The 420,989-nt window shown below is 40.1% G+C and overlaps 3 protein-coding genes and 1 pseudogene across 9 annotated transcripts; 1 reads left to right on the forward strand and 3 right to left on the reverse strand.

The window, feature by feature from the left end:
• Positions 1-13,915: 13,915 nt before the first annotated feature.
• Positions 13,916-17,905, reverse strand: LOC126187830 (histone-binding protein N1/N2). Of its 3 annotated transcripts, none has more exons than XR_007537796.1 (2): positions 16,178-17,878; positions 13,916-14,317 (listed from the first exon to the last, which is right to left on the reverse strand). XR_007537796.1 is itself a non-coding variant. In XM_049929132.1 (2 exons), exons 1-2 carry the CDS (start codon positions 17,714-17,716, stop codon positions 14,313-14,315), a joined length of 1,119 nt encoding a protein of 372 aa, XP_049785089.1. In that variant the 5' UTR covers positions 17,717-17,878; the 3' UTR covers positions 13,916-14,312. The 3 variants fall into 3 exon arrangements, 2 of the variants coding, with proteins under 2 accessions (XP_049785089.1, XP_049785088.1); XM_049929132.1 differs by having other exon boundaries at positions 16,603-17,878; XM_049929131.1 differs by lacking the exon at positions 13,916-14,317 and having other exon boundaries at positions 15,623-17,733; positions 17,809-17,905.
• Positions 17,906-131,962: 114,057 nt separating this feature from the next.
• On the reverse strand, positions 131,963-259,737 carry LOC126188138 (protein FAM50 homolog). Its single transcript, XM_049929628.1, has 7 exons — positions 259,604-259,737; positions 234,951-235,158; positions 225,618-225,782; positions 180,779-180,979; positions 172,873-172,975; positions 160,619-160,773; positions 131,963-132,445 (listed from the first exon to the last, which is right to left on the reverse strand). Exons 1-7 carry the CDS (start codon positions 259,669-259,671, stop codon positions 132,221-132,223), a joined length of 1,125 nt encoding a protein of 374 aa, XP_049785585.1. The 5' UTR covers positions 259,672-259,737; the 3' UTR covers positions 131,963-132,220.
• On the reverse strand, positions 241,384-241,501 carry LOC126189913 (5S ribosomal RNA; annotated as a pseudogene).
• Positions 259,738-259,866: 129 nt separating the features above from the next.
• LOC126188926 (uncharacterized) lies at positions 259,867-396,642 on the forward strand. Of its 5 annotated transcripts, none has more exons than XM_049930642.1 (8): positions 259,881-259,994; positions 265,005-265,189; positions 280,618-280,710; positions 304,647-304,763; positions 325,951-326,100; positions 339,200-339,608; positions 341,202-341,303; positions 396,255-396,642. In XM_049930642.1, the coding sequence occupies exons 2-8, from the start codon at positions 265,143-265,145 to the stop codon at positions 396,387-396,389; spliced, it is 1,053 nt and encodes a 350-aa protein (XP_049786599.1). In that variant the 5' UTR covers positions 259,881-259,994; positions 265,005-265,142; the 3' UTR covers positions 396,390-396,642. The 5 variants fall into 5 exon arrangements, with proteins under 5 accessions (XP_049786600.1, XP_049786599.1, XP_049786604.1 ...); XM_049930647.1 differs by lacking the exon at positions 396,255-396,642 and adding an exon at positions 389,815-390,155; XM_049930643.1 differs by lacking the exon at positions 265,005-265,189 and having other exon boundaries at positions 259,867-259,994.
• The last annotated feature ends 24,347 nt before the right edge of the window (positions 396,643-420,989 follow it).

Here is a 420,989-nt window from a genome sequence, read left to right on the forward strand (position 1 = left end):
CCCAAGTTAAAGGAACACTTCGGTGGCAAATGCTTCAAGAGCGACAATGAAGTCCGAGCAGAGGTCACGTGCTTCCTCAATGAGTTGGCGGGAGACTTCTTTGACTTAGGAATACAAAAGCTGGAGCACCGTCTTCAAAAGTGTGTCAAAACAAATAGAGACGTGTAGAAAAATAGACAAAAGTGTAAGCTTCTCAACAATGTATAAATTAATTACAATAAACAATGATTTCTATTTGTAAAAAATATGGGAACCTTGCTTTTGGTACAACCCTAGTATAAGCCAACTTCCAGGTACTTAAATAATGTGTGATAGTTTGTGACTGAAATTGTTATAAGTTAACATAGAGCATCCATTATGAAAACCAAATTGAGAGTCATTTAACAAGTTCACTTTGAAAATGAATCAGTATTCTGTCACAGGCCACAGACTAAAAAACTGGCTGAAATGAGTTAGAAAAGTGAAGTGGGCCAGTAGTTACAGGTATTTTTCTTATGTCCATGTTTATAGGTGCATATCACCCCCCCCCCCCCCCCCACCCTTAATCGTGGACCTTGCCGTTGATGGGGAGGCTTGCGAGCCTCAGCGATACAGATAGCCATACCATAGGTGCAACCACAACGGAGGGGTACCTGTTGAGAGGCCAAATATGTGGTTCCTGAAGAGGGGTAGCAGCCTTTTCAGTAGTTGCAGGGGCAACAGTCTGGATGATTGACTGATCTGGTCGTGTAACATCAAACAAAACAGCCTTGCTGTGCTGATACTGCGAATGGCTGAAAGCAAGGGGAAACTACAACCGTAATTTTTCCCGAGGACATTCAGCTTTACTGTATGGTTAAATGATGATGGTGTCCTCTTGGGTAAAACATTCCAGAGGTAAAATAGTCCCCCAATCGGATCTCTGGGCAGGGACTACTCAGGAAGACGTCATTATCAGCAGAAACAAAACTGGCGTCCTATGGATCGGATCATGGAATGTCAGATCCCTTAATCGGGCAGGTAGGTTGGAAAATTTTAAAAAGGGAAATGCATAGTTTAAAATTAGATATAGTGGGAATTAGTGCAGTTCGGTGGTAGGAGGAACAAGATTTCTGGTCAGGTGAGTACAGGGTTATAAATGCAAAATCAAATTACAGTAATGCAGCAGTAGGTTTAATTATGAATAAAAAAGTAGGAACACGGATAAGCTTCTACAAACAACATAGTGAACGCATTATTTAGCCAAGATAGATACGAAGCCCACGACTATCACAGTAGTACAAGTTTATATGCCAACTAGCTCTGCAGATGGTGAAGAGATTGAAGAAATGTATGATGCAATGAAAGAAATTATTCAGATAGTTAAGGGAGACAAAAATTTACTAGTCATGGGAGACTGGAATTCAACTGTCAGAAAAGGAAGAGAAGGAAAAATTGTAGGTGAATATGAAATGGGGGTAAAGAATGAAAGAGGAAGCTGCCTGGTAGAATTTTGCACAAAGTATAACTTAATCATAGCTAACACTTGTCCGCAGCTCGGGGTCTCGCGGTAGCGTTCTCGCTTCCCGAGCACGGGGTCCCGGGTTCGATTCCCGGTGTGGTCAGGAATTTTTCCTGCCTCGAGATGACTGGGTGTTGTTGTGTCGTCTTCATCATCATCATCATTCATCCCCATTATGGTCGGAGGAAGGCAATTGCAAACCAACTCCACTAGGACCTTGCCTAGTAAGGCGGCGCGGGTCTCCTGCGTCGCTCCTCTACGCTCTATAAAGGAGTATGGGACTCATCATCATCATCATCATTAGCTAATACCTGTTTTAAGAATCGTGAAACAAGGTTGTATATGTGGAAGAGGTCTGGAGACACTGGAAGGTTTCAAATAAATTACATAATGGTAAGACAGGTTTTAAATTGTAAGACATTTCCAGGGGCAGATGTGGACTCTGACCACAATGTATTGGTCATGAACTGTAGATTCAAACTGAAGAAACTGCAAAAAGGTGGGAATTTAAGGAGATAGGATCTGGACAAACTGAAAGAACCAGACGTTGTAGATAGTTTCGGAGAGACCATTAGGGAATGATTGACAAGAACAGGGGAAATAAATACAGTAGAAGAAGAGTGGGTAGCTTTGAGAGATAAAATAGTGAAGGCAGCAGAGGACCAAGTAGGTAAAAAGACGAGGGCTAGTAGAAATCCATGGGTAACAGAAGAGATATTCAATTTAATTGATGAGAGAAGAAAATATAAAAATGCAGTGAGTGAAGCAGGAAAAAATGAATACAAATGTCTCAAAACTGAGATTGACAGGAAGTACAAAATGGCTAAGCAGGGATGACTAGAGGACAAATGCTAGGATGTAGAAGCATGTATCACTGGGGGTAAGACAGATACTACCTACAGGAAAATTAAAGAGACCTTTGGAGAAAAGAGAACCAACTGTATGAATATCAAGAGCTCAGATGGTAAACCAGTCCTAAGCAAACAAGGGAAAGGAGAAATGTGGATCGCGTGTATAGAGGGTCTATACAAGGGCTTGAGGGCAATATCATGGAAATCGTAAAGGATGTAGATGAAGATAAAAAGGGGAGAAATGATACTGCATGAAGAATTTGACAGAGCACTGAAGGACAAGTTGAAACACGCCCCGGGGGTAGACAACATTCCATTATAACTATTGATAGCCTTAGGAGAACAAGCCATGACAAAACTCTTCCATCTGGTGAGCAAGATGTATGAGACAGGTGAAATACCCCAGACTTCTAGAAGAATATAATAATTCCAATCCCAAAGAAAGCAGGTGTCAACAGGTGTGAAAATTTCCGAACTATCAGTTTAATAAGTCATGACTGCAAAATACTAATATGAATTCTTTACAGAAGAATGAAAAAACTGGTAGAAGCAAACCTCGGGGAACATCAGTTTGGATTCCGTATAAATGTTGGAACATGCAAGGCAATACTGACCCCATCCATAATCTTAGAAAATGGGTTAAGGAAAGGCAAAACCACATTTCTAGCATTTGTAGACTTAGAGAAAGCTTTTGACAATGTTGCCTGGAACACTACCTTTAAAATTCTGAAGGTGGCAGGGGTAAAATACAGGGAGCGAAAGGCTGTTTATGATTTGTACAGAAACCAGATGGAGTTATAAGAATCAAGGGCATGAAAGTGAAGCAGTGGCTGAGAAAGGTGTAAGACAGGGTTGTAGCCTATCACTGATGTTATTTAATCTGTATATTGAGCAAGCAGTACAGCAAACAAAAGAAAAATTTGGAAAGGAATTAAAATCTATGGAGAAAAAATTATAACTTTTTGAGTTTTGCCAACAATATTGTAATTCTGTCAGAGACAGCAAAGGAGCTGGAAGAGCAGCTGAACAGAATGGACGGTGTCTTGAAAGAAGGATATAAGATGAACATCAACAAAAGCAAAATGAGGATAATGGAGTGTAGTTAAATTAAATCAGGTGATGCTGAGGGAACTAGATTGGGAAACGAGACAAAGTAGTAAATGAGTTTTGCTATTTGGGAAGCAAAGTAACTGATGACTATTGAAGTAGGATATAAAATGTAGACTGCCTATGTTGAGAAAAGCGTTTCTGAAGAAGAGAAATTTGTTAACATTGAGTATAGATTTAAGTGTCAATAAGTCTTTTCTTAAAGTATTTGTATTGAGTGTAGCCATGTATGGAAGTGAAACATGGACGATAAATAGTTTGGACAAGAAGAGAATAGAAGCTTTTGAAATATGGTGCTACAGAGGAATTCCGAAAATTAGATGGGTAGATCATGTAACTAATGAGGTGGTACTGAATAGAATGGGGGAGAAGAGGAATTTGTGGCACAACTTGATCAGAAGAAGGGATTAGTTGGTAGGACATGTTCTGAGGCATCAAGGGATCACCAATTTAGTATTGGAGGGAAGCGTGGAGGGTAAAAATCATAGAGGGAGACCAAGAGGTGAATACACTAAGCAGGTTCAGAAGGATGTAGGTTGCAGCAGTTACTCAAAGATGAAGAGGCTTGCACAGGATACAGTAGCATGGAGAGCTGCATCAAACCAGTCTCTGGACTGAAGACCACAACAACACAACTGAGTATTTAAACATGTCTTGAGCCACTGAATAATTAAAAAAGTATCTTAAGGATGGTTCTAACAAATCGAAACGAGATTTTGATACTTTGCTACAAATGTCATAAAAGCCAAATCTAAAGATTTTCGTAATTTCCTTAGAGGATTTGTTTTGTGAATTAACACTTAATACATTGTTGGACAATTACCTCAAACAACATATTCAATAATACATACATGAAACAAAAATTTTGGACTACTTGGTTACAGAAAGACCCCAATCTTTTTGAGTGTGTCACCAATGAGAAATGGATTACCGAAAATGATGCTATTACTTGAACGATTGTCACCAAAGAGAAAAAGATCATCAAGAAAGCTAAAATAGTATTTGTATTTGGGCAAACTGTGACAGACACTCACATCCTTCTTAAAAGACGAACTCAAAACAGTTAGTTCAAATCTGAAAAAGCAGAAAAGTTGTGGCAGTAGACCAAAGACATTATAAGCCACCATCTACATACTAAATAAAGTAATACGAGGTGGAAAAGTTCCACCTAGGTTTAATGGTACCACACAGAGAAATGCAGAACTAGCCAATCGGTATAGACTGTTGCACAGCCTGCCCTTATAAATTATTTACATCCACATATAGGAAGTAATTCAAATCGTCAAATGCCTTGTACTACTACTCACTCATTTGTGGGTAATTTGCCTTCGGGTACCTAAGCACACACTGGCAGTCCTTTGCATTTGAAAAAGAGCAATATGTTGGATACTGACACATGTTTGTTTTAATATTGAATCCCACAGAAGCCATGGTGTGGTGTTACAGATGGCAGGATCCAGAGTGTACGTGCATCCGTCCAGAATTTCCTGTTACAAAAGAGACCATGTGCTTGAAAAATGGCACAGGTAATTTAATAGCAACTCATACACCTGGAAGAGTCTACAACAATTACCATAGTCAAATACTGCCAAAATATCTATCAGAATATCTGAGGGACTTACGATCAGATGTAAACTCAATGAACAGATCCAAAACTTCCAGTCAGTCTCTCATGAACATATTTTGGTGAAGCTGAAGATAAGAGAGAGAAAAATTAAACTCCATATTTAAGAATGTATTCATGCATGAGGATACTGCCATGCCAGTGTTTGCATTGCAGACTCATAAATGAGAATTATTAATATAAACACACCTGGTACTCAAAACAACAGCAAGCAAGGCACCAGTCACTGGGATTGCAATTAAAATTTACATTGAATATGCCACAGAATTAGTCACTTTTGTAGTGCTTATTCATTGAGAAACTTCTTTAAGCTGTAATTGGGAACCTCGTGGAGTCAACTGTCAGGCATTATTGAAAAATAGTGGAGATTACTCTTGTTTACAAAAATGGTAAGAGAATGGATGCACTGACCATTATCATTGAAGGTGACCAATATCATTGAAGCACATCTGTTGTAGGATCTTACCATTTATTCTAGGCACATGTTATGACATTCATTGAGAAGCTTCTCTCAGCAACCTGGATTCAGGAAAAATCTCTTCACGTGAAACACAGCTAGCTTATTCACACAAGCTTCCTTGCAAACAGCAGATGCATATGAATAGTTGAATCCGTTTTTCCTGATTTCCATACGGTGTTCAACATTGCACTGCACTGGCAACTAATACTCAACATACAGTCATATAGTCAAACAATTGCCACAAATAAGCTTTCCCAAAACTAGAGCCCCCCCACACACACACAAACACACACACACACACTCTCTCTCTCTCTCTCTCTCTCTCTCTCTCTCTCTCTCTCTCTCTCTCTGTCTCTCTTGTGGCCTATTGCTTATTTGCAACAGTCTTTTTGTTGTGCCTATCTGCAACTCAGAATCTCTGCTCTATGGTGGGTAGCAACTTTCCTTTTAATAATATTGGTACAATCAGGTAGAGTATCTTTATGGTTAGGCAACTGACTCAATAAATATTTGGCTTGGCAATATATTGGACTGAGAATATTCGGCAGAAACAATGGCAGCATAGCATATGCAGCAAGGAAGCAGAATACAACATCTAATATTTTCAATATCATCCATGACTCATTACTCAGATAGTGCTAGTTCCCTCTCAGATCATTTGCTGATGATCCTGTTGTCTACAGGAGGGTATCATTGTCCGACAATCATAAGGAAATGTAGAAAGACTTGGACAAAATTTCCATTTGGAGTAATGAATAGCAGCTCTCTATAAATGTGGGTAGGTGCAAGATAATTCCTCTAACATAGAGAGAGAACAATTGCAAGATTTACTTATATGGATATGGTGTCTGTTCTTTCAGACACGTCCGAAAGAACAGACACCACTGATGACCTGCAGCCATCTAGAACGAAATTAGAATTATGTCAATACCTTCAGCTGCTGACAGGCTCTGATGTATATCAACGGGGACAGGTGAAAATGTGTGCCCCAATCGGGACTCGAACCCGGGATCTCCTGCTTACATGGCAGATGCTCTATCCATCTGAGCCACCACGGGCACAGAGGATAGTGCGACTGCAGGGACTATCTCACGCACACCTCCCGTGAGACCCACATTCACACCTTGTATATCCACACACTACATTCATAGTGTCCCATCCCAACACACTCATTATTCGTGGAAGACATTCTTACCAAGTCCCGTAAGAGTTTGGGGAATGTGTGTGCACCTGCACAGGAGGAGGAGGTCATGGCCGGTATTGCCAGAACAATATACTTAAATAAATATGCTGTCTGTTCTTTCGGACATGTTTGGGCACACATTTTCACCTGTCCCCATTGATATATATCAACACCGGTCAGCAGTTCAAGGTATTAATATAATTCAAATAATTCCAAGATTACTGACAAACATTTGTAACATGTCACTGAGATGTTCCAAGAAGCAATAATAAATGCTGTGAAAACATAAGATCAGTATCAGAAATGCAAATGGATAACTTAGTTTTATCCAAAAGGTTCTAGTAAAGGGTACTACATCTGTAAATAAATCACATACAAAACACTCATACATTCAATTCTAGAATACTGACCCAGGTCTCTACATGTGTACTATGATTGTGACAGGGCAGTACAGCTCATTCAAAATTATAACAGATGCCTGCAAAACTTAAACGGGACTCTTTCAGAGAACCATTATGTGAGGAAGGCTTTTCTGTCACCACAGTATACCTTGTGTAAGGTTCTTAAAAATAAGGCAAGAGGGGGTTGGTAACTTCTTAGCAGAAGCATTTAGGTGGCAGACCACACAGCATATGCTACAATTGAGTGTGATAATTTCTCACTGACATGTGTGAGGAACAGCCCTCTCTCATAAAAGACTTGGATCTCACAGTTACACATTCTGCAGAACGTTTCATCCACACCTTGTTGTACCATTCAAAAGATTGATATGAATTTCTCATCAGTGTGAGGAGCATTCTAAACAATATGCATGTCGATACCCTAAATTGGAAACAAATTCTTGTGACTTATGTCCACCTGATTTTCACATTCATTCTGTTAGTTCACTACTGTTCCTTATTATTTTGTGTTTCTATGTTATCATCATCCCATTTTGTTCCTTTTTTTCCCCTTCCTACAGGTGTCTTCAAGGCAGGAAGGATTCGCCAGTCACATCCAGTAATGGTTAATGAAGTTTGTGTAATCGAGTTCAAGTAGTTTTACCATATTTAGTGAAAGAATATTTTTCTTTCCAAGAGGTAATGTTTAACAGTAATGGAAATTCCTGGATGGAACAATATGTTATGTTTTGCAAAATGTTAGCTGTTTGAAAGGAACAGTTGGCAGAAAAAATCATATCTGTAACACTTGCCCAATTTGAATTGTGTTGTTTTATGCCGAGTCGACTGTAGTCATTCCCTTTCCTATTCCATTCACTAATGGAACGAGGAAAAAATCTACTGTCAATATGCTGCCATATGGGCCCTAATTTCCTCTATCTTGTCTTTGCGGTCCTTGCACAAAATGTACACTGGCAGCAATAAAATCACTCTCCAGTCAGCTTCAAATGATTGTCTCTTAAATTACCACTATCTGGTGCCCTGAATCAGGCAATGAATAGTTTTTGTTGCCTCATCCAAGTGCAAACTGTTCCTCAGCATTTAAGCTATTTGTGTCTCGACTTCACAAAACTGAGTATCGCTCCTAATGACTACAGGGTATGCAATTAAGAAGGCAGCTATGTGATGCATTCTGCGAACAGAAGGATGGGGAATTCTTTGCAGCAACACTACTGTCCTCTCTGTCTCTTCTCACACACCAGCTGTTTCCTACCAGGTAACTGGAAGTGCTGGTGTAAGTGCTAAACCTGGGCACTGTTTTTGCTTTTGACTCTCCTTTGAACAATTTATAAGCTCATAAAAAAACCATTGCCATTTCTTCTTAACATAATAAACACTTTTTCCTTTATGTCACTCATAAAGTACTCTTCATTGGGTAAATAACCTCCTCATACCTAAACTAAAATGAAAATCAACCCAGTCCAATCACATGCACCCAAGTGTAATTATGTTCACACTTCAGGTATACAAGGCAGAACAATGCTTTTGACTGGAGCGTCAAGTCATTTACTGCTCCTTGTCACTGCACATTGCCCCACGCCACCTTATGCGCACACCACTGTATCAGGCAGTCACCAACTCTTTTGAAAATTCCGTAATGCTTTACAGTTTGTAATATGATTTACTGGAAGTTTCTTAACTTCAAACCTGTGTTCTACGAGGCATATTAAAGCTGTATTATCAAACTCATTAAGCACTAACATTGAGGTTCAACAGTTTACTTCTTACTGACCCATAAAATAATTCAAACTTTAAGTTGCATAGACTTTTAAAAATATCATGACTAACATAGAACTCAGCTGGCTTACCCTTTCCTTTGCATGCGACATAATGTTGATTTTTCTTCATATAAAAGTTATGTATAAGAGTCTTTACACCGCAGTTTCCTGTATTACAATACCACTCAATATGTTACATTTAACTTTCAAGACTTTTCTAGAATCAAGATCAGACCTGTTACCATAGTAATATGAATGTGCGGTGTCCTGAAGAACACCTTGATGGGCAATGAGTCCAAACCTTCAGTCCACATGCACATTTCATTCAACCTTCACCAGGAACCTACAATTAGTGAGCACGGACAGGGATGCAGATACGTTGCACTAGGTGGGAATGCAAGTCAGCCAGGGAGTGTGCCAAGCCAGTTCATGCAATTGCAATAAACACTGTCCAAGTGGTGCAGTGGTTAATACAACCGCCTAGTAAGCAGGAGATCCAGGTTCAAATCCCAGTCTGGCATACATTTTCATTCATCGCCAATGATTCCGCACAAAGTCCTGATGCAGCTGATATTAGTTCCTTCCTTTCCCTTTTGTTTCTCCCCTCTCCACATTCAATTGCATAATATATTATGACAGTTAACTGGTGACAAAGTCCTGATGCAGCTGATATTAGTTCCTTTCTTTCCCTTTTGTTTCTCCCCCTCTCCACCTTCATTTACATAATATATTATCACAGTTAACTGGTGAATCATACTTGGATCCATCTCCTTTGCTTTCCAGTTATGTGTCAGTCCAGCCACACCTACCCAAGTGTAATTAAAATATATTTTTAAGTTAAATTTCTTTCCACTTGACCTGAATTTAGAATCAGACATTATTAGCTACATCAAGATGAAGTAGTCTATCACACAATAGTTACAAATGAAAACACAAAGGTCTGCATAAGATGGCTATCAGTTTGGTGTTATACACATATAAATCCTAAGTAATTTCACTATAAATATTTATCAGAGTTGAGAGGACTGGAACACTGATGAATTAGTAGTTTTCAAATACCTGGTATTAACAGTGTAAACTACTATAGTGTCATTCGAACACAAGAAGTTGATATAAATATCCCTGAAATTTATATAGCTATGACAGAGAGACTATATGTCATACAATTAAAGAGTTCCCTACTCATCAAATGGGTGAAAACAGAATTACAAAATCATGGACAGTTCTGGAAAAATTTGAAGTGAACAACTTGCATGTAACACAGCGTATGGATTTATGGATGTGTGTGTGTCGGTGTGTCAAAAGCAGCTAGTTTGAGAGAAACTACTGCTCTTCTTCTTACACTACTCTGGTATTGCTTTTGTCTTCAACTTCATACTAAGTATTTCTGTGATGCGAAGTTAACAAGAAACAATAATTAAAATTAGGCCCTACTTGCCTAACATACTATTACATGGGAACAGTATGCCTTGGCTCCACATTGTGTCCATAGTTCTGCTGGGGAAAAAAAAAAAGTAACTCCCTGAAAGCTAATGTGAATATTGCACATCTACAATCTCCGACATTTGCTGATTGAGTACTAGGGTATTGTAGTGTATTGTAAAAATGAAACTTTGGTGTATACTTTTTAGTTTACAAAATTAAATAATAGCTGTAACTTTTACCCACTTCATAGCCCATTCTGTTGTCTGTAACCACAATTTTTATCAAAATTTCCACCAAAATTTGGACACCAACTTCTCCAGTTTTATTACTGCAGTTTGGCTGCTATGCAAAACTTCATTTACACATCCATATTGCAATACAATTTCAGATATCATCAGCTTGCACTTCACCATCATGTCTTCGAAATTTTGACAAATGCTCCTTTGCATAAAGTGTTGCTTAAACTACACAACAAAATTGACTAAAGGAGTAAAAACAGAACAATAGAATATTCAGACACACAACAAAAGTACAAAATAATGCTGCGCAAATTTGTTAGGAAACAAATTAGTGAATTTGGTACATTACCAACACATCATCTTGCACAAAAAGCAACAACAACATTTGTATTAATGAAGTTTTTTGGAGCTTGTAAAAAGTGCTGCTTGTCATGTCACTCAGGATGAACATTGGGAGTATTTAAAAATTTCCAGGGACATGGATGCCTGAATATTTTGCATCAAGACCTCAGATTTCTATATGATTTGTGTGTGAATATTATGGAATCAGGTATTTAAAAACTGGGAGAGGGGGGGGGGGGGGAGATTTATATATATTAAAATGTATTGACTTTATGTGCCAGATCTATTTCATTCAGTCTGTGGATCACACAATGCAAAATAATTTCTTTACTCTTCCACTTTTCCATCAGTATTGTTAAGTAAGTGCTGTCCCCTCAGTCACAGTCTGATTACATTAAAGATTTAAAATATTGCATAAAAATAAGTTCCTGTAACTGCTTGAATAGTTTCTTGTCCCTTTCCAACATACAGCAACCAAGTAATTCAGTCATTGGGGGCACATTAGCGAAAGTCTGTAAGATTGCCCACCTTGTATACCCTGCTGTCTGCATTTATTTAGTATATAATCATTCAGCATATTTTCCACAATGCTGATGAGTCATTACTGTCAGTGCAGCTTTTTATAACAGCCATGAATATGGTTGGAAAAGTAATGTTGAAAGCAGCAAACAAAAGAATTTAGAAACATTTTTATAGGTCTTTTTCACCACTGAAGTGTCAACTTCTGAACTTTACAGTCCTCTTTTACGCTACTTATTTCATTGATTCTTTCTCAGTACTACTACATTTTTCTTGCAAGACTCCAGTTGCACTCTTTCAGCAATCTTTCTTCAAGATTGGAACAAACTATTCAGATAAGCTGAAACTGAAATGCAATGAATATTTAGTGACAGCTGAAAAATTTGTGCTCAACTGGGATTCATAAATGACCTATTATTTCCAAACACTACTACCAGCTGCTCTTCAGACATACCCCTTAGCAGATATTCTAAACGATGAACAAAAAATGCACCAGTTTAGAATAATCAAAATAATGTCACCATTTTGGATGCCTGAAGAAAAGTGCAAGACCAATTTCTCTTGAAGGGCTGCAGAAACGAGCAGCAGTTCGCTTCGTCCACACCACCACCTGGCAGTGAAGGGCTGCAGAAACGAGCAGCAGTTCGCTTCGTCCACACCACCACCTGGCAGTGGTGCAATGCTAAAGAAATTGGATATACATATGGGAGGAGCAAGCAGAAATCTCTATACAACTACTCAGATTTACATCGTCTGTAATGCTCTTATGTCAATTCAGGCAAATGCCAAATACTTCCATTCCCCATTCTTTTATTACCAAGATTCTGCCACCTGTAATAAAGAGTCACCCTTTGTGGAAGCCTGTGTGTGGTGCAAAGCAGTCTTCCTCCACTCTCCTCTCTAGCAGACCTAAAGCAGGTGAATGTGTTTCTAGCAACTGGCTCTTTTTAGTACAATGCCACTGGGAAGTCAAATGCAGCATTATCAAGCTCAAGAAAGGTGGATATGTTTTGGGTAATAGATGTTATCTGGGTAAGTTTTTGCAGAGTTTTCAGTTCCTGTGAGCAGACTTAACTAGAAGTTAAATACATATTTTTCCTCAAAAGCACATTCCATACTTGTATGTACAAGGATATAATTGTGAAAACAGTTTAAATTACATTCACTGAGTGCACGCATTACGCAGCTCTGTTTTTGTATGGATTCTCAGGTTCAAACTTGTGCTACATTGACATTGAGTGGACTGCTGATAAAATAATAGTGTATCAATTTGAGGACTTGTGTATAAACATCTTAATCTTGTGGTTTCATCATTATTCAAATGTATATTTCCATCGGAGCACTATGTATTAACCACATACTAACATGCCATCTCCCAACAGGCTGCCAACGGCCAGGGCAGAGCCTTGTCCGACGATGTGGTCCGACATGGCCAGGTGGTGAAACATCCATCACTATCCATTCAGCAGTCAAATTGTTAAACATATTAACAGGAAGTTAATGTCTACATGGTTGGTTCTAGAAAGTATCAGTTGCCAATGATATAAAATATTTTGAAATTTAAAATATGGCCAAAATGTTTCTCATAATCTAAATCATCTTGAAACAAAACAAACAGCGTTCATTAATGGATGTTATTGCACAGCAACACTGAATGCCAAGGCTGTCAGTATTTAAGAGACAATTGTAGCCTTTAGTTTTCAACCAGCATTGCCCTAAACAGCCTACAGGTCAAGTAAATGTGAACAAAATGACACCATTTAGACTTTGCATGTTAAATAATATGCACAACTAAAATAAGTGATATGCCATATGATTCTAGCTTTCAAACTGTTTGCGAAAAACTCTGAAGACATATCGTCCACCTGACTCTGCGAGCATATGTTACACACACACACACACACACACACACACACACACACACACACACACACACAATTTGGTAAAGAAAAGATGGGGAAGGGAACTGGCAACACTTTCTGCAATTACCGCATCAGCATTCGTCTATCATACAATGGAAAAAAAAATTAATTGCCCAATGGAAATTTGAGCCCCATTCCATCCCAAATACAACTGTTGCCCGTAACATCACTTAGTTTCATGTGGGCAAGTAAGTAACAGTTAATTTAATTTACATTTAGTTAAATCTAACTGGGATCATTCTCACAATGCATAATTGCTTCTTTGTTATTTCTCCCTCATTAATCATCACTCTAACATTCAGCTTTCACTATGCCCACTTCTATTTTGTTCCAACTACACTCTCCCTTTTAGTCCAACAGCACTCATTTCTATACATATTTCAATGATTAGTTCAAGACCACGAGTTCTTTCATTTGACTCAGCATTGCTGTTTAAGAAAACTTTACCATTCTTCTTCTTCTACAAAGACACAAATGACTCAACCTTTTTTAAGTAGCAAACTTCCCCCCCCCCCCCTTCCCCACCCGCACTTCCTAATCAAGTGGACATATAAGTAATGTTTGATAATTTCCACAATGTGCTCACTATAATTGATCACACACTGTAAATACAAATTTGCCTTTTATTAGTTCTCTAAATCAGAAATGAGGAAACACATTCAGAACAGAATACACAGCTATGAAACTTTTCTGCACAATTATATCCCACACAAAACTGATACAAAAATAAAACATTTGCACCTGAAGTAGAGCCCTAAGGACAGAAACTGTACACCTGCCTTAAGTGTATCAAAAATTGTAATTAGAAAAATACTATAAAAATAATGAATATCATCATTCACATTAATTGAGACAGCAGCTTCCAATATTAGTGCAATTTACAATCTACTGTACTTCACATACTGCAACATTCTGCTTAAAGCTTTCTCTTGCCGGTGATATATAAGATGTGGATAAACTGACAAATTAATGCCTCTCCCGTCATTCACTTTCAGGATCAGATCACCCTGTAACAAATATACAATTATATTGCTTAGAAAGTACAGGCACACACGTCTCGTTAGCAGAGAAAAATATGTTACAGAATATTTATATCAGTCAAAGAGCTTGGAATCCCATATCAGCAGTCCAGAATAAGCAACACAAACAAAAACAATTCTCCACATTTGATTTAGGTAGTACAAATATACAAGCCACATACGATCCCAAAATTCAAATAACTAAACAAAACTTTCACACTACTGTGGCTGCGTGATAGCATATTATGATAATGGGTGGTATCAGATCCCCGTTCCCTGAAATTTTGTTTGTTTTAACAGATTGACCATTAGCATAGCTCATGGTCTAGGTTAGGTTGGAAGGTGATAACATAATTAACAATTGACAAGGCCAATGAACATGAATGCTACATAATCATCGTTCTAACAGACTGACCTGCCCATAGCATACTTTAATGTTTACATTTATGCCATAAGTAATGCACTTTTCATAACAAAAATGAAAACTACTGGTAAATTCAGCAACCCTGTATCAGATTATACACATCTCCATTAAGTACCTCAATGCATATTATTTACCTAGAGGCTTAATGACCTACAATAAATGGAAGAGGGGGGGGGGGGGGGGGGGGGGGGGGAGAAACAGGTCCAATGTGGAACTTGTGCCATGAATTTTAGTGTCAATAAAAGTTGGAAATTAATGTCTCACTTCAAGATAGTCCATAGAGGCTAATCCTAACAGTGTATGATATGCCATCTTCTCTCTCCATGTTATATTGTAACAAATGTGTCACAGTACCTTTAATTTTTCTCAACAGTGCACTGGTGTGTTCTAACATATACAACACTACACTAACAAATTTAAGGATAACAGTCCACAGGATGTGTGCCTTAATCTCAACCAGGTCTACATTTTTTACACTACCTCAATTCTAACTGAACTTTATGTCCAGTTGCAATCTAATTCAGAACGCATTTTAAACTCTAGCACTGACATTAGGCCTACTGGCTCTAGGGGTTAATTCTCAGAACACAGAAAGAAAGATACTATCCCCAATGAACATTTACACTGATAATCTAATGTTGAAATCAACGCTACGTGGCAGCTACTTCGTTTATAGTACACCATGGATATTCACATTCAAAGCCCCCTTTCCATGTTAACTCAAAAGTTGGCATATTTTTAAGAGAAAAATAAAATATAAAAACATACGAAATGTTTGCTGTTCCTATTTTTTCTCCCCGCATGCATAAGTAAATATAATATACAAGAAATTTACCACTCTTCACAGCTCCAAAGTGATCTTGCACAAATTTAAAAAGGTTTACAAATTAGCTTTATTTGCCCATTAAAAAAGTACACTTCATATGTTTTCATCAAATTTGGGTTTCTCATGAAGTTAACATGCATAGACCTGACAAGTTTCTTCAGTCAGTCCCATACCATTGAAATGTCTAAACACACACACACACACACACACACACACACACACACACACACACACACACACACACACACACACACACCCCTTATGAAAATAAATACACACTCAACTTCTCAGAAAATAATATCAAAACTGCATCTGTAATCACCCTAGTTAGTAAAGAGAGGCACTTAGAAAGTGCTGATATTGTGAAGTAAAAGTACTAGACCTATGAATTCAATGCCCATATGATGTAGACTATTCCTAGGGATGAGATTTTTGCCAGTCTGCTCATATCAGTTTCACTATGTAAGCTTACAGAATGCAGTTAGTCAACATGTGGTCATAGATATGATTAAATTATGATCTACACTGGCATTAAAATAAACTTCACCTCTTGGCAAGATACAATTAATAAGAGTGCTAGATCTGTTTACTAACTCACCAAACATTCTGAATGTAATGTTAAGTTCTATAAACATTTAAGTAATCCAATCTACTACATATAACTCAACTGCCAAGACAATCACCTGCCTTTAAATTACAATTTTAACAAACGTGTGCCACATTTAACCCACGTCTTGACAGAGTGTAACCAATGTTCTTTGTTTTGAACACAAATACAGTACCATACGTATTTCGCACCAAAAAAAAAGTTAAACCAGCATTTGAATTTCAGTTCTATGAATGTTTCAATAATCGTAAGGTCAAATGCTGATTTCGTTTTGTGCATTACGTGATGTACAGTCCTCTACTCGGTATGGCAATAACAGGGATTGATGTCTCTTCAAATTAACGTAGATTACACTAGATCTTGCTCAGGTTCTGTTTTACTCCTTTTACTATCTGACATATCCAAGTCCAACTTACGCTTCTTCCTCACTAAATGGGTGATATTTGACACCGGCTTTGATTCACTGGATGAAGCTGCTGTTGATAACGATGCAGACGAAGTACCAGCCTGACCAGAACTTCCCTGCTGATCTTCACAGCGCTTCTCAAACATCGCCTTCAATGTTTCATTTTTGAAGTCTTTCATATCCTGAATTTTGTCTTTAATCTCAGGCAGTAAAGCCTTTATTTCTGTAATTTCACCGTCTATAGTATAAAATGCATCAGATTTGGATTCTTCCGCCACTTCACTGCCACTGTCCTTTCTCTGCTCCAGGATTTTAATTCTTTCTTCCAGCACCTCAACAGCTTCGGAAAAGTACTTTATGGATTCGTCGAAATTGCTTGCAAGTGAATGAGCTAAGCCTAGCTGGTACAATGTTTCCGCTACACACCTATCATCGGTTTTGAGAAGTTTCTTTCTAATTTCTAAACATCTATTTATATCTTCTATAGCTGAAGCGTAGTTTTCGGATTCTAAGCCAATCTCGCCCAAATACATGTGTACTTCTGCAAGTTTAAGTTTAATGTTTTGGTCGTTGTCAGCTTGTCTCTGAAAAATAATTTTTACGAGTTCCAACATTTCCCACGCCAATTTCAGATTACTCACTGTCTCAGCATCATCCTCATCTTTCTCACCATCAGCCTCTACATTATCCTCGCTACCAACAGGTTCGCTATCTACAGTGGGAGCACTATCCATTGCAGTATCTTCTACTTTCTCATTTTCATGTATCGCAGATTCCTCCTTCTCACAATTATCTTCCACACCAGCTTCTTGTTCCTCCTGCTCGTTCTCTTCCTCTTCATCGTCACGTTCTTCAACAGCATCGCCTAGCACACCGTTCTCTTCTCTTGCGAGGCCGAGTAACGCTTTTCCGTAACTGAAATAGGCATCCCCACACTCATTTGCAGCTTCACCATACACTTCAGCCAATAGTTCACACGCAGTTGCCAGACATCCCACTGCTTCGAAGTAATCTTTAACAAGGTAATGCCTTTTGCCCTGAGCAAGAAGCATAAACGCCTTTTCCTTGGGGCTCATATCTTCTTCCTTCTTTTCGACAGCTGTATTATCTGTATTCGTCTCCATTTTCAACAGGGCAGGGCCTATAACAAATCGTACGCGTTACAATACGAAACTTTCACTACACTGAATCAAGAATTTATATCATTTCTACTGACCGCCTTTTACGCACTAGACACTTTGAATTAATGTATTTCACTTGCACCCCGCGGATCTTTTGGCGGCAAATCAAAGATTATTACGCACACCAACACGGTTGCCAACAGCAATCAGTAGGATTCCCATTCCCACTTGAAACTTGCCAACATAACCTACAACCTCAATGCATATGCTACCGCGTCGCACCGCAGAGGATAATTAACTTCTGATTGAACTGTCAATATTGTGTCAAATGAAATTTGAAATTCATACAAGAAATTAAGCTTCGAATGTTACCTACAGTATTCAGCTTACGTATTTGCTCATACTTAAAAAAGCACCTGTTTAACATTTCACTTAAACAGTGCTACGGCGAAGTTCCACATACTTTCTTTTGCAGCTGCGAGAATAGTATTTCTAATAGCGACCGATAACCTACATATACATAATATGAAACACCAGTAATCGTCCAAACATTAACTGAAATGTGCCGGGCAGTTAATTAGCTACTGTGATGGCACGATTCGTACTACATTCCTGCCACTTTCTACTACTCGCAGTTATAATTATACTGATAACTAAACTGATGGATTCCACCTGCTTTATTATTTAACTGTAACCCTATCTGGAGTATTCGGTAGTGAAAAATAACTGACAGTTATTTATAAACGTTAAAAATAACGGTAATAAAAATAGCTGTAACCGTGATAACAGTTAGTTCAAAAAAATCGTTTGTCCAACCTCTGCCCTCACGCAATTAAAGTCAATTCATTACGTGGTACAGTTACGAGATGCCATCACACCTCGTGAAAATTTGGTTTAAGGTTAACTTTAGTTGCTAGTCCAGTACAAATTTTTGTAAATTAGTCATATCTCCCTCAATACCTTTCCATTAAAGATATAGAGCTGTTCTTTACATGTTGTATTTGGCTTTTGGTAGTGCAAGCGCCTTATACCGAGATTAGCTAGTGAAACCACGTAGATTTTGACCACTGATGCTTGCAAAACAGTTTCACGCACAATTCAGAGAGCTGCTTAGCACTAAATAGGTCTGCCACAGATATATATTTAAAGAAACAACTTGCAATATCTGAATTTTTCAGTGCATTTCCGTATATAACACTAAAAATGCCTCACAACATAGAAAGAAATTACACCTACTAAATCTGTCTGAATCAGACTGCTGTCTCACTGCTTCCATTAATTTGTCGTCATTTACTATAAATTTTAACAAAAGAAACATGAAACGAAACAATTTATAACAATTAAATAACAATAAACAACTAATATCAATCACAGAAACTACGATGAAACGAGATACAGAGATCTGCCCATGTCAGTGTATTGGAAGGAAATGAGGTTGTGGGTCACGTGATCAGCAACGGACTGATGACATTACCCATTAAAACTTTCCTCCAGAGAAACCTTGATGGAGCAGTGGCTTGAGAGGATGGCCAGTGTCGATGCCGACATTTGAAATGTGTTGTGGAAAGTTTTGACGGGACATGAGGTGACAGCCAGTCAGTCTTGTAATTGACTTCCTCGAGAAGACTCTTGTAGTTTAGTTCCTTCAGTATCTCTGTGAGTCTCCCACAGATTAAACAAACATTTAGCCATTCGTGTTGCACCTCTCTGTATACATTCAATATCCCCTGTTAGTTTTAACTGGCACAGGTCCTGAACACTTAAGTAATATTTTAGAACTGGTCACACAAATGATTTGTAAGCAATCTCCAATGTACTGTAGACTGATTGCACTTCCCCAGCATTCTACCGACAAAGCGAAGTCTACCACATGCTTTACCCAAGACTGGACCTATCTGATCATTCCATTCATACCCTTACAGAGTGTTACACCCAGATATTTGTAAGAGTTGGCTGATTACAACAATGACTCAATGATATTACAATCATAAGGTACTTATACTTCGTTTTTTCGTTTTTTGAAGTGCAAAATATTACATTTCTGAACATTTGAAGCAAGTTGCCAATCTCTGCAGCTCTTTGAAATCTTACCAAGATCTGACTGAATATTTATGCAGCTTCTTTCAGAAAATACTTCACTGTAGATAACTGCATCATCTGCACTAAGCTTGATCTTGCTGTTAATATTGTCTGTAAGGTCATTTTTATACAACAAACATAAACAGCAACGGTCCCAGCACACTTCCCTGGGGCACACCTGAAGTACCTTAAAACGGGTAGGATCACTTTTCAAGTTCAAAGACATGTATCTCCTCAACCAATTGATGTAAAGCGATGAAACACAAGCCATTTTGTGTGTCTTTATCTGTATTTTTGGATCCAATATTTGTCTTTCTCTTTATTGTTTATGGCGAATTTTAATAATTTTTTAAATGCTTTGATTCTATTGTTCTGAAAGTTGGGGTGAATAGGATCCATCATAGTATTTTCCTAAATTATTTCATTACGGCGCTTGTTTTGTGATTAGGATCACTGGCTTATTTTTTAAAAAACTAAAAGATGATTGCAAAATAGAGAAAAGTATACATACGATTATAATTATTAACTTTAATCTAAAAACATGGAATCCACAAAAAAGGTGTGTTGACACGTTTGAATGTTAGTGACTTTTATCTTTCTCTCCACTTGTGTTGGGATCACCCTTTTTCGAAGGCCCTTAACAGTCATTGCTGACTCAGTTACAGTGATAATTGTGCCTATGAACCTCATGTGTCCCTTTTTTGTGTCAAATCTAACAATGACAAAGTCGCCAGGCTGAACTTCATAAAACAAGAAGACTTCAGACCCACTGATTGCACTTGTGCTCTCACCTGGGTTCTCACGTTCATTGGTGGACAGAGTTGGTGAGCCATTATCTCCAGAAACATCGTCACTTTTGTCTGAGGCGTCACTCGTTTCGTCATCAGGGAAATCATGTACTGACACACTTTTCCCAGCCTGCACTGGAACCCTGGTTCGCCATTGTCTCACAGGCCTTTCATCGCTCCCTCTAAATTCTTGGAGCAGTCTATGAGGGCTCCATCAACATCCTATGGATATGTGGGTCCTTCACCATCATCTTCAACACCAGGAACTCTGCTAATTACTCTCTTGGGATTGAACGCCGGAATCCCACATTTCTCGATGCCAGCCTAGATGTTTCTTACAGCATTTACTTCGAGAGCCCTCACAAGCTGGTTTAGTAATCGGGGGAACATACCCTTTGGAATGGTGCTCTCCTTACAACCAGAAACCAACTTCCATTTTTTGGGGAATACTTCGCCAGCTGGTCTTCATTGGACGAAAAAAATGTCACGTCAAGAGGCTGAGAGCGATGCGTAGAGTTTTTGGGAAGAAAAATCATTCTTACACCATTCTCTTCACAAGCCTTGACTGAAACCAGTGAAAGATGAGTGGAACTTTGGGGACTTTGGGGTCTTCTAACTATAATAAGGCAACTATAATATAACTATAATAACTATATAACTATAATAACTATATAACTATAATAACTATAATAAGGCAAAACGATTGTGGTAATCCAGTCATCAAAACACTGAGCATCAAACCATCCACTTTCACTTCTATTAAATCTGGTGTCTTTGGGAGCACCATCCACCCATGAAGCATACAAGTGCTTTGAGCGATAAACAGCATACAAAGGCAGCAGTTTTTCATTTGCTGCAGCAGCAAACATAATTGACTATGCTGCTTTGGAGGTATTCACAACTCTCTCAGGATATTTTGATCCTCTTTTCGTAATCACTTTCGCATGTCCCGGATCATCTGCTAAGTTCGTTTCGTCGAAATTCACAATATTACTTGGAGGATCATCTTTAATTTCCTTCTCAAAATTATAAAAATATTCCCTCAGGACAGCTCTCGACACAGAAGCACGTGCTCTTTTTATGTTCTGGCACAGTCTTAGACTCAATGTTTCTTTGTGCCTCTTCAAAAAGCTAACAGTGAATTCGTGACCAGTTAAATTATTTTTGACTTTTCTAACAACTTTACCTCTCTGGTCCAAGAATACTTTGACAAAAAACCGCAGAGTCAACTGGTCAAAGGGGAAGCCCCACTCAGCACAAATAGCAGGCCTGTCCACAATCAATGCCACTTCATTTGTGGAGAGTGCAGTTGGTTCCCTTGGGGGTGCACATTCTTATTCCTCAAATTTTGGTGGAGAACTGTGATTGGAATGCTGAAATTTCTGGCAGCATGCTTCATGCTGCTCCCTCCTTCAACAACAGTAATGGCTTGGGCTAATTTATTGTTACTTTTTGTTGTGTAGGATTTCCCATGAGGCTCAGGCATGTAATTTCTTGGCATTTTATTCAGTCTGGAAATTAAATAGAACGAAACATTCAAAACACAAGCAGGTAGCATCCCATAACCAAATGTAAGGCCGATAGTAGTGTCATTTTATACTTATCCTATTCACCCCATTTTTTTTAACTGCGTTTGTTCGAGCGAAATAAAATTAAATCAAGAAATATATTTAATACTCACCAAAAACAAAGGAGAACCTAAATTCGGAACACAATTCTCGGTGGAAGCACTGATTTTGATGATACACAATTCCCAACCACACACCCCTGTATACTAAGTTTTCAGAACATACATAAACTTGGGAATCCCCGCCCACATGTTTACAGTGCTCTAGAAGGCAGGGTAGCCAGTACTGAAACACAAAATGTTCGTGAATGTGTTCCTCAAGGGCAATACTGCCGATTGATGCACTGGTTTCCGTATTTTATTGCGATCCTGTGTAATTTCTATTGTTTTAAAGTTTTTCCATCAGAATTGATCCTATTCACCCCTATGACCCTATTCACCCCATTGTATGGTAAGTTCTATATCTGAGTATGACTCTCCATCCAAGATAACATGCTGTGTCCTCCCTAACAAAAAGTCCTCAATCCAGTCACAAATTTCACTGGACACCATATATAATTGTACTTTTGATAATAAGCGTAGTTGTGGTACTGAGTCAGCTGCGTTCCAGAGACCAAAATATGTTGCATTTGCCTCGTTCCCTTGATCCAAAAATTTCAGTATATTGTGTGAGAAAAGTGCGAGATGGGTTTTACATGATGGATGTTTTCGAAATCCATGCAAGTTGGCATGGAGGAGGCCATTCTGTTGAATACACCTCATTGTGTTTGACCTCAGATTATGTTCTAAGATTCTACAACAAATCGATGTCAAGGATATTGGATGGTAGTTTTGTGAAGCACTTCTACTTCCCTTCTTGTGCCACTAACAGCCTTTGCATACGACAATGAGAAAGAGGTGAGTGAAGAGCTCATTCAAGTCCAAAAATTATATTTTTTGCAGAAATACATATTAAAATTAGACTATTCAGAGTGTAGACAAACATGTTTTCAGGACAAACCGATAAATTGATGCTGCCGTTGTTCAGTACCTAAGTAAAGTCCTCCATGAGTTAAATACCATATTTTATAAAGTTATTTATTTTTGTCTATTTAGCAGATTTGGATGTACATACTGTATATACTTCAGGTCCAAGTACATATTTGCATTACCAGTTTTACAAATTTATATTCACATATACTATTTAATTATCATAGGTGTGCGATTTTAACACAAAAACAGTACTTATTACACAATTTGTATCTACTGTATAATCTACCTTCACACATTTCAGTTCCATTACGCCAGTACACGTCTTGAATCTATACTCATTTACGTAAATACATATAGATTTTATCGCACTGTGAGTCCATTAGCAATTTTTTGAAATTACTGGATCTTCACTGACTAAATAGAAACGATTTCCCACAAGGAACAGTTTTATAGTTTGTTTAAATTTCTTGTTTAAGCTAATATTTAAAATATGAAGTGATAAACAATTGTAGAGTTTTATTGCCATAAAAACAGTGCTACATTCAAGTTTAGCTGCGTTATTTTGAGGAACTTTTACTGTTATACAGTTTCTGGTAGCATGACTATACTTGTATATCTCTTCATTTTTATTGAATTTATTTTTATGTTCATATGCAAAGAGTAGCATTGTATATATACTGGTATACATATCATAGAAAAATAGAATCTGAAGTTTATTGAACAGTGGATTGCAGAAAGTTAGAATATTAAGTTTACAGAAGAGCAGCTTAAAGCTGCCATTTTTACTTGTATTAGCTATTATTCTGATTTTAATTGTACCACTTTAACGAACACACATTTCTATTCCACTGAGCAGAATAACATTAAAATAAAATAAATACACCATCTGCCACTAATTATTTGGAGAGAACAAATATGTCAGAACTTAGTTTTGCAGTTGTGGTAGCAATGTCATCTATCCATAGTTATCTACATTGAGGGCTAAGAAAGTTCGATTTGAACTACATTTATACCCAGTGCTTGTAACTGTGAGGAGTCCTTTATTCTTCTTCTGTTGTTCCCACACTGCACTATTTCAATTTTATCATTATTGAGACTCAGCCTTATGGTTTCTAGGCATTGAATGGTAAACTCCAGTATCATTTTTCTTTTGTTAAGGTACCCTGTAAATTTTTCTTAATGGCTGTGCTGGGGATCATTTCCAAAAAGAATCATTTCATTTTCAGTGTTAAGAGATAACTCATACAAACAGACACAGACTCAGACACACACACACACACACACACACACACACACACACACACACACACACACACACACACACACACACACACAGGGGATGTATCTCCCAAGAGACGTCAGGGGCATTTTCTCTGGTGTTTTGGAAGATATCTGCAATTCGGATTTGAAATTAGCCTAAACTAATACTGTTCATCATATGTTTTCTGCAACCCCTGTATCAACAGAAAGTGTCAGTTTGTTTCTTGTTACATACAAAATTATTTTTAGAGCAGAATTCATTTGCCCATTCAATAGAACAGTCTCAAACTGTTTACTGCGCTATTTGTTTTATTGATGTGTATTAACAGTAGCAGAATAACATGAAAATTAACCAGTACTGCAGCAGTAATAGCACTGCCCTGGCCCATGCTGACTGCTACCACCATGCAAAAGCACTACTCTCTTGCTACTAGATTATCAGTTGATCTTCGTATTTTACTGCCCCTGTTAAAACATATCGATAAAACGAATAATGTGCTAGACTAATTTGGATACGCTCTGTCTAATACGGACATAAAATTCAGCTTTAAAAATCATTTTGTTTGTGATGGGAAAAAACTGACAGTTTCCATCGACACTGGGCCTTACATGAATGTATGATAAGCAGTAATTTTTTTGGGCTATCCCCAGCTAACATTACAAACAAAATTGTAAATATCTGTTGAATCATATATATACATATAGTAATTCATGGTGTAGCACAAGGTCGCATATATATATTTGCTACACCATGAGTTACTTCTCAACAATTTGCAGGTATGATTTAATGATACTGAGAGTTTTCCTCTAATCCCATAGTGATCATGTATCCTTATTAAAATATTCTGGTCAACTAGGCTGAAACTATTTGGTAAACCACAAAATATACCAAGAGGATTTTGGCTTTGATACAATACCACTGATATTATATTTATACATTCAAAAGCAGGTGAATTTGTTTGTTTTCCTTCCTGGAATCCAAACTGTATACCACCCTAAGGAAAGCATTTCTTTCAAAAAATGATATAAATCTATATATATTACTTTTTCAATGACTTTTGAGAGAATGGGTAGCAGGTTATGTTGTCTGTAGTTATCCAAGCACATTGGATCTCCTTTTTTGTATACTGGAAACACTCTAGATATAGATAGTCCATCTGCAATACTACCTTCTGTCAAACAGGAATTAACTATGTGGCAAAGGACATTGGCCATTTTACTTGTAGATAATTTTAAGATTTTGTTTGAAATCCCATTTATGTCAGTGGAAGTTTTATTATCAAACTTCTTTTAACTTTTATTATCTCTTGCCCTGTTGTAAGAAGTAAATAACATGAGCTAATGGCAGAGTCTTGATTGTATTTAAGTAGCTGTAGGGCTTGTAGATTATCACTTTTGCTATTTTATGTCTCTGATATGTGTAGTAAAATATTTGCTGAAAGTACTACTGACAATCACAGGGTCTTCTATTACTTATCATTTAGCTCAGTTTGAGGCTTTCGCTATTATTCTCTTTTGATTTTCCTGTTTCTTTGTTAATTATTTTTCATATAGTCCTTACTTTGTTCAATGATTGAGCAGTGACGATTCCTACAACTCTTTGTAGCTTTTAGTATCTTACTGTAAGTCTTTTTGTGAGTTTTATAATATTCATCAAAATGATCAATCCTGTGTGCAACTTTGCTTATACTATAAATATGTTTCAGTTTCTTACAAGATACAAGTAATCTACCATCAATCACAGCACACACTTTCACCTTTCTTCACTGTCCAAATTTTACTTGCTAAGCTTCTGTAACATTTAACTAAATGTCCAGTAAAACATTATATTTATAATATCAGAAAGGTAGAATTTTTGCCGATTTTCATTTTCGAATTTTTTCTTTAGAAACAATTTGTTAGAGATACTAATGTCTCTGTACAAGAAACAGTAGAGTCTCTACTTTCCGTTCTAAGTTCTAGGGGACTGATGACCTCAGATGTTAAGTCACATAGAGCTCAGAGCCATTCTCTACTTCCCCAGAATTTCTTATAATTTTAGGTGGTGAATTATGGTCTGTTTGACTCATTTCATTTATCAAGTACTGGATTCAACATTTGTAATTACGAAATCAATGACAGGCTAAGTGTACTTGCTTATTCTTGTAAAACTCTGATTAGTAGTATTAAAATTACATGTTGTTAGTAGAGTGACAAACTCCACTTTAAACATTTGTCTGAAAGGGTTGATATTTAAGTCCCAACACAACATTAGTTTATTATTCCAGAGTAGCATGTGCATGATTTGTACGAATCTTTTGAAAATACCACCAGTGTCCTATACACAGATATTACAATACAAGATCTTTTTTTTATTCAATTTTTGCACCACTACATTCAATGTAGTTTTCTAGAGTATATATTCCCATGAGAACGTTGTTATTGGGCAGTTATCCAATAGATGGATCATATCAGTAGCAAACACCTTGTGCTATTCAACATTTTTTCTATTATTGACTACAACGTATTAATTTACAAATTCTGATATAGGCACCTGAGACTACTAATAATATGGCTAATACACTGTAAGGGCAATTCACAACGAAAATCAAGACATTCCACAATGCATTTCACTGGCATTTATACTGGCCATCAGTGGAACAGGATATCAACATAAAGGTTTCTTGTGAAGAAAATAGTTGCTGGCATTAGTGGTAGAGAGGGTTGACGCATCTGCTAACATCAGAAGTTAACCTATTCTCACCACCCTTGCTTAAATAATAGTAATGGATTTCGTGAGTTTGCGTGTTCTTAGTCCTCTTTTTATTGTTTGCCTTGTTTCCTTAACACAGTGTAAATGTCTGATGACGAATCGGTTATTTTTTCACTGCATATCCTTTCACAAAATAACCCATAGGTGTAATTGAAAAAGATTTATATTTTACAATGCTTTGTTAATGAAAAGGCCTCAGTATGCATCAATAAAAACATGAATTGACAACACAATTTTCATTAAATAATACAGTCTATGATAATAGAGGTCTCACTGATGTAGGAACTTTATGCATTATTCAGTTTGACTCCATATCCGGTTGATGTTTACTGCTGGCATGCTTTTTGGCCATTTCCCACTTACATAAACATACTGCTGACACGCTAACACACCGTGAGCAGTCCAGTATCAACAACAGCTTCATTCAATTTATGTTAAGCAAAGCAGTAACATGCCATTTAGAGGGATACCACACTTTGATAGAGTTAGGATAGTGATTTTACTTTCAACAGGTCATACACAGGAAGATGTTACTGATTTATTACATGTCACTCAAAGTGGTGCGCCTAAAGTGTGGAGAAAGTACAGAGAGATGTGAAATCTGAACGAGAGAACCCTCAGTGGTCATCTTCGTATGACAATGCCAATTCAGGATTGTTTCCTCCAATTGTCAGCTGCAGTCGCCCAACATCAAATCTCAGAAATAATGGAAATTATTTCTCCCAGGCAACAGGGTTCATATCTCAGACCAATCAGTGCATAGAAGGTTGCATCTGGGTGCTCTTCATTCCAGAAGACTAATGAGAAGTTTTGTACTGCACCGACGGAACCGACACAATCGAAGGACCTGGGCTCTTGCACATCAACATTGGGCAGTTGCAGAATAGAGTAATGTCATGTATACTGATGAGACCAGGATTGCTTTGTGACTGGACACTAAACATGTTAGGGTTTGGAGAAGCGCTGGACAACAGCAGAAAGGCCGATACGTTCAGAAAGTCCATCCATTTGCTGGTGGAAGTGGAATGTTCTGTGCAGCAATAATGGTGGGATGGCGGACACTTCTAATACCCACCTACACTTTGACTCGTCCCCAGTACCTTCAAGAGGTCCTACAAACGATTGTAATGCCCTACAGATGTGTAGTTGATGACAACTTCATCCTAGTCGATGACAATACAAGGCTGCGTTGTACTCTAGCAGTTTTTCAGTACCTGCAAAGATGCAACATCAACTGAATGTATTCGCCAGCACAGTCCCCATACATGAATGCAATTCAGCATACATGAGACCTGGTGATGGTGGCAATTGCACAGTGTCCGAATCCGCCTGATACTCTTCAGGACCTCACTGAAGCTGACAGAAAGACGAAAACCGTATTTCAGAAACCGTTTTTCACTGTCGTGTTTACATGTTAAGATCTGAAGTGAATTTGCTAGCCCAGTTAAATATGGCGCCTGGAAAACAGCTGATATAGTTTATGATTTAGTCAGCACAATCGTTATTTCTTTTCAGTTAGACGAGATCTAATATTTCTTCTTATCCTTCACTGTACAAAAAGCCATTCCGTTCATATTAGCTAAGATTTTTATAAACAAGACGAAACCTAACAGCCCATGCATGTTCCAAAACCGGTTACATGGGAGCCAAAATCGATTGCGGAATTGGAAAACCGGCAACCAGAAGCAGATTTCCAGAATCAATTTTGAAGTGTTTACATGAACACTCAGAATCGGTATTCGGAAATAGGTTTACGAAATCCGGTTTTGAGCGACACATGTATACGGGATGAAGGAATGGACTCAAACCCAAAGTCCGCAGCTGGTTGTCTCTCGGACGCGTTCTCGCTTCCGAGCACGGGATCCCAGGTTCGATTCCCGGCGGGTTCAGGGATTTTCACCTGCCTCGAGATGACTGGGTGCTTGTGTTGTCCTTATAATTTTATCATCATTCCTGAAAGTGGCGAGACTGAACTGAGCAAAGGTTGTGAATTTGTACGGGCGCTGATAACTGCGCAGTTGGGCGCCCAACAAACCAAACATAATCATCATCGTCATCATCAAACCCAAGGCAAACTTGATAGTCCCATCTAGAGCATGCCTCACAGGCTGGAAGAACTCGTCCATGTGCAGGGAGGATATACTCATTACTAAAGACTGATAATCATCATCTGAGATAAATTTTCATTGGTTTTGTTTTCAAGATGTATGCTTAGGAGAGAGCCTGCTTTGTTTGTAATGATTTTTTTGCAACTAACCAAAATCGTTCTTGTTTTCAGAAGGCATTATGTTTATTTTGTTAATAAGGTACCGTACAAACCTCAATGGGTGTACTATAAGAAGTCATAGCTGGCACCTCACAACAGAGCCACAAGCTGAGGACAGTCACTGCCAGATGTAGCCACGAATGAGAGACGTTGACAAAGATGTGCCCTGAGGAATTCCATACGCTGCTGTTGCCACAAGTCCACTTGTGCCAGAGTGCAGTGCCACTCGCTCCTGTCTTTGATAGCCCACTCTGATAGCGACATAACTGTAGTTCAGGTACAAGAGCAAGCTGGTGTCTTTAGTCAGAACTGTGTAGTAAAGTTCGTAGTTAAATGCAGTGTGATAAGTGCTTGTCACTCAGTATTATCCAAAAGTGATAAACAGTTATCATTGTATTCTGTGACAGTACTAAATGTATATTGTCCCTCATGTGGACATTGATGCCTTCCAAGTTAAGTATTCTGTATTAAGTCGTTTTACTGAACGGAACTAACGTTCAACACATATCGTAGTATCCATTCGATCTCCTCCAGAATTCCAACCAATTGAACTTGCTATGACATGTATAAAAGTTCGCTTCCCAGCTGTCTACCATACAGACTTTGACAAGTACATACATTATGTAGTTTTAATTTGGACATTAATAAACTGTGTTCCTGACTGTACCTTAAAGCTGATACTATACTAAAACTATATGTATCGCACATGGTATCTCATAACCTCACTTTCAATTTTCTATACTGGGATAAGGGAAGTAACTTTGTGTTGACATTCCAGCTAGTGCGAATATACATAGCCTCAGTTGCTTGTGATGTTCATTGTTGTTTCTTTCCATTCTGTTGACATGTAGGGTGAATTGGCCTTAACTGAGTAGACAGAAATAGCTGACTGAAATTCAGTGTTATGAACATACAATTTTAAATAAACTTAATGCAGACTATCAGATAATCGACAGTGATGGAACGATCACTTTGTACTTTGATACATTTTATTCAGCTATAGAAAAATACCTTGATGTCAAATAAGTATTGTTAAAATATTATTCACTTAGCAATGACGTGAGTCTTAAACAGCAGTAATTTTGTAACAGTCAAAATGTCTATAACAGTGTCTGGAAACGTCGGACCGCAGCCACTTTCGCCAACGCTCCGCGAGCCGCAGAGGAGGAGGAGGAAACTGGACTCACTAGGGCGAGCCCCCGGGTGCAGTCATTCTGCATGCACACAGCGGGAAACCGAGCCGACGACCCCGCCTCACTCAAGAAAGGACACGACGCGAAGGGCCCGTCTGACAATGAGAAGCGTGCCGAGAGCTGATGGACACCTGCAGCCATTAGGACGGAACGCCAAGAATGCATACTCGAAAGCATCTGAGTTCGTCTGGCCTTGCGGCAGTCATTTTATCTGCCTTAGAAAACAGGGATGTGCCGACAATTCCAACACCCCACGGGCACAGGGAGAAGCAGGCAAAAAGCGCGGAGAAACGGCGCAGGGAGTCGTGTGAAAGAAGCCAGCATTCTTAAGATATTTTCATCGACAGTGAGGATATTCCTTGTAAATGACGGACGGTGGCAGATTTTGAGACGGAGCCCAAACATGAGTATGCCCAGGGCTCACGCAGAGAGAGTGAAGTGTCGTGTAGCTGCTCTCCCAACAGCCTCGGAATGCAGGAAAACATCTTAAGAATTTGAAACCGTGAGAAAGATACCGATTCACAAGGCACACCCCAGCCCACATCAGATAGAGAATTTCCATCCTGCATGGAGAGACGTGTCGATAAAACGGCGACCTGTCATTGGGCTACATTAAAAATTTCGTCCGCCAATGACAATGCCGAAAGAAAAAAATATTTTGATGAGGAGTTGAGCTGGGATATGGATGAGAAGAAAGAAAGGGGGAATCGTGGAGACACGCAACCGACGACGGTCAGACAATGCGGAGACCGTACCTGGGACCTGCCACAAAACCGCGATTGCTAATGAGGGCAGCCAACCCGTGCAGCACAGCTCTGACGCGACGAGCCGCACCGACGCACCGCCTGCCTCCGACAGCAGTATACGACGAACGATAACAAGAATGGTGAGACGATTCGTTCCCTCCTCCTTCCACATAATAACTGAGTCGCGTCCATGCCCAGTCAAATCGGCCCTGAGATTTATAATTTTGTTTTGTTTTGTGTAATCAACACGAAAATAAATACATTCCTTTCATGTTTTGATCATATAAGCAATCGTTTACATTCATTCATGAATTCCTTGATTACGAACCATTTCTGTTTGATTTCATTTAATTTCTCGAGTTCACTACATTTTTGGCGCCCAACATGGGGCGACCTCATTGATAATTTTCATGGTATCAGATGTCACAAAATAATTTCTCGAGTTCACTACAACTTTTGGCGCCCAGCCTGGGGCTCGATTTGTTGTTTGTGTGAGAACTTCTAAGTTCTGAGACACGACTCAGAAAGAATCCCCATTCCATTATTAGCAAATTTTAACCTCATTGTGTGAGATGTCAGGCGCACGGATGGTGTGATTGTGTGTGCTAAGTGCGTTGCAAATGAGCATATAAAGTAGATATAGCGGTAGCTAGTGTAGTCAGTTTTGGTTCCCATAGCCTCCTCGTAATTTTTTATGTAGTTTTAGAACGTGTAGTATGTTGTGAATATTCTGTCCCACGATTTCTATTGTTCTGTTTGCTGTTACCAGCGTTGTCATCAGCGTTGTACTGTCTCTGTTCGTTATTAGGAGTGCTATTAGTTTTTAGTTTAGTTTCTCTATGCAACTGAGGTCTGGGAAAAATATGGAAACAGTCAAGACAGGGGCTGCGAGGAAACACAAGGCACGTTTATGGGGGATACGTAAAGTCAGAGTCGACATGATAGGATTCTCGCGATACTAGAAAACCACGCATCACAGTTAACAGCCATAAGGGAGGAGAATAAAACGCGATTTGAAAGACTCGAAACGGGGCTAAAACTTTGCAATCAAATGCTTGATCGGTAGATTGCTAAGTTAGGCACGAGCCTTTATTGTATGATTATATGATAGCGGAACAAACACTGGTAGCAGTTACTTCTGTAAAATATCTGGGAGTATGCGTGCGGAACGATTGGAAGTGGAGTGATCATATAAAATTAATTATTGGTAAGGCGCGTACCAGGTTGAGATTCATTGGGAGAGTCCTTAGAAAATGTAGTCCATCAACAAAGGAGGTGGCTTACAACAGTCGTTCGACCTATACTTGAGTATTGCTCATCAGTGTGGGATCCGTACCAGATCGGGTTGACGGAGGAGATAGAGAAGATCCAAAGAAGAGCGGCTCGTTTCGTCACAGGGTTATTTGGTAAGCGTGATAGCGTTACGGAGATGTCTAGTGGCAGACTCTGCAAGAGAGGCGCTCTGCATCGCGGAGTAGCTTGCTGTCCAGGTTTCGAGAGGGTGCGTTTCTGGATGAGATATCGAATATATTGCTTCCCCATGCTTATGCCTCCCGAGGAGATCACGAATGTAAAATTAGAGAGATTCGAGCACGCACGGAGGCTTTCCAGCAGTCGTTCTTCCCGCGAACCATACTCGACTGGAACAGGAAAGGGAGGTTATGACAGTGGCATGTAAAGTGTCCTCCGCCAAACACCGTTGGGTGACTTAAGGAGTACAAATGTAGATGTAGATGTAGAATTGGAGACCGCAACCGAAAATACACGGGCGGAGGTCATCAACAACATAAAAGAAGTGAGGAAAGAGTGTGAAACGAAGGTTGACAACTTGGAAACGCGAGTAAACGCAAGTATGACTGATATCTCTGTGCGCCTAGATAAGGAAAGGAAACACAAACACGAGTGTCAGAAGTGTCTGCAATGTGACAAGGTAATGGCCTCGTACCGCAGGTCACGGCAACGAATTTGCAAGTCGCACTACCGATGCCTGGGGTGGACATACCACTGCACAAGTTCGGCCGAACGCGCAGCACTCACCCGAAGGCATGCCTAGAATTTAGACGCGTATCTGCGTGCGAAAGCAGTGGCGGAATGTAACGCTTTACTCGTTGCATGGCAGACGCTCGATCAGGAGGAGGTTGCCTGGTTTGACGTTACAATTTGCGAGAACAGTAGTTACAAGGATTTCTGCACTAAGGTCATGGCAACGTACTGGAACCTGGCCGCACGGGCGAGTGCAAAGATGAGTATATATCGGGGACAGTATGCGCCACGGTCATGCCAATCCATGGCAACCTACGCTGCTCACTTTGCCGTTCTGGCGGGATACTTGGATGACATCATGTCAGATGAGGAATGGTGCAGCGTGATGCGCTCACATTTTCCTGCTCACTTACAACGTACACTCGTCGGGGCACTGTCGAGAGAACAGTTCCTCGATGTTTTAACATCCTTGGACGAAATCGAAGAGCAGGAGAAACAAAGGACAGCAAATGGAAGCGCAATTAGGACAGAAAATCGGGCGCCGCAAGGGTTTGTGCACTGCAATGACAGACAAAACTGGCGCAATAACGGACGAAAGAGAGAAGAGGGGAATAGGCGAGAGCGAGATAGACGTCATGGTCTACACCATGGAGGACAAGGCAGAAACGAAGTGCCAAACCAAAGACGCCACGTGAACTGCGTGCAAGCGTTGCATTATGGGAGAGACCGTGAGAATAATACAGGTTCACCACCTCTGACGCCACCTCAGGCAGAGGAGCATGAGTTCACGAAAATGAACGATCAGAAAAAATGAGATATCGCAGTGGACGCCACGGTAGAGAAGGGCCATCAAATATGCAATATGTGGTACTGGCAATCACAAGCGCAAGACGACATTGACCAGTACTGTGATGACCCAGAGTTGCCGGGAAAAGTGGACAATCAGTGTCTCCTTATTGAATTAACTGTGGACGGAATTAAGGCAAAAGCACGGTTGGATTCTGGGTCGGAAGTAACAGCACTTTCAACGTCTTTTTACTCAAAGCTGGCAGAAAGTGGTAGTAACTTAGCTGAGATACCGCTAAAAGGAATCTAAGTAATTCCCGCTTTTGGGGTGAAAAGAAAGAAGGTCGAGAAACAGGTCTTGGAGTCGTTAATCGACGGAAGAAGTACCTTCCAGGTGAATGCAGTTGTCATCTCTGGGTTGTCGCTCGATTTTATAATCGGGAACGACGTACTCTCCAGCAGAGCAGTGATCATGGGTTGGAGCACCAAAACCGTTGTCAGTTTGAAAATCCGATCGCATGGGGTGCAGAGGACACAAAGGGCTCAGTTAATTTAGGAAAATGTAGGGGCCCCTGGAGCTGAAAGGTAATTTACTAGAGGTAACAGGTGTTCCGGATGAAGTTAGTTTGTCGTCAGCAAGTCGTGATGAGAATTCCACGAACAAAGCCGACGAAAGGGAATCTGACGGAAATGATGCGACTGGTCGTGGGTTAGAGACCCTCGCCGGTTCTAGGTGCTTCAGTCTTGAACCGCACGACCGCTACGGTTGCAGGTTCGAATCCTGCCTCGGGCATGGATGTGTGTGATGTCCTTAGGTTAGATAGCTTTAAGTAGTTCTAAGTCTAGGGGGCTGATGAGATGACCTCAGATATTAAGTCCCATAGTGCTTGGAGGAGAGATCCTCACACTTGTGCTATTAGCATTTACAGGGCCAGAGGCCGTAATTGAGTACGCTTCCGTGACACCCCATGCCACCCATGCAAATATAGATAACGCGTTCAAAACGGAACATAACGATATACAGAGAGAGACCAGAGTCAAATGCCGTGACAAGAGCGCTGAGACAATGAGAAACGTTGAAGGTGAAGCTCCTATAGCCACAGAGAAGCTCATGTGGAGTGTAAAATGTGAAAGCGATTGCAGAGTGGCAGAGAAGCACAGTAAAGTGCACCACAAAAGTACTAATGCCCTCTCGCCATCAGTAGAAGACGATGTTGTTCCTTCACGGTCGCAATGTTTGCAAAAGTCAAACGGTTTTCGGAGGATCGCTGGTGTTTCCATGCTTCGAAGTGGCGAGAAAAACTGACGTCTCACTCGGAAGCAGGGGAGACTGCAGACAACCATTACTTATGCTATTTATAATGACGAGAACGCCCGCAGCCTGAGAGTGTACCTGTCTTGGCGTATTCCACGGCAGTAGTGGTTCAGAAAATTGTAGATGTCAGTTAACAGCACACTGTATCGTGTAAGTAGATTTTCTGTTGTGATAATTAATACGTAGTTTCTGTGCTTAGATAGTCATTGTTGAGTGTGCCTGGACTGTGAGCCACTGGGTGTGAATATGGAGAGATGATATGACGGTTCAAATGGCTCTGAGCACTATGCGACTTAACTTCTGAGGTCATCAGTCGCCTAGAACTTAAAACTAATTAAACCTAACTAACCTAAGGACATCACACACATCCATACCCGAGGCAGGATTCGAACCTGCGACCGTAGCGGTCGCTCGGTTCCAGTGATATGACGGTTGCATGTGTGTGTGCCTGGGTCGCAAGGCTGAGAGGAGCCGCTCGCATTTGACAGAAGATGCTTCCCGTAGCCCGGGATTATCATGCAGCTCACGCAAACGCATTGCCGATTCAATGTAATTCAATTTTCATTTGTTTATTTGTTGTATGTATTTAATTGCAGTGCAGTGCAATGGACCCATGTTATCGTATTACCAGTGTAATGACTATAGAGTGAAAGGTGAAAACCAGTCACGCACCGTTACTTGATGAGATTTCTGTTGCAGCATACAGAGGCATACCAAAGGCACCTACCAGTTGGCGAATAAGACATTTTACCCTTGCAGAGTAGTGCTTGAAGGGTTGATTGAAGCATGTTAGTATTATTTCGCATGTTAGAATTCAAGGGTTGGGTAAAATACAGCGAATGTACAAAGTAAGGTACACAAAAGATTTGTTTTTAGATTATAGGCAATCTAGGCGTCGGCACGGCTCGAACAGCTCACACTATTGAATTTAGTTAAAAAATTGCATGCTTAAGTTAAGGGTATAGAAAGTTAAGTACAGGAACAATTTTTTTTCTGACATTTGAGTCCGTCCACGCGTCTCGCACAACTGACACTACACAACCTAGTAAATGAGAAGAGGTCCTCCCAAAGGTCAGTAATGAATACTTTATACATATTGTTTGTGTGTTCTGTGGAAGAAGAAAAGGTACTAATCTTATTTTTATACATCTTATAAGATAACAAAACATGAGCACAGGTGATGTAAACGTGAAGGTGCTACCCATCCCATCCTATCTATCATATCCTTATCAGATCAATAGAGTGTGTCACTGGAAAATTTATTGTTTTGTGTCACCAAATGTTTCAACTGACATCTATTCTGTATCGATCTTATAGAGCTCTTCGGTGAACAATGTCACTTAAGGTCAACTCTTATGTCACTTGCCTTCGTTCTGTCTTGCATAATTTCCATGTTGGCATTAATGACAAATAAGTCTGTTACAAACATTATTACTGTGTAAAATGCACTTTTGTTTCACATGTCGTAAGTCTATGTGTCATCCAGTATAGTATTCACTTCTGATATGATGAACAGTATTGTTGTGGGCAGTTGCGTTTTCTATCAGTAGCCTGAAGCAGTTTCTGTCATGTATTATTTCTTCTGTAACATTTATTTTGTTGGCCTATTTCTTTACAGCCTCTGTCCACCCTACAGTTTTCTTCAGTGTATTAACATAATTAATTTTTTTGTAATTCGTGTTTCTTTCATTCTTTTTAAATGTCCATACAATTTTAGCCACCTCTTCCTCATAGTATCTGTGAGTTTTTTTCTGTACTTTTATATAAATCTTAATTTCTCCTTTTAATCCATATATTTTCATTGTTTTTCTCAGAACCTAGAATTTTTCTTGGTACTTTCCTCTCTCTTTTCGGCTTCCTAGTTCAATGTTAGGCACTCTGATCCATATATTGCTTGTATCCTAATAACTGAATTATTATGTCTAATCTTCACTTGGATGGATAATGATTTCTTATTGTCATAGTTTTGTGTGTCTTTCTACTTTTCCATTCTTTTTCATAAATTTCTCACTATTGTGTTTTTGTCCCGTGTACTCGGTTTTGTCATAGGATATTTTTAGCCCAGTGTTTTCAGCTACCTCGAGTAATAGATCAAGCATAACAATTGCGTCTGTTCGGTTTTCAGTTTTCAATGCTATATAATCCACAAATGTTAAAGATTTTACTTCAAATTTGTTCTTTCCTTGTCCCATTTTTATACCTTTTATGCTGCTGTTTACTAATGTGTTTTCCCATGTTTTTACCGTTTTACCTCAAACAAGGATAAAGAGAATCAGGAACAGCCCGTCTCCTTGTTGAACACCTGTTTGATTTTGAACAGTTCAGAAATTTCACCTTGATGTTGTATACATGACCGTTTTTCAAACACGTCTTCTGGTATTTCCATCTCTCCCTGATTCGTAAAGTATCTGAAATAATGTTTGTCTGTCAACTGAATCGTAAGCCTTCTTTAAGTCTACGAAATTAACTACTGTGATTTTATTTTGTATACCTCTCACTCTCAAAATTAAGAACCTGTTCTGCACATGACCTACCTTTCATAAATCCTATATTAGATACTACTTGTTCCTCTATTCCATTTAGAAGTGCTTTAGACAATATTTTGTATGTTACTGGTAACAAGCAGATACCTCTGCAGTTGTTGGTGTCTGTTTTATCTCCTTTTTTTCTGGAAAGGATGGATCAGTGCTTGTCTCCAGTCGCTGGGTATGATTCTTTTTGTCCAAATGTCTTTAATTACCTTGCGAATTTTCTGCCATGCAGATAAGCCTCTAGTTTCCACATTCCTGCTACTACCCCATCCTCTCCCGGAGCTTTGTAATTCTTCAGTGACTTGATAATCTTTTCTATTCTTCTATTGTGGGCGGCTCTGATGGTGAACTTTCATGTTGTGGTTTTTGAAATTGTAATCTGTCAATAGGCTCTTCACAATATGTTTTAAAAGTATTCAGCTAAGAGTAGAAAGTTCGCTTTATTGCTCAAAACCATGTTTCCATTTTTATCTTTAAAATGTAAACTTGCTGACTGGAATCCTGTTAAAACATTTTTGAAAGTTTTGTAGAAGTCCTTAGTGTTGTTCCTTTTAAAGTCTGAATTCATTTCTTCTAGTCTGTCTTTGCAATATTTTCTTTTCACTGATCTGATGTATTTTGCCATTTTTTTCTTTCTTCTTTAAACTCTTCCAATTATTCACGTTTGTTATTACTGTTCCATTTTTTCCATGCCTTTAGTCGTGGAAAAAAACATCTGTGTCTTGGTATTCTTCATGGTTGTCCCATTTCTTCCTTCTATCATTGCTTATTTAATTTCTTTCCAAGCTCCCATTTTTCGTGTGTTTAATATATCACAGAATTTATCCTGATTTTACGTGAGAAATTTAATGTTTACTCTTGGAAATCGTTTCGATTTTGGTTTAGGTTTGCTCGGTTGAAACTTGGTCTTTATTTCTGTTAGATAATGGTCTGAGTGTATGTTTAAGCCCTTCCTCACGTTGATATCCGAGATTTCTCTGTGCTTATATGTTGTTATTTGGATTAAGTGATACCGCTGTTTTTTTCCTTCTTGCAATTTTCCTGATAAATTTTCTCATTAATTTTAGGTTAAATTGTTTACAGTAGTATATGAGTCTTTCCCCACTTCTGTTTGTTCTTTCATGAGTTAGATAGTCTCCAGCTACCGATTTAAATGTTCTTTCTTTATCAACTTCTGCATTAAAGACTCCCACTAAAATTTTGATACGCTCTTTTGGTAGTTTGGATGTTTTGTATTCTAGAATTGCCCAGAAATCTTCCACTTTTTAAGCGTTTGTTCTATTTTGGTGGTTGATAGCTACATGTGCATTTATAATGGGTGTACATTTATTGCCTGATCTAAAAGTCAGAAATGAAATGCGGTCTAACGGGGAGCTAAAATTAGTTACTGATTCTGTACATTGCTGTTTGACCATAAATGCTGTCCCTAACATTGTCATATTATTGGAATTTCTAATGGATAATTTGCTTTGTAAATTCTGTATACGTCTAACTCAATTGCATTTTCACCCAGATACCTTGTTTCTTGAAGTACTAATACAAGTATGTTGGATTCATTGAGGATGTCAGTTAGTTTTTTAGTTTTCTAACTTTCATAAGTGTGTTGATGTTCAGTATGCCCAGTAGCTGTTTTTTTCTTGGTTCTTATCTTTGAAGATGTTCTATGATTCCGACTCTTCCTCACACAATGTTCTAGGCTCTTCACAATCCAAAGGCCCAGTTGCACCGCCATGTCTAGCTATGGAAGATTGGTTACTTCCTGGAGTAGTTTTCCTTTTGAAATTTAACATCAAGACTGAGGTTAAGGTTTAGTTTCGGGAAAGACAGTTGAATCTCTCCATGGTTAAAATTCAAGCATTTAGCTTAGAATTTTAAACAAGGCTGCGACTAACATGTGGAACAAACACCTTTTGTAGCAGCCCACTGTGGGAACAGACGCTATATCTTGTGCATTTATATGAAAGCCTGCCTCTTCCACCAGTCCTGCTGTTCTGATGATATTCATCTCTACCTTCACAGCTGCTGAGGTCTTTGCCGTCATCCTTGCAAGGAACGCTTACATGTTACTATCAACTGGATCAAATGAACCTACGTTTTTTTAACGAGGTATTACTCCTTCCCCTCCTCATTTTACAGCTGGGCTTGGGATCAGGTTTAACAGAGTTTCTATCTTTCATTGGATATAGACACTTTGCTTATAGTGTTTTATTCATTGTTTAGGTAATTATCAGGTAACTATCATGTGAATTTGTATGTAATGTAACTAGTAGTGTAGTGTATGGTTAGGTTTCCGTAGTTAGTCATTTTTTTCTTCCTCTGTAATTTTTTTTATTTTAAACTTCCTTACTGTGTTAGTTTTATCCTTGTAGTGTAGATTACTTTATTTTAATAGTAATTAACTTACATTAAAAGATCCAGATAATAGCTTATTTGTCAGCTAGATATCAAATTTGTACTGCATCCAGCCTGTTAAGGGGGGTGCTGGACTGAACTGTTTCTGCGCATGCACCGACATTTCTGACCTATGTGTTAGCTCCTACAACCTCTGCGTGTCCTCTCCCTCCTTAACGTCACTTCTCGTGTTTACATCTCAAGTGCATCATCACATTGTATTTGGGAAATGTACATACTGCAAAATGAATTGACACTACTGCGATGATGTTTGAATTTCAGGCTTCATAAAGCCTTCTGACATTAAACAGCATCATACTACTACCATATGTTGCCTTGCTTCCATTTAAAAAAATAAAAATAAATAAAATGAAAACTTTCTCTTAAAACTAAGTTAACAGATGTTATATACATATTATATTGAAATATTTCATTTGTTCGTGTATGTTACTTCAAGTGCGGTTTGACCTATGACCAATTTGGCCAGGGGGGTGGCCGAGCGGTTCTAGGCGCTACAGTCTGGAGCCGCGCAACCGCTGCGGTCGCAGGTTCGAATCCTGCCTCGGGTATGGATGTGTGTGATGTCCTTAGGTTAGTTAGGTTTAGGTAGTTCTAAGTTATAGGGGACTGATGACCTCAGCAGTTAAGTCCCATAGTGCTCAGAACTATTTTTTATGACCAATCCTTTTAGTGAACAAACTCTCTTGCGTACTTGTATGGATAAGGTCGCTTGTCCTTTCCTATGGGTAGGCTAATTTACATGCACCTGGATGCGAGATTTTAATAAACACAAATGGCCAATTTCGATTCAGCTCCCATATTTTGTAGATTTAGGGTGCGTTTGTAGTAATACTACTTATCCTACTTGAAATTGTATGGTGCGCCCTAATCTTTTGTCATACGGCTTTTTCCTCTGTTCAGTCTTTTCCTCCAGATTAATCAAAGCAAGGCGTACTTTTTTTTACAGTAGGTATACTGAGCAATGGTTTTTCCCGCTCGTCGACCTTTCTCCTTTTAAACATCAATTCAATAGGTGTAAAATCGGTTGACCTGTGCGGTAAGTTGTTAATGATTTGCTGAAATGGTGAGCCAAACTCTGCACTTGTCGTGTGCTTCTGGGCCTCATAGGCACGTATAAACATGTTAAATTCTGTGAATATACTTTCTATTGCGCTTACCTTGGGATGAAATCTGGATACTAATATGTGTTTATCTTGTTTGTGTCAGTAAATTCCTGCCATCTATTGCCTATGAAGTACGTTGCATTGTCCTTCAACAATACTTGCGTCTTCTTCACTTTCAAGAGATAATCTTCTGTAATCCTCCTAACAGTACAACATCATAGACCGCACTGCATACAACTTAACATATTTTGTGTAACATCACACAAGGCAATAACATACTTGATACCTCCCTTCCCTACAGATAGTGTCCGGCAGCATTCAAGGTCACTAATTGTAAAAGTTTTGTGGGCACTATAGGATGTAGTTCAATCACTTGGACTTGGTTGAGGGCTTCATCATTTGGCAAGTAATGCACTTCCAAATTACTTGGAGAACTTATAATGAATTCTACTGTAATTGATGAAAGTATGTGAATGCAGCTTGCCGCTAACTTGGTGTAATGTTTTTTTCTGTACAGAGGTGTATCTGTCGCCTTTATTACCCCTTCACTCTCATACATAAATCGGTACAATACAGTTAGGGCCTCCTGTTTTATCTTTTGGGCTTATCCGTGATAAGACAGGCAAACAATTATGCTAATTGAGGATTCTGAGTATTTTCTCGAGTTTCATTCGCTCTCTCTCTCTCTCTCTCTCTCTCTCTCTGTCCTTTATCTGTGTACAGTTTTAAATATATTACTTTATTTACGTGGAATCAGCCCAATAGAATCTCTGTTGGAGCCCTTCGTCTTAATATTCAGCGGCTGGTTTGCTGGAAAAGATCTTTACATTTGTTATTATTGTAAACGCTGCATTCAGTTGGGAAAAATCGATCGTTTGAACAATTCGTTCATTTTACGACAGATTTTGAATTTCAGATGTGGATGAAGCCTTTTTGGACGATTTTATCAAAACTCGGAGACTGCAGGCTCTCTTCGTCACAGCTGAAACTTCCCCACTAATTACAGGGCCAAGACAATCATCAATGATTCAGACAGAGAACTCATTCGTCATTCACTCTAGAATAAAAGGGTCACAAACCTTATTTCTGAGGAAAATAGTATATTCAATCCATCTCCATTACATGTTCCGTTTTCTGTTGATTCCAAGTCTTACGTAATTTTCGTTTACCGTTTTTCTCTATCCACCAATAACACGCTAGTGGCACAAACTTTACTAGCTCGTTTTTAGCGAGAAGAAGAGCAAATATCTCTTTTAGCAACCCGACAATCTTCCGACAGATACTTCCGAAGCTGTACTCCCTCTCTCTCTGTCTATAATAACCATGGAGAATACATCTATGTATCTCTGTTATTCCAAAGAATAATCTTACTAGAAAAATACCTTGGCGTCGACGGGCTGTCGGCGCATATATTACTAGAAATCCGATCAGATACTTTCTAAAAGTGAATAAATGTGGATGATTTGATTGACCATTATTAATTATTGCGTGGTAGAGGGTAAATTTCCGTGGGGAGATTACAATGCCCCTCGCAGCGAGCGAAGTTTGTGAGCTCAATTTTGATTTACCGAACACACTTCGCGAGCTATCTATTAGTGTGGATAACCCGGAAGTGATGAGTGTCAGTCCTCCGACTGAAAAAGAGAATATTATATTTAAGACAGACGAAGAAAAGAAATGTTGAAAACAGAAAAAATGAAGAAACAGGTACCGTGGCTGCATTGCTTTTATGTGCATCTAGGTGTTATGTTTGCTGTGCACAACCAAGGAAGATGATCTTTCATGCAACTGTTATCAGGGTCTACCCATTCGGGAACTTTCTTAAGTAGGGAAACCTTGGAAAACCTCTTAAGCCTAGACCCCCAACCTACGGTACATAGAAGATAGGAAAGCCTATAGAAGAAAAAAAAATAATTTTGAAATAGATCTCTAAAGGAAAGACAGGGGTCAATTTATGTCACGATTTGGAGAAGAGTGGTTTGTGCCTCTAGCAAAAAATACATTTTACAATAAATAGCGTGAATTTTCGTTTTACAATCTTCTTCCTAGGACAATATCTTGCGGTGCTAAAACTCCCCCGGGTCTTGCATGTCCCCGACGTCCACATTTGTAGTCGGTCTTCTATGCGGCCCCCTTTGTAGTTGGTCTTCTACGCGGCCCCCTTTGTAGTTGGTCTTCTACGCGACCCACAATGGGATGAGTAGAAGGGACAGGGATACTCGAATTCACATGCAACATTCATCCCAAAAGAATTAGCAATGACCAAAAGGGAAACTATTCCTGTAAGAGAACTGGTTAGGTTGCACTGTCCAAGATTCTCCTTTTTGAAAGCAAAATCCTTATGGCTTCATGCACCCTTTTTGTTACGACATACTTCAAAGAATTTAGCCATTAACTAATGATGTTGCCCAAAAGCATCATCATATTTACTCTTGTTTGAATACTCTTTTTGACTTTGCATCCCTACTTGTGCTTATAAGTCCAAAAGTTCTGACATATTTTCTATCACTGATTTGTTCTTCGTAATTTAAAGGATTCATGCAACTTACAATAGATTTTGGATTCAAATCATCGAATAATGGATATATACAAAGACATAATCCTTCATTTTCTTGAAAAGTCATATAATTTATCTATACTCAAAATTTTTTATTCTAAATACATCTATTTCTCCGCTTGATTGCTGTGATGTAAAAGTTATTAGCATTGAGGAATGCGGATTCACTTCTTTCATTTATTCACTGATTCATACGGCGTTCATACATGCACATATATGGAAATGGATCTTTCAAACAAAATTCCCAAACGAACACGAACCATTAAATAACTACTACTTCTATGAATATTACTTTCTTTAATCGTTCATTAATAAATTAAAAACTCTTAACTTCTAATTATAACACCTTTTCTTTTTAAAGTTCAACATGAATCAGTTTGTTGCGAGTCTCTTACAAAGCATATCTGTGTCGTCTATATCGATTTTAACTCTCGCGCCGACGTCAACTGTTTTGCGCGGGAAATTATCTTTGCGGCGTTAACCGTCACTCATTATTCACTACCTCAACACATCCCTTCACACGTTTACACATCTCAGCGTGCACTTGAGATTATATATGGACATTCACTCGGAATCTCTTTTGATTATTCAGCGTCATTTGCGGGAAACATTTCATTCTTCTTGAAGGTCCGTTAGATCCTTTATAAATCTTGATGACATTAGCAATGCTAAAGTTCCATGTTCACCCCAACCACAGGTGAAGCCTATCTCCACTATCTTCTTTACAACACTTGATAGTAATAGTTAGTCACTATTTCTATAATCTATGTCACTGATTAACTATTTCAATTTAAAGTTTTCTAACACTAAACACACACATTTTTTTTTTTTTTTTTTTTTTTTTACGAGCGTTCATCTCTGTCACGCACAACACCATTCCTCCGCAAATCAATGCTCGTTAAATATTGGACATCCTGGAACCGTTGTATAAGTTCGTCTATGTTTTCCGGATGTGTTCTCACTGGAATTATGATTTTATTTATTTCTCTGGCGTCGAGTACCAGTCTCACAGTCCCATTTACTTTTGGCACGACCAACAATGAGGAGCAGTATGGGCTTGTAGAGGGTTCGATCAAACCCCATTTCAACATGCGATCTATTTCCTTTTGAACTTGAGCCTTTAACCTTCAGGGAACCGGATAGAAAGTTCTACAATACGTTTCGTGCGGCTTAACGTAGAGATGGCATATGTATCCCTTAATAACTCCTGGCCTTTCATCAAACACGTTTTCATACGCTAATAATAATTCTTTGAGCTGCTTCTTCTGATCTTCAATAATGCAGTCGGATTCATTTAACTTCTCATACACTAATTGACCGAAATCTCCTTTGACTTGGAACTCATTATTTACGTGCTGTTTAGAATTTTGTGCCGTCCTGATTACTTGCACACTGATCCCACTATTATATTTTCTGGTAAGGCTTTCTTTTTTCAACAAGTCCAACTCAATTTCTTGTTTATTTACATTTAACCAAATTTTTCCTGTTTTAAAATCTATTCTGCATCTGTATTGACGTAGGCTGTCGACTCCGATAATGCAGTCTACCACCAAATTTTTCACAACAAGGAATGTGCTTAATATTGCTACATTTCCGACTTCTACACTAAGTAGTGACTGCACTTTTACATTAGCCGATCTAGCCCCAACGGCGCCTATTATTCTGCAATTTTGAACTGGAAAAATTGGTACTCGTCTTATATTTCTGATCTTGTTGAATAGAGCCTCCGAAATAACATTTGTGGTTGCAGCTGTGTCTAAAACCGCCACTATAGGTACAGTCTCCAAAATGACTTGCACTTCGGCTACTGCCACCTGTTCCTTATCCTCATCTTGGGGTTCTAAGTCCTCGGTCAATTCATCTGCCAGTAATCGTCCATCATTATACGTTAGCATGGGTACATATGTCCTGTTGCCCCTCAACCAATTGTTGACCGCTACTCCGGGGCACGAGTGGGTCCTTACAAGTTTGTTGGATTTTGATTCGCCTGGTGGTTGACATCTTCCGTCACTTCAGTAATTACCGGTTGATTCGCAGATGTCTGTCCCCACTGATGTTGGTTATTTGAGTTTATTCTCCCCGGTTGATTCCACTTTCTATTACTGTTATTGTTCCAGGCTTGAGGTCTGAAATTCCTTTCGTTCCCCCACACGGGATTGTATCTTTTCCCATTCCTGTTGTTCCTTGGATAGCCCCTCGCAAGACTATTGCCGGTATTACTATTGAGATTTTGAGGGGTTTCTCCACTATTTAGCGATCTCTGTGCATTCCCTTGCCTACCATTTGGAGGAGGTTCTATCTCCTTATATTGGAATCTGTTATTACGGGCTTTCTGGTTGTTCTCTTCGATAATATCTATATGGTCTAACGTCGTGAGGAACGACTCCAAGTCTTTATCGTTGCCGTAGATTAATTGATTCCGGATGCTAGTTGGTAGTCTTGCCTTAAGTATGTTTATTATGTCTGGCAAGGGCATAGGTCTGTCCCAGTATCTAGTTTTATATATATATTTTTCAAAATACTTCCTAAGGCTTCCTTTTGAAAAGGAGAAAGGCTCCGGATAGAGCACCTCCTGCCTTAGGCGTTCCTGTACCCCTTCTGACCAGAACTTTGCTAAAAACGCTTTCTCAAAATCGTCATATGTCGAGCAAACAGAAGTCATGTCCGAGGCCCAGATCGCCCCCGAACCTTGTATATATCCTGTCACGAAACTGATCTACTGCCACTCCGACCAATTTCTGGGTAGCACTCCTCTGAAACTTCGAATAAAAACAATCGAATGGACCCCCCTTTTGTCAGTGTTAAAAATCTGGAATTGCCGATGCTTTATCATTTTTTCTTCGGCATGGCAAAGGCTTTCGTAATCTCCCTCAGATAAAACTTCACGCGAACAACTAGCTCGTGGCAATTTAATATTTGAGTTACTTACACATGTCGGTATCGTGTACGAATGTGCAGTAACTGGCTCTATAGTCGCTGCCAACTTCTGCTGCTGGCCTGTATTCATTTGTTCTGAGCCTTGTTGTGAAACGCGTAGCGACTCTTCTATCGTTTGTTTCCAATGCTCGAAATCAGCACCTAACTGCTGTCGCACTTCCTCAAGTCCTTTCGCAAACAAATTCTCTTCCTGTTTGCCACATAGACTCTGGAATGCTGCTTTAACATTTTGCTCAACGTTTTCACACATTAGCCTTTTGTTTTCTAATGTGATTTCGGATAATTTACCCGTTAATACATTAATTTGGTGGTCTATAACATCTTGACGCTCTGTCAGATGGTCAACACTTTCCTTTAGGTTAGCCTGCGTACATGCCAATTCAGGAAGTTGCGCAATTGCACATGACATGGCATCTTGCTTTTGTACTAATTGCGGAACCATTTCCACCTGTTCCCGTACGGTATCTATCTTAATAGCCACATACTCCTTCATTTCTACACGTACGCGGTGAGTAGATTCCTCACATTGAGCTTTCACTAATTCTATTTGTGCAGTTAATTTTCGTTCCGTCTCTTCGGCCCGATCTTTAAGTTCCTTTGTCTTCGTCTCTATCCGCTGCTCTAATTCGGAAAAACTATCTTGTAACTGCTGCTTAATCTCAGCTTTCAAATTTTCCTGCCCTTCCGTAACTGAGGCTAATTTCGTATTCAAATCATTTTGCCCTTCAGTAACTGAGGCTAACTTCGTGTTAATGTCGATTTTCAAATTTTCCTGCCCTTCAGTAACAGAGGCTAATTTCGTATTCAAATCATTTTGCCCTTCAGTAACTGAGGCTAACTTCGTGTTAATGTCGATTTTCAAATTTTCCTGCCCTTCAGTAACTGAGGCTAATTTCGTATTCAAATCATTTTGCCCTTCAGTGACTGAGGCTAATTTCGTATTCAAATTATTCATGCTCTCGGTTATCATCTGCATCTGTCTCATGATAATTACCAATGGATCTAATCCATGTTGCGTACTTGCTGTTACATCTCCAGCCGTGTCTACCGGGCGTTCTATTGCACTATCTGTAGTGATCGGTTCTACAACACTTCTTACTACATCATTATTATCAGTGCTAACAGCTGAAGGCTGTTGCGTACTGCTCTGCTCTGCTTGACTCATCTTAAACATTGCCCTAGTTAAAACCACATAAATATTCTACTGTCACTATATAAATGTATCTCCCTTCACACAAGAGTACTTCTGTGGCTACTTTCTTACTGTACTTATACAGATAAAAGCAACTGGGGCAGGTCTAACTACATCTAGCATGAACACAATTAGTCAAAGTTCAAATATTCAATAGTACTAAACAGAAAAGCGTATACTTCATCTATATTATCAAGCTTTTATAATAAAATTATAGATCTGGCCTTTATTCTGCGCCCAGCGTGTTGTAGATCTCCTGAATGTGACTGCGAGTATTTCTTCTCTTTTCCAAGCGTCAGTTAAGTTGCTCGTCGTAGTTCACATGAAACAGAGAACAAAATTATTTTAACAACGTCCAAAAACGTGTCCTGTCACGGATTGGCCATTATAATGAATTCTACTGTAATTGATGAAAGTATGTGAATCCAGCTTGCCGCTAACTTGGTGTAATGTTTTTTTCTGTACAGAGGTGTATCTGTCGCCTTTATTACCCCTTCACTCTCACACATAAATCGGTACAATACAGTTAGGGCCTCCTGTTTTATCTTTTGGGCTTATCCGTGATAAGACAGGCAAACAATTATGCTAATTGAGGATTCTGAGTATTTTCTCGAGTTTCATTCGCTCTCTCTCTCTCTCTCTCTCTCTGTCCTTTATCTGTGTACAGTTTTAAATATATTACTTTATTTACGTGGAATCAGCCCAATAGAATCTCTGTTGGAGCCCTTCGTCTTAATATTCAGCGGCTGGTTTGCTGGAAAAGATCTTTACATTTGTTATTATTGTTAAGCGCTGCATTCAGTTGGGAAAAATCGATCGTTTGAACAATTCGTTCATTTTACGACAGATTTTGAATTTCAGATGTGGATGAAGCCTTTTTGGACGATTTTATCAAAACTCGGAGACTGCAGGCTCTCTTCGTCACAGCTGAAACTTCCCCACTAATTACAGGGCCAAGACAATCATCAATGATTCAGACAGAGAACTCATTCGTCATTCACTCTAGAATAAAAGGGTCACAAACCTTATTTCTGAGGAAAATAGTATATTCAATCCATCTCCATTACATGTTCCGTTTTCTGTTGATTCCAAGTCTTACGTAATTTTCGTTTACCGTTTTTCTCTATCCACCAATAACACGCTAGTGGCACAAACTTTACTAGCTCGTTTTTAGCGAGAAGAAGAGCAAATATCTCTTTTAGCAACCCGACAATCTTCCGACAGATACTTCCGAAGCTGTACTCCCTCTCTGTCTATAATAACCATGGAGAATACATCTATGTATCTCTGTTATTCCAAAGAATAATCTTACTAGAAAAATACCTTGGCGTCGACGGGCTGTCGGCGCATATATTACTAGAAATCCGATCAGATACTTTCTAAAAGTGAATAAATGTGGATGATTTGATTGACCATTATTAATTATTGCGTGGTAGAGGGTAAATTTCCGTGGGGAGATTACAAACTCTTCTCCGCAAGTTGAGAAAATAGCAGTACGTATTTATCTTGTTGGTGTCTTTGGAAACCCCATTGTGAGGCCACTCATTTTGAGTGTCCAAAATGAAATCATCTACGTAACTTTCTGGTAAATATACAGACCACTGTCTTTCATTCCATGTATGCCGATGAAACAGGACTCCGTTGTATATAGTATAGAATTTCATCAAATTCTCGTCGTCGTTTTTAGACAGTTCCGAGCATTCCTTTCTACATCGAAGGGTTCGCTTTTGCAGTTGCTCCAATCTCTTACACGTTTTTACGTAATATTGTTGTTGTGTCTTGTTGTGCGTAAGCGGAACATTAATTTCAGAATTCTGTTCTGTGAATTCTAAGAATTAATAACCTTGGCAAGGCATCTGCAATTATGTCTTGTTTACGCTGGATGCATACGATTTCGAAACTGAACTCCTGCAAGTACATGCACCACCTGTCTAAGCTTCGAGGCAATAATTTGCATCTCAACAGAAAAGAAAGTACTGGATGGGCACAGTAGACTTTGGTGTGCTTGCCCCATAAGTAATACTAAAATTTCTTAAGAGCCCATATAACCACGAGAGTTTCGACCCCTGTCACGGAATATGGCAGCTCCAATGCAGAAAGTGTTCGACTAGCGAAACTGATTATCTTAGATGTCGGTTCTCCATTATCATCAGTGATCTGGAATAAGCATGCTCCCTGCGAAGACGCATGTGTACTCAAGCAAAAATCCTATGACATTTTAGGGTGGTGTAGTATATTTGCACGTAATAAGGCTTCCTTTATTTTGTTGAAGTCTGCTTGCTGTTGATCGGTCCGTATCTGTGGATTGTTTTTTCGCAAAAGATTAAGCAATGTGTCATTATTCAATAACTAATCTGGAATGAATTTCCTAAAACATGAAATCAAAACCAAATACACCTTTAGTTGCTTTTTATTTTGTGGAGGTCTTCTTCTTCTTCGGTTATCAACCCACAGGTTGGTTGGCAGCAGCACGCCATTCCGTTCTTTTGTCAACTTTCTTCTTCATATCTGCATAGGTCTGGCACCCGATGTCATTTATTACTTGTTGAATGTAGGTTAATCTAGGTCGTCCTCGGCGAGTTCTTCCTTCAATGATTCCTTCTAATATTCTCTTAATGAAATTGTTATGCCGTAAAATGTGACCTATGAAGGTTATTCTTCTTTTCTGTATATTTCGCCAAAGAGATCTGTTTTCTTTCACTCTTCTGAGGACATCTTCGTTTGTAGCCTTGTCTCGCCAGCTGATTTTTTCCATTCTCCGGTAGCACCACATTTCGAATGCCTCTAATCTTCTCTTTTCTTCTTTTCCACAAGTCCAAGTTTCACATCCGTAAAGGGCTGTACTCCACACATAGGTTTTCATGACTCTCTTTCTTACGTCTAAACTAACATTTCTACTCGTCAGTAAGTTTCTTTTTCCATTGAATGCTATTTTGGCAAGTTGTATTCTGTTTTTAATGTCACTTTTGCTCCTTCCATCTGCTGTTATTTTGCTACCTAAGTAGTTAAATTCTGTAACCTGCCCTAGTTTCTCTCCCTTTATTGTTATTCGTATGGGTTCATTGTAGTTCAGGGCGCCACTCACCATCACTTTAGTCTTTTTCTTATTTATTTTCATTCCATACTGTTCTTTTAAGGTGTTTTCCATTTCATTGAGTGCGGCTTCTAAATCTTCTTTCCTTTCTGTAATTATGGCGATATCATCTGCATATCGCAACATATCTATTTTCATTCCGTTAAGTTTTATTCCTACTTCAATATTCTCTCTTATTTTGTCTATTGCTTCTTGGATATATGCGTTGAAAATTACTGGAGATAGTGGGCATCCCTGTCTCACTCCTTTCCTTATTCTTGCTGTTTCTTCTTTGTTTTCCTTCTTAACTAAGGCTGTTTCATTTTGGTATATTTTAAAGATTATCCTTCTATCATTATATTTCAGACCAGCCTTCTTCAGAATTCTAAACATTTCTGGCCATACAACATTGTCAAATGCCTTTTCGAGGTCTACGAAGGCTATAAATACTTGTTTGTTTTTGGAAATTTGTTTCTCAATTATTAGTCTTAAAGATAAGATTGCTTCCCTCGTCCCTACACCGCTTCTAAAACCGAATTGGTCTTCACTTAGAGTGCTATTCAATTGGTTTTCAACTCTTTTCAAAATTATTCTTATTAGAATTTTTGATGCGTGTGAAAGAAGACTGAGTGTTCGATGGTTTTCACAGTCCATAGTAGATGCTTTCTTAGGTATGGGGAATATGATGCATTTCTGATAGTCTTCAGGAACTTCACCTGTTTTGTATATTTTCTGTATGAGTTGCAAATGGGTATAATACCTGTACCAAAAGCCTCACATGTTCTTCCCATGTGGGAGTAGGTATTAATAGGTCATCAACATAGAGAATAACTCTACTGGGAGTTCTGGTACCAGAACTCTGTCCAATGCAGAAATGCAAACATTCGTGCTCACGTTAAAGTCAAGTGGCAAAACACAAAATTCATAGCTACTGCCCACATACACAAAGGCTGTGTACTCCTTGCCTACTTCATGTAATGCTATTTGCCAACCCAAAACTTTCAAAACAATTATAGTGAGGTAATTGACGTGTGAAATTTCAGTAACTGTTCTTAAAAGTTCTCAGAGCTTGTACTGACAGGAACAATGTTCTTATTTAAACTTCGTGCTTCAAGCACACGTCTGACGCTACTGTTGGGCTTGGCGACAGCTAAAATAGGTCTCCCATATGGGGAATAGGGGCGTTGTGTGATCTTCCAGTTTATCATCCTTTCAGTTTATTTCCTCACAGCTCCTCTTTTTTCCCAAGGATTGTATATGAAGAAAAGCAGAATGCCTGTGTGGGTAAACGTCCATTTTATGCTCGTAACCATTTATTACCTCAGGGTGTCTTCTAAATATTTGGGCATACCAAAGTAGATCCTCTGATAAACAAGAAGATTCACTTAGCTTGGTCCGGACAGTCTCCGGGTTCATGTCTTCTTCAGACAGCTGCTCACCCTTTTGTATATCAAGAAACTGTACATTGGGATATGACGTCTGTACACTGATATCAGTACTCAGTTTGTGTTTCCAGTTGTGCCAGTTTTAATTAAAATTTACTGATAATCTCTGTTCATTGATTGTTAAAGAAACATATTCCTTGCCTTACGTCAATCTGTACTTTGTACTGCCTAAAGGCATCCATTTCAATAAGACAGTTTACTACAAGGTTGTCCACTACCAGAAAATTACACAAATACCTTAGAGAAAAACTGCTGATGGTAATGGGTATTAACGCCTGAAGTTTAACTCGTTTTGACTTGCTCCCCACTGTGGTCAGAATACAACAATACTGTCTAAGTTGTTTACGTATTCCCGACACAGTTCTTCTTTCATGTCTACCCCTTGATCACATCTGAGAAAATAATTTGGAATAAATTGCATGCCCCCATACCTTTCATTGGTCTGCGAATGGGGGCTTATCGTGACCTGTTCGAGTTTTCCTGATGGATCGAGAAGTTAACCTCTTCACTGTGAATAATTTCAAGTACTTGTACTCTACGCTGCGGGTTTGACCTCGTCAGTTCATGTCCTGTATTTTCATATTTGTATTTCTTGGAATTAAATTCTCCTTGACCCTGTCCCCACTGGATACATAACAGCCATTCCATTGACTGTAACTGCCGGGTGGAGGACTGCCGGATGGTCTATTTGCCGTCGGTTCCTGCTAGTTACTGTGTTGGTTATTGCCGCCTGCAGGGGGTGTGTTGTGAACATGTTGGCCATAGCCCCTCTGATTGGTATAAGCCGTTCTGTTTGTGATTTCTTTGAAACTTCATTTGTAGTTTTGCTTTCCTCTGTTACAATAATAATTTCTTGTACTATTGTTGTTGCATGGGGCATACAGATGCCAACCATGTTCATTATTGCCATCGTCGCCATTCTGCTGTTTACTATTTAGCAGAGGCGCACATTGCGTATTAATGTTGTCTGGTTACGACGGCCCCTCTTCACGTATTAGGTCAATCGTGTCGAGTATAGATAAGAAATACACTACGTCATTTTCAGATGTAGTGACTAGATTTTCCATGATGGGGGTGGGTAGTTGACTTTTCGGTGTTTTCAATACCTCCACATGGGAAACTTGGTTTGTCCAGTGCCTAAGTATTTTTCGAAAGACTTCCTCTGCCCTCCATGTTTACTACTGAATTTTTTTGAAAACCCCTCGATGTAGCGTCTCTTAGACTACTGTGGACCAATATTTACCCAAGAAAGCCTGTTCAAATTGCTCATAGGTACTGCATCTTTCAGCTATATCTGTTGGCCACAATAAAACATCGCCATCTGTATACCCCACAACAAACAGGTTCTTCTAGTAAGGTGTCAGGCAAATCCAACACCTTCCATGAAAACCCTGACATGACAGCAAATCCGGCAGTATGTCATATAGCTCCGAATAAATCCTGACATTAAATTAACCAAAGTAATACGATCAACAAGTGAGCAAATGGAATACCACAGACTAACACAAAAGAGCCTAAATGCATGTCATACATTCCCACCGTGAAACAGATGCAGTTCCGAGGGAAGAAACGAGAACAGAAACAGAGAGCAGAGTCGTGTAGGATAGGAAGCCCTACGATAAGGGACGGACACCCACGCCGCCAACCGACCGCCAGGACCACCCCCCAGTCCATGTTAAAAGATAGAGCCCTCCAGAAGAACAGTATAGATCTTATGATAACACTAAAAGGACCACACAAGGCTGAAAGTTTTAGCGTGAGACTATACAAGTCTCTGTTACATTGCAAACGTTAAAAACATTGCCCCACCACGAAAAGCATAATGTTTCTCATTAGATAGACAGAATTTTTGTAGGCGGAGCTTAAGGTTAACATTGAGACCGTGATTGGTCAGTTGAAAACACAGCCAGATACCTTTTTTTAAAACCAACTTTGGTAAATTGTAGTAAGGAGAAGTTAGGTGAGAGTTGCTTCCGAGACAGCGAGGTGCATGGAGCTGCGCCGCCCGCCGCCCCGACGCTGCCTGAACACCGAAAAGGTAATGAACGCACGCGGTTCTGCCATAAGGCTTCACTCAGAACTGCAGAAGACTCATCTGTTGCATCCACTTTTTACGTAATACTAGTGTCGATCATCAATTAAACTTTGTGGTATTCATATTTGCTACTAGAAGTTAAAATCTGAAACGCGATGATTTTTCTGTTATATAATTATTGAGAAGCCACATCAGCCACTGTAATTTATGACAAGTTAAATGAGTAATTAAAGATAATTGAGGGTCACTGTAGACCATTTTGATAGTTTTCTCTAATTAGAAGAAATACCAGTTATAAACAAAGAATTCAGAATGATGCGAGATAAAGAGGATGAAGAATTAGAGTGGTATGCACAAAAGGGGGAATCGCCTCAACTCATGTTAGAAGTCCATAAAGAAATCGACGAAAATTTGCAAGAAGTTCAAAGTATTTCGGAACACAGTAAAAGAGAATTAGAGGGTATTTTACGAGATTAAGCAGAGGTATTTTTATCTAAGACTGGCAGTATTAAACACTTTCAGTACAAGTTTGAAGTAAAACAGCACAAAACATTTAGAGTGCCACCCTATACAATCCCATTAAGCTACAGGAATAAAGTATTCCAGGAAATATCTAAAATGTTAGATGATGATATTATTGAACCAGCTACCTCCACATATAATAGCTCGCTCCATATTGTACAAAAACGAGATGGAAGCATCATGTTAGTGCTTGATTCCAGACAGATCAACACAATCGTAATCACTGAGACAGATCGCCCAGAAAATTAGAGGAATTGATACAAAACTTCCACGGTGCTAAGATATTTTCATGAATTGATTTACGGAGTAGTTTCTGGCAAATAGAATTGGCCTCAGATTGTAGAAAATTTACAGCATTTATCGTATTTGGTAGATGTTACCAATTTAAACGATTGCCATTTGGCTTACACATATCATCAGCAGCGTTTATTAGGGGACTTAATACTATACTCAGTCCTGAAATTTTACAAAAATTTACTTGTTATGTTGATGATGTGATTATAGCAGAGCCCTCTAGGGAACATCACAACGACACATTCAGTCAGTTTTTACAGATCATGAAAGAGTATGGGGTCACAGTAAATAAAGCAAAATCCAAATTTGGAAGGCGAGAGGTCAAATTTCTAGGACACATAATTTCAGAGAAAGGGGTAATGCCCGACCCAGACAAACTAATGGCAATCAAAGAATTCTGTACTCCATATAATAAAAAAACTCTCAGAGTATTTCTAGGTCTCACCGGATTCTATAAAAAATTTATTTGGATTGACTCTCTCGCAACACCACGCCTATGTGCATTGGCTGGAAAAAACACGCCATGGCTATGGGATCAACAAGCCAATGAAGAATTTTTAAAAGTGAAAAACCCACTAACAACAGCACCGATTGTAGCACATCCTGATCTAACACAAAATTTTTGTATGGCAACTGATAGCACAAAAACAGGTTTAGGAGTTGTTTTATTCCAAGAATACGAACAGGCAGGGCTAAGATCATATAGAACAATTGCATTTGCCAGTCGTGTACTCACAAAAAGCGAGAAAAACTATTCAGTCACGGAGCTGGAAGCATTGGCCATTGTATGGGGCTTCCAATGTATTCGATACTTCCTATTCGGAAGAAAAACGAAAGTATACACTGACCACAAAGCATTAGAATTTCTGTTATCCGCCAGACTAACTCATGGGAGGTTAGCCAGATGGATGTTAATACTACAAGAATTTGACTTCACTATTACACACATACCAGGACCAGCGAATGTATTAGCCGATGCTTTATCATGATGTCCACAGGGTGCATCCAATAACATAGGTTTGGAAGCAGCAGAAGACCAGTTTACAATGTAGTATTTGATAGGAAACTACATTACGACAGCATTTTAAAACATAGGCAAAGAACAGGACAAGGATCCCGAAATACTAGGAATCAAACACAAGTAGAAGTAAGGATCTTCCAGACATACGACAGCACTATCTCGTAAAAAACAATGTTTTATTTTTTAGACAAAATGTTGCAACGAATGAATGGTTAATTTATATCCCAGATGAACTAATTAATAAGTACATATGGTATACACATTTAAGTAATGGCCACTTTGGACCAAAGAAATGCTTTTTAAAAATAAAACAAACAAGCCATTTTCCTAATATGGAAAGATGAATTAGTCAAATGCAAAAATGTATGAGGGCTAAACACGTCACTTTCCAAACCAAACCATCTAATTTTCCAATAATCCATAAAAAATTAAAACAAATAGCTACAACAGATTTGATGGGGCCCCTCCCACGCACAAAAATAAATATATTTTCATATTTGTAGTTTTGGAACTTACTTCTAAATATGTTACCTTGACACCATTAAAATGGGCAACAGGTCTTACTATAAGTAAAGCATTTAGACAAGATTTTCTCAGACAAGTAGGTCGCATGGAACGAATAATTTCGGATAATGGCACACAATACAAATCAGTGCAATGGCAGAACACGTTAAAACAACACAATATAAAACCCATCTACATATCTAAGTACAAACCTAGCGTAAATCCAGCAGAACGATCTATGAAGGACATAGGCACTTTATGCCGGTTATATGCAGGCAAAAGACACAACACTTGGGATATAAACCTTAAAGATTTTCAAGAAGTAATAAATGAAATGCCACATAGCACTACACTACTACCTCCAGTTACTGTATTTAAAAATACTGAGCCCCCAAACATAACCAGAGAAAATGTTGGATTTCCTATTGTACCACGTAGACAGCACAAACAAGTCATAGCAACAGCACTCTCCAACATCAGAAAGACAGCCATTAAAAGAAAAGAAAGAGGAGATAGAACAGCAATTAAAAGAACACCCTCAGTAGGCCAGAAAGTATTTGTAAGAACACACCATCTCTCCAGCAAACAGAAACACAAAATACATAAGTTTTACGCTGTATACAAAGGAGCAGTCATAATTAGTCGAATTGCTCATGATAATGCTGTAGAACTAATGAACCCCAAAACAAGCAAAACCTTAGGACTTCACCATGTGAGCCATATCAAAAAGTTTGAAGATTAATTTTATTACTGGTAAATAATTAGCACAATATTTCAAGTTTATGTTGCAGATAAGATCGTCAGGAGAAAGAAGAATAAAGGGAGAGGAAGGTGGGGAAAAGAAAGTAGTTTCAATAAAAACAAAACAAAAAAAATAACACCAATAGTAGCACAGATTAAGGTGAAGGGATAAAGCGTAGATAGTCTAACAGCATGAAATACTAAAATGCTATACACCACGACACTGCACAAAAATAAAAAACTAATTTGAGGATTCTTGTAGAAGTTAAGACTCAAAATATCTTAGAATTGTAACATGGAAAGGGCGCCGAAATTTGTAAAGCTTTTTAAAAAGCCATAAAACAATGTAGGTACTAGACATATGTTAGATGATTATAAGTAAAAATTTTTGTAAGAACCATTGTAAAATCTCCAGCAAGGACCAGATGCAACAACCCACTAGTTGCAACAAGAGAAGTATCAAGAAAGAAAAGGACGTAATTAGCAAGACACGATTCCTACAAGGTAGAAGCATCGAGATAAGGGAAAGGACAGCGAGACCAACAAAGGGCACTTGTATTCGAACTTGGTAGTAAATCTATTGCTAAGCGGAACCACAGAATGGCGGAACCCTGCAGAGACACGACACCGGAAGGCCAGACGGGTCCCAGGACGCCCCGACTCAGTGGAGTGAGCAAAAAACGGCCCGAAGAGAAGATGGCTTTGGCAAGCCACCACTGGCAAAAAATGTGTGCAAAAGTCACACTACTGCTATTGAACTGCACGCTGATGCACGAAACAGAAGAAAACTTCCAGAAACTAAAAATAACACATCCAAAAAATTTATCAAACTGTTACTAAGAGGAGAACTTCAAAGCGACTAGTTATCAATAAATATTCCCATATCCTGCCCAGAGAAGAACCAAGAATCAAGTAAGAAACAGAGAAAAAGCAGGAAGAACAGAAGTTGAAGATTCGCAACATTGAGACCAAGAAAGAAGGTCGGTGAAGAATAGACGACATACCTTCCCAAATCCCTATCCTATTGTAAACTAATCGTCTGCGAAGTATTACAACGAAAAATGACCGCTTTCAGCGACACATAACGATGACTTTCACGCATACAAAGAAAGTAAACCACGAAATTCTGCACTCACAGCTCCATTCCATTATGGGAACTCCACAACAGCAACACACAGTTGCAAAACCAACAAGGAATGACGAAAGAGGCTGTACATCAAATACTTGCCCACATCCATCTCACTCAAGTACATCAACTTTGTGCAAAAACATTCATCAACCTCATGCATAAACATTCATATAATAGTGAAAATGTGTGAAAGCATGTGATGTAGGAGTTGTGCAGAAGACGTGTGTGAAAAACTAAACAAGTAAAGCACACCAGACAGCTAATAAACTACAAAATAACAGTAATTGACTATAGACTTGAGTAAAAAATAGACTATCGATAAAAATAAGTCATTAGTTCTGAAATGGACAGTATATAAAGAACAAAAGTAGGCATAATAAACACTAAAACTATATTCCATTTATTTTCTCCACATAAAAATAAAAGAATAACTATATTTTACTTATTTTCTCCTTATAAAAACAAAGAATAAAAAATTATCTTGTTGGATGTTTTCCCTTTTTTAACATTTGTACCATTTGTTAGGATAATATCTCAATACTTGTGTATGTATATTTCTTTGTCAAAGCTATTCTTGGAAATAATTCTTATTTGTTAGTGTAACAATGTTGAAATGAGTGTCTAGAAACAAAAACATTTTACTTGTACATGATATTTAGAAAATGTGTTAGGAATAGATTTTACTTAATTACTACATTTATAAAAAAAATATTTCTAAAAAAATCGATGTGAAAGACTCCTCACTTTCGATAACAAACTTCTTAAAAAACAAACTTCACACTTAAATAAAGAAAGAAAATAATTAAAAATTAATTATGATAATAGCATAAAAATAGTCTTCTCTTGTCAATATAAACATATTTTTGAGAATAATGTGGAAGAACATAAAAATATAACTTAGTAATACAAACTAGCATAGAACTAGAATAACATGGCTAAACAGTAGGCACAAAATTTAGATAAAGGAATAATTTTTGACTCACTTAGACAATGATTCAATCATTGCCTAACTTCAGTGCAAAAATTAAGTTCAAAGGGGGGTGATACGTAAGGTGTCAGGCAAATCCACCTTCCATGAAAACCCTGACATGATAGCAAATCTGGCAGTATGTCACATAGTAATACGATCAACGAGTGAGCAAATGGAACACCACAGACTAACACAAGAACGCCTAAATGCATGTCATACCTTCCACCCTTAAACAGACGCAGTTCCGAGGGAAGAAATGAGAACAGAAACCGAGAGCAGAGTCATGTAGGCTAGGAGGCCCTGCGATAAGGGGCGGACACCCACGCCGCCAACCGACCGCCAGGACCACCCCCCAGCCCATGTTAAAAGATAGAGCCCTCCAGAAGAACAGTATAGATCTTACGATAACACTAAAAGGACCACACCAGCTGAAAGTTTTAGCATGAGACTATACACGTCTCTGTTACGTTGCAAATGTTAAAAACATTGCCCCACCACGAAAAGTATAACGTTTCTCATTGGATAGACAGAATTTTTGTAGGCGAAGCTTAAGGTTAACATTGAGACCGTGATTGGTCAGTTGAAAACACAGCCAGATACCTTTTTTTAAAACCAACTTTGGTAAACTGTAGTAAGGAGAAGTTAGGTGAGAGTTACTTCTGAGACAGCGAGGTGTGTGGAGCTGCACCGCCTGCCACCCCCTGACACTGCCTAAACACCGACAAGGTAATGAACGCACGCGGTGCTGCCATAAGGCTTCACTCAGAACTACAGAAGTCTCATCTGTTACATCCACTTTTTACGTAATACTAGTGACGATCGTCAATTAAACTTTGTGGTATTCATATTTGCTACTAGAAGTTAAAATCTGAAACGCGATGATTTTTCTGTTATATAATTGTTGAGAAGCCACATCAGCCACTGTAATTTACAACAAGTTAAATAAGTAATTAAAGATAATTGAGGGTCACTGTAGACCATTTTGATAGTTTTCTCTTTTATGAAACTTAACTTAAATCTAGATTATAGATGTGATATGGCATAGGTCATCCTTCGATCCATTGTAGAACTTGGAAACCCATTCAGGGAATATTCGTTCACATTTTTGTTGAACTCAGTTGGTTTTTATCATCCTGTATTAAAATATTTCCTTTTAGCAGTAGTGCAATTTATAAACAATGTTTTGTGAGTAAAATAAAAATTCCAGTCGTAAACTTAACTATTTTTTCGACGTTATTTTACCAGCTAACTAAAAATAGGAAAGCCTTGAACCTCTTCCACTAAATTTAGTTAGTATTAAGATTCTTTTACAGGGAGTGCAGTGGAGCTGACGCTGAAATCATTACATATTTGATTATTTTGATTATATCATCGCTAGTCTCACTGAACTCTTCTGAACTCTACATGTCATGTGTGGTCTGGCGTCTCCTTACCAGCAACAGGTCCCAGGTTCAAACTGGTCAATTTCCTAAAAAACACGCTCAGAGCGTCGTTGCGCGAAAGTGGTAGGGAGACACGACTTAGAACAAACAGACACCACGCAGAATGTTAGATTCTGTGCTTCTGTCCAGTTGCGGGGTACATGTTGCGAAAAACTCTGATAAACATTAAGGTGTTCGTTCTCTTACCTTTTATTGCGAAAATCGGAAACTGCTTATCGTGGAGTAGACCCTCGGCCGCTGATAAAGTAGACATACACGTAGTATTGTCTGTTGTGTCCAGGGCATTGTTCGGATGCATGTGATTATACTCTGGATAAGTTTCAGGAGCTGGTATTGACACTGGCAGTACCTGTTGCATTTCGTAATTCCTTTCTTCTCCGTCTGAAGAGCTGGTAGTAAATGGTTGATAAGTATTACCACCATCTCTCCCGCCTGACTGAAACTGATTGCTTCCTATTGGCGTCTGTCTTGTGACATCCGGAAAATGAATTAGACTGCCCTGCAGCTTATCTTCTGCTGACTTTAGGCCTAGCTCAATCCTAACAGTCAATTCGTTTTCTCTTTCCTTTACTATCTACTCAACTGTTTCAAAATTGGTCTTATGTTCTTGTATGACCTCCTGTGCGAGGGTCGTACCCTTACCTAAAATTTCCGCGTAGGCTCTTTCCTTTAAAATCTTTACCTCATTTTCGGTTTTCTTTAGCTTTCTTTATGAAATTAGTGCATCAATCTAAATTACTCAATTTTACCGACAGCTCCTGTACTTCTTCTGGCAAATTTTTACGTAAAGATTGCACCTCATTAACAGTACCTGTCTTAGTATCTAAATGTTTGAAAATTTCCAACTGAGCCTCATACATCAGAGTCTGCATGTTACTTTCGATCCTTAGCTTACCTAGTATTTCCTATTGTGCTCGTTTGTGTATGACACTTTTTCAACTACGTTGTTTATCTCCTGAGACAAATCAGTGAATAATCCGTCTGTAATTTCTTCCCTATATCGGCAAGTTTGCATGTTAAATAATCAGAAAGGTCAGCTCGTAGATTTTGACTTAAATTATCGAACCTCTGTGACAGGGAATTCTTAAAACCATCAAATGTTTGCTTTTGTTCGTTTTTAAAATCACGAAATCTATCATCAAGCTGTTCAGTTTGTTGGGGAGAAAAATTATTAAATAAATTCTTCATTGGTTCAGTGGAGCCTTTATACATATCCTACATTGAATGCCTTGCTGATGCCTTACCGTCTTGTGTACCCACTGTGTCTTTTTCCGTCACATTTGAAACAAGTTCTCGTGACATGGAGAAATTGAAATTTGCTGATATCGCACTAGAGCGTCTTTCACTGTCTTCATGAGGGGACATGATTCTAGGTGAGACTTGGGAACTAGTCTCGTTTACGATGACACGTAGCGCTATGAAAGAAGACATTACTGTCATCAGCATCAATGGAATTTGTGTAACATTCCCGGCTGTCGTAGAACAGATCGACGTTTTCGGTGTCACTGTCATTTCTCAACGCACCCATTTGTATCTCTACACTATTTTCATTAGTTGGTACAACCTTTTTAACTGTTTCCATTTTGTAAATCGTTTTTAGAGTTATAAATAGGAAATAAAATTGAATTTTAATCTTAAAACAGATTATGAGAAGTTTCGCGATCAGAACATGATGCATTCTATACCAATGTTGCTGCTTATTGTTAGCGTTTACGATTTTTGTATCCACTTTTCAAAAAATCAGAACAATGTTAATCCAGATCTCTATTGTTTTAAGAAAAATGCTTCAAATTTATGACTGGGTAGGGTAAGGCACTGATACTCTTGATAACGGCATTACCAAGTGCAGTCCTGTTAACTATAAGATGGAGTTCTTTCCTACTTTATATACGACATTCTTAAATTTTGTTGGTACAATTCCTCCTGTTAACCATTTGAAATTACACATATCTCGTGGTGTTTAACCTTGGTTTTCTCTCAGCAATGAAACAAAGTAAATAAAAAACAATTAGTACAATAGAATGTTACACAGGTTTTATACCATTTAACATGTTCGCTGCCATCGGCGCACCAATGCGCCCGGCCGATACTGGTGCACATGCCGTGGACACGCCTGCACGGCGAGAGACTCAGCTGTTGCGAGCCACCACCGTGTAGTCAGTCATAGCCATTGGGTGTGGTTTACGAGGTGCGGCTAGAAAAAAAACCGGACTGATGCTGGAAAAAACATTTATTTACAATTATTTACAATTTCATGTTATCTCCTTCAATGTACTCTCCTCCTCGGTCTCTACACCGCTCCATACGAATTTTCCAGTGTTCATAGCAATGCTGCAGATCATTTTCGGTAAGTCCATACATTACTTCCGTCGCTTTTTCTTTTACTGCTTCAACAGTCTCAAATCTAGTTCCTTTCAAAGCTGACTTGACTTTAGGGAAAAGAAAAAAGTCACAGGGGGCCAAATCAGGTGAGTAGGGTGGATGATCTAAGATGGGAATGTTGCGTTTTGCCAAAAACGTCTTCACTGACAACGCACTGTGAGCTGGGGCATTGTCTTGGTGAAGGATCCATGACTTTTTTCTCCACAAATCGTTCTGTTTTCTCCGTACTCGCTCACGTAGGGTAGCCAGGACGCTAATGTAGTAATGCTGATTCACTGTTTGTCTCTCTGGTACCCAATCAATGTGCACAATCCCTTTGATGTCAAAAAAATAATCATCATTGCCTTGAATTTCGATTTTGACATTCGTGCTTTTTTTTGTCGTGGAGAACCAGGAGTTTTCCAATGCATCGATTGGCGTTTAGTTTCGGGATCGTAAGTAAAAAACCACGATTCATCGCAAGTAATAACATTTTGTAAGAAAGTGGGATCACTTTCAATGTTTTCCAGGATTTCAGAACAAATCATTCTTCGGCGTTCCTTCTGTTCAATTGTGAGACACTTTGGAACCATTTTTGAACACACTTTGTTCATGTTGAAACTTTCATGAAGAACCTGCCTAACACTTTCCTTGTCAACTCCTGTTAACTCAGACACTGCTCTGATTGTTAAACGGCGATCTTGTCGAACAAGTTTACCGATTTTTTCAATGTTTGCATCAGTTTTTGCTGACAATGGCCTGCCAGTGCGAGTGTCATCACTGGTGTCTTCGCAGCCATCTTTAAATCGTTTAAACCACTCAAAGACTTGTGTTCACGATAAACAATCATCGCCGTACACTTGTTGTAACATTACAAACGTTTCACTTGCAGATTTTCCTAGTTTGAAACAAAATTTGATGTTAACACGCTGTTCTTTCTGTACACTCAACATTTTCCGACGCACAGACAAAACGTCAACTACTTGAAACAGACGCCATGGGCAGACTGAGTGCAGGAGGCAGATGAAACTCGAGCAGTAGGCGGAGCGAGAGTCACGTGACAGGCCACGCGACTTTCAGCCTTATTGCATTCGTTTTATTGTTTCAACAGTATTAGTCCGGTTTTTTTCTAGCCACACCTCGTATTGCGCAGGCACTCTAAGAACGTATTGTTTTCAATTTTTACGGGTGCGGTTCGCGTTTTTTCCCTACAGTTTTTGTCTGTTGTGGGACCGAAAATGGAAAACAATCGTGACACGGCGGGCCTTTCGGGACCCAAGAAACGAAGAAAACGTGTGAAATCTTATGGGACTTAACTGATAAGGTCACCAGTTCCTAAGCTGACACACTGCTTAACCTAAATTATCCTAAGGACAAACACACACACCCATGCCCGAGGGAGGACTCGAACCTCCGCCGGGACCAGCCGCACAGTCCATGACTGCATCGCCCCAGACCACTTGGCTAATCCCGCACAGCAAACCAAGAAACGTAAAATACGGGACGCCATAAACGTAAAAAAACTAACGGATGCGGAATTATTACGAATATTCGAAGAAAGCGATTCGGAAACGGAATTGGCCAGTGGGGAGGACGGTTGGGAATCCAGTGAAGAGTCTGACGGAGCCGAGTTTGCTTTAGATGAGACTATAGAAACGGCTGTGAATCCAAGCGACAGGGAAAGGGCAGAAGTAGTGGTAACAAGTGGTAACGTAGCTGATACAAGTGTTGCATGGGAAAGCGAGCCAGTTGGAATGGTAAATTGCCCGTTTATAAAAAATGAGGGACTGCTGATTATTTTCGTCTTTTGCTGACGGACGAATTTCTATTGAAAGTTGTAGAAGGAACAAATCGAAACGCAACTGAATTATACCGTTCTGTGGGAACCAAAGAACAATCACGAATAAATTGTTGGAAAGATGTGACGGCTGGCGAATTGTTATTGTTCTTGGGAGTTTTCCTGCACATGGGAAATGTAAAGATGAGGAAGTTGCAGGGCTATTGGAAAAAGGACCATTTATTTCACTTGAAAGGAATTGCCGATAGTGTTTCACGAAATCGTTTTCTTATAATATTACGTGCATTGCATTTTTCTGAAAATCCAAAACAGGGCGAACCAAAACCATCCAACAGGTTGTATAAAATACGTCCACTTATCAATTTTTTCAATGAAAGGATGTGCCAAGTGGACGGGAACTGTCACTGGACGAATAAATGATCCTTTGGCGTGGAAGATTACTTTTCCGCCAATACATCAAAAATAAAAAGCACAAATGTAGCATAAAGCTATATATTTTGACAACTTCCACTGGAATTGTCCTAAAATTCGCGGCATACACTGGCATGCTGGACGATTTAGGAGGAAGAGGCGATGTGCAAAAGACTGTTCTTCATTTACTGGATGAAAAGTTGAATGCTGATCACCACGTGTACATGGACAATTACTATAATAGCTTCTCATTGGCTAAGTTGCACCTGGATAAGAAGACTCATTGCACGGAAACTCTTGAGGGTAAATAGGAAGGATACACCCAAGAAAATACAGAAGGCAAAATTACGAAAAGGTGAAGCCGTTGCCAGATTTGCGGAAGGAGTTATGATAGGTAAGTGGCGTGATGAGAGGGAGGTTTGCTACATTTCTGATGCATTCACAAATGAAATGGTTGAGGTTGAAAACAAAAGAAAGGAGAAGAAATCAAAGTCCTTGGCCATTGTAAACTACAATATAATGTCGGGAGTTGATCGGCACGATCAGATGTTATCATATTACCTCTCGGAACGAAAAACCATTCGCTGGTACAAGAGACTTTTTATCCACGTTATGGAAATGCTCATGCCCTACACAATAAATATTCTGGCACAAAAATGTCCCTCCAAGAATTCAGGCTCAGTATTTTAAAATCAAAAACGCCGAGACCGTGTCCGTTGACAGTGGTGGCTACGTACCTTGCATGTGCTTGTGTTTTTTATTTTGATCCGTTAGTCTTCGTGGTACTGAAAGGGATGTCTGGTTGTCAACAGCTATATGCAGGATGCGGGATTGATGGTTTTGTGTAGTGCAGGACACAAATTGTGTTTGCAACAGTGACGTAGTGATATGGTGAATTGCTACAATCATTTTTTGTGATACAGCGTGGTTGAAGGTCGGATTCATGACGATAATTCAAGCGCTCCGCGACAATATCTGAGCAGAATAAATGACTAATTGTCTTTGGCGATAGTTTCCGTATTTCATGATCTGTAGACTACTTAGACGGGGTTTAACTGTTACTGCAATATGAGTGCTGTATGTTTTTCGATCTGTAAAAAACAGTCTTCTGCTGAAATTCTCGCAATATAACCTTCTGTGGAAAGCGGAGGACAGTGCTCCCATACCAGCAGCAGCATTTTGGTGGGTAAATTTAGTAAGAACCAATCGAGGTGCTCCATTCACAGAAAGGTTCAACAAGGGCAGAACAAGACATGTACGGAAAGTTCCGTAACGTCAGGGAGTCAAGTGATGTCTTCTTTGTTCGAGTGTTCAGAGACAAGTCCAAGCAGACCAGCCTCCTCTGGTTCGGACACGTGGGCTGCTGTCCTCAACCTGCCATTGTGGCTTTAGTCTCCAGACCAGCAATTGCAGGACATCGAAAACTCACCGAAAATTCCAGCCATTTTTCTCATATGTACGTCGAAGTCTAGAATAATCTTTTAGATATCCGACCTGGTATGCTCATGTGTGATATTTGCTTTTTTTCGCGATCTGTTGTGGGTTTCGAAATATGTCAAAAACTGTTAGATATGAAATTGTTCTGATTTCCTCGTCTATGCTTGGATACCAATATGTGTTTCCCGTTTTAGAATTTATAATTACCTGTTTTAGATGTGATACTCAGATATATTCAGTGGTGAAGCGGTTGTTTTTATACGATTTTCACGCGATGTATTTAGAGACATTTTTTTAGTTTAGGAGTGCATTTGCGAGTGTCTTTATATGTATTTCGACTTGTAAGTGAAGCAGGCGCCATACAGAGATATTTATTTCGATTCGTAGGTGAAGTGAGCGTCCTATTTAAGTTACAGAGATATTTATTTATTTCGACTTGTAGGTGAGGTGAGCGTTCTACATAGAGTTACTATTTGTTTTGAGTCTGCCTGCTACTAGTTTCGAATGGTACTGTGATTTTTTCCAGAAGGATAAAACCAGTCGTCAATTTCGATCTGTATTGTGACTTTAGGCAGTTGTGTAGCACTGAGCATATAGACGTATAATTAGAAACGATCTTTATGATTAATTACGTTATTAGCACATGCAGTAATTCTTACACCAACAGCTGAGCTAGTTTTCCAATTTCGAATGATATTGAAGTCTAAGTCTCAGTCGTGATTGGCAAAACTGGGGACCAGGAGGTGCCTGAAAGTGAAGTCATGGGGTGGGTGCTGGAGTGTGGGATGACTGTAGAACACTTTCGAGCTTCATCTGGTGGTTATATTGTGAACTAGGGCTGTCAGTCCTCAAACTTCAAGGTGAACATATACACACACAGTTAGAAAAAGTGGGGGTAGGAGTGACGGAAATTGGAGGTTGGGGAGTTGTGGGGTGTGGGAGGTGGCTGTAGAACAGTTTGAACTCCCTCTAGCAGCTTTATTGTGAACAGGGCAGTCAGTCTTCAAATTCCGAGGCAGACATATACACACATGATTGGTGAAAGTGGGGGCGTAGCAAGCGAAAAGTGGGGGGCGGGGTGGTGGAAAGGGTGAGCAGGGTGCAGTGGAGTGTGGAGGACACCCTAGCAATCACATTCCCACCAAAATAAATATAGTACACGAACTTAAAAGTTCCTCCCCTGCAGCTGTGCAGGCACTGACTGTTGCCCGCCATTTCCAGGGGCTGGGTATTGGTGGGGGTGTGGGTACACCATAAGAGTGGTGGGAGGTAGCCTAACTGCTCTATTTCCGGCCAAAAATTTCCCGCCATTTCCGGGGGACGACGGGGTATGAGATAGGGGATGGGGCAAACCAAGCCACCATTTTGAATAAATTATTTGACCCAGGACCCCCATTGACTTTCGCTGTAACCACGCCTTGGTGTGGCGGAAATTTGATACTGGTGTAGACAAAACGCTTCCTATAAACAGAATGTGATCTGGCACTGCATTCTAATTGATTTCTCACATAAGTTTAATGAACATGGGATGTCTAAGATTTCCCGCAGATTTCTATCCACTACTCCCTGCGGGGTCCATGTTTATTACACATCATGAACGAAGTCCCTGCTGTGAGTGTTAGCATGTTATTCACATATGACATTCCAGCACAATATACCACTGAGCAGGATTACACTGGTTTGATGATGTTACCCTGCAGGTACTAACCTGTATTGTTCTAAGAGTAGAATCCAAGATGGTGATCTATGACATATTTGATGATGTCAGAATCCAAGCTGGCTGACCTAAGGATATGAATGAAGTCCAAAATATTGGGCGATACATATAAACCTACTACCTATAAAACTACTTCATGGGTAATAATTTCCCTCCATAAGCTCGTCGAAACGGGTAAATTGTTTTAATTATCTCAGTAGGTCTAGGAGAATCAGAAGCATCGCCCATTGCTGACAAGCTGATTGTTCTTTCTGAGCATGAGGTCCTTTATCCAACAAAACGCTGCGCTTGCTCGGCTCCCGTTAGTTTGTTCGTAACCTCATCAGTCGCTTTTTGTGAAGTCTGTGAGTGTGTTCTTCGGACCACATAACAATAACGAACAAATTAGTGACTCCTTCATGATCTTTAGATGGCAGAAACATGCAGTACACACTTCGAGAGTGTATTTTTATTGTGAAAATATATTGGAAGACACACTCATTGGTTACAAAACATCAGGATTCTGGAGAGAGCTCAATGTGCACAATGTCCCAACAGACGCATCGATTTTTTCGATTGTAAGGAAGCTGGAGTCAAGTGCTGCACAGAACAGTGACAGAGGTAAATATAGGACATCATTGAGTGCAGAGGTTACTGATAATATCTAAGGGAGTTTGGAGAATTCTCCAAACAAATCATTGTGTCGACTGAGACAGGAGATAGGCACTTCATGTGACACATGTCAGAGAGCTGCGAAGAAATCGGCACTGCGATAGTACAGTGTGTACATGATGCAAGTGTTGAAAGAAACAAATCATGAGAAAAAAATGTGTTACTGTCGACAGTTTCAGGGGTTTCTTATTCAACGTCCTGACATTCTCCCCATAACTTGGTTTAAAAATGAGGTATGGTTCCATCTATTGGGTTACATCAATACACAAAACAGCAGGTACAAGGCTTGTATCAACCCCCATATTGTCCACGAAGCACCACTGGTTGATGAAAATGTGTCGCAGAGTGTCAGCTTCCAAGATTGTTGGTCCCATTTTCTTTGATACAACCATAGACACTACATTTTGTACAAGCACTCTCATTACATTTGTGTATCAACTGGATGTCTCGATCTTACTTAAGGTTATTTCCAACAAGATGGAGCAACATATCACACAGCTAATGCTTCCATGTAATTTGTAACCACGTTCTTTAACGAACGAATAATCTCAAGAAACATTTTGCCCCCCACCCCGCCCCACCCCCACAAATCATCTGACCTAACCTCCACGATTTTTTTATTGTGGTGGTATCTTGAAAGCAGAACAAGAATAGACTACAGAAAACTGCAGAACCCCGTGAGGCCATAATGCAAGAAATAATTAATATTAGCGAGGATACACATCACAGAAGATCGCGGATTATGGTGAGAAGAGTATAGGTGTGCATCGATGCTGGTGGAGAGTACTTCCAACATTTGCTGTGAGGATAGTTTACGTATGTATGTTATCTCCCAGTTATGTATTATCATCTCCCAAAATTGCAAATGTGTCCCATTATCGTTCAAATGTTATGACTCATTAAATTAATAGAGGTTTGTACGTGCAGACTGTAGTTGTTTCACTTCCCATGGCACTGTGATCGTCTACCCCACCGCTCATCATCAGTGTACGCTGACAAGCCATCTACCGAACCCACCACTTGTGCTCTGTACCCCTCAGGGTAAGGCTCATCATCATCATCATCATCATGGAATCATCTTGAAGCATCATCAGAGATCTACAACACCCAGACATAAGAAACTGACTCTCACATGGGATTGTAAGTATTAAACCATTTCTCTTTCTCCATTTTCATTTCTTATTATTTTTGTAAAGCCTCTTCGCCAGTTTTGTAAAGCCTCATCGCCAATGCTGTGGAAGCCGACTCGTAGTTCGTGAGTTCGTGAACTGGGTTCTGTTGCAGTACACCACTAAGACAGCTTTTCCCTGCCACTATTTTACAGCTATGTCTCAGGGTCAGGTAACAGGATAGGACGACGAAGGTTCTACAACACTCCAACAAATTAGTAACAGAATTACACAAATGAGTTAAAAGGTTTACTTAGGTTTGTGACTAGTTGCGATATGAAGTCTGTAACACTGCTTGTAATGTAACACGAAAAAGGCTCTCAATGGCTAAATACAAATAATCGTAGGTAAACTTCACAGTACAGAGCAAATGCAATTTTCAGCAACCGTCTGTTCAGTTCTAAGAGTTCACTAAACGACATCCCCTGTCTAAGTCAGCCCTCAACGACGACCTATAACAAAGTGGCCGAGAGCTGCTCTTCTATCTTCCGAGTAGGCTTCTGTTCGTTGTCATCCGGTCATCGGCGGATTGTACTCGGTAGGCAATTGGCCGAGGCGAAGTCGATATCTTCATCCTCTGCGTCGCCCATGGCGCTAGTGGAACTCAATGAAGTGGCGAGTCTCTATGGCCCTGCCACCAGCTCGCTCGCACCTTTGCGCCTGTGGTGCTTTTGCCCTGGCTGTGTCTTGTTCGGACGACATAGCAGTTGTGTGTGTGTGTGTGTGTGTGTGTGTGTGTGTGTGTGTGTGTGTGTATATCTGTGCGTGTGTGTGTGTTTTTTTTTCGCAGTTTTCTTTTATTTTCCCCTCAGTTCAACAGCTCCATGATGTAGATAGTGCAGTGGCTGATACATTTGAGGAGCAGTAGCAGCAGCGGGAAATATCAATCCAGCATGCATACATGCTCCTTGATGCAGCTGCTAACATGCTGGAGTTGCTCAGCATGAAGACCAACTCTCTGATGCACCACCTGCATTGTTTCCGGTCTCTGGCATTCCACTATATCCAACTCCTGCGCCATTCACCAAGTCTCAGCTAAGTCGTTATAGAATGCTGTTGTTCAACATTACTTGTCAACTGACCGCCAATGGATCGAAGTATGTTAATGTAGGTTTAGCAACTGGCGCAGACTTAGAAGTTATAGTGAAAATAGAGAATGTCCAGTGGGGTACAAAAGTACTGTTCAGAGATATGAAGTGGGGTCAATACGCAGCTAGCTGAGTTACATCGAGGATTGCATGACAGCTGAGTACAAATCATTGACTCAACACATTAGTATCTTCAGCAACTACAACACATCCATCAGCGTGTTTGGGGGTGATATGATGAAGTTAATATCTCAAGACCCACCACAATTTGTATATTTAAAGCGTCCAAGTGCAACAAGACTGTGTGACCTATATGGATCTGCATGACCTATTATGGATCACCAGGGACAGACATAGTTTATGGTGAAGGTATGTTAAACTGCTCTTTGATGATATTGTCAAGTATCTATCGGAACATGAGATGTGTGGTGAGGATTTAGGTGTGTGTATACATTTGTGCATGTGTGCTACACCTACGTCTTCTAGTATTAGTCCTATAAACAGAAATTCCATGCAAGTGGAGTTTACAGATGATATTCCTAAATCTATTAGTATTCCAATTTGTCTGCATGAAATAAATGTTGCATTTAAAGTATATAAAAAACAGATCGCTATGGAGGGACTTTATACACATTGGGGAGAATATCTTACATCGCTCGTAGTCGACCACTTTTGCTATTCCACCTACATAAGGAAAAATGGGAGAACAAATATGTGCCTCTGTCAAGTAGCTTTAACCATTCAAGTGTGGGGAACCAGTGCGACTTGTCCTCTACAATATGAATCCCTATAGAGAGACTGAATCTGTGGCGAATGTACCTTAAATTACTCTTCCATTATGTTGTTAAGTAAGTGTTGGAATATAAAGGTAGTGCTGTTTCTGGTGTGTGTTGTCTGCAAGTTAAATACTTTGATGCTGCCTTGCTTCAATATACAGAGGGGTCCAAAAAAATGTATCCACTGTTTAAAAGTCCATAACTGGCAAACAAATTGATGGAGTTGTCTCATCTTTGGTAGTGTAATAGTTTGTAGTTCCGGCAATCGCCACACAAGCGTTGTATTGCGTTGTTTGGTTTTGTCAGATGACAGTCGCCAAAAAATGGTTCAAATGACTCTGAGCACTATGGGACTTAACATCTGAGGTCATCAGTTCCCTAGAACTTAGAACTACTTAAACCTAATTAACCGAAGGACATCACACACATCCATGTCCGAGGCAGGATTCGAACCTGCGACCGTAGCAGCAGCGCGGTTGCGGACTGTAGCGCGTAGAACCGCTCGGTGACCCAGGCCGGCTCCATCGTACATTCATGTGCAAACATCCACCTGAACACGTTGCAGTCAATAGTTCGTGCTGCAGTTCAGCGGCATCGTTTGTGTGTGGATGTTAATGGTGACCATTTCAACACATAAAGTGATATCATTAAGCTGGGCTTTAAGCTACACTTTCACCAAAAATGAGACAACTCCGTCAATTAGTTTGCAAGTTATGGACTTTTAAACAGTGGATACATTTTTTTGGTAGGTAGTAAGCCTGCCTACCACACATTGTTGAGAATATCTTATATCACTACTAGCTTGTTCCTTTTGCAGTTCCACATGCATATGGAGCAGCAGGAGAACAAATACATGTATCTGACAAGTAACTACAGCTGTTCAAGTGTAATGAACCTATGTGACTTTTATTCTTCAATATGTATCGCTATGGGGAGACTCAATCTATGGTGGACATATCTTAACTGCTCTTCGATTATGTGTTAACTGTTTGTTGGAATACAGTGTTAGTGTTCCTGACTTCTGATAGGTGTTAAATACAGGCAGCGCTGTATTCTAGCATCTGGCACTGGTGACTGTTTTTCCTCGTGAACAGTCATATATTAGAAGGGAATGGTCTACCATCAGGAGGATGAATGTGCATCTCTTGATTGTCTTCACACACGCACTGAGAGAGACAGAGAGAGGGAAGTAGTTTCGTCCCTTTTGCTATTCCACCTGCATATCGGGCTATGGGAGAACGAGTATGTGCCTCTACCAAGCAACTTTAAATATTTGAGTGTGGTGACTTTGTGCGACTTGTATTCTACAATATGGATTGGTATGGAGAGACTTAGTCTGTGGTGGACATATCTTAAACTAATCTTCGAGTATGGTGTCAAGTATGTGTTAGAACATAAAGTTGACGTTCCTGATTTTTGGTCGTTGTTAAAGATATGGAGTGCTGTGATCTGGTCTCTGACACTGTTGGCTGTTTTTCATGTTGAAATGCGCTGTAGTCTGGTATCTGGCACTGGTAACTGGGGTGAAATGTCATGAATAAGAAGGGAACAGACTATTACTCTCGTAAGACACCGGTGATTCGTCACATATGTTTACCATCCCTGACGATCATTTTATAGGGGATGATGTGAGCATACCATAATTTTAGAACCGCAATGGGATGTGAATTCCGTAAACAGTTGCTCATATACGCCTCTGAAAACCAATAAATAGTTTGTGTCAGACAGATTCGATGTTGTATTTGGTATAAAGTTCAGTGACTTTACTCTCTCAAGTCTGCAACCGTTATGTTTGTAGCCCTGTAATCATATCGTCATCCCCACCATTGAGTAACGATATTATAGTGGGGTGCTTATATGTTCTGTAAAGTTTAGCAGTACTGTTTCACGAGATAAAGGTCCACAGGCCTCTGAATTGAGTCACCATAAACATAGTTCGGAGCATTTCTCGTCCAAGACACGAAACATGATTCCCAACAGAGCATCAAACACATCTATACCACAATTATTTGTCCTCCCCCACAGATAATCTGAACACGATAACTGTATGCATATTTACTTATTTTCAACGTAAATTCAGTATTTTCAGTAGAATACTCGTTTTAAAAGCGTAAGACTACACCAACTTTAGGTGAATATTTCAATGATTTCACCATAAAATTTCAGTGACTTGCTGTATGTATGCCAACCGTCACCTACGGCATAGAGCTGCGCAGTATGTCCTGGTCAGCGATCTAGAGCGCGTCGATTGTGGCGGGACACATGGTCTGTATACACAGGCGCCAACACCATGGGGCCCAACACCCTCAAAAATTCGTTTGGGCGGAGCCCCTCCAACAATTTAAGAAAATGATTAGTTATATTATAGCACTCCGTCTTCAGGCCACGAGTGGCCTACCGGGACCATCCGACCGCCGTGTCATCGTCAGAGGAGGATGCGGATAGGAGGGGCGTGGGGTCAGCACACCGCTCTCCCGGTCGTTATGATGGTATTCTTGACCGAAGCCGCTACTATTCGGTCGAGTGGCATCACGTGGCTGAGTGCACCCCAAAAAATGGCAACAGCACATGGCGGCTGGATGGTCACCCATCCAAGTGCCGGCCACGCCCAACAGCGCTTAACTTCGGTGATCTCACGGGAACCGTGTATGCACTGATTGGTTATATTATGCTTTGTAAAATCACAAAATTATGTTGGATTTTTTTATTTTCCTTGTTTGACGATAGTTACCTTTTAAAATACATTCAGTAATGAGTTAAAACAAATAATTATTGCGGTAGTAAGCAGCTTACGGTGCACACTTAGAATTTGTCCCGGTGCGAGAACCTTCAGGTATAGGCTGGCGCCGCCGGGGCAACGCTGAGGCCGCGGCGACATCAGAAGGAAAGGAGCAGAAGCGCCTGGTACCCTCCGCCTCACATCGCCTTGACACTTTGAGACATTACGACGACGCAGCTATATAAAGTCCACCCTGCTGTCGCAGTCATTCAGTGTGGATATTTCGTTCAGTGAATGCTGCGGACGTGTTTAATTTTCCGACTTTAGTGTCTAGTGGACTATATTATATGACTATATTTTATTCGTTTACTTTAGTCTCTTAGTGTATTGTGAATTAAGTTTGCAATAGATAAATTTGTTACCAAAAAGGCGCGCTTGCAAGTTGATTATACTGCTAGTCAACCTCAAACAATTATTGTGTCGTCAATTACTTCGTCGTCTTCAGGCGAGAACTGTCCAAACCTGGACAATCCGGTAGGGGGAGGTCATTTCAGAAGTCTTGGTTGATCAAATATACATGGCTAGAATATGAAGCATCTACCGAAAAAGTTTTTTGCAAAACCTGCGAAGAGGCAGATGCTAAAAATCTATTACAATTTTCTTCAAAAAAAGAATATGCATTTACTTTTCTAACTGGAAAAAGGCTTTGGAAAAATTCCGTCTTTATGAAAATATGTTTACGCATAAAGAAGGTGTTGTGAAACTAAATTCTATCGCTACCCGGAGTGTGGCCTCCCAATTGAATGAACAGTTAGATAGTGATGTGAAGAAAGGCCGTTTAGCTCTTGAGACAATTTTTACTACCATGCAATTTCTGTGTCGACAAAGACTAGCAATTAGAGGGCACGAAAATGTAAACTCAATTTTTTTTCAATTGTTGGAACTCTGGAAGAATGACATACTTGAGTTTAAAGATTGCTTAGGGCATTCGGGGTATAAGTGGACGTCCCACGATATTCAAAACGAGATCATTGATCTACTGGGAAAGTCTGCGTTGAGAAATGTATTGGCTTCACTCAAGAAGACTGAACATTTTTCTATTATCGTTGACGAAACAAGTGATTCTTCGATTCACGAACAAGTGTTATTCTGTATTCATACTGTTGATGATTCCTTAATCATCAACGAAGACTTTATTGACTTATATGAGACCCCCAACTCTGAATCACAAAATCTGTTTAGTATTTAAAAGACGTTTTTACTCGTCTTGATTTATCAATGGATATCTTAAGAAGACAGTTCTATGGTGGTGCCTCGAATATGAGAGGTAAGTTCAAAGGACTAAAAAAGTTAGTTTTGGATATACAGCCAAAAGCACATTATGTGCATTGCACTGCTCACAGTTTAGACTTGGCAGTTGTAGACAGCCTGCGCCATCTTACGTCTATGAGGGATATTATAATTTTAGCCAAGAACTTAATAAACACCGTAAGGGAATCCAACAAAAGGATGGGACTTTTCAGAAGCACACACTGTGAGAGCGCCAACGACCAAGCTGGTCTACGACCCCTTTGCCCATCTCGATGGACTGCGACCTTCTAGTATCTTGAGAATATTGAAAAACTTTGAAGAACTTCTAGAGTTTTTTGAAACATCTTCTGCAAAGGACAAAACAGAGGCAGGTTACAAATGTGCAGGCACTTTTGGGCATTGTGTTTAAAAGAAAAACCTTCACAAGCTGATGATCCTTCGATTCCTCGAAATCGAAGTATACCAAAGAAGTATGAAAACAATGAAGCCAGTTCACCGCACGCTTTCAAAACCCCAAAGGAATACTACAGTTATTTACATTGAAGTTTGTGCAATCTTGCATTACTGAGCGGTTTGCTCCAACTGGACTCACACAGGTCATTGCAGTTGAACAAGAGTGCTTGCTTTTAGTAAACAGAGGTGAAACAAATTTGGAAAAAATCAACTGAGTTTTTCAAAAATGACCTAGACATTGAGAGACTGCACTTACACTAGCCGGCCGGTGTGGCCGTGCGGTTAAAGGCGCTTCAGTCTGGAACCGCGTGACCGCAACGGTCGCATTTTCGAATCCTGCCTCGGGCATGGATGTGTGTGATGTCCTTAGGTTAGTTAGGTTTAGGTAGTTCTAAGTTCTAGGGGACTGATGACCACAGATGTTAAGTCCCATAGTGCTCAGAGCCATTTGAACCATTTTTTTGCACTTACACTTCTTACTCTTGAATGTGTTAGCCGATTTCGCTAATAAAAACAACTGGTCTTAAAAAACATGTGTGATGTAAGAAAGAACATTACACAAGAGCTTGCAGTTGCAGAAATGTTATGTGAAGTAGTGAAGTCCATTAAGCTTCTCCAAGTATTTCCAATCGCGACAGCAACAGCAGAACGGTCATTTAGCGCCCTTAGACGTCTGAAGTCATATCTCCGATCAACAATGGGCAGAAGCGATTGAACAATTTGGCTGTTCTTCATGCCCAATGAGATGTTTTGGATGAATTAGATATCCGACCAGTCATTAACGACTTCAATAATCAGTAATCCAGTCAGACGGTCGACATTTGCGCCTTTCTAAAGACACTCTAGCCCTAATAATGGCATTTAGAGCAATATTAAAAATCTTTATAAAATAGAGAATTAAATACATACACAATGTTAAATTTTCAGTTTGGAAATATTAATACTAGTTTAGTACTGTATTACTATACAGTATTACTATAGTACTGTATTAGTTATTTTCAAATACTTAAAATGTTTTTAGAGTGTAAGGCCCAATTAAAACCCACTATTTATATACTTTTTGACTGAAAGTATTAGGCATACTGTATTAACTTTATTAACTGTATTAAAGCATTAACTTTGAGAAATTGTTTTTATTTAATGAACCCTGGGCCTTATTCAGAGTAAGCTTAAATTAGCTATTTCACTTATTAATCAAAGTTCTATTACTGTGCAACAGCATTAATTTATGTTCTATTCTTTTAAAGATAGTTTAGGAGTTATTTAAATATAATTTCAGTCTTTTCAGAGCTATACATTCACTGCTCTGTAATAGTCTATAGCATGATTACTACTGTAAATTAAATTAGCTTTTTACGAAAATACCATGCGTGTTTATGTTTTGTTTCTTTTTTCAAAACCAAAAAATGTGTCCGGCTTGTCGAGTTTCCTGGAGTGTCGAGTTATCGAGAGTCCAGTTTTCGGGGTTCTAATGTTGATCATATGACTCTAAAATGCTTAAAAAAACTTTAAAACTCACAATTTTTCATCTAAAATTTAGAAAATTTCCCGGGGCAAGACCCCCCCATCATTTTTTATAAGTCGCCCCCCAACATTTTTTATAAGTCGGCGCCCCTGTCTGTATAGCGCAGAAGGCGATCTATGTCAGTTACACTTCTCACTGTATGACGTGGCGCCTGCTGCTCTGAACTCGTACTGGGGAGGTGAAAGCGGCAGATACGCAGGACCTTGCACTCCACTGGAGTATATGACGGTCAGTTATGAATGTGACATGTGGAGTGTAATTGTCTGAGGTTTGTGGCAGCAGACTCCATCCCTCGACAGCAAGAAGCGCGATGCGGCATTGGCGAGGCAGTGTGCCTCTCCTGGTCTGCTCTCCATGGCAGAGCATGACCGTGGCAGTCCCAGTGAGGGTTTTCAGACAGTCAGCAGGTGGTGAACTTACTGGAAGAGCCCTTCCTACGCCAGCCCCCCTCCCCCACCACAGTATGGTGTTTGTTTAAATGAAGAGACAATTGTCCAAATCCTATTTCTACTAAATGTGATAGTGACAATCATACAGGTTGCATCAATGGACTATTCAGTTTTAAAGTTATGACATGTGTCCTATAGTTCTGACAGCCAGCAGACTTCCTGTCATCTTAAACTTCATGTAAGTGGATTTTCTCAATCATTTTGAACTTATGGTGGCTAGTGTAGATGGGGAATTGTTTAAACTCGCATGTCAGAAGGTTGATGGAGACTGTTTAAGCATAGCAAACTTGTGCCTGATGTTTCACGTTATTTTAACTTAGGTCGTATGTGCTGTGCCTGCAGTGCTGTCACGACAGATTACTAGCATGGGGAATCGAAATTTCTATGCTCCACTCCATGTCCAGTAATCAGATCAGTAGTATGTGTGCAGTATTCCTACACACTTTGTTGCCATGCGCCAATGCTGACGTGACTCAATGGAAAAAGCAGGAGACAATGTGGTCAGCTAGCCTGCGGAGTCACAGCACAGTGTGATTTGATGTTTATGTGGAACAGTGCGACGTCTGTGTCTGCAAAGACCATGTACGTTACGCCAGCTATGGAATTTTGGAACCAATACATTCCCTTCCTCTAACACAGCAGGATGCATTCTTGTTCTAAAATTTGTCTACGTTTAAGAGTAAAATGGTGTAGTCTTAGGAATACATGAGAAAGCTTGTGGACGGTCATGTGTTCAATTGGCATGGTGCCATTGTAATGTAGGTAGAATGTGAATCACTTGGCTCTGGCATCTTGGTGAGAGGGTACTAGATAGTCAGGCCCAGACTGTTGACTCAACATGTGAGGCACTCAGTGCCACATGTTGCAGGTGAGATGCTGGCTGATGGCTGCTGCCTGGCCTATGGCGGCGTCATCTACACGGCCTGGAGAGGCCGAGGGGTGGTGGGAGGGGGGGGGGGGCGAGGGGGAGAGGAATCCCATAACTGCATAGATGACATCATCAGTGACACACTTTTTTCCAGACCCCGCCCAGCATACTTACTGACATTACAGTTTGTCGTCTGTAATAATAGACTCTCATGGGATTCAGGATTTCATAGAAAACAATTTTTACTAAAATTTTTCTAGTAGTTTCCTCCCTTTTCCCCTTAAACTTTACGAGGTTAAGCGGCCTAGCTCTGAACGATGACTGATGTGTGCCTTGTAAACGCGAAAAAAAGTAATCCTACCTGTTGAACGACAAGTGACGTCCATGCTGGCTGGGCAGTGACCGCCAATTTTGTTGGTACCCAGCAGCTTCTGATGACGCTTCTTTGCTCCTCTGAGTCTGCAAACACCATTTCGGGGATAGGGGCAGAGTAATTTTGAACTGTTATTTCTCATTCTAACATGTTGCCCCGTCTTGACCACGAACTGACGCACCGAATCAAATTCGTTTCCGTTGGAAAAATCGAGAGTTTCGTGAGTATGTGAATTTCGTGATGAATGGAGTAATGCTGACGCACGTGACACCATTCTGCACGATTATATTTACACAGAGGACACAAAATGAAACCACATCTCTTATACTGAACGTGTGCTCCTAGCTCTTAAGGTACGCATTTTAGAACCCATGTTTACCACATAATTCTTTTCTTTTGGTGCTCCATCTGCCTCTTCTCAAAATATGGAAAGCAAAGAGTTTGCAGCAGAAGAAATCTGTTTCACAATATCGAAGATAAAGAAGTGTACATAGCTCTTAAGATACCATAAACTGTGCTGACTTTGATTACCAGGTGACTTTGTCCCATCAGTCAGTAAAAGATGAAAATGATGCTATCTGTTGTCCAACAGGAGTAGTTGATGTTATTTCCTTCGTATTCTATAGGTAGGGCTAGTGGTTCGAATGGGAAATGTTGAGGCAACCCGCCATGTTTGTATTGTTGAACCTACTGCGGTTTACTGTTTACGATTTATAGTGCTTTATGTTGGCCTCTGACTTTCCGCTGTAACAGTTGGTTAGGCATCTTTGTTGAAAGCGCTAAGTAGCAGTTTTTATTCCATAATATATATGCGCTTGAGAAAACATCATAAGTATGCATTGTAAGTCGAAATTAAATGATATACACTCCTGGAAATGGAAAAAAGAACACATTGACACCGGTGTGTCAGACCCACCATACTTGCTCCGGACACTGCGAGAGGGCTGTACAAGCAATGATCACACGCACGGCACAGCGGACACACCAGGAACCGCGGTGTTGGCCGTCGAATGGCGCTAGCTGCGCAGCATTTGTGCACCGCCGCCGTCAGTGTCAGCCAGTTTGCCGTGGCATACGGAGCTCCATCGCAGTCTTTAACACTGGTAGCATGCCGCGACAGCGTGGACGTGAACCGTATGTGCAGTTGACGGACTTTGAGCGAGGGCGTATAGTGGGCATGCGGGAGGCCGGGTGGACGTACCGCCGAATTGCTCAACACGTGGGGCGTGAGGTCTCCACAGTACATCGATGTTGTCGCCAGTGGTCGGCGGAAGGTGCACGTGCCCGTCGACCTGGGACCGGACCGCAGCGACGCACGGATGCACGCCAAGACCGTAGGATGCTACGCAGTGCCGTAGGGGACCGCACCGCCACTTCCCAGCAAATTAGGGACACTGTTGCTCCTGGGGTATCGGCGAGGACCATTCGCAACCGTCTCCATGAAGCTGGGCTACGGTCCCGCACACCGTTAGGCCGTCTTCCGCTCACGCCCCAACATCGTGCAGCCCGCCTCCAGTGGTGTCGCGACAAGCGTGAATGGAGGGACGAATGGAGACGTGTCGTCTTCAGCGATGAGAGTCGCTTCTGCCTTGGTGCCAATGATGGTCGTATGCGTGTTTGGCGCCGTGCAGGTGAGCGCCACAGTCAGGACTGCATACGACCGAGGCACACAGGGCCAACACCCGGCATCATGGTGTGGGGAGCGATCTCCTACACTGGCAGTACACCACTGGTGATCGTCGAGGGGACACTGAATAGTGCACGGTACATCCAAACCGTCATCGAACCCATCGTTCTACCATTCCTAGACCGGCAAGGGAACTTGCTGTTCCAACAGGACAATGCACATCCGCATGTATGCCGTGACACCCAACGTGCTCTAGAAGGTGTAAGTCAACTACCGTGGCCAGCAAGATCTCCGGATCTGTCCCCCATTGAGCATGTTTGGGACTGGATGAAGCGTCGTCTCACGCGGTCTGCACGTCCAGCACGAACGCTGGTCCAACTGAGGCGCCAGGTGGAAATGGCATGGCAAGCCGTTCCACAGGACTACATCCAGCATCTCTACGATCGTCTCCATAGGAGAATAGCAGCCTGCATTGCTGCGAAAGGTGGATATACACTGTACTAGTGCCGACATTGTGCATGCTCTGTTGCCTGTGTCTATGTGCCTGTGGTTCTGTCAGTGTGATCATGTGATGTATCTGACCCCAGGAATGTGTCAATAAAGTTTCCCCTTCCTGGGACAATGAATTCACGGTGTTCTTATTTCAATTTCCAGGAGTGTATATCGAAAAATGTAGATGGCAGCGTTTTGGCAGCACTTTGGGGTGCCTTGATCTCAGCCAAATTTCCTAATTAAGCTTAAGGTTATATTAACTTGATCTTTGGCGTATTAACTGAGATGATTTCGTTTTGCGCCTACAGTGACTTTCGTGATGTCACACAATTATATTCGATCTGAGGGTAATCGGCCCTACAAAAATTACGACAAAGTAACATTGAACAAAGCTGTAGAAGATTTTTGACAGAAAACAACTGAGCCAAAAAAAGCATCAGTTACGTACAAAGTTGCCATCACTACCATGAAAAACTAATTAAAAGACATTCACAACAAGAAACTAGGCTGTCAACAAATTTTTAATGATAAAGGGGCTCATCGTTTGTTATCTACCTCATCAAGTTACCAGATGTTTCTTGCAGATGAAAGTGATTTTAGATCAATTGTGAGACGCTACTTACAACGTAGAGGGGTAACTGTTAATAAATGTAAGAACAATGCACCAAGCTTTGATTTGATTAAATCATACTGAATTGTCTATGAGGTTTACACAAAATATAAAGAGAGTGATGCCTGGTGCGTCAGAACAAACCATTAGCGCATACTTAGTGCATCTATGTAAAGAGGTTTTGGGGGACCTTCCCAGCAAAATTTTTATCTATGACGAGACAGATGTGTCACATATCCCTGGAATTAAGTGTTAAGTGGGCAATTGTAAAACAGGGAGCTAAATATCTCAAACGCATATTTTACCACTAGTCCAGTCAAATTGCAGAAATACCTTGCAAAAGGTGGGGTAGAAGATTTTATTTTTTCAACTCGTTCATATGGTTGGAAATATTAGAAAACCGAGTTTTGCCAACAAAATTTCGGTTGAGAAAACTTTCTGCAGTCAAAAAACTTGTAAAATTTGGGCCTTTTTTCCGTTTTTTCAAAATATCTCAGTTTCATTTGCTCCTATCGCTTTAACGTCTATTTTCTTTTTTAAAGAGAACAAAATTCTCTACAGATTTGATAATTGTCATTTTTTTCTACTCCCAATATCTAAGGCGCTACAGCGCCTCAAAAAATACCAGTTTTTCAAAATTTGAGCATAGTGGCAAGATACCTTATTTTTGAACACTATTTTTTCAGTTTCTTTTTGTGTAGTATAAATACATTATACATCATGTTATATGTTGGAATTTACCACCACACTTTCAAGTATTCAATTTCTCTGTATGCAACATGAGGATTGCTGGGCACGCAACTATTGTGATTCTTTCATCACTACCTGAAGTTCACTATGGGCCACCTCAGCCCTAGTATTTGTAAAATTATAAACATAAAAATGCATCATTAAGAGACATAGACACACACACACACACACACACACACACACACACACACACACACACACACACACACAATAAATTGTCTCAGGAAACTGAACTATTATTAGCTGCAATAGGCAACCTAATTAGGTAGGTAATTATTCTTGTGTATAAAAGCCACACAGTTGACATTAAAAATAAGTAGCTTTATTACAATTAAAATGCATTGTCAGTTACTAAAAATGTTGACAGTTCTGGGTTTGTAATACTTGTAATATCGCACATTAGCGCACTTGAGACAGATATGAGCATCGCTTTCAACGTTTTGATGGGCCAGGTTCCTCAGTGTCACCAGAAATACCTTGAGTTACGGATTCAGGGTCTGTACCTAGAGTTGATCCAAGATTGACCTCTTCTTTAAACAGCGAGTCAGCCTCAGCAAGTTCGTTGATTTCGTCAGCGGTTTCCTCAACATCCTCCATAACATCTTCTTCACTGTCTTCATATAAAAATTTTTGCACGTTTTCAAAGTTGACCCCAATACATTTCTTGCAAATTGAAGAAAATTTCAAACCCGCTTTTCTGCAGGAGCACGCTCTGCCACAGTTCAGCTTGCATGAGCATGAAACAATGTGAAGATGTGCTTCAGGTGCTGGCTCATTATAACGGGTATTGGACCGTGGTCACTGTGATTCCAGCCCCATTTCTCAGGAGGTTTCCAGTTTCCCATCCAACTTTGGACTTGTTGGTAAGTCCGCAATGAATGATGATGTGCAGCATCTAGTGTAGGTGGCAACCGTGCAAGATTCAGTTTGCTTTTTGTGGCAGACTTGGCAAATAGCTGGTACCGCAAATGGTCTAGTGTAAGGGAACTGCTGACACCTCCACTATACAATGCGGTAGTAACCCGTTTTGTTGCTGTTATTATTTCTTCACGGGTAGCATGTAGTTTATTGAACGTGCAAAGCACTGAGGTTAGGTGTTCATTTTTCGCAACAATATTGCAGCACTTAATCTTTCCTTGACCAAAAAAAGCGGATGTTGTATCACATCCGCTGAAGGTGTAAGTGAACAGAATATATTCACTGTCAAACTTGTAAGATGCTGTGGAAAACCACTTGTCTTCTGCATTTCCTCTTCCTAGCTTTAAGAAAAATAAGTTTTCAATGCCTTGCCCCAAACCGGTCATGAGCACAAGCAGGTCAACATCTTGTCCTACAATGAGAACACTTCCAAAATCTTTGGTTCTTGAAATGACAGATGTTACAATCATAACACCAGCATCTTCTTGTGGCTGGTGCACTTCAACGCAACACTCCAGAAAGTCCCTTTTAAGAAGTATGATCAAACGCATCTTGTTTCGTTCGTTGTACAAGAACTTGTCCTGAGGAACTTGGTTCACCAACTCTGACTCAACCACAACGTCAACCGAAGAATGTTTTTTGGACCTACGAATCCTCTCAGCACTCTTTGTGCTACATTTGTCTCCCTCACATGGATACCCATCAAATACAATAGCAAACTGAGATCCAAATTGACGTTGCAGGTAAGAAACATAGCTTTTGGCTACTGACTTGAAGCAAATTCTGAGCTCATTGGAGGAGCTTTCATGGATTCATTGATTACTCATAGAAATGAAATAGTTGAGAGTGATCGGTCTAAGCAGAGAATGAAATAGATCAACGTCCATGCCAGAAAGACCGTCACCATTACAGATGTTGTCCAGCTGCCACAAATTAAACAACTCAAACTAAAGACCGACATACCCAATCCACGACTGAAGTGTTCTACACCTCATGAAAAATCCTTATCAGATGGTGGCAAAGATGTAGATATGGTCCTCTAAGAGTCAGGCATGGAGCTACAAACATGTTCTGAATCAAATGACCCTAAATCACTAAAGTATTTATGTGGGATTGATGATTTATCATCATTAAATATGGTGAATCACCATATCCAGGTAAGATTGTTTGAATAACAGCAGACGGTCCAACAGTTGGAGTTAAGGAAGTATAACTGGCATTGGTCTGAGAACTGAAACACCTTGCAGTCTGAATAGAAAACGTTAAGAACTCTGAAACTCTGCAGCCGGTTTTGTCCAAGAGAAAAACTCTCTCTGTGGTTCCAGAGTTCAGTGAGTACATTCATCAAGGCACTTTATGTATGTTTTCTGTTTGAAGTAATTTTGTTCTGAGAGAAAGTTTTCTAATTTCAATGCGTGTGTAAAAATAAAAAAAAATCTATTAAAATGTTGATTTTCATAAAAATAACTATTTTTATCAAACGTATTCATCACTGCATAGTAACAGTAGGATGACATTAACTAACTTGTCTTTCTACCTATTATGTAATGTATTTCATATCTTGAACCAATGTCACGTCATGTGGAGGTGAAATTGTCTCACATTTATGAAAATTAAACACTTACAGTTGTGAAATAGCTGTAGTTCTGAAAATGGGCGTTATGTGTTCTGTTACATCTTTCTTAACTATGGAAAATGTTTGCAACACAATAAAATTTATGGTACTCGAACATATTTTATGAAATAAATGACATAAAAACTGAGTCAAAGCCACCACAGTTTACGGTACACATTTTATAAACCATGTTTACTAGACTTTTTTTCTTGCTTCGAATGATTGTTCTTGTCATATCCCTGGGACACCCTGTATATCGATCCATGTTTCAAGAACCTGAGAATGGCATTAAATGCTTCGATAAAGTGCATCACTGCAACGATTCAGAGGATTTTTGTACCTGATTAGGCCTAAGCACAAACATAGTGTAACATCGCGAGTTAATGCACAATAACATTCGTTGCTATACAGCCCGCAGTATTGGAGACGGAGGCTGTGAAGGCAACTGCAAGTTGTGTCCTGTCAATGAGTCACGTACACCTGCTGCTACTGCAGCATGTGAACACTCCAGCGTGTCTCTTCAAGCAGCAGTATATTCATGCTACCCATGAACGTAAATAAACTATATTACACATTATTCAATCATTTTCAAAATTGGTTCACTACCTTTTGTCATTCAGAACATTTATCAAAATTCCAACATACAAACTATCATAGTTACAGATATAGAAAAAAATTGCTAAAAAGTCAAACAGACACTTAGGGAACTAAATTCAGTTTGGAAATATAGTTTATATTTTTGTATAACTGGAAAATATAAACAGAACTCTCAGTGTGCAGAATTAATTGATTGAGAATTTCATATTAAAACTTTAATAATTGTTGGTTTTTGTAGTATAAAAATCAGACAAAATTATTGTGTCTAACATTGTTGTGAGTGAATGAATGTGTATGTGGGACATTCGTCAGACTAATATTACGTTATATATCGTCTTAAGTAACCTGCAAGAGTTACACAAGTCTGTCGTGTGAAAATGTTCATAGGGAATTTACACACTTTGCTGATGACGTATGTCTAGGTGTGATTGCTATTGTAACAGAGCAGCCAGAAAGCCAGCTGGAGTATTATCTGTATCTAAAGAATATTTTCATAATTATTGCCTTTTCATTTATTAAACATTACTTAAATATTTGTATGTAGATTCATGTAAATGCATCTGCGTATAAGGATTGGTGCAGGCCAGTTTTGGCGTGAGTATGTTCATGAGCGAGTATGCTGATTAGCACCGAGTATGGTTAGCCAATCAGAATTGAGACGGTTCCCGCTCGTTACCTGATAGTTATACTGGGAGTGAGGCCACAAGAAGGGAAGTCGCTCGCTAGCTTTGAACGCGAACTGTCATGTTACTAGTGTCAGTCAAAATAATGTGTAAAATGAAGAAATAATAGGCTTTCTCGCGTCCAGATTGTGTGGCCGTAATAACAGTTGCGTTTACGGACAGTTTTGTGAAGTTTCGAAGTTTTATAACTGTTTTGTTGGAACGATATTCACGTGTGAAAATTTGGCCTTCGTAGTATCCGTGTGGCATGTTTCAGTATTCAACGACTGAGCATTTTTGGCGAGCAGTTCCTGTTTTGAAATCCATAAGAAGGACCGAACGTAATAACTCATATTAGTGGTGAAATTAATGACTGTGCGAATGTTGTTTAGTTCGGGTCGGATTTGGACAGATTTCTGGCTGCTGTGCATGTGAAATGAGTGTATGAATTGTGAACTTGACGAAAATAACCAATAGTTTAAATGTGGACTGAATAGTACCGTTTCTTTGGTTATACGAAAAAATAAACATTTTTGTGTGGAAATTTCGGATTTTATTTTCCAGAAACCAATCCATTAGCTTATCGCCTGATAATTTTTTATGACAGCTTATTTTTATTTTATTTTTTTGTAGAACTTTATTTCATTATTAGAGTTGTGCGGCCTCAGTAATTGTAGATATTAGATGGTGTTTTTTATGAACAGTGCTTTTACATCATCTTGTAAGTATCTATGTTGCCGAGTGAAGGGACATCGAGCAAACGCCATTCTGAGGTAGGTGAATTTCTAGTTTACGGCTTGCACACGGAAAACTGAAAAACACCGCCACACCGCAATAGGTACCAGCAACCAGGTACAACAATGAGCAAGAAAAAAATATATGGAGCACTTCAACAGCACAAAATCACGAACTGTTGAGCACTAGAGTTCACTTACCGTAGTACCATAAGAAAAGACAGTATCTTCCACACTGTTTTCCGCCTTCTGGTCTAGCAACGAGACGGCAAATGTTGTATTAGCCCTCTCTAGCGTGGAGGGACGTCACTGGGCAGCTGAGACAGTATTGCAGTAAAATGCATTACAGGAACTCTTTCCAATCCCAGCGATCGACAAGGTAGTTTTCTGACTCTCTTGTGACCTGTTCGCATAATTTACCTTCTACTTTGAAAAGATCTCTGAACACCAGAAAAGGGACATCTGACAGTAAACCAGAAGACGCTCACGACAGCTGATTAGCTGAACATTCCACGGTCACCGTTGTTTCCGGCAGCAGTCAGTGGCGGATTTAAAAATTTTTCGCCCCTAGGTGCACAAATCATATGCCGCCGCCCCCCCCCTCCTCCTCCAAAAAAAACATGTTTCAAATAATAACTATTATGGGATCGCTTTACAATTGCCATTTTGGGTGGGAGTGCTGTGAGCTGTTTCCGTGCTCTGCTATTCGTTGTTCTCAAGAACGCGTCAGCGGTCTAGTCGCGCTCCATCAAAATGTATTACGGTTCCTGAACTGTACTTGGTGTACGGCAGCGCATAGAACTGCATTGTGTTAACATATTCTTCTGTGTAAAGACAACAGAAACGAACACAAGGAAAATAACTTTTCCTTTATAGCCCAAAAATTCATCAGGGCGTGAAGGAGGCAACAGATATTTGTTATACATTCACTTTTAACCCTTAACTGTCCGAATTTTTCAGAATTGGATATTTAAATTTATTTTCAATTTTTTGACTTCTTGTGCATCTAAGTAGTGCATATAAGCTATTATTTGACTCTTCTCTGTCTTAGTTTGTCTGTAACATAACGTGTCCATATGGAGATGCTGGGCACTCAGATGCATATCTGAAATATTTTCTGTGATATTGAAATACATTTGAAGATATGTTTTATTAATCAGATTTTTAATACAAGTAAGGCATAATTTGAACAAAATAATTCTTACAAACCAATTTATAACACCATACACAAAACAATTCACTCATTTGTTTAACTGACTTTCATGGTACTCTTCAAAGCATTCTATACACACTCCTATATCACATTTCCCACATTTTGAGCGAACAGCTGATGATTTCTGTTCGCAGTACAAACCTACACATCTTCTCTTCTTCTCAGTTTTCTTGATATAGTGCTTTATACCATCATATCTGATATCACTTGGAACACGCAATTTGCATCCACACATAGGACTGATAGATGGCCTGCCTGCTCCTTTTACAGGATTCATATATCTTTTTAGGTAAACTTTTACAGTTTCTCTTCTGAATCCAGGTTGAGTAGTCCTAGCTCCCGTTCCTTTCCCCAGCTGTCACGCATAATGTACAGATACGTCAATCAGCGAAGAAAGTAAAGCCCAGTGCCACTTCTTATTTCGAATGTTTATTCTGCACATGGCAATGTTTTTATCCATCCTATCCACTCCTGTCTAAAACATCCTGCACAGTTAAACCAGGCTCTAAAGATTCTGCCAGACCTCTGTTATGATATGAAAAGAGAAAAAGAAACGAAATCATTTTTGACCCTGCAACTGCCCAGCGTGTCCATATGGACATGGCTGAAAGAATCACTTCATAAACAGGAAGTGAATCGATGGATAACAACTTTTCTCAAACGAAAATCTCTATAAACATATTTAGATATACTGCAAGCAGTTTCACATGCCAGAATGAAGAAGTTCTTTACGAAACATTACTTACTTTACATCAACATGCTCCATTGTGGACGTCAAAGCACTCCCTGAAATACAGGCTGTCACAATCACAGTGTAAGTGGTAACACAATGTACGTAAAATTCAAACCCTCCCTGAAAACAATATGTGACCGCAACGCTAAAAATAATTGTAAGCCAACAATGAAGTAAAAACAAAACTAGTCAACAATATGGACGCGCTGGGAAGTTATGGGTTAATATGTTCTTTTACCCGAAACCGTTGAAAAATAAAATAAAAAAATGTTGTGTGACTATCTAAAAACTGAAGCGAACGTGTCATACATTAGAAATTAATACGTATTTTTAGAGAGATGAGTTCAAAATTAGGATTAAACTGTCGTTTAACGATCTAGTAACTTGAATGTGTAGCAGATAAAAGAAACACGTTCGGTATGAACAAATAAATCTATAGGAAAGCATAAGAAATGAAAATGAAATAGAGATTTTGGCGCACGAATTAATAAATAAATACAGACGAACAAACACGGAACTGGGTTTGCTATTACATAATTTTTATAGACTATAGTTCAATTATTTTATCTTGGCGGTTCGCGCATGCCCGCCTAGACGCAGGAGATTGCTGCGTTGCCAGTTGTACGCGCCAAGAGAAGCAGCGCCATAGTATAGTTCGGCATGAACTCAAGATGGCGGCGCGCGCTGATGTAGTAATAAATCGCTCGGTAAACTATGAGTATTTAGCGTCTACAAAGTGCATATCGTGTGATAAAATAGTAAAACGCGGTATTAGAACTTGCCCAGTGATGCATATGTGGTATCATCCACACTGCTTTGCGAAAGTAAATCTCGAAAACATATTGTGTGCTTGTGCAACAAAGTGCAACGGTTATCTAGATGTGACTGGAATGTATCGTGAAAATCGCGAAACCAATGTATTAGAAACACTGCAGAAAGAACTTCAAGCCACAAGACAACATGCTCTGCTACTGGAAAGCATGATCAAAAACCTTTCTGAACCGCCACATAAGGAAAAAGTTCGAAATTTGTACAATGATGTTGTTTTAAATATTTGTACTAACAAAAGAAATGACGCTCCATTGAAGAAGAGTGAACATGAAAAATGTGAAACAGTAAACAAAGGTAAGAGTGAACATGAAAAATGTGAAACAGTAAATACAGGTAACCTACAAAGTGCTTCTGAACACTTCTCGTGTAATTTAAAAATGGTTAAGAAAAATGACTGCAGTAAGTTGAAAACCAACACGAACATGAGTCAGCTTACAAATAACAAAAAACAGGTACTGTTACTTTCAGATAGTCACGGTAGGAACTGTGCAAAAGTACTCAACGAAATTTCAACAACCAGCTATAAATTTACGTCTTTGATAAAGCCAAATGCTATATTCAAAGAAACAACATGCAATATACAAAACAAAACGTCTAGTCTAGGACAAAATGATTATGTTGTCGTCTCAGCTGGTGCAAACGATATTAATGGATCAAAACGTGGTTTTATGACATCACTAGATGAAACGATCGCAAAAACTAGTCACACACAACTAATTCTATGTACAATACCGTATAGATATGACATGCCAAATGAAAACTGCAAGATCTACCAAATGAACAGTTACTTGATGCAGAAGGCATCTTACAGTAAACACATCAGAGTTTTAGATGTAAATAGCTTCCTCCAATGGAAAGACTTCACCAGGCATAGGTTTCACTTACATAAAAATGGGAAAAAGAAACTGTGTGTTAATCTGCTGAATGCCATCAAAAGCCCACTGGTAACAAGAAGTGCCATAAAACGTGTTACACCAGGACATTAAACATATTTGTGGTCAAATGAAGCTAATTTGGTGGACAATCTCAGAAGAATGAGCAATACTGCAGCTGAACCAACAGCAACACCAGGAGCTGAAGAGCCATCAGTAACAACAACAAAAGTGAATTGTCAGTCAGGGTCATCAAGGAAAACAGTTTTACAAAAGAAGAAGGTATCCACAGTCAGCACTAAGTCACCACCAACATCCTATGCAAATATCTCGTCAAGTGCCACAAATCAGTCAGCCCACGACATCCAAGTGGAAACAGCAAAAAATGTACAGCCACACTCCAAATCAGTACCACTGGAAACTGTGACAAGATCTTCAACACGAAAACGCAGACCTCCAGCCTACAGCCAGGATTTTTATGGGCAAGAACACCAGTAGATCCCTGCTAGCAGCAAACCAAAGGAAAACAGGTGCAGAGCAAAATCTTCATGAACCAAAACTACAAGAAAACCTGGTGAGTGGTGTCAAAAATCATTCCATTGGGAAACAGTCACTATTATCCTTTAAAATATTACACCATAATGTGCAGTCAATGTTTAATAAGTTACTAGAAATAGATCTCTTCCTAAAAACAAAGCCACACTTAGATGTTCTCTGTATTACTGAACACTGGTTAAAAGAAGACAAAATTAAAAAACGCCACTTGGCGAATTTACTCTAGCTGGTTATTCTTGTCAGAACAAAAGTAAGGGAGGTGGTACAGCAATCTATGTCAAAAAATATTTAAGATACAAAAGCCTCACAAAGTACAATAATATGCAAATAGAAACAGAGTTTGAATTCTCCTTAATTATATTAACCGACTATAACCTATGGATACTGAATGTATATAGAGCCCCTGATGGGAACATCCAAACCTTCAAACACTCCCTCGAAGCACTACTCACAAATATTCACTCACTAAACAAAAATCTATTAATAAGTGGAGACTTTAATATTGACTTCCTCAAACCTGGAAAAATCAAAGATGAATTGTTGAATATTACAAATTCATTCAACCTATCCCCAACTGTACACACACCAACCAGGATCACAAAAAATTCAAAAACAGCTCTAGATCAGATTTTCATAAACGCAGACAAACTACACCACTCAATCGAAGTCATCAGCACAGGTTACAGTGACCATGAATCCCAAATACTAACAGCGAATTAAAATTACATAGGACAATATCCCTGCCGCCGTTGGATAAGCAGCTGCAGCAGCAAGTCGTATACTCCTAGCTCACTCATTTGTTACATAGTTTAATTCTTAATTTCTTTGCGTGTTTTTGGTACTTGCATTGTTTAATTCATAAATTTCGGGCGTATTATAGTATTTGAGAGTTGTAGCATCGCGTTTTAGTACCTGAATAGTGTAAATTCGCGTAGTCGTCTGTCTTCTGTTTTTGTTTTGAACGGCCAGTGTCGGTTGGTCACAGTCAGTGTGCTCCCTGCCGCCGTTGGATAAGCAGCTGCAGCAGCAAGTCGTATACTCCTAGCTCATTCATTTGTTACATAGTTTAATTCTTAATTTCTTTGCGTGTTTTTGGTACTTGCAGTGTTTAATTCATAAATTTCGGGCGTATTATAGTATTTGAGAGTTGTAGCATCGCGTTTTAGTATCCAAATAGTGTAAAATCGCGTAGTCTCCTTCCGCCGCCGAGCAGTGTGTCAGCAGTGCGCAAGTAGCAGCATTACTGCATTTACTAGGCAATCTTGTATTTTAATAACCATTTAAATTTTGTGTCGATTTGTTTGCGCTCTCTGTAGATTAGTTCAGACGTTCATTGCACAACAGTTTTTAGCATGGATAGGGACTGCAACTGCTGTGTTCGGATGCAGGCTGAGTTGGCATCCCTTCGCTCCCAGCTTCAGGCAGTGTTGGCTTCGATCACACAGCTTGAGGCTGTTGCCAATGGCCATCACTGTGGGGGTCCGGATGGGGGTTTGTCGGAGACGGCCAGCTCGTCCAACGCATCCCCGGATCGGACTACGACTGTGGTTGCACGGGATACTGCCCGCATTGAGGCTGATCCCTCACCTGTGGTAGAGTGGGAGGTCGTCTCAAGGTGTGGCAGGGGGCGAAAGACATTCCGGAGGGCTGAACGGAAGGCCTCTCTAGTTTGTCTGACGAACCAATTTCAGGCTCTGTCTCAGGCTGATACTGATCTTCGGCCTGACATGGCTGCTTGTCCTGTTCCAGAGGTTGCCCCTCAGTCTGCAAGATCCGGGCGGTCGCAGAGGGTGGGCTTACTGGTAGTTGGGAGCTCCAACGTCAGGCGCGTAATGGGGCCCCTTAGGGATATGGCAGCAAGAGAGGGGAAGAAAACCAATGTGCACTCCGTGTGCATACCGGGGGGAGTCATTCCAGATGTGGAAAGGGTCCTTCCGGATGCCATGAAGGGTACAGGGTGCACCCATCTGCAGGTGGTCGCTCATGTCGGCACCAATGATGTGTGTCGCTATGGATCGGAGGAAATCCTCTCTGGCTTCCGGCGGCTATCTGATTTGGTCAAGACTGCCAGTCTCGCTAGCGGGATGAAAGCAGAGCTCACCATCTGCAGCATCGTCAACAGGACTGACTGTGGACCTTTGGTACAGAGCCGAGTGGAGGGTCTGAATCAGAGGCTGAGACGGTTCTGCGACCGTGTGGGCTGCAGATTCCTCGACTTGCGCCATAGGGTGGTGGTGTTTCGGGTTCCGCTGGGTAGGTCAGGAGTCCACTACACGCAACAAGCGGCTACACGGGTAGCAGGGGTTGTGTGGTGTGGGCTGGGCGGTTTTTTAGGTTAGATGGCCTTGGGCAAGTACAGAAAGGGCAACAGCCTCAACGGGTGCGGGGCAAAGTCAGAACATGCGGGGACCAAGCAGCAATCGGTATTGTAATTGTAAACTGTCGAAGCTGCATTGGTAAAGTACCGGAACTTCAAGCGCTGATAGAAAGCACCGAAGCTGAAATCATTATAGGTACAGAAAGCTGACTGAAGCCAGAGATAAATTCTGCCGAAATTTTTACAAAGGTACAGACGGTGTTTAGAAAGGATAGATTGCATGCAACCGGTGGTGGAGTGTTCATCGCTGATAGTAGTAGTTTATCCTGTAGTGAAGTAGAAGTGAATAGTTCCTGCGAATTATTATGGGTGGAGGTTACACTCAACAACCGAGCTAGGTTAATAATTGGCTCCTTTTACCGACCTCCTGACTCAGCAGCATTAGTGGCAGAACAACTGAGAGAAAATTTGGAATACATTTCACATAAATTTTCTCAGCATGTTATAGTCTTAGGTGGAGATTTCAATTTACCAGATATAGACTGGGACAGTCAGATGTTTAGGAAGGGTGGTAGGGACAGAGCATCGAGTGACATTATACTGAGTGCAATATCCGAAAATTACCTCGAGCAATTAAGCAGAGAACCGACTCGTGGAGATAACATCTTGGACCTACTGATAACAAACAGACCCGAACTTTTCGACTCTGTAAGCGCAGAACAGGGAATCAGTGATCATAAGGCCGTTGCAGCATCCCTGAATATGGAAGTAAATAGGAATATAAAAAAAGGGAGGAAGGTTTATCTGTTTAGCAAGAGTAATAGAAGGCAGATTTCAGACTAGCTAATAGATCAAAATGAAAATTTCTGTTCCGACACTGACAATGTTGAGTGTTTATGGAAAAAGTTCAGGGCAATCGTAAAATGCGTTTTAGACAGGTACGTGCCGAGTAAAACTGTGAGGGACGGGAAAAACCCACCGTGGTACAACAACAAAGTTAGCAAACTACTGCGAAAGCAAAGAGAGCTTCACTCCAAGTTTAAACGCAGCCAAAACCTCTCAGACAAACAGAAGCTAAACGATGTCAAAGTTAGCGTAAGGAGGGCTATGCGTGAAGCGTTCAGGGAATTCGAAAGTAAAATTCTATGTACCGACTTGACAGAAAATCCTAGGAAGTTCTGGTCTTACGTTAAATCAGTAAGTGGATCGAAACAGCATATCCAGACACTCCGGGATGATGAAGGCATTGAAACAGAGGATGACACACGTAAAGCTGAAATACTAAACACCTTTTTCCAAAGCTGTTTCACAGAGGAAGACCGCACTGCAGTTCCTTCTCTAAATACTCGCACAAACGAAAAAATGGCTGACATCGAAATAAGTATCCAAGGAATAGAAAAGCAACTGGAATCACTCAACAGAGGAAAGGCCACTGGACCTGACGGGATACCAATTCGATTCTACACAGAGTACGCGAAAGAACTTGCCCCCCTTCTAACAGCCGTGTACCGCAAGTCTCTAGAGGAACGGAAGGTTCCAAATGATTGGAAAAGAGCACAAGTAGTCCCAGTCTTCAAGAAGGGTCGTCGAGCAGATGCGCAAAACTATAGGCCTATATCTCTGACGTCGATCTGTTGTAGAATTTTAGAACATGTTTTTTGCTCACGTATCATGTCGTTTTTGGAAACCCAGAATCTACTATGTAGGAATCAACATGGATTCCGGAAACAGCGATCGTGTGAGACCCAACTCGCTTTTTGTTCATGAGACCCAGAAAATATTAGATACAGGCTCCCAGGTAGATGCTATTTTCCTTGACTTCCGGAAGGCGTTCGATACAGTTCGCCTGATAAACAAAGTAAGACCCTACGGAATATCAGACCAGCTGTGTGGCTGGATTGAAGAGTTTTTAGCAAACAGAACACAGCATGTTGTTATCAATGGAGAGACGTCTACAGACGTTAAAGTAACCTCTGGCGTGCCACAGGGGAGTGTTATGAGACCACTGCTTTACACAATATATATAAATGACCTAGTAGATAGTGTCGGAAGTTCCATGCGGCTTTTCGCGGATGATGCTGTAATGTACAGAGAAGTTGCAGCATTAGAAAATTGTAGCGAAATGCAGGAAGATCTGCAGCGGATAGGCACTTGGTGCAGGGAGTGGCAACTGACCCTTAACATAGACAAATGTAATGTATTGCGAATACATAGAAAGAAGGATCCTTTACTGTATGATTATATGATAGCAGAACAAACACTGGTAGCAGTTGCTTCTGTAAAATATCTGGGAGTATGCGTGCGGAACGATTTGAAGTGGAATGATCATATAAAATTAATTGTTGGTAAGGCGGGTACCAGGTTGATATTCATTGAGAGAGTCCTTAGAAAATGTAGTCCATCAACAAAGGAGGTGGCTTACAAAACACTCGTTCGACCTATACTTGAGTATTGCGCGTCAGTGTGGGATCCGTACCAGATCGGGTTGACGGAGCAGATAGAGAAGATCCAAAGAAGAGCGGCGCGTTTCGTCACAGGGTTATTTGGTAACCGTGATAGCGTTACGGAGATGTTTAACAAACTCAAGTGGCAGACTCTGCAAGAGAGGCGCTCTGCATCGCGGTGTAGCTTGCTCGCCAAGTTTCGAGAGGGTGCGTTTCTGGATGAGGTATCGAATATATTGCTTCCCCCTACTTATACCTCCCAAGGAGATCACGAATGTAAAATTAGAGAGATTAGAGCGCGCACGGAGGCTTTCAGACAGTCGTTCTTCCCGCGAACCATACGCGACTGGAACAGGAAAGGGAGGTAATGACAGTGGCACGTAAAGTGCCCTCCACCACACACCGTTGGGTGGCTTGCGGAGTATAAATGTAGATGTAGATGTAGAATAACCAAAATGCAAAGGCAATTTAATGATGATAATATAAGGCTGTTAACGGCTGAAAACTGGGCAGAGGTCTATAAAGAAAATGATGTAAACTACATATTTAATTCCTTCCATGAAACATTTCTCCACCACTTCAATATTGCGTTTCCACTGAAATCCAGGAAAATCGGAAACAAACACACAAACTCATGGGTAACAAAAGGGATAAGGATTTCCAGCCAAAAAAAGCGTGACTTAAAAAATCACATGAAACACCATGACATCGATGATCAGTTTAGGTCATATTGTAAGACCTATTTTGCAATCTACAGAAAAGTTATCCAACAAGCAAAAAAATTATACAATGATAAATTTATAAAGGAATCTAACAATAAAATGAAAGGCTTGTGGACAGTTGTAAAAAATGAAACAAACAGTAAGCAGCAGGCTATAAACAAAACATTAAAACTAAACCTAAATGATGAAGTCACATCAGATCCCCAAAAAATAGTAAATGGTTTTAATGACTATTTTAGCAAAATAGCAGAAAACCTGATAAAGAACAACTGCTGCAGACCAAATACTCAACACCAAACACTAATAGAAACCATACCAGTACAGGCATCAATGTTTCTTCACAAAGTCTCCAATACTGAAGTACTTACAGCTATAAAAGGACTAAAGAATAAGTACTCCAGTGGTAGTGACAACATGCCTGATTTAATTGTAAAGAAATGTGGAGAATACATTGTAGAACCCCTAACCCACATAATAAATGCATCCTTTACAAATGGAGTTTTCCCTGACCTACTAAAGACTTCTAATATTACCCCACTTCACAAAAAGGGCTCTAAAAATGATGTAGCCAATTACAAGCCCATAGCACAACTCAGCTCATTCTCAAAAATATTTGAAAAATTATTTTACACCAGATTGGAAGACTTTACTAATAAACTATCCCATTTGACAAGACACCAGCATGGTTTTAGAAAGCAAAAGACAACTACCACAGCTATTTATGAGTATCTCAACAAAACCTTAAAAGCACTGGATAATAAGGAAATCGCTACTGGTATCTTTTTAGATTTATCCAAAGCCTTTGATGTAATTGAACATACCATACTCCTTAAGAAGTTAGCAAATAAAGGTATAAGAGGAATTGCAAACAAATGGTTAGAATCTTACCTGTCAAACAGATTTCAAAAAGTTGAAATTAATTTTGAAAAAAAGAATACAACCACCCATCGATCTACTGTCCACTCCTCTGACACAATGCGCATTAGATATGGTGTGCCACAAGGCTCAATCCTGGAACCCATACTGTTTCTGCTATACATTGATGATATAAGCACGAAGCTTGCTACAGGACATACCACACTATTTGGCGATGACACAAGTATACCAATAACAGGTACTGATACAGAGGACCTCAACCTAAAAATTAAACCGCTTATGTCGTCACTCAGCAAATGGTTCAACGAGAACAAACTGATTATAAACATACAGAAAACAACGTACATCAACTTCAGACTCTCATCCCAAAAACAAGAAATGCCTGATGTGATTCTAAACAACCAAGAGCTTATGTGTGTGGACTCTGTCAAGTTTCTTGGCATATGGCTTGAAGGAAATCTTAAGTGGGAGACTCACACAAATTATATCTCAAAAAGCTCTCAACTGTGTGTTACATTTTAAGAATACTCAAAAAATCAGTCACAAAATCTGTTCTCATACATGTATATTATGCTTACTTCCATTCTACATTACAGTACGGAATCATATTTTGGGGGAACTCACCTGGAGGTAGATATATTTTCAAAATGCAAAAACAGGCAATACGCATAATATGTAATCTAAGACATAACGAATCATGCAGACAACATTTCAAAACAAATGGCATTATGACACTGCCCTCTGCTTACATTTATAATATCGTCTCATTTGTCAAGTCATACCTGTTAAACAATGACTGCACACTAAAATTCAATGGAGATATTCATAACTATGCAACAAGGCAGCAATCTGACCTACACATGATTCAGTCCAGAACTACCTGCTACCAAAAAAGTGTTTTAAATGTTGGGATACAAATGTGTAGCGACGCTGCAGCGCGCTAATTCAAGCTCGCCGTGTGTGTGTGTGCTGTGCGCGTGTGTCAGTGCAGTGGTGCTGTAGCAATTACTCTACGCGACGTTGGTGTAGTTCCGCGCCCAGCCTCTAGAGGCGCTGTGTTTTCTATCTTTTATATACGTTCGGTTTATTGTTATTATTCCTTGTTTTATTGAGTTATTAGTAGTTCCTTGCCTCCTGACTTGTGTGGACGAGTACTGTTTCCTCTCCTAATTACGGAAGTTTTCCGAGGATTAAGGATACTCTGCTTAGGCCGGAAGCAAATTTTATAGCTCCGATCTGTCCATACATGCCGGGCGTCGCAAGATACGCGTTCGCAATAAAGTTATTGTTACCCAACTGAAGGTCTTCATTCTTCCGAATCACGTTAAGCAAAGGTCGGACAGCCACCAGTTTAGCTGTACCCGACAAGTGGTGACCCCGACGTGATTCAAGCAGAGACCGACGTGATTAAGGAGAAGCAGCCGTGAGCTACGTAAGTAACGAGCACATAATGACCGAACAGCAGGCCGTCTCCCGGATTGCAGTCCGTTTGCCGCCGTTCTGGCCCGACAATCCGGTACTCTGGTTCGCGCAGGCAGAGGCAAGTTTTAGCTGCGCTGGAATAACGGTCGAAGCAACTAAATTTGCGCTGATTGTGAGCCAACTCGACCAACGTTATGCAGCCGAGGTGCAGGACATAATCACAGCACCGCCCGAGGCTGGAGCTTATGCCAGGCTAAAATCAGAGATGATTCGACGGGTGGCCGCGTCACAAGAGGACCGGATACGTCAGGTTCTGACACAGGAAGAAATTGGCGACAGGAAGCCTTCTCAATACCTGCGACATCTACGCAGCAAAGTTGACACCGTTACTGTGCCAGACAGTCTGCTCAGAACACTGTGGAGCAGTAGGTTGCCGCCGCAAATAAAAGCCATAATCGCCTCACAAACGGACATGCCGCTGGATGACGTGGCGCAGCTAGCAGACCGGATACAGGATGCGATCACACCGGCTCCGGTCAGCGCAGTCGCGGCGTTGGACAACAGTGCAAACAGTACCGCGTCTGTAGCACGAGCCGACCATGATTCTCTCGCTGCCAAGGTTGAGCTTTTGTGCACCCAGGTCAGTGCGCTGCTGGCACGTGACGACGACAATAATAGAAGAAGCCGATACAGACGGCGGCGTTCGAGAAGCAGATCTTCCGGCGGTACTACCACTCCGCAAGGCGAGGTACCGTTGTGCTGGTACCACCGACGATTCGGCGATCAGGCAAGGAAGTGCACATCGCCATGCTCGCACCCAAACGCCACCGGCGGTCGACAATAGGCGCAACCGGCTGCCAGTTATCCTCCAAGCGCCTGTTCGTTACCGATAGGAGTTCCGGCGTTAAGTTTTTAATAGACACGGGGTCGGACCTGAGTATCATACCACGAACAGCCATACATCGTTGCCGGCCGCCAACTGCCTTCCGTCTGACGGCTGCCAACAATTCTTCCATCGCAACATATGGCACACAGAGGATGGAGCTTAATCTCGGCCTACGTCGCGCGTACAGGTGGAATTTTACAGTGGCTGACGTCACGGAGGCGATCGTCGGGGCTGATCTTCTCGCACACTACCACCTGCTGCCGGACGTCGCGAACGCACGCTTGGTGGACAGCGTCACTGGCTTAGCAGTCACGGGTTTCCGTCGCGACACCGCAACGCACAGTGCCAAGTTGGTCCATGCTACGGAGGGTGAGTACACTGAATTACTGCTTAACTATCCGAACTTGACCAGGCCGCCCGGCGCTCCCAGGTTCATACCACATGACACGGTGCATCACATTCAAACGACGGACGGTCCCCCAGTAGCATGCCGACCTAGGCGTCTCGCTCCGGACCGATTGAAGATAGCGAAGGCAGAATTTGACGCCATGATTCGCGAGGGCATAATGCGGCCATCTAAGAGCCCGTGGTCCTCCGCATTACATCTTGTTCCGAAGAAGGGTGGAGCTTGGCGCCCATGCGGTGACTACCGTGCGCTTAACGCGCGAACAGTGCCGGACAGATATCCCGTTCCGTTACTGAGGGATTATAATCACGCTCTACATGGTGCCACGGTGTTCACAGTTCTGGACTGCGCTAAAGCGTATACACAGATTCCGGTGGCCAATGACGACATTCCAAAGACTGCAATAATAACGCCTTTCGGTTTGTTTGAAAGCAAATTTATGACTTTCGGTTTACGCAATGCCGCTCAGACCTGGCAAAGGTTTATAGACTCGGTTCTCCAGGGGCTGCCGTTCTGTTTCGCCTACCTGGACGATGTGTTAGTGTTCTCTGCTGACCACGATCGACACCGACAACATCTGCGAGAGATTTTCGAGCGGTTGGAGCGTTACGGTGTCGTCTTGAACGTGGACAAGTGTGTTTTTGGGCAGTCAGAGGTGACATTTCTTGGCCATAAGATTTCTGCTGAAGGCTCTCTTCCTCTGTCCGAGAAGGTGGACGCTATCTTGCAGCTACCCCGACCAACTACGATCAAAGAATTACGTCGTTTTTTGGGGATGCTCAATTTTTATCGACGACACCTTCCTCACGCTGCGGAGCTGCAGGAACCTTTGACGGCGGCATTATCGGGCCCTAAAGTAAATAGCAAGTCTCTGATACAGTGGACAGAGGACATGTGTTCTGCGTTTGAGGCAACAAAGAGGAGCATGGCCGACGCGGCGCTTCTCGCACACCCACGACTCGACGCGCCATTAGCAATTGTTGTAGATGCGAGCCAGACGGCGATCGGTGCCGCGTTACAACAATGGTCCGACAACGCATGGCAGCCACTGGCGTATTATTCCCACAAGCTTTCGCCTGCACAGACAAAATGGAGCACATATGACCGTGAGCTCCTGGCAGTATACTAGGCAGTGAAATATTTTCGCCCCCAGGTGGAAGCGCGAACTTTCACGATATATACAGACCACAAGCCACTCACGTTCGCCTTCCGTCGGAATAGTGTCAACTGCTCTCCCCGTCAATTTCGTCACCTTGAGTTCGTGGCCCAGTTTACTACCGACATTAGACATATTTCTGGGATCGACAACATTGCTGCGGATTGCCTTTCACGGATCAGCAGTGTTTCCAGTACCATAGACTTTCCTGCACTGGCACAGGCACAGAGAGACGACGAAGAACTCCTTGCCTATGTCAAAGACACGGCTTCCGCAGTGCAACTGAAACTCGTTGATGTTCCGGGGGAAGATACACAGCTATACTGCGACGTTTCTCGCGGCCGACCTCGTCCCTTTCTGACGCCGGCTTTTAGAAGACAAGCCTTTGATATAGTACATGGATTGTGCCATCCCGGGGTACGCCCGACATTCCGCCTAGTATCGCAACGTTTTGTGTGGCCAGGCATGCAAAAAGACTGCCGCGAGTGGGTCCAGTCTTGTCTTCAGTGCCAACGCTGCAAGATTAACCGCCATGTACACGCACCGATCGGCGATTTTCCGGATACCACCGCCCGCTTTGCCCACGTTCATTTAGATGTAGTCGGACCACTTCCACCTTCGAACGGGCAAAGATATCTGTTTACAATGATCGACCGTTTTACACGTTGGCCGGAAGCAGTGCCGGTGGATAATATCACAGCAGACACATTAGCTTCCGCTTTTGCAATGACTTGGTTGGCAAGATTTGGATGCCCACTACATATTACCACTGACCGCGGACGGCAATTTGAATCAGACCTGTTCTCACAGCTGGCCAAGTTTTGTGGTTACACCCACCATAAGACCACAAGTTATCACCCAGCAAGCAACGGAATGATCGAACGCTGGCACCGTTGTTTGAAGGCCGCGCTGATGTGCCACGAAGAAACCTGGACAACCGCACTACCGGTGGTCTTGTTAGGCTTAAGGACGACTTTCAAACCAGACCTGGGGTCGTCAGCGGCAGAACTGGTTTATGGAGAAACACTGCGCCTTCCTGGTGACTTTGTAGACGCTGATGCCACAGAGACAGTGTCTACTGGCCAGCCGGATTTCTTGCGACGATTGAGGGACCATGTATCAAAGATTCGCCCTCCGAAAGCCACACGTCATGGCAAGCCGCCCACTTTCGTGCACCAGGACCTGGAACAATGTCGTCACGTCATGCTCCGCACTGAGGGCGTCAAACCGCCTCTACAAGCTCCTTATTCTGGTCCATATGAAGTGCTACGGCGCGGTGCCCACACCATGGATATCCTAGTGAACGGCAAAGCTACGAATGTCGCGTTGAATCGGGTTAAACCTGCGTATGTTTTTCCTGACACCCCACTAGCGGCACCTCGTCGCAGGCATTCACCTACCGCTGTTCCAGACACTGACGCCACATCTCCGGCGCCGGCTCTTCAACATCCGCCGCCCAACGCAGCACAACATCCACCTCCTGACGTTGTTCCTCCTCCTCCTCCGACGAGGACGACCCGTTCTGGACGTCGGGTGCACTTTCCGGCGCGGTATCTCGACGCCGACGCTCCGCTTCCGCCCGGGGGGCTGATGTAGCGACGCTGCAGCGCGCTAATTCAAGCTCGCCGTGTGTGTGTGTGCTGTGCGCGTGTGTCTGTGCAGTGGTGCTGTAGCAATTACTCTACGCGACGTTGGTGTAGTTCCGCGCCCAGCCTCTAGAGGCGCTGTGTTTTCTATCTTTTATATACGTTCGGTTTATTGTTATTATTCCTTGTTTTATTGAGTTATTAGTAGTTCCTTGCCTCCTGACTTGTGTGGACGAGTACTGTTTCCTCTCCTAATTACGGAAGTTTTCCGAGGATTAAGGATACTCTGCTTAGGCCGGAAGCAAATTTTATAGCTCCGATCTGTCCATACATGCCGGGCGTCGCAAGATACGCGTTCGCAATAAAGTTATTGTTACCCAACTGAAGGTCTTCATTCTTCCGAATCACGTTAAGCAAAGGTCGGACAGCCACCAGTTTAGCTGTACCCGACAAATGTATAATAATTTACCCAATGAAATCAAAGCAACAAAGAACCCAAGAGCCTCACATAAGTTAAAAAAATATCTCTCGGACCATTGTTTTTATGCAGTTGATCATTTTTTTGAAAGGGGTTAAAAATGTAAACAATATGAGAAATGTTCAATTAGGTCTGAAAATTATATACTGTGCATGTCTATGAAATATACTGGATTATTATATACTGTGCATGTCTATGAAATACACTGGACTACTTTACTATTACATTTGTATTGGCTGTTTGTGTTTTACCATACAACATTTGTATTTACTGTTTTGTTAAAGATAGCTAACTTCCTCATTGCAAAATAATGTAAAATCAATTTATTAAATATTACTTGTAAATATGTTCCCTTGACCTGTCCAATATCGTATGTACAACCTTACAGTTCTATGATTTGTATTAACTGCTTTGTTTAAGATAGATAATTTCCTTGCTACAAAATAATGTAAAAATCAATTTGTAAAAATTACTTGTAAAAAGCTCTCTTGACCTATCCAATATCATATGTACAGCTGTACAATACTATGATTGCCTGGATCAATAAAAATACAATACAATACAATACAAAACTTACGTTTAGGGGGGAGCGCGCAGTTTATGAAATAAAGCCACCACGGCCGCATTAACCCTTTCGCTGCTACAGAGACGTGCTCCCCACATTCCGCGGTGTGCGCGATTTTGTCATCATTGTATTGCTCGCCTGTGCAGATACACTTTATCATTCGATTTCATAAAAACTATTTGGCCCAAAAATTTGATCTTTACACTTCTTCTTGACTGATACCTTCCCCCAATAAATGACTTAAGTTTGTTTCGATGTTCAACGTAGTTATTGTGCAGCATTAGATGTAGTAAACCCCTGAACGAAATTTTGAAGAGTTTGCGGAGGTAAAAGTCCATAGCATATACTTTCCATATGATCGATTTTTGTTGCCACTGGAAATTTCAAAAAATTACATTCAAACGAATAAAATTCATGAAGTAAGACACTTCGATATTGTTTTAAAATAAAGAAAATATTAAGCACTGAACAAGGTTTGAACTCAGAATCTTTCACTTAGTAGCCACACACACTTTAACCATTACGCTAACGCAGCTCGTCATTCCATGCTTCTCCCGGAGGACTTTAAAATGTAACGCAAAATACCGACAAACACTGTTGGTATGACTATGAATTACTCACGTTTCGTCGAAGTGCAATAGGAAATAACAATAACCGCTGTTCTTTATTGCGAAAAAGCGGTTAGTGAGAATGATACAAACACCTTTCCTTGCTATCGCCTGAATTAGGAGGCTTATTGCTTGTTTGGTTTAATTAATTAATAGAATATGAAGCAATTGGGATAAAGAATGCTTTTTTCAAAACTTTCTATAAAAGAAAGTCTGCTATCAAGACATTGCTTTTGTTCAATTACTTTATTTATGACTGAACGTTTCTAAAACTAAAGACACTCGTCCGTGCTCTGCATTGCAGTCGAGCTCTGGCAACGTCGTTCTCTGTTCATTGGCTGACTGTTTTGTGACGTCAGATGCGCAGAACGAATCTAAACTCGGCCGCCGTCATAAATAACACGCACTTTAGTGTGGAAAAATCAAATTTGTTTTATAATCTAATAGTTAACGTGTAAAGCATTAGGGTCTGTGTAGCTAGATGCTGCATAATACGTGTACACAATATCTTTAATCCATGTAAGGGCTGAACAGTTTTGTACTGCAGCTACTGCTCTTACCACAGCTCTTTCCAACGGTGTTAGCAAAGCTAAAAGTATTTATCGACAGAACTAAACTAAGTTATTTATTAACACTTTTTCATCTGAGCATTCTCTCCAATAACGTATATTTCCGCGATAACTATACATTTCAGTAGACGCCAAGAATCCGCATCAGTTGTAATATACTACAGTATCAGTATGACTTGACTGTACTGCGCTGAGTGTCCTGGTCATTCGGGTATTGTCTAGTACTGCCGGGCACCTTCGGTGACGTCTGAATGTAAACGAGGTTTGGTACCGCGTGTTGCCATCGGCAATTGTAAAATAAACAGATAATACGTAGTTTGGAATCCAGTTACTGTGCTCTAAGTGGCAATAAAAATCACATTATAATCTTAAATTTTTAAAACTAATATGAATAAATAAACAAACTCACCAGTCGGCAAAGTTTGCGTCTGGCGTTGACGCCAGAAAACTCGTTGATCATATTTTCATAGTTCAGTCGGTTATCAGTTAGGAGGTCAGTTTCGATCTGAAGAATTGACAAGGCGTTCAGTCTCTCCTCAGACAACGTAGAACGTAAATACGATTTCAGTCTTTTAAGAGCTGAAAACGAGCGTTCTGCTGAACAATTTGTAAGTACCATACATAGAAGTATTCTAAGAGCAATGTCAACATTTGGAAACACGGACTGTAACCTCTGTGTTCGTAAAAAATTACTCATTTCGATTGGTATATCGCTGATCTCAGAATATTTCAAAAGTTCCGCGAAATGTACACATTCGCTAAGGAAGGAAGTCTCTAAATCTATCATATGACGCTTGGAGTTTTGCTGCTTCCTCCTCCCTAATTCGGCGTACAAGTTGTCGAGTTCTGGAAGATATGTTTCGACTCTAAATTTTTCCCTCCCTGTCAGAAAAACTTCTTCACAGTCCGCTTCTTCGTCATCATGAAGTTTGCGTAACGTGATCTTTTATAGGTGCATTCATAGTCAATGGATTTATTTTCATAACAGTCGAACATGCCACGAATAGATGCAATAAATCATACAAGTGATTCATATAATTCATTCACTATTTTAGTATCAATATATACACTTTGCAATTTCAGATTTACCCTTTAAATCTCTGGAGTATTTGCTTCCAAACTGTCATGAATACTGTTTCTAGTCTGTTGGGTTGATTCATTAAAGCCGGAGCCTCATTTCGCACAAGTGGGTTTTCAAATGTATTATTGGCAATACGTTTTTTGTTTACAGGGCTTTAAATAATGATAAATCATAATAAAGTCTTCTTCAGAAGACAGCTCATGATTGCAATTCGAAGCAGAAAAGTGATTCATGCTGTCTTGTTTGTTGATCACAGCAGTGAGAAAACGAGTGTTATTGAAGCTTGTCATATTGCATATTGTGTTGTCTCAATGTGAACCACATTTAAGAGGCGCTTTGTCGATCCAAAGAATCCTTTCATAAATCTTGGAATCGGTTTCTTGTCTGATTTTGTACAACTCACACTGTTCTATACACTAGAGATGGGGGATCCGCTCCTGAACTCTGATTCATAGAGTTGAATCTTTCAAAGGAGTGAACAATCAGTGATTCAGAAAAAAAGAACGGTAGCTCCAAACGTTTCCCACGGCGCAGAGAGAGAGAGAGAGAGAGAGAGAGAGAGAGAGAGAGCATATCAGCGGCGCCTCTGCTGGTCAGAGCACAGTGCACGCCACACAACACAGCCGGCGCCGGCCTCTTCCCTGCTTCTTACCTTGGCTGCCTGCATTGTGCAGTGCCCCATTGGATTTTGTGTTTCACATATGCTGTGCCGTCTCTGTGCATCCTCTGCTGCGTGCAGTGTCTGGCGCAGCTTAACTTAGCATCGCACTCTGTCGGCGATCGTTTCAGTCGTACGTCCTGCCCTCTGGACACTTGATGCGAGCAACAGGACAGAGAGCCTCCTAGCGGAGAACATAAGAACTACTTGCAACAACCTGCTCGCAAAGGAACGGACGATTTGTCTCGGAGCGGGTGACTGGTGGCCATTCACCGCACCCCCCCCCTCGGAACTCGCCCGCTCAACGCTCACCCCACCGTTCTCGACTCTAGCCAGAGCGTTGAGCAAAGCAACTCAGGTGTCACTCTGGTCTCTACGGTCTTAGCTCACGCAGTAAAACAGCTCGCGGCTCGACCTGCTTGACTCAGCGCTTCTGCATCGGAGTTCGTCTCTACTGGATATTGTTCTTCGTAGTAATACCGCTATGTATATTACGTTAATATGTTATGTATACATCATTTGTTTTTATTTTATTTTTATTTGTTTAAACTGATCAGATTAGGTTCCTGACGACTCCTCTTACTATAGGATTTTTATTATGGGCACTCGAATTTACGCTTTAATTACGAGCAAACATAAACGTATCGCAAAATGTGATACACCAATATTTTCCTTGTTTTATTCTGCCTAAGGCTATATGCAGCACTTTAGTCTTACAGTCAAATTTATATATTTTTTTCTTATTCTGGTATGGATTTTGCGATTTTAGGCATCTTCGGAAGGAAACGTTCACTTTAAAAATATATGGCTTGCGATGTATTTGTACGAGGTTAATGAAATTTTAATACATTATAGCCAAATATATTGTTAATGTAAATCTCAAGTTACAACATTTTCCGATCACCCAAAAAACCACGATAGTGCAAAATAAATCAATAATCAAAAACTTTGTCATATCGTGGAAATTTCAATAAACAATACAAAATTTTTACTCATTATCTGTGTTACTTCAAAATAGGATCAAATAAGATCAAAATACAGGTATAGTACTGGAATAAACCAAGTTTAAAGGGCAATGTGCCTTCCATTTATTTTCTATTGTGAATGAGTGGTGAGTCATGAAAAAGAGCTAGTTCATTTCAGGGAGTGAACAGTTCTGATCCGATCTCTGGAAAGAACAGTTTTGCCCATCTCTACTACACACCCGACTGTATCCTCTCCATTTAGGTCTTGAAATAAAGTAGGTCTCTGAATCCTCTCTACGTCTCTTCTTGCTATTCCACACCCCTTGGATGCTTTTCTTTGTGATTTAGTTGATGGTTACGCAAAACATTGGATGACAGCATCAAAGTTCTCTTCTATAGTAACAACAGGGTTGCCACAGGTTCTGGAAATCAGGGAATATCAAACATGCCAGGAAAATCAGGGATATAGGCCTATCAGGGAAATTTGAAGAAAGAAAAAAAAAAAATTGGAAAAATCTCGTTTTTGTCTCAGTAGGTGAAATGGTTTGTTTGCTGTGATGTTATGCATCGTCGCTGGCTGGGTGCAGTAGAACACACGCGTCGCTTCCCTACTCCCTCATTACTACTGCTTCTCTCCTTCCTACCACTCCATCAGCTTGCAGTCAATGCTGCCACCACTTCTAACCACTAGCCTAGCTGCTGCTGATGAGAGGCAGGGAGGCTTGAGTTGTTTGTTTGGATCTGATTCACACAGACTGTACACGCAGCAGCTGGAGACAGTGGTCAAGTGTGCACGAGTTTTGTCTGAACGATTGTGTGAATGTGTGCTCTCATTTTCTGAAAAAATGCTATGGCTGAAAATTTGGTTGAGAGAGTGCGATTGTCTTTTCTACATGCCTGTCTGCGGCTCAACAATCATCTTTACAGTGAGTTGCTACCTATCCTCATTATTACTGATTCTCAGAGTATTTGAACAAGTTATCTGTTGCATGATTGATAACCGTGGTCTCATTCAGGATGTATATGCCCTGGGGCAACCAGGAAAAAGCTGGGAATATTTTCACCTGAAAGAGAATCAGGAAAAATCTGGGAATTTTTAAGAATTCCAGAAATTGCTTTTATTTTCAGTTCAATTTTTCTAATTTTGACTGATAAGAACTGACTCTCTAACAAAGAATACGAGATGTGATTGGAAAGTTTTAAGAATAGGTTGTAATTGTACAACGGTGGTACTTACATGCTACTGTGATGCACCTCCTTCAAAATAGTCCCCTTCTGACTGAACACACCAACTCCAACGGTGTTTCCACTTTTGGAAACATTTGTGGAAATTTTTTTCCTTAAGTGTGTTAAGGATGCTTTCCATATTTGCCTGGAAGTCTTCTGTCGAGTCAAATCGCTACCCTTTTGGTGAAAATTTCAGTTTAGGAAACAGGTAGAAGTCCGCAGGGGCCAAAGCAGGGGAATATGGCAGTTGTGGAAGCACAGGAATTTAGAAGTTGGTCAAAAATTCAACGATGGAGAAGGCACGATGAGCCGGAGCATTGTCATGGTGCAGCACCCAACTCATGTCTTTCCACAATGCAGGCCTTTTCTTCTGCACCTTTTCGCGCAAACGCTCAAGGACACGTTTGTAGTATTCCTGGTTAATTGTCTGTCCTCTAGGGGCAATTTCATGATGCACAATACCAGCAGAATCGAAAAAAATCACCAACATTGTCTTCACCTTCGGCCTACATTGCCGTGGTTTTTTTTGGACGTGGTGAACCTGGAGTCTTCCACTGCAAAGACGGCACTTTGTTTTCAGGATCATATCTATATACCCATGATATGTCGCCTGTAATTACACTATTTAACAAATCTGGGTCATTTTTAGTCCAATTAATCAGTTCTTGTCACACTTCAAGTCGGTATTGTCTCTGGTTACTTGACAACACTTTTGGAAGGAATTTTGCGGACACTCGACACATGTTCAGATCTTCAGTTAAAATTGACTGAATTGCATAGAAACTTAAAATAAGTTCATTAGCCATCTCCCTAACTATAAGTCTACAATCAGAGCACACTAAGTTGCGAACTTTCACAACATTTTCATTCGTTTTTGAGGTGGAAGGATGGCCGGACCATGGTTCATCTTCAAATGATTCGCACTCATTTTTAAATCTGTTGAACCACACAAAAATATTTGACTGGCTCATACAATTATCTCGGAAATCTGTTTTTAATGGTTCATAAGTCTCAGAAGCTGATTTCCCGGTTTTAAAACAAAATTTCACACAAGTTCATTGCTTCATTTTTTTGTCTGGCAAGAAGCCCTAACAGACCCGCACTCAACCAGCTGCCACAATGAACTGCATAAAGGAAATGTAGTTTCTTCTCAGATGGCATTGAAGCACAAGACAATGACTCACTCCCCATCCTCCGTGTACCTGCCCGCCAAACCAGTAAGCAGCAGCGGATTCATTCTTAAAACTTTCCAAGCACAGCTCGTATTACTATATCCCGCTACTGCAGAATAATACTGCAGCAATAAAACAAAGAAGAAAGAGAGAAAAAAAAAAAGAAATAAAACTCGAGTTGCACAGGAAATGCGCCACTTGCAACAACAAAACACAGTGCACACACAAGCATCTGCCAACAGCAAAATGTGTCAAAGGCTTAGGACGAAGACTGTGCTAAACTTCACAACAACAAATTATAAGCAAGATGTCACTATTGCTTACATTGGATTCATTTGAGCAGTTGCCATCAGGCTCATGTGCAATTGAGTCGTGTATGAGCAGTACCTTCTCCCACTTCTGGCCAAAGTGTGCCTGTTAGCTATATCGGCTGTAACAACAAGAACAATTTTTCTCATGCGCCCAAGCTCTGCCAGATTCACGCATGCACAGATCAGTCTGAATTGCAGAGGGGAATTCCCACTTGACCACTGTTTATATGTAGTGATTTTGCTGTTTCCTCTTCCTTTACAGCTCTCATGTCAGATGAACATGAAACAGATTTCTGTGACTGGAAGCCATCAAGTGAATTAAAACACATTCAAATGATTACAGAAGGCTAAATTATGTTGTTAGTTAAAGTTTTCTTATTTTCATGTCTTTGGCAGTCATGTATTAATTGCCTTGCAGAACAATGAAGTTATTTTTGTTGGTTTGCTAAAGAAATTTGGGTGGTATTAATCTTTTCCATTGAGACAGTCATCTTATTTGAAATGAAGTTCCAAGAAAATTTATATCCTGAAAACCACAATGAAATCATTGAGAATCTGGACATACAAATATGCAGTTTAAGCCGAATTATGCATTTTAGTATGGTTTACGAAATTCTGATGTCTTGTTTCTTTTATGACATAATGTAAGATCTATCAATGCTTTATATGTATGAATATACAGACTTCCTACATCATTGTAGCTGCGCTCGCGTAGTAACGCCTGTTTTCTAGCGCTCTCTGGCAACTGCTGAAACGAACCTATTTCTAACAGGTATTGCGAATCGTAGTTTGAAAAGCATTACTTTTAAAGTAAATTTCCTTTTATGCCAGATGAATTATGTTACATGTGTAAATGTGTGGTGAATTTCTTAAACCACAGAGCGTTTGACTAGCGTTTCTTGTAGCTACACCATGTATATCAATTTAAACCATTAACTTTTCCTATTTGTGTGTTTGTGCTACTTAACAGTGATCCTGCTATTGGCTGACTTCATCACATGCCCTATGCTCTGAATATGTGCTGTCATCGGCTGGCAAGTTCACTTGACATGAGCTATGATTGGCTTACAAGAGGGCATCGAAATCTCGTTTTCAATGCTTTAGAAACTGACATACTGTTTTTGGTTGAATTCGAATTTATACTTTCGTAATACGAAAATATGCAGCATATCGTAATATGAAAGTATGCAGCGTACATGTTGTTGCACATCAAAGATCTTTCAAAAACATGTTTTTTTTATAAAGTGCAGGAAAGCTCTACATCGGTATATAAAATCTTAACCATTCAAAGGATTGATAAGTTTTACAGTTCTGAGGGAAGGAATACTGTCACTTAACAAGGAAAACATGTATTTCCACCTGGTAAAAAACTATTTTTAACTGGGAAATCCGGGATTTTTTTTTTCCTAGTTCATGTATACTCCCTGTCATTTCATCAACATGCTCTCTGTGGCTTGTGAATAGCTGGCCACAAGAGTGGATTTCTGTGATGGGCCAAAAGCGCAGGCTGTTTCTGCGGGCCTGCTGATTTGAAGCCATTCTGTTCCTACTAATGTGCAGGTCCTGCCTGTTGGATCTAGTCTCACCAACCGGCCCACAGGCGGTCTGTCTGTGTGTGGTGTAATGCAGTGGATTTTCATGGTTTATCCTTGAACCTAGGACTGTGGTGCTCCTCAGCATGCCAGAGGCCATGGGCGATGGATTTCAGGAATTGCGACTGCCTCACCGCAAGTATGTTGTACAGTGTGGTGTTTTACAGACATTTTATTTGTTCTAGTACATTTTGGCACTTCAAAAGCAGTTTATATGTTAAAAAGTATGGATGACAAGAAAAAGAAAATTGTGTCAGTCGCTGGTGGTTTGTGTGCTATGTACCCACGTATTTCTCGAAAGAAAAATCACAAAATATGAGTAAAATAATAGATATACCACATTTTACTGGTGGTCACCTACAATGATGGTTTACACAATTCTTCCCCGCCATATACACTTCTTTCAAGAGGCCTACATTTTTAAGAGGTTATTTCCAAAATCAGTGAAGGTATTTTAAATCTGTCTTGCGATTCCAAGATAATGCATATTTTTGACACCAAATGTGTTTTGTTTTATTGAAATAAAATAACATCAGTGGTGTTAATGAAATGAATTGTTTCACTAATGAATCACAAACATAACTGTAATTACAGCCATGTTTCTACAATATTTGCAAAACAAATAGCCACTGTTTTGGTGTTCATTTTCTATTCATTGTTTCTAACATAACAACAATCAACATCATCTCAAACTGCTAGTGTCAACCAACATATGGGTACTATACACAAGTGAAGGTTACAACTGATTACCATTATGTTAGACACAACACAGTTTAAGGATAGCTAGTGACAACTGACTTAAGGGCACCCTGTGGATCTGCTCCAAAGTTCAAAGAAAAATTCAATATGTTAGCTGCACATGCATCAACGTATCATCCAACATGCGACAAATCTAAACTCACAGCAATTCCTATTTTTCACTGTAAATTATTTGAACTTCATGGGCTGGATTACTTAATTTTGAAGTATCACAATAGCTATGAGCGTTAATGAAAAGATAAGCAGTTCATCATGACCAATGGCAGTATAAGTTGTGAAAGAATATCCCCCTCCAGCCAAATACTTTCTTTAAAATCGTGTGAGAAAGATTGCAGATTAATGGTCACACTGCCCTATCCTGTTAGTACAATCATTTACAGACTCGCTAGATGTAGTGTCCACATTATGCTTTTTTGTTGACCTCAGGTGTTGTACTACACCACCCTTACCACATGGTGGCCACTTGCAGTGGAACTTGCAGCATTACCATTTTACCCTCCCCTACCACACCATATGTACGAGTATGGACCAAGTTATTTTGTACAAACACTATTTGTACACTCCTGGAAATTGAAATAAGAACACCGTGAATTCATTGTCCCAGGAAGGGGAAACTTTATTGACACATTCCTGGGGTCAGATACATCACAAGATCACACTGACAGAACCACAGGCACATAGACACAGGCAACAGAGCATGCACAATGTCGGCACTAGTACAGTGTATATCCACCTTTCGCAGCAATGCAGGCTGCTATTCTCCCATGGAGACGATCGTAGAGATGCTGGATGTAGTCCTGTGGAATGGCTTGCCATGCCATTTCCACCTGGCGCCTCAGTTGGACCAGCGTTCGTGCTGGATGTGCAGACCGCGTGAGACGACGCTTCATCCAGTCCCAAACATGCTCAATGGGGGACAGATCCGGAGATCTTGCTGGCCAGGGTAGTTGACTTACACCTTCTAGAGCACGTTGGGTAGCACGAGATACATGCGGACGTGCATTGTCCTGTTGGAACAGCAAGTTCCCTTGCCGGTCTAGGAATGGTAGAACGATGGGTTCGATGACGGTTTGGATGTACCGTGCACTATTCAGTGTCCCCTCGACGATCACCAGTGGTGTACGGCCAGTGTAGGAGATCGCTCCCCACACCATGATGCAGGGTGTTGGCCCTGTGTGCCTCGGTCGTATGCAGTCCTGATTGTGGCGCTCACCTGCACGGTGCCAAACACGCATACGACCATCATTGGCACCAAGGCAGAAGCGACTCTCATCGCTGAAGACGACACGTCTCCATTCGTCCCTCCATTCACGCCTGTCGCGACACCACTGGAGGCGGGCTGCACGATGTTGGGGCGTGAGCGGAAGACGGCCTAACGGTGTGCGGGACCGTAGCCCAGCTTCATGGAGACGGTTGCGAATGGTCCTCGCCGATACCCCAGGAGCAACAGTGTCCCTAATTTGCTGGGAAGTGGCGGTGCGGTCCCCTACGGCACTGCGTAGGATCTTACGGTTTTGGCGTGCATCCGTGCGTCGCTGCGGTCCGGTCCCAGGTCGACGGGCACGTGCACCTTCCGCCGACCACTGGTGACAACATCGATGTACTGTGGAGACCTCACGCCCCACGTGTTGAGCAATTCGGCGGTATGTCCACCCGGCCTCCCGCATGCCCACTATACGCCCTCGCTCAAAGTCCGTCAACTGCACATACGGTTCACGTCCACGCTGTCGCGGCATGCTACCAGTGTTAAAGACTGCGATGGAGCTCCGTATGCCACGGCAAACTGGCTGACACTGACGGCGGCGGTGCACAAACGCTGCACAGCTAGCGCCATTCGACAGCCAACACCGCGGTTCTTGGTGTGTCCGCTGTGCCGTGCGTGTGATCATTGCTTGTACAGCCCTCTCGCAGTGTCCGGAGCAAGTATGGTTGGTCTGACACACCGGTGTCAATGTGTTCTTTTTTCCATTTCCAGGAGTGTAGATTTTGTCCACAAAATGTAATGTTCTGAGGGCACTTATAGGAAATTAATATGCAAATGGCAGAGATGGAAAAACTTTGTAAAAGCTGATCCCGGAGATAGTCAGTTTGGGCTCCAGAAATATAGGAGCATGCGAGACAATACTTACCTTATGATTTATCTAAGAAGATAGGGTAAACAAAATCAGTCTTACATTTGTAGATTTAGAGAAAGCTTTTGTCAGTGTTGAATGGATCACACTCTGAAATTCTGAAGAAAGCATGGAAAAATACAGAGAGCAAGAGATTTTTTACAACTTGTATGGAAAGCAGACTGAATTTATGTAAGTCAAAGGGCATGAAAAGGAAGAACTAGTTAATATGGAAGTGAGACAGGGTTGTAGATTGCAGAGAGTTAATTTAGGAAAGGAGAAGATGAGGTTTACTATATGGGCAGCAAAATAACTGATGATAGCAAAAGCAGAGAGGATATAAAATGCTAACTTGTAGTTGTAAGAAAAGCATTTCTGAAAAACAAAAGAATTTGTTAGCATCAAATATAAACTAGTGTTAGGAAGTCTTTGCTGAAGGTATCTGTCTATAGTGTATCCTTGTATGTAAGTGAAATGGCGGCGGTGCGCAATTCAAACAAGAAGAGAAAAATGCTGAAGAACAGATGAGTAAGTCAAGTAAGGAAGAGGGTATTTCAATTGACTGTGCAGCATAGAGCAAACCAAATGAGGGCAGAAATGCAAACTTCACAAATTGTTACAGAAGTGCTGCCAGTTGTAGATCATCATACATTAACCTATTTTTATATTTTTAAGCTCTTTATTGGTCATAGATTCATGTAATAAGGAATGGTATTTTGTATCTTTTGTAATCTTTTTGATTTTTCCAACATTTACCAAAGCAGATGATTGCCTGATAATTATTCCAGTATCTTTTTCATTAAAAAAGCTCAGAGATTGATGCTAAGTACAACAGATAATGACGAAGTCAGGGAAGCTGTTCCTCTGCCATGATCAGGGATTGCTAATACCAACACCTTGAACTTGTACTTGGTATACACTTCTTGGACTTTTCCCTATATTATTTCGCCAAGAGGGCATACATATTTTATTGGTGAGGTAGTATCCAAGACTGCTCAAGGGAGAGAAATCCCTACTGAATGTGACATGCAACTTTATTTGGACATTTACTTCTGGGAACATCCAAAGTGCTGTTTCTCAAAAGAACATGACATGGCATTACCTCCAAAGGGCCTGAGCTACCCCTCAAACATATTTACCAAAATAATCAGAGAACAACATGTAACAATACTTAAAGAATGGAGAATTAGGACTTCCCTTCACTGTCCCAGCCACAACTTTTTAAGATACAATAACTATTGCAATTGCGAATGCATATGTAAAATAAGGGAAAGGCAACCTCTTACCTATAGAGAACTGGTGCGTTGCACACACAAACACATAACAGCACACAGTTAACACATGCTTTGAGCTCTTGCTTTTTTTCTAGCAGGAGTGTACACACACATACACACACACACACACACACACACACACACACACACACACACACACACACAAGCTTCCAAGTTTCTGGTAGCAGTGAGACTGATTACTGAATGCTGATTATCGAAAGTAGTTGCCTGATAGGTGGATGTGAGGAGGGGATAGGGAAGGACACATGAGACAGAGAGAGGGTAGGAGGATAGTGCGAGGCAGGTATTTTGCCAAATGACTCAGCAGCTGCACAACAAGACGAAAGGAGTTCAGAGGGTAGTGTATACATGGGATAGAGAGAGGGAGGGGGGAGGGAGAGGAGGAGAGGAGAGGAAGGTGGTGGTGAAGATGGAGAGGTAAAAAGGGGGAGAGGGGTGGTAAAAAGGGGGAGAGGGGTGGTAAAAATGAGGAGAGGGGTGGAAAAAAGGGGGAGAGGGAAGGGGACAAAGGGGTAGAGGGGGTGGAAAAGGGAGGAGGGGGAAGGGAGGAAAGGCAGGAGAGGTGGTGTTAAAAAGGAGGAGAGAGGGAAGGGGGCAGGGGGAGAGATGGGGTGAAAAAAGTGGAGGGGCAGGGGGAAGGGGAGGGAGAGAGTGCCCACATGTGTGTGTGTGGGGGGGTGGGGGGTGGAATGGTGAGAGAAGGCACTACACAATCTGGATGGTAAAGAAGTGGCGTGGACAGAAGATAGAAGGGAAAAGGTGAGGTATTAGGAGTAAGGTGTAAGATGTGGCAGTGGGAAACAAGTTAGCGAAGATTTAGGAAGGGGGATAGCAAGAGTGCAGGATATGCTGGAGAGGCAGTTCCCACCTGTGTAGTTCAGAGAAACTTCTACTGGAAGGGAGTATCCAAATGGCCCATGTAGTGAAGTGGTTTTTGAAGTCATTAGTGTTGTGTTGTGATGTGCATCATGTTTGGCAACTGAATGGTCAAAGTTTGCAGTTTGCCACAGTTTGGTGGTGGCCATTCATGCAGGTGGACAGGGTTGGTTACTTGTCATGCCCACATATGATGCTGTATAGTAATTGTAGTGTAGCTGTTATACAACATGTCTGCTTTCACACATGGCCCTGCTTTTTATTGGGTAGGAGGTGCCTGTGACTGGACTGTGGTAAGTGGTGGTGGGCAGATGTATGGGACAGGTCTTGCACCTGAGCCTGGACCTGCCTTTTATTGGGTAGGAGGTGCTTGTTACTGGACTGTGGTAAGAGCTGGTGGGCAGATGTATGGGAAGGTCTTGCACCAGAGTCTGTTGCAAGGGAATGACTCATGGGGTGTGGGAATGGGAGTAGAGATAGACAAGGGTATTCTGTAGGCTGGTTCAGTGGTAGATCACTTCTCTGGGTGATGATCTTTCTATTTTCTTACAAAAACTGCCATGGACTGTTTTAAAAATGTAATCTAAATGTGTAAACGAAAACACTCATGTAACACAATGGATGTTTTAAAGACTACTTTGTTTATGGTGCCATAGTGAGTGTGCACATTGCAACAAACATGAATGGTACCTCCTAGTATCCTTTGCGAACAAGCAGGCACCAGTTGCAGTTACTAGCTTAGCTGTACACTGAATTATGCATCTTTGAACTGTTCAAAAATTGAATCACTTGCCTTGTGACAGATACGGTCTGTGATACATTTTTTAGTGCAAGAAACATGTGAGTTGCGCACATTCATCATTAGTTTTCTGAGGTGTATGACGATAATGCATTGAACAAACGTAAAGTGAGAAAATGGGTAAGAGAGTTCAAATGCGGTTGTGGAAATGTTCACGATGAAGAATGCTCATGTCGACCATATATGATTCCAGAGATTTGGTGACTGCAATTAACATGAAAATTCAAGTGGACAGAAGATTCACAATAACTACTCTCTCAGTGGATTTTCCTCAAGTGCCTAGGTTTTTACTGTATAAAATTGTGTGAAAACCTAAACTTCAGCAAATTGTGATGATGGGTACTCAAACTCTTTACAGGAGACCACAAACGAAAGAGACTGGCCAGTTCACTCACTTTTTGACTCATTATGTCAAACAAGGGGATAACATACTGAGTCCCATTGACAAAGAATATGAAACATGGGTATCCTATTTCACCTCTGAATCCAAGCAACAGTCAATGGAATGGTAACACTCAACCTTTATGTCAAGGTCAAACTCAAACAAACAATGTCACAGTGCAAGATCATGATAACTGTCTTCTGGAAAAGGTGTGGCATTTTGCTAGTGGACTTTATCTGATGAGGAACAATGGTAAACGCAGAAGCCTAATGCACAACCTTGATCCAACTCCAACATCTGGTTTAGAACCAATAATGCAGCATGCTGACAATGGGAACTCTGCTCCTTCCACTGCTGTCCAGATTTAGGAAATGATTGACTTTTTCAAGTGGCAAGTTTTGTCTACATATCTGCTTCAAATCTACAATGAATAATCAATATAAATGACAATACGTAAATTCAACAGTGAAAAGATACACTGCATCGAATTTCCTAATGACTTGCCAACAGTTCCAGATTTAGAAAAAAATTAATAAAATATTGCAGGTTTTAAAACAATGAAAAAAAAAAAAGGGGGGTGGCAGTCAGAGTGAAAGAATAACACAAACGTAATGATAATGAGGAAAAATAACAAAAAGATCAAAAAATAAAGAAATAAAAACAGGTGTCCCTAAAAGCAATCAAGCACAGCCGTTCAGCTTTTTCAGGAGTAGATAGAGTTACAGAGAAAAACAGATGTTTGAAACAGCTGTACTTTGCAGATATCGGCAGTACAACATGATGCCAATATTTTGAAAAGATGGAAAGATCAAAAGAATAGAGATGATAGAGAAGAATAGTTGCTCTGACAAGGCGAATAGTTTAAGAAAGTAATGCGTAAATCTTTGGAAAAACAAGTACTCCTAACTGCTCTACATTTTCGAGTGTTCATACCTGCAGAAAACATATCTCACCCTGTGGGTGCATCATTTCAGCACTCTTGATACTTGAATAGAGTATGTTAATATAGGCCTCATGTTGAGATTTTCATTTATTCTCCACAGATGACCTACTCCACAAAATGAGATACAGCTTCATATTCTAATAGAGAACTCTACATCTACATTGATACTCCGGAGTCCACCTTATGGCAAGTGGCAGAAGGTACCCAGAACCACTACTAGTCATTTCCTTTCCTGTTCCACTCACAAGTAGAACGAAGGAAACACTGCCTACATGCCTCCATTCCTTGAATTCTCCGAATAAACCGAAGTCGACCATTCACCTTTCCTACCACATCCCTTACGTGCTTGTTCCATTTCATACTGCTCTGCAACATTACGCACAGATATTTAAACGACACGACAGTGCCAAGCCGGACACTACTAATACTGTATCTGAACATTATGGGTTTGTTTTTCCTACTCACTTGCATTAACGTACATTTTTATACATTTAGAGCTAGCTGTCATTCATCACACTAACTAGAAATTTTGTTTAAGACATCTAGCGTATTCCTACAGTGACTCAACTACAACACCTTACCATACACCACAGCATCCTCAGTAAACAACCACAGACTGCGGCCCACCCTGTCCACCAATTCATTTATGTATATAGAGAATAATAGAGATCCTATCGCATTTCCCTGAGGCACTCCAGATGATACCATTGTCTCTGATGAACACTTGCTATTGAGCTCAACATACTCAGTTCTATAACTTAAGAAGTCTTCGAGGCACTTGGATGTCTGTGAACCTATTCCATATGCTTATACTGTTTTTAACACCCTACAATGGGGCACCTTGTCAAATGCTTTCCCAAAATCTAGAAATATGGAATCTGGCTGTTGCCCTTCAGTATATCATGCCCTTGCAGTATATCATGTGAAAAAAGGACAAGCAGAGTTTCATATGAGCAATGCTTTCTAAAATTGTTCTAAGTTGCGGACTTAGGTTTCTCAGTGTCAAGGAAATCTGTTTTATTTAAGACTGAGAATATGTTCAAGAATTCTGCAGCAAACCAAAGTTAGGTAATTTTGCCCTTCTTGTACACAGGAGTCACCTGTGCTTTTTTCCAGTAGCTTGGGACTTCGTGCTAGGTGAGAGATTTGTGATGAATGTAGGCTAAGTAATGGGGCAATGCTGTAGGGTACGTTACTAAGTCTTCGATACAGGACTCTGTTCAATGGTCAAATTACAGTACGTTTGTATGATTCTCCTGTGTGAATGATTTCTTGAACGTCAAATTTAAAACTTCAGCTTTTGTTTTGCTATCTTCCACTGCCATTTGCTATCTTCCATTGCCACACCAGACTGGTCAACCAGTGACTTGATGGAAGCCTTAGACCCAGTTAGCATTTTACATAGGACCAGAATTTTCTCAGGTTCTCTGCCAGATCTTTTGCTAAAGTTTGACAGTGATAGTAATTATGTGCTTCATGCATAGATCTTTTCACAGATGCACGAATCTCAATACCCATTGCTTGTCATCATTTTTTGAATCAAGAGAGCAACAGCCTCTGCTTCCTCAACATTTTCCAAATTTAGTTATTAAATCATGGTGGGTATTTTCCATCCTTATTGCACTTACTTGGCACATATTTCTCCAGACCATGATTTACAAAACTTCTTACACTTTGCCCAGAATTCCTCTGTGTCCATCTTACTGGAGCTAAGTGATGTCAGTTCACTGTCAAACTGAGATGCTAGCAACTGGTTATCTGACCTTTATAGAAGAACCACTCTTCTAGCCTTCTTAACTGATTTATTAAGTTTCATAACTATAGTTGCTATAATAACATCATGATTGCTAATCCCTGTTTCTATACTGACATTGTCAATAAGGTCCAGCCTATTTGTAGCTGCAAGGTCTAACACAGTTCCATTGCATGTGCACTGCAGAACTAGCTGCTCAGGGTGGTTTTCAGAACGCATGTTCATAAGTACTTCGCGCAACTGTTTTTCTGTACCACTTACAGTGAACACAAGTAAATCCTATACTCAGCAGGTTAAAGTTGTCCCCAACTAGTAATGCATGATCTGGGTACTTACACACTACTCACTATAGACATTCATTGAATTACTCTAGAACTGTCACAGCCGAACGGGGTAGCCGGTAATCTGATCTAACAACTAACTTCGTTTCACCTAGACCTGTTATATGCAACCAGATAATTTCACTTTCACACTCAACTTCGACCTCAATAGAGATAATATTTTTGTCAACTGCAACAAACAATCTCCTTCCTATGGTCTCTAACCTGTCTTTCTGATGTACGTTCCATGATACTTTTGCCTTCTGTGGAGACTATTTGGATGGAAGAGTTCTCACTGTGGGCAATACACCTAACAAAAACCAAACCATTTGCTTGTCAAAACAATTACTCATACATTCAGTGGTTCTATTTATTTAACAGATAATGGATCAAACTAATGAAAACATGATATATAAAACCATTTATACCAATTATTTTGAACTTTCAATCAGGCTCCAGCTCTGGGCTGATATAAGTCTACAGAGTGCCAAGTTAGGTGTTTATTCTTTTCTGTATTCTTCACGTAGGGCTGTCATCTGCTTCTGTAGGCTGGCCAATCACATTCCTCCTGAAGGGGGTAACATGTCAGTGGTGGTGCGGGGGGGGGGGGGGGCCACAGTGCGGCCCAGCATCGAGACCCGGTGGCTATCCAATCTGTCTGCGGATGCTGCTGCCTTCAGATCGGAGCGTTCCTGATGCATTTTGTCAATTATGGGATTCCACACTGCACTGAGCTGGAAACCACTATCCCCGTTTACTAAATTGTTGTGCAGATGTATCTCCAATGCCTCTTTGAATATTGAGTCCCAGAAACCGTCGGCACTCCACAGTTTCTTTGTTCTCTTCGAATTCGAAGGTGTCCCCCTCGATAATGCTATGTTCTGCTACTGCGGACTTGTTTGTCTGTCCTAGTCATATATTCCTGATGTGTTCAGTACAGCACTGGGAGATACATCGTTGTGTCTGCCCGATATATTCCATCCCACATTTGCACTCAATAGTGTAAATGCCCAGCATCTGCAATGCCAGCTGGTCCTTGGTTGAGCCAAGTATATCTTTGACTTTTTTCAGTGCGCGAAAGATGGTTGTTACTTCATGCTTCTTTAATATTCTTATGATCTTGGCTGTTGGTGGTCCAGTGAACGACAGAAACGCCACACGTTTTGCTTTGTCTTCTTCTGGTTTCTCCTCCCGCCTCTTGTCTGCACACAAGGCATGTCTTATTTGTGTCTTGGTATAGTCGTTCTTTTGGAAGGTTTCCCGCAGATGGCAAGGAAAAACTACAGGAGTTCCTACACCATCTCAGTGGTATACATGACAGCATCATATTCACCACGGAGGTAGAAGAGAATGGCTGTCTTCCCTTCTTGGATATTTTGACCAAGAAAAATCTGGATGGTACGTTGGGCCACACGGTCTACAGGAAGAAGATGCACATGGACTTATATCTCAATGTTCGGTGCTGCCAACATCCAGCACAACATAACTCAGTACTGAACACTGTAGTACAAAGAGCCAGGTCGATCTGTGACAGCAAGAGCTTGCCGCGTGAGATAGCACATCTGCAGGAAATCTTCTGAAAGAACGGCTACACCGAGACACAAATACGACATGCCTTGCTTGCAGACAAGATGCGGGAGGAGAAACCAGAAGAAGACAAAGCAAAACGTGTGGCATTTCTGCCGTTTGCTGGACCACCGACAGCCAAGATCGCACGAATATTAAAGAAGCACGAAATAATGACCATCTTTCACACACTGAAAAAAGTCAAAGATATACTTGGCTCAACCAAAGACCAGATGGGGTTGCAGACACCGGGCATTTACAGTACTGAGTGCGAATGTGGGATGGAATATATCGGGCAGACACAACGATGTATCTCCCAACGCTGTACTGAACACATCAGGAATGTACGACTAGGCCAGACAAACATGTCCGCAGTAGCAGAACATAACATTATCGAGGGGGACACCTTCGAATTCGAAAAAACGAAGAAGTTGTGCAGCGCCAACAGTTTCTAGGACTCGATCTTCAAAGAGGCAGTGGAGATACATCATCAAAACAATCTAGTAAACAGTGATAGCGGTTTTCAGCTCAGTGCAGCGTGGGATCCCACAATTGACAAAATACGTCAGGAACGCTCCGATCTGAAGGCAGCGGCATCTGCAGATAGATTCGATAGCCACCAGGTCTCGATGCCAGGCTGCGCTGTGGGCCCAACCACCACCACCGACGAGGTACCCCCTTCCAGAGGAACACGATTGGCTGGCCTACAGAAGTGGATCACAGCAAAGCAGCTATATAGATATGCAGAACACAGCATTCTGACACTTTGCCAGAAGATGATAGGTACGAAACTCATCGAAATGTTGTGACAAGACGATGCCACCACTCAGCTGATAACCTGAGAAGAATTCATCATTGCCAATTATAGACTTGGATGTCTATGGATACATTGCAGGGGTGCAGTCATGTGAAATACTTTTGAACACATTTTCTGAAAATGGTCTTGAGCAGCTAGCTCGGCAGCCTACACACAATGGAAATATCTTATAAGACCTTGAAGTTACAAATAGGCCGGATCTTACTGCAATGTCCATATAGAGACAGGATTAATGATCATGATGTCATTATAGCAACTGATTATGAAAGTTAATAAATTAATCAAGATGGCTAGGAGAGTGTTTCTGCGAGACAGAGAACATAAGCAATTATTAGAATCTCACTTGGACACTGAATTGGCATCACTTAGTTCCAGTAAGACAGATGTAGAGGAATTATGGGCAAAGATTAAGCGGATTGTAAATTGTGTTATGGAGAGTTACATGTGGATTAGTGGATAAGGGATGGAAATGACCCACTATGATTTAAACACAAAATTTGAAGGATGCTGAGGAAGCAGAGGTTGTGGCTCTCTTGGGTCAAAACGAAATGCCCAAATGATGACAAGCGTAGGTTAGAAAAGCTTTGTTCACCAGTCTGGTGTGGCAGTTGAAGATAGCAAAAGGAAAGCTGAAATTTTTAATTTCATGTTCAAGAAATCACTCACACAGAAGAATTGTACAAACATACCATCATTTTGACCATCGGACTGACTCCCGTATGGATGACATAGTGATAAGCAACCTTGCGTAGAGAAGCAAATGCAAAACTTGAAAGCAAATAAATCACCAGGTCCAGATGGAATCCCAATTCAATTTTACAAAGTGTACTCTACGGCGTTGGCCCCTTACCTAGCTTGCATTTAACATAGATTTCTCGCCCAACACAAAGTCCCAAGTGACTGGGAAAACACATGTAACTCCAGTATATAAGAAAGGTAAAAGAACAGACTCGCAAAATTACAGACCAATATCCCTAACGTCTGTTTGCTGCAGAATCCTTGAAAATATTCACCATTCAAATATAACAAACTTTTTTGGGACTCACAAGCTTATGTCACGAATCAGCATGGTTTTAGGTCTGTGCGAAACTCAGCTTGCTGTTTTCTCACTTGATATACTGAGAGCTATGAATGAAGCGCAACAGGCATATTCCACATTTTTAGATTTCTGGAAAGAATTGACATGGTACCCCACTGCAGGCTCTTAACAAAGGCACAAGCATATGGAAGAAGTTCACAGATATATGGGTGGCTGAAGACTTGTTAAATAATAGAACCGAGTATGCTGTCCTTGAAGGCAAGTGTTCACCAGAACCACGAGTATTGTCAAGAGTGCCCCAGGAAAGTGTAACAGGATCACTGTTGTTCTCTATACACACAAATGATTTAGTGCACAGACTGGGCAACAGTCTGTGGATGATACCGTGGTGTACGGTAAGGTGTCGAAATTGAGTGACTGTAGCAAGATACAAAACAACTTAGACAAAAAATCCAGTTGGTGTTATGAAGGGCAGCTAGTCCTAAATGGGAAAAATGTAAGTTAATGCAGATGAGTAAGGAGATGAAACCTGTAATGTTTGGATAGAGTATTACTTGAGTCCTGCTTGACACAGTCAAGCTTTTTAAATATCTAGGCATAATGTTGCAGAGCGATATAAGGTGGAATAAGCATGTGAAGGTAGGGAAGGCAAGTGGTTGGCTTCGGTTTATTGGGAGAATTTTAGGAAAGAGTGGTTCACATGAAAAGGAGAGTTCACGTAGGACACTGGTGCGACCTATTCTTGAGTACTGCTTGAGTGTTTGGGATTGTACCAGGTCGGATTGAAAGAAGACATTGCTGCAATTCAGAGGCAGATTCATTACTGGTAGGTTCAAACAACACGTCAGTGTTGTGGAGATGCTTTGGGAACAAATGGGAGTCCCTGGAGGGAAGGCGACATTCTTTTTGAGAAACACTACTGAGAAAATTTAGAAAATCGGCATTTGAAGCTGACTGTTGAATGATTCCACTGCCAAAAAACTTACATTGTACGTAAGGATCACGAAGATAAGATAAGATAAATTGGAGCTCATATGGAGGCGTACAGACAGTCGTTTTTCCCTCATTCTATTTGTGAGTGGAACAGGAGGAGAAATAACAAGTAGTGGTACAGGGTACCCTCTGCCACACACTGTACAGTGGCTGTGGCGTATTGATGTAGACGTAGATGAATGTAAAGCCATTTCCAGGAAAAAAATTGCTACTGAAATAACTTTACACAATAACTTTTATATCACACCTGAAAAGGGGCATTGTTAAATGAAGAAGATACTTCTCCAGCCAAAAAGATGACCCTGCTGTAGTCAAAGTCGATATACACCACAGCAAAAGCCATGCAGTCAGTCTTCTGATAGTCAATCAGAGGTTTATTCATAGCTGCTCTCCAGTGATATTGAGTGATGTCTTTCAGTTGTCTTGTAACAGTCTGCTGCTGCCAGAAAACTAACGAAGCACTCTCAGCACATGGCAATTGAGGAATGGATTAGCATGTATGTGCTTCAAGAAATATTGATCATCTGCTTCAATAAGCACACAGGGCCAGCCATTTCTTCCTTTCCGCACAATATAGCAACTTTGCTGATATTCTTTCCACCAGTGCCTAGCCATTCTTTTCAATACTCCACACTTTTGTCCAGCATCTGATGTGAAGCAGTTTCCATTTTTGATCAGTTCAATCACTCACACTCTAGTCTCTCAGTCTCATTATGGCTGCATTGTAACTGATGCCTTTGTGATGTACCATGCCATTTATAAAGGGGACTGCCTACAATGCAATGAAAAATGAAGAATAATACAAGAAGACAAATATTTTCTCAGTTAGTTAAGAAAAAAAGTTAGTGAAAATGCTTCGTGGAGAATTACTACTAAAAAAGAAGAGACATACATTATAAAACAGATAAGACAATGCTGTGAGTTATGACCATGACCTGAGTCACAGAAATGGGAATAGTATTCAATGTGATAACTCATTCAGTTTCTCACACTTTTTAGACAGCTGGCCACACCGCATATCTGAAATTTGGGGAGCACAGTGTCTTGCATTAGACTGTATGTCCAGATCTAATCAAGCAGCAACAAAAATGCATTTTCTTGCCACTAGCATAGTCATGACTGCAACGTTGTGAGCATTGTTTGCAACTCTGTTGTCATAATAGTGATTTGAAGATGTGGGACTTATTCACCATGCTACATTCATCTCAATGAAATATTCTGAATAATTCTCACTTAAGAGATCACACAGAGATAGTAAAGCAAACTTTCCTGAACTTGAGAAAGTAGCTTCATGGATAAGCTCCCCCTACTCTCATATTTCATGTTGTGAGCTACTTACCTCTGCTATGAGTATGGTAATAAGAGAATGTTTACTGCAGCAAGGTGGTGTGTGCATAGCTGTGCAGCGTTCACTTTCACAAACAGCAGCTGCTTTCAAAATGAGTTCAGATTTTGCTGCAAAAGCTGTACCTTATCATCTCCTTTGACTACAATTTTAATTGAGCCACTAACTGTACAGTGAAAGTAAGTGATGAATCTTAACCCTCTATGCCACATGCCCCCTGGCGACCTTGTAGCAGCTTCCAAAGTCATCCACTTCATGAATAGCAAAGTACATCACCAACAAAACAAGACAAAGTGCTTGAAGAGATTTGAAGCAATTGTCAATTACAAGAATTTGTATTTTCTAATCTCATTATCAAAAAATATGGTAAAATTATGGAAGCAATGAACAATTTGTTAGTGTGCATCATCTATGGCATATCTGGAGGCAAAAAAATATGAAATTGCACATATGCCTACTACTTCTGCTTTGCTTCTTCTTCAGAGGTCATATACTCATTTTTTTAAATTGTTTCTTGACATTTTGGACAAGGTAGTTTTGCATTAATTTTTAGTTTTGTTAAAACAAAGCTTCTCCACAAGCCGATCAGTATACATGTGCAATTCATTTTTCAATAATGAAAATATTCAGTCATGATCCAAATGATGTTTTATTTCATTACTGGTGACTAGTTTCAGTATTTTTAGTCCATTTTCAGACCGTGGGTGGCACCACTGGTGATATGCGTACATGAGATCAACTACATAGAATAATGGAGGGGTTAGGAGTAAGGGGGGTAAGTTATTGATAACATGATACCTATTTGATGTAACACCTCAAGATACTGATCCAAAGGGGATAGTTATGAAGTCATGACCCCCCCCCCCACCCCAAAAAAGTGTTTGTATTTTGCCAGGTATCACCTTCCTAATGTTTCAGCTAACTTTTGGAGAATGAAGTAATATGGAAAGTAAATCTGAAAAATGGCAAGGAAGTATAAAAAAATTATCAGTTTCTTGCTCATATAGATGGGCTTGTGTCCTGACTACTTATGGAAAACATTCCGGCCAGGTAAAGGTGTTCGTTCACAGGCTGACTGTACCTGCTGCTGATAAATCTGACATGGTTCAAAAGTCCACAGGTAGACAGGCAAAACAGGAATGGGAGTGGCCTCCATTCACGAAAACATTACAGAAAGCTTCACTTTCCCTAGTAGGGGCAGAAATGACTGACAGAAACAGCATTCCCCTCATTTACATGCTTACCTATGTAGTGTACCTAAACTGGGATACCTGAAGTACTGTAATTTTTTAATTGTTCCTCTCTATTTCTCATGATTTATAGGAAGATAAACCTGACAAGATTACACTGCTTTGTGGTATAGAATCAATGTTATCTCAGTAATTTCAGTTTAATTTAATGTGCATCTGTCAACAGTTTTCCTTTATGAAATACTTCTCTTGTTTCGGATGCCACCGTGGCAGGATGTTTAATGAAGATGCTCCGTCTTTTGTGTGAAGTAAGAATTGTAAACTTGAATCTCAATAGAGTGTTCATTACACATTTGGGGTGGGGTTTCATTTAGGAGGAGGAAAAACCTATGTCCGTTAAGATTCCTACTAAAGTCTGGAGTCACACACACACACACACACACACACACACACACACACACACACACACACACACAGTTACACTACTGGCCATTAAAATTGCTACACCACGAAGATGATGTGCTTCAGACGCGAAATTTAACCGACAGGAAGCAGATGCTCTGATATACAAATGATTAGCTTTTCAGAGCATTCACACAAGGTTGGCACCGGTGGCGACACCTACAATGTGCTGACATGAGGAAAGTTTCCAACCAATTTCTCATACACAAACAGCAGTTGACCGGCGTTGCCTGGTGAAACGTCGTTGTGATGCCTCGTGTGAGGAGGAGAAATGCGTACCATCACGTTTCCGACTTTGATAAAGGTCGGATTGTAGCCTATCGCGATTGCGGTTTATCGTATTGCAACATTCCTGCTTGCGTTGGTCAAAATCCAATGACTGTAAGCAGAATATTGAATCTGTGGGTTCAGGAGGGTAATACGGAATGCCGTGCTGGATCCCAATGGCCTCATATCACTAGCAGTCGAGATGACAGGCATCTTATCCGCATGGCTGTAACGGATCGTGCAGCCACATCTCAATTACTGAGTCAACAGATGGGTACGTTTGCAACACAACAACCATCTGCACGAACAGTTCGATGACGTTTGCAGCAGCATGGACTATCAGCTCGGAGACCATGGCTGCGGTTACCCTTGATGCTGCATCACAGACAGGAGTGCCTGCAATGGTGTACTCAACGACGAACCTGGGTGCACGAATGGCAAAACGTCATTTTTTCGGATGAATCCAGGTTCTGTTTACAGCATCATGATGGTCACATCCGTGTTTGGCGACATCGCGGTGAACGCACATTGGAAGCGTGTATCCGTCATTGCCATACTGGCATATCACCCGGCGTGATGGTATGGGGTGCCATTGGCTACTCGTCTCTGTCACCTCTTGTTCTCATTGACGGCACTTTGAACAGTGGACGTTACATTTCAGTTGTGTTACTACCCGTGCCTCTACCCATCATTCGATACCTGCTAAACCCTACATTTCAGCACGATAATACATGACTGCATGTTTCAGGTCCTGTATGGGCCTTTCTGGATACAGAAAATGTTCGACTGCTGCCCTGGCCAGCACATTCTCCAGATCTCTCACCAATTGAAAACGTCTGGTCAATGGTAGCCGAGCAACTGGCTCATCACCATATGCCAGTCACTTCTCTTGATGAACTGTGGTATCGTGTTGAAGCTGCATGGAAAGCTGTACCTGTACACGCCATCCAAGGTCTGTTTGACCCAATGCCCAGGAGTATCAAAGTCGTTATTACGGCCAGAGGTGGTTGTTCTGGGTACTGATTTCTCAGGATCAATGTACCCAAATTGCCTGAAAATGTAATCACATGTCAGTTCTAGTATAATATATTTGTCCAATGAATACCTGTTTATCATCTGCATTTCTTCTTGGTGTAGCAGTTTTAATGGCCAGTAGTGTAGTATTATTATAATTGTATACATATGTGACACATCTAAAGTGTGGATGACAAGAAGTTAAAATTTTAGGAAAGAGGAGGATGGAGAGAGACTGTAACAAACTGTGACTCCTCCAGAACTATCCCGTATCCTTGTGTGGGACACCTGATGGTAAGTGCAGAATATGCTATCATCGCTGGCAGTTAAAGATGAGAGTTTAGCACTATTCAGCATTATTTTAATTAACACATCATGTAATCTTTGACAGTGAGCCAATAAGAGAGAGAACAGTACATGATATACTGCAATTGTTAGTTACACTAAATGTATTGTACACAGTTTTTATCTTACACATATTTTACATAAATAAAGCAATGATCTCTTGAAAAATTTACCATACAGAAAGTCTGACCAATCACTTCTTAAATGTACAATACATTTAACTTTTGATTGTCTTGTCTATGTTTTAAAAACAGTGCTTTTCATTTCTTTGTATTTCTATCCGAGACTGTGTATTTGTCGTAACTTTTTGTTGGATCATATGGTTCCCAGCGGCTAGCTGGAAAAATGTGTTTGTTTCTTTCATACCAGCTCCTTAACAAAACCTTGCCTGCATGTGATTCTTCCTTCTCGACACTTGCATCATTCACTAGTCTGACATCATCGTGCACGTCAAATGTAAACAAAGGGCCACTTTTACCACGTGCCTGGAAAACAAAAGAAACTCATAAAATACGTAAAATTGATTAAAACAATATATTTTTCTTACTTCAAAGTATTCCAAAATTACAACTGTGCCTTTAAAGGTTTTGGCATAACAATCGCAATTAATGCACAGTAAAAACTTTACAATTTCAAAAGTAATATTAGGTCAAACACAGACTTCGATTTCATTTCCTGAAACTGCATGTATTTGCTTGTTGCTTCACAAACTATGACAACAAGTCTTAAGCTCACTGTACATTTTTTGTGAAGTACAGTTTGTGAGGAAATCACAAAACCTGATTATGAAAGAAAAATGTGCCATCCATCTGAATCTGAGATTAATCAAGAATCAGCGACATCCTTTGGACCGAGTGCTAAATTTAGTTTGTACAACAGATTTAGTAACATATTAACTGATCGATCCTAGCAAAGAATCTAGCGACAAATATTATCATTTAAAGGAAATGGTTAAGATAATGAACTCAATATTTAAATAACACTATGGTTTATTATCAAAAACATTACAGAGATGTTCCCCGCTATACATCCTGCTAACTAATGCTATGAGTAGGCAAAAGTACTGAAAGCGCCAGAGTTGCATAAAATCTGAGACCTAATTCTGTGAGACAGGCACAGTAGCATGACTATGACAATCTTGGTGACTTGTCTGCAACTAACACACAAAGATCCAACAGAACTGAGGAAGTGCCGAGACAACAGCCACTGGCAGCTGTCTCGCAAGTGAACCACAACACACTCAGTTGCCCTGATATGCCGGAGCTGTAAGCGATGTTTACCATAATCTTCTCTGAACTTTAAACAAAGTAGAGAAAAGTAACCTTGGACTGTAGCTGCAATTTAGCATCCATGGCTCTCAATCGACTCCTCTCTTCTGCGGCCCAGTGACGAGTCTCCTCATCCACATCTTTCCAATTGACTAACTTTTTCATGTCTCTAAAAATGAAGCTTGATGCTGTCTTCCCACCAACACTATGCATCCATCAAACTTGTAAATAGTGGACAGCGCTGCCCAATGGTGTAATTGTCTCACAGGCAAGATTTTACGCCCAAAAATGCCAAAACACCCATAGGTCAAAGAATCAAATTCATTCCTCCTATTTTCTAAAAAGTTTGCTGCCATGTGTTATGGCCACATGATGTCACACTAACATCAGCTGGCCTCACACTGCAGGTCCTGTGAAAATACAAAAAGCTTGCTACTTGGTTGGTAGCCGACTCTGCTACAGTGTCCGTCTGTAAAGCAGGTCTGAGTTGTTTTTGAGTTTTTTTTTTAAAGGAATGCTAGGAGATGTTTATCTCCTCAAGTACGTCACGTCACAAACTCCCAGCATCTATTGCCCATTGGCAGAAATCTGATTTTTGGAACGAAGGCATTTTTATCTCAGCCACCCAATGACCATCAAAATGAACAACGGCTTGTCCATTAGTGCTCTATCTGCCCAAGCGACCTTCATCCCCCTGGGCAGTCCACCTGCCATTCTTTTCGTTTCTGCCAAAGGCCAGAGGCCCCCCCCCCCACCCCCTCCCGGGGGTGGCAGCTTGTTTCACCAGGCCTAGCAACATGGCACCAGTCTCATGTTCACACCCCTCCCTGCTTCTACTGTAAGTCCAGAAAGCAACTGAAAGTACACAGCACCACATAAGAAAATTAAGAACAGGAAGTGAACACATCATACCTTGTCATTGTGATAATACATATCACGTCGAGCTAATTCAACTCCCCTCAATTTGCATAATTAAAGATGCCCAAAAAATGAAGAGATGCTCACTGAATGGCTTGCTGAATTTCAAAATGAAGTTATGTTTGCAGATGGATTTGTTTAGATCCACTTTAGAATGACCGGACTCTCATTTAAGTGAAGAACTCGGTCAAAAATGTTACAAAATAAATTCCTGAGCAAACTAACAAAATGCCTCTGAATACGTGCTTTAATAAAATTACCCTTTGATGGCATATGGCATGAGCTAGTATTCTGTCCTAGTACAACAATGCCTACATGGGATCCTGTTCACAATTATTTTCCAAATGTATCACCAAAGTCGTACAGCAGCAAAAATCAAAAATGTATTGGATGTGTAATGCAAGCAATGTCATCTTCCTTGAGTGTGCTGCAAGATTCTTTTAACAAACTATAGGAATAATAATAAAATAAAAATATATACCAGGTAGTGACACGTTATTTTGCACTAACTACAGATAGTGAAATTTAGCAAATGTAACTAGAGAACAACAACTGATTGCAAGCATAATGGATGATGATGATGATGATAATAATAATAATAATAATAATAATAATGATGATGATAATAAAAATAATAATAATAATAATAATAATCCATCTTCATCATCATTTATTACATTATACCTACAGTAGAAAAACAAAAGAAATAAGCTCACTATGAAAGGAAAAAAACTGTGTTCAACAAAAAATATGAATTAACACATTACAAAAGCACACTAATAATAATAATAATAATAATAATAATAATAATTATTATTATTATAACCTATGTCAAACACTAAACCATTAACTGTGGTATGAGAGATTTTAAAAATTAAAATTACGCACTTCATTCCCCATTTCCATAGAAAGAATCTGGATATAATAAATGCCATAGCAGAATCAACAAAACAACACACTACATGTGTAATTCAGACCTACACTTTGTAAACTGAGCTACAAGAAATTAAAACTAACTTCTTGTCATAGCCCTTATGGGGTACCGACCACTCATCATGTCATCCTCTGCCAAAGGCATTATTTTTCCCACCTTGGAGCAGATAATGCTCACACAAGTACTCCTGAATTGAAATCACAAGGCTGATTGCAGGCCTCTCTGGTCCACTCACCAAGGAACACTTAGCTACAGAGGAGGACCAGTACTCCTAATTGTGAATCATCTACTTGGGTAATGTAGATTCAGTGGAATAATATTAACATTTTCCTCTTGGTACATGGAAATGTATTCCAGTATGGCTGCTTAAGGATTCCCCAATACAGTCAGACAGTGTGTCATGCGGTGTCCCTGAAACTACAATATTTTGACAGACAAACTATCTGACAATGCTGACGGAAGAAGGCAGCAGCAAAGTGTCAATTGTTGTGGCACAATTCCAAGTATGTAGACACCAAAAGATAATCATTAGCAGTAGTGATATTTGAGTAACACATCAGATGCAACTTTAGCAAGATGCAACCTTGGAAAACACTGAAACAGTTGTCATTTAGCAAGACAGTGACAAGCACGTGAATGACCCCTTCTATTGGCTAAAAATATGAAGGAAAGTAAAACTGAATTATCACATAAAAATGATGAGCAACAGGAGAAATCTGTTCACAGCAGATGTTATATTTTACCAGTTTTGCAAGGAATCATTAAATTTTATCACTTAAATTATGCATATCTTTGTGCAATATTCACAACTGATAATGACACATCTATTTAAAATCAGATTATAGGTAATATAATTCACAAGAGGGAACATAAATTCAGATTATTAAGGTACTAGAAATAATTTTCAGAAATGAATGTTTGATGTCTGTCTGTTCAAAATTTCATTCAATGATCATAATATGTTTATGCAAAATGAAAACTTCAATACTCTGCCATCTAGCAGGAAAAAAGATTGAGAATTTGTCCAATACAGATCCCTATAAAGCCAATGAACTTTGGGGGTGACTATGGATTTGCAAGGAGAGGCTATTACAAGCTGAAAAACCAATGGAGGAACTCATGACCTGCATGAATTCTTTTTTTATTAGCGCAATTGATCTGGCTGCCAGGTAGCTAAATATATATAGATAAATTTTAAACCGTGTAACTCTAAAATTTTTGTAGTTTATATTGATGATAAATACTTTAAGAAGGGACAGGAACAACTCACAGAATAGTTGAGGCACTGTCAACAGCTACATAAACATGACTCTTGATTACTATTTCTGTGTTTCCAAAGTTGGCAATCATTTTTATGGCAAAAACAGCTGAATCTAACAAGACTCTTGTTTATGTTCCTGTCATCAATTCATCACAACTATGTGGTAAGTTGTTAACCTTAGTCCTTAAATTATATTCCACCTAGGACTTTTCACTAACATATTCACATTCTTGATAAATGTTATACTGTGGAATGTGTCAGTTAGGCAATTGATTGCAGAGGCAACTAAGACAGTTTGTATGTATAAGGCTACATGTTGACTATTTACAGTTGGCAACTGTCTACTTATTTCCATCTAGGAATTCCTCTTACACATGGAGTTATAAAGAGAAATAACTTTCACCTGCATTCAAAGACATTTAAACAATGTAAACTTCAGGTAGGAAAAGGCAGATTGCTACTTACTGTAAAGAAGAAACGTCAAATTGCAGACAGGCACAATTAAGAGACACTCACATAAAGCTTTTGGCTACAGCCTTCATCAGTAAAACACACACACACAGACACACACAGCAAGTACACCTCATGCACACACAACCACCAACTCCGGCATCTCGGTCTGGAATGCAACATCACGTGGGATGCAAGCAGCAATGTGGAGGGGGCAGGGAAGGGGAAAGGATGGTAGTGTATGGGTGGGAAAGGGAAAGGGGAATGGGAATGGTAAGGGGAATAGTAAGGGAAAGGTGAAGGATAGTCTGTACAGGTGGGGGGAGAGACGGATGCTGTCTGGTGAAGTGTGCAGAGACTAGACTGCCAACAGGTGCTGCATCATGAGGTTGTGGGGCAAGGAGGTGAGGGAAAAAAATGGAGCAAAAGAGGAGAGGAGTGGAGAAAGACAGGTGGGTGCATCGGCAGGGGGCAGCGAATAAATACGGTGGGAGATGAGTATGGGGAGGAGATGATAGAACAGAGGGGGTGGAAACTGTTGGGTGGAGGATGTGGAGACGGTATGTTGAGGCAGGGATAATTATGGGAGCGGAGAATGTGTTGTACGGATAACTCCCATCTGCACAATTCACAAAAAAATGGTGGTGGAGGGAAAGGTCCAGATGGCTCAGGCAGTGAAGCAGCCACTGAAATCAAGTGTGTTATGTTCAGCTGCATGTTGTGCCAGAGTCTGGCAGTGGCTGTTCGTCTTAGTGGACAGCTGGTTGGTAATCATACCGACATAAAAAGCTGTAGCTGGTAAATGACATGGCTGCTTTCACAGGTGGCCCAGCCCCTGATGGGGTAGGATAAACCTGTGATGGGACTGGAATATGAAGAGCTTCCTCTTCCTCAGCCACACACTACTATCCCTTCCCCTTTCCTGCCCCCTACAGATTGCTGCTTGCATCACATCTGATGCTGCATTCCAGCCTGATATGCTAGAGTTAGCAGTTGTGTGTGTGACGTGTTCTTGCTTGTGTGTGTGTCTTTTACTGACAAAGGCTGTGGCTGAAAGCTTTATGTGAGTGTCTTTTAGTTGTGCCTGCCTGAAAGTTGATGTGTCTTCTTTATGATAAGCAGCAGTCTCTCTTTTCCTACATTGTTCAAAGACATTTCTTTTCCTATCCTACTCTGTGTAGGTAGAACACAATATAAGATCACTAATTCTGGCAGTAATGCAGAGACTTGTGGAACAACAATTGGCTGCCAAGGTCAATGACGGCAAAGTTCATGAAATGATTGGCTATCTCAAAACAAGTCCGGAAAATGTTGAAGTCGTGTTAAGCATATACAACAGTCTAAGGAGCAACGAAAACCAAAAATGTAGTACAGGCGAGGTCAAAACTCTACTGTTCAATTCCATAAAGCTAAAGGCTTCAAAGACCAGTGAAAGACAGACTGACGTGTGTCAGATTGTAGTATTTTCAGGCAGTCTCGCATCAGTATGTGACTCCATGTGACATGCTTAATGTGGTGGCACCTCAAGCAGGAGTAAGCTGCAGCTGGAGTATATAGCCTGAGTATCTCTTACCTGTTCTCCATATCAATACTAAAGCTGGGTGGGGAAGCCAAATCACTGCTGGGTACTTTACCTCTCATCATTAATTGGTACACAGAGTCAGAAATGGCCTGGCCCATATTGACTATGTTGAGGAAATGGAGAGAGAGAGAGAGAGAGAGAGAGAGAGAGAGAGAGAGAGAGAGAGAGAGAGATGCTGGAAGCCCCATAAAAGACTTCTGTAGAAGGTTATTGACAAGATTACCATGTTGGATGCTGGTTCAGGCAGTGGGATCACCAACTGATCAATGGGTTCTGGGGCTCAGCTTGGCCCTGCCAGCAAGGGAGTGGGTGGAGGTCATGTAGGAGATGGAAATGTTCGGCCTCCTTGGGCATCTTAGTCTGAAAGATCACCACCTCTATCAATTGTGTGGTGACAAGAGCATTGGTGTTGGTGGGAGCCAAAAGTGGCCTAGAGGGTGGAAGTGGTTCCACCTCCACTGGCTCCCATCAATGGTCACTGTCGAATCACTATCAATGCCGAAGATGACAGATGAGCTTGCAGTAGTAGCAGGCAGGCTGTTGGGCAGATGTGTCTGGGGCATCATTATGTAGATCTTGCTCAGTCGGTAGCTGGGAAGTGGGTGGGCAAACTGACTTGTAGCGGCCAGAGCTGATTTCATTGCATCTACTAGATGTTCCTGGGTGACTGAAACCTCAAACATTTACCATCCCTTGCTGCCAATGACACTTTGGGTCTACAAAGAGGAACAGACAAAAGTATGAGCCCAGATGTAGGAGTCCACCTGGGAATATGGCTGTGTGCGCGGGAAGATGGACTCGGAGCCAGATGCAGCAGGACAAAGACGGTTGCAGGATCTGCTCCTGGGCAAAATTTTGGCTGGGCTATGTCCATATATGGGGATGGACTGGTGGGTGGCAAGGAAGCTGATCCCAGAGTTGGCTGTCATCATTATTTTGCGCATCTGCATTTTGAAGGTCCTGACTGTCCACTCAGCTCCCGAATTAGATGCAGGATGGAAAGGTGCATTGGTCAGATGCACACTACTACTGTGTCGACAAAAATCCGGAAATGCAGATGCTGTGAACTGAGAGACTTTGTTGGAAATCAGGGTGGAAATCTGATGAATAGGACTGGGTGGTAGCTCCTGTGATGATGGTAGCCACTCATGCCACATAGGGACAGTTAGAGAGGGCCTGACAACTAGCAGTCACATTGTTGCCCAAAATGGTCCACACAAGGCAACATGCACTATTTGTAAAGTGTGGTCACCCTGGGGTGGGGGCTGATGGAGTGTGGGCACAGGTCAAGCAATTCTGGATGGTGTGTTCTATAGCTCAGGGCAATACCAGGCCAGTACAGATGACACTGCATTACTGCCTGAACTCTGCACAATCCTCAATGTGCAGTGCGGTGGAGCGTTTGGGAGCGGGGCATTGGAGCTACCATCCGGCATCCAGAATCATCTGTAGCGAACAATACAACACTGATGACATTAAGCCCGTACCGTAATGAAAAACACCCTGCCAGATCGGAGTGCCCTTAGGCAGTTGCCCTGGCCAATCGCAACATACAGCAGACAACACCCTGCAGAGTAGTGATTACAGCCTGTTTCTGCTGCTCCTTTGAGTGCCATGATGGGGAATTCATCAAGGATGTTTAGCTGGCTGGAGTCTAAGGCAACGCACAGTGTTTCATGTCTGACAAACTCTGCATCTGATCCACACTGCAGAAAAGGCTTCTGTGTTTGAGCGCTGCATGGTAGGGCAATAATGGATCTTGTAGTTACACGGGAACAATGCCCACTGTTGCAGCCACTGCACTGTACTATCAGGAAGTTTTAAATGGGGGCCAAAAGTGAAACAAGGGTTTTGTGGTCAGTGATCAGGTGGTACTCAATACCAGAGAGATATACAAGAAACTTCCTGCTGTATGTGATAGCTAGCTTTCTCAATTTGTGAATAAGTCCTCTGTGCAGAAACACAATGAGCTGTTCTGTGCCATTGGTGGATTTGTCGGACAGCCTGGCACCAATGCCACAATCTGACACATCAGTGACAAGCTTTAAACATTTGCTGGGATGGACCACTGCTAAACAAGGGGCCGATCTAAGGCACTTTTTAAGATGCACGAAAGCTTTCTGGCATATTTCTGACTATAAAATTTAATAGCTTTTTTTAGCAAATGATCAGGCTAATGAGAAATCTGGGCTGCATCAGAGACAAATTTTGCCTAATAACTGACTGTGCCCAGGAATGACTGGAGTTCTCCGAGGTTCTTAGGAGCTGATAAGTTAGTGATTGCATCCACAAGATCCTGTGTGGGTGTGGTTACTTGTTTACTTAAGACATATGCCAAATACATTACACTTGGCTCAGAGAAATTGCATTTGTCAAGGCGACAATTCAGACAATAGGCTTGGAGCTGCTGAAACAGCATCTGCAGGTTCCACAAGTGTTTCTCCTGCACGGCCCTGGTAATGAGCAAATCATCTAAATAATTAACACAGTTGAGCATAGTGATGAGTTGCTCAAGGATCTGAAATAACATGGCAGTGCTTGTGACCCCAAATGCCAACATGTTATAGGGATACATGCCAAATGGCATATTAATCACAAAAAACTGCTTCACCTATTCATCTACAGGCAACTGAAAGTAGGCGTCAGTGAGATCTTTGAAAAATTATGGCCCCCAGCCAATATGGTCAAAAATACCTTTGGCCTATGAATGGGACATAGATCAACATTTATTTGAATGTTACTGGTGGTCTTCAAATTACAACAAATACGATGTGATCCATTTGGTTTCTTAACTATGACCATGGTCATAGCCAACTGGCTAGACAGTACTGGGAATATAACTCCCATACTCAGCAACCTATCTAGTTCAGGTTTTACTTGCTTGCACATGGTGAAAGACACTGGATGAACTCTATGAAACTCAGGCACTGTAGATCACTTTAAAGATCTGTGGGCCTGGAACCCTGTTTCACAACTTAAAGCATGTTCAAAAAATTGTTTATATTGCGCACATAATGTATCAAGTTCTCTGAAAGGTAACATGGCAGAAACTAGATTCTCCTGGACCTGAATTTGAAAATCAAAAAGCGCAAAAGTGTCTAAGTCAAAAATGTCAGTTGTCATCCAAGAGTTGACTACTAGCAGGGCTAATTGCCAAGCTACTTTTTTATACTTAGTTTGGACTGCAATCTGACCCCCCAATGGGATCGACTGGCCACCGTACATCAGAAATTTGCGCTGAGGGGACGTCAGCTATGGGGAACCATTGAGCCAAAAAGTTTCCTCATTGACCAACCTGTGCTCAACTGAAAAGCTGCCGTTGCTCTATTAATGTTCAGTTGCAACATGAACTCTGCATCCCACTTGCTGCTACTATGGTCACCACATGTTGACACCTGAGGTGGTTGTTGCACACTCGCCAGGGCAGACACTTGCTAGATGCCTCAGTTTCCAGCATACAAAACAGGTGCTGCAGAAATGGCAGTAAATTCGTGGGCTGCAATTTAGATGCTACTTGATGCCATGAACTTTTGAGGGACCCTTTGACAATGATGGAGAGGAAACTGCTGTATGAGCTGACACTCACTTTGCCTTTGGGACATGCTGATGGCAGACAAAGTGCTGATGTTTTTGTGCATCTAGTGAAGATGAGGGTGATGGATCGCCAATTACTGCACTAACCACTGAATCTTGTGTCACTTGCCTACTGGACGAACGAGTGCTTGGTAACTCGATGATCAAGTTGATTGGAAGTCATCAGTTGATCATAGAGCACAACAGTGACTAATACTTCTAACAATGTCGACACTTGAAGAATCGTGAAACATAGCTTGCACTGATGCAGTTACTTCCTGAGGTTTGGCAAGTTTTAGCACATCACTCAGGATGGGATCAGATAACTCACAAAGTCTTCACACTAACTTCTCTAACAGAATCAAGGTGTATAACAACATCATGGATGAATGAGCTGACATACAATGTGATGTAGAGCTCCCAACTCTTGTTTCTCTTGTTGAGGACATTGCTGCTGGAGTCTGTTGGTGGTTTCGCAGCAGTTGTAAAAGCAATTTCTGCTGTTGCTGGTGGTAGTCCCACTGCTGTTCGTGCTGCTGCTCTGAAGCTCCCAATTGTTGTTGCAGTTGTAGCTGCAACTACTATTGCCACAACTTAAGAAACTCAGGATCCATGACTCAGAGGGATAGTTGCAAAGTGAGAAAGTATTTGTTGCCACTTTTGTATCCTACTCTGCATAGATGGAACATGTTATGTTCAGTTGCACTAGAGGTAATGCAAGGATCGGTGGAACAACAGGTGGTTCCAGAGGTTGAAGACTGTGGAGTTCCTGATGCAAATGGCTAACCAAAAACAAATCCAGACCATATGGAACTGTCCAGAGAGCAATCCAGATCACAAACATAGTGTTATAACGTCAAGTTTAACACATACATTTCAGAACGACACAACACATATAAGTCACAGAGTAAGTTGACAAGCAAGACATGTGTACACATTAGCATTCGAATAAGCACTGAGTCCCAGTCTAGCGGTCGCTGCTCGGCTGGCCGCTTAGGTGGCGCAGCTGCTGCATGGCTGGCAGACAGCGCCGCACGTAGAGGACGCGCGTAATTGCGTGGCGGCGCTTTGAATGATCGGCGAGTCACAACACTTTCCCCCCCTTTGAAATTGTTGCACTGGTCTTGATGGAGGTGTCCTGGAGGTGGCTAACGTCCATAGGCGTTGTTTGACTCGCCGTAAAGTCTAGAGGAGGAGGCTTCCCGTACAGACGGAAGTGTCCCCGATGATAACGGGTCGAGATGACAGGAGACGTAGGGGTTGAATCTGCTGGGGCCCCATGCACCAATCTGCCCGTTGCGGCAAGTCCAGTTGATATGACAGGAGACATGGGCGATGTGTCGGCGTTTGTTGGAGGAGGAGGCGAGTAGATTTGCTCTGACAGAGGATGGTCATCCAGTTCCTGCATGGGCACGTCTCCTGGTGCTGTCCGTTCCTGTGCTGGCATCGCGATGACGGTGAGAGGGCTGCATTGTGAGTATTGAGAGATGCCAAGATCCCGAGCGTCAGGTAGAGCCAAAGGTGGTGTAGCGGCATTCGGAACAGGCGTTGCTGGCACACGAGGCCGAAGCTGGTCTGAATGACGCACTGCAACACCCGTGTCTGTCTGGATTTCATACAGGTGTCTGCCACGGTGTCTTAAGATGCGGCCCGGGCTCCATTTTGGCCGCCTGCCATATCCCCGTACCCAGACGAGGTCGTCGGCGGTGAACCAGCCAAGTGAAGGCACCCGCGGTGGTGAGGTGGAAGGCCACAGAAGATGAAGTAGCGTGCCGGGCTGTCGGCCATGTAAGAGCTCAGCCGGGCTGTGGTCGCCCATGGGGGTGAAACGGTAAGACGCCAGAAACTGCAGAAGCGCATCATCAGCAGCAGAAGAAGTCAGACGTTTCCGCATCTGAGCCTTAAATGTGCGGACCAGTCGTTCAGCCTCACCGTTGGATTGTGGATGGAACGTCGGGGCCGTGACATGCGTAACGCCGTGACGAGCACAAAAATCTGCAAATTCGGAAGAGGCAAATTGTGACCATTATCAGTAACAAGAGTAGAGGGGAGGCCTTCCAAAGAAAAAATGCGGGCGAGAGCACTGGTGGTTTCCGCGGTGGTAGGCGACGTGCAACAGACAATGAAAGGAAAGTTAGAGTAGGCGTCAATTACAAGGAGCCAATAAGTACCTAAAAAGGGTCCCGCAAAGTCAGCATGAATGCGCTCCCAGGACTTCTCAGGTAAAGGCCACGGTGACAAAGACGACTTCGGGGCAGCAGCCTGTGACGCACAAGGGCCGCAGGCAGCGACCATGTGTGCTATTTCAGAGTTGATGCCAGGCCAGTATACATGACGGCACGCCAGAGATTTTGTGCGAGACACACCCCAGTGCCCTTGGTGAAGGAGGCGCAAGACCGATGCACGCAAAGACGCAGGTACAACAACACGCGGCGAAGCATTGTCAGTGGAGAGGAGGATAACACCATCCCTAGCCATGAGGCGGTAGCGCAAAGCGTAGTCGTTCCGCAATGGATCAGAAGTCTTAGCGGACGGGCGATCTGGCCAACCCTTCTGAATACAGCATAAAACCCGGGAGAGGGTAGGGTCAGAACCCGTAGCAGCCGCCAGCCTGTCCCCAGTGATGGGGAACCCGTCCACAACCCGCTGCTCGGCAACATCCAGGTGGAAACACAAAAGTTCGTCCCTATCGAATGCCTGATCAGGAAGGCGAGACAGAGCATCAGCATTTGCATGTTGAGCCATTGGCCGGAAATGAATCTCATAATTGAAACGAGACAAGTAAAGAGCCCAACGCTGGAGGCGGTGTGCAGCCTTGTCGGGAAGTGACGTAGATGGATGAAACAAGGAAACAAGTGGTTTGTGATCCGTAACAAGATGAAATTTTGAGCCATAGAGAAAAACACCAAACTTATGAAGAGCATAAATAATGGCCAAAGCTTCTTTCTCAATTTGAGAATACTTTTGTTGGGCATCCATGAGCGTTTTGGAGGCATAAGCAATGGGTTGTTCCGAACCATCAGAGACAATATTGACAGAGTCATCTATGGAGAACCCAAAAACGTGAAAGGCATCGAAACCAAAAAGATTTTCTGTGTTGCTCTGGTCGACCACAAATATGGGAACAGTGCAAACGACGGATTTGTAAGATACCTCAGCATTAAACTGTCCCAAGAGAGAAATCTTCTGTTTATTGTACATCCGTAATTGCCGAGTGATAGGTGACAGGAGTGGAGAACCCAACTGAAGATACTTCTGAGAATTAATTATAGTGGCAGCAGAACCGGTATCCACTTGCATGCGAACATCTCGACCAAGGATTTGGACAGTGAGGAATAACTTCCCTGAAAGGGAAGAAGTGCAATTGACAGACAACTCAGAATCAGAATCAGTGTCATGTTCATGAACATCATGTATGCGGTCGGATTTGCAAACGGAAGACACATGACCTTTCTTTTTGCAATTGTGACACACAGCCCAACGTCGGGGACAATCCTCGCGTGAATGTTTCGTAAAACACCACGGACATGAAGGAAGTTGCCGGGGGTTTTGCTGCAGTTTCTTAGCGGGTTGTTTACGACTAGGCCAAGGCTGCGCGTGGGAGCGCACTACGGCTACGTCGGCCGGCGGGGACACTCCGCACGCGTCGTCAACAGCGCACAGAGGTTGTATTTCCCCGACATCACCCCACGCCTCTATTTGTGCCCCAGCGGCGCGAGATATTTCAAAAGACTGTGCAATGGAGAGAACTTCATCTAGAGTCGGATTCGCCAACTGAAGGGCATGTTGCCGAACTTCTTTGTCGGGCGCCGACCGGATAATAGCATCCCATACCATGCAATCGGCATAGGATTCTTTGTGAACGTCAGTTACAAATTGACACTTTCGACTGAGGCCGTGAAGTTCAGCAGCCCAAGCGCGATAGGATTGATGTGGCCGTTTTTGACAACGATAAAAGGCAACACGAGAGGCTACCACATGCGTTTGATTTTGAAAATAGACAGACAGAAGAGCACATTTCAGCAAAGGACAAAGACGCAGGATCCTTCAAAGGAGCCAATTGCGACAACAATCAATACATTTGAGGTGAAATCCAGGAAAGGAACAGAGACTTACATGGTTGTTCGTCCGTGACATGAAATGCCAAGAAGTGCTGTCGAAGACGTTTTTCATAATCAGACTAGTCTTCCGCCATCTCGTCGTAAGGAGGAAAAGGAGGTATAGCCAACGACGAGAAACGCCCCGCATTTGATGCTGTGACGAAATTGCAAATCGCCGCTGTTAGAAGCGTTTGCTGTTCAAGGAGATTTTGCAATAGTTGCTCGACAGTAGCCATGGAACCCTGTGGGTCAACGGTGAAAAGGAAAAATCCCATCCTCGTCGCCAATTGTTATAACGTCAAGTTTAACACATATATTTCAGAACGACCCAACACATATAAGTCACAGAGTAAGTTGACAACCAAGACATGTGTAGACGTTAGCATTCGAATAAGCACTGAGTCCCAGTCTAGCGGCCGCTGCTCGGCTGGCCGCTTAGGTGGCGCAGCTGCTGCATGGCTGGCAGACAGCGCCGCATGTAGAGGACGCGCATAATTGTGCGGCGGCGCTTTGAATGATCGGCGAGTCACAACACATAGTACAGGCAAAGTCCAAACTATACTGTTCAATAGAGCATAACTAAAGGCTTCAATCACTAGTGAGAGACTGACTGACATGTGACATACTTGCTTGGCAGTACCTTGCATAGGAGCACGCTGTGGCTGGAGTATATAGCCTGAGAATCTCTTAACTGTTGCCCACAATGATTCTCGTGCTGGGCGGGGAATCTGAATCACTGTTGGACACTAAAATTCTGCTGTCAATCAAACATTTTATTTCCCAAGGCAGATTGTCAGAGTTTTACAATTACGGACTTCAGTCCTTTCTGTGACACAGTTACATTCCCTAGCAGGAACTGCAGACGATTTTTACTTCTTGTACTACACTCCTGGAAATGGAAAAAAAAACACATTGACACCGGTGTGTCAGACCCACCATACTTGCTCCGGACACTGCGAGAGGGCTGTACAAGCAATGATCACACGCACGGCACAGCGGACACACCAGGAACCGCGGTGTTGGCCGTCGAATGGCGCTAGCTGCGCAGCATTTGTGCACCGCCACCGTCAGTGTCAGCCAGTTTGCCGTGGCATACGGAGCTCCATCGCAGTCTTTAACACTGGTAGCATGCCGCGACAGCGTGGACGTGAACCGTATGTGCAGTTGACGGACTTTGAGCGAGGGCGTATAGTGGGCATGCGGGAGGCCGGGTGGACGTACCGCCGAATTGCTCAACACGTGGGGTGTGAGGTCTCCACAGTACATCGATATTGTCGCCAGTGGTCGGCGAAAGGTGCATGTGCCCGTCGACCTGGGACCGGACCGCAGCGACGCACGGATGCACGCCAAGATCGTAGGATCCTACGCAGTGCCGTAGGGGACCGCACCGCCACTTCCCAGCAAATTAGGGACACTGTTGCTCCTGGGGTATCGGCGAGGACCATTCGCAACCATCTCCATGAAGCTGGGCTACGGTCCCGCACACCGTTAGGCCGTCTTCCGCTCACGCCCCAACATCGTGCAGCCCGCCTCCAGTGGTGTCGCGACAGCCGTGAATGGAGGGACGAATGGAGACGTGTCGTCTTCAGCGATGAGAGTCGCTTCTGCCTTGGTGCCAATGATGGTCGTATGCGTGTTTGGCGCCGTGCAGGTGAGCGCCACAATAAGGACTGCATACGACCGAGGCACACAGGGCCAACATCCGGCATCATGGTGTGGGGAGCGATCTCCTACACTGGCCATACACCACTGGTGATCGTCGAGGGGACACTGAATAGTGCACGGTACATCCAAACCGTCATCGAACCCATCGTTCTACCATTCCTAGACCGGCAAGGGAACTTGCTATTCCAACAGGACAATGCACGTCCGCATGTATCCTGTGCCACCCAACGTGCTCTAGAAGGTGTAAGTCAACTACCCTGGCCAGCAAGATCTCCGGATCTGTCCCCCATTGAGCATGTTTGGGACTGGATGAAGCGTCGTCTCACGCGGTCTGCACGTCCAGCACGAACGCTGGTCCAACTGAGGCGCCAGGTGGAAATGGCATGGCAAGCCGTTCCACAGGACTACATCCAGCATCTCTACGATCGTCTCCATGGGAGAATAGCAGCCTGCATTGCTGCGAAAGGTGGATATACACTGTACTAGTGCCGACATTGTGCATGCTCTGTTGCCTGTGTCTATGTGCCTGTGGTTCTGTCAGTGTGATCATGTGATGTATCTGACCCCAGGAATGTGTCAATAAAGTTTCCCCTTCCTGGGACAATGAATTCACGGTGTTCTTATTTCAATTTCCAGGAGTGTATATCTGTGGGTACCTTTATTGTTCTCAAACTACCTTGAATTGTTGACAACAAATTTCACCAGTGAATAAATGTTGTGTGAGGCTGTGGTTAATATTTCCATTTTCTTACACACTTATCTGCAATACTGTAGTATACCCTTTAACCAAGGGGTGTGACCGACAGTACTGAGACACACACTTTGCAATAACAACATAATTAAATTGCAAACAGCATCTGACAACCAAAGTCCACACAACATGAAAACAAAAATGTCAGTCCTTGGCAGTGTTTAACAGGTGCACACTAGGATGAAGTCCATAAATGTCAATGTGGTGAGGAGCAGCGATGATAAATGACAGCAAGATGCCATAATGACATGGTCCCACAAGGCGATGAGCTTGTGGCCAGTCACATGCAGATACTGCGAAGCAGTGCACTCAGGAGTGTCTGAAGGAAGTGCAGTCTCATATTGGGCTCATAGTGAGAGCAAGACAACACTATCATGGGCAGTGGCAGCAGCAGGCACTGAGTCCGTATCAGAGACTTGTAGTGGCTGTTGGTTAGTGGAGTCTGGAGTGTAATTGACTCTTGAAGGGTGGAATGCCAATCTAAAATGGCGTCCGTGGAAGAGTACATGCCTGTTTCATACGTGCAGGTGACTGTGCAGAGACAATTAGGTGCCTGCGACTGCAGTACTGTGTATTGTGACCTCTGTGCCACATATAGGCGCAGGTGGCACTCCCAGCGGCTGCAAGAGGATTGGCAGTAAACATATCAGTGATTCTTCTATTGATAAACATCCTCCAACATGAGGGTGGGGCCGCACCTGAGCCACAAAATATCCCTGTAAGTATGGTGCCTGATGGCTGAATAAGGTGGGGTGGCTGAATATGCTAGGGCACAGCCCTGCATACACCACAAATACATGTGTGTGAACACCACACATGATTTCAATTACTTACTTCTGGGAAACGAATATTTCTTGCCTAAGTGAAGAGTGAGTTAGTTCCATGTTTAGTATATCATATTCACAATAATCATTATGATGTAGAACATGTCAACTGAACGAAAAATCAAAGAGTGAATTACAATACTTATACATAAACCACACACACACACACACACACACACACACACACACACACACACACACACGTACTTGTGTGCGCACATTTTTTCAAGAATACCTCTACAGTATAGAAGGTGTGCTTAAGGGCAAACAACTTTAACCTTCGTTTGAAAATAGTTTGCCGCCTGCCAAACATTTTATTTCAAATAGCACATCATCGAAGTTTTATAGCTGAATACTGTACTCCTTTCTGCATCAAAGTATTAGTATTGTATGTTAACCAGGGGCCTAGAAACGACAGAGGCTCTGTCCCCGCCACAGCCGCAGTGGTCCACAACCCCACAACAACTACCACAGTCCACTTCATCCCTTCGCCGTCCCACACTGAACCACTCTTTCAGGGTTATTGTGCAGTTCGGCCCCCGTTGGATCCCCCCATGGAATGTCTCACCCCAGACGAGTGTAACCCCAATGTTTGCGAGGTAGAGTAATGGTGGTGTAAACGTACGTGGAGAACTTGTTTGCACAGCAGTTGCGGACATAGTGTAACTGAGGCGGAATAAGGGGAACCAGCCCGCATTCCCAGAGGCAGATGGAAAACCACCTAAAAACCATCCACAGAATGGCTGGGTCACCGGACCTCGACACAAGTCCACCGGGTGGAATTGTAGACATACACTCATGCTTTGTGTAACATATACATTTGAAAAATATGGCAGGTTTTTGTCTATGAAATCCCACAATATGTATATTAAACAAACAAAATCACTCCTTATTGTCAGAATTACTGTTATTTGTATTTTATGGAAAAATTTTGTGGTAAAATGCCTGAACATTCAACACAGATAGTAAGGATTTTTACCCCAGTAGTCTTCAAATATTTGCACTCCTTTTTTTCTTGTTCTCTATTACAGTATACACACGTTTGCATGACAGCCCGAACATATTTTTAATAAGATCTGCTGCAAATCTGCACTTGGCTACTGTCGGCGGGTAAGCAATATGTGACACAAACCTGCCTCCTACTTAATGCTGGATCATAGTACTTTTCCATCAGGCCCTCTCTGAATATTAATGAGACCCGTGAGAGATGATCCTTGTGTATCAGATGTCTGTTTCCAAAATTCTTTATGAATTTTCTTATACCCTCTTAAGTGAATTCACATCACTTATAATGGCACTTAGATGTTACCTAGGAAAGAATTATGTGCATAAGCGAGTTTGGTTAAATACACATGAAACAGTAAAGTATTAGTAGAGTCACTAATATCAACTTACCATTGTAAACAGATGAGGTTTTGGCAGCATACTGATTTATAAACACAAACCTGTATCACAACAAACACTATTGCTCATTACCAACAGGTCTACACACACACTGTTGTCAAGGCACTGTAAAAGGAAATACTACCTTGCTCATGCCAATAGCTCTGCACTTACAACTTACACTATCTAGCGAATATGTTTTCAGTTAAGTTTGATTATATCTAGACATAATACCGTACCTTCTCTGTGGCATTGGCATCATCAAATACTACCTTCAACTTCAAAATTAGAATTTTTGGCAGTTACAACCTTTCCCATGGCAATGTCTCAGTTATGCATTTAGTTGCAGTGACAGATATTTTTGTCAACATGCATCTTGGCAGAAACATGTTACATTTGCTATAATTTTCTAGGATGCTACAGAAGTAATAAACAACAGGGAGTTTTGAAGGAGGATACATTTCACAAAACAAAATCATCAAAGTTTCCATCCTTATCCACAGATCATCGTTCAAGAAGGGGCATGTTTTGATTACTGTTCACAGTATATAGATTTCTCTCTATTTAATCTCACTTCAGAGGAAACAAATCAGACATATACCCTGCTGTATGGTAAGTCTTTTAAACAACTCCAGAAGAGGTAATGAGTATTTTACTGAAACTACTTGCAATATCTATAATAAGGATGTATTGGCAAAAACAATGGGAAGTATGTGTTACAGCTGAGGCTAGGGATAAATATTTTTAGTTAAGAAAATCTCTAAACGTTGTACTTGACAACTAAATACCCCAAAACGAGAGACAAAATGACTAACTGTGGGAAGTGTGTCCACTCCTGAAAAAAGTCAAGGACACTGTTTTCTACAACCTAGGTCTCTCCACATTTCTGTTGATGAAATGATGGTATCATTTCAAGGCCACAGTGATTTCAAACTGTATGTCAGAGGGAAACAAAATCCAGTTGGAATTAAAGTGTTCGTCTTGGTCAGTCCTAACGGAACAGGGTGTGGTTTTGTTTGATACAAAGGCAAAACATAATTTCTTCAGGAGTTGCTTATGTGTGGCATCAGCAATGCTTCTGCCTTGCTGCTCACAAGATCATTACAGCCTGGCTACATAATTTACAACAGATTTTTTTACAACTGTAAAACTAGCTGATTTGTTATTTGAGAAAGACTTTGGATCTTCAGGGACCATTATGCAAGGCCGGTTCAAGTCAGATAGAGGTCTACAGAAAGGACAAGGGTCCAGTGAGATGCTGGTAAGAAAAGATCAAAAGTTGTCAATTAAAAAATGGATGGACAAGGTATTGAATCCAGTGACACATGCTGAAGATGGGTCAAGAAAGAAAGAAAATATTTGCATATTCAGAATCCCACTGTAATTAAAAATTATAATCTCAACAAGGGTGGTGTGGATAAGACAGATAGAGTTAATTTCCACTGCCCAGTGTGTGCAATGATCATGAAATGGACAATAGGAGCTATATGCCATATTGCAGATGTTGCAAAGAGAATCAGAAAAATGAAGATTCTGCAACTGAGAGCCTTTAAGATGATACCTGGACGACAGAAATAACAAACTAGGTGATGAAGGGCAACCCGAGATTCAAAGTAAAAATGCAAGATTAGATTCAGTTTTCGTTCCACAGACCCAAGAATGAAATAGCTCTTGTGGGTGTGGAACATGTCACAAAGTATAACATAAAAAACATAGAACATCTGCGTATAATACTCACTTCCCTTATCATTTGTCAGGAGGTTGTCAATATGTCAACATAGTACAATAAATCGGAACTGCTAATTTTTACAGAATTAATACACTGTCAGAACGAAACGTAGTTATGTGCCTTTAATAAATTTATCATACAGAAGATACCCAATCTCGACTGTTGTGGCCAGTACTGTCAAAACTAAATCTAACAGACAGTTTTACTTAAGCTGGTCTAACAGTCCCTGTTAAGATGTTCATCTATAGAGTAGAAGGAGTTTCCAATCACAAAGTCTTTCAAACTCTGTTTAAACTGCACTTTATCTGAAACCAAGTTTTTAATGGTTTATCTTCTGGTAAATCTTCCGAGATGTAAGGTCGTGGTCCATGAAACTCTTAGGAGCTGAAGAGTTTCATGGACCACGACCTTACATCCCGGAAGATTTACCAGAAGATATGTCATCCGGTCGTGAAAGCCTTCATTTTTAATGGTTGCTGGCAATTTATTGAAACTGTGTGTTCCTGAATACCGGATACCTTTTTGGACCAAGATAAGTGATTTTAGGCAAGCCAAGAAGAACGTGAGCCTGGTCATCTAAAAGAAGTAAACCAGGATTGGTGCCATCTTCAGAAACCCAAAAGCAAACATAGCACATACCTAAGACAACTGCAACAAAAACTTTTCAAAAATGTCGTAGAGAGAATTTTAAAAAGATTTATAGGGCTAGATGTTCAACTTGTGAAGCATTTTTATGCTTAAATGCAGAGCAGAACTGCTTTGCTGCCTTTCATAATAATTAGTATGTGCATGTATGCGTACTTGTGGAGGTTTTGCTTTGAACTTTGCAATTTTTCAACTGCTATAAAGTAATAAAAAACTACTATATTCCTTCTAGATGATGGCAGAATTATTTCCTACTGTTATAAATTGAGCAATGGAAAAACCAGGATGGAATGTAACAATAAATGAAAAGAATAGTTGCTACTCGCCATATAGAGGAAATGCTGAGTTGCAGGAAGGCACAACAAAAAGACTGTTGGAAAGTTAGCTATAGGCCAACAAGGCCTCTATCAAAGGCAGACAACAACATGCACATGCAATTAACACAAACATGATGACAGTCTCTGACAGTTAGAGCCAGACTGCGAGCAGCAGGGCATTTGGGAGAGGTCACTGGGTGGGAGTAAGGAGGAGGCAACGATGGGGAGGGGGAGGGATAGCAGGGTAAGGGTCAGGGACTGTAAAGTGCTGCTGAGAGCGTGCAGGGACGAGGTGGAGAATGAGGGATCTAGGTGCAGTCGGGAGGTTAGATGGAGGGCAGGGAGAGGGGTGGGGTTGCAGAAAAGGACAGAAATAAAAAGACTATGGGTGCATTGGTGGAACAGAGGGCTGTGTAATGCTGGAATGGCAACAGGGTCCGGGTGGGTAAGGACACTGACTAATGAAGGTTGAGGCCAGGAGGGTTACAGGAACATAGGATATATTGCAGGGAGAGTTCCCACCTGTGTAATTCTGAAAAGCTGGTGTTGGAGGGGAGGATCCAAATGGCACAGGCTGTGAGGCAGTCACTGAAATGAAGGACAACATGTTGGGCAGTGTACTCAGTAACAGGGTGGTCCAGCTGTTTCTTGGCCACAGTTTGTCAGTCGCCATTCATGGGAACAGACAGCTTTATGATTGCCATGTCCATGTGGAATGTAGCACAGTGGTTGCAGCTTAGCTTGTAGACCATATGACTGGTTTCACAAGTAGCTCTATCTTTGATGGGATAGGTGATGTCTGTGACAGGACTGGAGTAGGTGGTGGTGGTGGTGGTGGGGTGGGAGGATGTATGGGACAGGTCTTGCATCTAGGTCTATTACAGGGATATGAGCCATGAGAAAAGGGGCTGGGAGGCAAGGATTGTGTATGGATGGACAAGGATATTGTGTAAGTTCGGTGGGTGGTGGAATACCACTGTGGGAGGGGTGGGAAGGATAGTGGGCAGCACATTTCTCATTTCAGGGTACGGTGAGAGGTAGTCGAAATCCTGTTGGAGAATGTAATTCAGTTGCTCCAGTCCTGGGTCATACTGAGTCACGAGGGGAACGCTCCTCTGCGCCCAAACGATGGGTCTTTGAATGCAAAGATAAGGCATGGGAGATCTGTTTTTGGTTGGAAGGGTAACTACTACCTGTAAAGGCCTCAAGTGAGACCCACGGTATACTTGAAGAGGGATCTCTCTTCACTACAGATTCAATGGCCATGGGTGGCTAGGCTATATGGAAGGCACTTTTTGGTATAGAATGGATGGTAACTGTCAAAAGTGGAGGTACTGCTGGTGGCTGGTAGGTTTGATATACACAGAGGTACTGATATAGCCATCTTTGAGGTGGAGGTCAACATCAAGGAAGGTGGCTTGATGGGTTGAGTAGGAACAGGTGAAGGTGTTGAGGTTCTGGAGGAATGTGCATAGAGTGTCCTCACGCTCAATCCAGATCACCAAGATGTCATCAATAAATCTTAACCAGGTGAGAGATTTGGGATTCTTGGTATTTAGGAAGGATTTCTCTGGATGGCCAATGAATAGGTTGGCATAGGATGGTGCCATGTGGGTGCCCATAGCCATACCCCAGATTTGTTTATAGATAATGCCTTCAAAGGAGAAGTAATTGTGGGTGAGGATATAATTGGTATGGCAACTAGGAAGGAGGTGGTTGGTTCGGAATCTATTGGGCATTGAGAAAGGCAGTGTTCAATATCGGTAAGGCCATGGGCGTTGGGGATGTTAGTGTTATGGGAGGTGCACCCGACTGCACCTAGCTGCTCCACTCTCCACCTTGTCCCTGCACACTCCCAGCAGCACTTTACCATCCCTGACCCCTACCCTGCTATCCCTCCCCCTCCCCACCACAGTCTCCTCCTTACCCTCGCCCAGTTGCCTCTCCCATAATGCTCTGCTGCTTGTAGTCTGGCTCTAGCTGCCAGAGACTGTTGTCATGTGTGTGGTAATTGTGTTTGCGTGAGTTTGTGCGTGTGTGTATGTTGTCTACATTTGACAAAGGCCTCGTTGACCAAGAGCTAACTTTCTGACAGCCTTTTTGTTGTGCCTTCCTGTGATTCAGCATCTCTGCTATATGGTGAGTAGCAACTATCCTTTTCATATATTGTTATAAATGGGAAACATCCTTAACAACATCCATTAATTTACTCATTAAAATTAATGAATAGCTTAGAATTTACTGGAATCTGAAGTATAGTATACTATACTTGCATTGAATTTGTTCCTATATGGTTCATGTATTTTCTTTTTAAAATATTCAAAATATATGTCAGGACTCAGGAGGATATGGCAATACAAGAAACAAAGAAAACTTTAATCTTCCAAACTGCCACATCAGTGGATGAATTCATACATGATGATCTGGTAATTTGAGTTGGGAATTGCAAATGTGGGTCATGAGATGCGTAAGTCACAATTAGTTTATCTATGTGTTGGTTATTTTAAATTGTTAACCAACTGCATCCCATGGACTTTAATACAGTGGGTTCCATTTAGTTCAGGATGTTTACTTCTGGTGCTAAAGGGTCATTATTGCCGATTTGAAATAGCATGAGTCTATGTTAACCACTTGTAGCTTTGCTCAGCTATAATATGAGCTGTGTCTGCTTATGTTGAATTGAGACACGTTTGCATCATTTGTAAATTTTACAGTTTCTGAACCAATCTTTTAAGTTATTGGAGGGTAATTATGTAGGTTAAGAATAAGGATGGGCTCCGTACCAATCCCTGAGGGACCTCACATTTTATGTTCCCCCTTGTGAGGACAGTTTCATGCCTGTGACACAGTCTGTCAACGAGGTGTCTCTGCTTTTTGGTATGATGATTCTATCTAAGAAAGAGAGATGCCATTAATGACGTATCACACAAAGTAGAATTTTGTGATATACCTGTTTAAAGGCTTTAGCAACATCACAAAATACAGGATTATTGGCCTTTTTTTTTGTTCTATCAGGACTTCATTTGCGGGCCGTTCTTTGTGGAGAATCTTCCATGAAAGCAAACAGACAGGCAGTTAACAAGATATTCACAGGAAAATGAGTTAGTATAGACAACAAAATTCAAAATACCTGGTAAAGTGAAGTAGGTCTGTGGTCAGAGGAGTTTTATAGATGGGTGTATTACTACAGCATGTTTAAGCCTGTCAGGAAATACGCCTTGAGACCCTTATTACAAAGGTAGCTAAAAGATAGTCAACATAGTACAAAATTTCCATTTTCTTGATCAAAACACTATGACAGCTAGCACAACCACTTTTTTACTGCACAGATGAATTTTTTAATCTTATTACGTGTTGCATTTTTCAAACTAATGTCTGTTAGTGACACATGCATTGCCTGCACAACTACATATAACCCACCTTTATTTGGTTGTTTGTTGCTACGCACAACATTCTTTGCCAGAGTGAGAATGTAATAATTGAATTTGGCCATCCTTGTCAATTAGATTTGGCCACGAAGACAAAAATATAAATTGCAAATGGTGACTCAGTCTGTCTCTATTCAGAGAGAATTTACAGGATGAACAAGGGGTGGAAATTTACGAAGGATACACAGCAGATGTGGAGTTTAATGATTTCATAAAAATCTTCAAACAATACTACAAATCTAGTTTTCCACTATAAAGGATCAGGGATGACAACAGTGGAAGGCAAGAGAAATGATAGGCAAAATATGGAATTGAGCTGTCTAGTGGCAACAAAAAGTTTTATTTAATACAGAGGATAGCTCTAACTAATACTTGAATTTGCACTATGAGTAGGGTTGCAAAATTGTCCATCATATCATTAAAAAAGTAAAACCACACATTATGTACAAAAAAATCAAAATCCCAAGAAAAAAGCAATTGCTCACTTAATTGAGTTAATTCTTCCTAACAATAAGTCAAAACATGGACAAAAAATGAGCTATCAAAAGGAGACTTATTTACATAGCTATTGCATTCTCCATCAGGCAGTTTTGCCAAATCAGCTATTAGAGACATCAAAAAAAGCTTTAGATTTATCAAAAGCAGTAACTCTTCCACCCATGATCTTATTTCACCCAAACTACTGAAATCCTGTGCTGACTTGATAGAACCACTCTACAGCATGGAACAGTATGGATACTTCACAGGGCAAACATGTGGACATGTTACATAATTTCATATTATAACGAAAATAATCCATTTTTGACAATATAATGTAATTGGATAGATATTCACCAAGCAGCCATTGGGGAATACTTATATAAAGAAAGGTTTTATGAATGCAAGTTTTCGGAGACAGTGGCTCCTTCCAGCAGCACGATTGAAGAAGATTGAAGAGGGATGAAAGAAAAGGACTAGACAGGTTTAAGGAAAGGGGCAGAGTTCGGAAAAGTCACCATTCCTTCTCGTACCATCTGGTAAGTCTCCCCTGATCCAGAGTTCTGGCTAACTTTTCAGAACTCTACCCACTTTCCTAAACCTCTCCAGTCCTTTTACTTCACCCCTCTTCCTCCCCCTTCCATGCTTCTGCCAGAAAAACGAGCCACTGGCTCCAAAAGCTATCAACATACAAAGGAATTAATGACATTAGCTGCCAGTGGGCATTGACTTAAATCAATGAAGAAAGCTGGAAGTTTGTGCAGGACAGGGATTCAAATTCGGGTATTCCACTTACTAGGCAGGCGCGCTGACTACTGTGCCTTCCGGACACAGTGGTCATCACAAACTGCATGGACTACCCCAGCATGCCTCCCATCAGATTCAAATTCTCTACCTGTCCACACATTGCTAATGTAGGATCCCTTGCCCATTATCCTCATTACTTGCTCTATTTCACCGATTCCCATAAGAGTTTGAGTGCAGTGTGCGTCTGACTGATTGTATTAGCCAGATCTTTGTTACAAGTTGTTCCATTTCACTGTATTGTAATCACTTAATTTAAATTTGACCTTTACTCTTTGATGAACAATGAGAGATGAGCTGTTTTGGGAAATATGATTTTGTAACTACTGTGTGTGGAAACATTATGTTAGCCTTCGAACACAGATTGTAAGCAAATGTACTGTTTCACAGACAAATTACCTTGATGGGTGGTAGAACACACACATCTATATGTTTTAAAACATTTTTTAATCAGTTTTAGCCTTAAATGGTGGAGTATCTACTTTATCATGTTTTGACCTGCCGATGAGAATGCTTTGCATCTTTCCATTCAATACCATCCTATGGCATAATATTCTGGAGTAACACAATATCAAAAAAGTATTTATTCTACAGAAATATGTAGCAAGAACATTGTGTAATTTAATAACTGAACATCTTGCAAAAGCCTATACATGCACCCAGGGATTCTTATACTTACCAGCTTCTCTCCCTAACACTATTTGTGTTTAATAACAGAAGTTAATTAACAATGAACTGTCCCATTACAATCACAATACTTGAAATAAAAATAATTTCCATATAAAACAGCCCTCCCCCCCACCTCACCCCACCCCCACCCTCCCCCCATCTCCCTTTGACGGGTTCAGGTTGGAATGTTATTTTATAAAGCAAAAAAATTAAAAGTGTCTTATTAGCCACTTTTATAATTTATCGGAATATCAGAGCTCAGGACTGTTTTGTTTGTGGTATTAACCCTTTCCTTTCCAATGGCGTGTGGCACTTGACATTGCAAATTTTGTTTTCCACTATGATGTCAAGTCTCATTCAACACAATTTTTTGTAGCTCTCGTATGCTCCATTCTTTAAACTGACCATACTAGGTACCATTGCTGCATAGTACTGCCATCTGGGGAAGCCCGCATTAACTCAGTGTTGGACTGTAGCAGTTGTGTTGAGAGAGAGGATGTAATTATTATGTCAATTTGGTAGGTGGGAAATTGCTAGTTCTTCACGCACAGTCATTTCTGAGGAAGAGATTGTGGAGCTTTTAGAGGAATGTGTAAATGGAAATGACATTGACAATGATTCTGCTGATGACTGACTTATTTCTAAACTATTAGATCGAAATGATGATGGAAACAGTCCACCCTGAAGAGTTTCAAAAACTATCACACAATGAAAAAATTTGTATTGCAATACTTATGTAAATATATTTGCCTAAAAGTGCAATTTTTGTTTTAATGTACACCCTAATTGTTGATCAGGGGCCTCATTGTTTCCACAAAGAGACTAGCACAATCTTCTGTGGCCCAGGCAGCGGAAATTTATTTAGAGTGCACAGGGACAATTTGTGCCTGCATTACGCAGTGGAAAGGGTTAAGAGTAAAACAGCAGCTGATTACTGCATGAGGCAGAACAGTATTTTTTTCTTTTTATTTCATATCTATTTTTTTTTTCAAAGTAACTGATTTCCTCTTAATATACATGTATGTATAAAGTGATACAATGTTCTTCTGATTATTCAGGTATGGATTATTTGTGTTAAAAAAAAAGATGCATCACATACACGGGGACTGGCAGTGTGGGTTGCCAAACACTTGAGCTAGCGGATGCAAAGTCAGACTGGCAGTGGAAGACGACTGCGCCGCAACTGAGCATGCTCAGACATGGATCACCAACTCTGCTGCTGCTACTCATCCAACAGACATTGTTCTGAATACATGTTTGAAAATATCTTGATTATTTATGTTTTTTGATTCAGGCATCCCACCCCCCCTTCCCCCTCCCATGTTACCCCAATTAATCAGGAGTAAACTGTATAAAGAAATCTAAGAATAATTCAAACAATCAACAGTGCGAGTTCATTAGCACTATCCACGTGCATGCGTGCATGTACTCTCTCTCTCTACTGAAGTTGTCTGCGAAGGCTGCAGGAATGGATGGATGGATGAATAAATAAATAAATAGCCCCTAACTTACATCTATAGGACTATGAGCTCCAAATAACTTTAGGCAATTACAACACCTACATTTGGTGGCTTTGAATTTCAAAACATCTATTTCCTTTTCCTTCCTTTGGTTTCATTTCTTCATCCACTGAAGACGGATCTCTGATTCAGATCACTCAAATTTCTCTCAAACTACACCTTTTGTCTTTTCTAGTTCAATTTCTTTGGCAAGCAGAATTAAAATAGAAAATTGCTCAGAAGATACACTGATAGCGTCTTATGAAAGGGCTTCACATCTACACTGAAAAAACCTTCTGTAACGTGGAAAACAACTTATGTTTATTTATATTCATATTTACTAATCATTGAAAGAACAATTTATATATTTAATGTACATACCTTTGTAACAATGAAATCATAAAATGTGTAGTGATGAGGTAAAATCAGATCCTCTTTCACATACATCAGTTGATCAGCAGTAACCGTCTTTAACTCACTGAATTCCTTGCGAAGCAACTCCAAGCATCTCTGTAGAAACTGGTATATAGAATTCCCTGCAATAAAGTAGCTACTTTGACATGTCACACCAGCAATATCGCAAAAATGTTAGAGTAATTCAGAACTTAGTGAATAAACTGGAATGGCAAATAAAAGATAGGACATGATACTAGGATTTGAAAATATATCAAATATCTCTCTTCATCAATATTGTTCACTTTGTACCTACTACGAGGGTTGGTCAGAAAGTAATGACTCCTTTTTTTCTTTCTTTTTACTTTACAAGAAAAGTAAATGCTGTAGGATAACAGCTATAACATTAACAATTAATTTGTCACTTTTCAATATAATCACCATCTTCATCCAAAGTTTTTTTTCCACCTTGAAACAAGAGTATGTATACCTGCGCAGTAAAAGTCATGGTCCTTATATCCAACATACACAAATCTTGGAGTAGCCTAGTTTTCAATAATGGCCATCACACTGCTTCTACCAATGGATAACAAGTGATATATTTCATCTGTTGTTAGCCAGCACTCACTGTGTATGATTCAGTTGACATGTTGGATGTTGTGCAACGTCACTGTAGTTGCTGGCTAGTTGCTCCGTGTTGCATCAGTCAACGGCATTTGCCGTTCTACTTCTCTACAGCAATGAACACTGTCTACATGATGACATCCACTGTAGCATCTCCATACATCATCTTCAGCCTTTCATGAATATAACATGGCATTTCACCTTCTGCAGTAAGGAACTCAATCACAGAACACGTCAATGCCATCTGTTTTCTGAACTTGTATAGTGCTCCCACCAGTTGACGTAGGATGCTGGCTTTGGCACAGGCTACAGAAAATGGTTTGCAAAAGCGTGCCGAATTCATGGTTTAAAAATGGTGAATGTTTGGTGCTCTGCAGCTTGTAAATATTTTCTGAAGGAGAGTTCAGGCTTCTAGAAGATGCCTTTTGCCATTTATACAATTATTTAAAATGTTTCTGGCACCTTTTTAACTGAAGTATTTTCAAGAGTAAAACATATTTTTTAAGGGCTGAGCTTCAAGGTTAATTTTAAATATTACTTTAGTTCTTTGATAGATAACAAATTTTTAAATAATGACAGAAAGTATAATCATCCTTTCAAGAAATTGATGCAAGGTGAATTATTGAGCAATTTCTTTGTCCTGAATTTCAGAATTTCTTGGTCACTCAATAAACATGACATGCCTGTAGTAGAACTTCAGCAAACTGCGAAACCTAATGAGTACATGAACAAAATTATATCAATGTGATCATACTGGCTCATCCATTCACAACAGCAGCTGTAACATTTACTAACATTTCTTTCAAACTAATTCTAGAAATTGACAACAGAATGCAGCACCAGGCAAGAGGCAGGTCGTGAGACGTTCATACATTGTTCTCACATGAAATGAGTCAAGTTTTTGCTTTGGCTTGGTCTCCGAAGTGTTACAAAATTAATGATAACTACATCACCAACTTAATGAAGGAGAAAAAATAGGAGGCATTAATTTCAAATTGGTCCTCATATATGCTTACCCTCTCTAACAGCTTACCTATCATTCTCATTCACACAACAGCTGAAGTCAGTCTTATGCCCTCATCTTGTGTGAAAATAGCACCATTATCTACATTAATCCAATGTTTCTTACCTTTTCATTAATGTTTCAGTCACATTTCGTATTACATCTGAGCTTTGAGTTTGAAACTTGTGCTAATGGAATGTGTCAGCTATTTACACATGCACGAACATATGTTTGAAATAAAAGCATTAATATTTTGTCTATTGCTTGTTTCACAACACTGTTATTAGACATCCACCTAAAATACAAGCTACCTGTGGCAGTTATTCAAAATGAGTGTTACAGCACTGGACAAATTATTCAAAAGAAAATTTTCATCCATAGTTCATTTTAATGTCTTTCAATACTTCTTTAATGAAATGCCTTTGTTACATAACACAAAGAAATTAGATAACTACTCAAAACGAACCAATAATTAAAAAAATAAAGTTTTTATCACAGAAGCAATTGCTAATTATGTATCTGATTTGTATCAATATTTTTGCTGAATGCTGATAAGAAATAGCATACATATTTAGAATTTTTATATGAAATTCAATCAGCACATGAAATCAGTGTTAGGAAGGTGAATGGAAACTTATTTGTTGAAAGGATTTTGGGAATATGTAGTGTAACTTTTAAGGACAGCATGTGCAATATGCTAGTGCAGCCTACACTATAGTGCTGCACCATTATTACCATATGGGCCTACCAGATGACAAAATAATTGACACATGCTGCTATAATTGTTAATAGGTTGGTAACCTCAAATGAAAGTGAAAGGGGGGTGCCTAGAGAATTTAAATACAAATCATTTGGTCATAAGTGATGTTGTAAAATTATGTTCTGAAAATTTACGCAACTGGCATTTGAGCTAGACTGTACAATAATTCTATTATATTTGTCACATATATCATGTAAGGATCATGAGAATAACAATGGAATACATTAAACATATTCACAACTGCTAATAAGGGCAACTACCAGCTGTAGAATGGAATGATAACAATGAAAATTTGTGCCGGTCCGGTACTCAAACCTGGATTTCCTGCTTATCATGAGCAGTCGCCTTACCATTTGGCTATCTGTGCATGACTCACAGCAAGACCAAACTTCCTTATGTCATCAAACATGCATCTACAACCTGTACTCGTCCATCATGTATATTCCCATACAGGCCAGACGTTGTACTTTAAAGTCACTTGCCTGGTATCGGCAGAAAAATATGGTATTGCAGTGCCTGTGTTATTCTGATTATGATGCAAAGTTCCTTTGGACATGCATGCATGTTTAAAGGAACAGGCACTGCATTATAAAATACATTAAATGTATTCGCAATTGCAAATAAGGGCAACCACCAGCTGTAGGATGGAATGACGACAATGAAAATTTCTGCCGGACTGGGACTCGAACCTGCATTTCCCGCTTATCGCAAGCAGTCGCCTTACCATTTGGCTATCTGTGCATGACTCACAGTCAGACCAAACTTCCATATGCCATCAAACATACTTCTACAACCTGTACTTGTATATCCATTATATATAATGCAGTACATGTAGTCGCTTCAGTGCGTGTTCCTCTGAACTTGCATACATGTCCAAAGGAACTTTGCATTGTAATCAAATAACACAGGCATTGCAATAACTACTATACCATATCGTATCGTATCATAACAAGATAATGGTCCTATCTGATACGTCATTACCTAACTTAAATTTTTCATACAAGAAGAATATACTGAAAGAAATGCACTGTCAAAATTTTAGCTGCTAAGGGCACTTCAAGTATCGTTTTTTAAAAAACATTAAAGTTACTCATTTTTGCAACATGAAGAACCATTTATAACAGTGGTTCGTGCAGCCCTTCCTGCCTGGTACACTATTCGGAGCCTTGAGGAGAATCGAATGTCATGCAACTCAAATTTCAAAGTGCACACATGTGAATTTTAAGCACTTAAACCTCACCAAAAATGTCTCAAATCATTAATTTTTTAAATAACTTGCACTTCATATTGTCATCTAAACTATTGCAGATGTAATTGTTACAAAAGTGACTAGCAGAGGAAAGAAAATCAAGGCAGTGTACTTCCATCAATCAGGACTTTAATATGTTATCAAGAAATATTTCATAACAATATCTGTAGCCATCTCTTATGATAAGTTTTGAATACAGTATATTTTACTAACAATGAGATAGTTCCTTGATTATTTCCAGAAGTCTTCAAAAAATGGGAAGTGTGTACTGGATGATGAAAACAAACACTTTCTTTACAGCAGGTACACCTCACAAAAGAAACATTAATACATTTAGGCACATCACAGTAATTATTAGTTTTATTTAGACAGAAGTGGGATGGAGTAAGAAATGGTCACAGCCATTGTTCTGCATATTGCACTGCATGCTAGGCATAACTTAGCAAATTCATAAAACCTGTTGATGCAAATTCACAATTCACAAATGACTGAAGTTTAACCACACTATTCTGCTGATAAACCTAAAATAACAAAGAATTATCAGAAATTATACTGTCCAATAATTTTCTAAAAAAACGCTTTAAAGTGTCAAAAAATTTCATTATCAAGTAGGTGAATCTTTTTGTACCTTCTTAAGACAGATGTCATGTTACGTCCAGGCCAAGAGTCCAACAAATTATTTGTTGTAACTGGCAAGAAGTAGTTCTGGATGTAATGCAGAAAATTATCCTCTTCCATTTTTATGCATTTTTGCAACCAAACAGTCATTTTTTAAAATTTTTGTCTTAATTTACCTCGACATTCCTGAAGAGACTCATAAAGCTGCAGAAAAAGTAACCCACTGATACTTATCACTGACATCGTTGTATATGAGTGCGCAAACCACTTCGTCTTTCTTCCACTTCAGACAAAGTGCAGTTTGCATGCAGTTCTTGCACAGTTCTTGGCTTTATACAACAGTATTTTAGGGGGTAACAAGAAGCTTTGTCTTTATGTAAACTACAAATTTACAGAATTACCTATTAAAGACATCTCTACACATTTACTTGAAGTAAACTTCGTAATTTTGCAACTTCATTTTCCATATAATTTCCTGAATCTGTTTAACTAGGTCAAAGAAACCTTCAAATCAGTAATGTTATTCTCACTTGCATTTCACACGGCCCACTCATGTAGATCGCTCTGGGTAACAGTGCGTAGATTCTCAGAAGCAGTTCTAAATTTTTCAAGTAATTTTTCTTCAACAATTCTGAGAGTTCCATTTTGGTGTATATTTTGTATGCCATGTAATGCTTTGTGCCTTTTATACAATTCACTTTCAAGTTTTACAAAACGGAACTGGCTTTTGGCACTGCTTGACTTTAAGCGTTTTCTCCCTCCTTCATTAACCAAAAAACTTATAGAATTTTCTGTGTCACTGAAAGCTATTAACACCTATATTTTCTGCAGACTAGAGAGACACTGAGATTTTGTTTTGGACATTAATTACCACAACATTCATCGTTCAAACCACAATTCACTATATCATTTGTTATTTACTGTTTCTTCTAATGTTTCCATAATTTCTAACAAAATGTTAGACATAATTTGAAAGACTGTCCAAGAAATCAACTAATAAGTAACTAGGTCTTCTGTAGAAGTAGATGATTTCAACTGCATACCACACGCTTCATATTTAATCTCTGCAAGATTGAAAACATTACTTGGATTCCACATTACTCTGAAAGTCTGCAATCTACGCAAAGCAAATGCTATTAGCTAGCATATATGAAGAAATCAGAAGGAAAATTAATTCAATTTTATCTCCATTGTTAACACTTATCGACCTGCAAAGGCAACTGCTGATTATTATGGATATCAAGTGAATTGCAAATTCCAGCAAACAGTAGCTGTGAACAACAGTGCCAGAGAAACTGTCAGGGAAACTGAAATAAAATTATGATCACATTGTGCCAAGTTACCTGTTTACATTGTGCCACAACCAGAGCTATGCACCCACTGTGTTGCGTATACACTGTTGCAGCTATGGAAAGGGTGTACATCCTTCCAACCACCTAGCAAGCTACAAATTTGGCAGTTTTCAACATCGTTTTTAAATGCTTGCAGTGAGTCTTAGCATCTAAAGTTTTGACAGTGTGTGTGTGTGTGTGTGTGTGTGTGTGTGTGTGTGCTCTTCCTGTACAAATAATTTCTGGACAGGTTTCAGCATGTCAGATTGGACAGACCTCCTGTAAGATAAGAGAATTTATGGGGCATACAGTATGTCATTTTTCATCCACTTCAAATGCAAATGGTATAGTACAGGGCTAATACTGATATAATTTGCTCTCTACCATGCACTGCACAACAGCTTGCAGCATTTATATATGCTAGTTACAGAGGACTGAAGTCAGCTGCTGTGCCTATACTTGATCACAGAGCACACAATGTAATGTAATACTGGTTGCTATTGATGGCAACTATACTGACAAGACACTGTAGTAAATCCAGGAAAGAGCAGGAGGCATAGCAATCCTGGTATACAAGCAAAAGAAAAGAGGTCAGAAATAGCATAAAACTCAGGGCACAGACATAAAAGGTATGATAAGTGACAGCAAATCTTAGACTAGTTGAGGTTTAATTTGCATATTTCCATTTACACATTGGGTTACACAAGAAACACCATTAAATTACTAAATACCAAGCAGTCACACTTAGGCATGTGAGACTGATAGCAAGAGACAGTGCACGAGGTTCTGTAACCATAAGATACCTTACTGAAGAAAATATGAAAGAGAAATGCTCAGCTGTGAATTTATCTGGCATGAATTCAGGTCTCTAGCCTAAGACTGTTGACACTCTCAACTGGTGAGAAAATCAAACAACCTGGGGAAAAAATTTGGTCGTAAAATGATAACATTTTTGAAAGAAATACATTTCCTACATTTGCTGTTTTTTATTTCTATTTTATTTGGCGCCCTTTGATGTTTTGGTTGTGTAGCCAATCTCAGGCAAAATGTTTAACCTTGTTAAGTATATCTGTTTTGGGTTACAATCAAAGTTTCATGGGTAGCCATGGGTGGCTGGGCTTGAGGGCTGTAGCCATCATATTTGGTTCAGTACAGACAGTAACAAACAGCCAAATCACTGCGCTGCACACAGTTCAGGACTCCTTCACAATTGTAAATGGCTTATCTGTGTGCTACTGGAAGAATAAAATATGATGGCTGCAGCTCTCAAGCCTGGCCAACTACAAGCTGACCACGAAATTATATAACTGTAACCCAAAATATACATAGTTAACAGGTCAAACATTTCACTTCAGAATGGCTAAACAGCCAAAATGTCGCAGTACACCAATTAAACATCAAGGAAAACATTCAGTATGAACACGGACCGTAACTTCTTCACAAGAACTTTACCAGCAACCCTTCAGTAATAAAAGTTTTGAAGTTTGTTGTGAGCAGAGAGCTAATGTAGTCTTTATAAAATTAGAGCTCTCAACCAGTGATACAATGTCATAATAGATTCATAACTTATTAAAAGATAACAAAGTAGTACAATAAAGGATAGAACTATGAAATCCTCTTCATATCGGGCAAGGAAAGAGGCAGTTGTTAGCCACAGCTTATCAGGAAACACCATCCTGATATTTGCCTGGAATATTTTGGTAAAATCATGGGAAACCAAAATTATGATGGCTGTATTATGTAAGCAATCCTTTTTGGATTAGATTAAGTGCACTGTTCCCCCAATCATGGCATGAAAAACATCTTTGACATGGAGTATGGCTGAAAAGAAATGAACAGTGCTGCCTACTTTTCAATTCATTTTAGTGAGTTAACAAAAATCAATTACACAGGCCTGAATCAAACAATGGAAAATCCAGGATGGAATGTAACAACATGGTGAAAAGGAAAGTTGCTACCCACCATATAGCAGAGGTGCTGAGTCACAGATAGGCACAACATAAAGGCTTCACAAATGTAGCTTTCGGCCAGTACGACCTTCATCAAAATTAGACGACAAACACATACATACATACTCATGCAAACCCAACTCATACACACATGACTGCAGTCTCGGGCAACTGTGGTCTCAGTTGCCTGAAACTGCAGTCGTGTGTGAGTTGTGTTTGTGTGAGTGTGTATGTGTGTGTTTGTTGTCTAATTTTGACAAAGGCCTTACTGGCCGAAAGCTATATTTGTGACAGTCTTTTTGTTGTGGCTGTCTGCGACTCAGAATCTCCATTATACAGTCAGTAGCAACTTTTCTTTTCACACTATTGTTACATAGGCCTGAAGTATTCCTGCAGGAAAAAAGAAAGTATTTGTCTGGAGAAAAGCTATCAGCCTTGGTTTAAAACCTTTGGTTTGTTACTAATAGCCTTCAACTCCTTGTGGAAGCCTAGTGATATTGTGTGCTGCAAATTTCATTAAACATTAGTTAAGGATTTGCCTACTATGCAAATACTGTTCCTTGGTTTTAAGATCACCAGAAGAATGCTTTTAGTTTTCTTTTTAAGTAGTCCACATTGTATGTCTAACATAACCCCTGCAAGGGGGTACATATAATTTGATGTCAGTTTTTGTTGTTGTCGTCTTCAGCCCAAAGACTGGTTTGATGCAGTTCTCCATGCTAGTCCATTGTGTGAAAGCCCCTTCATCCCTGCATAAGTACCACAACCTATATCTGCATGAACTTGCTTACAATTACTGCATTCAGGCCTTGGTCTCCTACAATTTTTACCCCTTACACTTCCTTCTATGACCAAATTTACAATTCCTTGATGCCTCAGAATGTGTCCCATCAACCAATCCCTTCTTTTGGTCAAGATATGCCATAAATTTCTTTTTTCCCCAATTCAGTATACTACCTCTTCATTTTTTATTTGATTTATCCCATCTAATCTTCAGCTTTCTTCTACAGCACTGCATTTCAAGAGTTCCTATTATCCCCTTACCAGAACTGATTATTGTTCATATTTCACTTCCATACAAGGCTACAGTCCACACAAATATCTCCAGAAAAAAATTTCTAACACTTACACTGATATTAGATGCTAACAAATTCCTCTTTTAAAGAAATGTTTTTCTTGATATTGTCAGTCTGCATTTGATACCCTCTTTACTTCAGTTATCATCAATTATTTTGCTGTCCAAATAACAAAACTCGTCTACTACTTGTAGTACCTTGTTTTCTAAACTAAATCCCTAAGTTTTTGTCTGATTTAATTCAACTACATTCCATTATCCTTGTATTACTTTTATTGATGTCTATCTAATAATTCCTTTTCAATATGCTATCCATCCTGTTAAGCTGCTATTCCAAGTCCTTTGCTGTCACTGACATAATCACTCTGTCATCTGCAGTGTACATATTGAACAACACTAGGGACAGTCTACAACCCTGTCTCATTCCCTTCAGCATGTACAGCGCCCTCTGAAACTCTCAACAACCTCTGACTCCTTCAACTTATGAAGGTTTTATCTGCATATACTGTGGTGTATCGAGAGGTTGTAACAATGGAAAATTGTACTGAAATGCAGGAGGATCTGCAGCGAATTGATGCATGGTGCAGGGAATGGCAATTGAATCTCAATGTAGACAAGTGTAATGTGCTGTGAATACACAGAAAGATAGATCCTTTATCATTCAGCTACAAAATAGCAGGTCAGCAACTGGAAGCAGTTAATACCATAAATTATCTGGGAGTACGCATTAGGAGTGATTTAAAATGGAATGATCATATAATGTTGATCGTCGGTAAAGCAGATGCCAGACTGAGATTCATTGGAAGAATCCTAAGGAAATGCAATCCGAAAACAAAGGAAGCAGGTTACAGTATGCTTGTTCGCCCACTGCTTGAATACTGCTCAGCAGTGTGGGATCCGTACCAGATAGGGTTGATAGAAGATATAGAGAAGATCCAACGGAGAGCAGCGCGCTTTGTTACAGGATCATTTAGTAATCGCGAAAGCGTTACGGAGATGATAGATAAACTCCAGTGGAAGACTCTGCAGGAGAGACGCTCAGTAGCTCGGTACGGGCTTTCGTCAAAGTTTCGAGAACATACCTTCACCGAAGAGTCAAGAAGTATATTGCTCCCTCCTACGTATATCTCGCGAAGAGACCATGAGGATAAAATCAGAGAGATTAGAGCCCACACAGAGGCATACCGACAATCCTTCTTTCCACGAACAATACGAGACTGGAATAGAAGGGAGAACTGATAGATGTACTCAAGGTACCCTCCGCCACACACCGTCGGGTGGCTTGTGGAGTATGGATGTAGATGTAGATGTAGATGCAAAAAACACTATTTTCTTGATTTTTAATGATTTCTGTATTCAGTATTCCAATTGGAAAGATAGTATTACATATTTACGCAGCTAACTCAAGTCCCTTCTGCTACATTATTTACTTCTCATATTCTGCTTCATTAAATCTTTATTCAAGTCTCTTTCTTTCCAGTCTCATTTTGATTGTTTAACTGTATTGACTCTTTTACATTACTTATATTTTATGCTCTCCACATTATTATTATTGTTGTTGTTGTTGTTGTTGTTGCTTGCTAAGTACTGTTAGTGACTGAAATACAATTTTTCTCTTTGCATACACTGTCAAATTTGCAATCAGAATCTCTGACAGATCTGTTCATATAAATATTTCTTACGGAATTGATGGCATTTCCAGCAAGGTACTTAAAGCTTGTTCCCCACAGATAAGTAGCATTCTCAGCCACGTATGTAATAGCTCTTTGGAGCAGGGGGTTTTCCCCAATAGACTGAAATATGCCATTGTAAAACCATTGCATAAAAAGAGGGATACGTCGGATGTCAACAACTACCGCCCAATCTCTCTTCTGACAGCTCTATCAAAAATTTTTGAGAAAGTAATGTGTTCAAGAGTAGCCTCCCATATTTGTAAAAATAAAGTACTAACAAAATGTCAGTTTGGTTTTCAGAAAAGCTTTTCAACAGAAAATGCTATATACGATTTCACTGATCAAATATTAAATGCTCTGAATAACCGGACATCACCCATTGGTATTTTTTGTGATCTCTCAAAGGCCTTTGATTGTGTAAATCGTGGAATTCTTTTAGATAAGCTACATCATTATGGTTTGAGGGGGGCAGTGCACAAATGGTTTAATTCATACTTAACTGGAAGAATGCAGAAAGTTGAAATACGTGGTTCATGTAATGTTAAAACAAAAGCTGATTCCTCAAACTGGGGGGAGGGGGGGGGGGGGGGGGGGGGCTAATCAAGTACGGGGTCCCACAGGGTTCGGTCTTGGTCCTTTACTGTTCTTGATATACATTAATGACTTACCATTCCACATTGATGAAGATGCAAAGTTAGTTCTTTTTGCTGATGATACAAGTATAGTAATAACATCCAAAAACCAAGAACTCAGTGATGTAATTGTAAATTATGTTTTTCACAAAATTATTAAGTGGTTCTCAGCAAACGGACTCTCTTTAAATTTTGATAAAACACAGCATCTACAGTTCCGTACAGTAAATGGCACAACTCCAGTAATAAATATAGACTTTGAACAGAAGTCTGTAGCTAAGATAGAATTTTCAAAATTTTTAGGTGTGTCCATTGATGAGAGGTTAAACTGGAAGCAACACATTGATGGTCTGCTGAAACGTCTGAGTTCAGCTACGTATGCTATTAGGGTTATTGCAAATTTTGGTGATAAGAATCTCAGTAAATTAGCTTACTATGCCTACTTTCATTCACTGCTTTCGTATGGCATTATATTCTGGGGTAATTCATCATTGAGTAGAAAAGTATTCATTGCTCAAAAACGTGTAATCAGAATAATTGCTGGAGCCCACCCACGGTCATCCTGCAGACATCTATTTAAGGATCTAGGGATCCTGACAGTAACCTCACAGAATATATATTCACTTATGAAATTTGTTGTTAATAATCCAACCCAGTTCAAAAGTAATAGCAGTGTGCATAGCTATAACACCAGGAGAAAGAATGATCTTCACTATGCAGGGTTAAATCTGACTTTGGCACAGAAAGAGGTAAATTATGCTGCCACAAAAGTCTTTGGTCACCTACCAAACAGCATCAAAAGCCTGACAGATAGCCAACCAACATTTAAAAATAAATTAAAAGAATTTCTAGATGACAACTCCTTCTACTCACTGGCTGAATTTTTAGATATAAATTAAGGGAAAAAAAAACAACTTAAACATTAGTGTCATGCAATATTTTGTGTAATGTAATATCTTGTACAGACATCTTTTATTAACCTGGCACGTTCCACATCATTATGAAGTGTCGTATTCATGATCTATGGAACAAGTATTAATCTAATCTAATCTAATCTAAGGGAATGTCATTATGTGTGAGATTAAATTAGCTTCAATAATGTGTTTCAACATTTTTGTCAGTAATTTGAGTGTATCAGTTGAACAGTTGCAGGTACTGTTATGAACTTGGGCAATAACAAATCTTTTAATCAGACTTAAGATAAGAACTATAGCAAACTGTAATAATATAATTCACCACAATTAATAGTTTTATCTCACATTGTTCACTAAATCAATGTTCTTGATACATTTCTTATACACTGTAGCAACTGTAACAAAATGTCAAACCTTTTTTCATCCGTACTGTTCTCCTATGACCTGAGCCATCCCAGTAACTGAATGTTATTTCTATTTCTTCCTCCTTCAGGGATGATTGTTTGGCTGCCCATTCCTGGGAGTTAAAGAAAACATATTAGTGCTTATCACAATTATACAGAATTGTTTGGTTTCAACAACACGAGGTTAAAGATACTTTCTCATTAAAAATTAATTACATAATTATAAAGCAGCTGCCGAGAACATTTTTAGAATATATTTCTTTCCAAATTAAACCCAAAATCACAAGGTCCTAGGTTTGAGATACCTTTCTGCTATGTAACAAGTGATGAAGACTGAAAGTATGAAATACAATTTTCTTATGAAAACAGTTGCACAATATGAATAGAAAACGAGGTAAAGAAAGTCAGTCATAAGCTGAAGTACAAATGTAGCCAAGGATATAACTGGCAAAAAACAACTGCATTATCTAATTGTAAGGGAGACAGTCTGGAACCAAAAATTTCACTGGAAAGGAATTCCACATACAAATATCAATTCATTTCATAAATCATAATTCAGACAAACAGAATGAAATTCAACGGAATCCAGTAAAAATATAATGATACGAGGCAGCAAAAGATAAAAAGAGAATGCATTGAATATAAAAGCTAAGGAAGGGCTTAACACACCATCATAATCGTAGTAGCCTCTAATTATCCAACAGTGAATTGCTATGATTACAGTTTTGTAGGTGGTGGGCACAACAAGACATACAGACAAACAATACTCAATGTTTTCTCTGAAAACTATTTGAAATGGATAGTTTGAAATTCCACTCATCACAGAGAAATATTAGATCTAATGGCAACAAATAGATTTGACCTCTTTGAGGATGCTCATACTGAAACAATTATCACTGATCACGATGTAGCCACAGCCAAATGACTGGCAAAGTACAAATGACAAATAAAACTAGTAGAAAGATGTACATGTTAATTAAATCAAACAATGGAAAATCCATGACGGAATAATGAAAAAATTATGAAAAGAATAGATTGCTAACCACTACTTAGAGGAGATGTTAAAAAAAAAAACTGTTAAACATATGAGTTTTTGGCCAAATGACCTTCTTCTAAAGCAAACAAAACACACACACACACACACACACACACACACACACACACACACGTGCGTGTGCATCCACGTTCGACTACTCTCTCTAGCCACCGAGACCTCAGTGGCCAGATACAGTGGTCATGTGTGAGTTGTGCTTGTGTCAATGTGTGTGTTGTCTACTTTAGAATGAGGCCTTTTGGCCAAAACCTCAAATGTTTAGCAGTTTTTTTTTGTCGTGCCTGCCTGCGACTCAACATCTGCTCTATATATATTTAGTAACTACATAAAGAGACACCAGTATTACATCTCAAAGAGGAACTATACAAATTTTGCTCTGGACAGGCACATGAACAGGAACTACAGCTCCAGTTTAGACAAACAGTTGATCACGCATTTGACAAATACATGCCTACTATAATAGATTCCCCTCCAAAACCATGGATCTTGCTCAGGTGGGGTGGCGTGTTTTTTCAATGATGCAGATAACAGCACCATATGTTCAACCACAAATGAGATATATCTATGGAGAGGCTAGACTAACCAATGGTTCTTCATGAGGGGCAGCTGCCTTTTCAGTAGTCGCAGGGACAACAGTCCGGATGACTGACTGATCTGGTCTTGTAAGAAGAGCCTATGTGGCCTTACTGCACTGGAACCTGCTAAAAGCAAGGGCAAGCTACAGCTGTTACACATCTCCATAGGGGCCTGCAGCTTGAATATATGGCTTAATGATGTTGGCTTCCTCTTCAATAAAATATTCCAGAGGTAAAATAATCCCCCATTCAGATCTACAGATGGGGCTAACCAGGAATATGTCATCATTAGGAAAAACAAAACTGGCATTCTAAAGATTGGGAGGGGAGGGAGGTGTAATGTTTGATCCCTTAATCAAATAGGTAGGTCAGAGAATTTAAGAGAAGTAGAAGATAAGCTGAAACTAGATACTGTGAGAATTAGTGAAGTGTGGTAACAGGAAGAACAGGACTTCTGATCATGTCAGTACAGGATTCCACCATTAAATCAAATAGGGATAATGCAGGAGTAGGTTGAATAATGAATTACAAAATAGGAATGTGCGTAAACTACTGTGAACAGCATAGTGAACACATTATAGTAGCCAAGACAGATATGAAGTCAACAACCACCACATCAATACAAGTTCATATACCAACTAGTTCCACAGATGATGAAAAAACTGAAAGAATGTGTGATTAGATAAATGAAATTATTGAAATAATTACGGGGGAGGAAAATTTAATTACGGTGAGGAGGTGGAATTTGATCGTAGAACCTGCCTGGTAGTATTTTGCACAGAGGATAATATAATCATTGCTAACATATGGTTTAAGTAGTATGAAAGAAGGCTGTATATGTGGGTGACAATTGGGGACACTAGAAGATATCACATAGATTGCATAATGGTAAGGCTGTGGATTGGAGACCAAATTTTAAACTGTTAGACATTTCCAGTAACAGATATGGCCTCTGACTGTAATCCATTGGTTGCCAAATTTAAAAGTTGAAGAAATAACAAAAACATAGGAAATTAAGGAAGACAGAATCTGGATAAATTAAAGAAACCAGAGGTTGCTGAGAATTTCAGAGAGAGCATTTCACCATTTTGGGCTACAGCAAGGGAAAGTAATACAGCAGAAGATGAATGGGTAGCTTTGAGAAATGAAATGTGGAATGTAACAGATGACTAAGTTAAAAAGACAAGTCCTATTCAAAATTTCTGATGATATTGAATTTAATTTGTGAAATAAGAAAATATAAAAATTCAGAAAATTAAGCATGTGAAAGGAAATACAGACAACTACAACATGAGATTAACAGAAAGTGCAAAACAGCTCTGCAGGAATAGAGGGCAAATGTGTGGCTGTAGAGGCATGTATAACTGGGCAAAAGATAAATGTAGCCTACAGGAAAATCAAAGAGATATTTGGAGAAAAAGACAAGCAGCTATATGAATATCAAGAGGTAAGTCAGACAAAGTAGGGAAAGCTGAAAGGTGGATTGAATATACAGTGGGTCTACATGATGGAGATCAACTAGAGGACAATGTTAGAGAAGAAGAAGTAGATGAAGATACTGCAAGGAGAATATGACTTAGAACTGAAAGACATAAGTGAAACATGGTTTCTGGTGTATATGACAATCCCTCCGAACTACTAAGGTCCTCTGAGCAGCAATGACAAAATAATTTCACTTGACATGCAAGACTTACAAGATAGGCAAAATACCCTCAGACTTCACGAAGACTATAGTAATTCCAGATCCAAAGAAGATAGGTGTGAATACTACTGAAACATCAGTTTAATATAAGCCATGGTGACAAAATACTGACAAGGATTAATTACAGAAGAATGTAATAGGTGATAGAAGCTAACATACGGGAACATCAGTTTTGGTTCCAGAGAAATACAGCAACAGATGAAGCAGTACTGACCCTATAATTTGTCTTAGAAGATAAGTTGTAGAAAGCCAAACCAATGTTTCTAGCATTTGTAGATTCAGAGAAAGCTTTTGGCAATGCTGACTGGACTATACTCCTTGAAAAATTTTGAAAGTAGCAAGGATGAAGTATAGGGAGTGAACTGTTATTTACAATTTGTACAGAAACCAGACTGCAGTTATAAAAGTAGAACAGCAAGAAAGTAAAGCTGTAGTGGAGAAGGGAGTGTGACAAGGTTGTAACCTCTCCCTGATGTTATTCAATCTGTTGATTGGGCAAGCAGCAAAGGAACGCAAAGAGAAATTTAGAACGGGAACTGAAGTTCACAGAGAGGAAATAAAAACTTTACGGTTAGCTGATGACACTGTGATTCTGTTACAGAGAGAAAATGATTTGTGAGAGCAGCTGAACGGAATGCATAGTGTTTTGAAAAGATGTTTTGAGATGAACATCAACAAAAGTGATAGAAGAGTAATGGAATGTAGTCAAATTAAATCAGTTGATACTGTGGGAATAAGAGTAGGAAATGAGATGCTAAAAGTAGTGCATGAGTTTTGCTATTTGGGAAGCAAAATACCCGATGATGGTTGAAGGAGAGAGGATACAAAATGAAAGAGTGACAATAGCAAGAAAAGCATTTCTGGAAAAGAGGAATTTGTTAACATCTACTATAAATTTAAGTTTGAGGAAGTCTTTTCTGAAGGTATTTGGCTGGAGTGTAGTCTTTTATGGAAATGAAATGTGAGTAACAAGTAGTTCAGACAAGAAAAGAGTAAAAGCTTCTGAAATGGGTGCTATAGAAGAATGCTGGAGATTAGATGGGAAGAGTGAGTAAAAAATTAAGAAGTACTGAATCAAATTGGGGAAAAAAGAAACTGATGGCACATCTTGACTGAAAGAAGGGATTGGTTGACATGATGCATCCTGTGGCACCAAGGAATTGTAAATTTGTCATGGAAGGAAGTGTGGAGGATAAAAATTGTAGCAGGAGACCACAGCCTGAAGGTGTAAGAATTTCCATGCGCAGCAGCAAGCAGGTTTAAATAGATGAAGATTGTGATAGTTATTGCAGATGAAGAGGCTTTCACAGCACAGACTGTCATGGAGAGCTGTATCAAATGTGTCTTAAGACTGAAGTCATCATTGTACATGATGATGATGATGATGATGATGACAACGTAAAAGATCAAGACAGAAGACAGCCACTACGGTATAGTTTCCGTAAATAAACTTATAAAGAAACACAACTACTACATATTATGTGTAAAACAAAACAAAGAGTTCAACGTACAGAGATGATAAATGGAAAGAGTATGGATATCAAAACAGCAATGTGTAAAGCCTTCAATGACTATGGTAGCAGAATGTTATCAAAAGACTTGTTACAACTCCAAAAGAAAAGCCAGGAATATATTAAAAGTGTTAGTGTGCAGAACTCATGTATTATACAGGATCTGAAACTGAGGGTGACAAAACAGAAACAGAAATGAATTTTCAAATGTTTCTTTACAATGGAAGACCAAGGAAAGCTGCCCCACTTTAATTCTGGTTCCACTACAAAGAGGAGTGATGCAGTTACATTGAAAAACAGCTGAAATTACTACAACTGAACAAGGTCCCTTGGCATGATGAAATTACTATCAGACTCTATGCAGAATTTGTCCCTCTCTTAACAATAATATATCACAGGTACTTGAACAAAAAACTTAACCTACTACTTGGATGAAAGCATAGGTCCCACACATCTACAAGAAGTGTAGCTAAAATGACACACAAAACTACTATCCAACATTGTTGGCATCCATCTATTGGAGAAGCTTAGTACATATGTTAAACATAATGAGGCACACTGAACAGAATGGTTGCTTTGATTTCAGAAACAGGTTTCATGTGAAACTGATCTTGTATTCTTCTAACAGGGCATCCTGAAAGCCATGGACCAAGGCCATCATGCACATGCAGCACTTCTTGTCTTCTGGAAAGTGTGACTCATTAACATATCAACACTTATTAACAAAACTATGATCATACTGAATATCAGACATAATTTATGAATGGTTTAAAGACTTACTGTTAGGGAGGATGCAGCATTTTGCCTTGGATATTGAGTCATTGACAGATCTAGAAGTAATACAGACTTCAGTTTAACACTATAAATATTAAGAAAGGATTAAATTTAATTCCAAGGTGTAAGAATGTCCCATGCACATCAGTGGAATGTGCCATCCAGGATGTACTACTACAAAATTAGCTTCTAGATTCTGCCTAATTGTGTAACCACCCAAGTATTAACCAAGTGACAACTGGGCAGTAGCCATGAATAATTACTTTTAAGTAGAGTATATTAATGCATTGTAACACATTTCAGGCATGAAATACTTAAACCGACTAGCATTAAAAAACTAGTTAGTCTGCATGAAGCACCTTTGAAAACAACAGCCATCACTCCTAGAGTGGAATAACAGTGGACAGTAGCCAATTCCTTTCAAAACTAAACCTAAAGAGAATTATAAAACCATAGGACATTAAACTCTTTACCATTTCATTACTTTAAATCACATTGGTGACAACAACTACGGAAACATTGGATCAGTAGAGATTTATTTCTACTTGGAAAGAAACACTATTTCAAGCAACAAATGTAATATGAACACAGGATTATTAAATTTTCTTTTAGAGTTTGTGCTGATTACACAAATTTGATGAGCAAGACATGAAGGTGCGTTTACTATCATACGCCTCAAATGACTGTAGCACAATTCTGGCCTTGTGACTCTGACAGTTATCCTCCTGGAAAATTCTATCACCATCAGGGAAGACATCAAGCATGAAAGGATGCAGGTGGTCCACATTAACGTTCACATAATCCACTATTATCATGGTGCCTTTGATTACTATCACAGATTCCATGGAATCCACAGCATAATACTGCCCCCATCAACTGTGTTTTTGGTGTGGAATATGTTTCAAGTGGCTGTTCATCTGGATGAATGCATATATAGACACAAACACTGACATGGTGCAACAACAAACAAGATTCATCCTGCTAGATGGCATGTTCACATTTATCTGTGGTCGAATCTTGCTATTCCTGTGCCCACTTCAATCACAACTGATCAAGTCATTGGGTCAACATGGGAACACACAGGCATTGTCTGTCGCAAGGCACCATGTTTAACAGTATGCACTGAATGGTGTACTTTAGAATGCTTGTGCCTGAACTCTATTGTCAGATCTGCCACAGATCACCTGCTATCCTGCTTTACAGAATGGGCAAGCCTCCGACATCCACATGGTTGGACATATAACACCTTGCCACTTATCTGTGGTTTCGCCATACTTCTACCATTTTCCACAGATGCTCAAGACGGTAGAACGGAAACAGCTGACCAGCTTCACTGATTCTGAGATACTCATTCCCAGGTGCCAGGCTGTAAGAATATGGCCTTTGTCAGAGTTGCTTATGACAGTGGATTTCACCACTTGTGACCTGTATCATCACTTGAATGATTCCTCATTCATATCTGCAATGTTTATACACTTTCCTTACAGCATCATGTGCCCACAACGCCATCAGTTGGCACGAAATATTGTGGTGGGCAATAGTTTTACTTCATCAGTCTATAGTTCATGTTCTGATCCCCTAAAAATGCCATTCCACAGAAAATACAGACTTTAACACATATTCGTCTGCTGTATAGGTATTATTTCAATGATTTACATAACAAACATGTCATTCTCTTAAAACTGTTTGCTCTCTAGATCATGTCAACTGCCATTACAGCCATGATGCATGGGACATTAACACTATGCCCTAGGCCTTATATGTCTCACGAACCTGTAGATTTGCTGTCCATAACAAAATGTCAGCATTGGTATTTCATTACAACAGTTTACATAAGCAGTTATACATTTCTTCTTCTTCTTTGGCACTACAGCTCTTGATGGTCATCGGACACCTCAAAAATTTGTCTCTGTGCATCTCTGTTCTCTGTTTTTTCCCCCTTCCATCCTTAGATTTCCATCTTGGTAAAATAATCAACACACTGTCCAGGCACCTGGCTCTTGGGTTGGCCTTTCCTTGTGGTGGAAAGCAATCTGGTTTTCATTCCTCGCTTATGGATTTTGTCATCAGCCATCCTCTCCATAGGGCCTAGCCAACATACTCTCAGATACTTTACGTATTTTACTTGTATAAACTATTGTATTTCATGGTTGTACTTTACTCTCTAATCTGTATGTTTGCTGTCCACAACAAAATGCTGCATTTGCATTTCATTACAACAGTTCACACCAGCAATAGCACACTGGTGGCTCTAAAATTATTCTTTGTGCACAATGAACATATATACCATAGTAATATACCTGCCTGAGCTCTTCTCGTAATCTGTTCTCTTCATCTTCTCTTTCACGGTCTGGCAAAAAACTTGTATCAACATCAGGATTTTTTCTGATTTTCTTTTTCACAGGAGGCTCAAACTTCTCTTCGGCTGAGTCACTGGTGTGGCCTAAATCATCATCATCATTTTCCTCTTCTTCCTCAAGACTGAAGGACAAGGACTGAATCTGAAACAAATACACACATTGCTATTATTACACAGTATCTCAGTCACTATAACGTTAGCTTCAAAGTCTACGAAATGTAACCTAACTTTCAAGTAGAAGCACAAGTAACTTTCATTTATACTCCAAGCTTCACAAGCTATAGTTTCAATAATCCCCTATTATTGTTACATACTACCAGCACCTGTAACCTACTCATGAAAACAAGATCAAATTCATTATACCTCTAGAGCCAATACCATTGAGCTCAAGTACATTTTAAAAGCGTAAGGATCAAATTAACCATTTTCTACTATACTTTTTTACTTTGCTAAGTTCTCCCCTCTATCAAAATACTGGTACATAGCGAAATGATAAAAAACTTGACTTATAATCTGGAGATATGCACCAAAAATCCCATTTCAGCCACTGTACTTTACACTTTCTGTAGTTTTCTTCACTTCAAAGTATTATTTAAATATGAACACGGATGTCCATTGCCAAACACTTCGTCGACATTATTTAGAGCAGTGGTAGTCAACCTGGTCCTTACCAACACTAGTGGGCATTCCAGATTTCACAGTGGGCAGCAGGGAGTTGGTAGTTTAACATATTTCCATTATGTTGTGACACATATGTGAGTTGTTGGATATGCAAACTCAAAAATGGCTCTGAGAACTATGGGACTTAACATCTGTGGTCATCAGTTCCCTAGAACTTAGAACTACTTAAACCTAACTAACCTAAGGACATCACACACATCCACACCCGAGGCAGGATTCGAACCTGTGACCGTAGCAGTCGCGCGGTTCATTTCCTCTTTAGACAAAAGAATGAGGGTTGTGGATGTGTAAGGTTCCACGACTGTCATAAAATCCTCAGCATTCTGAATCGCAGCTGTATTTGGTTTGGAAAGATTATGGTTTGTAGCATAGAGCTTCAGCAGGTCTTCTATGACTTACACCATCACAAGGCCCCTTCCCCTGACCAGTAGCTCTGTATACCCAGTCAGTTGGCACAAGTGACTTACTCAATTCAAGCAGCTGCTAACCAGTTTTAAAATGACTAAGAACACCCTCAGAAATAATGATGATCTTCTCTGCCCCTGTTTGCAGTTGAAGAATTTTGCACATTGCTAGCAAACCACGTGCTGTGTCATGTCCTTATAACTGCAACACTTGCGGTCTTGTTTTGAAAATATGTCACTCCTGTAAAAACTGAAACCTGGCTATTACTCCAATGATACCCTTGTACTTATTGTGGGAGAATTACAGACCAATTCTCAGCAAAATCACAGTGAAGCACTAAACATAGTTGTTCAGCCTGTACACATCAATGAAACTTTCAAAGGCAACAGTTTTCTTAATTAGTTTATTTTCCTCCCATGTTGCATTTGCAATTTCTGCACAGCTATCTGCTACATCTTCCAGGCCAAGTGTCTGTAAAGACAGTCATCCCTTTCCAGGGCAGTCTCCACATTCTTGAAACAAACAAGTCTCTCACTTTACCTCACAGACTACTAATGACTTCACACGCTCAACCAAGGTGTCATATGCCACGTGAACCAGTAGTAAGTTCTTCAAAGTTACCACACAAAGTTCAAAATTCGCAAAGTACACACATAAGCAGACATCTCTAGGTGGGTGTGGAACTACCCACTTAGGTCATAGTGCATAAAATTTCTCTCTTCCAATGTGTGAAGCATAGTTGCTCTTATAAATTGCAAAATTTTCTTTAATACTGTGAGTCATGTACCTATTCCCTTTCACAACTTTTTGATCTTCAACTGTTACAGTTATAGTGTCTTTTTTGTAGGCACTCGGGAGAGAACACTTCCATTTATCTTCCAGATAAAATGACTGCACTATTTGAACTTGAGGTGCTTCTACAGGATGACCATAATAGGGATTTGGTCTTCTAAAGGCTCCTTCTACAGACCTCACATTTCTTGATTTGTCTACCATGTATTTTGATACTGACAGAATGTGGTTCAAAATTGTTTTCTTTGAAAATGTCTCTTGAATAAAAGTTAAAACTTGCACCTTTTCACTGTAGGATGCACAATATTCAACAGCTGAATTGATATTTGTGAAACATTCCTCGCAAGAGGTGCAAGAGTGCTTTAGTTCATTTTCTTCTGAAGATGGAATTTCTACTTTGAAGAGTGTGGTCAGTTTTGCTGTAGTGTATTCATCCATAGCTTTAGTAATTTCTCTGTGCTTTTTTGATCCATAGAGCTTATGACTAACTTCACTGACCACAGTTTCTTAACAGGATCAACACCTATCTCTGTAGTTGACTGATTCAGGGTATTTAATTCTTCCTCTATTCATGCAAAATCTGCATCGTCTGCACCATGGGAAGCTTCACCTCGTTCAGATACTACCATTGTAGTTATTCTGTCAAAAAGTTTAGAACACAAAATGTTGTCATTGTAAACAACTTTACTTTGAAACAGAGTCTTCAAATGAGAACACTTATTCCCAACCTGAAAAAGGTCTGTTTTTCTGTTTGTCTTATATATCACTCTTTTACAGATATGCAAATAGTCAGCACACTTCACTCTCCTGCGGCCGCTGTCAGAAGACATTTCGAACAGTCCTTTTCACAAAACACACTGCAACTGTGTCAACTGGCAAATTCCCCACAAAACACAGAACTCACTGGATGGTCTCAGGTTTCTTATAAGCCTCTTCAGTAAAAAATTAGCACTGAACAACTACCATACAGAAACCTGCAATGAACAACCACAACAAAGAAACTGACAAGAAAGTACAAAAAAGTGCAAGAAATATCTGCAACAATGAAAGTGATAAGAAATAACTGCAACAAAGACAATAGAAATAAACACTGTAACAAAGAAATTAGTAAGAAACAACTTCAGTGAAGACATACATTATCCTTGAAAGTTAAGAAAACTGATTTTTTAAAATAAAATCTGCCCAACTTAAAAGTGCAAGCTTTCCTTTACAGAGAACTTGGTAATAATAAACAGACAAAAATCTAACTTTTCTGGATTGACATTTAAAAAAATAAAATTTAAAAAATCTGTAAATTATAAAAACAAATTCAAAAGATGAAAGTAAAAGAACTTTGACAGATATGTCCAAATGGAGGATACCACTGTTATCATAAAGCAATTACCTTTCAAATAAAAAAAAACTCTAACAAAGTATCTAGAACTGTTACAGATATACAGCATTATAAAAAAATTTCTGAAATTCGCATCATCAAACTGGTGTTCATAGTGTCATCTTTGGAGACCTGTATCTCGGGGCAGGAATTTTTTTAATTTTAATTTTTTTTTTTTTTTTGCAGAAAACAAAAAAATGTATGTTTCTTACTTACTCCTGAATTTTAACATGTGCTAATTTCAATAACATCCGAGACTATGAAGGTAACCCCCTACCTGAAGTGATACAGATTATGCCTGCCAGAAAGTGCACATGTCATCCTGAACACATTTGACATTGAGTCAGAGTCCGAGAAGGTTCTGGTGGAGGCTGCTTGGTGATGGATGGAGACTTCACCTGGTTGTATGGGAGATGCAGGGATGAAGGTTCTTGTATGACAAATACAGGCATCACTCTTGCAATTCAGACAGGTTTATCTTGCTGTTTACAACAATTTCAAATGTTTTCACACCTCTGTTAAGGATGTAAAGAAGAGCAGTATAATATGGCATAGTGGTGGCTTGATGTCATCCCTTCGTAATATTATGTGCATACAGTACCAAAACTCTTGATGTACGAAGGGTTGCAGAGCACCATGGCATGATGCTGATTGCTGCCAGATACGCGTCATCCTTTCTCTGAGGTGGGCGATGAATTCCGGAGTTCTTGCATCGTCCATCAAAAATGCACACGGATTGATGAATGCGCCACAAAGATGTACGACTTCCCCATATACTAGCTCTGCTGGTGAGATGTCCAGCTCCGGTTTACACATGTTGCATAGGTTGAGCAAAATCAATGTTAAGATGGATGTCCATTATGATTCATGGCACAACTATTTTGTTCCTGGCAGGGTGGTAACTTATTGTTGTGTGGTGGTGCACTGTGCTGGAAAATGTACACAGCTGGAGAAATAAATCAGATTCAAAGTGCCATCCTTCATCTGACATTATGTGGAGCGAACAACCAAAGTGAGAGATCTAGCGTGACACAAATGCAGTGGCTAGCATTTCAGCAGAAATGTTATTCACTTCTGGCCAGCACACAAAATCATCTATTACTCTCAGTAGCCTCTGAAGGAGGCAGTGGATCTGCAATATCAATATGAATGGATACAAATTGTGCTGTCGTGTCTGGAAAATTTCCAACTGCAACATGACATGGTGGTGCTTGCACTGTACACATGCACAAGCCCAAGTTCAACAGCCCTTTTGTATTCCAGACCACACAAAACGGCTAGCTATTAGTTTAATTGTTGCCTTCAGGCTGGGGTGGTGTAAGTTATGTAAAGTTTCAAAGACTTGCTTGCATATAGCCAAAGGAATGAACACATGAGTTTTCCCATTCAAAAACTCACAGTACAACTTGGCACTCGAGGCTGAAACATTGACAGGCTTAAGTTGAAGACTAGATGTGGTATCTTTTAAAAAAAATCCTGAAGTTCTCGGTCAGAATATTCCACCTGGGCTATATACATAAAGTCAACTGTCTTCATGATACTGCTCACACAGGACAGGCTGTCTGTCACTACATTGTCAGTTCCTTATATGAGCCTCACATCAGTGGTGAATTGCGCTATGAATTCCAGTTGATTGTATTACCTCACAGCACATTTGTCATTATTTAGCCGAAAGGCAAAGGTTTTGGATTTATGGTCTATATACATGATGAAATCTCTTGCTTCCAACTGTGTACGAAAATATTTAATGGACCCATAAACTGCTAACATTTCATGATCATATGCACTCCACTGTTACTGAGCTGGAGAGAGGTTTGAAGAAAAGAACATGAGAGGCTGCCAGGCCTTGTCTACATATTGTAGCAATGCTGCACAAAATGCTGATTGATTAGTGTCTACTACAAGTGAGAGAGGTGTTTCTAAAGCCGGATGTGCAAGGAGGGCTGCATCTGCTATACTTTACTTAGCTGCTTTGAATGTGTTTTCCTCTGCCTCTGTCCACTGCACCAGCATTTTTCCTTGAACATTAGGACCAGCTGAAGTTGTTGTAGGAGGTTGTTGGAGTTCTGCCGCATCAGGTAGGTGATGTTGATAAAGGTTAAGAACTCCAAGAAATCTTCAGTTCTTTAGCAGCTTCCAGCTGTGGAATACTTAAAATAGCTTCAACTTTCTCCTGTAATGACAGTGTTATGACCGCTGATATGAGGTAGCCCAAAAAGGTAATCACCACCTGGCCAAAAACACAAACTGAGGTGTTCAGCACCATTCCGTATGTGTCAAGGCACTTAAATACCTCAGTCTGATGCAGTTCATGTTCCTATGGAGTTGCTGAAAAAATGAATATATCATCAAGATGTACAAAGCAATACTGCAAGCCTTGTAAAACGGAATCTCTAAACCTTTGCCATGGGATGCATTTCTCAATCTGAACATCATAAACATGATCTCAAATAGGCCAAATGCCGTTATAATAGCCGTTTTTGGTATATCTCTTTCAGCTACAGAAATAGTTGTGTATGACACTTTTTTCCCACATATTGTGTAATTACACTCTCTCAATAGAGGAACAGGATAGCAATCCAGTACTGTCCTAGTACTCAGGGTGCAGTATCGTATTTACTCGAATCTAAGCCGCACCTTTTTTTCCTGTTTTTGTAATCCAAAAAACCGCCTGCGGCTTAGAATCCAGTGCAAAGCAAGCGGAAGTTCTGAAAAAATGTTAGTAGGAGCCGCCACAACTAACTTCTGCCGTCGAATATATGTAGCGCTACAAAGGCATGCTTTGTAGACACAAAGATAAATACTGGCGCCAAAACCTCTGCGTCAATAAATAAATTTAAAAAAAGAAAAAGGTGGAAGACGAGCTTTTTTTTTCTACGTCCCGAGTTTCGACCATTTTCATACATTATCCAACGAAGTAAATACAAATTCCGTATTGTTCATCTTCGAATGTAGCAGAATTTCAATGTACTACGAAAATACGACTGGCAAGACTGTTTGGGATGTTGGTCAATATGGCCAACTCTACGTTCTGAATTTTTTCCTACCTGTGAGAAGAGATGGTTGCTAATAGGAACCTGATGAAATGTGAATCACATGCACTATTCTCTTCACCATAAGAATAATACGAATATAAACATTTTGCCATGTATTCTTTCGTGTTTGCTGCTATCTCATTTAAATCCTGTCTGCCTAATAAACTACGAAACTAGAGCGAGACAACAGCAAACGCGGAAGAATATACGTACCGTGTCATGTTTATATTCGTATTATTTTTATGCCTAATAGTGATACAGTCAGAAATGAAGCACGGCAACTGACTAGATTTTTAAATCTAAGATGACTAATTTCTGTGCAGAATTTGATGTACTAAAGGAGCGGCCGCAAAGATTTTCAAACGGAGAAAAAATTCGCCTAACTCTCGTTCAGAACATTTTCTATCATAAGCAGCATATTATTTGGTTCTTGTTGATCATTATCAAAGAAAGCAGCAGTGTAAGTAACAACAAATAGCAGTCTCTTGCCATTGTTTCGCTAATGAGACGATTCCTCTCTCTTTTTTTTAATTGTAAGCGGCGATAGCGCGCACAAAAGCAAGCCATGCCGCGAGCGGCGACGGGCCGTAAAGACGCAATATCAGAATGCGACAAACAGTGCATGACACAGTACAGTAATGCATTTTCAGCTTTGAGTGGCGTAAACACCTATAACAAAGAAAACGGCAATTATCAGATCAAAGCAAAATACGCAATCGATTCAAACCCGACGAAGCACGTGAAAAAGGAAGGGTACCCGTATAAATACTGACGGAGCGCCTGACGCCTAGCAATGGCTACCTGGTAAAGCTTAACTGCTAAGCTTACGACTCGAACCAAACTACTGTAGCTGTATCGTCATTCATTCGACCTAAATTGTGTCTCATATTACAATGGACCAACTTTGTTTCGATTTCGAGGTGCGGCCTAAAACTTTTCTCTCCCCTTGAATTTCGAGTCTCAAATTTCAGGTCCGGCTTAGATTCGGGAAATTTTTTTCCCTTTATTTCGAGTCTCATTTTTCAGGTGCGGCTTAGATTCGAGTGCGGCTTACATTCGAGTAAATATGGTAATCACCACACGGTCACCGTGCATCGTTCTTGTTTGGTAATAAATGTAGGATTGATGACGAAAGTCCACTAGGCAGGCGAATGATGCCTTCCTTCAACATGGTGTTAAATTCCACCTATGCAACCATATATCAATTAGGGTTGACACACAGAGCAGGCACGAAAAGTCGCAGGACCTGTGATAGTCTTGATATAATGTACAGTTTTGTGACATACCTTTTGTGGTGCCCCAGGAGGTCTCATGATACCTAGAAACTGTTCTAGAAGTTTGGCAAACCAGTCACCCTGTGAGTGGATCAATTTGGCACCTGATACTGCATTGCTATGACAGAACCCATCGGCAGATAGTCCAGTGACATTGTCTATTAGAAGAGTGTTGGTGACTTCTGTCAGCAGCCGATAATGGATTAAAAATCAGTTCTGACTATAGGTTTGGTTACATCAGATACAGTGAAATTCCATGCCAAGGCAAATTGCAGTCCCATGTCCAACTCAGTGTGCTACATTCCATATGTCGCAATGGTTGACTTATTAGCCATGGAAAGACAAAACAAGGTGGCTGGTTGGAATTTGTATAACCGGGTCTGCGGCAAAACACTTAGGATGGAAACCAGGTCCACCAAAAACTTGCATCCTGTCTTGCAATCTGTGATAAAAAGTCACAAGGACAATGCCTGACTATCGAAAGCAATTGCTTCTGCATGTCATTTACATTCCACCTGTAGTTTACCACTGATGTAGGTACACAGTGAGGTACAGTTGTGTGCCTTGCCTGCAAACTTCTTGTGGTTCCAACACAAGTTGAACTGTTGGCTGCTGGGGAGCTTGTGGGGGAATGACTTCTCGGTCTTCTGCAGAATTGTCCTCGAGTATTCTGGTAGGAGAGTAGTTTTCCCATCTGCTTGCTCAGCACATGTACCTCATTTAATAGGCTTGTCATAATCGAGTTACCACCCAGGTGCTATTACATGCCATCATAGTTCCATGGCAGAAGGTTGGGATGAATGTGTCTGGAATTTGGTCCGCCAGGTTCACTACGGCATCGCGCATGAGAAACTGCCACATTTGTTCCATTGTGATGTGGACACTCTTTGAATTAACTTGGTCTTTCGCTTCGCATACAAGTCTGTATACGGAGGTGAAGCTATAACACCTTGAACCTCAGTTTTATAGCAGTGGTCCAGCTGACTAACCTACAACTGCAAATTTAGTGGAATCAGTGGTTACTACAGCACAGAGGAATCTTGCTTTCACTTGCATGAACCATAGTTCTGGGTTGTGTGGCCAAAACGGGGATAGCTGCACTGCAAATCTTGATATTGCTGGTGTGTCTGTCACTTCAATAACTTCCAGTTCTTGGATGTTTGCTGCAATTCTTCCATACTGCTCGGTTATTTTCTCCAGCTGTGATCACATCAAGGTCATCAGTGTCACAAACCTGCCAGTTGTCAGACTTGTGAACTCAATATTGTGTTCTAGTCACATCAAGAATTTGATGCGAACGAATGTGTGGCTTGGAATAACAATTTATTTTGTTGAACACCAAGTCTTCACATTCAACACAACAATAAGAAAAAAATAATGTGCTCGCTAACACGAAAGCATATGAAATCAAGTCTTCTGCTGAGTAACCAAGTGAACGAATAAACAAAGAAAGCAAGAAACACTGACATTGTTAAAGTCACATGATTCTATGCTGGAGTAAGGGACGACATTTAATGGCGTTCCTGGCTGCAGAGTAAGGAGAAGGCATTTGACTGTGTCCCTGGCAGCGCCAGTGCATAAACCCTGTTGAGGCCTGCCAAGAGATCAGCTCATCATCTGATGTCTGCCATGGCTATCACTCAGTCTCGTCACAAGGTTTTCATAAAATTCTGACAGGAAGTCTTTGGTAAGTAATTATTATTACATGCTTTAACTTTCTCCAACTCTGCTTTATAAATTTGACAACATAAAGTTATTTTCTTACTTTATAAGTCACAATTACTGTAGAACTGGTGGAAGGTTAAAAATGTTACTGCTAGAAGAGGTACAAAAGTGAGCATGAGGTAAAAAAGGTTGCCTACCCTGATTTAGTCATGTTTTTTTGTAGCAAGCCAGTAGAGTTTGAGAAGTAGGATCAGACAAGTTTTTCAGTGAGAAATTACGTCATTCCTAGTCTTAGAGGCAACCACGGAAATTCGTAAATACTCTCTACTACACACAATTTCATTCTTTTGAGCATAAGCATGACAGTATTCACATTGTCTCATGTATAATTATTATGACTAACTTATTCGTTTTAAAAATAAATAAGTCCTTACACTGAAGTCAAATGACTAATGTAAACTGCAACATAAATTCTAAAATCAAGCTCCTTCACCAAATACATTACCACTGTGGAATCCTTAACATGGAGTACATGCACAGTATCTCATACCGATATCTCTTGCCTGCTTTTTCTTTTTTGTACTTATTCCATTCACAGACCTGTTCGTATTCTAACATATGAAATTTTAAAATTTCAATATCTGCAGAATTCATTTTTAAGGGAGGACAGTACATTATTAGGATCTGCACAACTGACTGTTTATAAAATATCCCATCATAGTTGACTGAAATCTGTCTTGTAGGATATTATACATCAAAACACTGAACTTGAAAGTGGGTCCCTCAACTGGCTAAATTTGGAAACTTGACATAAATTATCTCCAAACAGCCACCATTACACTATTCAGTTATGACATATCTCTAACAAAGAAGCCACAGTGAGATTCAGAAAGGAGTATGGCAAGGCTGCACATTTTCACAAGTTAATGAACAAAAAATTGGAATTAAAATAAGTAGGATAAATATAAATAACTTTAGATATGCAGATGATACCATACTGAGGGTAGAAAGTGAAGAAGAATTCAATATTCTCTTGCTAAAGATGGAGAAGAAAGTCCAAAAGTTAGTCTAATGCTGAATGTCACAAAAACAAAAATTATGGCAACTACACCTACCATTTTATGACATACAGGAGGAGAAACAATGGAGGCAGTTCCATGTTCAGTTATCTCAGCTCCCAGATTTCTGCTGATGGTGACTGCAGCCACGAACTCAAGAGATGCTTGTTTATTTGACAGAAAGGCAATGTCCAACCTTCATAGTGTTTTAAGGAGTAGAGCCACAATTTCAACAACAAAGATCTGTATAGTCAGGGCTATGATTTCTCCAGTTGTGATATACAGATGTGAGACAAGGACCATACAAAAGGGGCGGATGGCACAGAGTACACACTTTTGACTTGTGGCACTGGAGGAAACTCCTTACAGTTCCATGGATCACAAAGAGAATGAATAGATCAGTATCACAGCAAATAAAACCAGACTGTTCCTTGGATGAAACAAAAACTGATGTACTTTGGGCACATTACGGGAAAACATGATTCACTGGAAAAGACGGTGATGGATAGAGAGAGTGTGAGGGAGGGGGAGGGGGTGGGAGGGAGAGAGAGGGAGAGGGAGAGGGAGAGAGAGAGAGAGAGAGAGAGAGAGAGAGAGAGAGAGAGGGGGGGGGGGGGGGGAGCTTCACAAATATGCCTTTCATTCTCAAATGTCACAACTGTCATGGCTTAGCAACAACTGATCTTATTTTAGAATAAGAGATGAACTTGTAACATTAGTTAAGTCCTAAATAAATGGTATAATGAATGCTGGTTGGGAACAATGTACAAATTTCCATCTCTCTAGTACTCTAATCCCAGCCTAAGAGATGAAGATGTCAAGCTAATTCACTCTTCCATCAACTTCCTCAGTTTCATCAGTCAGTCCAACTATATGCATCTGAGAGATAATAGCAGTACTGGAGGATTGGACACATGAATTTCCCGTGAGATACTTCCTCAGACAGATACCATATCTCTACACAATACTTACAATGATTATCAGGATGCAATTTTTTCTTGTTTGTTGTTGTTGTTGGTTTCAGTCTGAAAATGGGTTTGATGTGGCTCTCCACATATTCTATCTCATGCAAGCCTCTTCAATTCCAAATAACTACTGTAACCTACATCCATTTGATCTGATTACTGTATTCATCTCTTGGTCCCCCTCTGCAATTTTTACCCCACACCTTTCCTTTCATTACTGAATTTACAATTCCTTGATGTCTCAGGATGTGTCATAACAATTGATCTCTTCTTTTAGTCAAGTTGTGGCATAAATTTCTTTTTTTGATTCAGTAAACAGCAGAAGAATATAATTTTTTTCCTATTCACTAGCTCTTCATCTGTTATTGAAGCTACTCATCCAATCTTCAGCAATCTTCTTTAGCACCTCATCTCAAACGGTTCTATTCCCTTATTGCCTGAACTGCTTATTGTCCACACTTCCATATAAGGCTACACTCCAGAAAAATACCTTCAGAACAGCGTTCCTAATGCTTAAATTTATACATACATTAATAAATCTCTCTTTTTTCAGAAATGCTTTCCTTGCTATAGCCCAACTGTGTTTTATATCTCTCTACTTTGGTCATCTTCAGTTATTTTGCTGCACAAATAGCAAAACTCATCTACTACTTTTAGTGTCTCATTTCCCATTCTAATTCCCTCAGCACTGCCTGATTCAGTTTGAGTACATTTCATTACCCTTGCTTTGATTTTGCTGATATTCATCTTATGCCCTCCTTTCAAGACACTTTCCATTACATTCAACTGCTTGTCTAAGTCTTTTTCTGCCCCTGGCAGAACTGCAATGCCAAAGGAAAACCTTAGGGTTCTTAATAATTCGAGGGAACATTGTCTACTCCAGGGACGCTGTTTCCACTTGGGTCTTTCATTGCCTTGACAAATTCTTCTCGCAGTATCATATCATCCACCTCATCTTCATCTACTCCCTATTCCCTTCCTATAATGTTGCCATTAAGTTCATTTTCCTTGTATAGCCCCTCTCTATATTCCTTACATCTTTCAGCTTTCCCTTCTTTCTTATTATTGGTCTTCCATCTGAGTTATTGCTATTCATACAGCTGATTCTCTTTTCTCCAAAGGTCGCTTTAATTTCCTATTGGCAATATCCATCTTTCCACTAGTTATATATGCTTATATAGCCTTGTGTTTGCCCTCTAGCCATTTTGTACTTACTGTCAATCTCATTTTTTATTTGTTTTATCCCCTTTTCACCTGCTTCATTTGCTGCTGTTTTATATTTTTTCCTTTCACCAATTAAATTTAGTGCCTTCTTCGATATCCAAAGGTTTCTGTTAGGACAGTCTTTTTACCTATGTGATCCTCTGCTGCCTTCACTATTTCACCTCTCAAAAGTGCATATTTGTCTTCTACTGTATTCCTTTCACCTGTTGTAGCCAATCATTTAATGTCCCCCTTGAAAATTTTGCTTCTTTCAAATCATGCAGGTCCCACTCCTTATTTTCCTATCATTTTGCAGTTTCTCCAGTTTTATCTATAATCTATAACTAATAAATTATGGCCAGAGTCCATACCTGCCTCTGGAAACTTCTTACAATTTAAGATTCCAAAATCTGTCTTATCATTATACAACTAACCTGAAACCTTTCTCTAGCACTCTTCCCCATGTACAAACTTCTCTCACGATTCTTAATCAAGTGTTAAGAGATGATTAAACTGTGCTGTGTGCAAAATCCTGCCTGACAGTTTCTTCAATAATTTCTTTCCCCAGTCCGTATTCTACTGCTATTTAACCTTCTCTTCCTTTTCATACTATCGAATTCCAGTCCCACATCACAATTATACTTTCTTCTCCCTTAACTGAGTAATTTCATTTATTTAAACATACAACCTTTCAATTTTTTCTTCATATGCGGAGCTGGTTAGAATATAAACTTGTACTACTACTGCGGGTGTTGGTTTTGTGTCTGTGTTGCTTACCCACATTCCTATTTTCTTATTCATTATTAGACCCACACCTGTATTACATCTATTGGATTTTGTATTTAAAAGCCTTTACTGTCCAGTTAAGAAGTCCTGTTCTTCCTGCTGTCACACTGTGCTTACGCCTACTAAATATAACTTTAGCTTATCCATTTCCCTTTCTAAATTCTCTAACCAGCTTACCTGATTAAGGGATTCAACATTCCATGACCTACCCTGGTGAATGTTGGGTTTGTCTTTCCTGATGACAACATTCCTCTGAGCAATTAATGCACAGAGATCCACATGGGGGACTATTTTACCTCCAGAATATTTTACCCAATGTGATGCCATTATCACTTAATCATGTAATTGAGCTGCACGCCCTTGAGAGAAAAATATAATAGCTGCAGTTTGCCCTTGCTTTCAGCTATTTGCAGTTGCAGCTCTGTAAGACCTTGATGGCTCTTGTTACAAGGCTAGATCAGTCAATCATCCAGAATGTTGGCCTTGCAACTACTGAAAAGCTTGCTGTCTCTTTTCAGGAAGCACTGGTTAGTCTAGGCTCTCCATAAATACCTAACCACTGTGGTTGCAACTATGTGTGGCTATTTGTATGGCTGAGGCAAGCAAGCCACCCAATTTATTGCTAATTGAGCTGACCCAACTGCTAGCTTCAACAGCTCAGGTCACTAAATACAAAGCTATAAAGACATTCCAACTAAGACTGGACTGTTTAAATCAGAATGATGGAAACAATTTTCACTTTAAGTACAAGACTGCTATTAATTATAAGACAACGGTACACTGTATCTAATCACTGGACTGCGCCTGAATATCCTGTGTAATGCAATGGGACTGTATTATGTCAATTGTAGACTGAGAAAATAAATCGTTGCAAATAATAATGGCCTTTTGGATGTAGTGTTAATTTTGACAACTTGGACAATACTTTTCATTGTAATAGGACAACTGCTCTTGGGTATCATCACTTTCTTTCATTTAAAACACACACACACACACACACACACACACACACACACACACACACACACACACACACACACACACACACACACACACACTTATAATGACACAAATTCCATGTGGAACATGTCAAGTGAAAATACAAATTATTGAACACAACATAAATAGTAAAGCCATGATGAATAATATCACTTCAAAAGATTTATCATACAGCTCAAGTGGTCTTATTCATCATGGTTCAATTATACAGCTGTGGATGCCCGCAACACAAAATTTGCTGCAATGTAAATAGTTAATTACTTCACATAATCATAAAACTCTAAACAGCATCTACATCTATCATTTGTTTGAAGCTCAGAGACAACATGAATACTCAAAGAGCTGACATTGCACATAATGTATAGCAGACAATTTACCATTCACATCACTCCCACCCTAGTGTCAATGATGTTTGGGGTGCAATGTTTGCAATGCCCCAAATAGAGTTGGGACTGGAGGTTTACTCAAAACACAGACTGTGGTAGTGGAAGAATGGGTGTGTCCAGGGCTCTTTCAGAATCACAAATAAAAATAGTGTCTTGGTCTTAGCTGCTGTATCTTGACCGGTGTGAGTCTCAGCTGGGGGTAAAGGCTGGCTGGCTTAAGTCTGTCAATGGATGTCATGACGGAAGAACCATCGATGTCAACACTGAGTGTTCTATTGTAGCAAGCCGAAAATGTGTATGGACCAATGTAGGGTGGTTGGTGACTTTTTGAATGGCACAGTGTCAGACAAAAACCTCTTAGTGAGATTGTAAGTTACTGAAAATCAGTGGTTGCTGAATAAAATGGTCTTTAGAAACAGCTGGACAGAGCATGCAACTCTGCTAGCATAGATGATGTGCAAAGTCAGAGGCTTCAATAGTACTGTTTGACATATCAGTTAAGAATTCTCCAGACAGTTAGAGTGTTTGTCCATATACTAATTTACCTGTTGTTGCAATGAGATCATCTTTTAAAGTTGCTCGGAAGCCTAAAAGGACAATAGGGAATTGTCAGGCCAGTTCTCTGTGGCATGATATCTGAATGAGGCCTTTAATTGCAGACAGAGTCATTCCATGGAACCATCAGCAGTAGGGAGACAGGCAAAGGTCTGAATACGGTTCATGCCAAGCAATGTTGAAAGTGCTTTAAAGAGATATGACTCAAACTGTTTGCCCTGATTGGTAGTGATGGAGGGGAACATCAAAGCGTGGAATGAACATAAAAGTGTGGAATCCACTTATAAAAGAATGTTGTGGCTGTAGTTGCTGCTGCTGTGTCTTTTACTGGGTAGACTTCAGGCCAGCAGCAGAAACAAATTTTCACTGTTAGGTGGTATTGGTATTCTTCTGATGGTGGTAAAGTTCCAATAATATTGATTTGGACATGTTCAATTTGTTGACTTAGCGGGGTGAAAGTACCCAGCAGAGCTGTAGCATGTTGAGTTATTTTGTTGGGCTGACAGGCATTGCACTGGCAGACAAATGCTTTGCAATCTTTCTCAACATTTGGCCAAACAAACGCCTTTATCACTAGTTGTAAAGCAGACCTGATTCCTGGATAAGAGAGTTTGTGAAAAAGGGAAATTGGTTACTTGTGGAAATCTGCTGAAATGAATGATTGCACTGTAATGTTGATACATAATTCTGTCAATGCGGAAAGTGTATCTGTTGGTCCATTCTGCTAAGCATAAACATATCTAATGTCTGTAGTAAATTGTGCAATGAAGTCCAAGAGCCATAACTGGTGTGGTGATGCCTTGTCTGGCTTCTGACAGAATGGGGACAAGTGTGGCTTATGGTCTCCGATAAGACTGAAAGCATGTTCCTAAACTTTTTGATTGAAGCATATGTTGCATTTACCTTGGAGTCATATATTGACGGTGATAACTTTTTACTGTACAAAGCTAGAGGTCACCAGTCATGTTGTACATGTTGTAAAAAAGCTAAAACTGCAGTTGATGATGTAGCCACCATAACTGCGAGAGGTGCTAAGAAGGAGGATGAGCTATCAACACAGCCTCTGCAATAGCAGCTGTCACTCTGGTCAATGATGCTTTCTTTTCATCAGTCCACTGTAGAGTGTCTTCAGGTTCAGGCGACCTTTTTAGGATTTCATTCAGAGGTGCTTCCGACAACACATGATCCCACACGAAACGTCTGTAGAAGCTTGTCAAACCAAAGAAACCACATAATTCTTCTATTATAGTGGGCTGGGGAAATTGATAAATAGCTTCCATTCTGTTTTGAGGTGGCAGAATCCCTTCTGCATTGATAAGGTACCCCTAAAAATTTTACTTCTGTCATTCCAATTCTGTGGGTTAGTCACTAAACCATGTTCTGACAGACTAGTGAACAACTGCTGTAGGTGTGCTAGATGCACTGAGCAACATTACAAGCAGATTATCAATGTACATGTAAAAGAACTCTTAAGTCTCTAGTTATTTAATATATTGAGCACTGGAAAGTGTGGGCGGCATTTCAGTCTGAATGTCATTTGCACAAATTCGTAAAATCTGAATGGAGTGCAAACAGTAGTTTTGGGTATACCTCCTGGTGCAACAGGTATATGATAAAAAGCACAAATTATGCCAATCGTGGAGAAAACAGTCATGCAACAAATGTGCATAGCAAAGTCTTCAATATGTGGCACAGGATAATGATCACATATTGTTCTAGCATTAAGCAGATGAGAGTTACCAGAAGGGCACTACCCGTTGCTCTACTTAGGAACAATATGGTGTGGTGAGACCAGCTACTACAGAGAGCAGCAGATCCCTTACGCTAACGTGAAAGAGAACTCTTGCTTTACGATCCTGAGCTTCTCTGGATGCAAATGATGAGGTCATGCATGCATGGCGAAAATGTCATGTACTGTATAGTGTGCTCCAAGTACTGCAGAAGGTGATGAACATGTGATTTCAGGACATTAATGAAGCAAGTTAAAGTATGTTGAATCAAATGTAACCACTTTGATGCCAGTATGACATAGATGTCCTCAATTAGATAACTGTGTTGTAAGCCAAGCAGGTGTCGATTGCAAAAATCTGGGAGGAGGTTGTAAAATGGTAAGAAATCTACACCAACAATCACTTATAGCACAATGACAACAATGAATCTCTGTAGAACTTCACGTCAGAGACTGAAGTTTATCCAACTGGTATTTGAGTGAATGGGTCAAGGTCATCACTGCAAACTGCAGGTATTATCTGTGCATGAGCAGGCAAGCACTACAAGCATATATTTCACAGAGTATCACCATTAACTGCATTGCCTGCTAGCGTGCAAAGATGAGCAAGTAGTTGGAGATTGCATTTGGTCACCAAGTTCTTCAGTTTGGAGCAATTTTTCACATTGTTTAGTTTCTGACTGAGACAAGTGAATTACTAGTGCATGCGTAACAGAGATGTGTATTTCAGCATTTGCTGTGAAGCTTGGATACCTTGTACTTCCATAGCCACTTGCTCATTCAGTACAGCCACCACGTAATTATATTTAGTTTTGTCCAAGGTGTTGTATTCTACGACAAATTGGCTCTCAAGATGGGTGAACCACAATACTGAATTATTCGACCAGAAGGGTGGGACTTTCACTGAAATCAGAAAAGGGCCAAGTCTCTTGCTGTTAGGCCAGTGCTTGCACAATTCTGTAAGTTTGTCATGGAAGGTATTGATTATGTGACATGATTGTTCACGAATAGCTCTGCATGGCACAGTTGGGGGGCGAAACTTCGGTAAGAAGCATTTTATCATTCTAGTGCATAATTCCATTTTTCCAGTGTGCAACGTGGTCATTCTGGTGAATGATTCCCAAATGATACGTGAAAATACAATTTACTCAACACAACATAATTAGTTAATTAGACTGTGTAATTGTAAAACTCCAAAGAACAGCTATATCTATCATTTGTTTGAAGTTCAGAGACAACACAAATAATCAAATAGTTTACATTGCACATAAAATGTAGCCAATGATTTACTGTCCACAAACATAAAGAACACTGATTACAGTCATCACCATTATGCAGCTGCAAACTGACACAGTCTGTGTGTAGATGTATGAGTGGTGCTCATAAAAGCACTGCTGCTTAATCTAGTTGTTAACAAGCTTCCAATCAAAAGCAGATGAAGTCAGAGTCATCCTATGAAGCTATATATAAATATACATAAAGGAACTTTTAGGGCTTTAATTACTCTACATAAAAAGATGCATAAAAATCTGTTTATCTTTATTTAGCACTATAAACCTCAACTTCTTTAATTTCAGTCCTCTTTCTTTTCTATTAAAGTTGTTTTTGTCTTTTTGAATTTCTAAGGCCCCCCTGTACAATCTAGCACTACAATAATTGGACCTTGATAAAACAGCAGAACTAGAGGGTCAAATTTGCTAGTTCCTTGCTCGCAGATTGGGACCTGCTACTGGTGATTTATCTATGATGTTAAAGTTGATCTCATTTGAGAATTAACTAACTATGCCTTTATAGCCTCAGGGGATGTCTCTCACAGAATGAGATGAAACAATAGGCACAATGACTTTCCGAATGCCTATAAATTTTAAATCACAGAGGATGTACATACCAACCATGAAAACCTGTATTGTATGATCAAAGAAAATTTTGTACTATCTGTATACCTGTAAATGTTGTAACAGAGCAAGGTGGGGTCATATTACTTGTTCTACCGCGTGTGATGTTAATATAATTTTTTTCTTTTGTTTGATTTTGTTTTATTAAGAGCATATATATAATGGTTGCACAAAATAATTTATTTCTTATTCATGCTTTATTTCATTAAAATTTATTATTTGTGGGATAGTTTTCGGACTACTAATGATGATACTATGTTTGGATTCTACAGAAATATTTTATTTAAATGAGTATTCCTTATTTGTCACTAATTAAAATCATGCACATATGAAATTTTCAGTGCACAAATATCTTTCTGTTTCTACAACATAGCTTACTTAGAAGTCCTCATTTCTCCCCTCTTTCCAACAAATGTTTCCTTTTTCCAAAAACTTTATATTTAAAAGTTATCTCTTTTCAAAATTATCACAATAGATGTGACATGTAGGCGACTTGCCTACAACAAATAATTGCATAGCCGTCCGGTATAATGAGTTAACGGAGTACAATTTATTCGTGAAAAACTCACACTGAGAACAAAACTAAAAACAACAGAGAAGTAACAAAAACTAGGAGATTCTATAGTCTTACGGCAAAGATAAAAAACAACACATGACCAAAAAAACTCTCGCGCACTTTTGATCTCACTTTGCATTAGACATGAAAAATATCACTGCCACACAGCCCCCCCCCCCCTTAAAGTGCGGAGCCCTAGGGATATCTCGATACTTGAATTTTATTTGACGTCCAGCTCTGGTGTGCGTCGGATGTCTCGGGGGCGGTGACGTTGTTGTTTGTGGTGGTGATTCACCTGTCTCGGACGATGTACTGAGCGGTGTTTGGGTATGCTCTGTGTCCATCATGTGTTGATGCACAGGCGTGGTGTCAGAGGTCGGAGAGCGTAAAACCCATGCTGGCTTGACACGTTCAATCGATACCTTTGTCGGAACACCATTGTACATTATGTCCACGGTATGCTTATTTCTACTCAGCACCTGAAATGGGCCCGTATATGGTGGTTGTAAAGGCGATTTGACTGAGTCTGTTCGCAACATTACGTGAGAGCAATTGTACAAGTCCTTGTGTACAAACACCTTACGGTTACCATGGCGAGAAGGTGGGGGGCAACGTATATTTGTGCAGTGACGTTTTAGCTGCTGTACCCAGTGTGTGAGGCCCTCTGATCCAGGTAGTAAGTTTGGTACTAAATAATCTGCAGGAATCCGTAGCGGCTCGCCGTAAACCATCTCGGCAACTGATGCACCAATATCGGGTTTGTGAGCTGTCCGCAGGCCTAACAACACTAATGGTAATGCTTCCGTCCATCTCTCTTGATGACACATCAATGCTGCTTTGAGTATTCTGTGCCATCGTTCGACCATACCATTACTGGCAGGGTGATAGGCAGTCGTGTGGTGGCGTTGGAAACCGCACATTTTGGATAGCTTGAGGAACAACGTAGATTCGAACTGACGTCCTTGGTCAGTTGTGACATGAAGGGGGCATCCAAAACGGGCAACCCACATACACAGAAACGTCTTAGCAGTAGTTTCGGCTGAAATATCGACTATTGGAGTTGCTTCTGCCCATCTTGTGCACCTATCTATGGCCGTAAACAAATATCTGTAACCCTCTGACTGTGGGAGAGGTCCAACCAGGTCTACGTGAACGTGTGCGAATCTAGCAGAGGTACCTTTAAAATCTCCAATATCAGCACGCACATGTCGTCCTACTTTACTCTGTTGACAAGGAATGCAGGAACGTACCCAAAGGCGCGCGTCTCTTTTCATAGAAGGCCACACATAGCGGTCTGTCAGCAGCTTTATTGTAGCGTTGGCTCCTGGGTGCGATAGTGTGTGGACACTGTCGAATGCCGTCTTGCGCAATATTTCTGAAATGAATGGTCTTGGTCTGCCCTGAGAAAAGTCACACCACAGCTTCTGCTTGGAGTTAGGCACCAGAATTTGCTCGAACTTCAGACCTGTAGACGGGTCGTTTAACAGCTGTCGTAGCTCTGCATCCTTGGTCTGTTCCACTGCAAGTTTATCATAGTCTATAATTTCTGAAATCCCGCAAATACGTGAAAAATAGTCAGCCACTAAATTTTCTGCGCCTCTTAAATGGCGTATATCTGCCGTGAACTGACTTATGAACTCAATATAACGGAACTGTCTTGGTGAGCATTTATCACTGGTGTTTTTAAAAGCCGATGTTATGGGTTTGTAGTCTGTAAACACAGTCACCGGTCTAGCCTCTATTTGTGGGCGGAAGTATCGAATTGCTTCGTAGATCGCGAACAATTCTCTGCCATACGTGCTCCACTTCTGTTGTGCAGTCTGTAACTTTTTAGAGAAAAACCGTAGTGGTTGCCATTGCCGTTCTACCCGCTGGTGCAGCGCCGCCCCTATTGCTGACTGGCTCGCGTCTACAACAATAGCTAATTGTGCGTAGTGAACTGGGTGAGCGAGCAACACTGCTTTGCTGAGGCTTGCTTGAAGATCATTAAATGCTTTGTCCATTTCTTGTGTCCACTTAACTATTCGTCGACCTTTGGCGTCGTGTCCCTTGAGTGCATCAGTGAGTGGTGCTTGCACCGCAGCCGTTGCTGGTAGGTGACATCTATAAAAATTTATTAATCCCATGTATCGTCATAGCTCTTGGTAGGTTGTCGGTTTCGGAAGGGCCTGTATCGCCGCGATCTTCTCTGGCAGAGGCAATATACCTTCTGATGACACAGTATGGCCGAGGAAAGTGACTTGGTTCTTGTGCATGACGCATTTATTTTCGTTTAAAACGACCCCGTAGTGAGATAGACGCTTGCGAAGTTGACACAGATTCTGTTCATGTGTTTGACTATCCGGAGAGAAAACCAAAATGTCATCAAGATAAGCAAAGCAAAATGTTAATTCCTTTATCACCTCGTTGATAAATCGCTGCCAAGTCTGTGCTGCGTTCTTAAGGCCAAAAGGCATAAATAAAAACTTGAATAATCCAAATGGTGTAATCACTGCTGTCTTCTGAACATCTCTTGGAGCCACCGGTATCTGGTTGTATGCTTTCTTGCAATCGAGGACGCTAAAAATTTTCGCGCCGGCCAAAGCACATGTGAAGTCCTGTATATTAGGTACTGGGTATCTATCTGGAACGGTTCTTGAGTTTAATGCTCGGTAATCCCCACACGGTCTCCATGATCCATCTTTCTTACATACTAAGTGTAGGGGTGAAGACCACGGACTGTCTGACCGGCGAATTATTCCTGCCTGTAACATTTCCTCGAATTTCGCCTTTGTTTCTGTCACTCTCTCTGGTGCGATTCTACGTGCTCGTTGTGAAACTGGCTGTCCTGGCGTGGTACGAATATAGTGAACCGTACTATGTTTAACTTATTTTGTCTGTCTGTCAGAACATCTCCGAATCTTTTCTTCGTCATGTAGCTCTTCGACTACAGAGTTGCCAATCGCCTGTAGCTTCTCACAAGTTGTATGCCCTTTAGTGCTTGATATTGCACTGTTGTCGGTCAGATTTAACAAACGTTTTCCTTGTAAGTCGACCGCCAACTTGAAATGTGCCAGAAAATCAGTGCCCAAAATAGGTTCTGATATACCAGCTATCACAAAAGACCAGGTAAACTGTTTGGAAAAACCCACATCAATCTTGCACACTTTACATCCGTACGTGTTAATCACCGAGTCATTCACTGCCTTCAAACGTGGCTGTATGTCTTTTTCGTTGTGTGGCGCATGGCTGACAGGAAGCGAACTAATGTCTGACCCGGTATCCACCAAAAACCTTGTACCCGTAAGTACGTCTGATACATACAATATTTTCGAAGCAGGAGGCATATGTATTGGCGACTGTTGTCGCTGACATGAAAACACTGCACTGTTTCTGTACATACCTTGGTTGTCCGAGTAGGCGCATGGTGATGTACATCTTGTAGCATTTCTCCCAAAACGTATATGGTACCAACACACCTTACGCTCGTCCTCTTGTTGACTTCGTGTTTCACGCCCAGCCCGGTCTCTCTTGCGCTTAAAGATAATTTGTGGTCGTTGTAGCATGCGTAGTTGCGCTCACAAATCATCTATTGCAGTTTTTAAATCTCTAATTTCGTTTGAACTTTTTGCTGTTTGTCGCGTTGCGACCGCGGCACAGTTTACTGTTATATCGTCAGTTTGGTCTTGCTGGTAATGGTAGTTACCGTATGTGGCATCTGTCGACGTCATTGCGACTGTTGCAGTAGGCTCGTGCGTCTCGTAGATTCTGTCTGCAGCTAGCAGCAGCTTGTCAACTGATCTTTCGTCGTATATAGCTAGTGTAGTTCTTACTTGCACTGGTAGCTGTTGTTGCCATACGTGGAGTAACAGTCTATCAGAGACTGTCGATCTATCTACCAGGCTGCGTAAATGACGCCAGTATTCTGACGGGGTCCTATCTCCCCGTTTCTCTTGGTATAGTACTTGTTTGACTCTGATGTCGACTGACTTCACACACCGAGAAATTAATTCTTCTTTCAGTCTACAGTATGCTCCTTCAGTGGGCGGGTTCACTATAATGTCAGATACCAAAACCGAGGTCTGATGGTCCAAATTACTTATCACCAAGGTGAACTTCTCGTGATCACTGAATATTCTTTGTTGTAGAAATATATTTTCCATTACTGCGAACCATGTGTGTGGCTGAGAAGGCATGAATGGGGGCGTCCGTAATTGCAACCGTTGAGTTGGTGAAGCGTTGAAACCAACGGGTACTTCCGTTGCTGTTACTTGCTGTGGTTGTGCTGCCATGGTTGTTGAACCAACGTCATTCCTTTGGTCTGGTATATGCTTTAAGTTCATATCTTTCGAAATATGCAACTGTAAAGTTTCTATCTCATTCTGAAGCCTATGAATTTCTTCCGTTATCGAACCGTATCGTTTGCCGTCGTCGGTCATTGCTTCTGCAGTTAATGTTCGACGTAGCTAACGAAAGATTTAAAGTTCCTTAATCGGAGGTCACCAATTATGTAGGGGACTTGCCCACAACAAATAATTGCATAGCCGTCCGGTATAATGAGTTAACGGAGTACAATTTATTCGTGAAAAACTCACACTGAGAACAAAACTAAAAACAACAGAGAAGTAACAAAAACTAGGAGATTCTATAGTCTTACGGCAAAGATAAAAAACAACACAAGACCAAAAAAAACTCTGGCGCACTTTTGATCTCACTTTGCATTAGACATGAAAAATATCACTGCCACAGACACAATAAATAATGAACTACATGACAAATTACAACAACTGTTCTTCACAGTCATTATGATAGATGTGACGCAATAAATAATGAACTGCACGACAAATTACAATTGTTCTGAGACGAAAAATAAGTTGGACAGCGTACGGTAAACATTGGTGGCATGTTCAAAGATAAGATAATCTTATATTTAAAAGGTCCAATATTGAAAACCCAGGTAAAATATTAAAAGTGAGACTCCACAGGTAAGTGAAACAACTGTAATAATACAAAATAATTTGTGTTTAGCAGGACAAGTGAAAGGAGAGTACCTGAAATAAAGGAAAAATGGGGCGTGTAAGTATGAGCGGCAGTTTACAAAGTGGTCTGAATGGGATTATTGCATTACCTGCAGTTAGAAATGGCGAGTGAGGGAACTGTGCCTCATCATTCAGTACTAACCTTGAGCAAGTGGATATATGTTTATTAACGTTGTTCATCTTCCTCCCTTTGAGGACTGAGAAGTGGGCTACTATTTGCAATGGTTTGCAGAGTATGGATGTAGATATAATATAGAATATAATGTGCTGACAACATTAACAGGCTTGCGAAGAGTTTCATTGATTTGATGCATGGGTCCTTTCAGTTTATTTGTTTTTAGGAGCTAGAGTACCACAACAAGAGGTATGTTCAGAGATGGAACACTATCCAAGACTGGACGAGAAGAAAGAGAAGTCTCAACTACAGGTTTACTGCAGAAAATGGACAGCGGAATCAAATCAGTAATGACAAACTGAAAACTGCTCCTGTTGGAGCACAAAAAAGACAATATGTTCCTCTTTTTAACAGACATCGATCAAAAAAATTTTGGCATGTGAACATACGAGGGCAGTTCAATAAGTAATGCAACACACTTTTTTTCTCGGCCAATTTTGGTTGAAAAAACCAGAAATTTCTTGTGGAATATTTTCAAACATTCCCGCTTCGTCTCGTATAGTTTCATTGACTTCCGACAGGTGGCAGCGCTGTACGGAGCTGTTAAAATGGCGTCTGTAACGGATGTGCGTTGCAAACAACGGGCAGTGATCGAGTTTCTTTTGGCGGAAAACCAGGGCATCTCAGATATTCATAGGTGCTTGCAGAATGTCTACGGTGATCTGGCAGTGGACAAAAGCACGGTGAGTCATTGGGCAAAGCGTGTGTCATCATCGCCGCAAGGTCAAGCAAGACTGCCTGATCTCCCGCATGCGGGCCGGCCGTGCACAGCTGTGACTCCTGCAATGGCGGAGCGTGCGAACACACTCGTTCGAGATGATCGACAGATCACCATCAAACAACTCAGTGCTCAACTTGACACCTCTGTTGGTAGTGCTGTCACAATTGTTCACCAGTTGGGATATTCCAAGGTTTGTTCCCGCTGGGTCCCTCGTTGTCTAACCGAACACCATAAAGAGCAAAGGAGAACCATCTGTGCGGAATTGCTTGCTCGTCATGTGGCTGAGGGTGACAATTTCTTGTCAAAGATTGTTACAGGCGATGAAACATGGGTTCATCACTTCGAACCTGAAACAAAACGGCAATCAATGGAGTGGCGCCACACCCACTCCCCTACCAAGAAAAAGTTTAAAGCCATACCCTCAGCCGGTAAAGTCATGGTTACAGTCTTCTGGGATGCTGAAGGGGTTATTCTGTTCGATGCCCTTCCCCATGGTCGAACGATCAACTCTGAAGTGTATTGTGCTACTCTTCAGAAATTGAAGAAACGACTTCAGTGTGTTCGTAGGCACAAAAATCTGAGCGAACTTCTCCTTCTTTGTGACAATGCAAGACCTCACACAAGTCTTCGCACCCGAGAGGAGCTCACAAAACTTCAGTGGATGTTCTTCCTCATGCACCCTACAGGCACGATCTCGCACCGTCGGATTTCCATATGTTTGGCCCAATGAAGGACGCAATCCGTGGGAAGCACTACATGGATGATGAAGAAGTTATTGATGCAGTACGACGTTGGCTCCGACATTGACCAGTGGAATGGTACCGTGCAGGCATACAGGCCCTCATTTCAAGGTGGCGTAAGGCCGTAGCATTGAATGGAGATTACGTTGAAAAATAGTGTTGTGTAGCTAAAAGATTGGGGAATAACCTCGTGTATTTCAATGCTGAATAAAACAACCCCTGTTTCAGAAAAAAATGTGTTGCATTACTTATTGAACTGCCCTCGTATTTGCAGTCTTTTAACACAGAACATTCCAAATCATTTTACCCAGTCTCTCTTTGTAGTGAAGCCTTCACACTCAGCATCTCTTTGTAGTGAAGCCTTCACACTCAGCATCTCCCCTTTGCAGCCATGGTCTGTGTACCATATAGTCCCTTTTTCTTCCCTCGATTTAAAGTATATCCCACTGGATTTTCTCTCACTCACACTGTCTCTTTTTGTCTTTCTTTCCCACAACCATTGTCTCCACCATACCTTGGCAGCTCAAAAATTCTGGATGGAGGGTATCATTTTCCTCTACAGTGAAGCGTTTAAAATGTCGGTGCAAAATGAGCCCTTCCCTACACTTCAATTACAGTTCATCAATCTGGCACCCATCTCTTTTTCTCTTTTATTGACACTGTCTCTCTCTGACTATCAACATCTCCTCTCTCCCTTCAGTTCCCACTGCTATTGTCTTCATCCATCTGTCTTTCTCTTTCACTGCCACTTTCCCTCTCCGACAATCACTGTCTCCTCTCTCTCTTTCCTCATACTGTCACTGTATCCTCTCTCTTCAATCATCACTGTTTCCCTGCAACTATCTTTCAGCACAAAAAAACAAACCATCATGTTCACATGACAAAATTTTTGGTGAGGATGGTAAAATGAGGACTGAGGCAGATGATTCCCCACTTTTCTGTTGGAGTCTTATAAAGAGGGATAAATTCACCTTTTCGTGCTGTGACAGCAGCATTTTTCCACTGGTTCCCTTTTTACCCCTGCTGCAGCAAGGTGTGCTGCTTACAAGCTTACATAAAATGAATTCTATAGGTCAGCAAAGATTTTACAGTTTATTTATATACTTTGACACATTTACAAACATTGACACACATAAAGAAGAAATAAGTATGCACAATGTAAGGTAACACAAAATCATTTGCTTTACATTTTATCTTACAGGATTCTGTAATCTTATTGTGCCATGGCTAATGAATGTGTGAATCCTGAATGAATATTGGTTTAACCTTAATGAATATATTTCTCAAACAACACAAACTAAGTGTTAGTGATTATTGTGTAATACATCAGATTGTTCCTTTTATCTATGGTGTGGAGCTTCTGCTGTGTCATATAAAATCATCATCATGCTCGCAAAGAAAACCCACATTCTCTTAGCAATGTGGGGGTTAAGACATTTTAAGCAACATATTGCTCCACCGATTTAATTGGAAATGCTCATTGGTTGAACTAGATAAATTCTCTGCACTGATACACTATGATATCAGTCTAAATGAGGGTTAACAGCACTGCTTTGACTACCAAGACAGGGTTAAGATCCTTAATGTTCCAAGTCAATGACAAATGGTATGTAGCAACCCGACTACTATCAGGAAGATTATAAGATCTGACCAGTGGACTTAAATATGTACACTGTTTACAGTTCTTACACAGTCTCCAACTGGCTCTTGTAGTGATTCAAGAATTTCTGTGTAAATTCTAGAGCCACTCAGCCTTCTACCATCTCGAACACATTAAATTCTGGATATGAGTGTGGGATGATAGAATTCTACCAACTGCGCATCACATGTGCTTATTGGGTCATTGACTATCATTATTAAAACAAAGACAGCTGAAAAAGCACTCTTGAAAACTCTTGACGTAACCTTGCTATAGGCAAGACTTATTTTCTGATTTATGTTAAGAAGTTATGATTTCAGAGCCACCTTTTTTTAACTGTAATTTAATTTGTTTCTGACATTCGACTGTACAAGGGACGTATTGGAAGTTATATATTTATGCTGAAAGTGTGTAAAGAAAAGTGGCTGCAAATTCCAAGTGAGTCACGTCGTAAAGAAGTGGAAGGTGGTTTGGAGGAATAAACTGAAATAACCCAAATTCACACTCAAACTTCTCTGAACAACAACTGCTGATAATACTACACAAGAAACAGGAATACAAGTTTGTTTGCTTCACTCACTAATTCATCATTGTTTGGCCAGCTACAGGCTCTGCAATCTGATGTAAGGGTTCTGCCTATTGGGCATGGTCTAAATCACTTAATGGCAACACTTGCCTAGAAAACCAGAAAGTGCTTAGGCACAATTCCCCTTCAGCTCATCGGAATGCATTTTCAGATGCTTGTTCACTTTCTATTGAGGAAAAAAGGACCCTTTGGTTAACTGGTCAGGATCACCAAATTCTGACTTCAGAAATGCACTTTAGAACACTAAACACTACCTCTGCCCCACAGGGCACAAGAAACCACCTATGTTGATGATGGCTGTTTGCTGACTCCATGACTTCATGAGCTCAAAATAGCTCCACAAAATTATTGAACATTTAGACCTTTCAGCCAATCAGAATCAAAAGTAGAGAGTTGGTATTTTCATTGGTCATTTCCTGCTCCCACAGACTTGGTCTGGGAATGATATGTTACACAGTCCCCCCATCTGTAGTTCTTCTGCATGATTGACGGGAAATCACGTAACCTCGAGCTGGCATTGTAAGCCTAAACCACTACTAATTTAGAGGGGATTAGGGAAAGGATGCCCCAATACCTCCCAGCTGGAGACAACCTCTCTCTCTCGCATACACAATAGCCACAGAAACACGCAGACTTGGTCCGGGAATGATATGTTGTACAGTCCCCCATTTTGTGTCAATACATGAAATAAGCCTTAACTAAGAAAATGAGAATATGTAGTTCAAAAACGCATGTAACATGTTGGAGCAATGGATAGCTGCTTAATGTTTACAGATAGCACATATACACCTTTCTCAACTGTTGTTTGAAAATGGATGCTTGATGTACTATCTTTACATTACATATACGGTAGGCTACATACGAGGGTGAATCAAACATAAATCAGAATTTTTGTTTACACACATATTTGTATATGGAGAGCAATGTGATATCTGATCATTGTTGGTTTTGTTTTCAGTGATTGTTCTGCATAGCTAGAACACTTTTGTACTGTTTCTTTAGAATCACAATGTCATAGCAAGAGGTGTCGTCATCTGTTGTACAATGAAATATAATCGAAGTTTCTCACAACAGATGCCTCAAAAACAGCCAAAATTTTGAAAAAACTTTTGGCTAAGTTCACCCTAAGAAAGACTCATTTGTACCCATGGCACAAACAGTTTTTACGAGGATGAGAAACAGTTGAGTCTGCTGCTCACTGATGTTGCCAAAAACTCTCTCTCAGCACGGAAGGTTCTTACAACAGTCTTTTTTGATTTTAAAGGAGTTATTCTGATCAATTTTCTCCATGAACATTGTGCAACCTATTTTCAACTTTTTGACCAAACAAAATGTGCATCTAGTCAGAAAAGGCAAGCTTTTCCAATCTGGAATGTGATCATGCTTCACGACAATGCTCGATCCCACACAGCTGCCCATGCTCAAAAAAACATTCAGGAATTATTCTGGAACACACTACAACATCCTCCATACAGTTTGGACCTATTGCACTGTGATTTTCATTTGTTTGGACCATTAAAGGAAGCAGTTGGACAACAAAGATTTGACACCAATAGCACTGTCAAAGTGTTCATGTGCAACTCACTGCTGTCATGGCCATGATCACTTTATGAAAACAGGATCAAGAAACTGCTATATGCTGAGAAAAATGTGTTTCCCATTAAGGAGACTATATAAAAAAGTATATTTATGTATATGAATTTTTCTGAATCTAAAACAAATTTACAAAATCCAGTCTATACTTGATTCAGCCTCGAATATTCAATTACCACGTCATCATTAAATAGTTTAGGAAAAAGGGACAAATTGAAAAGTGACAAGAATACAAGCAAGTTAAGTTTACAATGAATAAAAAAAAACCATTCCTAACAGCAAAAGAAAACCAAGCCACTGTACCATTACAGAAGTCTACTGTATCATTACTTTGATGATTGAAAAATTATAATGAATTAATAAAAGTAAGAAAATTCTATAATAGTCTTAAATTAACAGAAATCTAAAATGGCAGCACTGTAAAAGAGTTGAAAGACTCAATAATAAACAAAATAAATTTGTATTGCAGCTCTAAATTCTGAAATACTTCTGATTCTAAACATAAAAACACAAATAGAGGAAAATACACAGATATGTGATGGCCAGCAACCTAAATGAAAATGATTTCAGATCCGATTCGAAGCACGATAAATTCCTATGTCAAGTGTACAATAAAATAAGGAGTAACCCAATAGAACAGAATACTTCAAATTGTGGTAAGTAACCAAATCAGTTGGAAATCAGTGCACCAGCTTACCAAAGGAAGGCATTACTCTCATTAGTGAATATAATTTATTACGCACTTTTGAAGTGTAAATATAGCCAGCAGTAGGTTACTTACATTACACACATCATGTTTCAGATTCAGAGATCACTTCACTAAAAATATTTAATCAAAATATGGCCCCTTCTTTGGAGCATGTATTTGGATATACAGATCACTGACACTGGTTAGATAGTTAACAACTTCCTACAACCAAAAGGGGGGGGGGGGGGGGGGCGGCGGCAAGGGGGGGCATTGGGAAGGTGCAGCGTCCGGTGTAGTGAAGGTCAGAAAGAGTGTTGGGATGGACATGAATCTTCATCTTCATCTACATCTACATCTACATCTATACTCTGCAAGCCACCTGACGGTGTGTGGTGGAGGGTACCTTGAGTACCTCTATCGGTTCTCCCTTCTCTTCCAGTCTCGTATTGTTCGTGGAAAGAAGGATTGTCGGTATGCCTCTGTGTGGGCTCTAATCTCTCTGATTTTATCCTCATGGTCTCTTCGCGAGATATACGTAGGAGGGAGCAATATACTGCTTGACTCTTCGTTGAAGGTATGTTCTTGAAACTTTGACAAAAGCCCGTACCGAGCTACTGAGCGTCTCTCCTGCAGAGTCTTCCACTGGAGTTTATCTATCATCTCCATAACGCTTTCGCGATTACTAAATAATCCTGTAACAAAGCGCGCTGCTCTTCGTTGGATCTTCTCTATATCTTCTATCAACCCTATCTGGTACGGATCCCACACTGCTGAGCAGTATTCAAGCAGGGGGCGAACAAGCGTACTGTAACCTACTTCCTTTGTTTTCGGATTGCATTTCCTTTGGATTCTTCCAATGAATCTCAGTCTGTGACTTCTTCCAATGATCATGCACCTATGGGAATTCTATCTTCCTCCAGGGTTGCCCATGCTTCAAAACCACTTTTTGGCATGACCTCCACTCTGTAGATCACCTATGTCATAGCAATGCCAAGAATGGAGCAAGTTGCGCATGTACCCATGACTGCAAGTGCTGTCATCCACTCTCAGTAGCCCTACACCACTGGAACTGCTCAGATTTAGGACTTACTTTGTTCTTCTCTGACCCACTACAGTACCCAAAAAATTTGATCACATTCTACCCATTTCTCGCTTGTACTTTTTCTGCTTGACTTACTTCATGGAACATTATCACAATTGTCTCCCACGTTTGACAATCAAGAGACAGCTTTTTCATCATGGAACTGTCATTCGTCCTCTTAGTCTGGTGAATCTCTGTCACCTTCACTTCCATAACATCCTAGATTAAAGACAAAGAGATAGAATCACATCAATTTTTTGTCTGGATAAAACATATCTCTCTCCAAACTAGGTCAAAATTCATCTCATTTCTGCCAGGTCCTCAATACCAGACAAGGCCAGAACTTCAGGAACCATCGTGCTACAACAGATTCAACATCAGATTTCATTTCCTTAAATTCATTTTATACTCCTGCTTCAGTTTTTATGCCAGCTTCCCGATTGAAACCCTCTTGCCATGGGAGTTCACTTCCTGAGCTTTTTGGAAATTCGTGGTCAGATATTATGCCGCCCAACACTGTATCACACAGTACACTAATTCTCAAACAATGGAAAATCCAGGATGGAACATAACAATACTGTGAAAAGGAAAGTTGTTACTCACCATATAGCAGAGATGCTGAGTCGCAGATAGGCACAACAAAAAGACTCTCACAATTAAAGCTTTCAGCCATTAAGGCCTTCGTCAACAACAGACCACATACACACACACACACACACACACACACACACACACACACACACACACACACACACACAAATGCAACTCGCATAAACAACTGCAGTCTCAGGCAACTGAAACCACACTGCGAGAAGCAGGACCAGTGCATGATGGGACTGGCGACTGGGTGGGGTAAGGAGGAGGCTGCAGTGGGCAGGGGGAGGGACAGTATGGTTGGGGTGGCCGTCGGTGAAATGCACAATTTTTACATTTTTGAACATATAATCCAAGTTGCCAATATTTGCACCATTTTGATATCTTACCAAGATCTGCCAATATTTATGCAGCTTCTTTCAGGCGATGCTTCAGTATAGATAACTGCATCATATGCAAAAAGCCTGAGGTTACTATTAATATTGTGTGTAAGATCACTAATATATAACATGAAAAGCTGGACCCCCAACACACTTCCCTGACACATACCTGAAGTTACTTGTACATGTTACAATGGCTCTCCATCCAAGATAACATGCTGCAGGCTCCCTAACAAAAAGTCTCCTTAATCCACTCACTTGAAATGCCATATGACCATACTTTTGTCAGTAAGTTAGGTGTTGTACTGAGTCAAATGCTTTTCTGAAAACATGATATACTGCATCTATTTGACTTTCTTGATCCAACACTTTCAGTATGTCATATGAGGGAAATACGAGTTGGGATTCACATTATCAATGTTTTCAGAATCCATGCTGGCTGGCACGGAGGAGATCACTCTGTTCAAGATACCTCATTATATTTGAGCTCAGGATATGTTCTAACATTCTACAACAAACTGATGTCAAGGATATTGGATGGTAGTTTTGCGGATAACTTCTACCACCCTTCTTGTAGATGGGTGTCACCTGTGCTTTTTTCCAAGAACTGGGCATGGTTTTTTGTTCGAGGGATCTTTGATACATTATATTTAGAAGAGGGGCTAACTCACCAGAAATTCAGTATAGAATATGATGGGGATTCCATCAGGTCCTGGAGCTTAGTTCACTTTTAATGATTTCAGCTGTTTCTCAACACCATTGACATTAATACTATTTCATTCATCTTTTCAGTCTACAAGGATTAAATTGGGGAAATTTTCCTGAGTCTTCCTTTGGAAAAGAACATTTGAAAGTGGAGTTAAGTATTTGAGCTTTTACTCTCCTATCCTCAATTTCAGTTCCTGTCTCATTCGCTAGGGACTGGACACTAACTTTAGTGCCACTAACAACCTTTACATACAACCAGAATTTCTTTAGGATAAGTCAAAAATCATTTTACAATATTCTGCCACTGTAGTCACTGAAGGCTTCATGCATAGCTCTCTTGAAAGCCAAATGCATTTCATTCAGCATCCACCTATCTACAGCCCTATTCTTTGTTTTACACCTATTATGCAGTAATCTCTGCTCCTTTAGAAGTTTCTTCATAGTGACTGTATGCCATGGAGGGTCCCTCCCATCATGAACTGTTCTACTGGGTACATATCTATGCAGTTCTTGGTCAATTATTCCACTAACTTGAGCTGTAGTTCCTCTAGATGCTGCAGCTCTATGCAGAAAGTTAAAAAGTTCCTTACTGAGATATAACACTATCGATCATTTCATCTAGTTTACTGAACATACATATCTTGCTTCTTGTTTTAGTTGTCCTTTATATTTTGGAAATCATTGTAGCTACAACTGTGTCATGGTCAGTGATACCAGTTTCAATGTGGACACGTTCAAAGATGGCAGGTCTATTAGTTGCCATTCAATCTAATATATTGGTGGGGTTCTGAACTATCTGTGCTAGGTAGTTTCCAGAGAAGGCATTTTGCAATATTTCACAGGATGTCTTATCATGCACACCACTAACAAAACTGTAATTTTCCCCATTGATTGTTGGATGATTAAAGCTCCACTGATAATTACAGTGTGACTGGGAAACTTCTACATTTACATCTACTTCTAAATCTACACAGATACTCCACAAGCCACCTTACGGTGTGTGGTGGAGAGTACTACTACTACTACTACTACTACTACTACTAATACTACTAATAGTCTTTTCCTTTTCTGTTCCAAACGCAAATAGAGCAAAGGGAAAAATGCCTTTCTATGTGCCTCTGTATGAGCCTTTATGGGTCATATCTTACATTTGTGGTCCTTACACACAATGTATGCTGGCGGCAGTAGAATCATTTGGCAGTCAGATTCAACTGCTGGTTCTCTATATTTCCTCAAAAGTGTTTCTCGAAAAGAATGTTGCCTTCCACCCTTGGATTCACAGCTGAGTTCCCAAAGCATTTCTGTAACACTTAAATGTTGTTCAAACCTATCAGTAACAAATCTAGCAGCCTGCCTCTGAACTGTTTTGTCTTTCTTAAATTCGACCTGTTATGGATTCCAAACACTCGAGCAAAACTCAAGAATAGGTCAACCAGCATCCTATATTTGGTCTCCTTCACACGTGAACCACTCTCTCCTAAAATTCTCCCAATTAACCGAAGCTGACCATCTGCCTTCCCTAACACAGTTCTCATATGCTTGTTCCATTTCATATCACTTTGCAATGTTACGCCCAGATATTTAAACAAGTTATATGCTTGTTCCATTTCATATCACTTTGCAGTGTTACGCCCAGATATTTAAACGAGTTGACTATTTTAAGTAAGACACTAGTAATACTGTATTTGAACGTTACAGGTTTGTTCTTCCTAGTCACTTGCGTTATCTTACATTTTTTTTCACATTTAGGACTAGCTGCCATTCATCACACCAACTGGAAATTTTGTCTAAGTTGTCTTGTACCTTTCTACATTCCCTCAATTAAAACAGATTAGTATACACCATGGCACCAGCAGCAAACAACCACAGATTGCTGCCCACTCTGTCAGCCAAATCATTTATGTATACAAAGAACAGCAGTCGTCCTGTCACACTTCCCTGGGGCATACCTCACGATACCCTTGTCTCCGATGAACAGTCACCGTTGAGGACAACATATTGGGTTCTATTACTTAAGAAGTCTTCAAGTAACTCATAAATCTGAGAACTTATTCCATATACTTCATTATTAGCTTGCAATGGGACACTGTGTCAAATGCTCTCTGGAAATCTAGAAATATGGAATATGCCTATTGTCCATCATCCATAGTTCACAGTAAATCATGTGAGAAAAGGGAAAGCTGAGATTCACTTGAGTGATGCTTTCTAAAACCATGCTGATTCATGGACATAAGCTTCTCAGTCCCAAGAAAATTTATTACATTTGAACTGAGAATATGTTCAAGGATTCTGCAGCGAACCGAAGTTACGGATATTGGTCTGTAATTTTGTGGTCCCATTCTTTTACCGTTCTTATATACTGGAGTCACCTGCACCTTTTTTCCAGTCACTTGGAGCTCTGTGCTGGGTGAGAGATTTGCAATAAATGCACACGAGGTAAGGGGCCAATGCCGTAGAGTACTCTTTGTAAAATCAAACTGGGATTCCATCTGGACCTGGTGATTTATTTGCTTTCAAATATTTCAGTTGTTTCTCTACACTAGGGATGCTTATTATTGTGTCGTCCATATGAAAGGCTGTCCGATGGTCAAATAATGGTATATTTGTATGGTTCTCCTGTGCGAATGATTTCTTGAACGTGCAATTTAAAACTTCAGCTTTCATTTTGCTATCTTCAACGGACCTGGAAGAGCAGCTGAACAGAAAGGACAGTCTCTTGAAAGGAGGATATAAGATGAACATCAACAGAAGCAAAATGAGTATAATGGAATGTAGTCGAATTAAATCGGGTGATGCTGCGGGAATTAGATTAGGATGGTGGTGGTTAGTGTTTAACGTCCCGTCGACAACGAGGTCATTAGAGACGGAGCGCAAGCTTGGGTTAGGGAAGGATTGGGAAGGAAATCGGCCATGCCCTTTCAAAGGAACCATCCCGGCATTTGCCTGAGACGATTTAGGGAAATCACAGAAAACCTAAATCAGGATGGCCTGAGACAGGATTGAACCGTCGTCCTCCCGAATGCGAAATTAGATTAAGAAATGATAGGCTTAAAGTAGTAAATGAGTTTTGCTATTTGGGGAGCAAAATAACTGATGATGGTCGAAGTAGAGAGGATATAAAATGTAGACTGTCAATGGCAAGGAAAGCGTTTCTGAAGAAGAGAAATTTGTTAACATCGAGTATAGATTTAAGTGTCAGGAAGTCGTTTCTGAAAGTATTTGTATTGGAGTGTAGCCATGTATGGAAGTGAAACGTGGATGATAAATAGTTTGGACAAGAAGAGAACAGACGCTTTCGAAATGCGGTGCTACAGAAGAATGCTGAAGATCAGATGGGTAGATCACATAACTATTGAGGAGGTATTGAATAGAATTGGAGAGAAGAGAAATTTGTGGCACAACTTGACTAGGAGAAGGGATCGGTTGGTGGGGCATATTCTGAGGCATCAAGGGATCACCAATTTAGTATTGGAGGGCAGTGTGGAGGGTAAAGATTGTAGAGGGAGACCAAGAGATGAATACACTAAACAGATTCAGAAGGATGTAGGTTGCAGTAGGTACTGGGAGATGAAGAAGCTTGCACAGGGTACAGTAGCATGGAGAGCTGCATCAAACCAGTCTCAGGACTGAAGACCACGACAACGACAACAACAACAACAACAACAACAACAACAATCTCCAACTGCTACATCAGACTGGACACCAAGGGACTGAATGAAAGCCTTAGACCCGCTTAGCGATTTTACGTAAGACAAGAATTTCCTCGGGTTCTCAGCAAGATCTTCTGCTAAGCAGAAGTGGTGGTGGTAGTTGTATGCTCCGCGCATAGATCTTTTCACAGACACATGAATCTCTACTAACCTTCACTTGTCATCATTTGGGCATTCCCTTTTTAACCGAGTGAAACAACCTCTGCTTCCCCAGTATCCTTCGAATTTCATTATTAAACCATGGCAGGGTGTCTATGTGGACAAGGAAAAAAAATTCCCAGTTTTTTCCCAGATTTCCCGGTTAAAAATACACTATCTCCCAGGTGAAAATACACTTTTTCCATGTTAAGTGACCGTATACTATTCCTTGGCACTGTAAAACTCATCAATCCTTTGAATGTTTATGGTTTTATATACCGACGTAGAATTTCCCGCCACTTTAGAAAACGAAACTCAGGGGGAAAAAAAAAACATGTTTTGAAACACCTTTGATGTCCAGCAATATGTAGGCTGCACATTTTCGTTATTACGAAGGTATAAATTCAAATTCCACCAAATACCGCATGTTACTTTCCGAAGGATTGAAATCGAGATTGCGATGTGCTTTTGTAAGCCACTCATAGCTCATGTCACGTGATCTCGCCAACTGATGACAGCATAGGACACGTGATGTAGTCAGCCAATAGCAAGATCACTCTTAAGTAGCGCGAAAACACAAATAAGAAAAGTTAATGGTTTAAATTAATATACATAGCATTCACATATAATATTGGTCTCCAAGATTAATAAGCTGGAAGAGAAGCTAAGTTTCCACATATAATGTCGATCTTTCCTGCACGTGATACACTTTAAAATACATCACACAAATGTGCCAGTAAAATTTTTCATAACGATGTAAATGTGTGATCTTCTGAGCTCAAAATTCTTCTAAACGGCTGTCCTCAAAGAATTGATTTTTAAATGAGAGTCAAACGCTTTGTTATTTAAGAAATTCATCGTACATTCTCGCACATAGTTCATCTCACGTAAAAGGAAATTTGCTTTTAATGTATGTAACGCTTTTCAAACCACAGTTCGCAATATTTTCCCGCTACCTGTTGGAAATAGGTTCATTTCAGCAGTTGCAAGAGAGCCAGACAACAGTCGTCACCACGCGATGACGCAGGAAGGCCATATGTTCGTACGTGTAAAACATTACAAGATCTTACATTATTTCATAAAAGAAACAAGACATCAAAGGATACTCCAAGAGCATTGGAATTTCATGAACCATACTAAAATGCATAATTTGGCTTAAAGTGCACATTCGTATGTCTAGATTCGGATATAAATTTTATTGTATTATCTCATGTTTGGTTCTTTATTATGGCATACGTGCACTTGAAATCAGCGAACAGTTGAAACCAGCCAACAGTGTGAAATTAAACAGTTCGTATCAAATAAACTGACTACCTCAGCACAAAAGATTAATAAAAGCCAAATCTCTTTAGCAAACCGACAAAGATAACTTCATTGTTCTGCAAGGCGATTAATGCTTGACTGTCAGAAAGGTGGAAATAAAATCTGAAACTAATGACATATTTTGGCCATCCGTAATTATGCGAACATATTTTAATTAATTTGATACCTCCTGGTCATGAAAATCCATTTTATCATTTAACATGAGAGCAATTAACGAAGAGGAAACAACAAAATCACTGAACGTAAACACAGGTCACGTGGAGACGACCCAACTCCCCACCACAACTCAGACTGCTCTGTGCATCAGGCCCGGATTTACTATATTTCTGAACCGGGGCAATATTAGGTAGTGGTGCCAAGACGCACTTCTGTAACAAGAAGCGGGAGAAGGTACTTCTCATACGCGATTCAACTACGCATGCACAAGAGCCCGCCCGCAACTGCTCAAAGGAATCTAATTTAAGTAGTTGTCACGTCATGCTCATCGGAGGCAATTTGTTGTTATGAAGCACTGAATAGTCTCCCAAAAGCCTCTGACACATTTTGCTGTTGGCAGATGCTTGTATGAGCACTGTGCTTTGTTTAATTTACGTTTCTGGTTTTTGCCTCTCTCGTTCATGTTTTGTTGTTGCAGTGTTATTCTGCAGTAGCGGGGTACAGTAATATCCTTTGTTAGAGTATTGGTTCTTACCACTCAAAATCACAAAAATTTAACTGAAAACTAAAACAATGAAAAATTTCCGAAATTGTACACAATTCCCGGGTTTTTCCCGGGTTTCTCCCAGATGAAAAAACTCCCGGGTTTCTCCTGGTTGTCCCGAGTCGTATACACCCTGCATGGTGGGTCATTTCCATTCTTTATCCACTTACTAGGCGCGTAACTCTCCATAACACAATTTACAATCTGCTTAATCTTTGCCCATAATTCCTCTACATCCATCTTACTGGAACTAAGTGATGCCAATTCACTGTGTAAGTGAGATGCTAATAACTGCTTATCTGCTAGCAGAAACACTCTACTAGCTTTCTTGGCTGATTTATTAACTTCGTAATCATAGTTGCTACAATGACATCTTGATTGCTAATCTCCGTTTATATACTGACACTGTTGACAAGGTCTGTCCTATTTGTTGTTATAAGTCTAAGATATTTCCACTGCATGTGAGCTGCCGAGCTAGCTGCTCAAAATAGTTTTCAGAAAACTGTCTTCAAAAGTATTTCGCATGTCTGTCTGTCTGATAAATCCATAGATATCCCAGTCTAAACTTAAAGTCACCTCCAACAGCATGATTTGGTATTTACACACTATTGACAGTAGACTTTCTTTGAATGACTCTAGAACTGTCACAGCAGAATCAGGAGCCTGGTAAAAACAACCAACTATTAACTTGGTTTCACCTACATCTGTTATACGTGACAAGAAAACTTCACTCCCACACTCATCTTTGACCTCACTAGAGACAGTATTTTTGTCAACTGCAATGAAAACTCCCCCTCCTATGGCCTCTAATCTGCCTTTCCAATATACATTCCACTGCTCACAAAATATCTCAGAGCTTTCCATTGCGGGTTTCAGCCAGCTCTCGGTCCCAAGAATAATTTATGAACTGAGATTTCCTGTAAAGTTTGTAGTTATATCAGGAAATGAGGCTGGTTGACGACAGAAGGATCCAATTATCATTTTATACCCAACCCTGATACTGAGACTTGCCCAAAAAATCTCACATGCAACTTCAATTTTTATCTCAGTGGATCTGAGTTTCTTGTCTACTGTGGCAATACATCACTTCCATTTCCCATTAGCCTATCCTTTCGAAATACACTTAAATTTACCCCAAAAATTTCACTGCTATCAATTTCAGGTTTCAACCAGCTTTCTGTACCTAGCACTATGTGAGCTCACTGCTTTTCAGGGGTGTTTCAAACTCTACCACTTTGTTGCACCTGCTTTGGCAGTTAACCAATAGGATTTTAACACTCTCGCATGTGGGAGCATTTGTTTCAATCTTACACTGCAACATCTGGGATTCCAAGAGCTATCGTTATATGGATGGGATGGAGAATTGCCTAATCTTTAAAAAAAGCATTCACTCACTGGCCCACCCAGCATGATTCCAGAAGATGAACGACATGACCTGAAACGAATAAATAGCAGAATACAGCAGAACTCAACACTTTGGCAGTATATGACAAGTAGGAAACAAGTTTAAACTCTGAAGAAATTTTGCTCATTTTACTTTGTTATGCAGAATTTTTATCCACACAATGAAAAGTGACAGAATATACAAACATAATGTCACGATTGCATTTCAGCAGGCAGACTAGGGTGGTGTGATGTTGTATGAGGTGGGGTGGGTAGATTAATATTTCATAATGAGCTGATAGTCTCATTAGGTTTTGCACAAAATTTCTGCCTAATTAAATTGTGTACATCTGTATTTGAGTTTTCATTAATGGATGCAATGTTTGATGCCACTGTGAGAAAATAATCACAGAATTTTGTGGCCAATGATTTAAATGCATACCGTAATCATTTTTGCCACAGCAGGATTTTACGATGGCAGCAACTCATAATGCAATTCAAGCAATTATTGATGAATGTGCTGGGTTTTGTCATGGTGGAACAACACTTTCTTCTTTGTCAAATGGGGAAGACTTTACTTCAATTGCTGTTCAAGTGGTGAAGTATCTCACTCTAGTATTGACAAGTAATTTTTTTTTCTTCCTCTAAGAAATTTTTGTGTACAAGATCCATGGCATTCCAAAAAAATAGTCATTACATCTTTTCCAGTCATTGGAACCATCTTCTTTTTCTTCAGAGCAGATCCACTGGCAGATACTCATTGTTTGTTTTTGAGTTTGTTTGTTTATCCTCTGAGCATTGAACACAACCTACAGGACACGTAAAATACATTACAGATACAATTTATACATCTACAAAAGACAAATTTAGGCTGGGTTAGGCAAGGATGATGAGGAGGGTTACTGTTTAGCATCCCACTGACAATGATGTCATTTGAGACTGAGCACAAACTTGGTTATAGAAGAATGGAGAAGGAAAGCGGCCATGCACTTTCAAAGGAAACAACCCAGCATTTCCAGCATTTGCTGTAAGTGGTTTAGGGAAACCACTGAAAACCTAAATAAGGAAGGCGAGAAATAAGTTTGAACCGTCCCCTCCCCCATTGCGAGTTCAGTGTGCTAACTACTGCGCTAGCCTCCTCCGTGGGTGAGACAAGGACAGGACACGGAATAAGTCACAGCATTTTCAATGGAAAGAGCCCAGCATTCATTCACCTTGGAAACCATGGTAAACCCAAGTTAGGACAGCCAGATGTGGGTTCGAAACCTACTCTTCCTGAATGCAAGTCCAGTGCCTTAGCACTGCTACACCTTGCTTGGTATGTTATTTGAAAGGAAAACTGCCAGCTTGGTTTTCTGGGGTATAGTAATGAACCTTGGCCTCAGTGACAGTAACTATTTATGTAATAAGTCCTTTGGATCTTGCTTACACTGGTACAAATACAGCTTCAAAGTTGAGAGCTAAACTTGCTATTTGCTATTAGCACTCTCATTTGTGGGCATCAATGAAGAATTTAATATTTCAGTTTTTGGTCTTTTTTCTTTGGCTTTAATATCTGTCTGTTCTCCAACAAACTGGATGGAAGGTTTCAAATTTTATATCAACTTTACAGAGGATTAACACTCCATAGGATAAAAGTCCACCAATATATTACATTGATATCATGGGTGGGATCTGAGGAGCAGATAAACACGTTGGATTCAGATTATATTGTGTCTCAGGATAGTTATATTAGGCTTTTAGGTCAGCTTCAGATTAGTGTAAGATGACTATATAAAAGTCAGTGGAAAGTGTTAAAGAGTGTGTCTGTGGGCAATGAAATTTGCACAGACTAACATTCTTTTAGTCAAGGCAAATGAGACACTTCTACACTTATTTATTTATTTATTTATTTATTTAGATTTTTTGCGTGGAGTCATCAATATGATGACTTTTGCAAACATCAAGTACAGTTACAAACATAAAATAGATTTAGATCTTAGCCTTCAGGTAGTAATTAAACAGTAAATTGATGGCTGCCAAAAGACATGCCACCAACAGTTAAGTGTAAGTTTTTACATAAATGGTTGTTGTTTGTACAAGATTAGCTAGTGCAAGTCATTTATATGTTCACGGGCCTGTGTTCCATGCCAAGATACTTCTTCAATAAAGGTCTTTCTATTCTTGTTGTGGAGCACAAAGAATTTCAATTTATCAAAAGAAGTTTATCTGCATAAAGACTACTCAACTATGATTAAGATTACCAGATTTGTGGATTAGAACCACAAGTAGTATCAGACCTAGACTTTAGCTATGGGCACTCAAGCGATTGCATTTTGAAAGAGCATCCTCCAAACACAGATATCCAAGGCTTTTCTGTGTTGATGCTCCAAAAATTGAAGACAGAGGTGGTTATGCTTCCTGGAAAAGCATCTGTCAATAACAACGTGCCCACACTGTCTAAGGAAGCTAAAGGAAGGGAAGAGGACAGGGGTTTTATGTACTATCAACAGTGAGGCATTAGAGATGAAGCAGAAACTCAGACTTGGGGAATGCAATCAGCTGTACCCTTTAAAAGAAACTAACCTGGCACTTCCCTTAAATGATTTAGAGAAATCATAGAAATCTAAACATGGATGACCTGGTAGGGATTTGAACCACTTTCTACCCAAACACATGTCTAGTGTCTTACCACTGCATCATCTCACTTGATCGATGACATCTGTGCTTATGGCTACACAGTGAATGCTTATACACAATAAGAAGTATCTGGATGACCAGACTGTTATCTTCTCCCATTCCAGGTAAGTGACGATTTCCATTTTTGCAACATTCTCTTAATGGCACCATCAAGGCAGGTTGAGTCCTTGCCATCCTTCATTACACCATTTTTATGTATTTACCAAGATAATATTCATGTTGTGTTTATTGGATTTGAACTATGTTATCTGTTCGTCTTTTAAGTGTGATGTTAGTGATCAGTTGTAGCAAAACACACATTCTCCCAGCTTTCTTGATGAGATTTTTGTCTTTCATCTCCAGAGTCACTGCAATCGCATCATTGACAATAATCCCTGTCTCTGTGATAAGATTGGGTGTGTTTGTGGCCATGGACTATAAAATATATCTTTCAAAATTATGAGACAGAATTGCTGGATATTTCTTACCTTCAGGAGGCGAAACATTTAACACTGCTAATAGACATGCATAAAAGTATGTGACTGTATTCTAGCTTTCAGAACTTTCCTCCCTCAAGGAGTAGAGAAAGATATTTTGACAGAGGTAAAAAAAGTATGGAAAGGTCATTCAGACCACAGAGTGACAGAGACCCGCCTGTTTTGAGGATAAGAGGAGGCAAAGATGAATGGGGAGCCATCAGAGAGAGTAGGCGGTCAAAAATAGTACAATAGTAAACACAGTGCCAGCTACAGTCAACAGCTGATGTGCACAGAGTGAGAAGTATATGGATAAAAAGAGAAGGAAGAGAAATGAAGTGAATGCAGGGGCAGAATATTTCACTACAGACAACATGGTCAGTTTCAATGGGTGCTTCATAAACTGTGTCATCTGGATGATTCCTCCCAACACAAGCTTGTCTGAATTGCGTATGTGGGATTTGTCCCATTTTCTGTTCTGTAGTTGCTGAAGCCTCAACTGAACTAGTTTTGCACTTCGATAATTTCTGCTTGTGTCCTCAGTCCCTTCATATCTCTTCCATCAGCTTGTTAGCATATCTTCTTCACTAATTCCACCCACGTTAGTGTATTTTATAGGTCTATGATTGTATGAACTCTCATTCACACTGGTCACTAACTAACCTCTCTCTCTCTCTCTCTCTCTCTCTCTCTCTCTCTCTCTCTCTCTCTCTCTCTCTCTCTCATCCTTCGCCCTCTCCCTCACACTTTCACCATATGGAACACTCTACTAGGCTTAGCTACATCAGGGTGAGATCTCTCCAGTGCCAGATTCCTGTCCCTTTCCATCTCCCTTGTTCATCTCATCTGCAACAGCTGCAATAATAAAAACAACACTGCACTGCTGTGACAATGTAGCTGACTGTGAACATGTATGTCCATGTGCTCTGAAGAAGGATGCACATTTTTAGGCTGGGTTACCATATCCAAGGACATATTCATGTGGCTATCTATCACTCAACAGCTCTTTTATATTGTGAAAGGTTATCTTCACCTGCTCCACTGTCTAATATTTCTAATATCTATAATGCATACATAAGTATTAAAAATAAGGAGACAGTGTAATAAACATACCTGTTGCTTCTGTCTATTTTTTTCTGCTTGTTTAGCTTCCAGTTGTCTTTGTTTCTCTTGTTCTTTTTCTAGTTGTTTCTGCGCCAGTTTTCGTTCTCGCTCTTTGACAATGTTTTCTTGCTTAGCCTTCATCTCGTTTAGTGTAACCAAACCAATTGTGGAACTCTGTGAAGTAAAATGAAAAGGCCATCACATTACTCAGAGAACACAGAAGTAAACAAAATATGATAAACACCTAATCAACTTACACAAACATCTACAGTCTCTTAAACACTAAAGCCAACTATGTATATCTATTTTAATGAATATCCTTATATATATATATACACCTAAAAACAAAGATGATGTGACTTACCAAATGAAAGTGCTGGCAGGTCGACAGACACACAAACGAACACAAACATACACACAAAATTCAAGCTTTCGCAACAAACTGTTGCCTCATCAGGAAAGAGGGAAGGAGAGGGAAAGACGAAAGGATGTGGGTTTTAAGGGAGAGGGTAAGGAGTCATTCCAGTCCCGGGAGCGGAAAGACTTACCTTAGGGGGAAAAAAGGACGGGTATACACTCGCACACACACACATATCCATCCACACATATACAGTCACAAGCAGACATGTCTTTAAATATTTCCCTTAGGCCATCAAGGCTTTATAGCAGATGAAAATCTCCTAATTGAAGCTAGAAGCTAAAACAGATTGTTAACTTTTTTTTTTTTTTGGGGGGGGGGGGGGGGGGGTATTAACATACGGAATGTTTTAGTGTACAACCACAGTAATAAGGTTTCTTTTTCTTATGTGTTTGTGATATTTTAGAACATAGCATTGTTTCTAAAAGGAACTTTATATTAAAAAACAGATATTGTCTGCAGAACAATAGGAACATCAATACATATGTGGCTGAAGGTGCTGAAATTCTTTGCATTCTCTGTAGCAACATAATTTATATTTTTTACTGTTAGCAGTTAGGTCTCTGGTAAAACTATGACAGCCATCAGTAAGTTATATGAAACATTGCTGGGGACCGTAGACTTGTACAGGAGATGAGCTGAAGGAAAACAAGAATTCCAAATTTCTTAATGTTGTAATTTTTCACTGACATCAAGAAGGGGCATCAGCTGAGTTACATGATGAAGAGGTAGGAGTCAGCCATGTAGTGTTTGAGAATCATGCTGTTTTCCTTGGGAACTTCAATATGGATTTTGTATGGCAAATTTTAAACTTTAAAGATCATAAAGAACAAGGAATATAGTCTTAATGCTGCATCCTAACATGGGCTTTCTTCAGACGTATGACAAAGAATGGAATTAAATCTTAAATTGATCTTTCTAACTTTCAAATGATTGATAATGAGCTACCCTCATGCCTAGTAATTTGGATAAAACAGAGGTGGAGTTGGTATCTTTCCCGCAGCAATCACACAGAATTTTAATCAACACTCATTCTAGTGCATTGTCGAAAAGTTCACTAGGAGGAAAGCCTCTCATAGACCCAGCAATACCTTCACCCAACAATTCACATTTTTAACAGTAATTCAGTGGAGGCCTTTGGTGACAATTTTGTCTAATATATGAATGTAAACTTCACTCTATTAACAAACTGACAATGCCTTGATGCCTCACAATGTGTCACCCTCTGCAATTCCCCCATCCCCCGCCACACTCTTCCCACCACTAACAGACTGATGATTCCTCAGTGCTGCAGGATGGTCGGTTGGTTGGCTGGCTGGTTGGGGGAGGGTGGGGGTAAGGGACCAAACAACAGGGTCATCAGTTCCTCGACCCAAGAGAGGTGCATCAGCAAGTAGACATGTCCAGCGATGAGATTATAAGATCTAGTCAGGCGATTCATAACAATAAAAGCAAGAAGGTTAAAAACCTAACAGACCTCTTTTTGACCATCAAAAGAATAAAAGCATGATGAAGAACATGCGAGGTCACCAGGTGGGGTCCCTGGGGCTCTGCATATGACAGGAAACGTCCCACCCACAGTTGTCCCACCCCTGATCCATTCCAATCAAGAACACCCACTATTCAACAAAGAGCAACACCCAGAACAGACAACTGGGTGCGGCAGAAAAGACACTAACCTAATCTAAATTAAAAGCAATTAAGAGAGAGTCAAAGAGGGATGAAAGGATAGCATATAGTGGGAGACGCCCCATCCCCACCACTCTGCCCCTGCTCCAGAGACAGATTAAAATATCATAAAACTGAGAACCAGTTCAACCATCCATGAATTATCCACCAATATTAGATGCAATGAATGAACAAGTCCATACTTAGCACAGAGGGTCAAATGGAGAGGGCATTCCACTAAGATTTAAGCTTCTGTCAGTAAGACTCCACAACCACAATGTAGAGTGGCTAATTACACAAAAGAAAACTATGGGTTAACCTTGTATGATTGATGGGGAGATGGCATAGGACTGTGGATTCCTTCTGGGAGAAGCCAAAGGAGGAGCACCATGCTGCAGTAGTCTCCTTGATTGAGCGGAGTTTATTGCATGGGGCAGTAGCCCACCAGATGTTCCATCCACTCAGCACAGTTCTCGAGTACACCTGCAGATCTGCAACAGAAGTTGGTAACACTAACAGGGAGCAAGTGCTCCTCCAACCAAACAGTCAGACAGTTCATCACCTGGATACCCACATGACTTGGGAAAAACAACTGAGCAGGCAGCATGATGAAGGTCAGTGGGGTGGTCATGAATGGGGAGACCAAATGGTGGAATAGTGTCAGTCAATAGCCTGAAGAGTGCTCATTGAGTTAGTACATATTGAAACATACTAAAGAGAATCCTAGAACACTTGAAGAACAGGACAAAACAGATGCTGAAAGGTTATGGGGGCAACCGAGACTTTAGGACTCTGGAAGTGATTGGTCCTAATCTTTGGTCTAGGCACCATCCAAAGGCGTGTATGTGAGAAAACACGGGGAGCACGGACCAGGGAGGAGAGATGGAAATCTTGGCAAAGGGAAGTAAGGCACATTCCAACTGGTAATCCCACCTGAAAATGGGTATCAGGACAATGACACCCCATTATATGCAAAGAGAACAGTATACATGGGATGATCACAGAATTATCAAATAGTGATTGCATAGGAGACCAAGAGATGGCACTGTCGAATCTGACAGGGGAAGATACCAGCTTTGGCAAGGACATGTCCACCAGGTTAGTCCAAAAGGCCAAATGCACATCACAGTGGTGGACTGGGTCTAACAGTTTTAAAGCTGCAGGAACCATCAGGCTATAAACCTGGCAACCATAGACCAGTCGGGATGAAACCAAGGCCCAGTAAATATGAATAAGAGTAGCATGATCCGTACCCCAAGATAGGTGGACAAGGAAGCTTCCAGATACAGCTAATCTCCAGGTGATAAATACGGGGCAGACAGGTCAGCATTTTATCAAAAAGGAGGCTGTGCTACAACTTCCAGACGCTGGGTATGTAAGTAGAGTTCCGAGTCAGGATGGACTGTGGTACAATGGCATAAGTGCATGGCCCATGTTTTTGTTGGAGAGAACTGAAAACCATAGGAAAGAGCCCATGCAGAGCCCTGCTGTATGGCTTATTGGAGCTGGCATTTAGCCGAGGCTACGAAGTGGGAGCTGTACCAAAGGCAAAAATCTTCGACACACACCACAGGTGTGATCTGCGGCCCAAAAGAAGTCACTAGCTCATTAATGATGATGAGGAAAAGAAAGATACTCAACACACAGCACTTTGGAACACCTTTCTCATGGATCCATGGGGACCTGAGTGAAGTACCAACTCTAACCAGGAACAACCAGTGGGATAAAAACTGATGAATAAAAATTGATGGGATGCCTCAGAAGTCCCAGTTATGGAGTGTGAAGAGAATGTAACGTCACCAAGCAGTGTCATACACCTTATGCAGATCATGAAAGACTGTGATAAGGTGTCTCGGATTGCTGTTTTCAACCTAAGCAGATGATGGCTGAGTGTGGATCGACCCCCCACCCCCCAGAAACAACTCTGACAGTGGGATAAAAAGCCCCGAGACATGAGAATCTAGCATAATCTGCAGGCAACCAACCTTTCAAGCATGGCTTAAGGATTGGGACAGTTATGCTACCTCATCATTATGAGGGGGAGGCACCTTGGAGCTTGTCGAAGACCCTGAAGAGATGTTGCCATTCGGGAAAATTCATGTGAATCATCTGACAGTGAATTGAATCAGGGCTTGTGACTGTATTGTGGGATGAGGCAAGGGCCTGAAGTAGTTATCAGTCTGAAAGGTTCATTATAGGTTTCAGCTTGGTGGGGAGTGAAACATGAAGTGATGTCTTTAACTTCTTGCTTCTGCAGTAGACAGGTAGCCAGATAGGAAAAGGACACTGATGCTGTAGCAAAGTGGGTTGCAAGGTGTTCTGCAAGAAACAATGAATCGGAATGAAGACCACTCTGTGCAACAAGACACAGAACAGCTGTTGCACATTGGTGGCCCATAAGACAAAGGAGCTCAGCCCGCAATTGAGATGAAGAAGCATATGTCTCCAGACAAAAGACATAGTGCTCCCAGAATTTCTTCTTACTGTGTTTGATTAAATAGTGGGCCCTAGCATTAAAAGTGATAAGGTTGGTCCGTAAAGGATGTTATTTGAATCAGTCCAGGGCTTGTCAATGACCCTGAACAGCTACTGCTATGACTTTGGTCCACCACAGCACTGGTTAACAGTGGAAGGGGGAAGGAGAGGGGGAGGGGGGGGGGAGGGGTGGAGGAGCTGTACAAATGTGATCAGCAGTTCGTGAAGTGTGGATGATTACATCTGAGACATTTTACACAATCTCATCAATACAATCAGACAGAGAGACAGCAAATGTAATAAGTAGAGCCAAACAAAAGCCAGTTGGCTCTGTGAAGTGTCTAATGTGGTAGTCAGTGTGTCTGGTGGTGGCAAGGTAATGACAGGATAATTGGAAACTCATCACTGTCACAAAGGTCATCATGAAGTCACCAATGTCGCTAAGCCATAGGACTGGGGGAAGAGATTGTCAGAACAGCAGCTAAAAAGGTGCCATGGGCGGCACTGAAATGGGTAGGAGAACAATCATAGAAGAGATACGGATTGTGGTCTATGAGAAGCTGGTAAATTAGGATGCCCCTACTAGATGAAGTGGTACTCCCCCATGAGAGGTGGTGAGAGTTGAAGTTCCCAAGAAAGAGGAAAGGAGGAGACTTTTGTTGGATTAATGTCATCAATTGCATAGGTAAGTGGCCTGCCTGGAGTTAGGTAAATGATGCAAATCGTAATCACTGAGGTTGTTTGCACCTGCACTGCTATCGTCCCCCAATGACGTACAGAGGAGAATCCATTCACTGACGACATCTGTACGAACCGAACAACAGGCCTCTCCAGATGACCTCTCGGAACCACTGGGGTTCTGACAGAGTGCAAGACAACCACAGAGCATTGGACAATGGTCAACAGTGAAGTGTGTTCCTTGGAGTGCAATGCAAACCACATAAGAGGAAATTAGGTGTTGTACTTCCGAAAGGTAACAGCAGTATGCATTACAATTCCACTGAATGATCACATGGCTGGTGGCCACGTTAAGTGTGAAAGGATCAGGATCACTGCCTGTCACCAGTGGCGAAGGAACCACATCCACAAACATCAGCTCACAATCTGACCTCAAGGGGGGATCTGGCATCACCGTGGGCACCAGAAAAGCCTTGACCATTTCTTCTTCTTCTTCTTTCCCTGCATAACCTTTGGTGGGCAAGGTTCATTCATTCAAGGGGCTATCTACATTGAGCATAGGGACAGATGAAGAGCGAACAGCCCTGGGAACTACAGGCTGTGATTCCCTCAGCCATTGTTTGCGTCGGCCTCTAGGCCAGGGGTTGCTGAGGAGAGGGATCCTGAGAAGGAATCCTCTCATGGGTAAAACACCAATGAAGAGTGTTTTCTTGGCAAGGTGCAGGAAGTGGTTCCTGAAGAAGCTACCATGGTTACCATGGGAGGAGACAATAGTGGTAGAGATCTGGTTTGGGGAAGGTAGAGGTAGGGAGTCAATGGTAATTATGTTAGTGTAACTGATTGTCATTTCCACAGGATGTAGATATTCATATTTCTTCCATATCTCAGTAGATATTTGTGTTTCTGGAACTTCTGTTCTTTCTTGAAAACTGGGCAAATTAGCGAATGTGGAGAGTGATGTTCCAAACAGCTGGAATACAAAGGTGGATGTTCACAAGGACTACCTATGTGGAGTTATCGTCCACAATCTCCACATTTTGGGTCCCCCGTGCAACAGGATGACTTATGGCCAAAGCATAAACATCTGAAGCAACTCATAGGTGGTGGGACACATGGTTTCACATCACACCTTTACACCATGACCATAACCGTCTCCGGGAGGACAGTGGCCAAGATAAAGGCACCTGTATATGTACAATTATCATTGGGTCCTGTTTGTACACGTCTAATAAATGTATGCCTTGCCGTTGGGCATTAATCCAGAGTTCCTGGTCTGTTTCAAGTGTACCATCTCTGTGGAAGATGACTCCTTAGACCATGTTCACAGATTTGTATGAGGTAATAGTCATATTTATGGCACCTAGACTATCGCATGCCTGAAGAGATGTAGATTGGGCAGCAGAGGAAGTTTTCATTAATAACAAATCATTTTGCATTTTCCCCAGAGATTCAACTTCCCCAAATCTGTATGAAATTCTGCAATTAAAAAAAATAAAAAAAAATAGTTCCATAGCAGTAAAAGTATCCCCGTAAGTCCCAGTACAGACCAAGAATTGGATGAAGTATTTTAGTATTTTGCATCCAGACATCTGGCTTGTCCCTCTTCCCATGGTATAGGCAGGGAAGTAAACATTGTGGGGTCATATGTCTCTGCACTGTAATAACCTTTTCCATTTTATGTTGGGGCCTTGTGGCTGCCTACGAAAGGAAGTTTAATTTGCTTCATGTGTGAATCTTCCATCATGGTACCACCCACGCCAAATGGGGGTTCTCTCCCCAGACACTGCAATGGTTACCTGGCCAGTAAATCACTCTCCGGAGCACAGCTTAAATTGCAGCAGCTGAATATTTCTGACAAGCACAGTTATAAATTTCACTGATATGCACCGAACATTTTGTAGCTTATGTGGTTGAATATATGTTCCGTCGGCAATTTTGACTACGAAAAGCCAATTATGTGTAAAATTGCTCAAGAACTCACTCCGCCCTTCTTTGGAGGATAATTATAATTTCTGCTGTCGTTATTGCATAATTTGTAATCTATTAAAGAAAACAAATATGAAAACTGATCTTTAAGCTCGAAAACTGCTCATGTTCTGGGTTTAGAATTTTTCTAAATGGTTGGTCCTAAGTGTTAAGTTTTGAATGAGAGTATAATGCTCAATGATTTAAAAAATTATTTGCACATTCTCACATGTATCATACATAAAAGGAAATTTACTTTGAAAGTAACACTTCTCAAATCACCATTCACAATATTTTCCCGGACTTGTAAGAAATGTAAACAGTTGTGACATCAAGCTCATCAAAACATGGGCCTTGCATTGAAAGTAGTTTGTTGTTATGAAATATTGCTGTCGGCAGATGCTTGTGTAACTGTATTTTGTTGTTGTATGGCACATTTTCTTTGTGACATAAGTTATATTTTGATGTTATTATCTCATTTATGTTTTTCTGCTGCAGTATTTTTCTGAAGTACTGAGCTAAAGTACAACTATTTGTTGGAGTATCAGTTCTTATCAGTCAATATTAAAAAATTTAACCGAAATTAAACAATGAAAAATTGCTATGTTTTTCCCAGATATTTCTAAGATGAAAAAATTTCTGGGTTTTTCCCAGATGTCCCAGGGTGTATTTGGATGAGCATTGTCCTGTTGAAAAATGACAACACAACACTGTCATACGAGAAGTAACACATGAGGTCACTGGATGTCAGTCATGTACCAATGTAGTGTCGGAGCTTCCTCAATCACTACCAGCCATGACCTGAAGTCATGCCTGATGGCTCCCCCATACCTTGACAATAGGAGTAACGCTGTTGTGTTTTTCCAAAACATTGGAAGATTGGGACCCCTTCCCAGGTCGCAGCTACACCTGTTGACAATTATCATCAAGGGCAGTGCAGAACCATGATTTGTCACTGAACACCATGCAACACAATTCATCAGCAGTCCATATACGCTTGTCACAGCACCATCTGAACTTATCCTTTTGTGTTGTGGTGTTAATGGAGTCTGTGTTGTGGTGTTAATGGAGTCTACACTTGGGATTGAAATTCTTTATTCAGCAGCTACTAGTACCTGTCCAATGATGTGAGATGACACAGAAAGTTGCAGGGGGTCCATTATTTGTTCTTGGATAGTAGGTGAAGATGTGAAAGGGTTTTGAAGTGCTTGATGTACACTACAGCAATTCTCCCTTGGTGGTCACATGTGGTAGCCTGGAATCTTAATGATGAGTAAGCATTCCCACACTTTTTCATGCAGTCCAACACTGGGGCACTGTCACATCTAAATGGCCCTCAAATCTGGATATTGCACAATTTGACCAACTGGCCAAATGAAGACACACAATGAGTCAATTTCAAACTCAGTCAGGTGCAGATAGCTCTGTCTCACATGAGTATGTGGAATCTCCATTTACTTCACAGTCATCACTCAACACACGGCTCTGTTCATGCCCCTTGTATACCCTATGAGGCCTTGCAACAACATTAAACCTGAATGAAACTAGTGTACTCTGCTGGTTGTTCTACTCATCATGGTGAACTGTAGCTCTAATCATTTACATAATCACCAAAGGAGTGAAAATATATGGAGTTACATTGACATCCAATCATGTCTTCTGGGTGTTTCACTTTAGTTGTCAGGCAGTATAATTCCAGCAGCACTGCCATATTTAATTCAACCACATTCCATTACCACTGCTTTACTTTTGTTGATATTAATCTTACAATTTATTTTCTGTCCAACTGATCTTCCAAGTCCTTTGCCATCTCTGGCAGACATTTATCATCACAGCAAATCTCAAAGTTTTATTTTTTCTGCCTGAACTTTAATTACCTCCACAAATTTCTTCTTGGTTTGACTATCATTTGTTGAATAAAGACTGAATATGAGCTATAACCTTGACTCATTCCTCTCTCAACAAATTCACTGATATCAAACTGTATATTAAATGGCAATTATATAAAAATGGCTGCATTTATAAGCATACAATTCAGATACAGAAATCAGGAACAAAATATAATTGAGTTTTTTCCTTCTATTGATTTATTATGTTGTGCTAATAGAAAAAAAATATAATAATACTGTTGTACTCACCTTAAGCTGCTGCTCAACAGCATCATAATGAGCAGCAAATTTATTTTCAATATTGGATATTTTCAAATCTTCCTCAATCTTCTTTTTCCGAAATTCAATTTCTTGTTGAGCTTTTTCTCTTTTCTTCATAAGCTGCATTGCTCTGCCAGCTTCACTCGCTGCTCCTTTGTAGTGAGCCATGATGTTTACACAACAATATCTCAGGACACTGAAAGGGTTTCAAATGATTTATAAATAGTTACAATAGTTATTCTTCCAAATACAGGTTAAATTTTGCAATAATGGGAGTTGCACAAACTTTTTTTTTATAGACAACAATTGCAACTACAACTGCACAGCTTATAAAAACAATTTATCTGCTGTACTGCAGCTGACATCAAGAAATTTTTATAATCATTATAATGTATTTTGAAAATGTTACTATATTCTGCTGTAACAGCAAAAATGACAAATATCAATTTTAATAAGATATTTATAGACCAGATGATTACTACAGATGATCAAATAGAAACATTCATACATTATATTCTCTGTAGCATGTGTAGGATATTTGAAAACTGGTGTGTTCTCCAATCATGCTGAAAATGTGCTTCATAAAAATTAATTATAATTTAACAGAAGATGCTTGGGAGAACATTTAATCTCATCTCAAAGAAGCCAGTAGCACACTATTTGACAGCTTTCAGAAGGATGTTTTAAAAATGTATTATGAAATACATATTTATCTAGTATCCAAAACTGTTGAATCCATTATCTGACAGTATCTAACCAACACGTGAGACGCGTAATACAATTGATCCTGGAGACACCTTGAGCCTGTCACTTTCATATATGGCAATATTAGGGTACACTGTTACATGCATTCTCTTGATGTGAATGTGGATAGCTAAAAAATTTCCTGTTTAGGAATGAAGGAAGGGCTTACTGGTAAGTACTTCCATAGAAACAAAGTTTAGTAATGATGAAATACCTTGCTAAATGCACTCATCTGACAAGGAATTAAGAGGTACCAGAGTTTTAGTAGAACTCATTACCACAACATATTAAAATGTAAAGTTAACTGGAACATTTGGTACTGGGCATCAGCTTTGGTTCATGATATAGTGATATTCTGGCATGTACAATACAAGTGTAATTGAAAGCCACCTTTAAGGTCATTTAGGAAAAGGTATTGTTCGATGAGATGTTGTCTTGTGTTGAATTTTTCTGTGCAGAAAGATGCTGTATATGTTATTATTTCTAACTGTACCTAGAGGTGGCCCTTGTGAACCTGTCATGGACCTTACTGTGAATTATAACAGCTTCATGTTGAATGAGGAAATGCCAAGTACTACCTTGTTTCTGTTAAAGTATGTTGTATTGTCTGATTATGAGAAGTGTCGACGGCAATGGGTTCATGTGGTGGTGTTGGGACGACAGCTTATGGAGGTCAATTCGTAAGGGTGAGGGGTGTGTGGCTTGAAAAATCATGGCTTGCAATCTGCAATACTATTCTGTTGACCTACTTCTTCTGTTCTTGTGTTGGGTTCAGTGCAAATGAGATGGGGTTATAGACTGGTTATCGCATTTGTTTTCTTTAAATCTAGGGCCCTGAGCTTGTAACTTACAAGAAATCTATTTGCAGTAGGATTGTGGAATATATACTGTGTGTGTACATTATGCATTACTTCGAAGAAAACAATTCATTGACACATAGTCACCATGGATTCAGAAAATACCATTCTTGTGAAACACAACTAGCTCTTTAGTCATGTGAAGTAATGAATGCTATCAACAGGAGATCTCAAATTGATTCCATATATCTACATTTCTAGAAAGCTTTTGACACAATTCCTCACAAATGGCTTCTAACTGAATTGCTTGCCTATGGAGTATCATCTCTGCTGTGTGACGAATTCATGATTTCCTGTCAGAAAGTCACAGTTCGTATAACTGATGGAAAGTCATCAACTAAGACAGAAAGTTACATTCAGCCTTCCCCAAGCAAGTGTTATGGACTTCTGTTGCTCCTAATCTATATAAATGAATTAGGAGACTATGTGAGCAGTCCTTTTAGATTGTTTGCAGATGATGCTGTCATTTACTGTCTAGTAAAGCTATCAGAAAATCAAAACCAGTTGCACAATGATTTAGACATGTTATCTGTGTGGTGTGAAAAGCAGCAATCGGCTCTAAACAATAAAAGTTTTCAAGTTATCCACATGAGTACTAAAAGGAATCTGTTCAATTTTGATTAACGATAAATCACACAAATCTAAAGGCTTTCAAATCAGCTAAATAACTTGGCATTACAATTATAAACAACTTAAACTGGAACAATCACGTAGAAAATGTTATAGGGAAGCCGAACCAAAGATTGTGTTTTATTTCAGAACACATGGAAGATGCAACATATCTACTAAAGAGACTGCTTACACTATACTTGGTCACTCTCTTCTGGAATATTTCCGTACATTGTGGAATTTCTACAAGATAGGATTGACAGAGGACATGGAAAAATTCAAAAAAAGGACAGGTCATTTTGTATTATCAAAAATGTCACAGTTATGATAAGCACGTACAGATGGCATTTCTCACTGTGGTGAGATCTTTTCACAAAATTTCTGTCATCAACTTTCTTCTTTGAATGCAAAAATATTTTGCTGATGTTCACCCCACATAGAGCAAAATGATATTGTAATAAAATAAGGGAAATCATAGCCTGGTGTTTATTTTTCCAAATATTTTTATTCAGTTTATAGGATTTTGTGATGAATGTATTACGTGTTTCCGTGGGTGTCATGGAGTTCAGATTAGCTATATAGGTTAAGTGACAATAATAATACCAGCATTACCACCAACGTCATCGTCATCATCCTGTGTACTTGATTTCAGCTGTATGGGTTAGCTGAAGATAATGATACCAAACTTATGTCAGGACTGACTAATTATTTTCTGTTTATTGGTACTATATTGCTTATGGGCACATATTTACTCCAGCTGCTATTTTACATTTTGGGGAGGAATGTCAAAAACTGGAAAATGAGAAATGCAAATTTAGCTAGTCCTTGCCACATTCTCAACTTTCTATTATGTTAAATCTATGTGGCACTATGTTTCATGTCAGGATTGATCTATTATGCCATCAAAGGCATCTCTACACCTGAACTGTGATGCAGTAAAGGAAATAGAGGAAAAAAAAACGAAAACTCGGATATCAGTACCAGCCAATGACAATAATGTTGTTTATGAGTATTGTGGAGCTTGGTTCCATTACACGAATTATTTTAACATAATAATTCTAATTAAGTGTGGAGTTTTGGAGGTTTTATTTAATATGAGGTTTATTAATTTGTTGGTGTTTCTGATATTTTTCATATATGGTTGATAGGTTTTGGCATTTTATCCCCATCCAAAATCCTCAATTTCATTTGGCTATTCTGTTAGTTAGATATTGATTTCTAAATTATTTCTAATATTTGCATTATTAAATATATCTAATTTGTAGGAAACTTTTGTAATTTTGTAGCTATCTAATTGGTATAACATTTATTTCGCTTTTTGTGCTTTGATATACAACAAGTATATTTTTCTTAAATCGTTATAAGAAGGGAGTGTCTAATATCACTGTAAAACATGATCTAGGTCAAGTAATACACACCGCCACTACCATTACCAACATCAGCTACAATAACAAACCCACCACTACTACTAATAGTGGAATAACACTTATTATATGTATGCTATTGGGAGGAAAGCAAATGCTATTAATAAAAAGTTATACCACACAAGATGTATAAATAAAAGTTTATGAGCAGAAATATCATTTATTTAATGACATTATTTCAAAGAAAAGAGCTGTAGAACAAAAATAGTTACAACTTAAACTGCCAAGAATGAGATAAATACCTATGGCATAAATGATGAAACATTGAAATCCCTGGCAAATCACATTTAATGATTGCTTCCTCACAGGGGTAATACACACTATACCTACCATTGAACACACTTTATATACACATATCTGTATGTATGACTTATGTTTTCTTTGTTTTAAGCTGACAGATGTGGCTTCATTGTAAAATGATCATCAGACAAATACATTACTGCAGATATGAATTGTGCAAATTTTACACTGTTTAAATTACTAATATTGACACATTAGATTCACTTCAATGGACACTACATGCAGAGCATTAAATATTACCTGACACATTTTAATATGCTGCAGTAACACCCTTCTATAACAGTGGAGATAAACAAACCACCTCAACCATTTCACTCCTTATCAGAAAATAGTTGTAACGTTTATAGATGCGAGAGTATGCTGGAGAATGACTGTACACTGACAATTATTTGTCAATGGCAGGGATATAACTCAAAGCATGAAGGACAAAGAATACGGCTTCTAAAAACCATGAAAATAAGCAATGGAAAACAATTTTTGAAAGAAAATTCCATCAAGAAACTGTATGAGAAGAAACTGAATGATCTGTGTGATAAAATAGTAAACTTGCAATAAGCAGGCAGCTGATGGCACTCTAGGACATCAATGTCAACAAAAGAACAAAATGTGAATGAACTACTGGAATGATGATATAGATGGACTGACAAAGATGATTAAGGAGGCATATTAGAAATGGTTGCAGTCGGTTGGTTTATTTGTGGGGAGGGGACCAAACAGCGAGGTCGTCGGTCCATCGGATTAGGGAAGGAAGTCGGCCGTGCCCTTTCGAAGAAACCATCTTGACATTTGCCTGGAGTGATTTAGGGAAATCACGGAAAACCTAAATCAGGATGACCGGATGCGATTTGCACTGTCGTCCTCCTGAATGCGTGTTCCAGCATGCTAACCTCTGCGTCACCTTGCTCGGTAAATGGTTGTGGAAAAGGACAGCCAAAAATAGAGAGGGACAGAAAACACTATCTAAAGAAGCAAATGAACTGTGTTGTAAAATTAACCAATAACACTGTAATATATTCATCTTAGAAGTGGAAAATGGTGGCTATGATGTACAGGAATTTGAGTATAAAATGATAACGAACCTGGATAAAGCATAAAAGATGCTACAAGAAAAGTAATATGTAAGACACAATGGCTGGACTACAACAAGAAACTCTGGACAACAGGAGACAATGTAAACAAAAATCTGTATGGAAATATACTTGAAGAAGAGGAACAGACAACATCTACATCCAAACTCTACAAACCACCACAAAGTGCATGGCAGAGGGTATGTCCTACAGTATCAGTTATTACATTTCTTCCCATTCCATTCACATATGGAGTGTGGGAAGAACAACTAACTGAATTCCTCTGTGCATGCTGTAATTATTCTAATCTTGTACTCGTGATACATATATGAGAGATACATAGGGGGTTGTAGTATATTCCTAGAGCCATTCATTTAATGCCAGTTCTTGAAACTTTGTTAGTAGACTTTCTTGGGATAGTTTACTTCTATCTTCAAGAGTCTAAGCATCACGGTAACATTCTCTCATGGGTCAAACAATTGCGTGACCAAAAGTGCTGTCCTCTGTACATGTTCAATATCCCCTGTTAGTCCTATTTGATACGGGTCCCACAAACTTGAGCAATATTCTAGAACCAGTCACACAAGTGATTTGTAAGCATTCTCCTTTGTAGACTGATTGCACTTCCCAAGTCTTCTACCAGTAAATCGAAGTCTATCACCTGCTTTACCCACAACTCAACCTCTGTGATAGGTCCATTTCATATCCCTAAAAAGTGTTCGCCCATGTATTTGATTGAGGTGACGTATTCCATCTGTGACTCACTGATATTATAGTCATAGCACACTACGTTTTTCATTTTTTTAAGTGAACAATTGTATATTTCTGAACATTTAGAGCAAGTTGTCAATCTCTGTACCACTTTGAAATCTTATCAAGATCTGAATGAATATTTATGCAGCTTCTTTCAGACAGTACTTCATTATAGATAAATGTATCATCTGCAAAAACTCTGAGGTTACTATTTATATTGTTTGCCAAGTCATTAATATAAAATATATGAACAGGAAGGGACCCAACACATTTCCCTGGGGTGCACCAAAAGTTATTTCTACACATGATGACGACTAACCATTCGAGATAACTTGCTGTGTGCTCCCTACCAAAGAGTCCTCAATCCAGTTATAAATTTCACTTGATACCCCATATGATCGAACTTTTGACAATAAGTGTAGGTGTGGTACTGAATTAAATAATAATAATAAAAAGAAAACTTTGCCCGACAGGCGACGAAGGCCCAATGGTACTGACCGGCTGCCATGTCACCCTCACCCCACAGGTGTCACTGGATGTGAATATGGAAGCGCATGTGGTCAGCACACCGCTCTCCTGGCCGTATGTCAGTTTCTGAGACCAGAGCTACTACTTCTCAATCAAGCAGCTCCTCAGTTTGCCTCACAAGAGCTAAGTGCACCCCGTTTGCCAACAGTGCTCGGCACACCAGATGGTCACCCATCCAAGTGCTCGCCTAGCCTGACAGCGCTTAACTTCAGTAATCTGATGGGAACCGGTGTTACCACTGCAGCAAGGCTGTTGGCACTGAGTCAAATGCTTTTTGGAAATCAAGAAATTCTGCATCCACTTGACTACCTTGATGCAAAGCTTTCAGTATGTCATGTGAGAAAAGTGCAAGTTGGGTTTCACATGATTGATGTTGTCAGCATGCATTCTGCTTGGCATGGAGGAGGTCACTCTATTCAAGACACCTCATTCTAGAATGAGATTTTCACTCTGCAGCGGAGTGTGCACTGATATGAAACTTCCTGGCAGATCAAAACTGTGTGCCGGACCGAGACTCGAACTCAGGACCTTTGCCTTTCGCGGGCAAGTGATCTACCAACTGAGCTACCCAAGCACGACTCATGCCCCATCCTCACAGCTTTACTTCTGCCAATACCTCGTCTCCTACCTTCTAAACTTAACAGAAGCTCTCCGACGAACCTGCAGAACTAGCACTTCTGAAAGAAAGTTAAGTTTGGAAGGTAGGAGACGAGGTACTGGCAGAAGTAAAGCTGTGAGGACGGGGCGTGAGTCGTGCTTGGATAGCTCAGTTGGTAAAGCACTTGCCCGCGATAGGCAAAGGTCCTGAGTTCGAGTCTCGGTCCGGCACATAGTTTTAATCTGCCAGGAAGTTTCATATCAGCGCACACTCCACTGAAGAGTGCAAATCTCATTCTGGAAACATCCCCCAGGCTGTGGCTAAGCCATGTCTCCGCAATATCCTTTCTTTCAGGAGTGCTAGTTCTGCAGGTTCGCAGGAGAGCTTCTGTTAAGTTTGGAAGCTAGGAGACGAGGTACTGGCAGAAGTAAAGCTGTGAGGACAGAGCTGAGTCGTGCTTGGGTAGCTCAGTTGGTAGAGCACTTGCCCGCGAAAGGCAAAGGTCCCAAGTTCGAGTCTCGGTCCGGCACACATTTTTAATCTGCCACGAAGTTTCACACCTCATTCTATTTGAGCTCAGAATATGTTCTAAGATTCTATAACAAATTGATGTAAAGGATATTGGATGTTAGTTTTGTGGATCACTTCTACTACCCTTCTTGTAGACTGGTATGACCTATGCCTTTCTCCAAGAAATGTGCATGGTTTTTGTTCGAGGGATCTATGATAGATTGTACTTAGACGAGTAGCTAACATTGCCACAAATTCAATACAGAATCTGATGGGGATTCCATTTGGTCCTTGAGCTTTATTTAATTTTTTACAACTTCAGCTGTTTCTCAACATTAATGACACTAATACTGAATTCAATGAGGATTGAATTGGAGCAATTCTCCTGGATTTTACTTTGTAAATGAACATTTGAAAACAGAGTTAAGCATTTCAGCTTTTGATTTATTGTCCTCAATTTCAGTTTCTGACTCATTCTCTAGGTCCTGGACACTAACTCAGGTGCCACTAACAGCCTTTACATACAACCAGAATTTCTTTGGGTTTTGTGAAAGATTATTTGACAATACTCTGCTACGGTCATCACTGAAGGCTTCATGCATTGCCCTCTTGACAATCAAATGTGTTTCATTCTGCATCCATCTATCTATAGCCCTATGCTTTGTTTTACACCTATTTTGCAGTAATCTCTGTTTCTTTAGAAGTTTCTTTACAGTGACTATATACCATGGATGGTTCATTCCAATCTGAACTATTCTACTGGGTACACATCTATCCAGTGCATAGTTAACTATTCTCTTAGACTTGAGCCATAGTTTCTCTAATCTTGTACTGAAAGCTTCATGTTACTCATTGAAATACTGCACACTGATTTTTTATCTAGTTTATGAACATCTCAGTAACCCTTTGTACTTTGGTAACCATTGTTGCCACAGGCACGTAACAATGATTGATATTAGTTTCGAGGTGGACATCCTTGAAGAAGTCAGGTCTATTGGTTGCCATTCATCTAATATACTTCCGTCATGAGTGGGGTTCCGAACTATCTGTTCTAGGTAGTTTGCACAAAAGGCATTTAGTAATGTTTCACAGGATCTATTACCATGCCCACCACTAGCAAAACTGTAATTTTCCTAATTAATTGTTGGATGATTAAAGCATCCACCAATGATTACAGCATGATAGGGGAAACTTACATACAAGTGAACTGATGTTTTCCCCTCTAAAGTTACTCGTTACATCAGGAGATGTGTCTGGTGGGTGACAGATAGAGCCAATTACCAGTTTACGCCCATCCCTGATATTGAGTGTTGTCCAAACAATCTCACATGTAGGTGCAATTCCTATCTCAGTGGATTAGTGTTTCTTGACTACTATGTTAAATATACCACCTCCATTTCCCATTACCCTATCCCTTTGATATACTCACAAATTTTCCCCAAAAGTCTCACTGCTATCAATTGAAGGTTTCAACCAGCTTCACTGCTTTTCAGGAACACTTGACACACTGGCACTGTGTTGTGACTGCTTCGGCAGTTAACCACTACGTTTTTAATACTCTCATATGCCACAGGCATTTCTTTTGATCTTGTACTGATACATTTGGGTTTCCTACAGCTATCATTACCTGGATCTGATATGGAGGGTTCCTAATCTAAAAATTCCTTTGTGCACCCCACATGTAGACAGCTACCTCGGTAACAGCCTCTGATGTGTAGTGCACACCTGACCCATTTAGGGGGTCCTACGGTTCTCAATCCCATGGCGCAAGGCCATGAAGTCACAGCCTAGCTTGTTACAGAACTTCTGAAGTCTCTGGTTCAGTCCTTAAACTCGACTCAAAACTAAGGGGCTACAATCAGTTCTGAGGACAATGCTGCAAATTGTGAGCATTGTTGAAACTCCATGCACAAGGCTGGTCTTCTCAATCTTCTCTGCTACTCACTGGAATGATCTGTGTATGACCTTGGAGTCCAGATGATAGGCATCATTTGTTACAGCATGTACCACAATATGCAGTTGTTGCTTCCTGTTCCGTCAATGGCTGTGGCTGCTGGAACAGTCTCTTCAACACACTGAATGAAGCCCTGACTTTCTCACTGAGTGCACCTGGTGTCCTTTCCCGTTCCTTGCTGCCATTTCCCTAAGATGTGTCATCATTCACCATACGTTTGAAATGCCTATGATTAATAGACCCCTGTCCTTTTTCATCTGCCCCCTCTTGATGTTGTACAAAACAGATTTCCCCACAAGAGGTGAAGTGAATCTCACTGGCTCTGTTTCAGTTACAGTGAAAGATAGCACCTCACACTTGTTGGTTGGGGAGATTGGTAACACCTTGAGCCCTTCCTGGTCCCCATCCACACTACCACTGAAATGCCACTCGCAGTCAAATGGATGAACAATGATAGATCCCGTACTTTCTGCAGAGGAGGTACCTTTGGTACTGGTACAACAGGTAGATGACTATTGGGAGCTTTTCCAACACAACAGCTGCAATAAGAAGATTCCAGCAGACAAAAGTAGGTGGCTACATTTACAAGAAAGGACACAGAAGTAATTACAAAAATGACACGAGAATGTCTCTGCTAAATAAGGTGTATAAAATATATTCTTAAATAGTAATAAGGTGACTAGCACTAACAGCTGAAAATATTTTTCTAGAAGAACAAACAGGCTTTCAGAAATTTAATTGTGCACAGACATAAACTATGTGAAAGCTTTTGATAAAGTAATGCTGTAGAGATGAACTATGGGAGATGATGTACAAAAGAAGAATATGTCTGCCTGTAATAAAGGTAGAAGAAAGTATGTCAATAATCATCACTGCAGAAAAGAAAAAATAAGACCAAGATAAATTTGGGAGTAAGACAAGGATGCAGTTTGTGTCCCTTTCTTAATATTTATATTGATGATGTACTGAGGCAACGGAAAAGTAAATCAAGTTTTCATACTTATGACTTCAGCTAAAGGAATCATTCTATGACATACTCTTTGCTGACGATCACAGTGTGACTGCTGACACTGAGAACACACTCCAAGCAGCTCTTATATTTTATCCACGAGAGGTAAGTTGTGTAATCTATTATTCTCTTCAAAGAAAACAAACGTTTTGGCTTTCAGGCAGCAGGAGCTAATTCCCAGCAAAATAATAATAAATGATCAGTAAACAGAACAAGTAAACATGTTCAACCTACTTAGGAAAGACTGGTTACTTATTTATGACATACATGGACATACAAAAGAAAGTAGAAATATTTAACTACATTAACAGAACAATATAGAGAACCCTCAGAAATAAAGTAAAAAAGGACACCCTAATTACGTTCTACAAAACTATGTCACTAGCCTGCCAGCCATGACATATGCAAGAGAGTTATGGTCTGTTACAAAAAGAAATGAATAAAGCACACAAGAAATGCAACTGCTAAGAAGAGTGGTTCGTTACACACTACTCAATAGCAGGAGGAATGCTGGCGTCAAAGGGGAACTGGCAGTGAAAATGGATGGATGGATATGGTGTTATGGGCACTCAACAGTGTAGTCTTTAGCGCCCGAACGGAAACAATAACGGACGAGTGTCACTAAAATGCAGCAAGTGCAAAAATAAGACTAAAATTAAAGGTGACAGTCTACATAGGAAGTGTGCACGTCAACAGTAGCAAAACAGAAAGCAGCATGTAAAGAGGAGAACTGCAAGAGAACTTAGGGGAAGGCGTTAAAATGAAACACATAGCACATGTTTGGAACTGGCCTATTACAAGAATAAAAAGGAGTGGTCAGCCACTCGGCAACGCACTAAAAATTCCAACCTAAAATTTTAGGCTGAAGCCCAGAAACATCACAGTACCTTAGAACTTTCTTGACACTCGCCTCATCATCGGCTAAAATCGAGGGCAGATCCCCACTAATATTAACTTCCGCCCTGACAGAACAATATAAATCACACTCAACTAAAATGTGGCGTACAGTGATTTGTACGCCACAGGCATCACACAGCGGGGGTTCCTCTCGCCGTACTAAGAAGGCATGCGTAAGAGGACAGTGCCCTACGCGAAGATGTGTAAGGGTCACTTCGTCCCACCCAGGTGACCAGCAGGAGGAACACCACGGCTGGATGGTGGGTTTCACCACCTGCAGCTTATTTTCCCTCACCGCCAGCCATTCCTCCTCCCACAATTGCATAGACTTCCGCCGCAGCACAGAAACAGCACCTTGCAAAGGAATAGAACATTGTGTCACCTCCGGTAACCTGCAGGCGTCCTTGGCAGCTCGATCAGCTTGTTCATTTCCTCATATGTCCACATGCCCTGGCACCCAGCAAAAGGACACTTGCTTGCTCTGTCGTTGGAGGATGTACAGTTCGTCGTAAATCAGCTGTTCCAACTTCTCCGCTGGGTACAGGTTCTGCAGTGACTGTAATGCGCTCAGTGAGTCAGAGCAAATTAGAAAGTGTTTCACCTGAGTACACCGTATCTGCTCCAATGCCTTCAGGATCGCGTGAAGTTCTGCGGAAAAAACAGTGTATTCCTGGGGAAGGGGAATCCTGATGACACGTTCGGGGAACACTACTGAGCAGCCAAGAAAATCCCCCTGTTGGGATCCATCAGTGTAGACTACTGTAAAATCATGATGCCTATCTAAAATATTAAAAAACAAAGATTTGAAAGTAAAATCTGATGTACTATCTTTCTTAAAATTTGCCAAATCTAAAATCAGTTTGGGTCTCTGGAGGAGCTAAGGTGGATATCTGCTCCAACCTCAACGTGAAACATTAAAACCGGCCACACCCATCTCTAAAATGCAATCCTTTGCACGAATCCCATAGGACCTCGTTGCTCGTTGCGAAAAAGCCTTTCAATAGGAGGCCGAGCAACAGTCTGGTATGCAAGCGTGTATGGTGTGGATAATGTTTTATAAGCCTGGCGCACCATTAGTAGATGCCGCCAGAGGTGAAGTGGCAGTTCACCTGCCTCTGCACAGAGGCTCGGTATAGGGCTCGTTCTGAACGCCCCAGTGGCCAACCGAATCCCCTCATGGTGCACCACATCCAACAACTTTAAATAAGTGGGTCTTGCAGACCCATACACCATGCATCCATAATCAAGCCGGGACCACACGAAGGCTCTGTAAAACCGGAGCAGACAAGTCCTGTCTGCTCCCCATGTGTGGTGACTAAGACATTTTAAAATAGACAGCGCCTTAAGAGACCGTTTTTTCAGTTCCTTAATGTGTGGCAGCCACATAAGCTTAGAATCAAAAGTGAGGCCCAGAAACTTCACCGTGTCTTTAAAATTCAGAACGGTGTCCCGCATCCTCAACGCAGGCAAGCCAAAAATGGAATGAGAACGGTTAAAAAGAACACACACTGACTTATCAGTTGAAAACTTAAAACCACTCTTCTGTGCCCATTCATCCAAACGTTGCAGAGTGAGTTGCAACTGATGGGTCGTTGTTGCAAGGCTTGAAGAAGAGCAAAATACAGAGAAATCGTCCATAAACAAGGAACACTGCACACGACTTTTCACAACAGATGTAATACTATTAATAGCAATGGCACAGACCGTCACACTTAAAACACTACCTTGAGGGACACCATTCTCTTGTTCAAAGCAACCAGACAGTACGTCTCTGACTCGGTACCGAAAATAATGTGGTGACAGGAAGGACCGAATTAAATTGGGAAGACCTCCATGAAAACCCCATTTGTGGAGCTGCCTGATGATAAGATGCCTCCAAGTAGTGTCGTATGCCTTTTCAATGTCAAAAAATATTCCCAACAGGTGATGCTGGCACAGGGAAGCCTGTTGTATAGCCGCCTCCAGGAGGGCCAGGTTATCAAAGGTGGAGCAATACCTCCTGAACCCACACTGAAAGTGACTAAGGAGTTGTCTGGATCCTAACATCCAGACAAGGCGGCGGTTGACCATCCGCTCCAAGGTCTTTCCCCTGCAGCTAGTGAGGGCAACACTACAGTAACTACCCGGGCACGTGCGGTCCTTCCCAGGTTTTAAAAGAGGAATTAAAATTGCTTCACACCACGAGTCGGGGAAGTGACCTGACATCCAAACAAGATCAAGAAGTCGGACGAGGATTTCTTTATTTCTCCCTGTGAGGTGCCGCAGCATGCTATAGTTGATTCTATCCTGACCAGGGGACGTATCACGAGACCCACACAATGCAGAATCCAGTTTCCACATGGAAAATGCGCAGTTGTACTCTTCTGTATTGGGTGAGCAGAAGTCAAAACTGCTCCTCTCAGCAGCCACTCTGTGGGGCTGGAAAGCTGGATTCTGACTGGCAGTTGCAGTAATAGCTGCAAAATGAGCCTCCATAGACTGGGCAATATCTTTTGGGGTCGTTTGGAGAGTACCATTCCACATTATAGCAGCCATAGGGCACCTCCCACCTCTCCCAGAAATCCTCCTGATGGTCTCCCATACAATGGAACTTCGTGTAGAATGATTAATTGTGTTCAGGAACTGCTGCCACAACCCCTTCTTGCTCTCTCATATAATCCAACAACACTTTGCCCTCGCCACCCGAAAGGCTGTAAGGTTCTCTACAGTTGGCCAGCATTTGAACCTACACAGAGCTGCCCGCCTAGCCCTGATTGCAGAGCGGCATTCGTCGCGCCACCAAGGGACAGGCTGCCGCTTTGGTTGTCCCGTGGACTGTGGGATGGACGCTTCACTGGCGCGGTGGATCACTTCAGTAATATGATCCACCCATTCCTGGACACTGACCCGATGTTGAAACTGGGCTAGCTGACTATACAGTGCCCAGTTGGCTCTACTAAGCACCCATTGAGGCGGTTTCCTTTCCGGTTCCACTGCATGTGGCAGGTGAATCCAGATGGGGAAGTGATCGCTGCCGTGTAAGTCATCAACCACTTCCCATTCAGCAGTGTGGGTGATGGCTGGAGAGCAAAGCGATAGATCAGTGGCAGAGAACGACCCAGTTGCAATGCAAAAATGCGTGCTTTGACCTGTATTTAGCAAATAGGCACTGGAAGACAGAAGAAGCCTCTCGATTGCTCTACCCCTGGGGCAAGTACTCACATAGCCCCAAAGCATATTGTGTGCATTAAAATCACCACAGAGGATGAAGGGGTGGGGGAGCTGTGTAAGAAGATCACTGAGAGCCTCTTCGTCGAGCACATCATGTGGGGGCAGGTAAAGCGAACATACTGTTAGCATATGACACACATGTACTAATATGTGCGTCATATGCTAACAGTATGTTCGCTTTACCTGCCCCCACATGATGTGCTCGACGAAGAGGCTCTCAGTGGCAGTGAAAAGCTGAAATGAGCAGATTAAGGAATAAAAGAATAATTGGATGGACCATGGAAGATGACAAAATATTAAAATTAATGATGAATTATTATCCAGTGGGCAAAGATCTTTCAGAAGATAGGGAGAAAATGTGGAAATGTCAACCATTTCAACCAAGAGGGCATAAAAGGCAATACATGCAGAAAGAAGAAGCAGAGGGAGAGAAGGAGAACAAGGAGGAGGGCAAGAAGGAGATCAAGGGAAAAAAAAGAAGTAGAAGCTTGCTAACTACCTGTGGGTCATTCTGACATGGGGTGATAAGATGACCATTTCTGAATTTAGTCATGTTTGGTACAAGGATACCCACTTCTTAATAATAAAACTGCCAATTATGTCACTATCCTAACTCTAACCACTTTTGATAAATTCAGGTTTGAAGACTGAAGAGTATGTACCTGGTCATATGTCAGGCAGCAGTTTACCTATTTTCAGGGACCTACTACTCAGTAATGAGTTGACTTACAAAACTATTTTTTTATGCATCTAGTATGTAGGCCACTACCTTGATATAATGTATGAAAAGTAGAATACATCATTCAAAATTCTTATGAAAAATGTTGTGGGGAAAAAAAGAAAAAAAAAAGAAAAGAACCACTTTTTCACTCTGTGCTTTAAATTTGATTTTTTTTAATCATAACTTTGCACAAAGAAACAGTAGAGACCTCATCTTGTGCACTGTAACTCTTCAGTCCTAGTATTAAGTATAAATAACAATGAATAGAATTTAGCATTGCAATTAGTAATTCTTATCTTCGTTTAAAGACGACTCCATCGCAAAAGAACATATTTCAAAGTCCTGGGAGAGGGGGTGGGTGGGTGGGGGGGGGGGGTTATGTAGACTTAATTTTTTTCTGAAGTGTTTACATACATGGTAGCAATCTTAGGTGCAAACAAGAATATCCTAACTAATTTCATTTATTGGCATAGAATAAAACAAAAATGCTACTTACACTTGCAGTCCACATTCAACACTACAGGGCACATCCACTGAAAAATGTTCCTACAGTATTTGTGGTTGACCTGTAGGTCAGAACTGTAAACAGATCAGAGCTGAAAACAGTTAGTGTCTTTTCAGTGCAATGAACTAAAAGAGACAGTTTGGGTGCTCAAATGAAGTGAAATACCTTTATTCTGGTGCCGTAAATTAAAAAGATACTTCAGTAAAACATAAGAAAAATGCAAGCAACAATGAGAGAACTTCTGAAATATATATCAGTATATACAATATTATGAAAAGGATAGTTGCTAGTCACCATACAGCAGAGATGCTGAATCACAGATAGGCATAACAAAAAGACTGTCAGGAAGTGAGCGTTCGGCCAATGAGACGTTAGTCAGAAACAGACAATGTACACACACACACACACACACACACACACACACACACACACACACGACCACAGTCTTTGGCTGCTGAAGCCAGACTGCAAGCAGCAGCACATGATGGGAGAGGCAACCAGGTAGTGGGGGGAAGAAGGGAGCTGGGATGGGAGCGGGAGGAATAGCAGGATAAGTGTTGGGGACGGTAAAGTGATGCTTGTGGGAGCGTACAGGGATGAGGTGGAGAGAGGTTAGGGCAGCTAGATGCAGCCAGGAGGTTTGACGGAGGGCAGGGTGTTGGGTAAAAGAAGGGAAGTAAAAAAACTGAGAGTGCATTGGTGGAACAGGACTGCAGCAACTGAATCACATTCTCTGCCAGGTTTTCAGTACTTCTCATCGTACTCTGAAATGAGGAATGTCTTACCCACTATCCTTTCCACCCCTTCCACAGTGGTATTCTTGCTGCCCACCGAACCTACACAATATTCTCATATATCCCTACACAAATTCTCTTCCCAACCTCTTGTCCCATCGCTCATATCCCTGTAATAGACCTAGATGCAAGACCTGTCCCACACCTCGTCCCACCACCATCTACTCCCTAATGCCATAAGCATCACCTATCGCATAAAAGGCAAGGTTACCTTTGAAACCAGTCATGTGAACTACAAGCTAAGTGGCAACCACTCTGCTGCATTCTACTTGTGCATGACAACCGACAAGCTGTCTATCCCCATGAATGGCCACCGACAAACTATGGCCACGAGACAGCTGGACCTCCCAGTTGCTGAGCATGCCGCCCAACATGATTTTCTTCACATCAATGACTGCTTCAAGCCTGTGCCATCTGAATCCTTCCCACCAACACCAGCTTTTCCAAACTGTGGAGGTAGGAAATCTCCCTGCAACAAATCCTACATTCCTGTAACCCTCTTGGCCTAAACCTTCATTAGTCATTGTCATTAGCCATCAAGCCCCTTTCCTGTTCCCATTCGAGCACTACACAGCCCTCTATTCCACCAACACACCCTCAGTCTTTTTACTTCTCTCCTTTTCAGCTAACTCCACGCTCTGCCTAACCTCCTGACTGCAACTGGCTGCCCTACCCTCTCTCAACCTCATCCCTGTACGCTCCCACAAACAGCACTTTACCAGCCCCCTCCCTTGCTATCCAACTCCCTGCCCCAGCTTCCTCCTCACCTCCACCACACGGATGCCTCTCCCATCCTGTGCTGCTGCTTGCAGTCTAGCCTGAGCAGCCACAGACTCGTGTGTGTGTGACTCAGTATCTCCACTGTATGGTGAGTAGCAACTATTGTTTTCATAATAGTGTTACATTCCATTCTGGATTTTCCATTATCAGTACACACAGATACAAAAATTTTGTCAAGAAGTATCATTAACAAATTCAAATATAAAGAAGGAAAATGTATTTTCTAAAATTCTTCCACTTTGCACATATAACTTTGTTTTCCTTGACATCTTGAAGCAAAAAGAAAGAAAAAAATGAGGTCATGCAAAGGTGAGAGATATTTTTTCATGGTACTTCTTGTCAAGTTCATAAAACCATGCACTGCATCTATGTAATGATGGGACATCCACCTTACCTATAACATTGGAGAAGGGGACTCAAACAGCAACATTCTTACTGGGATGTGAAAGGACTCGTTGTTCAGAGATAGGCATGTAGTTAATCTCATTATCTTTATATTCATATTCATGTGATGCCTGGGAAATGTGTCCCATATACCACTTTTAATCATATTTGAAAGCTACATACTGGCTGACTTGCAGCTGCTCCCACAAAGCATTTTCATGTGCATCCATAGCAATAGTGCTCCCATTTGCATCTGTTGGAAGTCTCTTCATTAGATTGGTGTTAGTAGCAGAGACTAGAAATATATGGTATGATCGTGTTCCTGGAACTGTCCTCAATGTACTGTACCTGCTTTCCAAGAAAGCTTCATATGATTTGAACTGTGAAGAACCAAAGTTAATCTGAAATAGTTGTGTACAAAATACACCACAAAATACAGTGCGTTAATATGTTCTTTGTTTCTTTGCAGAAGCTCAAACCATATGAAAATTTCTTAAAACACAGGTACAGTACGATGAGAACAGTTCAAGAACATGATCAAATCATGCATTTCTAGTCACTGCTGCTAATACCTTTCTACTGAAGAGCCTTACAATGGATGAAAATGGGAGCACTGTTGCTGTGGAAGCTCATGAAAATGCTTTGTGGGAACAGCTGCACGTCGGGCATAATGTGGCTTTCAAGTATGATGAAATCTGGTACATAGGAGACATTCCCCAGGCATCACATGAGTTTAAAGATGTTGAGATTAACTGCATGCCTACTGCTGAATCACAACTTGACAATTAGTGCTATGAAAATATCATCTCTCTCATCTTCAAGTGAACTCATTTCGTTTTTGCATCAAAATGTCAAGAAAAACAAAGTTATATGCAAGCTGGAAGAGTTTTAAAAATACAACTCCCTTCTATATATTTGAAATTGTTAATGATACTATTCTTTGTAGAATTTTTGTATCTGTATGTAGCAGTATATATTTCATAACTTATTGATGTCTCCCATTACAGCTTGCATCTTTTCTTATGTTTCACTGAAGTCCCTACTTAATTTACAGAAGCAGAATGAGGATTCATTGCCTCATTTGTGTTCCTAAGCTGTCTCTTGTAATTTCTTACACTGAACAGACAGTTAACAGTGAAATATAACATACAAATTGAAAAAAAAAAAGACTGCTAACTGTATTCAACTCTCACCTGCTTCCAATTCTGACCTACAGGTCAACCAAGAATACTTCGGAAATCATTTTCAATGGATTTTACATGGTTTTCATTTACCAGTGTCCTATAGTGTTGAAGATGGGCTGCAAGTGTCGGTGGCATTTTCATTTTATTCTGTGCCAATGAATAAAGTTAGTTGGGATAGCCTTGTTTACATCTAAGATTGCTACCAGATATGTAAACATTTCAGCAAAAAATCAAGTTAAGGTTCAACTGTCTATGTATCCCCTACCCCTCACCCTCCAAGAACTTTGAAATTAATCAAATTTGACATTCTTTTGTGATGGAGTCATCTTTAAGTGGAGGTAGAAACTACTAATTGTAATGCTAAATTCTTTTAATTGTTATTTATACTTAATACTAGGACAGATGAGTTACTGCACAGGATGAAGTCTCTACTGTTTCCCTGGGAAATACGGAAGCGTCCGATCCCGCCCGTCTGCTTTGACCCATGATGTCACAAATATGGCGGAAACAAAAACAAACACACACACTTTCCACAAGAAGCCTAATGACACTAACGGGACAAGCACGGGAACTGGGGTGTTTTGGGTAGGGGGGCAAACTAAATATAAACAAATTTAGACGTCTTGCGTAGCTACAACGTGTAAGTGAAGACAGCCATGCATGAATACCCACCCACCTCCCCAGGGGTCGTAACCCCTGCAACCCATAGAAGATAAAGATGCTTCAGTAGCTGATTAGTGTTTTTTGTCTTTAAAAAAAAAATCTCACGGGATAGAACGAACAGATCAGAAAGATAAATATAATAAACTAAAACAGAAATTGGAGGAAACAGATAATTAAAATAAGTAATAAGCATTTTTAAATTAAAAAAAAATCTCACGAGATAGAACGAACAGATCAGAAAAGTAAACAAAATAAGATAAAACAGAACTGGAGACAGCCACACTCCAACCAAACTCCGCGCCGTCATGACGTCACACACGACAACACCCTTACGTCACGGGTCAAAGCCGACGCATGGGATCGGACGCTTCTGTCGACCCTTTCCCTGTGTGAAGTTATGACTTTTAAAAAATTACAAATTTGAAGCACAGAATTTAAAAAGTGTGTTTTTCAACATTCTTCATAAAAATCCGAGTGATGTATCTTACTTTTTATACATTATATCAATGCAGTGGTGCACATACTAGATGAATAAAACAATTTAGATCTGTAGGTTAACTCATTACTGAGTAGTAGGTCTCTGAAAATAGGTAGATTAGTGCCTGACTAATGACCAGGTACACACCCTTTAGTATCCAAAACCCAAATTTATCAAAAATGGTTAGAGTTAGGGAGTTTTACTATTGAAACATGTAGGTATGATTAAATTCTGAAATGGTTACCTTAGAATCCACCACAATATTTGGGATTTTACACGGAATGACACCAATCACTATGGCTCTCATAAAGGCTCCACATATGAAGGTGTAGAGTGCCTCACAGATAAATCCTTGGCAGAGCTAACCAATAAAAATTATCCTACCAATATATTTCGTGGAAGCAAAATTTTGTGGCAAGAAAGGTGTATTAGACAGGTGAAATACCTCTGGGCTTCAAGAAGAATATAATAATTCCAATCCCAAAGAAAGCAGGTGTTGACAGATGTGAAAATTACCAAACTATCAGTTTAATAAGCCTTGGTTGCAAAATACTAACATGAATTCTTTACAAATAAATGGAAAAAGTGGTAGAAGCTGACCCCAGGGAAGATCAGTTTGGATTCTGTAGAAATTTTGGAACACGCGAGGCAATACTGACCCTACGACTTATCTTAGACAATAAATTAAGGAAAGGCAAAGCTACGTTTCTAGCATTTGTAGACTTGGAGAATGTTCTTGACAATGCTGACTGGAATACTCTATTTCAAATTCTGGAGGTGGAACATGTAAAACACAGGGAGTGAACAGATATTTACAGTTTATACGGAAACTAGAAGGCAGTTATAAGAGTCGAGGTAAGAAAGGGAAGCAGTGGTAGGGAAGGGAGTGAGACAGGGTTGTAGCCTATCCCTGATGTTATTCAATATGTATATTGAGCAAGCAGTAAAGGAAATGAAAGAAAAATTTGGAATAGGAATTAAAATCCATGGAGAAGAAATAAGAACTTTGAGGTTTGCCGACAATGTCAGAGACAGTAAAGGACCTGGAAGAGCAGCTGAACAGAATGGACAGTATCTTGAAAGGAAGATAAAAGATGAAAAGCAACAAAAGCAAAATCAGGATAATGGAATGTATTCAAATTAAATCAGATTATGCTAAGGGGATTAGATTAAGAAATGAGACACTTAAAGCAGTAAATAAGTTTTGCTATTCGGGGAGCAAAATAACTGATGATAGTCAAAGTAAAGAGGATATAAAATGTAGATTGGCCATAGCAAGGAAAGCTTTTTCCGAAGAAGATATGAGTGTCAGGAAGTCTTTTCTGAAAGTATTTGTATGGATTGTATCCATGTATGGAAGTGAAACATAGATGATGAACAGTGTAGACCAGAAGAGAATAGAAGCTTTCGAAATGTTATGCTACAGAAGAATGCTGAAGATTAGATGGGTAGATCACATAACTAATGAGGAGGTACTAAATAGAATTGGGGAGAAGAGGAATTTGTGGCACAACATGACTAGAAGAAGGAATTGTTTGGTAGGACACATTCTGAGGCATCAATGGATCACCAATTTAATACTGGAGGGAAGCATGGAGGCTAAAAATCATAGAGGGAGACTAAGAATTGAAAACACTAAGCAGATTCAGAAGGATGTAGGTTGCAGCAGTTATTTGGAGATGATGAGGCCTGCACAGGATAGAGTAGCATAGAGAGTTGCACGAGACCAGTCTCTGGACTAAAGGCAAAAACAACATCAGCAACAACAACGTATTTTGTGACTTTTCCAAAGACTTTGTTACTGTGGACCATAGAACTGTACTCAAAAAGATGTTATGGAATTAACTGCATCCATCATCCACAGATGGAGTGTCACCACAAAAACAAGAAACAGTGTATCACATTGACACACAGTCACAGGAATGAAACTAACATTAGAATGGGAAGACATTGGGGGTCAAGCCACTACAAGAATTGGTCCTGGATCTCCTTTTGTCCTCGGCCTACATGAATGATCTTCGAAGGACTTTTAGGATGGTTTGGAACAGTAATGCTTGCTGATGATGCAGGAAAATTAACGCCAAAAATAAACCTTACTAGACACAGTTCACATAATAGGTAAAAAGGATATAACTTGTTCTCACCACATTTTAAATCTTAACCCAATAAGGACTCATGATGCACAATTGCAAACAAACAAATGCGAAAAATAAAAAAAAGGCTCAGCCAACATTTCGTAGCTGAAACTGAGTAAAGCCAAAGCTCACATTCAACCACGTATGAATCCAGAACAAAAGCAACCTGCTGGCCGTTAAAGTAGACATTAATGGTAACACACACTAAACAAAATGCTGCATGTAAAATTCCTTGTGGTTCAATTTGATGCCAAGCAAAATGGAGTCAACACAGAGATAAACTAATGAAGAAGATTAACTCTGCATGTTTTTTCTCTTATAACTCTGTCATTAAGTTGAGCTAATGAGAAAGAGGTTTGCTTATTTTCACTTCCTGTTGATTTATAGAATTATCATATACAGCCAATGCATCTAAAGTGAATAAAGTACTTAATCAGCAGAAGCAGCAGTAGAAATTTTGTGTTATGTAGATTACCACACACCTTGATATGGTGTCTTTAAATGGATCACTGAGTTCTTACCTTCACTTGCAAACCTATTTAGTCCTTAAAGATGTTTGTTGCCGATAATATAAATAAGTGTTGACTAATGTGTGATTTGCACAACCACAAAGCAAGTCCTTGGTGGAATTTGAATATTGGAAGGTGTAATGACAACAACTCACTGAATGATTCAGACACTGAGTAATTGATCAGCCCATGAACAAGACTGAGAATGTTGTTGGCTTTTAGTGGAATCCTTCTTCACAGTTACACACTACAGCTCTGGTAAAACATCAGAAAGATGGGAACATTTTCAGTTTTGTTTATGTGCCCCTCAATGACTCAGTACCTCAAATACTTGGTTTGTTATTGTCATCTTGTAAATTATTTACATAACACCAAGAGATATGGAACCCCTACCAATTCCAAAGAGAATTAAAATTTTGCATCATTAGTCACTATTTCTACAAATCTGCTATCTGTATCCAAGGATCAAAAAGTTCTATCTATCTATCTATGGGAAATAGCAGTATTCATTGTAAGGCTGCATGATGAATAACACTGTATTGGAAGTAGGCTTTTGTTGTAATGAACACAGGTAACTATTTTCTTTGAAAAATACTAAATATATTCATGCATATGTTACCGACAGTATATAAACATAGCTATCAATAAAACTGAGGAAGCAGGACACTTTTTAAGGTTCCAACCTATTAGATTAAACTTGGCTAACTTAAGAATAAGTGGGTCGACAGAAGCGTCCGATCCCACTCGTCGGTTTTGACCCGTGACGTAAGGGTGTTGTTGTGTGTGACGTCATGACGGCGCGGAGTTTGGTTTGAGTGTGGCTGTCTCCAGTTCTGTTTTATCTTATTTTATTTACTTTTCTGATCTGTCCGTTCTATCTCGTGAGACTTTTTTTCATTTAAAAACGCTTATTACTTATTTTAATTATCTGTTTCCTCCAATTTCTGTTTTAGTTTATTATATTTATCTTTATGATCTGTTCGTTCTATCCCGTGAGATTTTTTTAAAAAAAAGACAAAAAACACTAATCAGCTACTGAAGCATCTTTATCTTCTATGGGTTGCTGGGGTTACGACCCCTGGGGAGGTGGGTGGGTATTCATGCATGGCTGTCTTCACTTACACGTTGTAGCTACGCAAGGCGTCTAAATTTGTTTATATTAAGTTTGCCCCCCCCCCCCACCCAAAACACCCCATTTCCCGCGCTTGTCCCGTTAGTGTCATTAGGCTTCTTGTGGAAAGTGTGTGTGTTTGTTTTTGTTTCTGCCATATTTGTGACGTCATGGGTTAAAGCAGACGGGCGGGATCGGACGCTTCTGTATTTCCGAATAAGTAGTAGGGTTATGCAATACAGTTTATTGATGTATATATGAACTGATTTCTCATTCCTAAAGGTGCTCCTCCTCCATTATATCTACATAAGATCTTCATATAAAAATACCTATGCTGATAATTGACAAACATGTATGTTCATACTATTGGACTACCGCAATGCAACCTAGCAAAATCATTTATAAAGCAATTACCATCTTCTCAGATGGGACGATGAAATCTAATGTTGTGTGTTTTCCAAACTGCATTTTATATATTTTATATTTAGCATGAGTGAAACTGAAATTTCTTGACATGGATATTAAAAATAAAAGTTTCCAACATCAATCAACTTATTCTGCAACAATGTTACATGATTATTTGTGTACCGACATGTGTTTTAAAACCTATTCCTCATGGTTCGTTTCTGGTTGTTTTCTATTTAAGAAAGATGACTGGGTTGATTGCTTTGCTTAAGTGAAAATCTGTGTTATTAACTTTCGCTATTATTTTCCACTGCATTCAGAGTGCATATAAATTATCATTTCAGAGATTCAGTGAAAAACAAAGGAACAAAACCAGTTCTGTACCAAGCTTGATCATATTTCCATCGGAATTTAAAGGTTATTGAGGAATCATGAAATGTAGTGTAGGTAAGGACTGAAATTTTTCCTAAAATACACAAAACGAGTCGATACTCTATTACAATTACACTAACCTTTTTAAATTGTCAATTTCAAATATTTCTGACTCTTGAGCGGGAAAAAAAGTGAGGTAGACAAGCATATACTGCTAACCTATCAGAATTATGTCTTAACACTCGTATCACTTCCTTCAAAATATACAAACAACAATATATCGATAGCTTTATCGTGTGGCGTCCGCACGACGAGCTAAGATCGAAAGAAATAATCGCAGTAGATCGAAAGTGTTAGGTCGAAATGTAACCAGAAATGATATCTTACGATCGATTGCTTTATAGTGATAAAGTCGAGTTCTTCAAACGTCAACGGCAGCGTTGTGAACGTTTTGTTTGACGCTATTGTATAGTATTTGTTGGTGTTCCGCGTATTTGAGTGCCTATTGGAAGTATATGCTGATGAGTTACAGTGAGTCCTGCATACAATTATATAACCGTTAATTGTTTCAGTCCGACCTGATCTTATGTATCAGTTGGTTGTTGAAGTGTTTAATCTGTGTCTTAGTCCCGGGTGCCTAATTACACGCATTTTCTTATTTGTTGTTACAAGTGCGGATCATTATTTTATATTTTTCCTTCATTGATACGGGAACCGTATATTGGTAGAAAAATGTAGCCAAATTCTTGAGTTGAGCATGATAACTGGGTAACTTGCCCACTGCAAGACAAATCGTGTGACAGTTAAAATTATAATTCTTTTGGTTTATTGATCAACAGTGACAGCTGCTATAGATAACATTTTCGCTGAGGAATCAGAATAATGTCTGCTAATCTCAAATGGATGTGAGATTCGACATACAAGTAGCAGATACTGTTGATTTTGATTTAAGGAAAGTACGTTGGGTTTCTACAAGAACTAAATACACAATATTCGCAGAGAGAACGTTGAATATGTCCCTGAAGGTTCATTTGACTGATCTTTTACTAGCTTATTTCATGGACTACATGGGATCTAACTGGAGGAATATATTATTAAAGAACTAGGGAAAGGAGCACCTACAGTCTGTTCTTATGATAACATTTTACTTGCTTTCAGTACGAAATTATCAGCATGCAACTATATATGGAAAGTGTTGCTGATTTTAGAATAGGAAAACTTCAGAATGTGGCAGTGACAGTGTTCTTGATAATTGGGAACATGGAAGTCAAATCTGTTTTTGCTCATGTTTTAATGTGCTAGGGGTATGTAATTTATAAGCCAGACATAACATTATTATGTATAATATGGAAACTCCAATTATTCTCTGATGTTCAGAACATAATCAGCTCCTGCAAAGGGTGGTGTGTTTCATGCAGCACGTGGACAGATCTTTGTAAAGTTTAGGCACTGAATGACATAAAAAATAACATTTCACATTCCTTGTCCTCTACTTATTGATCCTCACCTTTTACATTTTGGTGCCCACTGTTCATAGATTTAAACTTGTATGTGTACGCAAAATTGTGAAGTATTAAGCAAACTTGTATGTTTAACTGAATTCCATAGTCTCAGGTGTTTTTTGAATTTAGCATATGTTAAAATTCAGTTGTAAGAACACGTTTTTTTCCCAAAAAAAGTTCCTGCCCTGAGATACAGGCCTCAAAAGATGACATGCATATACCAATTTGAAGATGTGAAGTTGGGAAAAAAATTTAAAATGCTGTATCTCTTCAACAGTTCTAGATATTTTGTTAGGGTTTTTTTATTTGAAAGATAATTACTTTGTGATTACAAAGAAATCCTCCATTTGGGCTTATCTGTCAAAGTTCTTTTACTATAGCATTCTGATTTTTTTTGTAATTTATGGGATTTTTTTCTTCAGAAATGCCAATTCATAATTTTTTTTCTGTTGTCTAGCACCATATAGTTCTACTTTTAGGTTTTATAAACAATTGAAATTTTTGCCATACATAAAACCTGTTTTATTATCACATAACAGGCTCATAAAAATCAAAACATAGTCTTATTTCAGATAATTTTAGTTTTGAAAGATGATTAAGAGACTCATTTTTGAAGCATTTTAAATGATTCCAAAATGTATGTGAAAGAACCAAAGATTTTAAGGTTTCAGTATCTACAACTTCTGTGCACGCTGTTTTGTACTGAAATTAGCCATCAATGAACTAAAAATGTGTTCCACTGCTTCGGTATCTTCCTTTGGTGTTGAATCTACATCTACATCTACATTTATACTCCGCAAGCCACCCAACGGTGTGTGGCCTTCATGTTGAAACAATAGGAACTGGAGCACTTACAATCTTTAAAACATTGTGAACAAGAAGTGAGCACTGATGGCGTTGTTGCTGTCCTTCAGCTGGAAACCTATATCCAGCGGTTGGTCCATGTGGTAGCATAAAGTTCACTACAGTTTCCTGGTGTCTATAATATCTGCATTCCGCTGGTCACAACATCCCCCTTCTCAGGTTGAGAGTCTGAATATTATCCTGCTACTTCTGAGGTGTTGGCCAAACAAACAAAATTTCTTCTTTCTTGCTCTTTAAAGTAAATATGAGTTCGCCCTTCACTTTGAGTCCAAAAATGTGTTTTCTGAATTCCTTTCACAGGAGTAGTTTGTTTGGACCAGTCTTCTTTCTTCTGCTCACAGAATTCTTCGATTACCCATTTGGACAAAAGAGTGAGGGCTGGAAGTGTATAATTTCACAACTCTTGTAAAATCCTCAGCATTCTGAATCCCAGCTGTATTTTGTCTGGAAAGATTGTTTTGTAACATGGTGCTTTAGCAGGTCTCCTACACAATCACACGGCCCCTTCCTGTGATCAACTGTATACTCAGCCAGTTGGCACAAATGACTTACTTAGTTCAAACAGCTGGTAACAATTTTTAAAATGACTGGGAACATCCTCAGAAATAATGATGATCTTCTCTGCGCCTGTTTGCAGTTGAAGAATTTTGCGCATTTCTAGCAAAGCATGTGCTGGGTCATGTCCTGTGTCATCACTTATAACTGCAACACTTGTGGTCTTGTTTTGAAAATATGGCACTCCTGTAAAAACTGAAACCTGGCCATTACTCCAATGATACCCTTGTACTTCTTGTGGGAGGGTTACAGATTAATTCTCAGCAAAATCACAGTGAAGCACTAGAAATAGTTGTTCAGCCTGTACACACCCTTTCATTTTTCCATTGTGTTGTTGTCGCAATTTTTGCAAATGCTGTTGTGTTACTGCTTTCACTGACCATTTACCAAGTTCATCAATGAAACTGTCAGAGATAAGTTTTCTTATTTAGTGTATGTTTCTCCCATGTCACATATGTAATTTCTGCAAAGTTATCTGCTACATAAAAAAAGATTCAAAAGGTGACAGTGAAAGAACTTTGACAGGTATGTCCAAATGGAGGATACCATTTTAATCATAAATACTGCAAAAATTATCCCGGCTGACGCCCACAGTTGAAATACGGCAATGACACAAGTTGATAATATGATCACTATTTTTTCTTATTTACTTAAATTTGCCATATTTCGTGACAGTACCTTTTCCATTAGACGTTTATACGGCGATATAGTCTTGGCTTCAGTTGTCTGAGAATGATTCCACAATGCATCTTTGTTGGTTGCAGAATTGACGTGGTTCATCGTGTTTCTCTCATTTCTCTTTCAAATAAAAAAAACCGTAACAAAATATCTAGAGCAGTACAGAGATACAGCATTTTAAAAAATTTTCCAAAATTTGCATCTTCAAAATGGTGTTCAGAGTGTCATCTTTGGAGGCCTGTTTCTCAGGGCAAGAATTTTTTTGGGGAAAACAAAATAATTACATGTTTCATACTTACTGCTGAATTTTAACATATGCTAAATTCAATAGCATCTGAGACTTGCCTTAAGTGATAACGATTATGTCTAACAGGCTAAAATTCACCAAAAATGTTATGACTATACAAAATTATCTACTGTAAAAGTTGTTACCCCTTTCACACTCCATCCTGTAGTTGCCCCAGCAGAACTGCGTGAGGCTTTGTGGAAGTTATTTGTAAACCTCTCTCAAGATATCTCAGTGCTACAGAAATTGAAGGTGAGTCAGTATCACTTGAAAATCCTATGTAAACTACAAATATCCAGTAAATTTTTGATTTCCTTCATTTTTCTATTTTACACTGACTCTCCTTGGCATTACACAAGATTTATGGATTGCATCCAGTTGATACTGACTTCTTGTCACAGTATTTTAGTTGCAACCAGGCAGCCACCTTCAGCTGAATTGTACAACTGGATATTATTGATGTACATTACTATTTCGGTATAAAAAAATGAAATGAAGTGGTGTCACATGCACATAGTTATTAGCTGAATAACTGCCCAGTCAAATTTAGTAATATCTGTGAAATTTTGCTTCATCTGTGGTACACAAGTGCATGTTTAACTGTGTTATTGCTTGCCATTTCAGAGAGTCAACATTCAGTGGTTCAGCTGATAAACATAAATGTTACTGTGTGTAATATTTTAACTTTCTGAAGAAAATAAAGAAATGATCAGCTCCCATGTGTTACCCAGTTGAAAGCGACCATCCTGATTGATAAGGCCTTCTGCATATTGTATTTCAACAGTCCATAAAAATCAGATCCTAGAATAATTGCATGCTGCCCTTGTGAACTGTTCAGTGTAGTCCTTGCTATAGTCACAAAGTATTCTGTTGGCTCTACTTCCCCACACACTCACACTGTCCGTAACTGAGTGTGGGCATTCACAGGTTTTTATGGATGACTGGAGAACTATTTTTAAATAATGATTTTTATGAGGCTGCATAATTTAGGTAAAGTGTTGCCAGTATATGGAAGGGGTGCCCTACACCTGAACAGCTCTTTATCTTATAACTGGCAATAAAGTTGTGCAAATTTTGTGCAAAGGATATACATTATTCTTGAATATAGACTGTAGGAATTTCAACTCCTTTGGAAGACTATTCCTATTGGACACAACATGTGCCCAGTGCACCAGCCTGTAGTTTGTGAAGGGTGGTGGTAGCCATTCGCAAGCAAATACACACTTGTACTTCAAAAGAAGGTGGTCATGCAGCCAAGAGCTACGTGCATGCTGTGTTATGCCAATTTACGGTATTAACATAGAGATGTTCCACAGTAATCTCCAGTTGTAAATTTCACCTGAAGAGAACTATCTGGTTGTCAGCTGAAATATCAAGGCAAGAAGATGACATTACGAACTGCAATCCCAAAATCTCACAGAGTATTCATTACATTGGGAAAACTTCCAAAAAACACGCTCCTTGCTTTATATAGACCCTCTGACTACCAAATTTTGCCAGTGACAGATGAAATGCAATATAAATTCACTGTGGTCATTATTTGACAGCTGGTTTAAAGTAGGCATACCATACTCACTGCTAAATGATATTTGATTTAGATACTAACAGTTTACCTACTGTAGCTAACCACTAGACTAAAGTTGTTCTTTACTGCAGCTTGCCCATATGACAAGGATGGATGCTCATGACATGACACCAGCATTGACCCTCTGAAGATGTCAGTAGCCTACCACACACCTCTTCATCTGTAGCTCTAGAGTGATCTGACAATGCTCCAGTGATGGAAAATTCTGGATGTCGTTCATATTAACCCTGAATGCTGTTGACACTTGGTGGAACTTGTGAGGCTAAGCAGGCATTCCTTTATTTATATTAAGACGTGAAGTTAATTTATGACTAATTAATTGTAATAGTTGGTGGTATCCGTTTTTAGGGTATGAGTTTTAATTGTAATTTCTGCAACAAAGTAATGTCATATACTAGTACACCACAATTTTAAACATTACCTCTTGCATTAGTTGAAGAATATTTTGTTCTTAAATCTAGCATCGAGGCAACATTTTGTTCGGAAAGCAAGTGTTTGCTTTTTTTTTGGGGGTGGGGGGGAATGGGGAAGAAATCATTATTTATTGTAGTTAACTTTGATGACCTTTTTCCTCAAGTAATTGGTACAGAAGCTTATTGCTTAAAAGAATAGCATTGTGTATCTTTTACAAATTGTGTGATAAAAGGGAGGCATAAGTTTTTAGGGCATGTGTCTTAGGCAATTCATGTATGCTTTCTCACCATTTTAAATCTGTTATTAGCTTTATTAGTTAGCCAGAAAACGTAAAATTCTCAATAGTTCCATCCTGTTTAACACATTTAGTCCAAATAAATGACATTCCTTTGGTTCTGACACTTCATATTTGTGGATTTTCATGAAAAAAGAATTTGCATTAACACAGACTTTCTTAGCGAATGCAATACTGACGCTACCACTGTAGGCCAAATCCATATTTGTTTTAATGTCAGAATAAATATTACTTCTTGTAACTCTGCTGAGCTGGAAGTTGACAAAGTATGCTATTTTTGGAATTCTCTCTGAACATCAGGTTTGTTGTACAATAACATTCATCACTGTTCATTGATATTTCTAAACTCGGTTAAATGTTCAGAGTCTGTGCTTTCCTGCTAAGCTCCTGAGAATCAGTATATTCCATACGTAGCTTCATATTAGTATTCCATTCCAGTTAATTGCACAGTTTAAATCAATTATTCAGTATGCATGGGTTATGCTAACAGCAGTTACTGTGTCATGGAATAAAACACTGCAAAGTCCCAATAAAACTGATCGGAATATTTAAAAACAAAAGAGACTACGAAACTAAAAAAAGCTGATACAAAAATTTACATACAATAAATAATATGTCACAATACAAGACTCTAAGCTACTGCGAGGAACTCATTTAAAGAATGAAAACTGTGTGCCCCAAGGAGTCTTTCAACGTAGAATTGAAAATCTTGGATTTATCAGTCACATCTGTCAGCTTGGATAGAAGCCTATAAAAATTAAACCTGGAGAGTGGTGCACAACTTTCTATACTGTAGTTAGAAAAGTGTTATCCAAGAACGTATCATTTTTCTGGCTATCGTCCATTGAAAGAATGTGACGATACCTTTTGCTTGACTCCATATTATTAACAAATACTATGAGGGACTATACACACAGGGATTGCAGAGTTAGAATTGTGAGACACTTGAACAGCAGCTTGTACAAAGTTCATGAACTGTCATAGCAGATCATTCACAATACTCTTTTCTGGACTAAGAATATTCTTTGTGAAAACACAGACTTGCCTCAGTACTTGATACCTTAGGCTCTAACAGAGTGAAAGTATACAGCGAGCCAAGCCTTTGAATGTCAGAGCTAGTGGCTGTGGAGATTATTCTTACTGTAAACACAACATTTAATTACTGCACAGTTCCTGGATGCTTCCAAGAGGGCTTTCATCTGGAATCTGTCCTAAGAATTTAAAGTGTTCAACTTCACTGATTATTTGATTATCTTGAGACAATAAAATTTCACTGCTCTGTCTTGAAGACTGTATGCACTGTGGTTTAGTGTAGTTAATCATCAGATGTTTAAGCTGATGTTATTCACTGGTCTGTTTGCTGTATCATTCACATTACATTTCATGTCTTTCACAATCACAATTGTGTCACCTGCAAATAAAATGTTGCAGCTGTGTCTAATGTTGTGGGTTGGCAGGAGAGCTAACACCGGGTATGAGAGGAAGCCGAAAGGCACACTTTTAGCTCACGCAGGCTGGTGTGAGGTCTGGAACAGGACAAGGAAATTGGACTTTAGAAAAACGGACGTAGTTGGTGGAACACTTAACTTTAATCCAGTAATGATGAGCGTCGCTCTTCACGGTACATGATTACAGTATCAATAGTAACTGGTAATGGCGCCTTGCTAGGTCATAGCAAATGACGTAGCTGAAGGCTATGCTAACTATTGTCTTGGCAAATGAGAGTGTATTTTGGCAGTGAACCATCGCTAGCAAAGTCGGTTGTACAACTGGGGCGAGTGCTAGGAAGTCTCTCTAGACCTGCCGTGTGCTCCCTGCCGCCGTTGGATAAGCAGCTGCAGCAGCAAGTCGTATACTCCTAGCTCACTCATTTGTTACATAGTTTAATTCTTAATTTCTTTGCGTGTTTTTGGTACTTGCATTGTTTAATTCATAAATTTCGGGCGTGTTATAGTATTTGAGAGTTGTAGCATCGCATTTTAGTACCTGAATAGTGTAAATTCGCGTAGTCGTCTGTCATCTGTTTTTGTTTTGAACGGCCAGTGTCGGTTGGTCACAGTCAGTGTGCTCCCTGCCGCCGTTGGATAAGCAGCTGCAACAACAAGTCGTATACTCCTAGCTCACTCATTTGTTACATAGTTTAATTCTTAATTTCTTTGCATGTTTTTGGTACTTGCATTGTTTAATTCATAAATTTCGGGCGTATTATAGTATTTGAGAGTTGTAGCATCGCGGTTTAGTACTCGAATAGTGTTAAATCGCGTAGTCTCCTTCCGCCGCCGAGCAGTGTGTCAGCAGTGCACAAGTGGCAGCATTACTGCATTTACTAGGCAATCTTGTATTTTAATAACCGTTTCAATTTTGTGTCGTTTTGTTTGCGCTCTCTGTAGATTAGTTTAGACGTTCTTTGCACAACAGTTTTTAGCATGGATAGGGACTGCAACTGCTGTGTTCGGATACAGGCTGAGTTGGCATCCCTTCGCTCCCAGCTTCAGGCAGTGTTGGCTTCGGTCACACAGCTTGAGGCTGTTGCCAATGGGCATCACTGTGGAGGTCCGGATGGGGGTTTGTCGGGGACGGCCAGCTCGTCCCACGCATCCCCCGATCGGACTACGACTGTGGTTGCCCGGGATACTGCCCGCATTAAGGCTGATCCCTCACCTGTGGTAGAGTGGGAGGTCGTCTCAAGGTGTGGCAGGGGGCGAAAGACATTCCGGAGGGCTAAACGGAAGGCCTCTCCAGTTTGTCTGACGAACTGGTTTCAGGCTCTGTCTCAGGCTGATACTGATCTTCGGCCTGACATGGCTGCTTGTCCTGTTCCAGAGGTTGCCCCTCAGTCTGCAAGATCCGGGCAGTCGCAGAGGGTGGGCTTACTGGTAGTTGGGAGCTCCAACGTCAGGCGCGTAATGGGGCCCCTTAGGGATATGGCAGCAAGGGAGGGGAAGAAAACCAAAGTGCACTCCGTGTGCATACCATGGGGAGTCATTCCAGATGTGGAAAGGGTCCTTCCGGATGCCATGAAGGGTACAGGGTGCACCCATCTGCAGGTGGTCGCTCATGTCGGCACCAATGATGTGTGTCGCTATGGATCGGAGGAAATCCTCTCTGGCTTCCGGCGGCTATCTGATTTGGTCAAGACTGCCAGTCTCGCTAGCGGGATGAAAGCAGAGCTCACCATCTGCAGCATCGTCGACAGGACTGACTGCGGACCTTTGGTACAGAGCCGAGTGGAGGGTCTGAATCAGAGGCTGAGACGGTTCTGTGACCGTGTGGGCTGCAGATTCCTCGACTTGCGCCATAGGGTGGTGGGGTTTCGGGTTCCGCTGGATAGGTCAGGAGTCCACTACACGCAACAAGCGGCTACACGGGTAGCAGGGGTTGTGTGGCGTGGGCTGGGCGGTTTTTTAGGTTAGATGGCCTTGGGCAAGTGCAGAAAGGGCAACAGCCTCAACGGGTGCGGGGCAAAGTCAGGACATGCGGGGACCAAGCAGCAATCGGTATTGTAATTGTAAAATGTCGAAGCTGCGTTGGTAAAGTACCGGAACTTCAAGCGCTGATAGAAAGCACCGAAGCTGAAATCGTTATAGGTACAGAAAGCTGGCTGAAGCCAGAGATAAATTCTGCCGAAATTTTTACAAAGGCACAGACAGTGTTTAGAAAGGATAGATTGCATGCAACCGGTGGTGGAGTGTTCATCGCTGTTAGTAGTAGTTTATCCTGTAGCGAAGTAGAAGTGGATAGTTCCTGTGAATTATTATGGGTGGAGGTTACACTCAACAACTGAGCTAGGTTAACAATTGGCTCCTTTTACCGACCCCCCGACTCAGCAGCATTAGTGGCAGAACAACTGAGAGAAAATTTGGAATACATTTCACATAAATTTTCTCAGCATGTTATGGTCTTAGGTGGAGATTTCAATTTACCAGATATAGACTGGGACACTCAGATGTTTAGGACGGGTGGTAGGGACAGAGCATAGAGTGACATTATACTGAGTGCACTATCCGAAAATTACCTCGAGCAATTAAACAGAGAACCGACTCGTGGAGGTAACATCTTGGACCTACTGATAACAAAAAGACCCGAACATTTTGACTCCGTAAGTGCAGAACAGGGAATCAGTGATCATAAGGCCGTTGCAGCATCCCTGAATATGGAAGTTAATAGGAATATAAAAAAAGGGAGGAAGGTTTATCTGTTTAGCAAGAGTAATAGAAGGCAGATTTCAGACTACCTAACAGATCAAAACGAAAATTTCTGTTCCGACACTGACAATATTGAGTGTTTATGGAAAAAGTTCAAGGCAATCGTAAAATGCGTTTTAGACAGGTACGTGCCGAGTAAAACTGTGAGGGACGGGAAAAACCCACCGTGGTACAACAACAAAGTTAGGAAACTACTGCGAAAGCAAAGAGAGCTTCACTCCAAGTTTAAACGCAGCCAAAACCTCTCAGACAAACAGAAGCTAAACGATGTCAAAGTTAGCGTAAGGAGGGCTATGCATGAAGCGTTCAGTGAATTCGAAATTAAAATACTAGGTACCGACTTGACAGAAAATCCTAGGAAGTTCTGGTCTTACGTTAAATCAGTAAGTGGCTCGAAACATCATGTCCAGACACTCCGGGATGATGATGGCATTGAAACAGAGGATGACAAGCGTAAAGCTGAAATACTAAACACCTTTTTCCAAAGCTGTTTCACAGAGGAAGGCCGCACTGCAGTTCCTTCTCTAAATCCTCGCACCAACGAAAAAATGGCTGACATCGAAATAAGTGTCCAAGGAATAGAAAAGCAACTGGAATCACTCAACAGAGGAAAGTCCACTGGACCTGACGGGATACCAATTCGATTCTAAACAGAGTACGCGAAAGAACTTGCCCCCCTTCTAACAGCCGTGTACCGCAAGTCTCTAGAGGAACAGAAGGTTCCAAATGATTGGAAAAGAGCACAGGTAGTCCCAGTCTTCAAGAAGGGTCGTCAAGCAGATGCGCAAAACTATAGACCTATATCTCTGACGTCGATCTGTTGTAGAATTTTAGAACATGTGTTTTGCTCGAGTATCATGTCGTTTTTGGAAACTCAGAATCTACTATGTAGGAATCAACATGGATTCCGGAAACAGCGATCGTGTGAAACCCAACTCGCTTTATTTGTTCATGAGACCCAGAAAATATTAGATACGGGCTCCCAGGTAGATGCTATTTTTCTTGACTTCCAGAAGGCGTTCGATACAGTTCCGCACTGTCGCCTGATAAACAAAGTAAGAGCCTACGGAATATCAGACCAGCTGTGTGGCTGGATTGAAGAGTTTTTAGCAAACAGAACACAGCATGTTGTTATCAACGGAGAGACGTCTACAGACATTAAAGTAACCTCTGGCGTGCCACAGGGGAGTGTTATGGGACCATTGATTTTCACAATATATATAAATGACCTAGTAGATAGTGTCGGAAGTTCCATGCGGCTTTTCGCGGATGATGCTGTAATATACAGAGAAGTTGCAGCATTAGAAAATTGTAGCGAAATGCAGGAAGATCTGCAGCGGATAGGCACTTGGTGCAGGGAGTGGCAACTGACCCTTAACATAGCAAATGTAATGTATTGCGAATACATAGAAAGAAGGATCCTTTATTGTATGATTATATGATAGCGGAACAAACACTGGTAGCAGTTACTTCTGTAAAATATCTGGGAGTATGCGTGCGGAACGATTTGAAGTGGAATGATCATATAAAATTAATTGTTGGTAAGGCGGGTACCAGGTTGAGATTCATTGGGAGAGTCCTTAGAAAATGTAGTCCATCAACAAAGGAGGTGGCTTACAAAACACTCGTTCGACCTATACTTGAGTATTGCTCATCAGTGTGGGATCCGTACCAGATCGGGTTGACGGAGGAGATAGAGAAGATCCAAAGAAGAGCGGCGCGTTTCGTCATAGGGTTATTTGGTAACTGTGATAGCGTTACGGAGATGTTTAACAAACTCAAGTGGCAGACTCTGCAAGAGAGGCACTCTGCATCGCGGTGTAGCTTGCTCGCCAGGTTTCGAGAGGGTGCGTTTCTAGATGAGGTATCGAATATATTGCTTCCCCCTACTTATACCTCCCGAGGAGATCACGAATGTAAAATTAGAGAGATTAGAGCACGCACAGAGGCTTTCAGACAGTCGTTCTTCCCGCGAACCATACGCGACTGGAACAGGAAAGGGAGATAATGACAGTGGCACGTAAAGTGCCCTCCGCCACACACCGTTGGGTGGCTTGTGGAGTATAAATGTAGATGTAGATGTAGATGTGGCGGCGCTCGGTCTGCAATCACTGATAGTGGCGACACGTGGGTCCGACGTATACTAACGGACCGCGGCCGATTTAAAGGCTACCACCTAGCAAGTGTGGTGTCTGGCAGTGACACCACATCTAATCTGTGACATCTTTACTTGTCTGGATTGGTCTGATGGCTATAGCGTTATTAGTTTCTCTGTGTACAGGGTGCGCTGTTGTCCTGCAGATGTATATTCAATTAATGAAGGGCCACCCCCACTTGTTGATATGTACTTTATTTAAGGATGTTTTCATGTGAAAGTGAGCCTGAGATTACTTTTTAAAATTTTATTTTTAATAACATTTATATCATGGTTTCCTGAATCTACAAAATTTAAAATTTGCATTTAGCCCCCCATCTGTGACAAAAAACATGAAAAAGTTTACTCTGTAACTCAGCAGTTATAGCAGTTCTGTCAGTTTTGGGTTGGGGTGAGGAAACCTGATAAGCACATCTAGTGATCCATAAGGCAGTGTTTAATATGTAAATGATATAAAATAATTATGTACCTCCCGTGATAGTTTTTTTGGATTGTTACCAAAATCTAAACAATATAACACTTCTTGTCATTCTTAAGTTACATTCATTGGCATAACTAGTGCCTTGATGGTTTACACTACTGTTGACTTATTATTTATTTAGAATATGAGAAAAACAATGTCAGCAGAGTACACGAGACAAGTTGCAGAAAAATCCCACAAAATACAACACCCATAAAGAAAAAGAAAGAGAACAGGATAGAAAAAGATGGATCGATATGAAGATAAGGCATTCCTTTATGAAAAAATTTTAATTGAATGTCGTAAGAAGGAAGCTGAAAGAAAAGTAGGGCTTGAAATAAAATTTGTACCAACTGAAGATGAGATGGATACCTGTTTTTCCCAGATAGGTCCATATGAAAGTGTTCAGTCCCTTAGCAAAACTGTTTCTCAGATAAAGAAAGTACTTCCTTCCAACCCTCAAAAAAATCAGCAGTCATAAAAAAGTCTTCTATGGGAAAGTCTACCTACAAAAGGTAGCAAGCAGATTTTCTTAGGTGACAAGAAAACTTCAGCTTTAAACTTACAGGTGGCAATCTGCACAAAGTACAAAACTTTTTCACAAGTGGTAAAATCAGTATCCAATTATCTGATGTGAAGGAAATTGGGCCTATTGTAGGACCAAGAAGTGAGAAAAGAGTTAGCTTGCAGAAATGTTACATACATATGACAGTAAAGGAAGCTTGTTTTCCATTTTTTAAGCAAGAATACCCAGAAAATGAAATCAAGTTTTGCGACTTACACACAGTGTGCGTTTCTCTCATCTATACAGATTCTGAGGTGAGTGATGAACAACAATATTTCATATACCCACAGTGACATAATTGTGAAGAATTTACAGGGTCAAAACAAGCTGTCAAAAAGACCTTCGCAAGAACATTTATTTTGTTGGACTTTCAAGCCTCAAGAAAGAAACTGGGCAAATAAAAGTCTGCTATGATTGCTCAGATGGCTCTTGAAGATAATTGAGAAATACAGAGTATGTGTATGAGATCTGTACTGGACGTGGTGAAGGTGATCAAAGTTGTATGTATCCTACATAGTGTGTGAACAAGTTCTTGCTCTACTCCCAAGTCCAGACGTCAAACACGTTAGAAACACCATGTATTACGAATTTCCAGGAAATATGGGTATTTTTGAAACTGAATGAGTAGTAATCAATGTAGTTTTTTAAGTGTAGATTTCTAAATTTAAATAATTAGCTACTCAGATATTTAAAGTAATATTGTATTGAAAGACTACTTACACTACACTTGTTCGTTATCTTTTAGAATACTGCTGCGTGGTGTGGGATCCTTACCAAATAGGACTGACGGAGTACGGCACTTAAATGTAATTTGCAGAGTATCCATGTAGATGTAGATCTTATTTATAGGCAACACAAACTTCCCTACCAGGTTATTTAAATAGGAAATGAGGTCTAAATATGTTAACTAGTGATTCTGCTGTAAATTAATGCAGTAAAATTAAACAATGGAAAATACAGGATGGAATCTAACAATATTGTGAAAAGGAAAGTTGCTACTCACCATATAGCGGAGATGATGAGTCACATATAGGCACAGCAAAAAGACTGTCACAAATAGCAGCTTTCAGCCAGTAAGGCCTTCTTCAGAACTAGACAGCAAACACACACACACACACACACACACAAAAATGCAACTCACACACACGACTCATTTAAAATTAATTTTAACTCTCCCACCCATTTTTTACATTATGATGTGGTATGACACTCAGAAAACTTTTGTTTCAACTGACTCTGGCTGCAGAAGCCTACGCAGTTATAATGAGCCGACAAATAAAATTTAAACATGTATGTGGTAAGTACAGAAAGAATATGTATTTTACATTTTGCAGTTTTGAGGCACTGGCGGATATCCAATGATATCATGGGGGGGGGGGGGCAAAAAAGGGGGGGGGGGTGTCATGATTATAAAAACTGTTCCCATGTATTAAAATGTTGACATTGCTTTAAAAGGAGCTTTATTTTGGCATGTTTGAAATTTCAGATTGAATGCTTTACTATACAAAGCTAAAAGTAATTTCTAGATTTAATTAAAGTATAAAACAGTCACAGTAGGTGGTGCATCCAGTCAGGTGTAAAGTCACATCTTCCAGCATGAGTGAACAAAAGAAACCGCCGTTTGTTAATGTGCACTGCTGATTGAACATCCCTGGATTTTTCAGGAGAGTGTAAATTTATATTCACATTGTGAATCTCCTTAAAGTATCCCTTCAAATTGGTGGCATATACAAATTTACTACCATGACTGTAAGGCTAGCTACATCAGATAAATGGGAAGGAATTTTAAAATGTGATACAAGGAACACACACTATTTAAAAGAAGAAGAAAAAAAAAGTAAGGAGTAAATCCACCTCCCCAGCTCACCTCACACAAAATATTCATAGCGTGCCCAGTAATGAAAATAACCTTGTAATTCAAATTAATGATATGAATATAATAGAGGGAAACATTCCACGTGGGAAAAATCTATTTAAAAAGAAAGATGATGAGACTTACCCAACAAAAGCGCTGGCAGGTCGATAGACACACAAATAAACACAAACATACACACAAAACTCTAGCTTTCGCAACCAACGGTTGCCTCATCAGGAAAGAGGGAAGGAGAAGGAAAGACAAAAGGATATGGGTTTTAAGGGAGAGGGTAAGGAGTCATTCCAATCCCGGGAGCGGAAAGACTTACCTTAGGGGGAAAAAAGGACAGGTATACACTCGCACACACACAAATATCCATCCATACATACAAGACACAAGCAGACATTTGTAAAGGCAAAGAGTTTGAGCAGAGATGTCAGTCGGGACGGAAGTATAGAGGCAAAGATGATGTTGAAAGACAGGTGAGGTATGAGCGGCGGCAGATTGAAATTAGGAATTAGCGGAGATTGAGGCCTGGCGGATAGCGAGAAGAGAGGATATGCTGAAGGGCAAGTTCCCATCTCCGGAGTTCTGACAGGTTGGTGTTAGTGGGAAGTATCCAGATAACCCGGACGGTGTAACACTGTGCCAAGATGTGCTGGCCGTGCACCAAGGCATGTTTAGCCACAGGGTGATCCTCATTACCAACAAACACTGTCTGCCTGTGTCCATTCATGCGAATGGACAGTTTGTTGCTGGTCATTCCCACATAGAACGCTTCACAGTGTAGGCAGGTCAGTTGGTAAATCACGTGGGTGCTTTCACACGTGGCTCTGCCTTTGATCGTGTACACCTTCCGGGTTACAGGACTGGAATAGGTGGTGGTGGGAGGGTGCATGGGACAGGTTTTACACCGGGGGCGGTTACAGGGGTAGGAGCCAGAGGGTAGGGAAGGTCGTTTGGGGATTTCATAGGGATGAACTAAGAGGTTACGAAGGTTAGGTGGACGGCGGAAAGACACTCTTGGTGGAGTGGGGAGGATTTCATGAAGGAGAGCCACGTGTGAAAGCACCCACGTGATTTACCAACTGACCTGCCTACACTGTGAAGCGTTCTATGTGGGAATGACCAGCAACAAACTGTCCATTCGCATGAATGGACACAGGCAGACAGTGTTTGTTGGTAATGAGGATCACCCTGTGGCTAAACATGCCTTGGTGCACGGCTAGCACATCTTGGCACAGTGTTACACCGTCCGGGTTATCTGGATACTTCCCACTAACACCAACCTGTCAGAACTCCGGAGATGGGAACTTGCCCTTCAGCATATCCTCTCTTCTCGCTATCCGCCAGGCCTCAATCTCCGCTAATTCCTAATTTCAATCTGCCGCCGCTCATACCTCACCTGTCTTTCAACATCATCTTTGCCTCTATACTTCCGTCCCGACTGACATCTCTGCTCAAACTCTTTGCCTTTACAAATGTCTGCTTGTGTCTTGTATGTATGGATGGATATTTGTGTGTGTGCGAGTGTATACCTGTCCTTTTTTCCCCCTAAGGTAAGTCTTTCCGCTCCCGGGATTGGAATGACTCCTTACCCTCTCCCTTAAAACCCATATCCTTTTGTCTTTCCTTCTCCTTCCCTCTTTCCTGACGAGGCAACCGTTGGTTGCGAAAGCTAGAGTTTTGTGTGTATGTTTGTGTTTATTTGTGTGTCTATCGACCTGCCAGCGCTTTTGTTGGGTAAGTCTCATCATCTTTCTTTTTAAATAGATTAACCTTGTAATTCTTCATACAATGAAGAAAAGATACTTTACAGAAATATATGAAGAAATTGAAATTTCCACCTACCTGAAACAGATCCAGGGAAAAGACACTAAATGAGCTGTGCACATTAAAAAACACCAGCTTCTTGGAAATATGCCACCCTGTTATTGACAACTTCCTTTACTCTCCAACTTTGTAACTGCATCTAGATGTTTGTATATATGTCCATTGCTACTGTATTAGATTTTTATTAAACAAAAAATTTACTTATAATTTTCACTGTTAAAGTATGCAGTTTTAAATTTCAAACGTGCCAGAATATAATTCCTTTTAAAGCTAAAGCATGCCAGTTCTTTTAATATATCAAATTGTACAGCATGTTATAATTGTGACATGCCCATTTTTCTTACTATATTGCTGGGCACATAACTTTTAAATCCATCAGCCTTTTACTTTTTTATTATATGACATTGCTTCAAAACAGCACAAAGCAAGATAGGTATTCTTTCTGGTCTTACACTGTACATATGTAAGCTCCATTTTCCATCTCTTATTATGTAAAATATTTGTACATCCATCGTATTATGTATTAACAATAGCAGTTCAGATCCACTTGAAAATGGCCTGGATGTGAAGACCTAAACTGCTCATTGACTGAAATAAATGTACATTTGAGCAACTGGAGCAGCTATTCATTAATATGCTACAACATTTTCACCGCTGCTGAAAATGATTACTGCACAACATTCCATTTCATCAATAGGCTGCTCTATTGTGTCTTGGCTTCTCTGGCAACATGCTATGGTACTCTGGCATAGGTATTTCTTTGTGTATTATGTCTGCAGTCATGCACCTGTAAAAAAAATTTAATGGCTTGTCATTGATACTGTGGCCCCCAGTTAACTGCATTCAAGTGAGATTGATATCTGTTCCATGTGTATTGACACTAGAGACCAGCCTTCTATTTCCTATTTCTATGAAATGAACTTATTGTCTGGCTTTTCACGTAATTCCATACTGTTCCAGCTTATGCAGTGGTATAGTGTGATCCACAAAATTCAGTGCAGTTGTTGAATCAGAGAAGATAGTGTCTTCATCTTACCATTTAGCACTGACAGTGCCATGTATGGAAAAGATTAATTTTTTTCCTTTGTTGATGCTCCTTTCCTGAAACCAAACTGCCTGTCAGCCAATAAATTATACCTACTGAGTGTGTTGTTTTTCTCTTAATGTCACCATATCAGACACCAGTGGTAGCAAGGGTACTGGCCTGCACCATTCTACATTATCTCTTACACTTTTTTATTAGATGGTTCTACTTATGAAGATATATTATATATATGATCACATATACCACATTTAGTGCATGAAAAGTAACAGTTATTATTATTCTCGAATCAGAAACATACAAATTTACAGTAGCCATACACATCAATAAATATGTACATATATAAAATAGAAAGAAACATTCCACATGGGAAAAATATATTAAAAACAGAAATTCCATGACATACCAAACGGGGAAGCGCTGATAGATAGGCACAATAAAAAACACAAAAACACACACACAAAATTTCGAGCTTTCGCAACCCCCGGTTGCTTCGTCAGGAAAGAGGGAAGGAGAGGGAAAGATGAAAGGATGTGGGTTTTAAGGGAGAGGGTAAGGAGTCATTCCAATCCCGGGAGCGGAAAGACTTACCTTGGGGGAAAAAAGGACAGGTATACACTCGCGCACACACACACACATCCATCCACACATATACAGACACAAGCAATCATATGTCTGCTTGTGTCTGTATATGTGTGGATGGATATGTGTGTGTGTGCGAGTGTATACCTGTCCTTTTTTCCCCCTAAGGTAAGTCTTTCCGCTCCCGGGATTGGAATGACTCCTTACCCTCTCCCTTAAAACCCACATCCTTTCATCTTTCCCTCTCCTTCCCTCTTTCCTGACGAAGCAACTGGGGGTTGCGAAAGCTCGAAATTTTGTGTGTGTGTTTGTGTGTTTAATATATACATAACAACTGATAACAAAATAAGGATTTTTAAAACAATAGTTAGGAGCATTATTACATATGGTTCAGAAGTGTGGACAACAAAATGGCAACTGAAATCAAAATTATTAGCCACAGAAATGGATTTCTGGAGACGTTCAGCAAGAATATCAAGACGAGAAAGAATAAGAAATGAAGTAATCAGAGACAAGATGAAATGTAAAAATTCAATTATTGATTTCATCGAGCACAAACAACTTAAATGATATGGACACATCAGACGAATGGAACAGGAAAGGCTACCAAAATGCATAATCGACTGGGTACCAATTGGAAGAAGAAAAAGGGGACGACCACCTGATACATGGAAACAGGGAGTCCAGTCAGCAATGAGGAAGAACAACATTCCTGAAGATTTATGGACAAATAGAGAAGAGTGGAGAACAATAATTAGTGACTTACTGTAATCTAGAATAGGTGCTAGAAAAATGTACTCACATTGTAAATCCAGAATAATAATAAAAAATTGTATTTATATTACATGTGCCCCAAGGTGCTTGGAGTGGCCTGCAGGAGATCAATCTTCATGCAGAATGTAGGGTACAAAAGGCACTGGAGCATGTGGCTTGTGGTTTGTTCTTGTCCACAATCACAGGGTGTATCTTCTGTTATGAAGCCCCATCTCTTCAGGTTGTCTCTGGATCGTCCAACTCCTGATCGTAATCTGTTTAAAGATTTTCACACCCGCCTTTTCAGGACCACAGTTGACCACCATATCGATGAATATAGAAGGTATATCATCACCAAAAGAAGAACTGTTACAAGAGCTGTGCAGACAAAAATAACTGAGTAGTAGTAGTAGTAGTAGTAGTAGTAGTAGTAGTAGTAGTGTTATGTATTAGCATGACAGACCAATTGTCTGTATGAGAATTACTTTATACAAACCAGCAGCCTACTGACAACATTGTTGTTCCCCCTTCAAACTTCACAAGCAACACAGCAGTTGTGAGAGTAGAACATGAACTTGTTACTTTTTTTTGCTGTGTGCCTTCCTGAGACTACTGCTTCTTTTTGCCATTCCATATTTACCATACCGTGAAATTTATGCTTGATTATAGAAAAATAGAATTCTTGTAACACAATTTTGAATGCATGATGAACAACGTGAGAGGAAATTGTTTTAGTGCCCATTAAAGCATAAAGTAATACAACAAAGTAAATGTTAGATTTATATACCTTTTAAGAAAATAACCATACATGACTGTGTAATTGACAAATAGCTATCAAAGGACATTTTGACAAAAAGTGATTTTTAGCAAACGCAAGGAAACACTAAGAAATGTTTTCGTACTGTGCCTCTCATTGGACCACAAACTAAGCATTCAGTCTGTACATTATATAATGTACCATCAGATTATTGCATGACATATATTAACTTAAGTGGAATGGTGGTTGTCACTCTGGATGTTCTACAGGACTAAGAGAAAAAGCTTGATGGGAAGAAGGGGTTTGACAGGACATACCCTGAGGCATCAAAGAATCAAAAATTTGGTAATGGACAGTCATGCTATAGTAAACAGGCAGTAGTTATGCAGAGATGAAGAGACCTGCACAGGTTAAACTGTGTGAAGAGCTGCACCAATCCAGTCTTTGAACTGAAGACCACACGAACAAACAAGAAAAACCTTAAATGAACATACATTATGCCCATTGAACTGAATTGCCACTTGCAGGTCCAGTTAAATATTATCAGATTAAAGATAAAAATGTAATTATCAAGTTCATTCCTGGGGAAGTTTTTCATGGGGAACTTTGTGAAAGACAATTAATATGCCATATCGAGCTGATTTCAGTAATGTACGTAATTCTTTGATTTCGTCATCTCGTTTACTAAGGCATTTTATATTAATAATATATATATAAGTAGCATTAATTTTATCATGGCATATTCTAATACCTGGTTTGTTTTAGCAGCATGGTACACAAGAAATCGGAGTACAGGCTACAGTTCCATGTCTTGCCCAATGACCTGAGGAAGCAAATATGGCAAGAAAATCTCAGATTCAGGTAATGAAAATAGTACTCCCAAAAGTTACACTATATATAAATCTTATTTTACAAATGCAGCAGTTTTAGTACTGTTGTAAAACAAAATCATTTATAAAATTTTCTCTCTCTCTCTCTCTCTCTCTCTCTCTCTCTCTCACTCTCTCTCTCTCTCTCTCTCTCTTTCTTTCTTTCTTTCTCTCTCTCTCTGCCTGACAAAGCACACACAAGGGGAGAAACAAACTAACTTCATTGGTTGAGAGGATAAGTGACGTTACTTCAGTGATTACAAAATCAAGTCAATGTTTCAAAGCATTTGGTAGTATGAGCACACTTATCAGTATGATGTTGCATTCCCCGCTGATGTCTGAAACCTGGACTGATTTGTTTGGGAAGAGAGTCGTTAAGCCATCATATCCTTTCCTGAGACAAGCTGGTCTACAACTGTGTTCCTTGATAGCCTGCACACTGGCATCGGGATGAAGTTGGCATCTGAGCTGGCGCCGCATGTGTTCTATGACCTACAGGTCTGGGGACCTTGTTCACCATGGAAGTACCTCAGCAGATACAGGTAGTTCGTAGAGATATGTGTGAAATGTGGGTGAGAGTTACCCTGCTAAAAAAGGCATCACCTACTGTTGCATGAGAGGTAACATATGGAGGCACAGGATGCCCATGATATATCGTTGTGGTGTCATAGTTCCCTCAATCTCTACCAGACGTGACCTGAAATCATATGCTATGGTTCCCCACACCTGCTTATCCTTACAAAAATGATAACAAATGTTGATAGGTCACTGATAACAGTCACAAGATGTTAGTTGAATTTCTTTATGTCATTTTGTGTTTCGTACAGAGCCCATCACTGTCAGAGCAAAATACAAAGGTGATGAAAAAAAATTGACAGACATGCCTTCCCAGCAATCCTCTAGCATAGACACCATGTATGCCGTCTTGAGTATGGAGCTAAAACACTAGTACAGACAAAACATTCTCAGATTACTGGCACATTCTCATATATGCTTTCAACATGTCACTCACAACTCATTCATTTATTTAAGAAAAAAAGTTACACGGTCAAGTTGTGAATTACAAAATGTGCCAGGATAAGGAGTGAATAATTTCGTGACTGTTTGCAACATACCTGTCATGGAAATGAACATAATTGTCTTGGTGTGCAGAAATCTACTGTAATATGTCTCTTTAAACAACATTCTGAGACTTATTGTTCTCTGCATATTTGTAGAGATTGTCAGCTCTCAATACATGTCAGGAGCCAATGTAGAGCTGTCTGTGCGAAAAACATGTGGTGTACCTAGATGAATACCTGCGAGTGTTGACGTTTATACTCAAATCTTATTTACAGTGATCAAGAATGCCACTTTCAAAGGGAACTGCAGGCATTTGAAGTGGAAAGGCAAGTTTGTTGGGATGACAGGAATTCATGGTATCAACATTGTTTCTCATTTGGTTGTGCTAGTGATGATGATGGCCTACATGGTGCAGCTCCATGATGCATAACCTGGTGCCATTACACAATCTTGCTGCATTCAGGGTACACATTAGTATGACAGGCACACCCACCTTCAGTTCCAACTTGTGGGACAGTGCTCCCAATAGCTCTAATGAACTTATTAGCTCCACAGGATATGTAGTAGCATTGTCTCTTGTCATCACTGTATTGACTGACATGTAAGTGTTCACCTCACCAGGTACCTAATCAATAATTTTTTTACCGGTGCTACCCACAGATTTGTTCTTGGGCACAAGTGTTGCTGCCTCGATTGCACTCTTGTTTGTCATTGAGCATTTATCTTGCATGATCAATTTGCACTGATACAGCAGAACAGTGTGACCACTGTTCTTGCTTATATTGCAAGTGGAGGTTTTCTCATTCACAAGATTCAGCGGATGCTTGAACACAGAGTGGACAGATTTTCATCCAGTGAGCAAGATTGCAGCTATCCCAGAGGATGCAACAACTAGTGCGACATTCCTGTCCTTGCACAACTGCACCAATTACAAGTTCAACTGGAGTGTCATGCCCTTTGCTCTGGTAATAGTTGGGGTTTGGTTTGGGAAACTTGAACCCCTAGGCTGCAGTGCCATAACAGCTCCCTGATCAAACTAGTGGACAACTGTCCTGCATGTTGTTGGATGGGCATGCTGAAATCAGACAGCCATTATCCCATGACTGAGAAAATTTTATCCTCAATAAGTTTCTGTGCTTTATTGAAATATAAATTGTTGCTGGCATGTACTATCCCTTGGTACCGGTGTTCAATCTATTTATCCTCCATCATAGGCACCGTGTGGCCCTTATCTTCCCATTGCCTCACATGATTCCTGGAACATGGATTTTTCCTGTCCATCAACTGTTTTGAGGGCCTGAAAACAGATGGGACACTGGATGCAGTTCAGCAGCATTCGTACACAGTAACATTCGAAGTGTGTTAAGACATCTGACACCTTCACACATTGCCAACCTTTCACAGAAGATGCCGTACACACAAAGTTTCCATTCTTTCTGTAGCACATTCCATCTGAAACATTTTGGCACTTCTGCATACATCAAAGTTTGAGCAAAGTCATCTGTCTGACAAAGACAGAAAACTGCAGTAAGAAAACTATGCCATTGTTCAAGAATCATGATAATATCATAATTCAACACACTTCCACAATCCAAGTTTTCAACATTAATTCTTCTGAACTATTGAGACCCAAGAAACAATTAAATCTACAAAAAATTATAAGTCCGTCAACTCTAAAAAGAAAACCCAAGTCACTATTTAAGAACCCCGATAATATCACATTCTAATACACTTCCCAAACATTCTGTGTGTTGCAAAATATTTCCATGCATATACATTACATTTTTACAAAGTTTAGTGATGATTTTATCCAACAGGAATATTTCTGCTGTCCTAGATTTATGTACATACTGTCTCTGGCCAAATTATTAGACACACTGCACATTTTTAATGTTATTTGTAATAATTATGTGTTGTGTACTATATTTAATGCGATTATTCAGAAAAATTATGACAGTTATTCTGAGCACTTACTACATTGTTGAGTTTTGTATCAACTGTTGCTATGTGACATTGGATTATTGACTTATTGTAGGTGTGCAGAGTACAGCGTACAGGAAAGGACCTGTTCAGTTATGTTTTCGCGTGTAGCTGGTGTAATACTTTGTTTGCTTTGATTATCAATTTTGAAATGTTGACATCACAATTGATTGTTTAACAGCCACATGTTACTAATTGTGACCTTTGAAAATGGGTAAAAAGAGGGGACATTTCACCACATAAAAAAGCTGAGGTCAGAACCCTCGTTAATACGAAAATGTATTCCAATTGAGAAATTTCACGAAGGTTGGAAATGTCAGAAGCTAGTGTGAGGCGCATAAAGAAGAAAAATGATACAGGTGAAGAATTGAGCCCCAGAAGGAAGAATAAATGCGGAAGAATTCCAATTTTCACCCCAAGATACAGATAAAATCTCAACTGGAAGAGGCTAATGTGAATGCATCTGAATGCACTGTTCACAGAAAGTTGGAGGATGTTGATTTCAAGGCCTGTCAACCCGCTAGAAAACCAAAGTTAAGAGCCACAATGAAAGCAAAGCGTCTGAAATGAGCTAAACAGTGGTGTGATAAGGATGTGGACTTCTGGTGATCGGTAATTTAACTTTAAAATTATTATTTGTGATATGATATAACCTACATACATTTATTCATAGTATATTAATTATGTTTCTTGATTTATACAGGTGTGCTTCAGCGATGAAAGCTCGTTTGATATTTTAACTAACAAATCTCAGTATGTGCACCGTCTAACAGGAGAAAAATTTCATACCGACTGCATTATTCAGACTGTAAAACATGCAACTAAGGTGATGATTTGATCTGTCATCTGTGGCAAGGGTGCAGGACATCTATTTGTGGTTAAAGGCATAATGAGGCAAGACCAGTACAAGAAAATCCTGCAAAAACGGTTAATACCACAGCTCAGAGAATGGTTCCCGAATGAGGAACCATTTATTTTTATGCAGGATGGAGCTCCCTGTCACACAGCCAGGTGAATTAAATCCTTTCTGAAGGAACAAAATATCCCACTGTTAGACTGGCCAGGTAATAGTCCTGACATGAACCCCACAGAAAATGTATGCGCACTGATGAAGAGGGAGATGGCAAAAGGTGTCATCACAACAAATACACAGCTCTTAGAGAAGATCATCCATGTGTGCTATTATCATCCACAGTACAGTCCTGCATCGACAGCATGCCACAACTTATGAAGGCTTTCATAGTTGCAAAAGGTGGCTCAACAAGATATTGAAGCTAATGTTTTCACTTTCACAATTTTTAATTTTTGTTGCAATTATTGAAATAAAATATTTTCAACAAATATTATGCCTTATTTATTTGTTATATCACCTTAGTTATGAAGTAGGCTACACATAATCATTTTATCACAATTTATGTATTAAAAAAAAAATCTTACACATAAATCAAAATTTACTTAAAAACTGTAATGCATTTAATAAATTGGCCAGGGGCTGTGCTTATACTCATCCCTTGGGATCAGTAGTCACATTTTCAGGGCCATAGTTAACGATTGTTTCTATTAACATAGAAGAGGAGGCACATAGAAGTTGTGACATGCATAGACCAAAAATAGACGGAATGTGTCTCGCCATTGAAAGACCACATGATAAGTATGGAAGTGCTATCTTTGTTCATCCAGATATCCATATCCTATCCACAGCATTCATGGAGGAAAACAATATTGAAATTCTCACTCTAGAAACAGTTAATTGCATCATTACATCACATTATAAACCACCTGGTACTGAATTAATTGTTAACAAACCACCCAGTTTTCTAAACAAACATGTGCAGATTGTGATCAGCGATTTCAGCAGCCATAGTACCGTTTGGGGCTGTGATCATGAAGATGAGAACGTTACAGCAGTACAAGTATGGGCAGAAGCAACTCACCTGACTTTAAACCATGATGGAAAACTGCCTGGTCTTTTAACAGCGGCAGGTGGAAGCAAGCGTAAAATCCTGACCTAATTTTTGGTAGTAGCACTATCAGCCAACAATGTGTAACATCTGTCTGCTCCCCAATACCCAACTCGCAGCACAGACCAATAATGTGTCAATTATTTGCTGCTATAAGACCACTTTTTGGAGAAGGTTTAATTTTAAGAAGGCTAGACAAGATTTGTGGAATTGCTGGACATAGAAGTAACTTACATAGCATCAACACCCGAATGCTATGACATCTTCACTGTGGCTGTAAAGAGATGTTCGAGAATGTCTATCCCTCGCGGCTGTCTAACATCTTATATCCCTGGGCTTACTTCAGACTAAGCCACGTTACTAGCAGAATATATCTACTTATTTGGGGAAAAAAAATACCTTTCAGTGAAGCAACTGTGGAAGCAGGGAACAAGCTTATTTCCTCTATAAGGGAGACAAAAAGGGATAAGTGGATAAAAACTATAGAAAACTTGGATCTGAAAAGAGACAGCCATAAAGCTTGGAGACTTGCGAGACGCCTAAACAATGATCCAACTAAGACCATTACACATCATAATATTACTGCCAATCAAATAGCACATCAGTTACTGATGAATGGGAAGCCAACACACAGATCGCAAAAACCAAAATTGCAAAGAGGAGAGTAATGACCTTACATCATTCAGCATGGAAAAACTACAGAAGGCTATAAAACAAAGTAAAAATGGTAAAGCAGCTGGCTTGGATGATATACAAACTGAGCAAATTAAACACTTCGGCTTAAATACAAAGAGATGGATTCTTCTACTTTTCGATAACTGTGTAAGTAGAAACCAAATTCCAAAGATATGGTGGAAGAGTCGAGTGATTGCTTCGCTGAAACCTGGCAAAGAAGGAAATGATCCAAAGAATTTTAAACCAGTTGCACTACTTTGTCATCCTTACAAAATGCTGGAAAGACTGATTTTAAATCGCCTATCACCTGCAATTGACCCCTCACTTATATCTTAGCAATCTGAATTTCATCCAGGTAAAAGCTATACTGGACAATTGCTAAATCTCACACAGTTTATAGAAGATGACTTTGAAGCTCAGAAGGTGACAGGAGTGGCATTTGTCGACTTATCAGTGGCATATGATATGGTCATTCACCAGCTACTACTAGTCAAGGTCTACAATCTGACCAAAGATTTACGTCTAACCAGACTCATCGCCTCCCTTCTGCAGAATGACAGGCTCTTCATCAACTTTCAAGGACAGTGTAGTCAATGGAGACTACAGAAGAATGGCCTCCTACAAGGAAGTGTTTTGGCTACAATTCTGTTTAATATATACACAAACAACCAAACTAAGCCCCGAACACCAGGAGCTTCTTATATGCTGACGACCGTGCTCTAGCCACCCAGAGCACAGATTTTGAATCAGTGGAGAACAGCCTCAAGAATGTCCTTGAGGATCTATCCAGATACTAAAACACAAACCAGCTTAAACCAAACCCTTCAAACACCCAAGTGTGTGCTTTTCATTTGAGAAACGAAGAAGCCACTCGCAAATTGAAAATAGTATGGTCGGGGGTCAAACTGGAACACTACAAGACTCCAAAATACATAGGAGTGACACATGACAGATCTCTCACTTTCAAAAAGCACTATATGAAATTCAAGTCAAAAGTTCCCACCAGGAACAATCTCCTACAGAAACTGGCCAGATCACAGTGGGGTAGTCAACCTGAAACAAACTGAACATCTGCAATGGCACTATGCTATTCTGCAACAGAGTTTGTCTGACCTGTTTGGTATTATTCAACTCATGCCAAGCAGGTGGATGTAGCATTCAACGAAAATTGCAAAATTATAACAGGTTGCTTGAAGTCCACTCCAGTTCAACGGCTTTACCACCTTGCAGGAATAGCACCACCACCTGTTCGAAGAGAGATAGCTGCGAACAAGGAAAGAAAGGCAAGAGAACAGGAAGTTACCCATCCTCTGCATGGGCATGAATCACATCTGCAACAACTGAAGTGGAGGACGAGTTTCCTTAGGACTCGAAGGAACTTAGAACCACTGAAAAAGCTAGGTTACAACTATGGAGGGCAACGACCTACTTTCCCCCTGTGTTGGAAAAGAGTTGTTGAAGCTTTACATCCAGGCCATGACAGGGAATGGACAACTTAGAAGTCCCTAAATAGACTGAGATCTGGAGTTGGAAGATCAAAAGTTAACTTGGCAAGATGGGGATACACTGACCCAAATGATACTGGGTGTGACTGTGGAGGAGAACAGACAGTTCGGCACATGCTTCGGTGTTGATTGTGCCCAGTCTCCTCTACAAATGATGATTTTCAACAAGCAACAGAAAATGCACTGGAAGTGGTCAAGCTTTGGTCAAAAATAATTTAATCATTACTGTGTAAAATGTAAATGTACCTGTATGTTTCTGACACGAGAATAATTAAAAGTAGCCACACTGACCATCTCAAAGGAGCAGCGATTTTTTCCAGAATAAAAGCGTATAGGCTATCACCATTCCAAAGTTCATCCAAATATGTCTAGCCACTTCAGTGTTAAGGAGTTACAAACATATTAACTTGCTGAAGAAAGAAAATAATTTCAAGTTCAGTGCATCACAAATTTTATAATATTTGTGTGTGCAACAGTGTCATCTGCCTTCACATGTGTGCCTGTTAGCAGTAGATACTCTCACATGTCATAATCAGATCCAGACTCACTACAAGTCTACCACATCCTACATGTAAAGGAATGATACTGCTGCCAGTCTTCAAGTGTTTTAGAAGCTATAAGGTGTGTGATGCAAAAAATAGGCTTGTATGGAGCTATGGATTACACACTTTGAGGAGTGTATAAGCATTGCATTCATTATGTTGAATCATATTATGTAGGTCATATTAAAAAGTAAAAGCATTTTCATAAATACAACACAGTTCAAAAGTCAAGAGTAATTAGCTTTTTCTAAAAGTAATTATTGTTCTGTGTTTCACGTTATATTCTTCAAATCAAGAAATATCACACTTTTATAAGTAGCCTATGTGTTAATTCAAGATATAAGCTAATTCAATTTCAGATTTCTTCCAAAGTTGTCCAGCAATTTCAGCATGAAGGAGTAACAAAGATACAAACAAACTTTTGCATTTATAAAATGTAAGGGGCATTCAGATGAAACCTGGACACTAATGTAAAGTAATGGTAATGATTTTATTAGCTCAAAAGTGTAGTTATACGCAGTACACATACTCAAAAATGGTCGCCAAAACTGTTGGCACATTTATCCCATTGCGATACTAGCCGGTCGATTCCATCCTTGAAGAAGCTATTAGGCTGCTGTTGGATCCAGGCCTGGACCCAGTCACACATTTCGTTGTCTGTTGCAAATCGATGTCTGCGTATAGCTTGTTTTAGAGGTCCAAACACATGAAAGTCACATGGTGAAAGGTCAGGACTAAGCGGTGGATGTTCCAGCATTTCCCACCTAAACTGCTGCAATGTCATCTTCACCGCATTGGCCGTGTGTGGCCACTGCATTATCTTGCAGGAGGATAATGCCATTGGGCAACATGCCTCGGCATTTTGACTTGATGGCTAGTCTAAGGTACTGTAAAGTGGTTTGATTAAGTTGGGCATTGATGGTGGGTCCCCATTCCAGGAACTCAACAAGCAGTGGACCCTTGTGGTTAAAAAAGGAGGACATCATGAGCTTACCAGAATGGGTGTGCACGGCTTATGATTTCTTTGGAGGTGGTTAAATCGCATGTTTCTTGTGCTTGCTCTGATGCTTGCTTTCCAATTCAAAATAGTGACTCCATGTTTTGTCACCTGTGACATACCTAACAGAAAGCTGTATTCCTCCTCATGATAACGTTACAGATGACTCAAAGACAGCGCCATTCGAGTATTGCGCTGTTTGGTGGTCAGTTGATGGGGAACCTACTGCACACAGATTTTTTGAAAGTTCAAATGTTGATGCATTATGGTGTGGGCGGTGCCCATGCTAATACCCAGTAACTGATGGATCTCATCCACAGTGGTTCTGTGGTTGTCCAAGACTAAAGCACTCACTTCCACAACCATTTCCAGTGTAGTGACACAATGAGCTGGTCCAGGACTCTTGTCCCTCAAGGAATCATTTGTGTCATTCCACAACACTTGAACGGTTTAGACTGTACTCACTGTACAGTCTTCATTCGCTGATACATTCCACAGTCTCCAACATCCTCCGCTGCCAAAAATCGAGTTACTCCTTGTTGTTCCTGCTTACTCGCCTGCTTGTTTGGTAGTGGATGATAAATTATGTGACCACCTTCTCTTCGGCATGAAACCACACTGGTGCTATGCAACCTCAAACTGTGCACACATGTCAGTCTCTCTACCAATAGATGGCACCACCAACCCGCAGTTACGTGGTGCCACCTTACGTGTAAGGCAAAGGTAGATGCACTGACCAGATTTCATTTGAATGAACCTCATACATGGGGTGTACAAGCATCAAGAGGGAACTATAAGACCAAGAACAAAGTGCTCAGATTCAAAAGTGTATAAGACAGTTATGCAGTCTTTCAACCCTACTATTCAATCTTTTCATTGAAGAAGCAGTGACAGAAATAAAAGAAAGGTCCAAGAGTGGGGTTAAGATTCAGGGTGAAAGGACATCAGTGATAAGATTAATGATGACATTTCTATCCTCATTGAAGGTAAAGAAGAATTACAGGACCTGTTGAATGGGATGAATTGTTTAACAAGTACAGAATAAGAACTGAGAGTAAACCAAAGAAAGGAGAAAGTAATGAGAAGTAGAATAAGTAAGAATACCGAGAAGCTTAATATCAAAATTGGTGAACACAAAACAGATAAAGTTAAGGAATTTTGCTTATCTTGGAAGTGAAATAACCCATGACATAAAAATCAAACTAGCACAGGCGGGAAGGACATTCCATAGAGAAGTCTACATAGGCCTTTCTTTGAGGAAGAAATTTCTGAGAATGTATGTTTGGAGTGCAGCATTGTATAGTCGTGAACCATGGCTTGTGGGAAAACTACGAAAGAAGAGAACTGAAGCACTTTAGATGTAATCCTACAGACGAATGTTAAAGATTAGGTGGCCTGATAAAATAAGGAGTGAGGAGTTTCTCCGTACAATCAGTGAAGAAAGGAACTAATGGAAAAGATGAAGGGACAGGATGATAGAAGATGTTTTAAAGATCGGGCAATAACTTCCCTGGTGCTAGACGAAGCTGCAGAGAATAAAATTTTAGTGGGAAACAGAAAGCAGAATACGCCCAACAAGTAACTGAAAACAAGGAGTACAAATGCTACTCCAAAATGTTTGGCACCATAGAGGAATTCGGGTGGGCTGTATCAAACCAGTCATACAGGCTGATTTTGGGGGAGCAAATAGTTGAGGTGCTGAATCTAAAATAGGTAGAGCAACAAGATTCCATTACTAGGTTTCAGATGAATTCTTCTTTAGAGCTATAGAATGTACAGGTACATCCACATTGTCCTGGTTGACTGCAGTGTGCAGGCACTGCCACTCTACTTCAAAAGGTGTACTTATGGCAGCTGCAGGTGGGTGATTGGCTAACCTCCCAGAATTACACTTCAGAGATGGAATTTACTCACTGGTGAAATGTTCATTAGGCAAAGAAGAACAGTCAAAAAAATTACATTTTTTGCCTAAGAATACAGTGTTTCACTGCCAGGCTGAGAACTTCTCATCTTGTCTTTGAACTGTCATATAAAAGTGACTGTAGAAAAGTTACTTAGCAAAGAAATATTGTTTACAATGTTTATCTTGAGTGTAAAATGTGTTCGAACTGAAACCTTGGAAGTGTCAAAATTGTCACTTGTTAAATGTGTACATCATGGGGTCTTATTTAGTATAAGGCAACAACAGATGTTAGAGCAATTTTTTGAGATTTCCTTGCTGTTTAAGGTTTCAGTGATAACTTAAGCTTTTGATAACTTCCTCTATGTTTACATCTCCATTTACATCTATACTCTGCAAACCACCGTGAAGTGCACGGCAAATGGTACCCCCCATTGTACCAGTTATTAGGGTTTCTTCCTGTTCCATTCACATTTGGAGTGCAGGAATAATGATTGTCTGAATGCCTCTGTGCCTGCTGTAATTATTCAAATCTAATCTTTACGATCCGTATGTCAGTGATATGTAGGGGCTTGTAGTGTATTCCTAAGGTCATCACATAAACCTGGTTCTTGAAACTTTGTTAATAGGCTTTCTTGGAATGGTTTATGTCTGTCTTCAAGAGTCTTCCAGTTCAATTTCTTCAAAATCTCTGTGACTGTCCCATGGACTGAACAAACCTGTGACCATTCGTGCTGCGATATTCTGTATACTTTCAATATCCCCTGTTAGTCCTACTTGGTACAGGTTCCGCACACTGGAGTAATATTCTAGAACAGGTTGCACGAGTGACTTGTAAGTCATCTCCTTTGTAGACTGATAGCACTTCCCCAATGTTCTACCAATAAACCGAAGTTTACCACCTGCTTTGCCTACAACTGAACCTACGTGATCATTCCATTTCATATCCCTACAAAGTGCTTCATCCAGATATTTGTATTAGTTTCCTGAGTCCAACAGTGACTCATTGATAGTATAGTCATAGGATACTACATTTTTTTCATTTTGTGAAGTGCAAAATTTTAATTTCTGAACATTTAATGCAAGTTGCTAATCACTGCACCACTGAATATGTAAGCAGCTTCTCTCACATAGTACTTCATTATAGATAACTGCATCATCTGCAAAAATCCTGATTTTACTATTAATATTGTCTACAAGGTCATTAATATCCAACATAAATAGCAAGGATCCCATTGTACTTCCCTGATTGGGAATTAATTACAGGTGGTATTCCTCAAGGCCATCTTAGGTCCATTACTTTTTCTTGTGTACATTAATGACCTATTATCTGTTACATTATCAGGTGCTAAGTTTGTTTATATTACAGATGACACAAATGTTGCAATACGTAGCAAGTCAATTACAGATTTAGAAATGTCTGCTAATCAAATTTTCACTGACATTAATAAATGGCTTAAACCTAATTCACTGTAATTAAACTTTCACAAGTTAAGCTTTCACAGTTCATAACCTGTAAGAGATTTCCTTCCAGTATGTGTACACTATGTGATCAAAAGTATCCAGACACCTACATGAAAAAGACTTAAAAGTTCATGGCACCCTCCATCGGTAATGCAGAAATTCAGTATGGTGTTGGCCCACCCTTAGCCTTGATGGTAGCTTCCACTCTCGCAGGCATATGTTCAATCAGGTGCTGGAAGGTTTCTTGGGGAATGGCAGCCCATTCTTCAAGGAGTGCTGTACCAAGGAGAGGTATCAATGTCGGTCGGTGAGACCTGGGATGAAGTCAGCGTTACAAAATATCCCAAAGGTGTTCTGTAGGATTCAGGTCAGGACTCCATTAGGCCAGTCCATTACAGGGATGTTATTGTCTTGTAACCACTCCACCACTGGCTGTGCACTATGAACAGGTGCTCGATCATGTTGAAAGATGCAATCAGCACCCCTGAATTGCTCTTCAATAGTGGGAATCAATAAGGTGCTTAAAAAACATCAGTGTAGGCCTATGATGTGATAGTGCCATGCAAAATAACAAGGGGTGCAAGCCCCTCTGTGAAAAACATGACCACAACATAATACCACCGCCTTCGAATTTTACTGTTGGCACTATACATGCTGGCAGGTGACATTCACTGGGCAGTCAGCATACCTGCACCATGCAATCGGATCACCACATTGTGTACCGTGATTCGTCACTCCACGCAACATTTTTCCACTGTTCAATCGTCCAATTTTTATGCTCGTTACACCAAGCAATCATTTGGCATGATGTGTGGCTTATGAGCAGCTGCTTGACCATGAAATCCAAGTTTTCTTACCTCCCGCTTAACTGTCACAGTACTTCCAGTGGATCCTGATGCAGTTTGAAATTCCTGTGTGATGGTCTGGATAGATGTCTGCCTATTACACATTACGACCCTCATCAACTATTGGTGGTCTCTGTCAGTCAACAGACAAGGTCAGTCTGCACTCTTTTGTGCGGTACATCTCCCTTCACGTTTCCACTTCACTATCACATCAGAAACAGTGGACCAAGGGATGTTTAGGGATGTGGAAATCTCATGTACAAACATATGACACAAGTGACACCCAATCACCTGACCACATTTGAAGTCCATGAGTTCCGGGGAGTGCCCCATTCTGCTCTTTCACTGTCTAATGACTACTGAGGTCGCTTATATGGGGTACCTGGCAGTAGGTGGCAGCACAATGCACCTAATGTGAAAAACGTTTGTTTTGACGGGGTGCGCGGATACTTTTGATCACATGGTGTATAACATATGAGGACTTGCAGATTGAAAATGTTGACAATATTAAATTTCTGGGATTACAACTGGATAATAAATTCAGTCAGAAAGGGTATACCACAGAATTGCTGAAGCATCTAAACAAGTCTGTATTTGCAGTGAAAATTATGTCAGATGTAGGAGATATAAAAAAACTTGCATAATTTACATACTTCCATTCTATTATCTCATATAAGTTTGTATTCTGGGGTAACTCATCAAACTGAGCAAAAGTTTTTTGCATGCCAAAGCGTGTAATAAGAATTATTTGTAGTGTAAATTCAAGAACATCATGTAGGAACCTGTTCAAGGAACTTTGTATTCTAACCACTGCTTCTCAGTTTATTTATTCCTTAATGAAATTTGTTACAAGTAATATATCTTTACTTCCAACCAATAGCTTAATACATAGTATCAATACTAGGAGTAAGAAAAATCTACATAAAGACCTACAATCCTTTACCTTGGTCCAATAAGGGGTCCAATATTTAGGAACACTCATTTTCAGTACATTGCCAGCAACCTATAAAATCTTAGTTTCAGATAAAGCACAGTTTAAACAGAGCTGGAAAGACTTTTTGGTAGGCAACACATTCTACTCTATAGATGAATATCTTAACAGGAACTGTTAAACCTGATTAAGTAAAAATGTCTGTTTTGACAGTACTTGGTCACAGCAATCAAGATTAGGGATTCTGTGTATGATAAATTTATTAAAAGTGTGTAACTATGTTTCATTCTAAAAGTGTATTAATTCTATAAATATTAGCTGATTCAGTTCTCCTGACAAATAATATGGGTAGTGTAAATTATATTCAAATGTTTTATGTTTGTTATGTTATACTTTCTGACATGTTCTGCACCTATGAGAGTCATCCCATTTTTTTATGTATGGAACAAAAACTGAATCTGCTCTAATCTAATCTAATCTCCTCGGGCACATACAAAGTTACTTCTTCATCTTATGACCACTCTCCATGCAAGATAACATGTTGTGTCCTCCCTACCAAAAAGTCTTCAGTCCGGTCACAAGTTTTACTCAATACCCCATATGGTCATACTTTTGTCAATAACCGTAAATGTGGTACCGAGTCAAATGCTGTACAGAAATTAAGAAATACAGCATCTACCTTATTGCCTTGAACCAAAACTTTCAGTATGTCATGTGTGAAAAGTGTGGGTCAGGTTTCACATGATTGATGTTTTGAACTCCATTCTGGTTGGCATGGAGGATGTCATTCTACTCAAGATACTACATTATGTTTGAGCTCAGAAAGCTTTTGACACTGTTCCTCACAATCGTCTTCGAACCAAACTGTTTGCTTATGGAATATCACCTCAGTTGTGCGACTGGATTCATGATTTCCTGTCAGAAAGGTCACAGTTAGTAGTAATAGATAGAAAGTCATCGAGTAAAACAGAAGTAATATCCGGCATTCCCCAAGGATGTGTTATTGGCCCTCTATTGTTCCTGATCTATATTAATGACATAGGAGACAATCAGAGTAGCCCTATTAGATTGTTTGCAGATGATACTGTCATTTACCATCTTGTAAAGTCATCAGATGACCAAAACTAAATTGCAAAATGATTTAGATAATATATCTGTATGGTGCAAAAAGTGGAAATTGACCCTGAATAAAGAAAAGTGTGAAGTTATTCACATGAATGCTAAAAGAAATCCGCTAAATTTCAATTATGCAGTAAGTCACACAAACCTGAAGGCTGTAAATTCAACTAAATACTTAGGGATTACAATTACAAATAACGTAAATTGGAACGATCACATAGATAATGTTGTGGGTAGAGCAAACCAAAGACTGGGATTCATTGGCAGAACACTTAGAAGATGCAACACGTCTACTAAAGAGACTGCTTACACCACACTTGTCCACCTTATTCTGGAGTATTGCTGTATGGTGTGGAATCTGCATCAGGTGGGACTGACAGGTGACATTGTAAAAGTTCAAAGGAATGCAGCTCATTTCGTACTATCGTGAAATAGGGGAGATAGTGCCACAGACATGATACATGAATTGGAGTGGCAGTCATTAAAACAAAGGCTTTTTTTGTGATGGGATCTTTTCATGAAATTTCCATTAGCAGTTTTCTCCTCCGATTGCAAAAACATTCTGTTGGCACCCACCTACATAGGGAAAAATGATCATCATGATGAGATAAGAGAAATCAGGGCTTGCAAAGAAAAATTTAAGTGCTTGTTTTTCCTGCGGGCCATTCGAGACTGGAGCAGTAGAGAGACAGCTTGAAGGTGGTTCATTGAATCCTCTGCCAGGCACTTTATTGTGAATAGCAGAGTAATCACTTAGATTTAGATTTAGAATATGTTCTAAGATTCTACAACAAATCAGCGTCAAGGATGTTGGATGGTAGTTTTGTGAATCACTTCTACTACCCTTCTCGTAGACGGTGGTGACCTGTGTCTTTTTCCAAGAACTGGGCATGGTTTTTTGTTTGAGGGATCTATCATAGATTACAGTTAGAAGAGGGCCTAACTCAGTTGAAAATTCAGTATAGAATCTGACAGGGATTCCATCGGGCCTTGAAACTTTGTTCAGTTTTAATGATATTACCACATAGAAGAAGGTGTAATTAGATGAATGACGAACACTAACTTCACATAATGAAGGTTTATTCAGCATTTGCACAAACAAGAGCGTGGAGTGAAATGCCTCCAGCCAGAACACATATGTATATATACAGCTACAGAACATTCCAGTACAATGAGTCTTGACATTTGTGGATACTTCTATTATGTAATTGAACTGAATATAGAAATTAATGTTGTATAGTCCAGGTGAGTTTTGAACTCACAACCCTCCATGCAACAGTTTAGCATTATAACCACTACACCACGGTGCTAATCAATTTCTTCTGCGACATTGCTCCCTGCTTAAGAGAACAGCATCTCAGTGTTACGTTGTCCTAGTCCGGGAATGAGTCATCGGTCATACTCCGACTCCCGATGACTGATGCTCGCCCTGACGGTGATCTTCTTAGAACTTCTTTTGCTGCTATGCTCTTCATCACCTTACCGCTTGTTGCCTATTGTTGGAGCTTGAAATTTACCGTGAGTGGCAGGATCCTTGTGGGGCTTCATTCGAAGGACATGGACTATATCTCTGATCTTTCATCGTCTTGCGAAATCTTCAGCTTCATAAGTAACATCAGACAACTGTCTTACAACCTTATAAGGTCTGAAGTAGTACCTGAGGAGCTTCTCAGAGAGACCAACCTGCCGAACAGGAGTGAAGATCCAGCGAGGTCATTAGGCTGGTGGACAACAGAGCGGTGGCTCGTGTCATAGCTTTGGCAATCGTTTTCTTGAGCCTGCAGCATGTGGAGTCGAGCTAACTGCTGAGCTTCCTCAGCTCTGGTTAACACCTGGTCGATGTAGTCGTTGTCCACGTCATCAGGATGTAACGGAAACACAGTATCCATTGTTGTAGTCACCTCAGGCCCAGGTACCAGGAAAAATGGCGAAAATCCTGTGGTGTCTTGTTTGGCAGTGTTGTAGGCAAACGTCACGAAAGGTAGTACCTCATCCCAGTTGCTCTGCTCAACATTAACAAACATTGATAGCATGTTGGCCAAGGTCTTATTAAGGCATTCAGTAAGCCTGTTCGTTTGCGGATGGTAGGAGTTGTTGTGTGTTGAGTAATGTTGCACTGACAGTTTATTTCTGTCACAAGATTCGATTGAAAAACTTTCCCTCGATCCGTAATTAACAACCTTGGGGCACCGTGTTTTAATACAATGTCTTCCATGATGAATTTGGCTACCTCAGACACTTCAGCTGTTTTCACGGCTTTTGTAATGGTATAGGATGTCAGATAATCAGTGCAAACAATAACCTATTTATTGCCACTAGCAGAAGCTGTAAATCGTCCGAGGAGGTCAATTCCAACACACTGGAAAGGCGTTTCGGCTGGTGGAATTGGCATGAGTTGGCCAGGTAGTTTCTGAAGAACTGCCTTTCTCCTCTGGCACTCTCTACAGTGCGACACATAGTGACGGACACTCCTAAATAAACCTGGCCGGAAAAATCGAGTCTATCATAGGTCTTAATAAATCCTAAATGTTCGGCCTCAGGTGTGTCATGGAATTTCTGTAGAACATCTAAGCACATGTGTTTAGGAATTACTGGTAGCCACCTCTTTCCAAACGGATCAAAATTTTTCTTGCAAAGTAATCCATTAATTACTGTAAATTGTCCTTTCACATCCTCTGACTGATTTAAGTCACATCCTCTGACTGATTTAAGGTGAGCATAATTTGAGATATCTTGGCGTCCTCCTTCTGCTCAGCAGAGAGATCCTGGAGTGCAGCGAGACAGTCACTATCTTCATCAAAGTCTTGAGGGTCTTGCACAGGGTTTCTTGAGAGACAGTTAGCATCTTGGTGTTTTCTTTCACTTTCGTACACTATGGAAATGTCATACTCTTGAAGACACAGTGCCCACCTGGCGAGTCGTCCTGTTGGATCCTTAAGACCTGTCAGCCAACAAATTGAATGGTCAAGAGTGAGATTTTCACTCTGCAGCCGAGTGTGCACTGTTATGAAACTTCCTGGCCGATTAAAACTGTTTGCCAGACCTAGACTCGAACTCGGGACCTTTGCCTTTTGCGGCTAGTGCTCTACCAACTGAGCTACCCAAGCACGACTCACGACCCGTCCTCACAGCTTCAGTTCTGCCAGTACCTCGTCTCCTATCTTCCAATCTGCACAGAAGCTCTTCTGCGAACCTTGCAGAACTAGCACTTCTGAAAGAAAGGATATTGCGGAGATATGGCTTAGCCACAGCCTGGGGGATGTTTCCAGAATGAGATTTTCACTCTACAGCGGAGTGTGTGCTGTTATGAAACTTCGTGGCAGATTAAAACTGTGTGCTGGACTGAGACTCAAACTCGGGACCTTTGCCTTGCGTGGGCAAGTGCTCTACTAACTGAGCTACCCAAGCACAACTCACGACCCGTCGGGCCCGAGTTCGAGTCTCGGTCCAGCACACAGTTTTAATCTGCCAGGAAGTTTCAAAGTGAATGATAGTCTGTAACAACTGTGAATGGCCTTCCATAGAGATACTGTGGAAATTTGCACATGGCTCGGATCACAGCAAGACGTTCTCTTTCTGTAGTTGAGTAGTTTCTCTCGGCTTTTGTAGGTGTCCTAAAAGCATAGGCTATAACCTTCTCTTTTCCATCCAAAATTTGCACCAGAACAGCACTGATCCCATATCCACTGGCATCTGTGTGTAGTTGTGTAGGTGCTTTCTTATCATACAGACCAAGTACAGGGTCAGTCGCCAGAGCTTTTCGCAGCACATCGAAAGAATCTTGTTGAGCACCACCCCAGATAAATTTAGCATCAGCTTTTAGCAACTCTTGGCATGTCCTGGCTTTGATACAAAAGTGTTTGATAAAATGACAGTAATAAGAAAATAATCCGAGGAAGATTCTCACATCTCTAATACTTTTAGGATTAAGAAATTACGTTATAGACCTCACCTTTTCTGGGTCTGGCCTCACACCTGCATTTGACACAAGGTGGCCAAGTATTTTGATTCCTTTTGCTCCAAAGAGACACTTTCTTGGATTAAGTTTCAGTCTGCCTTGTTGGAGACACTTACAAACAGTCCTCAGTCTTTTTATATGTTCATCAAATGTCTCTGAGAACACTATTTTACACAGCTCCAAGATGTCTTGAATGTAGTATGCTGTAGTTTCTCCTGAACGCTGTGCCCTGCACTTTAATTTCTCTTCAGCCTTGCACTTCTGTGCTTGTGTGTCACTGAAGTACTTGTGCAATTCCACCTGAAATACTTCTCAGCTTGTGAATTGCTCCTTTGTTCTTATACCATTGCTTGGCAGTTCCCTCCAAGTAGAAAAATACATTAGCCAAACACGCAGTGTCATCCCACTTGTTAAATTTTGCTATATGCTCATGTACCTTCAGCCACTTATTTGGATCTTGGCCATCATCGCCAGAGAAATGTTTCATGGGGTGGCACACAGTTGCTGTCACTGTAATGTCCTCTTCTTCTTCTTCTGTCTCTGATAGATTGCGATCTGTTGAATATGGCTCCAACTCGGGTTACTCGCCACGTAAATGGCAGCTCTGTTGTGGCCTAATGTGAGCCACTGTGTCATCGATAATGTGGGCTATCACAAGTTCCAATACCCAGCTTCTGCACCAGAATAATGTCACATAGAATAAGGTGTAATTAGATGAATGACGAACACTAACTTCACTTAATGAAGGTTTATTCAGCATTTGCACATACAAGAGTGCGGAGCGAACTGCCTCTGGCCAAAACACATACAGTATACAGGGTGGTCCATTGATAGTGACCGGGCCAAATATCTCATGAAATAAGCATCAAACAAAACAACTACAAACAACGAAACTCGTCTAGCTGGGGAAACCAGATGGCGCTATGGTTGGCCTGCTAGATGGTGTTGCCATAGGTCAAACAGATATCAACTGCATTTTTTTAAAATAGGAACCTCCATTTTTTATTACATATTCATGTAGTATTTAAACAAATATGAATGTTTTAGTTGGACACTTTTTTCACTTTGTGATAGATGGCGCTGTAATAGTCACAAACATATAAGTACGTGGTATCACGTAACATTCCGTCAGTTCTGACGGTATTTGCTTCGTGATACATTACCCGTGTTAAAATGGACCATTTACCAATTGCGGAAAAGGTCGATATCGTGTTGATGTATGGTTATTGTGATCAAAATGCCCTACAGGCGTGTGCTATGTATGCTGCTCGGTAACCTGGACGACATCATCCAAGTGTCCGGACCATTCACCGGATATTTACGTTATTTAAGGAAACGGGAAATGTTCAGACACATGTGAAACTTCAACCACGACCTGCAACAAAAGGCGATGCCTAAGTAGGTGTTTTAGATGCTGTTGTGGCTAATCTGCACATCAGTAGCAGACAAATTGCGTGAGAATCGGGAATCTCAAAAACGTCGGTGTTGAGAATGCTACATCAACATCGATTGCACCCGTATCATATTTCTATGCACCAGGAATTGCATGGTGACAACTTTGAACGTTGTGTACAGTTCTGCCACTGGACACAAGAGAAATTACAGGACGATGACAGATTTTTTGCATGCATTCTATTTAGCGACGAAGCGTCATTCACCAACAGCGGTAACGTAAACCGGCATAACATGCAGTATTGGGCAATGGAAAATCCATGATGGCTGCAACAAGTAGAACATCAGCGACCTTGGTGGGTTAATGTATGGTGCGGCATTATGGGAGGAAGGTTAATTGGCCCCAATTTTATCGATGGCAATCTAAATAGTGCAATATATGATTTCCTACGTAATGTGCTACCAATGTTTCTACAAGATGTTTCACTGCATGACAGAATGGCAATGTATTTCCAACATGATGGATGTTCGGCACATAGCTTGCGTGCGTTTGAAGCAGTGTTGAATAGCATATTTCATGACAGGAGGATTGGTCGTTGAAGCACCATACCATGGCCTGCACGTTCACCGGATCTGATGTCCCCGGATTTCTTTCTGTGGGGAAAGTTGAAGGATATTTGCTGTCTTGATCCACTGACAATGCCTGACAACTTGCGTCAGCGCATTGTCAATGCATGTGTGAACATTACGGAAGGCGAACTACTCGCTGTTGGGAGGAATGTTGTTACACGTATTGCCAAATGCATTGAGGTTGACAGACATCATTTTGAGCATTTATTGCATTAATGTGGTATTTACAGGTAATTACGCTGTAACAGCATGCATTCTCAGAAATGATAAGTTCACAAAGGTACATGTATCACATAGGCACAACCGAAATAAAATGTTCAAACGTACCAACATTCTGTATTTTAATTTAAAAAACCTACCTGTTACCAACTGTTTGTCTAAAATTGTGAGCCATATGTTTGTGACTATTACAATGCCATCTATCACAAAGCAAAAAAAGTGGTCCAACTAAAACATTCCTATTTCTTTACGTACTGCACGAATATGTAATAAAAAATGGGGGTTCCTATTTTAAAAAATGCAGTTGATATCCATTTGACCTATGGCAGCGCCATCTAGCAGGCCAACCATAGCGCCATCTGGTTTTCGCCTTCAGGCTAGACAAGTTTCATTCTTTGTAGTTTTTTTGTTTGATGCTTATTTCATGAGATATTTGGCCCAGTCACGATCAGTGGACCGCCCTGTATATACAACTACAGAACATTCCAGTACAATGATTGTTGAAATTTGTGGATACTTCTAGAATGTACTTGAACGGAATATAGAAATTAAAATTGTACAGTCCAAGTGAGTTTTGAACTCATGACCCTCCATGCAACAGTGTAGTATCATAACCACTACAACAAGGTGCTACTCAGCTGCTTCTTCGAAAATGTCATCTGTTTCTCAACATCACTGACACGAATATTTATTTCATTCATATTTTTAGTGGTATGAGGATTAAATTGGGCAATTCCCTGGGTTTTCCTTGGTAAAACATTTGAAAATGGAGTTAAGCATTTCAGCTTTTGCTTTGCTGCCCTTAATTTCAGTTCCTGTCTGTGCGCCACATCTTTACACACAACCAGAATTTCTTTGGGTTCTATGAAAGATTACTTAACAATGTTCTGCTATGGTAGTCACTGAAGGCATCACACATTGCTCCCTTGACAGCCATATGCTAATCTCTGTTTATTTGGAAGTTTCTTTACAGTGATTGTATACCATGGGGGCTACCTCCCATTATGAACTGTTCTACTGGGTACATACGTGTCCAGTGCATGGTCAGCTATTCTTTTAAACTTGAGTCCTCTACATGCTTATTGTAACAAGCTGACTATTGTAACTGATGTAGTGATGATATTTTATGTGTAAGAGCTGGTGGATATATACTGTTGTGGCATCATATAAAGGCTTATAATTGAGACGATGTAAGTAGATCCCTGACAGCTCACAGCCGTTTTGCCAGCTTTCATCTGAAAAGTTCTGACAGCTGCAGGTCAAAACAGTAGCTGTCTACAGAGCTCTGAAAACAACAAAATGGAGACATTCACAAAATTGCATTACATTATTGGTTGAGAAAGCCCCGGAAACTACTGTTCCCACCCCACTGCAACTGTCAGGGATCAGCTTATATCAACTCATCTATAGAAACTAACACATACTACCAAAGACAATGGAAGTGCTGTTGTATTTTATATGCAACAGGCTTATAACTTATATCATGGTTCTGTAATGCAAAGGTATAGGAGTTAAAATAAAGTCCAGGAGATTATGAGAATGTCCGCAGAGGAGTGCCACTGATGTCATTGAAAAACGTTCCACTCAATGTATTCCCTTATAGCCTCTCAGCATCAAACACCCACTTACATGCACTGCTAAGGGTACAATCGTGTCCCAGTGAAAGTTGTCACCTAGTCTCATTGCAGTAGTTTCCATGATAACGAAGCCAAATAGATTGTTGCATAGGACAAGATTTTTGTCTCATCAAAAATAAATCTTGTATGTGCGTGACATTATTCCACTGTGGGGGCAGTTTAAATATGAAAACAGAAATAACAAACTTCAAAATGCCATGATCACTTTAGAAGACCACTTAGGTTACCAGTTTGGGCAAAACTATGTTGCCATCTTTGGATCTTATGCACTACACATCACAGCATCTTGTTCATGTGTACAGTAATTCGTCACACATAATAAATAGAAATTCCATTAACATGCATAACATAGTATAGGCATGCAAAAGGTAAAACAGTCCTTGTGTGCAATACCATTATGCCTGGCATTTTGCACACATAGCCATGGTACTTTGAAGTTTAATGGATAAGATCTGAAGACGCCAACATAGTTTTGCCAAAGTCGGTAATCTGAGTGAATGCTCTACAAACAGAAAATGGCATTTTGAAGTTTGTTACTTTTATTTTCATAAAAATCAATCCATGCTTGTTGGTGAAGTTGCGTTCAGTAAGCACTGACTTTTAAAAATTGTAGCGTTTAATGTGGTGTCAACTGTTCTGCACACAACCCTGAAGGTACAAATGATCTGCCCACACTCAGAATAGACCCTAAGACCAAGGCTGTCCTTTACAAAGCATTTACTGTAACTTCCTGAATGTTGAGAAAATAAGTTGAATGCCTTATTCAGGATTCTGCTGTATGTCTTTTGGCAGTGGTAATATTAGGCTTCAGCTCACCTAAACTTTGGATTTGCTTCCGTTTGGAAGTGTATAACTGAGTGAAGAATACACTGATATGACATTATGTTAGCAAATACTAATGGCATGATATATGGACAAAAAATTACTTGCGTTGCAAATCATGAGAACAGTGTCATATTATGATTGAGATACTGTGTGCAGTATTGCTCTTGTAGTCTAGAGGTAATTCATCCTTAACCATTACATTCTGTTTAATATGTATGAATGAAATCAAATTTTATTCTGTATGAAATCAAACTATTTTTACGCACCCTCAAGTTTTCTTTTTCAGGGAGCTGCGTCGAGCTGTGAATCAAGCTGACCATTTTTGGAGCTATCAGCTGGTAGAAACAAGTGACTCTGATGATGAAGAAACTGATCAAAGTAAAGAAGTGACCACTCTGGTTGGGTACATAAATGTTTTTAACTATTTTCAAGTATAGGATTATTGGATGAAACAGATAGACCAATTGAAGCAATGTGAGAATTTGTGTGAAATGATATTTCTGAAGAAATGCCATGAGTGAGAGCATTTGGCATTGGGAAATTCTTTTCTTCTCATGGCCATAGTTTTCCCTTTCTTGAATAAATTTGTATATGAAAGAAATTCTTCTTGCAGATGCCCACCAACAACCACTTTCAAGGAAAACAAGTTTCGTTCAGTCTACCACTGGAGTTCAGTTTGTGGATATTCTGCAAACAGACCTGTGATAAGTTTAATTTCTGAATATCAGTATTAATATTTAACATTATAAGAACTGATGATACAAAGCTGAATGGGATTACCTTTCAGACAAAGGTATTAGTCATGCAACTTGAACTGCATCTACATCTACATCTACATGAACACTTTGCAATTCAGAGTTAACGGCTTAACAGCCTGGCAGAGGTTTCATCCAACCAACTTCAAGCTGTTTCTGTTCCGTTTCACTCTTGAACAGTGCGTGGGAAAAATGAAGTCTTAAATCTTTCAGTGCAAGCCCTGATTTCTCTTATTTTATTGCAATGATCATTTCTCCTTATGTAGGTGTGCACTAACAAAATATTTTCGCATTCAGAGGAGAAAGTTAGTTACTGAAATTTTGTGAAAAGATCCTGTCACATTGAAAATAACATTTCTTTTTTTTTTTTTTTTTTTTTTTATGATTGTCACCCTAACTTACGTATCATAGCCCTGATGCTCCCCTCCCCCGTTTCATGATAATACAAAACGACCTGCTCTTCTCTGAACTTTTTTGATGTCCTCCTTCAATCCTGTATGATGTGGATCCTACATTGTGCAGCAGTAGTCCAGAAGAGCATGGGTAAGTGTAGTGTAGGTAGTGTCTTTAATAGACCTTTTGCTTCTTCTGAGTGTTCTTCCAGTGAATGACAGCTTTCCCCACAACATTATCTGTGTGATCGTTCTAATTCACATTATTCCTAATTGTAATCCCTAAGCATGTAGTGGAATTGACACCTTTAGATTTGTGTGGATTATCATGTAACTGTAATTTAGCATATTCCATTTAGTACTCATGTGGTGTCATCACACTTTTCATTATTTAGAGTTGGTTTCCTTTATGATGACCTTCCAGCAAAAATCAAGGAAGCAAAGAGTAAAAAATGTTGGACATAAGTCACTGGTTTCTCATAGTATGCTTCCCTGGACATTTTGAAAGAAACCAGGAGAATCTGTTGGCTTTAGATCTTGTTGTTGGCTTTAGATCTTGTTCTATTTCAAAAATTCACCTTCTCCCTGCTTGTCAGGCCCCATTCACCATCGACCAGTTCCGTGGTGGAGCATGGCCATTGCCACTGTTATCTGTGATTGTCTTCATGCTTTGCGACATCTTAAGCAGCACCCGTTCTCTGCCGGTCTTATTATCTTTAAATTTCTTCATGCCAAATCCCATTACTTAATCAAACAGAGCAAGCAGGTGTGTTTGGAACGCTTTGTCTCCTGTCTAGGTTCTTCTGTCCCTTCATCATGGGTGTGGACTCCCTCTGCACCCTCTGAGATTGTCAGCGGCGGTCTTACATTCTGGGCCTTGCCCTTCTATGTGGCCTTCGTACAGATCCATCACTTCTCACGGAACAACTCGCAACCCATTTTGTGACTGCATCAGTGTCAGCCTCCTATCCAGCTGCTTTTGTCCTGTGGAAATAGTGGGCTGAAGCTTCCTGATCATGTTTTACCCATTGTCAGGTGGAATCCTGCAATGAACCTTTTAATGAATGGGAGCTTCTTCTTGCTGTCTCTTCTCCCCATGAGTCCGCTCCTGCCCCTGATTCTATCCACAACCAATTGTTTCAACAGCTCAATCCTCCACAATGACAACATCTCCTTCAGGTGTTTAACCATATTTGCCTCAAAGCCATTTTCCCCTCTCAATGCAGAGACAGTATTGTGGTTCCTGTCATTAAGCCTGGCAAGGATTCATCGTCTCTTGAAAGTTACTGCCCAGTCAGGCTGACCAATGTCCCCTGCAAGTTACGAGAATGGATGGTGGCTTGTCGGCTTAATTGGGTCCTTGAATCTCGGGACCTTACCACTGCAGCTTTTGGGAGGGATGGTCTTTGTGCTATCACGTCCTGCTTACACTCCCCGAATGGAGTCTTTGGGGCCGCCTCCTGAGTTTTGTTCACCACTTTCTGTTCTACCAGTCATTCAGAGTTCAGGTGGGCACTGTTGTCAGCTCTCTGCAGACCCAGGGAATGACATTCCACAGAGCTCCGTATTTCTCAACACTGTTAATGGACTTGTGGCATCTGCCAGAACATTGGTCACCCCTGCCCTGTTGTGGATCATTTCTGTATTTGGGATAGCTCCCACTCAGTGGCCTATGCAGAATGACAGCTCCAGGATGCCATCCGGCGTACTTTCATGTGGACAGTCTCACACTGTTGTCAATTCTCTCCCCTTAAGTCAAGGGTGATCCATTTCTGTCACCATACTATCGCCATCCTCATCCAGAGCTCTACCTCGACACCCAACACATGACCATGGTCCATCAGTTCGATTTCTTAGGTCTTCATTTTGACTGCAAGCTTAGTAGGTTGCCCCATATCTGTTATCTGAAGGTTGGTTGTTTTCTTAAACTCAGTGTCCTTCGCTCCTTTGCCCACACCTCTTGGGGCACAAATCGTTCAACCCTTCTTCACCTTTACTTGGCATTAGTTCTCTGTTGTCTGGACTGTAGTTGTCAAGTTTATGGATCAGCTGCCCCTTCGACATTGTTCATCTTTCATCCGGTTCACCAGTGTGGTATCCATTTATCCTATGGTGCCTTTCGCATTAGCACTGTTGATAGTCTTCTGGTTGATGCTGGGATCCCTCCCCATTCGATTTAGTGGTCCCAGCTTGTCGTGTCCTATGCCATCACTATCTGCTTTTCACCTGTGCACACCTCCTATTCTATTCTTTTAGCCTACCTGCCGCCCACCATGTGTTGGTTTTACTGGTTGGGCTCCACGTCGCTTCTCTCTGCCATAACTTACATCTCCCCTACTTGTCCTCTTCCCCATGTTCTCTCCTGACCACCTCGCTTAGTTAGTTCCTCGGCCCTGGATTCAGATAGATCTCTTCCGGGATCCGAAAGCCTCCATCACACCAAAGGTGTTCCATTGTTTGTTCTGAAACTCTTACGGAAGTTTCAGGATGACATGTATCACATCCTCTGTTGTCTTCTTGCCTGCCTCATGTGTGGTGTTCACTGCAAAATTGATGGCCGCTTTTCGGGCCCTCTGTTTCATTAAACAGTCCTCACTCACCCATGCTTTGTTATATATGGAATCAGTGAGTCGTCTTTACGCTATTGGTGGGAGTTTTTCCCACCACCCCTTGGTCTCTGCCATCCACGATCTTCTGGCTGATATTGGTAATGCTGCTTGTTCAGGTGATTTTCTTTGGATTCCTGGCCATATACAGATCCCAGGTAATGAACTTGTTGATTGTCTGCCTGAGGGTGGGCGGCCACCTACCCCCTGCAGAATGACAGCTCCAGGGTGCCATCTGGACACACACACACACACACACACACACACACACACACACACACACACACACACACTGTTTTCTTAGGTCTTCATTTTGACTACAAGCTTAGTTGAATGCCCCGTATCTGCTACCTGAAGGTTGGCTGTTTTTGTAAACTCAGTGTCCTTCGCCTCCCTCTGGGGGCGGATTTGCGGCTTTTTATATGGTCCCATACAATCTTTTTCTTTAGCATTTAAGATGTCTCATCACTGGTGCACAGAGTATCAAACTGAACACTGGAATATAACAGTTATCCAGCACAGATCTAATGTTGCTGAAAATGTTCCTAGCAACAGACAGTGTAACAAATCAACACAGAATTATGAGTGTTATACTTCTGCATTCAGGGGGTCAACAATTTTAAGGAAAACATTTGTTACAGCTTGTAACTGGGACTGGTCTGTCAGAGTGTCTACAGTTCATGAGAGTCATGAAAAAGTAATGAATATGAACTCGTGGTAATGAAAGTAATGAAATTGGGTGGCTGGCCAGGAATTTTGTTGTGTGTGTGTGTGTGTGTGTGTGTGTGTGTCAAAAATGGCTCAAATGGCTCTGAGCACTATGGGACTTAACATCTACATCTACATTTATACTCCGCAAGCCACCCAATGGTGTGTGGCGGAGGGCACTTTACGTGCCACTGTCATTACCTCCCTTTCCTGTTCCAGTCGCGTATGGTTTGCGGGAAGAACGACTGTCTGAAAGCCTCCTGCGCGCTCTAATCTCTCTAATTTTACATTCGTGATCTCCTCGGGAGGTATAAGTAGGGGGAAGCAATATATTCGATACCTCATCCAGAAACGCACCGTCTCGAAACCTGGCGAGCAAGCTACACCGTGATGCAGAGCACCTCTCTTGCAGAGTCTGCCACTTGAGTTTGTTAAACATCTCCGTAACGCTATCACGGTTACCAAATAACCCTGTGACGAAACGCACCGCTCTTCTTTGGATCTACTCTATCTCCTCCGTCAACCGGATCTGGTACGGATCCCACACTGATGTGCAATACTCAAGTATAGGTCGAATGAGTGTTTTGTAAGCCACCTCCTTTGTTGATGGACTATATTTTCTAAGGACTCTCCCAATGAATCTCAACCTGGTACCCGCCTTACCAACAATTAATTTTATATGATCATTCCACTTCAAATCGTTCCGCACGCATACTCCCAGATATTTTACAGAAGTAACTGCTACCAGTGTTTGTTCCGCTATCATATAATCATACAATAAAGGATCCTTCTTTCTATGTATTCGCAACACATTACATTTGTCTATGTTAAGGGTCAGTTGCCACTCCCTGCACCAAGTGCCTATCCAATGCAGATCTTTCTGCATTTCGCTACAATTTTCTAATGCTGCAACTTCTATGTATACTACAGGATCATCCGCGAAAAGCCGCATGGAACTTCCGACACTATCTACTAGGTCATTTATATATATTGTGAAAAGCAATGGTCCCATAACACTCCCTTGTGGCATGCCAGAGGTTACTTTAACGTCTGTAGACGTCTCTCCATTTATAACAACATGCTGTGTTCTGTTTGCTAAAAACTTTTCAATCCAGCCACACAGCTGGTCTGATATTCCGTAGGCTCTTACTTTGTTTATCAGGCGACAGTGCGGAACTGTATCGAACGCCTTTCGGAAGTCAAGGAAAATAGCATGTACCTGGGAGCCTGTATCTAATATTTTCTGGGTCTCATGAACAAATAAAGCGAGTTGGGTCTCACACGATCGCTGTTTCCGGAATCCATGTTGATTCCTACATAGTAGATTCTGGGTTTCCAAAAACGACATGATACTCGAACAAAAAACATGTTCTAAAATTCTACAACAGGTCGATGTCAGAGATATAGGTCTATAGTTTTGCGCATCTGCTCGACGACCCTTCTTGAAGACTGGGACTACCTGTGCTCTTTTCCAATCATTTGGAACCTTCCGTTCCTCTAGAGACTTGCGGTACACGGCTGTTAGAAGGGGGGCAAGTTCTTTCACGTACTCTGTGTAGAATCGAATTGGTATCCCGTCAGGTCCAGTGGACTTTCCTCTGTTGAGTGATTCCAGTTGCTTTTCTATTCCTTGGACACTTATTTCGATGTCAGCCATTTTTTCGTTTGTGCGAGGATTTAGAGAAGGAACTGCAGTGCGGTCTTCCTCTGTGAAACAGCTTTGGAAAAAGGTGTTTAGTATTTCAGCTTTACGCGTGTCATCCTCTGTTTCAGTGCCTTCATCATCCCGGAGTGTCTGGATATGCTGTCTCGATCCACTTACTGATTTAACGTAAGACCAGAACTTCCTAGGATTTTCTGTCAAGTCGGTACATAGAATTTTACTTTCGAATTCACTGAACGCTTCACGCATAGCCCTCCTTACGCTAACTTTGACATCGTTTAGCTTCCGTTTGTCTGAGAGGTTTTGGCTGTGTTTAAACTTTGAGTGAAGCTCTCATTGCTTTCGCAGTAGTTTCCTAACTTTGTTGTTGTACCACGGTGGGTTTTTCCCGTCCCTCACAGTTTTACTAGGCATGTACCTGTCTAAAACGCATTTTACGATTGCCTTGAACTTTTTCCATAAACACTCAACATTGTCAGTGTCGGAACAGAAATTTTCGTTTTGATCTCTTAGGTAGTCTGAAATCTGCCTTCTATTACTCTTGCTAAACAGATAAACCTTCCTCCCTTTTTTTATATTCCTATTTACTCCATATTCAGGGATGCTGCAACGGCCTTATGATCACTGATTCCCTGTTCTGCGCTTACAGAGTTGAAAAGTTCGGGTCTATTTGTTATCAGTAGGTCCAAGATGTTATCTCCACGAGTCGGTTCTCTGTTTAATTGCTCGAGGTAATTTTCGGATAGTGCACTCAGTGTAATGTCACTCGATGCTGTGTCCCTACCACCCATCCTAAACATCTGAGTGTCCCAGTCTATATCTGGTAAATTGAAATCTCCACCTAAGACAATAACATGCTGAGAAAATTTATGTGAAATGTATTCCAAATTTTCTCTCAGTAGTTCTGCCACTAATGCTGCTGAGTCGGGAGGTCGGTAAAAGGAGCCAATTATTAACCTAGCTTGGTTGTTGAGTGTAACCTCCACCCATAATAATTCACAGGAACTATCCACTTCTACTTCACTACAGGATAAACCACTACTAACAGCGACGAACACTCCACCACCGGTGGCATGCAATCTATCCTTTCTAAACACTGTCTGTACCTTTGTAAAAATTTCGGCAGAATTTATCTCTGGCTTCAGCCAGCTTTCTGTACCCATAATGATTTCAGCTTCGGTGCTTTCTATCAGCGCTTGAAGTTCCGGTACTTTACCAACGCAGCTTCGACAGTTTACAATTACAATACCGATTGCTGCTTGGTCCCCGCATGTCCTGACTTTGCCCCGCACCCGTTGAGGTTGTTGCCCTTTCTGTACTTGCCCAAGGCCATCTAACCTAAAAAACCGCCCAGCCCACGCCACACAACCCCTGCTACCCGTGTAGCCGCTTGTTGCGTGTAGTGGACTCCTGACCTATCCAGCGGAACCCGAAACCCCACCACCCTATGGCGCAAGTCGAGGAATCTGCAGCCCACACGGTCGCAGAACCATCTCAACCTCTGATTCAGACCCTCCACTCGGCTCTGTACCAAAGGTCCGCAGTCAGTCCTGTCGACGATGCTGCAGATGGTGAGCTCTGCTTTCATCCCACTAGCGAGACTGGCAGTCTTGACCAAATCAGATAGCCGCCGGAAGCCAGAGAGGATTTCCTCCGATCCATAGCGACACACATCATTGGTGCCGACATGAGCGACCACCTGCAGATGGGTGCACCCTGTACCCTTCATGGCATCCGGAAGGACCCTTTCCACATCTGGAATGACTCCCCCCCGGTATGCACACGGAGTGCACATTGGTTTTCTTCCCCTCTCTTGCTGCCATATCCCTAAGGGGCCCCATTACGCACCTGACGTTGGAGCTCCCAACTACCAGTAAGCCCACCCTCTGCGACCGCCCGGATCTTGCAGACTGAGGGGCAACCTCTGGAACAGGACAAGCAGCCATGTCAGGCCGAAGATCAGTATCAGCCTGAGACAGAGCCTGAAACTGGTTCGTCAGACAAACTGGAGAGGCCTTCCGTTCAGCCCTCCGGAATGTCTTTCGCCCCCTGCCACACCTTGAGACGACCTCCCACTCTACCACAGGTGAGGGATCAGCCTCAATGCGGGCAGTATCCCGGGCAACCTCAGTCGTAGTCCGATCGGGGGATGCATGGGACGAGCTGGCCGTCTCCGACAAACCCCCATCCGGACCCCCACAGTGATGCCCAATGGCAACAGCCTCAAGCTGTGTGACCAAAGCCAACACTGCCTGAAGCTGGGAGCGAAGGGATGCCAACTCAGCCTGCATCCGAACACAGCAGTTGCTACAACTCTCAAATACTATGATACGCCCGAAATTTATGGATTAAACAATGCAAATACCAAAAACACGCAAAGAAATTAAGAATTAAACTATGTAACAAAGGAGTGAGCTAGGAGTATACGACTTGCTGCTGCAGCTGCTTATCCAACGGCGGCAGGGAGCACACTGACTCTGACCAACCGACACTGGCCGTTCAAAACAAAAACAGAAGACAGACGACTACGCGAATTTACACTATTCAGGAACTAAAACGCGATGCTACAACTCTCAAATACTATAATACGCCCGAAATTTATGAATTAAACAATGCAAGTACCAAAAACACGCAAAGAAATTAAGAATTAAACTATGTAACAAATGAGTGAGCTAGGAGTATATGACTTGCTGCTGCAGCTGCTTATCCAACGGTGGCAGGGAGCACATCTATGGTCATCAGTCCCCTAGAACTTAGAACCACTTAAACCTAACTAACCTAAGGACAGCACACAACACCCAGTCATCACGAGGCAGGGAAAATCCCTGACCCCGCCGGGAATCGAACCCGGGAACCCGGGCGTGGGAAGCGAGAACGCTACCGCACAACCACAAGATGCGGGGTGTGTGTGTGTGTGTGTGTGTGTCAGTCAGATGCAGTTCTAGAAGGGAGTAGCAAATTATTGTTATCCCCAAAAAGGTTGTATACACTAGTCAATAAAGATTCACTCTTAAAAATCTTTGTTATCTGTAGGGGAGTTGTCTGTCCATCTGTGCAAGCCACGTTGGTTCACAATCTTGAGGGGCAGGTGTGAACAGAGAAATTTGGAGATGTAGCTTCATTAAAATTTATATGGTGTATACACTTAGTGGAAATGACATATAAATGGCAGCTCTGCCCATGACTGTGCTGCCATCTCATATGTTCCTGGTGGAGTATCATTTGGAACAGCGGTTTTTTTAATCCTGTCCACTCCCACTTCTGTTTAAATCTCTTTAATCCACATCTTTTTTGGAAAGACAGTTCCTTAAAGGTTTTTAATAATTGATATAAAACTATTGCAATTTTAATTTCATTTTAAAGGTGTTAAGGACAATAGAGTAAAATCAATTTCTCACTAACCAAAACATTTCCCATGTCATATTATTACTATTTGCAGACTATAACTTGGCATCTGTTGAGTGGGAGGAGCAGGGAGGGTACACTGTTTGTTGCGGGAAAAGGTGGAGGGCATAATTACTTTGGGGTATTGAAATTGAGATCACTGTTCATACTGACATGTTATGCAATGGAACACAAATGAAATAGTGCAACAAAACACAAATAGAAGCAGCACAGTTCAGTGACAAAGCAGACAACAATGCAGTCAACACTAGTTAATAGTATGTTGCACGGTTGGCAATGAACATTGGCAAATGAGTACAGCTCAACGCCTTCTGACTGCTGCTGACTGCTGTTTTTCTTTAAAGCTTTATTTCTTCATTCCATATGAGATTTCAATGTGTTACACAATACAAGTAACATAACAATACAATTTACTGTGAGTGAAATGAATTATAAGTAATTTGATTTATAAGCACTTGGATGAACAAATGGAAATTAAAATGCTTGGAGACCAACACCTGCCATAAAGCAAACAGTTTCACTGAAAGGTAGGACTTTCAAAAGAATTTTCAGAATGAGACAGTTGTGTGATGGCAATACCACTTTTGTCAGAAGAAGAATGTTAATAGTGTCTCAATAACCACATATAAGTAAATGAAATAAAACAGAATAAGTACAATGAATATGTATACCTTTGAAATTCATAATTAACTATGCAAACTTTTATCGTTGTAAAAGGTACACACAATTCTGGGTGTTCGCTAAACATTGTCCCTGGTGAAAGGTTAAATTGTTGAAATTGGCAGAAAATTGCCAAAGCACTCAAACATTCAACTGGCCACATGCCTGCATCACTTGGGAACAGAGTAAATAAACACAAGCTTCGTAAACAATTGCAAATACTGATAGACATAAGTTAACAACACCAAAACATAATTAATGTAGAGTAATGAAGTTCTGGGAATACATTTGTCTATGTAACACATTAAAGAAATTAACTTTGCAAGTTCACAGCTTAATGAAAGTGTGAGATATCCTTTGCCAATGTGAAATGCTGGTGTATTAATACCCAGCGTAAATGCCAGAATGTTGAAAGCAAGCATGCAAATGTGCATGCATTGTGTTATACAGGTGAAGGATGTTAGTTTGTGGGATGGAGTTCCATGCCTGTTGCACATTGTTAGTCAATATAGAGATGCTTAATGCTGTTTGTGGATGATGCTCGAGTTGTTGTCCGATGATGTCCCGCCCGTGTTCAGTCGGAGACAGATCTGGTGATCGAGCATGCCAAGGCAACATGTCCCCACTCTTTAAAGCATGCTGAGTTACAACAGCAGTATGTGGGCAAGCATTATCCTGTTGAGAAACACCCCATGGAATGCTGTTCATGAATGGCAGCACAACAGGTCAGATCACCAGATTGACTTACAAATAGGCTGTCAGTGTATATGGGATAACCGAGAAAGTGCTCCTGCTGTCATACGAAATCATAACCATTGGATGGGCCAAATGTGATTTTGAAGATTTTGCATGATTTTTAAGCTTTTCTAATCAGTGAAAAAGATAACCAACCACAATGTTCATTGTGGCACTTAATCTCTTCAAGTAGTGAATGGAATGGAGCTTTGAAAGCTGCTCATAATAAAAGTGGTTGGAATGTTCCTGAATTTCTTAGGATGATCTGGTAGTTTATGAGGGATTTTCATTCAAGGCGGGCAAGCTTCTCAAATATCTCTGGGTTTTCCAAGTCTCCTCTCTAATGTTGTTCTATAAGATGGGTTGGAAATACACAAGTCATGAAGAGAGCACTTGAACTTATTTGCACATTTGAAAGAGAGCACTTGAACTTATTTGCACATTTGAAGAGGTATGGTGCTGAAGTACATAAAAGATCAAGTGAAAGTAGAAATATTGAAAAAAATTAAACATCAGTTAGAAGACAAGTTACTTTGTGCAAAACTTGAGATTCATGTATCATTATCAATTGAACTTGAGGAATTTTTAATGAAGTATCATTAAAATGACTCATTCTTCCCTATTTTGTACAAAGATTTGCTATTTGCTGTTGATGTTACCAAGCATGTAGACCAAGTCATTGTGATTATCTAGATAATTGATTTGGTGTGATTGCTGTGAGCAAGAACTACATTGAAAATGGTATCCTTACCTTCAGAAATGAGTGCACAGGTATTATGCAAAGTCTATATCTAAAAATTGTTGAGAAGTATCCTTTGAAATCGATAGTCAAAAGCCGGCCGTGGTGGCCGTGCGGTTCTAGGTGCTTCAGTCCGGAACTGTGACACTGCTACAGTCGCAGGTTCGAATCCTGCCTTGGGCATGGTTGTGTGTGATGTCCTTAGGCTAGTTAGGTTTAAGTAGTTCTAAGTTCTAGGAGACTGATGACCTCAGATGTTAAGTCCCATAGTGCTCAGAGCCATTTGAACCATTGATAGTCAAAATAGGAACAAGGGACCAATGACCTATCGGTTTGGTTATTTGAAAACCATCATTTATTGCAACTGGTTGGCTCTCCTTTAGTCTTGCTGCATGTTAAAACAATTTGTATTTTAATTGAAGTGAGGATAAATGTATCTTGTAATAGTCAGTACCCCATCCTATGTGAGATTTAAATGTTTCTATAGCATTTGATGAATGGTATACAACCTGTCATACATAGTTACATTATTCATGCTGACAAGTGATATAAGAATTATAACATTCAGCTTTCACTTCAACAGCTTTCAAGTTCATAAAAGAGCGTTTTTGTCACTGTACCACACATTTTTGATAGGTCATGAATATAACTAAAAAAGTAATGACAAAATTACGAAGAGGTTATGAATTTGATACTCTGAACATCTGTAGACAGCACGTTTGTCTCATTAGATCAGAGAAACATTGCAGTGGTATATGTTGCCAACTGCTGCTGTTCCATTTGCTGTTATTTCTGTGTGGATTATCCAATGCCATTATCAACATATCCAAGAAACTTTATGATATGTGGTTTAGATTTTATGGCTTGCGAGGTTCATGAACCTGTCTCTGATGGAATGCATTTGGGGTGTGCTAGGGTAATAATTGCTTCATTATTTATCACTGCTCATCCAACACTCTGGATGTTTTGTATATTTATTGGAATGCATAGTGACGTAGCTGTATATATCACTTTGATGGCTCGATATGTCCTTAGTTAGATAATACATCATTTACTTTTTCCTCTGGTCTAATATGTGATATTAGATTGGATTTGTTTTTAATTCCATAGATCCTTGGGGATACCGGAAAAAACTTCACACAGAATACATATAATTAGACAACATTTGATGTGATCAGAACTAATGTTAGTTCAGTGGATGCTAAGTGAAGTGATTTTCAAGGATGTGAAAGATGTCAAAAAAAAAAAAAAAAAAAAAAAAAAAAAAAAACTGATAACCATTTTATGTATCAATCAGCCCAGTAATCGTCATAAACATGCAAATATAGACATACTACATTGCCTAAAATGCAAGGGCATGCCATGAAATACCAGGCATTTTATTATAATGTTTTTAATGAATATATAGAAATGATTCCTGCCTTACTACACACTTGGTCCATCTGTTCACAGGTTTTCACGGGTCCTCATGGCAGAAAAAATCTCATTTGTTTGGGATAGAATGATCTTTGCACCATCCTCATAGCCTCGTTGTCATCTGCAAAATTTTGACTCCTCAAATGTTCTTTCAGAAGCCAAGAGGAGTGGAAATCTGATGGTGCCAAATCTGCTGCATAGTGGATATTTCAAAATGTCAAATTTCAGATGGTGTAATGTATCCTCAGTATGCTCAGTATGAGAGCATGTATACATTATAGCAGAAGTCCCTAGCGATTCAATCAGAGATCTGGCTTTGAGTGCCATGACAACAAGACACTATAGTTAGAACTAGCCACAGTTATGCCCTTCTAAACGTGAAACATTATATGGCCCTCAGCATTCGAAGAGATTGTCAGATTGGCTTTCACAGTGGATGCCTGGGACACAATGCATGCTTCCACTGCATCAATCCCTCTTACTCTGTGTTTGATAACTGTGCATCCAGACTTCTACTCCAGAATCACTGTCTTCCATGCACACTTGTGGTCATCAGATAGTAAACTTGGCACCTGCCTTTTACACACTGTGCTATAGCCAAGTTTACCGTGGTTGATATTATATGTAGGGCTACAGCTTTGAGTGAATTCCACAGCAATTTTAACAAAACCGACCTGCCTGTTGGCATGGATTCACTGGCTGGTCTACTGTTTCACTGTATCATGTTGCACAAACTGGTTTTTGACCTTCTGTTCATCACTAGCATTGTGTCTTCTATTAATATATCTTCTCAGGCATTCCATTTGCTTAGTCAGTTTTGGTCTTTATTTTTACTGTAGGTTGTAGAACTTTTCAGATTTTTCATTCCCTCCAACCATAAAAAACAAGTAACATGTTTTCTTGTATAGTGCAGATAGACAGTGACCTGGATTAAGTTTCATACACAACTGTGCAGGTGCATACTAATCAGTTGCCATGAGAAGTTTCTGGAACATTGTTAAGCAACCATTTTTGTACTGAAATGCAATATTTGATTGTATGTAAATCTCCATGGAACTTAAAATAAAGTTCTTCTTCCTTAGTGACACATGACATTATTTTCTAGGCTATTATAGATAAGCATTATCAGGGTAAAATTACTGTGTTTGCACATACAGATCATATTATCATGCTAAAAATGTGTGGACATCAAGTATCGCATAGCACTTATATTATGTGATGTTGTTGTTAACTGATTCTTCCATTGGTTCTTGGTAAACAACATTATATTAAATGAAAAGCACTATATTGCTTATGTTCTACAGGATATTGTTAATAACATTACCACAAGCTGTGGTGAGTGCAGCGTGCCATAGTGGTTAGAGCTGCTGGCTGAGGCGCTCTTGGTCACCAGTTTAAACGTGGTCACCAGCAATTATTTGTTATTTATTAGTTATCAGTTCTGGAAGATTCTTGAAATATCTTATGTTTGTAATGTTTGCATATTCTGGAATTTTCTATGTTTGTATAAATACCAACCATCTAAAATATTCAATGTTGGTATAAGTAACTGCACTCTACATCCAGGAGTTCACTTCCATCTGGCTGAATGTTGTTGTTCGTAATAAATGTGTTTTCAATAGTGTCATATTTCATTGACAACCTTACTTTTTGGTTTGGAATTGAGTGCAGTTGGAATGTAACATTGTTTGGTGATGATGCTGTGTAATTTAAAACATCTACATCACCTTGGCTCCAGTTAGGTAAATGTAAAAGCCTTCACCTATGTGGACAGGATTCAGAATACAAGTGGTATATCATTCCGATGGTCCTTTTATTCAGGAGACTCATGGATTTCAGACCAGCAGTAAATCAGCTTCACGTTAGGTGTCCATCAGTGTTCTTTAGAGATGTTGGTCAGTATCTAATGAAATGGCTGAAAAGATTTAGGCGACATTGTGAATCCAAATATGACAAGTTGCAGAATACATGTACCAAGCTCTTCTAGTAAAGGATGTCACAACAACCAAGGAATATGTAAAGTGGTGCCATCACATCAAGAAAATTTGACATAAAAGAATCAGATGATAGAAATATGACTACTCATAAATTTAGTCCCTATGGCAGTTGTGGAAGACCTGCAACATCAACTCTCTCATACATCAGGTAATGAGAGAAGAGATGCCGGATTTCATGGCAATGAGAACTGTCAGACTGAGTAAGCAAGAGATAGCAGTCATGAGTGTTAGCCATCTATGCCAGAAAGTAATAGAGAATGTTGAAGAAGAGGTATATTGAACCTTAGCAACAATCTTCATGACCAACCTATTGTGCCAGGGAGAATGGACTCAGCCAACTTGAACTTATGCTGCAGCCATCAAATGACAACCCAGTACCTGACTAACTCCTGCACCAGAATAAAGCCCTATGGAAGAACAAGCATTTGTAACACCAGTGTGATCCCACTGTGGATGCTCTGCCCACATTGTAACTAGTAGCCATTCACCACCACCGCACAGAAGTACGGGGAACTTCAGGGGAACCAAGCAACTTCCCTGTCTCTGGAGGTGTGGCTGCCCAGGACAACTGTCATCGCAATGTCAGGAAATTTCATTGACAACATTATGAATGACCAACCTGTTTGGCAACTAGTCAACTCAGAGGATTCCTTTTCTGTAATGTCAGATACCTACAATTGTCAACTAAAGAAGACAGTGTACTATGATATGAAAGCAGTTGTGTTGAAAGTCACAAATAGAAAATACTTCAATCAACAGAAACATGTATTGCAAGGGTAACAATCAATGACACGACATAGCCCTTTGAATTTATTGTTTGAACAGAATGTAATCATAATGATACTCTTAGGTGGGACTTTTTGTTAGTATTACAGTCATAGACCATATAAGATGGGAGCCACAGTTTAAAGAAGCTATTCCAACAAGCACATGTAACAAAGATTGCTCTGTACAGTAGTTTGTTATCTAGGATGTTATCCCGTTGTCATCAACAAGGCAAGTAAGTTGCAGTCTTCAATCGAGGTGCCCAGTTAAAATGTGAAGCTGTTGCTGATTGCATAAAGCTATTCAGGTTCACAAAAGAAATCTATATGCTAGTGATGATCATAACCTTTTTAGGTGGTCAAGGAGAACTTTGGATCACTCATTATCATGAGCCACAACTCATCCATATAACTAAGTATACAGGAGCTGCCAAACCAGTTCAGCAAGGACAGCTTTCAGTGAATGATTGCTGTACTGCATTAGTTTTTGGATGCTATCAAATCTGTAGTGAAGATGAGACAGACCAAGTGGTCCATGAAAAAACACCACATCAACACTGGTATTACCCACCAATTAGCAGCCACTGCTCATATAGAGTATTGCCAGCTCAACAGCAGCTAATCCCAGAGAAGGTGGAGAAGTTGCTACAAGATGACATCCTTGAACCTTCAGGGAGTCCTTGGTCCTCTTCTGTGGACCTTGTGAAGAAAAAAGGACAGACCATGGCGTTTTTGCATCAGCTACAATGACTGAACAAAATCAAGAAGAAAGATCCAGAATGAGATTTTCTCTCTGCAGCAGAGTGTGCGCTGATATGAAACTTCCTGGCAAATTAAAACTGTGTGGTAGACTGAGACTCGAACTCGGGACCCGAGTTCGAGTCTCGGTCCGGCACACAGTTTTAATTTGCCAGGAAGTTTCAAGAAGAAAGATGTCTATCCACTGTCAGTGATACCCTAGACTACTTGAAAGGAGCAAACTAGGGACATGCACAAAAGACCATTGGCAAATCTATGTTGACAAGACTCTCCCCTTGCAATAATCAAGCCGTAAGTCCATTAAAAGAATGCCTCGATGAGTTGACAATTCCTGTCAGATGAATTGCAGCAGGCAGTTACAGACTACTTCATGCAGCAGGACACAGTGTTTTACCAAATGGTTGGGTTGGTGGTATGAATGCCTTAATGCTCACAGTGATTTTGCCTATTTGGCATAGTGATTCTGGATTGTAAGGCCTTCAAATGAAAACTTTTTGATTGCTCCTTATACATTACTACCTGTGGTACAGCTTTCTGTGAAGGCAGCAGCATGGCATGTAGATAACAAAACATTTCGCTTCATGAATCTAGATATTCAGATAGTTTATGCTTTTAATTTTCTTTTGAACTGGCATAGATTCCCAATTTCTAGCTTTATGTTACATAAGAGCTTGTTGAATACTTGCCACCAGAATACGTAACTCCACTCTGAACCCTAGGGAATGAAAGCTCAAATTAATTTGCAGCCACTCAGAGGGAAAGAACACTACAGCCAAATATCACCATTTTACTTGTTCTTGTGCAAATTATGCCACATTTATTAATATGAACCCATGAATGAAACAAAAAGAATTTTATTTTATCCAGCATTCTTAATAAATTTGCTGCAGTTGAGATACTGCATGTTTTCGTGTTTTCGTTACCCCACATCTATGAAGTCCAGTGTGTTCACAGTCATAGATCCTGCAGATTTTGGTTAATGAAAATAAATATAAATGAACAAACTCTAAATTCACTGTGAGGAAATAGGATAATTAATCTGAACATGTACAGTGAAACAAAATTTCGACAGATAAGAGATTTCCCTCTACATCTCTGAAAATAGTATATTTCGATCTTCCTCCAGTACTCTGTCAGCTTGGTTTACTTCTCTTTTCTTAGCTTATTGTCTTTTATTTACTCTTAGCTAGCAAATTACCTTTATTTTAAATCTTTTTTAATATTATGACTGCATCTTCAATTTTTTGTAATTGGGCTCTGCAAAAGAAAATAGGTTGTTGAGTCTCTTCATATTGAATTTTGAATTGTACATTATTATTAATTTTTGTCTTGGACTTCAGTGATAGGGAACACAGAAAATGAGATAACAAGGATAATTCTTTTACAGTAAATTGATTAAGAATGTTTGGTAAAAATAATTTATTTTTTCAGAATGAAATTTTCACTCTGCAGCAGTGTGTGCCCTGGTATGAAACTTCCTGGCAGATTAAAACTGTGTGCCATACCGAGACTTGAGCTCAGGACCTTTGCCTTGCACTTGCCCACAGAAGGCAAAGGTCCCGAGTTCGAGTCTTTTTTTGGCACGCAGTTTTAATCTGCCAGGAAGTTTCATATCAGCCCACACTCCACTGCAGAGTGAAAATTTCATTCCAGAAACATCCCCCAGGCTGTGGCTAAGCCATGTCACCACAATATCCTTTCTTCCAAGAGTGCTAGTTCTGCAAGGTTTGCAGGACAGCTTCTGTGAACTTTGGAAGGTAGAAGACAAGGTACTGGTGGAATTGAAGCTGTGAGGATTGGTCATGAAGCATGCTTGGGTAGCTCAGTCAGTAGAGCACTTGCCTGTGAAAGGCAAAGGTCCCAAGTTCGAGTCTCGGTCTGGCACACAGTTTTATTAGGCCAGGAAGTTTCATATCAGTGCACACACCACTGCAGAGTGAAAATTTCATTCTGGAAACATCCTCCAGGTTGTGGCTAAGCCATGTCTCTACAATATCCTAAAGTTCCATGAGTGTTAGTTCTGCAAGGTTCGCAGGAGAGCTTCTGTGAAGTTTGGAAGGTAGGAGACAAGGTACTGGCAGAATTGAAACAGTGAGGATGGGTTGTGAGTCGTCCTTGGGTAACTCTGTCGGTAGAGTACTCGCCAGCGAAAGGCAAAAGTCCAGAGTTTGAGTCACGGTTCATGCACAGTTTTAATCTGCCAGGAACTTTCATTTTAATTTATTTTTTCATTTGCTGATTGAGATTAACCGTACAATATAGAAGGTGGAATACACAATGGAAAGACTAATTCTTTCATGAGCTTATTCTGTAATTTTACAGTCAAACATTTGCTGTTCACAGTTATAACAATGACTTAAATGGTAATTTCTGGTTGCAGTGATTTATTTTAATTCCTTGTATAATTCTTAGTTCTCATCCCCTCTGTCTTTTTGAGCAACTGCAAATTAGTCCCAATTTTGGATTGCAAACAAATACAATTCACTTTAAAACAAACACTCAATTTCACAATATTTCCTTTTGGTAACTTCTCATATTGTTTGTTTATTGAACTTTGGATGTTTGTTCTTTATTTGTCAGTATTAACGTAATAGCACCATGAATCATACTTTATGACAGTTAGGAAAACAGATCATTCACCAGCCAGACAGCAACTAACAATTGCTTTACATGTGTTACATAGTTTGAGCGCAGTGCTTAATGTTTCATTTTTTGAATTACTAAAAAGTGCATTGAGGTTCCTGACAGTGCTTGCTATAATCTTGTTGTGGCTACTGACATTTGGAGGAATACAATGTGATGAACAGCCCTGCAGTGGTATGCGACAAGTCCAAAAGACAGTATTGTGCGGTAACAAATCTGATAACTCCACAGGAAACAAAAAATCAAAAAGGAACACAAATGTGTGAATATATTAGAAGATAACATATTAGAACATAATGTAATTACATTGAAATATAAGAAATTAAATATTTATCAGCCATTTCACCAATTTTTAAGAATTTATGACTGTGAACGTCCAGACAATATCCCAAAAATAACCACTCGATGGGTAACGAACAAGGAAAAGACAGCTATACATTCTAGCTTTTTGTGAAATGGCTTCCTTCTGAAGCAGAAAACAGATACACATTGACTTAGTCATAACTGTGTTTGATAGGAGCGGCAATTTGGTGGTGGGGTTAAGGAGAAGGTTTGGCGCAGGGAGAGGGGGATAGCGAGTGGGGTGTGGGGATGTGTAGTGCTGCTTGAGGGAGTTGGCAGGAATGTAGTGGGGATAGGGTAGGGCTGCTAGGTGCAGTTGGGAGGTGTGGGGGGAGGGGACAGAAAAGAAGAGAAGTTGAGAAGGGGAAAAGGACTGAGTGCATTGGTGGAATAGAAGGCTGCATTGTGCTGAAATGCAGTCAGGGAAGGGGATAGCTAAGTGGAATACAGGGACTAGTGAAGGTTGAGGTTGAAGGTGTTACTGGAACATAGGATATATTGCAGAGAGAGTCCCATCTGCGCAGACAAAAAAACTGGTTGTGTTAGGAAGGATTCAGATGGCGCAGGCTGTAAAGTAGTCATTGAAGTGAAGTACACTGTGTTGGGCAGTATGTTCAGCTAATGAATGGTCCGTCCATCTCTTGGCTACAGTTTGTCACTGACCATTCATGCAGACAGACAGCTGGATGGTTGTCAAGCTCATGTAGAAAGCAGCACAGTGTTTCCAACTTAGTTTGTATGTCACATGGCTGCTTTCACAGGTAGCCGCACCAGTGATGGGATGGGAGATGCCTGTGACCACTTCTGGAGTAGCTGTTCCTAGGAGGATGCATCTAGGTCTATTTCAGGGATATCAGACTTGAGGCAAGATGTTGGAGTAGGGATGGACAAGAATACTGCATAGGTTTCGTGGGTGGTGGAATACCACTATGGGAGGGGTGGGAAGGATAGTGGGTAAAATATTTGCCATTGCAGAGCACAATGAAAGGTAGTAGAAACTCTGGTGTAGAAAGTGATTCAGTTGCTCAAGTCCTGGGTGGTAGAGAATCATAAGGGGAGTGTGACTTTTGTGGCCAGATGGTGGGTATGTGGGAGGTGGTAGATGACTGGAGAGACAAGGCAGGGGACATCTGTTACTGTCTCAAGGTTGGGTTGCTCATCACTGCAGGCCTTGCATGATATCAGTTTCTAATAGCGTGAGTAGAGCTCAACTGTTCATTCAGGACCAATGACAGCTGTTATTAGAAGGATTTTGAACTTCATTCCAGTGCTCAGTTTTACAAAAATTAATTTAATTCTTGTGAATGGCTTTTTTTACTTGGAAAATATTGCCACTGTCTGCTACTGTGGTGGGGTAGAACCAACAAAGTGATAAGACAATTTCTATAAGGGGCAACGAAAGCATAAATCGAACAGATTGTCCAGGAGTAAAGGAAAAAAGAGAAATTTTGGTTCAACTTAGGTAGATGATAAAAAAATTACTTAAAACAAGATCATTTACACAGAGAACATGATGTGAAGATAATAAACTTAAAGCTGTGAAAAGTAAATGTCTGTAGGAATACAAATAAGTAAAGAACATAAGATATACAACCTATCTGCAGCAAAGAAAGCAGAAGACAATGTAATTACTAAACTTCAATTATTCACTGTTAGTTGCATAAAAGGCTGTTATGACTATGTGAACATATGCAACTTAGAGTTCCAAGAACTGGAATTGTGTATTACAATAGAATTTTATATGCCTAATCAATTAATGGAACTAAATAAAGCATATTTCTGTTCACTGAATGAAATAGCTGTTATAACAGTAGACAGTCCAACTGTCTTGGTCATAAAGGTAGAATGTTCCATCTAAAGCTCAGGTTAATGCTCCTTTATGTTTAGCCACAGTTCCTCCTGTATTACGCAAGTACTTTTTATAATATGAATAGATAGTGTGCATAATAGTGGATAAATCACTATACCTTTAATAGTTATTGTTTTCTGTGCATCTTTCCCCACAGAGTGAAAAACAGGCTTTCTGCATTAACATGTGACACTGAAAATATCCAAGAAGTCCCCATTATAAAGCAGAACAATGGGAAATCAGTTGCTGAGGGCAACAAATGTAAATTAAAGGATACTGGTGTGCAAACAGTTGAACTGCAAGACATGTAAGTCTCATTAAGAGTTAATATTGTTTTTAAATTAGTAAATTAAAATGAAAGCTATTACTACTTAAGGGGGTGGGAGGGGGGGGGGGGAGGAGAAAAGAAAAGAAAAAAAGAAGCTGCTGCTTCCTCAGTTTTATGCATATCTACTGTTTATACCATATTAATAATATTTGCATTAATATATTAAAATTTTTCAAAGAAAATAACTATCAACACTCGTAACCATGAAGATTAGTTTGTGTTATACTACTGCATGTCATGCAGCTGTACAGTGAACACAACTATTTATTGTGTAGCTAACAGGAATTTTCAATCCTTGAATCTAAGTAAGCCAGATAACAAAGAAACAGTGGATAACAATATATGATTTTAATTTATTTTCTAATTGGTTAAAGATTCCCAATTTATTGCTTTATGTGTTTTGGGGGTTTGACGAATACTTTTGCATCATAGTACCTACCTACCTCCAGTCAACCATAGACAAGAAGGCAAAGTCTAATAATTATCTTGTGATTGTGCAAATCACAGTTCATCTGAAGCTGACTTTCATTATCACAACAAAAACCATTTACAAGTAAACATGCTGGGAACTGTGTACAAGAATTTTTTTTTAAATCTTTACTAAGGTAAACTTGTCCAGACACTAGACTCACATTCAGGAGGACACAGTTCAGATCCTAACCCAGCCATCCGGACTTGGGTTTACTGTGGTTTCCCGAAATCACATAAGGCAAATGCTGGCATGGTTCCTTTGAAAATAAAAAGTCCAATTACCTTCTATATCTTTTCCCCTTCAGAGCTTGTGCTCTCACTCTAATGAGCTCATCATGATGGTGCTGTACATTAAACCCAAATCTTCTTCCCAAGATCTCTAGAGGCCTTTGAAAGATGTGCAGTTATTTCCATTATGAAATACTCTCACTGCTCACTTCTGCTGAATAAATGCTTTCTTCACATTTTGTCGACTGCTCCAGAAGATAATTCCAAATTCCATAAAACCACAGAACGAAAATTTATAAAACAGTCTATCAGTTTTGTCTTTAGTTCAAGTGAATGAGAGAGGCTTTGAAGAGCATAACATCTTGAACTGAGCTTCTTGATTACTTTATGTTCGTGTTGACTACATTTTAATGAATTATTCAGCTGGATCCCATGGAATTTTACAAAGTGTGTTTCAGTTAGTGTGTAGCTATCAATCTGTGCTGATTGTAGGTCATTTGTGTCGATTTACATTTGCACAACATGAACATTTCAAAGATCAAGTCTTCCATTTTTTGTTGTGGAGCAATTGTAGACCCGTTCAATTTCCTTCTGAGTTGTGTCTGCACTCTTCAGTAGTATGTTTGCATCATTCTCAAACATTACAGCTGCTCCACCAATGATACTAGGTAAAAGACATGTAATTCCCCAATCTATCTTGCCTGAAAATATAAGTTTTGTTAAACATAGACTTAATAAAAGTTCAGTTAATTGCAGTTTTAACTATGATATCCCAGATATCTACTGTTAAGTGGACTTAGTTTTTATTGCATAATTCCTGCTGTTTGTGAAACTTCCAGTCAGGAAAATGGTTTATTAAATGCCTGACTCACAGTTTATTTCGGTTAAAATACAATTTAAAAGTCCTGTATCGTGGCACTCCTTTTAGCAGTCTAGACACATCTTCACTTCTATCAGAAGTATGTTCATTCTCATCTGAAAGTAAAAGACACTCCTGTCTTCTGTATCTCAGTTTGTCCCCCCCCCCCCCCCCCCCCCCCCCCCCCCGCCCTCCCCGTCTCAATATTATGAGTCTGTGCATGTTACTGCCCGGCACAAAGTTTTTATTCCTGTTTATGAAGCTTAATGTTCGTGTACTGAGAATGATAATCTGACATCTTGCTTTTGTTACACATATTTTTTTTTACATGTTGAGAGTTGCTCACAAGTTAAAACAGACAGCTACCTAGTCTTCAGACGATGATATATGATATGTTGAATTGTAACGGATTATGATGTGTTCCACTCCATGCACAATCTGTCACCTAGTTGATATGTGTGCCAACTTGTATGTTACCAATACTTTTCAATCACCATTCTTGAAATTATTTGGTAAATTGGATCTGCTATGCAGTGCCATTAGATCATGAGTTGAGATTTCTTCACCTTCCGCAATGGGCAAGTGCTGAAAGCTCTGATCTATTCAAGCTACTAAAATGATGTAATCAGTTTTGCAATAACTCTTCTGTGTTATAATTACAATGTTTCCTCTATGCAATTTCATTTACAATTGCAAGTGATTCAGATCTCAAACAACTAGTAGCTCACAAATAGATCGTAACATGTATTGCTGTACTGATTTGACATTTCAGAATGACAGTTCTTTATCATCTCCAGCTATTGTGTCATTGACATTATCGCCCAGGCCTTTTCCTCTGTGACTTCCGAGGCACCAACAAGCCAAGACGTCAAAGCAAAAGCGGGCCTTCCTAGCAGGTTGGGAATGCCCACTCACCATCACACCTTGTCGATGTCCTGAGGAGACTTGTTTTGCATCCATCTACATATATGGCAAGCCAGAGTGCACACACTGTAATGTTTCACACTTAAAAACTACCTAAACAACGTTTGCAGTTTCCCAAAACATCTTTCACTGGCATAGTGGTTAGTAATGGAACATGCTATTCCACAGACTACATTTTACATGACAGTGTGAGCCTCTGTTGTGCCAGTTTCATATATCCAGATCCTGAGAACCAAGAGGTGTTGGTTGTTAGTGAAATGCTAACAAGATTACATTTTGTTCATCTATATGAGTAAATATAGAGGTAAACCTTTCAGTTGTGAAAGACTTTTATTTTTCAAATATCACAAACAATTTCAGGCTAAAAGGTGGCCATCATCAGGTGTAATATTACTGAAAACAAGATAAAGGTAATGTTAATGAAAAATTTTTCACAAATGCTTATGAGCATAAGCCAGTGACTAATAAGAACTTTCTTAGCTTAAATACTACTTGCAGTTGGGTTAGTTGTGGTGAAAAATATAAGAAATGTCACAGAGCAGTGGCGACTGGGTAATCGAGGAAGACATAATACAGAATAATTGGTCGAAACTTAAGTCGCGTGTTGTGACCCCATGTGCTGCAGGACTGAATAGAACAGAGGCAAACCCACAAGCAAGATCAGGTCAAGGAGAGGTGCACACAGAGAAAGGAAGTAAATAGATAAGCTCCTAAACTGGCATGGTAATGCTATAGCCATCTAGTATAATGATTAGGAAGTGTCGTGATATCAACTAACCCAACTGTTCAAATGAAACTGACAGTCTTCATTACAAACTGAGAAAATATGCTATGATGTGATGTAACTGATGCTGAAGGGACAGAAAAAGTAAAAGAGTTTGTTAAGACAAACATCAAATTGATCATTTAAGAAAATGCAGAGTCAGAAATGTATACTATAAAGTAATGTGAATGACACCAAAGAAGGTTTAACAAAATATACTTATTGATTAGATAAAGTGCCATATAGTAAGAAAAACGATTTTTTTTTCCATTCAAAAATATAAACACAGTGAATGAACTTTTAAACCTTCCTGAGTACTAAGAATGTGCTATTTAGTTGAGATCCAATTAGACTGCACCAAACATAATAAAATAATTCATAACTAAAGGGAAATTTGTATAATGTTGTTGCTTTGGTTGTTGAAATAATCCAACAGCTCCACTTGAAAGTGGAAAAGAAGCACACTTGTGGAATAATACAATAAGGGAGGAAGCTGCAAAGAAAAAGGAACATTCCTTGTATGCTTTCAGGAGAGAACAGAGGAAGGAAGGAAGTAATACACTGAGAAGAAGAAAGTGGTTAAGAGCATGATGGTAGGTGAGAAGAGAAAAATTAATGGGGAAGTGCTTAAAAATGATAGAAGACGACAGTGAGGGAAATAAAAAAGTCCTCTAAGGAATGGTTATGCAAACAGGAGAATCGTGATGAAAAATATCAGGATGATCAGTAAAGAAGGAAAAGAAGTTAAGAATGTACAGGAAATCAAGGAGATGGGGAAGAAACATTTTGAAGAGTTAATAAATCCCAATGGAAATATGGGAGAGAAAATTGAGGAGCCTGGGAATGTAAAGGATGCCACTCTGGACCTAACCAGGACAGAAATATAGGAAATGCTAGAAACCATGAAAAGAGGAAAAGTGCCTGGATTTGATGAAGCAAATATGGAGATGGTGAGGGCAGCTGGCATTGCTGGACTGCATTGGCTCTATAGGGTCATGAGAATAGTATGAAAAGAAAGGACTCCCGAAGACTGGAAAATGGATCTGATACTTAATAAACGGCATCTCCTAGAGAAACATCATGAATGTGGTAAGAGTTTAATAAGGTTTTCCTGGACATTGAGAAGACGTATGATAGTATGAGAAGAAGCAAGATCTGGGAAACCCGACAGAAAAAGGGTAATAGAAGGCTGATTGACAGAAAAATGGGCTGATGTAAGTGGCTGCAACATCCCTGCTACTTTCCATCACCATTATGAAAGAGAGAAAGGCAGGAATGACAGTGCGAATAGGAGATGAAAATATGAAAGCAGTACTCTTTGCATATGATTTAATAGTGTAGCACAGTAGAGCAGGAGAGGCACAAGAACGGATAAATGCACAGGAGAAAGAGGTGAGACAGTAAGGATTAAAATTTAACGCAGAGAAGTGTGAAGTGATAGTGACGATGAGCAATAAAATGAGAGTAGGTGGAGTATAAGAAGCCTGGTATGAAACAAGGATGTATTGCCAAAAAGTAAGTAAATGTTACACCAAATATATTATTCTCTTGTAAACATGTAGGCATCAGAAATATTGGTACTGTAGAAAAGGCAGGTGAGTAAGACACAAACTTGTTAGAAGAAATTTTGAAAAATCAAAATAGGACTTATTAGAATGGATAGAGTAAGGAATGAGACAATGAGAGAAAAAGTGAAAGTGAAACCCATGCAGAGAAAAAGTGAATGTGAAACCCATGCAAGTGACCATAGAAAAGACAAAATTGAGATGGTATGGGTACATTAAAAGAATGTGAGTTTGGAGGATACAGAGACCGGCTTGTGAAATGACAAGAGTTCTAGAAGAAGACTGAGAGATATATTGTTGGAATGAAGGAATGAGTGAAGAATAGAGGTGAAGACTGGGACAGAGTGCAGTGAGAAACATGGTAGATGAGGACAAGAACATGAGCCATTGCAGCAACACGTCAGTAAGCACCTGAAGATGATGAGCCGCTGTCTTGTTGAAATATTGTGCAGTTTCCACAACATTATCCGACACAAAGCCTGTGAACCAGTGAAGCAGTTACTACATTGGGAAAGTCTTAAACAGCACTTACAATATTATTATTAAAATATTTTCCACTTCTTTTTGTTAACAAACTTTTCATTGAGTCTGATAGAAATACAGTCTTTCTGTGCTCTCAGTTGCCCTGTTTCCCTTTTAACAGTATTCCAAATTATTTTAATTGCATTATCAGTGGTGCTAATCTCAGACACAGTGCACACACTTCTGGAGTTTTTAACAACTTTTCTTAATACAATGCAGTAGTGACTGTTTCTGAATCATCACTCCTTCTAGCTATAATATAAATTTCCCTTTTCTGTTTACAAGATTTTTTATCATTTTTGTAAGCTATGGCATTTTAGATGGTTTCTTATTTCGTCTCACATAATAAACACACCCTAAGCAACACAAACAAAAGTATGGCAATGAAATAACTCACATTTCGTACAATCCACTAGCCAAAGACTGCTGGATTCTTTTGCATAAGACATGATTTGGCTACCCGTATTCAGTTATTACCATCACAAAAGATCGGCTTAGAGGAGGCAAACTTCATACGACTTGGTGGAAACGAAATATATTTTTTTTTATTATATAACCTTCAAACGAGTTTCAGCCAGGACTGCTCATCATGTCAGCTCTTATAGCAAAAAGAAGATTTTACAGTTTACTTTTAGCACTGAAACTTAATTTTTTTTGTCTTGAGTTTGCTTATAAAGGTCAGTTTTAATCACCGTGGGCAAAGTGAGCATGATTAATAGTTCTGCTGCAGATTGCCGACCGCCATTTTCTTGGATACGAGGGTGGTTTGAAAAGTTCTCGGAACGGAATAGAAACATCACTGAAACTTTTTTTTATTTTTCAATGTAGTCTCCTTGTAGATTAATTCACTTGGTTCAATGATGTTCCAGTGCCTTGATACCACCTCAAAGTTAGTTTCCTCCAGGCCTGCAAAATAGTTGTCAACTCCGGCTATCAGTTCTACGTTTGAAGTGAATCTTCGTCCACCAAGAAAAATTTTCTGTTTTGGGAAGGGATCAAAGTCTGACAAAGCCATATCAGGTGAATATGGTGGGTGTGGCAAAAATTCATACCTTAGTTCGTGTAATTTTGCCATGGCGATGGCACATGTGTGTGGGCACGCATTGTTTTGAGGGAAGATTACTTTCTTCCTTGCAAAACCTGGCCTTTTTTCGCGTATCTTTTGTTGAAACTTGTCCAGAAGGTTAGTATAGTATTCTCAAGTATTTGTTTGCCCAGCGGGGAGATAATCTACAGACGGAGTTGTCTTTGTTTTCTTTGGTGGCAGAGAGTAGCATGTTTCCACTGCTTTGACTGTTGTTTTGTCTCTGGGGTATAGTAATGCACCCAAGTTTCATCTGTGGTCACAAACCGGCACAAAAAATCTTGTTCGTTTCTCCTAAAATTGGCCAAACATTGTTCTGATTCGTCCATTCTCATGCGTTTTTGATCCAGCATCAAGAGTCGCGTCACCTATCTTGCATATAATTTTTTCATTTCTAATTCTTCAGTTAAAATGTGACCCTTTTCAGATGACCCCTGGTAAGTGTGAGCAATTTTATGCACTTTCAGTCGGCGATCCTCCACGACCATTTTGTGCACTTTTGCAATGATTTCTGGAGTTGAGACCCCTCTTGGCCAACCACTGTACAGATAATCATCTAAGCTCTCCCAACCAAATTTAAATTCATTTTTCCACCTGGAAACAGTTGAATATGAAGAAGCAGAGCCCCCAGTGTATTCTGGAAATTGGCATGAATGTCGTGTGCTTTCATACCTTTCTTTATGAAGTACTTATCACTGCTCGAATCTCGATTTTTTTCCATCTTCGCAAATCACTACGCGGGAACTACAACAGAGCCACATCAACACAACAGCTCTCCTCCAAGAACACTGATGTGGCGTATGTTTACAGGCAACAGTCCAATGAATATCACGTGAACAACTCGTTGCGCTAGCACTGACCTCTCGTGGTGATTCTGAGAACTTTTCAAACCACCCTCATGCATTGCACATCAAGAGGTTGTGGTTAGGTTATAACATGAGTGTAAATTCAATGCTACAAAACATGTTGTCTACCACAGTTAAGTCATTGGCCATTTAAAATCAGCTGTGGACAGAACATCTCATGGTCCCACCATGCCTGATGGGAGCAGCTTTCAACATTAAACCATGTTACATGAAAAGCATTTTAGCACTTGTGAAGTGATCTGCTGTGGTTGTGTGTTGTCTTTAACCAATTGATAGCCAATGTGGCAACACTGCAGTACCAAGTGATAGATGTCAGCTATCAAGTAATTTTAAACAGACTACCATCTGGTGAGCACGATGTATGAGACAGGCGAAATACCCTCAGACTTTAAGAAGAATATAATAATTCCAATCCCAAAGAAAGCAGGTGTTGACAGATGTGTAAGTTACCGAACTATCAGTTTAATAAGTCACAGCTGCAAAATACTAACGCGAATTCTTTACAGACGAATGGAAAAACTGGTAGAAGCCGACCTCGGGGAAGATCAGTTTGGATTCCGTAGAAATGTTGGAACACGTGAGGCAATACTGACCTTACGACTTATCTTGGAAGAAAGATTAAGAAAAGGCAAACCTACGTTTCTAGCATTTGTAGACTTAGAGAAAGCTTTTGACAATGTTGACTGGAATACTCTCTTTCAAATTCTGAAGGTGGCAGGGGTAAAATACAGGGAGCGAAAGGCTATTTACAATTTGTACAGAAACCAGATGGCAGTTATAAGAGTCGAGGGGCATGAAAGGGAAGCAGTGGTTGGGAAAGGAGTGAGACAGGGTTGTAGCCTCTCCCCGATGTTATTCAATCTGTATATTGAGCAAGCAGTAAAGGAAACAAAAGAAAAATTCGGAGTAGGTATTAAAATTCATGGAGAAGAAATAAAAACTTTGAGGTTCGCCGATGACATTGTAATTCTGTCAGAGACAGCAAAGGACTTGGAAGAGCAGTTGAACGGAATGGACAGTGTCTTGAAAGGAGGATATAAGATGAACATCAACAAAAGCAAAACGAGGATAATGGAATGTAGTCAAAATAAGTCGGGTGATGCTGAGGGAATTAGATTAGGAAATGAGACACTTAAAGTAGTAAAGGAGTTTTGCTATTTAGGGAGTAAAATAACCGATGATGGTCGAAGTAGAGAGGATATAAAATGTAGACTGGCAATGGCAAGGAAAGCGTTTCTCAAGAAGAGAAATTTGTTAACATCAAATATAGATTTAGGTGTCAGGAAGTCGTTTCTGAAAGTATTTGTATGGAGTGTAGCCATGTATGGAAGTGAGACATGGAAGATAACTAGTCTGGACAAGAAGAGAATAGAAGCTTTCGAAATGTGGTGCTACAGAAGAATGCTGAAGATAAGGTGGGTAGATCACGTAACTAATGAGGAGGTATTGAATAGGATTGGGGAGAAGAGAAGTTTGTGGCACAACTTGACTAGAAGAAGGGATCGGTTGGTAGGACATGTTCTGAGGCATCAAGGGATCACAAATTTAGCATTGGAGGGCAGCGTGGAGGGTAAAAATCGTAGAGGGAGACCAAGAGATCAATACACTAAGCAGATTCAGAAGGATGTAGGTTGCAGTAGGTACTGGGAGATGAAGAAGCTTGCACAGGATAGAGTAGCATGGAGAGCTGCATCAAACCAGTCTCAGGACTGAAGACCACAACAACAACAACAGTATGGTATAGATCCATTGCAATACTGAGGGTGCCTACACACAGGATTCAGTAGAGTCCCCAATGGTTGGCAATGGAATTTTTTCCCACTGTTTGTGCAACAATTTCCAACCAATTTCTCAATTTGGCGCGAGTGACAAGGGGGGAGGGGGGTGACAAGTGAATTCTGTTCTCCAAGACAGAGAGCAGAGTTTGTATTATTTTGAGACATGACAGCTTGGATAGCTGGGGCAGATACAAAACCCCAGTTGCTTCTTCAAAAAACAAAGACGGGACAGATCCAGTTGAAAGGAATATGAGTGAGTTCCATCAAATGAAGTGGCCATGTAAAATGTGGATATTACTGTAATCATTGTTAGGTACGTACATTGCAGTACAGTGATTTGACAGGAGGACAGTTGCTACATATGGCAATTTCTTGGACAAGGTGACTATTTTTCTTTGGATTGTGGGCAGAATGGCTTATAACCAATTTTAAAGACACTTTCCATTCTGCTTATGGATATTCCAAGTCCTTTGCTGTCTTTAATGGAATTGAAATAGCAAACTTCAAAGTTTTCATAGTGTCAGAAGTTCTCTATAAATTTACAAATATCATAAACGTAGGTTTGCCATATTATTGAGTCTATCTTCTAAAATAAGTCATAGGATCAATATTGCTTCACATATTGCTGCATTACCTTGGAACCAAACTAATCATCCCCAAGGTTGGCTTATACCAGTCTGTCTATTCATCTATTAATATTTTGTGCCAGTATTTTGCTACATTGGATTACTGAACTGTTGGTTATATAATAATCACATCAGGCAGCACCTGCCTTCTTTGAAATTACAATTATTACATTCTTCCTACACCTTGAAAGTATTTACATTTACTTACACATGAAGTGTCATAGATTTCAGTACTTTTCAAAGGAAGCTGCTGTGCAGCAGAATTGTGGCTATATCAGTCGCACTGAGTGACACTTGCGTTTAGAAGGAGTGCAGTTCAAATTACCATCCAGACATTGAGGTGTAGTTTTTCTATGGTTTCCCTAAATTGTTTAAGGCAAGGACATAACTGGTTTCTTTCCTCAATCCCTGCATGCATTCCATCTCTAATGTCCATCTCAGCAATAGACCATTAAACCCTGAACTTCCTCCATTCTTCTTTGTCTGTGGCACCAACATTTTCTTCATTAGACCATGACTTGCTTTTGGTGGTTTCTACTTTGTGTTGTTCATTGCCTATATACTACTACATGTTCTAGGAAATTTAAAATTACCGCGCTACCGCTACGAATGCAGGTTCGAATCCTGCCTCAGGCATGGATGTGTGTGCTGTCCTTAGGTTAGTTAGGTTTAAGTAGTTCTAAGTTCTAGGGGACTGATGACCTCAGAAGTTAAGTCCCATAGTGCTCAGAGCCATTTGAACCATTTTGAACCAATTTAAAATTAAATACATAAACAATCCTATCGTCCGCATTTTCCAATTCTGTCGTGGTGTACAGTTTTATTTACACAGTGTAACAGTTAACAGTTTCCAAAATTATACTGCATTTTTCAATTTTGTTCATTGGTATACTGACCGATCTTTAATTCTATTGAGACTTGTAAATATGTGTTAATATTTTTCAAATGATGTGTACCAAGTGGATCTTAGACATAAAGCATCTGAGATGCTATGTACTCTCAGTTTGTTCAGTAGGTGTCTTCTTCCTCAGCTTTTCTTATTTTTTGCTTCTTGCATTGCTTTCTTCTGAACTTCCATTCTTGCACTGTCTTTACTCCTACGTTTCTGCTTCCTTTCTACCTTGCTTCTTCCTCTTTTTATCCCCCTTCTCTTGATTTATCTTCTCTTGTATATAACTTCTTCTACTTCCTCTCCTCCTTCTTCATCATCATCATCATCTTCTTCTTCTTTCCTTACTAGTATTTTATCTCTTCATTATCTTTTGTTTGTCAGACTTCCATCTGTTTATTTTCTACTTAGTGTCCTCTTCTTGAGATTGAAATTTGCTTGGTTTGCAAGTAACATTTATTCAAAATGAAACTTCCTGGTAGATTAAAACTGTGTGCCCGACTGAGACTCGAACTCGGGACCTTTGACTTTCGCGGGCAAGCGCTCTACCATCTGAGCTACTGAAGCACGACACAAGCCCGGTACTCACAGCTTTACTTCTGCCAGTATCTCGTCTCCTACCTTCCTTTATTCAAAATGTTAGCTGTTATTGCAATCTTTTGCTAGTTTGATATTCCACACATTTGCCTCATTTTTCTTTCCCAAAAGCTCATTGGGGCAAAGCAAAACTGTTTTATGAAAGATGTAGGGAGGATACAATCCAGTGGCCTGAACTGCTGGACTTGGTATACACTATGGTAACTTATAACTGACTTCCAACAGACACTGTTGCAAGCTCCCTTTTATATTATATTGCCTCTCATTTACTTTAGGAAGTTCTTCCTCATTTTAAAACCTTGCATCTCATTTCTTCTGTAATGTCTTCAACAGATTTTTATATGTACTGGACTTATTTAACATTGTCATGTACACATTTTTTCTGTTCGATTTCTCTAGCAAGGCATCCTCCTTTTGCAGCTGCTGTTCTGTTTAAACTGACAAATTACCCGTGTTTTTGGAATCTTTACTTCTTTCCTGCAGTTGAAATTTTAATTTCCATATTTCCTTAACTGTCCCTCTTGAAGCTTTTTTTAATTAATGCATCTTCCTCTAACTATTTTTGTGCTCCACCATGAAATTTTTTCTGTCCATCTCCTTAGTGATACTGTTCATGATTTTTGTGGTTATCCAGTCCAACCTCATTGTACTATATTTCTGTACCTCTTTTTTGCAAGAGTATTTTCACTGCTTTCCATTCAATTGTACCTGATCCTGTTCGTTTTACATGTATTTCCAGTAGCTTTCTTGAGATCACAGTTGAGTTACCAGTTTACTTGTTTCATTCTTCTCCACAAATCTGGAATTTGGCACAAGTATCACAATTTTGTCCCTATCCTGGAGCTCAAGTCATCTATAAATTTCTGTTGTGTCTGTTATTTCAGTCATTATTTTCACTGGTAGTCAGTTCACATTTGAATAGTCTTCATCTGTAGTAGCTTCACAGCATAACACTATCAACAATGGAAGATTATGATCACGATGAATTACAGGCCCTACTGCTACTCTTTTTTTTTCACTGATTTGTCATCATTTGCACAGTTTATCCTCTGGTTATGGCATCTCCTGATATTGACATTCTTTGTCATTGTCCCAGGGTTCCATTGGTAATAGAAATTGAGTATAGATTAAGACATGCCAGTTAATGAAATACTCACTTCTAGAGCTCCTGTTCATTAACAAAACATATAGGCAGTAATGCAGTCATCTAGCATAGACTAAAAACTGTAGTGTCAAAATACATACATGCAGATCAGAACAATTCATTACCCAGATTATCTATATCTAGTTCCATATAAAGTTTCATAAATTCCACTGCTTTTAAAATGAGGTGATGGTGGCAGATGTCCTTCTAAGCACTCTAACATAGTCTTAAAGTAGCTTTTAGCTGTCACTATGGTTTACTGATTCTTACCTTCACACTGCATGTAACAATCTGCATGGAATCGTTCTCTCTTGCTATTAGTTTTCATGCTGAAATTTACTGGCAGATTAAAATAGTGTGCAGAAATGACACCTGCACTCTTGCCCCATCCTTTCAAGTCCACTACAGGAGAGCCTCTTTGGTGCTTAAAGTGGGTGAGGGGTACTGCTAATTTGAAGCTTTGAAATTGGTCTTGGGACATATGAGAATAAGTTCTTAGGTAAGAACCTTACTTGTGAAAAGCAAGAGTCCAGAGTCAAATCCCAATCTTGTGTATATGTTTTAATTTGTACAGAAGTTTAATTATCGTTTCACCCTGCTACAGAAATAAAAGTATTAGTTTTCATATTTATTAGTCATTTCAAAGGTGTGCATTGTGCTCAGCTTTCAACTTTGGTCATACATTTTGGAACATAGATATCTGCTAGAAGCCAAGTCATTAAAACAAAAATCTTTCACAGTTTTTCTTAATTCTCTTTTAAGTGTATTACTCGACAAGGAGTTCAAAGACAAGAAATTTAGCACAGTTGCTTCAAACACAGAAGAAACAAAGGTTAAATATGAAAGAAGTCAGAAGAAATCAAGTTCATCTTTTATTTCACCAGAATTCAATAAACCAACTAAAGCAGTTAAAGAATCGGATTATCCTGAAACTGCAAAACATATGCGGCCAGTGAGTGCTTCTTTACAAAGATCTTATGATAAAATTAGAAGCGCATCTCCATGCAGAAGATCAAGATCTCCAAGCCCACGTTTTTCTGTGTTGTCACGGACTAGGCGCAAATCCTACATGGAACAGAAGCAACCAGTGTTCACTGACTTTGGATGGAATGATAGTAACAGAAATGTTGGGGATAAGAAGACATACAATATTCTTGCCCCTGAGAAAGAGGTTTGTGTTGAAAACATTTCGTCCATTATGTTCAATGAATGTATATTATCTTTTTGTCATAGCAGTGCTCTTATTTAACTGTTCACGTAATTTGAGTGGAAGTATGAAACTTGTCTTGTAGAAAGGGGAATTGTCAGTAGGATATTAGGAAGGAAAGAGAAACAAGTGGAGGACAGGTACTACCAGTGACTGAGGACAGAGACTTGCTGAACAAAATTATACGTCAGGGTGACAATTTGCATCTGTGAAATCCAGGCAAGCTAGTGTTAGATGGGAGAATCCAGCTGGCATCTGTTTGAAGCAGCCATTGATGTTTGCTGAGAAGTGTTCCTGTAAAATTGGATTGTCAAACAGTGATGTTTATATAAGGCTTGGCTGTATTCAGAGATGCCTGTACCCATAATGGAATAGTAGGTGGCAGTGACACAGCTGAAATAGGCTGCATGGGTACACAGGACATATTGTATTATGGTAAGTTTCTGAAAGTAGACACGGCATAAGGATGGACTAGAATATTTTTCTAAAGTCAATGAACTATGGATACCAATTTTAGAGGGGTAAGAAGGATTTTGAAAAGAACTGCTTTTCGGGGTGCAGTGAAAGGTAGTCAGAACCCTGGTGGAACTGTTTCAGTACAGAGTGGTATCGTGTGAATGGCTGGTGCTCCTTTCTGCTTGGTTGTGGATTATTAAGAGAATGAAATATTATGTCACAGGATCTCTTATTTTTTTACCAGTTTTCCAGGATTATGTTTGTTAAAATACCCTTAGCAAGGTGTTTTGCGTATTCAGAAATGGATTTTTTGTTACTGCACATACACTGTATACAGATAATAAGCCTACAGAGGAAAAAACATCTCTGTTCTCATACTTCAGCCCTTTCTCCTCCTTAACCTTCATATTGACCCTCCCTATCTTTATGTTCACCTCACCTAACCGGCCAATCGAGCCACAATGCTGGGAGAATGTGTGTGTGTGTGTGTGTGTGTGTGTGTGTGTGTGTGTGTGTGTGCGCGCGCGCGCACGCATTTGTATGTAATATCTGTCTCTCTAAAGAAGAATAAAAGGTCAAAACCTGTGTGGTAATATTCAACTTCATTTCTATGTGACTATCCACTTGTTATTGTGCTGTGAATGGTTGTCCTTCCTTAAACTTTTGTTTAGTTACAGTAACATTGCTCACTGCTCATCAACTGCTACACATGCACACTTGCAGCTAGTAAGTGATATTTGTTCTTTGTCTCCAATGATATTAATGCTGACTTCTCTAATACTCTGTTTTCACTTGTAAATGTTTTATTAGTTGTGTAAGAATTTAAATTAAATATTTCACCAGCAGTCTGCAGGTGTTTAAATGTAACTGTAAGTATTGTTGCACATTATCAACTTCTTATGTGTTACAAAAAGTTACAGGGATGCAGTGAACCGAAGATAATAGAACGGAAAAAAAATTAATAAGAAATAACAAGTCAAGTAACTGTTATTTTTAACTGCTGCAAACTTTGCTGAATCAGTTAATATTTAACGTTCTGTGCTCTGATGTGTGATTTTATCTTCCACTTACTAGCAATTTCAAAACTAAGAATCTTTACAGGTCCATCCCCTTGCACTACAAGCATTAAGAAATAGACAGACTGAGATTGAGGAGTGCCTTGCTCAAGAATCCCAGGTACTAAATGCTGCCCAAACTCCAATGGTAGGTTAGCCCACATATGATGCATATCCATGGTTTGTAGAAGTAAAACAAGCAGCCTCCAACTTTCTCAGCATAAGATATATTATTACTATTTTAGTATTCCATGTGACAAAATAGCAAAGAGTTCCCCAGTTCTCACGGAAACTGATATTGTGTACTGTGAATAAACATTTGAAAGTTTGGGGTCAACTGAAGAATGAGATACAACTCATCGGCTTTGACCAATGACATATTTTACTCATAGATAGTAATTGGCTGTAGATAATACATTGATTATCTACTGTGGTGAAGCATCATAACTGCAAATAGAAATAAATGAATGAATGTGTTATTAGGAGACAGACATTGCGTACGCTTTTTGTCGTTCATAGTAATTTTACATCATCTGCATGTATGTTTTGAATTATACCTTCATCTGATAATGATTCATTTGAACTACTGTTTCCTCTGCAATTAGTTCATATCTTACACTATGTAGGTCAGCTGAAGAATAGGATACTAGTACTAGTGAAAGCAATAAAAATGACGTTCATAATACTGACATCGTGTACCTCAGTTGAACTACAAAGGTTGTATCCTATTCTTCAACTGAAGTACAGGATACAAATTTTATGGTTGTTGCTTTTTTTGCCTTTGCTAGTACTAGTATCCTATTCTTCAGCTGACCAACTGAAAGATAGGATACAAATTTTACGTTTGTCTCTTTTTCATCTTCGCTACTATTAGTATCCTATTCTTCAGATGATACTAGTACTAGTAAAAGTGAAAAAACCAACTTATGTAAAATTTGTATATATGTCAACTGAGGTACTCCATGCCAGTATTACGAATGTTGCTTCTTTGGCTTTCATTGACCTATGTAGGTCAACTGAAGAGTAGGATACTAGGATTTTCTACTGTGAAAAAAGTGATATACAACATTACGTTGGAAATATGGATGTACATGATAAATGCCCATGATCCGTTTTCTCTGTACCACAATCATTTCTTTCTCAATATTCATCTATGGTTTTAAATCTTTACAATTCATCATCTGTGGTAACTTCTGATGTCATTGGTTAAATTCAATGGATTATATCCCATCTCCCGTATTCCCAAATTTTGATACTGACTTCATTGCATTTCCAACTGATGCCTGTGAAAGCCCTTCATCTATTATGTTAATTACAATGTAAGTTCTCTTTTTTATAGCAATGCTCTTATTTAACTGTTCCTAGTTCTGTAAAATATTTTAGGTGCTCCACGGTAATGCATGTATATATGTAGTGCTAATAGAATTGTTGGTTAAACTTAAGAATTTATCTTCTTTTGGGAAATTTAGTAAAAGGAAACTTAGTAACAATAAAAAGGGCTGTGCTAGCACATTTCCGGATAACGTACGAATGGTTTTAAACCATCGGAAATGTGGTACATCTTGCAGCTAATATATTAACTGGGTGGTATTTATTGGGATATTATTTAGTGAAATAAATGTAATAACTTTTATTTGCAGATATATCATATCAAGATGTGTGTGGCACAATGTTTTATTCAGAATTTATAGCAATTTCTTAAGTGATAGCTAGGTTTGGACCTAACAGCACAGATTAAATTGCTGTGAGTAAAATGACATTTACAGTTATCATTGCCATCTATTTTTGGTGGGATTTTTGGACTATCTAATGAGTGCGGAGGTGGAGGTTAGGTTTGGACCTGACAGCACAGTTTAAATTGCTGCAATTGAAAGGAGCAGAAATGGTATTTACACTCATGATTGCCACATACTGTTTACAGTACTTTCAGAATATGTTCCTATTTTCAAGGTAGTGGCTATGACAGAAACTAATAGTACAGCAAAATTTAACTGCACTTTCGCCTGTATCATATCCTACAGAATTAAATTTCATTATGGCACCACATCCCTTTATATAACTAACATAATTATGGTATGTATCAAATGCCTTTCTCCCATTTGTCCCACAGTTTTATGCAGTCAGTCAGTATCACCTGTTGCCAACTGCTGTTCCATATTTTGCATACTTTTCTTAAAAAGTCATATTTGGTATACAGTGTGGCTAGTAATAGGAATACTTCTAATCTAAGGTATCGTGTCATATATGTTTATTTAAGATATATCCATGACTTTTAATCACTTTTGGACTTCTGTTAAAGTGCACTGAGTATTTCCCTGTGATCAGTTAATTCCATATCTACTGTACAATAGTATTTCAGTATTTCATGGTTATTTTGTGTTAAATTAGTGTTTAAATTTGTGTAATTGCTATTAGGTGGAATCTTCAATGCAGAATAATAGATGCTTAAAACATTTCATCACTAATGCAGTGAACACATGGTGTGTCGTGGGGCAATCACTCTGTTTTTAAAATAATTGAAAAGCCACGATCACTTCAATCGTTTATTAGATGACCGGTTTCAGCACTCTGAAGGTGCCATCATTAGAATTGTGAAGGTATAACATAACAGGTTTGAGTGAGGGCTTACATGAGTTAACTATATACATTACAATTATTACAGAACCACATACCTGAAACATGGATTAACATTTATAAAACTGTATGGACATCATGGCATATGAGGTAGACCATCTGATAAAATCATTGTCACAACCAATAGGCAAGCAGTGGTAGTATTATCTGGTGACTTCAGTTTTATATTTTATGGAAAGAACAACCATGAGAGCAGTTTTTTATTACTTTTTATTGGTTGTGACAATGATTTTATCAGACGGTCTGCCTCATATGCCATGATGTCCATATGGTTTTATAAATGTTAATCCACATTTCAGATATGTGGTTCTGTAATAATTGTAATGCATATAGTGAACTCATGTAAGCCCTCCCTCAAACCTGTTATGTTATACCTTCACAGATCTGATGATGGCACCTTCAGAGTGCTGAAACCGGTCATCTAACAAACGATTGAAGCGATTGTGGCTTTTCAATTATTTTAATTTCATCACTAACTTCTGGCTTCAGAATGAAATTTTCACTCTGCAGCGGAGTGTGCGCTGATATGAAACTTCCTGGCAGATTAAAACTGTGTGCCCGACCGAGACTCGAGTCTCGGTCGGGCACACAGTTTTAATCTGCCAGGAAGTTTCATATCAGCACACACTCTGCTGCAGAGTGAAAATTTCATTCTGGAAACATCCCCCAGGCTGTGGCTAAGCCATGTCTCCGCAATATCCTTTCTTTCAGGAGTGCTAGTTCTGCAAGTTTCGCAGGAGAGCTTCTGTAAAGTTTGGAAGGTAGGAGACGAGGTACTGGCAGAAGTAAAGTTGTGAGTACCGGACGTGAGTCGTGCTTCGGTAGCTCAGTTGGTAGAGCACTTGCCCGCGAAAGGCAAAGGTCCCGAGTTCGAGTCTCGGTCGGGCACACAGTTTTAATCTGCCAGGAAGTTTCATATCAGCGCACACTCTGCTGCAGAGTGAAAATTTCATTCTGGAAACATCCCCCAGGCTGTGGCTAAGCCATGTCTCCGCAATATCCTTTCTTTCAGGAGTGCTAGTTCTGCAAGTTTCGCAGGAGAGCTTCTGTAAAGTTTGGAAGGTAGGAGACGAGGTACTGGCAGAAGTAAAGCTGTGAGTACCGGATGTGAGTCGTGCTTCGGTAGCTCAGTTGGTAGAGCACTTGCCCGCGAAAGGCAAAGGTCCCGAGTTCGAGTCTCGGTCGGGCACACAGTTTTAATCTGCCAGGAAGTTTCATATCAGCGCACACTCTGCTGCAGAGTGAAAATTTCATTCTGGAAACATCCCCCAGGCTGTGGCTAAGCCATGTCTCCGCAATATCCTTTCTTTCAGGAGTGCTAGTTCTGCAAGTTTCGCAGGAGAGCTTCTGTAAAGTTTGGAAGGTAGGAGACGAGGTACTGGCAGAAGTAAAGCTGTGAGTACCGGATGTGAGTCGTGCTTCGGTAGCTCAGTTGGTAGAGCACTTGCCCGCGGAAGGCAAAGGTCCCGAGTTTGAGTCTCGGTCGGGCACACAGTTTTAATCTGCCAGGAAGTTTCAACTTCTGGCTTGTTTCCTAGGATGCAGTCCTGTCTTTTAAATGTACAACAAGCTCTGCCTAGGACTCGCACAAAGCTTTCAAGATTGTGATATCCTTTATTCTGAATATTGTTTATGCCTACCTACAGAGGAAACTGTTGCTTACACATTTCTTTTTCTGATCTCCTTATCTTAATTGACTGTACCTTTTTTCGGTATGGGCTGGACGCTTTGAAAGGTGGAATGAGTAACAGAATTGTGTTTAGTTCTCTTTGGTCCTAACCACACACAACATATTACTTTGAGCTGTCACACTCTTCCTGAATGAAGTACACACTGTCTGAACAATATCTATTCCTGCGTTCGAAGGTACCCACCCAATGTGAGGTGCTGGTGCTAGGAGTGTGGAAGAACCAACTGATCTGTGCTATGCCGTGGTCAGCAATGTTGTGTCGACTGCAACATGTTGAGCAATTTGGTGATCCAGTTGGATAGTGGCCAATCATGCAAATATGGCTGGTTAGTAGTCATCACAATGACTAAGAATTCTGCACAGTAATTGATCCACATGGATGCTTTTATGCATGTCCCTACCTTTTATTTGATAGGAAATACCTGTGTGTGAACTGCAGAAGAGGTGAAGTGGGATGTACAGGTTAGGTCTCACAACAATGTTATCCATGGGGAAGTGACCTGTGGGATGCAGGATTGGAAATAGGATTTGCATAGTGATGGTGTAGGATACTGCATAGGTTTTTGGGTAATGGAATACTACTTGGGTGATGACGGTACAGTTTTGGGTGGGTGGGACATGAGGGGGGAAGAGTCAACTTTGTGGTGAAGGGTGTAGTCAAGTTTCTGAAGCCCTCAGTATTATTGCATGATAAAAAGAGTATTAGTTTGTGGCTGCTTCACAATGGTGATGGCTTTATTGGTCTCACAGGAATAAATGACATGGGAAATCTGTTATTGCCCTAGCTAGGCAGGATAATAAGTGCCTGTACAAGGTTGCAGCTGTATTGTGATAGGTATTTGTTTCCCACTGCATATGCTGAACCCACCAATGCCAAAGCTACGGGGCAGGGAGTTTTTAATGAGGTACAGATGACATTTATCAAAAAAGAGATCTTAGAGTGTGTGTCAACATCTAGGAATATAGCTCATTGAGTTGAGAAGTACTGGGAGAAGTAGATTTGGAAGTACAGGACGAAGTTCTGATAGAAAAAGTGGATATCTCAGAATATGGTTGGCCAAAAGATTTAGGAAGGAGGTGGTGGGTTTGGCATCAGTAGAGTAGTGGGAAAGGAAGTGTTGTATGATAGCAAAGCCATGTACATAGAGGTTGTTGGTGTACGGAGGCACAGAATCTACAGTGATAAACAAGGAGTGTGGTGTTAACGGGAAAGGAACTATAGGAAGGTAGTGTACAAAGTGATTAATGTCCTCGATGTAGGAAGGTCCAGTGCAGATACTTAACTGGAAATGCAGGTCATCAAAGACAGATGATCTTTTGTAGTAGGATTGTATTTAGCCATGTTGGGCAAGTATGAGGGAGGCATTGGAGTTGGTTTATGAAGCTTGGTGAGCAGTTAAAAGATGGATGTACATGGTGTTGCCAATAAAAAGAGGGAGGTGGATTCAGCAGACAAGTTCTGTGGGATTGAAGATCAGCTGAGGATCATGTTGTTTTGTTGTTGTTGCTGTTGCGGTCTTCAGTCCTGAGACTGGTTTGATGCAGATCCTGTGCAAGCTTCTTCATCTCCCAGTACTTACTGCAACCTACATCCTTCTGAATCTGCTTAGTGTATTCATCTCTTGGTCTCCCTCTACGATTTCTACCCTGCATGCTGCCCTCCAATGCTAAATTTGTGATCCCTTGATGCCTCAGAACATGTCCTACTAACCGGTCCCTTCTTTTTGTCAAGTTGTGCCACAAACTCCTCTTCTCCCCAATTCTATTCAATACTTCATCATTAGTTATGTGATCTACCCATCTAGTCTTCAGCATTCTTCTGTAGCACCGCCATTGCCAGTCTACATTTTATATCTTCTCTACTTCGACCATCATCAGTTATTTTGCTCCTTTACTACTTTAAGTGTCTCATTTCCTAATCTAATTCCCTCAGCATCATCCAACTTAATATGACTACATTCCATTATTCTCATTTTGCTTTTGTTGATGTTCATTTTATATCCTCCTTTCAAGACACTCTCCATTTCGTTCAACTGCTCTTCCAAGTCCTTTGCTGTCTCTGACAGAATTACAAAGTCATCGGCGAACCTCAAAGTTTTTATTTCTTCTCCATGGATTTTAATTCCTACTTCAAATTTTTCTTTCGTTTCCTTTACTGCTTGCTCAATATACAGATTGAATAACATCGGGGAGAGGCTACAACCCTGTCTCACTCCCTTCCCAACCACTGCTTCCCTTCCGTGCCCGTCGGCTGTTATAACTGCCATCTGGTTTCTGTACAAATTGTAAATAGCCTTTCGCTCCCTGTATTTTACACCTGCCACCTTTAGAATTTGAAAGAGAGTATTCCAGTCAACATTGTCAAAAGCTTTCTCTAAGCCTACAAATGCTAGAAACGTAGGTTTTCCTTTCCTTAATCTTTCTTCTAAGATAAGTCGTAAGGTCAATATTGCTTCACATGTTCCAATATTTCTACGGAATTCAAACTGATCTTCCCCGAGGTCGGCTTCTACCAGTTTTTCCATTCGTCTGTAAAGAATTCATGTTAGTATTTTGCAGCTGTGATTTATTAAACTGATAGTTCGGTTATTTTCACATCTGTCAACACCTGCTGTCTTTGTGATTGGAATTATTATATTCTTCTTGAAGTCTGAGCGTATTTCGCCTGTCTCATACATCTTGCTCACCAGATGGTAGAGTTTTGTCAGGACTGGCTCTCCCAAGGCCGTCAGTAGTTCTAATGGAATGTTGTCTACTCCCAGGGCCTTGTTTCGACTCAGGTCTTTCAGTGCTCTGTTAAACTCTTCACGCAGCATCGTATCTCCCATTTCATCTTCATCTACATCCTCTTCCATTTCCATAATATTGTCCTGGAGTACATCACCCTTGTATAGACCCTCTATATACTCCTTCCACCTTTCTGCTTTCCCTTCTTTGCTTAGAACTGGGTTTCCATCTGAGCTCTTGATATTCGTACAAGTGGTTCTCTTACCTCCGAAGGTCTTTTTAATTTTCCTGATGACCGTATCTATCTTACTCCTACTGAGCTAAGCCTCTACATCCTTACGTTTGTCCTCTAGCCATCCCTGGTAACCATTCTGCACATCCTGTCAATTTCATTTTTGAGACATTTGTAATCCTTTTTGCCTACTTCATTTACTGCGTTTTTATATTTTCTCCTTTCATCAACTAAATTTAATATTTCTTCTGTTACCCAAGGATTTCTACTAGCCCTCGTCTTTTTACCTACTTGATCCTCTGCTGCCTTCACTATTTCATTCCTCAGAGCTACCCATTCATCTTCTACTGTACTTCTTTCCCCCATTCCTGTCAGTTGTTCCCTTATGCTTTCTCTGAAACTCTGTACAACCTCTGGTTTAGTCAGTTTATCCAGGTCCCATCTACTTAAATTCCCACCTTTTTGCAGTTTCTTCAGTTTTAATGTACAGTTCATAACCAATAGATTGTGGTCAGAGTCCACATCTGCCCCTAGAAATGTCTTACAATTTAAAACTTGGTTCCTAAATCTCTATCTGATACCTTCTAGTATCTCCATGATTCCGCCATATATACAACCTTCTTTCATGATTCTTGAACCAAATGTTAGGTATGATTAAGTTATGCTCCGTGCAAAACTCTACCAGGCGGCTTCCTTTTTCATTTCTTAGTCCCAATCCATATTCACCTACTATGTTTCCTTCTTTCCATTTTCCTACTCTCGAATTCCAGTCACCCACGACTATTAAATTTTCGTCTCCCTTCACTACCTGAATAATTTCTTTTATCTCATCATACATTTCATCAATTTCTTCATCATCTGCAGAGCTAGTTGGCATATAAACTTGTACTACTGTAGTAGGCATGGGCTTTGTGTCTATCTTGGCCACAATAATGCGTTCACTATGCTGTTTGAAGTAGCTTACTTGCACTCCTATTTTTTATTCATTATTAAACCTACTCCTGCATTACCCCTATTTGATTTTGTATTTATAACCCTGTATTCACCTGACCAAAAGTCTTGTTCCTCCTGCCACCGAACTTCACTAATTCCCACCATATCTAACTTTAACCTATCCATTTCCCTTTTTAAATTTTCTAACCTACCTGCCTGATTAAGGAATCTGACATTCCACACTCCGATCTGTAGAGCGCCAGTTTTCTTTCCTGATAATGACGTCCTCTTGAGTAGTCCCTGTCCAGAGATCCGAATGGAGTACTATTTTACCTCCGGAAATTTGTACCCAAGAGGACGCCATCATCATTTAACCAATACAGAAAAGCTGCATGCCCTCGGGAAAAATTACGGCTTGTAGTTTCCCCTTGCTTTCAGCCGTTCGCCAGTAGCCAGCACAGCAAAGGCCGTTTTGGTTAGTGTTACAAGGCCAGATCAGTCAATCATCCAGACTGTTGCCCCTGCAACTACTGAAAAGGCTGCTGCCGCTGTTCAGGAACCACATGTTTGTCTGGCCTCTCAACAGATACCCCTCAGTTGTGGTTGCCCTACGGTACAGCCATCTGTATCGCTGAGGCTCGCATGCCTCCCCACCAACGGCAAGGTCCATGGTTTCTTGGGGGGGGGGGGATCATGTTGGATTTCTGAAATGGAATCATAATGGTAAAGTTTGTAAGCAGTGGTGTTGAGAAGTTGGAGACCTCACGACAATACCTATGATTTCGACAGCTGCTTCAGTAATTCCTCTTAGGAGCAGATCTTCTGAATAATGCAGGTATGAACTATCGATACAGCACATCCTCCATTCCCCCCCCCCACCCCACCCCCCACCCCCTCTCTGCATCCCCTTCTCCATACTAAACCTTTACTAGTCCCATTCCCACTAATTTACCCCATACCCTCACTGTATCCTTTAATCCTCTCTCATTTTTCACTTCACACATCCTGTGTTCAGTCCTTATACTTACCTTTTCCCCTACATTTATCTGCCCACTCACCTTCTCACCTCCCTCTCCACTTTAAGATTGCCATTTTTTATTGTACTCAGTTTGCTCTTGCCACATGTCCATCCCTCTCATGCTTCCCATTAACATACATTGCCATGGACACCTTAGTCCTTTTCAGTTACTACAATCTTTTCTCCCTTCCCACCCTCCCCTCCCTCCCACCTCTGCACCCTCCTTTGCCCATTCTTGTCAGCCTGAGGAACCACTTATAAACATCAGTGTTGCTGCAGCTGCAGATGGGTTAATTTGGGTGCCTGTATTGTTCTTTGTGGAAGAATGTGTTATACTAAAATGTAGACTTTCACGGCCGGAAATATCATGTCCATTATAATTATCCGGGCTGTTATGCCGTGGTCGGTTGATGAATTTTGTCTCAATTCCCAACGGTTCGTCTCCGACTGCAGGAGACATCTTCAAGGGGGTCCATAGGTCAGTGGAAGGTCCAACACACCCACTGGCTTGCTACTGACTGCCGCTAAATTCCGTGTCCGCGTGCTCCCGCACCGCGACGTGACGTCATGTGTTGTGAAAACGTCAGTGCAATTGGCCGCTGCCCATAGCCGTCGATCGCCGTAGACACCACCCAGTAGTGGACGGGTGGTACACATCTTCTTTAACACCGGCATCCATATACCATTTAATTTCACGCCCTCCTCCTTTCGGTTAAAATTATTTGGGTGTTTAGCGATTTCGATTGCCTCCCTGTAGAGCCTTTCGTAGTATCCGCTTGTGGCCGCTAGTACTTGCGTCTGCTCGAAACGAATATTGTGGTTCCCTGGCTGGAAAGCATGCTCTGCAACAGCTGATCGTTCCGTTTCTCCTCTTCTACAATATCCCTTGTGCTCTTCCAAACGTTTAGAAACAGTTCTTTTAGTGGTACCCACATAAACATCACCACAGCTGCATGGGATCCTATACACTCCAGCTTTTTCCAAAGGTTTGCGAGCGTCCTTGCAGGCTTAAGGTATTCCTGTATCTTCCCAGTGGGCTTGTAAATTACGGTAATATTCCACTTCGTCAAGATCCTCCCTATTCTTTCCGTTACATTTTTAGCAAACGGCAGGAAAACCTTAGATTTTGCAGTAGCCTGTATGTCAGTATGATTTCTTCATGGCTGCCTCAAGGCACGTTTTATTTTGGCGGACGCATATCCGTTCTTCATTAGTGCATTGTGGAGATGTTCCATCTCAGCGTAGCAACTCAGGTTCACAAATATTTCTAGCTCTGTCTGCTAACGTCTTGATAACACCCCGCTTCTGTTGTGGGTGGTGGTTCGAATCCCGGTGCAAATAACGGTCCGTGTGCATGGGTTTGCGGTATACTGAGTGGCCCAAACTACCATTTTCGTTTCTAAAAACAAGTACATTGAGGAAATGTAATTTGCCGTCTACCTCCTCCTCCACTGTACACTGAATTCTCGAGTTTATACTGTTCAGATGTTCGTGGAACTGGCTTAGTTCCTCCCTACCATGTCTCCACAGCACAAATGTGTCATCCATGTATCAGAACCATACATTTGGTTTTTTGCTGGCAGTACCTAGGGCCTGTTCTTCGAATTTCTCCATAAAGAAGTTTGCAATTACGGGACTTTAGGGGGCTCCCCATAGCCACGCCATCCGTTTGCTCATAAAACTGTTCATTCCACTTGAAGTATGTGTTCGTCAAACAACACTTAAACAGTTCTGAAATGTCGGCAGGAAAAATTCGATCCAGTTATTCCAATACATCATTAAGTGGAACCATGGTAAACAGCGATACCACATCGAAGCTGACCAATATGTCCTCCGGCTGGACCACTATGCCATTCAATCTGCTTATGAAATGTGTCGAATTCTTTATATAAGAGTCCGAACGGCCCACATGTGGTTTCAACAGCGTAGTCAAAAACTTGGCTAACGAGTAGGTGGGCGAACCAATGGCACTTAGTATCGGTGTTAACAGCACATTTTCTTTATGAATTTTGGGCAATCCATAAAGCCTCGGTGGTAGCGCAACCGATAATTATAATGGAAGAATGTGTACTTAAAATAGTAAAAGAGTAATAACATGAAAGCTAGCAGACTTTCCAGGACAGTTATGTTGCTTTTCTACACATTTTGATAAAAGGATTTTTAAATGTGTGTCAAATAGAGAACTCCCACCAGTTATTTTAGGAAAAAAAGGAAACAACTGATATCTGTGTATTTTAAAGGAGAGTGGCATTACAGAAAAATACTTTTATGAAGCAGCTGAGAAGTACTGTCTATTGCCTAATGTAGATCATTCAACAAGCAAGTGGAGTCCAAAGTGTTAGCATTAAAGCTGACAGTATATTTCTCTCTGGAGTTTTCTCAGTGGCAGGAAATGTCACCAACCTGTATGAAGAAGACACTAGTGACATTATAAATATGACCAAATGATATATGCTACCAAAGTAAATAATGAAATTGTGATTCCATACTACCATTGATAGATTCAGTGTGCAGTGTGTACAGTAACAAATGTAATAAGGACTTGTTTAACATTTATAGTAATAGTAAGTATCGACAAATGGGTACCAAAATTTCTTTCCAACTGATTATTAAAGTGCTAGGAAAATTTCTGAATCCTTTGGAATTAATGTAGGTGTTGGGCAGGGCAGTGGGCTCTCACCATTTCTTTTCAATTTGGCATATGATGCATTTCTTTTCAATTTGGTGTAAGATGCAGTCATGAGAAAGTGTGATAATGAATTACAAGAGAAAAACATTGAAGGAATTCATCTGGGACTAGGAAGAGGAAGATTCAAGGTAAAATGTTTCACTTTTGACAACAATCTTGCAATAATCTCCAAGGGCAAACAAGTGCAAACATAATGACAGAAACACTTCACAAAATTGCAGTTAAAACTGGGTCACAAATATGATATGAGAAAACAGGTTACATTGTACATAAGCACAACAGCGAAAAATACATACAAACACAACGCGAAAACATTAAAAGAGTTGACAATTTCAAGTATTTGGGAGAATGGATTAGATAACATTACAAGCAAATGAAAAATTAAAGAAAATGGAATTAGCATACAAACTTGCCCAGAACTGATGTAATAAAAGATCAGTATTGTTCCAGGCAAAAATAAGACACTAGGCAGCAATAATTAAACCAGAAGCACTGTAGGGATCTGAATCACTTACAATGAATTAAGGAGGTGAACAAGAAGAACTGGAAAAGAAAGAAAGGAAAATACACAGGAAAAATATGGGACCACAAAAGAGCAACACAACAAATGGATGAAGAGGACAAATGAAGATTTGTAAAGAAACATAGCAACAGTCACAGAAACAATAAGAAAGAGGAGATTAAAGTTTTGTGGTCATATTCACAGACTGAGGAACAATAGACTAACCAAGAAAATTTTCAGTTTTATTTACAAATTAAAAATCTCTATGGGGCGGCTTGAAGAGACAGAAGGGATTTGAGAAAACTTAACATCACAGAATACACCATACAAGACTGGAAAAATTTCAGACTATTGATCAATACGCGAAGTTTCCTGTCTGACAACAAAAGCCACCACCTGGGATAGTGATATCAAATGAACAGAACACCTGTCAAAAGTCTGAAAAACCACCTTTTGCAGTGTGGATTGCTGTGAGACATGCAGGAAGAGTGTCAGCGAGGTCCTGAAATGTATCAACAGGGATGTTGAGCCATGCTGACTCCAGCATTGTGGCCAGCTGCACTAGGTTTCTCGGTTGAAGATCTGTGGTGCGAACAGCATGATTGAGATGGTACCACAGATTGTCAATTGGATTTAAATCTGGGGAGTATGTTAAACTCATCCTGGTGCTCTTTGAACCACACACATACACTGAAAGCTATGTGACATGTTGCATTTTTCCACTGGTAGGTGCCAATGTGCTGAGCAAAAACAAACTACATGGTCTCAAGGGATAGATGTATACTTTTGTACCTTTCGGAATTATGAGATCACCTAGCGAATGCCACGAAAACATTCCCCAGACCATAACGCTCCCTTTTTCAGCCTGGGCCCTTCTGCCAAACCAATGGCCATCTGTGCAATGGAGCATAAAATGTGATTCATCTGAAAAGGCCGCCCGCTGCCACTCAGTGGACATCCAGCTGAGATATTGGAATCTAAATTCCAGGCTTTGTCACCGATGAACAGCAGTTAACAGGGGTGCATGGACCAGGTGCCTACTGTGGGGGCTTATATGTAATAATGTTTGCTGACTGGTCATTGAGAAGACACTGTTGGTTGACTATTGGTTCATGTGGAAGGTGAGTTGCATCTCTGTTCACCCGTAAACATCTATGCAGCCATCGTTCACCCCTGTCATCTATTGCCTGTGGTGCAACACAGTTGCCTTGGTGCCTGTTGTGGATAGCACCTTTTTGCCATTCACAGTATACTTTAGCCATGGCAGCATGCAAACAGTTGAGAAGCTTAGCCATTATGGAAATGCTTCCACCCTTTGCCAAAAAGCCACTGATCATGCCCTTTTGGATGTAAGGTAAACTGCTCCATTTCCACATTACAACAACAACTGCTCTGTTTCCTGCATCCCCTGACACGTGTAGTAGTAGTAGTAATAGTAGTAGTAGTTGTACAGGCCTTGGCCAATTGTAGACCACTTAGAGCCAAAGACTACCATACAATCTGTTTTTCGTATCTTCCCAGAACTCCTTCATACAATGGCTGATGGACTGCCTCTGTTCATTTGACATCACCCTTCATAGGGTGCGGGTTTTGTTCTTGGATAGGGAATTTTGCAGTATTGATCAGTTGCCTGAAATTTTCCCTGTCTTGAATGGTGTCTTCTGTGACTAAGTTTTCTCAAATTCATTCTTGTCTCTTCTCATAGTTGATGGTGTGGAACATACTTTCCACTGCGAAGTGGATAGGTATGTTCCATACCATCAGCTATGGTTCTTTTTAATTTGGAAATGAAATTCAAAATTTATTATTCTATTGTCATTCAGCCTGTAAATATGATCGTAAAACTTTAATCTCCTCTCCTGTATTTTGCCCGTGAGTGTTTCTGCGTAAATCTTCAGTTGCCATCTTTATCCACTTGTTATTTCTGTTCTTTTGTGGTTCTAAACAGTACAATTACCCAGAAAAATTTTAGAAGTACTGTCCTGAAAAATTGCATCCCTCGTTTTAATGAAACTCTAGCGATTTCATTCGAAAATCTTGTATCCATTTGATTCTTAAAATTATCCTACAAAGGCACACTCAATATTTTTTTGCCATTTTCATTGGTTGGCTCTTGGAATGTAAAGAAAGGCCTTGCTTCCAAATATTCTGAGGTGTCAAAGATCTCTGCATCTTGTTTGCCTAAGCTTCTGTTTTTTTGTTTTTTAATGCCTTAATTGAACATCTAGTAATTAGGTAGACTGCAGTAGAGACTGCTTCTGCCCATAATTTGCACTCATTGTCATAAAAAAGCACTGAAAAGGACCTGACTGATCCACTGCAAAGTGGACTGGTATGTCCCACACCATCAGGTGTGCTAATGATTACTTTTCTAGGATAAGCTGTGCATTTGGGAATAACAAGGGGAGCCAGGACGTCGTGCCTGTTGGTTGATATAAGAGGGCCCCAAACGGCCATGGCAACCCATACAGTAGTGACTAGCATCATTAGGGTATCACCTGAATGTGCACTATGCCCAGGTGATCCATTTGATAGCAAATTATACAGCTAGACGAGTGTGAGAGAGGCAGCATCTTGTAGGTGTGAGGGGCTGGATGGTCCTACACAAGGAGGAAGCAGTGATGGATTGTCTGCTACGTGGGAACAGAACCAACAGCAGCAATGATAGGGGCCATCCAGTAGGCTGTCCTGCCTTCTATGCAATGTCTCATAAGTGCTAGTACCATTGGTGGGCGGTTGCATGTTGCAGGGTTTGCCACATACCAGATGTTATGACAGTTGCTTCTGACATCCATGCAGCTTCATGTCTGACTCACATAGTGTTGGCAACAATGGACATGGCACTCTGCAGATTGACAGCAGGTTATCTTTCAGATGAATCCTGCTTCTGCCTTGTCGACAACTATTGGGTGCATGCATGAGGCGCAGTGGAGAGTGCCACAAAGAAGGGTTTGTGTTTTCTCATCATATGTCACACCTGCTTGTGAGATAATGTGGGGTGCAATATCCTATGGTGACTGTTCACTGTTCGTGTTGCTAACGGTCTCTGTGACAGTTGCACAGTATCTAGATGAGGTCCTGCAACCAGTAGCTCTAGTGTTCATGAAAGCTCACACCTATGCACTATTTCAAAAGGATAACTCGTGTCCTTGTACAGCTGCCACCTTCTGAGTGTACCTTATGGCTGTAGATACTCTCCCATGGCCAGGGGCATCACCCAGTCTCTCCCCAATCGAGAATGGAGTGTGTCACCAGGACTCCACCTCCACCGACTAATCTGTGGAATCTGCATGCTCGTGTGCAAGAGGTACAGGACAAAGTATCATAGGACTACATCTGAGACCTGTACAACTCTGTGCCATGATGTATTGAGATTTGTATTCACAACCACAGTGTCCCGACACCATACTGATGTGTACTTTTTTTGGCCATGCGTTTCTGCTTTGTAGTGGAAAGTGTAATCATTTCATATATTTTTATATGAAATCATTCTGCATTTGCCTTTTAAAACATTATTTATTGCGACTGCTTTTTTTCGCATGTGGTCTTTTCAATCATTGTGGGATGTAATCCACTCAATGATGTAAAGCTGTGACATGTAAGAGAAGCTGCATTAGGTGTTTTGTATTTGTTTGCTGTTCTGTATATCATATGTTATAGAGCTAGTGAAACAATGATGAAATTTAACTTACAGTGTTTACATTATTATTTTACCAGCTCTGACAAAATAATAATAATAATAATAATAATAATAATAATAATAATTATTATTATTATTATTATTATTATTATTATTATCATGATCATGATGATGAAATTTCAGCTTCAGTGTTTACATTATTATTTCACCAGTTCTATAACATATATGGTCTATGGAACAGCAGATAAATGCATACCACCTCATGATACAGCTCTTACACAGCATGTCACAGCTTTGTGTTATTGACTGGGTTACAAAATCTCATAACAACACATGTTGAAATTGCAATCACAAGAAATAATGTTTTAAGAGCCAAAAGTGGAATGATTTCATTTAAAAATTTCACAAAGGCTGTGGACACATTTAGCATCAAACTTCTGCTTTTCACATGTGTGGTACCATTTACCTGCCTGCCAGCAATGATCACAATCTGGCTTGTCCTTCTGGGTGCAGCATGCAGGATGAGAGGCAGTGAGGTTCTGGAAGGTACCAACAGAGATATGAAGCCTTGCCAACTCCAGTGCTGCAGCCAGCTATGCTAGTTTTCTAGGTAGAGGATCCATGGGGCAAATAGCCTTAACGAGATGGCCTCATACGTTCATGATTGGGTTTTAATCCGAGGAGTTTGGTGGCCAGAAGACTACAGTAAACTCTCCTAGTACTCTTCAAACCATGCCTGTACACTTTGACCTGTGTGACAGGTTCCATTGTCCTGCTGATAGATGTCATAATGCACAGGGAAAACAAACTCCATGTAGGGATGGCAATGGTCCCCAGGGATAGATGCATACTCATGTTGATCCATTGTGCCTTCCAGAATGATGATATCATCCAGGGAATGCCAAGAAAACATTCTCCAGAACAAAACACTTCCTCCTCCGACCTGGACCCTTCTGATGATTGTTATGCGGTGTTTGCTTTACACCAGTAGAGCATAGAACGTTATTTACCTGAAAAGACCACCTGTCATCGCCCGGTGAATGTCCGTTTACAGCACTGGCTTGCAAATTTCAGCCTTTGTCACTGATGAACAGCAGTCAGCATGGGTGCATGAACCAGGCAGTTTGCTGAATGTTTGTTGTGGAGACACTGTTGTAGCCCCCTGATTCATCTGGGTGGCCAGTTGCTCAAATCTATTCACCCGTACACATTTCTGCATCTGTTGTTCACCCTTGTCATCTATGGTCCATTGTAAATCTCTGTCACCTCTGTGCTGGTTTTGGATAGCGCCATTCTGCAGGCATGTCATACCTTAACCACAGCAGCACTCAAACAGTTGGCTATTTCAGATATGCTTTTACCCTTGGCTCAAAAGCCACTGATCATGCCCATTTTGAGATCATATAAATTGTTCTGTTTCCGCATTATGACAACGAGTGCACTGCATTCTGCATCCTCTGGACATGCTTTATATACCCTCCACTGCTAGTACTGGTACATGCTGTGTGTGAGTGGTTATTGCATGCCATAGGCATTGGCCATGTAAATGTGACTGGACCACATATAAGCCTAAAGACATGAAAGGGAAGCAGTAGTTGAGAAGAGTGTGACAAGGCTGTAGTATATCCCCAGTTTTCTTCAGTCTGTACATTTAGCAAGCCTGTAAATGAAATCAAAGAAAAATTTGTAAAGGAAATTAAAGTTCATGGAGAAGAAATAAAAATTTTGAGGTTTGCTGATGATATTTTAATACCATCAGAGATGGCAAAGGACTTGGAAGAGCAGTTAAATGGAATGGATAATGTCTTGTTAAACGGAATGGGTAACGTTTGAAAAGAGATTACAAAAAGAACATCAACAAAATTAAAACAAGGGTAATGGAATGTAAATTAATTAAATCATGTGATGCTGAGGGAATTGGATTAGAAAATGTGACACCAAAGTTATTGATGAGGTTTGCTATATGGGTACAAAAATAACAGATGATGCAGACTATCAAGACCAAGAAAAGCGTTTCTGAAAAAGCGAAATTTGGTAAAAATGCCTATAGATTTCAACCTTTCTAAAGGTATTTACCTTGAGTGACTACTATGGAAATGAAATGTTGATGATGGGTTGGATGGAACAAATAACCATTTCTTTATTTTAAACAACAAAAATTCTAGGATGGAAGGTAACAGTATTTTGCAAAGGAAAATTGCTACTCACCATGTAACGGAAATGCTGAGTCGCAGATAGGCACAACAAAAAGACTCTCACATTAAAGCTTTTGGCCATTAAGGCCTTCGTCAACAACAACACACACACACACACACACACACTACTGCAGTATCAGGCAACTGCAACACACACACACACACACATGACTGCAGTCTCAGGCAACTGAAACCACACTGCCAGCAGCAGCACCAGTGCGTGATGGGAGTGGCGACTGGGTGGAGAGAGGGAGGAATAGCATGGTGGGGGTGGCGGACAGTGAAGTGCTCCAGGTTAGACAGAGGGCAGGAGAGAGGTGGGGTGGGGGCAGGGGGAGGGAAGTAGTGGAAAAGGAGAGAAATAAAAATACTGGGTGTGGTGGTGGAATGACAGTTGTGTAGTGCTGGAATGGGAACAGGGAAGGGGCTGGATGGATGAAGAAAGTGACTAATGAAGCTGAAGCCATGAGGGTTATGGGACTGTGGGATGTCTTGCAAGGAAAGTTCCCACCTGCGCAATTCAGAAAAGCTGGTGTTGATGAGAAGGATCCATATGGCACAGCCTGTGAAGCAGCCATCGAAATGAAGGATGTCATGTTTGGCGGCATTTTCAGCTACAGGGTGATCCACTTGTTTCTTAGCCACGTTTGTTGGTGGCCATTTGTGTGAACAGACAGCTTGTTGGTAATCATACCTACAGAGACAGCAGCTCAATGGTTGCAGCTTAGCTTGTAGATCACATGACTGGTTTTACAGGTAGCCCTCTGTTTTATGGGATAGGTGATTTTAATGACCAGATTGGAGTAGGTGGTGGTGGGAGGATGTATGGGCCATCTTGCATCTAGGTCTATTACAATTGTATGAGCCATGAGGCAAGGGATTGGGAGCAGGGGTTGTGTAAGGATGGACGAGTATATTGTGTTGGTTTGGTGGATGGCAGAATACCATTGTGGGAGGGGTGGGAAGGATAGTGGGCAGGACATTTTTCATTTCAGGGCACGAGATGTAATCGAAACCCTGGTGGAGAATGTAATTCAGTTGCTCCTGTCCTGTGTGGTACTGAGTAATTAGGGGAATGCTTCTCTGTGGCTGGACAGTGGGACTTTGGGAGGTGGTGGGAGAGTGGAAAGATAAGGCATGGAAAATTTGTTTTTGGATAAAGTTGGGAGGCTTATTACAGTCAGTGAAGGCTTCAGTGAGACCCTCGATATATTTCAAGAGGGACTGCTTGTCACTGCAGAAGTGATAACCACGGGTGGTGAGACTGTACGGAAGGGACTTCTTAGTATGGAGCAGATAGCCTTACCATCAAATAACCCATCTCTGACAACCACCCCTCCTTCCACAATGGCCTCCACCTGTTCAGATTTTGCCAATCCTTTGCCCACACCAACATAGTGCTGCAAAACCACATCAACCAAGCCCAAACCTCCTTGCAGTACCTTCTCTCCATACATAAAATTCTCCTGCTATGCAGTTTCAAATTCTTGGAACCGATAACACACATTGAAACTCTTGCCCTGCCGGAACTTGAACAACATGCACAACACCACCTCAAAAAGCTCTCCATGCCGGTCACTTCTTACTCCCACCTTGGAGTACCACTGTCCACCACCTCTACCAACAACCCTCAAACCTCCCCCATGTCCCCTCATAGCTAACAAACCCTATCTCGCAGACCTACTTCACTTACCCCACCCTCCAACACTTGCTCCCACCACCACACAGAATCGAAAACCTAAACAAACCCGCAACTCAGTCATGAACCTATCCTCCAGAAGCCTTAGCCCCACAGAAATATCTGTCCCTTCCAAATACCTCACCTTTTGCCCCACTCCCAAATTCAGTCATGCAGGACTTGTTGAAAACCTTCTCCCGGTCTCTACAGTGGAAGCACTTTTTCACCAACAACCCTACCAATCAGACTCAACCAATGACCAATACTGAACCATGCCTAATTCAGTTCACTCCTCCATCCAACTGTAATCCACCCCCACTGCCCCCATATCACCCCCTGTTAACTTTCCAGAATTTCTTAGCCTAGAACCTTGTCTCGCCATCATTCCCCAAATCCCTCAACAAGCAAACCGACCATACATCTGCAGAAAGAACTGCAGTCCACCATCTAAAAACTGATCCCAACCTTGTAATCTTATCTGCGGACAAAGGCTCCACCACTATTGTTTTGAACCACAAGGATTACCTGGTGGAAGGACTTCACCAGCTGTCAGATACTTCCACCTACAAACCTTGCCACAGTGACCCTATTCCAAAAATCCAGGAGGATCTCCAGTCATTACTCAAATCCTTAGGCCCACCCCAGAACCTCTCCCTGAAGTCCATCTCCCTACTCACTCCTACCACTCCCCACACTCCTATCTTCTGCATACATTACCTACAAACAAGTCCGGCGTACGGCTATGGGCATGGCACCATCCTATGCCAACCTATTCATGGGCCATCTAGAGGAATCCTTCCTAAAAACCCAGAATCCTAAATCCCTCACCTGGTTCAGATTCATGGATGACATCTTTGCTATCTGGGTTGAAGGTGAGGAAACCCTATCCACATTTCTCCAGAACCTCAACAACTTCTCCCCCATTTGCTTCACCTGGTCCTACTCAACCCAACATGCCACCTTCTTAGATTTTGACCTCCACCTCAAAGATGGCTACTTCAGTAGCTCCATCCATATCAAACCTACTAACCACCGGCAATACCACCACTTCGATAGCTGCCCCCACCCGTGGTCATCGCATCCTGCAGTGACGAAACAGCAGTCCCTCTCAAAATACATCGAGGGTCACACTGAAGCCTACACAGACCGTAATTATCCACCCAACTTTGTACAAAAACAAATCTCCCATGCCTTATCTATCCACTCTCCCACTGCCTTCCAAAGTCCCACCATCTGGCCACAGAGGAGCATTCCCCTCGTAACTCAGTACCACCCTGAACTGGAGCAATGGAATTACATTCTCTACCAGGGTTTCGATTACCTCTTGTCGTGTCCTGAAATGAAAAATGCCCTGCCCACTATCCTTCCCACCCCTTCCACTGTGGCATTCTGCCATCCACCAAACTAAAACAATATGCTTGTCAGTCCCTAAACAACTCCTGCTCCCAATGCCTTACCTCTTGGCTCATACCCCTGTCATAGACCTAGATGCAAAAACTGTCCCATACATCTTCCCACCACCACCTACTCCAGTCCAGTCACTAACATCACCTTTCCCATCAAAGGCAGGGCTACCTGTGACATCATTCATGTGACCTACAAGCTAATCTGCAATCACTGTGCTGCACTCTACATAGGCATGACAACCAACAAGCTGTCTGTCTGCATGAATGGCCACCGACAAACTGTGGCCAAGAAACAAGTGGACCACCCTGTTTCTGAACACGCTGCTACACATGATATCCTTCATTTCAATGACTGCTCCATAGGCTGTACCATTTGGATCCTTCCCATGAACTCCAGTGGATCTGAATTGTGCAGGTGGGAACTTTCCCTGCAATACATCCCATGTTCCCATGACACTCCTGGCCTCAACCTTCATTAGTCACTGTCCTCATCCATCCAGCCCCTTCCCTGTTCCCATTCCAGCACTACACAGCCGTCATTCCACAATAACTCCCAGTCTTTTTATTTATCTCCTTTTCTGCTCCTCCCCCCCCCCCCCCCTCCACACACACACACACACACACACACACACACACCTCCTGTCCTCTGTCGAACCTGCAGCACTTCACTGTATGCCGCCCCCACCATACTATCCCTCCCCCTCCCCACCCAAGCCTCCTTACCCCCAACCAGTTGCCAGTCCCATCATGCACTGGTGTTGCTGCTCGCAGTGTGGTTTCAGTTGCCTGAGACTGCTTTCGTGTGTGCGAGTTGTGTGTGTGTGTGTGTGTGTGTGTGTGTGTGTGTGTGTGTGTGTGTCAGTTGTCTATTGTTTGGCCTTAATGGCCAAAAGCTTTATTTGTGACAGGACTTAGCATCTCCGCTACATGGTGAGTAGCAACTTTGCTTTACATAATATTGTTATTATTTTATTTTTTATTTTACAAATCTAGTTCCTTAGGACCAAATTGAAGAGCAAATCTCCAAGGTCATGGAATGTGTCTATATAAGAAATTACAACATAAAAATAACAACAGATAAAATAAAATGTTTATGAACCCAAAAATGCCATACGTTTATGTAAATGCAACTAACAATATAACATGGGAATCAGCTTAATTTTTCAAGGAACTCCTCAACAGAATAGAAGGAATGACACATGAGGAAACTCTTTGGTTTCAATTTGAAAGTGTGTGCATTACTACTAAGATTTTTGAATTCTTATGGTAGCTTATTGAAAATGACAGCAGCAGTATACTGTGCACCTTTCTGCACAAGAGTCAAGGAACTGCGATTCAAAAGCAGACTGGATTTCTGCCTAGTATTAACTGAGTGAAAGCTGCTAATTCATGGGAATAAGCTGACATTGTTGACAAGAAATGACATTAAAGAATATGTATATTGAGAGAACAATGTAAGAATACCCATACTAATGAACAGGGGTTGACAAGAGATTCGCGAACTTACTCCACTTATTGCCTGAACCATGCATTTCTGAGCCAAAAATATCTTTTGAGAAGGGAAAGAGCTACCCCAAAATGTAATACAATATGTCATAAGTGAATGAATATAAGCAAAGTAGACTACTTTTCATGTCAAACTATCACTTACTTCAGGTACCGTTTGAGTAGTAAAAATGGTAGCATTAACTCTTTGAACAAGATACTGAATGTGGGCTTTCCACAACAGTTTACTCCCTATCTGAACACCTAGAAATATGAACTGTTCAGTTTACTAATCATATGCCCATTCTGTGATATTAAAATGTCAAGTTTTGTTGACTTTTCTGTAAAAACTTAGTCTTACTGTGATTTAGCATTAGTTTATTTTCTAGAAGACATGAACTTATGTCATGAACTGCACTATTTGGAACAGTGGCAACACACAGCATCCTTTACTACCAACTTAGTGTCATCAGCAAACAGAAATATTTTATATCACATCATTTATATAAATAAGGAACAAGAGTGGCTGCAGCACTGATCCCTGGACACCCCCCATTTGACCGTGCCCCACTCAGACCCCACATCATAGCCATTCACAACAATGTGGATAATGACCTTTCACTGTCTGTTGTTAATGTAAGGGGTGAACCAATTGTGAGCTACTCCCCGTGTTCCATAAGGGTCCAACTTCTGGAACAATATTTTGTGATCAGCACAATCAGACTTGTTATTTAAATCAAAAAAGATGCCTAGTGTTTGAAACCTTTTGTTTAATCCATCCAGTGCCTCATAGACAAATGAGAATATGGCATTTTCTGTTGTTGCTTCTAAAACAAAACTGTACATTTGATAGCAAAATATGTGATATAAAATAATCAATTATCCTTAATTACACAGCCTTTTCAATAACTTTAGCAAACAATGATGGCATAGAACTGGGTCTAAAATTGTCTGTGTTCTCCCTGCTACTGAGTACTTTAATCGTTCAGGAAACTGGCCATTCTTAATGGAAAAATTACACAGGAAACTGACTGTTCTTAAAGAAAAAATTACAAATATGGCTAAGTACAGGGCTGACATGTGCAGCACAGTACTCTAGTATTCTTCTAGGCTTCATCATATCCATGAAAGTCCTTAGTCTTCAGTGATTTAATTATTAACTCAATCTCCTCCTTGTCAGTATCACAGATGTCAATCTCGGAAAGGCATTTTCTAAGAGAGTTCTATGATTCCCTGTAGAAACTAAGTTTTTATTTAATTCACCAGCAATGCTCAGAAAGTGATTGTTAAATACTGTACATATATTTGGCTTATCTGTAACAGAAATATTTTTAGTATGAACTGACATTATATGCTCTACCTTGTGCTGATGACCAGACACTTCCTTCACAACTGACCATATTATCTTAATTTTATCCTGTGAAATGCTATTCTATATCCATACCAAATACTCTTTGCCTTCCTAATAATATTTTTAGCACCTTATGATACTGTTTGTAGCACCTTACCATACTGTTTGTAATGCACTACTGTAGCTTGATTGTGACTTCTTCTGACATTTTGATATAATTCCCTCTTCATTCTACATGATATCCTCATCCCACTAGTCAGCCACCCAGGCTGCCTTTTACTGCTAGTACCCTGTTTAGAACATTCTAATGGAAAGTAACTTTCAAAAAGCATGAGAAATGTGTTAAGGAGAGCATTATATTTGTCATCTATGTTATTGGAACTGTAAACATCTGCCATTCTTGTTCCTTAATGAGGTTTAATCTAATATGGAGGTACTCTTACTGAAAAAAAAACTGACTAAAAGAGGGATCATTTGATAGGCTCCAAGCCTGAGGCCTAAAGGAACTGTCAATTAGGTAATGGAAAGAAATTTGAGGGTGAAAATAATAGAGGGAGACCAAGGCTTGAACACAGTAAGCAGGTTCAGATGGGTAGGTTGCAGTAGTTATTCGGAGATGAAGAGGCTTGCACAGAATAGAGTGGTGTGAAGAGCTGCATTGAAACAGTCTTTGGACTGAAGACCGCAGCAACAACAAATTATTTCATTATGTTTCTCTAGCAGAAAATAAAAAAGAAATAAAAGACACACAATGTCCTCGGGAGCTGTCAGGCATTTTGTGAGTATGTGTGGCCAGTGAATATTTATTTATATATGTAGGTCATTGAAAGAACCTGCAAACCCAACATCTGAATGTTATTTAAAGAGTCAATCTACTCAGGGACTTCAATAGTATTTCCCTAGAAGGTAATTTCCCTTCACAGTGGTGAGATAGTATCATCATCCCAAAAGCAAACCAGGCAAAAACACCACCTTCATCAACAGCTACCGATAGATTAGCCTCGGCACCATGCTCTGCAAACTTCTTGAAAGGATGGTAGCCGGATGATTATGCTCGGTTTGCAACTCATGGGTCCATTTGTCCCCCTATCAGTATGGTTTCTGGGAGGGTGACCCCCGATCGACCATCTGTATATGTTGGAATCAGCAATCTGACAGGTTTTTTTCTAAGTGACAACACTTCATTGCAGTCTTTTTTTACCTACATAAGGTAAACAACATTGCTTGAGGCACCATTTTTTTATTCGGCAGCTTCTGCCAATTGTTTTGGGTGAGAGTTCATGCCTCACTCATTTTCCCAAGAGTCCAAGAGAAAAGCACCCCACAGGGGTTGTGTTACGCTGTTTCTAATCACTATCAATGGGATAGTGACCTCTTTCAGACTAGTGGTCACTCCCGTACTTTATTTTGATGACTTTTGCATTTGGTTTAGCTCCCAATCTGTAGCCTTGGCCGAATGTTGGCTCCAAGATGATGTCTGAAGGGCATCCATTTCTTGGACCCTTTTCAATGGCTTCCAGCTCTCTCTGCGAGATCATCTCGTGGTACAAAAACTTATGAAAGTTTCTCACTTTAGCCACAAGTCAGCAGAAAGTGGTGTAGGTGACATACAGCATAATAGGTCATGCCTTCCCACCCAAGACTGTGCATGTTAAGCTAATCCTTTCCTGAATTATCTTAATGAATCACTGCTTAGGATTTCCTCCAACCTGTTTTGTGTGAATCCTTTTGATGTTGTCTCTCAGAGCTCTTTTTGTAGCACATTGGATTCTTCAGAAGATGCAAGCAGGCTGCCTGTGATTATAAGTGGATGTGCAGTTAGCTAATTTACTCGAAATAAGTTCTGTGGTGCCATTATGATGTGTATATTAGCAAATACCATAAAATAATTACTATTAAATAATCTATAATGATTCTTCTCAAAAAGTTAATAAAATTCGAGAGCATGGTAAAACCAACTATACAGAAGGACAAGCTCTGAGTGTGTCCTATCGCCAACTATCACATACAACACGCTCTAGTATATCCTATCATTGGCTGGTGAGATTGGTGTACAGCTGAAATATCTTGCATACTTCATAAAACTTCGTAGCTATTTGCACATTGTCCACTTTTGGCATAACAAATGCTAGAAGGAGCCCATGGGTCATCATTTATATATTGCTTTACTGCATAGTAGCATTGTATTAAAGCTCTGATGACCCATGGGCTCCTTCTAGCATTTGTTATGCCAAAAGTGGACTCTGATAAATAATACTTAATAAAGAAAATTCTGAGTTTCTTTCCAGAATACTTCTAATTCCAATAGATATTGATCACCAAGCAAGATTCATTCTCAAGGCTCACATACTTCTCCCCAATCCAGTGATTCACTACCACGTCATATTGTCCACTCCTTTATGAGAAACAGCTTCTTACTCGGTGCCATTGTATTCTGTAGTGCTGCTTGAGTCAGTGAATTACTTCTGCTTTCTGCAAAGTCCCAGTAAAATGTAAAGTTTAGAAAATAAAATGCTGTCTGAAACAAGAGGAAGCTCACATTTTCCATGAAAACACGAGTCACACATTTCTGTCATTGTACTACAGTTTATCTTGCGTAGATCTCTACATGGGTGCACAGCATTTGGACATTGTTGCACAGTTCCATATTTTGGAAGTTCTTGTTAATAAAAAGCTGACAGGGCTGCCAACATTTGTCAACTAAAGACTAGCTGCTTGTGAAAGTTTAATGCTTTGTGCTTCCTTGCCTACACCTCTTGTGGTGCACTTTGTGCTACTCTACTCTGTATTTACTGTGCCCTGGTCTTGTCCCAATTGGATTATGGTCACCAGTTTTATGGCAGAACGGCACCATAAGCTTTGAAATTATTGGATTCAGTCTGCCATCATTGCGTAAGGGTGGTCACTGGCACCTTCCAGACTACTCTCCTTGCTGAAGCAAGATCTTAATCCTTCAGTTCCAATGATACCAACCCTTGCTTACTTTTGTAATACCATCCAACAATTTCCTATTCATTCATCTTACTAAATTCTTTTTGCATACTGGGGGCACCAACCATCTGATACCTGGTTTCAGTTGGAATGCATTTTCAAGTATGTAAAGTTTCAGTTGCCTCCTTGACCTGTTGGTGCCTGTTCCTCTCTCAGTTCTTCAGGAGTGTCAGGGTGATGGTGTCATTTACTTTGACGGCTGTGAAACCATGAATGGAACAGAATGTGCTGTTACATCTCCTCTGGTCAGGAACAACATTGTTACTGGAAATGTGTAGTATTCTTTTGAGGGTGATGATATCTATTAACAGAGCCCTCCACTTTATTAAACAGACCTCCCTCAGCCAGTTTTAATTTTGGTGTATCAATGAGCAGTCTCCAAGCTGTTGATTGGTGTTACTCTTGTCACCCTGTGAGATCCGCTTTTGACGAACTTCTCTCTGACCTTAATCATATTGCCTGAGCCAGTTCTCTTTCTTTTGGTCCCAATTAATTTGAATATTCCAGGAAACGAACAGGTTGACTGACTGGCTAGAGAAGTGATTACTCACCCAGCATTCACTTGAATGATTCCAGGTACAGATTTGTGGGTGCAAATAAGACCTCTTCTCACTTGGAAAAGGAGCATCTGATGGGCTACTACCCCCTCTAGAAAAACCTGCACTACCAAGGAGACAACTGCTGCACAGCACTGCTTCTTCCATTCCTCCTGGAAGAAATCTACCATACTACGTCTCCTCAATGTCAGTGATGCCAGGTTAACCAATGGTTTTATTTTATGTAATGAACCCCCCCCCCCCCCCCACACACACACACACACATTGTGATTGTAGAACATTACAGAAGTAGCTCACATATCCTAATAGAATGCCCCCTCCTCATGGTTCTCCATTCTAAGCATGGTATTCTGATTGTTTGCCTCCAATATTGGCAGATGACTTATTGCCAGTTGAACTGCTTCTCTGTGAAAATGATTTTTGTTCTCAGATATAATGTTTTAAACTACTTTTGGAGTGGAGGTGCAGGTTGGAGTGTGGCGATCTCTGCTGCATGCTGGATATGGTGGACCCTCATCTCTATCTCCTTTACCAGCTGCCTTTCTCGCCCCTTCTTTCTGCCACACCCTATTTTCCAAATTAGGGGTAGCGATTCAGTGAATAGCAGGCATTGTTCCCCTTTTAACACTTTGATTATAAGAGCTTGGGGTGGGGCAGCTGTGGGATGGGCAGCCTCTGTCACAGAGCTCCAGGGGATACTCGCCTCATCACACCCACCTATTGACCTGATTATTTCTTTCACCTCTGTCAGTCCATTATGTTTTTAGCTTTCTCACTTTTATTATTACAAATATCCTAGCTAGAATGCACTGTCCTTGCACTTACTTGGGTTGGTAGTGGATCAGATGTGGGTGGAAACCCCTTGTCTGCTCTGACCTAATTTTTCAGACTTCATATTTCAGATTCTGTTGATCACATAGATAAGGAATAACATTTTTTGAATAGCCCTTAGCATAGCGAACATTCATATTGCTATCTGAAGAACAGGCATAATATAGCTCTCCTACAGCCCAGAGTCAAAATTTAAATATTACACACTTGGTCCAGCCCAGGTAAGGTGAGCAAATTGGTTGATTCTGTTGCATTAGGTGTGGTTTAGGGTGGATCTAAAGTGGCCTATAAAAGTACCATTTGTTTCATGGGCAGTTCCTCAGAAAACCCTGAAAAACCCTGATTTTTGGGTACACATAGCACCAATCGTGGCGATGGCCACCACAGTAATTTCTATTCATGGAAGGTATTCAAAAATTTTACCAAGTGTTCTTAAGATGATAATCTTGGGTAACCTTGAAACTTTTTTTTGATATCATTATCTGTTACCAAAATCCATAGATATGAAGTTACCATCCTTTTGCATATAGTATACAGTCTGAGGCATAAATGCATGAGAGTATGCTGAAAAGTAATGTCTCCAAATTTTTTATTTGAAAACTCTTAAGATTTTTAAAGAAAATAACATTATTAACATTCTGCAGCTTTATTCTTCGTGTCTACATACATATATATTTCTCAACACAGTCACCCTGGCAACAAACACATTTACCCTAGTGAGAGGCCAGTTTGTTGATACTGTCACTGTAGAATCTTTGGCTCTGGTGACTGAGTCACAGCCACACCTCTGCTTGCACTTCATCAATGTTAAAGTGAAGTCCTGAAAAGTGTTCCATAAGTTTTGGAAATAGATGAAAATAGGATGGGCCAAGTTGGGGCAGTATGGCTGAAGATTAATGACAGTAAACCCAAGACATGGAATTGTTGCAGATGTCACAGCACTCGTGTGTGCTCTGGCATTTTCATGCTGAACGAGAGGGTGCTCAATGTGTGGATAAACTCTTTGAATTTGAAACCAAATTACAGCACACTGTTTCTCACTTGCCACCTTAGTTATTTTACATGCTGCCATGTAACATGCTACAATTCAAAGCCCTCTAGTGGCAGAGGGCTGCAGATATGTAGACATGAAGAAAAAGATGTAGACTGTTAATAATGTTTATTTTATTTAAAAATCTTAGAGGGTTTCCAAATACAAAAACTGGGAGGCATTATGTTTCAGCATGTCCTTGTAGTATTAAGTGACATAGTGAACACATGGCAAGGGTTCTAGGGTCATCACAATTGTTTTGAGGTCACCAAACGATGTTTTCATTCGGCATTTTTTCACCAATAAAACTTTATGCTGCACTCTCTCTGAATAATGGGCACTTCATGCCTATACAAATATGCCCAAAGTGGTACTGCAGTGACAAAAAATGGGCTAAGAATGGGTCCTAACATGCCTGATAAAAGCTTAAAATTACTGCAAAAATCTATATGAAACTGAAAAGACCGCAAATTCAGTAAAATATTTCTAATAACATTACTCTTTCAAAATACGAATCATAAGCTGGGCATTTTTGATGAATTGTGATAGATGAGTGAAGTATACAGAAAAATGCAAAGCAAATGATTTTGTGTTAACCTTGTATTGTGTGTCCTTATTTGCCGTTTATATGTATCAATGTATATAAATAGACTGTCAAAATTTGATTGACCTACAGAATTTGTTTTATATAAGCAGCACAGCCTGCTGTAACAGGGAAAGGAGGGAAGCAGTGGAAAAATGCTGCTTTTGGAACACAAAAAGCCTCTTCAAAAGGCTGTGACAGAAAACTGGGGAACCAACTGCCTCATTCCACCTTTCTCACCAAAAAGTTTGGCTTTCAAACATGTTCACACTTTTTTGTGCTGAAAGAAAGTATGGTACCAGAAAGACATTGATGATCGAAGAGTGAGGAGACAGTTCCAGTGGGAGAGAAAGAAAAGTGAGACAACGATGTTGGGAGAGAGAAAGTGGCAGTAATAGAGAAAGACAGATAGATGAAGACAGTGACAGTGGGAATGAAAGAGAGAGGAGATGTAGGGTTATTGGGGGGGGGGGGGGGCGCATTTTGGACCAAAGTTTTTAAACACTTGGATATAGGGGAATAGTTGGACCCCCCCTCCCAGAATTTTTGAGCTGCCAGGGTATGGTGGAGGCAGAGGCTGTGGGAGAGAAAGACAAAAGGAGACAGTTTATGTGAGAGAGGAGATAATGATAGGGGATAGACTATAAATCAATGGGAGAAAGAGGAGACAGTGGAAGAAAGACATATACACATCAAAAAAGTTTCGCATCACCTTGGTTCTGAGAGTTCCGTAACCTGTACAGAAAATTGGAATAGAGATCAATATAAACATCATTTCCACCCTTTTTATTGCTCATAAATGCCACAAATTGCATGTTGTACCATCATACAGCGAGACCTTCAGAGGTGGTGGTCCGGATTGTTGTACACACCAGTACCTTTAATACCCAGTAGCACATCCTCTTGCATTGATGCATGTCTGTGTTCGCCGTGTGGCATTCTATCCACAAGTTCATCAAGGCACTGTTGGTCCAGACTGTCCCACTCAACAGCGATGTCATTATCCTGAAGTAAATCATTCACAACATGTGCATGATGGGGGGTGCGAATTGTCATCCACGAAGACAAATGCCTTGCCAATATGCTGCCGATGTGATTGCACTATCGGTCAGAGGAGGGCATTCACATAATGTACAGCTGTTACGGCACCTTCCATGACCACCAGCAGTGTACGTCAGCCCCACATAATGCCACCCCAAAACAGCAGGGAACCTCCACCTTGCTGCACTCGCTGGTTGGTGTGTCTAAGGCATTCATCCTGACTGGGTTGCCTCCAGATACATCTCTGACAGTTGTCTGGTTGAAGGCATATGCAACATTCATTGGTGAAGAGAATGTGATGCCAATTCTGAGCGGTCCATTTGACATGTTGTTGGGCCCATCTGTACTGCACTGCACGGTGTCGTGGTTGCAAAGATGGACTACGCCATGGACATTGGGAGTGAAGTTGTGCATCCTGCAGCCTACTGCACACAGGTTGAGTCATAACATGATGTCCTGTGGCTGCATGGAAAGCATTATTCAACATGATGGCATTGCTGTGAGGGTTCCACCGAGCCATAATCTGTAGCTAGAGGTCATCTGCCCTTGGGCGGCCTGAGCGAGGGATGTCATCGACAGTTCCTGTCTCATGCCCTCCATGTCCGAACAACATCGCTTTGGTTCACTCTGAGATGCCTGGACACTTGCCATGTTGAGAGCCCTTCCTGGTACAAAGTAAAAATGCGGACACAGTCGAACAGCGGTATTGATCGTCTAGGCATGGTTGAACTACAGACAACACGAGCTGTTTACCTCCTTCCTGGTGGAATGACTGGAACTTATTGGCTCTCGGACTTCTCCATCTAATAGGCACTGCTCATGCATGGTTGCTTACATCTTTGGGCGGGTTGAGTGACATCTCTGAACAGTCAAAGGGACTGTGTCTGTGGTACAATATCCACAGTCAATGTCTATCTTCAGGAGTTCTGCTACCGGGGGGATGCAAAACTTTGTTTGATTTGTGTATATAGACCGTGGCAATGAGAGGGAGATGCTGAGTATGGAAGCTTAACTACAGAGAGATGTCGGGTAACAGGATTTTCAATGTTCTGTGTTAAAAACGGTGCGAATATGCCCACATGCCAAAATTTTGGGAGAGCAAGGCGGAATGAGAATTGAGGTACCCGGTTCCTTACTTTTCTGTGAGAGTCTTTTTAAAGAGGAACAAATTCACCTTTTTTGTGCTCCTAAAAGAACATTTTTATGCTGGTATACTTTTACTTTTCTTAAAATTATTTCTCAGCTCTGCATCAATTTTGCTTTCAATGCCCCAATTTTACTACTTCTACCTATTTCATAATTCAATCAAATTTCTGGCTGACATGATGAACTCCTGGTGAATTATTTCTTAACTGAGGGACTGATGACTTTTCTGTTTAGTTCTTTAACCTCCAGCCAGCTGACAAATCAAATAGAAGATAGGCATGCATCAAACTCCCTAATTCCTTCTAAAAGAAAATGATTTGAAGTGCAACAACTGCTAGTAATCTGTTAGATATCATGCAATAGAAAATTATTTCATCATCTCTACATAATGAATGCCTATTTCATACTGAGACTTTAGAATGAAGAAAAAAAACTTTATTTTGAAGCATTATGATCTTTGAATTTGAGTATTCCTTCTCTACAGAAGCTTGAACTGCTTTCCTTTTAGGCAGCACATCACCAACAATTACAATGTTCAGTCTTTACTTGTAGAAGTTGAATCCTGCCATGTGAAATGAAATGTTCAGTCTTTACTTGTAGAAGTTGAATCCTGCCATGTGAAATGAAATGCATAAAAACAAGGCAACCATGCTTTATGCACTCTCACGCTTGACTTGTTCATAAAACATAATGTATTGATTTTTGTTTATCAATTCTAAGCCAGACTGGTGTATATTAAAATGTGGACTTTGTGACTGAAATCTATCACTAGCTGAATTGTAATTTTGGATTCACTGAGTACTCAGGTGTCCCGTAAACTAGTTGAATTCAAACAAGAGCCTTCCCCACCACAAGGAGCACAAATCCTCAATGCCAAGCAAAGGATGTAATGCTCAGCAGGAACTGCCAAGATGTAATTCCCTCACTCCCATGACTGGAAATGTCCAAAACTGGTTAGATGAGGAAAAATATAAAATAATAAATCTTCTGTGTCTTCCATAATTCTTAGCTTAGAATATTGTCTAGCTCTTCCCGTCAGATGTCCACTGTCCTTCATGAAGAGTCGAAACAATCTTTAAGAAGAATGGTAGAAAATTGTAATTAATGTGCATCTGTCCTCTGAAGGAATCTCTCACCACATTACCAAAGGCTGATATTATTTTATCTATCTCCTGTATGCACCTTTACAATAAATATTAACAGCTACCATTATAACTGCATAATAATAGCAAGTGTATCCACAGCTGTTCAGCACCGCTAGAGATAGGCACATTACAAAATGCAATTAAAAGCATATACACTGTATCTACAGCTGTCACCTGACATGTTTTCACCAAAACCTGTCTTGTTCTTCCTCTTATAATTTGGAGTTGAAGGAGCTTTCCTGTCTTACTCTTTAAAGTCCTGTTTTATCCAACCCTCCCTTTCATTTCCTGATGAATGAAGGAATTCCAGTTCTGACAAGTAGTGGAAATGACAACATTTTTATAATCCTAATAACCTGCTGTTGTATGGTGAGTATTTATATCTATTATTTGTTACGTTGATGTAGCTTAAATTCTGATGCAATTCCCACTGATTTCCATTTGAAATGTTGTGTGATTATTCTGATCAAAGATACCTCCTTCACAACTAAAATGTTGTTCAACCTAAAATGTGTGTCAGAGGAAGCGTTTGGAGACAGAAAGACTGTTAACTTAAAAATAAAACTAGTCATGAACATTCCTAAAATAAAATTTAATAAAACGTGTCTTCAATTTGGGACAATACCAAAATATACACAAATTAGAATAAACAATTTTGCCACTGAAGAAAGTAAAGTGAAAAGTGCTTAAAATTAGTTACAGAAGACATTCAAAATGATAAGCTAATTACAAAAAGTTAGAGGTGATTTAAATTTGTGTAATGATTAGTGAATTATCGGAAATTGTGGAACGCATGTAATAAACACAAGCACCAGTTACATTCATATAGACACACTGGACTAATGAATATCAATAACTTATGGATCTGAAAGTAGCTGGTGACCACAGAAACTGTTAATTTCTATTTAAAATTTGTTATGATTGTGCCAAACAGTTAACCACTTTAAGAGATGATCGGGATGTATTTTTTGCGAACAAAGAGAGTTAGAGTTTCGAAAAAAAAAAAAAAAAAATATGTAGAGTTGATTTAAACTCCCTCAGTGAATGTAAATCTTGAAGTGAACAAACTCCAATATCTTACTAAACAGAGGCCAAGAAAATTATCATTATGACAAAAGAAATCATCACAATAATATAAAAGCAGCATAAAGGACAGAATGCAGAAATTTTTTACTGATGGGAGTACTACGACAAGAGAACAAATAAGCCAACTAGCTTCAGCCTTAATCTCTTAAATGGCAATATTTCTACTGGGAACATAGGCTGATGTGCACATATTATGCAAAGTACAAGACAAAATTCACATACAATAATATTGAAATGTTTAAAAAAATTCTTCATTTTCATTACAGCCGTGGAGAGAGGCCTGGAACAGTTCTGCATTCTGTCACTTGAGTTCATTTAGTGAATAAAGATTTAACCTTGAATGTATAGAGTGGGTGGAAATGTAACTTTCAATTAAAAATTATTTATAACTTTATTAACACTTAACTAAGGAAGGAAAAGTAATTAGTGAGTATGGACAAGGGGAAAGAAGTGAAAGAGGAAAATGCCTGGTAAAATTTTTCACAGAGCATAATTTAATCTCCACTAACACTTTGTTTAAGAATAATGAAAGAAGGTTGTATACGTAGAAGAGATCTGGAGACACTGGAAGGTGTCAGATTGATTATTTAATATCTGCCAACTCTGCCAATTTAGATGGGAGGCTCCTGTTTTTCCACTTTTTCTCCTATGTTCCAATTATTCCATTATTTCTCCATATTTTTAGCTGGTATTTGTCAGACTTAAGACATTTGTTTTGAAAACCCGACATTTCAGTTTTTTGGCGGGTTGGAAGTCCTTTGCGCATTTGTCACTTTTAATCAATATCCTTATTGATGTTTATAAAAATCAGGAAGTTGCTTGTGACCTTTATATCGATTCTTAATTTTTCTCTTTCTCAAGCATTTCATATTATGTACACTCATATTGCTCAGTGGTGCATGTACTGTCTGCTGTTTGGGCTTGTGTTTCTGTGTTGTCATTGTGCTTAAGCGAAGTCACTTATTATTAAAATTTTTTATAATTTGTGTATATTTTCACAGTGGGTGGTTATTAGTGTTGTTTTGTTGCCTGGATCTCTAGAAGGCTTTATTTTTGTGTAAGCAGTTATTTTACATGTATCTTATTTGTCATATTTGTAGTATTTTATTTTTCATAATGGCAAAAAAATGTAATTCTGTTTTCAGCAAGCAATATTCGGAACAATTTCCCTGCATTTTCAGGTCTGGGAAAGGTCTGCTGTTTGCATTTTGTACTTTTTACTTATGTGACAATTGTATATACATAGTGGAAAAAGCAATTTTCAAAACATGGAAACAAAAAAAAAAGCACTGAGAAATTGTTAACTGTGTGAATAACAATAAAAAACTAGAATTCAGTGTTAAAAATGAAAGTGATAAATGTGGAAAGCTTATTTACATCATTTATTTTAGAACACAATTTGTCAGTCAATTGTGCTGACCATGTGTGTCACCTGAACTGATTACCTGGGCTACATCACAGATAAGGTATATGGAATCAACGTTTTGGGCAGTTCGGGTGTTTTGATTTGTGTTCTTATAGCCATTATACAGCTTTGTGATTACATAGGAAAGGACTCACATAAGTTGTTTTGAGTTTATACTGAAAATGAGCCAAAGTTTTTCAATTATGTCCTTGAAAAGCTCAGGAAAATAATGAATTGAGTGAAATGAGACATTGCAGACAAGTGGATGCTGCATCATGACAACACCCCATGTTGCACATCCACTTTCACCATGGAATTTTTGACGTCAAAAGGCATTCTTATTGTTCCACAGTCCCCCCATTCACATTATCTGAATATTTTTTACTTTTTTCTTTTCCCAAAATTGAAAAATATCTTAAAAGAATGTCATTTTGGGACTCTGGAGAACATTCAAAAGAATATGACCAACATGTTACAGCCCTACCATTTCAAACCTTTCAGTGGTAAATTGTTGGGCATCACATGAGTTGCTCAATTTAACTGATGTAATGTGAAAGGGAATACAAATATATAAAAATGAGACTGAAAATGGCTACTGGACAAAGGTAAGTATATAGAAGCATGTATCACTAGGGGAAAGATAAATACTGCCTACAGGAAAAGTAAAGAGGCCTTTGGAGAAAATAAAGCAACTGTATGAGTATCAAGAGCTCAGATGGGAAACCAGTACTAAGCAAAGAAGGAAAGCTGGAAGTTGGAAGGAGTATATAGAGGGACTATACAAGGAAGGTGAACTTGAAGGCCATATTATAGAAAGGGAAGATGGCATAGATGAAGATGAGATGGGAGATACGATACTGTAAGAAAAATTTGACAGAGCACTCAAAGACATAAGTCTAAACATGGCCCCTGGAGTACACATCCCACCAGGGCTACTGATATCCTTAGGAGAGCCAGTCATGAAAAAACTATTCTATCTAGTGTGTGAGGTGTACGAGACAGGCAAAATACCCTTAGACTTGAAGAAAAATGTAATAATCCCAATTCCAAAGAAAGCAGGTGCTGACAGGTGTGAATATTATTGAACTATCTGGTTAATGAGTCATGGTTGCAAAAGACTAACAGGAACACTTTACAGAAGAATGGAAAAGTTGGCAGTAGCTGACATCGGGAAGATCAGTTACTATATTCTGGAGAAAAGTAGCAACATGTGAGGCAATAGTGACACTCTGACTTCTCTTAGAAGACAGGCAAACCTATACCTATAGTGTTTGTATACTTTGAGAAAACTTTTTATTATGCTGAGCTGAACACACTCTTTGAAATTCTGTAGGCGGAAGGAGTAAAATACAGGGAGCAAAAAGCTTTTTACAACTTGTACAGAAACTAGTTGACAGTTATGAGAGTTGAGGGACTTTAAAGGGAAGCAGTGACTGTTAAGGGAGTTAACAGGTTTTTAGCCTAACCCTGACATTATATTCACTCTATACATTGAGCAAGCAGCAAAGAAAACCTAAGAAAATTTGGAGAAGCAGTTAAAGTTCTGGGAGTACAAGTAAAAACTTTGAGATTTGCCTGATAACACTGTAATTCTGTCAATGACAGCAAAGTACTTGGAAGAGCATGTGAACAGAGTGGATAATGCTTTGAAAGAAAGATATCAGATGAATATCAACAAAAGCAAAGCAAGTGTAATGGAATGTAGTTGAATTAAATCAGGTGATGCTGAAGGAATTAGTCCTTTTCCTTCATCCTTCTTCCTTCCCCTTCAACCCTCTGCTTGCAGAAGGAGCCACTGGCTCAAGCTTGCAAATTACAACAGTCTTTTATGTGTGTGTTCTGCTGCTGCTTGGCGAGTAGATTTTTTATCTCTACAATTAAATTATTTTGCCAATAGATGAGTTTTGCTATTTGGGCAGCAAAATAACTGATGATGACTGAAGAACAGAGGATATAAAATGTAGACCAGCAAAAATGTGTTTCTGAAGAAGAGAAATTTGTTAACATCGAATATTGGTTTAAGTGTTAGGAAGTCTTTTTCTGAAGGTATATGTCTGGAGTGTAGACGTGTATGGAAGTGAAAAATGGGCAATAAACAGTTTAGACAAAAAAAGAATAGTGGTTTTTGAAATGTGGTGCTACAGAAGAATGCTGAATATTAGATGGGTAGATCACATAACTGATGAGGAGGTACTGAATAGAACAAGGAAAAAAAGAAATTTGTGGCACAACTTGACTTAAAGAAGAGATTAGTTGATAAGACATATTGTGATTGATAGGATGTTTTCTGAGATAAGGGATCACCAGTTTAGAAATGTATGGATGTGTGTGAGTAAAAATCATAGACGGAGCCCAAGAAATGAAAACAGTTAGTAAATTCACTAGGGTGTAGGTTGTAGTAGTTATTCGGAGATGAAGGGGCTTGCATAGGATAGAGTAGCACGGAGAGCTGCATCAAATCAGTCTTCCAACTGAAGATGACCACCACCATCAGCACCAGCACCACTACCACTACCACTACCACCACCACCACCACCACCACCACCACCACAACCACAACAACAAAAAAAAACAGTTTTTATGATGGTGGAATTGTTATACATTGCTCAAATTCCTCATAAGCACCATCATTATCAACCAGTTTCCAGGAAAAGGTGGGGATGTTTGCAACCGTCTTCCACAAATAATTTATTGGTAAATTTTAAAATCTTGCCAGATTTGCAGCTCCATCTCTTCAAGAGTTTTTGGTTTTATATGATAATCTTCCTCCTCGTTTGCTCACCTCCAGAAGTTGCAGGGCATTAGATCAGGACTCTTTGTAGGCCAATCAAGGGGCCACAATGTCCCCACCAGCATCCTGGAAAATGGATATCAAGCCATACACAGACAGCTCTTATGAAGTCCGTAAAGAATAGGTCATTGTAATTGTCCCATGTGGATACAGTACCCTTAACATAATCTTCAAGAATATCAAGGTACCATTCAGCATTTATTATGCCCCAAATGAGATGTGGACCTACAACTTATGCAAAGGTATTGCTGCACAACACTGTGATCTTTGGGTGATGTTGGCTCTTTTTTTCAAATACCACCCTTGAATCCTCTGTTACTAAGTAATATCAACGGTGCTGGTTAACAAACCTATCCACTTGAAACACAGTTTCATATGACCACAGGACATAATCAAATATATTGGACCATTGCATTGTTCATCAGAAGGAAGAAGCATCTCCCAATATGCCAACAGATATTCAGTGTTTTGGCAATATCCGTGGCAGTCATATGATTCCTCAAAACAATTTGAATTGTATGTTGGGTCAAACCACTTTCAGGAGATGCCTGTCTTTGTGATTCCTGAGGACTTTGAGTGAACATTTCCTGAAGCACTTGCACATTTTCTGACATTCTGGACGCTGAAGGGTATTCATTAGCTTTGAGTGGCAATTCCTTATGGTCTTTGCCACCATCTCTGTAATTTGTGGTGTAGTGATATGCAGCACTGATGGTTAGGAAGTTGTAAGCTTCATCTCAGTGAGCTCATGCTCTACAGACAGCTTTCCCCTGCAGGGAAATTGCAATCTGTTGTCTTTATACCTGCCTGTTGCAGCCCCAGTCACATGCATGTACACTTTTCACGCTGTTCAAATCACACACCGACCTGTGAATTACTTTAGTAATTTCCTGTTTATCAGTCACCTTGAATTTTCATATAGCCTTTTAAAATAACTGTAGTTAATTACTGTATGAGTTTCAGCTATATATTAGAAATATTTTCAAAAATATTCAAAATTATCTAAAACTTAAACTCGTTAACTCTTGACATCTTGGATATTCGGGAATCCAGCCAGATGTTCGCGTCATTCTCGCACGATATCCGCGAACATCCGGCTGGATTCCCGAATATCCAAGATGTCAACAGATCGCCGGGAAAGCATGAAGAATTACATCAGAAGACTCTACAGGGAGGAGATGTTGTTAACTCTTCATTACAAGCAACATCCTGACACATTAATATGTTATTGTAATACATCAGAAGATAAATTGAACACACTGATGCTACATAGTTAGTTAATAGCTTTTTGTTTGTAACAGTATAAGTTACGTAATGATGTGTCATATTAATCTTTGAACTTGTTAATAATTAAAGAGCATGCGAAGTATATTGCGTAAAAACAGCAGGGAGCATACATGGTATGATATGCTCAATGTAAAGTAGCCAGTTTAAGGACTACAAGCAAGATTTTTATTCCTGTCCTTAAGACTAGCATAGATGAAATTATCTGCAGTTTATCTGCTTTTGGAAAAGTACTAACAAGGAGTTGGATCGAAATTTGGAACCATCATACGGTGATGAAGATGAGGTTCCCAGGTACCACATCAAGAATTTGAATTTCACTTTATTAACTTGTTTAAATGTAATTTTGTAATTATTCTAATCCTTTGTCATGTGATTTTAATCATTATATTAACTATTTCATTGCAAGGGCAGCTGCGTTTCTCCCTTAGCTCTCAGGGAAAGGAAAGAATATGGTGTAGCCACATGTTTTTCTTTCCAGAAAATGATTCTTAAGTCAGTATTATGAAGGTTTTAACAGGGTTGGAACTGCAAGTTTTTTATGGGTACTTAAAAATCCCATTTGTCTTCAAAAAATATTAAAAATACACCATACCACCATGTCATGCTCCCTCCTCTGCACCATACCACCATGTCATGCACCCTCCTCTGCACAAATTATCTTAGAGGCAACCTTGTTTCATTTGTTCTTATTTTGTCTTCCAATTATCATTTTTTCATTTGGAATTTTTGTGCTTCAGATTTTAATTTGTTTTATGTACTATTGTTTATTTAATTCCTTTTGTTTTGAATTTATTTTTTTATTCACATTATTGCATTCATTATTTCTATTTGTCTCATTGCCTGAATTTCACTTTATTTATGATTCCTTCTTTCATTTAAATCTTTTTGCATTATTTTGTCCATAGTGCAACAAAAATTTATGTTTTAAATGTTTGAATGACTGTTACCATCTAACAAAATGTACATCTTGTAACTAAAAATACTTTTTGGGCATCATTGCACAGCCAATATAAATAGATTAATTTGTCTTTTGTTTAACTGATATATCAGCACTTTCAAAAATTTAAATATTATTGTAGGTAAAGCAAAATAATTAAAATCACATGCACAAAGATTCCAATCATTCTTTTTTCGAGACAAAATAAGAGTGAATAAAATAGTTAATAAGATGGTTAAAATTATGTGACAAAGGATTACAAATTTAAAAATTTTCATTTAAACCCATTAAGTGAATAAAAATAATGATCAAAACCATTCCAATAAATATTTAAAAATTTTATAGGACATAATGAGATTCGAACTCACAACCTTCACTACATCAGGAACATACCTTAACTGCTATGCCATAGTACCACTTTGTCCCCAGTCATTCTATCAAGGCTATAGTATATCACACAAAATTCCTGGTTCTCCTGCCCCCCTCCTCTTGTCGACTACTTGCAAATGATGTCCACCAGGGTGAATGGCTATAAAGTAAAGTGTGATAGCTGGAACTTTAATCTACATCACCATATTGATGGTCTCAAAAATATTATTCTACCCCTGGGGACCTCTCTTTGTAAGTTTGGAAAATGAGTAAAGTAAATTTATAGTTGGGACTGGTCAAGGAGGGAAATTACCATTCTGACAGCAAAAGACTATGAAGCTGATTAGATACAGTATGATCCAGCCAATCAGATTGATAACTATGGCATGTTCTAGAAGGGAGAGAGATATGTGCAAGCTTATCTTGAGGAGTTGTAATTCAGCTTTAGTAGCATGAAGGCTTAAGTTTCAGTATTGTAATATTTTTGTAAAAGTGTTTGATTTGCTTATGTTGAAAAGTTGACCTGTTCATAAAACGGTAAGAGCAGATGTAAACAATGTTTCTGGAAGTATTTGAGAGTTGAAGAAACTTTTGTGACTTTCTATTGATAGGCTGTAGAATTCCGCGTGGCAGGCTATGCAGTCAAAGTTGTTTAATTCCAGTTCACTGAACAATAGTGACCAAGTATACTAAACCTAATAATCATCATGTGAACTTTCAAACTCTTTAGTGGCTTTTAAAATTTGTGATTCTTGAGACAGCAGATTGTGAGTTCATACATATGCTGGCCACTTACAAACTATGAGGGATTATATGTTTTTACTTCAAGAACTGTGCGTGAGAGCAGATTGGTGGCAACATCTGTATCATTAAAATTGAAAATATATAGTTTTATTTAGTACCTCAGCCAGACATGATATAACAAATCCTCTTTGCGGCAGGAAACAACTTGTTTTATGCAGCCTGTCTTTTAAAATGATTTTTCAGGTAGAGCAACACACACACACACACACACACACACACACACACACACACAACCACTTTAGGGCAATATGTGGTTTTAAGCTGAGTGAGTGAAGATCCAGTAGTCAGACTGGACACACACACACACACACACACACACACACACACACACACACACACACACACACCACTTTAGGGCAATATGTGGTTTTAAGCTGAGTGAGTGAAGATCCAATAGTCAGACTGTAACTTGTACTATGGGTCACCATACTTCATATCAGCATGCCAACTGAACCTACCAAGTGAGGTGGTTAGACGTTGTGCCATGGTCCACCGCTGATACCTGCAATAAAATAAATACTACATAATAAAGTCTACCATTAGAAGAAACAAACAATTTTCATGAAACAAAAAACATCAATCAATGTTTAAAAATATAATATAATTTAATGGATAAAAAAATCTCCTCACCAAACAACAGCAGTAGAAAATGCACACAAAGGATATGGAAATGTGTAAGCTTTTGGAGCCAGCGGCTGCTTCTTTTGACATAAGGGTTGAAGGGAAAGGAAAGGAACAGGGATGAAGGAAACATACTGGCCCAGAACACCAGGCCAGGGGGTATTATCAGATCAGATCAGATGAGAAGGAAAGACAGGATTTGAAAACCTGAGTGCTCAAAGGTGGAAGATAGGTTGATAAGCAAGACAGGGAAAAGCAATATGCAAGAGTCATTTAAGAGTGGAAAACTAAGTGCATTATACATGGTAGACCCTTGAATGATGTTTTCTTCAGTAATATTTGCCTTGCTTACTATCCTGTCTTCCACTTTTGAGCTCACAGATGTTAGAATCTCATCCAGTAAGTCTTCCCTGACCCAGGGTTCAGGGCTACTTTTTCATAACTCTCCCCATTTCCTAAACCTCGCCAGTATTTTTTCTCCTCCCTTCTTAGTTTCCCTTCAACCCTTCCGCAAGAGGAAGGAACCACTAACTCCAAAATCTTGCAAATTTCCATATATTCTACTTGTTTTCTCCTGCTGCCACTTGGTGAGTATATTTTTTTATCTATCCAGTTCTATCATTTTTTTAAACATAAGTATTAATAAAGGCAGAAACCTTTTTCAATAGGGAGTTGATTCATGCCCACCCTGTTGGCAGTGGAGAAGATAGTAACTATTATTAGTCTGTGCATGTATTTAATTTTCAAGAATGCGTAGTTGTTCACTAACAAAATGGGGGAGCTTCAGAAGTTGACAGAAATGATGGTCTATCAGCGTTCACTATCATCAAAAGAAGTGGGTAATATTGTTCATTTATTTGCTTTCTTTTGCTAGAGAAGGAACACCTAGCTCATAACACTAGCTTTTGCACTGCATTTTGTTTGTTCCTATGCCTACTGCTGCCAAGCAACCAGAAATTTTATGTACTCTTTCTAGGATGTGGATAAATGACTGTTAATAAAACAGAAGCCTTTGCCTTTGAGTGTACACGAGCATTCTTGAAGCAGCTACTTGAATCTCATGCTGCTATCGAGGATCTAGAAATAGAGCACTGCTTTAATTGCAGTCCATTCATCAGTTGTCCTGGTAAAGTGTCTGGTGGTGGTGGTGGTGGTGGTGGTGGTGGTGGTGGTGGTGATTATAAATGGCAAGGCCACTTGTGTGAATGATATATAGATGAGCGTGGTGAGACTCTATTAAAAAATAATAATAAATTGGAAAACCAAGTTGCATTCATACAAAGAATTGAAAAGGCAACCGCAATAAGATGAGTGTAATAAAAAACTAACTAAATAAAACCAAGGATAAATACCAGAACATACAGGGTTAAAGGAATACCAGAACATACAGGGTTAAAGGAGGACAGGGGACAGTGTTTGGGTGACTGCTTAAAAATAATGGGTGACCGAGCAACTCAATGACACATTAAAATCATACACAATATTCTGGAAAGAATTCCAAATATCACACAGAATCTTAAAACACAAACTACACTCACCTCATTATCAGTTAAAATAAAAGCAAACCATGTGGGAGAACCAAATCAGCTCTCAGGTTGTCATATAAAACACACACTATTAAAATATGACGTATTGAAAGCTGTGTCCCACATGGGCAACGTCTTCAGCTTTTCATGGTCAGAACAAAGTAAGTCATGGTCGTGCTGAAGGTTTTACAGAAAGCAGCTTATTATTCCTCACTTCCAGCCACTAAGCCTTCCACCAGCTCATGGGCTTCTTGGTCACAGATGAAGGGACTGTACAGCAAGCAGGAGATGGAAGGCAGGAAGCTGCCTCGGTAGCCGCATCAGTAAGTTCATTTTCCTGGACGCCTATGTGCCCTGGAACCCAGCTGAAAAATATTTCCGTGTGCTGCCTTTGCAAGAGGAGGAGGGTATTCTGCACTTCCTCCATCACCTAATTCTGTTGGATACATCTGGCCAATAGAGACACTATGAGAATCTAAGCAGATGAGGAATTTCTTGCCATAATGCCACCTCATCTGCTCCAGTAAGCCAGGGGGATCTACTCAAACCCTGACTTTGGACCTTAATGCCCCCACCTGTAGCAATCCAGAGCTCTCCCTCTCACAGATCCTGAATGGCCTCATTGCCCATGAACGGTGCAACAGCTGTTGCAACTGCAGCTTTGCAACAGATATAGACACTAGCAATTTTGGAATGGACAAAGGCCTGTATGCATGGTGTACCACGAGCAGATGACATCGAATAAATGGCGGAGTCTCACCAGGCTCTGCACACAGGCTAGCAACTGGACTTATGCAATAATGCCCTGTTGACAGCCTAAAGCCCTTGTGGTAAACTGCATCCAGCATTTGGAAGTTTGAAGGCCTTGCTGATCCATAAACCAGCATCTGTATTCCAGATGGGGTTGCACAGTTGGCGCAGATGTATCCTGCCAGCTCCCCAAGACCTATGACTGATGCATTTAAGGATGTTTAAAGAACTTTTAGTTCTTTAAGGTGTGGCAACCATGTTAGCTTCTCATCACAAGTGAGGTCCAAATATTTCATCTTTTTCTTAATAGTGAGAATAGCATGCCCCAGTTTTAAAACAGGTAAACTAAAAGGAGAGTGGGAGTGATTGAAATCAACATAGTTTTCTCCAAAGAGAATTAAAAATGTGTGATGTTAGATGAATTGTCAAATGCAATTGCCAAGTAGCCACTGCAAGGTTGGAGAATGCACAGATGATGGTGAAGTCGTTCACAAACAAGGGTGCCATATTGTGGATGTAGTACTGTTGATCACAATGGCAGATGCCTTGACACTTAGAATATTCCCTTGATTGACATCAGTCATGGGCTTAAAATGGCCAGACAGCACATTCCCTACCTTATGTCAAAAATTACTGTCTGATAGGAAAGTGGGTAGACGTCCATGGAACCCTTGCTAACAAAGTTGCAACAAAATATTATGCCTCCAGGTAGTATCGTAGGCCTTTCCCGAACTGAAGAAGATACTGATAAGGTGTTGCTTATGGAGGAAAGCTTGCTGAATTGCTGCTTCGAGTGTGGAGTGATATATCCTGAACTCTCACTAGGTGTCTACAAGGACAGGCAAGCAGAAGGGAGAGGCCTGTAGTGGTGCTAAAATGCATAGTTTGAGCAATGTTTACCATTAATTCCTGTCATATCCTCACATGTCAGACCCCTGGGCAAGTGCTGTTAGAACACTATAAACAGAAATGGATGGGGTAGAAAATCAAGATGATGATGTAAAGACTTCACTGTCAATGGGCTCATGAGACTGAAGATACACAGAGCCACTATCCAAACAGTGACTGCTTTTAGTGTTGTTGTTAATGGCGCAGGTGAGGAGTGTAATGTGTCCTTCATGAACACTGCTCCACCCCCTCCCCCTCCCCCCATTCTTCCTCCCTCTCATCAGTAAGGTTGTCTTTTCTGTGAGGTGACAGCCTCCAAGTACATGTATGTCAGTCTGTTGAAAATGAGTCTCTTGGAGATGGAGGCCAACTGGTCTGTTCTGTATGAGGAGTCTCAGTCTCTCCAGATGAGTCTTGTATCCATTCATATTCCACTGGAGTCCTGCGAGCCATTTCAGTGGTGTGGTTTTGATGTATTGCTGTCCTTGTGCCAGGGCTGATGAGGCACTTGTAGAGTGAAGGGGATTGGAGGGACTGCCTGGGTCTGGTGACGAGGCATCACAATCCATGATGTCTTCCTCCTCGGTCAAATATGTCGAACAACTTCTAATGGCATCCGGGAAAACTGTTGACCCAAATGTCATGACCATTTCCCTTCAAGGATGATGTTCACTATGAATATGTTGCTGGTCTCTTCTGTCATAGCTGCCTGGAACGCTATGTCTTTGCTCACTTCACTTTGGCATGTACAGGTTCTGGTGGTGGATATGATGTGCTGGACATCATCTGAATTGAAGTCCCCCTTGGGAAGAGATTTCTGTGCCACAGAAGCATACAAAGTGGCAAACATAGGGAGTTTTGTCACCTTATATTCTTTTTCAGCTTCTACATGGGGAGCATCTACTTGGTCACTTTATTTCCTAAATTTTGAATTCCTCAGCAAAAATAAGTGAATGCCGGCTCTAGATGGGAGGCTCCCAGAATAGTTAACACATGTTGCCGGGGTTGCCAGTCAGTCTCAGAGTCATGGGCTGCCTCTCCATACTTTCCACAGGTCACTTCTCTTCTGTAACTCAGCATTGTCTGACCAAAATGCTAGAATTTGTAGCACCAGAAAGGGTTAAGTGTGTATGCCTAACCCTCATCAATAACGTGTACAGGCAGTGTTGGAGAATTGTCGGTCACAAGGAAGGTGACGGTCTTCTAAATTTTTCCATTATTCCTCTATCCATGTGGTGCCCATTCTTGTTTAAGTTCTATGATGTCTGTGCCCCTAATATAGTGTGAGTTGAGGGATTTATGCAACTCATCAATTACGTTCTAGTCAACTAACTTTGTAAGAAGTTCCACCTGCTTTGCCCCGTTAGTGTCAACCAGTAAGGAACCAATTTTGGAACTGCTTAATAGACATTAAGGTACCAGCAAGCCCCATTACATTATGTAATGGACTCGCCTCCCTTATTCAGATGGTAAACTCATCACACTGGGAGTTGAAGCATTTAATTTGAAGTGTAACACCTTGGTACCATGAGCAGCTAACGGCAAATAAGCAGACACCAAGACAGAGCCCCATTTGCCCAAGTACGCCTGACATGACTGAGGTGTGGCAGGTCCCAAAAAGGACACCTGCTAAAGACTGTTCCACCTTGACAGCCATGCATCTCATTGGTGCACAGCACACCTTAACACTGAAGGGTCTCCTAGAGAGGTTTGCACATCCTCGTGACCCAGTTGGTTAGCCAAGATCACTGGCCTCTGTGAAGCACAGTGCTCCATTGCCATGCCACACAGTCATCAGTGGAGCATGCCGAGAGGTTACAGTGGCAGACGACTGGTGTTGCGCACCAATTCACAGCTTGGCAGTCCCAGGGTCACCTGTATCCAGCAAACAAATGCTGTGGCCCTGGGGGCAGATGGCATGCGGAAGACAAAGACTGTACATATGATATCAAAAAATAGATAAAATGAGTTGGGAAAAATAACATGAAATAAGGTCTTAACACATCAACTGCCAAACACATTGTGATGAATGTTTCACTACCAGGCTGATGGGTGCACAGCATCAAGGGTGGGGCTCTGCTGCAGCCGCTGGTGGCTTTGTGGCAGTCAACGTGTTAAATAATGCTAGAAACACAAAGAAAGCAGAGCAGAAAAAGAAGTAAAATTTGATAAGAATAACAGTAACAATTTGTAACTGACCTTTAACTTGCAGTGATCTTCATCTGAATCAGAAGCTTTGCTGTAAGTAATGACATTACAAACAGTTTCAGATTTCACCATAAGAAAAAGCTGTTTGCTGCTTCAAAAAAGAAAAATATGTGTGTCAACACTGATCTAATAGCTATACATATTTTTATTATTTTCTTTCAGAATCAGCAGTGGATAGTACATATGGAAAACTTAGTTTCTTAAGTGAAATTATTGTAGTTTTTATGTTGTAAATACCACTAAGTGTGGAAAATATGATGTGGTAACTGAAGTAACAAAGCAATGTGCAAGTGATCATCATACAAATAGGTAAATTTCCCTTCTCCAAGCAGCAACAGTAATGGAACAGTAATATGCTGTCACTTAGAGAAAGTAAAGAAGAGTCCTGATATGAGATTTAATGGAGCAGGAGAGTTCTTATGTATGTAACATTTGTCAGTCCCTTGCTGTGATACTGAAACTCTTCTGTATGATTCCTTACAGATATGGAAGCATCCATAGATATCTTAACTTCTGAAGTTTCAGAAGGAATAGGGTCAGAGTTTTGTTTCATGAAGCTGTAATACATTTATGCAGCTGCCACTGAGTCATCACAGCACCTAAAAGTGATGACAGCACATCTTGTATTTCCTATTAGTACTAGCTCAGTGCACTGAGTGTTCTTACTATTCTACTTTTTCTTTGTGAATAGAAAGTAAAGGTCATTACTGCACCGTTTTGTTTACTTGACATCTTTGTGGTGGTGTTTGTTTTCCATGACCAAACAAGACATCATGGTCAGTGCTTTTTCTCTAATAAAGAAATACACAGTGCTCTAAATTACATTCTAAAAATATCTTCGAGTGATATGTACTGTATTAAAGGTTGTATAAATTTTAACTGAGAATGTTTTAAACTGTAATTGTACATCTGAAAATAAAATTTGTGTCATTGTCCCATATGCTTTTTTGCATAATCATCCTACCCTTTTAGTACTAGTAGCCTACGACTCCATGCAATCAAGATATCAACAACAAGCAAATATGTGGTAAGGTACTGATTCTCTCTCTCTCTCTCTCTCTGCTGCAAAGTTTGTTTCCATGTAGTTGTTACACAGAAGGCGGCCAGCTTGACCAAGGCCAATTCATGCTTAACTAGTTTCACAATAATGTATTTTTCATGGTTTTTAACAGTGCTTGTCCTCACTTGTTGCTTAGCAGCAGTTTCGAAGTGCACCCTTTTGTCCGTTCAGAAAGCTGATCGCTCATTGCTTTACTACTTGCAGTTGAAATGAAATTTGTATAAAAATAATTTAAACTCTCTTTTGCTTTGGCTGTTAAATTGCTATCAATAAAATACTGTACATAAACCCTTGTTAATTGCAATGAAAAAAAAAAAAAAAAAAAAAAAAAAAAAAAAAAAAAAAAAAAAAACATTCACATGTAGCAACCCTATTAGAGTGAATCTGCAATTCGACATGGTGTCATTTTTAAAACCATAAAGAAGCTTGTTTACTGAGTGGAAAATTATAATGTATGAAAGTGAAGAGGAAGAGGAAGAAGACTACTACTCAGCAAACTGAAGTGGCAAGGTGGCCACAGTAGCAGCACCACCATGTTTACACCTGAGAAGCAGGGAGGGTAGGTAGAAAGAGCATACATTCCAGTATAAGTGGAGCACTGCAAGACTACCACTGAATGATGTGCCCATTTAGAACAATAACAGAAGCAGAATGTGCAATATTTCTGACACTAGCTGCTCGAAACACTTCGATGGCAGTATCTGTAAGACTACCTTCCCCCGTCATGTCACTATTTTCCACTTCAGTGACTTGATTCATAGTCTGCTGTTTCAGTTGTGAATGATAATGCCACTCTGTTCAAATCTATACTGAATGATTTTATTATATTTTCAGTTTCCTCGTCTGTCACAGTATCTCACCTCCAGTTGTCATCACGCACTTCTTCTGGCGTGGTACACAGCCCTTCAAGTCGTCTAATGCCGCAACACTAAAAACCTAATACCATAAAAACAAAAGCCATTTCACCAGGTGGGCTATAATCTGATTCCCAAATATTGGGGACGGGGGTGGGGGGTCGCGCAGGATTACATTGTTGCTGGTTCCAAGCTACAATTGCCGTATGTGCATCCGTGGGCTCACCACTTGAAGAAAGCTTCCTCACAACAATATCTATTCAATTACAGAGACATTACGGCTAAGCATGTGGATTTATAACCATATTGCAATGTGTTGTATGTCTCTTTTTCATACTTACAAAGCACTGGAAGAAGTGTAAGTCAAACCAAGTATCAAAGATTTCTACGACTAGCTGAAGACTGAATGCGAATGTTGGGTTTGAGGTCTCACATATGAGTGCAGACCAAGTCATACTTCAGGGTTCTAAAATGCAGCCGTGAATTAGCATGCAAATATTTTTTGAAGTCTCAGGTTAGTACTTGTATGCTCTGAAATACTGGTGGATAAGTGCTGTTCAAATAAAAGAAACAGTTCAGTGTGATTTTTAACTCATTGTGATTGAAGGTTTGTGCTTTTATTTGTAATGAATACTTGCAGGTCAAGTTGATCATATTGAGATGGTTGCATAGTGTCTGGGCCAATACAGTTCTCTGATTTGCTTCCAAACAGGTCACTTCCTAGTCTGTTGCATATTCATCCGGACACTTAGAAGTGGTAATTTGAGGATAGATATGTTGCTCTTGACTTTGAGTGATGACTATGAGGCATATCTTAAGAGTTTTGTTTCCTGCAATAATGGTTGAATGTTCAAATAACTTAACAGTGATGTACACAAGTACAGCGGGCAACTTCCACACTAGCAGTACTGCCCCTTTGCAACAGCAGACACAGTGAGGTCTAATACCCGCCATTTGAAAGAGCATTCTTTTTCTTTCTACAAAATACTAGATTACCAAGCTTCCTTTGTTCCTGGAATGTCTATAATCACTTTCTCATACTTATTTTTCCCTGATAGGTGTACAATCATTCAGTAAAGTTTCTCAAGCTAATTGATGTTTTGGAACAATATAAAATGTATGATTTTCTGAACTTGTTGTCATATGTATTGAAATTAAAAGCTTGCATTAATCCATGGTGGCTTTTGCATTACCAGACAATAAAAAACAGATATCTTTATTGCCAATGCTCCCACCTTCAAACAGCCCAAAGCCAGCTCCAAGGACCGAGCGAGGTAGCGCAGTGGTTAGACACTGGACTCGCATTCGGGAGGACGACGGTTCAATCCCGCGTCCGGCCATCCTGATTTAGGTTTTCTGTGATTTCCCTAAATCGCTCCAGGCAAATGCCGGGATGGTTCCTTTCAAAGGGCACGGCCGACTTCCTTCCCCGTCCTTCCCTAATCTGATGAGACCGATGACCTCGCTGTCTGGTCTCCTTCCCCAAAACAACCCAACCCAGCTCCAGGAGGGGGACTTCTACATGTTCCCAGTACTGCTAGTTCATTCTTTTTCATTTCAGGCCTTTGATGTACTGAACAGAGATTCAGACACTTCAAGTTTTGATGCAGCATGCAAGCTATTGTTCTAGTACTGCACACTGTGAAACCCATTTTGATGACTTGCGGATTTGAGGAACAATCCATCAGTGGCATACCACTACCACCTGAGTTCATAGAGTTTAGAAAAATTTCTTTGCTTGTTTTGATAAGCAATAAACATTTCTTTCATATAGCTTAGTGATAGTAATTTTTGTTTCTGAAGATTTGTTTTATCAGTTGTAACAAAAATATTGCCCAACTACATCTACAATCACATCATGTCAGGACCCTCAAAAAAGTCCAACTACTTGATTTCTCTCTCCATCAAAAAAAACTTTGTTTTGTGTTTTCCCTGAGTTGCTAGGATATCTTTTTCACTTTTCAACTTTCTAACTGTTTTAACCAGCCTCTCGGAGACATAATTCTGCTGAGATTACTTTTGATAGAGCAATTCCTTGTGAGAATCTGAATTCTGACAGTATGAGTAGAAGTGTGCATTTTTTCTTTCAACTTTGACAGTAGCTGAGTATGATAAGAATAGACAATGTACTTCTGAAACTGCTGGCTGCTCTGACTCATCAAGATCAATGCTTAATAGTGGACACCACATGGCTGCTTATTTAGCTTTGTACCTGGTTAACTATTGCATTTTACATCTGAATTTTGATTGGTGCAACTGTAAAAGATCTCAAACTGTTGTTTAACAGATTATCACATGATCATTGCAGATATTGTACCCCACACTTTAGCGCCAATATTTATTGAACACAAACTTCCTATAATGATGGATTAAAATTGTCTAGTAGTCTATGAAACCAAACAATAATAGCTCTTGATGGAAATTAATGTAAACAATAGTTCCAGTTTGAGTTTGATACAAGTCCAAGCACTACTGCTTTGTTATGGTGGAAAATACGCATGCATCATCCAAAGCTCTATACAACACAAATCTAAACTGGTACAGATAAACGACAGTGGTTGTCATAGTTCACTTGTAGAGACAGTCAGATAACAGCAACTAATAGCAAATCAGCTGCTGGACAGTCTCACATTTGCCTGACACACTGCAGTTGACCACACTGGACATGGTGATGTTACACAAGTCAACACGTCCATATTTTCCATTTGCACATCTGGTGGGGTTCAAATTTGTGATAAAAATAAAGAAAAACTGTAGATTCACTGCCAACAACAGTTCCTTTCATTCAGGAGAACAGTCTGCAGCCTTTTGCTGGAATCATAGGTCAGCAAATGGCAGCCTCCAAATTACCAAAGTACACTTTGGCAGGTCTTCTTCAAATGCTGAATACACAATATTTACAAAGCAACAGTGTAAAAAGTTACGTTAAAAAATAAATTGTGATTAAATTGTTTAAGTCAGTTTGTTTTTGTGTAACATGTTTCTGAAAAGTTGAAAAATTACAGAATAAAATTCATGTTCAATTTTTCATCCATAGCATATTGAATTTGTTTATGCATTTACTAGTTTTTCAACTATTTGTGTGATAGCAGAACATGAGTGCTTGGGGACCTACAGGGTGGCGGCAATAATAATAATAAATGTGGAAATTTTATAGGTTGTAGAGAAAAATTCTTGTATCTCATAGGGGATGCCTGATATAAATTTTAACTAACCACCATTTGAAAGATCAAATGGTGGTTAGTTCAAGTTTACACCATGCATCCCTTATGGGATACAAGAATTTTTCCTTCAATAAACAGTCTTCTACCAAAAGTACAAATCTAAAACTTTCAGGTTTTATAAGCAAGCTACCAAACAATTAGGTTAATATAGGGCAACTTGTATAATCAACCAAGCAAAAAAGGTTTCAGAAATTACTGCAACCAATTGCAACGGCAACGACCGTTGCAATTGGTTGCAGTAATTCCTGAAACCTTTAACAAGACTGTCACAGTGTTCCAAATCCAGACTGGATAAAAGTTTTAATGTGAAAAAGACCAAGCCAATTAAATTTGGGAAAAGTTTGCAGTATTAAAATATACTGTAAACTATTAGTGCTGCCTGCAGCAAAAATATCGAATGTCATTACATAAAACTTACAGAGTATGCACAATGCAAGTAATTCAAGTATCTCGCTAAGTTTTGCAACTTTACCACAATTGATCTCTGACGTACAGTTCTTCAAACTTGGCCAAAAGTCAGTTTGGGTGCTGAAGCCCTCAATTGCAGTATTTTTCTTTTATCAATACTGCTATCCTGTCATCTGCTTAGTGGAATCTGTGTGGATAATTAAATAAAACTTTAACAATGTGGCCACATTGCCAAACCACATTATGTTAAGTAATGGCTCTGCAATGTCAGTGTGCAGAATTTCTGATCATTTATAGAGGTGGGCCAAGGCAAGTGCTGTGAAGATTTCACCTATCAAGTTGCGTACTATGAGCATTAGGGAAGCATGAGGAAGAGCTATCACATGAGGAAGAGCTATCACATAAATGTAGTAAAAAATATCCTGTCATATCAAACTTCTGTAAAAAATAGCCACCAAATCTTAAAGTAGACCAATGTAAACTTGTGCACTTGTCCAAAATATAAATCAGTAGTAGTACTAACAACTGGATTTATGAGTCAGTCGTTTCATAAAAATATTTGGTTGTTATAACATTTGGATACATAGAGTGAAATGATTGCACAGGATCAGTTGTGGGTAAATCGTATGGCACAGGCTTGAATTTATTCGGTAGAACACAGAAACTGCAGTTTGTCTAGGAAATTGATTGCTTAAATAACATGTGTACAACTTATGATGAAGTATCACTCATGTGTTGCATGCACATCAGGTCTAGCTAACAGGAGACATTAAGAGTCTACAAAGATGGCCAGTGCAAATGGTCATGACTTTGTGGCATGCATCTTAGGGAAATGCAAAGAAATGCTGAAAATACTTCAAATGGCAAACTACTTGATGGATGAAACTGTAGTTCTTCCAAAAACCTACTTCAAAAATTCCAAGGACCAATTGTCCCAGCACAGTCTATGATTATTTTGTGGTCTCCTAAATAATATTCCTATGGAGACCATGAAGATTAAATTAAATTGTAACAATAAGAAATCTCTCTGCCTACATGCCAACCATAAGAAAATTAGTGCTTTATCTCAAGTGTCACATTTCCACCGATAATAAAACAATCTCAACTGATTCTATCTATTGACTAAGCTGATATACTAACACCAGGAATGACATTTGGAGAATGCACAAATTGTGTTTCCCCACCTCTGTAAATAACTAGGGCAAATCAATTTCACCAAATACACATGTGGAACCAAACACAAACAGAGAGAGAGAGAGAGAGAGGAGGGGGGCTGATTCAGTGAGAGTGAGATTTAAATACGAATGAAGTTGCACTGTGTATGATTTCTGTGTCATAATGAACATAATTATTTACTACAAATTTGTATTGTTTCAGAACTCGACAAACACTAGCAGCATCTGGATGACAGAGTACAAAGACAAGTACTGCAGTCAGTCAAAAATACAGATTCAACCTCGTAGACCTGTGTCATCACCAGCTCAGAGATCAGTTTCATGGACAGTGAGATAATTATGAGATAAATGGTAATAACATGCTCATTTTATGTGTGTACATGAAATGATGTGAAGATAATAGCTTTGGCAGAGAATGAGATACCTAAAGAAATTATGCCTTGGACAATATGCACGGTTTTCTTATGCAATTGCTCCGGTCATTGGAGTAGATTGATTGTGTGCTGGAAATTCAGTGTTTTGTCAGACATTGTTATTTGCCTCCATCTGGAGGGCTGTTCTGTTTCTAGAATAAAAATTATGAGAGTTAATGAAGTTTGTAGTTCTTTTCAATAGGGTTTTGGCTTCCATGGTGAATTCTCAGTTCTTTTCTTGAATTAAACAATGATTTTTGAGTACCTCGGTTGTTGTAGCCCAAGTTATTGGCATATTAAACACATCTCAAAAGTAAGCACCAGCTGACTAGAAAATACATCAGGCTGTAGTGTTAAGGGTGTATGGTGTTTGATTATGATATGTTCCACTCCACACACTTTACATTACAAATAAATTGCAGTCACTGTTCTAAAAGTTAATTGCTTGAGTGGACCTGCTACACAGTGCCACAAAAGCGTGTCATGAGACTTCTCCTTTTGCAGCTGGGGTGAGTGCTGAAAGAGAACTCTGGTCTATATATGCTACTGAAGTGACGTAATCAGGTTTGCAGTAACTCTTCTGTTTATAGCAACAACATTTCAACTGTACAGTTACTTTTAGAAATGCAGGTGACACATATTGCTCACAACCTATAGCTCTCAATAGATCACAACATATATGTGTAATGCTCATCACAATTCTTCAGTTGTTCCACCACTTACATTCTGGTAGAAACGCATTTTGTCGATATGACTTCCTTTTGCATCTATATGGGACGTTCCATACTTAATAACTACCTATACTACGTTTTCAATTTCCATGAACATCTTTCATCCACCTAAGAGTAGTGGAACATGTTATGCCATGGAAATCCATGTTACAGCATATCTTGCACAGTAACATTTCAAATTCCCCAGGCTCAAGTACATATACTGATGAGGTTTTCTCTTGGTATGACAGCAAATTTAAAAAACTAGCAGGGAGTGTCCCGATTTATTTACAACAAGAGATCTATATCCATGGGCATCACTACAAAAGACTGAGACAGGACGAGGCATCATGGAAGTTGCATGACTCACCATGGGAGTGGAGGGTCCATCAGGGATGACGAAACCAGCAGTTGCTGACAACCAGATCCAACTTGGGTTGGTCTGAACTTGCAGGCCCATGGCACTTGGAAGGGAGATACCTTGGTGATGATATGTACCCGAGGTGGCTGCAGGATGTCCAAGAGGGTGAGGCAAAGAGCATCATGAAGCTGCTCGGCAGCTTTCTATTGCGGTGGCCCTGGAAGTTATTACAGACTACAGAGGGTTTAAGGTGTAATGTTAGACATTGTTTCTACTTGGGTGGTAACCACGACCTGGTCCTTTGTTGAAGCAAGTCCATTAGCCGAAGGTATGAACCCCCAATATGTCAAGGATACTTGCATGGCATGAAAGAACATTTGTGCATGTTTAATTTGAACCCTTTTTGTGACAGCCTCTGGATCAATAGCTCAAAACTGTAAAGGTGGATTGGTCCTCTGTAACTAAGGTATGTGGTATGGTTGGAAATAACATGTAGTAACTAACTGCTACAACATACCTCTGGGCTGGGGGCAATTACATGAGCTTGAACTACTAGCATTACTCCCATTCTAGACAGAGGTGATTTCCTCAAGGCATAGGTCCTCACTTCCATGTCAGGGGTAATGAACACTATAATATCCCTGATTAGAAAGTCTGTGTAATTCCACACACACACACAGACATTTAAAATTACAATTTGGAGGACTACTTTGCTTAAGTTTGATTGGGACCCTTTATCCATAGCCAGAATTCTAACCTGGCTGCAATAATATGTTTCTTTGTCAACAAATGTTTTTGTAATGAAGAAAAAATTCTAGGCAATGCAGATTCTTCTGGATTAGTTAATGGCTCTAGTTTCTGAATTAGATGATACAGTTCAGGATTTTGTGACAAGAACATAGTCCTTTGCCTTCCTGCATCAGAAATTTCACTAGTTGAATATGTAACGGCAGTCATTGGCGGTAAGCATCCCATTTTGTATTCCATTTATTAAATGGTGGAAAATTGTAGCTGTGTGTTGTAGGAGTTGTTACTGCCACATATGCTAACAGTTGCACTGTGTGTAATATAGCTGTCATTATGTTCTAAAAACCTGTGGTTTGCATTAATATTATGTTTCATGATTGAAAAAGTTGCTCTTTTGCATTATTAAAAAATGTTCGAGGTTTGATTGATGCATTATGGATTCCATTCTCAACACTACTCACCCTAGGTTATTGAAAACAAGAGGTACATACAAGATGTTCCTTGGAAACAGTGCAAGGTAACTTAAGTCCACATTCTGGAGTAAAGTCCAGACCACATATTGATACATCTAGGTATATTATTCTTAAAAGTCAGTAAAGTAATGATTCAGCAATAAGCACAGGAACCTTTACATCCTTCAGGTTGGTTGGTTGGTTTGTGGGATTAAAGGGATCGGACTGCTACGGTCATCGGTCCACATCCTTCAGAGTGTTTGTATTAAGGTTTAGGTATTTCACAATTTGTAGTGGATTAATGATGTGATGTCATGTATGAAGGAACACTTTTTAAAATTCTGTTTTTTGCTGATACTGTATGCTTAGGGTTTAATGTTTTATTGATGACAATGTCACTAAAGATGGAGCACAGGCTTGGGTCTGGTGAGAAATTATCTATATCTGTTTCAAATCAACTTGCTTGGTATTTGTCTCGAGTAATTCAGGGAAATAACAGAAAAAACTTTATGATTTTGTTAGCCCATACTGGGCAAAATTTTGCTGAAGGGACAACACCAAGAGTCATATTAATTTGTATATTCAGTGAAACCAGATGATGACAACTGTAGTCATTTGCATTTTAGAGCACTTAGATAATTATTTCATGTTTCTCCGTAATGTAGTTACTTGTATGCTGTTCCTCTAGCAGCTGAGTCATGTTGTCTCTGGTGAATATGGATATAGCATCATCTACTGCAATCAGTATTGGTCTGCTGGGCTGAAGACGGAGGTAAGTTCACCATTTCATAAAAACATCAAGTAGGCCTCTGAAAGTGGTGTGTGTTCACAAATCATGCCAGTGAGTCAGCCTGTGAATAACTGAAGTTATTCACCCCAGTGGGCGGCGATGCGCACTTACTTCTGAGACAGCTGTGTGATAGGGAACCTGGCAGATCAGCAATGAGTGACATCAGACAGATCATAAAATCACTTCCTATTGTGCAATCCTTTTAAGTTATTTGGTCAGCCCTCTTCTGCATCTTCTAGACACCAGTGTTTGGCTATTCTGTGTAACTGGTCATCATTAATATGATTTTGCATCAGTGGAGGCCATTACAGGTCATTCAGGTTTCTCATTTTCTCCCTGTTTATTGGTAAATTCTAATTCTCTTTGACCTCCACAATTCATTAAACTTTACCGAAGTCACTCTGGACAATATTACACAGCAGTGGGTATACAGCAAAGAAAAGAATAGAGTGGGCTTTAATTGTTGATCACCAGGCTATTTGAGCAGTCCACAGCTTCTAGTCTTGTGATATCAACTTCCACTTTAAAAAAAAAAGCCATCACAATCTGAATTTGAAAGAACTCATGGGGAACTGAACCACTGTTCTCCCAAATGTGAATCCAGTATCCCATTCTGTGCATTAACTATTGTATTTATTTGTCTCTCATATTCTTCTTCTAACTTGCCAAATAAACTGCACAGTTTATATATCCCACTTGTCAATCTGTGAAAGTGCACATTTGTCAAATTGAAAGCTGCTACTGGCTAACACTCACTATCATGTTCCTCCACCCCATGCATAGTAAAATGCTTAGATCCTCCTCAGCATGCTGTCCATAAGGTGTTGATAGACTGTTGCTCAAGCCTGACCTATTGTCTCAAGGTGATCCTCCTGTGACTACCCATTGTTTGAAGGAGTGTTCCTATGTTGATGCATTGCAAGTTTCATCTGGTCTCATGCATGCTCACTTGTGACAGCAGATACACAGGCCATTCCATTCACCTCTGGGGGCAGATGGTCACAAGTTGGATGGTGTGTAATCATGCATCATTATATTGAAAGACAAATGGATCACTGAAAAGTTGTATGTAGAGTTGGACAATGGGTTGAAGGACCCTATCTCGATATTGCACAGTCATAAATTACCTTCTATAGCAATGAGAGGCTTGTGGAATCTTTACATGACACTGGCCACAACATGAATAACCCATCTCCATGCTGAATTTGTTCGACTTCATGTCTGGGACATGTAGTGGTGCCTCTCCATTTCTTCTATGATGATCTTCAGGTATCAGACATATGCTGCAGTCATAGATGAAGAGAACCAAACACTGTTTCTGTAGTTTCCATTCCATATGTCTCCTTGCCTACCTTCTTTGTTCACCGCAGTGCTGAGGGGTTTGTAGTGTTGTTCACAATGTGCACAACAGAGGTGTAGCTGATCACGTGGAGGTAGATCCATAGTCAGTTGCTTATAAAAAGGCAGCTCACAGTTCTGTTGCACTCCACTTGGGATGACTATGAGTTATTAATTTGTAGGTAATGGTCATCAGCTGGTGTTATTGATCATGACAACTGCTACAAAAAAGATCTTCAATATTTTATGTCTCACAATAGCAGCTGAATCTTAGAATGTACGCCAATTTGTCATACAACTTCCCATGCAGACAATCCTTCTTGCTTAAAGTGACAATGTTTGCACAGCCTAAAAAGCTATTACCCTTTGAGGTATACTGACCTATTCAGAACTGTACACAAGCTGCATTGTATCATTCATGACTGGACATGAAGCACATTGTACTAAATTGCATTGGGAATCCAGGTTCACATTTCCACTGCACTGATGGCTGTACATGACAATTTCTTATGGCAAAAAAAGTACTGAGGAAGAGCTTTTGAGATTTCCAATTTAAAAAAGTGGAAGAGGAGGAGGACTATGCAAATCAAGAGGGTGGTGCAAAAAATGTTTTGAGCCTTTTATTTCAGACTGCTGTAATACCTGTTCACTATCACAAATGAAGCCGCTCTTTTGAAATGCCCGAGCTCCTCCATGCCAGACTTTTATGCTTGCTCATTTTACATGAAGCACAGAAAATGACTGGTTCAGTAATGATAATGTATTCCTTACCATTGTCATATGTTCCTTGGTTTACATCAGCAGATTTTCTGAGGTCTTTTCCATTGTTTATCTATGCTCCTCATTAAAAACTGCACTCTTGCAATTTTTATTTTTCTGTGCATACATAGATATCACAGTTGTATCTTGCTTGCTTTGACTCTTTCTGCAGTACTCCTGGGATATTTACCTTTTGTATACATTTAATGTGGAGTACAGCCTACATTGTAGTGCTGAGTTGTGTTAAACATAAAATTTGTATGGGCAACCACTTACCCAACAACTCTCATCTCCAGTGAGAAAATATCCTCAGATGCACAACTGGATTATGGATAGTAAGCTACAACATGTACCTCATTAACTTCTAATATTTTACAGGCTCTCTCAAAAAAGTCACATAGGAAATTAGAAAACTTATCTGTCACCAAAACTGATGAAATGCAATATTTCAATGTCACAGTAACAGCTCTTATCTCTGTTCAGTTTGGCAAAATCAAAAGTGATGTTGCTTGGTAGTAGTGGAACTCTTTACCAGTTTCTTCGAGATAGTGCTAAGTTCTCTGTATACCAACTACACCCACACAGGAAATAATGGTAAACCAAAACGTGACTAATAGAATGTTCTGCAGTTGTGTAGTTAAGCCCATAGTGGAAGTTGGAACCTTCATTTCCACAGCTCTATTCTAATCTAGTCATAGGCATATCCTACACTACCAGAGCCAGGGCAACCCGTGAAAGTCATGCACTGCTTTTAAGTGAACATTACCACTAATCAACTGTCCACATAAATGAATGGCCAGCACTAAATGGTGACCAAGAGCAGAATTGACCACCCAGTGGTGGAAAACAGTGCTGAGCACTGTAGTTACTATATTTACGGTCCACAGTGGAATTAGGTTGGGTTACTACTGCAAACTTGGTGTATACTAACATTCAAACAATGGGCCTGCAACTATCTGAGGTGGCCGACAGTGTGTGAGGTCTGGAGGCCATCAGCGATGAAGTTCATCTTTTGCTACTCCTCTTCCAATCAAATGTCCCAGACCTCACATCTTGTGACTTTTATCTGTGGTAGCACATAAAAGACCTTGTTTTTATCCCCCGTATACCTGACACTCTCGAAAGTTTGCGACATTGCATTGTTGAAGCTGTGACTTCAATAACAAGAGACCAGCTGCTTTGTGTGTGGCAGGAAATGAACCACAGTTGTGATATTTGTTGTGTAACACATAGTGCTCACACTTAATGTGTTAACATTTGAATTTTTATCTTTCCAGGAATGTTGGAATTGTGTTTCTATCTTTTGTGGTTTGGAAGCAATACATGTTTGAAATCTGTTCCTTCTTTTTGAATAGTCCTGTACTTTTCAGTTTTATGTTTACACTGTGTTAGTTTTTTTCAGTTAACCCAATGACTTTTTCCCCAAGGTCAACCCTACATTTACCATTTAAATTTAAGAAAATCAGCATCTTTTGTCTTATACACTTTTCTCAAAATTATATTTATAAATCTTACCTTACTACTTATTGACATGATAAGGACTGAAGATAATACAGGGTTATTACAAATGATTGAAGCGATTTCACAGCTCTACAATAACTTTATTATGTGAGATATTTTCACAATGCTTTGCACACACATACAAAAACTCAAAAAGTTTTTTTAGGCAGTCGACATGTGCCCCTTTAGTGATTCGGCAGACATCAAGTCGATAATCAAGTTCCTCCCACACTCGGCGCAGCATGTCCCCATCAATGAGTTCGAAAGAATCGTTGATGCGAGCTCGCACATTGTGTCTGTTCACTTCACCATTAAGAAAAAATGTTGCTTCATCACTGAAAACAAGTTTTGCACTGAACGCATCCTCTTCCATGAGCTGTTGCAACCGCGCCGAAAATTCAAAGCGTTTGACTTTGTCATCGTGTGTCAGGGCTTGTAGCAAGCCTTTTCCATAAGATTTTACAAACCGTCGGCTGTGGTACGTTTAGCTCCCTGCTTGCTTTATTCGTAGACTTCCGCGGGCTACGCGTGAAACTTGCCCGCACGCGTTCAACCGTTTCTTCGCTCACTGCAGGCCGACCCGTTGATTTCCCCTTACAGAGGCATCCAGAAGCTTTAAACTGCGCATACCATCGCCGAATGGAGTTAGCAGTAGGTGGATCTTTGTTGAACTTTGTCCTGAAGTGTCATTGCACTGTTATGACTGCCTGATGTGAGTGCATTTCAAGCACGACATACGCTTTCTCGGCTCCTGTCGCCATTTTGTCTCACTGCGCTCTCGAGCACTCTGGCAGCAGAAACCTGAAGTGCGGCTTCAGCCGAACAAAACTTTATGAGTTTTTCTACGTATCTGTAGTGTGTCGTGACCATATGTCCATGAATGGAGCTACAGTGAATTTATGAAATTGCTTCAATCATTTGTAATAGCCCTGTACTGTTTTAGAAATTTTTATTGGTGTGATGTACACAAAAGAATTCAGGCGTTTGCAACACCATAAAACATTTCTCACACTCATACTGAGTATTGCTTTTCTTCCTCCTTGCTTTGGACACTACAGAATTTCTGATGGGTGTTTCCTTGATGGTCTTTGGAGGGTGGGGTGGGGGGAATAAATCTAACAAACTGTGCCCAATTTGCTGCTTGCAGTCTAACAGGAAATTCCAAATTGGGGCCGCCCACATCTAGGGTAACCTGGCTATTATGTCCTCAGCCAGCTGAATTCTAAACTGATTGAACAAGATTTTTTCCTAGAACTTTGTTCAGTATGATATTTGAATTGAAAATCCCAGTGTCAATCAGGTAAAAAAAAATTCTCTCATATCCTTCGGCATATCTTCTCATGAGAGGGAAAGATGATGATTACTGGTCCTGTCTGTCAACTGCGTGCATTGAATTGTTATATTGTGTAACTGTTTGGGGCTTCTGGAGTGGGGTTTTGGTTTTCGTATCAGTTTTTCTCTGTTGCTGTCATATTGACATCTATGTATATAGTGTGCATAACTTACTTATTTTTTATCCCTGCAGTTTACACCCATGAGCTTATGTGAAAATAACACAAGAATCTCTTCTTTTTTTTAGCTTAGATTCCTGGAACTGGTCTGGCATATTTCACCTTGTGAATCCAACTGTTCCTTTTGCATTTGTGCCCCTTTCAGTGAGCCTCACAAACAATGACAGGGGAATGTACCGGTTGTCAACATATACTGTGTGACAACTGTCCAAATACAGCTGTATGAGGACCGTAACAGCTTCAGTAATTGGGCTTTCTTTACTGCTTACCTCAGGTTTTTTTTCCCCTGTATAAATATCAAATCCTAAACAGGAGCCACTATATGACTCATTCCAAAATGTGCCAATTTTTGAGGATTTAACTGGATGCAGTAGAGTCTACCTCTGAATTTTCATGTAGCTTTGATCAACTGCAATATTTTCTTCAGTGCAATAAACACTTTGGAAATTGAATTTCAGATGGTCAATAAACAGGTTAACATTTGTTCAGACTGTTTGCAGGGTCAACATTTTCATTATTTACAAAATGAAGGAACTTGGAAAGCTACAAGAATCTTCTATAAGGCATAAGAAAGTAACATGAATTGATTTTTTTTATGGACTAGTATGCCTGAAGTGTTGGCTTCTTCACATGTGGCACAAGAATGCATAAAGAGAAATTTGCTTGAATTTCATCTGATGTAGTAGGGAACCAAGCACTGGCTGATTTCAAAGTAGAATTTTTTTGTAACAATCTGCTGTGTATCTATTTGTTTACTGATCCAGTCTCCCAAAAAGATACACGAATCATTTATCTGTACATATCTAAAGATGTTAGTTGTTGAGAGAGTTCTCTTTGAACCATGGGTTTGATCCCAGTGGAACCAGAAAATTAAGTTTTGGAACATTTACTTTGATATATTCCTCATATCTGTTTTTCTGCCTTCTGTTTTTTAGCAACGCTCTCACCTGTTGCTGCAACATCACTCTCACTATCTGTTCCATTTGCCTCACTGTCATCACTAGTATCATTTACCACACTGTCTTCTTTATCAGACTATCAGAAATATAACTTTCAGAAACATCACTGCCACTTTTATTTGACAGACTTCCTATTTCTTCATCTGAGAGAAACTTTTTACATTACGGCATTACTTGCTGCTACACAGCTGGTGAAAAACCTTGAAAACAATTGCTTATAACTTGCAAAATATTGGAAGAAATCGAGTGTGTTATACACCACTACAGAGATCGATTTCTCAAGTTTCAATGGTGCATAATATGTCATGCCATATATTGACAGAAAAGAAGAAACACTAAGAAGCAGCTATAGTTGCTCGGCACGTCTCACAGCCAGCAATGAAACCTGCAGCTGGCTGTATAAGCCGAAGGGTTACAAAGAGTTTGACTATTGTTGCTTGATTGTGGATAGAGCTATTGGCCATCTTTTGTTTCAGCTATCTGTGGACTTCTTTTAATTTAAACTTTCTTGCCTTTATTTACTATGAGCCTCCTTTCTTCTGTCCATTTCTTGCCAGTTTTTAACTTTAGTGGTGTGTTCTAAGATTCTTCCTGAAAAGGCAATGTTCCTGGATGTCTTCATTTGTGATTTACACTCCTTGAAGAGAGAGTTCAGCCTTGCAGAAGCGACCCTTAGTATTTTTATCCAACAAAAAGGCAAAAATATAGTGGGTAATTATCTGGCCCATTCATATTATTTGACCATAGATAGCACTCCTCCTCCGAATAGCGCCTATCAAGTCTTCCGAATACAAATATATTTCATTATTGTGGCATACTCTGCACCATTTTCTCTTGTTGGGCCTCAGGTCTTTCTTCGCTTGATTTCTGATCTCTCATTCAGACCTCACCCATTCATTGTGTGGTATTTTGATGCTTACAGTGTTTTGGATGAATGATTGTGCAGTAGAGCCAGAGAGCATGGCATTAAATAAAATTGACCTCTCATTGTTGATACGTTACTTTCGTCTGCACCCTTGACATGGGGTCTAATTTTTCAGCAATGTTCAGTTCTATCCACACTTCTAGGTACTTTAACTGTTATAAATGCCTGATTTTTCCCTGATCTACTTCTAATTTTCTGAGCACTTGCTTGATGTTTGTTATAAATTAGGAAGTCAGTTGTCATGCCTATGCTCCTAAAAGCTGTTCTGGCCCCATCTTTGACCTCTATAAAAGAGTCTTCACACCACTCGCAGATTCCTTTCTCCAGCACACAGCTAATAATAAATGTGAGAGCCATTCTACTTGTCTGAGGTCCACTCTGGCCTTGTTTTGTTGTCTCCTTAACTGTTTCAGCCAGGGCTTCTTTCAGTTTTTCACAGTTCTCCATTCTAGGAACTTTTAACTTCCAACTGAACTCTCAGCTGATTTTAAGTTTTTCTCTGTCAAATCTGCTAACCTTCTGTCATCTGTACCCTCCTAGTACTTATGGGAAGAAGCTGTTAGTCATCAGAGACAAGGTCTGTAGTTCTCAGATAGTTCATATTCTGTTAACTCTCATGATGTATTATGTACAATGACAATATGATCAATTTGAATCTCATCCAGGTTGAAATTTGAAGATTTCCAGGTTGTGCGGTGGCCTGGTGTAATATTAAGCTCTCTCTATACAGCTTAAGCGTTTTTGTGGACTTACTTGTTGAAGAATGCTGGTTCTGCTTTCTTGCAGCGCCAATGTTTTCTGCTAGCACCGGACGCTTCTCCGAAGATTTCACTGCTAGGAAGGGGAAATTTTCACTCTCTCGCTCTCTCTCTTCTTATCTAAAAAATACGCTACTCTTAGAATATCATTCAATGCACCAGAACATATTTATTTCCACTTTGTACAAAAAAACAACTAAACTTTATGACGTAAGCCCACACATTACCGGGCACCCAGAATCAGTTAATTGCACATTTTTGAACACAATTAATACATAAGCTTTTATCGTGGCTGACTATCCACGTCCAGTCCATGTACTCTCAACAGCAGTTCAACGTCTAATAAACAGTCACTATTTTGAGTCTTTCCATTTGTTTTTTAACAATACAATGCTACATTACTCTTTGCAGCCGGCTACGGAGCTTCCGGGCCGTATTTGCTTATTCTTGGAAGGTCGCGCTGATCACTTGCCAGCGCCGACGAATTATCTCCCTTCCAGTTTCACCTGCACAAACAATAAATGGGTGCAATATCCCATGCTCATCCTTACGCCCTGCTTTAAAATAACGCATGTTCGAAACGGCTGGAACACAAGTGTCTCCAGACTTTTGTAAAATTCTGGTGTACTACAGTTGACATGTGATTGAAAGCTATTGGTTTTAGAACATAGTGAATAACACACAAAGTTCTTTAAGTCTTTCCCCATTACAAATGATTTATTTATTTTGGGTGGGGGAATTCTGTACATGTTGCCTTCACAAGATCTTTACAGAACTTATCTGTTCACCAGATTTTTTTTCCACCTGGTTGACTTGTACATACACATTCATGACCATATGAACTTAGTGCTTCAGTTGTTAAGCATCAACACTCAGCCATTAGGAATAGCGAAGGCTGTGACTGAACCTTAAATCTTCCTGTTGACAGTAATTCTGTGCCAATATGAGTGTGAGTGATATGTTTCTAACTGTTACTATAGATGAGCTGACTGCAATCTGATTAAAAAGAATTACATCAGACGTGTTTCGCTTTTATTTATAAAGCATCTTCTGTGGTTATTCTGTAAATTGGATGCACACATTTGTACATTTTTTTTTTGTTCTTTCTTTTTAATCAGACTGCAGTCAGCTCAACACAGATAACCTATAGTAACAGATGTTAACAACTGCTGTGGAAGATGGCCATGCAAACAAACAGATAAGTTTCTAAATCATGTACGCCATGTTTCCACTTAAATATCCCATAATCTTGTGATTCAGAGGCCTATTTGGCAGTACACCGCTCTTGCATCTTTGTGATTAGAATATCATATTGAGACAAAGTGTCTGTAAGGTGTTTGAGCTTACTGGGCTTACCGTATTTACTCGAATCTAAGCCGCACTTTTTTTCCAGTTTTCGTAATCCAAAAAACCGCCTGCGGCTTAGAATCGAGTGCAAAGCAAGCGGAAGTTATGAAAAATGTTGGTACGTGCCGCCACAACTAACTTCTGCCGTCGAATATATGTAGCGCTACGCAGGCATGCTTTGTAGGCACAAAGATAAATACTGGCGCCAAAACCTCTGCGTCAGTAAATAAATTTAAAAAAAAAGTGGAAGACGAGCTTTTTTTCTCCGCCGCGAGTTTTGACCACTGCATTTTCATACATTATCCAACGAAGTAAATACAAATTCCGTATTGTTCATTTTCGAATGTAGCACAATTTCAGTGTATTACGAAAATCTGACTGGCAAGACTGTTTGGGATGTTTGTCAATATGGCCAACTCTATGTTCTGGATTTTATCCTATCTGTGAGAAGAGATGGTTGCTAATAGGAACCTGATGAAATATGAATCACATACAGTATTCTCTTCACCATAAGAATAATATGAATATAAACATTTTGCCATGTATTCTTTTGTGTTTGCTGCTATCTCATTTAAATCCTGTCTGCCTAATAAACTACGAAACTAGAGTGAGACAACAGCAAACGCGGAAGAATATACGTATCGTGTCATGTTTATATTCGTATTATTCTTACAGTCAGAAATGAAGCACGGCAAGTGACTAGATTTTTAAATCTAAGATGACTCTAATTTCTGTGCAGAATTTGATGTAATAAAGAAGCGGCCGCAAAGATTTTCAAACGGAGTAAAATTTTCGCCTAACTCTCGTTCAGAACATGTTCTATAATACGCAGTCTATTATTTGATTCTTGTTGATCATTATCAAAGAAAGCAGCAGTGTAAGTAACAACAAATAGCAGTCTCTTGCCATTGTTTCGCTAATGAGATGATTTCTCTCTCTCTCTCTCTCTCTCTCTCTCTCTCTCTCTCTCTCTTTTTTTTTTTTTTTTTTTTTTTTTTAATTGTACGCGGCGGTAGCGCGCACAAAAGCAAGCCATGCCGCGAGCCGTGACAGGCCGTAAACACGCACTATCAGAATGCGACAAACAATGCATGACACAGTGCAGTAATGCATTTTCAGCTTAAGAGTGACGCAAACACCTATAACAAAGAAAACGGCATTTATCAGATCAAAGCAAAATAAGCAATCGATTCAAACCAGACGAAGCACATGAAAAAGGAAGGGTACCCGTATAAATACGGACGGAGCGCCTGACGCATAGCAATGGCTACGTGGTAAAGCTTAACTGCTTATCTTACGACGCGAACCAAACTACTGTAGCTGTATCGTCATTCATTCGACCTAAATTGTGTCTCATATTACAATGGACCAACTTCGTTTCGATTTGGAGGTGCGGCCTAAAACTTTTCTCTCCCATTGAATTTCGAGTTTCAAATTTCAGGTGCGGCTTAGATTCGGGAAATTTTTTTTTCCTTTATTTCGAGTCTCATTTTTCAGGTGTGGCTTAGATTCGAGTAAATACGGTAACAAGGGAGTGTTCAGAAGAGGTTAGCTAAGATACCTTCAAGCATATTGGTCAAGTAGGATCCCTAACTCTTCAATCTTTTTTAACAGTGAATTTCACACACACACACAAACTGGATTCTATTGCAAAGGACTGAGTACTCACAGGAATAGTATGTGACAACACGATACTTTCTATTAAATATTGATGACAGGGCTCTAAGGATATGTAGCATCTATTACACACTGCAGCCATCAATCGAGATTCGCACCAACCAGTGATGTTGCACGTGTTTGTTGTGATAGTGTCATGAGTGCACAGTATCTAGTGATTGCAGATGTCAAACAGCATCTGCATCAACTGCCAGGGGTTCTGTGTTTTCTACACATGCCTATTACCTCTATGCATTTTTTCTTGCCTGGTATGTGAATTTTATATGTTCACATTTCCATGCTTTTAGTTTTAGTTCTGTACTGCCTGCCACTCCGGGTTACAGCAGTAACTAGTTCTATTCATTCCAACTATCCTTATACTCAAGAACGTTTTTGCTATTGGTTGAGCATTCCTAATAATATGTACCAGCAGTAATCTGCCACCTGTAATAATCTGTTTACGATCTAGTAAACAATCAGTTATTTATCAAGACAGGCTTGTCAATCCAGAACACGTATTCAAAGGTCGGTCAGCCGAGGTTATGCTGCATACAACAGATATAATATGCTTCTGATGTTTCATTTGCTGTTACCCTTCAGTGTATTTAACCTAACAGTTAGTATCCAACTATTACATAATTATGGAATAACAATTTATTCCTAATCAGATAGTACTAGTTATCCTCTTGAAGCTCCAAACTATAAACATCCTCGAGGATTTCATTCTTTCTCCATTGGGAGTTTAGGTGAGTTGTCTGTGTTTTAAATGTTACTATCACTAGCAAAGAGAAAAGCTACATCAGTTTATAATCACTTTCTTGAAGTAGCTCAGAAGATTGGCATGAACAGCTCACAGGATAAAGCAATAGAATATATGCAAGAAGCATGCCTCATACATATAAACAAATTACACTTACTCCAGAAATTAATAATGTAATTAATTCCTTCAAATCCTTGACAATATTTCAAGTTAAGTCCTAAAATCCTGTTCTTGACACATATACTTGTATTCAGTTACATATGCAACGCAACACTATCACAGGGAATATTTCCAGAAAGACTGAAATAATACTACTGTCAGACCCTTTTACAAGACAGATATTAATAATTACTGATTAGTCTCACCATTCACCTGCTTCTTAAAGGTACTGCAAAAAATTATCTGTGCATGCAGCTTAAAATACCACTCTCAAAATAAGATGCTTATGGTCAATCTCAATTTGGACTTCAAAAGAATCTCTCCTCAGAACATGCTTCTTTCCAATTCACAAATCAGATTACACAAAATTTAAATGAGAAAATATTGCCAACTGATATTTTCTCTGTTGAAAGCACGTGATTGCACAGTTCACAGTATTCTCTTACAGAAACTAAAATATTATGGTATTAGAGATTGTGCTGGTAACTGATTTTCATCCTGTCTATCTAAAAGGATGCAGTGTGTACACAAAGGAACAGCATTGTCAGAAAGGAAAATAATCATTACAAATGTACCACAGGGATATGATCTGCTCTTGTTCTAGTTACATATAAATGACCTTCCATCATATATCCAAGAATCACAAACAGTTTGCTTTGCTTATGACGCAGATATTATAATCAAACCTAAATATAAATCAGACAATGGAAAACCAGGCTGGAACATCAATAATATTTGGAAAAGGCTAGATTGTTACTCATCACAAAGATGATCCGATGAGTTCTAGGTAGGCATAATGAAAGGACTGTTACAAAGTGTACACACACACACACACACACACACAACCGCCATTCCCAGCAGTTCGGACCAGAATGCAACTGACACATGAATAGCAATCTGGAATGGGGCAGGGATGGGGGATGGATAGCAAGGTACAGGTGGTGAGAGAGAAGAGCACTACCTGGCGAGGTGTGCAGGGACTAAAGACAACCAGGCACAGTGTTGGGAGGTGGGGTGTGAGGAGGAGTGTGAAAAGATGTGTGTGCGGGGAGGAGGGGGAGTGGAAAAGGAGAGGAGCAGGAAGAGGAAAGGCTGGGTGGGTACACTGGCAGATGGTGGCATACAAAGAGGGTGACAGAATGTGAAAAGGGAGGAGGCGATAGGATGAGGGTGCAGGGACTGTTGGGTGGAGGGACAAGAGGATACTCTATGTGTTGTAAGGGTAACTCCTGTCTGTGCAGTTCAGAAAAGCTGGTGGTGGAGGGGAGGATCCAGTTGGCTCTGGTTGTGAAGCAGTCATTGAAATCACACATGTTGCATACAGCCGCATATTGTATCATGCAGTGGTCCTAAATAGGACCATAGTTTGGCATGGCTGTTCATCCTGGTGGACAGCTGGTTGTTATCTACTATCATGCCCTGAAATGAGGGACATCCTACCCAAGATCCTTCCCACCCCTCCTAAAGTGGTGTTCTGTTGCCCACCCGACCTCCACAACATCCTAGTCCATCCCTATGCAACTCCCAATCTCAACCCTTTGCCACATAGATCATATCCCTGAGGGAGACATAGGTGCAAGACCTACCCAATCCACCCACTCAGCATATCCTATTCTTGTCCTCTCACTGGCTTATCTTACCCCATTAAAGGCCAGGCCACCTGTGAAACCAGCCACATTGTATGCCAGCTCTGCTGCAACCATTACATAGCTTTTGATATTGGTACGATTACTTACCAGCTGTCCACCAGGATGAACAGCTACCGCCATGCCCGTAGGCTACACAGCGAAGGGGCAAAGAATATCATCAATGTACCACTGTGCTGTAAAGATGCCACAGATAACAACCAAATGGGTCCTGCTATGAAAAAAATGGCACCCCAGACCATCACTCCTAGTTGTTGGCCTGTGTGGTGGGTAACAGGTTGGTATCCCACTGCTGTCTGGGGCATCTACAGACCTGTATTTGCTGATCATCAGGGTTCAGTTTGAAGTGGGCCTCATCACTGAAAACAACTCTACTCTGGTTAATGAGATTCCAGGCCAAAGAGATGTCTGGGCATGCCCCAGACAGCAGTGGGATACCAACCTGACTGTCGCTTATCACATGGCCCAACAAACAGGAGTGATGGTCTGGGGTGCCATTTATTTTCATAGGAAGACACTTTTGGTTTTCATCCACGATACCCTCACAGCACAGCAATATGTTGACGATATTCTATGCCATGTTTTGTTGTCCTTCATGGCAAGCCGTCCTGGGCTTATATTTTACCAAGATAATGCCTGCACACACACTGCATGACTTTCTACTGCTTGTCTTCATGCTTGCCAAACACTGCCTTGTCCGGCAAGGTCACCGGATCTCTCTCTAATTGAGAACATTTGCAGCATTATGGGCAGAGCCCTCCAACTATCTTGAGATTCTGATGATCTGATATGCCACTTGGGCAGATTTTGGCATGATATCCCACAGGAGGACATCCACAAACTCTATCAGTGAATACCGACTAGGCTAGCAACTGCTTACATAAGGGCCAGAGGTGGACCAATTCAGAAATTGACTTGCTCACTTTGTGAAGATCTCTCTCTCAAATAAATCATCTAATTTTTCTCAAATTGTAGTCATTTGTTTGTACATGTACATCACATCTACGAATTTGTTTAATTTCTTCAAGGTGTAATTCCCCCCCCCCTCTCCTTATACTGTATAATACCCAAAGGAGAAACGATTTACACTATCATTTGGACTTAATGTGGCACAGAAAGGAGTGAGGTATTCAGCCATAAAAAAACCTTTGGCCACTTACCGAGTGAAATAAAAAATTTAATGGATGATAAAATTAACTGAAGACTCATTGTATTCACAATTGCAAATACATTTCTTCTATTTCATACAACTGTAGATCATGGCATTGTCTGAAGGACATTGGCCAGTACACCGTACATACACTGCAAAATAGTATTACAAGCCTAGACAGTCCATAAATGTCTCCTGCATCAGACTCACAGCAACTGTGAGAGTGCAGGATGTGGACACACAGTGACATATGGCGATTTGTGTCAGTCCAGGAGGTGTGCTCGGATAGCGGAAGTGGTTAAGGTGACCACTCATGTAAAGTGGGAAATCCAGGTTTGCATCCTCATCTGGCACAAATTTTCATGTCATCAGTAAATTGTGCAGCTAAAGTCTGATCGTTTTCACAATTTTGAATACATTTCTTCTATAAATAAGCTTTTACTCTTATTATTAGAGTAAAATGACCAGATACAGTAAGAAATTTTACAGATACAGTAGAAGCCTGATAAACTGTGGTCTGATCTGCCGTGGATTCGGATGTAACACCGTGTAAAGTATGTTCCCCAAAATAAAATATCATTTATAAATAATTTTTGCACTTTCAGTACATTTTATAAACTTGAAAAAATCTTATTACAGTCTCCCTGTAGCCTTTCTGCAGTATAGTTTCCCACTGCAATCTCCAAACTCTCTACACAATAACCAAAACAGATACACACTATTAAACTCAACCTTTGGTTTGTCTTATGAACATATCATGATTGTTGCTGGACAGAAGCTTTGAATACACAACTCACAGTTAACATTGTGACACAGTTGATGAACTGACTATGCAACAAATATGGACAACCATCATAATGATCGTAAATTATTCACTCATTGTCTTGAATGATGTCATAGAAATGGAAAGAATATTCTGTGAGTGATAAAATAAAAATTATTGATGGTGTGAAGAATGGTGAAACGAAAGCAAGTTTATCATGCAAGTGTCGTGTACCTGAAGGCACAACCAGGGAATGGGTGAAATAAGGGAATAAGCTTAGAAGGTTTGTAAATACAGTTGAAAGTGATGTGGGAATGTACAGGGAAAGGACTGAACTAGGAAAATACAGTGAATTTGCAAATGACTTTATAAGTGGTTTTTGACAAAGAGACTTGAGGGTGTGCTACTTTCCGGACCAATTACTAAAGCCCAAGCTGAAAAATTTCACTTTGATTTACATGACAAAGATTTTATTGCTTCTGATAGATGTTTTTCAAGATGTAAATGTCACTATGGAATTCACCAAAAGGCCACTGAAGGAGAAGCAAGGTCTTGCAGCAGTGAATCACTTCACAGTTTTCTGAAATCCTACACAAAGTAATGACAGATGAAAATTTAAATGATGATCTAGTATATAATAGTGATGAAATGGCACTTTATTATTGTTGGCTTCCAACCAGAACTCTTGGTGCAAAAAAATAAATAGATAAAAATTAAAAATCAGTAAATAAGATGGGTTTGAATAACCTATTCTATGCCACAAAGAAATTGGGCAGCCATAAGCTGAAACCTTTTTGTACAGGTATAAGTGAAAGCCTAGTAATCACTAAATTTTTACTTACAGGCGTTAAAATACTGTCTGGATAATGTGCGACATTTTCACCAATTGGTTTCAAGATGAGTTCAGTCTGCCAGTGATAAAGCACCTACAGTCACTTAAGCTGAGAGAAGAAGTTCTGCTAGTCCATGATCACCATCCATCTCATCCATCTACTGATGTGTTGCAATCAGAAGATAGAAAATAAAAACTTTGTTTTTGACAAAAAAAAAAAAAAAAAAAAAAAAAAAAAAAAAAAAAAAAAAAAACAAGATAAAAAAAATTAATTCAGCCACTTGATCAGGGCATCATATGAGCATTTCGGTTCATTATCGCCATGACCGCTCACTTCAAGCATCAATCTGACCACTATTAGGAATTTCTGGAACTAGCATTCAATTGAAGGAAATGCAATGGCTGAATGCTGTAGTGACATATATTTCAACAGCAGTGACATCCATTTGGCATGTGATGTTCTACAGAGCAATATTGATCTACAAGACTTGAACCCTTGGGTAGTCGTCAACAACAAAGAACAGATTTCGGAGATCACAGATGACAAGGACATTATTGATGCTGTTTGAAATGAGTGAGTATTGAAGCTGTCCAGGCTGAGGATGATTAAGCTGAAGAAGAAAGTACAGATGATGTTCCCAGTACATGTGAAATATTGGATAATACAAATAAAGTGATTATGTGGATTGAGCAACAACGTGAACCAACCAAACTGAGTTATTGCACCTGATGAGCATAAAACAACACACTAAAGAAACTATGAAATGACCCCCAGCAGAAAGCTAACTGACGTCTTTAAAGCTTTAGAATAAAGGCGTACTGTAGCAGGCAGTGTTGTAAATTATCATACTGTATTTGATAGTGTACTTTATACATTATATTGAAACTAACGTTATTGTTTCAGCAACATTTAAGTGAAGTTTGTTTAATAGCAATATCCTATTTCATAAGTTCCTGAAATATTTTACTTCTATTGTTCTTTAAATTTGGATACTGTGTAGTACAGTTTGAACAATATTGCATTATGTAATCTTCCTAACTTTCTTTGCATAGTTTGACATTACACAGCTCACTCTCAATATACCCCTGGTATATAATAGATTCCTTTTTATATTTGTAATCACATGATCAATTACAGGCAATGAATTTTTGTTGCTCTTGGTGCACTGTAGACCAACATGCCAAAACTGTAAAAGATGTTCATGAAAGTGCTACTGATTTCATCTACAATACTTGTGTTTATATTTGTGCTTATACATAATTCTATCATATTTTTGAAAACAGAACCTGTTCACAACTGAAATTAATTTATTAAAGAGCTGTTTGCACTATCATTGCATGACTGGTATACTTACTTACGTACTTGCTTGCTTGCTTACTTACTTAGTTACGCAACACTTACTAGGTTGGCCACACAAACTGTAGTCAGTTTTTAGCATTGCCAGTCAGCCTCCTCCATCTTCCTTGGACCATGTAGTCTTCTCCAGCTAGTCCCATTTCACACATATCCTCTCTGATCCCATCAATCCATCTCAGACATCATCTTCCCCTTGATCTGTTGCCTCTCTTATGTCTTTTTCCACCACCTGCCTGGTGATTTGGCCTTCTCGCCGCATTACATGCCCATACCACCTGAGTTTCCTCTCTGTAATCACAGCCAATATGTCCAGCGACTTGCACAGCTTCATGAATTCACGGTTTTTCCTTTTTCTCCAGTTTTCTCCATCTTTCACTGGCCCAAAAATATGTCTCTGAAGAGCATTCTAAAATGTCATGAGTTTTCTTTCTATCTTTTGTGTCATAGTCCAGGTCTCTGCTGTGTATAGGATGACAGGTTGTATTACTGTCCTGTAGATCCTACTCTTTGTAGGTAGGACTTCAGCAGCTTTCCGAGTCCAAACCTTGACCAGTTTCCTGCCTGGATTCTTGCCATTATTTCTTAGTCTCTCTCATTCGTTTCACTGAGTACCACCCCAAGATATTTGAACTCTTTTACTCTTTCAAAGATTTTACCATCTACATCTAAAGGTCTGTCTCTGTACTCACAACCAGATGTTAGGTCTTATCCATATTCATCTTCAGGCCTTCTCTTATTGGCTCTTCCATTAACTCTCTTGCCATCTGAACCAAATCTTGCTCATTCTGTGTTATTGAAACTATATCATCTGCATAAGCCAAATTGCTGAGTCTTCTTCCCAGCAGTACTCTTATCTCCAGGCTTGTTACCTTGGTCAGTGCTCTTTCCAGAACCAGTTTAAATGGAGGAGGGGGGAGGAGGAAGTCTCCCTGTCGCAAGTCCAGCCTTTACCTTGAATTTCTCTGACATCTTTCCATTCATTTTCACCAAGCACGCTGCCTCTTGCCTTTCATACTATCATATGCTCCTTTGAAGGCCACAAAAAGAGAGTAAACACCTCTGCGAAATTCCCAACTCTTTGATAGCATTTGCATTATTATATGTAGTTGGTCTATGGTTGATTTGCCTTTCTAAGCCCTGCTTGTTGGAATACAAGTACTTCCTCAATGTATGGTGTTAGCCAGTTTAGCAACAAAATGCTCAGGATCTTGTAAGTTGTGCGAAGTACAGTAATTCCTCTATAGTTGCTGCATCTCATCGCTGTTATCCACATTCAGATTTTCCAAATAGTTTTCCATTCATCTATAGCCTTTGTTTCATCTGTTATCAGTTGTCCTGCTTGGCGTTTGATCATGTCGATCCTCATGGTATATCCTTTCTTGAAGAACCTGACTGTTATGTAAAAGTCTCTTGTATTGTCTACTGTTCACTCCTTTTCTGCCAGTGTTATGTTGCTTTTTATATATTCTTGATTTTCTGTTTGTATGACTCTTTCTTGCTTCTCTAGTTCCCTCCATGTGTCTCAACCTTAATCTTTCATCTGGTTCTTTTGTCAGCCATAACTTTTAGACTCTTTTCTCTTGCTGACTGTATGTCTACACTTATTAACCATCCTCTGCTCCTCTTCCTTCTCTCCAATGGTTTCAGCACTTCATCTGCTGCATGTTTGAATTTGAACCTGAGCTTAGACTGTAATTTGTGTTCATCATCAACTCCTTCTTTTTCCAGGGCAGCAAACTTGTTTTGAATGTCAACTGCTTATATGTCCTTAAAGTGGTCCTCTTTCAGTAAATCTGTGTTTTTTTTCTGGTTTGCATCTCTTCTGCATTTTCTACATTCTGTCCTTCCACAAACAGTTGACTGGTACACACGAAGAATAATTAATTTTCTGTAAATGTTAATCTCCATTAGTTCAATGTCTCTCAATATGTTCATTTGTTTCTCAAGGCGTGTGATTGACTCAGAATTATGAGAAAAATCTGGCTTACAAGTACAGAGCATGGAAACAGGCCAACATTTCACAGCCAAATCAGTCAAATACTTTTAGTAAACTGATGATAAATTATGATGACAAAGGTGAAGGCCTAATTCGAAAATGTTACGCTTACAGTAGATTTTGTTAAAAAATCAGTAAATTGCTGCTTCATAACTGACATTTAAAATGCTTTGAAAATTAACTGAAAACTTCTGCATATGTGAAGAGGCACTTGCCTTACTACAGCTCACCATAGCAAAGACACCATAACATTAATTGGCGCTCAGATTGGGTTTCGACTGTAACTTCATGCTACACATCACAGAGATAAAGTGTATAGTAGCACATGTTATGGTCAGTTTCTTGTCTTAGAATTTCAAAGCATTGCAATTTATTGGGTTTAGCAAGATTGCTACCCCAATTACAATCCCAAAATGGCATTTCAGTCTTCTAATTTTATGTGCGGATGTGTGTGTGTGTGTGTGTGTGTGTGTGTGTGTGTGTGTGCGTGCGTGCGCGCGCGCGTGCGCGAGTGTATACTTATCCTTTTTTCCCCCCTAAGGTAAGTCTTTCCGCTCCCAGGATTGGAATGACTCATTACCCTCTCCCTTAAAACCCACATTCTTTCATCTTTCCCTCTCCTTCCCTCTTTCCTGATGAAGCAATCTCGGATTGCAGAAGCTTGAAATTTGTGTGTGTGTTTGTGTGTTTTTTATTGTGTCTGTCAACCAGCGCTTTCTCGTTTGGTAAGTTACAGCATCTTTGTTTTTTATATATATTTTTCCCATGTGGAGTGTTTCCCTCTATTATGTTCATTAATTTCATTAGTTAATTAGATGTGCTCAATGACACTTATCCCTATCAAGATTTTGTGCATTCAGCCAGAGATGTGAAGAGTAAAGAAGACTACTATGGTGAAGACCACACCAGCTCACGGGTAGCACACAGCTGTGTTATACACAAGAAGCATCCCACGGCACCAGTCCACTCGGTAGATGCTACAGTGGCATGAGCACAGCCTATGGGTATGTGCCATCATTTTGTATAGGGACAGATGCACGACGGGAGTTTACAAATACAATAAGCCAACTCAGTCGTCACCTTACCTTCACGTCCATTTCTTACGTAAAACACTTCTGGCATTGAAAGGTGTCATTCCAATATTTGCATTCTGATTCAAAATATTCTAAAATAGTTCTTTTGTACATTTTCACTCAAAAAATGTCAATAACCGGCACATATTTGTGCAATTCCATTTGAATAACATGTAGTCATTTTAAATTCTGGTGATGGAAGAAGTTTTCATCACTAGCACATGGCCTGCAAGGAAAAGAGAGAACCCGTACACAGTTCCCGAGTGTCAGGCTACGTGCCTCCACCCTTAATAAAATTACAAATTACTCGTGGGCAAAAGGCGTGTGTCAATGTTGATAATATCCATCTAATGCTATTCTGGCCCCATGTTTCAGCCTCTCTCTTCTCTCTCTCATTGTCATCAACAACACTAAACACTCGCTTACCCATTCAGTCACCCATGCTGGACCAATAATTGTATGACAGAACACTCACACTTCTTGAAGGTAGGTGTGATTGGGAGCAAATAAAGAAAACCTTTAATTGTGGATTACCCTTTGGAATCTCCCAGTTAACTACGTCATGCGACTGTACTTCACTTTAGTTGCAGAAACTGGTTGCAACCTGGACTGTATGCACAAAAACTGATAATTGTACCAATAGTACCAATGTGTACTTTATTAAAACTTACAACTATTGGTCATTATTAGTATTACAAAGCCACTGTTAGAACTCCTGGCATTACAAAAGGCTAGGTATTCAATCCCTTTTCTCATTTTCATGATCATTAACAATGTGGCTAGCTCAGGACAATCTCTTGGTCTCTAAAAAACTGTCAACAAATGCAACAATCCTATCTCTTCAGCTGCACATACTATTCCATGCTTTTGATGCTACACCACTGACGGTGGTGGTGGTACTCATCAGCACAACAATAACAAATAAACGAAACACTGAAATGGTTTCAAAGAACTATTGAGAATCTCATGAACATT

This window comes from Schistocerca cancellata, chromosome 5, assembly GCF_023864275.1.
Source record: "Schistocerca cancellata isolate TAMUIC-IGC-003103 chromosome 5, iqSchCanc2.1, whole genome shotgun sequence".
Classification (NCBI taxonomy): domain Eukaryota; kingdom Metazoa; phylum Arthropoda; class Insecta; order Orthoptera; family Acrididae; genus Schistocerca; species Schistocerca cancellata.

Coding starts and splice junctions, on each gene's coding strand:
- LOC126187830 (XM_049929131.1), bottom strand. CDS start 17,716: ATGGAGACGAATACAGATAATACAGCTGTCGAAAAGAAGGAAGAAGAT.
- LOC126188138 (XM_049929628.1), bottom strand. CDS start 259,671: ATGCTTGTCTACCTCACTTTTTTTCCCGCTCAAGAGTCAGAAATATTT. Junction 160,774..172,872: donor AACAGTACGGATGAAAAAAG/GTTTGACATTTT, acceptor ACTTTATTGCAG/GGAATTCTATATACCAGTTT. Junction 132,446..160,618: donor ATGATTTCATTGTTACAAAG/GTATGTACATTA, acceptor TTTGTTTTCCAG/GCACGTGGTAAAAGTGGCCC.
- LOC126188926 (XM_049930642.1), top strand. CDS start 265,143: ATGTCGTTCATATTAACCCTGAATGCTGTTGACACTTGGTGGAACTT. Junction 280,711..304,646: donor CAAGAAAATCTCAGATTCAG/GTAATGAAAATA, acceptor TTTCTTTTTCAG/GGAGCTGCGTCGAGCTGTGA. Junction 341,304..396,254: donor ATGCTGCCCAAACTCCAATG/GTAGGTTAGCCC, acceptor GTATTGTTTCAG/AACTCGACAAACACTAGCAG.